A 526,410-nucleotide genomic window follows, 5' to 3' on the forward strand; every position below is an offset into this window, starting at 1 on the left:
TCTACACTGCTATTTTTTGCCCCTAGTCCAAGCCCCCCAGACCTGGGTCAGGGACTTAGTGTTGCAGGTGTTTCATTGCAGTCTAGACACATCATATATGCAAGCTCCATTGAGAACCTGTGTGTGGCTCTCATCCCCTAAGCTGTATCTTTAGAGCTTTGATATGCCCTAAGAGCTCCGCTGGTACCCATGATGGTTCAAAGGAGATGCAGCTGTTGCTAGCAAAGAGGACCCTGCAGTGCACCAGAGATCAAAAGTACCTGTACAAATGAAATCTCTGAAGTGTGGAATCTATTGGCAGCGAGAACCCTGCGATGTCTCTCCGCTCAGGAGGTTTAAGGACATGCTTCAGAGCTTTTGAAAAGCTGTGGTAACAGGGACAAACTCCTGGGGTGCATAAGAGCAGCATTTTGAGGATGCTGGGTTACTGCACCTTGGCACAATTTATAAGTAGGTAGGAGGTGGAAAATGGACCTGATTCTCCACTGCCTTGCATTCTGTATAATCACTTGCATCTGTGCAAAATTTGTATACAGTGCTGCCCTGTCAAAACTGCAGGGTTACACATCCACTTGGCAAAAATGTAAATGACTAGATTAGGGTGCCAGGCAGTGGAGAATTAGTTAGCCCTGATGATGAGCATTTCATATTGAGAATCCTGAGCAGGGGAAAATGAAGGCGCTGATAAAGAGAGAAGTGCATTGGTTGAAAGGAGACCTGTTGTTTTTCTCTGCAATAAATGGTGTTGATTCAAGTTCTGAGGTTTGTATTTAATACTAACCATTATTATCCCATAGGATATAATAGGCTTCATTCTCCTTCCATGGTCTGAAGGGCAAATGTTTTTCTGACTGCCTTAGCCCTTCTTGCTGTAGCCAATATCAGACGTAAAACATTTGCAAGGTTTTAGAAAACAAAACAACAGTTCATGCAAATGTCAAAGAGCTGCCTGTTGAAGTAATAAAAGGTTATGCAAGATATCCAGGCTGACTTCTCTGCCCCAGTACTCTTGAAGGTTTTAGGTCAGATGCGCCAATTTAATGTGGCCCTTTTAATGATTTGCTCTTTTCTAATGTGACTATTTTAGTGTCACTAAATGCTTTCTCTTCTCCACCCCTTGAGGTTGCTCTCGGATTTATGAAATGTTTGAGATGCAATAGTTGTATAACTCAGTTTACCACCTTCCTAAAAGCAAAAAAAAAAACATTCAATTTTAATTGCACTGATGCAGAAAAGTCCATATATTTAAAAAAAATTAAAAACAAACTTTTTAACTCAGTGTCTTTCAAATGTAGCAGCCACTACAGCTGTTAGGCTGCACGCTCTTTAATGTTTGTTCAAATGGAGGTAGCCTCCATATTTTACCATCAGTTCAATAGAATTGTATCAAGAATGGTTAAAGATTAATTTACAAACCTGAATGGAAAGTTGAAGCCATGTGAAACCGGAGTTGAAGTTCATGCTCTGATCTTCATGGAATTCGTAAGAATTGGACACCTGGCAACCCTAGGCGTAGCCCAGATTAGGACAGTCTGGGCCTGCTCTAGAGACAGCTGGAATGCACTGCATTCAGGCTACTTCCCCTCCCCCGGAGCCTGCAAGGAAGTGAGCTAGGAGCCAGCTCAATACCCTCTGGGGACTTCTCCAGGCTGGGGCCATGCCCAGCAGAGAATTTAGGGGATGCATCTGGTCCCGATGTGCTCTCTGAGTGTGCTACCTGCCTCTGTTAGGAACTGTTAGAGCAACATGCTATAATCCCCTTGAAGTTCAATCATATACCACCGGTAAGAGTAGTGCTCACTTTCTAGCTTGGGGGAGGGCAGTACTTGGTAGTCTGCAGGTAAAGAGTATCCACAGCTGTGCATCTTGACCTTCCTTTGTCACACATTCTCTTTTCCCCTCCCAGAAGTACTGCTGGAGCACAATCCAATTGTCTGAGTCTAGTTAAGATCTTATGGTGCTTCTTTAACACCTTCCCTTTCAAATGATCTTTGTTTTAGTCCTCTTTCTGGCAATTTGCTCTGTGATGAATAAAGTGGGGGATAGTTCCCTTTGATGGACACCCAGTCAGCCAGTTAGCTGTAAAATCCCCCTTGGGAGCTCTTCTTTACTTGCTTTACGTGTAAAGGATTACAAAGTTCTCCAGGTAAAGAAAAAAAAAGTGGGCACTGACCAAAAGAGCCAGTGGGAAGGTGGAACTTTTTAAAATGGGGGAAGAAGCTTTCCCTTTGTCTGTTGTTCTCTGGGCTGCAAGGACAGAGCAGCAATGCTGTAAGCAAGAGTGCTGTGTAAGGCTTGAACCAGGTACAGGAACTCCTCACTTAAAGTCATCCCTGTTAATGTTGTTTCGATGTTCAGTTGCTTATCAATTAGGGAACATGCTCGTTCTAACGTTGTTCGGCAGCCATCTGTTTTGTCCACTGCTTGCAGGAAGAGCAGCCCGTTGCAGCTAGCGGGGGAGAGTGGGGGGGGGCTTAGAACCAGGGTGGACCAGCAGCCTCCTAAATTCCCTGTGCAGCAGCTGTCCTTCCCCACACTGCCACGTGCTGCTCCTGCCCTCTGCCTTGGCGCTGCTCCCAGAAACTCCTGCTTGCTGTATGCAGGAAGGGGGGGAAAAGGGGAGTTGATGTCAGGGTGTCTCCCCCTCCTCCCTGCTCCTGCACCCTGCTTACCCCATCTTTCATAGAGCAGGTGGGACCCGCGATGGAGGGATGAAGCTTCTAGGCCAGGAGTCAGCAACCTTTCAGAAGCAGTGTGCTGAGTCTTCATGTATTCACTATAATTTAAGGTCTCACGTGCTAGTAATGCATTTTAACATTTTTAGAAGGTCTGTTTCTCCAAGTCTATAATATATAACTAAACTATTGTTGTATGTAAAGTAAATAAGGTTTTAAAAATGTTTAAGAAGCTTCATTTAAAATTAAATTAAAATGCAGAGCCCCCCCATACTGGTGGCCAGGACCTGGGCAGTGTGAGTGCCAGAAAATCAGCTCGCGTGCCGCCTTCTAGGCAGTAGCTGCAGTCTCAGGTCTCAGCAAGCTGATTTAATTAACAAGGCAGTGTACTTAAGCCTGGGGTCAGCTACTTAAAGGGGAAATGTGCATTTTTTCTCTCACACACAGGGTGTTTGTCTCTGTCTGCCCTCCCTCCTTTCCTGCTGCCTTGTAGAGTGTTGTGAGAGTTAACCCTTCAGGGCTCAGTCAATTGCTAGTTCATTCAGCAGTAAGGCATTCCCTGGGAAATATCCCACCCTCTCACTCCTCCACCTCAACCAAGCTTCGCAATCATCATCGCTGTGTACCAGTATTAAATTGTTTGTTTAAAACTTGTATGTATGTGTGTGTGTGTGTGTGTATATATGTATGTGTATATATATATTCATATATATATGTCTTTTGTCTGGTGAAAAAAATTTCTCTAGAACCTAACCCACTTATTTACATTAATTCTTATGGGGAAATTGGATTCGCTTAACATCATTTCGCTTAAAGTCGCATTTTTCAGGAACATAACTACAACATTAAGTGAGGAGTTACTGTATTAAAATTCATCAGATCATACCTAAAATTACTTATTTGGAACCCCCCAAATATGTAAGTAAATTAGGGACATTTAGCTAGATGCAATCTGGTTTGTTTTCTTTGTTTTGGCTTGTGGATCTCCTCTGTGCTAACTCCTGATGCTTTTGTTTGCTTGTAACCTTTAAGCTGAGCTCCCAGGAAAGCTGTTTTGGATGCTTAATTTTTGTAATTGTTTCTAGCCTGAGTTCTAGATGTATTTTTTCTCTTTTTGGTTTTAATAAAATTTACCTTTAAGAACAGGATTTGATTTTTGGTGTCCTAAGAGGTTTGTGCATGTTGTTTGGTTAGCTGATAGCCATAGCTCATTTCCTCTGTTTTCTTTCTCAGCTCTTCCGGGTTGGAGGGGGTGAGTGAAAGGGCTTGAGGGTACCCTGCAGGGAGGAATTCCCAAGCGCTCCTTCCTGGGTTCAAAGAGAGTTTTTTGCAGTTGAGTGATGACAGTGTTGACCAAGCCAAAGTCAGAGAAAAGCTGTAACTTTGGGAGTTTAAAACAAACCTAGAGTGGCACATACTAATTTTTAGAATTCTTGTAGGCCCGCACCTTCTGCACTTGGAGTGACAGAGTGGGGATTGAGCCTTGACGGCTCCATATTTTATTTTTTACACCAGATATGGAGCAGGATGGGATTTTACCCTATAACAGGGTGGCTTGCCTGGAAGGACTGGAGCCAGCCAGCCCTTATTACTAAGGAGCCACACCTGTGTGATGGCAGTAGGCAGCTGCAGAGGTGGGAGGAGGGGGGATCAGAGACTGCTAGGAGTGAGCAGGCTGTAGCAGTGGCCTGGGGCTTAGGACTGAGACTTCAGCCAGGTAATGTCTAGGAGTGGTCTTCTAAAGCAGGAAAGACCCCAGGTAGGAAGGCCTGAGGGGAGGTAGGGCAACCTGTGTTTTGGGTGGACTTTGTTCTGGGATTTTAAGTTTTATTTTGAGTTTATTTTGTATCAATAAACCCAGGCTTTAAGGAGGGGTATGTTTGACCACAAAAAGATTGGGTGAAGTTTTAGTTTTATAATCCAAGAGGGGAAACAGGCAGGCTGCCTGCATTGTGGCCCCCAAAGCTATGTGTATGGGAGGGGTGGTGTACATAGAAGGCTGCCAGCTTGTTACACTCCCAGACAGAAATAAGATGTCCCAGAACCCAAGCATTATAGCTAAAGCAGGAATCCTAGAAAAATAAGATACATGTTTTGAGTGGTTTTTGTGTGAGAAATTGGCAGTGGTGGCTCTATCTTGGGAGAGGAAGAATAGATTAGAAAAGATGACTTTACATTTAAATGGCACTTTTTATCGTGTGTGCTTGTGTGTGTATTCAGGATAAGAAGTGCAGAATACCATGACCAACAGAAACAGGAGGTTGGAAGGATGTGTGTAGGCAGGCTGTAGGTAACAGAGGGAAATTTGGTTAGGGCTCCAGAGCTAATCCCACTTTGGCAAAATCCTGCAGGATGTTTAAAACAGGAATTAAAGTCAGGAGAGAGAGGTTATTTCCCCCACTTTTTATATGATATAGGCAGTCAGTTAACTACTCTGGGCCTCAGTTTTCTCATGTAAATACTCACCCACCTGTGTAAAATGCTTTAAGATCATCACATAAAAGGCATCCTATAAATGATGATGATTAGTTTCAGGGACTCAGGTTTACATCTCATCTAAAAGATGGCACCTTTCACAGCACATGAACATCAAGCTATAGGTTTGATTTAGCATTCAGTAAGACTTATCTAATGAGCCACCAGCACCATTCCTATAGCTGCACAGTTTTTAGGGTACAGCACTGCTTTTCAAGAACTGAGGATCAACCCAGTTAGTTTTTGAGATCTGACAAGATCACAGGCTGGGGGGGTCTGATGGAAGAAATGTTCGGTGGGGGAAATAGACAAAATAAGCTGTTGGCTAAGTTTATGTGTATAATTGCTTCTATGTTGGTGTCCTGAGCGTTGCTTGTATCCCACTGTGGTTTTCTACTTCATCTCTTCTTCTTCTGAAGGTTTTTAAGAGTTCAGCCTCAGGGGGTGCCTTGTAGAGTGGTGACCCCCCTCCATCAAACTTAATTGCTGTCCTTTTTAATCTTAGCAGTCACCAGCTTAGCAGCTAATAGCTAAAATGAAAAGTCTTGGAAATGTTATCTAATATTTAATCAATAATCCCATCCATCAGACTGCATTGAAAAATCATAGAAAAGCTATGAAAGGGGGGGAAAAATAACTATGAAGTGAAAAAGACAGCTTTAATACCATCCGGCATGCCCAGAGGAGAGATGTGCCTCATCGCACAATGTTTGGACATGGAAACCAGCTGTTTGTAACCCCTTGGCAGCACAGTGTAGAATGCAATTCATCAAGTATATCTCTCTTGATCATAATTCTAACAAGAACTTTTTTTTTTATTACCAAGAAAAATTACATTATTTTGCACTTTGAAGACTGATTATGAGGATTGTGGAATAATCTTCACTAATGCATAATTAATACACACTGATTTAATTTGATAATCAGCCCCCCCCCTTTTTGTTGTTGAGCAAAAAATTTGCATTTATATTAAAGTAGAGAAAGTATTAAGAAAGAAACTGCTACAGATTCCAATTGTTGTTGTGTCTGACAGGAGAGAAAACAATACATAGATTGGAGACTTCTTTCTTTTTAAAAGGAACACCAAAAAAGCTATGAGTCAGGTCAGGAAATGAAGTACTTTTTACAGTCGGTCAGTGTTTCCGCTGATTCATGAGGAAATTAAGGAAGGAAAGAGCTGATCACAGATGCAGGGATACTTTTGAACTGGTGAGAAAACATAATATTGGCAAAAGCATTCTCCTTTTATGGTTTTCTATGCAGAACCAAGGCCAGCTGTGCCAATCATTATTGCAGCACTCTGTAACTGTGCATTTTGTTCAAACACTACCAGAGGTTTGTCGCCCCTCCCCCCACCACTTTTAGACTGAGCATTTACTGCAGAGCACTGCTAACTCTTGGATATTGGAATGCCATGTTCTAAGCATACCATATATTTCAGGAATATATCTCAGCATGCACACATAGTATCTCACAGTACTATGTACCGTGCATACCTAGATCAGGGCGCTATTGTGCTAGGTGCTCTGCAAAAAGACCATCCCTGCCTGAAGGGGCTTACAATTTATGTATAAGATGAGACAAAAAATTGATACATGTAAACAAAGAGACAGTAATAACATGGTAGGCAGTGATCTCTGCACAGCAGCAGCAAATATTTCTCAAGTTTTATGCATGCATCCTGGCAACAGTTTTGAGGAGGGATTTGAAAGAGGCTACTGAAGTAGCTTTGTGGAGGTATATGAGGAGCACTTACCAAGTATATGGGACAGCATAGGAAAAAGCATAAAAGTGCTTGCTGAAAATTTTACTAGTGGGCAGTAGAGACTGGAATCATGAGCTGATCAGAGGTGAAACTCATCTGCTCAGCACCAAATGAGAGAATGGCTGTGACGAGCCCTGAAAGTGAATATGCCTGTTCTCAGAGAGTTTGGTCTCATGGCTAGATTTTTTGGAACTTACTATTTGCCAAATTCCAGCAAAGTGTATTAATTTCTGAGCTATCTGGATAATTGAGCCGATCCATCTCTTCGTAGAGCCCAAGATCATTTTAAAAGACTGTCCACGTTTCAAATATGGACACCTGTTTTGCTCTGCAAAGTGTCTGGGGAGGGGCATGCAGGGGAGGATGGGGTCAGGCAAACAAGTTATCATTCATATATACTGACTTATTTTTTCATATGTAAAGTAAAATCAGAAAAATCTCTCGCATTTGAAATTTTAGGATCCTTTTTTTAATTATGGCTCTAATTAGTTGTATTTGTGCACTAAAGATAGAGTATGGAAAAGCAATGCATAAATACGTTGATAACATTGACTACTGTCCAGTGTAGAACGTACACTCTGATATTTCTTGAATTGAAATAGAAGGCAGTTGTGCAAGAACTGAAGGAGGACCAGTCCCAGAGCTTCTCTCTGTTGATTGCCCACATAACTAGTAAGGAGTACTGATGACTGTTGAGCTTTTCATGCAGAGTACGGAACGGAAGAGTGGCTCTACCTGCAGCAGAAGCCCTTATTGGTCAGTCAGGTAGAATAGGGCACTCACCGGTCCTCTGCTAGTGAATAACTGTTTCCACTCTTTGAGAACTCAAACCTTCCCCGTCCCTCATCCCTTCTGAGTCTGAGATCTTCACCCCATGGCAGTGCTGCTGTTTCCATTACCAAGTCACTGTTACATGATTTAATTTGAAGGGCATATCACATCAACCTCTTGTTGTTTTTCCATTTGACTTTCTGTGCTTCATTCTGTCTGTTCTCAGCAACAACAAAATAATAAGACTTTCAAATGCGTTTACAGAAATACAAATTGGTCTTCTCTTTCAAAAGCAGTTTGCTTGCTGCATATTGAATGCCACTGCTACATAAATCTAATGCTCTCTTCAGGCCTAGATTATGCAACATTTCTCTAGAAAATCAGCAGAATACGTAAAATCAAGCTTATTTCGAGTGAGATTGTGGGGGTTTTATTTGGGGGAGAGGGGAGGAGATTAAGGAAACTGAGAAGGTCTTAGCAGCAAAACGGATTTTAAAACTGGTTGCACACAGGAATCTAATTTAAAAATGATCACTGTTTGTAGGAGTTGAGAGAACTTACTTGAATTGTTTTAAAAGGAAACTTTTGCAGTTGTTTGAGAAATTCTTTGTGAAAGCGAGATATTAATAAATTGTAAGTAACTATGGAAGAGAAGACAAGCAAGATAAAAAGGTTGCAGTCTAAGTAGGAGATATAGCAATCTAAACAAAACAAATATATTGGAAAACAACAACAGTAAAAAAAAAATTTGTTCCAGAATGTTTCAATTACCCTTCACCCAGAATTTCCGCAGTGGCATAGTAACACAGAAGTGGCCTCAACCTAGCCTCCATTTTTGTGGAAATAAGTAGTGTTGCTGCAAATTCTAATAAATAGACATGTAACTCTCTGATTTCCAGGTGCAATCAAATAGTTTAATGTCTAAATGCTAAATAGCAAATACCCAAAGTCAAAGATGGAACATAGCCAAACTCCAGCCTGGCCTCCTTATTCCTGTGACAGTGGGTTCTCTACGAGGGGATGTATAAACAAAACATTGGCATGACCACCTCAGCTGTCAAATGATGTCTGCACTTGGCGTGTTTCTTCAACAGCCACCATCAATTGCTATTCCCTTCTGGGTGCATTTGGTGAAGGCCGGATTTCACTACCACAAGGACCTAATTGGTGACTCGCCTCACCCCTATTCTTTGCCAACCTTTAGTGCATGCCACTGTAGGCAGGTCCTAGAGCCCTGTGGAGTTTGCATTGGTAAAAGCCATATTGTTGTTTGTATTACAGTAGCACATGTCCCAAAAGGACAAATTTCTCTTCCCATTAATTGCGTTCCTGCATGTGGAACCTACGTTTCTGCTAGTGTGCCTGGGCACTGCCTCCATCCTTACCCCTAGCACCTAACTCACAGCTATGTCGTGGCAACATGCACAAAATTACTGCCCTCCTGCATCAGGCCACACACAATACACAGCTGGATGAGTCTTTTACTCAATAGCCCAGTGGTTTGAGCACTCATGCCTGATATGGGAGATGCAAGTTCAAATCTCCACTCTTCCTGATGTGGGGCAGGGACTTGAAGCCAGGTTTCCACCCTCCAAGTGGCTTCCCTAAGCACCAAGCTATAGAGTTGTTCTTGTTGTAGTTCTCTGGCTCAATTAACATTTAATTATTTTATAAAAAGTGTAAGAGCTCCAACAGGAGAAGTAGAGAGAGAGACTCCCTAAATACCCTATAGCTCAGGAGTTAGGTTACTCCTTAAGAGGTGGGACACTGGTTCAAATTCCTGAATGCATATCAGGCAGAGTTTGGATGTGAATCCAGGTCTCCCATAGATCGGGTGGGAAGCACTGGATGTTCAGAGAGAGATTCTAGGCTGTGAGTTGGATTTTATACAGACATATCTACGCTTATTTCATTTTACCCTCTTAAAAGCAGACCCTCAGTGACGTCACTAGGTGTGGGACTCAGGAGTTCAGCACATATAGAATAAGATGCCTACTGCACAGCCCGGCAGGCTCAAAGCCTGAAGTCTAATGGTGTTACTATGTACTCCTTCAGTTGCACTTCTTCTAATTAGCCAGCTATTTTCAGTCACTGCTGCTGAACGTGCGTACTAACACCCCACCCTCTATCGCTACTGCTTCAGCTATCTCATGAAAGAAAGACACCTCTAGAATAAAGAGACATCTTAATTCTTCTCTTGGTCAGCTCTGGCAATGATGCTGCTTTCATTCCCCTGTCTATTGTCTTCAGGGCTGGTGCAACCATTTAGGTGACCTAGGCGGTCGCCTAGGTCATTAGGATTTGGGGGGCTGCATTTTCTTCAGCAGCGACTACGGCGGCTGGATCTTTGGCTGCCTCATTTGCCGCGGCATTTAGGCAGAGAGAGCTGGGGCAGGGGAGCGCAGGGAGGGCCGCCTGCAGCAAGTAAGTGGGGGGTGTGGCACGCAGAGGAACTCCCTGCCCCGCCACTTCCTCCCTGATCACGCCGTGTCTGCTTCATTTCTCCTGCCTCCCAGGCTTGCAGCACCTAAGCTGATTGGCGCCGCAAGCCTCGGAGGCGGGAGAAGTGAAGCAGCTACAGCGTGCTTGGGGTGAAGGCAGACCAGGGGTGAGCTGGTGGGGGGGGGATGCCTCAGGGCGGAGGGTGGGGGGTGGGGAGTTGCCATGGGGGGGCGCCTCAGGGCAGAGGGAGGGAGCTGCCATGGGAGGGGCACCTCAGGGCGGAGGAGGCTCCTCAGGGTGGGGGCTCGGGGATGGGGGAAGGTGCAAGGTGGAAGTTTCACCTAAGGCACGAAACATCCTTGCACCGGCCCTGGTTCTCTTTCGTCTTTTATGCCTATTTTGTAAATATTTTTCCCAACCAGAAAATATCCAAACATGAATGTCATTGGAATCTGAACAGCCACCCATAGAAACTTCATCAGTTGAGAAACATTTGGAGGCTTTTTGGAGGAGATGGGGGGCATTTGATAGTTAGGGTAGTTCCTGAATATTTCTCAAAGAAAATTTCATATGTTTGAATCTATATATGCAGGAAAAAAGCGTGCTATCCCAGCCTATCTACGTCTTTCTCCTTTTCCCAGTTCCCACTTCTTTTTTTTTTAGCAGCCACAAGCGGAACATAAACATGGGCATACTGGTTCAGACCAAAGGTCTATCTAGCTCAGTATCCTGTCTCTGATAGTGGCCAGTGCCAGATGGTTGAGAGGGAATGAACATCCAGGACAATTTATTGAGTGATCCATCCTGTTGTCCAGTCCCAGCTTCTGGCAGTTGGAGGTTTAAGAATACCTGGCGCATGGGGTTGAATCCCTGCCCATCTTTGCTAATAGCCATTTATGGACCTATCCTCCAGTAACTTGTCTAGTTTTTTTTTAAATCCAGTTGTAGTTTTGGACTGTAATTGCCAGGATAGCCTCTGAACTCTTTTTTTAAAAAGCAGTGTCACATTAGCTACCCTCCTTTCCTCTGGTTCAGAGGCCGATTTAAGCAACAGATTACATGCCACAGCTAGTTTTGCAATTTCCTATTTGAGCTCCTTCTGCACTCCTGGGTGAGTACCATCTAGTCCTGGTGATTTATTACTGTTTAATTTATCAATTTGTTCCAAAACCTTCTCTGTTGATACCTCAGTTTGGGACAGTTCCTCAGATTTCTCACCTAAAAAGAATGGTGTCGGTGTGGGTATCTCCCCCAGATCCTCTGCAGTGATGACCAATGCAAGGTATTCGTTTAGCTCAGTGGTCCTCAGACTGTGGGTCGGGACCCCAAAGTAGGTCACAACCCCGTTTTAATGGGTTTGCCAGGGCTGGCTTAGATCTGTTGGGTCTAGGGCTGAAGTTGAACCTGAGGGCGTCAATGCAGGGCAGTGGAGCTCAGGTTAAAGGCCCCCTCGCCTGGGCTGAAGTCCTTGGGCTTCGGCTTTGCGCCTCCCCTCCACCCCCTTGCTGCCCAGGGCAGTGGGGCTCAGGAAGGCTCAGACTTTGGCCCCCCATTCTGGGGTCATGTAGTAATTTTTATTAGAAGAGGGTCGTGCCGCAATTAAGTTTGAAAACACCTAGCTTTTCCACAATGGCATATCTTCCTTGAGTGCTCTTTCAGTACCTTGGTTGTCCAGTAACCACACGGACTGTTGGGCTGGCTTCCTGCTTCTGATGTACCTAAAAGAATTTTTGTTGTTAATTTTTGTGTCCTTAGCTAGTTGCTCTTCACATTCTCACTCGACTTGCTAGAGTTCATGATTCTTTCCATTTTTCTCACTAGATTTGACTTCCAATTTTGAAAGGATCCCATTTTGCCTCTAATAACCTCTTTTACTCTGCTGTTTAGCCATGATGACATTGTTGGGCCCTCTTACTATTTTTTGGTTTAGTTTGACCTGCTATTATGGCATTTTAAACTAGTCTTCGTGCAGTTAGTATGCATTTAATCCTTTGTGATTGTTCCTTTATAATTTCCTTTCAACTACCTTCCTCATTTTTGTGTACTTCCCCTTTTTGAAGTTAAATGCTACTATGGTGGGTTTCTCTGGTATTTTTTCCCCTACCAGGAAGTTAAATTTAATTACATTATGGTTGCTATTGTTGAGTGGTTCAGCTATATTTCCCTCTTGGACCAAATCCTGTGCTCCACATAGGGCTAAACCAATAATTGCCTCTCCCCAGGTACAAGCTGCTCCAAGAAGAAGTCATTTATGATGTCTAGAAATTTCATTGTTGCATCCCTTTCTGAGGTGTCATGGACCCAGTCAATATGAGACTAGGTGAGGGAGGGATAGCTCAGTGGTTTAAGCATTGGCCTGCTAAACCCAGGGTAGTGAGCTCAATCCTTGAGGGGTCCATTTAGGGATCTGGGGCAAAAACCTTTCTAGAGATTGGTCCTGCTTTGAGCAGGGGGTTGGACTAGATGATCTTCTGAGGTCCCTTCCAACCCTGATATTATATGATTCTGTGAAATCCTCCATTATTATTTTTTTCCTTTTGTAGTCTCTCTGATCTCTCTGAGCATTTTGCAATTATCATCACCATCCTGGTCAGGTAGTCGATAGGAGTAAAGCAGTAAGAATCTATTATTATTCATGCCTAGAATTTCTATCCATGGAGATTCTATGATACTGTTTGATAAGATTTATCTCCTTGATAAGATGACTCTATGCTTTCTTTCACTCTTAGTACCACTCCCCCACTATGTGACCTACTTTCTCATTCCTATATATTTTGTACCCTGCTATTACTGTGTCTCATTGATTATCCTCATTACATCAAGTTCCTGTGATGCCTATTGTATCAATATCCTCATTTAATGCCAGGGACTCTAGTTTGCCCATATTAGTATTTAGACTTCTAACATTTGTATATAAACACTTGTACATTTTGTTAGTAATTCAGTTGATTGCCTTCCTGTATTGTATGTTTGACTATTCCTTGCTAGTTTCTACCTGCACTATACCAACTTCTTTCCTATCCTCTTTATTAGGATAGAGTTTCCCCTTTAATAACTTCATCCCTAAGGAATGTTCCACCCAAACCACATGCGCCTGCACGCTTTGGCTTTCCCACAGCCTGTAGTTTAAAAACTCCTCTGCAACCATTTTAATTTTAAATGCTAGTAGTTTGGTTCCATTTGGGTTTAGATGGAGCCCATCCTTCTGGTGTATATACAGGCTCTTCCTCTCCAAACAGGTTCCCCCATATCTCTTCCCTACACAACTGTCCTCCCTACACAATAGTCTTATCCATGTATTGAGACTCTGCTGTTCTGCTTGTCTTTCTGGTGCTGTGCAAGGAACTGGAAGCATTTCAGAGAATGCTACTATGGAGGTTCTGGAATTTAATCTCTTACCTAGCAGCCTAAATTTGTCCTTCAGGACTTCTCTCTTACCTTTCCCTATATCATTGTTACCTACATGTACCATGCCCATTGGCTTTTCCACCGCTGAACCTAAGTCTGTCTAGATGTCTCTTGAAATCTGCAATCTTCACACCCAGCAGGCAATTCACCATGCAGTGCTCCTGGTTATCACAAACCCAACTGCAGTAGAATCCCATTTATCAGACTTTCTATTATCCGACTGGCCATGTTTACTGGACAACCAGCATGCACAGATCCAGAAGGGGGCGATCTCTCCTGTGACCATTAGATGGCGGTGAATCGTTGCACTTTCCCATTCTTCGTTTCATCTGGATTTTTAATTATCCAATATGACCCTGTTCCCAGTTCATGGCCTCCCAGAAGATTCCGAGGGCCTGGGCCAGGGCCAAAGCAATTTAGGGGGCCCCTTCCATAAAAAAAGTTGCAATACTATAGAATACTATATTCTCGTGGGGGCCTCTGTGGGGCCTGAGGCAAATTGCCCCACTTGCCCCCCTCTCCCCGCGGGCAGCCTTGTCCCAGTTAGATCAGATAAATGGGATTCTACTGTGTTTATATTTCTAATAATCAAATCTTCCATTACTATTACCTGGCTCTTCCTAGTAACAGGGTTCCCTCTCCAGGAGTTCTCAGTGCAAGAACATACCATGACATCTTCTGGATGGAGAGTCCCAACTATGGGATTGTTTCCTTCCACTCCAGCTTGATGTTCCCCTTTCCTGAGACTTTCATCCTCCTTAACCCTACAGAGGCTGTCAGATGGGGTGGGACCTTTCTACTGTGTCCCTGAAAGTCTTGTATGTGTAATTCTGTGACTCCCTTAACTCCTCCAGTTCAGCCACTCTGATCTCAAGAGCCTGTGTGATGTCTCTGAGGGCCGTGAGCTGCTTGCACTGTATGCATACATACACCACCTGCCCATGGGGCTGGCAGTCGTACATTCTGCATTCAGTGCGATAAGCTGGATCACCCCCACTCTGCTGTTAGACTTCTACCTTCATTATTTATACTCTTGCAGGGGGGAAGTTGGGGGGGGGGGGATGAGGGAAAGGGCAGTGTTTGTTAGGTGTAAGGAAATGAAAGAGACAGATACAAAACTCTTCTGTTTGCTGGTCACTTAGGAGCTGGCTTTTTAAACTCCTGTTTTCCCTGAGTTAGCCCTGCCCCCTTATTAAGGGATTCTAGAGGGATAGGTTTGGTCTACAGAGTTAGGTCGATGTAAGGCAGCTTATGTTGGCCTATGTTAGTGTCTAAACTACAGGCTTGCTCCCGCTGATGTAAGTGCCATACTACACCGACGTCATATCTCCACCTCCATGAGAGGCATAGGGCTTATGTCAGTGTAGTTAGGGCGACACAGTGTCCATGTAGACACTGCGTTACTTACATGGGCTGTTGACTAAAATTCTTGTCAATTTCACAGCTCTTTGTAGGAGCCATAAAATTTGAGGAGAGAGGCTAGTTAGTTCCTTGCTGTAAACCCTGTGGTTGGCTCACAGCTTGGGCTGTCACCACACAGTGGGTGGGGGTTCCCAGCTGCAGCCTGGCTGCCTCCCGGCCCCCAGCTGGGCTGCTGCCCACACTCCCCTCTGGAAGCTTTGCTGCTTCCAGCTGGGCTGCTGCCCAGGCTCCCTGCTCCGAGCCCAGGTGCCCAGGCTTCCAGTTCCCCATAGAGCTCACAGAGTTGTCAGAGTACAGCTGCTTTGAGCAGAGACAGTAGCAGCATGAAGTTTACAAGAATGCCAGTTTCACTGCTGCTAGGCTCTGTGCTGTGAAATTGAACCCGTATGGGGCTCACAACTTGACTGTCACCCCAGGGTGGATGAGGGGGCTCCAGCTGTGTGAGCTCTGTGTGGCTCAGTGCCCCATACTCAGCTGTCAGTGCTCCACTTCAGTTGGTGCAAGTGCTCCTATTGAACGTATGTTCCACCAGCAGAAGGAGGGGAGTGTGGACACCAACAGCTGATTGAATTACTGCAGTGGCTGTAGGTTGACCTAAATTAAATCGACCTAATTTTGTAGTGTAAACAAGCCCTTGGGAATCAAAGAATAAGATACATGAGCATGACACATACATGCCTATTAAGAGCATTATGGTATCCTTTCTGGATTCAACAGATATGTAACAGAACAGGTTCCTCTGAGGATATGCAATTGATGCGTTGTTCTCAATGAGAAGATAAGTCACAAATAGACTCATAGACTCATAGATTCCAGGACTGGAAGGGACCTCGAGAGGTCATTGAGTCCAGTCCCCTGCCCTCATGGCAGGACCAAATATTGTCTAGACCATCCCTAATAGACATTTATCTAACCTACTCTTAAATATCTCCAGAGATGGAGATTCCACAACTTCCCTAGGCAATCTATTCCAGTGTTTAACTACCCTGACAGTTAGGAACTTTTTCCTAATGTCCAACCTAAATCTCCCTTGCTGCAGTTTACGCCCATTGCTTCTTGTTCTACCATTGGAGGCTAAGGTGAACAAGTTTTCTCCCTCCTCCTGATGACACCCTTTTAGATACCTGAAAGCTGCTATCATGTCCCCTCTCAGTCTTCTCTTTTCCAAACTAAACAAACCCAATTCCTTCAGCCTTCCTTCATAGGTCATGTTCTCAAGATCTTTAATCATTCTTGTTGCTCTTCTCTGGACCCTCTCCAATTTCTCCACATCTTTCTTGAAATGCGGTGCCCAGAACTGGACACAATACTCCAGCTGAGGCCTGACCAGCGCAGAGTAAAGCGGAAGAATGACTTCTCGTGTCTTGTTTACAACACACCTGTTAATGCATTCCAGAATCATGTTTGCTTTTTTTGCAACAGTATCACACTGTTGACTCATATTAAGCTTGTGGTCTACTATGACCCCTAGATCTCTTTCTGCCATACTCCTTCCTAGACAATTGTATTTGAGAGTGAAAGGATAGTGGAAACTCAACAAAATGCTCTGGGACCAAATAGAGTTTTATCCTCAGTCATGGAGATCACGAAGTTTGAAAGAAACAAAAGAGGCATTGGTGCTGGGATACTCTCAGCGGGACCAGATGGGTTCATTTTATCTTGAACTTAGTGATCTTTATGATTCAGAACTGGTGAGGACAGGACTGGCAGAACAGGAAAAAATTCAGCCTCTGATTTATGTGTAACTAGCATGGATGAAGAATGGTAACTAACCCAGGCTGCATGGGGGATTCAGCCAGACTTCAGTCCATTACCTGGCTCAGAATGATTTGTCATCTGCCCATTGTTTGACTGTGGCCGTTACAACAGACCTGGGTTCTTTATTGCCCTAAAGCAATGCTCCAAAGTCTTGGTGCCACATATAGCTGATATATTGGGTGATCGGGCTTTGTTTGTTTTTAATGGGGAAAGTTGTATGATTCATTTTAAATAGTTTCTAAGAGGAATGACCAGTCCTCCTCTTCATTCATAACCCATGACATTTATTATTTATTTTATTCTAATTATTTAGAGTGCCTCCTACTGTGCACAGCAGCTACTGCATCAGAGAGAGGATTGGGTGTAGCTCTTTTGCAGGAGCAGTGACTGAACAAGTGTATGCCTAGATAGAAAAATAGCTTCTGGCTGTGGTATTTGGAGTGGAGCAATTCCATCAATACACCTATGACCATCCAGTAATTGAGTAATAGTAAGGTGGAATCAGCTGTGAAAACCTCAAAGAGTCTGTTACACAAAGCTGTTTCTTGTGGTTCACACCCCTTGTTAGAATTTTTGACACACATGAATACCCCATCACAGAGATGCCACAATAGTTCAGTGCAGCCATTGATGGTGCAAAGCACCAAAACCCTGCTACCAATGAGGGGACACTAGTTGCAGCCAAAGGATGATGATATCACTGAGAAGAGATGGCCAACAGATCCGAGGAAGCAGACATTAGAACACAACAGGTCAGCTAAGGACCTACGGCCCCTGTAGACAGGCACTCCGGTAAGGATCCAGCCATTAGAAAGAGACAGCAGAAAGAGTGGACCAAGTGAGACAGCTGCAGTGTCACCCAACTCATATGAGATGAGGAAGGCTATGATTATGCCACGGAAGCCACAGAATCTGTGACTTCCGTTGACCTGCGTGACCTTTTCTGCCCCGAGGCTGGAGTTCTCAGCCAGCCCCACCCCTGCAGATCCCAGCCCCCACCCTGGTGGGGAGGGACCCTGCAACTGCCCAGCCGCAGAAGAAGGGGGCTGGCAGACCCTAAGCTGCCCAGCTGCAACTGGGGGCAGGGGACCCCCCCGCAGCTGTCCAGCTACACGAGCAGGGGGACCTGGGAGCCCCAGCAGCAGTGGGTGCTGAACCTGCCTACCCCTTTTGTCAGGGATATTTTTAGTGAATGTCTGTCAGGGACAGGTCACAGGCTTCTGTGAATTTTTGTTTATTGCCCGTGACTTGTCCATGGCTTTTACTAAAAATATTTGTGACAAAAACTTAGGCTTAGATGACCACTCAAAAGGGACAAATGAATCAAAGGAACAGAGCACATGAGCCAGCAGACCCCTCACCCAGAGGGAGCCTACAGAGAGACAAAACCAGCCAGAGGTCCACAGGGAGGGAGGAGACTGCAGAAAGATAGTTGGCAAGACTTTGAGACAGGTGACAAGGAGACAGAGAAAGTTCCCTCATGATGGTTGGTCTCCTCAATGGATCACTCATAGACTTTGTAACCAGCTCAGTCTGTGGTAAAATCAATACTCTAGTTTGGCTATGTGCTAGCAATCTCTGCCAAAGGGGACGGGATGAGGGTCTGGGCATCAAATATTTGTTTTTAATGTTTATAATAAAATGTATGTAAAATAGGGAAGATGTCATTGGTGGAACTGGAATCAAAGAGCTCAAGTTCCCTAAAGGGACTGTTGTTGAGGGAACCCCAGAAAAAACAGGCAATATGAGCAGGGTCATTGCCCCTCCCCAGATGCTTGCAGTGGCACATTCTAGAGGGGGTAGGGGGAGCTACAGCTGTGCTCAGGTATGTGCCTCAGGTCAGGAGGAGAGTACCTTGCCTGTGCTCTTTGGCTGCTTGCCTTGCCCTGGTGAGCTGCTTTCTTGCAGTGACAGGGCAAAATGGGAGGGCCCAGGGCTAGAGTCTGTATATGTAATGGTAGCTCGGGGCGAATGCTTGCTCGCTCACTCCATTGCCCTCCCAGAATCCCAGGTCAGAATTAAAATACCCTGGATTTCCTCCCTGACAGACACATCTTGAATCCCTTAGAATTAATTATTCCTGGGAATTGTGGTCCCACCGTTTTCTGTTCATGCCGTCATGTCTGCAGACAAGTGAGCTTCACCTTGCTAAGGCCCCTTCTACTGGGACTGACAAGAGCAGCTCAAGGACAGTTCCTGAGCTGGGGTGTAACTGCTTGAGCCCTGGTTGGATGCTCAAGTGATTAGAAAGTCCTGGTTCAAACATGCCCAGTGCCCCTTCCTCACTTCCTTACCCTCTTCTGAATGGGCAGATTTAAACTGGGAAAATAGGCAGTGTTTAAAAACATGCTTGCTAACATGCTTGAACTATCACATTTTTCAATACAACCTATTTCCTAGCCTAGACAGGGTGGGTCAGTGTCATATCTCCACATTCCATTCTTCCCTCCAGTATAGGCTTTAAAGAGGGAAATTGCTCTATTGCAGTGGTTTTCAAACTTTATTTTCTGGCAACCCAGTTGAAGAAAATTGTTGATGCCCATGACCCAAGAGAGCTGGGGATGAGAGGTTTGGAGTGTGGGACGGGCTCAGGGCTGGGGCAAAGGGGTGGGGTGAGGGCTGTGGGCTGGGTCTGGGAACAAGGGGTTCAGAGTGTGGGAGGGGGTCAGGGCTCTGGGCTAGAGGTGCATGCTCTGGGGTGGGGCTGGGGATGAGGGGTTTGAGGTGCAGGAGGGGGCTCTGGGTTTGAGGGGGGCTCAGGCCTGAGGCAGGGGATTGGAGCATGGGGTTGGGGCACAGCTTACCTCCAGTGGTTCCCAGTCAGCGGCACAGCTGGGGTGCAGAGGCAGACTTCCTGCCTGCCCTGGCACCGGAAATGGCCAACAGCAGGTCCCGCTCCTAGGCGGAGGCGTTCAAGTGGCTCCATGGAGTCTCACCCTCAGGCACTGCCTCCCTTCCCCAGTGCAGAGCTGGTGCTCAGGGTGGGGCAGCATGTGGAGCCCTGTGACCCCCTGCCACCTAGGAGCCAGACCTGCTGCTTGCTGCTTCTAGGGCGCAGTGTGGTGTCGGAACAGGTAGGTGCTAGCCTGCTTTAGCTGGGCAGTACTGCTGACGGGACTTTTAACGGCGCGGTCGGCAGTATTGGGTCACAACTCAGTTTGAAAACCACTGCTCTAGTGTGTATTCCTGCAATGTGTCTCTTGATTTTCATTATTCACCCTCTCTCATAGCCCTGAGACAGAGGCAGTTGCTGATTCTAGGCTCCTTTAAGAACCAAAACCCCCTCTCCTTTCTGGGAGTGTGAGTTGTATCTAATGCTGGAAGAGCTGTGCAGCATGTTTAGTTGATGATCTGCTTTCACGCTATGCCCTTAGCAGCCCATTCCAAGGTAGCCCTTCATTTCATATGTAAAATCTTCTGATAGAAGAAGTTTGGACTGGTCAGGTGGGTTGTTTGCATTAGCACTCTGGTTTCTGTAGGTCTACAGCACATGTGCCTTATTCCCATAGTAGCATTTTGGTGGTCTTGCTCTGTAACAAAAGAGCCACTTTCAGCTCACATTGGATATACAGAAAGTAGCATGGATGGCAATGTTTTCACTGCGAAGAGTTTGCCAAGAAAGGATAAGGACAAAGTGTTAGCTGCTCTCTCCCACCTGGTTCAAACATGCCCAGTGCCCCTTCCTCATTTCCTTACCCTCTCCTGTACCCTCCCAGGTACAACGTACACAACAGGTGTGCAGCGATCCTGAGTGTCACCTTACAGCACCCATCCCTGCAGTGGCTGAGTGTTACATGGATACATACGTCAATATTATTTCTATTACAATATGTGGGTACCTAATAGGGATTTATAAGTTACAAGCTCTGAAAATACTGTATACAGAGTAGGGTATTAGAAGGTATGTATACAGTGCTGGGTTGGAAGGTATGGCATATTGTGTACAGTGGAGTATTGGAAGGTATGCTATAGTGTATTGTACACAGTGAGGTATTGAAAGGTATGGCATATTGTTGCACTTCAAAAGCTAGGGGTATAATTAATCTGTTGTAATTCCAATGACTCCAGTGAAATTACACCAAGGGTAAAATTGGCCTAGTAGATTTAATTCTTTTTCTGTATTGTTGCAAAAATCTCTTATGGCATACATTGTTCCAGAAATCCTCAGCAAACATACAGTTAGTTATTGTTTGTTCCCTGCACTTCAGTGTAACAAAAACTAAAATGGAAAGAAAAACATAAGGCTTAAGCTATAAAGCAAGCAGGTCAAATGTATAATTGAAGTGGCTGAGCAATGCAATAGGTGTCCAAAAGCTGAGCTGCTAAGGAGAACCTGGTGTCCGGTGGAGAGAGGTAATTGATCTGCTCTGCTCCCAAAGCCAAACAGAAAATAGCACGTTGGTGGTGATAGAGGAGGTAAACCTGGTCTAAAATGATCACACCATTATCCATCCCTGGTATTACGGACCTAAGGGACAGCTCTCTGCTTACGCAGCACAGAGTGAACTTGAAACAGCCAAAGGAATCTCCCTAGTGGCAGTGATGGTTCTGCATCTGCCATCTACTGTGCTGCAACCCACTGCTTGGCATAAGGGAAAGCTAAGGCTTCTCAGAGGCGAGGAGACAGAGCATGTGAGGGAAGGGGAGGAGGCAAAGGCAGGCTCTGATATACTTGGTTCTCAGCTGGCTTAAGGTCCTTGAGGGATCTTTCCACTTGGGCACAGTGGAGAATTAAACCCAAGTCTCTGAAAGAGGCCAGAGTAATGGATCACTGAAATAAGTGTCTTGGCCTGGTGTCCGGGGAGAGCGCCGAGCAAATTGTGCAATAGAATGGGGACTTAGAAGCAAATTAGCAAGATCTTGTTCAGCTCAGACAGTGCACAAAAATGTGTCATTCATTTGCTATCTAGCTGGCTTTAAACCCTGCTAAAGTGAATGAGAATTTTATGCCCTTGAGCTGCTATAACCTCATCAGACCAGTGAGACAGCTGATCCACCTTTACTTCTGTATTACTTATTTTAAAAAGACCAGCCGTGGGCTAAAAATATAAGAGACCAATTTGAATAGATGTAAACTGCAGAAGTCCAGTTACATGAAAAATCTTTCCCTTCACCATTTTCACACCACCTGTGGCTAGCAAGAAGTAACTAATCTTGTAACGAGAGGAGCCCTGACACTGGACCTTGTAGTTTGTGCATGGTTGAATGATGTGCTGAATGATGTCAGCTGTGGCCTCTGACTTGGAAAACATTTCAGGGTTTCACTTTCAAGACTGTCCATCTTTTAATTCAGAACAAGGAGAGTGTAAGGGTAGCCTGCATTTTCTGAGATTCCTTACCATCAGAGATTCTGCTTAGTGCCATTCTGAGAGGTGTCGGAACAATGAGTTGATGAAATCAATATGCAGTAATGTCAGTTCAGGAAGCCTGGTAATTGGTTTCCTTCTTAAATGGAACGCTTGTCAGGATGCATTTGTTGTCTAGGAGTCTCATCTAAATAGCTTTATGAAGAATGAATCTGCCTGGATCCAAAGGACAGGCACATAGACATAAGTTCAATGGAACTTATTTTCTCTCCAGAAAGCTTACCAAATCTATTTTCTTTTAAAGTGAAAGTGGAAATGAAACACTTTTTAGCTTGTACAAATTACAGTTCAAATTGATTGTTCAAGACTATCAACAGCATCTCTTCTATCTCAAATTCCAGCCATCATAACCGTGTGAGAAAAGGAAACTGACTGACAGCCTCTTCAAACTAGGCTGACTACTTCTAATATCATTATTTTCCCATAGATTTCCTTTTCAAGCATGATCACTGATCATTTTTATCAGTGTTCAAGGACTGTGCCTGCTGAGTATGAGGGAGAGTTAGCTGAAGTAAAACCAGGGCAGGAGTCCAGATTGTAGTAAGGCAGCACAAACCTTCTCTCTTACGCCAAAGTAGACATCATGCCAGCACAAAGCCATGGCCCAGCGATAGAAAGGATGGGGAGCTTCCTCCATAACAAGCAGAAAGGCAGACTTGCTCATTTCCACCTCAACTACTCACCCCAGAACTGAACTATATCAAATAAGTAGCCTAGTGTGATAACTCAGTACAGTAACTCCTCACTTGAAGTCGTCCCGGTTAACGTTGTTTTGTTGTTACGTTGCTAATCAATTAGAGAACATGCTCCTTTAAAGTTGTGCATTGCTCCTTATAACGTCATTTGGAAGCTGCCTGCTTTGTCCGCTGCTTGCAGGAAGAGCAGCCCTTTGGAGCTAGCTGGTGCGGGCTTGGAACCAGGGTGGATCAGCAGCCCTTCACTCCCCTAATTTCCAACAGTTCAGCTGTTCCTGTCTCCCACTGCTATGTGCTGCTCCTGCCCTCTGCCTTGGAACTGCTCCCAGAGACTCCTGCTTGCTGTGTGGGGGCTGGGGGTAATGTCAGGGTGCTCCCCCGGCTCCTGCACCCCCCCTTACCCCTTCTCCATATAGAACAGGGAGGGGACACGGACAGAGAGAGAGCGCGCGAGCGAGCTTGGGGCAGCAGCTGCAGTCTCAACTTCCTGATCCACTTAAACAGACATTGCACTTAAGAGTGGGTCAGCTTACTTAAAGGGGCAGTGTGTATCTCTCTTTCTCTCTCCCACACACAAGGTGTCTGCTGTGCTGTCTCCCCTCCCTTGTGTTCATGCTGCCTTGTGTGAGAGGTTACATTAACAACGTGTTAACCCTTGAGGGCTCGGCCGAGTGCTAGTTCATCATTTAGCAGTAAGGCATTCTGTGGGAAATATCTCTCCCTCTTCCACGCTCTCACTTCACCACCTCAACCAAGCCTCACAATTATCATAGCTGTGAACAGTATTAAATTGTTTGTTTAAAACCGTATACTGTGTGTATAGCTATATAATATATAGTTTTTTTTTGTCTGGTGAAAAAAATTACCCTGGAACCTAACCCCCCCCATTTACATTAATTCTTATAGGGAAATTGGATTCACTTAACATCGTTTCGCTTAAAGTTGCATTTTTCAGGAACATAGATACAACGTTAAGCGAGGAGTTACTGTGTAGCTGTGAGATTATTCCACTGCACCTCTGAGCAAGTGTTTAATAAAGAGCGCACCCCATCTATGTTTCCTTGCATTTGCTGATGCTCTTCCTAAAGTTTTCATCAATTACATCATTGTAAGGAAACATTGTCAATAACTTTCCATGAAATTTACCCATTTATTCACTTTTCAGTTGGCTATTCATTCTTCTTCCCCCACCTCCTTATTCTGGTTACAGACTATTTGGTACCATTTTTCTAAAGGCGGTGCGGAAAGTTTGTGAGATACATTGGATTTAATAAGGAGCTAACTACTGTACAAAACAAAACCCTTGAAAAAGCATTAACCGTCTAAGTGGGCAAGTTAAACAAGATACAGTCTGGGCTAAAATGTTCCCTGTCATTCATCCTGAGCATCCATTATGTAGGGATTTAACAGATAAATCAATTTCTCTTAACATATCTTTAAAAAATATTAAAATACCTATTTATCCAAATAGCTTTTATTGGGTATAACATGATAAACAAGACAATATACACTGTATTATTTTTCCTTCTTGAAAATATATTAAAACATAAGAATGGCCATACTGGGTCAGACCAAAGGTCCAGCCAGACCAGTATCCTGTGTTCTGACAGTGGCCAATGCCAGGTGTCCCAGAGGGAGTGAACCTAACAGGTAATGATCAAGTGATCTCTCTCTTGCCATCCATCTCCACCTTCTGACAAACAGAGGCTAGGGACACCGTTCCTTACCCATCCGGGCTAATAGCCATTAATGGACTTCACCTCCATGAATTTATCCTGTTCTCTTTTCAATCCTGTTACAGTCCTAGCCTTCACAACCTCCTCAGGCAAGGAGTTCCACAGGTTGACTGTGCGCTGTGTGAAGAAGAACTTCCTTTTATTTGTTTTAAACCTGCTGCTCATTCATCTCATTTGGTGGCCCCTAGTTCTTATATTATTGGAACAAGTAAATAACTTTTCCTTATTCCCGTTCTCCACACCACTCATGATTTTATGTACACACTCATGTTGTGTAGAAATATAGAGAATTTAAGATTTGCAGTACTCCTCATGTTACTCTATATTTTGTTAATATTATTACTATAGTAGTGTTAGAAAAATTTAGGAAATTTAATCCATTCAACTGGTAATCTGTAGTGTCAAGGCAGCTGACTTATTCTGAACTTTTTCACTGTCAAGTTAATACAAGGAAAATACTTCGTTCAGAAAACTATTTTTTTCTTCTATTAGCATCATAATTTGTCACCCAGAGACGTGTCCGGATTAGCTCAAGGTGATGCATGATTTATTTAAATGTTTTTTGAAAGCAACAGAACCATGAATTCAATAGAGGAAATAACATTAACTTTTTCACTTCAAGACACAACAAACCTGACCTTTATTATGTTTTGACTTTGTCTAATTCCTGCCAATGAGACTTTAGGGTTAAGAAAGAATTGCTTTTATAAAATGACTGATGATCACTAATATGGATTTGACAGTAAGCAATATTCATATCCAGAAATAAACCTTCAGTATTTAATTTATGTTGGGCAGCAGTACTATTTCACACATGTAAATATTGGCATGGATAATGCCCCAAAGCCATGAAGGCCAGGCTGATAGCTCCTTGTTCTCTGATCTTTGCTCGTCTTCTAACTAAAGTTGTACCCAGATTTAGCTTTGAGACTCACTTCAGACAACACTCCCAAATGTGCAGCCAAACGCAGCCGTCTCATGTTGCAGTGACAGTAGTATATTCAGTGCTTATTCTCCAGTGCTGTTCATTTTACTGAAGATAAGCACACTTGTTCCTAGTATTGTAAGGGACATTAAAAAAAAATTCTGTACTGTAGCTTTTTCCTAACATGTTGTGAAGATAAAATGGGGAAATGGCTGTTTGACTAATATATATGGTGAGGTAATCAAGTTAGCTAATTGTTGGCACTGGCCAAACTTCTCAAAAAGAGGAGCCTAATGTCAGGTGGGATTTTTAAGTGCCTGAATCATAGACGTGTAGGACTGGAAGGGACCTCAATAGCTCATCTAGTCCAGTCCCCTGCACTCAAGGACTAAGTAATAGACCAGCCCTGACAGGTGTTTGTCTAACCTGCTCTTAAAAACCTCCAGTGCAGAGATTCCACAACTTTCCTAGGCAATTGGGTCCAGTGCTTAACTACCCTGATGGTTGGGAAGTTTTTCCTAACGTCCAATCTAAACCTCCCTTGCTGCAATTTAAGCCCACTGCTTCTTGTCCTATCCTCTGAGTTTAAGGAGAACAAATTTTCATCCTGTTCCTTGTAACAGCCTTTGATATACTTGAAAACTGTTAGGGCCTCCCTGTATCTTCTCCTTTTCAGACTAAACAAACCCATTTTTTTTTCAAACTTTCCTCACAGGTCATGTTTTCTAGACCTTTTAATCATTTTTGTTGCTCCCTTCTGAACTTTCTCCAATTTGTCCACATCTTTCCTGAAATGTGGCACCCAGAACTGGACACAACACTCCAGTTGTGGCCTAATCAGTGTGGAGTAGAATGGAAGAATTACTTCTCATGTCTTGCTTACAACACTCCTGCTGATACATCCCAGAATGATATTTTTTTTTTTGCAAGTGTTACACTGTTTACTCATATTTAGCTTGTGATACCTCCCCCCTGTCCCCCCCGCTACCTTTCCATAGTAATCCTTCCTAGGTAATCATTTCACTCTGTGTGTGTGTGCGCGCGCGCAATTGATTAATGCTTCCTAAATTGGAATACTTTGGATAAATAGGATTAAATTCAATAAGGACAAATGCAGTTTACCCAGATCATTTTGAATTTTAATCCTATCCTCCAAGGCACTTGCAATCCCTCCCAGCTTGGTATCATTTGCAAACTTTATAAGTGTACTCTCTGTGCCATTATCTAAATCATTTTATGAAGCTATTGAACTGAACCCAGAACTAATCCCTGCGGGACCCCACTCGCTATACCCTTCCAGCGTGACCTTGAACCACTGACAATTACTCTTGGGGAACAGTTTTCCAACCAGTGATGCAACCGCCTTAGAGTAACTCCATCTAGGCTATATTTCCCTAGTTTGTTTCGGAAAAGGCCGTGCAAGAGAGTATCTAAAGCCTTACTAAAGTAAAGATATATCCCATCTCCTACTTCTCCCTATCTACAAGTGTTGTTACCCTGTCAAATAACTTAAGAGCACAAGTCCCACGTGCTTTTGAAAATCCCACCGTTGTGGCTTTAGGCTCCCACTTTTTAAAACTTTAGCTATTGTTCTCATCGCTAACATCCCGTTGTATTAAACAATTCAGTATAATATTATAGTTTACAGCCATGTCTGGTAGTTGGCTGTGAATTAATACTATTGCCCTTATTTTATATTAGATGTTCAGTACCCCCACATTTAACCATTAGAAAACTAACCAGTTATTAAGGTTTTGCAGATAAAACTATTAGGACAGTTAATCCAGACTAGGGAGAAATTCTGCAGAGATGAAACATGCTTCATTCAAGAGTCCCAAACCAGCAAGTCCTGACCTATTCCCCAGGACCGGCACTAGTGTTTTTAGTGCCCTAGGCGCCCTGCCATTTCGCCGCCCCGCACGCTGGTCCCATGGCTCCGGTGGAGCTGCCGCAGTCGTGCCTGCGGAGAGGGTGCGCTGGTCCCCGGCTCCGGTGGAGCTGCCGCAGCCGTAGCCGTGCCTGCAGCAGCTCCACCGGAGCTGCACGACCAGGGGACCCTCCGCAGACACGACTGCGGTAGGTCCACCGGAGCCGCCTGCCGCCCCCTCCAGCCAAATGCCACCCCCCAATAATCCTGGCGCCCTAGGCGATTGCCTACGCCGCCTAAATGGAAGCGCTGGTCCTGCCTATCCCATCTCCCCTGCCAGAAGCCTCTCCTAATCCAGGCAAGTGATTCCAACACAACCAACTTCCCTCTATTTGGTTCTTGAGCTAATGGAAAGTGTATACATGGGAATGAGGGAACAGGCAGGGAGCCAAAGTGACTGGCAGTGGGGAAATAGAAGAGAGAGAGAGAGAGGGAGCTAATAAAATGGCTGTACATGGGTTGTGCGGTTCTTTGCGTGGGAGGAGAAGGAAACTGGGAGGAGGAAAAGGGGATGAGAAGTTGAGCATGAAAATAGTCTTTATTTCCTTAGGGACGCTTAGGACATCTACAACTAGGCTTGATAAAGTGATGACAGGCAGGAGCAACAGCTGGGGGCCTCCTCCCTTTGGGAGCAACAGAGGCAGGGGTAGGGGACCCTGTCCTCCCCCAGAGAGGCAGGGATGGCAGCAGAAGGGGTCCCCTAGTACTTACCTCTGCATTTGGAGGGAGTTCTGGGCCCTATATACACTTCTCTTCCTGCCCCACACAGAATCCTTTGCTAGGAGGGTGATAGTGCAGCCCCCAGAACAGTGGAGGCTTGAAGTAACACCCCACTGATAATGAAGCAGTTCACACCTTCAAGAGGTATTGTTTCAAGCTGTCTGCAGACTCAGGCCACGTCCAGACTAGGAATTAAAATCGATTTTAGATACGCAACTTCAGCTACGAGAATAACGTAGCTGAAGTCGAATTTCTAAAATCGAGGTACTCACCAGTCTGGACGGGGCTCCATCGATGTCCGCGGCTCTCCGTGTCGATTCCGGAACTCCGTTCGGATTGATGGAGTTCCGGAATCGATGTAAGCGCGCTCGGGGATCGATACACCGCGTCCAGACTAGACGCGATATATCGATCCCCGAGCAATCGATTTTAACCCGCCGATGCCGCGGGTTAGTCTGGACGAGGGCTCTGGCAGACATTATTGTATCGGTTACATTTGGTCAATGTTTTCAAGCATTTCTCCACAGCCACCAGCCATGAGGTATAAAAAATGTGCATCGGAATCTTAGCTTTCATTAAAAAAAAAAAAAGTGATCACATGACTTGAACAGGCACTGTACACTGCCAGTGCCCAGTATTTCCAACCCTACATGTTCACTAATGATGATTCAGCTTCCTAAACGTCCTGAATCTGTGGTCTTTAATAATATATTCTGAATCCCTTTTAGTTGCCTTTTGGGTTTTAAACCTCTAGGGTGCACTTACTTGACATTTTAAATATATATTTTTTCTGCCACCCTGAGGGGGTAGAAAGTTGCTTGTTTCAGTGAAAGCTGAGCAGTTCATTCAATCTCTTGATTCCAGCAGCAGGGGCTTTAAGGAAAAACTCCTAAATTGTGAGAGTTGGCAACCCCCTGCTCAAAACTGATCCCATATCTCCTGTGTCCCAGGCCAGTTAAAATAAGGGGGCCAAATATTTGCTCTTCTAACTCTGTGGCTCCTTTGTTTGCTCTTTCTGCAGGTGCTACAATAGGACGGGCTTTCTTAGCTGCTGCTTGTACTTCCTAAGTTTTAGCTGAAGGATTAGCCTTCTTGTCCTTCTCTGTGCTTTCTCCATTGTGCAAGCCCCCTTAAATGTGTTACCTGAGCGAAACATGCAGTGTTTTGCCTTTTCAGCTCTCTGATCACACAGTCTCAGAAATTCCCCCTCCCAGTTTCCTATACCCTAGGCAACTGGCAAAAGACCAACGGATCCTGAGCCCAAAACTGTCTGCACTAGAATATTCTCCCCAGCATTAATACACAGTCAGCGTTAGGCTAGTCTCTTGAGGTTTCAGGCCAGCAGCTGGTTAATATTCCACACCTCTCCTTTGGGGTGGAGAGAAATGTATTTGCAGAGTATTAGGACAACACAGACTATTAACTCACAGTTACTAGAAAAAGTAGGCACAAGCTTGTGATAACTTCCCTACTGCTGCATAATGTTACCTCTTTATTTCAGTTGCATTTCAGAGGATAGAATCACCCAGGAGCACTTCTAGAGTAACACGCTTCTAGGGAATTAAAGTGAGGGGAGAAGCTAGTAGCAAAATAATATATTGAAGACATGGCAGGGTGCAGTTTCCATGGTGTCTGCATACAGTCTGAGGAACTAAGCCATCTCTGGACTTAGGTGTGGTACTTCATCTGAGACAGGAAATGTACAGCTCCCAACTTAGGCCAGGCCTGTTGTTGCATTTGTACATTTCTTACACATTTATAAAATGGCTGGAATGAGAGTTGCAATTTGATTGGTGGCAGAGCATTTCTAACGAACACACATGGTGAGGTCACACAGCCTTGTCATAAAGTTTCTGACTGCACCTCATCCAAACTTGGTTTTACTAAAACTTCACATTAGAACCCCACTTTTACAAGCTGAATTTATTACAGTCCTTTCAATTTGAAATATCTTTATGGCCTTCTGTCCCCATTGGTGTGCGTAGCCTCTTTGCCAGAAACTGGGAATAGGTGATAGGGATGGATTGCATGAAGAATGGTACTGTTGCAAGTTATCCTCAGTTGTATCATGGTAACTCCTGAGACATTGATAAATTCAAATCCTTTCTGTAATATGGGTGTTGTATCAAACAATCACAGTATAGCATGTAGGAGACTTTTAAATTCCCTCAAGTCACCATTCACTGTTCAGTTTCTTCTCCCATCCCATCTCTTTTCTTCCATAGCCTCCTTGCTAATTAGCAGGAGCAGAGCTTCAAAACAGAGGCCACTGCTGCTGACCCTGTGCTATACTGCAGTTGGTAGTAGCAAGTTTTCAAAGAACGAATGTGTCTTCATTCTTCTGAGGCCAGCCATCACCGAGCTGAGCAGAACAGGGCTGGTTGCAGCAGCTTCTTTTAAAATTCTGTTACTGATAATTAGAGACTGTTTTAACTGGATAAACTGTCAGGATGATTTTCCCAGAGTTTAGCATGCAACATTGGCTCCCTCTTCACTTCCATTGCAAAGTCCATGTCCTAAGCTTAATGGTCAAAGCCCTCAATAGGTCTGGACACATCTGTATAAGAGGCCACTTCTCTCATGTATGACCCTGCCTCAGAGATAGCTGTGGCCCATTGGGAAAATGCAGCTGACAAAGCTTGTGAGAGCCTGAGATAAAACGTTTTCAGACATGAGTGTTTGACTGATGAATTAGCTACCAAAGGAGATAAGACTTGTTCAAAGCCTGTCTGTGTCCAGAGCATGCTCTCATACGCACTTATTTGACATAGCCTTGCTCCCATAATCAATGGCCCTTTACAAGAGCCAGTTGAATCCATTTTTTACAACAAAACAAAACCTGTTTGTAGAAGAAAAATCATTTTTGTCAATTTTTATTTCAAAATTTTATGAAAAATGTACAAAATATGAAAATTTCCAAAATCATCTTTTTGAAAGTGTATAAACCTCTGTTTCTTTGTCTCAAATTTTTTTACTCTTCCTTCTCCCTCTTTTCCCCTCCCCCCATTGGAAAAACTTAAAAGTGAAAGAAAACAAATATAGTTAATTTAGAACCAAATGTTCATTCAAGGTGCCCTAATATCAAAATCAGGCTCAAACTATCTCAACTTGGGCAATGAAAAATTGAGCTTCCCAAAGAGTCAGCGACTGCTTCTGATGCACTGCCTCTAAATCTCTCTGTGACTGTTTTTTCATTTATAAAATGGGATCATGGAGGTGTTGTGAAGTTTAGTTCATTAATGTTTGTAGAGCACTTTGGAGTTCTTCAACTTACTGTCCCTATGTGTGCTTCACTGTAGGATGTTTGTGTGCCTGTGCACTCTCGAATGGGAATTGTAGTTAGTAGGGGCCGTGGATTCGCGCTTGGGTACTTCACATCCTCATGCTCTAGTGTAAGGGTATACTGGGAGAGGGGTGCAGACTGCCCCTGCCATCATTTCAGTTCCTTATCAACTGCCTCAGCTTGAAATGGAGCATTCATTGTCCACTGCTAGATTCTCAGCTTCTTCCTTCCTTAAGTATTTTATTTAGCTTATCTTATTTTTATTCACTTTTTAGTTTAGTTTTAGCACAGGCTTGTGTTTTTGGGCTCCTCTTAATCCCTGCTGAACAGTACCCAAGCTCTCCTCTACTGTCCAGGTTCCTCACTCACAAAGACTACCTGGTTCCAGAGGAACCAAAAATTCCTATGCTAAGGGATACTGAGAGAGATTCCTTCCTGGGACTGCTGCGCCCTTCAGAGATGGAACCTTTATCCCTATGTGAGGCCTATAACCCCTGAAAGAGGTCCACACTTCACAAAAAAACGCCCTCCTCAGCAGTGACCTCCTACTCTGCACCTGCTTTCAAACTGCCATTTTGACAGATTTGTTGAGGGTTGTGAACCATCCTCGAGAGTCTTTCAGACATCCTGAGGGCCTTTACAAAGGTCCCCTCAGTCATCACAGCTCACTTGCATCAGTGGGAAATAACCATCATTCCCTATCAGTATGATTGGCTCTTCAAGGATCACTCCCTCTTCAGGGTCCAGTGAGCAGCTGACAAAGACCTAGCCTTATTTCACTCCTAGGACCTTTATCTAAATGTGGAGAAATCTGCCCTAAAACCAGTACAGTGCACAGACTTCATCAGGGCCATTCTGGACTCCTCAAATGCTAGAGCCTACCTGCCTACCTGCAGACAGTTTCACCATTATAGCAAGTCTTATCGCCACACTATAACTGAGCCCATAATCCACAACAAGGGCTTTCCTGCAGCTCTTAGGCCACATGCTGGCCTGCATGTGTGTAATGCCTCACCCAAGACTACACCTTTGATGCCTTCGGACCAGTCTCAGGGCTATTTACATCCTCAACTGTCTTTTTCCAAATGAGTGACCGTAGCTCCCAGTGTTCTCAACTCCCTTAACATGTGGAAGGCTCTTCTCAAAGTCTGTGTGGAAGTTCTGTTTTCATATCCACCCCACCTCAAGAGTTACCACCACCTGTTCTTCCTTGAGAAGCTTCTCTGCTCATCAACATTCTCTAACTCAGGGCAGATCACTACATGGGCGAATATTTCCTTTGAAACATCAAGGGCTGCCCTGGTAAGTTTACACTGGACAATAGAGCAACAGTGTACTGTGGTACTGTATCAGTTGTCAACGTGCAGCCAGATCCCAATCTTTATGCACAGAATCACTAAAACTATGAATATCCTACTACATAGAAATCTCAGTTGTCTACTTTTCTGGGCCTGCAGGATAACATAGCAGATACCCTGAGCAGGCATTTCCAATTGAACCATAAATGGGAACTCAACAACTTGATCTTTTAGAACAGTGTTTCTCAACAACTGATCCATGGGCTGGCATTGGTCCGTGACACAGTTTAGGAAGGTAGCTAGCCAATCCCTGGTATCAAAAAGGTTGAGAAACACTGTCCTAGAGTGACTGGCCATTTCACTAGGGCCCAGTCCTCCTCAATAGCCCTTCTTAGAGACATATCCATCTTGGACATCTGCAGGGCAGCAACCCAATCCTCCATTCACATGTTCTCCAGGAACTATTGCTTCCTACGTCCTTTCAAGGCAGATATGGCCTTTGCTGACACAGTCTTCAGCACCTGCCTCTATCTTGAGATACTGTTTGGAAGTTTCCAGCAGTGGAGCACCCATAGGGACAATACCTCAAAGTAGAAGGTGAGATCACTTACCTGTACAGTAACTGGGCTTTGTGTTAAAAAGGAACCGGGGTGGCTGCAGATCTGCCCCTCTCATATACCTTTGCACTGGAGCATTAGGATCTGTAATGCATAAGCATGTACCTGTGGGCACTGCTGACTAAAATCTCTGATCAAAAGTGCAAGGCACGTGCACACCCTATGGTGGAATGCCCATAGGGAGAAAACATCTCAAAGAACTCCAGTTACTGTACAGGTAAATAACCTTGCTACCTTTAGCAGGAAGACACTATATAAGAGCAAGATCCTACATTGTAAGAAGATCAGTGTGCCTTTTAAAGCAAATGAAATCCATGGGTGCAGTGGTGGGGTGACTAGGTCATGCTATAACGAATAGGAGGGGAAAGGTAGGCTGGTCAGCCATCTCAGGACTGGAGTTGGGGAAGTAGGTTACCAAGTCACCTCTGAAGAGGAAATTCACTTCCTGAGGGAGTAGAAAGATGTCTCATGCCTGCCTTCAAAGAGGATCTACTGAAGGCCAGTGGTTGGGAGGCCTTAAATAAACACATCCAAGCTTTTACAACACCCTAGTTTGTGTTTTGGTTAGTTTTTAGCTTTCATTTTTAACTAACTGGTTCGCTCATCCCTAATAGTTTCATCCTCAATCTATCAACTTTTGTTCTGGAAAAATCCCTTGGGATTTTACATAATTAGCTAAACTAACAGTGGGCTTCATAGAGAGTGAATAAGATATGACATAAGAAAGCAAATAAAACTTCAACTGTAACAGATATTTAAGGTGGTCTGCAAATCTACTGATAGGAATATGTAATGGAGAGAATTTCATTAAGTAATAAAATACCTTATTACTCGTATATTTGAACCATGAATTAATTGAAATGTGTAAGACTTGCTAGCAGGGTGGGACAAAGGTGAAGTCTTAGGTGTTCATAAGTATCTCCAAATAAGTAATTAAAAAATAAAGCAAATAATACACTAGGTCAGTGGAAATGTCCTGAAACTGAGTAAAGTTCAGAGATGTCTTTGTTCGACTTTAGGATTATTTTTAATAAGCACAATCAGAAAATGAGACTTTTTGGAATCATAGCTTCAAATACAGGTGGGGAGGATTTGACCCGTTGTTCTTCAAGGTAACTATATTGAGTTCCAGGCATTTTATTGTGTGTGCGCATGCACCTGCATGTCCATCTTTTTGACAGATTCTTTAAAAAGAGAGAATATCTGCTTCGACTGGGCATTACAGAGACCATCTTTATTCTAAAAATAGGGGACTGCTTTGGTGTCTTTGACTATAATGTGTGCTGCTCACACTTGTGCAGTGAAGTGGTGGCCTCCAGTCCAGAGATGATACATGGAAATCAGTTTGGGATAAAAGGCAATAGATATTTAATATAAAATATTTGTGACAAACAGTACAGCACGTGTAAACACCCTCCAGGCTGCACACTCTTGTGAAACATGATGCCATTGGTAAAGTTAAACTGGTGTAAGGTAGAGGTAACCAGATTAAATCACATCACAGATGGCATCACAGAGGCAAGTGTCTGTGCCAGCTACTCTGTGCAAATGACAGAAAACCTTTTTTAGAAAGATTATTGATTTGCAGAATGGAGGGTAAACAGACATCAACAAAAGTGAGGCTGTTCCTACTATCAAATGAAAAAAGAAAATATGCTCAAGTTACCAGGGTTCATTGTTCTAACTTCAAAGTCGGTCAGACTTTGGCCATGTTTTTTATTCTTGTGCTCATTTTTGGCAGTATTATAATGATTGAGCAACTCATAATAATAAATATTGGCAAAGGACTGCCACACACTAAACATGTGACAGTTGAACTCTAGCAGGTAATGTTTGAGGCAAGGCAGCAGGGATTGCAACCAGAACTCAGATAAGCTTAATTGCCACAAAGTGGATGTATATTATGTGTATTATGCATTGTATTTGTAACATCTCTAGGATGAAGGTTACTATGGAGATAATCCTCTATTTTCAGTGTACAATATATTTGTTTATATTTCTCCCCTTCCTGTTATAAATATTGATATTTAAATGAAGTAGAAACACAACCTGACATAAATATTTTACATTTATTGGAAGAATACAGTAAAAAGGGGACTGCAGACTCAGTGGTAATTGGTCCATCAGAAGAAGCTAAAAAAAAGTCTGAAGTTTACAAGAACATGGACCTCCTATTTTGTAACAGACTAGGAAAAAATGTTACCTTCAATTCTAAAATGTAACTTTTATGTATATAAAAATTGGCAAATAAGTTAAAATGCAGATCTGTTAAAATGATAAAGGATAGACAACTAAACTGTATTACACAGCTATCATTTTCAGACGTTTAAAAACCAGATAAACCTACATAAGACTCCCCCCCCCACCTCTCTTTTTTTACACATGCACTTTTGGGAAGAAGCACCCATTTCCAGTGTTACATATTATCAATCTGTTTCACAAATATATTATTTTTAAACAACAAAGAGCATAAAAGGTGTTTTACCTGATGTTAAATTTGCTGGTGCATTCATTGGCATTAAATGAAAAAAAATCTAAATACATTTAAAAATTGTAAACTACATCAGTGCCTGGCTACTCAAGGCTACAGTTGTCAAAAGTCTGCCATGGTATTTCAATGACTCTTTCTTTCCCCCAGTTTCCACCATGCAGTTATACAAAAGAAAAATAAACACATACACAGTTGGAAAGACAGTGCCCCTACAGCTCAAGTGTCCTTTCTGGAAACCTCTTGATTACACACAGGGGCGGCTCTAGACATTTCGCCGCCCCAAGCACGGTGGCATGCTGCGGGGGGCGCTCTGCACGCCTGTTGGAGGTTCACCGGAGCTGCGGGATCAGTGGACCCTCCACAGGCATGCCGCCGAAGGCTGGCTGCCTGCCGCCCTCCCAGTGACTGGCAGAGCGCCCCCCCCCCCGCATGCCGCCTCAAGCAAGACTGTGCAATTGCTCTAGGGGTGGCAATGAAATGATACAAAATATATGTTGTGGTTTTCAATCCTTTTCCAGGATGTTTTTAGAATAATTAGGTCAGAGTAGCTCTTTGGACTGTTTTTTGGATCATGTCCTTTGAGGTAACACAATGCCCAAGCCTAGACCTGGAGTCCTTTCCTAGTAGATTTTTCTATTTTCTTAAGCTTTTAGGGAGCTAACATCTAATAATCAGATTGGCAAACTCCCAGTAGGAAATATGTTTGTTAGCCATTATTATGCTGACGTAATAAGGAACAATGGAAGTTTTAATTGATTGCATTTCATCTGGTTGGCCCTCCTATGGAGGGATTAGTCGAATCTCCTGCACAGGGGATATGCAGGAAGCCTCATCTACATCTTCTCCCTTGTGGGCCTGTATAGGACCCAGGCAAAATGCTGTCACTATCACTGCCTGGGCACTGGGGTTGTCCACAGTTGCAAGCTGGCAGAGGTAAGCCATGAGGGGGCATGGCCAGGTTTCTGCTACTTGTGCAGCAGTTAGCAATTGGCAGCAGGTGCTGGGGGGAGCACAGAGTGCACATTTTACTAATGGATGTAGGCAATGCTATAGAGAGCGCTCCCAGCAGCAGTGCTCTGAGGCATCCTGGCTGCATCTGATCTGTATAAGGCAGAATGCCATAAAGCACCTCAATTTGGCTGCTACAGTTCTGCACACACCTTCCCTAGTACTCCAGAGACGAGCTAGAGCACAGTTTAACCCTTCTGTGGAGCACCATTCAAATAAATAACATTAGTGACTAAAAGAAAAGCCATGTACCTGTTAAGGAGAAAACTGCATGCAAGAGACACTGATATACTTAAATAATATTTTTTTTTACCAACTCAGCTGTGACTGATTATGACACTACTGGTATTTGATCCACCTGCTGAGGAAAATTTATAAAGCTTTATTAATTTGGTCACCTAAAAATCAGTCACTTCATCATGTATTAAATGTTCTGCAAGTAACTATATATTTAGTGGACTAAAAAACCATAAATTTTTAGTCTGCAAGTCTGATCTTGAGCTGTACAGTATTTGCTCACCAGTACACCTGGTTACGTGGTGTAAGCAAGGAAACCAGGCCCCTAAAAACAAAATGGATGACAATAAGAATGATGATTTAGGAATGCAGAATGTTTGGCGTTCTGAAATAGGCTAAAAGGAAAACACATTTCCTTATTGAGGATCAGTGGAAACTGGCGTCACAACACTCTTTATTCAGTTGGAACTGGTCTGTTGACTGCAACTGAAGCAAGGTAATTCTCTCAGTGGGGCACAGTGTTAGTTACACATTGTTCCTCGAAGAGGAGGAATAGAATGCTGTGTATTTCAAAGAAAACATCAAGAACAGAATGTCACATACTGTAATATGAAAAAGGAATTTGTCAGCTTTCTTGAAGAAGTCTTCAGTTGGATGAAACATTTATCTTACAGTTACTTTGGGATGTTATACCTAAAGTAGTATTTTTGGGGTCTCTGGAAGTAGATGTTGGGCCAAATGAAACCAGAGACAAAGCTAGAACTTTGCCTCTGAAGAGCAACTCACAGAGTAATGTGAAATGGAAGTATGTGAGGGATATGGAGACATCTAATTCAGATGTCTGAGAAGGCCTGAAGAAGAAAATATTAAGGGCCAGACTGTCCTCTAAAAATAGTCTTGGAATGAAATTTTGCTGGCTTCATACATAGCAATGCAACTGTGCTAAAATCAAGCATGAGAGCAGAATTTTTTCCCAAGAGACTGATCTTTTTGAAAGTCCATACACAATAATGAGAGGTGTATCTTACTCTTTCCATATCCCATAATTGTGGTTACATTTGTTTTTTTGTAGCTGCTTACCCCTAGTTTTGTTCTGCTGCTAAAGTTGAATACCTCTTTTTACCAGTATTCAGCAGAATGATTTTTTTCCCTCTTTATTTCTTGATACAGTTTAGCAAGACTGATCTGATATGTCTGTACTGGCTGTTCAATAAGAGAAATTTTAGTTGGGATATGGAGAATGCTCTCTCTGTAAACTAATAATCCAAGACTACCCATTCTCTTTCTTGTTTGACAAGCTGTTTTTTTTTCACAAATCACCTTAGCTTGGATTGTTGATGGTATTTGGTGCTGGTGTGTGCTTTTCTGTCTGCTCTTACTACACACAGTCCAAGTTTGGTGAAGTGGGATGCTCTGCATGTTTACAACCAGTTCTAAAATTATAGCAGGGCTGTAAATACAGCATGGTGGTAATTTAGGACTATTCTAGCGGCAGTTCATGCTTTTTGAAGTCATGTGACTTCATTGTCTTCCATGCTAGCCTGCAGGCATTTTCAGAATGAGAAGTAGGCTCTTGAGTTCACAGTTGCAAAGCTGTACCCTAAAATTTATGATTTAAAACAAACATTTGTTTGCAAGGTGATTTGCTCATAAAGATGAACTGTGGCATTCCTTTTTGGAAAAACAAATGAACGTAAAAATAATCTAGTGCAGTTTTTTCACTGATTGGGTTTTGTGGTTTCAGCCTACTCGAATTTATTGACCATATTATTAAACCACTGCAGAATTGAATGTGACCGGTGATCTCTCTGATCAGGAGTGAAAGTCCAGTGCTAGCAAGAGATCTGCAAGTAAGTCAAGAGTGAATATAGAGTGACGAGGGGAAGCATCAAAGTAACTGTGTGCCCCTTATTCCTGGCTCTAGCCAGTATTGTGAATTAGTCCTTATGAACTCTTTTAAAGCCTTTAAGATAAGTGCTCTCCTGCTAGAAAGTTCAAAAAGGTCCTGCCTTAGTGAAGTGATAATGCATTTGAAAGAAGACTAGTCTTCAAACATGGCCAGTAATAAGAAACCTGCAGAAAAAAGAAATCAAAACTGAGGCCCCAGTCCTGAAGTCTCCCTGCACAGAACTCCAATATACTTCAGTGGGAGTTACATGGAAGTAGGGATTTCAGAAAGTTAGTAAGATAATTGCTTTCTTTATCTATACGTGCAATTTCCTCTTCTTAATAACAATTTTAAATGTATGTATGTCCTAAAATTCCCATCTTTTCAGATTACTGGGCAGTAGGTATATGGAAATCATTTTTTTTTCTTTTTAAGTGATGATTTCCTTTGTTCAGGGTCAAACCAACAAATTTTCTTTTCTGGTGTCAAACCCACACAGAGGATTTAAAAAGTATGCTACCTTGAGTGAGACACAAATTAAAGGTGAAATCTCTAAATTCCCCTTCCTCCCAAACTGCTGGGCTGTGGTACCTAAGGATTGTATCCTGTAGTCTCAAGCATCTTCTAGCCAGAAATCACATTTGTCACATCAAAGGAGAAACATCTTACATATTAAGTAATAATTAAAATTTAAAAAAATTGATGGAATTTAGCAAAGTAGTTCAATGGGATTCTAGCTCTAGAGCCAGTGACTGCTGCGAGGGATTAAGGGGAGCAAAAATGATGAGTGGAATTTGAAGAGAATTCATTCTCTTTTTAATGAAAATGAAAGGAATGTAAACTTTTTGGAAAAGCACATTGCCGATCTGAAAACTCAGCTTCCCTCTGCAAGCCCACCAACCATTTGCTGAATGTTTTGCTACTATAAGTGACCATCTGACCATGGAGGGGCGAAGAGAGATTTTCAGAGAACATATACTAGAAAATATTATGCCCACATTTTTGCTGTTTTCTTACCAGTGTCAGGCGAGGTCTACATTACACTTACATGGGTATAACTACGTTGCTCAGAACTGCAAAAAATCCACACATGTGAGCAATGCAGTTATACTGACCTAACTACGGCCCCAAAGAGAAATGAGTTCAGATCAGGGAAGGAGGAATGGGACACACATGATGTAAGGACTAAAAGCAGGAGAGGCAACATGTCATGAAAATCACACTGACAAAATCTAAGGACAAAAATCAGCACCTTTATTTTCTAGAAAATGCTGTACTAGCGGGAGAATAAATAAGGTGTTTGGCGACAAGTCACTTTTTAACACATTGCAAGGCCAATCATGAAATACTCCACATGGTGCTTGTGTGATAAACACAATGAATTGATGTTGGCATTTAAACCTGCTTTTAGTTTTCGTGTCTGAGCATGCAGTATGGTTTCACCTGAAGTACTGTCCTGCTTTCTCTTTCCTATCCAAGATGACAAATTATGTGCTTTAGGACTGCACTACTTTTATATTGCTACAGTGAAAGTTCAGCTAGCAGTCACTACACCCCTACACAGTACAGCTTCAGAAAGGAAAGATATTGGCAAGTGAATGGCAGGAAAAAAAGGATTTCAGCAAACTAACAGGAAGAGAGACTGTTGTTTTTTTTCCCACTTGAGAGTTTAATCTGCTTTCCTTTTAGTTGTTTGTGCCTCCACTGTCAGAACTGGACATTATACTGGGATATTCTAGCTATTGGCTCAAAAGCCTTATGATGTGTCCTCTGCGGTATAAATAATAGTCCTTAATGAAATGATTATTTGTCCTCTCCTTGGTAAAACTGCCCAGTTTTCTTATCAGCAAACATGTTTTAACCTGTATTTTTCAATCTTTTGTCAACTTAAATTATAGGAATAAGTGGAAACAAAACAGTATGAGAAATGATGTCATCATATCCTTATTAGGCAACCAGCAGCCAGTAACATCTGTTGTATAGGAGACAAATCTCTAATCTTCCTGTCATGACACAAAGAAATGACAGGGTCTGGGCCTGAAGGACAACACTGTCCATCCCAGCCACTTGGGCTACAGTTTATATGAGGATAATATATCCTAGGATCTCATTTTCCAAACATTCTGTGAGAACATCCTTTCTTTAAGGGATATTTCTTCTTGAAACCTCTCTAGTACTTTCTTTCTACAACGTTATTCTGTTTCCAAGGATTTCAACAGGGCACTCCTGTAAGTGTCTTCCCCTCCTGCAGTAGGGAGTGTAAGGACTGGCTGAATATGAAGAGGGAAGGTGCCCTGCCAGTTGGTGTGGGAATGGAGTGGACACAATCTGCCCTGTATGCCCCCAGAGCAATTATGGCTAAGTCAGTCAGAATGTTTCCAAGGATTGTCACTACAGCATGAGTTCTCTGTACCCCACCACAGTGGTTTAGGAGTTACTGCTAATCATAAAATGATGTTAACCAAGTCTAATAAAACAACTCGTACTTTAGGCAAGTAATTGGAAAAGGTGACCTCTTTATTTCAATGGCAAACTTTCATGCTTACCTAAATGGATAATGACACGGTAACAAACAAATGCATTCTCCAGTGCTAATGAATAAGGTTATTCTTTTGGAAAGAGACTTCTTCCTCTTCACTCCATCTCTCTCTCTTCTTGCTCCTTTACATTATGTGCCATTACTGTCTGTGACATCTAGCCATCCTAACAATTACCAGCTATAATGTCAGATTAAGACCTCTTAAAACCACAGGGCTAATTTACATATCTTATTTACACATGCCTTTCTCCTGAAATATTTCCAAGGTACTGCTCTATCAATGAGTAGACCTCAATGTTGTCCGACCCTGTCCAGAGCTGTCCAGAAGTTATGATGATACGAATGCTGGCAGCCAGCCTACATTAGCACTCCCACCATTGCTACCACTGGTGGGAAACATCGCAGAAAAAAGGCCAGTATAGACAAGATGCTATTGGCACCAGTAATTCACGTGAATGAGGAAAAAGAGAAAGCACAGGCCTAAACTTTATATCTGAACAACTCCAAACTTTAGACTCAGCTAGAAATGTCGTGGCTGAGGCTCTCTCCTTTAACTTGGGGGGGGGGAAGCACCTGCTTGCTACTATTTTTGATTAATAGTATTACAGTAGTAGTAAAAATGCCATAAATAATGTATATGACTTTACACTGACGTGTATCTGCAGCATTTGAATAAGCACAAAGTTCATCATAAACAAACATGGGTGGGTGAAAAACCAAGGGGAAACAATGAGGTACAATAACCTGTTTCCTTACAACTGCTTTCTGCACAAGAAAGGTTGAGGTTTATTTTGTAAACGGCACGTTTCTGATAGTGTACTTCCTGACACAGACAGCATATAAAGTGGTGTTAAGCCATGGAAAGCCACACTCCAAAATAGAGGCTGATTTTATGACATAGTTAGTTACAAAATGCACATCAAGCTCTGAAACAAAAATGCAAAATGATTGCAGTTGCTAAACACTGTTGTTTACTTTTTCATTTTAGATTAAAAATCTAAAACAATTTTGTGAAATGCAGACTGTAGAAAAAGATTACACATCTGCTGAGGGCACAGGTCTCCGTCTTGTTTTCAAACATGCTGTTTCTCAATATTGCACTTTCTATAAAACCATGAACTCCAGACATTTGGGAATCTTAATAACCAGGATGATGATTTCAAAACAAAACACAGGCTAGTTTTAAATGCTCAGTTTTGATTGTAAACAACTGAAACTGTACACTCATTATTAGCTTTAAAATAATCTCTTAAATTTATAAATGAAATATGACAGTAGCACTTTTCATTCTTTTATAATGCCTTGAAAAGGAGGAAAATAATTGGCAATAACTGGAGAAATCACACTCCATCTCCTATAATATACTTAGAGGTTTTAATTTTTAGGGTACTATTAAGTGTTATATGAATTTTAAAAGACAGGAGTATTTCCTGGATGTATAACCATCTGAACATTTCCAAAGCCTGTTAGAACCCCATAAAATGGGGAAGTGCAGATGTCAAAGCCTATTAAATACACTGAATTTCCAAAAGTGTATACTCTTCATTTTGCTGTATCTTAAACAAAATGTACAAAACACTGTAAAAAAATTAACTATCCAATCTCCGATTAATTCATTAACAATGCTAAGATTTTAACCCTATGTTCATTTAAAAGACATCAAGACTACAGAGAAGGCAGATAGCTGCCAATTTGGTTCTTGAATGCTATACCTGGTTTTCCATTGATTAAATTGAAGGGCTTTTCTTTGTACATTTTTGTAGTCTCCCCTGCCATAAACTGGCAAAGTTAAGAAAAGTAGTTATAGACATGTATCTGATACTGACATAACCTCCCTAAAGTACACAATTCCAATAATTTACATGTGACAGATGAGACAAATAAATTATGCCACAAATGCAACTGAATTAATGCTGACAAAACAGTTTGAATCAGTTTTTGTGAAAAACACATATGCCTATATTAAATTTATTCTATACCAATGAACTCATCCTGACAGTCTCCCAAAGGATTATTAATCATGAATTGAATTCCTGTCTGCTTTAGGACAAAGAACACAACATACTCTAGATGCTGCAGGTGTTCCATGTTTTGAAAAGCCTTTTCAATGTAAACAGAAGCATGATGTGAATTGCAAAATGTTAACTGCTAAGATAAGTGAAAAATGAAAACAGTTGTTGTCCTTTTACCTCTGTACATAAGAATCAGAATTGTGTGTCCTGTTTACCAAATTTAGACAAAAAGAACTGTTCTGTTTTCTTGTTGAAAGGTAGGATATATACAGTCCTTTGAAATAGTATAGTGTCTTTCATTCATTTAAAAAAAAAGTGTGTTAATCTAAAAGCGAATACATTCTTGTCCTTCCTTTTAGACATTAGTGAGTGCATAGATGGGGACCTATAGTTGGGTGATTTATCTGGATTCTTACCAGAGTTATCGTTGCACATTTCTGGCATTTTCATGCACTTTTATTCACACAAGCATGCCAGCTCATTAAGGCACGCTATTTCTGTAACATTTAGTATCAATGCTAACTGACTAAACAATGTTTCTTAGTGGTATTGAGACAAAGATCTTTGGACCAAGTGTGAGCACAGTGATGATTAAATATACATAGTAATTACATAAAGAAATGATTATAAACGGATTACACTAATTTTTCCTTTATTTTCAGTTTCTACTCCTTTTCCCCCGTGTGTTTTGTTTCCTTTGCCCCCAGAACAAACCTAGATTGCTAACAATTCCACCTACACTGAAAAAAGTGTTCTCCAGTATGGTGCTTCACTGTTCATTTGGACACTAAATTTAATGTAACAGATACTGGTCAAAAAACTCATAGCCTACAAATACTTCAGTCACACATCTATCTCCTTCAATACTACCATAAATGTACTTTAAAGAGCAGAAATTGTGCTCTGCACAATAGAAGAGTCACCACAATAGAAATAAAATATTATACAGCCCCACGAAAAGAAATAGGGCCACTAAAAGTCCCAAATGCTGTTTTTTCTTTTATTCCTCTGTTTTAGTCACTTGGTCTGGCAGTTAATTCCTTGTTAACACACCTTGAGCTGATAACAGTTTGATAATTATTAGAGAGAGGTCTCCCAAACTTTGGATCTCAGATCATAACTTTGTTGCTAAAGTCACAGGTCTCTATGGCAGTTGGGAACCCTTATCAGATAGATCCAAGCCAGAAATAATTTGTGCTCCCTCCCTCCCCCCAACTGATTAGCTTTTATTCTTCTTATAAGAATATTATTTTTATACCAGTCTTTTCCTCCTTGACAGTGTGAATATGCAAATCTGAACACAACTGAAGACATTTCTATAGATTAATATTTCTACTCTATGCCTTGTTCAGCCTTCCAGAGGTTTAAAACAGGTAGCATTTCTTTCTGTAAGTGAGATGTAGCCTTTTTCTTTGGACAATATGCATGGAAAGTATTCTTTTAAAACATGTCCTTTTGCTGACTCCAACTGCATGCAGAAAAGGAATATCAATTATTTGAAAATTGGAAAAAAAAATCAAACTATCAGAGAACCTCCAAAAGCCAATTTGGCAGTTTGCATTCTTTTACTCATCTAAAATCAATGCTACCAGTTACTTTCCACTCTCTTCTCAAACTTGCTTCCTGCTGACCTCTTTTCTACATATGTACCTTCAAAACCAACGGTTTTCTTCTTCTGCTTGTACTTTGAAAGGCAGATGATTTGGAGTATTTCCTGACAAACATGTATCACCCAAGACTGGATGTTGGCCATTTAGAAAAAACCTAGCCTATCAAAGGAGATTTGTGCATAAAGATTCCTGATAAACTACTTAATTTTTCACAGGAAAAAAAGTAGCAAGTAATTTCCAAAGTTGAACATATTTACTATGATGAGAGCAACTGTAAGAAATCTAAGGATGCATTTGTAAATGATGTGAATATTATTCTACAAAAAATTATGGATTTCTTTGTTTAAAAAGAATACATGCACATCCAGAATCTTAACTGATGTTCTCTCTTAAAGCAATATATCATTTAAAATATCAGTTGCAGAAATGGTTTAAAAAATATAAAGTTCCTGATTGAAATACTATTCAAAAATTGTGGTCCTCAGATTTAAAGTCTTCAGAAACATGGCACAGCAACCATGTTTTAGTGCCACTGGTGTTGATATCTGCAACTGAGATAGCAAATTAAGAATACAGCATAAAGTACAAAACCTTTAGGAAATGTCACTAGCAGTTTATCACTGTAAAATAGATAGGAGTCATAGTCCTTTAAATCTACAGTATCTGATGTTCTATTTACATGTATCCTAAATGACAGTGTTAATGTGACTAGATATATAACATTTGGCAGAATCGTCTCCCTTTTTAACATATGCTTAGACATTTTCCAAGATGGCGCGCACACGCACACATATATATAAAAATGAGTTAATTTTAAAAAGTAACCCTAGAAGAATATTGCAGATAATGTGGTATAAATGCACAGTGTTTGAGGGGAAAATATTACTTTGTTGAAAAACAGAGTTCTGTAGGTTGAGTTTGGCACTACTTTATCACTATGTCACTTTCTTTTTGATTGAAGATAGTTCTTTCTGAATTTCGCTGAATTTTGGTCGGTTTTCTGGTTTGTAGTCCCAGCATCTCTGCATTATTTTATATATTTCCTCTGGGCACTTCTGAGGTGCTGACATTCGATATCCTGACATGCAAAGGGAAAAAGTTTAGTATGCAAAAATAACATAAATTGAACAAATGTTTAAAAAATAATAAGGAACTATAATTAAAAATGAATGAGCAAAGTTCCTTGAGGTCACTAAATACAAAATTTTGTAAGGTCAGATTTATGCATCTCCTAGGTATAAATTAGATGATTTTCACACTATGAAGATTATAGTGCTTGACTAGCAAACTAAACACTGCTCACATTGGGAAAGGTAAAATTGTCAGTATGCTCCTCCAACTGCCTAAAAATTCACTCTCCCCATCCTAGGAAAATGACTGGCCCCTCTTCTTCCTGTGTCATGAAAATCCAATAAAATACAGGAATGCTAACAAATTAAAACACACTTACCTTAAGGCTGAGTGTGAATTTCCCTTCTGCCCCTTTTTTTCCATTTCTTTATTCCTTCCATCTCCCAGTCCCACTCTTTTTTTTCTTTTCTTTCCATTTTGATTTCCCTTGCCTCTCCTTTTTATACTGAAGAAATAGGCCCCCCTTTCACCCTCTAATTCATTTTTCCTTTCCCCTATTCTCTTGTCCCTCCTTACTCTAATCCCTTGTTCTTGTCTCCTCAATTCCATTGCCTGCCCTCTTTTCTGCTCTTCCACTTTGCAAATTTCTTTTGTTTGCTCCCTGCTTCCATATTGTGACCAAATAAATGACGTCTCTGGCTTCTTGGAGTGCAGGTGCCCAGGCAGTCGGCAAAACAAGTCATCAACTGCGCCCAGGCAGTCGGCAAAGCAAGAGCAACCTGGGTTAACACACACCAGATAAAATTTACAAATGTAAAGCCGCATAAAATCCATGTTATGTATATGACTCCTACAGCTGTCAGTATAGGTGTGGGCACAGATTGGGGAAAGGACAGTGTGATGGAGACATCACTGTGGAAGGAAGGAACAAAGAATGCACTCAGATACCTAATATCTTAATCAGAGTTATCTACTTTTCATTACTTCGTGAAAGAAAAGCTGGGGTTCACTACTTAAGCCAATTCAAATGGAGCTCTTCACTACATTTGTTCTTAAATTTTGCTCCAAAGGCCAAAGCTTTAACAAAAGAAAGTGCAGACAGATAGTGTTTTTGGTATTTCCAGCAGCTTGGGATGTTAGCACTGAGAGTAAGAGCAATTTACTTGACGAGCATCTTCAGGTTTAACCTTTGTGCTGCCCAAGCCTCGCAACTAACCACCCCCCTTATGTTCACCTCCCACTCTAACCTTCATGTCTTCTTAAATAAAGCCCTACATGGTACCTCAACCTTTTGCGGATTCAATCAATTATGCTTGTATCCTCCCAGCCTTCAAGACCCCACTCTTCTTCCAGGAGGCCTATAAACCCTAATCTTCCTCGCAGGGCGCTCTTAGCAAGTGATTTAAAGAAGATCAGACAGCAAACTTGTGGAATGACCAGGACATTTTTTAAAGTTACTTGATCATACTGTTTGTCACTTCCCATTTGCAGATTGTCTATTTTGTTAAGCGCATGGACCTTGTCTTCCTACAGATCTATGAAGTATATCTTGCATGAGGCTGCACCCTATAAATAATAACAATTAACCTTTCTCCACTTGTTCCCGTGCTTGCTGGTTGGTCATTCCAGGGTATGGACATACGCCTAGACTGAAGGTCTCCCAAAGAAGGATCCCAAAGCTCCATACATCACTTTCAGAAGTGTATCTCCCTGAGGAAGGAGAGAAAGTAGATAATATAAATTCAAAGAATATTTCTGAGATGTACTGTACGCTGCCCTGAACCATTGGTAAGAATTTTATTTAAATAAAGAAATAACAGCACATTCCCACTACCCTTGACGAGGTGAAATTAAAGCATTATAACTGAACATTAGCTCCTAATGGATACTCTTCCCATACCAATGATCTCATTTTTCAAGTGATTAACAATCAATTATCTTAGATCAAGGCAAATGTTTAAAATTTGCAATTCTGTGATTTGATGGGCAGACTTGTTATGCTAGTAAAGATGCGAATTTACCCAGGGCCAAGAGACTGAGATGATTTAAATGAGCTGGATTTTTGCTATTTTGTTTTCCAGATGGACTGAGGTCTCCTTCTCCATTCTCCTGTCCAGCAGACTTTGAAAGAAAATAAATTTAAAAGGTGAGGGACAGTTAACTTTTTTTTAATTTTTCCTTGTTCACAATTTCTCAAACAAGCACTGTACTTTACTAACCAGCTGTTCTTTTTCAATCCCCCAACTTGCCATGGCAATTATATTCTGAAAAGAGCTAAAATTGACATGATTGTTATTAACAACTTCTTGATATTGCAAAGCACACTATCATGTCAAAGTGCCTTTGTGAGCCAGCAGCATTGAATGGTATCAGCCCAGCTCATGGAGTAGTGCTTTTATAGGGTCTATTGGTAGCTTTTTTAATGTAAACAAAAACAACTTTCTCCATATACCCCATCCCCATGTTTTGTTTTTGTTTTGTTTTGTTTGTTTTTTGTTGGTTTTTTGTGGGACAATGGGTGAGACATTGTTCAGAGAATACAAAACAATTTAATCAACACTGAAATTAAGAATCTAAAGGACTTTATCCATTAAGCTATATCAACTGTAGAGATCCTGTTTTCCCCATAACATGTTAATAAAAGAAAGGCCAAAATTTTGGGTACTCATCTTGAGCTACCGTGAAGGGGGCCTGGGTTTTAGCAGTGCTGAGCACCTACCATCTCGAAGTCAGACTCCTTTACAATATTTGAAGCTGGTCATCCAAAAATTGAAGCAGCCCAAATCACTAGTCAGTCTTGGAAAATTTCAGCCTATAGTTTTTACTAATAAAACTCCAACTGTGCTTTTGAACACAAATTCAAAGTTAAATTGTCTGTTTCTACAGCCCCTGTCTTAATTGGATGAAAAGCAGGCCCTGTGGATAAGAGTGATGCTGCTAGATGGAGAAGGTGAGACTCTTAAGAGCTAGGCGCCTCAGCCCCTTTGTCCCTTTAGGCATGACCGACATTCACCAAACTCCTGCTCAGCTGTCACCTAACACTGTAGGCCCTGCACACTTGGGCAACTCAAAATTCAAATCCCTACTCTGCCTGATTTTGGAGCAGGGATTTAAACTCAGATCTTTCTCTTCCCATGTGAGTGCCCTAACCCCTGTGTTTACAGGTTTACTTTATTTGTGAGAAAGGGCTGACAGGGCTTACCTCCAGAAGAGAGTTCACCGGTGAGACAGGAGCCTCGCTCCAGCCTGTCAGTCTGGTGCTGAACGCCCAGATCAAAGGGGAGTTAGGCACCTCTGTACACCTTTGAGGATCTGGGCCTTATGCTTCCCTGCATTTCATTGCTGACTAGTTTAGGTAGCTCCTCATTCAGCTTGCTGACTTCTGAGAATCTTTCTTAGATACCTAACTCTCCCTATACAAGTCAGGGGGAGCCTGGCACCTACCTAAAGGCTGTGAATTCCACTAGGCAGCAGGGCTCTGCAGCACTCGGTGTTGCAATACCTATAGTCCCCTTGTGAATTTTGCCCTTAAAGACAGTGGCCATGGCTACACTGGCACTTTATAGCGCTGCAACTTTCGCGCCCCGGGGTGTGAAAAAACACTCCCCTGAGCGCTGCAAGATACAGTGCTGTAAAGCCTCAGTGTAATCAGTGCCGTAGCGCTGGGAGCACGGCTCCTAGCGCTGCAAGCTACACTCATAAGGGATGTGGTTTACGTGCAGTGCTGAGAGAGCTCTCTCCCAGCGCTGGCGCTCCGACCACACTCACACTTTGCAGCACTGCCGCGGCAGCGCTTTGAAATGTCAAGTGTAGCCATACCCTGAATCTCACCACAGTGGCCATAGGGTATAACTCTATTCTCCAGGTTTGAACTTCCTTTCTAAGGGTATGTCTACACAGTAGTTGGAGGTGTGATTCCCAGCTCAGGTTAGACACATAGGTGTTAGCACTGCTCGAGTTAGCATGCTAAAAATAGCAGTGTGGTTGCAGTGATATAGGCAGTATCTGAGTACAACACTGTCATAAGTATGTACTTGGGCAGCTGGTCCAAGCTGCTATAGCTGCTATTTTTAGCGTGATAGCTCAGTAGAGCTAGCATGTATATGTCTACCCAAGCTGGGAATCACGCCTCCCAGCTTCTGTGCTGACGTACCTAAAGAAGCCAGTTTAGTGAAGTGAAGTGAAACCTGGGGGCTCTGAAAATATATCTTAAACAGTACGTTTGCTTCTGTCTTTTCAAAAGCAGACCTGTCCTTTTATTAGTAAGAACATTACTACAGAGGCCAACAGCAATGAGAAAATCCATTTAACGCATCTTTGCATCAGTTATCTCTGAGCTTTTAAAAAAAAGCCCCAAACATTTCTCCTTTATGTATCTTCTGCCCCATTTCCAACACTGCCATTTTTCCAGTGTCATGCTGCTGATGTTTGAGTGTTAAATATTCAGCTAATCATTTTAAATCTAGGATATGGTTTTTTTCCTTTCTTTTTTCCTAGTCTGAATGAAGTAAATGTAAATGATAATGACAGTTGGGGCCATCTGATATCAGAAAGTTCAGTTTGCACTTAAACTAAATTTCATTTCCAGCTGTGTTAAATTAGCTTGCCTGCTTAGTAGATAGTAATTATGGACATTCAGTGTGCTGCTGGTGGTAAGATTAGTTTTCTTGTCTGTATATCAACTCTCTTCAGAGTTTGGAATCCAGTAATTTAACACTTTTCATTAAAGTCATTCAGTGGATACAAGTTAAAAGTAATTAGTTTCTTAAGAAAGCACAAGTTATGCAGCGTCAATTACCTTTCTCAGTATGATAATAGTTGGGCTGAGAAAGGGCATGCTGTTTATATATACGATTATTTATTAGTGTTGTAAAGAACTGAAGAAATTATAGTGGAAGATCACATTAAACAAATATACACATTTTACTTTTTAAGAGTAGTTAAAGCACAAAAAATACACGGTGACCAAACATATAAAATTTTACTAGATACTTTGATGAGTAACTTTTTCAAGTGTTGAAAAGTGTTTTAAGCCATGCAACTCCGAATACAAACAGGGCTGAAATCCTCATCCTACTGAAGTAAACGGCAAAACATGCATTGACTTCACTAGGGTCAGGATTTCACCTGAGGAGTCTTATGACCACAATCTGAATGTAACACATGGAAAATGTATTCTTAAGTATTTTGTGTGTTTTATTCAGTGTCTACATCCTAAAGTGTATACTATTGTTGTCTGAAAACATACCTTCCATTTTTTTCCATTTTTTTGGTCTCATGAATACTACTATTTACAGCCTAAGTTTAAATTAAAGTATTACCTTTACACTACAATCAAACCATTCCTGCCTGTCTTCCCATATATAGTGAAAATGGAATAAACTAACCATTTTGAAAGACATATTCTAGATAGTGGATAATTCTCATTCGCACTGTTGTTCTCAGTGACACCCCAACACGTGTGTAATAGTTTTTAGTATGAGCACAAGTATCCTGCATATAATTTTCATATGAATGGCAAATGATAAACCACACCTTTGTAAACGTACATTTGAACAACGTGGGGAAAAAAACCCAATCAGCAACTGAGGAAACTTCCTCATATACTCTTGCAACAAGGAATGTCTTTCCTTTCCCCAGGCCTGCAGAGGCATTGTGCTGAGTTTGGCTGTGGAGCAGGCACTTTGATAAATGAAAATGAATGAACAGTGCTGGCATTTTTGCCAAAAGTTAATGTAGCTGAAAGCCAAGTTACTACTCTATCCACTGACGGACTGGTATTCAGAGGTGTTAAGCCCACAACGGCAACAGCAACCAGTGAAACCTGTTGTTGCTTAGCACCTCAGGCCATATTTCATTCATATTTTGTTTAATTGAATTTACAAAGACTTGTCAATCATTTCCTCGCCCAATTCTTGATTTTTCCCTAGCAATGTTTCACCAGGAAAAAAGAGTCATTGCAGTAATTTTTACTGTGCTGAACCACAGTCACTTCATTTTAAAAAAAACCTATTTCTTGTTAGTCAGTTGAAAGTTATGTTCCTTTTCCCTAGGCTGCCAGGTTTTTTTCAGCTAGTGTAGCAATGATTTTATATTTTATTGTCTATTTAACTGTAAACACTGAAATAATAAAAAAAACCAAACTTTCCAGATCTGAATGAACAAATAAAACACAAACAATATTGCAAGCGAAACATTAGAACAGATACTGATCAGTGGTGGATTCACTCTAGCAGCAAATATTACTAACTTTCCAGAGGGAAAGCTTTTATTCTCACAATGTAAAATTCACCCCTGTATAAGGCCCACAAGACTTATTTAAACCCTATTGTGTGGGTTTATGCAGCGGCCCACCTCAAAGGAGTCAATTTCACTCATGGGGACTAATATAATCAAAGGATGAGAGCTTCCAATACATTTTCTTTATGTAAACGTTTCTCCTGTTAAAGTTAGTGATAAAGCTCAGTTGTAAGATTTAATAGTTTAATTTTTCACTTAAAATATTAAACATCAAACTGGTTTACTGGTTTCAAGACACTTAGCATTGCAATGCCTAACCTCGTGCCCTGACAAAAAGTGGAATCCACAGCCCGCAGTTAGGCTCCCTATGTGATGCAGGGGGTGGAGTTAGGCATCTACAAATGAGATCCACAAAAGCCAGCAAGCTGAGGAGGGAGTTACTTATGCTAGTCAACAGGAAACATCAAGGAGAAAGGTGTAGCTTAAGTCGGGCTCCAAAACATTCCACATTGGAGGGAGGCACCTATCTCCACTTGGTATTCACAGCCAGGAACCCTCTGCTTGAGTTAGAAGTCAAAGCCCTTTCTTGTAAGCAAAGGGGGAATAAAAAAAGAGGCAGTGCACTGACCCTCTCTCCATAACCTTTAGCCCAGTGGTTAGAGCAGTTACCGAGGGTGTGGGAGACAGATTCAGATCTCCCTGAGGTGGTGCAAGGTTTGAACCCACATCTCCAAGCTCTCAGGAGAATACCCTACCCATTGAGCTATGGGATCAGGCTGCAGTTAGTTGCTCTCATTCTCTCCATTGAAACTGTTCCACTTAGTATAAATTGTAACTGAAACAGGGCTTGGATCTCCCCCATGAGTACCCTCACAATTTGGCTATAGTCATTCTAACTCTTTCTCTGGCCCAGTGAATACTATAATTATTTTTATAAAGAGGAATGGCTTCAAAAGGAGAGCCTGAGAGAGAGAGAGACGCACATCAGAATACCTACACCAGGGGTCGGCAACCTTTCAGAAGTGGTGTTCCAAGTCTTCATTTATACACTCTAATTTAAGGCTGAACATGCCAGTAATACATGTTGACGTTTTTTAGAAGGTCTCTCTATAAGACTAGATATTATATAACCAAACTACTGTTATATGTAAAGTAAACAAGGTTTTCAAAATGTTTAATTTAAAACTAAATTAAAATGTAGATCTTATCAGTTTACTGTGATCCTTGCCCTTGCTTTTCCTTGCTGAGTTTTTCAATGTCTGGCACGTATTTGGATACTTTAAGCTGCACACAGGCTTCTGAGTGATCAGTTGTTAACCGGCTGGCAGGAGGTTAGCGGCTGGAACCCCAGATTGGCAGCTGAGGTGAGTGGAGCTGGCGGCTGGTAGGGCTGAGCAGAGCCAGAGGCCTGGACCTTGTCTGGCAGGGGGCCTGCGCTGGAACTCCAACTGAAACCAAGGTAAGTGGGGCTGCGGCAGGGACCCTGGCTGGCAAGGAGCTAGCAGCAGGAACCCCAGAGCAGCGACTGAGCGGCTCAGCCTGCCGCCTTTCCGGGGTTCCAGCCACCAGCTCCTGCCAGCTGGGGTCTCAGCCCACTGCCAGCCTGGGGTTCCTTCACCCAGGCTAGCAACAGGCGCTGAGTGAGACCGATGGCGGGACCCCAGCTGGCAAGGGACCAGCAGCAGGAACCCGAGAGCAGCGACTGAGCGGCTCAGCCTGCCACCGCTCTGGGGTTCCATCCGCCAGCTCCTGCCAACCGGGGTCTCAGCCCGCTGCCAGTCTGGGGTCCTTTACCCAGGCCAGCAGCAGGCGCTGAGTGGGACCAGCAGCGGGACTCCGGCTGTCATTACTGTAAATAATCACTCATTTTTCTGTTGGTGAGAGAGACAAACTTTTGAGCCACATAGAGCTCTTCTATTCCTAGTCTTACTGATAAATAACAAAACAGAAAATATCATATTACCTCTGTATAAATCCATGGTACACTCACATTTTGAATACTATGTACAAATGTGGTCTCAAAAAAGATATATTGGAATTGCAAAAGGTTCAGAAAAGGGCAACAAAAATAATTAGGGGTATGAAAGAGCTTTCATATGAGGTGAGATTAGTAAGACCGGGACTTTTCAGTTTGGAAAAGAGATGACTCGGGGGATATGATAGAGGTTTATAAAATCATAATTGGTGTAGAGAAAGTAAATAAGTGTTATTTATTCTTTCTGATAACACAAGAACTAGGGATCACCAAATGAAATTAATAGGTAGCAGGTTTAAAACAAACAGAAGGAAGTATTTCTTTACACAATGCGCAGTCAACCTGTGGAACTCTTTGCCAGAGGATGTTGTGAAGGCGAACACTATAACTGGGTTCAAAAAGAACTCCATAAATTCATGGAGGATAGGTCCATCAATGGCTATTAGACAGGATGAGCAGGGATGGTGTCCCTAGCCTCTGTTTGCCAGAAGTTAGGAATGGATGACAGGGCATGGATCACTTGATGATTACCTGTTCTGTTCATTCCCTCTGAAGCACCTGTCATTGACTACTGTTGGAAGACAGGATACTGGGCTCGATGGGCCTTTGGTCTGATAGAGTATGGCCGTTCTTATGAAAGCGTGTCTCTCTCACCAACAGAAGATAAAAGATATTATCTCACCCATCTTGTCTCATTAATTATGTATGTCCACTACAGGAACAGGCCTTTCCCCCACCCTCCACAAAAGGGTTATAATTTAAAGTTTGGGGATCTCAATTCTGCCATATCCTAACTAAAATCTCAATACACAAACTACAGGCAGAAAAATAAAGTTAAACTGTAACTCTCTTCATACATATGTGTTTTACTGGTGGTAACACTAAAGCTACACTAACAAGAAACTACAAAAGGGACACTAAATGATTTGCCTACGGAAATCTGAAGAAACTGAATGGCAACTGGGGTTGCTGTGCTCTTTATATCCTCATGCTCCCTTCCTGAGGTTATAAAGTGCATGAGTATGACCCCTTCAGACACTGTTAGTGAAAATGTTCCAAGCTACTGCAGGGGGATGCCCATACATCAGGAATGGGAGACAGATATGCATTAGATGAAGAGGAAAGCCTAGTTTGAGGGTCCCAGCAGGACATACGTGTGCATGCTCACTGGCAGATTCTTAGGTTCCTATGGGAGTTTATGGGCTGAAACTTAGGCACCTACAGGCTTAGGCAGCAGCTGAGCAAGGACTTTGAGGATCTAAATTTTGTAGTTAGGTGACTAAAGTGGCAGTTATGCACCTAAATTCCTTTGTAGATCTAGTCCACTTACTACACCAGTTTTGTGGCTCATGTGTTGCTTCTTAACTACCTTTTTCCTAAGTAGAACTTGCTTACTAATTTCACTTTAACCCTTCCCCTCCCTCCAATCTGGCTTTTTGTCTTTTTGTTCTCAAGCTATTACCCATCATGTTATGGGCCATTTCCCCCCACCCACAAATAGGGCTGTCTTATTTATTTTCACTGACAACAGCAGAATGATGCATAAAATTGCAGGTTACAAGAACTACGAGTTTAAAAATATATATAATCAATTATGATCCTGTCCTCTTCCACAAAGATTTATGTAATGTTTTCTCAGGTGTTAAAAGTATCTCTAGTTTTCATAATAAAAGGCTAAATCAATCACCACCATTATTTTGAGGAACTTGCCTACTCATTTTACTAATGATAGTCATCTGGATGAATGACTAGGTAGTCTACTGTAATGTTCTAGCTTCAGAGGATTATTATGCAGACATTTTAATTGTTAAATCAGAAGGATTTAAGTATTCGACTTTTGCTCTGTGGATGGGAAAAATGTTCTTTTTTTTGTGAGGAAAGGGGAATCTTAGGCCTGGTCCACACTAGGCTGTTAAACCGATTTTAACAGCGTTAAATCGATTTAACGCTGCACCCGTCCACACTACACTGCTCTTTATATCGATTTAAAAGGCTCTTTAAATCGATTTCTGTACTCCTACAAAACGAGAGGAGTAACACTAAAATCGATATTACTATATCGATTTAGGGTTAGTGTGGACGCAAATCAACGTTATTGGCCTCATTCTTTTACAGTAGCTACCCACAATGCACCGCTCCAGAAATCGACGCTAGCCTCGGACCACGGACGCACACCACCGAATTAATATGCCTAGTGTGGACACGCACAATCGACTTTATAATATCTGTTTTATAAAATCGGTTTTAGCTAATTCGAATTTATCCTGTAGTGTAGACGTACCCTTACATTATGAAGTAAAAGACATAACCTTAATAGGGCTGAATTGTTAATTTATTTAAACTGAAATGTTTTACAGACCACAAGGAAGACTATATATTTGTGTGTAGACCATAGTATATTTCCTCTATACCTTATTATCTTACATAGTACATTTCTACAATAAAAAGTTAAAGCTAACATCTCCTTACCATAGTTGAGTGCCTCTGGAGCAGTCCATTTGATAGGAATCTGCTTTAAGCCTGAAGATGAATATACCCCATCATCCTCTTGACGAGACATTCCAAAGTCACTGATTTTCAGAACATTATTTTCACCTACCAGGCAGTTCCTTGCAGCAAGGTCCCTGAGTTAGATTAAAATACAGAAAACATCCCTTAAAAATTAAAAGCATTGTTTTTATGTTCATAACGTATTTATACTGAGATGTGAAGAAACACAGATTCAACAATTTCCCACATATTTTCTATTACAACTAAATCTATCCACCAGTGATGCATGCAAGGCTCCTGGTGCACAAAATAAGCATATACAAGGCAATAAATGTGCTGTGCCCATACTGCCCATCAGGCTTGTCTGCACTACATTACATGCCAACAGACCAAATTTGATGCAGAATGTAACACAGCTCAAAGACAAAGCTGGAACACTATAACCATAAAAAGAACTAGAGAGGCTGGAAAACTATTTCTACCACAGCTAAATCAACACTATGGGTTCAATTAAAAAAAATAAAGCTGATCTATACTACCTGATCACTGCCAATGGAAGAAAGGTCAAGTAAAAGCCCTCCCCACAGAAATAAAGTTTTTTTTCAGTTAAAAAATCAGAGAAGCATGATTTCAGGCCTTATATTGTAAATTCTATGAACACAGCCTACAGCCAACATTTTTTTAAAGAAAAAATATTAAAAATTATTTGAAAACAGATCCTTAGTATAGAAAACTACCAACGGGGGCATCAACAATAATTCCTTCTACAGCTGTCTTTACCAACAATTTATGAGATTTTTCATCTTAGATCATATGCTAACAAACAGGTTGCTATACATAATAAACAGTTTCTTTTAAGATAATTAATACTCAATTATAATTTGCTTTTAAAGTCATCGTTATATTATTCCTATGAAGCTGTACAACCAGTAGGAGGTTTGAAACATTCATACATCCCTGGGCCTGAGCCTATTAATTTCTCATTGGGGTAAATTAGGAGAAACTCCTCTTAAGTCAATGAAGTTACACTAGTTTTAAAATCGGTTCATTATCAGAATCAGACCCCATCTCAGGAAATATGCAGCTTTGTTTATAAATTATGAAATATACAACTTGAGATGCCTCTGTCAGTGTGTAAGAGTCTACTGTGACTGGTATGGGCAGGAGAATTGCAAAGCAAAAATCAAGAGATTCTGGTTCCTATAGCCAATTCCATAAGAAGTGTCCCAAAGAGCCTCAAGAGTGGAGGGTGAAATCCCAGACTCATTAAAGGCAATAGGAATATTGCCATTGTCTTCAACAGGGCAAGGATTTCACCTGAGGTGAATGCAGGGAGTGAAACAAATCAAAGTGGCAATCTCTGGAAGGAAGACTGAAATGCTGATTGATAACATAGGAATCTCTTTATCTGAATCATTCCTGAACTTTAAAAATATTTTGGGTTTAAATTGAAGAAAAGGCTATATGTTGATCTAATACTTATGTTTTTGCCTGATGTTTGGTCTTCCTACCCCTGAATATCTGAAATAGATCCTACTTACAAAACTTACTACTATTTTATGCTTACAATCAGGACACATAATTTGTATGTTTTCTATGTAATAGCTGGTTCTTTTAAATTACGCAAAAAGAAAAAGAAAGATATGATTATGCTGAAAATCTAGGAGTCCATTTTCATGAAAATTAAAGTTAATGTGTCATTTTGAAGAGGTTGGCTATGACTACTGTAGTTTAGCTAAGCACATCTATATTAATAAGGTTCTTCGACAGACAAATGTATGAAGCTGTTGCTTTGCAAAGTATTCTCTTCTACATCATCAAATCCATTATAAGATTTGGAGTTCAAAAGCTCTTGTAAGATTCTTGGACTATGTAAACAATGGAGGCCTGCAGTGTCTCCACTAATCTTGATTTCTTCAAATTGAGAGTGGGACCAAAATTTTTGCTGGTGGTGCTCCAAATCACATGCAGCCAAGAAGCTAATTTTGCTTTAATTTGCCACAAGCACAAGGTGACTTCAAGCTTTCAGATCCCTTAACTTTGCTGTTGAATCAATTTAAGATGCTCCTCAGTAGGATGTAGTGGTAGAGGAAACAACTTCATTCTCAGCATTACTACCATCAAACTGGTAGCTCTGTAGCCATGTCTGTTGTGGACATCTTTCTCGCTTTTTCAGGTTCTTTTTTCATTAATTATCACCTCCATCAAGTTTGAGTCTCTGCATAAAGTCCTTTTTTTCTGATGTTTCTGGCATTTAGCTCCTTAAGCTGGGCATATTTTCCATGACTGTTGGGTAGTCTCGCTAAATTTTCTGCATGCCATTTTCCCTTTGTTTCTTGTCCTCAGAGTTTTCTGTTGAGACCTGCCAGGTTTTCTTATTTGTGTGTCTGTGTGGGAGAGGGAGAACAGTCAGATGGGAGTAGCTTTTTTGTTGAGCTTCATGAAATTGAAATGTACATCCTCATGTTTTCCTTTCTTGCTCTGTAGGGTGCTGTTCAGGTTTTTTCAATGAAATATATACCAAACAGTTTCTTCACTGTTTCACTAGCTCCACTGCTGTTTCATTAGCTCCACTGCCTTTGATATACTCCTTCTATGACTTTAGAGCATTTAAAAAAAAATCTTTCACTGTTCCTGTGGAGATAATCATCTTCCTTTCTACTGTTGTGGGATATAGACCTCTTTGCTACAGCTAGCCTGTTTTGGACCTGTAGCCCCATTTCACATTAGAGGCCCCTTGTTTAGGAATTTACTTTTATCTTTGCCTGTCCGTTTGAAATGGCATTTACTTGGCCCGTTTCAGAGCACTTAACTGCTCTCTCTTCTCTTTCAGTGCTTCTGGAGGCTGTTCCACTGCTTGGACTGAGGAACACAAATCTTCCTTCCTACTCTGCAGAGGGGTCTCATATGCTCTCTCTTCCCTTCATTCCTTTCCCTTGTTTTCGCCTGTCTCTGGAGGTAGGTTCTAAAACCATGTTGGAGGCTGGTGCAGGAAGATGCAAGGAGCAGAAAGACTGAAGAGAGGCACAAGAGAAAATCAGAATTAATCCTGGATGTATTGAAATCTATGGTAGCAAGTCTTCCAGCACACCATCTACATCATATCCATCTAATTCTCTGTATAAAATGCACCAAACAGGATTTCCCTCAAATGGGATCCCAAAAGACAATATACTATGTTGGTTGCTATTTGTGAGGCAGGTTATGGGATTATAGTGATGTGGAAGAGGGTGGTTTTTAGTATTACAAAGTTTAGACAAAACCGGTGGCAGATTACCAACTGTGAAAACTGTTGCCAGAGAGTAGTTATCAGTAGTTCACAGTCAAGCTGGAAGGGCATATCAAATGGGGCCCTGCAGGGATCAATTCTGGGCCCAGTTCTGTTCAATATCTGCATAAAATGATTTTGATAATGGCATAGAAAATACGCTCAAAGTTTGCAGACGATACCAAGCTGGGAGTGTTGCAAGTGCTTTGGAGGATAGGATTAAAATTCAAAATCATCTGGACAAATTGGAGAAATGGTCTGAAGTAAACAGGATGAAATTCAATAAGGACAAATGCAAAGTACTCCATCCACTTAGGAAGGAACAATCAGCTGCACACATACAAAATGGGAAATGACTGCCTAGGAAGTACTGCAGAAAGGGATCTGGGGATCACAGAAAATCACAAACTAAATATGAGTCAACAGTTCTGGGCACCAGATTTCAGGAAAGATGTGGACAAATTGGAGAAAGTCCAGAGAAGGGCAACAAAAATGATTAAAGGTGTAGAAAACGTGGCCTATGAGGGAAGATCGAAAAATTGGGCTTGTTTTAATCTGGAGAAGAGAAGACCGGGACATAACAGTTTTCAAACATATACAAAGTTGTTACAAGGAGGGGAGAGAAAAATTCTTCTCCTTAACATCTGAGGATAGGACAAGAAGCAATGGGCTTAAATGGCAGCAAATGGCAGTTTAGGTTGGACATTAGGAAAAACCATCTCGGCGGGGCTCTGCTAGGAGAATCACAGAATATTAGGGATTCCACTACCTCCCTAGGTAACCCATTCCAGTGCTTCACCACTCTCCTAGTCAAACAGTTTTTCCTAATATCCAACCTAGACCCCCCCCACTGCAATTGGAGACCATTGCTTCTTGTTCTGTCATCTGCCATCACTGAGAACAGCCTAGCTCCATCCTCTTTTGAACCCTGCTCAGGTAGTTGAAGGCTACTATCAAATCCCCCCTCACTCTTCTTTTCTGCAGACTAAATAAGCCCAGTCCTCATAAGCTTTTGTGTAAATGCTAACTATATTAAACTGTAATATAAATGAAACAAAAAAGTTTACTTAACTATTGTATACAAAGAGGTATAAAACAGTTTCTCTATAATAGTTATAGCCCAAGCTTTTATAGACTCATCAATTTGGACCTAAATTAAGAAATAAAAAGTGCATACAGGTTTATATCAGCAGTGCACAATAATTTCTATTAATTTACTGCTGTAATAAGACTCAGGACTGTGTTAATTTGTATAGTCTGAACAATGCTCAGCTGCTAATGAACAAACATAATTACAGTAGAATATACTTATATTTACAAAGATCTTGTGATGGAGAATGGATACATTACTCAATTGTATGTGCAGCCATGGTGCTGATCTTAGGACATTAGAGGGTAGTTAAGCACTGGAATAAATTGCCTAGGGAGGCAGGTTAGACAAACACTTTTAGGGATGGTCTAGATAATACTTAGTCCCACCATGAATACAGGGGACTGGACTAAATGTCCTCCTAAGGTCCTTTCCAGTCCTATGATTCTGTGTGTCCAAGTGGAGAAAGTAAATCTTGACTTTTTCCCTAACCTGAATTCAGTCTAGCATAATGTACTGTAAGTTTGAAAATCTGTTCATGCAAGTACCGAGCACTAAAATTCAGGATATAAAACTGAAAATTCTACATGATCACTTCAGGTCTTTCTTATCTCTAGTATGTGGCAGCTATTGACTACATCATGCTTTGTGTGTCACAGCTTCTGATATGATAAATCATTCATTTATAAGCCTTCATTTACAACACTACTTCAGAAATAATTGCATTATTCTTCACTCCTCAACTAAGTCAAATCTTTTATTATAAGTTAGACTTTGCTGTGGCATCCGAGATGCCTGGCTTCTGACAGCAGGACTACAGTTCTACTGCGAAAGCAATGTAACTCAGATCTAGCTACACATCTTTTGAACATTATCAACAATGCACTGTAAACTGTTACAGCTTCAGTGATTTTTTCTCCATAAAACAGGTATTCGTCTATATTAAGATATTAGCATCTCTTACCATAAAATATATACGCAAATACTACAGAGATATACATATGTGTATATTCTCTGTTTAAGTTACAATTGCTGTGTCTGCAAATGAAGTGAAGGATTATTTTATCAGTGCTTGTATTAGTGTATACTACAAGCCATGTGTTAATTAATTTCCATTTACTTCTGTATCAGGCCAGTTAGATGAGTAATAAGTTAGATGGATCTTACTAGGCAAATGTCTTGTAAGGAACAGTAATTATTTTCTCAGAATACATTATAAATTACAAGCTAGAAGACTTATGTTCCCATTTTGTTGTTGCTAGGCCCAAGCTTGATATCTTTATTTAAGAGCCCACAAGTTCTCAGTAGTGGAAATGGGCCAAGCTCATTTGGAAAGTTCACCCCTAAACAGCATGCTATCTGCCCATCAGTTACAATGGTGGGCATTTAAGTACTCACATACCACTAGTATTATTGTGATTAGAATGGGAGTGAGGAAGAGATAGATGGGACTAATAAACTTCCTTTCCCCTGGGATTTTCTATGACTAGAGGCTGCCTCTGACTAGGCGCCAGACAATGTTTTGTGCAGGGTATTAGAAGGAAAGATAATAGAAGCAAACACACTTTTATGACATGTTAAAAGCATTTGAATCTCTTCTTTAAAAGTATTTGTTTCTAAAAAGTATTTTAGTGTGGTGTTTGGGTTTTTCTAGTTTTGATGGAAGGAAGATGCCTGTTTGGGGCAAAATGTTTTGTAGCAACTCACCACACTTTTCAGATGAAGACATTGTATATACTTGTATATACTTATGATTAGTTGAACAGATTTAGTATTGTGTGTGTTTTCTCTTCATTTCCCCCCTGAAATGTTCTGGCTTCTTTTTTCCCCAGTGGATGATCTGAATATTGCAGCAAATACTCCAGTGAAGCCCAGAAATTATTTTACAGAAGACTCAGTATTCTCTCTCTACGGATTGGGCAGAGGTTTTTTTTCTTTTGAACAGTATTTACTACTTGGCTCCAGAGATTTCATGAAGTCAATATTTATCTTTGACATAGAAATGTAGTAAATAATGTTTACTTTGTTTTGCTGTGAAAGCTATTTAGGTTGGGCACAGATTATAAGGAGCCACTATAGAGTAGCTACACTGGTAGGAAAGAAATCATATATTCCTGACTTGTTGGTACTAGCGTCATGGAATGCCTCAGTTCAGGTAATAGATACACATAACAATACAACCCCCCCTCCCCGACCACCTTGCAAGATCATGGAGTTAACATAAGGAAAAAAGAATTGTCATTATTTTAACTACAGCTCTAAAATTCATTCCAACCACAAATACCGTATTGATGACATATCACTATTATACTATGAGTGTGCTGGAGCCATTGTGAGGCTCTCAGAAATCCCTTGTTAAAATTTTATCACCACACCGAAGAGAAGTTAGGGGAGATTTCTTGCCTTTGGAAGTTCACCCCCTCTTTTGATTCATCTCTGCCACAGAGTACTTGAAGCTCACAAAAAGACTTCTAAGAGACTTTGGAATGAACCAAATGGCAGTTCCACCTATTAAAACCTACCCAAGAAGAGCAACCTACTATTGGTACACGCTGCCTCATGGAGGAAATCAATCATGCTATTAAAGAACACAATAGCCACTACGCAGTTTCTTCCTCTTTCCTGGTAATAGTAAATAGTAAGCAGCCCAAAACTGTTCTAACAAACAATATGCAGTAAGCATTCAGTGTGGAAACAGTTAGGATTATGCTACTTCCTATGCCCATTTAATTTGAATAAAACAGTCTCTGACCCAGCTTTAGAGAAGGGGTTGGAAGGTCAGCTAGTGAAACTGTTGTGTGGGAGGATTAGTGCTAATGGGTTACGTACACTTCCTCTGTGCAACAATTGTAGGCAACTTCCAAAGGATTGCTAGATAGCTAAATCAAAGCACTCCTGTACCAAATATCTCCTACTCTTTGTGTGCTGCTGCTGATCCATCTACAAAACACATCATGTGTTAGCTGTTTACTTAGAATGGATTGGAAATATGAATATTAGAGAGTCTACAGCACAGTTCAGAAACCTTTCTTTCCCAGTACTCTCCTTCCACTGTGCTTCAAGGTTTTTGCCTTCATACTATGGTAGTTAACCATAAAATGAATACTAATGAGACAACATTGCATGCAACTCCAAGCAGTTCTTTTAGAGTCATTTCTTTGAATAACTAGCACAAATCCTCATTTTCTCAGGTAAAAGTGGACTGGGTTACTAAAATACATGAGTATTTTGGCAGTACCCTCACGTGGTACAGTGCTTAGACACGATAGAAAAAATCTAAGTTAATTGACTCTCAGAATCTGTATCTCGACTCTGCCACTGACAGTCTATTTGGCTGTGCCAAGAAGTCACGTAACTTCTCTGTGTTTTGATTTTTCCCCCACTGTAAAATGAGCAGAATATCACCTACCTCACAGGATAGTATTAAGGTCTAATTATTGTTTGTAAAGTGCTTTGAGATTATCAGATAAGAGGAGTGTCATAAGAGCTAAGTTCTAAATTAGCTGTGTAAAACTAATGCTAAAAAGCAAAATTTGTTATTTTCAGTACCAAGCGAACAACATAAAAAATAGCCTTATCATAAATGCACCCCAAAAAACTATTCTGCATCATTGTGATTAAGCTGGCAACTTTATACTTTTATGAAATCTGTAGTCTCCATATGTAGGATAAAATGTATATTGTGTTTGGAGAGCATTCAGCATTCCAATCAAGGGCTATCCTGTGAAATGATATAGAGGAGCTCAGTGAATCTATCCTCGTGCACAAAAAAGTTTTAAGAAAATATTGGTAAAAAGGCAAACCTTATAAATAAATAATACATAGATCAAAAATACCAAAGTGGAAAAATACACAAAACTTATGAAGCCTAAATATTTAAATTACTTTAATTTACACTATAGTTAAATCTAACTAGAAACTTGAATTGGTAAATAACAAAATGATACTCCATTTTTAAAAACTATATTCTAATTCTAAACAGAAATCTGAAGACACAATACAAACCCCTGGTACAGTAGACACTCAGTGTACCAAACAACAGCAATACTAAAACTAGTGTTTTCTTCTACTATTTTTCAATAATTTGATTAAAAAAAAATCCTATATAGTTCTCAGCAAAATGCAATTGAGAATAGTTGTTTTCCCTTAAAACAGTATAGAATTTTAGAGAACAAGTATTGTGTTAAAGTACAGTATGACCTATAAATTATTTTTAAAAAAATGAAGATTAAGCACCTTATCTACTAAAAAGTCATTTTCCTTGGGTTATAATGTTTAATTATACATTTTAGGTTTATCGACCACGTTACAGTATTCCTACCAATCATCTGGACAGGGAACAATCAAGTACTTATCAAATAATAATAATAAATATAACATGTATAACATCATAAATAGTGAATAAATGTATGTGTGCAACTGTGCACACCAAATTTAAAATTCTAGTCATGTATGTATGTGTACACTTGTAGTCTTTGCTCCTGCTTCACCCCTCCTACAAAACTTACTTTTGACTATCATTTTGTTCCTGATTCTCTCTTCTTCTATAAATGCCTTACTGCATAGGAGGTAAATTGCGCTATTTATGCCTTGGGTCTAAGTAGGAGGCAATGTAAAACTATATTCCCCCAGAAAGAACTGCAGAGAAATTGTATAATCTCTCCAGGGCTGCTCTGTGCACATAGTGCAAAGGATGATCTGTCTGCCCCTTTAGTATGGAGCAGATTGCTTCAGTTGATGCTCTACCTGTTGTGTGGGCTGATGCAGAATGGAGGCAGGGAGGGCACCCAAAGCCCTGCACCTCCATTTTTAGCATTTTGTTCCCGGGGAGGAGCATGGGCTTCCCGGAGTAAAGGGACTGTACTGTGGGAGACTCTTGCACAGTCATATCAGAGGTTACTTGCAGTCCACTGCATCCGTGTGTGACCAAGCAAGAGTCTCTCATAATTTGGGACTATATGTGTATGGTATGCAAGTGTCTCATATTCTAGTGCCACCCTCTTTCATAGATTCATAGAAGAGTAGGGTTGGAAGAGACCTCAGGAGGTCATCTAGTCCAAGGCCTTGCTCAAAGCAGAACCACCCCCAACTGAATCATCCCAGCCAGGGCTTTGTCAAGCCGGGCCTTAAAAACCTCAAAGGATGGAGAGTCTACCACCCATTCCAGTGCTTCACCACTCTCCTAGTCAAACAGTTTTTCCTAATATCCAACCTAGACCCCACCCCACTGCAATTGGAGACCATTGCTTCTTGGTCTATCATCTGCCATCACTGAGAACAGCCTAGCTCCATCCTCTTTTGAACCCCGCTCAGGTAGTTGAAGGCTACTATCAAATCCCCCCTCACTCTTCTCTTCTGCAGACTAAATAAGCCCAGTCCTCATAAGTTTTTGTGTAAATGCTAACTATGTTAAATTGTACAATATAAATGAAACAAAAAAGTTTACTTAACTACTGTATACAAAGAGGTATAAAACAGTTTCTCTATAATAGTTATAGCCCATGATTTTATAGACACATCAATTTGGACCTAAATTAAGAAATAAAAAGTGCATACAGGTTTATATCAGCAGTGCACAATAATTTCTATTAATTTACTGCTGTAATAAGACTCAGGACTGTGTTAATTTGTATAGTCTGAACAATGTTTAGCTGCTAATGAACAAACATAATTATAGTAGAATATACCTATATTTACAAAGATCTTGTGATGGAGAATGGATACATTACTCAATTGTATGTGCAGCCATGGTGCTGATCTTAGGATGTTAGAGGCGCCTCCACATAACTCTCATATCCCTTTTGTGCTCCAGAGCCCAACTCTCTCTTCCCTCTCCAGATCCTCCTCAAAGAATATGAATAACCCCCACTGATTTCCAACAGGCAGAAGTTGTGTCCCGGAAGTGCTAGGTGGAAGTAGGAGCTCTACTAGTATAGTGTTTGCCAAGTTCATAATTTTGTTGCAACTCTCATAGTTGGTATTTTACATACAGCCCCCGCTCCTAAAGTCAAATGATTAGGTGAGAACCTGAGTTTTCATTTTAAACAAAGTTTCTAGCTTAGATGTTTGTAGCGAAAAGCTTGAGCATGACCTGAGTATAGCTTTCATAGTACAAAAGGAATGATTACTCACTCTGTAGTAATGTTTGAGATGTTTTTTCCCTGTGTGTAGTGGACTTCTCAATCACAAGGTCATAAGATGGGATCTGAGGTAGCAGTGAGAAGGAACTGAAACAGCAGCAGTGTGGCAGCCCCCTTTATACCTTTAGTGTGGAGCATGAGTAGAGTGGGGGTGCCTGCATACACTGAATGGACACTACTAGGAAGAATTCTCTCATCCTAGGTGCATGCAAAACCTGAAGTGCACTACACATTGGGACAAGCACTGGAACAATGTAAATAAGATGCCCCCGTATTTATTATTAGTTCTTAAAAGTTTCACGGTTTTTAAGACAATCTCATGATTTTTGGAGTGCCTGACTCAACACCCGAGGTTGGCAATACTATGTACAAGAGGGTAAGGGATGAGTCTACCCTTGTTGTAAAAGACTGCAGTGGAGAGCTGCTCCTAATAGCCTCCCTAGGAAGAAGGTGGATTCTTACTATGTCTTAGCACAAGGAAATTGACAAGGTAAAAATCAGAATGAAGACAAGACACTTGTAAATGTTAACTTGTGTTAGCAGCAGTGTTGGATTAAAGAACGTTGGGGACCTGGGCACTATAGAAATTGCCCCTTCCTCCCCCATGATTGACTCTGTGACTTGGTGCATGTGTCGTAGCATCATTCCAGTTTTTTTCCCCTAGTGGTCAAGGGCCCACTGAGATGGGAGCTGGTGCAAGCGCACCAAGTCGACACTGGTTAATCTGGGACTGATTAGCAGAACTAGGCTCTGCTTCTAGTCTTTACTTTGATCTACAAGTACATGTTAAAACTACACCACCTTATTTTCACCAGGATTTTACCTCATGTTAGTTGCCATGTTTTAACTAATTTTTTTTCCCCTAGTGAAGACCATCTCTGTCACAGCTGTGCTGAGAGGCACAGGAGTGCCAGGGCCAATTACAGCAGGGCCGAGAGGGCAGGCAATCACAAGGATAATAATGCCAGAGAAGCAAACTGTGGAGCTGCAAGTATGTCAGAAGTAGCAGAGCAAGAAAGTTGCAGTGCACAGGACCTGCTCCCCTACACAAAGCCCCTGCATCAACAGCATTTTCATATGGACTAGGACCATCCATAGCAGTAGCAGCTGTATGTAAATCATTGTACTCTCCAATATTTGTAAAAATGGCAAAGATGTGGTGGTTGCTTCATGTGTATCTAAACAGTTATTTTCATGTTCTTTTGATGAAATTTTCATCATTCCAATTTCAATCTATAATGTAGTTTTCTTTGTTTATATATACACACAGCGATATCCCAGTTGACTTCATAATAAATTTCTTGTGCTCTTATGATTGCTTTCATTGTGCTGAAACAAAATATAAGACTAAGTTATGAATACAGGTCTTTTTTCCTGTAATTCATTTATACCTTGAAACAAAGGTCTGCAATTCAATTTCTTTTCTGTCTTGACATATTTCCTTTCTGTAGACAGGAAAGCTTGCCTTATCTTTGTCCAATTTCAATAATTCCGCAGTGTGTTTGATAAGACTTTATTTTCTATGGTTTATATTAAGATGCAATTTCATCTACGTGGCTGGTTTTTCCTTTCTGCAGTCATGTGAGTTGAAGAGTTTTTATTTGGTAAGTTCACTACTAAACTCCCCATCCTCAGGTCCTTATGCCTTTCATTCATTTAGCTCTCTCACTATTTCATATAAACCACACAATCTACATATTATATCCATGAAAAATCATCTCATGTCAAACTGTGATTGTGAATGAACTATCCAACCTTCACACTTCCAATGCATTAACAGTTTTCCATGAATGTTCTGATTTCCAGACCACACAGAGCACAATGTGGGCTAAATGATCCTATTCTGCAGAAAGGGATGGAAATGACGTTATTCCATTGTGTGAACTTCCTGGTTCATTATCAGTTTGGGAAAGGGGTGAATCTTGAGAAGATGACAGCAGATGTGGATGTTGTATGAGTTACAGTGAAGCCTCACAGAGTTCAGGGCATCTGGAAGGACGGCTATCCCTTGTGTGCCTGTTCCAAAACATGGCAACATGACTCACTCAGGAACTACACTGACAGTGGCTCCCCTCATGTTCCTACATACTACCCTTCACGCTGAGGATAACAGAAGATGCAGAATAATGGCTATTGAGAAAACTGTCAGCCAGGGCCAGTGCAACCATTTAGGCGACCTAGGCGGTCGCCTAGGGCTCTAAGATTTGGGGGGTGTCATTTTGTTCGGTAGCGACCGCGGCGGTCAGATCTTCGGCCGGCCCGGTTGCCGTTGGTATTTAAGCGGAGGGAGCTGGGGCAGGGAAGCGCAGGGAGGGCCGCCTGCAGCAAGTAGGGGGGGGCAGCACGCAGAGCTCACCGCCTCAGCTCACCCCTGCCCTGCCTCCTCCCTGAGCACGCTGTGGCTGCTTCACTTCTCCCGCCTCCCAGACTTGCAGCACCTAAGCCTGGGAGGCGGGAGAAGTGAAGTAGCAACGGTGTGCTCGTGTGCAGAGCAAGGGTGAGCTGGGGTGAGGGGGTGCCTCAGGGTGGGGAGCTGCCGCAAGGGAGGCATCTCAGGGTGGAGGTGGGGAGCTGCCGCGAGGGGGGGGTCGCCAGGTGGAAGTTTCGCCTAGGGCGCGAAACATCCTTGCACCAGCCCTGCTGTCAGCATTAACACCCACCGGTGTCCCCAAGTTAATTCCATACTTTTGCCATGGAGCAGCTGTTTTCCACCTACTGCTAGAGGACAGTGATGCATGTTCAGCTCTTCCTCCACACTTCTGCACTTACTAGTCAGACTGGGCTGGAGTTTGTGTACCTAGCAGCAAAGAGGATGACATGTCTCTATCAATAAAACACTTCATCCAACACTGAAATGCAGCCACCTCTAGGCATCTGTTTAGCAATCTCAAAGCAGCACTACAGAACACTTAAGGACATGACCTGAAGAAGTGTATCATACCCAACTGAAATTACATTGGGGAATTAGCTGTTTGAAATCTAATTACTCAACATGGAATCTGGTCAGGACACTGCAGTTAATACTCTGACTCTCAAGAAAAGTGAGATGGGAATTTTGGTAATCACGAGTGGTTAAGATCTCAGTTTTACATCTCCTCCAAAAGACAGCTATACTTGATAGCATTATTTGGTTACGCTGTTAGGATAGCTTCATGGAATAGTAAAAGACGGTTACTCACCTTTGTAACTGTTGTTCTTCGAGATGTGTTGCTCATATCCATTCCAATTAGGTGTGCGCGTGCCGCGTGCACATTCGTCGGAGATTTTTACCCTAGCAACACCCGGCGGGTCAGCTGGGCGCCCTCTGGCGTGGCGCTGCTATAGCACCGAATATATACCCCTGCCGACCCGTCCGCTCCTCAGTTCCTTCTTGCTGGCTACTCCGACAGTGGGGAAGGAGGGCGGGTTTTGGAATGGATATGAGCAACACATCTCAAAGAACAACAGTTACAGAGGTGAGTAACCATCTTTTCTTCTTTGAGTGCTTGCTCGTATTCATTCCAATTAGGTGAATCCCAAACCTTACCTAGGCGGTGGGGTCAGAGTGAGAAACTGCAGAATGCAAAACTGCTAAGCCGAAGGCTGCATCGTCTCTGGATTGTTGCACCAGGGCATAATGGGAAGCAAAGGTGTGTACCGAAGACCACGTAGCAGCCCAACATATCTCCTGAATAGGTAGTCGGACTAAGAAGGCAGTCAACGAGGCCTGGGCCCTGGTAGAATGTGTGGTAATATGACTGGGAGAGGTATGTGCTAGATCACAGCAAGTCCGGATGCACGCTGTTACCCAGGACGAAATCCTCAGAGAAGAGACGGGCTGGCCTTTCATCCGGTCCGCCACTGCAACAAAGAGTTGGGGCGTTTTGCGGAAGGGTCTCATACGGTCAATATAGAAGGCGAGCGCCCTACGGACGTCAAGCGAACGTAACTGCTGTTCCCTACGAGATGTATGCGGTTTGGGGAAGAAGACCGGGAGGAATATGTCCTGGTTGAGGTGAAAGGTCGAGACTACTTTCGGGAGGAATGCTGGATGTGGGCGTAGCTGCACCTTGTCTTTGTGGAACACCGTATACGGTGGGTCCATCATCGGAGCCTGAAGCTCAGAGACTCTCCTAGCCAATGTAATAGCCACAAGGAAGGCTGTTTTCCATGATAAGTACAGGAGTGAGCAGGTTGCTAATGGCTCGAACGGGGGGGAGATATAAGTCTCGTCAGGACTAAATTGAGGTCCCAGGAAGGGGCGGGGCGACGTTCTAGGGGGTATAGACGCTCCAGGCCTTTGAGGAACCTCGAGACTGTAGGGTGGGAGAAGACGGAGTAAGCTCCTTCTCCAGGGTGGAAAGTAGAAATAGCCAAGTGCACTCGCAAAGATGAGATAGCGAGGCCTTGTTGTTTCAGATACCAGAGGTAGTCCAAAATAGTGGGGATGGGAACCTCTGTAGGTGCGACATTTCGTGTTTGGCACCAGCAAGAAAACCGCTTCCACTTGGCTAGGTAAGTAGACCGAGTAGAACGTTTCCTGCTACCCAGGAGTATCTCTTGCACCGGTGCAGAGCAGCGTAACTCCGATTGGGTTAACCATGCAGAAGTCACACCGTTAGATGGAGGGATTGCAGGTCTGGGAGGAGAAGCCTGCCGTGATCCTGCGTTATCAGATCCTGATGAAGGGGCAGGGGGATCGGGTTGGCTATCGAGTGGTCCAGCAACGTGGTATACTAGTGTTGTCGGGGCCATGCAGGGGCGATCAGGATCAGTCGAGCCCTGTCCGTGCAAAGCTTTACGAGAACCCTGTGCACCATCGGAAAGGGTGGAAAGGCGTAAAGCAGGTGGTTCACCCAAGAGATTAGGAAGGCGTCCGATATTGAGCCCGGGGCGAGATCCTGGAAGGAGCAGAACCTCGGACACTTCCTGTTGTTGTGGGAAGCGATGAGGTCTATGTGGGGAAAGCCCCACTTCTGGAAGATGGAATGTGCAATGTCCGGGCGAAGTGACCACTCGTGGGAGAGAAAGGATCTGCTGAGATGGTCTGCCAGAGTGTTCCGGACCCCTGGGAGGAAAGACGCTACAAGGTCTATGGAGTGGGCTATACAAAACTCCCACAGTTGGATCGCCTCCTGACAAAGGGGGGAGGATCGAGTCCCTCCCTGCTTGTTTATGTAGTGTATGGCTGTTGTGTTGTCCGTGAGTACTAGAACACAACAGCCCTGCAGATGATGTTGGAACGTCTGGCAGGCGAGGCGAACTGCTCTCAGCTCCCGGACGTTTATGTGCAACGCCAGCTCTTGAGAAGACCAGAGACCTTGCGTGTGACGATGGCCTAGGTGTGCTCCCCAGCTGAGAGACGACACATCCGTCGTTAGGGATACTGAGGGCTGTCTCGGTTGGAACGACATTCCTGCACACACCAGAGGAGATGTTAGCCACTAGTTGAGGGAGCCTAAGACGCTCTGAGGAATGGTGACGACCAAGTCTATGGCGTCCCTGCCTGGACGGTAAACCGAGGCGAGCCAGGTTTGAAGGGGACGCAGGCGTAATTTGGCGTGCTTGGTTACAAAAGTGCTCACGACCATGTGACCGAGAAGGCTGAGGCAGGTGCAGGCCAAGGTCGTTGGAAAAGTTCGGAGGCTTTCTATGACCGAGGCTATTGCCTGAAACCGGAGTAGTGGAAGGCAGGCTGTTGCGAGTTTTGAGTCTAGTACGGCCCCAATGAATTCTATTCTTTGAGTGGGCACTAGAGTAGACTTCTCTAGATTGATCATCAGGCCCAACTGCTCGAATAGGTCCGTGATGATGGCAACATGCCTGGTAACTTGGGCTTTGGAGGTCCCGCAAATAAGCCAGTCATCTCGGTAAGGAACGACGTGTATTCGCTGACGACGGAGGAAGGCGGCCACTACAGCCATGCACTTTGTAAATACGCGCAGGGCGGTGGAGAGGCCAAACAGAAGGACCGCAAATTTAAAATGTTGATGGTGCACCATAAACCGTAGGTACCGTCTGTGCAGAGGGTAAATGGTGATGTGAAAGTATGCGTCCTTCATGTCGAGAGCAGCGAACCAGTCTCCGGGATCCAAGGATGGGATGATGGTCACCAGGGACACCATGCGGAACTTTAACTTTTTCAGAAAGACGTTGAGACCGCGCAGGTCCAAGATAGGTCGAAGACCTCCTTTCGCCTTGGGGATTAGGAAATACCGGGAGTAAAATCCCTTGTCCCTGAACTCCTCTGGCACCTCCTCTATAGCTCCGATAGAGAGGAGCGTACAAACCTCTTGCCAGAGGAATTGCTTGTGAGAGGGGTCCCTGAAGATGGATGGGGAAGGAGGGTGGGAGGGAGGGGGTGAAATAAATTGGAGGTGGTATCCAGACTCCACCGTGCGCAGGACCCAACGATCTGAGGTTAATTGGGCCCACACAGGGAGGAAGGAGGAAAGGCGGTTGGAAAACTGGAGGGGACCCTGGGAAGGGACTGGTGCTCTGCTCTTGGGGGCACCTTCAAAAGTTCGGTTTTGGTCCCGCTGGTGGTTTGGCGGAACCGTTATTCTGGCTCCCTTGGGAACCCGATTGCCATCTGCGGTTCCCGCGAGCATGCCTCCTGCTAAATCTTGTTGTGGTCTGGGTGGTGGGTAAGGGCGCTGAGGTTGGGTACGGAAGGACCTCCGTTGGGTTTGCGGGGTATGCATCCCGAGGAAACGCATGATGACGCGATTGTCTTTGAGACTCTGGAGTCTAGGGTCCGTTTTCTGAGAGAAAAGGCCTTGTCCATCAAACGGAAGGTCCTGAATAGTGTGTTGCAGTTCAGGAGGTAGACCTGAGACCTGTAACCACAATACTCTCCGCATCGTAATCCCCGAGGCCATGGTTCTGGCCGCCGAGTCAGCAGCGTCGAGGGAGGCTTTCAGGGAAGTCCGTGCTACTTTCTTCCCTTCCTCCAGAAGGGCTTGAAATTCCGGGCGGGAGTCCTGTGGGACCAGTTCAGCGAACTTACCCACCGATTGCCAGGTATTATAATTATACCTGCTGAGCAGGGCCTGTTGGTTGGCTACCCGTAGCTGGAGGCCCCCGGCGGAGTAGACTTTACGCCCCAACAGATCCATCCGTCTAGCCTCCCATGATTTTGGGGCAGGGGCTTGCTGTCCATGGCGCTCTCGCTCATTCACGGACTGAACGACCAGAGATCATAGAGGAGGATGGGTATATAAGTATTCGTACCCTTTAGAGGGTACCATGTATTTCCTTTCCACGCCTCTGGCCGTAGGAGGGATAGACGCTGGAGATTGCCAAATGGTGTCCGTTTTGGCTTGGATGGAACGGATGAATGGCAGAGCCACGCGAGTTGGGGCATCTGCCGAGAGTATGTCAATGACCAGATCTTCCACTTCCGGGACCTCCTCCACCTGGATGTTGATATTTAGGGCGACTCGCTGAAGAAGGTCCTGGTTAGCTCGGAGGTCGATCGGGGGTGGGCCCGATGACTAAGTGCCGGCTACTGCCTCGTCCAGTGAAGAGGACGACGACAGACCCGTCACGGTTGGCTCATCTAGTAACTCTGGTTCCGGAGGAGCATCAGGGTCCGGGAGCACCTGAGGATCTGGCGCCAGAGCCGACTCATCTGTACCCGTTGGAGGAGGGCGGCTAACAGTGGCCTCTGGTGCATGATGTTCCGACGGGATGGAATGAGATGGAACCATGGGTTCGCCTTGGGCCTGGTGATATGCCCAAGGCGTCCAGAAGGACCACTGAGGCACTTGTTCCGAGCCCTGAGCCTCCTGGAGGAAACGGCTCTGCGTTTCTGAGTCCCCATATGCGGCGCTATCCGCGTGTGAAGACTCAGATGGGTGCCGTGATCGCCATGGCTGAGCAGAGAGTGCATGAGGAGCCCTGTGAGCATGGTACCGGACGTCGTGCTGTGCCGGAGAGCGGTACCAGGAGTCGTACCGGTGCTGAGAGGTTGACCGGGACCTGCGACCGGTACGGTGCTGGGAGGTTGACCGGGATCATGAGGCTCTATGGTGAGAGCGGTTGCGGCGTGAACGGTGCCGGGACCTGGACCGTCGTCTGGAGTACTGGTCTGGAGAGCGGGACCTTGAGCGGTGCCGCGAGTACGACCGGTACCGAGAAGGGGAATGGTACCGGGACTGCGAGCGGCGTCTAGATTGGGATCGGCGACGAGATCAGGAACGCTGTCAAGACCTCAATCTGGAGTGGTGCCTGCCTGCGGCGTCGATGGAAGGTGGCCTGACGAGGGCAGGCTTCCTTGTTGACGCAATAACCCGCACCGGCGGTGCTGGGGGTTGAGGCAGGGAGGGCTCCGTCAGGGCAATCAGTTCCCTCGCCGTCTAAAAGGTCTCTGGCGTGGTGGGAACGATAAGCTCTACCGAGGCGTGTGCCGGGGAGCTATCCTGCACAGGATTTGACGGCTCTTGCATGGCCGGAATCAACGGTGCCAAACCTGCTGGTGCCGCGGCAGTTGTTGGTGCCGGGTGACTCGGCTTTGGCTGGTGCTCAGACTGCGGTGCAGATATGGAAGCCACAGGAGCTTTAACCTTTTTGGCACGCGGGGAGAGGGAGCGGTGCCGGGCTGGCTTCTGTGCTGGTGACGGCTGTTTCCGGGGCATCTTGGCAGTGCTGGCACTCTCCGGTGCCGATGGGGAACTTCTCTCCAGCGTGGACTGTGAGGTACTCGGTGCCGAGGATGGAGGGGTGAGGGCCGCCTCCATTAGGAGCTGCTTAAGATGAAAGTCCTGCTCCTTTTTAGTCCACGGCTTAAACGATTTGCAAATCCAGCACTTATCTGTGAGATGGGATTCCCCCAGGCACTTTAGGCAGGAGTCGTGGGCGTCTCCCGTTGGCATTGGCCGCCGGCAGGCCGAGCACAGTTTGAAGCCCGGTGAACCAGGCATGAGCCTGGGTACCGGGAGAGGGGAAGGGCTAATCCCCAACCCTCTGAACTATATACACTAACTACGTTAACAAATGGTTATGAAAAGTATTAATTACAACTATGAACTATAAAACTATATACACAATAAGAACTAGAACGAGTGAATAGCTAGGGAAGTGGAGATCAGCTGAGCCGCGCTCCACTGTTCCAACGACCAACACGGGAGGTAAGAAGGAACTGAGGAGCGGACAGGTTGGCAGGGGTATATATTCGGTGCCATAGCGGCGCCATGCCAGGGGGCACCCAGCCGACCCGCCGGGTGTTGCTAGGGTAAAAATCTCCAACGAACGTGCATGCAGCGCGCGCACATCTAATTGGAATGGATATGAGCAAGCACTCGAAGAAGAACTAGCTACCACAGCCACTGTCTTTGAGCCTTCACAAATACAAGCCTATACTTTTCATTTTACTTTCACTGGTAATGTTGATGACTTAACTTTTAATTAGGGTTCTGTGTCCTTTGTTTATTCTGTTCTACAGCACACTGAAGTGTCTGTCACAGAATCATTGATTTCTATACAAAATCATTAAATACGAGTTTAACATTGTTCACAGAACTGATAACATCTGACCAGGTGGTCCACCTCCATGATGACAAAGACATTCACTCAGACATTATAAAATCATTGAAACCAAAGCTTTGATGCTGAATTTAAAAGAAAACAATAAGAGAAAAGGCATTTTTAACTCTCAGTCTTTCTGCTGGTTAGTAATATATTTTTTTTGTTTTTAAAGTGGGTTCGTTATACTGAGCTAAAGCACTTTCATATTCCTGGTTTTGTACTATTATGAGTCAATAAAATAGGAATTTAACAACAGTTCAAGGCAGAATCTAGAGTGAGGAAACACACTAAGGATAGATGGAAGATACTGGAAACAACTTAAAAGGAGCCCAAGTATTCATAACTATCATAATAAAAATTGGCTGTTCTGTCATTTCCACCCCCACTAAAATAATAAGTATATATTTAAAGCAGGGAACACAATCATACTATTGAGCAATGCAGTTCTTACCTGAAACAGCCATTTTTAAAGTTTTCACCATTCCTCCTGCTAGTTAGTATAATTTGTTGTGGCTAGAATGTTTCAAATGCTTTTAGATCAGCTTTACAGCAGGAGCCAAGAATGTTGTGGAGGGAGGCACCAAGCTCATCCCCTGGGACAGGGAAAAGAAGAAACAGAAGGGAATGCCTTGTTCTCTCACTAGCTAACTCTCTGTCGTCTCCTGGAACAGTGCTGATGGGCTCCAGTAAGATTCTAGTCCACCTCCTCTCTGCTGGAAAGAGGATGGCATTTGCACAGTCCTTGAGGATGAAATGTATACCACAGTGACAAGCAAACCTCAAGCAGGAACTACCATATCATATCAGAACAATGGTTCATCTAGTCCAGTAACCTGCATCAGCTACATTGAAGGAAGGCCCAAGAAACCCTTGGACAATTATGGAATAACTTGCCTACAGGGAATGAATGTTTCTTCTTAACCCTGGCCATTTAGAGGTTGGTTACTGCCCTGACACATGAGAATTTAAATACACCTGTAAAGAATTTTTGAAAAAATTCTAATTGTAGATGCTCTGTTTATTCTTTTGAATGTCTAATCCTTTTGTTTACAGTACTAAAAATCTTGCTCTCAGTCTTGTGCCTATGAGATAAAAGCAAATAGTTTGGACAACCATGCAAAAGAGTGGATGCTCTCAGAGTCTCTATTTGGGAAATTAGAATTAATTTTCCTTGAGCAGGGTTTCTTGGAAGATTCAGTATGTCATGCTTCTAGACAGGCAAGAAAGAGTGCAAAACAGCTTCCACACCTGCTTTCAGTCCCAGTTAGAACCCAGAAGTGCAGAGACGATGAAAATGAAATTTAAATTTTCAAAAAAAGTATGCTGAGTTTTTCTATACTTTGAGCAAGTTTTGAACAATTCAAGTTTTGGGCATACCTTCAGGCTAATTCTTATTTTTTCTGAACAAAAACACACAATAAAGAGATATTATGTTATAGTTACACTGTATTCCACAGAAACAAATTACATACAGATAACACACAACCATGGAAGATTATGAACACTAATTCTTCACAGATGATGTCTTTGGAGGTGATCTTCACATAGATACTTTGGCCAAATTGAGTGAAAAGGCTTATACTAGAGTATTGGATTCACAGGACATTGCTATGTAACACAAAGCTAATTTAGCTGAGTCTCCATGCAAGTAGACTGGGTGCCATTCCCCTTGGTTATTAATAGACAGGGCTTCCTAAGTGGTCTTTAAACTAGATAGGAAGGAAACCTCTATCTTCATTATATAGGAAGGGACAATCTGTCAGACTTCTAATGGAGTGTGTTTTAATTTTTAGACCAGAGTCAAACCAATAAAATGAACAACAACAAAAAATGTGAGGACTCAAGCTAGGCTATAACAATGACAAACTTACATCCACACATTTTAGAAGTAGAGTTTTTGCTTAGTTAAAAACATCTATTGTATGAAGCACTTCCAGTATGAATAGAAAGACAATGGAGATGTTCTACAAAAGACGACTAAAAAGGAGATATTACTAGTCTGAAGGGTTTATGAATGCATGCAAGGGATATTACAGCTATGGTTTAGTGTACAAAGCAAAGAGCATATACAACAAAAACAAGATGATAAAAAAGTCACTGCATGCTTGATAGTTTAATATAATGGCATAATTGAAACTTAGTGAAAGGTGGCTCACAACTAAAATAGTCATGCCGAGGGGTAGGAAGAGTTGGAAGAGTAGCAATTTAAAATAACGCTGGACCATGTACTGAAGATTTTGAAGCCAGAAGAGTGCACTTGTACTCATGGGAGCATCAAAGAGTTTTCTGAGCTGCACATGATAAAGACCAGTAAGAGAAGAATTTAAAAAGAAGGGAAATCATTCTAAATCTACCTTCATTCCTACCACTAAAGGGGTACTGATTAAGAAAGAAGTTAACAGGGAGAGTTGGGCGAATGACCATGGATTTATCAGACACATCAGTGAATGGGTGCTAGATTTCCAGACAGTCTATGTAGGGTGGATGGATATGGTACAAAAAAAGGAAGTTTAAAAATCTTTTGAGTGTAGCAGACTGCATAATCCTGAAAAGTCACTAGATTTAAGGTGCAACAGACTACAAATGCTGTGGAAATTTTTTTTAAAGCATGATGTGACCAGTGTGGCCTTATGAAGGACTGTTTAAGGATGAGAGGGGAAAAAAGTACCTGTACTGAAAACAGATAAATAATTCAGATCAGTTAAAGCTGGCAGCAAAAAGATATGGGCAGTAAAGAAGCAGAATGAACTAATGGCTAGTCAGAGGGATTATGTAGACGAAGAACTTTGACAATATTTTTAGGAGAATAAAATGCTAGAGAGAAAGTAAGACAAACAGACAAAAAGAACAACGATTCTAAAATGACTGAATTAGTAATTCGCTTTTGTCAGTTATTAATAACAAAAATAAAGTAAAGGGATATGGATTACAGGGATGTAACGCAGGCCAGGTCAACATCATAGTCAATGAATATTAGGTAAGGGCTACAGTAGAACTTCACTAATTCATACCGTGTTAATCAGTACATCAGATAATTTATAAACATAATCTGATAATCTCTCCTTACTTCTCGGCAGACTCTCAGTCACATCCTGAATTCTAGCTCCAGGCAAGCAGCACACTTCTCAGGATTTCCAGTCCAGATGGATGATTCTGTCTCCCTTAGAAGGGAGTCCCCGACCACCACCACTCTTCTTCTCCCTCTTGGGAGTGGTGTCGTGGAACCCCCATCCTTAGGACAATTCATCCCATGCCTTCTGGTCAGCAGCATCTCCTTCTGATACCTTCCCTCAGATGACTCTTCCAAGGCATTCTCAGCAGCACCTGTGCAGAGAGCCTGAAAATGGTTGCTTACCTTTACCTGCACTGGGGGTATATTGGTTCTTCTCCTTCTTCTGGAGGACACATGCTGCCGACTTTCTTACCTGTTCTTCAATCCCCATTCCCCTCCCCTCTGTACTGCCTTCTCCAATTCTTTGGCACTCTGTGCCCGCAGTACCAAATCCTGACTTTTATCTAGGAAGTCTTCGTTTTCTCTGACGCAACATAGAGTCATTTACTTGGTTCTCTAGACCTTCAGCCTTTTCTTCGTATGGAGACCAGCTTGCACTTCGTACAGACACAATCATGTCTATCCTCTGGGAGAAAGACAAACATGGCACATTCCATGCAGGTCACGACAGCTGATCCCTCAATATCCATATTTCCTACCTTGTAATGTATCAAGAGCCTCTTCAGATGATGTATTTACTGCTTGCAGATGCCTGAAAGGCAAAACCTTGTGTGGCTTCTCCCCCTGGGTGAACTCTCTCTGCTTCTCCTCTGTTTGCAGTTGTATACATGTCCACCAGAGAAGTATACATGGAATGGTATGAGAGTGTAGAAGCAAAAACAGGAAAGCCAAGGCAAAGAATGAATTACAGCTGGCAAGAAATGTTAGAGACAACAGGAAAGGATCTTCAAATATTTCAGACAAAAAAAGAAAGATCAAGGACTGTTTGGGTCCACTGCTCAATAGAGAAGGTGAGCTGGTAACAGAAGATGATAGAAGGCAGAGCTCCTCAATACCCACTTTGCTTCAGTCTTCTCACAAAAAATAACATGTGACTGGACAACTAATGGAGTTACCATAGACAATAAAGAGAAAGGGATGCAGGTTGGGATAAGTAAAAAACATGTCATAGATCTTCTGACCAATTTGAATGAATTCAAATCAGTAGGGCCAGATGCAATTCACCTGGGGGTACTGAAGGAATTAGCTGTAGATATCTTGGCGTCCCCAACAATAATATTCACAAACTCGTGAATGACAGGATGGGTCCCAGAAGACTGCAGAAAAACTAACATAGTACCCATCTTGAAAAAGGAGGAGGTGGGAAACTATAGATCAGTCAACTTGACTTCGATATCTCGGAAGCTACTAGAGCAATGTATAAAACATTCAATTTGCAAATACTTGGAGGATGAAGGGGTAATCACTAGTAGCCAGCATGGATTTACCAAGAACAAATCATGCCAAACCAGCTTGATTTCCTTCTTTGACAGGGTAACTGATTTGGTGGATGCTGGAATGCGGTGGACATAATATACCTAGAATTCACCTATGCTTTTGACATATTCCCATAACATTCTGATAAGTAAGCTGGAGAAATGAGGGCTCGACAGAACTACCATTAAATGGATACAGTAACTCCTCACTTAACATTCTTCCGCTTAATGTTGTTTCAAAGTTACGTCGCTGCTCAATTAGGGAACATGCTCTTTTAAAGTTGTGCAATGCTCCCTTATAATGTTGTTTGGCTGCCTGCTCTGTCCACTGCTTGTAAGATTCTGTGGAAGAGCAGCGACTTCACAAGGGAGCATTGCACAAGTTCCTATTCTCCACCTCCTTCCTCTCCCTCCCTGAAAGTCCTAAGCGCCACCAAACAGCTGTTCGGAGGCTGCTCTTTCCTCTCCCAGAAAGTCCTAAATGCAAAGTGCTGGGAGGGAGAGGGAGGAGCAGGGAAGTGCTGCATCTCCGCTCCTCCCCCTCCCTCCCAAAAGTCCTAAGCACGAAGCACTGGGAGGGAGGGGAAGGAGCAGGGATGTGGCGTGCTCTGGAGAGGAGGTGGATTGGGGGTGGGAAGAGGTGGGTCTGGAGCATTCCCCGGCAAAGTGGGCGCCTGTTCTCTGGAGAAGCTGCTGCTGTGAAGGTGCTTCCTAGAGTCCTTGCCTGCCATGGACTGTGCCTGTGTGAGGTAAGCCAGGAGCACTTCTCAACCAGATTATAGTATAATGCCTTTTGTCTGCCCCTCAAAAATTTCCTTGGAACCTAACCCCACCCCCCCGCATTTACATTAAATCTTATAGGAAAATTGGATTTGTTTAAAATCGTTTCACTTAAAGTTGAATTTTTCAGGAACATAACTACAACGTTAAGTGAGGAGTTACTGTACATAAATGGTTAAACAACTGCAAACAAAGAGTAACAATTAATGTAATTATGTCAGATTGGAGGGAGGTGTCAAGTGGAGTTCCACAAGGATCTATTCTGGGTCCAGTGTTGTTTAATATCTTTATTAATTACCTGGATGTAGGTACAGAGAGCATACTGATCAAGTCTGCAGAGGACACAAAAAAAGGGGGTTTGCCAATATTTTGGAGGATAGAGCTAAAATTCAGAGGGATCTTGATAAACTGGAGGACTTGGCTTTAGACAACAAAATGAAATTCAAGACAGACTAATGTAAGGTGCTACACTTAGGGAAGAAAAACCAAATGCACTCATACAGAATGGGGGGCAGTGGGAGATGGCTTGGCAGCAGGACTGCTGAGAAGGATCTGGGAGTTGTGGATCACAGTCTTAACATGAGTCAGCAATGTGATGCTTTTGCTAAAAAAGCAAATGCCATTTTAGGTTGCATGAACAGAGGCATAGCATACAAGTCACAGGAGGTGATAGTATTGCTCTAACTTGGCACTCGTTAGGCCTCAGCTGGAGTAATATGTCCAATTTTGGTCACCAATGTATAAAAAGGATGTAGACAAATTGGAAAGAATCCAGACGTGAGGAAGAAAGATGATTAAAGGGATGGAATGCTAGCCTACAAGCAAAGGCTGAAGGAACTGGATATATTTAGTTTGGAAAAGAGGAGATCGGGGGCAGGGAGGAAGATAGGATAGGGATCTTAAGATATTTGAAAGGCTACACGAAAAGATGGAGAAAAGTTGCTCTCTTTTGCCACAGAAGCAGGACAAGAGGCAGTGGGTTCAAACTACAGCATAGGAGATTTAGATTAAATCTCAGGAAAAACTTCCTAACTCTAAGAAGTAGGACAATGGAACAGACAGTTTTGGGAGGTTGTGGAAGCTTCTTCCCTGGCAGTTTTCAAAAGGAGGCTGGATAGTAATCTGTCTTGGATGGCTTAAACACAACAAATCCTGCACTCTTGGCATGGGGTTAGACCAGATGTCCCTTCTAATCCTGTGGTTCTGTGATTCTCAGCAAAGAATTATCAGAATGCTTGAGTGAGGACTTGCAAGTTAAGACTTCATAGTATACCAGTAATGTTCTGTAGTTTATTTTGTAAAAGTTATGAAATATTACCAATGAAAGCTAAACTGCAGTGAAGATGATGAATAATTTACCAATTTCCTTGAAAAACTAAATAAGATCTGCAGTTAACTAATCTCACTAGTCAAGATATTTCTTGTGATAAGTACTGTATAGGGAACTGTAAAGAGATACTGCAGAGAGTGTAATTACCATATCTGTTTACTGTTGCTAAAACTGGCAAGATTTTCTGTACCATTACAGTGCACCTAAGACAACTGGATAAATAAGTTTTGAAATAAACTAACAAAATCAAAGATAATATATTTACTTGCTAATCCACAATGCTAATCCTAGTCATTAATTGGAATTAGCAAAAACCTATTGTCACTGGAAAAAATAACACCCACAGAAAGTTTTACATATTTTGGGTCACAGCACATAGAAGAGGGAAGCTAGGGGATACTGGCAGTTTGTGGTGGGAGCCTTGGCCTACGAGGCTATGGATGGTCTGATGACTGATTGAGGGTGGGGATGAATTGGGATTTTTTTTTTTTATTATTATGACTGATGTGATGAGACTGCAGGAAAGTTTAGAAGCAGAGTGGGGGGTCACATGCAAAGTGTGAATGTGGAAGGATTTTGCAGTTAGGTAGGGCTAAGGGTGCACATTTGTGACCATCTGGGTCCTCCATTTATAAATCACTGGCATTCCAGTCTCTATTTCCCTGCTTATTGCAATCTCACAAAACCTCCACACTCCCATGTATCACATGGACCTCTTTCCCTTGAAAACACCACAACTTTATATATAATATAATTATGAATTGCCCCTGTTGCCTGCTTCTCTGTTGAATCATGTGCTCACTGGTGCATAACTAAATCTTGATTGCCTGGGATTTAGAATGCCCCTGAAACCTCTGGACACTCAATTAATTAGGGGTTACCGAAAACTGTTCCCTAAACTTAGTACTAGTAAGAATGGGAACCAAATCACTATTATGAAACTGGGACAAAACCTTGGTTTAGATGACAACAGCACTGAGATACTTTGACATTTCCAGGAACCAAGCACATCTAGTTACCCTACAGATAAACATGATTTTTTTTACTACAGGCAAAGGTGATATAGTAAAATGCCTAAAATTTAGTAAATCATTCGACACAATGCCTCATAAAATTCTTCTAGAAAAATTAATTACAAAAACCTTGGCTCTGGGTACTGGGTTTGAGGCTTACAGCTCATAAAAAAGGCAGTGATAAATGGTAAAGTACTGAATTGGGGGGGGGGGGCGAGGTGTCCAGGAGGTGCCTGTTTTAGGCCTATTTTCATTTAGCAGCTTTATTAATGGTCCAGAGGAAGAGGCAAACAGCACATTAATTCACAGCCAACAGAGGTGCTACAAACACCAGTGAGAGCAAAGTAAACCACCACAAAGGAATCAAGGGAGGCAGAAATATGGGGAAGAAATAACAAAATGAGATTCAACCTGAAAAATAAAAGCCAGTATGTTTGTGGAAAAATAAGCCAAAGTATCAATATTCAGTGGGAGGGAAATACATGGAAAGCAGTCATGCTGAAAGAAAGGGAATTCAAAAGAAAAATAGAAATGAGTAAGGAGCTAAAGGAATTGACTATGTATAAACAGGAGTAATGGGATTAAACTGAGCATAGGGAAATAAAAGATGATTATCTCAGATTGTGGAAAAGTCTCTCTAGATAAAAGGCAGAAGTACTTTCTTAAGCAATTAAAAAAATAAAACTGGACAAAGAACCTGAGAATATATTGTAAAGAATGACCTTTATTGGCATGAGGATGAACAAATTAAGGTAATACGACTTCTCTCCTTGATTTTATGTGAAACTTTGTAATGGTCATATATGTTTGTACTGTAGTATTGTGCTACTGTTTATACACTATAGACTCATTAGTGAAATCAAGTATGCCCCAGAAACCATTTTCTGAAGAGTTCATTAATTCACTTTACTCTACATGAGCAGATAAGCTTGTCAGTTAGTCATACATGCATATTCTAAACAAACTGTTGTCTATCTCATATAAAGATCTGAAAGGATAATTACTGTTACTTAGGATAAGAATTCCTAACACTACACAACAAAACAACCCTAACATTTACATATTTTTTTAAATGTAAGTAGAATACATTGTACTAAACAGATTGTCTTGATGAAGTTAAATTGCAATTTTGGTCTGTTTTATAAAGTAAATTGAATTACTGATCCAATGACACCCTAAACAGAGAATAATAGTTTTATTCACACACCTTTGTAAGCATACTTCCAGTCAATTTCTGAAAAAATCTTTAACTTAAACAACACTAACACCAATGTTGTTTCTTGAGTAAAACAAAATAATTGTAGGTGTATGCAGTAGTCCCTCCTTTGTGTGCAAACACATTACATCTTAAATGTTACCAACTGTGCACAAGGAAGTACCCATAAAATAAGAAGCCAAGAATCAAAATCAGGCATTTAAAATCTACACATTATTTTATAGTAAAATCTGCATCAACTGCACAAAGCCCAAGCAAACAGGCTGTGAGGAGGTATGACCAGTTGCTGCTGATAGCTATAAATTGAGCCCTTTGGAAACCAGCACCATGGTCACTTAGAACACCCAGGACAGCAAGTGTAGTTAGATAGAAGGCACTTAAGCAGTCTGGGTTTGGAAGGACAGAAGGGATCACTTGCACCTGTAGGAAGTCAGATGAGCGAATGAGCTAATTAGCTCACCAACTGGATAGCTCTGGGAAGAAATTAAGTAGTATAAAAGGCTGAGCCATGGAGCAGGAAGGGAGGTTCCACATAACTGCTTCTATGTTGTGATGTACGTGAAGCATAAACAGTAATAAAGACACTTTGTGGAGGTACCATGGTGGATTGTGCATGCTGCTTAATTCACAAAGAGAGCATACCAGCCAGGGGTTCTAGGGAACTGAAGGGACAGCCTGTTCACAGAGAGGAATAAAAAATTGTGGATGTGGAATCCCATTATTTTTCCACACTCCGCCCTTGCCTTTCACTAGCACTAAATTCACACAAGTTTTAAAGCAGAATTTTAGTGATATGCAAATTAGTTTCAATTGTGCAGATCTCCATAGCACAACAAGGGACTACAAGGTCCTTCTGCACAACTGCTCCACATCCTGATTCCACATCTGGGGAATGACTCTGGCATGGCAGGAGAGCAGGAGGGGAAAAATGGGAGTGAAAGAGACAGGTTGTCACTAAAATAACTTTGAATTTTGAATATTTTTATTTTATTAAAATACATTTATGTTCTTCTTTAATGAAAGGGCCAAGTTTTAAAAGGTCACTGCTGTCACAGAGCGTGAAAGGCACTGGAGCACTTGGGTAAGGTATATGATTTAATCTATTATCTCCACCACCACATTACAATACAATGAATTCCTATAAGAGAATTTAAGAACTAACTCTTCTTTCCTGTCTGCTCTCTTAACACTTGGGGGTATTATTTCAGCACATTTTAACTGCAGCATAGTGCCCTTTGATGTTAACTACAAAATGAATCAGTCTCAAGGGTCCTCGCTGTGGCTGCTGACACACTATTTATACAAAATACCAATACACACCTTTTGGAGAGCCAATTTTTGCTTTCATTTCCATAAGGGACATTATGCTGATACACTGCACCAGTGCAGAGAGAGAATCTCTGAGGCATGATTTCCTGCCTTCTGTCCCCTTGCTGAAAGGAAGTAGTAATTTCCTACTGTCCTCACTCCCCTTTGCCTCCTCAGACTGGTTGAGCTGTGCTGTGTTAGCCATAGGGGGAAGAAGCCAAGGATCCACCCCTCTGCCCAGGCTGCCTGTGTAAGAGCATAAGTGGGGTTCTTACTCCCCCTTGTATTCCTACACACCTGTGCAGTCATTGCCACAGTAATCACAGTGGCCACCACAATTAGTTTCCTAGATTTGTGTTATATTGTACAGCTTTGACCCAGGAATCTAATTTAGCTACTGTTCAGTTACTGTTTCCCATAATTCTGTGTACAGTGCATAGTCTTTGGCTTCTCACAACAAAAAAATTGACAAAGTAGATTTCAAAAACAGGATTTATGATGATGAAAGGATTGGAGAACAAACCAAGAAGAGAGATTAAGGGAAATGAATAAATACAGTTTAGAGAAAAGAAAGCCAGCATATGGTAATGAGGCATAAATACCTGTGAGGTAAAGAAACAAAGAAGGAAGGAATTATTTAAAGTGGTTAAGAATGGGATAACAATAAGTACTGGCTTGAAATTAGAAAATGTTATTTTTTCTTAATATTTCACCTAAAGTTTCCAATGGTAAGGTCAGCTACACTACACTATAGAATATTACACAAAGAGGACTAATCAGCTATAAAGATCTAAGATTAAACTAGAAGAAAACAATGGGTTTATGGCAGAGATCATATTGTACTAGTAAAGAGAGACAAATTAGATAATCCAGAAGGTATGCAACCTTTGTCATTTGTAATTTTTCACTATTTATCTTTGTCTGCTTTGGAGGGAAAAGTTAGAATCAGTTTGAGTAAGTAAAACATAATTCTAGAACTATTCTATTCAGATTATTATAGTTGGAAGGAGTATATCCAAAATTCCATGCCTAATAATCCATACATTTTAAAAGTAAATATGAATGACAGGTAATGTATCTAAACCATACAGTTAAAATGGCCACTGTTAGGAGACTTATTTCTCATTAAGGTGTACTACAAATACATTTTGTAATATTCAATAAAAATAGTTCATTTTGCCAATTGAACAATGAAAGGGAAGAGTGTAAAATAAGTCACTGTTTCGCTATTAAAAGTGTAAGTTAAACGTTGAAAAAGTTTAGGAGTGAGTCAAAGAAAAGTTACAGTAAAACAGCAAAACTTTTTGTGAAAACAAGTAAGGCAGCAAAGGGGAGAGTAAAAGCTTATTTTGTACCGTTTGTCCTTGCACTTATCAAGTTACCAGCAATGTAACACACACAGGCAGGGATGAAGAGGACTGCTGAAAATGGTCAGCACCAGTAGAAAAAGAATCTCAAAACCCAGTGCTAGTCATCAGATAAAATAACTACTATGTACACTCCAAGAGAAAGTGCCTACAAGCAGATAAACAATTTACAAAAATTGTAATCAAGGCATACCACATAAAATGGAGTTTAGAACAGAGAATATTCTACGGCTTTTTCATTTTGCTGACCACAGCAGAAAGTTATTTAAAATATTTAACATAAATATTGTTGTCAAGAAAATCGCTATCTTGTACTAAATTGCCCGGAAATTTAGAGGGTGAACAGCAGCTCTCAGCCAGGGGTGCTGGAATAATTTGTATAATGGGGGTACTGAGAGCCACTGAACCAAACTGTAAAACCCTGTATATGATGGAAACCACTTCTAGCCAGGGGGTGCAGCAGCGCCCCCAGTTCTAGCATCAATGCTCTCTGCAGCTAATAAAGATCATATTTAGTCTATCTGCATATATATATTTCCATTTGATAGGAAATTAAATACATGGGACACAAAGAGGATTGGAAATTGCATATGGAGCCAGATTTGGATTCCGAAGTAGGTCAGTAAAGACCATAAAAATCGTATGACATTTGATTGGTGGTATACCAGAGGTAAGTCACAGACAGGACCACAGGGGCCAAATTATCCTTTTACAGTGAAAAGAGACCTCCAGGTCAGAGTTCAGGCACATTGGTAGAGAAGTGATCAAAAGTTTGCCTTGCTGATACCTGGGATACAGCTGTCTGGAAATAAATGATTTTCAAGCTGAACCCTTGGCTTCATTAAGGCTGCTTTGCATTGCCTCCACTTAATTGGCCAATTGAGAATTCCCCAGTGGCACGGAGAAATCCTCTGTTAGGATAGGACTGCCATAGCAGCTTTTACACCAACCTCCGCACTGGCCTCTGGAACAAAACAAACCAACCCACCCAAGTTTAAATAACTCCATTTTGTTTTTTCATCATAGTAACTTCCTAAAATAGAAGTTAGTTTCTATATTTTAAAACTGAGAAAACAGATAATGTTTATTTTTATCAAAAACTTCAACTAGAAAAGTATGTCATATCAGGAAAGTTGCCAAAATTATCATCATCTCCTGTTCAGTAAAGCTGCTTTCAAACAATTTATCACTTTTTGAAGGAATGGAGTAGCAACCATTTATGCATAGTTTTTCAGTCCATTTGTTTGCATGTCTGTAATTCATACTTTAAAGTTTGTCACTTATCTTCTGTACAATGGTAAGAAGGTTTGAACACTCTATACTCGTTTCTTTTCAAAATTATGTGCAAGATAGGGTGCACTGTGTTTTAACTTATTATGAAGAATTTTAATGAAAGGTTGAGACTTCTTCCTTCTTATCCCAAAATCAGGTATTACAGTGATAGATGCTATAAAATTTCCTATAACAAAGTAGACCAGAGCTGCTAAAACCTTGCTATGCACTGGATCTCAATTTAAACTGGTATAAATAGTTTGTCTTTCTAACATGAAAAATGCTAAAATCCTCATGCATTCTTTTTTCATTAATTTTATGTTTAAATATACACATATGCTTGTTCAAAAAGCACACATGGGAAATACTGAGGTGTAATGTGCCACTTTTTGTTTCATATCATCCAAAAGTAAGTTTCTGGATAACCTAAACAAGGTGTTTTCTGCATTATATCCACAGCCAGGACATCTTTGGTTTATTACAGTGGCTCTCCAGCTGTGATGTATGGAAAGTCTGAAAGTGTTCTGATTAGCTTATTTTGTCACAATGGTGAAACATCTGTCAGTGGTGTTCCCAATCCAGAACTATACACCCACACACCATGGCTACTTCATACCTTTCTTTGTTAGACATTTCTTTTGGGGTAAATTTGATCATGACCAGAATAGTGGATAACACCAAAATCAGAGGAGCAGCAAACACACAAGATAACATTTTAAAGTGACCTGGACTAATTAGAACAGTGGGGGCTACAGGCAATGAAGAGAAGTTTGGTACTAATAAAATCGGACAGAGAGAATATGATAATAAACAGCACAGTAAAATAGAGGATGTTACCAAGGAGCTTTCTCATTAAGGCAAGTTTATGTAATGTGCACAGTATGCACACATAACCAAGCAGTCAATATGCCTCAGCAGGGAATGTTTGGGACTGAGAGCTGAAAGGAGAGGTTGTTCATTTAGAGTGCTTTTTATGTACTACTTAATCTTTTTATTGGTTATAGATTCTTTTTATGTCTCTCTCTCCCTCACTATTTTGGTAAATTTTGAGAGTTTAGTTGACTTACAATTCTGCTAAATTTTGTAGTTTTCCCTTCTATTTGCATAGATTCCTTTAAATGTAGGTATTGGGATTTTGTCAAACTGACCCAACTGATCGTTGCAATAGTGACTTTTACTTTCATAGCACAGTAGAACCTCAGAGTTATGAACACCTCGGGAATGGAGTTTGTTCGTAACTCTGAATTGTTCATAATTCTGAACAAAATGTTATGGTTCTTCTTTCAAAATTTTACCACTGAACATTTACTTATACAGCTTTGAAACTTCACCATGAAGAAGAAAAATGCTGCTTTTAACCATCTTTAATTTAAATGAAATGCACAGAAAGTTTCCCTACCTTGGCAAATCTTTTTTTTTAACCCCCTCCCCCATTTTTTTAAAGTAGTTTATGTTTAACATGGTACTGTACAGTATTTTCTTTTTGGGGGGGGTTGGGGTGGGATGTCTTCTGCCTGACTGCATACTTGTGGTTTCAAAGGAGGTTGACTGGTCAGTTCGTAATTCTGAGGTTCTACTGTAATTTTAGTACCACTTCAGTTGTCTTCTTTTCCTGGTATTTGAACATAAACATTGAAGTTCTTTTTTTCAGGATTACGTAGGGCCTGATCCAATGACCAGTGAATTCAATGGGAACCTGTACATTGACTTTGGTGGCCATTGCATCAGGCCTTTAATCTTCACCTGGGACATGGTTTCACTGTGGTTTTTGCTGTTGTTGGTATTTTCAGACTTTATTCTTTTATGTTTGAGTAGCTTTGTAATTTTCCTTTGCTTACTTTCATCAGGGTACTTTTTGCTGTATTCCATTGGACCACTTCAATTAATCTCCCTCCTCTGTATTCATACAAGTTCAGGTAGATATTTCACTAAGTTTTGTTGCTCTTTTCTGAATTCCCACCATTTTGTTCATATCACATTTAGGCTCCCCTATTCTCTCTGGATGAAGCTATTCCACTGTGCACAAATACTTAAATATAAATTGGGCCAGAGAATAAGACTGACATAATAGGGCATTCATCAGGGAGTTAGGAGACCCGGGGAGATTCCAGTCACCCTGCTCCAATGAATCCAATGAGCATTGGCCTGCTAAACCCAGGATTGTGAGTTCAATCTTTGAGGGGGCCATTTAGGGATCTGGGGCAAAAGTCAGTACTTAGTCCTGCTAGTGAAGACAGGGGGCTGGACTCAATGACCTTTCGAGTCCCTTCCAGTTCTAGGAGATTGGTCTATCTCCTATTATTATTATATAAAGTGCTCATGGTGGTAAAGAATGATTTCATTATAAAACCAAACAATGTGATGCAAGAGTCCATGCCAAAGTCCAGTCGCATTGCGGAATGGAAGGAGGTGGGGGTCATGCTTACACACTAAGAGGTCAATCAAACAGATGTAAGTTAAAGAAGGGTAAACAAACAATTACTTGATGTGGACGTACTTCTAAATCTTAGAGAAATAGAAGTACCACCTCGAGTTCAGAAGGAAGGGGTTTTACTTACATTTTCTAGTCCCAAAGAAGAAGGGGGTCTGGTGTTCAATTCTGGATTTGAAACTTGTCAACATCTTCATCCACTGCTTATTATTGAGGATGTTAACCCTAGCCTTTATAATCCTATTCCTAGATTTCCCAAAACTGGATTGTGGCTCTTGATCTCCAGGACATGTTTTCATATATCAGTCCACCTGGCACACAGAAAATACCACAATTTCCAAGTGGGAAGTTCCCACTGTCAATACAGAGTTTTTCAATAGCCCTAAAAATATTCACCCAGTGCTTCGCAGTCATAGTAGCTCATCTGAGAAAGCAAGGGATCCAAGAATTCTCATTTCACGACAATTGGTTCATTTGAGGAAGATCTCCACAACAGAAAAATGACTCCCTTTACATGATAAGAACATAAGAATGGCCATACTGGGTCAGACCAGTGGTCCATCTAGCCCAGTATCCTATCTTCTGACAATGACTAGTACCCAATGCTTCAGAGGGAATTAATAGAATAGGGCAATTATCAAGTGATCCACCCCTTATTGTCGAGTCCCAGCTTCTAGCAGTCAGTGGTTTAGAGACATCCAGAGCATGGGGTTGCATCCCTGACCATCTTGGCTAATAATCATTGATGGACCTATCTTCCATGAAATTATCTAATTATTTTTTTAACCCAGTTATACTGTTGGCCTTCACAACATCCTCTGGCAATGTGTTCCACAGGTTGACTGTGTGTTGGGTGAAGACCCTGGTTTCAGAGTTAGCAAAGGAAAGTCAACACTACTGCTTATCTAAAGAATAGTATTGATAGTGACAATGCTAGATTCCACAACAGCAAGAACTTATCTTCCACTAGACAGATTAATTACCATAGTAGACCTCATCAGCAAGCTGCAGGCTCATCCTCAAACATCTATAAAAGTCTGTCTCAGACTTCTTCTCTGTCACATGGTCTTCTACTCAGATATCACACAGCATGCCAAACATCATTTACATCTCATGCAAGGGTGTTTCAAATCTGTATACCTACCAAACATCTTAACAGCTAGGTTATCTCATTAACACATCCTCTCCCATTCACTATTATGTGAAGCAACTTTCCCTCCCTTTTGCTATGATATAGACCAATCTCCATTTCCATTGTCAAACAGACTATCCTTCCCTCCCATAATGCTTGTGGACTGACCTCTCCCATGCATGATTGTCTGGACCAGATCCCTCCATCCGGGTCACAGTGACATGGACTGGTTCACAACAACATAGACCACCTCCCCCTTCCTTATTACTATTGTGTTGATCATCAGTCCTCCCATTCATGTTCCCAAAAGATCCCTGTGGCAGCTACAATAACTACTTATATGAAAAAATGACATTAGGTAAATGTTTAATATATCGTTAGCTTGAAATAGACAGTCAGCACCATGTAACCAAAGAGTAGCATGCAAGTCTTTCAGGGAGTGCAGCTCTTCATTGGTCTTGATACTAAAAGAGGTCATAGTCTTCAAATGGGAGATGGCCAATAGTAGTAGTTGGTATTCCTGAATACGGCAACTATGATGGATGGATGGCAATGGATGTGGTATACATCTTGCTGCTGTGTCCAACATATCAAACATTACCTGCAAAGAACGACTATCAGCTGACCCTCAGTGATATGGATTTTAATTCTTTTATACTGTCTTGGTGAAATTTGTCAATAAAAAGAGATACTTTGCCCCAATTTAAGTAGTTATTTTTGCTAAGTGGACCTGATAATTAGCAATATACATTTGTAAACTTGGGGAAGAGTAGTTCTTCCAACCGATCTTTATCCCTTGCTTTTGGTGGCACTTGCTATCTGGATTGCTCATGAATAGCAGCTATTGTCAAGCATCCCAGCACTAGGTGAGCATAGAAGTATTTGAACCCCATTGAAGACGCTTGATATCACTAGTCTGCCTTTTTGGAGGTGTTAGCTATAAATACTGCTGGATTTAATAGTCCTTGATTAATCAGCATGGTCAATCTTCCTAGGCATTGCCATATGTAAAAGTCAAATAGTTTGTGTGATTTTTCCTGTATAACTTCAGCTGAGATCTCCAAAGTATCTGCCATTTGGTGCAACAGTTACTGGAAAGTCTTATAATCATCAGTCTGGGTAGAAGTGATGGGCACTACTGCCTCATCAGGGGGAGGACAAGCAAATAGCTGGAATTAGCTGTTCCTCAGTCTGAATGTATTCTTTGTTATTTTTTCACTCAATCTTGTTGAGCAGTTTGAATAAGTGTCTTCTGAGTTACCTTGAATGATTTTACAGAGAAGGGAGATTTAGCCTTTGAAGGGGCAACAGAGGTTGGGTCACTGCTTAATTTGTGCCAGGGCTGAGCCCCAGCACCTCTAGGCTTGGCAGTTCATAGTCCCAGCACCTCTAGGCTTGGCAGTTCATAGCCCCGGCACCTCTGGGCTTGCTGCATCAGTTATTCAAGTTAAAAAAAAATGCTTGAGCAATTTCTTTCTTTCCTTACAAATTAACTGAGCTGGGTTCATCGTTGGCTGCATGCCCCATGGTTAAGGCTACATTTATTTCATGGAGATCATGGAAGTCACAGAGACCGCCATGAAATTCTCTGCTTCAGCCCCAGGGGCTTCGGGACTCTGGAGCTGGCAGCCAGCGGGGCCCGGGCAGACAACATCAGCAACAGGGGGGTCCCCTGCAAGGTTCCAGTGAGGGGATCCTCCTCAGTGTTCCAGCAACTAGGTTTCTAGGCAACAAAATGGCAGATGAAATTCAGTGTTGATAAATACGAAGTAATGCACATTTGAAAACATAATCCCAACTATACATACAATTACTGAATTTCTGAACAGGGGATCCACCTAAAGAGGAAGCAAACATCCAGGAGGCAGACGATGATCTTGATATTAACATAGACACCCCAACTAAGGAAGAGATCATTCAAGCCATCAAATCCTTGTCAAGGATTGCTCCTATAAAGTCTATGATTTTTGTGGGAGTCAAAGTAGACTTTTCTGTATTTCCACAGATTCCCAAGGATGCCAGAAAGTGGAGTAAAGAGCTGACTGAATATTCGAGCTGGATTTGCCTGTTTAAGAACCAGCTGTCCAGATAGGAGAAGATGGTGTAGTCACTTCATCTCACATGAAACTCCATCACTGATGAGACCTTTGTGAAGACTGAATGCCAGTCTGAATGGGAGTACTCTTACCTGGGAGTGCTCTGGTCCTACCAAAAATCTGAGGGAACTTTTGTGGTATGGGTGAATGTCCACATGAAAATAAGCATCTTTCAGATTGATAGTGCCAAGGAGGGGATTATTGATGGCAATATACTCATGCGGAATTTTGATTTGCATATAAAAATACTCAGCTGATGTAAGTTGAGAATGGAATTCTATCCTCCATTTCTCTTGGGGACTTTGAAATATTGGGAGTAGAACTATTTCTCTAGATATCAAAGTGACAATTGCTCTATAGTCCCTCACTGGAGGAGAAAGTCCACCTCCTCAGGCAGGATCACCTCATGAGAGTGGTCCCTGAAGAAGAACCGGGAAAGGGGTTTGTGAGGAGGAAGGAGGTGAAAGAAATTCAATTGTAGCCAGAATCTAGTCTCCACTTGTCCGTAGTTATTGCCTTCCAGTTGTTGAGAATGTATGCTAAGCAGCCACCAAATGTTCAGGAGGGAAGAGGGAAGGAAGGTAGGAGGTGGCATCAGCAATTCTCAAGCATCCTGTCTAAAATAACTTCTGGATGGTGGGTGGGGTTGAGTGACTGAGGTTGAGGTGGAGGAGGTTCCATACTTCACTCTCTGGCCAGGATTCTTCACAGAGCTCTGAGTGCTCAGTTCCTTTGTCTTCTCAGGTGAAGGATAACTTTGGGGTTCTCTCCTGCCATGTCATTATAGTCAGTACATTTTGAAATGTATTCTTCTGAAGGATATACCCAGATAAAATTCCATTTCCCTGTTGGATATAGATACCATGCTATCTCGTGTAGACTCCATGCTGGGTCCTCCCACGCTGGTGATTTTTTACAATGCAAATGATCTCTTCTGCAACCTCTGTTACAAACGAATAGCTCACTGAATTTGGCTATATCTGGATTGAGGTGTTAGCCTCTTTTCTTTGGAGCAAACTCATCTGTCAACCCCCCATGACATGCCTGGTTTAAACACATTTGCGTCACATAATTCCAGCGTATGTTTAAAGTTCTCTGTGGGCTTACAGTACATACATCACACAATAATATTAACGATCAGTAAGTTATTAGTTTTCCAGTGATATATTACATATCACCTTCTGGGTAAGCAACATAATAATAGTACAGCATCTGGTATTGGGGTGTTCTTAAAGTCACAGTGGGTAAATAGAATTTCTGACCCTTTAGATGATACAAATTAATGTCTCTCAGACCTTTACAATGTGTGGGCCACAAGACTCCTGAGTATATGATACCACTGTGGCTGGTTCCATGTTGGTTTTGTTCACTGGGAGAGCCACCTGACTGGGAGCAGCGTGCTGCCAGATGTGCAGGAGCTTATGCTGTGTATCATGAACTTCTGAGTGTGATCTGGAGTTCAAAAGCCATCCCCTACAACAGCTGTCAATGTTGCCTGTGGTCATCAGAAAGGGATGAGGAGGATGGGGTGATTGCCTCATTGGGTGAGGGGGACTATACTCCCATTGGTACCAGTGCATCTGTCTCAACATCTTCCTCCCCATACTCTGGTGGTGCCAACTATTACTGTTTAGAAGGGGAAGGATGATGGGACCCACACACAGACCTGGAATGTCTAATATAGTGATCCCATGGAGCCAAATAGGGCATGTATGGTGGATCACCTTGTTGAGGGGACCACAAGTCAATAGATACCATCAGTCCCCTGGAAAGTCATTTCTGGTTGAAGGACAGGTCCCAGACATGCTAAAATCTCTATCTGGGCTAACCTCCCTATGTGGAGGTGATGGTTCGTCTGGGATGTCAGATTTGGCTCATGAAAAAGGTAGGTTCTGGCTTCACCATCAGTGCTGGTAGATGAAGGTTCCAGTTCGTGGCTGAAGTAGGACAGTAGCCCATTCTTCTCAAGGTGGGTTTCTCTTCCACATTTGAGATATTCCTCAGGAGTGGACCCAAAAGAAGAACATATTGAGGGTAAAATAAGGCAAAAAGATCCTCCAGAGAGGTATAAGTTTCAGTCTGTCTGATGGTGCAAGGTGCCCTAACAGTTGGAACCAATGGATGCAGTGTGCCCACTGGCATGGTGGTTGGAGGATCCTAACAGGAGTAACTCAGTGCCATTGAAGAGAAGTCCAACCTGGAACTCTCAGTTGCTGCTGGCGATGCCAATCTTTTGGCTTATGAGCTGGAACAGAACAGACAGATTTTCTCTTTTCATTCCTTATCCCCATGATCGGGAGGTTTAGGCAGATCAAAGTCTTTAGGATCTATGCACAAGGACTCACCTGACTGGGACAGAGTTGGGGAGAGATCCTTTCTTTTAGGAGTGGATCTAGAAGGGGATCTGCTATGTCTACGAGAGTGCCTCTTACTCTTATGAGAGACTTGAGGCAATAGTTTCTTGGGCTTAATAGTATTGGCTTGTGCTTTGCAGCTCATGGTCAGAGGAGTGCTGCTCACAGCCCGAGGCCAAAGCACAGTAGGGTTTCCCTGGCCTGGATCCAATTGGGGTTTCATGGCCTTTTCCATGAGGTACCTCCTCAGTTGATGCTGTGACAAAGTGGGAATGTTCTGTAATATTTTTGTGAATCCCATGAGAGCCTGAGTTTCCCCCACACTTTGCATTGCTACCCAGTGGGGGGGAAGCCAGGGAAGACTAAGACACAGTTGTGTGTGTCACTTCCCTGTCCCGCGGGGGGGTGGGGCGGCGGGGGGCGGGAATGAATAGAGTAGTTAAGGAGCTGGCTGAAACTGACCCAGATCAACAAGGGGTCCAGAAAGACAATGCAAGTTCCAATCGCTCATGAATTGACACTCACAGAGAAGTTGAGCAGAGACCCAGCTCTAGAACAAAGGATTGAGAAGTCTGAGGTGGAGGAATAAGCACAGGCTCTGGAAGAACCTGGTGGCACTATCACTTGCGAACTGACTAAGAAAAGAAGTCACAGAGAGAGAGAGAGATCCTGAAAATGGAATTTACTACAATGTGGCTAGTGAACTGCGGCTTGACCAGAATGAACTATGCTTTAACCTTTATTTCCCTATGTTAACCTAAGGACTTCCAAAGCTGTGTTCCACTTGACTAATAAATTCTACCCTGTTTTGAAAACCTGGTTTGAGTTGCTCCTACAAATACTGGCTGAGGTGCATTAGTCCCTGAAGACTGTACAAGAGTACTACCAAGAGTCTACCTCAGTTGGACTTGCTAAGCAGAGCTCATGGTGTGGAGCCCAGTAGCTCAGTCTGGGAAGTCGTGAGGCTCCGTGACCTACCCTGAAAGTACCCTGGCGTATGAAAGGGGTTCTTTCTAGATACTGTTTAAAATGGGTACATAGCACAGATCCTGTGGATCTGTGAAAGTAGCTCCTGTTCCTCTTGAGTTTGGAGAGGGAAGGAGCAGCCGATGCTGCATGTGGCAGAGATATGAGCCTCCGCAAAGCAGTAATGGCAACATTGATGGTTATTGTTGATTGCGTCTCCTGCTCCCTCTCAGTTCTCAAAAATCGGGACTCTGGACACAGTTCTTCTCTAAAGGGAGAAATATGGGAAGGTCCCTAAGGCAGAGAAAACTACTCTACTCTAACTGTAAAACAACTAAGGCACCAAATCAGTAGAACTGTAAAATAATGCACAAAAATGTGCAGGATAAGAAAATGATGAAGAATCTTCAGACTCTGGCCATACGATGGTAAGAAGGAACCGGAAAGGCATTAGCCAGTTTGAAGCATGAAGGGAACAATGAAGCACGCAGGCATGGATCAATGAACACTACTTGCTACAAATCTCTGATCTCAGGCAACTAAAGCACATGCTTAGCCTCATGTGGAATACATATGAGGACCAACACTTGGAGAAGAACTAGGATTTTTTATTACAGGAAAAAGAAAATGTTCTCCGCTCTTAAAATAAATACATAGTTGTAATTCATTGTACATAACAGCATGCTTTAGCTTTTGTTTAATGAGCACTGAAGCATTCAGTTACCTTCTGGACAGTTTACTGTGGTCAGAGAAAAGTCTTGTCTTTCATTTCTGAGAAGATTTGCGAAGATACTTGGTAGTGATTGCGCTTCTTTCCTTTAATTCAATTTTTTACTGCAATCCATCTAATGCTTTTGTGTTTGTCTGACTAACTAGCTGCCTGTCTTTCTCACTAAAACCTACTTCACCCATTGTAAAATTAAGAAGACTTCCATCAATCCTCATTCCCAATCCAATTAGTGAAAGCTCTACCATCGGCAGAGTCAGCAAAGAGCATATCATTTCTACAACATCCCATACCAATAACTGAACCAGGAGCTCAAAGTCACAAGAGGATATTCAATTACTAAGACTTTGTATTGATTTAACAGGAAACTTTTGAAACTTAACAGTAGTTGGACAAGAACTATTGCCACTGGTTTTGCGAAGATATACTTAAGTTAAACCCTGCTTAATAGCTTAAGAACCACATTTCCCCTTAAGGACCTGATCCTGCTCTAGCTGATATCAATGAGAGTTTTGCTATTGATTTTAATAGTGACAGATCAGACCTATATACCTTTACACACTGAACCAGTTTTAAAATATCTCTTGCAATAATCTATTTTAGATTTTGCTCTAACTACTGGTCTGCAGACTCAGTCTTTCATTACAATTAAACAGATTTTTCATTATGATGGTGCTAAACCACTGTTAAGGCTTAAAGATTCAATACCAGAAATCCAATGTTAAAAGCAGCTTCATTCATTTCTATTTTACTGGATTATAAAAAAGACCATCTTGTCAAAAGAGTGCTGTGTATTATTGACTAAACATTCAGTCTTGGTGTGAGGGCATGCTACTTGGTCAGTAGTATGAGGACTTTAGTTTGAATGGTGGTTTCCTTTTTCTATGAAATCTCCCAACACTGATTCAGGATTCATGTCTCACTGCTTTCTCTCCTTTACTATTATTTTATTATTAATAAAGCTACAATGTAGCACACATTGCTTTGAAAAAAATAAAAGATAAATATAAGATCTCTCAGAATTAAAGCTTTGGGGAAAAATAAAAGGAATAGATTGTTTTTCCGAAAAGAGATGAGAAACTGGATAATGTAGCCACCAGCAAGATCACAGATGTAAATTGGTTAAGTGTGTCAGCATTAGAGAAAATTTGTCTATACAGAAGAGTCTGGGGAATTTAAGAATGGCTAATAAAACAACAATTTTCTCCTACCTGAGGGAACCAAGCTGTAAAATCTATCAAACTTTGAGACGATATTTTTTAAATGACATGTTGGAATTGGACTTTTGGCTGATTTTCAAAAGTACTGAGCACCTAAAACTCCATTTGAAGTCAATGGGAGAAAACAGTGCTCAGCAACGATGAAAATCAGATTCTGAGGAATAAAAAAGAAAAGTTATCAGAGCTAGATGAAAACATATTCAGAAAATGGCCAAACATTTCAGAATACAGGAGCTGAATAAGAGACAGATTCAAAAAAGTCTAAGAAAGGCACAGCATTTTCTCTGTTGTTGAATAAATGGGGTATGACTTACAATGATTCTGGGGTTTGCATTTTTCTTAATCTTTCTTGTATAATACAAGACAGAAAGAAACATTTAATTAATTTAAGACCTATTTTTTTTCCTTTATCTAATGCAGAGATTGTACATACCATTAAAATTGTGAGATTTACCACGTGCAGCAGTTAAATTTAGTCCAGTATGAACAAGATTCCCCAGCACAAGTAAAACAAATACTATGAATACTATGGTGTAGAAAGCACCAAGATTTTATTGGCAGTCCCTTTAGCGTTCTCTTGATTTTAACTAAAGATAATTTTTACTGTGATCTTAGCAGTAAATTGTTCCTTGCATCAATGAGTATGAAAAATATTAATCACCAATTATATCACGTATAGTTTCACTTTCTATTCCTTATTTTTTTAAATTAAGGAGTGGTTCTCTCTCGCTCTTAAACTGTGAAAAGCTCTGTAGTCTTACTCTAGATATTTTTCATTTTTAGTGGAAGGTTAGCATATTGTCTTCTGTTGTAAATCTATCTGGCCTCTATAACATAGGAAGGAATATTTAAAATCAATTAACATAACACTGAATATTCCAAATAATATCAAAACAGTACACAAAATTCTGTATGTAGATTTTTTTGTATGTAATGTGAAAGTGTTGACTGCTTAAAATATATTGATGAAGCTGCTTGGATCGGTCAGTGTGAAAACAGGAGAACTGCCTACCATATATGAATACTTTTCTAGGAATTATCTAGAAATGTTTATTTTTATTTAACAACTCAGTTCCTTGTACAACAGTTGTAAATGTGTAAATATTTAGAAATGAACACCTTTTAATGAAGTTAACAAAAACAATCTTGTCATATCAGATGATTGCTGTGCCATGGCTGGCTGAACAAAAGAAGACTATATAAGACTTTGCTTACATATCTTTCAATCACATTTGCCATTTTTCTCGCAAAGCTTGCTTCTTTTCACAGTTTTGAGAATGCTGTAATAAGGCACTGCATGATGAGAAGGGCAGTGTATACTGACTCAACTCCACTGAAGTAAATAATAAACATCCCTGTTTATGATATGCACCTTTTTATAACACCAAAAATATATGGTTCCTCTGAAGTTCCTTATGGAGTGTGTCTGTAACATAAGTATTTCTAGTGATCTATTGCTGTATTTCTTGTCCTCTCTATAACTCTGCTCTTGGTTGATTGTCTTCCCTGCTGCATTATATCTGAATTAGACTATAAGCGCCTTACTGTGAAAATATCTAACAAAAACTATAAACAGATTATATTCATATAAAATATATTTAAAAAGCTATTTTGAACACACAGTATTCTGTTGTGAGCTTTCTGATCCAGGGTTGAACAATGGGATTTGCAAGAGCTCAACACCACATAAAAATCAAACCATATACAGTAAAACTTTGTTATCCAGCATGTTAGGGGAATGGAGGGTGCCCGTTAGTCAAAAATTCCAGTTAACTAAGAGTTATACTTACCAATGGAATACCAATTTTCAAAAATTATAACACAATAAAATGAATAAAGTATAAAATAGTATACAGGTATTCACCAATCCAGTAGTAGTACTGCACTGCAGAGTGGTTGGTTTCCTGAAGCACTTAAGTGTATACAGGTAAAGTTTTCTATAAAGTAGATTGTATTATGACACTACATAGCACTATGAGCAGCACATGGTATACACCCAGATCACTAAAATTACACTTAACACAAATTATACTGAACATAATTTAATCTTTCTTTGATGATTCAGAAGGCACTTCCGGATCTTGCAGTGCCTCATGGTCATCATTATTAACATCGATTATCATTGTAGATTTAGAAGGTGTAGGAGATTGGGCTAAATCTGTAGTAACCCTATGACACACCCCAGAAGCTGCTTTTTTGAATAAATCCCTGATATCAGCTTGCTTACTTGTCTTGTGCCTCTTTTGCATAAAAGTAGAGTGCAGAATGTGCAACTGCATAGCCCCCTGGGCAATAGACTAGTCCTGGTTACTAGATTGAAGATTTGTATTGGGAGATATCAGAAATGCCAATTAATACAGCTTTCTGGTTGATAAAGTGCTGGCTTTGATAGCACAGCTTTTACTGTACAATTTTTTTCCAGTAAACCAGTAAATGCTTGAAATTATATGAAGAGATGATTTTTTCAAGTATGGCACTGTAGCGTTTCTTTGTGGATTTACAGTTCTGTGGGAAAGACAATGTCCAATAAAATAAATCACTGGCCACAAAAATAACAGTTCTGCAATTCTGATGGTGCAAGTGGTGCTAAGAAGCATACAGTCTGCACATGTGTTTTTAAAGACAAATTTTTTTCCCAGGGCCTTAACTCCTCATGCTGTTTGGGACTAACAGCAAAATGGAGTTAATTCTCAGGCTAACCAGCAGGGTGGCAGCAGGCAGGATGTTGAGAAATCTCTCTGAGGGCTACCTTAGAGGAATAGTACAGTTTCAGAGAAACGTGTTCGGTCTCGTAGTTGTATAAATGTGATATGATACAAATGCTGATGCATATGGAGGGAGTATCCCTGTCTGAGAAAAACAGACGGCAAAGAGTAATGATGTGAGAAATTTATATATTATATGTCCATTCCTGACACATTGCTCAGATGGTACAAGCTGATGTAGCTCTGTTGATTTCAATGAAGCTACTGTCCATTTCTTTTGGGATGACACCGCTCTCTTGGCATGCACCATAGTTTGAACAGGTGAATGAGAGAGAGTCTTGTGTTCAGGGGCCTTTTGTTCCCTGAAGAAGCATAAAGGCAATTTTTATCTTTTGTCTATCTTCTCTCTTTTAAATATAGTGATAACAGATTATTTATGCTGAAATTCTATAGCAGCTTAAATACAGATGCCTTTCTAGAAATCCAAATACGGGAGAGTTTCATCTGATAATTGTTTTTATATATTAAAATCAATACTATTCATTTCTTCTTTGTAATACACTGAAGCCTTGATAAAATCAATCCATTAGAACAAGAATAGAATTGTGCTATTATCTGCTAATAATATTGCCATATTAAATTTAATCCTTAACAATACAGTGAACGGGTTCTTTTGACAGGGTGATTTTTTAAAAATCTCAACAATCTCAACAATCGTGTTTTTTTTCAGAATTTTCAGGCCCTATTCCATTAAAATATATGTGGCTAGCAGGCAAAGTGCTATAATATAAAGTTAGAAGTTAGGTGCATTTACTTTCTGTTGCATATAATGGCTATACAAAAGTATGTTTGTATGTTGTGTGTGTGTGTGTGTGTGTGTGTGTGTGTGTAAATTAAATAGCAGGCAACTGAACTGCAACACGTGATTCTAATGACATTATGAATGACATTGCTATGGAAACAAAACTTCAGCTTTAGTTGCCAGAAACCCCAGATAAAAAGATAGCAAGGCTTTGTAATGAAGGTATTTTTTTGAAAATTATATATATCTAATACATCTCTTGCATGGGTTCAATTCAAACCTGCCTCTTTCTGTACTGCTGCTCCCTCCTTACTGTTGTCACTGTCCCATCTAGTTGCCACTTCTTATAACTGGCTAAGACATTAATTCACAAAATGCGGTTTACAACACTTCGTCTTTATGTGGGACCATTAGAAGTATTTATATTTAAAACAACAATTAGAAATCACACGCATTTTACAGAAAGACCAGATCTAAGTCTAGTAACCGGGACAAGTATACTGCCCAGGAGGCTATGCAGTTTCACATTTTGCACTCTACTTTTATGTAAAAGAGGCACAAGACAAGTAAGCAAGCTGATATCAGGGATTTATTCAAAAAAGCAGCTTCCAGGGTATGTCATAGGGTCATGACAGATTCAAACCAATCTTCTACACCTTCTACATCTACAGTGATAATTGATGTTGTTAATGATGACCTTGAGGTATTGCGAGATCCTAAAGTACTTTCTGAATCACCAAAAATAGATTAAATTATGTTCAGTATAGTTTGTGTTAAGTGTATTTTTAGTGATCTGAGTGCATGCCATGCACTGCCCATAGTGATATGTAGTGTCATAAAATAATCTACTGTATAGAAAACATGAAATATATACAGGAGCGGCGCCAGACTTTCTGGCGCCCTAGGCAGAATTCAGGGGGCGGCATTTTGTGCTCTCCCCCCCGGGTACGCGGGAGCTTCCGGTTCCACTCCCATCACGCCACTGAAGAAGGACCCTCCGCCGAAATGCCGCAGGCAACAGCGGCAAGTCATTGAGCTGCTCAATTGCCTGCCGCTGTTTTCCGCGGCACGTCGGCAGAAGGTCCTTCTTCGGCGGCGTGACGGGAGCAGAACCAGAAGCTCTCGTGCACCCCGTGAGGAGCACACAAAATGCTGCCCCCCGAATCCTGGCGCCCTAGGCGACTGCCTAGGGTTGCCTAATGGAAGCGTCAGACCTGAATATATGGCAGAATGTGGGTAAAACAGAACAGGAGACATAGAATTCTCTCTCAAGAAGTTCAGTCAGAAATTTAATTAAGGCATAAATTTTTTAATCATCATCCTCAGCATGGAAACATGTCCCATGGGAATCAAGACTGAGGGGAAAAATAACTGAGGAGAGTTGGCAGTATTTCAAAGGGACACTATTAAGGGCCCCAAAGCAAGTTATTCTGCAGGGTAGGAAAGATAGAAAATGTGACAAAAGACCAGCTTGGCTTAACCATGAGATCTTGCATGATCTAAAATATAAAAAGGAGTCATATAAAAAATGGAAACTAGGACAAATTACAAAGAATGTATATAGGCAAACAACATAGGAATGCAGGGGCAAGATTAGAAAGGCAAAGGCACAAAATGAGCTCAAACTAGCTATGGGAATAAAGGGAAACAAGAAGGATTTTTATCAATACATTATAAGCAAGAGGAAGACCAAGGACAGGGTAGGCCCACTGCTCAGTGAGGAGGGAGAAACAGTAACAGGAAACTTGGAAATGGCAGAGATGCTCAATGACTTCTTTGTTTCGGTCTTCACCGAGAAGTCTGAAGGAATGCCTAATATTGTGAATGCTAATGGGAAGGGGATAGGTTTGGAAGATAAAATAAAAAAGAACAAGTTAAAAATCACTTAGAAAAGTTAGGTGCCTGCAAGTCACCAGAGCCTGATGAAATGCATCCTAGAATACTCAAGGAGCTAACAGAGGAGGTATCTGAGCCTCTAGCTATTATCTTTGGAAAATCGTGGGAGACAGGAGAGATTCCAGAAGACTGGAAAAGGGCCAATATAGTGCCCATCTATAAAAAGGGAAATAAAAACAACCCAGGAAACTACAGACCAGTTAATTTAACTTCTGTGCCAGGGAAGATAATGGAGCAAATAATTAAGGAAATCACTGCAAACACTTGGAAGGTGGTAAGGTGATAGGGAATAGCCAGCATGGATTTGTAAAGAACAAATCATGTCAAACCAATCTGATAGCTTTCTTTGATAGGATAATGAGTCTTGTGGATAAGGGAGAAGCGGTGGATGTGGTATACCTAGACTTTAATAAGGCATTTGTTAGTCTCCCATGATATTCTTATCAATAAACTAGGCAAATGCAACTTAGATGGGGCTATTATAAGGTGGATGCATAACTGGCTGGATAACCGTACTCAGAGTAGTTATTAATGGTTCCCAATCCTGCTGGAAAGATATAACAAGTTGGGTTCTGCAGGGGTCTGTTTTGAGACTGGCTCTGTTCAATATCTTCATCAACGCCTTAGATATTGGCATAGAAAGTACACTTATTAAGTTTGCAGATGATACCAAACTGGGAGGGACTGCAACTGCCTTGGAGGATAGGGTCAAAATGATCTGGACAAATTGGAGAAATTGTCTGAGGTAAACAGGATGAAGTTTAATAAAGACAAATGCAAAGTGCTCCACTTAAGAAGGAACAATCAGTTTCACACATACAGAGTGGGAAGAGACTGTCTAGGAAGGAGTATGGCAGAAATGGATCTAAAGGTTACAGTGGACCACAAGCTACATATGAGTCAACAGTGTGATGCTGTTGCAAAAAAAGCAAACGTGATTCTGGGATGCATTAATAGGTGTGTTGTGAGCAAGACATGAGAAGTCATTCTTTCACTTGACTCTGCACTGGTTAGGCCTCAACTGAAATATTGTGTCCAGTTCTGGGTACCGCATTTCAAGAAAGATGTGGAGAAATTGGAGAGGATCCAGAAAAGAGCAACAAGAATGATTAAAGGTCTTGAGAACATGACCTATGAAGGAAGGCTGAAAGAATTGGGTTTGTTTAGTTTGGAAAAGAGAAGACCGAGAGGGGACATGATAGCAGTTTTCAGGTATCTAAAAGGGTGTCATAAAGAGGAGGGAGAAAACTTGTTCACTTTAGCCTCAAAGGATAAAACAAGAAGCAATGGGCTTAAACTGCAGCAAGGGAGGTTTAGGTTGGACATTAGGAAAAAGTTGCTAACTGTCAGGGTGGTTAAACACTGGAATAAATTGCCTAGGGAGGCTGTGGAATCTCCATCTCTGGAGATATTAAAGAGTAGATTAGATAAATGTCTATCAGGGATGGTCTAGACAATATTTGGTCCTGCCATGAGGGCAGGGGAATGGACTCGATGACCTCTCGAGGTCTCTTCCAGCCCTACAATCTATGAATCTATGAACAAATAAGTGATGGGACCACTGGATTCTAATTCATCTTCTTTTGCAGCAAGCCAAAAATATTAAAAGACATTTATTTACAGAAAAAATTGTAACAATCAGTTTGATCATATCAACATGCTCAAAATTTACACTATTCTTTTTCCTTTTCCTCTTAAAAGAAATAATGACAGTGTTTATGAAAGCTGATATACAGCACTGTGGAAGTCGATACCATCAATTCATTAACATAGGATGTAGAAGGTGAATACTTTCGTCCATTGCTCCTCATCCCAATACTGGAAGGAGCAGAGGTTAGCTTATCACGGTGCCTATTCAATCCATGGCTTTTCTTCTGAACTGCTAGCAAGGGTGCTAATTAAAGATGTGTCTGATGGTGGCTTTTGTGATGTGGACATCTGTCCACAAGAAACTGAGACCACAAGAGGCTAAAACTAGATATTAATTTTATATTAGCCACCAAACTGCTGTCAGATTGCAATGACTTTCTATTCACTACTAGCATGGCCAAAGTATGTTGAATAGTAGAGACTGATGGAGTCATGGACCTACAACTGATATAAACTGATTTACCCCTTCCCCAATGTACCTTCACACCCCAAACTCAAGGCAATATTCTATTGCTCATAAAATAACCATGTTAAAAAACATTATTAAGGTTGCAAGATCAAGCAATCAAAATTTAGGAAATGCCAAAATTAAAGTTGCCCTTGGTTCAGCTGTATTAACCATGAGATTGAGATAATCTTTTCTGTTCCTGCTGTCTTCTGCCTCATTCACTGCACAACTTGCAACTTCTGCAACAAAGGAGACAGAGGTCCTATGAGCAGTGTTCTTTACTACACAACCCTGATTCATCCTGTGTGCTGAATGAGGCAGGAGTCATGTGGAAAAAATAGTATGTGATGACGTAATTAAAGAGTGTATCATAATTAGAGATGACTGGAAATATTTGAACAAAACTTAGTTTGGAAAATGTGAATTCAGTGGAGTGATACATTTCACCAAATCTATCATAATTTCAACAAAGCTTTTGTGAAAATACAGGCAGATTTCTTTGCATCCCTGCCAGCTCTGGGGGATGAAGAGGCAGAGCACTGGGGAGCTCTGACTACCTGCCTCTCCCCTGAACTCCGAGGGACAGAAAGATACAGCACTGGGGCTCTGCCTCCCCACATGCCCCTAGTTCCAAGGGATCGAAAATCATAGCACTGGAGGCTCTGCTTCCCCCCACCAGCTCTGGAGGATGGGCAGCACCTTTCTGGCTTCTGGAACTGGGAAGTTCACAGGGACTCTTCTGCTCATTTCCCCCAAACTAGACACTTATTGTGCCATCCTCTCCAACCTATTCCTGTCCCAAGTCCTGTCCCTTTCCCACCCTGGCTCCTTATTTCAGTTTCATTTTCCTTGCCTACCCAGACCCAGTCTCCACTCCTCAAGTTTCCCATCTCAGTCTCTATGCCCAGTCAGTCCTAATCTCTCCCTCTGGGCTTGCTGTCTGAGTCCCACTCCCCCATCCTAGTCTTTTGTACCCACCATATCCCATCCAGTCCCCTTGCCCAGCCAATCTGAGTTCCCAATCCGAGTCTGGGCCAGGGGGTTAGGGTGTGGGAGGGGATGAGGACTCCAAGGTGGGGTGTGGGCTCAGGGCTGGGGGTGTAGACTCTAGGGTGGGGATAGAGGGGGTTTGGGGTGCTGGAGGGGACTCAGGGTTGAGGGAGAGGGTTAGGGTGCAGTCTCTGGGATGGGCTCAGGGCTGGGTGTTGGGGGGGAGTGAGGTGCAGGATCTGGGAGTTAGGGTGCAGGAGGGTTCAGGGGGTGGGCTCTGGCCAGGCGGTGCTTAGCTCAGGTGGCTCCTAGACGGTGGTGCAGCAGGGCTAAGGCAGGCTCCCTGCCTGCTCTAGCTCCCGGAATTGGCTGTCATGTCCAGCCCCTGGGTGGAATGCCTATTCAAAAAGGGACCCTGGTGGCTCTGGTCAGCAGCGTTAAGAGTTTGGATAGTGGTGCAGTGGGGTTAAGGCAAGCCTGCTGTGGATCCGCGTGGCTCCAAGAAGCAGCAACATATCCCCCCTCCAGCTCGTATGCGTAGGGGCAGCCAGAGGGCTCTGCTCTTCCCGCTGCCCTCACCTCAAGCACTGGTTCCACAGCTCCCAATGGGAGCTACGGGGGTGGCACCTGCGGATGAGGCGGCGCACAGAGCTGGCTGGCTGCACCTCCGCACAGGAGCTGGAGGGGGGATATGCCACTGCTTCCGGGAGCTGCTTGAGATAAGCTCCGCCCAGAGCCTGCACCCTTGATCCCCAACCTGCTGCCCCAGCCCTGACCCCCCTCATACCCTCCAAACCCCTTGATCCCAGCCCAAAGCACCCTCCTGCACACCTCAGCTCCAACTGAGCCCTCACCTCTACTGCACCCCAAATCCCTCATCTCCAGCCCCACTCCAGAGCCCTCACCCCCAGCTGGAACCCTCATTCTCCCTGCACCCCAACATCCTGCCTCAGCCTCCTCACTCCCCCTGTACCGCAAGCTCCTGCCCCACCCTGGAGCCCCCTCCCACACCCTAAACTCCTCATTTCTGGCCCCAACCCAGAACTCACACTCACGGCCCAGAGCCTGTACCGCCTGCCTCAGCCTGGAGCCCCCTCCCATACTCCGAAACATAGCACCCTCCTAGACCCTAAACCTCTCATCCCCAGCCCCACCCCGAAGTCTGCACTCCCAGCTGGAGCCCTCACTCCCCCACTGGACCTCAACTGCCTGCCCCAGCCCAGAGCTCCCTCCCACACTCCAAACCCCTCAGCCCTAGCTCAGATCCCCCTCTTGCACCCCCAAATCCTTCACCCCTGGCCCCAGACCAGAGCCTGCACCCCCAGCCAGAGTCCTTACCCTCCTCCCCCACCCAACCGCCTGCCCCAGCCCAGACCCCCGTCCCACACCATGAACCCTTCATTTCTGGCCCCACCTCTGGGACTGCACTCTCAGCTGGAGCCCTCACCCCCTCCCGCACTCCAACTCGCAGAGCCAGCCCAGCGAAAATGAGCCAGTGAGCGAGGTTGGAGAGTCCAAGTGACGGAGGCAAGGGGATGGAGTGAGTGGGAGGCGGTGCCTCAGAGAAGGGGCAGGGCAGAGCCTTGGAGTAGGGGCAGGGCAAGAATGTTTCATTTTGTGTAAGTAGAAAGTTGGCAAGCCTACCGATGCCCGCAGGCCCCCAGAGCTGCAGTTCCTGGCCAATGGGAAGTGCGGAGCCAGCGCTGGGGGCAGCATGCAGACCCTCTCCGATCGCCCCAGCGCCTAGAGGCCGCAGGAACATGTCAGCCTCTTCTGGGGAGCTGCACAGAGCCAGGGCAGGCAGGGAGGCTACCTTAGCTCAGCCAACTGGACTTTTAACGGCCAGGTCAACGGTGCTGACCCGAGCTGCCACGGTCCCTTTTTCCATCAGGCGCTCTGGTTGAAAAGAGTACGCCTGGAAAACCACATCCCATTCCCTCCCATAATGGTTCCTACTCTCAGTTTCCTTGTATAGTCAGTCCCAGTTCCCCTCTCCCAACCCAAGGCAATAGTTCATCTGGCTCTCAGTTCCCCTGCCCCAAGTTTCCCCCACCAGCCTCAAGTCCTACTCTCTTCAGGCAATTAGTTTCATCCTCCTCTCCCACTGGATCCCAGTCTCCTTGCCCACCAACCCCAGATCACTCCTCCCACAGCTCCTCATCTCCTTGTTCTCCACTGCCCTGGTTCTTAGTCCTAGCTTCCTCTCTACCCACCCCTGAGGTCCCAGCTCTAACATGATTGTCCAGCTAGGCCGAGTACCAGTTTCTCTCCCCTGCCTTCAGTCCCAGTCTCATCATCTCCTTGTCACAATCCATTTCCTTCTTGCCCCCCGGTCCAGTTTTTGTCTCCTCTGCATTTTAATCCAATTGCTCCTTCTCCATGCTGCCCAGGTGCCAGCAGGCTGATCGTTCAGAGAACAGGAGAGAGACGGACACTCTGCTCTCAGTTCCAGTGTCTGCCCCACACTGGAGCAACCATTACAGAGAAAGCAAGGCTTTACCCCTATAGCCTTGGGCATGCTCAATCACTCTGTGGGGACAGCACATGAACCATCTGGTCAACATAAGGAGCTGTCAGTGGATGAAGTATGCTCAGTGAACATGGACTCTTCTGAGATTTTACCTGCTAAAACTGAAGAAGTCTCGACTAAGCCCGTGCAAATTGATTTTTCAAAGACTTTTAACTTGGCCAAATTTGGACAGATTTTCACAGGGATGGCATGTCTCTGAAACAAAGCTCTCTGTCAAATTTCAAGTCCCTGCTCCAAAGCATGGGGGTGCTAGAGTTGTTCAAAAATGGTCACCAGAATTTAACATGGGCAAAACAATGTATTTTTTCTTAACCTTGTTCTGGTATATGGCTGAACTGTTTTGGCTGAACATTTTCAAAAAATTTCAGCCTGAGGTAGAGGTCCTGCACATAAATTTCTATCCCAAATGGTTAATGTTTGGCAACGTTAAAAGCAACTGAAATAAGGTCTTATAATTAGAAGTGTCAGGCAAGCTTAATGTATTATAGGCAGGGCTAGTAGTACTGCACATAATAAAATTCTTAGCTATTTGTATATGGCTATTCAAGAAGTTGATGCATTTGAGAACATGAATAAAGATCCTCCAGGAGAGGCTGCAAAAGTCATCTACAAATAATAACTAGACTTCTGGCAAACACCAGTGGGACTGAAGGTATCTAATAGAGTATTGCAGAGCTTGCTCTTAGGTTCGGCCTTATTTAACAACTTCATTAATCTATCTGGTAGAGGAAGTAAATAGCATTCAGAGGGTGCTCAAAAGGGAGGATTAGAGAATGTAGCAAAGATAGAGAAATAATACGAGGGCTAGAGATACTAGATCAGAAAATAAATAAATGAGAATCAACTTTGAAAAATTAAAATAATTTGATCTGGAAGAAAATAAACAAATATTGACAGTCAGTGGAAGGGAGAGAGACTCAATGAAAGAAGGCTGAAAAGATCTACAGGTGATCTTACTGAACACAAGGCACTCTCATACTTTGCTCATCATTACAGTATAAGTGCCTGGATAATCAGTTTGCAATGTGATGTGTTTTCCCTTCCCCTGACACCAGTGTCCTGCTTCCAACTCCATTGTCATCCCTCTGCCATGTGGTAGCAAATGTCTGGGACCGTGCAATTCCGCTTCTCAATGGGGGAGTAAAAAGCACAGTCTGAGAATATTCTACGTATAACTTGTTTTATTTACACATATTTATAATTTTTTATTTGGCTAAAAGTGATCAGGAAATGATAAATTTCATGACTCTAGGAAAGGAAGGACTGAGAGCAGCAGAATAAGAATAATGGACTTAAAAAAAGCAGACTTTAACACTCAGAACTGGAAGGTAAATCCCATTGCAAGAAAATCTAAGGGATTAAAGAGTTCGGGAGAGCTGGTAGTTTCTCAAGGAGAGAATATTAAAGGCATAACTGCAAAGTATGCCAATGTGAAGGCAAGCTAGGAAGGATAGTAAAAGGTAAATAGGGCTCTATCAGGAGCTCTTTAATGACTCGAAATCAAAAAGGAATCCTACACAAAGTGGAAACCATGGGCTAACGGTTAAGAAAGAATGAAAAGAACAGCACAAGTATGTAGGGACAAAACCAGAAAGTCTAAGGCACAAAATGTTACACTTAACAAGGGACATGAAAGAAAATAGGAAGTGGTTCTTTAAATACATTAGGAGCAAGAAAATGACAAAGGAAAATGTAGGTCCTCTGGTTAGTGGTGAAGGAGCACTAAAACTGATGACTTCAAAGAAGTTATTTAAAGCCTATTTTGCTTCAGCCTTCACTAAAAAGGTTAATGGTGACCAGATACTCAACGCCATCAATGCTAATAAAGGGGAAGGAATGTATGACAAAATAGGGAAATAACAGGGTAAAGAATATTTAGATAAGTTAGATGTATTCAAATCAGCAGGGCTTGATGAAATGCACAGTAGGACACTTAAGGAACTATCAAAGTAATTTCAGAACTGTTAGCAATTATCTTTGAGAACTCATGGAGAAATGGTGAGGTCCCAGAGGACTGGAAAAAAGCAAACATAGTACCTATCTTAAAAATGGGAACAAAGAAGAGCAATAAGCCTAACTCCGACACCTGGAAAGATACTGGGACAAATTATTAAACAATCAATTTGTAAGCACATAAAGGATAATATTTTGTCAAGAACAAATCATGCCAGACCAGTCTAATTCCTTTGTTTGACAAGGTTACTGGCCTCGTGGATAGGGGTGGGGGTGGGGAAACAGTAGCAGTGATATATCAATTTCATTAAGGTTTTTGACACAGTCTCCCATGACAGTCACATAAGCAAACTAGGAAAATGTAATCTAGAAGACCTATTACCTGAGTCCGGTACTGTTCAATGTTTTCACTAAAGACTTGCATAATGGAGTGTAGAGCACCAAACTGGGAGGCATTTAGGAGGACAGGTTAGGAATTCATAACCACCTTGACAAATTAGAAAACTGGTCTGAAATCAACAAGACGAAATTCAATAAAAGATAAGTGAAAAATTCTACACATAGGAAGGAAAAACCAAATGCAAAACTTCAAAACTGGAATAATTGGCTAGGTGGTAATGCTGCTGAAAAGGAACTGGGGCTTTGTGATGGTATTAGGGATACCACCTCTTTGGAGTCAGAGGCCAGCAGCTGACTGGCTGATTAACCCCACACACTGCCTCTGGGAAAGACCCGAAGCTTAATAGGTGGATCCTCATAAAATAAGGAGTAGGAAATGGATTAGGACATCTGAAAGACCTGCCAGAGGCTGAAGCTGGGAGGAACTGCTCCCAGAAACAAAACTGACAAAAGAGAAACTATGGGAAGTCCTATTATCACAAAGGGTCTAAGGCAAGGGTCATAAATTTTTGGGTTGAGAACCTTATAGGCGTGAGTGACAGACTGGGGAGGTTTTAATCTTGTTTTGATGAGGAGACTTGAAATAAAATAAAAGAAACCATAACAATTTATCTGGATGGAAATTACCTTCCCTGGACTATCTGAGAAAGTTCCAGGCAGAATTCCCCCACGGATGCAGCTGGCTTAGCAAGAGCAATCCTGTGTCCAGCTGGAAGAGGGGGCTATAAAACAAGCCGCAATCCTTTACAGGGTGGATTTCAAATTGAATATGAGTCAACAATGTGATAAAGTTGCAAAAATAGCTAATATCATTGTGGAGTGTATTAATAGGAGCTTCATATCTAAGACACAGGAGAAAATTGTCTCACTCTACTCTGCACTGGTGAGGCCTCAGCAGGAGTAGTACGTCCAATTCAGGGTGCCAAACTTGAGGAAAGATATAAATTGGAGCGATTCCAGAGGAAAGCAAAAAAATGATAAAAGGTTTAGAAAACCTGACCTATGAGGAAAGCTTAAAAAAAAGGCACTTTTAGCACTAAGAAAAGATGACTGAGGGGAAACCTGACTGTTAAGAGCTGTTACAAAGAGGACACTGTTCTCCATATCCACGAAAAATAGGAAAGAAGTAATGAGCTTAATCTGCAGCAAGGGAGATTTACGTTAGGTATTAGGAAAAACTTTCTAACTCTTAAGGGTAGCTAAATTCTGGGATTGACTTCCAATGGAGGTTGTGGAATCATCGTGATTGGAGGTTTTTACAGACAGGTTAGACAAACACGTGTCAAGGATGATCTAGGTTTACTTGGTCTTGCCTCAGTGCAGGGGACTGGACTTGAACTCCTGAGGTCCCATCCAGCCCTACATTTCTTCAATTCATGATCCACCAATCCTGGAGCAGAGGACATCAAAGCTGCAAGGTAGCAATTCTTTCTTTCAGTAATCACCAATCAACACCAATGTCCAGTTCCCAGAAAGCAACTCTGCCTCATGAACTAACTCCAGTCAGAGCCCAAGACAAAAACAATGTTTTCCTGAAACTCATTACAGTTCTCTCCAGAGTTGCCTCTACACAGAACCTTGCATAACCAAAACCAACACCACACAGCAGGTTTTCCCAAGTTGAAACTTTGTCTTGGCATGTAAGAAAATAATCTGGAAGACTATGTAACAGCATCACCTGATGACACCTGCCATAACATGATACAACAATAAAAATGTCAGAGCAATATGGGCTGCATATGCAGAAACATTGTGTAATACAACAGGGAGGTGAAACGGCTTATTATGAGATCTGGCATAATCATATCTGGAATATTATACTTGGTTCCAGTCATATTGGTGCTAGAAAAATGCAGACAAAGTAAAAGCTGAGCAAAAGAAATAAATTAGGGTCTGCAGGGGCTGACATTAGAAAAGATTTAAAACAAGATAAACACATATATTTTGGCATAGGGACAGCTAAGTCAGGGTCTGACAGCAATCTACAAAAATATCTGAAAGATAGCAACACCAAAGGAAGACAAGGAATTATTTTCTGGAGGTTATCAGTAGAAAGAATTAAATAAAATTAAAATCTTCATGATAGCGAGTTCCACTATGCTGTAAAATGATCTCCCACATAAAGTGGTGTAAGTCCAAGTTCTTGAGAAATTTAAAACTAAATTGAGCACCGTGTTACCATTATATATGTATTGTATGGAAAGATCCTGAATTTTCATATAGTGAATCTGAAAGACTTTTACCTGCTTCACTTTCTATGATTCTCTACAGAAACATTCAGCAAGTCAGGGACAAAGGAATGCACAGAGCTGCAAACTGCTGAACTGCACAAGTTCTTCAGTTGTTTTCTTTGTTTCCAATAAACAGGCAGGCAACCTTGTCTGGCTCAGTTTTGCATTTCTTTGTAACCACAAGAACACCTCTGCACTGCACAGGACCTTTATTTTAACTTGCGGGGATGGCTCTCTTTTCTCCTAGACAGTTATTTCTCCAAAGAGATTGAGTAACAAAGATCAAGATTCTAAATTATTCTAATACTTCAAAATGACTATAATGGAAATTCAGTGACATGCAGGATAATTAGGTTCAGGTTTCCATTTTAAACCAGCATTTAATTGAAATGCACAGGACTATAAATTACACAAGAAGATAAAAATAATGTACTGAAATACCCATTCAATCTGGACCTTTTCTCTGCCTAAGTAAGATTATTCCCTACAGCATATTGTCAAGTGATTTGTCCATTCATCTTTAAAGTAACTCAAACTAAGGTTTACTCATGCAGCAAATGAAAAATAATAAATATTTTAAATACATAAATCAGAAGAGCAGAAAAACACATGGACTAATAAGATATAGTAGGAGAAGATTAACAGGAAAAAATACAACTGAATTGATGTTTAGAAAGAAAACTGGAGGTCAGAAGCAAAAAATGGACAAAGTTTCTAAGGAAAGGATAGATGACAGGGAGCGAGGAATATTAATAACAAACAACAAATAATAGTAATAATGATATTCAGATTCACTGATGATAGATGGGGGGGGTGGGAAGTGGGAGGGGGAGGATAGTGGGCAGGGGCCAGGCTGTTTGGGGAGGCACAACCTTTCCTACCCATCCCTCCATACAGTTTTGCAACCCTGATTTGGCCCTTGGGCCAAAAAGTTTGACCATTCCTGTTCTAGGTGTGTACAAATTGATTGTTTATTTTCTCCATTATCTTTCTGGGTACAGAAGTTAAGCTGACTGGTCTCTAATTCCCTGGGTTGTCCTTTATTCCCCTTTTTATAGATAGCTACTATATTTGACCTTTTTCAGTCCTCTGGGATCTCTCCTGCTGGTCAGAACTACCATCTACCCCTCTGCTTACTACAAAAGACAAGGAAGAGAGAGAACAAAGGCCTACAGACTTTTCTTGGAGAGCACGGGTGCAGCCCTGCATTGGACAGATCTTGCAGGAGACTGCCAACTAATGTTCATGTGAAACAGTGGCTACACTGGATGCCCACCAAAGGGAGCACTCATCTGAGTCTTTGCCCACCCCGATAAAAGGAAGCTGCAGGGCCACTGCCAAAAACACATGACTACATACTGCCTTGAGAAGACTCAAACTGTAAACAATCCATATTTCAGTCTGGTCTGGGAAGTTTGCCAGACCGAATCTGTGGAAGAGGCAGCACTGGCTAAGGGGGTTTTCAAGCCCACATCTTGTATATCCACTCCTAAAGCCTTAAAGATAGGGATCACCACTCTCAAAATGTTGAGCCATTTTTTCTCTTTGATTATCTTGTTTTCCTTTTGATCTTTTTGTAACACTCATCCACTGGGAGGAAAAACAAAGCAATTTGCAGAGGTAGGCCGTATTTACAGTGTTTCAGCTTCAAGGAGAAAAAAAATCTGGAGAAAAGGGGTTAGTAGTTTTATATGCAATGGAGGTGTGGACTGACGTTTTTAGCCTTCTTGATTTCTGATGGGTGGAGTCAGTGTGGCAAAGAATTTCTCTTTTTGTCAGCAGCAGATCACAGTCCACTGCCAGAAAGCTGTATCCCTAGAACACAACAAATATCAACCATTTTTGTTTGTGAGATCAATAAGATGAAACTTACTTGAAGAATTAACATATCTACCACAGTAAAAGCCTTCTCTACATGTTTTTTCAGCAATGGCTCTCCCTGACTCGGTACTGAAAATGATTTAAAGGGGGCACCGTTCAAGTTAAAAACCACAATTCTGTCTGACCCATTTCTTTTCCAGCTGTTGTTCCAACTAACACCTACGATTTCTATAAGTGAAAGAGATTGGTGAAAAGTAGTTTCTCTCTGTTTTTTCTATTTTCTTACTTTGTGTATTTAACAGCAATTTTGTATATTCAGTTTTATTCTCTCCCTGTTTATATGAGTCTTTCAAACAGCAGGAAGGGGAAAAAACTAGGTAAAATAGAAAAAATGTTATTTCTAAACATAAACATTGGCTGAGAAACTTTGAGGCAGTTGTAGTATACTTAATTACTGCCAAACACATTTCTTTAAACTGAGTAGATTTCAAGAAAACAGTGTCTTTTTACATACAAGTGAGGAACTGACAATTCTGTTTTCAGTAGCTATAAATACAGCTTGACTGAGATGTGAAAGGAGGGATGTTTCGTGAAAGCAAGAGGGAGGAGTACATTGAACAAGAGTTTTTCAAAAAAGTGCTTAGGCTGACCTATTTAATTATATGCTAAGGCCCAACAGATTTCACAGATCAAAGTTCTGAAACTTTGATGTGTTTCTTTGTCAAAAGCCATTTTTTCAATTTGTGCAGAACTTGTCTGAGGATATGTTGAAGTGAGTCAGTCACTGAAGACAGAAAAAATGGAGAAGAATGAAATCTGAATGGTGATCAAGTACCTCCACAAGAAAGGCTTGATTCCAAAGGAAATGCATGAGGACACAGTGACAACATGGGGGATGATATCCCTTCATATTTCACAGTGGGGGTGGAGGGAAGGGCTGCTGAATTTAAGTGAAAGAGAATCAGCATGGAGGATAAACCAAGGTCAAGACGTCCCAGAGACACCACACCAGAAAAAGTTGATACAGTCTACAAGATGGTGACGAACGACAGATCAGTAGTCAAGCACATAGCTGAAACAGTAGGCACTGGGACTGGTCAGTGCACACCATCCTCAATGAAGACCTGGGCATGAAAGACGAGTCAGCAAGACCGGTAGTCAGAACACTGAGCGCTGATCAGAAGACCGTGCAACTTGACATTTCCAGGGAACTTTTTGCTTCTCCAGGACAATGCATTACCCAACACATCATAGGTTGTAACGATCACAGTCACAATATATGGCTTTCAGCTACTTCCCCATCCATCCTATTCATCAGATTTTGCACCCTCAGACTTCCACCTGTTCCCCAAGTTGAAGTTTTAATGAGAAGAGTTTCAAATATGATAATAATGTGTACCAGTCAAGGAGTTTCTGGACACACAGGAAAAAGACTTCTATATGATTGGCAGAGCCAAGATGCACCTGCACTGGATCAAGTGCATTGATGTCCAAGGGGATATACTGAAAAATAAATAACTGAATGCAAATTATGTATTTTCCTTTGTCAGGCTAGAAACTTTCTGAATGCCCTCCTGTGTTGTGGAGGTAACACTAAAAGGGATTCATATTGTTTTGGGAGATTGGGGAAACACTGCCCCAGAAAAAGAGGCAGTTTCATTTCTTCCAAAGAAAGAAAAAACAAATGTTTGTGTTTAGTTCACAACCATGCATTTCTCAATTGTTTTCAATGTATGTGGCTGTGATGCTGGCAAACCAGGTACCAGCTCTTGCCAAGTCTTTAGGTCTCTGCCAAGCACTGACGAACCCATTGCTGGAAACCAGTCTGTTTCAACTATGTGTTAGTATGGTTAAGTTGAATATTGAAATTACATGAATGGGTTTAGTGTTTATATTTGAGGAAATGCTTGTAAATTGCTGCATGCATTAATCTCACATAGCAGCTTTAGCACATGCTATAAAGTAATAATTAAGTTTTTGCTTTGCAACTGTAAAAAATGATGGCTCTGGAATTGTGAACCTGTCAAGAGGGATTGTCTCTCGCTCGTCAAGAAGGATAACAAAATTAAATGGGCCACTGTGAGACATCACAATAAAAAGACTTTGTTAATTGCCCTTTCACAACCACGAAGAGGCTATGTGCAAAAGGGCTCATCCCATCAGCTTGAATTGTGGAAAAAGGAAATAAAGGTAGCTGACAAGAATATTTTTCATGTTTTTTTGCTCTTTGGACTCTGACAGGGCTGGAGCTATGAAACAGAAGCAGAGATCCCTAGGGTCAACATGGGTTAGCCCTAAAAGACATTCAGTGCTGACATATTACTACAACTCTGTCATATTTTGGAACTATAGATTGTAACTCATTTGTATAGACAAGTTTGCCTTCTTTAACTTGCCAACCTCTCTCCTTTCCTTTTCTATAGTTAATAAATCCTTACTTAGTTTACTATAGGATGGGCTACAAGTCTGTCTTTAGTGTGAGATTGGTGGTACACATTGAGCTGGGGTAAGTAACTGGTGTCTTGGGACTGGAAGCAACCTGAAACTTTTGTGATATTTAGTGTAAAGCACCCAACTATCAATAAGTCCAGCTTGCCTGGGTGGCAAGATAGACTGGAATGCCCCAAGGGACTGTCTGCGGTGCCATGGTAAGATTGTTATAGTGCTTCAGGAGTTCATGTTTGATACTGGGTTGGTGAAATCTATGTATGGAACATATAACCAGTTTGAGGTGTCTGCCCTGACGGTGGCACAAATAAGCATGAACCACTCAAACTTTCTGAATATCCTTCATAGGTTGTGGGAGTAACACTACAAGGGATTCAGATTGTTCTGGGAGACTGGGGAAGCACTGTCCCAGAAAAAGAAGGGATTACATTTCCTTCAAAGAAAGAAAAAAAATGTTGGTGTTTAGTGGACAATCATGTATTTTTCAGTTGTTTTCAACGTGCTTTAGAAGACAAGTCCAGGAATTCATTTTCTACTATTACCAGATCTTTTGTACTAATAAGCAGAAATATAATCAACTTGAATGATTAATATCAGGGGCAGCTCTAGCTTTTTTGTCGCCCCAAGGACGGCAAGCAGGCTGCTTTCGGCGGCTTGCCTGCAGGAGGTCCCCGGTCCTGCGGATTCGGCATACCTGCTTCCGAATCCGTGGGACTGGTGGACCTCCCACAGGCAAGCCGCTGAAGGCTGCCTGACTGCCGCCTTTGCAGGGACCAGCAGGGTGCCCCCCCTGCGGCTTGCTGCTCCAGGCACGCGCTTGGAGCGCTGGTGCCTGGAGTCGTCACTGATTAATATATTAGCAGTTGGGCTCAAGCTAAGAAAGGTGGGTTAGTAAGCAGGTAATACATTTCCCGTTTTCTGTTATTGTAACTGGTAGAGTACTGCACATATTACTAAACAGCCCCGGTAGAAACAGGGCACACTGTTACACAAACATGTTTTCATGATCTAATAATTTGAAAAGAAAGAGATCAGATCCAACATTTGTCAAGAAAATTGATAAAAGAAATTTTAAAATATGTTCACATCCAAGCTCTGTCTGTTCAACACAGTTGGAAAGCAGCTGCATTCAGCCGGGGGGGTGAATTAGCTCCTATAGAAAAGAATGTTGAATCACCATACTTAGTTTAAAAAAAAATTGAAATCACCAGGACTTTTGACATACCCCTGATGACAATAAGTCTGGGGGCAAACCCCCAGAGTAATCAGGAGTCAACGGGCAAATGGTCTTCCTATCCAATGATACTTCAAAATGAAGACACTTTTGTGTAAATGTTAATGAAATTGCACCCTGATATATCAATGGACACTCATAACTGAAAGATGCATAGATGGCCAGGATGGGTATGTTTGGATATACAAGCTGATCCAGAGGAGGAACTTGAAAAATGGGTCCTCGTGATAAGCGAGAGGGAGATGCTATCTATACAGCAAGCAATGACAACTAATTGACCAGAATGATCAGTGAGGGAGGACTGATTTCAAGAGATGTAAGCTTTTTACTTTTCTCTTTTACTGAAAATGCCTTATCTTCTTTATCTTATGAGAGGATTAAATTTAAATATGTTAGCAAACAATTTCTTTTTTTTATTCAACTTCTCTGTTTTAAATAAATCTTTGTTAAGACTGTTGCACGGGGAACTTCACACAGATGTACACAAGGAAAATGGAAAACTAAATGCTCAAAGGTAACACACTAAAGCAGAGGTGAGCAAACTTTTTGGCCAGAGGGCCACATCTGGGTGGGGAAATTATATGCAGCGCAGGGGGCTCAGGGCAGGGGGGTGGGGTGCAGCAGGGGGCTCAGGGAAAGGGGTTAGGGTGCAGGAGGGTGTGCAGAGTGTGGGAGGGGACTCAGGGCAGCAGTTCAGGGTGCAGGCTCCAGCCCTGCTTACCTCGAGCAGCTCCAGGGTGGCAGCAGCACACAGTGGGGCTACGGCAGGCTCCCTCCTTGCCCTGGCCCCGCGCTGCTCCTGGAAATGGCCAGCATGTCCGGCAGTGGCTCTTGGGGGTGGAGTAGGGCAGATGGCTCTGCTGCGCGCCGCCCTCACCTGTGGGTACCATTCCCAAAGCTTCCATTGGCCGCAGTTTCCCGTTCCCAGCCAATGAGAGCTGGGGGGGGGGCGGCACTGCAGGCAAGAGCAGCGCACGGAGCCCTCTGCTCCCCTTCCCCCAGGGGCGGCAGCGATGTGGTGCCGGCTGCTTCCAGGAGACACGTGGGGCCAGGGCAAGTAGGGAACCTTTGTTGTGCAGCACCACACCACCTTTGTTGTGCTTTGTTGTGCTGCACCACAGGACTGGCAATCCCACAGGCCGGATTGCCAGCCCTAACGGGCTGGATCTGGCCCGCAGACCGTAGTTTGCCCTCCCCTGCACTAAAGGGTAAAGAGATTCTGGAACCCAGACCACTCTATTCAGTCTCAGTCAAGGGACATGGAGAGATGATTTGTTCCTAGAGTTGTGTTGTGTTGCATCAGGCTGTGTTGAGTGAACATAATGAGAAAGAAGAACCAAGCAGGAGATGGTGTTGGTCATAATGTCCTTTCCACCTTTATTACAATTTTATCCTGAAAGGAGCAGATTTGGAGTTGCTTCAGTTAGATTGTATGGGATTAATGTACTTTCTTTGGGAAGAAATCAAGACAGTGCCAAGTTACGTGTCTTAAAATGAAGATAAAGTTTGTGTAAAAGACGAGTTTAAAATCTGAAAGCCTAGACAAACTGTATCACATTAGACTCTCCTCTACGAGCCCTGACATTTATCATGACGCAAAGCAAGTAAATCTTTTATCACAAACCTAGGGATTCCATCTATCTTCTGTACTGTGACCTTTTCAAAAACATGATCAAATATAGATGCATTTCTTATTATTCATTTCAATTTAGTCCGCTTCTTTAACAGAGGAATATATTTTAACAAGGAAGAGAAATGGAAAATATTATGATGCTCAGTAATGTCATTTGTCTTTACCCAAACTATGTCTGTGTCTTCACTCACAGAAAGTATCATCCAAAAGACAAAATGCAATGCAGTTTTTTTCCACATATAAGTAGTCATACTGCATCAATAACAATTATCTTGAAATATGATGGCAACCTACAAACAAGGACATCAGCATGGATGCAGAATGTATAATGCTCATTTGCTGTCTTTACATAGAGCAAAACTGTTCTCTTTATACAACGCAAAATGTCAATATAATTTAGTAAGTGAGATGAAATAAATATTTAGTCAGTTCAACTGTTCACATATTTTACATCTACTAAGCTTTTCTTCTGTTTCTGCAGATCAAAAAGTTATCTTCTGCATCAGAATATGTTTCTTGAGATTGCAGCAAAGAATCCTGTGGCACCTTATAGACTAACAGACGTTCTGGAGCATGAGCTTTTGTGGGTGAATACCCACTCTGTCAGATGCATGTAGTGAAAATTTCCAGGGGCAGGTACATATATGCAGGCAAGCTAGAGATAATGAGGTTAGTTCAATCAGGGAGGATGAGGCCCTGTTCTAGCAGCTGAGGTGTGAAAACCAAGGGAGGAGAAACTGGTTTTGTAGTTGGCAAGCCATTCACAGTCTTTATTTAATCCTGAGCTGATGATGTCAAATTTGCAGATGAACTGAAGCTCAGCAGTTTCTCTTTGAAGTCTGGTCCTGAAGTTTTTTTGCTGCAGGATGGCGACCTGAAGGTCTGCCATATAGTGTGGCCAGGGAGGTTGAAGTGCTCTCCTACAGGTTTTTGTATATTACCATTCCTAATATCTGATTTGTGTCCGTTTATCCTTTTCCATAGCAACTGTCCAGTTTGGCCGATGTACATAGCAAAGGGGCATTGCTGGCATATAATGGCATATATTACATTGGTGGCCATGCAGCTGTATGAACTGGTGATGGTATGGCTGATCTGGTTAGGTCTTGTGGTGGTGTCGCTGGTGTAGATATGCGGGCAGAATTGGCATCAAGGTTTGTTGCATGGGGTTCCTGAGCTAGAGTTACTATGGTGCGGTGTGCAGTTACTGGTGAGAATATGTTTCAGGTTGGCAGGTTCCCTGTAGGCGAGAACTGGCCTGACACCCAAGGCCTGTGAAAGTGTGGGATCATTGTCCAGGATGGGTTGTAGATCCCTGATGATGCGTTGGAGGGGTTTTAGCTGGGGACTGTATGTGATGGCCAGTGGAGTCCTGTTGGTTTCTTTCTTGGGTTTGCCTTGTAGTAGGAGGCTTCTGGGTATATGTCTGGCTCTGTTGATCTGTTTCCTTATTTCCTCGTGCAGGTATTGTTTCTTGAGATTGGCACACAGAAATGTCCTGGAAAATGCATCACCAAACTGTTCAAGCAAAATCTTCTTCCTAAACAATGCCAAGTCACCTGTTTCAGTAGTCACACACTCCTAGGTCTTCAATTATTCCTTCTTTCATAATTTGTTCTAAGTCCTTGCATACAACTGATGTCAAACTAATGGGCCTGTAGTTTCCCAGATCACTTTCCTTTTCCCTTTCCTAGATATAGGTATTGTATTTGCAATTCTACAGTCATAGATCCCTGAGTTTAGGGATTCATTAAAAATCCTTGCTATTGGGCTTGCAATTTTATGTGCCAGTTTCTTCAATACTTTTGGATGGACATTATCCTGGCCCCCTGATTTGGCCTTCTTAAACTGTTTGAGTTTGGCTTCCACCTTAGATGTGGTTATATCTACTTCCATATCGTTTCCATTAGCCATTCTTGTCTTCCTATTTGTTCATAAAGTGTCTAGCATACTTTTAGCATTATTTTTGTAAAGACATTCAAAAATATGGTAAAGGAATATTAATATTGCAGAGTCTATCACTCAAAAGTTAGAAAACGCTAGAATTAATGTTCTATTCACATAACCTTATTTCAGCCCCTTTATGCATACTGATGATGATTCAATCTTTAACTACATGATCAGATACCAGTTTTCGACAGGACTCCTGCCTCATTCAGAGAATAGGTAGTTTTTCAATATTTTTTTTTGTCCTCTATACTCAGTATGTGCCTCCGTCCTTATTTAACACACACCATCCAACCCCCGCACTGACTAAAAAAGTAATAATTTCCTAATGGGGTCTCAATATATAACTGAGTGCTTCACAAATATTAAAGAATTTACCTTCACAATACCCCTGAGAGTTTAGGTGGTATTATTGCCCCATTTTACAAGTGGTGAACTAAGGTACAGAGACAGTAAGGCCAAAATTGCCAAATGTGTCCACTAATTTTGGGTGCTCAGCTTGAAACACATAGGGTCTGATTTTTCAGAGTACATAGCATTCTTATAGCTCTTTATATAGTCAAAGCACAGCTCCAATTGACGTCAGTTGCAGATGAGCGTGATCAGCATTTCTGCAAATCTTGCCCCAGATGTCTTACGTTGGGCATCCAGAAAATAAAAAACACACCATTAGTGGCCAGCTGTGAAAACTGTGTTTTAAGCATCTTGCCAAGCGTCCTATAGGACCTGTGCGGCAGAGGCAGACACAGACAAATTTAATTCTGGCATTTCTTACCTTTTCAGTTCTTTCAATGTATACAAGCATACAATTTCTTAGCTGTTTTTTAAACAACACCCCCAGAAATTCTGTCTTACAGAACCAAATATTGCCCTTGAACTTCGGTCATCAGGGTTGAGAGCTTTATATCCACAGCACAGACCCACTACCACTTGAGCTAATGGAACAGAATAGCAGTAGCAGGCTGTTATCCTCTATATAGATCAGTCACAAGATGGTGGGAAATGAGACACACTTTGCCAGTGGGTTTCACAGCTATTTACTAACAAGAAAGGAATGCTGAGACTCAGGACTCCAGCGCTCAGTTCCAGAAGTTAGCGGGAGAGTGTTCTCTAGTGGTTACAAGTATCAGAGGGGTACTCATGTTAGTCTGTATCCACAAAAACAACAGGGAGTCTGGTGGCACCTTAAAGATTAACAGATTTATTTGGGCAAAAGCTTTCGTGGGTAAAAAACCCACTTCTTCAGATGCATGGAGTGAAAATTACAGAAACAGGCATAAATGTAGATTGGCACATGAAGAGAAGGGCATTACCTTACAAGTGGACAACCAATGTTGAAGGCCAATTTAGTCAGGGTGGATGTTGTCCACTCCCAATAACTGATGAGGAAGTGTCAATACCAAGAGAGGGAAATTGCTTTTGTAGTGAGCCATCCACTCCCAGTCTCTATTCAAGATGGTGCTAAGTTGGTAAATGAATTGTAGCTCAGCAGTTTCTCTTTGAAGTCTGTTTTTGAAGGTTTTTGTTGAAGAATGGCTACTTCTAAATTTGTTATCGAGTGTCCAGGGAGATTGAAGTGTTCTCCTACTGGCTATTGTATGTTACTATTCCTGATGTCTGATTTGTGTTCATTTATCCTTTTACATAGAGACTGTCCAATTTGGCCAATGTACATGGCAGAGGGGCACTGCTGTCACATGATGGCATATATCACATTAGTAGATTTACAGATGAATGAGCCTCTGATGGTGTAGCTGGAGTGGTTGGGTCCTCTGATGGTGTCCGTAGAGTAGATATGGGGACAGACAAGGCAACGGGGTTTGTTACAGGGATTGGTTCCTGGGTTAGTGTTTCTGTGGTGTGGTGTGTTGTTGCTAGTGAGTATTTACTTCAGGTTGGAGGGCTGTCTGTAAGCGAGGATTGGCCTGCCTCCCAAGGCCTGTGAGAGTGAGGAATTGTTTTCCAGGATAGGTTGTAGATCACTGATGATGTGCTGGAGAGGTTTTAGCTGGGGGCTGAATGTGATGGCCAGTGGTGTTGTTATTTTCCTTGTTGGGCCTGTCCTGTAGTAGGTGACCTCTGGATACTCATCTCGCTCTGGCAATCGGTTTCCTCACTTCCTCAGGTGAGTATTGTAGTTTTAAGAATGCTTGAAAGAGATCTTGTAAGAGATCTTTGTCTTTGTCTGAGGGATTGGAGCAAATGTGGTTGCATCTTAGGGCTTGGCTGTAGACAATGGATTGTGTGATGTGTCCTGGATGGAAGCTGGAGGTATGTAGGAAAGTATAGCGGTTAGTAGGTTTCCAGTATAGAGTGGTGTTTATGTGACCATCACTTATTTGCACTGTAGAGTCCAGGAAGTGGATCTCTTGTGTAGACTGGTCCAGGCTGAGGTTGATGGTGGAGTGGAAATTGTTGAAATCCAGGTGGAATTCTTCAAGGGCCTGTTTCTCATGGGTCCATATGATGAAGATGTCATCAATTTAGCATAAGTAGAGGAGGGGCGCTAGCGGACAAAAGCTGAGGAAGCATTGTTTTAAGTCAGCCATAAAAATGTTGTCATAGTGTGGTGCCATGCAGGTACCCATAGCAGTGCCGCTGACTTGAAGGTATAAGTTGTCCCCAAATCTGAAATGGTTGTGGGTGAGGACAAAGTCACAAAGCTCACCCACCAGGTGTGCTGTGGCCTCATCAGGGATACTGTTTTTAACAGCTTGTAGTAGGAGGGACAGCTCAGTGGTTTGAGTATTGGCCTGCTAAACCCAGGGTTGTAAGTTCAATCCTTGAGGGGGCCACTTAGGGAACAGGGGTTTAAAAAAAAAACTGTCTGGGGATTTGTCCTGCTTTAAGCAGGGGGTTGGACTAGATGATCTCCTGAGGTCCCTTCCAACTCTGATATTCTATGATCCTCGTGTGGAATATTGGTGTAAAGAGCTTCTACATCCATGGTGGCCAGCATGGTGTTTTCAGAAAGATCACCAATGCACTGTAGTTTCCTCAGGAAGTCAGTGGTGTCTCGAAGATAGCTAGGAGTGCTGGTAGCGTAGGGTCTGAGGAGAGATTCCAAATAGCCAGATAATCCTGCTGTAAGAGTGCCAGTGAGATGGGGCATCCAGGATTTCCAGGTTTTTGGATCTTGGGTAGCAGACAGAATACCCCTGGTCGGGTTTCTAGGGGTGTGTCTGTGTAGATTTGTTCCTGTGCTGTAGCATGGGAGTTTCTTGAGCAGATGGTATAGTTTCTTTTGGTACTCCTCAGTGGGATCAGAGGATAGTGGCCTGTAGCATGTGGTATTGGAGAGTTGCCTGGCAGCCTCCTGTTAGTAATCCGACCTGTTTATGATGACTTCAGCACCTCCTCTGATTTTAACGTCAGAGTTGTTTCTGAGGCTGTGGGCAAGTGATGCTGTTTTTTCACAATTTCAATCTGTGCATGTCTGTGGAAGCACTCTATGTAGAAGTCCAGTCTGTCATTTCGACCGTTAGGAGTCCATGCAGAATTCTTCTTGTACTGTTGGTAGGAGGGTTCTTGTAGGTCAGTGCTCTGTTCAGTGGTGTGTTGAAAATATTCCTTGAGTTGGAGATGGCAAAAGTAGGCTTCCAGATCACCACAGAACTGTACCAGGTACGTGAGGGTGGTGGGGCAGAAAGAGTTCCCAAGATGGGACAGACTCTTCTGCTGAGCTAAGTGTGTGGTTGGATAGATTAACAATATTGTTGGGTGAGTGGAGGGTACCACTGTTGTGGCCCCCTCTGTCATGCAGGAGTTTAGATAGTTCATTCAGTAACAGATTTAAAAGTAGGACGATCAGTAACAGATTTAAAAGTAGCCATTCTTCAACAAAAAAAAACTTCAAAAACAGACTTCAAAGAGAAACTGCTGAGCTACAATTCATTTGCAAACTTAACATCATCTATTTGGGCTTTAATAGAGACTGGGAGTGGTTGGCTCACTACAAAAGCAATTTTCCCTCTCTTGGTATTGACACCTCCTCATCAATTATTGGGAGTGGACCACATCCACCCTGACTAAACTAGCCTTCAACATTGGTTCTCCACTTATAAGGTAACTCCCTTCTCTTCATGTGCTAAAATATATTTATGCCTGATTCTGTAATTTTCACTCCATGCATCTGAAGAAGTGGGTTTTTTACTCATGAAAGCTTTTGCCCAAATAAATCTGTTAGTCTATAAGATGCCACCGGACTCCTCGATGCTGTAATGGTTAGTGACTATTCTGTACTTGTGCTCCCAGCCTGTTCTCACCTCCTCCTATGCTGCCCTCAACCCTTAGGAGGAGAGGGGGAGGAGGTTAGAAGCTATCCAACCCCTAGCCCCCGTGCCCGCCCCCACGTTCTATGTACCAACCTGGCTCCTGCCTCCCTCCCTCTCTTGTCTATTAAAGCCCCTGCGACTTACCTCCAACCCCTCCATATCTTTCCCCTCCCTTTTTGTCTAATTCTTTCCCCACAAGCTCCTGTCATGCTCTTCTCCACCTTCTGGCTTCTTCAGCCCCTTCATCCCTCTATATTCTATTGTGGCTGCTTCCTTCTCCTCTTTACTGCCTAGGCACCAGCGGAGGGAGTGGGGCATTGAGGGCACAGAAGTGAGAGTCTCCCTACTCTCAGTTCCTGTGCCCAGCAGCACTGGAAGCAGCACTTAAAGGGAAAATCCTGTTCCACTCCAGCATACCTGGGATGGAGCATGCTCAGTTGCTCTGTTGGGAATTTGTACATGCTGTCTGATTGCGGACAGAAACTATATGGGGATGGAACAGGGGTTGGCAACCTTTCAGAAGTGGTGTGCCGAGTCTTCATTTATTCACTCTAATTTAAGATTTCACGTGCCAGTAATACATTTTAATGTTTTTTAGAAGGTCTCTCTCTGTCTGTATTATGTAACTAAACTATTCTCATATGTAAAGCAAACAAGGGTTTCAAAATGTTTAAGAAGCTTCATTTAAAATTAAATTAAAACTCTGATCTTACGCCTCTGGCCCGCTCAGTCAGCTGCCAGCCTGGGGTTCCGTCCACCTAGGCCAGCAGCAGGCTGAGTGAGACCTGTGGCCGGGACCCTGGCTTGCAAGGGGCCAGCAGCCAGAACTTGGGGCCAGCAATGGGCTGAGCAGGGCCAGCGGCTGGGGCCCCAGACTGGCAGTAGGCTGAGCGGCTCAGCCCACTGCCACTCAGCCCGCTGAGGGTCTGGGGTCCCAGCCCTGCCCACATAGAGTGGGTACCTACCTTCTCCCTGGTTTGAGCCCATTCTCTTACTCTCTCTCTGTACTGAGCTGAGGGTGGGAATGCACTGACCACAGGGCTAAGGGTGAAGGAGCAGGCTGGGAGTTGGGGTGTAGGGTCTGGCCAGTAGCTAAAATGAAAGAGGGGGCTCAGGGTTGGGGCAGAAGGTTTGGGTGTGGAGTGCTTACCTGGGCAGCTCCCATTTGGTGCGAGGGGTGCAGGTGGGAATGTGGGGAGGGGGGGCAGTGCAGGAGCTCCCATTTGGTGCTCAGGCTGGAGGTGGGGATGTGGGGGGTTCAAGAGTCAGGGCATGGGGTGTGGGAGGGTGCAGGAGTCAGGGCATGGGGTGTGAGGGGGCTGGGTATGTGTGGGGGTGCAGGAGTCAGGGCATGAGGTGGCTGAGTATGTGTGGGGGTGCAGGAGTCAGGGCATGGGGTGTGGGGGGCTGCGTATGTGAAGGGGTGCTGGAGTCAAGGCTGGGGTCATGGGGGTGCAGGATCAGGGCAGGGGGCTCAGGGTGTGTGAGGGGGCTACAGGGGTCAGGGCAGAGGGCTGGGTGTGTGTGTGAGGGGGGTGCAGGGATCAGGGAAGGGGCTTGGTGTGTGCAGGGAGTGGGGTGGGAGTTGGGACTCTGGATTTCTAGGTTTCCAGCTGGGCTCTAGTTGTTTGAGGGGGTGAGGGGCAGACGGAGACTAGGGCTTTGGACTCCTGGGTTCTGTCCTCAATGCCAGAGGGGATCAGGGTCCAGTGACCTGGAGTGGGGAAAGAGGCGTGAGCAAGCTGTTGCCAGGGTCCAGCAGGCAGTGAGCCACAGCCCCCGGGCTCGGGTTCGGGCTGTGGGACGTGGCCTGCCTCAGTACAGAGCTGAGCTCATCCCGACACCAGGGCTCCAGCCCCCGGGCAGCCTGCCGGAGCCCGGGGAGCAGGGCCGACCCTGCTTGGGGCAGGTGGGCACACAGCATAGCTGAGACCCAGGACTCTTCCCCATTTACAGGCCTCGCGGACGCTGCAAGGCCTGTTGAGCCGGGTCCCTCTTCCTGCCCCTGCCGGTGGGACCGCTCAGACTCGCGGACAGCAGGTAGTGGTATGGACACGCTAACCCGGAAACACAAACTCCCGCCGGAAGTGACGGAGGTCAGGAAAGCATGTGCAAATGTCGGCGGGGGGCGGGGGCGGAGAAGAGCGGGCTGGGCCGGACCGGGCCGGGCTGGATTTTTAATGGCATACTGCTGCCTGCTGGAGTCCCAGCTGCTGGCCCCACTCAGCTCTCTCAGCAGAGACATTTATCTCCCTGGATGACTATTGTGTGTCTTACAATGGAAGTTTGCATATGGAATCAGTCACCAGCTAATCAAGACTGCAAAGCTGACAAGAGATCACAAAAACCAAAGGAAGTAACATACAACAGGAGGGTGTCCAGTTTATGGCTAAGATCAAATAATTACTTTGGTATATCAGGAGAATGCAAGGAAACAAGCAATATCTTTTACCTAGGAAGTTAGATAGCAGTGGGCTTGATTCATGAATAAAAGATCGCAGCCAAGCCTGGCTGGAACACTGGAAGAATTTTGGGTAAGCTTTTGCTTTTAAGACAAAGTCTTATTAGTTAAGTTTAGGATCTAATAGGCATGTTATGATTTTATTTTAGGTGTAACCCTTTGCTTCCAATATTTCTGCTTGCTATCATGTGAATCTCTGTTCTTTGTTAAGTAAACTTATACCTGCTTTCTCTGTAAATACATTTAAGTACTGTGTCTTAGGGTGAGCTGTGCTCTACCGTGTAACAGATAAATTGTGTTGTACTGTTCCATTGGAAATTGAGGATCTAGGTATTCTGTGAGTGTCCAGTGGATCACAGGCTGGGCACTCCAGGGAGATGCTTGGAGAAGTTGGGGGTTGGAGTTAACCTGTAAAGAGAGAGTGAAACTTGCAGAGGCCTGGAAGCCAGTGCTTGTGCTGAGGAACTGACGTACAGTAGGTACAGACAAGGCTTCCTCATGCTAAGGACAGGTGGTAGCAAAATGCCTCACAACCCTGGGTACCCCTGGGAAGCATCACTCCAGCTTAACTGGTCACAAACTAAATTTTTCTGATAAACAGAGTTGTTTTATAAGAACACAGAAGATTTTTTTCAAATATAATAATAAAAACAATAGCAGAAAATTAAAATGCTCTTACATTTTAGCCTGGTCTACACTACGAGTTTAGGTTGAATTTAGCAGCATTAACTTGAATTAACCCTGCACTCGTACACACAATGAAGCCATTTGTGTCGACATAAAGGGCTCTTAAAATCGATTTCTGTATTCCTCTCCGACAAGGGGAGTAGTGCTGAAATTGACATTGCCGGTTTGAATTAGGGTTAGTGTGGATGCAATTCGACGGGATTGGCCTCTGGGAGCTATCCCATAGTGCACCATTGTGACCTCTCTGAACAGCAATCTGAACTCGGATGCACGGGCCAGGTAGACAGGAAAAGCCCCGCAAACTTCTGAATTTCATTTCCTGTTTGCCCAGTGTGGTGAGCTGATCAGCACAGGTGACCATGCAGAGCTCATCAGCACAGGTGACCATGGAGTCTCAGAATCAAAAAAGAGCTCCAGCATGGACCGTACGGGAGGTACTGGATCTGACTGCTGTATGGGGAGACGAATCCATGCTATCAGAACTCCGTTCCAAAAGACAGAATGCCAAAACATTTGAAAAAATCTCCAAGACCATGATGGACAGAGCCACAACAGGGACTCAACACAGTGTCATGTGAAACTTAAGGACCTGAGACAAGTGTACCAGAAAACCAAAGAATCAAATGGACGCTTCGGGACAGAGCCACAGACATGCTGCTTCTATGCTGAGCTGCAGGCAATTCTATGCGGGGCCGCCACCACTACCCCACCCCTGTCCATGGACTCCAATGATGGGGTACTCTCAGTTGCCATGCCTGAAGATTTTGAGGCCGGGGAAGATGGAGGAGGAGGACGACAAGGTTGAGGAGAGCACACAGCACACTGTTCTCCCCGACAGCCAGGATCTTTTTCTCACCCTGACTGAAATACTCTCCCAAGGCCGTATCCCAGACCATGAAGCCATAGAAGGGACTTCTGGTGAGTGTACCTTTGTAAATATAAAACATGGTTTAAAATCAAGTGTTTTTTAATGATTAATTTGCCCTGAGGACTTGGCATGCATTCATGGGCAGTACAGCTACTGGAAAAGTCTGTTAATGTATCTGGAGATGGAGTGAAGATCTTCCAGGGACATCTCCATGAAGCTCTCCTGGAGGTACTCTAAAAGCCTTTGCAGAAGGTTTCTGGGGAGAGCAGCCTTATTCCATCCTCCATGGTAGGACACTTTACCATGCTATGCTAGTAGCAAGAACAGGCAAGTCTTATCTTAGGCGGGGGTTCCGTTCCGCGGTTATCGCGTAAAGTGAAAACCGCGTATAGTCAAAATTACATCCCCAAGCCCTTTAAACCCCGCCTGCAGCTCTGGCAGCTGGGCTGTGGGGGGCATTTAAAGGGCTCCACCAGGCTCCCCGCTACCCTTTAAATGCTGGCCCCGGCCCTGCCGCCGGAGCTGCAGGCGGGGTTTAAAGGGCTCCGCCGGGCTTCCCACCCCGGCGTGGGAGCCCAGTGGAGCCCTTTAAATGCCCCCCCCGGCCCCGCCGCCAGAGTTGCAGGTGGGATTTAAAGGGCTTCACCAGGCTTCCCGCTGTGGTGGGGAACCCGGAGGAGCCCTTTAAATCCTGCTCACAGCTCTGGCAACTGGGCTGGGGCTGGCATTTAAAGGGCCTGGAGCTCCACGGTGGCTGGAGCCTCGGGCCCTTTAGTTCACCCCAGGGGCTACCAGCCACCTCTGTAGCTGGGAGCCCCTTGGGTGATTTAAAGGCTCTGGGACTCCCAGCCACAGTTGGTGCCCCAGGACCTTTAAATCTTGGCCAGCCCGCCCCCCACCCCCCGCTTGAGGCCATGCCCCCCGATTCCGGCGGTACGTGTAAAGTTGAAATTGTGCATGTTAAATGCGTGTAAGTTGCAAGAGACTTGTAATCTGGTATCATTGCATGACAAAGCCTGGCAGTGTATGGTCCTGGTGTTTGCTGGCATTCAAGCAACATCCGTTCTTTATTTCTCTGTGTTATCCTCAGGAGAGTGATATCGTTCATGGTAACCTGGTTGAAATACGGGAATTTAATTAAGGGAACATTCATAGGTGGCCATTCCTACTGGGCTGTTTGCCTGTGGCTGACAAAAAATCCCCTCCCCGCCCCAGTTAGCCAAGTGGTGGTGGTGGTGGTGGTGGGGTGCATTGGCGCTGAGCTGTTTGCATTTAGCTAGCAGGGATCTCCCCTGATACCAGCCATGCGGTGCAGGGAGGGTTAAAGTGGTCATCCCAGAGAAAAGGATGAGGGGGGGCCTCATGCTGAGCTGTTCATGTTTGGCTAGCAGAGAACTTTTCTGATACCAGCCACGCGGTGCGGTGCGGGGAGGGTTAAGTGGTCATCCCAGAGAAAAGGATGGGGGTGGGGGGTAGTTTGGTTTCCGCTGCTGCACGTTAACATGAAAACCGCAGCACAAAATGGACAACTTACCTTGTACCGAAATCACATGTGCTATGTAATGTGAATAGTGTTGTTCACCGTGAAAGAGTATACCCATTGTTCTGTAAAATGTATCTTTTTAAATACTTCTCTCCCGTTTTTTCCTCTCGCAGCTGCAAATGTTTCAACCCTCCCTCCTCCGTCCCAAAGACTATCTCAGATAAGGTGGCGAAAAAAACGCACATGCAATGAAATGTTCTCTGAGCTCATGTAGGCTTCCCGCACTGAAAGAGATCAGCAGAAAGTGTGGAGGGACATAATAGCACAGGACAGGAAAGCGGTCAGTGAACGTGAAGAGAGGTGGCAGCAGGAAGATCAGAGGAAGCAGGATGCAATGCTGGGGCTACTGTGGGAACAAACGGACATGATCCAGCATCTGGTGGAGGTTCAGGAATGTCAGCTGGAGAGACTGCAACTTCAGCACCTGTTTAACTGCCCTCCCTCCTCCCCAAGTAAGTTCCATAGCTGCCTCCTCACCCAGATGCCCAAGAACATTGGGGGGGGGAGAATAAAGAATACATGGTTTTAAAACGATGGTGACTTTATTTCCAAGCTGTGATCGAAGAAGGGAAGGTGGTTGGCTTACAGGGAATTAGAGTCAACCAAGAGAGCGGGTTTTTATCAAGGAGAAACAAATAGAACTGTCACATGGTACTCTGGCCAGTCACGAAACTGGTTTTCAAAGCTTCTCTGATGCGCAGCACTTCCTGATGTGCTCTTCTAATCGCCCTGGTGTCTGGCTGCATGTAATCAGCGGCCGGGCGATTTGCCTCAACCTCCCACCCCGCCATAAATGTCTCCCCCTTACTCTCACAGAGATTGTGGAGCACACAGCAAGCAGCAATAACAACGGGAATATTGGTTTTATTGAGGTCTGAGCGAATCAGTAAACTGCGCCAGCGACCCTTCAAACGTCCAAATGCACACTTTACCACCATTCTGCACTTGTTCAACTATAGTCTGAGCAACTCCTTACTGCTGTCCAGGGTGCCTGTGTACGGCTTCATGAGCCAGGGCATTAAAGGGTAGGCTGGGTCTCCAAGGATAACTATAGGCATTTCAACATCCCCAACAGTTATTTTCTGGTCTGGGAAGTAAATCCCTTCCTGCAGCCGTTTAAAAAGACCAGAGTTCCTGAAGGCACGAGCATCATGAATCTTTCCTGGCCATCCCACGTTGCTGTTGGTGAAACATCCTTTGTGATCCACCAGTGCTTGCAGCACCATTGAAAAGTACCCCCTGCGGTTTATGTACTCGCTGCCTTGGTGGTCCGGTCCCAAGATAGGGATATGGGTTCCATCTATTGACCCATCACAGTTAGGGAATCCCACTGCAGCAAAGCCATCTACTATGACCTGCACATTTCCAAGAGTCACTACCTTTGATAGAAGCAGCTCAATGATTGTGCTGGCTACTTGCATGACAGCAACCCCCACAGTAGATTTGCCCACTTCAGATTGATTCCCGACTGACACCGCGGTAGCTGTCTGGCATTGCAAGCTTCCAGAGGGCTATTGCCACTTGCTTGTGAACTGTGAGGGCTGCTCTCCTCTTGGTATTCTTGCGGTTCAGGGTAGGGGAAAGCAAGTCACAAAGTTCCATGAAAGTGCCCTTATGCATGCAAAAGTTTCGGAGACACTGGGTACCATCCCAGACCTGCAACACTATGCGATCCCACCAGTCTGTGCTTGTTTCCCAGGCCCAGAATTGGCGTTCCACAGCATGAACCTGGCCCATTAACACCATGATGTCCACATTGCTGGGGCCCGTGGTTTGAGAGAAGTCTGTGTCCATGTCCTCACCACTCTCGTCACTGCGCTGCCATTGCCTCCTCGCCTGGTTTTTCAGCTTCTGGTTCTGCATAAAATGCACAATAATGCGCAAGGTGTTTACAATGCTCATAACTCCTGTGGTGAGCTGAACGGGCTCCATGTTTGCCATAATATGGCGTCTGCTCTGGCAATCCAGGGAAAAGGGCACGAAATGGTTGTCTGCCATTGCTTTCACAGTGGGAGGGTTGACTGACGACATTTACCCATGACCACCTGTGACAAATTTTTGGCCCTATCAGGTATTGGAAGCTCAATCCAGAATTCCAATGGGCAGCGGGAACTGTGGGAACTGTGGGATAGAGTGCACTGCTTGGAATGTCGACACTTGCTACGGTACTATGAACACACACTGCTGAATTAATGTGCTTAGCGTAGACACATGCACTCGACTTTATACAATCTGTTCCCAAAAATCGACTTCTGTAAAATCAGAGTAATTTCGTAGGGTAGACATACCCGCATCTTTCATTCAAAGGAACGAGAACTTGGGAAGTGCGATACTGGATCAGATCAATGGTTCATCTGATCCAATATACCGTCTCAGACACTGGTTACTACCAGATGCTTTAGAGGAAGAAACTTTGCAGCAGAAAATCATGCGATATCTGCTCTCTAAGGAAAATTTCCTCCCAACCCCTAACCAAGTATTTAGAAAACAAAGTGACATTCACATTCAATTGCTATTGAATTTAAAAAAAAAATTCAATTAAGCAGAAAATTCCAGAAATGTTTTAAGCACTTGGGTTAACACTCTTGTACAGGGAGTGCTACATGTCAGTTAATAATCACAAATGACGCAGACATCAGTTTTACATATCTTTTGAAATCTGGCACCTCAAGTACCACAGCATCGTCTTGCTGGGGTAATGGCTCAATAACAACAGGGAAAGGTGAACTACTGAATAACAAACATTATGTTTGAGAACCTTTGTTTAGACTACAGTTTTAGATTTATATAATTATGGAATGTGCTCAGATGCTACATTGGTAACCAAAGGATAAATAGATGGGAGAGAGAGAGAAAATGAAAAAAACTAATCAAGTAAGCATGGATTATTCTGCAAACTTGGTTTTCATTTCTGAAGACCTACTGTAGCTTCAAATACCGTTTAGAGTTGTAAATAAAACTAAGTTTGGTTAAACAAATTTTGCCCTCATTGGATGTTTGACTATATTACAAGAAGTGACTACTTACTATACTAAGGAAAGGCTAAAGTTCCTCCATTCCAAATGGAGGAGTTGTTCTGTATGGTCCAATCTAAAATTGTTGCACTTTGTTGTTGATGCACAACAACAAAATTTAGTGGGTCTATCCAGTTGACAGAAATATAAATGAATGAACCTTTACAAACTTAAAAAAAATGTACACCACACTATATGAAAGTATTAAATTCTACAGTCGTGTATTACCTTCTCTGTCCCAATTACAGAATTGTCCTAATTACAGAAAGGCTTACATTTCAGTAGAAGTGAAGTGATTTCTGTATTTTATATAAAATTCAATGTTTGTAAAGTGCTATGGTTTCCTTCAAGATAAAAAAAATGCTATATAATGTAACTTATTGTTAAAAAATTGCAATGGTCAAGACAGAAATTTACAAATTGAGTTTTATGGGAAAACTTACACAATGCATAAGCAGTGGCTTCAGTCTAGGATTAAGACTCTCTGGTGTTCATTTAAACTAAATTCACCCAAAACTTAATTATAACAATGTAGCTTAGTACTAGAATCTGGAAACATTTAGTAAAAATAGCACTTTCCCTTAATTTTATAAGCAGTGCATGCATTTCAGAGATCATGATGCATTTCAGAGATTCATGTCACTACATAATGTATGAAGCAGGGTAAAATGTTCATAAGATATTTATGTACCAAACATGTTTTATTCAGCCACAGATCTGCTTTAGGGCTTTGTGCTGCCAAAGGGTTTATAAATGCCTCAAATAGCAGATATGATAATAGCAGTTTTGTCTATTTATGTAATTTATGTAAGAAATGAAGTCCGTATATTCAAGAAAGAATTAAGGGAGAGGAAAACTTTTACACCATGGGATTAAATATTAATTAAATGATCAAGAACTACCCAACTCAGTATCTAAAATGAGGAGGAACTAAATACACTAGAACTGCGTAAACAGAAGAGCAACTCCATCACATATATTTACATAAATAAAAGAGTAAGGAGGCAAGGAGAAAAGGGGGTGAGGGAAAAGAGAAACACTAAATGAAATGTTTGGCTTACTGAGCAGTTCTCTAGGCAGTAAAACAAAAGTTTACCACCAAAGTTATTTTAATCATATGTTAAATATTCATCTTTTCTAGATAGGTACAGCAATTTTATAAAGCTTGAAGCACAGTCTGCCATACTTGAATGTCAGTGTAACAAATAACCACAGTTACATGACAAATGGAATGGAACAAGATAGCATTCACCTGTCTGTGACCCTGAGAACATGACAGCACTTAGAAAACAGCACCACTGTTAGTCATTTTTGTGCTTGGTAATACCACCTTGCAAAACACAAGTAACAGGCTGAAAACTAACAATTAAATAATACCTTTGAGCACTGTGAAGTGGTGTCACACCCACATAGTCTAGTTACACTCTGAGTGCCAGATTGTGGCTTTTCTAGCCACTGCCACATTAGGGACATATTTGGAAAAGCACTGCATCAGCAAGCTCAGGCTGGAGGCATTCTGCCTTTGTAAAACACAAGCAGGCTGAATATCTCTAGGTGCACTGAGGTAGCATAAAAACAACAGCAATTGCTACACCATTTACAAAGGAGCCACATATGTTCTTGCTCAGCACCAGTAGCACTCAACTATTCCTGGACTGCTGAGTGTGACTGGCCGTACTAATAACTGCTCTACCGTTTTTCACTTAGGGAGAGTACGCAGAAGGATCTGGCCCACCCAATGCACACAGGTGAGGGAAAAAGGGTTCCCTTCAGCCGCCTTCTCCACTAAACTCTTGCTAGATCAGGTCTTTCCACACTGTACTGCAATGTGGAAATCAGGTTCAACGTACTTAAAGAGACAATCTTAAGAACATGACAATGCTTTAAGGATTTTTTTTTTTTACAACAAAGAAATACTAAGCAATTGAAGAAAAGTCCAATACAAAATAGTAGTTCTCTCATCAAGCTTTTAGTGATAAGATTTTACTATTTCTGTAACAGAGCTGATGATATTTTGAAACATACTCCTTTATTTTAGAGCAGACACTTCATCTAATAGGAAAAAAATTCAAATGTATGACAATTGATTCCTTTTCTGCACGGTTTAAGTTCTGTTGATGACACCAACTCTCTAAAGGAAAAAAACTTGTTTGCTCATGCATGATCAAACAGCATTATTAACCACCAACACTACAGAACTATTTGCATCAGTAGTAAATAATTAAATGTGTTCTCTATTCATGAAACAGGAAGCTACAAAAAAAGGTATGATGCAAACTCATTTCATTTTACCTAAACAATTTCAAACCAACTGTAAGAAGATGGTTAGCAATGGCAATGATTGTACACTAAAGTACAAACACACTTTTCTAAAGACATAACTTAATGCACTTAATTATCTCTAGCTGAAACAATAAAAATACAATTGAGACTCTAAGATTGATATTCATTCCAAATGACAGAAGGCATAAGGCTTTCTTTTATTTTAAAACAGAAATAAAACCTCCTGAAATTTTCTTCAGAATTTTTATAATCCTTATCGTCAAGAATGCTAAAAACAGAGAGCAAAATATAAAGCAAAAACTAAACATGAAGACTGTATGTAAGAAACAAGTAAAATCAAGTGAACAGAATTTACAGATACTCTAATAAAGAGGAAGAAAAACATTGTCTAGATATATTTCCTTTATTAGATTTCTTTGAACATGAAAATGGAATATGTTATTTTAAAATTAACAGAACATTGGGGCTAACATCTACTGTGCTGTAAATAAGAACAGCAAATATCTTAGTGACCACAGCTGATCAAACCTCTTCATTTAATTTTATCCAAATGAAGACTAGTTTAAAGGTAAATACCCAGATATTTTCAACCAAATAGTCTATGTCTATATGACACCTTTATTATAAGGCACTTCTGAGTGTTTATTCAGCGAGAATATTTGACTCATTAAACAATCCAAAGCTCTCAGACATAAGGTAATAATGTTCTAAGATTATTCTTCACAGAATTATGACAGAGTATCACTTCATGAAGAATTCTTGATTGTAAAACAAAATTTAGTGGGTCTATCCAGTTGACAGAAATATAAATGAATGAATCTTTACAAACTTACAAAAAATTTACACCACACTATATGAAAGTATTAAATTCTACAGTCGTGTATTACTTTCTCTGTCCCAATATGGTAAAGTGCACTGTATGTAGAACACACTACATGTCAAATGTATTTTAAGAAGAGAACAATTTTCTTTCCATAGCTACCACAAGTAAAAAAATTGTAAAACATTTTAGGTACACCTTTACCCTGATTTAAAGTGACCCGATATAACATGAATACAGATATAACACGGTAAAGGAGTGCTCCGGGGGGGGCGGGACTGTGCACTCTACAAGATCAAAGCAAGTTCAATATAATGCAGTTTCACCTATAATGTGGTAAGATTTTTTAGCTCGCGAGGACAGTGTTATATCGGGGTAGAGGTGTCTGTCAAAATATTCAAAATACACTAGTGTCATTCAGATATTTGTTAAGCAAGTTACACCTTTCAAGGGCTACTCTAACTAGTGCCTCTGATTGATTTGTAAATGTATTTTGGTCATGAGCTAGCTTGTCATTTCAACTACCTTTCCCTTATTTTTGTTCAACTTGTCTATTTGTTAGACAAGGCTACTGATGTACAGTGATGTACACTTACAGATCCAGACTAACACGGCTACCCCTCTGATACTTGACACCATGCAAGGCACTGAATTTAGCCGTATGGAGTGGAAATCCATTTTTGGCATCCAGCGAAGTAGATATTCACCCATGAAAGCTCATGCTCCAATACATCTGTTAGTCTATAAGGTGCCACAAGACTCTTCGCTGCTTTTACTTTCTTGATGGTTGCCTGTGTCATGTACATTACACAGTAAAGGGATAATCTGCATTTTTCTATGTAATTTATGCAAAACAAATGTATGTGGTGCATATTTATTTCAGTTATGTAATCTTGAAAGCATACTCTTATAGACTCTAGGGCAGGGGTGGGCAAACTATGGCCCGGGGGTAGCAACTGGCCCTCCAGACGTTTTAAACTGGCCCTCAAGTTCCCACCGGGGAGTGGGGTGCTTGCCCCACTCCATGCAGCTCCAAGAAGCAGTGACATGTCCCCCTTTGGACTCCTACATGTAGGGCAGCCAGGCGGCTCCGCACACTGCCCATGCCCCAAGCGCTGCCCCTGCAGGAACTGCGGCCAATGGGAGCTGCAAGGTGGCACCTGTGGACAGGGAAGTGTGCAGAGCCACCTGGCTGCCCCTCCATGTAGAAACTGAAGGGGTGACATGCTGCTACTTTGGGAAGCTGCTTGAGGTAAGTGCCACCCAGAGTCTGCACCCCTGACTCCCTCCTGCACCCTGCACCCCTGTCCCAGCCCTGATTCTCCTCCTGGCCTCCAAACCCCTCAGTCCCACCCTGGAGCACCCTCCTGCACCCCCAACCCCTCATCCTAGCCCCACCCCAGAGCCTGCATCCCCAGCCGGAGCCCTCATCCCTCCCATCCTCCAACCCTCTTCCCCAGTCTGGAGCCACCTCCCGGACCCTGAACTCTTCATTTCTGGCCCCACCCAAGAGCCCGCACCCCAAGCCCTAATTTTGTGAGTATTCATGGCCTGCCATACAATTTCCATATCCAGATGTGGCCCCTGGGCCAAAAAGTTTGCCCATCCCTGATCTCGGTGAAATTCTGGGCACTTTGAAATCAGTAAGAGTTTTGCTACTGACTTCTGTTGGAACAGGATTTCCCCCTATGGGCCTAACTCAGGCACTGTCAAACTTTGGTGTCTGTACAAGCTGCAAAAATAGAATTAAAATGTACTGTATTTGGACTTGGATGAAGTTAGGAGAGCCCCTCATTCTGAAGCAGGAGTAATCTGATTAAGACTCAGAATTAGCTGGAACAGGAAGAATTTTGACCTAACCCTTGAAGGCATGTGCTATAGGTTTGTTTACTGAAGACTTCCAGACTATTTACTCCATTTACTCCAGAGGCTGGAGTAGGGAACATTACTTCATTTCTGCTTGGCCATACCTTTTCACATACACTGTATGTATATGGAAAAGAGATGGCCTGAATTTGGCACTAAGTGTAAGCTACATATTTAGGCTTGGAAGCATTAGATTTTTATTGGTAAATGTCGATTTCACTTTACATACTTAAACCAATGAAAAACTATTTCCATTGATGATCATCAAAATGTACAGATGGGCAAAGTTAGAAAAATGTTGCTTGAGAACGTAAGAGATTGTTTTCAATATACACCTCTACCCTGATATAACGCAATCCGATATAACAAGAATTCAGATATAACATGGTAAAGCAAAAATAGCTTTCTGTCTCATCTACAAAAAAGCTCCTAATGGGCTAAATTCCAGGCACAGACAGTATAGTTCACTGGCGGGCAGCCAGCAGCCCACATGCGGCCCATCAGGGTGATCTGATTGCAGGGCGCGCAACATTTTGCTGAAGTTGACCGTCCATAGGCACCGCCTCCCCTCACCCCCCAACAGCTCCCAGTGGCTACAGTTCTCTGTTCCCATCCAATGGGAGCTGCAGGAAGCAGTGGCCAGCACATCCCTGAGGCCTGCTGCTTCCTGCAGCTTCCACTGGCCGGGAACAATGAACTGTGGACACTGGGAGCTGCGGGGGGCAGTACCTGCGGATGGTCAACATCATCAAAATGTCTCGTGGTCCGCAATCAACCAGATGACCCTGATGGGCCGCATGCAGCCCGCAGGTTGCCCACCACTGGTATAGTTACTCCAAAAGTAGTATGTTAATGTTAGTGTAGACTCAGATGCTGAACAATCTTCAATTTCATGATAAAATAACTCAAATGCACATAGTCTCAAACGAATAGCAAAATAAATACAGTAACTAAAAAAATATGCTAGAGCTTTTAGAAGATCTTCAGCATAATACACAGAGAAAAATAGTACTGCAGAAAGAGCAGGGTATGGGAGCAGAATATTTTCCCTTTTTGTTGCAATCTACAGAATAGAAACTGTTTCTAATTACAACTTATTTTTATTTTTTGATGAAAGCCGTAATAAAAAAGGCTTCTGCAGTATAAGAACATAAGAACGGCCGTATCGTGTCAGACCAAAGGTCCCTCTAGTCCAGTATCTGTCTACCGACAATGGCCAATGCCAGGTGCCCCAGAGGGAGTGAACCTAACAGGCAATGATCAAGTGATCTCTCTCCTGCCATTCAGCTCCACCCTCTGACAAACAGAGGCTAGGGACACCATTCCTTACCCATCCTGGCTAATAGCCACTTATGGACTTAACCACCAGGAATGTATCCAGTTCTCTTTTAAACGCTGTTATAGTCCTAGCCTTGACAACCTCCTCAAGTAAGGAGCTCCACAAGTTGACTGTGCGCTGTGTGAAGAAGAATTTCCTTTTATTTATTTTAAACCTGCTGCCTATTAATAATTTATAATTTTAAACAAAACAGAAGATATTTTGCTGTCAGGTCCATTTTTATCTATAGCTGGTTCTCCCCCCACCTTTATTTTTCTTTTTTAACCTAGATTATCAATTTTCAATCTCATGAATTTTCTCAAATTCTTGTTGTTTTTCACAAGGCCAATGGCCTGATCATACAATTAATTTAGTTTCGCCATTACAATAAAACATTTTTCAGCAATCAACTTATCTAGCACTAGACTATTTCCTTGTCTTATCTGGCAATGCAGGAAAGTAGAAAGGGACAAGGTCTCCCATATTCTTTGTACAGCCCACTTATGGGCACACATGCAATCCTGGGTGTTCAGAGAACACAAAGAGTGGAATCATAGGGGTTTAACTAGGAGGGAAGTAGATAGAGCCATGGCTGTGCCACACATACATGCCAGCTAACAAATCTGGCAGGCTACATGATATAGGTGTGTATGCACACACATGCATTCAGGTTATGATGCGCCTCACAAAAAGATGTTGTAAATTACTCCACTGCCACCACAGTTCAACTAAGGAGTACAGGGAGAGACAGTGGCTCAATGAAGTTGAATCTCTCCAGAGCTCCTGTCATAAACAGATGGTTAAGGGTTAATGTCTCTTTTACCTGTAAAGGGTTAAGAAGCTCAGTAACCTGGTTGACTCCTGACCAGAGGACCAATAGAGGGACAAGATACTTTCACATCTTGGTGGAGGGAAGTCTTTGTTTGTGCTTTTTGTGTTGTTCGTTGTTCGCTCTTGGGGCCAAGAGGGTCCAGATGTACACTCAGGCTTTCCCTATCTTTCTGAATCAGTCTTTCAGGTTTCAAAATTGTAAGTAATAGCCAGGCAAGGTGGATTAGTCTTATGTTTGTTTTCTTAACTTGTAAATGTGTCTTTTTTGCTGGAAGGATTTTTACCTCTGTTTGCTGTAACTTTGAATCTAAGACTGGGGGGGCGATCCCTCTGGTCTACATGAATCTGAGTACCCTGTAAAGCATTTTTCATCTTGATTTTACAGAGATAATTTTTACCTTTTCTTTTTTTAATTAAAAGCTTTCTTTTTAAGAACCTGATTGATTTTTCCTTGTTTTAAAATCCAAGGGATTGGGTCTGAACTCACCAGGGTTTGGTGGGGGGAAAAGGAGAGGGGATGGTTAATTCCTCCTTGTTTTAAGATCCAAGGAGTTTGGGTCTGGGTTCCCCAGGGAAGGTTTTGGGGGAACAGAAAGTGTGCCAGACACTAAATTCTGGCTGGCAGCAGCATACCAGATTTAAGATAATAATTAAGCTTAAAAGTGTTCATGCAGGTCCCCATTTTTTGTACCCTAAAGTTCAAAGTGAGAGAAAAAACCTTGACAGCTCCCCACTGGAACAGTTTGGGTTCTTCACCATCCCCCTTGCTTCAGGTTGTGACTAAATGACACACATTTAGTCTTTAGTAAACATATACAAAAATCTGATAATCTGTCTTTTAGGAAATACTAGTTCCTGAGCTATGCTAACACGGGAGAAAAAAAAGCAGCTATATAATACCTAAGAATGTACACTGAAACTACTAAATATATACATTTGAGGCCCTGATCCACAATTTTTCATCCTCTGATTACTTGTCAAATTCAGCACCGTCAACTCACAGACTCTAATAAATTTACATTATATGGCACCATCTAGTCAGATATTTTGCTAAGAGCTCAGAACATAGTACAATAAAGTACTATTCAAGTATTATGAAAGCTGAAATATATAGCTTTTTGATATAAAGTTTACTGTCCTCCAGATTTCATACCAGTAGTGTTGAATAGCTAATTTAATTGCTTAATTAATTTGTAAAACTGTAGTTATTTTCTTCAGCATGTGTTTACAAGAAAAGAATATAGACACTATGTCCTTTTAATAAAATATTCTGTTTTTGTCAATCAAATAATGTGTGAATTCTGAAGTTAATGAGCAGTTACGAAATAGGAAATTCACACATCTACCCTCCCCACGCATAGATACCGCATGCTGTGTGTGATCCAGCACAGATTTCTGTACTTCAAACTATTTCTGTCTAAATCGACTTTATTTTAAACATATGGATGCTGCAAAGCTCCACCCACATTAATAAATCATTGTTTCCATAGTAACTAGTGTGGCAAAAGCAAAGGGAAAATAAAAATAGTACAAAGCGAACAAAATCTGACAAATCTCTGGCATTAAAGAAAATGTGAGATGATGCAATGTATTACACAGTTTTTATCACCTTTGTTTGAGAAGACCTGCGTAACTCATAGCTGAACTTTGCCACTGTTGATTAATACAGGCATCCCAAACTCGTGACAATTAAAACTTTATACCACTCACACCGCAATCTCTCTCTATACAATGTAGACCTTGAGCCATTCTGTATCCGTATACATACTTTAAAAAAAAAACAAAAAACAAAAACTCCCTAAAATACAGGTTTGAGAAAAAGATAATTAACAATTACAAAGTTAAATAAAATTTGACTGCAAATCATCTAATTAAAACCACTAGAAGATCAACCTAAGACCACTTCACCACAAAATTAGTCTGATTTGGGAGATAACATGTAGAGTGGCACCAAGTAAGAAGAAATACTAAGCAAGTAATATAAATACAATTGAATTAGCATACAGGTTTTAAAAATTCCATGTAAATGAAATTGTATCCCCCACAATAGGATGGTATACGATTGCATTTGAAAAAGCCCAGAGTCTCCTTCACAGATAACAAAAGGCAACCCCCCACATATACAGCAAATAGCAATGGTTCCAATTAAGCTGAAAGATCCAGGAAATCTTTCTCCAGAGTTTGAAGAAAAGTATGGGGCACTTCTCCAAAGGTAAACCATTTCTTTTAGCAATTATTTGTTTGCATTTTGCAGCTGACATGTTTTTATGTAATGAAAAATTGCCTTGCTCTTTTATCAATAATCACCACTATAGAACACAACAAGTTGCTTACAAACCTACAAAATACCATTTAGTTATTTATTTTCCCCCTTTTTTTATTTTCTGGAAATCCTGAAGATCTGAGCAGGCACTTTTCATCTAACAGTGAATAGGACCAGGAACAAAATTAAATGATACAAATTTATAAGGATATTTAAAAGCACTTCATGATTGTAATTCTGCTTTGATTTATACTGTGGTTATATTTTCTTAAATGAAAATACCATACCTGGATTCATTCTAACATGCTAATATGCTGGGTTTTGAATCCTGTTGTTTTCCCATATTGTTTGTAATACCTCCCTAAGATTTTCAGTATTGGATACTTTACATTTAGATTTTTTTTTGTTTCTATGTTTCTTATGTAGCAGAAGCTATCATGAGTGTTCTGTAAATTCATCTATGCATCATTGATAATGTTAGTACAATTTTGAGCGCAGAGCTTGATAGCTAATAGTAATTCCTCAAGTGGATGTAAAGTAAATCACAAAACATGGGGACATCTACATAAATAATGCCTACAAAATGTTGTGAAGTATATGGTGGATTTTTTTCTAACTATATTTTTTTAGAATTTATAAAACATTCCCCTAATCCAGATTAAGATAAACATTTAACTTGATTATCTGATAGTGGGACAAATTCATACCTGAAGTAAGTAAGGGAATTATCATTCAGGTCTCTAAAAATCTGACTTCCGTGGAGTTGTACTAGGTATGAAATTAGACCATTAAAATAGGTTAAGCAGCCCAAATCTTAGTTAAAACCTTTTTTATCTGTAGTTTGAGTCATATCATAACTGTAAACAAGGAATTACCATTATGTTCCTGTCATCTTCCACCCTCATAGTGATTCATATATGTCATACTAAAAAGCTACACACTGGGATATTTGGGAATACAAATGGGGGTAAACTCTTTAAATTCCACTGAAATACAGAAATCTCCACAGTGGAACTGAGTTGGAGAAAATGGCAAATATGTTACTAGAAAGTATAGGGACTGTTTGGAAAGTTGGCATGAGTGAACACTGTCTGATGTACAGAACTTCTGCTGTACACAACTTCTGCTGTTAGCCCATCTTCATGATTTTACATATCAATGGGTTTCCCTAAAATGTGAAATGTCAGCATAGTAACATATTTCTTCTGGCTATGCATATGTCTCTTAGCTTCAGAAATGACTCTAGCTGGTTAATTCGTTTCTTTAATTGTGCCATAATCCTTTTCTGCCATATCAACCATGTTCTTCGTGGCTCAAATTCTCTCTCAGTGAGACATTCATTGGATGTTTAACTTATCTTTCCTGTCTTAATCATTGAATAACAGAATAGCTTGAAACCAGAGTTACTCATCATTGAACTCAAAACCTAGACACAGAATCAGATCTCTTAAAAAAAATGGAGCTTATTTTACATTTTAAAGATCTATCCAGTTTATATTAAGCACTACACATTTAGTCTGTTATCTAGCCATTAAAGTGGCTAAAACTGTAGTATGGAAAATAAATATCTTCCTTACCTGTGTATACAGTTTTTAGACTCGAGATACGCCATACCAGCAGCAGCATCTAATGAAAATTTCACTAACTGTTTGGTTTTTAGCTCATCCTTCTTCTTTCTTAAAAAGGAGAGGAAATCACCTCCTAGAGAAATAGATGGACAATGAGACATGACAGCAATGATACTCACATTTATTTCTTATTAGTGATGCTTGACTGAACAAAAAGTATTACACTATCAGCCATGCTTTTCAACCAATTTGTTTGACGCTAAGATAAAAAAGAAAATGGAAAGAATATATTCCCATCAGTATGTGGCCTCCTTAAGCTGCACTGAATATTGCTCTAAGTGCTTCAATGTGCAAGCTGTACTAAGAATGAAAGAAATTAATCAAGTCCATATTTTTACTACACTATACATCATATTTCCCTATGTATATTCAATATATATTTGCATAACTATGAATTATGGAGTAAAGAATCTATGGGTAATAGGGTGTCATAAAAAGTAGTTTTAATCACATCTTTCAGCTGCAAAAGTCTATTAAAAACTGAATATTGCAATAGATGATGAGCTTGTATTTGCAGATTTATAAATGTTAAATAATGTCTCTGCAACTGATGATTAGGGAAAAAGTAAACAAGAGAGAAAGAGATTACGAGAAGCCATGCACTGCTACATGCTGATGGTTAGAAACGTGAATTCAAGTCTAAAATATGCCTCATTGCAGCAGGCAATGCCAGAAGTCATAGTATAGCTTTTTCAAGTCTGAAAGTTTACATTTATTATACAGAGGGCCATTTCTCTAGAATTCATTTCATTTTACTGTGTACTGAACTGATTCTAGTGATCCTCTCTCAAGTAATGCCCCATGACAGTTTTCATATACTGCCTTTGTTGGCACTAAAAAGGGGCATTACCATATGTTAAAAGTTTCAGAGGGGATTTTCTTAGCAGGAAATATCTATTTATATTTCACATTATAAGAGAGAATAAAACTTCTTTTCTCCTTCTAGCTCTATGGCCGCCAAATATTAAGCTGGAATGTTTGTTAAAGGAATTAGCATCTTAATGGTCAGCTCCTGCACTTTTTTACCCACATGACCAAGAATCTGTGCTTCTTTTGATACAAAAGCTCTAAAGGTGATGGCTTACTGGGTTGGTTCCGTAATGAAAGCTCCCAGTAAGCTTAACCTACAGCTAAAACTCTGCTGCTTTACCCACTTTGATTACCCAAGGGGCACCACAAACATTTTAGAAACAAATATGCTTTCCTTCATCTTGATTTCTGATTAACTTTTGTGTGTCAGGCGAATGTGACGAGAGAATGTGAATAATATTTTATCATCTTTTATGTATCCTTTATTATTTAACAATTCCCAGAAATAAAATGAGCTCTTTCTAAAGGAATGTATATGATAGATATATAGATACACACATTTCACTTAGGTATGTATGTATGTCATCACTAGGGCTGTCAATTGATTAAAAAAATTAATCACGATCAATTGTGCAATTAAAAAATTAATTGCATAATTAATCTTGCTCTTTAACAATAATAGAATACCATTTAATTTTGGTTGTTTTCTACATTTTCAAATATATTGATTTCAATTACCACACAGAAAAAAGTGTACAGCGCTCACTTTAAATTTTTTTATTACAAATATTTGCACTGTAAAAAACAAAAGAAATAGTATTTTTTAATTTACCTGATATAATTACTGTAGTGCAGTCTCTCTATCATGAAAGTGCAACTTACAAATGTAGATTTTTTTTTTGTTACGTGACTGCACTTAAAAACAAAACAATGTAAAACTTCAGAGCCTACAGGTCCTACTTCTTGTTTAGCCAATCACTAAGACAAACAAGTTTGTTTACATTTGCAGGAGTTAATGCTGCTCACTTCTTGTTTACAACATCACCTGAAAGAGAGTATAGGCATTCACATGGCACTGTTGTACCCGGCATCACAAGATATTTACGTGCCAGGTGCACTAAAGATTCATATGTCCCTTCATGCTTCAACCATTCCAGAGGACATGCGTCTGTGTTGATGATGGGTTCTGCTCAATAACAATACAAAGCAGTGCGGACCAACATATTCATTTTCATCCTCTGAGTCAGATGCCACCAGCAGAAGGTTCATTTTCTTTTTTAGTGGTTCAGGTTCTGTAGTTTCTGCATTGGTGTTGCTCTTTTAGGACTTCTGAAACCACGCTCCACACCTCGTCCCTCTCCGATTTTGGAAGGCATTTCAGATTCTTAAACCTTGGGTGAGTGCTGTAGCTATCTTTAGAAATCTAACACTTCTAACACTTCTTTTTGTTTTGTCAAATCTGCAGTGAAAGTGTTCTTAAAACAAACAACATGTTTTGGACCATCATCTAAGACTTCTATAACAACAAATATATGGCAGAATGTGAGTAAAACAGAGCAGGAGACATACAATTGTCCCCCAAGGAATTGAGTCATAAATTCAATCAACACATTATTTTTTTAAACACGCTTCATCAGCATGGAAGCATGTCCTCTGGAATTGTAGCCAAAGCATGAAGAAGCATACGAAAGTTTACCATAACTGGCATGTAAATACCTTGCAATGCCGGCTACAAAAGTGCCATGCGAACACCTGTTCTCACTTTCAGGTGACACTGTAAATAAGAAGTGGGCACCTTTATCTCCCGTAAATGTAAACAAACTTGTTTGTCTTAGCGCCTGGCTGAACAAGAAGTAGGACTGAGTGGATTTGCAGACTCTAAAGTTTTACATTGTTTCGTTTTAGAGTGCAGTTGCGTAACAAAATAATCTACATTTGCAAGTTGCACTTTCACGATAGAGATTGCACTACAGTACTCGTATGAGGTGAACTAAAAAATAGCATTTCTTTTGTTTATCATTTTTACAGTGCAAACATTTGTAATAAAAAATAATATAAAGTGAGCGCTGTAGACTTTGTATTCTGTGTTGTAATTGAAATCAATATATTTGAAAATGTAGAAAAACATCCAAAAATATTTAATAAGTTTCAATTGGTATTTTATTGTTTAACACTGCGATTAAAACAGCAATTAACTGCAACTAATTTTTTTAATCATGATTAATTTTTTTGAGTTAATCATGTGAGCTATCTGCGATTAATCAACAGCCCTAGTCGTCATATACTGGAATAAAATGCTGATGTGAGATCATTTCTGTTTTACATGATATATAACTACATGCATTAAAGCTGCATAAAGGTTACAAGCTCAATCCTCAAGTGCATGCAGTACTGGCTGGGCACAACTGGGGGAGAAGGACCACAGCAGGTTCTCCATTGCAGGGCTGACCAAGGGCTGGTATGGTGTAGTTTGGACCAGTGGTTCTCAGCCTGTGATCTTCAGACCTCTGGGGGGTCCATTGATTATGTATAAGACTTAGAATGAAAACTGTCTGAACAGATTTCAACTATATATACATATAACAGATTTCGAAAGGGGTCTGGACCTCTATTTGAAATTTCCAAAGGGATCCACACCACCATTCTAAATTTTTCAGGCCCTCAGATGAAAAAAGGTTGAGAATCACTGGCTTAGAACCACAATGGAGTTTTGCTAAACTATGCTCATCTGACCCATGGCCCCTAAGTGTAGGTGCACAGTGCAAAAAAACACCCATGGCGGGCCCATGGAAGGGGCCTAGGCTTGCAGAGGTTAGCCTGCCAGGCTATAAAAGTGCAGTGTAGACATCCAGGCTCAGGGACCCCGCAAGGAGGGAGGGATCCTTCGCTCTGAGATTTTGAAAGCAGTACCCACACTGGTCATGCATGTGCAGAGCCTGCCCCACGCATTGAGAGTGCTTTAATAGTACGCGTCTGTCATAAACAGATGGTTAAGAGTTAATGCCTCTTTTACCTGTAAAGGGTTAAAAAGTTTACCTAGCCTAGCTAACTCCTGACCAGAGGAACCAGTGGGGGAACAAGATGTTTCAAAAGGAAGGAGGGAAGTTTTTCTTTGTTTAGAGTTTCAGTTTCAGCTGGAGTGAAAAAGATCAAGGAACCAGCCTCTTATCAGAGCAGTAAGTTTTAGAAAGTAATAAACAGGTAGGGTACAGATGTGGAGACTTGCATGGACACTACTAAGCTTAATTACTAGCTTAGATCTAGTATTGCTGCCACCATCCAGAATTTTCAGTGTCTGGATCACTCCCTTCCCCCCCCCAAAACCTTCCCCTCCCTGGGTAGCCTTGAGAGACTCCTTCACCAATTCCCTGGTGAGTCCAGATCCAATCCCTTGGATCTTAAAACAAGGAGAAATTAACCATCCCCCCTCTTTTCTCCCACCAATCCCTGGTGAGTCCAGATCCAATCCCCTTGGATCTAAAAACAAGGAAAAATCAATCAGGTATTAAGAAAAAGGCTTTTAATTAAAGAAAAGAAAGGTTAAAGAAAACCTTTTGGGAGAGATTAGCATACCAGCTACTCTCACAGACAACAGATTCAAAACACAGAGGATGTTCCCCTGGGCACAAATTTAGTTACACAAAAAAATACTCAAATACCCAATTTGATTCTACCTCTAATTGCATAAGACAGGTTACAAAGAAATAAACATAAAACATAAACTATAGTAGTTATTCCTTTCTATAACTTACTACTCTGGTAAGAGGCTCGTTCCTTGATCTTTTTCACTCCGACTGAAACTGAAACTCTAAACAAAGGAAAAACTTCCCTCCTTCCTTTTGAAACATCTTTTCCCCCCATTGGTTCCTCTGGTCAGGTGTTAGCTAGGCTAGGTGAACTTATTAACCCTTTACAGGTAAAAGAGGCATTAACCCTTAACTATCTATTTATGACAGCGTCCATAACTGGTCTCCTCAGTTTCTTCTCTACAACAGAGGCTACCCCAACTCCGAAGTAGAGGGGAGGACGGTGAATAGTGGAGCACCCACAGGGACACTCATCTTGAAGAACGTCAGTTACTGCACATGTGAGTAACCTCCTCTTCTTCTTTGAGAGATGTCCCTGTGGGTGCTCCACTCTGGGTGACTTAGGCCTTGGCTACACTGGCGCTTTACAGCACTGCAACTTTCTCGCTCAGGGGTGTGAAAAAAGCACCCCTCAGAGCGCTGCAAGATACAGCGCTGTAAAGCGCCAGTGTAAACAGTGCCCCAGCGAGCTAATCCCCAGGAGGAGGTGGAGTACGTGCAGCTGGCGCTGCGACCACACTCACACTTCAAAGCGCTGCCACGGCAGCGCTCCCGCGGCAGCGCTTTGAAGTTTCGAGTGTAGCCAAGCCCATTAAAACAATGTATCTCAAGGAGCTAGGGACTTCAGATCTGGTAGGAATAAAATGGATAATACGGCTGTGCCCAACCATATATCAGTGAGAGAGCCTTGAGTAAGGGCATAATGCTTAACAAATGTGTGTTCAGAAGCGCAAGTGGCCACTTTACAAATGTCAGCCAGAGGAATTTTGCATTAAAAAGCCATGGAGGTAGGTACAGATCTAGTGGAGTTGCATCCTTTAGTTGATAGTACAGTCAGATACAATTGGAAAGCTCTGGGTAGAAATAAGTGTCCCTTTGGATCGCTCTGCAATGGAGACAGAGAGAGTCTGGCAGAGTTCCTAAAAGACTTGGTTCTAAACAAATAAAAGGACAGAGCCCTGCATACATCCAACGCAATCATCGGGGATTCAAAGGAGTAGTAGCTTCAGAAAGAAGGGTGGTAGGTGTATAGATTCGTTGATGTGAAAAGACAAATGCATTTTTGGAAGACATTTGGGGTATAGTCGGAGGGTAACTCTGTCCTTTGAAAATATTGTGCAGGGTGGGTCCGCCATGAGAGCTGCTATTTCTCCTGTGTGTCCGGTGGAGGTGATTGCTACTAACAATACTGTTTTCATGGAGAGGTGTAAGAGAGAGCATGTGGCTAGTGACTCAAAAGATTGTTGAGTTAAGCAGGTTAACACTAAGTGAAAGTCCCATGGAGGGGTAGGGGATTTAATGCCCAGGTTTAATGTCCAGGTATAGGGATTGGTGCCCTTTGAGAAAACGTTTGGTGATTGGATGGGCAAAAACAGAGGTATCGTTGATCTTGTGGTGAAAAGTTGGAATAACAGCTAAATGGACTTTGATGGAACTGAAAGAAAGGCTAGATTGCTTAAAGTCTAATAGGTAGTCAAGTATTAACAGAAGAGGTGCGGAAGTGGGAGGAATCTGTTTGGTCAAGAATCATTGTGTGAATCGCTTCCACTTTTGAAAACAGGTGGTGTAAGTAGACTGTGTTCTGTTTTGTAAGAGTATTCTTTGAACCTGTTCAGAGCATGCTAGTTCATTTTGTGAGAACTATGTAGGATTCAAGCTTTGAGGTGAAGCATGGATAGGTTGGGGTGGAGAAATTGGCTATGTTGCTGCAATAGGAGGTTTGGAGTGAGAGGCAATGAAATTGGTGGGCGAACTGACATTCTGGTGAGGAACGGATACCATGGCTGTCTGGGGGCAATCAGAATTACCATGGCACGATCTCTTCATATCTTTGTCAGAACCCTGTGGAGAAGCAGTATCAGGGGAAATGCATACAGTAAGTCTTAATCCTATGAGATCATGAATGCATCTCCTAGGGAATGTCTGCCCAGTCCCGCTCTGGAGCAAAATTCGGGACATTTCTTGTTCTTTGCAGCTGCAAAGAGGTCCAGTGTTGGGTAGCCCCAAATGCAGAATATGTTGCATATGACCATCTTGTTTGTTTATCTCCCATTCATGATTCCAAGGAAATCGTCTGCTTAGTTTGTCCGCAGTGGTATTCATGGCCCTGGGTACATAGGCCACTGATATGTGGATGTTGTGCATGAGGCACCAATTCCAGAGCTTCATAGCTTCTGAGCAAAGCGAGTGAGATCGAGCTCCTCCCTCTCTGTTTACATAGAACGTGCAGGCAATGTTGTCTGTCATTATTCTAACATGTTGGTTCTGAATGAATGTGAGGAAGTGACGGCAGGCGTTGCATATGGCTTGAAGTTCTAGGACTTTATGTGTAGGGAGATTTCGGTGGAAGACCCTAGCTCCTGGGCTGTATGATGGGACATGTGTGCTCCCCGTCCTGTGAGGGATGCATCGGTAGTCATTATAATGGATGGAACATCCTGGAGAAAAGGGACTCCTGAGCAAACGTTGGAGGGAACTGTCCACCATAGGAGGGAGTCCTTGACTCTGAAGGGTATGGACAGAGGTTTGTTTATAATGTATACATTTGGTCTGTAAACTGTGGCTAACCAAACTTGGAAGCAAATCATGTACAGGCAAAAGTACACGAGGCCATGTGACCTAAAAGTTGTAGGCAGTCCTGAGCAGTGACATGGGGACTGTTCCGAAGTTTTGTGACCAGAAGTTTTATGGTGTTGAAACGGTCGGGAGAGATGCTATTCCCTTTTGGGAATCAAGGTGTGAGCCTATGAACTCCAGTTGTTGGGCAGGAGATAAGGTGGATTTGTTTTTGTTTATTTGTAGGCCGAGGGACAGGAAGCAGGTGACGGTCAGCTGCATGGATCAAAGAGCTTCATGAAGCATTGAGGCTTTGAGGAGACAGTTGTCAAGATAAGGAAATATTATAATTCCCCCCGTTTCCAGATGTAGGCAGTGACTACAGCTAGGAGTTTGGAAAAAACACGGACGGCAGTGGATAGGCCGAAGGACAACACCCTGTATTGAAAATGTATCAAACCGAGGGTAAAATGAAGAAAACATCTGTGGGCCGGATGTATAGTCACATGAAAGTAGGTGTCCTGTAGGTCGAGGGCTGAAAACCAGTCGCCTTGCTCCAGTGCTGGGATTATGGTGGTGAGGGTAACCATTTTGAACTTTTGCTTTTTGATGAATTTGTTATGCCACCTGGGGTTGAGAATCGGTCGCCATCTCCATTTTCTTTTCTGTTAAAAAGTAATGGGAGTGGAAACCTTTTACTCTGTGTTGTTTGGACACAACTTCCACTGCTTCCAATTAAAGGAGATGTTGTACTTCTTGGAAGAGCAGTTGCTCGTGAGAGGGGTCCATGAAGAGAGATAGGGAGGGTGGATGGGTGGGAAGCAAGGAGAGGAAAGGGATGGAATAGCCAATTGTGATGACCTCTATAGCCCACTTGTCGGTGGTAATGTTCTGCCATTGATGGGAGAATAAGCGCAGGTGGTGTCCAAAATAGGGGCAGGCAGTGTAAGCGCTGAAGTGGCAATGTTGTTTTCTATACCTTCGATCAGGGCTTCAAATTTGCTTTTTAGTCGGACGAGTTGAGATGCTGCTGAGGAGTTGGGCCGGCGGCGTGGTACCTGACGTTGGTCTCTGACGTTGCTGTTGTTGCTCATGTGATCTATGGGATTGATGGATATATGTGGGGTAGCATGGACGCTGGTAAGGCTGGTATCTATATTGTCTCCTTCTGGTTGCAGGGGTTTGAATTCCTTTATGGGTGAGAGAGGTTGCCGTTTTTCTGAAGATTTCTTTTCCTTTTTTGAGGTGCGGGGGTGGGGGGAGGCTGCGGTGTGCAGCAGAGTCGGTGCCCGGGTCTGAGGCTGGTCCTAATGACTTTTGCACGAGAAGCAGTTTCAAATTGGTAGAGAAGGAACTGAGGAGACTGGTCGTGCATGCATGCTATTAAAGTACTCCCAACACATGGGGCAGGCTCTGTGCGTGCACGACCGGTACAAACACTGCTGTCAAAATCTCCGAGCAGAGGCACAGGGGAGCACCAACACCTGGAATGGAGCACCCACAGGGACATGTCTCGAAGATGATCTATTATGTTTGTATTTAACAAATAGACATTCTGTTCACATATGAAACTTTAATTATATGTGTAAGGAAATATTTTAATTTTTTTTTAATTTAATGTTAGTATTTATGGAAACCATGAGTTTCGTTAAATTGCTGACACAACACAGTAAAAATATTTATAGCACTGTTCACGCATAGTGACTCAAAGCAATTTATAATGAAGATAAAAATACCATAAAACACAAAAAATATTAAACAAATACCAGAATAAAAAGATGTCTTCAGTCTAGAGGATTTAGAATAGAGAGATTCAGAATTCCCAACAACCTATTGAAGGACGTAAAAGATGACACAGCCCTAGCCACAAATGAATTAACTGGAATTGAATATGGGAAAGAAAGAAGCTTCTGCCTGAGGCACCACACTGAAGATGAAGGCACATATGAGGATGTTAGCAAGTCCAAAATATAAAGGGTCTGCGCACACAAAGCCCCCTAAAGTAACTACCACGAGTTTAAAATCAACCAAGGACACTATAGGAAGCCTGCATATGGTCTTTATGACAAGAGTAGTGTTCTGGGTTGATTTGGTCCTAGTGAAGGCCTTAACTGCTTAAATCTCAGTAAGCTGAAAACATCTGGTCAGTTTAAAAAGAAGTCCAGAAAACCATGGCACAAATTTCAGAATTGAGCTTTGCTGTTCTTGAAAAAGGAATTAATGCTGCCAAATAAACTTTGGAGAGAAAAGGTCACACTCCAGTAACGATGACAATAATATTTAGTGATGTTTTTATTGTGTTCCAACATGGTTACCCCACAATTCAACAGTCTGAAGAAACAAACACATATGGGGGACCTATCATGATGTAAAATTACAGATAGTATAAAATGTAGCAATCATTTTGGGGTTTTCAGTTTGATCAGTGTTTAATTTGAGGGGAATTCTTTGACACTTATAAATTCACAGGTGAAAGCCATCAGATAAGGTTCGGTCTCTGAAAAGATCCAAATATTCCACATAACTGCACTAAGATATAATAAATCTAAAAACTGAGTCAGCCAAAATGTAAATATTAAACAAGCTAAACTGGAGCACTTAGAGAATCTCAATACTTTCCAAAAATTGATTCAATAGAATATATTAATTAAATTCAATATGTTTAGAGAAACAGGATATAAACCACTTCAAAAACAGTGCCTGGCAGTTGAACTTTACAAACAAACTGATAAAACTAACTGAAAATACTTATAGAAGCTAGCTGCACAAAGATTTAAAAGCAGCACAGTAAGTGTGAAACGTGAGAAAAAATATACAATGAGAAGATGATAGTTACAGACTCTGGTCACAGCTGACATTTCAATGCTAATAATTACCTCATTATTGTAATCTTTATCCTCCCTTTCCCTTATCATCCCCCCTTTTGGTTGTTTCTCTAATGAGACATCTCTAGAATTAGATTGCAAACCCCTCTGGGTAGGTACTGGGTACTGTGGCTTTTATTCTGTAAAGCGTCACAAACACTTTTGAGTACTGTACAAAGATAAAGGTAGTAATAAAATGCTACTATATTTTTGCAATGCAATGTTTTTCTCCAGCCCCTTTGTGAAAACTAAATTAGAAATTGCTGTTAGCGCTGTAACACAAGGATTCAAAATCTCTTCTGGGAACTCCAACAAAACAATTGGCATATTCCTTCCATGAAAAATTAGCTTAGGATAAAATAGGGAGTCTGCCACAACCAGAGTTGTCCTATTGCTCAAAATAAATTTTCTAGCTCAGATTAGTTTTTAATGGGAACTCCTTGTATATGATTGTCTTAAGAGCCTTGTTAAGAAACAACAGGATTATCTATCTGAAGTGGACAACATAGTATCTGCTATTTTAACTCCCAGTCCTGCTGGGTCTACTAAACAACAGGGACTGAACTTCACTGTAGCAGAAAGGATGAAAAGAACAAGGCAGAAAAAGGGGGAACCCCCTCAACCAAATCAATTAAACGAAGATTTCAAAACTGAACATTCAAAATTAGCAGTGGGAGAGACATAACTGACTGTCAAATATGTTTCTAACTATGAATAAGCTCAAATATAAATGTGAACAAGAGTTGAAAGATTAAAAAAAAAGGGGGGAGGGAATAATGCATGAAAAGATCTGTATAGATCAAAACGAATACGAAGATTAGCCCTACAAGTGAGTTATTGTTCTCCACAACTGATATGGAAAACAAAACTCTGCTATCTCCTGTAACAAGCTACTAAAGATAATTAGATGCGAAAAGTAAATAATAATGATAAGAACATATTCATCTGAAGAAAAAGAAAAGCTAGCCATAACTGTACAAACAATTGGGAATAATAAATCAAGGCCAGAACACTTCTCTTTCCACTCTAGCAGATGACATGTCTAAAAAACTAAGCTACAGTGATCTGCAGAATTTCCCCCAAAACAAACATTAATAAGCCACAACTTTAGACTTCTTAGAATCTTTTTTAGCAAACTATCTCAAAATACTGTTTACTTTACAACTATTAAATATTTTAATCAGTATTGTCAAGGTCATCATTGCATTAATAACTAGAATTTTTGGAGGTATTTACAAGGAAGAGACTTGGAGATATTAAAAAAAAAAACAGATTTCAAAATTGAATGTATTCTGCACAGTCAACAAGACCTGTTTACGAACAGTTTATCTGGCACTAAGAAAAAGCAAATTTCTAAAGTCTGTCTTCCAATTCCAGCAAGGTTGGAAACACAATATGCTGAAGAGAAGGTTATTCACATTGTGCAGTAACTGTGGTTCTTCAAGATATGCCCCCCCCTGTGGGTACTCTACTCCAGGTGTTGGAGCATCCCTGTGCCTTTGCTCGGAGAATTTTAATAGCAGTGCCCATCTGGGTCATGCATGCGTGGTGCCTGCTTTGAGACGCCATTGGCACTTCATCTAGCATATGTGCAACCTGTACCCCTCAGTTCCTTCTCTACCACAGAGTCTGCCATTTGAACTCCGAAGTAGAGGGGAGCAGGGATGGGTAGTGGAGCACCCAAAGGGACACACATTTCAAAGAATCCCAGGTACTGCACCAGGTGAGTAATCTTCTCTTCTTCTTCTTCAAATGATGTCCCTCTGGGTGCTCCACTCCAGATGACTGTAGAGCAGTGCCCTGCTTACGATGGGAGGGCTTTCAGAGTTGGTAGGTTGAGTGAATATAACATAACTCGGCCCAGGCAGGAATCTGCCTCTAGGCCTTGTGTAACTGTATAATGTTTCGCAAAGGTGTGTTCAGAGGCCCAGGTGGCAGCTTTACATTTGTTTATGAGGGGGACATTGTTTAGAAATGCTACTGATGATGACATTGATCTGGTAGAGTGCATTCTGGTGCCTACTGGAGATTGTACGCCCTTTAATTGATAGCATAGGTGAATACATCCAGATATCCATTTGGTGAGCCTCTGTGTAGATATGGCGGCACCTTTGGACCATTCTGCAATGGATACGAATAGTTTCAGTGAAGCTGTAAATGGTTTGGTTCTCTCCAAATAGAATGTTAATGCTCATCTAACATCTAAGGTGTACACTGTAGCTTCAAGTGCATTCTCATGTGGTTTGGGAAACAATGCTGGAAAATATTTGGTTGATTAATATGGAAGGATGAGGGCATCTTGGGGAGGAATTTAGGATGGGTCCTTTATGTAACTTTATCATTAAAAAGGATCATGTATGGCAGGTCTGCCATGAGAGACCCTATCTCTCCCATATGTCAAGCCAACGTGATTGCTATTAGAAATGCAAACTTCATACAGCCCCTGAACTGTATGGTGTTGCATGTGTGCTCCCCACCCTATGAGGGAGGCATCCGTTGTGATAATTAGTGATGGAAGATCCTGTATGAATGCGATCCCCGAGCACATATGTGGCTGAGTCCACCATATTAGGGATTTCTTGACTTTGGGTGGCATCGTTAATTGCCTGTTTAATCCATGTCTGTTTGGTAAGTAGACAGTTCCCTAGCCATCCCTGCAGGCAGCGCATATGTAAACGTGCATGTTTCAGCACAAATGTGCATGCTGCCATGTGGCCCAGAAGTTGGAGACATGGGCAGGCTGTAATCTGTGGGCTGTTCTTTGCTGTGGATATGAGAGCATTTATTGTGTTGAATCCATTTTGTGGTAGTGATGCTTTTGCTACCACTGAGTCAAGGTAAGCACCAATGAATTCTAGTTGTTGAACTGGTTCTAATGTTGACTTTTTTTTTATTTGTAGACCCAGACTCAAAGTCTACTGTCACTTGGTTAGCCCGGATGGAGTCTAATCGAGTGTGTGACTTCAGAAGACAGTTGTCCAGGTAATAGAATATTATCATCTCTTGTTTTCTCAGGTGCGACATTACTGCCACAAGAATTTTTTAAAAAACTCGAGGTGCCATTGATAGGCCAAGATGTAGGAACTTGTATTTATAGTGGTCTTTGCCTAAGGTAAATCTCAGGAACCACCTATGGGTGGGTTGTATTGTAATATGAAAATAAGCGTCCTGTAGGTTGAGGGCTGAAAACCAGTCCCCCTGTTCCAGTGTTGGTATTATTGCTGTTAATGTGACCACCTTGAACCTTTTTTTTCTCATTAACTTGTTCAGTTGTCTGAGATCCAAGATAGGTTGCCACTCCCCATTTTTTTTCTGTGTGAAAAAAACAGTGGGAACACAAACCCTTCCTCCTGTATTGGATGGGAACTGCTTCCACTGCCCCTAGTCGGAGAAGGTGATCTGCCTCTTGTCAAAGTAGATGTTCGTGAGAGGGGTCTCTTTCAAGGTGTCAAGGTTTTTTTCCCACTTCTAACTTTAGAGTACAAAAGGTGGGGACCTGCATGAACACTTCTGAGCTTAATTACTAGCTTAGATCTGGAACACTGCCACCAGCCAGAATTTAGTGTCTGGCACACTTTCTGTTCCCCCAAGACCTTCTCTGGGGAACACAGATCCAAACCTCTTGGATCTTAAAACAAGGAGAAATTAATCATCCCGCCTCCTTTCCCCCAGACTTTCCCCTCCCTGGGTTGCTTTGAGAGGCTTCACACAGATCCAAACTCCTTGGATCTTAAAACAAGGAGGAATTAACCATCCCCCCTCTTTTCCCCCCATAAATCCCTGGTAAGTTCAGACCCAATCCCCTTGGATTTTAAAACAAGGAAAATCAATCAGATTCTTAAAAAGGAAAGCTTTAATTAAAGAAAGAAAAAAGTAAAAATTATGTCTGTAAAATCAGAATGGAAAATGCTTTACAGGATACTCAGATTTATATAGCCCAGAGGAAACCCCCTCTAGCCTCAGGTTCAGAATTACAGCGAACAGAGGTAAAAATCCTTCCAGCAAAAAAAACTTTTACAAGTTGAGAAAACAAAAATAAGAATAATCCGCCTTGCCTGACTATTACTTACAATTTTGAAACATGAAAGACTGATTCAGAAAGACTGGGAGAGTCTGGGTGTACGTCTGGTCCCTCTTAGTCCCAAGAGCGAACAATGAACAAAACAAAAAGCACAAACAAAGACCTCCCTCCACCAAGATTTGAAAGTATCTTGTCCCCCTATTGGTCCTCTGGTCAGGTGTCAGCCAGGTTTACTGAGCTTCTTAACCCTTTACAGGTAAAAGAGACATTAACCCTTAATCATCTGTTTATGACAAAAGGGAAAATAGTACATTTTGTATGCTCTTTTGCAGGTAGGAGATATGGTGGCTGGAGTTTGCCATACCGTTTTAGTGGGTTCCATTATCACCCTATTAATTGTCAGTGCTATCTTGGATGAGAAAGATGTCTGTAAGATGTCCAGTAATTCATGTTGCATTTCTAATACTTTTTTTCAGATGAATTTTGAACTTATCAGCTACTCTTTTGAATAAGTCCTGGAAGTGGCTGAAGTCATCAGTGGTGGTTTAGAGTGGGGGCACTACTGCATCATCTAGTGAGGAGAATGAATTAATGTTGTTTGGTGAGGTATCAGGAGCAATTCCTTCTTCCTGTTCTGCCATGGGTTCTTCTCTTGTCTCAGTAGTTACAGTCTCAGAGGGTGGAGATGGGGATCTAGAGCCTTACCTACATGGGCTGGGGAATCTCCTTAGTGTTTTCTGTTAGATCCCATGGATCCCAATATGGTCAGTGCCTGGGGAAAGGCATGGGTTGTCTCACCCATGGGGATCCATGCCATGGTGGCATGTTGCATGCATATGTAGACCTTGATTGTAGTGGTCAAGCTGCCACAGGTGTTCTGATCAGAGAGAAACAGTGAGGGAGAACACCCCTTCCAACTCATCGTCTTCATCACTTGAGAGTGAGGGGCTATCAGGGATAATAGTTGCTTTGGTACCACTGGCATCAGTGAGCAATTGGTGCGCAAAGGAGCAAATTCCGGAGTTGAGGAGACCAATAGGTCCTTCTGGTGTAGAAAGCAGTGCGGTGCCGTGAACTTCGGTGCCAAAGAGTGCAGTGCCGATTGTATCGAGCAGCATGCAGAGCCAATGCAGGTGCAGTCTGTGTCAATGCCATTGCACTAGCAATATTAGGGAGCGGCATAGTTGGTGGAGCAGCTGTCAGTGCTGTCTCCTTCAAAGCCGTCTATGGTGCTGTGGTGGAGGAGGGAGGCTTAGAGCAACTCAACTCCGCACCAGAGCGCCAGATTCCAGCATCAGCCACTGCATTGGTGGTGCTGGAGGTTCTTGGAGTGTCATAAGTACTGAGCTGCAGTGTGATCAGCATCGATGAGAGCGATTTGATCAGAGACCATTTTCTGCTAGTCTGGTCTCTATGAGGCGAAGAGGACGCAGATTTTTTGGACTTTGGGGATCTTAGTGGAGAAGAGACCAGTGATCTGTGCCAGGAAGAGGTTTCCTGCCCCAGGCTGGAGGTTGGTCTTAACGATTTTTCCATCAAAATAAGTTTCAGCCTCAGGTCTCTTATCTCTGTGTGCCTTGGCTTTCAGTTCATTACAATGGGCACATTTCTAAGGAACGTGTGTTTCAATGGAAACATTGTGTCCATCTGACCCCAGCATTGCTTTCCTATACGTGGTGAATTGTTTAAATCCTGGTGAACCAGGCACTCTTTTTAGGTTCATATCTAATTCCAACTGTACTAAAAGAGAAGAAAGAATGTATTTATTTATTTATTTATTATTTTGGAAAGGTATGTATCTAAGCTATCTTAACTATCTAACGCTATCTAACAGCAGCAAAATGAAGGCTTTTGATGGGACTGCTGGGAACTCCATGTCAGCCCAGGTACAGTTAAGAACGAACTCAGGGATCCGGGCTGTGCGGGCAGGCTAGATTAAGCACCAACTGTGCCGCGTGGCAGGCACTGCGCATGTGTGACCCGTATGGGCACTGTTATTAAAACTTGCTCAGAAAACGTGCCGGGATGCACTAGCACCTGGAGTGGAGCACCCACGGGGACATCACTCGAAGAACTAAACCATTCTCACTGAATTAGAATTAAGAAAGTGACTCAACCAGCAGTATAGGTGGGACAACTACAAACACCATTTAAACCCACCAGTTCTCATCCCACTGAACGCTCCAATCTGTGTTTCATTTCACATACTTACTACAGTCCTAACTCCATGCCACAGCTTCTTGTACTAGCTACAGCACTGACAGGTTTACAGCTAAGTCTATTAGTCCACACTCCCTCACTGATGACTTTCAACTTTCATAGACTCATAGACTTCAACAACTTTCAATTGCCACATGATCCAGTAATCACACATCCCACATTAATTTCAGTAGACACCACTCAGAATTGGACCAGACCCTAAATTAGGGTGACCAGATGAGATGAAAAAAATATTGGGACACATAGGGGGAAGAGGGTCCGCCGGCAGAGCAAAAAAAAGTGCTGCCAGTGGAGCAAAAGAGGGGAGAAAACAAGAAAAAAACAAGTGTTGTCGGTGGAGCGAAATATCAGGACAAATTTTGCGTCCAACCACCCAAATATCGGGACGAACAACCACTGCTACAAACAACTTATGGAACAGCTTTGTGCTATCTATGGAGAAGGCCAGTGCCCTCCTGAAATCCAGGGCATGCAGCCTGCATTCCTCGTCTGATGTATGAGGCTTTGGAAAGAAGACAGGTAAATGTATGTCCTGGCAAGTATGAAACTGGGAAACTACCCTGGGCAAAAACACCTGTGGTCACAGCTGGACTGTATCCTTATAGAATACCATAGAGGGCCCTTCTGAAGTAAGCGCCCTGATCTCAGACACCTTGTGGGCCGATGTTATTGCAACCAGGAATGAAACCTTCCAGGAGAGAAGCAGAAAAGAGCAAGAAGCCAGAGACTCGAAGGAAGGCCACATGACAGCACAAGATTCAGTCCCAGGGAGGGACGGGATCCTAGATGTGCAGGTAGAGGTGCTACAGACCTTTCAAAAACTGGGCTGTCATGTTGTGAGTGAAGACTGACCTGCCTTGGAAATGAGAGTGGAAAGCCAAAATAGCGACCATGTGGACCCTGATAGATGATAGGGACAAAACTGTCAGATGCATCCTTGGAGTTTGAGGTGCAGAAGATAATCCAGGATCTCCTGCAGTGAGGCCTGGTTGGCCCTGATGCACCATTCTGAGGCCCAGCACGTGAACCTTTTCTACTTGCCTACAGGATAACGTTTGATCCTATTTGATCTTCATGAGGACTCTATGAATCAACAGCACTGGCGGGAAGGTGTACATCAGAGCCCCTGACCACAGAAAGAGAAATGTGGCTGACAGAGAGCCCGTCCATCCCCTGGATCGAACAGAACACATAGAATTTCCTGTTCTGCCTGGATAAGAACAGGTCAACCTGTTCAGTCCCCCATCTCTGAAAGATTGTACTGACTGATTCTGGATGGAGCGACCACTCGTGGTGAGACAAGAAGGTCCTGCTGAGGTGATCTGCTAACACGTTCCTGGTCCCAGGCAGGTATGCGGCTGCCAGATGAATGGCATGGTGCATACAAGGTGGACAGCTTCTTGGCAAAGGACCGACAACCTGGCTCTGCCCTACCTGTTGATGTAATACATCATGGCAGTATTGTCCATCAGGACTTGCACCACCTTGCCCTTCAGGTGGTGCAAGAAAGTCTGGTGGACCAGGCGAACCACTCCAAATTCCCGGACGATCATATTGAGGGTCAGATAGTCCTGCAACCAGCAGCCCGGCATGCTGAGCTCGCCCAGGTGTGCTCCCCAGCCTAGGTCCAAAGCATCAGAGGGTCAGTGAGGGGGACAGGGCCATGAAGGGAACTTCCTTCAATACCGACACGGAGTCCAACCCCCAATCCAGGGACGATGGGATGCGATCTGGCACCTCGACTACCTGGTCTAGGTCATGTCTGTTGGGAATATAGACTGATGCCAGCCACGCTTGCAGAAGCCTGAGATGGAGCCGGGCATGACTAACCACATATGTACATGCAGCCATGTGGCCCAACAACTGGAGGCAGGTGCGAGCCATGGTAAGTGGGTGGTTTTTCACATAGAGATCAGGTCCGACATAGCCTGCAAGCGCGCCTCTGGAATGAAGGGTCTGGCCCGCGTGGAGTCAAGAACTGTTCTGACTTTACTTGTTGCACAGGCCTTCAGGTTGAATTTTTGGTACTTTATCAATAGGCCCAGGGCACAGAGGTGGAGCGCACTTGTTCCAGACATCTGCCCTTCATGAGTCAATCGTTGAGATATGGGAAGACCTGGACCTTTTGATATCTCACGTAAGCGGCCACTGGCGCCATACGTTTTGTGAAGACCCTTGGGGCTGATGAGAGGCTAAAGGGCAGTGTCATGAACTGGAAATGGTATCTGCCCACTATGAAATGGAGAAAACATCTGTGACCTTGAAATATGGAAATAAGTGTCCTGCAGGTTGAGGGTGGCAAATAAGTCTCCTGGATCCAGGGAGAAGATGATGGAGGCCAGGGAGACTATGCAAAACTTCAACTTCATGAGAGACTTGTTGAGGCATCGCAGGTCTAGAATGGGCCTTAGGCTCCCTTTTGCTTTCGGGATTAGGAAGTAGCGGTAGTAGATCCCCTTTCCCTCCATGTCCTGAAGGAACTCCTCCAACGCCCCCATGTGCAGTAGGTTCTCGACCTCCTGAACAAAGAGTAGCTCATGAGAAGGGTCCCTGAAGAGGGATGGGAAAGAGGGGAGGTGGGAGGGAGGGGTGGCCGAGAATTGCAGGGTATAGCCTCAACATACTATCTTTAGCACCAAGCGGTCTGAGCTGACCCACAATCAGACTGAATGGTAGGAATGGAGACGGTTGAGGAAAGAACCAGGCAGGCTAGCCTTCGAGAGCCCTGCCACCACCTTGTCTGGGGATGAGGACAATGATTGTACGACAGAGGCCCCAGGGCATCACCCCCATGGGCACTGATTCCTCTACCCCAATCTCCGAATGCATTTCCTACACCGAGCCGAGTGCCGCCAACTATTGCTGGCCACTGGCCATGCTGCCAAGGTGGCCTCCTCCTCATAGGGAGCCTTTGCTGCTTTCTGTGGCACATGCAATGCCAGCAGCGCTCATAGAAGCCTCTGCTCTCTATGTGCCAGAGAGCCTTGGAAGGTTGATCCCACCACAAGTCTTTGTTTCCTACTGCTCCCGGGAGTTGGTGGTGGATCCTTCAGGGGGCTAAGGGCCCCAACTGGGGAGGCACATCCACGTGGTTCCTGCATGCTCTTTCTGGGTCCTAGGTCTAAAGTTTTACAGATACGACACTTGTCCTTCACATGTGATTCCCCCAAACATTTGAGGTATCTGTGGAGATCACTAATAGGCATAGGCCCGTTACAGTCCATGCAGGGCTGAAACCCCAGAGACCGGGGCATGTCCCGCCTGGGGCAAAGTTTCCGATGGGACTCTAACTTCTAACTACGCTTAACTAAACACTAACTACTATAAACAAACTATTTACAATGGCCTAAGGCTCCAAGTCAGAAAAGATGAAACCGCTAGTCTTTGCTATGCAAAGAAAGGTGCTCCGACTAATCACCATGGGTGGTAAGAAGGAAATGAGAGGGCATACGGCCAGCGGCATCTGATATACTGATGCATGAGTGTGGCACTAAGGGGGTGGCACAGCAAACACTAGGGGTACCGTTAAGGCAAAAATCTCCAATAACAGTGCATGTGGGCATACGCACACCTAGCATGGAATTGACATGAACTCGAAGAAGAACTAAATATCAAACAGGAACACTCAGCAAGAGCTCACCAGAGGCAGCACCATCATCTTGTTTTAGAGTACAATTCATGTGCATTTTTGTGATGAGTAAGCTGGTTTTGTCTTCAGTTTCAGGTTGCAAAGTTTCTGTCCTGTTAAAGCTACACAGTTCCTGCTTGCAAAGAGATATCCTTGCATTCGAAGGTCTGGTGATCTCACTGACACTATGATTAAGCCCTAATGTGGGAAATCTTCTCATGGTAAAAGGTAAATCAATTTTCTTCTATCCTGAGTAGATCTGTATTGTCTTGTCTCAGTATTCTTATTTTAAATCAAATAAGATGACATATGAATATTAGTATTCTTCTTGATATTAAACAAGAGAAATGTCAGTAATTTAAAAGGAAAGACTAAATGATCAACTCAAAGTGGAAGAAAACTTTTCTTTTTAAACCCTCCCCCTACACTCCAGGGCTTACCAATAGCAATACTGATGGTACCATCCTAGCGCAGGTTGGGAAGAATCCACCTGAGTTGGAAAGTAAGTACTTGCAATACTAATTAAAGCCATGTGATTTAATTCTGAAGGTTTTAATGTTTTGGTTTGTTAAAGGTGGAGAGTGATCCATTTTAATACAAACAAGGAGTTTTCAGTAGTGTTTACTTCATTTCTTTTTTCTGGTTTACAATTACCATTCTAGCATAACAAAGATGACCATTTCAGTGGAATTTTGTTAACATTTCTTGTTCCTCATCCTATCAGATTAAAAGAACTTTCATATTCTTCAAGAAGAAAATGTGTCAACTCTCCACAGGACATATGCCAGTCCACAAATCCCAGGATTTCTGCACATGAGCTAAGTACCACATGGCTGAGATTATACAATGCAATAATCCTTGTTTTAACTTTTGCTTATATCTTCACTAGAAAAAATATAATGATACACAATTTCCTATACGAATTGAACATTGTTGGCACTCTGTAAATGTTGGCTCTGAATGTGCAATATATTGGCTTTATATCTCTTTCAACGCCTTTACAATAATAATAGTCAGTTGGTATTAAACTAAGATTGAACGATTTTTTAAAAAACATGTTTTTCCTAGTAAATTTAAGCAGTCAGATGAAAATCACCGTTTTCATTAGTTCATCTTTAAATAGGATGGATACTTGTTTACAGATTCTTACATTAGTCTCTCATGCTGCAACTATCACACATTCTGTTACTTTTCAGCAAGAGTAACACCCTCAGATGGAGGCTTAGAAACACGAACATATTTTCAGTGCTTGGCATGAATTACTTATGAGCTATACAAACTTCAAGTTGTTTGAACAAAAAGGATGCAGTATTCCTTTAAAAAGTATACAGCACATTTTATGGCTATTATTAAAACAAAATTTTATGAAAGCTATATTAATACCAAAAAGTCATAACAGGAAAAACAAATTTCAGGGTTTTTCCCCCCAGGATAAAATTTTGGAATCAGGACTATAGAAAATGTTTGTTACTTATTTTGCTCAACTCTGATTGGAAATATCTGCTGCACAGAAAATAAAACAAAGCCATTTACATCACTAAAGCATTCTGTACAAAATACTGCATGTCATTTCATATTAAATCCTGATTATTTTCATCACTGTGATAAGAATACAAGCTTAACTGTCTATCTTTTAACAAAAAAGGATTATTCTACTAGTAAATTCAGATTTTTACAATTCACTGTGGCAAATGTTCTAGCTATCCATCTTCACAAGAAACGGCCCATGTGAATATAATCAAAGCTGAGCTAAGAAGATTTAATTGCAGTCCTTTCAGTTTAGAACTCTACCCGTGTGATTTTTTTACTCACTTCTTAAAACAAGTTTTAATATCAGTATATTATTAACTTTATTTGGGACATATTTGAAAACATCTTCTATAAGATAACAGTTTTTGGTAAAATTGAAATAAATAGTCTGTTTAGATGGAATATGAAAGTACTCTACAGTACAACTGAAATAAAACTAAATAACTTGATAAGAAAATAATGCCATCTCTCATACATGGAATTCAATGGTTTACATTCTACATGGCTAGCTTTAATTTCAGTTAATGGCACACAACACAACTAGAAAATGAGTTCTGCTTCAACAGCTATAAGCACTACAGAAATAATTGGACATTATAGTGTCATCACCAAGCAGAAATCAACTGCTTGGTTTATGTTTACAAAAATGGACAAATAATAGGCCTAGACTGGGCTGCACAATATGATGCAACTATTTTATTAACAAATAGATGCCAACTTGTTGTACAACTAGCATGGAGCTCAATTATACCACCCTGCTGTACTTGGCCCAATCCAAAAATAGCCTTTTATATATTTCACTGTGATATATGTGCTCTGTCTCTCTCTCATATACATATGGAGGTGGTAACGGAGTTCTCACAGCACCATATGTCAGCACTTCTTGCTTACTTGAAAAGATGGGAATAATATTGTGTGGCTATGAAAAAGACAGTTACTCACCTTTGTAACTGTTGTTCCTCGAGATGTGTTGCTCATATCCATTCCAGTTAGGTGTGCGTGCGCCACGTGCGCGTTTGTTGGAAGATTTTTACCCTAGCAACACTCGGTGGGTCGGCTGGGTCACCCGCTGGAGTGGCGCCAGCATGGCGCCGGATATATACCCCTGCCGACCCAACCGCTCCTCAGTTCCTTCTTGCCGGCTACTCTGACACTGGGGAAGGAGGGTGGGTTTGGAATGGATATGAGCAACACATCTCGAAGAACAGTTACAAAGGTGAGTAACCGTCTTTTCTTCTTCGTGTGCTTGCTCACATCCATTCCAGTTAGGTGATTCCCAAGCCTTACCTAGGCGGTGGGGTCGGAGTGAGATGTCGCAGAGTGTAATACTGCAGAGCCAAAGGCTGCGTCATCTCTGGACTGCTGAACCAGGGCATAGTGAGAGGCAAAGGTATGGACTGAGGACCAGGTAGCTGCGTGACACATCTTGTGGATGGGCACGTGAGCCAGGAAGGCAGCACATGAAGCGTGAGCCCTGGTAGAGTGGGCAGTGACATGGCTCGAGGGGACATGAGCCAAGTCGTAACAGGTGCGGATGCACGATGTCACTCAGGATGAAATCCTTTGTGAGGAAACGGGTAGGCCCTTCATATGCTCTGCCACCGCGATGAAGAGTTGGGGTGTTCTGCGAAAGGGCTTTGTCCGCTCGATATAAAAAGTGAGTGCTCTACGGATGTCCAGGGAGTGCAATTGTTGCTCCCTGCGCGATGAATGTGGCTTCAGGAAGAAGACCGGAAGGAAGATCTGCTGGCTAACATGGAAGGCCGATACCACTTTGGGGAGAAAGGCCGGATGTAGTCACAACTGCACCTTGTCCTTGTGGAACACAGTATATGGAGGGTCCGCCGTGAGAGCTCGAAGCTCGGAAACTCGTCCTGCCGATGTGATGGCCACAAGGAAAGTGGTTTTCCAGGACAGGTATAGAAGGAAGCAAGTTGTTAACGGCTCGAATGGGGCCAACATAAGTCTGGTAAGAACGAGGTTGAGGTCCCAGGTTGGGGCGGGGCGGCATACCTGGGGGTATAGGCGCTCCAAGCCCTTGAGGAATCGAGATACCATAGGATGTGAAAACACTGAGCGGCCATTCTCCCCTGTGTGGAAGGTAGAGATGGCAGCCAAGTGTACCCTCAATGATGATACCGCTAGGCCCTGCTGTTTAAGAGACCAGAGGTAGTCCAAGATGGTGGGGATCGAGACTTCGGCGAGAAGAACGTTCTGCTTCCACTTGGCCAGATATGTTGATCTAGTGGAAGGTTTTCTGCTACCCAAGAGTACTTGTTGCACCGGGGCAGAGCAACGCAACTCAGACTGGGTCAACCACTTAGAACCCATGCCGTGAGATGAAGAGACTGTAGGTCTTGGTGGTGAAGTTTGCCGTGGTCCTGAGTTATCAGGTCCGGGTGAAGAGGTAGAGGGATGGGGTTGGCTATTGACAGGTCGAGCAACATAGTGTACCAGTGCTCCCTGGGCCACGATCAAGCGGGCTCTGTCCCTGCGTACTTTCAGCAGGACCCTGTGGACGAGCGGGAATGGTGGAAAAGTGTAGAGCAGGTGAGTCGTCCATGGTATCAGGAAAGCATCTGCTATCGAACCCTGGGAGAGGCCTTGAAAGGAACAGAATATCTGGCATTTCCTGTTCTCGCGGGATGTGAAGAGGTGTACACGGGGAAATCTCCACTTCCAGAAGACCGAAAGAATAATGTCTGAGCGAAGCGACCACTCGCGAGAAAGGAAGGATCTGCTGAGGCGATCCCACCAGTGTGTTTCGAACCCCCGAGAGAAAGGACGCTATGAGGTCTATAGAGTGGACTATACAAAAGTCCCAGAGTCGTATGGCTTCCTGACAAAGGGTCGAGGACCTTGTCCCGCCCTGTTTGTTTATATAGTACATGGCTGTTGTGTTGTCTGTGAATATTGACACACAATGGCCTTGCAAGTGCTGCTGAAACGCCTGGCACGCAAGGTGGACTGCTCTCAGCTCCCGGACATTGATGTGCAAGGCCAGCTCCTGAGATGACCAAAGGCCTTGAGTGCGTAGATGTCCGAGGTGAGCCCCCTGGCTGAGAGATGACGCGTCCATCATCAGGGACATAGAGGGCTGGGGCGGATGGAACGGCAGCCCTGCACACACCAGGGAGGGGGTCAGCCACAATTTGAAGGAACCTAGGATGCTCGGGGGAATGGTGACTATCATGTCTATGGCATCTCTGCTAGGTTGGTACAGTGAGTTGAGCCACGATTGGAGGGGACGGAGGCGCAATCTGGCCTGTTTCATCACAAATGTGCAGGCCGCCATGTGACCCAGGAGACCAAGGCAAGTGCGAACCGAAGTCAACAGAACAGCTTGCAGGCTCTGGATGATGGCCACCATTGCCTGGAACCGGGGCAGCGGTAAGCAGGCTCTGGCGAGATTGGAGTCCAGGGTGGCGCCAATAAAGTCTATCCTCTGAGTGGGAATCAGAGTGGATTTTTCCGCATTGATCATCAGGCCTAGATGTAGGAAAAGGTCCTTGACAATGCTGACGTGATGGGTGACTTGTGCCTTGGAGGTCCCTCGGATGAGCCAGTTGTCTAGATACAGAAAAACATGTATCCAATGGCAGCGGAGGTGGGCGGCGACTACAGCCATGCATTTCGTAAATACTCCTGGGGCTGTAGAGAGGCTGAACGGTAGGACCGTGAACTGAAAATATTGGTGGTTGGCTACGAACCGGAGTTACCTCCTGTGAGGAGAGTATATGGCTATGTGAAAATAAGCATCTTTCATGTCGAGGGCAGCATACCAGTCTCTGGGATCCAGGGATGGGAAGATGGTCCCTAGGGATACCATGTGGAACTTCAACTTTATCATGAATTTGTTGAGTTTCCGCAGATCCAGGATAGGTCTGAGACCCCTCTTTGCCTTGGGGATTAGGAAGTAGCGGGAGTAAAACCCTGTGTCCCTACCTCCAGGACCTCCTCGACTTGCAAGTTCATATTTAGTGCCACACGCCTGAGGAGGTCCTGGTGGGCCCTCAGGTCAATTGGCGGAGGGCTTACAGATGATGTTCCGGCTACCGCCTTGTCAGGGGAGGAGGATGAGGAGAGACCAGGGACAAGCGGGTCAGTTGAGGCCTCTTCTTGGTGGCCAGCCTCTGTCTCCCTTGGGATCTGGGAGTCCTGTGGCTGGAATGGCACTTCCTCCGAAGTAGGAGGAGGAGGGCGGCTTATAGTGGCTTCCGGCACCCGGTGCTCCAATGTGGCAGAGCGAGATGGGCCTGGATGTGCACCCTGGGCCTGATGATATGCCCAAGGTGTCCATAATGCCCACTGGTGAGGGCCATGACCTTGGGCCTAGGGCTCATGGAATATCCTGACGGGCACATCGGAGTCTCTGTCCTGGGCGTACGAACTGTCCACCTGCGAAGACACAGACGGGTGCTGAGACAGCCAGGGAGGAGCTGAAAGACCCTGGTAAGAGTCCTTCTCTCTCACTGTTGCTGACCTCCTTGGCACCGGGGATCGGTTCCTGGAGTCATACCGGTACCAAGAACGAGATCGGGACCTGCGACCCGCACGGTGCCAGGAGGTCGACCTGGATCTAGAAGGTCTGTGTCGGAAACGGCTGCGAGAGTCCCAGTGCCGGGAGCTGGAGCGGTACCGAGAGTACCAAGCCGGAGGCCGAGACGTCGATCTATGCCGTGAGTACGACCAGTACCAAAGAGGCAAGCGGTGCCGGGACGGCGAGCAGCACCGGGTCCATGATCATCAATGGGACAATGAATGGCGCCGGGACCTGGATTGTGATCGGTGCCGATCTGTCGGGTGGACTGAAGGCGGTCTCATTAGAGCTGGCTTGCCTATTGAGTGTAATACCGGCACCGGCGGTGCCGGGAGTTAAGGCAGGACAGACTCCGTCATAGCTATGAGGTCCCTGGCTGTGGAGAATGTCTCCAGTGTAGAGGGGACCATAAGCTCATCCACAGGCCTCAGCAGGGAGCTCTCAGGGACTGGAGTCGACGGTAACGCAGCAGTCGGTGCCGCGGTAGGTGTAGGTGCCGGGCGGTCCGAACGAGGCTGCGTCTGTGGCGCAAAAGGCACAGAGGTAGTGCAGGACTTCGACCTCTTCAGTTTTGGGGAGAGAGACTGGTGCCGAGCAGGTCCCTGCGCCGGAGATGGCTGGTGCCGCGGTGTCTTAGCGGTGCTGGCACGGTCCGGTGCCGGAGGAGCACTTCTAGCAGAGTGCTCAGCGCTCGGTGCCGAGGGTGGCGGGTTCACAGCTGCCTCCATGAGGAGATTCTTTAGGCGAAAGTCTCTCTCGTTCTTCGTCCTCGGCTTAAATGCCTTGCAAATATGGCACTTACCTTAATGTGCGATTCCCTGGAGGCACTTGAGACAGGAGTCGTGGGGATCTCCTGTAGGCACTGGCTTGTGGCAGGCCGAGCAAGGTTTGAATCCCAGTGAACCAGGCATGGGCCCCAGCACCGGGTATGGGGAAGGGGCTAATGCCCAAACTACGAGTAGCTAGGGAAGTGGAGGACAGCAAAGCTGCGCTCCACTGTTCCAACAACCGACACGGGCGGTAAGAAGGAACTGAGGAGCGGTTGGGTCGGCAGGGGAATATATCCGGCGCCATGGTGGCGCCACTCCAGGGGGCGACCTAGCCGACCCACCGAGTGTTGCTAGGGTAAAAATCTTCGAATGAACGTGCACGCAGTGCGCGCACACCTACCTGGAATGGATATGAGCAAGCACTTGAAGAAGAACTACATGTTTGATATATTGATGCAAGTGGAAGGAAGTTGTGGTTTTCCAAAATGACAACAACTATGGAAAGAAGCTGAAAAAGTAGAAAGCAACGATTAAATATGGTAAAGCTGTTTAGTTTTACTAAATGCAATATTATATTATATTCGTATCTGGCACATTCTAAGAGAAATTCAGCTATTTAGTCTACAACAAAGAAGTTGTTAGTGATGTACGTAACAAGGGATTCTTTCTTCTGTCAAATGATAGAAGATGTTCTTGTCTGCTACTGCTCTGCAGATTTATTTAGTTCCGGCAGCATTTTGCTTACATTTATGAAGTTCTGAAGGTAAAACACCCCCAGCTTTGGACAATTTTGTAAACTTAAGCTCCTTTGATAACAAGTACCAAAATAGAAAATAATATTTATTTGGTGTAATAAACATTGTTAAGGCCTTGATTAATCAAAGCGTTTAAGCAGGTGTTTAACTTTAATGGGATCCAAAAAAGGGGCTTCTATCCATATGTTCTAAGCATCCTTGGAATTACTCAAAAAATAACTAAATTGATACCCAGACATTAGGGAAATATGAAGGGAAACATACTGTGTGTGGGAGATGTGTAATATATGAACTATATTTCTTATAAGTACAAAAACTTGTAAAATCTAGCACTAATATACTTCAATATATTCAAATATAATTATCTTTGAAATAGGCACCAGAGTTTGAGGCATTCCCTGGTCCAATATCCTTTAAATGATATATATATATAGACAGTCAAATACTAAAAAAAACTCATGTTAATTTTCATGGAAAGCCCTAACAATCTTAGAGTTTTAGTGCTCCAAGTCTTTGATTGCCTAATGGAACCCAAATTGTATTGCCTTTTTTTGCCTACCATCAGTCCTATATTTGTTACCAACAGAATAAATATATATTTTTAACGTGAATTATTTAAATGCATGTTTAAGGTGCTTAAAATGTGTTGTTCTAATGCTAGGAAAATGAAATTTCTAAGATATTTAAAAGTATCTGCCTAATATTCAAAGGCATAATTTTAGAGGTGCTCAAGAGATTGCTTAATCATTAAAGTGTATGTGCTTTCATTTCTCTATTATTGATTTTTTGGCTAGTTTATAGCAGGTTGTAATGCAATACACTATCCAGTGAGATTGTGTGTGCATAGATATAAGGAAATAAAAAGCAACACTGTTAGCTGGAAAAATAGCTCAGGTTTCTCATATACGTATCCTGTTAAGATAAACAGTATTGCTACTGGAACATCCAGTTTACTGAGATTATTTTACCTTGTTAAGGACAGCAAAGAATAAATGATTGTAACTAGAGTGTTTTAAGGCTGATACACTGCAAGTGATTTAGGATAAGAACCAGGAGATGATTCGACATAGAACTTCAGCTTGTAAACCTTTCACTCATTTTGTCTAAATGATGATGAACATGGTTCTTTAAATGGTGAAGATTTGTTAAAAGTCAGAAATACCATTTTTGTTTAGAAATGGTTCTAAGTCATTCTACAAAACAAAACAGACAGTATGTAGGGTTGCCAATTTTGTAATCCCTGAAAACTGAACACCACTGCCCCACCCCTTCCCCAACCCCCCCCCCTTCCTCTAAGGCCCCAACCCTGCCCCAACTCCATCCCCACTGTCATTGCTCGCTCCCCCATCCCCAGGACTCACCTGCTGCCTGCAGAGCCAGGATGGGAGGAGCTGATGTGGAGTCTGCCTGCTATCCAATCAGGGCACAGCAAAGTCCCGGAGTGAGGGGCTGGGGTGGCGAAATCGTGCACGGTGGGGTGGAGAAAACTGGACACAACAGGGCGGGAGGTCCATCCTGGAGTGAGGAGCAGGGGTGGGGAAATTGGGGCACAGCAAGGTGAGGGTGTCTGTCCCTGCAGTGATGGGCTGGGGAATCAGGGCACAGCAGGGTGGGGGGAGGGGAGGGAAACAGATTAACACCCTCCATGGCACCAGTACCTCCTTTGGAGTCTGGTCCAGGAACCAGCCAGTTCTCTCCATCAGGATGGGTGGTGGGAAGCACAGCAGCTGCTGAGCAGAGTTACTGCTTCATATTCCAGCAGCAGCTGCTGCTCTTTCTGCCCCCAGTGGCAGAGGCCAGTTACTGCAGGTAACTGGACTTTTAGTGTCTGGTCTGCTGTGCTGACTGGACTCTGCCAGTTATCCAATGTCTGGTTGAAAACTGGATACCTGGCAACCCTATATGAAGGTTGGAACACTAGAGAATAAAACTAAAAAAAAAAATACAACACTATAAATAAATGTTTCAGATACGTGGCCTCTTTTGAAGGAGGAATTTAGCAGATTTTTTTTTTTGTTACAATATATTGTTTGTTTGTTTCAATTCTAATCTCAAATACTACAATAATAGGAAAGGCAGCACATGGTGAAAGCCTCATTTCTGTCTCTGTCAGACAGCAACATTTCCACACATGGAATTTTAGAAATGTTTACTTCTTCCCCTGCAAGGTGAATCACTATATTCAGAAAAAACAAGTTACTTAGCTGTAGGTGGAATTATTTGAGGCAAGTCTGCCCTGGTCAACATTCCTGAGTTATTGGCACATTTCATTCCTGTGCTGCAACCTCTAGAAAATTTTGGCAATTGGAGCCATTCAGAGGCTCCCTTGTGGTAGTGAATGTTTTGACTCAAGGTTTTATGAAAGTTGATGAACCTGTCTCACCTCTCAATTGCTTCCAGTACCTCAAAGTCCAGGACACAGACTATGATGAAGAAGCAGAAGTGCCGGATGGGTAGTGTGGATCTGTACAAGCAATCATCTCAAAATACGCCAGCTACAAGTAACCTTTTCTTTGATCTTTTCTGAACCGATCCATATCAACAGACACACAGGAGCCTCTCTGTACTAACGGTGTCTCCCTTCCAAACTCTGAGTCATTTGGAATCAAAGATACTGTACCTTTCCTCCCTCTTCTGGATCAGAAGAGGTGACATATGGTATTAAACCACTACCCAGTGGGCTCTTTTTGTCCTTTTGGATTGGATATATTTCATGATCTGGACTTCAGCAAGTGACCCATGCCCCATGCTGCAGAGGAAGACAAAAAAACCCAGCGCCTCTGCCAATCTGCCCTGGAGGAAAATTCCATCTCGACCCTAAATCTGATGATAGGATGATAGGAACCTGAGTATGTGAAGAAGACACACCGCCAGGCATCTAGAAAGAAGATTCTCTGTATCACCACAGAGCACTGGTTCATCTTGTTCGGTGTCCCATTTTCCAGCAGTGGCCAATCTCTCTTGTGCTTCAGAGGAAGGTGCCCCTGACTCAGTTGTGAATACATCCGTGCATCGGAGGAATTGTGCATCGAGGGGAAATAACTTTCCTACAGGACCAATGGAAGCCCTGAAGCACAAGATTTGATTATAGTAGTTGTCTTAACACAGAGTTGCAAGTGTTATGAACATGCTGAGGACATGAGAATGCAATCCCATTCTCCTCATGTCCAATGGAAGAAGATGTAAACAATAGGACTCATATGGTACATCTACACAGTAGTGTAAGTTTGGGCTTGACCAACCCCCCTTGCATCCACACACCAACTGCATTAACCTAGGGCTCAAACATAGGGTTTCAGAACCCTGGAGGGCTGGAGGATCCAAGCCTGTGTTAAGGTGGGATCTAGGGTCTGAGCCCTATTGCTTTCCTGTGTGCACATGGCCTCAGCTTGACCCAGATGATAGAAATCTTCCAGATGTATCCTATTGTATGTCTACACAGCAATGTAAGCCAAGGGTTAGTGAGACTCAAGTCAGCTGACCCATGTCAGGGAACCCGGGGCTTGAGTGTCTATGCTGCATTTTAACCCTAGGTTAAGGATTATTTGACCCATGCTTGAACCTAGGACTCTGGCATCCACACTGCAGTGCACAGACCCATGCCAAAGTAAACCTATCCCAGAATGCCCCTGCTGTATTGACACTACAAATGTGTTACACTGTGGGAAAACTCTACTGCCTACCCTGTTTCCTAACTGTGATGGTGCTATTGATGGGACTCAATGCTCAAGAGCACAAGTACATAAACTGCATAATTACCTCCACTGGTAGTTGTCTCAGTAAAATGACTGCAATTTGAGAAGGCTTTATACTGAACTACCATCTAGTCGGAGAATTGGGCTCTCCACCTGTAGGTTGAATCACATTGGCAGAACAATGCCCATGTGTACCTGCTGTGAGATAATTAGGACATCAGTCTCCAAGGCTCATTAAAATGAAACTTTGCCATTCATAATTTTTTAAATGGGGATGTTCGATGAAGGTGTGTGGTTGTTTTTTTATTTATTGTCTGTTTTGAAGTTTGACATAAAATGTAGGTTTCAGAGGAAACACACACACACATTCTAGCCCGACTGATGCCAGCAGCAAAGTGAAGTGCATCTCCAAGGCCTGCAGTGCAGTGTGCTCTAGCACTCCCCCCCAGGGATCTCTTATCTCTGCACTATGCACTTGGGGACAGGGTTACTTTGACCTGGGTCTGTGCACTGCAGTGTGGATGCCAGAGCCCTAGGTTCATGCATGGGCCAGAAAATCTTTAACCTAGGATTTAAATGCAGTGTAGAAGGTCAAGCTCACTTGGGTTCCCTGAAACAGGTTTGTTAACTTGATGCGTAGACATACCCTAGACTCTCAGGCCAGGTCTACATTGGCGGGTAGTGTAGACATACTCTCAGATTCGAAGGCCAGAAGAAGCCACCATAACCATCCAGTCTGACCCAGTGCAGACACAGACTATGGAATTTCTCTCAGAAGCTGACAAAGCTTTTAAAACTTTAAAGATTTAAAAAGATGTCTAATTTGTTTTGAAGACTTCAAGCAATAGTGAGTTCACCACCTCTCCCAGTAAACTGTTCCAATGTTTAATTACGCTCAAAACTAGGAAACTGCATCTTATTTCAAGTTTGAATTTGTCTAACTTCAACAATATCCAATCAGCAAAATTGAAAAGCCCCCCACTCTCAGATATCTTTTTCACGTGTTAAGTACCTGTATACAACGATCAGGTCACCTCTCAACCTTGTCCTTGATAAGCTCTGTAAGCTGCACATTGTAAGACTTGTTTTCCAGGCCCTGGATCATTTTTGTAGTCTCCTTGGAAACTTTTTGTATTTCTTTAGTAAAGTGTGGATACCAGAACTGAACCCAATATTCTAACAGTGATTTAACCAATGCTGTGTACAGACGTAAGATCACTTCTGTTTCTCCCTGATAGTTCCCTTTTTAGGCATCTAAGGATTGCATTAGCCCTTTTTGCCACAGCAATGCACTGAGAACTCATGCTTAGGAAATTATCTAACGATCCATAAGTCCTGCTCTGAGTGAGTCTCCCACCCTCCAAGTATAACCTGCATTCCTGGTTCCCCGATGCATTACTCTGTATTTTATTGTATTAAAGCACATTTTGTTTGATTGTGAACATTTAACAAAATGATTCAGATCCTTCTATAACAATAGCCTACCCTCATTATTTACCACCCCACCAATCTTTGTGCCATCTGCAAACTTTACCAGCAAATTTTTTATATCATTGTCTAAACTGCTGATAAAAATACTAAATAGCATGTAGAACAAGGAAAAATACATTGTACTGTATAATTTTACATTGTACTGTAATAATTTTTTTTTTATAGAGAATCTCGAGAATCTTCATTCTTTCGAGCAGGGACATGAAATTTAGCAGGGGCTGTTACCCTGGTATCACGTCCTTTTGCTGTCCTTTTGAAAAATTGCCTAAATCTGCCCAATTTACATGCATCAGAAAAATCTCTGCTGACATATGCTCAGTAATCTACTTAGAGTTTGGCAGCTAAACAATATGAAAATTTCATCTACACTAAGCATGCTCTAGCTGTAGGGGCTGAGCAGAACTTTCTTAGCAATTGCTGTTCATGACTGCTGCTGCAGGTCTCTGTGGCACCAGGACTATGAGAAGGGAGACATTCTCTCCAGTTCTCTCCGTGTCCCCACTGCTGGTATCTAGGCAGCACAGAGGAGGAGGAGGGCACAGCCACACTGGACTGCAGAAACGTAGGGAATAAAGAGTGGGGTGGCACCAGAGACTGGGGAGGAGCAGCAGAGGAGGATGGGCAGGAGCTGGAAGGAACTGCAAAGGGAGAGCTTTATATGAACAGGAGCAATGGGTAGGGAGTGAGTTAGGAGCAGAAGGGGTGAGCATTGGAGGTTGAACAGAAGCAGAGCATGAGAGAGACAGGAGTTGAGAGTTTGCACAGGAACAGAGTCAGAGGTATGGGGAAGACTGGATAGGAGCAGAGGAGAAGGGAGGCAAGAGTTGGGGATCTGTGTGCCGCTTGTAGCAGACTGGATAGGAGCAGACAGGGAAGGAAGCAGGAGCTGGGCTGGGAGGTGGTCGGATAGCAGAAAGGTGGGAGCAGGAGTATAGGAGGAGACAGGAGCTGGGATGGGAAGTGATAGATGTAAGGAGAGGGAGACGGGGGGAGGTTTGGATAGCAGCAGAGTGTCAGGGACCGGCATATGGGCCCTCTGACTTAGTGGTTAGAGCCAGAGCCCCATCTAGTCTTTAGAGCCATGAACAGGAACTGGGAGTCAGAGCCAATGGTCAGAGACGGATTCAGAAGCTGGCCAAGGGAGCAGAGCTGGAAGAGACTGGAGCAGGACAGGAACAAAGCCAGAACAGGACTGGAGCAAACCTGGAGATGGCAGATGCGGGCATAAGCTTTTAGCAGCCAGTGATCTGCCGCCACTGCTAACCATAAATGCAGACCTGTCAGTGTCTTGCAGCCAACTGGGCAAGCCAGCCAGTCAGGAGATTCTGCCATGACCCAGCAGGGCTCATTAACTAGCCTGAAGACTGAGCCAGCTAGTCCCAGGCACCAGCTGGGGGAACTCAAGCCCATAGTTCCTGACACACAAGGACAGAAGCAGAATGGTCTATAACCGCTAAAGCACATTCCCCTACAGAAACTGTAATAGAATCCAGAAGTCCTGAGTCTGTACATTCCTCTGCTGTTAGCTGTCCATTGGCAAAGTGCCTCCTCCCCCCCCTAGTGACTAATGCACATGGAGGACAACAGCCTACTCCTGGTACCAGTTCCCACCAGAAACTCGACAATTTATACCTTAATCTCTCTGCGCTTCACTTCACCAGATATAAATTGGGGATAATACCACCACCTCATCTTACAAGGATGTTGTGAAGACAAATTCATTAATGTTTGTTAAGCACTCGATACTATGGTGAGAGTACCATAGAAATGCCCATGAGGAAATTAATAATACTGTATTCATTGCAGGGTATGTAAGCTGTACATAAAAAAGTATAAAACAAATATTGAATAACTATTTATTCACTGAATGAGGAAGGGGTCCTGTATAAAAATGTGCTCATGTAATTAAAGACAGTATCATAATGCATACACACAAGTGGGATGAATTGAGTTTGTGCAGACAACTTTAATTCTAGTATTACCTATGCTCTCAATGTTTGACTTAACAATCTTAACATTCTTTTAACATCTTTAAATGTAATCCAAGAAACAATGAAAGCGTTTAACTACAAGAAAACTTCAGACAACAGAAAAGCAGATGGAAGGAAGTTGCTTTTGTCCAGACATTCTGGCAGCTGGAAGGAACTGATGGTGAGGCGATAGCTTATTCTACAGCCTTAGATCTGAACATGCAGTGTCATGAGGGAATATTCAGGCGGCCTCAACAGACAAAGTTTTCTAGAAGGTACTGAAGTTTGAAATCTTACTTAGGTTTGGATCTGCACAGGCAATACTTGTAGAAGAAAACAGGGTTTCTCAGTTTTACAACATACCCAGCATGACCTTGCATAAAGTGGTGATTGCAAAAGACTGCACAGCTCCCTGACTGTATGTATGTACTCAAAACAAGTCTTCATCAGAATTAGACATCTGTACAATGTGTAATTCAGCTGAACTTCATATTTTCCTCTAAAGTAAATCCCTTCTGTTACTTCAGATTCTTCATCGCATCAAGGAGTTCCACATTTCATCATGAGTGATGGGTGAATGTGTGTACGATGTCCTGGCAAATGATTCTGTCATATAGAGCATATTCTTGCACCTAGATAGCCCATATAACCTTGTGTATGGAACAAAGAAAACTGTCTGAGCAAATGATCTGGAGTCCTGTTCTTGTATACTTCCTGACCATTACTTTCCTTTCGTACAATACACAGAATATCTCACTCACAAGGATTACACATTTGTCTTCAGATAGGAATATGAATTGCTGCTATGTAGTCCCTGAATGATTTATTGAAATTTAGTTATACTTAACTGGGGAAACAGTAAGGTTACTTTGTGTCTTTTGTCTTATTTTGATGTCAGTTTAGTTTTTCAGGTGAATAACTTCTAGCTTGGTGTGAATATGAAAAATGTTGTTTTTAAGTGGTTTATGATCACAGAAGCACACATCACAAAAACACTTGGGTGAAATTTCCAACACCTAATCTGATATTTTCCACTGCATGAAAAATGTAGGTACATTCTTCAGGAAAAATACAATATACATAAGTAGTAAAACCATTCCCTTTGCCTGCAAATGTCAGTGTGTCTGTATTTTGTTTCTCTAGCAAACTATGGCATCCAAAGATCCTACTCTGAACTAGATTCAGGTTCTGGCATCACTTCTAGGCGGGAGACCCTCAATTGCTCGTCTCTGTTGACTTGTTCTATAAGACCTCAGTTCACTCCACCTATCTTGTACCTTCAAACCTACTTCCTCCTGGGTAAATGGTTGTCTTTGTTCCAAACTGTTAAATATGCTATCACTCTGACTAACTGAGATCTTAACTGTGCTCATAATGGCAGTAGTCTGACCTCCCCCAAATTTTTTCCTCTCACACAAAATAAGTAAATGAGATTGTCTTCTATAGCTTGACAGAAGAGCACCTGAATCCAGTATGCCTACATTTGTCTCGGTGAGAAAAAAATATATCACTAACTTCTATGTCTGTGGGTCTGCCCATGTGCTAATTACATTCCACCTCAATTCTGCTCTAGCACATCTGACGATACGGCCCTTCATACATACATATCTTAATGTTTCTGTTCCAGAATGTCTCTTACATTCTACTTTCCAGGTGCAGCTGGTCTTTAGGGGCTAACAGTGCTGACTGTTTAGTGTTACTGATGTACTGTGAAGTACAGCACCACCTGCTGACACAGGAGACTCTTGGTGGGATTGGAGCTGCCTTCCAGTATTGAACGTTGCAGTACTCATGGCCTGCAGAATACGGACTTCAGGCAGCATGGTGAGGTGACAGATGGCAGAGAATAGAGGTTTCTGAGAAGCTTTTTCAGTTCTGCTCTCTAAAGAAAGGGAATAGGTCTGTCTGCACATGCTCCCTGCTGCCTCCATCCCCTGGATCACATGCACTACACGGGCTACAAGCAACAGCATGTGAAGGCATGGAAAAGGCTTCTGTAAAGAGATTTCAGATCAGATGCACATGTTCCTTGCTACCTCTGCTCCTGCTTTGCGGTATGCCACAAGTAGAAATGCAACAGTAAAACAGAACACATTAATATAATTTGCGTGAGTTATCTACTGTAGTTGCATATTTTGTTCTATTTCTCCATGTTTAAAAAATTATAAAAGGGGTTTCTACACAGGACTGGGGTGTGTCAGAGCTATAGGAGGTGAGAGTGAAGGGGTCTCTTGCATCTTGTGGCGGTGGATTGTAGGTAGAAGGGAAGAGTTCTGAGCCTGGAAGGTTGTGTGTGTGTGGATTTATCTTGTTCAATGGGGTGCTGGGTGAAAAGACGTTCAGAGCTTAGCTGGTGGTTTTGAGCTGTGGAAAAGTTCGGCTGTAAGAAAACGTTTCTCAGTCTCGGGAGTTAGGCATGTATGTCAGAATGCATTCATGTGTAGTGTGTTCTTGAGCAGGTGAGGGTTGGGTGGGAGGACAGATTGTTTTCGCAGAGTTGAGGGCAGGAGGAAATGAAGTCAACTAGTCATGACAGTTTGGATGAATTGATGGTGTGTGTATGGAGGAGACCATAAGAGGATAGTGTGGACTAGAGGGTCAAAGGCTGGGACTAGAAAAGTCAAGAGGTGTCAGAGGAATATTGTTATTTCCCTCCCTGCTTTCTACTCTAAAATGTCCCAGTTCTTCATTCTGAAAGAAGGAGGTGGGAAAGGGAATCTGCCCCACTTTCTTCCCACTTCTGCACCAACCTCCCTTATCCCACAACATAATACTTCCTTGTAACCCTCGCTGATCCCCATGTCCCAGTCTGTCACTTAGAAAGCATGATTCTCCCATGAAAAACTGCTAACTGTAGTCCCACTAGTTATTCTGGGCAGCAGCTACCAATGCTAAATTTGATTTATTATTATTGGTAACTTGTGCAGCATCTAGCTGGACTCTGGGCCTTTCCCAACAGAGCGTCTACTTAGGGGCATTCTCTTCTAAAGAACAGTTATACTAGTGAGTCTTTTTAAAAGTAATTTAATTTTTCTTTTTACATGTTATTTCTCCAATTCTTATGTTTACACCATACTGCGGTTTCTCTGTACAGCACTTCAATTAATATATAAAACAGAAAACAGTAGGATGGGACCTGATTGTGCTAGATGCTCTACCAAAATATATGAACAAACAGTTCCAGCCCAAAATGTTTACTACCTAGGAAAATAAGGCTTAAGGTCTGTTGCAGGACTTCACTCCTAATGAGTCTAGGAACCCCAGATGGTGGTCTCCTTCCTCTGCTACATGAGCTCCACTCCTGCACTGCTCAGGCACTTCAAATGGCAGCTACCTTAGCCATTTTTACCAACTATTTGTGAAGGAAGGCCAGACTCAGCAGGTTGCACTCATTCCTGTTCCTGTCGTTTGCTGTTCTGAATCTCAAAAGGAACTCCCTACCACTGCCTCCCCTGCTGTACTTTTAAAGGCAATAGCTTAAGATGACGCGCAGGAAACCCACGGCAGAAAAGAAATGCAAAGAAAACAGAACAGTGAATGGACAAGTAAAGGTGGAAAACGGGAATAAAATAAACACTGCTGTGGACTTATATGGCTTCTTAGCAGAAAATTAAGTTATATGGCTATTTATATAGCAGTATAATTGTATTATACACTGAGACCTACCCACGCCTCACGCTTGCATCAGGTCTATGAAATCCACTCTTTTCACAGAACATATGGCACTTCTATGACACAGTACTAGTGACATGCAGTATTACACAATATGTACCACTCACCTAACCACTCTAACCTGCGTCTATGCTTAAGAATAGTCCTATGTTTGATGCAACATTGTCACCAGTCCAGTGTATGCCAGTGAACCAAGACCAATGAATGCAGAAGCTTGTGATCTGTGGCAGATCTGAATGCTGCAGCATCTGAAAGAGAGAATCTAAAGCAATGTGCTAGTGTGAATCTAAGTGTAAGTGTAAATGTGCCAATCTAAAGCAATGTTCCTTCCAGGCTGGCAAGTGAAGACAATCAGCACATCTTTCCATATCTGGTGAAACCGAATACCGGATAAGCTATAAAATAATTGTACCTATCCCCTGCAATCTTTTCTTCTGTTTTCAATTATATATTCAGCAAGCAATGCAGCTGTGTTCTTTGGAAAGGTGAGCATAGCATGTATTTGAAAATTCAGCTGTTACTGAATCAATATGACCTATCACACAGACATTTCTATTTATACCTACTTCTGAGATACTGGTGTAGTAAGGATACAGAAAGCAATATTATAAGTATTTTTCAGATGCCTTTTTGTTAAACATATTATGAACAATACGGGTCTGCCTCCACTGCAACTGAACACTTGCAACTGGCCTGTGTCAGCTGACTTGGGCTTGCAGGGTTCAGGCTATCGGGCTGTAAAATAGGACTGTAATACTGTGGCATACACATTCAGACCCTGCACAGGGAATGGGGAGGTTTCCAGATCCCCAGATCCAGTTTGAGCCCCAGGGTCAACATCACAATTTTACAACCCTGCAGCTTGAGTCCCATGAGCCTGAGTCTGCTGTCAGACATACCCTAAACGTTTGACAGAAGTCTGTTGGAGTCCTAAACATCTTTTCATTAAACTCAAAACAGCATTCAGCATGGGCACAGTCCCACTGAAGTCCTAATTCAAAATGCCATATGTTTGCCTACATTTTTCATGGCCTCACTCCACAGCACATCTCTAAGTATATAGCCTCCTCTTGCAAACATCTACTTAGGTCTTCTCAGGCTTCTTCTCAACACAACTGAGGATTTCTCTTTGACCTGGGATATCTATCAGGAAATCTCACAGGAATTTACTTTTCCTGTTTATAACTCACATGAGTTTATTTTTCTCCTGAGGATACAATTGACTGTGTAAAACAATTTGTGATATCCTAAATGAATGGTGCTGTATAAAAATTTTATTGTAACATCTTCTTTGGCCTCATAGCATCCAAGATGTTTTTCTGGATTAGAAAATGTCAGAAAAAGAATCAGTCAAGATTTTCTTGATACCAAAGGCTAGCTAACTGCTTATCAGACACTGCTCAGTCCATCAGGTGGAAAACAACTTCCTGTAAATATTCTGATATACAGTATACTCCAAATAATCTGAAACCCTATTCTCCAAATCATTTCCTTGTTGCCTAGCATGAGATACATGTCCTTTGCAGCACGTACATCATGTATTTCACACTGGGGGATAAGGAAAGCATACGGATACTACGATGGTTTGGACAATAAAGCAGAGACCCCTTGCTAGGACTGCAAGAAGGAGGCGCAGCCGCCCCTGGCTGCTGGGGAGGCCACCCTGCTGTTGAATGGCTCCTGGCCGTGCAGCGATCCCCCTGTAGCCCAGCTGTCACCAAAACATGTGGAGCCATGGCAGCAGAGCTGCAGAAGATTTCTTCCACTGCCACAGAGCCGGTATCACAGCCCACTGCAGGCGCAAGGGGGAATGCTGCAGTCCTAGTGTGGCTGCAGTCCCAGCTGGGTGGAGCCTACCCTGCTGCTAAATGGCTCCTGCCTTCTCAATTATCTGAACTCCTGATAATCCAAATAAAATCCATGTCCTCCATACTATTCAGATAATCAGGAGTATACTGTACAGGGTTGGTTACTTGTTTGAGAAAATAATCTAAGGTCATCTTGTGCGAATACCAGAGATTGATAATGCTGACAAGTTCTGTCAAATTGGGAGGCTTCTGGTCTTGAAGTTGTGAACAGTGTGGAAATTTGAGAAATCTACACTAACTGAAAAACTATATTCTACTTGGTTTCTGATTTTCCTTATGGCTATTCCAGAATGATTGATCATTAGGATTTTTAAAAGGGGGCATATCACCAGAGAGGTGGAGCTAGAAATGTAGATGCCAATAGCTACTGTTTAAAGAAACACAAGTCTTGAGTTTTTACACTAGCCCTAGAACACAGCCTTTAAAAATTCTGATGATGTGCCTTAGATTCCTAATTTTTTAAATAAACCCTTATAGTCTCTTTATATCCGCAGTTGAGGTCTTTTAAATAAATAAATAAATAAAAATTAAAAAAAAATAAAAAAAAGAACAGTGATGGGTAAAATCTGATCTCTTCCCTTGCTGTTGGTAGTGTAGTAGCTATGTTGGTCCCAAGATATAAGAGACAAGGTAGGTGAAGTTATATTTTATTGGACCACTTCTGTTGGTGGAAGGGACAAGCTTTCAATCTTGAGAGAGCTCTTTCTCAGGTCTGGAGAAAGTAACCCAAGTGTCTGAACTAAATACAAGGTGGGACAGATTGTTAATAGAAGGGCTTCAGACACGCTGTAAGAAACCACTTAAAATGAACTGGGCAATAGGAGTTAGCAGGCCGGCAGGTGTGTTGAAAATTGTTTTAATGATCCCAAAAAACAGTGTCTGTATTAAGTATATCATTTTTAGTGTCCAGCAGAGTTATGAATTAAAGTTCCCAGGCTCATCTTTTGAAGTTATTGTGCAGATTTCCTTTGAGAATGAGGACTCTTATGCTTAACTATCTGCCACACCATATATTTAGCTCACACACTCTTGTTACTTTCCCCAGGACAAAGGAAGAATTCTGTGAAGCTCAAAAGCTTGCCCCTTCTACCAACAAAAGTTGGTCCAATAAAAGATATTACCTCATGGATTGGTCAAGAACAAATTGTGTCAAAACAATCTGATAGCTTTCTTTGACAGGGTAACAAGCCTTGTGGATAAAGGGAAGCGTTTGACGTGGTTTATCTTGACTTTAGTAAAGCTTTTGATACTGCCTCGCATGACCTTCTCATAAACAAACTAGGGAAATGCAACCTAGATGGAGCTTCTATAAGGTGGGTGCATAACTGATTGGAAAACCACTCCCGGAGAGTATTTATCAGTTCTGTTCTGTCCAATATATTCATCAATGATTTAGATAATGGCATACAGAGTACACTTATAAAGTTTGCAGATGTTACCAAGCTTGGGGGGGTTGCAAATGCTTTGGAGGATAGGATTAAAATTCAAAATGATCTGGACAAACTGGAGAAATAGTCTAAAGTAAACACGATGAAATTTAATAAGGACAAATGCAAAGTACTCCACTTAGGAAGGAACAATCAGTTGCACACATACAAGATGGGAAATGACTGCCTAGGAAGGAGTACTGCGGAAATGGATCTGGGGGTCATAGTGGACCACAAGCTAAATATGAGTCAACAGTGTAACACTGTTGCAAAAAAAGTGAACATCATTCTAGGATGTATGAGCAGGAGTGTTGTAAGCAAGACATGAAAAGTAATTCCTCCACTCTACTCTGCACTGATTAGGCCTCAACTGGAGTAGTGTGAGCACTGCATTTCAGGAAATGTGAACAAATTGGAGAATCCAGAGAAGAGCGACAAAAATGATTAAAGGTCTAGAAAATATCACCGAGGAGGGAAAATTGAAAAAACTGGAGAAGAGAAGACTGAGAGGAGATGATAGTTTTCAAGTACATAAAAGGTTGTTACAAGGAGAAGGGAGAAAAACTGTTCTTTTTAACCTCTGAGGATAGGACAAGAAGGAATGGGCTTTAATTGTAAGAAGGGAGGTTTAGGTTGGACATTAGGAAAAACTTCCTAATGGTCAGGGTGGTTAAGCACTGGAATAAATTGCCTAAGGAGGTTGTAGAATCTCCATCATTGGAGATTTTTAAGAGCAGGTTACACAAACACCTGTCAGGGATGGTCTAGATAATACTTAGTCCTGCCATGAGTGCAAGGGACTGGACTAGATGACCTCTCGAAGTCCCTTCCAGTCCTATAAGCCTACGATCCTCCCTCTCAATGAGCAGTAAGAACAGAGATTTCAGCACTTCCACAAAACAACTGACAAAACATATTTAAACAAGCTATGTTATTTTAGAAGTTTTTATCAGAAGAATTTAAGCGACTGCAATTTCCCTAGAATTCCAACCAAAGTGTGCTGCACTAGAGGACAAACCATCATACAGCTGACAATAGTGCTGCCTTCTCCCCTTGTTAAAAATATATTTAAAATACTTCATATGGTCTTCCAGTTATGTTAGCTGATTAAATTTAAAGTAGTTTTTCTTCATAGGTACTTATACCATGAAACAATAAATCTTATTTTTTACTACAAAACTGAGAGGCTGTTAAAAGCTTTGTTTCTTTATTCTGTTTGGTAGGGTAAAGAAGACTTTCTTATTTCACACTTTGTAGAAGGCACAGTTTTTTTTAAGGTGTGTATTTGTTTCCTTTGGGAAGGAACATCATTTCTTCCATTATATGATTTTCATTCCATCAATGTTATCTCTTTACCAAGTAGTCACAAGTAAATGTATTTACAGTTTTCATACAGCAAACTTCCGAAATATTTGAATGATTTATAAGAAAAACAGTACATAAATGGTGATATCTAGCAAATATATAAAATTGGTTAAGAAGTATGGGAAGAGACAAAGGATTCTCACAGTAAGTGTATCATTCATTTCAAAGGAAAGGGTGGGCACAAACATCTATTCCCTAAGAAAACCTCAAGAAAGAAAATGTCTGTATAGAACCCTCTGGAAGTATTCCCAAAAATAATTTCCATGGGGGAGGAGAGGGAAGGTAGATGTTCTCCCTGCAAGAACCAGATGTTCACTGTGCTGAAAATATACACAAGTATATCTCTATTCCCAGGTTAATGCTGCTTTCATGAAGTTTGACTAACTTTTGCTTTAGTTCAGCATACGATCATGCTTTAGTCCCAACATACCTCAGGAATTTAAACAAAATAATTGAAGATTAAAAACAGTTAAACACAGTTTAAGGAAACACAAAGTAAGAAAAGTTCACATCTTTCTTCGATATTGAATAACTGTAGGGCATGGCTTTGGGCACAGAAGATCGAGACTTTACTGTGACATGCAAAAGCAGTGCTAGGTCTACATTACTGCAAATATTTTATCCATGGACTCACTAGATCTTCTTCTGCACATTTCTGTTCTGTTTCTCTGATTTTAACATAACTCATTATTGAGATTCTTAAAACTTCTTAGGTCCTATTTTCATCCTGATGATAATAGGACAGGGCAGTACAGGATATGGTTGGTCACTTACACAAGAGCTTTTCAACCCTAGGTGTCTAAAGTAAGGTCCTAAATCTATACTTAAGTACCTAAATAAAATCATCCTGATTTCCATAGATGCTGAGTACTCATACATTCCACAGAAGCAATTACGCAGCACCTTTGGAAATTAGGAAACATTTAGGGGCCTAAATATATACTTAGAAGTCTCATTTTCAAAGTTTTGGCCTTAATTTGTATCTCTTTTTGTTTTTCAGAAGCAGGAAGATCATCATTCCCTGTATGTTAACTTTTTCCCTACATCTAAGATGAAACTTGAAGTACCTGCTCTGAAACAAAGGCCAAGGGAACTTTCTCCAACTTTCACTGCTAAGGTAAAAATGCTAGTTTCCAAAGGAAAAACACCTTTATAGTAAAAACTGAAAGGTGGTCTTTGTCAAGTCTATCCACTACCTGTTTTAATGTGTCCATTTCCATCATCTACCTTTCTAGGTTACTTTTATAGCCCCCATTACCATAGTATCTGAGTGCCTATGACAAGAGTCCTTGGCAAAATCCAAGGATTCTCTGGCAGAGGGTTATTGGCTGTACCCTAGACCAATTAACATGAAAGCAAGACCAGGAACAGTTTTAGCTATGGAAAGGACACACACAAATAGTTCTCTATGATTAGAAACTTCTCATTGTACAGTGATACAAAAAAGTCATCTCTGTTTCAAAATAAACAATGTTTAGTGCCCCAAATCGTTTGTCCTATTCTGTTAGCCGTAAGCTACATTATTATGTGCATTACTTTAAGCTGGTGCACTACTAGGCTGGTTAAACAAACCTGAAAAATAAACCAGTGGCCTAGGAATGCAAACCCTGTAGTGGCTCACAGCCCACACATTCAGCCTTCAACAATGCAACTTCAACCCTGAGGAAGCTTGGAAAGCCAAATGGAGTTCACAAGAAGTGAAACCTCGTGAAAGACCTGACGCAGAAGATTTCTGGCTTCGATCTCCCATGAAGCTTATGGGCAACCCTAAACCATATCTGCGCAGACCATGGAAGATGTGGATACTTGCTGCACAAATGGAGAATTAAAGACTCTCCTGTGTGTGACTGTTCTAGTCACCCAGAACAGACCATAAAACATATAACAACTCAATGCCCGTTTCACAAATATGAAGGAGGTATCACAGCAATATGCTTGGCTACTCCTGATGCAATTATGTGGCTTAATCATCTACCTGTAACATGACATTTGTTGCTCTACATTTACATCAGCCATACAAAGATGAAGATTGCTTTGTTTAGGATTCATATAAAGTACTCATTCATTCATGAGAGGAGCAAATTCTTATTTCATCTCTTTTTAAACTATGGAAGATACAGGAATGATTCTGTAATGGTTGTAATAAATTCTGCTTTACGTCTAATAATGCTTTTCAGGATTAATGCTTTGTTAGTTAAGCCTTTTACTTAAGCCTCTAGAGAAGAATAAGCACTATTGGAATGTAAGGGTCTATTCAGAAGACAATAAGAAAAAAGCCAGTACAATGTCTGTGCAATATGCAAACAGGTAATAACCTTTTGTAATGTACAAATTAATGGAAGCAACTCTACTTTCAAATGATTAATATGCTTTCATTGTCTTGGTAAGTGGTAATCTTAAACTATTCCATCCTCATTTGTTTTCGGATATTAGGCACCAAATGAAACATTAGAGAAATCACATGTAACAGTCTGCTGCATTACAAAGTATTACCTTAAAACATCCATTGCTCCCAAATCATAGAATCATAGACCTTAAGGTCAGAAGGGACCATTATGATCATCTATTCTGACCTCCTGCACAATGCAGGCCACAGAATCTCACCCACCCACTCCTGTATCAAACTTGTGTCTGAGCCACTGAAGTCCTCAAATCATGGTTTAAAGACTTCAAGGTGCAGAGAATTTTCCAGCAAGTGACCCGTGCTCACAGGGCTTCTGCCAATCTTCCCTGGAGGAAAGTTCCTTCCCAACCCCAAATATGGCAATCAGCTAAACCCTGAGCATGTGAGCAAGACTCACCAGCCAGCACTCAGGAAAGAATTATCTGTAGTAACTCAGATCCCACCCCATCTAACATGCCATCACAAGCCATTGGGCATATTTACTGGTAGTAGTCAAAGACGAATTAATTGCCAAAATTAGGCTATCCCATTACACCATCCTGTTCAACAACATTTTGATGGATGAAACCAGAAATATAAGCTTTGATATAATACAGTAATGAAAAAGTTCATTGGCATGAATATGGTGGTTAATAATCTACACATTAACACCAAAAACAACCAGGTCAATAAATTAGTTTGAAATTCATGAAATTCATAAAAAGAATTACAAGAAACTAGCACATTTAACAACAACAAAAAGAAAGGCTATACTCTGCTTTTGCACTTATCCCTGAGTAAGCAGTCACATTACAGCAGCATTGTCCCAGAAAAAGCATCAGAAGGCAATTGGACCCAGGTCTTGTCTACACTCACAATGCTGCAGCGGAACCATTGTTATGCTTAGTGAGGACGCTACCTGTGCCAGAGAGAGCTTCTACTGTTGGCTTAGGTACTCCACCTCCCTGAGAAATGGTAGCTATGTCAATGGGAGAAGCTCTCCTGTTGACATAGCGCTGTCTACATCGGGAGTTCAGTCAGTATAACTACATTGCTCAGGGGTATTTATTTTCCACACCCTTGAGCCACATAGTTATACTAATGTAATTTTGTTGTGTGGACAAGGCTAAGTGTCACAATTTGTCCTGAGTCCTCTGCATGGTCAGGTTAAAGCTAGTCACTACAGTCTAGATCTATATACTAAAGAAAAAATGTATGCTTGAAAATACATTTCACCCAAAGGATTTCTAATTAAAAGTTTACAAAGCTTTCATTTCCATTCTTTTGTAATGTAACAACAACAACAAGAGCGAGAGAAGAAACAAAGTACCAGATTTTATACTCAAACTAATGTCATGTTATTGTTCCTTTCCTTTCCCTCCTAATCCTCCCTTCTTTTCTTTTTTAATTTTTTGTTTGTTTTTCCTTCTATCCCTCTCTTGCTATGCAGGGTTTTGAATTTGCTGTGCAGTCATGGAGCTTTACACTTCCTCATGCAATTACAATTCTCCACAAAGGTGGGAATATCCTACCATGAAACTAAGCTTGCTTAGTGGGACTGGGGTCCTCTTTAGAACAGCAGTGCTAGCTCAGTGCTTTAGCTAGTTAGTGGCCAGCTGGAGAGAGAACTTGGGAAAGGGGACAGGAACTCAAGATGTTTCCTTTTCTTTAGATTTCCTGCTGCTTGCTCAATAGCCTTAGAGCTAAGTGCGGGGAAATCTGAGGCCTGGTCTACTCTCTCTCTCTCTAGGCCAAGGTGGGGAAGGGACAGTGTGGGGAGTGTAGGTGATGTCTGAAGCTGGGACATAGGAACGGGGGCAAATGTATAGGAGAAGGGAAATATATGTGAAGTTGTGTATCAGAAAGAGAGAATAATAGCACATATATAAAATGGAGAGGGGGATGAGAGGGACATAAAACACCTATGGTACCTATAAGATTATGGCAAATGTACTCTATTTTTTTCTTTAAACATTCTTTAAAAGTAGAGGAAAATACAAAGGAGCATAAACTCTGGTAAGTCAAATGTAAAAGTATAATTAGACAGGTCAAGAAAAAATGTGAAGACCAACTAGCAATTATTTTTTTTTAAGTACATCAGAAGCAGGAAGCCTGCAAACAATCAGTCAGCGGGGTCACTGCATGATCGAGGTGCTAAAGGAGCACTCAGGGAAGATAAGGGCATTACAGTGAAGCTAAATGAGTTATTTGCATCAGATGCATTCTTGCATCTTCTTCACTGCAGAGGAAGTGAGGGAGATTGTTGAGCCATTCATTTCAGATGCCAAATGTGAGGAACTGTCCTAGACTGAAGAGCCAATAGAATAGATTTTGGAACAAACTGATAAATTAAACAGTAATAAGTCACCAGGACCAGATGGTATTAACCCAAGAGTTCTGAAGGAACTCAAATATGCTACCGCAAAACTACTAACAGTGAGATGCAACTTATCACTTAAATCAGCTTCCGTACCAGATGACTGGAGGATAGCTAATGTGACAACAGTTTTTAAAAAAGGCTCCAGGCAATCCTGGCAATTACAGCCTGGGTAAGCCTAAGCAATCTATTAGACTTCTTTGAGGGAGTGACCAAATGTGTTCCAGGCTGATCTGGCGGTTAGAGAGTACCTGGACTTTCAGAAAGCCTTTCACAAGGTCCCTCACCAAAGGCTCTTAAGCAAAGTAAATGGTTACGGGTAGATCATCACAGGAAAGAAAGGGTAGAATAAACGGTCAGTTTTCACAACAGAGAAAGGTAAATATTGGTGTCCCCCAGGGATCTGTAATGGGATCACTGCTGTTCAACATATTCATAAATGATCTGGAAAATGGGGTAAACAGAGAGGTGGCAATATTTGAAGATGATACAAAATTACACAAAATCGTTTAGTCCAAAGCAGACTGTGAAGTGTTACAAAGTGACCCCAAGCAACTGCATGACTGAGCAACAAAACGGCAGATAAAATTCAATGCTGACAAATGCAAAGTAATGCACATTGGAAAATATAATCTCAACTATACATACAAAATGATGGGATCTAAATTAGCTGTTACCACTCAAGAAAGATCTTGGACTCATTGTGGATAGTTCTCTGAAAACATCTGATCAATGTGCAGCAGCAGTTAAAAACTAACCAAATGTAGGAACTATTAGGAAAGGGTTAGATAAGAAGGCAGAAAATATCATAATGCTACTATATAAATCCATGGTATGTGCACACTTTGAATCCTGTGTGCAGTTCTGGTTGCAGCACCTCAATAAAGATATATTAGAATTGGAAGAGGTACTGAGAAGGGAAACAAAAAAGATTAAGGGTATGAAACAGCTTCCATATGAGGACAGATTAAAAAGACAGACTTTTCAGCTTGGAAAAGAGACAAGTAAGGGGGAGAATATGATAGATGTCTATAAAATCACGAATAGTGTTGAGGAAGTTATTAAGAAATGTTATTCACTCCTTCACATAACAGGAATCAGGGATCGCCCAATGAAATTAAGAGGCAGCAGGTTTAAAACAAACAAAACCAAGTACTTCTTCACACAATGAACAGTCACTGATGGAACTCATTGCCAGGGGATGTTGTGAAGGTCAAAACTATAGCTGGGTTCAAAAAATAACTAGATGAGTTCATTGAGGATAGGTCCATCAGTGGTTATTAGCCAAGATGGTGAGGGATGCAACCCCATGCTCCAGGTGTCACTAGCCTCTGACAGCCAGAAGCTGAGTGTGGACGACAGGGGGATGGAATCACTTGATAACTGCCCTGTTCTGTTCATTTCCTCTGAAGCACCCTGGCACTGGCCACTATCGGAATATAGGATACTGGGCTAGATGGACCATTCGTCTGACCCGAGATGGCTGTTCTTATGTTCTTTATATATTTATAAGTAACCAAAACCTATATTGTTAAAGGAGAAATAGGGAGTTGGGACTAGCAGGTAGGAAAGGAAAATGGTCCATGAGAATATCTTCATTTTAACCAGAGGTTCAAAATGCAAGAGAGTTTGAGAAATCCTGATATACAATCCTTTTCCAAATTGTTTTGTATTTTTACTCTCAATTCTGCATCTTATCTTCTTAAACAAATCACATGCAAAAAACTTTCTCTGCCATAATTATTATTACATAAGAGTCAGGATATGTTGATTTAGAGCCCATAAAGCTGAGTCTTTGCAAGAATTTGTGGGACGTTTTCTCTCAAATTATTTTCTTGTACCATTTATCCTGTTCTAACTGCACATTTATGATTTCAATGAGTTCATATTATCTGAGCAAGACAGGATAAAATTAAATCTTTTTAACAATATTTTCAAGGCTGTTAGCAATTAGCATAATTCAGCCACAAAACATTTTAAACCTTCTCCTTCACTAAATCTTTCTTTCACAGAAGTGAATTAGCAAGAACAAATACCTTAAATTAGAGTATTTCCATTTTCCATAAAATTCCAGTCACTTATCTCCAACAAAAAATACATATGGTCAACAGATTTTAGAAAAAGGACTTGAATGGTTATCTTAGCAATGTATTTCAAGGGGACAAATTGCTGAGTTTTTAAAAGACATCCTAGATATTTTTTTATTCTCATTTTAAATTTTTGAATGGACTACACATTCAGATCTCTTTTACAAATATAACTAGATAGCCTCTTCAATAAATCTGAAGGCTATAGAGTTGATCTTGATTTAGAAGTAATACTGATTTATTAATGGGTAAATAATAGTAAATCTAAATTATTTTGTAATAAAATACAAATAAATTACTAATTATGTTACACACAGCCAGAAAAGTATACTTTCTACAAGATACCCCGGAGATTCCTTTTTAATAATAATACCAACGTTATTTTATTGAGTCATTTATCCACAGTATCTGTGGCATGGCTAGTATGTGAAATGTGAACCATTTGGCAAAATCCCCGTCTTTTTATCCAAAGACCTAATTACTGCTACTGCTTAATTATGGAAAAGGCCAGTGGTTTGACTGGAAAGAAACAGAACACAACACTTCTTAGAAAGTGATTATAATATTAGCCTTTTTATATTAAGATAGAAAGCTGTGTTTTGCAAACACATGATGAAAGGGTGTAATTATTTTAAAATTTTGACATGTTTGACTAAAATGATCCCATTTCTAATTAATTACAATCTGGATACTAGAAAATATGCTTTAAATCATCTAGGTAAATACAAAAGACAGATGCTACTGTAAGTACACGAGGATCTTGCAATGAGTTATCCCACAGCTATCTAAATCAATTTGTAAACATAACATAAAAAGTTAAAAGATGTTTCTCTTGCAATTGCCAAGATTTCAAACAACTGCAAAAGTAAAAGATAAAAAATGCAGAAGGGCAGAGGATATTTACATATAGTGTTATTTTCAAATGTTTTTCCTGTTAACATTTTTTCTGGTCTTTGCAGCACTTTATAGCCTCTGGATGTTTTGATTCCTCATGTCAAATCTGCTTTTCATGGTGTAAGGTCTTCTGTATACATATCTTTTTATTTCTCTCTCTCACTCTCACTGTTTTCATTCCAGAGAACAGAACTACTTAACTCAGTTCTGCTCACAAATGCTTTGATCATAAAAAATGTAGTACAGGGTGAACAAATAGCCCAATTTAGTCTTATTTTCAATATTTAACCACCCCTTATTCCCCCCCCCCCCCCACTAGTTGCCCCTCTCCACTCTCTGTCGTTTTCAGGTAGAAATCCCCAATCAACTTCTCAGGAGAAAGCAGGGAGCAGAAGGAGCAGCAGTTATTTCAAAGAGCACTAATCCTCAGAAACCAGGGAAGCATCATGCCTCCTCTCCCTGGAAATAATAATGGTAAAACGTGGCAGTTTTGGGGAGGAACACACCATCTGCCACCCCCTCTAGTCCCAATAAGCCAGGGCAGTTTGGTAAGTATGGGAAGGAACATTTCCCGCCTATCCTTGCAATGGAAGGAACAGAATTAGAAATACAAATAATAAATGAATAATGAGGAACTGAAAAGGAGCACTAGTGGCCATAGTACATTTCAGCAATTGGAAAAGTAGGATATAAAAATGAAAAACCCTGTAGAACATAAAGACGGAAGGAGTAGGGGGAAGAGATTACAGGGAGATCAGAGGACCATTTACTGATCTTGAGCTCCCCACTCTATCCCAGTGCTACTGAAGAGCTGACAGAGAGCCCAGTGTATTCCCCTCCCAGAAGTCATCTGTTCTACCACTGGGAGAAAGGGGAGAGAAACCTGCACCTGTGAGACTTTCAAGCCCCAGGGCAGGGGATTTGTCTAACGTAGCTAACAGAGACGGGTCTGAGAGAGAGAGCGCACAAGACAGCGCAATTACATAATTGTTTGTTTTTCGGTCCTGGGTCCCTTAGCAAACAGAAATTATATATTTTGTGGAAAAAATCCCTACATTTGGCTTTCAGTTCAAAGACCTTCACTTTTATGTAATTTAATAGCCAGGAATAAATTACTAAAGTCACTTTAATAAGCTATTATAGGTTTATGTTGTGGGTTGAAGACTGCTAGGTTGAGATGGCTGGTTGCATTGGCAGAAGAAAATGTGTTGCAATTAGGTGACGGTTTGCTCTCATTACCATGCATGGCTCTTTTTGTGACCTTCACACTCTCTCTCTCCTGGCTGTATTTCTACAGTAGGTTCTTTTATTTATTTATTCTGTGGAATATATCATTCATACATAGGCTTTTTTGAATTTTCTTATCACAGTGTTTGTCTCATAGACTCATACACTTTAGGGTCAGAAGGGACCAATATGATCATCTAGTCAGACCTCCTGCACAAAGGAGGCCACAGAATCCTGCCCATTCACTTCTATAACAAACCCCTAGCCTATGTCTGAGTTATTGAAGTCTTCAAATTGTGGTTTGAAGACCTCAAGCTGCAGAGAATCCACCAGCAAGTGACCCACGCCCCATGCTGCAGAGGAAGGCGAAAAACCTCCAGGGCCTCTGCCAATCTGCCCCAGAGGAAAATTCCTTCCCGACCCCAAATATGGTGATCAGCTAAACCCTGAGCATGTGGGCAAGATTCACCACCCAGCACTCAGGAAAGTATTCTCTGCAGTAACTCAGATCCCATCCCATCTAACATCCCATCACCGACCACTGGGCATACTTACCTGCTGATAATCAAAGATCAATTGCTAAAATTAAGCTATCCCATCATACCATCCCTTCCATAAACTTATCAAGCTTAGTCTTAAAGCCAGATATGTCTTTTGCCCCCACTACTCTCCTTGGAAGGCTGTTCCAGAACTTCACTCCTCTAATGGTTAGAAACCTTCGTCTAATTTCAAGTCTAAACTTCCTAGTGTCCAGTTTATACCCATTTGTTCTTGTGCCTACATTGGTACTAAGCTTAAATAATTCCTCTCCCTCCCTAACATTAATCCCTCTGATATATTTATAAAGAGCAAGCATATCTCCCCTCAACCTTCTTTCGGTTAGGCTAAACAAGTCAAGCTCTTTCAGTCTCCTTTCATAAGACAGGTTTTCCATTCCTCGGATCACCCTAGTAGCCCGTCTCTGAACCTGTTCCAGTTTGAATTCATCCTTCTTAAACATGGGAGACCAGAACTGCACACAGTATTCCAGATGAGGTCTCACCAGTGCCTTAAATAACGGTACTAACACCTCCTTATCTTTGCTGAAAATACCTTGCCTGATGCATCCTAAAACTGCATTAGCTTTTTTAACAGCCATATCACAGTGGCGGCTCATAGTCATCCTGTGATCAACCAATACTCCAAGGTCCTTCTCCTCCTCTGTTGCTTCCAACTGATGTGTCCCCAATTTATAACTAAAATTCTTATTATTAATCCCTAAATGCATGACCTTGCACTTTTCACTATTAAATTTCATCCTATTATTATTACTCCAGTTTACAAGGTCATCCAGATCTTCCTGTATGATATCCTGATCCTTCTCTGTGTTAGCAATACCTCCCAGCTTTGCGTCATCCGCAAACTTTATTAGAACATTCCTGCTTTTTGTGCCAAGGTCAGTAATAAAAAGGTTAAATAAGATTGGCCCCAAAACTGATCCTTGAGGAACTCCACTAGTAACCTCCTTCCAGCCTGACAGTTCACCCTTCAGTACAACCCACTGGAGTCTCCTCTTTAACCAGTTCCTTATCCACTTTTAAATTTTCATATTGATCCCCATCGTTTCCAAATTAACTAATAATTCCCCATGTGGAACAGTGTCAAATGCCTTACTGAAATCGAGGTAAATTAGATTTATTGCATTTCCTTTGTGTAAATAATCTGTCACCTTCTCAAAAAAGGAGATCAGGTTGGTTTGGCATGATCTACCATTAGTAAAACCATGTTGTAATTTGTCCCAATTACCATTGACCTCAATGGCCTTAGCTACTTTCTCCTTCAAAATTTTTTCCAAGACCTTACATACTACAGATGTCAAACTAACAGGCCTATAGTTACTCGGATCACTTTTTTTCTCTTTCTTAAAGATAGGAACTATGTTAGCCATTCTCCAGTCCTACGGTACAACCCCTGAGTTTACAGATTCATTAAAAATTCTTGCTAATGGGCTTGCAATTTCATGTGCCAGTTCCTTTAATATTCTTGGATGAAGATTATCTGGGCCCTTCGATTTTGTCCCATTAAACTGTTCAAGTTTGGCTTCTACCTCAGATGTGGTAATATCTACCTCCTGTCATAAACAGATAGTTAAGGGTTAATATCTCTTTCACCTATAAAGGGTTAACAAACAGTGACCTGCAAACACCTGACCAGAGGACCAATCAGAAGACAAGATACTTTCAAATCTCGGGTGGAGGGAAGCCTTTGTTTGTGGGTTTTGGGTTTGGCTTTGTTCTCTCTGGGTCCTGGACGGGGCTAAAGGTGCAACCAGGTTTCTGCCAATCTCCCTGCTACAGTCTCTTATCTATTCAGAATTGTAAGTAAGAAAAGGCGGTCATAGTCTTTTAATTTTTTTTTTCTATTTGCATATGTTTACTTGCTGGAAGTAGCTTAAATTGTGTTTCTGCTGGAGAAAGTTTCTTTCTATTGTTTATAAGTTGAAAGACCCTGTAACCGTTTACCATCTAAAGTGCAGAGACAAACCTTGTACTTTTTTCTTTCTTTTTTTTTTTTTAAAGTTTTGCTTTTAAGACCTGTTGATTTTTCTCTCCTAATTAAGCTCAAAGAAATTGAGTCTGTATATACCAGGGAATTGGTGGGGAGAAGGGAAGGATAAATTTCCTCTTTGTGTGTAGATTCACGAAGCTTGAATCTGTATTGCCTCTGGGTGAGGGGGGAGACAGAAACTTGATCTCTCTGTGTTGTGTTTCAAGGAATTGAATCACAGTATCTCCTAGTGTACCCAGGCTGGAAAGATCGGGAGGAGGTAAATAGGTGGGAGGGAATGGTTATTTCCCTTTGTTGTGAGACTCAAGGAATCTTGGTCTTGGGTCCCCTGGGAAGGTTTTGGGGGGACCAGAGGGTATCAGGCCCTAGAAATCCCTGATTGGTGGTAGCGCTACAGAATCTAAGCTGGTAATTAAGCTTAGAGGACTTTATGCTAGTACCCATATCCTGGACACTAAGGTCCAGATTTGGGAATTATACTATGACACCTCCATATCCTCATTCCCATTTGTCATCCTTCCATTATCCCTAAGCTCCTCATTAGCCTCATTAAAGACTGAGGCAAAGTATTTATTTAGATATTGGGCCATGCCTAGGTTATCCTTAACCTCCATTCCATCCTCAGTGTTTAGCTGGTCCCACTTCTTCTTTCTTTTGTTTTCTTCTTATTTATATGGCTATAGAACCTTTTACTATTGGTTTTAATTCTTTTTGCAAGGTCCAACTCTACACGGCTTTTAGCCTTTCTCACTTTATCCCTACATGTTCTGACCTCACTAAGGTAGCTTTCCTTGCTAATCCCACCCTTCTTCCATTCCTTGTAGGCTTTCTGCTTTTTCTTAATCACCTCTCTGAGATGCTTGCTCATCCAGCTTGGTCTACAACTCCTGCCTATGGGTTTTTTACCCTTTCTTGGGATGCAGGCTTCTGATAGTTTCTGCAGCTGCGACTTAAAGTAATTCCAGACCTCCTCCGCATTTAGATCCATAAATTCTTCAGTCCAATTCACTTCCCTAACTAATCTCCTTAATTCTTTAAAGTTAGCCCTTTTGAAATCAAAAAGCCTAGTCCCACATCTATTTTTGTTTATCCTTCCATCTAGTTTGAACTGAATTAGCTCATGATCACTCGAACCAAGGTTGTCCCCTACAACCATTTCTTCTATGAGGTCCTCACTACTCACCAAATCTAAAATGGCATCCCCTCTTGTTGGTTCTTCAACTACTTGGTGAAGAAATCCATCAGCTATCACATCCAGAAAAATCTGAGCCCTATTGTTCTTACTAGCACTTGTCCTCCAGTCTGTATCTGGGAAGTTAAAGTCTCCCATGATCACACAATTCCCATTAGTGTTTACTTCATTAAAAACATTAAAGAGGTCTCTATCCATATCCAAATCAGATCCCGGCGGTCTGTAGCACACCCCAAGCACTATCTCAGGAGAGGCTCTAGTAGCTTTCTTTCCCAGTGTGATTTTTACCCAGACAGACTCTGTCTTATCCATTCCATCACTTCTTATTTCTTTACAGTTAACCTCCTCATTGATATACAATGCTACTCCACCATCTTTGCCTTTATTTCTCTTTCCTAAACAGCACATAGCCTTCAATACCCGTACTCCAGTCATGACTACTATTCCACTATGTTTCTGTTATCCCTATAATATCTGGTTTCACTTCCTGCACCAGTAGCTCTAGTTCCTCCATTTTGTTCCCTAGGCTCCTCGCATTAGTGTACAGACATCTTAATTTTTGCCGTTTGGCTTCACTCACATTCTTTACCCTGTTAGGCACAGACATTCTACCACCAGCATCACCTGTTAGACTGTTATCTATACTACCCTTCCTCCTTATGTCAATTCTTCTGTCCACGGCTGTATCCCTTCTTACTTTGTTTTCTTCCCTCTCAAGGTTAAATTCTGGCATGGAGATCACCTGGACATCTCCCAACCATCTCCCCCAAATTCCTAGTTTAAAGCTCTCAATCAGTTGGGCGAGCCTCCATCCTAGAAGTCTATTTCCCTCCTTACTCAGATGAAGTCCATCCCGAGAGAACAGTCTTCTGTCCATAAATGCTTCCCAGTGGCCATACATCCCAAAGCCCTCCTTATAGCACCACTGGCTGAGCCATCTGTTGATCGCCATAATCTTGTCACACCTTTGTTGCCCTTCTCGAGGAACCAGCAGAATCCCACTGAAGATCACTTGAGCCTCGATTTCCTTAAGCGTCTTCCCCAGTCTGGCATAGTCTCCCTTATAGACTCATAGACTCTAGGACTGGAAGGGACCTCGAGAGGTCATCGAGTCCAGTCCCCTGCCCTCATGGCAGGACCTAATACTGTCTAGACCATCCTTGATAGACATTTATCTAACCTACTCTTAAATATCTCCAGAGATGGAGATTCCACAACTTCCCTAGGCAATCTATTCCAGTGTTTAACTACCCTGACAGTTAGGAACTTTTTCCTAATGTCCAACCTACATCTCCCTTGCTGCAGTTTAAGCCCTTGATACTTTCCAGCGAGAATCTAGCCGTATCATTCGTTCCCACATGAAGGACAATCAATGGATTCTTTCCCGCTCCAGTTAGGATCCTTTTCAGCCTCAGGTCCACATCCCGTATCTTAGCACCCGGCAGACAGCACACCCTTCTGTTCTCCCGATCAGCTCTAGTTACAGCCCTGTCTATTCTTCTCAGTAAGGAGTCCCCAATCACGTAGACCTGCCTTTTCCTGGTGACAGTGTGATTCTCCGGTCTATCCCCTGCACCCACTGGCTGCAAGTCCTCTCGATTCCTATTCACTCCTGGGGCTCATATTTGGTGCTGCCTCTATTGACTCCTCCCCTCTTCCTGTAGGACTAACAGCTCTTCTCTTTTTCTGTGGGAGGAATGTCATTTCTTTTGCTCTGTAAGAAAGGTGTTCACTTAAGAAAGATGTTTGTGTTTCAAACATGTTATATTCTTTGGCTATGTGTATAGCAACATCTGAGTTGTTTCCTGTGGTCAGCAGTGATTGTATTCTTGTTTAACTGTGAATCTGCCACCCTTCTTTTGATTCCTAACATGAGCTATTTTATCCTGAGATACATTTCCTTTTCCAGCTTCCAAAATAAGGGACTCTCATGAAAATGATCTGACTCTGCAATGTCAACTAGAAAGAGCCACAAATAAAGCACTGAAACCCAAATCACGGCAATCTCAAAAGAGAATAAACAGCACATATCCCACACGTAGGAGGTATACAAGGGAACAAAAATATACTTGACAAATAAGGAATCAGAACATTTTATAGCAAAGGGAAAACTATATGCAAAAAAAATGAGCAAACATAATAGGTGAAATCCCAACACAGTATGTAGCTAACTGTTTCTACTACATTCCCTGGAGAGACTACAATTTAGCCTTATAAACCACAGTCTTCTACAGTTCTGCATTTCACAGTGTGATACAATTTTATACAATTAAATGTTCTGTTTTGAACTTTTTTTTTTAAATTGAGTTGCAGAATTATATAGTTTAAACACCCTCAAGTGTACTCGCTAGGATTGCCAACTTTGTAATATATAAAAAACGGATACTCCAGCAGGAGTCCTGGAACTGCTCCTGCCTGCCTCTTCCCCCAGGTTCTACCCCTGACTCACCCCTCCCGAGGCCCTGTTTCTGCCTCTCCCTTCTCACCAAGGCCCTGTCCCCTATTTGCTGCTTTTCCCTCCCCCTCCGCCATCTCCTGTCATTCTCTGCTTTTTCCCTCCCCTCCATCCCCTCTGCACGGAAGGGACTTGCCTTTGGGGATGGGAGCTGCTGCTGCACAACGCAGTAGGAGGTGGCTCCAGCTGAGGAGGGGCTGGCACAGGTAATGACCAGGCACCTCCCTGCCTCCCCGACCCATAGTAACCGGACACTGTCAGGTCCCCTTTTTTACCAGACTTTCCGGTCGATAGCCAGACACCTGGCCATTCTAGTATCTCCATTTGTTATTTTATTTGCAGAGAGAAAATATAAAGTGAGATAAACAAACACACACGGAGAAAGCTGGGGCAGGTGGTGCAGTGAATGAAAGCACTAGTATTTCACCTATTAAGATCAAAGTTCAAGTTCTAGGTCTGATCACAAGTGAAACTTATTTTAGGCAGTCTCATCCAAATTTGCCACCAGGGAGGTGAAAACAGTAGTAATATTTTGCACACATCCATCACTCCTCTAATATAAAGTTAATACCTAGACATTCCTCTGTCTGCCCCATTCACCAGCACCAGAATTCCTAATTTCTCTAGTTGGGTTGGTCCTGCTCCTGGTGTGCCTGCCATTTTTAACTCTCACTAGGTGTGAAGGACTGTACAAATACTAAAAAGGCTACTGAGGCATGCAAGCATGGAAACTAGACAGAATACCAAGAGCACAACAAAGCACACCAGGATCAGAGTTAGGAAGTTTCTTGCATATCTGAAGCCAGGAGGGGGAAAAAAAATAAACTTTTATGTGGGTATCAAGGTAGAAATGGTCACAGGGATGGGTAAAAGATTTAAAATTCCATTCATTGATTCCTCACAGACCACTCTACCAACGGCCTGTTTTTTCATCTTGTCCTAGGCCCTGTGAATCCTGTACCAAAATGGCAAGAGTGTCTAATGCCAGGATATAAGAACATTGGCAGAGATGTTTGTGGAAGCCTTCACAAAACATGCCCAGAATAAGCCTGGCTCAAGACAATACTATTAGTCTCCCATTTTCATAAGCTATAAAAGTCAGTCACATATACAGCATAATCTCATTGAGAAAGACAGTAAATCATAATGGGACTAAGATTTCACTCTTGCATCTGTACTTCTGTTAATACTAAGTATTATAAACAATAAACTACACCCAACCTTCAGTGAAAATGTAGCCTATTTCTTTGTGAATGGAATGGTTCTTGTTACATCCCAGAATATGATTGTGAAGACATTTTTTTTAAAACTCATCACCTGTATTAACTGTGCTGCATAGTAAGGAACATCAGAGGTTACCAAGAACATAGCTTTTCTTGCTACAGATAGATTCAAAGTGGGAATAAAGTGCCTAGCAGCTGCTATTATCCTAACAGTTGGAAACTGTCTCCACCGGCTGGCAAAATACAAACACAGCAGTCTCAAAGTCGTACAAGGCTATCAGAAAAAGAAACAATAAAATTTTCCTAAATAACTTATTTTCATACTTTTTAATGGAAGAGATATACATAAAACACAGAAAAAACTTCAGTGGATAGGGTATATTATAGATCATTACTTATCTGCAACCAAAGATGTTACAGAAGTTGAACATCTAAATTTAAACTCAGTTAACTCATCAATAGCAAAGACATCAATTACATAGGCAGCTCATGAAACAAACGGGTATTTTGTTCTACACTGGAGTGAGGAAAACTAAGACTATTGTGTAATGGTAAACATTACATTTGGTACATTACATTACAAGCTGTTAGAAATGGTAAACATTTCTAACAACTTGTGATATTTGAGTTGGTTATAGACAAACTCACAGCAGACCTGCACAGCATCATGGCTAGCATAAACCAAGATATCTGAAAAGTTTATAAAAGAGTAGATCTGTTGGTATAGATCATGATAATGCTAATCGAGGCAATTAAGACATAATAAACTCAGGGCTTCATATTATAAAAATGCAAAAAATGAAATTTACCTGGAATAAGTTCCATAACTATATAAATAGGCTGCCTTTGAGTGCAAACTCCTATTAGCTTGACAATATTGGGATGGTCATATTGCTTGAGTATTCTGCATAGGGTGCAAAAAAGTTTTATTATGTTAGTATATTTCATTATGCAAGTTGATTAAAATAAATATCAGGGGAAAGTATCTTAAACCTCTAACATTATTTTAAAGCAAAATATCCCTTGTTATATTATCCAAAAACAAGCTGCTTTCAATGCATCAATGGTACCACTCTGTGGAATTACAATCATACACTCTGATGAGAAAATTAAAAAATTGTGAATATATTGACTAGTTTACAAGTCAAGATCTACTTAAGTATTCTCATAGTGATCCCACCATTTCTCCGCAGCATAAAAGAACTATATAATTTGCAAAACAAGGCAATCATACCTCACAAGGCCCAGAATTTAACTAAAAGATCAGAACTGGGGAGTGCTGGGAGAGTTCAGTCAAAAACCTTGCAAAGCATCTGTCTGCACTTTGCCTACCCACAGCTCAGCCTCCAACTCATTTTCCTGAGCATTAAATACAGTAAAAATAATTTAAACTGAAAACAACAAATTAAGAATACCTATTCCAATTTAGGAAGCTAAAACAATAAAACTTGCATCTGCTTAAGTAAGGCTATGATGAGAATATTTACAGACAGAAGAATATGCCATGATTTATAAATGAAAAGGAGGGCTGGTAAGAATTCTAGAGAGACATCATAGCTTTTGAAAGTTTGATAACTACTACTTATTAACTTGAACCACCTCTTGTAAAAGAAAATGGAAAGTGTTAGTATGCTTGAATGCCATCTCAGTAAGGAATAATGTATTTCATTTTCATTTCAATATAAAATCATTTCTTGAGTTGGAGGCTGCTTAGCAAGTGAAGAAATTCCTTGGTAGCCAGCCAGGCTATTAGCATGAAATCAAAGCCATTTTCAAGGAATTATATAGTTAAGATATCCAATAAAAGTCATTTGTATATAGCTAATGTTTTCTACGTTTCTATCTTCGTAAAACTTAGTTATTTATCTAACAATGAAACTACGTTAAACTCTAGAGTGAGGACAGCAAGATAACTTAAAACATTTTAAATTATTGTGGTACACTCCCTTACCCTGAGAATTTAAAGGCCATGTACTTGTATTCTCATGTATCAGCTCATATACTTGGGCTTACCACTCTTTTCACCAATGTATATACTCGTTCATAAGCCGAATTTTGTTAGTAAAAAAGGGAAGCACCAGAGAAGGGGGTTTGCTTATGAACATGTATAGAGAGGGAGACGTGGGACACAGCCCCTGTCCCCAACAGAGGGAGCAAGAAGAGGCAGCACAGCCAGCAGAGACAGAAGGGAAGAGGTGGGGCCAGTCTCTCTCCACTTCTGGCCACCCTGCTCTCCTCCCAGCCTCCGAAGCAGCTGCAGCTCCAGTGCTGGCAGGCTGCAGCCATGCCGCTCAGTCCTGCCCCCTGAGCAGGCTGTGGCCGTGCCACCCGACCTGCCGGAGCACACTGCAGTGTGATGCCCAGCCCAGCGGAACACGATGCGGCCGTGCCACCCCGTCTGGCCCGCCAGAGCAGGCTGCGGCCGCGCTGCCCAGCCTGCCAGAGCAGCTCCAGTCAGGCCAGAGACATCCTCCCCTAGCCCTCCCAGATAAGGTGGGAAGGGATGGGATGAGGAAGAGTGTGGGGGTCCCAGGGAAGAGTGTGGGGTCACGTGGAGGGTGGTCACAGGGGTTACTCCCCTGACTCCCAGCTTCTCCCCCCCCAAATATTTCCCCACTAGTTGCTGTCCCAACCCATCAGAATAAGCAGTTGTTGAGCCGGGACACTTTGTTTACTTAGGTTTATCTCCATGCCTGTGGACGCGAGGTACACAAACTATCTCGGCCCACCAGCGGCTTATCCTGATGGCCTGGGAGCCAAAGTTTGCTGACCCCTGAATTATAGGGTCGGCTTATGAACGGGTCATAAAATTTTTCTATTTTTACTTATCCATCTTGGGAGGGTCGGCTTATAAATGAACCAGTTTATGATCGAGTAAATATGGTATTATTTCAACCTCATTTTCCCCCACTATCAAGGAATATCCTTTGCCTGAATGGCACAACCCAGTTCTTCCAGAGGGCCTGTTTCTTCCCAAGATTAGTTAATGAGGTCAATATTTACATGTCTTTATGACTACCACTTCTACTCTAAAGTCTTGCCTGAGTCTATGATAAGGTCAGGCCTTTGAAAAAAAGCTCTTAATTGGGCGGCAATGTTAAGTTACAGGGCTTATTTATGATTGCTGGAATGATCACACAGATATCTGAAATCTTTAATTTTCAAAGTTAAAATTTCAATTAAAAAAAATCCAAGATAAGCACATATTTAATTACATGTAGAGAACTTACCTGGCCTCTGATAAAAATTTTATTTTCAGTTCCTGAGGAAGGTCTTCTTTACAAGTTTTTACAGCAACAGGGGTTTTATCCTTTAATGTTCCCTTATATACTTCACCAAAGTTACCCTGAAATTGCAAATATATATATATTCACTGTGCTTTTAAGTCTTCAGAAAAATAAAGCTAATCATTATTCAGGAGAAACAGATACTTCATGTCAAAGAATTTTCATTAGGATCTATGTTTTAAAGATGCTCTTATAAAATCACACACTAACTTCAAAGGAAATTTGTTTTATTTTCTTGCTCTTACTCTAACATCATTCAGTTCATAATACATTTTTATATTTGACCATATCTAACATACAGAATTTGACAAGATATTCTACTGTAACTTTTCTGAAAACAGTAAAGCATTTTCTGAATAAACAAAATAAATTTTTCATCAAATCCTTTTTTTAGTCAGTGGAACTTCATTAACTTCTAAAATATTACTTTCTTCCTTCTCTTTGATATTAACTCCACATCTCCAGATAAGAAAATGGGGAATTGTTAATTCCCTACTTTGAGATGCAGAATTTTTGTTATCTGATATGATCTTTGATGGGGCATGACTTGGGAACTGTACTGATTACAGTATAATCAACTATTGTTACAGCCAGGTGGGGTGCGGGAGGAGGGGAGAAGGGAAGGACGAGGCCACATTTCTTATTGTAGCCACACTACAAATCAAAAGTTTGAATGACAGCCTTCTATTGCTTCAGCCATAATCTAGAGCGAAGTGACTGGGTGTCTAGATCCTCCCTTCCACCCCCCACGTTCTTGGGTGTCTCAGTGAGGAAGATATGGAACTTGGGGAGGAGGGCAGGCGGTTATACAGTGGATGCAGTGGCAGTCTGTGCTCTTGTTGCCTTTGATGCAGCTCCACCAGAGGCCTGAGCATGTCCGTTTGCTCCTCCATTAACCTCAGCATTGCCTCCTGCCTCTTCTCATCGTGCTCACTGTATGCTTTCTTGGCCTCTGTCACTGTATGCCTCCATGCATTCAGCTGTGCCCTATCAGTGCGGGAGGACTGCATGAGCTTGGAAAACATGTCATTGCGAGTGCATTTTTTTCGCATTCTAATCTGCGATAACCTCTGGGATGGAGATGATGGGGGAGCATAGAAATATTTGCATCTGTGGGGGGATAAAAAGGGAGGGTAGAATTTCAGAAGATACATTTCTGAGAATAAAAGGGAGACTCTTTCACAGTGAATTAAGCAATTCACAGCAGACAGCACATGTGCTTTAGGTACAAGGTCGCATTTTCCCTGTTATATTGAGCGCCTGTTGGTATGGTGATATCACACATGGCTGGGCAACAGAATTCGGTTTCCAGGCAGCCATGGTAAGCCAAAGGGTACGTGGGGTTGACTTCTTCTGCTTTCGTAACATGTGGGAACGGTTTCAAACTGCAGCACTCTCCTTTCCCATAGCAAGCAATGCCAGTTGGGTTTGCCATTTAAAAGGAGGGTCTGCGGTTTTTGGGTGGATGTGCAGCACACCATTCCCTCCACCCCATCACATGGCTATTCTCTGGGATGATCCCTTCATCCCTCCCACCACTGTGTGACTATTCTTCAGGGATGATCCCTTTTAGCCAAGCACAAACAGCCCAGCATGAACGGGGTCCTTTTACTGTTCCATTACAAAAATTCCCCTATTTCAACCAGGTGACTATGAATGATATCACTCTCCTGAGGCTAACACAGAAAGAAATAGACTGAATGTTGCTTGAATGCAATCAAAACCCAGGACCATTCGTTGCCATGCTTTGTGCTACAATGGTTCCAGACTACTTGCTTGGAGTGGTAAAGTGTCCTACCATGGAGGACGAAATAAGGCAGCCCTCCCCAGAGACCTTTTGCAAAGGGTTTCAGAGTACCTCCAAGAGAGCTTCACGGAGATGTCCCTGGAGGATTCCTGCTCCATTTCCAAACACATTAACAGACTTTTGCAGTAGCTGTACTGGCCGCGAATGCATCCCAGGTCTTCAGGGCAAATCAAATTGCTTTAAAACCCTGTAGTGTAGTTACAAATGTGCACTCATTAGAGGTGCCTTCTCCAGCTTCAGAGTCCGGGAACCGCCTTGTGAGGCTATTGGCTCCAGGGTGATGAAAAGGTCCTGGGTGCCAGGGAGAACAGATTCTCTGCTTGCCAGCTGCTGTGCATTCTCCTCCTCCTCTTCCTCATCCACAAAATCTTCCTCCTTGTTGCATGAGACTCCTCCCATACAGGTGTCTACAGACAGTGGTGGGGTAGTGGTTGGGTGTCCCCCCAGAATGTCATGTAGCTGATCACAGAAGCAGCATGTACGGGGCTCTGACCCGGAGTGACCATTGCCTCCTTTTGTCTTTTAGTAGGCTTGCCTGAGCTCCTTAACTTTCACACAGCACTGCTGTGTGTTCCCGTTGTAGCCTCTGTCCATCATGCCCTGTGCAATTTTGGCATATATGTTAGCATTTCTTCTTTTTGATTGAAGTTTGGCCTGCACAGATTCTTCTCCTCATACAGCATTTAGATCCAGTGTCTCTTAGTCCCTGCTGGAGCTCGTTTGCAATTATGGGACTGCATGGTCACCTGTGCTGCTGAGCTTGCCACACTGACCAAACAAGAAATTAAATTCAAAATTTCCCGAGGCTTTTCCGGTGTACCTGGCTAGTGCATCGGAGATGAAAGTGCTGTCCAGAGTGGTCACATTGGAGCACTCTGGGGTAGCTCCTGGAGGCCAATACCATCTAATTGCATCTGCACTACCCCAAATTTGACCCAGCAAGGTCAATTTTAGCACTACTCCCCTCGCCGGGGAGGAGTACAGCAGTCAATTTTAAGAGCCCTTTAGGTTGACGGAATGGGTTGGTTGTGTAGACACACTGCTTATAAAATCAACCTAACACGGCTAAATTCGACCTAACCTTGTAGTGTAGACCAGGGCTAAGAAACTATAAAAAGGTTATACTCATGCAAAGGAGCAGACCATGCATAGGAGCACAAAATTGAAGGGCATATTTCCTTTGTCTGTGCTTGTTGGGTTTTTTTCCCTTCCTCCTCGCCATAAGAACAGATATGGCTAAATCTTAAAGCTATCCCCGGTTTATCTATACACAGATCTCTTTCCTTATGTATGCCTCTGTTTGGAGTTACGTGACTTCAGTAAGCATAGATAGAATTTGTAGGAAGTGCTTTCCTTGTTTCTCTGAGTAAATGAGATTTTTTAAAATAATCATCACACATCTGTACATGAGCACACATACTAATGTCAAAAGCAAAAAGATGGAAGAGATACAAATGGTAAGGAGAAAGATATAAAATTCAGACGGATGATAGCATTGCTGTTATAGTTACAAGGCACTTCTATTCTAAATCCCTACTTATAAACACAACTTTGAAAAATGATCTTGCATTAAAAATACCAAGATATAAAACAATATTTAAAATATTCAAGTCTGTACTTGTATAATATTTGTTATATACTATATTCCTTTCATGAAACAGAACTGTAGAATTATTACATCCTCTACTATCTCAAGCCTCTGTTAATTTGTCTAAACTAAGATAAAAGGTATATTTTTAAAACATGTGGGATAAAACATGTTCATGCTTTTTAAAACCCTAATTGTATTTGAACATGTTAGCTCAGTGGTCCCCAATCTTTTCATCTGGTGCCAGATGAAGGACCGTAGCGGTGGTCGAGCATCCGCCGAAATTCGGGGGCATTTCAGCAGTGACACCTCTTGATGACGCCACTTGTAAGTGGCAAGCGGCGTCATCAAGAGGCGTCGCCGCCAAAATGCCATTGAAATTTGGCAGCATTTCAGTAGATGCTCGACCGCCAGCCAGGATGTGGGCGCATTTAGATGCCCCTGCAGGTGCCATGGCACCCGTGGGTACTGCGTTGGGGACCCCTGTGTTGCCTGGTCGAGGTGAACCAGAGTGCATTACATAAAGTACACCTGTAATCCTAATTTAGACAAGCCCAATGTCATGGCGATCTTCTTTGGGCAAGAAAGTGCTAGCTGGAAACCCCTTTCAAGTTAGCATCACCACTACATTAGTGCGCCAAAGGAAAAAAAGTGCAGAGAGACAAAGTTCTCTATGAGCCAAACCTGCTACTTCTACAGTGCTTCCTGGCAATGTCAGCCCAGGGAATGATATAGTAAATATGGATCTCATCACCATAAGACTATTGAGCTCGTCCATAAAAATGTTTAAAGAAAGTCTTTCATACCAGTGAAATTTGGGAGAAGAGAACAGATTCAAGAAAAACCAGTTTTTCGTAGCAACTTCACAGCAGCAGCAAGCAAGAGAAGCTGATGGGCTGGGAGCAAATTCTTTTTTTAAAAAAGGCTAGCAAAATGGTAAGGAACAGTATGAAAACCTCACGCCAGAGAACTAGCTCAATTAAAAATATACACAATAGTTTTCTACAGTCAGAAGTCCTCCTTTTGGACTGTCTTTTACCCTAGAGCTTCGCGCAGAAATCCCAATGGTATCAGTGGTGGTTCTACATATAAAATGAAGGTAGACTATGGCTCATTAAGTATTCTAAAATTCTCTCATGCCATTAATAACAGCAATGAGAAATTCCAAGGGGTGCCCACGCTGGGAAAACTGTGGCGCATTCACCGAAACTAGGTGCTTTTAACCATAATACATTACTAAAATCACTTTGCAGCTCCTTTATTACTTAAATGATGGTGTTTTAGGAAATTTTTGACAGAAAATGCTCTTAAAAATAATTTATTTAGATATTTTAAGTTAAGTACTTGTATTTTTTTTTATTGTTCACAATGTTCCCTTTGAAGTTTGAAATTCATTCTTAATTTCCCATCAAGTTTGTATTCACAGCTCCAATTAGGACTGCTAATTAAAACAGAGAGGCAAAACTAGAAACACTGAGCTGTGGCTGATATTTAACATGCATTTTTCTTCTAGGACAGTGGCTCCCAAACTCGGGTTTGTGAACCCCTGGGGGTTTGCGAAATATTATAGGAGGTTCTCAGGAAAAAAATCCCTAATGGTGTACAGAGCTGTCCCTAGGGTCCCCAGGCAGCATGGGGCCAGGAGCCCACAGCCCCTGGACTTCCAAGAGCTAAGCAGATCAAAGCCAAGCATATCTATCACACTGAGGAGATTTAAACTTCAAGACTCTTTAAAAGAAACAGAAAGAGAGGTGAATATTTTTTGCTGTTTTTAAAATTAAAAAGGCAGCTAGTGTTTTTTTAAAATTATTATGAAGAATAAGTTTAAACTTTGTTGTAACGTGCGCTGTTTGGCTGGACTGCTCAAGACCTGAATGCTTGTGTAGGAGGAACTCTTGAGTTGGCTTCTTAAATACCTTCATCTATTTCACATCTGATACTCCTTGATGAAACATAGGAGCCTTGTCTTATAACAAGCTTATTCAAAGTAATACAAGCTATGAAAGTGAGATCTTGGACGAGTGTTGCCGCTTTCATAATGTAATAAAAATACTTTAATGATAAATAATAATTAATAATAAATAGCGTGTAATAAGCATGTCACAAAACAAATTTTATATTTCCAACTTCTCTGCTTTTTTAATGTATACTGAGGTAAAGGAGAAAATCCCTGTAAATATTCATTTTTAAGAGGGGGTTCGTGAGACTTGACAAGCAAGTGAAAGTGGTTCACAGCCTGTTAAAGTTTGGGAACCACTGTTCTACGAGATTAAAATAAATGATTCTTTGTAACCGTTATTGCACAGATTTTGGCTCTCACAGAATGCAGGCTACACATGGCATTGCTTTTGTGGAACAAACAGAAACAGCAGCAATTTTTTTAAATTACCTGGCACTGCAAAGATGACTACTAACACAATTAAATTTACATGGGTCAAGGTAATGTAGATATATTTCAAACCTAACTACTTGACAACACATTTTGTAATTTCACAGCTTTATAAAGCTCTGTTGTTATATGTTTGAGCTTTCTAGTTCTTTAAACAGGGATTATTTTCTCCTCTCAATGATTAGTAAGTAGCTTATACTTTGAAATCCAAACTTCGGATAGGTCATCTTTGAACCACAGCATTACTCTCACTCAGCAAGAGCTGTAGATGCTCCTGTGCTTTGAAAAGGAAAATGGAGCATAACAAAACTTTATTTTACTCTATCCTGGTTAATTTTATTTTATTTCTTGTGAAGGAAAGCCATAGGTAATTGAACATAAGCAATCTCCATTCATTCTGGGGAAGATACTGCTCACCCATTTATTCGCAGTCTGTTCTTCAACATGGTGACCACTATTTAGAAACTTTTAATACATCTAGAGGTGGTGGGATAGAATGTGAGGCCTTGGCTTTATAGCGCTGCAACTTTCGCGCTCAGGGGTGAAAAAACACCCCCCTAAGCGTTGCAAAATACTGCGCTGTAAAGCCTCAGTGTAAAGCCTCAGGCTCCCAGCACTGCAAGCTACACCCGTAAAGCATGTGGTTTACGTGCAGCGCTAGGAAAGCTCTCTCCCAGCGCTGGCACTCTGACCACACTCACACTTTTGAAATTTCAAGTGTAGCCATACCCTGAGTTGTCTATATGACTTAGCTGGTGTCTTCTGAGGTACTGCTAGTACTGCTCCATGCAGCTGTAAACAGAAAAGTCTCAATAGTGTAGCAATCAGCATCTTCCTTCCTCTTTTAATTTGGAGTAATCACAGCACATTTTTAAAGAGCCTTGTCAAGGCAAGATATATTTACAGATTCATAGATTTTAAGGTAGAAGGGACTATTAGATCTTTTACTCTGACCTCCTATATAACAGACGCCTACCAAATTAATGGTTCACTTTGGTCAATTTCATGGTCATAGGATTTTAAAAATTCAGCTATTCAAAACTGAAATGTCATGGTGTTGTAATTGTAGGGGTCCTGACCCAAAAAGATTTTGTCAGGGGGTGTCACAAGGTTATTGTGGAGGGCGTTGTGTTAATGACCCTTACTTCTGTACTGTGACTGGCAGCAGCGCTGCCTTCAGAGCTGGGCAGCTGGAGAGCCTTGGCTGCTGGCTGGATGCCCAGCTCTGAAGGAAGAGCCGCCACTAGCAGCAGTGCAGAAGTAAGGATGGCATGGTATGGTATTGCCACCCTTACTTCTGCACTGCTGCCCGCAGAGCTGGACCCTCAGTCAGCAGTCACCACTGTTTGATCACCCCATTCTGAAGGCAGCAGCCACCCTTACTTCTGCGCTGCTGCTGGTGTGCTGCTTTCAGAGGTGGGCGCCCAGCCAACAGCCACCATTCTCTGGCCGCCCAGCTCTGAAGGCAGTGCAGAAATAAGGGTGGCAATACCAAGACCCCCCTGAAACTCCCTTTTGGGTCAGGACCCCTAATTCGAGAAATGCTGGTCTCCCCCATGAAATCTGTATAGTATAGGGTAAAAGCACACAAAAGACCAGATTTCATGGTGGGAGACCAGATTTCGCAGTCCATGATGCATTTTTCATGGCCGAGAACTTCGTAGGGCCCTATGCATAACACATACCTTGGAATTTCATCCAGATACTCTCGCATTGAGCCCAATAATTTGTGTTTGATTAAAACATGCTTTCCAGGAAGGCATCCAGTCCTGATCTGAAGACTTTAAATGAAGGAGAGTCCACCACTTTCCATGGTAGTTTGTTCCAATGTCTAATCATCCTCACTGTTAAAAATTTGAGCCATTATTACTCAGTATTTTCTCCCCATGAAGGTACTTATAACCATACTCAAATCACTTCTTGAATTTTATTTTGATAAGCTAAATAGATTGAGTTCTTTAAGGGCTTGTGTACACTAACTTGTTGAGCATCAAGTGTCCATGTGGACTCTGTTGCCATGCAGTAAAATTTCCCTAGTGTGCTTTAATCTACTCCCATTTCAAAGGGAGCAGCAGGCTAATGCAAAACAGTGTTACACCCTAGCTTCCCCCAAACAAAGCATTTGTGTAGACATTGTTTCCTGCAGACATAATTTTTGTGGCTTTTCTCAGAATCCCCAAATTTTTAACATCCTTTAAAAAACGTGGACATCAGAAAAGGAAGTAATATTTCAGTAGTGGTCTCACTAATGCTGTATATGGGGGAAGTCACCTCCCTTCTTTTACTTACAAGTCCCCTGTTTATACATCGAAGGATTGCGCTAGCCATTTTTGCCACAGCATCACTCTGGACGTTCGTGTTCTAGCATTTGTCTGCTATGATCCCTAAATCCTTTTCAAAGTCAATTCTTTACAGGATACCATCCCCCATTCTGTAGGAGTGACCTGAATTCTTTGTTCCTAGTTATATGACCTCACAGTTAATTGTATTAAAATATATTTTGTTTGAATGGGCCCATCTTATCAACTGATCCAAATCACTTTGTATTACTACTCAGTCCTCATTATTTACCATTCATCTAATCTTTGTGTCATCTGCAAATTTTATCAGCAATGATTTTATATTTATTTGATAAAAATGTTAAACAGTGGGCCTAGAACAGATACCTGCAGAGCCCCACTAGAAACACTTCCATTCAACCATTTCCCACTGACAGCTGATTTTTTGAGATCTGCCAGTCAGCCATTTCTTAATCTATTTAACACATGGTGTATTGATATTATCTAGTACTGATTTTTAAAGAGAATGTCATGTGATACTGAGTCAAATGTCTTATAAAAGTCCAAGTACATTACATCTGCTCAACCTTTATCAATCAAACATGAAATCGCATTAAAAAAATCAGGTTTGTTTAACAAGACCTACTCTTCCATAAAACCATGTTAATTAGCATTAAGTATAATCCAACCCTTTAATTCTTTACTGATTGAATCCTGTATCAGCTTTTTCATTATTTTGTCCAGGACTGATGGCAGGCTAACTGGCCTATAATTAGCTCTGTCATTCAGGCTGGCCTTTCTGAATATTGGCATGACATTAGTCTTTTTCCATTCTTCTGGATTTTCCCCAGTATTCCAAGATTTATTAAAAATTAATGCGAGGGGATCAAGGGTGTTTTATGCCAACTCTTTCACAATTCTTGGATGTAAGTTACCTGGGCCTGCTGATTTATCCCTACTAGGTACCGTTTCACATCCTTCTTAATAAGTAATCGACTGGAAAGTAGTTCACCATCTTCGTGTGATATGAGTACATCATCCTACTCCCTTCCAAATACAGAAATGAAATACTTATTGAACATTTCTGCCTTTTCTGCATGTGGTTGCTCCTGAATCAGTTCTTTTACATAACAGCAATATACATGCACGATTGAGGCTTCAGTTATTGGATGTTCTGTACATTTTTCTGTCAAACTATAGCTTGACATCATCATAACTAATTTTACTAACTTATTTTTTCATGCACAGTTACTTAACTTCTTTTACTTAATGTTGAAATGTATTACTTTTGTTCAATGACTCATTGTGTCTGTCTTGCTTACCTAGGGATAATTAATGTTTGTTTTTGTGAGAAGGCCTTGACTGATGCCAGAAATGTGTATTTTTTCCAGCCTGCTGCTTTTCCATGTTCTTCAGTAGAACTGGCATTATAACTGTCTGGCATTTTTAGTGGGCATAATTCTCTGTTTATCTAATGGCAGTTTGTGTTTTTGTTTCCTTAGGCGGTCAAATGGATTTTATCCTGTGCAGCAGAAGGCTTTGACAGAATTTTTCTCTCCTATTCTTTGAACGGTTCATCAATTCTTACAGTATAAGGAAAATACACATTTTACGCTAAGTCAGCTGTCTTTGTGTGTGTTCTTTTGATTTAAACCACTTTTCAGGTTTTGGGGCATTAGAGCATTAGAGGCAGCGTAGTAAAGTGGATTAAAACACAGGGCTGAGAACTGGGAATTCCTGAACAATAATTTCAGTACTTGTGCTAACTCACCATGTGGTTTGGCATCAGTTTCACCAAATATAAAATGGACTATAGGGCTAGTTACTTACCTAACTTGTAGAAGTATTCTAAAGATCTATGTTTGTAAAAGACTTTGATGATGTAAACCACTATGTAAGTGTTAAGTATTATTTTGACTAATGCATCTATTGTGATGTTACCTACTACTATTTTACTTGCCTTCTAACATCGAACAGGTCATACAAAGTCAGTTCAGTCCACATAAAGCATCCTATTTTTATCAGCTCACTAATTTATGTAAGCATCTTTACTACTTTGCAGTAACTTTCCTCATTGCTTGCATTTTTACAAAACATAAAATTAGATTGTTAAAAATCAGTATGCATATGTAAATGTATGAAACATGCAAGCTGCTTTTAAAACACTTATACCAATCAAAAAAACACAGAACATTTATTCTTTATAAGTAAACATGGTGTACTTTTATGTATGCTGAAATTCAGTGCTATTTGAAATGCATTAAACCATATGAATTCTACAAAGAAATGTTGTTTACTAGAAAAATAAAAACTCAAAAAATAAGAAAACTACAGACATCACAATCAATACATACTTGGAATGCACAGGCTAAGGGTTTATTTATTTTTCATTTAGTTCTGTTGATTACTTACTTTGCCTAGTAATTCTCCCAGTGTGACATCTTCATGATTGAGAACCCATTTCTTATCCTACAGCAAGGAGAAAAAAAAAGTTCTTAGTCCATGCAAGAGTATATTTCCTATAAGATGTATCTGAGCTAGTAGAAATAGACCTAAAGGAATATTTCATTCAGACCATTCAATCAACAGCATGCCAAGACATTATAACCTCAAGAGCTATAAAACAGATTTAAGAAATGTTGCTGCACAATAGAATATTAAAATTTACATTATGGCAAATTTCTCCTTCAGCATGATACTATACATGTAAATAGAGCACAACAAGCATTATTTTCATAAAGCTCAGGATCTGATATCTGCTATTGCTGATTTTAAAAATGAGCTTAGTCAAAGTAAGGAGATAAGAATAAGGAGATTTCCTTTTGCAATATAAAAAAACAACAAACCTAATTCTGACTTGATCCAGCAAAATGGTTTCCCTTCCAGTACATTATAAAAAGAACCAGTTTTTCTACAGATCAACTGGCCATGTGTTAGCATTTATTAAACCTACTGTGTGCAGTTTTATGTATTTCTCAAGTAATATCATGTAGTATAATAAAACAACCAAACATCAATTATAGTGTCAGTACAGTACTGAAGACCAGTCATGCAAACATTCTATTACAGAACAGCATATGCATTAAATGACTGCAATAGCTGCTGACTGCACTGGGACACATTTGGATTGATACAAACACCTTTTGTTGAAATATTTCTAGAGCTGTATTTTAATACTAATAGGTATGGTTATGCAGAGGATTATTTATTTGTTTATTTCTTTAGATTCTTCCAGCATATGATACTCTAGGCACCACGCAAATACCATCAGCAACAATATCTTATATGAAAATTTATGATCACACTTACACCATGGATCTGTCCATTACTAATGAAACAAACCCAAATCTAAACCAGTCTTTTGCGATCTCATCAATCCATCTTCTCCCTAAATCTCAGAGTAAAAGGTGGGTTTTGTACCATGCCTGGTAAAATAGCAAATCTAGCCTTAATGCACCAATGGAAAGCAAATTCCAAAGTCAAGGACCTCCTTATCTGTTTCCACCCTCAAAGAGAGAATGGTCAAGTCTGAGCAGCATTACTAATCACAGCTGCAACACAGAAAATAAGGTGGTCTCTCAGGTAAACCAATTTCAAAATATTCGGGATTGTGCATATTGACACTTAGTGCAGATTACAGATTAGGGGTATAAAGTGCTAAGTTTTTGTATTGCACTGCTTAATAATCAAGCGGCTGCACTGAGCATTAACTTCAGTTTTATAATGGTCGTACTGTGGAATATGTAGAACAATCTAATCTAGAGCTGACAGCAACATCAATAACTGACCAGAATTAAACTAAATTTATTTAAAGTCTTTCGGATTCTCTTCTTTCTGATATCTAGTGTTGATTTAAAGGTTCCTTTGTGCCACCAATGTTAACCTAAAATTAAGAGCTGCAATGTATTGTAAATACAGCTTCGTTGGTCAAAGATTAACTTGGAACAAGTTTCACTTTCTAAGAAGTTTTTTTAAAACAAACTTATTCTCAGCCAAAATCCAAAACCTGATCTAATTTTGCTAAATTCAAAAATGTATCCTGGCTGTAGGACAATTTACAACTTAGTTGACTTATTTAGCATTTCAAAGTGCATACTTTTTTTTGCTTTTCTTAAATTAGACATATTTTAAAATCTGAACCACTACATTTTCTCATCTGGACAGAGGGAAAAAAATATAGGAAGCTTTTCTTTTATCAAATGGATTGAGGGAGCTCATTAAAAATATTATTTCTCAATCTGCCACAGACTTCCCCCTTTCTTTTGACTGCTTTTGTTGGTTTGCTTCATGTCCTTGACAACATTTAAGATCATCTTGAACATATTCTTTTTGTTTTCAATTGTCTCTCTTAATTTTGCAGCTGAGTTGTTTTGTTTTTTTTAAGGGATGGAGTTTATGAAAACTATTCTATTTTTAGATTCTTTTGGAACAATCTGATTCCTAATAAATCATCAGATTTTTTCTAATCAGACACTAAAATCTCTTCTGTATTGATCAATGATTGGGACATCATTTGGGGACCTCTCATCAGAGAATCATAGAAAGGTAAGGCTAGAAGGGACCTTGGGAGGTCAGTCCAGTCCCCCCACCCACATGGAGGCAGGACCAAGTATACTGTGACCATCCCTGATTGGTGTTTGTCTAACCTGTGCATAAAAACCCCCAATGATGGGAACTTCACAACCTCCCTTAGAAATCTATTCCATATCTTAACTACCCTTAAAGTTAGAAGGACTTTCCTAGTATTGAACCTAAACTTCTCTGACTGCAGATTAAGCCCATTACTACTACTTCTACCTTCAATGGACATGCAGAACAACTGATTACTGTCCTCTTTGTAACAGCCCTCAATATATTTGAAGACTATCAGACCCCCTCCTCGGTCTTCTTTTCTTCAAGACTAAACATGTCCACTTTTTTTATTTTAAACCTTTCCTCATAGGTCAGGGTTTCTAAACCTTTTATCATTTCTGATGCTCTCCTCTGTCCACATCTTCCTTGAAACATGGTGCGCAAAACTGGGACACAGTACTTCAGCTGAGACCTCAGTAGAGTGGGACAATTACCTCCTGTGTTTTAGGGTACATGTACACTTGCAACAGCATGTAGAGTACAGACACTGCATGCCCAGCTAGCATAGGTATAAATAGCCGTATGGATGATGAGGCACTGTTTAGGCAAGCAATGTACAGACATGTCAGTACTGTAGATTATATACCCTACACAGCTCTCTATATACCCCAAAAGTGCCACCCACATCTCCACTGCTATTTTTAGCAGTTTACTATTTCACTGCCAGAGCCTGTCCCTACTGCAGAGAAATGCTCTGGCAGCAAAAAAAGGCTCTGTCAGGCAACAGGCAGTGGGGAAAAGGCTCTGACAAGGAGGAGGCAGCAGGAAAAGGAACAGCCAAAGCCTTTCCCTGCTGCATGCCTTGTGCCAAAGCCTTTCACTGTGGCACATAGCTACACACTGCAGTGTGGATGCAGCCTGTCTTTCACTGCTGCATGTTGCTACATGAACCCTACATGTTGCTGTAAATGTAGATACAGCCTTATATATGGCACTCCTGACACACCCCAGAATAATAGCTTTTTTTGCAACTGCATCAAATTGATGACTCATAATCAATTTGTGATCCACAATATCCCCTAGATTGTTTTCAATACTACTGCTTAGCCAGTTATTTTCCATTTTGTAAATGTGTGTTTGATTATTTTTCTTCCCAAGAGTAATACTTTGCACTTGTTTTTACTGAATTTCATCTTGTTGATTTCAGATCAATTATAGTAATATATGGAGATATTTCTATCTCATAGAACTGGGGACCTGGAAATGTCATTGAGTTCAGCCCCCTGCCTTCACTAGCAGGACCAAGTACTGATTTTGCCCCAGATCCCTAAGTGGCCCCCTCAAGGATTAAACTCACAACCCTGGGTTTAGCAGGTCAATGCTCAAACCACTGAGCTATCCCTCCCCCCAAAATGTTTCAATTTGCCAAGGTCATTTTAAATTCCAATCCTGTCCTGAGAATGTCATGGGGGACTGTATCAAAAGCCTTACTAAAATCAAGATATATCACATGTACAACTTCCCACTATCCACTTGGCCAGTAACCCTGTTAAAGAAGGAAGTTAGGTTGGTTTGGCACAATTTGTTCTTGATGAAACCATACTGGTTCTTCCTAATAACTATATTATCTTCTCAGTGCTTACAAACTGATTGCTTAATAATTTGTTCCAGTATTTTTCTGATATTGAAGTTAGGCTGACTGGTCCAAAATTCCATCCTTTGTTCCCATCATTTTATTGTGCGGGCCACTTCTTAAAAGGTAGAAATGTCCTTGCAGACTAGCTCACCTCCAGTATCCTCGTGTTTGGTTCTCAAAATGTTTCATCTGTGGGCTATAGTACACACATGGATTACAACTTGAGAACTACTGCATTACTTAATAAGACACAAATCCATAGATGTTATGTAGTGCATTTATGCCCAAAATCGTAGGTAAAAATTTATCGTGCTGAGATTAGCAGATTTACAATGCAAGACACACACTGCTAGGAGAATTTCAAAAAAATCAACCACCTGTCCTATTTAACCCTTCTCTGCTCATTTCCCATGTACATGATGTGCCGTGTTGAAGAAGATTAGCTGAATGTTGTGGATAGAACTTTGAAGAGTACATCATGTTCTTTTCCTCCTTGCTTAGCTCCTAATGGATTACCATAAAGCACATCAAATTCATGAACACATTTGTGTATTTCAGCTCCTCAAGCTAACTGGGTACATCAAAGCAGCAAACTTCTACACCTTTGGTGGAGGGGACAGATTGGAGGAGAGATCCTGGGTGCAGAAAGAACCAGCACTAATTGTGCTTTATAGTCATTAATTACAGGATACAAGTGCATTCTTGGTGACTACTGTCTTCCTACAGGGAAGTGAAATATTCCTTCAACCATCTAGTTTTACTCCAGAGGCTCTGTGTGGTCCAGTGGTTACAACAGAAGCCTCAGAGCCCAGAAGAACTGGTGGACCTAAGCAAGAAGATTGTATAGGAGACAGTGCAGCTCAGATTAAAAAGTATCCCACTCATCTATTAATTTTCTGTGCTGGCCAGGGCCTTACACAGATGGAAAAAAACCTTTGGTACAAATCTCTGCCTGTTACAAACTGATAAACATACAGTGCAGATGCGATAATATTGCTGCTGCTCTTAAATTTTGGTATTAGATAATTTTACAGGTGAAGAAAAAAGTAATCTAGGTAGGATCCATCTGATAAAGACATTCAAGGGGAAATGCTTGTGCAAATTTAATTTTTGCTTTGAAGATCTTTTGTGGTATCACAGCTTCAGAACTGAAGTTCACTTCATGCAGCCATCCTTTATGAAAAGTATAAGTTAAGTCTTAAACTGAAAGATGTCACTGTGCTGAATTTGGAACTTCCCATACTAAAATAACAAAAATATATATATATTTTGACTTACATATACAGCTACTTTGGCAAATAATGAGAAGTGGTAGCTAAGTTCTACAAAAACATCCATCCATCCCTTCTTAAGATGTTCATGTCAGCAATTGCTAGAATACACCAAATAATCAGACAATGCACATGCAATGGCAATGCATGACCTAAATGTGAAAATATCTTTGATTAGTATGCACAACAGCAGAGTAAAAAGTATCTGATTTATGCTGTTGTTGCAGCAATTACATACAGTACACTACAAAGACTACTGTGTATATATGTTGAGAAGCTAACGAAAAACAAATGATATTATAGGAAGAGTCTGCCATTCAACACACATTTTCTTATAAATCATTGCTATGAACTGTTAGGCATGTAAAGTTGTAAATAAATGGATTTGCTGATTTTAATGGACCACTTAAAAATGCAAACATTTATTCCAGTTTCTATAGTATGCCTGATTAGATTCTTCCTGGCTAAAATTGCATCATGTGACCGTTTATATCAAGAAGAGTTGCTTAGGAAAAAAAATCAAGATTTAAAGAAACAAAATCAGGGAACATCAGTATACATTGAAAGACATGTTGGGCTTTCAAAAAAAAAAAACAACAAAGCAGTCTACACTGCTACATGTCCTGTTTAAAAAAATGCACCTGAAGAAAGATTTACATCACTTTTATTAAATAAATAAATGGCTAGAAAAAATATATTAAAATTATATCACCTTTCAGATAAATTTCAGAGTGGTAGCCGTGTTAGTCTGTATCAACAAAAAGAATGAGGAGTACTTGTGGCAGACTATAGAGACTATACAGTAGGAAGAGATATATTATATATATATACACACACACAGAGAACATGAAAAAATGGGTGCCTCCATACCAACTCTAATGAGACTAATCACTACAAAAGTTTTTTTTCTCCTGCTAATAGCCCACCTTATTCGATTAATCTCATTAGAGTTGGTATGGCACCACTCATTTTTTCATGCTCTCTCTGTGTGTGTGTGTGTGTGTGTGTGTATATGTGTATGTTATATATCTTCCTACTGTATTTTCCACCACATGCTTCTCAAGAAGTGGGCTTTAGCCCACGAAAATTTATGCTCAAATAAATTTGTTAGTCTCTAAGGTGCCACAAGTACTCCTCGTTCTTCTTTCAGATAAAGTTATTTAATTGTAAAATAACATTCTAGCCTTTGACATCATTTCAGTCTGATAATTTCACCAGCCTTCCAATAGATCAGGGGTCGGCAACCTTTCAGCAGTGGTGTGCCGAGTCTTAATTTATTCACTTTGATTTAAGGTTTCGTGTTCCAGTAATACATTTGAACGTTTTTAGAAGGTCTGTTTCTATAAGTCTATAATATATATCTACAACTATTGTTGTATGTAAAGTAAATAAGGTTTTTAAAATGTTTAAGAAGCTTCATTTAAAATTAAATTAAAATGCAGCACCCCCCAGACCAGTGGCCAGGACCCAGGCAGTGTGAGTGCCGCTGAAAATCAGCTAGAGTGCCATCTTCGGCACCGGTGCCATAGATTGCCTACCCCTGCAATAGATCATTGCTCTTGGCCTCAAAAACTAGTGTCTATTTAAAATGTTTATAAAAATATGAATATATATAACAGATACAGCAAGGAAATATATTTTTCAGTTATAGCAAACAGGAAATACTCCACTCAATATGCTGACCATGCTTCCACATAAGGGTAATGGATGAATTCTTTAATTGAAATAAAAGACCGAGTAGAGATTATGCTATATTAAAAATGCAGGCAGATATATTTATCATCTCAAAAATAAAACGTTCGATAAAATTGCACTCAGAAAACTCAGCGTGGGCTATTTGAATGCTTAAATCACATATGAAGGCAGGTGATTTCTCCCAGAATCCATTTTTACAGGGAGAGCTGGTTGCGACCCATTTATTTAGGCAAACTAACACTTTCCATTATAAAGGCTTTTTGCAACCCTCTTTTACAAAGCTATAACACTTCCACTATTTGCTGCAGGTTTTTGAAATTCAGCATGGGGAAAGACGTGGGACAAAATAAGTGCCTTTGCTTTGCCCAAGGCTATTCTATTCAGGTTTAGCTGATATATAAAATCTGCTATTTCCCCTTTCTCACTTGCTTTCTTTATGAAAATTTTGCTAACATGACAATAACTGAACATAACATTTCCTCAGCCATCCCTGCCCCTAGCAGATAGCCTCAATGGCCCATCCTCCATTTTGGGGCAATACATAGGATTTGAGTTTCCCCAACTCCCTTGGAAGAAAAAAGGACTGGACCAGGCTTCTCTTAGCCACAATCTGGATCCATCAGTCTATTACCCATTGCACTGGGATAAAAACCTTCTCCTGCTGCCAGCTAATGTAGCTAGTCTGTAGTTCAAGTGGTAGAGGTTTGTGTTGCTGGTGATGCATGATAAGGGGAGAAGGTTATTACAGTTGTAAGTAATAGAATTTCTTTTTATCTTTTTCTCCTTTGTCTTTAAAATATGCGTTAAGATACAGTCTTTAATTACATTATCACATCCTATTTTTTCCCAGAGAACCCCTGCCTTATTCAGGATGAATGCACAGTGGGGCAGAATTAAAGTTGCATGGAGAAACTTATATCTGGCATTTCCTAACTTTCAATTATTTGACTGTGCAACCTAAATAATGTTCTTTTAATGTCCTTTTTGTATGTTTTTTGTATACCTGGCTTTATCTAGGGATCATCTCAGTGAGGTGATAAGCGCCCACAACTCCTAAAAAAATAATGGGGAACTGTGGCATCCAAACACCTTGCAGGAGGCATTAAGCTCATCACAGGACTGCGCCCAAATGCATATTTACAGTATTTATTTTGTTTGCAGTTAAAAATAAAATAAAATAACTAGGACTATTAAACAGAATAAAATGTCCAAATATCAGAGCTGATCAAATACAAGATGATTCATTTTTTTCTCCATAAATAATAGCAGAGCTCACACTATTATTCGTGAGGTCATTAGTCATTGTTTGCAAATATCTGGGCAGCTGCTGATAATCATGAAAATATTTGTGAATCCTGAAAATATCAGGAATTTTAGCACAAATGATTATTTGTTTGAAAATTTATATTAATTAAATTGGCAAAGCCATGGCGTGCATACAGTTGCACTGTGCTCATACTGTCAATGTATGTTCATGAACATGCATTTCTCTAAAACATAAATATCTTTACTATCTTATGGACCAATCTCAGAATCTACAAAAGAAAATGTTCTCAAAAAGTGTTCTGTTGGTTACATAAAAATCTAGTTTCTTTATAGGACTTGTGCCTACAGGATTAGAAGCTAGTGTTTGTTTTGTATTTATTCATACCTACTGGATAGATATTCATGATTGTTTTACTGTGCAGAAAAATAATCTGGATAAAATTTGTGCATTTGACTGGCACTCAATAATTAGTCAAAATACTACAGAGTTTTAATCTTTAACATAAACTCTAAATTATAAAGTTTACTTATGAAACAATGATCTTTACAAGATATTGTGGCTAGGCACCTCCTTTGTCTCGCCAGACTTAGCACTTCCCTCTCTGGCAGTGGCAGGTCTGGCGTAAATCAGTCCTATTGCGGGCAGTGTTTGCCTACCCCTTTCCATGCTCTTTTGGTTGTATTTTCAGGGTAGGTCTCAAGAGTGAACCTCCACCAAATAAAATGGAACAGTCTCACAAACACAAAAAGAAAGGGGGATACCTTTCCTTGCCACCTTGCAGAGGCAGGGTGTTGGCCTGCTGTTTGTCCCAGGATGTTAGTCCTTCCCCTACCAGACATTCAAGTTTGGCTGTTTCACCTATGAGAGGGAGCACAGCCTCTCACCCAGGGAAGCTTATTTCCCTGCTGCCACTAGCCTGGCAGCAGCTTATCTGTCTCTCTCCCCAACTTTTCTCTTGCCAGAAGAGGGGTTTTAAAAGGTTTCAGGCATCCTTTAATTGGATTCTCGTGTCCCTAATTGACCTCAGGTAACCCCTTCTCAGCTTGCAGGAAAAAGGGTCTTTAACATTCTAGTGCTGACATATTGGCTTTCCAGAACTCTCTTGCAGCTGTCCGGCCTGACTTTGTCACAATGTTATAAACTTAATTTCCCATTGTTTAAGTACATTGCCCTACTCAAAAGTATTTCATGCAGACCAATTATAGAACCCTACTAATACTTTGAAGATACTCATTTACTTTGTTATTTCAATTACATTTTGGAGATTTTTTTAAATCTCTGTGTAACCACCATACTAATACACAAGCCATGTGATTTTTCCATTCTTTGAAGAAAAAGCCTTTCTAAAATATTCCTATATATTATGAATTCCATTAACTTCTAAGTAAGTCAGCAGTTTCATCATAGACATGACACTCAAAATTTGTTTTAACTAACGCACTACAGGCTTATTGAGCCAAAACCTCAGAGGTGCTGAGGACTTGCAACTGCCATGGCATTCACATTTTGTAATGGCATTTCATATTAACAATAATTATATTTTTCATGCATAGGTGCTCAGAAATACCTCAATCAACGCTAAAGAATAGCAACATATCCCACTTCTTGTTATTGTGTAATGTTAATGGAAATCCAATATGCACAGGCTCAAGTCACATTCTCAGGTGAGTCTCAGAACTAGATCTGACCGTGACCTTCCAGGGACACAGAGCTGTAGACCATTTCAGGTGAAGACAGTTACCGATTTTTATACATGAAATTCTTTTATCATCAAATATTTTCTCTCTCTTCAGTGGGACTACCTTAGCCACATAAATGACAGAATGTGACCCAGAGTTCCCCAGAGACACAATGCAGCATATTCTCTACAACCCCATGTAGCCAGTGAGCTCTGCCATCAAACACATAAGGGGCAGGGTGGAGCCTTGGTTCCATTTATTTTGTACTCCTTTCGGCAGGCTGTTCCTGGGGGAAGCAACTCACTGGCAGGTCCTGCGCTCTCCTGATCAGAAGAGTTGCAAATCCCTTTGGCGAGGGCGATGGGGGGGTAAGGGAAGAGGTAGGAATATGCTTCACTATGTGATTAGAGGGGTTGCTTATTCCCTCTTTCCCCACTGTTCTGTCACATAATGATGGTCATGATTTAGTCCCCAGGAAACCTGCACTAAAGAAATTGTAGGAAAAAGGAAAAACTGCTTTTGAGAATGATTGTGCTATACGTAATACTACAGGACCACACACTTGGTTGCTTCTATAGGCTGAGCTCATTGCACACACTAGGGGCTCTTTCAGTTACTCTGTTCACCCCCCCAAAGTTCCCCATCTGCCACCCTCCCATCTGCCTCTGTGTGCCCCCCCATGCTCCCCTTTTCCTCCACCATGCTACGTCCTCAGCCCCTTAGCATTGTCCCCCATTCTTCCACCATGCCAGGAGCTCTCTTTGTCCCGCTCATATCCCCATACCTCACCATGACAGGAGCTCTCGGTACCCATTCTCCATGCCTCTCTCTATTACATGCCAGGGGCTGTGTGTGTTTCCCATGCCCCACATGTCATTGTCCTCCATTCTCTACTCCCATGTCAGGGTCTGTCTGTGCCCCTTATTTCCCACTCCCAGAACATCAGAGTGCCCCAATTCCCCTCTCCCCCATGCCAGGGACTTTCTGTGCCCTTCCATTCCCCTCCACCATTATTATTTTCTTTCTTTCTGTCTGGGAGATAAGTCATTCAGGGTGTCAACATTTTAAACTCTATCAGGAGAATGGACAGAGCTGAGAGGGGATTGTTATTGGCTGGAAGGGTTTAATGGATGCTGTGGACTGATTATTCTATCTACAGACAATTATAGATCTAGCTGAAGCTGCTGGGTCTGCTAACCAGATGAAGGCTCCAGGTGTCTTCCTTAGGTCCCTTTCTGGTTTTTTTATTTTCACCAAAATAAATAGCCTTCTGTTCACTGAAGTCTAGAACATTCCCTGAAATTTTGGAACAGATGAGATGCAGTGTTCAAAAGTTAACACAATTATGCACAACAGTGAAATGCCATCAAGTTAAGAGTAAGGCCTTGCTTTGCTCACCCAATAAATCAAAGGCAAAAAGGAAAATATGATGGCTTCTTGGAGAAGAACATTTTAAAACTGACTTCCTAAAGTATTTAACTTGATGATCTTCTGGATTAAAAATATTGCAAGAGGCCCCCCCCCCCCCCCAAAAAAAAACACAAAACAACAAACACTGAAACTGAAGTTAAGGAATTTTTACCTATTACTTTCCCAAGATTTAATCCTTCAATGAATGACTCTTTGAAAATATTGAGAAGAAGACATTTCAAAGGGAGAGCAGCGGAGCTCTGATTAGGGGGCGGGGCTTACCTGATTAGGGGTCCTATATAAGTAGCCAGCCAGTCAGGCAGTGGCTCAGACAGCTGCAGTGGCACAGGAGCCAGCAAACAGAGGAGTTTCAGTGGAAGTTCTGTTGGAGGAGCAGGTGTTTGTAGTTTGTGGATTGTATTGTGCAGTGTGTGTGGAGGCTGCTAGGGGCAGTGTGCTGGGAGAGCAGCGGAGCCCTGATTAGGGGGCGGGGCTTACCTGATTAGGGGTCCTATATAAGTAGCCAGCCAGTCAGGCAGCGGCACAGGAGCCAGCAAACAGAGCTGTAAACAGGGGAGTTTCAGTGGGAGTTTCCAGGGGGAAGTTGCAGGGGAGATTAAGACAGAGGAACTGACAAGCTAGTTAAGGGATAGGGTGGTGGTCTGGTGCCTGCTGGGGGTTTGTGTTGTGTTGACTACCAGGCTTTAGGTGGGAAGGCTATGACTGATACAGAGGTAGCAGTGAAAGACACAATGAGGATGACTGGATGTGGAAGCTGCGGCATGTACATGATCCTAGAGGGGGTACCTGAAAAGAGTTTTATCTGCATGAAGTGCTCCCTGATAGAGCTGATGGAAGAAAAGATCCAAGGACTGGAGATGCAGGTGCAAACTCTGGTTGAATTTAGGAGGGGGTTTGAGCAGATGATGGAGCACAGACACAAGGGGGCTGAAGGGATAAGCTCAGACGTGCAGATGGAAGCAGGACCAAAGAATTCAGAGGAGAGACTGCTGGAGGAGGAAAGTGGATGGTGGAAGCATGTGACTAAGAGAACCAGGCAGAGGAAAAGACAGGCCAGTGAAGGAGAAATAGAACTCAGGAACAGGTTTGCAGAGTTGGAAAATGAAGAAGGGGCACAGCAGGTGGCCGCTGAAGGAGAGAGGGCAAGGAAAAAGAGAAGAGCTGATAGTCCTACAAGAGGAGGGGAGGAGTCAATGGAGGCAACACCAAATATGAGCCCCAGGAGGATTGCAAGGGGGAATAGGAATCGAGAGGACTTGCAGCCAGTGGGTGTGGGGGATAGATCGGAGAATCACACTGTCACCAGGAAAAGGCACGTCTACGTGATTGGAGACTCCTTACTGAGAAGAATAGACAGGCCTTAACTAGAGCTGATCGGGAGAACAGAAGGGTGTGCTGTCTGCCAGGTGCTAAGATACAGGATGTGGACCTGAGGCTGAAAAGGATCCTAGCGGGAGCGGGGAAGAATCCGTTGATTGTCCTTCATGTGGGAACGAATGATATGGCTAGATACTCTCTGGAATGTATCAAGGGAGACTATGCCAGACTGGGGAAGACGCTTAAGGAAATCGAGGCTCAGGTGATCTTCAGTGGGATTCTGCCGGTTCCTAGAGAAGGGCGACAAAGGTGTAACAAGATTATGGCGATCAACAGATGGCTCAGCCAGTGGTGCTATAAGGAGGGCTTTGGGATGTATGGCCATTGGGAAGCATTTACGGACAGAAGACTGTTCTCTCGGGATGGACTGCACCTGAGTAAGGAGGGAAATAGACTTCTAGGAAGGAGGCTCGCCCAACTGATTAAGAGAGCTTTTAAACTAGAAATTTGGGGGAGATGATTGGGAGATGTCTGGGAGATCTCCATGCCGGAATTTAACCTTGAGAGGGAAGTAAACAAAGTAAGAGGGGATACAGCCGTGGACAGAAGAATTGGCATAAGCAGGAAAGGTAGTGTAGATAGCAGACTAACAGGTGATGCTGGTGGTAGAATGTCTGTGCCTAACAGGGTAAAGAATGTGAGTGAAGCCAAACGGCAAAAATTAAGATGTCGGTACACTAATGCGAGGAGCCTAGGGAACAAAATGGAGAAACTAGAGCTACTGGTGCAGGAAATGAAACCTGATATTATAGGGATAACAGAAACATGGTGGAATAGTAGTCATGACTGGAGTACGGGTATTGAAGGCTATGTGCTGTTTAGGAAAGACAGAAATAAAGGCAAAGGTGATGGAGTAGCATTGTACATCAATGAGGAGGTTAACTGTAAAGAAATAAGAAGTGATGGAATGGACAAGACAGAGTCTGTCTGGGCAAATATCACACTGGGAAAGAAAGCTACTAGAGCCTCCCCTGAGCTAGTGCTTGGGGTGTGCTACAGACCGCCGGGATCTGATTTGGATATGGATAGAGACCTCTTTAATGTTTTTAATGAAGTAAACACTAATGGGAAATGTGTGATCATGGGAGACTTCAACTTCCCAGATATAGACTGGAGGACAGGTGCTAGTAAGAACAATAGGGCTCAGATTTTTCTGGATGTGATAGCTGATGGATTCCTTCACCAAATGTTGAAGAACCAACAAGAGGGGATGCCATTTTAGATTTGATTTTGGTGAGTAGTGAGGACCTCATAGAAGAAATGGTTGTAGGGGACAACCTTGGTTCGAGTGATCATGAGCTAATTCAGTTCAAACTAGATGGAAGGACAAACAAAAATAGATGTGGGACTAGGCTTTTTGATTTCAAAAGGGCTAACTTTAAAGAATTAAGGAAATTAATTAGGGAAGTGGATTGGACTGAAGAACTTGTGGATCTAAATGCGGAGGAGGCCTGGAATTATTTTAAGTAGCAGCTGCAGAAACTATCACAAGCCTGCATCCCAAGAAACGGGGAAAAAAACCCATAGGCAGGAGTTGTAGACCAAGCTGGATGAGCAAGCATCTAGGAGAGGTGATTAAGAAAAAGCAGAAAGCCTACAAGGAATGGAAGAAGGGTGGGATTAGCAAGGAAAGCTACCTTAGTGAGGTCAGAACATGTAGGGATAAAGTGAGGAAGGCTAAAAGCCAAGTAGAGTTGAACCTTGCAAAGGGAATTAAAACCAATAGTAAAAGGTTCTATAGCCATATAAATAAGAAGAAAACAAAGAAAGAAGAAGTGGGACTGCTAAACACTGAGGATGGAAAGGAGGTTAAGGATAACCTAGGCATGGCCCAATATCTAAATAAGTACTTTGCCTCAGTTCTCAATAAGGCTAATGGAAGGATAACAAACAGGAATGAGGATATGGAGGTGGATATTACCACATCTGAGGTAGAAGCCATACTTGAACAGTTTAATGGGACAAAATCGAAGGGGCCAGATAATCTTCATCCAAGAATATTAAAGAAACTGGCACATGAAATTGCAAGCCTGTTAGCGAGAATTTTTAATGAAATCGGTAAACTCAGGGGTTGTACCGTACGACTGGAGAATTGCTAACGTAGTTCCTATGTTTAAGGGAGAAAGAATGATCCGAGTAACTACAGGCCTGTTAGTTTGACATCTGTAGTATGTAAGGTCTTGGAAAAAATTTTGAAGGAGAAAGTAGTTAAGGACATTGAGGTCAATGGTAATTGGGACAAATTACAACATGGTTTTATTAAAGGTAGATCGTGCCAAACCAACCTGATCTCCTTCTTTGAGAAGGTGACAGATTATTTAGACAAGGGAAATGCGGTAGACCTAATTTACCTCGATTTCAGTAAGGCATTTGACACAGTTCCACATGCGGAATTATTAGTCAAATTGGAAAAGATGGGGATCAATATGAAAATTGAAAAGTGGATAAGGAACTGGTTAAAGGGGAGACAACAATGGGTCGTACTGAAGGGTGAACTGTCAGGCTGGAAGGAGGTTACTAGTGGAGTTCCTCAAGGATCGGTTTTGGGACCAATCTTATTTAACCTTTTTATTACTGACCTTGGCACAAAAAGAGGGAATGTGCTAATAAAGTCTGCAGATGACACGAAGTTGAGGGGTATTGCTAACATGGAGAAGGACCGGGATATCGTACAGAAAGATCTGGATGACCTTGTAAACTGGAGTAATAGTAATAGGATAAAATTTAATAGTGAAAAGTGCAAGGTCATGCATTTAGGGATTAATAATAAGAACTTTAGATATACATTGGGGACACATCAATTGGAAGGAACAGAGGAGGAGAAGGACCTTGGGGTATTGGTTGATCATAGGATGACTATGAATCGCCAATGTGATATTGTCGTTAAAAAAGCTGATGCATCCTAAAACCGCATTAGGCGAGGTATTTCCAGCAAAGATAAGGAGGTGTTAGTACCGTTATATAAGGCGCTGGTGAGACCCCACCTGGAATACTGTGTGCAGTTCTGGTCTGCCACGTTTAAGAAGGATGAATTCAAACTGGAACAGGTTCAGAGACAGGCTACTAGGATGATCCGAGGAATGGACAACCTGTCATATGAAAGGAGACTCAAAGAGCTTGGCTTGTTTAGTCTAGCCAAAAGAAGGCTGAGGGGGGATATGCTTGCTCTTTATAAATATATCAGAAGGATTAATATTGGGGAGGGAGAGGAATTATTTAAGCTTAGTACCAATGTAGGTACAAGAACAAATGGCTATAAACTGGACACTAGGAAGTTTAGACTTGAAATTAGATGAAGGTTTCTAACCATTAGAGGAGTGAAGTTCTGGAACAGCCTTCCAAGGGGAGTAGTGGGGGCAAAAGACATATCTGGCTTTAAGACTAAGCTTGATAAGTTTATGGAAGGGATGGTATGATGGGATAGCCTAATTTTGGCAATTGATCTTTGATTATCAGCAGATAAGTATGCCCAGTGGTCAGTGATGGGATATTGGATGGGATGAGATCTGAGTTACTGCAGAGAATTCTTTTCTGAGTGCTGGCTGGTGAGTCTTGCCCACATGCTCAGGGTTTAGCTGATTGCCATAATTGGGGTCGGGAAGGAATTTTCCTCCGGGGCAGACTGGCAGAGGCCCTGGAGGTTTTTCACCTTCCTCTGCAGCGTGGGCATGGGTCACTTGCTGGTGGATTCTCTGCAGCTTGAGGTCTTCAAACCATGATTTGAAGACTTCAATAACTCAGACATAGGTTAGGGGTTTGTTATAGAAGTGGATGGGTAGGGTTCTGTGGCCTCCTTTGTGCAGGGGGTCGCACTAGATGATCACATTGGTCCCTTCTGACCCTAGAATCTATGAGTCGATGAGTCTATGAAGAACAAATCTGATGTACAATCATTCAGAGGGATAATTAAACAAAATGGCACTATAAACTGCAATCAAATGATCTGTCAGAGGCCGTATTACCACTATTAATATTAGTGCATTAATCACTACCTGGATTTTTCCTTTTAATGCAAGCTTTCAGTCAGCCTGCTTTATTATACACCAGTGTAGCACACATGTTCCATTCAAAATCTCAGTACTAGCAGATTTTTCAGAGCCAAAGTATTATTCAAAATTTGATCAGCTTTGTCAGTGAAGTTCTTATGGCTGCTTTAGAAAAATTCTTTATTGATAAGTATATGCAAATTGTCTTGCCTTGTTAGAATCAGTTTCACAAGCTGTCAGTAACTGAACACTTGTTTAAATAGTCTATTAATTAGTCTGAGAGTTGTCTTGAATAAGATTGTCTATTTATGAAGGACTTGTTTTATCAGCATAGATACATTTCATTCCCTTTGGGTACATAAGCTATTTTCTTCTAGTTTTTCCTTCCACAGAAAATGTTAACTGTTCTGATTATTTAGAGCAAGTCTGCTATGCTTGGTGGTACAATAATTTCTTTTCCCCATTTCAAAGGACTATCATTTAAGTAGAAAGATCTTCAAAAACAACTAATTACATATTCAAAAATATAAGGCTTCATAGAGATTCATCTTTGGTATCAGTTTCATTCCTTCTCATCTGGTAAGTCATAACTGTTTTACAGGGTTTTTTTGTTTTTAAACTACTACAAAATTATAGTACACTATAATAATAGGACACTTATCCAGCCCCCAAAATTGACCTTGACAACTTCTTATTCAAAGAGAAAATTACCCCTCTGGAAGTAGCCAGACATCATGCAATTGTCCTAGATCGCTCCTTCTCCACTGTCACAGATATATGGCAATATGACTCAGTGAGCCACACACAAATGAAATGAGCTACAGCCCTGAGTAGATTCTCCCTGGCTGACAACTATTCTTGTGATCTCCATTTTAATTTTCCTCTATCAAGCCAAGCACTCAGTGCTAGGATAAAAAAAAAACCAAAAACCCTTTAACTAAGATTCAAAAGTTAGTCAAAAAGGAATTTATTAATTCAAACCTATTTTAGGGTCTGGAAGAGGGTCATTCCCTATCAATCTTTATAGTACACAATCCTTTGTTTATTTAAAAGTGCTTGACTATAAACAGAAATGAAATCCTGAGCAATTACAGTATACAGTGGCTATTCCTGAAATCTTGCAAATTCTGGTCCAGAGGTCATGGAATTCTCTCTTAACACTTTTTTTTTTGCACCAGGATGTGAAACATGGAGGTGAGCAGAGAAATAAAAGTGATGTCCTAGGCAAGGCAGATTTTCTCTTTTCTTTAGTGTTGAAAAGGGCATGGCAGATTAGGGAAGTTCATATATAAATACTAATGTTACACAGTATATGAGGAAGGTATGGCACAGCCTGTAACCTATTCTTGGAATAATATATCTCTTTTTGTATAACAAGGGTTTTGCCTTTCCTCTTTCAAATATTTCCTGAAAATGCACTTAGTCTGCCCTGTTTTTCATAGTTAATTTACTACAATGCTGCTGGCTTTTACTCTTCTCCATCTTCCTTTCATTTATGTAGTTATCAACTTCTTTTTTGTTCGACCCTTCCCTCCCATTACACATTACAATGGATTGGGTAGTAAGGGCTCCCACTCCTGTACCACAAGACCCTGGGCCCTGCTGAAGGTTTCCACTATTTACAATTTTTCTTTCTCTTGTCATCACATTTTTTTTCTTCCCTTTCTCTTTTTCAATCTACCAGCACTTAAATGGATCCATGTTGGAAGGAGTAGCTAGTTGAAGGCTCTGTTCCCTCTGCGTGCTTCCATTGGAACACAAATGAAGACCACTAAGCAGACAAGTGGCTATGTAATCTCCTCACACGTGCTGTGCCTGTGACTGGATGATCCAAGAGAACTAAAAGAAGGCAGGTGGGGCTTAAGAGGATATAACAGCGATTATCTCTGATCCTGGCAGGGACTGCCTCAAAACTGCTCCTTTTCTCCTCTTCCTACCAGCACCTGCAGCTACTCCAGTCACCCTCTCCCCAGCTCAGAGTAGCCAACCAGGGATTATGGTGCACCTCAGATGTAGGACCTTATTTTTGTTATTATGTATACATTAGGATTCTCGCAAATTCTGATATTATTATTCTGACCCCAAGAAAATTTGGAGTGACTCATTTAACGTAGTCATTTGGTATTACTCCACAATACACACATACTTGAATGGACATTTCCATAATACATAGGCAAAACACAGTGTGTTGAAGATGACAAGTCTGCTTCTGGCTTTGTCAATGTATACTTTCTAAAATATATCACTATCCCTGCATACACTGTTGAAGTACACTGATTTTATAAGATGCTGAATGAACCCATGTGTGTTCATAAATCACAGTGCAAAAGCTCAAGCCCCTGCAAAAATAAATACCCAAATTTAGGCTCCTAAATCCATATTTAGCAGTTAAGTTGCCTGATTTTCAAAACAAAAATATTTACTTAGAAGCCTAACTTTAGGATCCATATTTTTTTGAAAATCTTGCCCTTCATCTTTAACTCACTCTGTTTTGCCTAATTATTACTGGACCCAAGGTGAAGAACTGTCCACTAAGAATGTGGGGAAAGAACTTCCCCTTTACCTCAAGAGGCATACAGCCTTATCCTTCAAGGGCTATGCTGCGTGTCTTGCTTCCCCCACTGAAACTAATGGGGTGATGGGTGTCTGGCTAATGACCAGGTTTGGGCCATAGTAAATTACTGAATCACTTAAATTGCAGGTGATTTCTTTATAATATACCATTGGTCAAGGTCAGTGGCTGAGGAAGAAATTTTTGCTTGGATGCCCAAAATTCACTAGGAATAATTAATTGTTCTGGGGAAGACACCATAGCACTCACTAAATAAAACTGTATTCAGTGATTTTTTGAAGAATGATCACTAACTATTAAAATGGACCTCCATTGGGAGTTCATCATTCCAAATTCTCAGGGCTACCATCAAATATGAATGCTTGCCTTGCTACTTACAGCAAACTGGCAGTTCTAGCAACAGATGGTGTGACAGCAACTAAGGAGAAGAGACATATTTACTTTAACAATGGCAGGACAAAACTAGAAGTTTAATTTTTCAATGTAATGTACTAAAAGCCACTATTTAAATGCTGAATTTTGAAAATGAAGGTTACTTACCTGTAACCAGAGTTCTTTGCACAGTCACACTTACGGATATTGTGCTGCCTAACAGTAGAAACTTTTCCAAGAAGTGTCCATTAGAGTATTCATATGCCCCCTCCGACCACTTCCCTTAGCACCTCCAAATGTTCTGAGAGTGAGACTATATAAAGAGGTGGAGAGCCCTCTACCAACTCAGTTCCTTTCACTGCAAACCCACAGACACAGGAACAAAAGGATTCTCAGAAACAGAGGAAGGCAGGTGGGAAGTGTGAATTTGCAGAGCCATTTCAAAGAATTCCAGTTACAAGTAAGTAATCTTCATTTCTTCTTTGAGTGGCTCTGCATATTCACACTTATGAGGAGTTTGATAAGCAGTGACGGAAATAATCTGGAGGATGTAACAGAGTACTAATTGAAAAGAGACTGAAGCACCATTCTACCAAAATCTAGCATCAGCCCTTGAAGCCAAATCGAGAGAATAATGTTTAATAAAAGTGTGTACAGAATTCCAGGTTGTAGCCCTGCCAAGTTTAGTAACAGGGATTTGTTTAAGCAAGCAAAAGACATTGCCACAGCATTAGTGGAATAAGATCATAACATCATAGGTACAGGACTTCCTGCTAATGTGTAACATTCAACGTGTGTTATTTAATCCGTCTAGAAATAGTCTGTGGAGTCATGGTATAACCTATGTGATTGTTAGCGTAAAACAAATAATTTAGATGATTTTTGAAATTTTTTAGTTCTATTAAATAATATAAAAGAAGCCTTCTTGCATTCAAAGTATGCAATACAGATTCCCGTTTTAGTATGTGGCTTTGGAAAAAAACACTAATTGTCGATTGATGTGAAAGTCAGAAACCACTTTTGGAAAAACCAAGGATCAGACACTGTCTTTATGAAAAGACGTAAATGGTGAGTAATTCACTCAGCCTTCTGGCTGACATTACGGCAACAATGAAGGCTGTTTTAAGAGATTAAAAAATATAAAGAACACTCAGCCAAGGTTTCAAAAGGTGGTTCATGAGTGTACATAAACCAAATTAAGATCCAAGAAAGGACAGGATTCTCGAAGGGTGATACCTCCTCACAAAACGTTGACCTACCATCAACCAAAGCATGATAACCAAGATAGCTGCCAAATGAACTTTCAAAGATGAGTAGATAACCCCTCCATTTTTACATGCATTAAATAATCCAAACACAAGTTATGGAAGCTCAGACAGGAGAATCAGATTTTCCCTGCATCCAAGCCACAGACCTGAACCATTTCCAATAACAACACTTCTTGGTAGACAGCTTTCTAGCATTAAGCAGTACATTCTGCACCAGTGAAACATGATTGTTCAAGAAATAGACAGAGTCAGAGTCCAATTACCCAAGCTGTCAGGTGAAGGGACTGCAGATTCGGATAAAGAATCCTGCCCATTGCTTAGGCACAAGATCTGGAGACAAAGGAATATGTATATAAAGACCCTGTTGGACAGCAGGAGCAGATCCATAAACCACTGCTTTGATATGACCAATCAGAATTATCTGTGCCCTCTCCTGACATAATCTTCCTTGCCTCTTTCTGGATCAATGGGAAGGGGGGAAAAACAAACATACAGAAGTCCCCTTCCCCAGTGCAGAATGAAAGCTCTGAGAGAGCTGACTACCACGTCCTGCTCTTGAACAGAAGAGGAGACACTTTCTGTTGAGCTTTGTAGTGACAGGTCCACATCTGGTTGACAGCAGCTGGAAAAGAGACTCTCAATGAACTGATCCTTCAGGGACCATTGTGCTTTTTGAGAATGTCCCTGTAGAGATGATCTGCAATCACATGGTTCTCTCCTGCTAAATGTAGGGCCACAGGTGAATATCATGGAGAACGCACTAGTCCAATAATCTGCTAACTTCTTTCACATAACTGAGCGGCATAAGCATCCCCCTTGTTGACATAATACATAGCACATGTATTGTCCATTACTACTTGAACAATCATCCTGTGTATGAGAAGGAAAAATGACCTGAGGGCGAGATGAACAACTGAAACCAGCAAATTGATGTGCAGAACTCTCCAGGGAAGCCAGGACCTCAAACCGTTAAGATGACTCAGATGTGCCCTCCCATCAACATTGTTTCATGCATGTGAAGTTCAATCCCCCTTTACCATTGCTGAGGTTACTAGATACCCCTGAGAACGTTTTCTTTTACTGACCACCACGTGAATACGTTCAGAATGTCTCGAGGCATGCTCATATTTGAAGATTGTCCAGATTTGGCCTGTAGACTTGAGCTATCCAGTACTACACTCACGGCCGGCTTTAGGCCGATTTGCCCGATTCCCCTGAATCGGGCCCCGCCCCTGAAGGGGGCCCCGCGCTGGCCGGCTGTCCCCCGGAAGCAAAGTTCTGTGTCTCCCGGAAGCAGCAGCTGTTGCTGCTAGGCAACGGCAGAAGGCTGAGGCAGAGACAGCCGCTGGGTATTGCAGGTCAGGAGGGGGGAGAGGGGAGAAGGCACACGTGCTTGCAGCCTTCCTCCCGTCCCCTCCGCTCCCCCCAGCAGTCACCTGGAGCCTGGAGGAGACACCGAGGGAGCTTCTGGAGACACAGGAATCTCTGCAGTGGACCTCACTCACCTGAACAGCTGCTGGGGCTTCCAACGGTGAGTGTTTGACCCTGTGATTCCCCCTAGTTTTGTAATATTGGGTTGGTGTTGTGGTTTTCGGAGTGTTGCTGTTTGAGGGTGAGTTTGTGCCTGTCTGTGTCTGTTTCAGAACTAAAGTTGGGATCATGTCACGTAACCCAGGAAAAAAGCCCCCAGCCGGTACTTAGTGCTGTGAACTCCAGGTGAGAGAGAGAGGGAGGTTTGGAGGAGGAAATCAAATACATCAAGGAGGGGAGAATGCGAAAGGTCTGCAACATGGCACGGCAGGCTGAGACTTTTATCTCCCCCCCCATCTCCCTGCAGAAGGGGAAACTGAGGCACAGCGTGATCTGATTCCCTTTCCAAATTATTTTGCAAAGGAAGGGGACTGGGGCTCCTATCCAAACCAGTTCCCTTCCCATCAACTGTTTTCCCTGCTGCAAGACCATTGTAGGGGCTGAATATTTCCATTAAACTATGGCTCCTTCATTTGCCCTGCAACAATAAAATAGACCGGCTGGGGAGGGGAGGGGAGAATAGCCCCCCCAAAGCTGTGTGGATATTAAGTTTGGGGGGGGGGCATGATAATATTCTAGATCAATCAAATGCCCAGCTCAGCTTTTTAGCCATCCAGCAGCTCTAGGGCAGGGAAGGAAGGTGCTCTTGGTGCAGAGTGGTCGCAAAACGGGTGAATTTAGCGGGGGGTTGAGGGGTCCGCTTGAAATCCCACCCGATGCAGCCACACAGAATCACTGGCAGCGCTGGGAGAGGCCAGGAGTGGAAGCAGGTGGCCTGGGGGTGGGGGGACATTGCCCTCAGTCCTGGGATGGACTAGGCTGGGTGGTGGGTTCTGTCTAGTCTTCCAGCCTGCTGTTCTCACTGGGGTTTGTGGTTTTCATCTGGCTTCACCAAAAAGATCAAACAAGCCCAGTGAAAAGGGGAGTGAGAGAAGCGGGAAGGAGTTTGTAAGCGGGTTAAGTGGCCCATCAGTGAAAGAGTAAAACCAGAATTTGACTGGGTTTCCCCCCAGCCACCACTCCTACAAACACTGGGGAAGGGGCAGCTCCATCCCCCACTGAGGCTAGGTGAGGGGCATCAGGGAGGAAGGAAGCCCACATAGCAGCCCTTCCCTCCAAGCCCCCAAACTCTTTCCCAAAGCCTGATCGGCACCCACCCCTCCACACTCCCTCCCAGCACTCCCACCTTCACCCCTTCCCTGCACCCCGCCCCCGTGCCCCAGGCCAGAGACTGCACCCAGCACCCAAACTCCATCCCATTCAGCCCTGGCCAAAGCTCCTGGTCTGGCTCCAGCCCCTCTCCAAGGGTTGCAGCTGTCTGGAGGTGCCTGCCTTCCACACCTTCCTCATTCACACCTCATTCATTCAATAGGGCAATTGATTACAAAAGTGGAGGAAAGATCTCATTCTACTTCTAGCAAAAAGACATTTTTCTTTTCCCTTAATTATTACTACTTGGGGCCACTATAACATATTACCAAGGTTCAGGTACAAAGTCATGTAAAAGTTATACAAAAATGCATAATGCAGAGATTTATCTACAACTGCATTGATTGATTTCCGTGTGCAGTAATATAGTGACCCCTGGGTCTTTGAATGAGGCTATATACTCGGGGGTGGGGGGTGCAGCAGCAAGTCGGGGGGCGAGCGGTGGGCAAGTGGCAGATGGACAAAGAGGCAAGCAGTGAGCCAGCAGGGGTTCTAGGGGCAGGCATAGGGGTTTCTCTGGCAGGGGAGGGAGAAAGTGAAAGGAAGAGAGTGGTGGGTGGGGGGACTGACAAAGAGGGACACAGCAAGTCAGTGAGGGACTAGGAGGTGAAGAGGGGTGTGATGTGGGTGGGGGTCCTATTTTACTGCTGTGATCTGGTCACCCTATGTGTGCCAGGTTTCAGAGCAGCAGCCGTGTTAGTCTGTATCTGCAAAAGAACAGGAGTACTTGTGGCACCTTAGAGACTAAACAATTTATGTTCAATATAAGCTTTCATGGGCTACAGCCACTTTTTTCGGATGCATAGAATGGAATATTTCTTTTGCCTATGTGTGCCGTTTTCCCCTCCCCCAAACCTTCTTCTTTGGCCCACAGCTGTTTTGACGGGGTGGCGCTGAGGAACGAGGGTTGTTTTCTGCAAGACGGGTGGTGCTGGGGGGTGGGGCAGGTTTCCCCGGGGCCGGGCGGTGCTGGGGGGACTGAGGGGGCATAAAATAAACTTTATTGAAGAAAATCAGTTGTACAACTATCAACACAAATTATTTTCCTAAGAAAGTGAAAATCTATAATATTCTTTTAGAATGTGGTGACTTCTATCAACATGGGCAAGAAATCAAGAGAGTATTGATAGAAAGTACCCAAGTGGGAAGTAAGAAAAGAGCCATATACAGGCAAAGGCAGTTGAAAGACAGAAGCAAAACGATGCTTTAAAGCAAGTATTTTAGCCGACCTGATTCCACTGTGAGCCAGAAGAGCTGCAGTGAAGATGCAGATATGGTTGAAAATTCTCCAGTAGAACATACGACACAGACAGAGAACGACAGCAGTGACAAAGAATTTGAAGAGCCAAATCAGTCTGAAGAAGACACTCAAGACAGTCACGGTGAAGAGAAGACTACAGAAAGGGTTGTAACTGATGCTGAAGGTACTGAGGGTCAAGAATGCTTTTCTGATAATAAAGATGTGACTGGTTTAGATTCAGAGCAGAAAGGCAAATTCAATTCTGCTGACTAGATGGAAATATCTGATGATCCTGCAACTTGGCCAGAATACATTAGCCAGCGTATCAGGGAGTATTTAGTAAAACAAGGACCATCTAAAATTACTGTAAAGATTTCCCTAAAAATAAGATTGGGAAACACTTTTCAAAGTTTCACTGCAACAGGAAACTTTCAAATGGTGAAATTGTACCTCGTCCATGGGTGATATACTCAGTGTCAGCCGACAAGATCTTTTGTTATTACTGTAAGATTTTGTGCAAAAATGTGACAAGTTCATTAGCATCTAATGGTTTTAATGACTGGTCTAATATTCATACGAGATTGTCTGAGTATAAAAACTCAAAAGGACATTTACAAGCTATGCTTAGTTGCTGTGACCTTCAGCAAAGGTTATCTGCCTCAAAAACCATTGACTCAATGCAACAAAAACTTATTGACCAAGAAGCAAAACCGCTAGTATCAGTTTTTGAGAGACTAGTTGCTGTCGTTCAGTTGCTAGCAGAATGAAACTTATCATTTCATGGGTCTGATGAACGGGCTAGGGAACATCAGACAATGGAAATTTTCTTGGAGTTATTGAATTACTGGGAAAGTTTGACCCAGTGATGCAGGAACATTTACAAAGAATCAAGAACAAAGAACCTACATGACCATATTTAGGAAAAAACATTCAAAATGAACTTATTAGTATTGTAGGGAATGCTGTTAAACATGAAATAATAGCTCGAATTAAGGCTGCTAAATATTTTACTATTATACTCGACTGCACTTCTGACATTAGTCACCAAGAACAAATGTCATTGACAATTAGAATGTGGCTGATGGTGTATCACCAAATATTCCAGCAGGAGTATATGAACATTTCATTAGTTATAGTAGTAGAAAGCAGCACAGTGGAATATTTGTACATATCCTTTAATGTGAACTCAAAGACCTGGGATTGGATGTTGCCAATATCCGTGGGCAGGGCTATGACAACGGTCTGCAAATATGAAGGGAAAGCATATCAGCTGTACAAGCAACGACTTTTGAAAACAAACCCAAGAGCTTTTTTTTTACACCAGTGCATGTCACAATTATAATCTCATTTTGGGAGACATGGCCAAAACATGTCCAGATGCAATGAGTTCTTGGAGCTTGCCAGCGTATTTACGTCCTTTTTGCATCTACTAAAAGATGGACTATTTTTAGGAAAACATGTTACGGCCTTTCGGTAAAGCCTCTTTGCAAAACACGATGGGAATGTAGAATGCAAAGCGTCAAAGCTCTGCAGTACCAAGCAGGGGAGTTTTATGATGCACTCGTAGAGGTAGCAGAAATTGAATGATGCTCAGCAAAAAAATGAAGCTGAATCACTGGCTACTTCAAATAAAGGATTATAGTTTTTGGTTTCGCTAGTTTTCTGGCATGATTTACTTTTTCAAGTGAATTTTATGAGCAAAGAGCTGCAGAGTGATACAATGGGATATATCTGCAGGAATTTCTTCATTTGAAAAGCTTTGTAACTGGTTAACAATGTACAGAGAGAAGGGTTTTTCAAGAAGTGTTAACTGGTGCCAATGAACTTGCCAAAGATCTAGATGTGACCTCAGTATTCCAGACTAAAGTTTGCGCAAACGAAAAAACAGTTGAGTATGAGTCTGCAGATAAGCCTTGTCCTGATCCGCAAGAAGCTTACAGAGTGCAATGCTTCAATCAAGTGTTAGACAAAGCTTTACAGTCACTTGAACCAAGGTTTGAACAGTTACAAAAGCATGAGAGTTTATTTGGATTTTTATGCAAATTCAAAATCTTCCCAAGGACACCATACGAAAATCTGCTGCAGATCTGGAACTTGCATGATAGATGTGAAACTAGTGCAGGAAAACGAACAAGTTTCAACTGTAAATCAGTTGACAATTAATGGCTACATGCTTTGTGAAGAATTGGAAGCATTAAAGCCACTTACATTTCCGTCTTGATTGTAGAAACCCCCTAAACATGTCCTTCAATTTCTGCATATAATAAACTGATCAACCGCATTCCCAAATTTATTTATAGCAATTCGAATCTTCTGCCTATTCCCCGGTAACGTAGCCTCAGGATGAGAGGAGCTTTCTCAAAGCGAATCCTAATTAACACATATACTGCCGATTCAACATGCAGGAAGACGATAATTAAACAATTTGGCAATCCTATCAATTGAATGCGAAGTAATGAAGAGCTTAGAGTTAGTGCAATATCTTGAAAGATTTTGGTCAAACAAACGCGAGGAAGATAAAGTTTTTAAAACATATAGGTGAGGTGTATAATAAAGTTCCTCTTAATGACACTTGATATTTATAATAATGATGTAATTGTATGTAATATATAATTTTGTTATGTGTATATAGTCATGGAAAGTAAATAATACATGGAAGAAATGAAAGGTGGGTTTTTTTTAAGTGCTTTTTTTTTTTTGGTCATCCCTGCTGGGTCCCCGTCGAAACTGTTCGAATTGGGCCCCGCACTTCCTAAGGCCAGCCCTGACTACACTAGCCTCATTCTGAGACATTCAAGTTGAGTCACATAAGTAGTAGCTGCCATGAAACCCAAAAAGAAAAATACTTTCTGAGTTTGACATCTCAAAACTCCTGACCACAGGTGTCCTGAAACCTCCTCAACAGCCCCTATCAGAAGAAATTTCTACACTTCTGAAAGTAGACTAACCTTGTGAGAAGGTTCCCTGAAAAGGAAAGGGTAGGGGGAATTGAAAGGAGGTATTTGCACAAACTGAATGGCAAAGCTCTTCGCTATAATTTCTAGGATCCATTGGTCCAGTGAAATAAGCCCTCACTTGCTGATAAAATAGGCTAGCCTTTCTTGAAAGAAAGGAACCTCACTGATTGCTTCTCAACTCTCAATCTTCACATCAAATCTAAGGCCTGATGTTGGACAAATATGATGGAGGGATCAGACTGATTAACTTCAGGCCACAATTTTACAGATCTCTTCTTGTGTCATCTCTGGAAAGATGTAGCCTGCTGGTGCTGCTGTTGACATCTTTGATTTGATGAAAAATAAGCCAAGGAAGCCAATACTATCTGATAACAGAAAGAAGTATAAGGTCTCTTCCTAGAAAAATGAGGCCCTGAGAGCCAGCCATCTATCTTGTCTCCAGCTTTTCTAGCATCTCAGTCTTTTCATTGAAAAGACCATCCCCCTCAAATGAGATATCTTCCATTTTCAGTCTAGTATTCAGATCCAGAGAAGAAGAGCAAAGCCAAGCATGATTTCTAAGAGAAACTGCAGAAGCCAACACTGGCAAACAAGTATGAGGCAAACACAGCCAGAAGGGCAGTTTGCCACATTGTGACTCTCCATTAGGATTGCATTTGTCAAGCTCCTTTTGTTATCTGCATAAACAATACCATCTTTTTCCACAAATGGAACTGATAGCAGGCCAGAACTGCTTGATAATTTGCCACCTTAATACAAAGAGGTCGAAAAGAACACCCTTCTCTCTAGGGAATCAATCTTGTTTCCTTTTCTATCAGCATGAGTGGAATTGCCTGCCCAGACCTCAACCTGCTGGCAGCAGCCACCCCCAGCAAATTAGGTACAAGCTGTGTGTGAAAATATGAAAAGCCCTTTGAGATATTTGATATAATTTGTCTGCCTTCTTAGAAAAAGGCAAGAGTGGACTAAAGAATCTTAGCAGGCTGAAACAAACCATCAAGAATTGGTAACAACTTCCTATTCTTAGAGGTCACCCCAAGGATAGCAAACACCAGATGGGAGGTTTCCACTAGTCCTATGGAAGATAAATTCAATATGGATGCCCTGTGATCCAGAAGGTCACAAAACTACAGAGCATCCTCACAAGGCAAAAAAAGAGGCAGAAGTCATGCCCACATGCTAATCTGATGACAAATAAGGATTGTAGTTTGTGTCATCATGCTCTTGTACAAAAAGAAGAGCGATTGCCTCATCATCATCTTCAAACAGAGTATCATGTATCACTGCCTGAGATGCAAATGCATCTGGTAGAACTAGATCCAAGGATTTCTCCATCACCAGATCCCTTACAAATGAAACATCACCTTTCCACTCCTAAGGAGGTCTGGCTGGTGAGTCTTGCCCACATGCTCAGGGTTTAGCTGATCGCCATATTTGGAGTAGGGAAGGAATTTTCCTCCGGGGCAGATTGGCAAAGGCCCTGGAGGTTTTTCGCTTTCATCTGCAGCGTGGGGCATGGGTCACTTGCTGGTGGATTCTCTGCAGCTTGAGGTCTTCAAACCACAATTTGAAGACTTCAATAACTCAGACATAGGTTAGGAGTTTGTTATAGAAGTCATGGGCAGGATTCTGTGGCCTGCTCTGTGCAGGAGGTCAGACTAGATGATCATATTGGTCCCGTCTGACCCTAAAGTCTATGAGTCAACTGAAAAATTCCTGTGAAGGCCCCCAGTTAGGCCAGTCTCCCAGCAAGTGGGATTCAGGAACATACTCAAAGGAGGAGGACCAAAAAGAGGCACAAACTGGGTGGAAACAGATCTCTTTATTCTTCCTCTATCGTCTACATACGGATCTGGCCTTGGATGATGGAATGCACCAGAAACAGCAACAGACCTGGAGGGTAGAAAGAAACAAATGCAGAGAAAACTCTTGGGAGGAGGAGGAGGAGGTATAGACAGATTAGGAGAAAGGCTAATACTCTCTTCGGCTCTTCTCCGTTTTCAGGTGAAAATGATGCTGACCTTGGAATCAGCAAAGCGTTACTCAAGATCCTCTGTTTCCTCACTCAGACCCGAGAAATGCTTAGAACCCAAATGGTGTACATCAGCCACCAAAGTAAAAGCCCTCTTCAGATCCAAAGATGAACCTGCAGAAGGGGTCAAGGCCAGAGTTAAAGACCTGGACAGCCGAGGATCCAGTGAAATACTCAAAATCTACCCCCTGGATTATCAAAGCTAACACCCAAACAAGCCTTGATTTGGAGCTGTAGAGGCTGTGTCAGAATCAGACAGATATGACAAATCTGACATTTGGGATCTGGCACTGGTAACAGTGGCCATCTTTTCCCTTGCCTTATTCTTGTTTGGAACTGACACAACCAAAGCAGACAATGTGGCTCTTGTTTCCATAATAAGCCCTTCTCCATCAACAGTACCTTCAAGGATCTGACTTCTTTGAGCAGCAGGATCCGGAGCCAGACTCAATAACGGTTCCAATTTTCTGGAATCTTTAAGCTGCCTTGACTTACTGAAGTAAGAACAGACCAGAATGGTTCACTTCCATCTTTGCCATGATGGTCGGAAGGAATTGAGGTAGTAGAGGGCTCTACAGTCTGTTATACAGCCTGCGATATACGGGCCAGCTACTGTCTGCAGAAAATGAACCAGGAGGATGATGTGAGGCATACCTCCTGGCCTTCGAGAGGACAGCCCTGAGGGAAGCCTGACCCTGAGACCAGTGGTCAGGTATCCTTGCCCCATTTTTGTGCGGAGAGGCCCAGAAGGGCTACTAAGATATGACCACAGTGGAGGAAGCAGATTACCCCTGACTGAAGGCAGAGATCCTAGTGAGGGCAGGGGTAATGATGGCCTTGCGAGCCCAGAGGTTCCATGAATGGCAGTATTGTGAAGACAAGACACTGCGATCACAACTATTTGACCTAATCAACCTAGTCCAGAAGTGGTTACGCCTGGAGGCTCTCAGCTTGGAGAAAATGGAGCTCCTGGTGCTGGACCACTATACGAAGGGACTACCCTTGGGCCTCTGAGCCTGGGTAGGCCAGAATGACCCCTTCATCTATGACAAACTAGTCACCCTTGTAGAGAGACAACTGGCAGCCTGTGAACTGTTTGAAACCCCAGGAGATGAAACATGGCATTTCAGGAAACCAGTCCCAAGACCCCAGATCATCAAGAACTCCAGGAAAGCCATAGCTGGAAGAACAGGCACCAACGAGCGTCCTAAGGCCCTAAAGGGACCTGCGAGTCTAGGGGGAGAGGGTTGGAAAAGTGAGTTAGAGGGCCACCTCCGGAATGAGATATCGCTGTTTGAGTGTGGGGAGTTGGAGCATATAGCAGCCCAGTGCCTCAACAGAGAGGAACCCATGCAATGTAATCTGGAAAAATCCCGGGGACCAATGTGGCCTAATCAGCCTGGTTGGGGTCACGATGGCCCAACATGAGTACACCAGGCTGGTAAAGATGAATGACATCCAGACCATAGCTTTGGTGGACTCTGGAAGTGCTGTCACACTGGTCTCAGGGAAGTTAGTGGGACAAGACCAACTGAGCTGGGGCAAGAGCACTGGAGTAACGTGTCCATGGAACACTAAATTTCTACCCCACAATTCCAATACAGATTGAGATCCAGGATGACTGCAAGGATGGTCCCCAAGCTCCCCTACCCAGTTTTAATTGGCAGGGACCTGTCCTAGGTTTGAGAGTCTACTCCCCTCACATCGAAGTTAGGGGAGGGAAGTAAACCCTGAGGTGCACATAGATGTCCCTACCACAATTTTTGCTGGGTTTTCCCCAGAGTTATTTTTACCCCCTGGGAAGTCCAGGAAAACCAGATGGGAAAGGACGGAAGACAAAAGATTAGGAACTAGGATCTTGGCGGCAAACCAGAGAGCTGCCCTGGTTGGGAGACCCAGAAATGGCTCCCGAGCTACGAGTGGACACACTCCAAAAGAAGAAGGGGAGCCCAAGTCAATAGAATCAGGCCAGACTGGACCCACACGCAAATGTTCTTGGGCAGGACCAAGCCAATGACCCACTATATGCAAATGTGAGGGAGGAGGTAGTAGTAGAGTAAATGGAGTGCCAGTAAAAGGGAAAACCAAAGGCACGGGCCATACTATATAATCAAGCAGGATCTGTTGTACCCGGTAGTGCCAATACAGGGGGAAGTAGCAGAACAGCTCTTGGTGCCACGGAAGCACACAAGGGCTGTATTAGAGTTAGCTTACAGTCATCCATTTGGGGGACATTTAGGAGCAGAGAAAACCCTGGATAGAGTCCTAAGAAGGTTCTACTGGCAGGGGGTATGGGCAGAAGTCCAATGCTATTGCATCTCCTGCCCGGAGTGCCAGCTGCATAGTCCCCAACCTCAGTTAGGGGCCCCATTGGCACTCTTGCCTATAACTGAAGTTCCTTTTGAAAGGATAGCAATGGATCTAATGGGCCCACTAGAAAGAACGGCCCGGAGCCACCGAAGCATATTTGTCATCCTGGACTACGCTACCTGGTACCCCGAAGCCATTCCTTTAAGAAACCCCACATCCAAGGCAATCACAAAAGAACTGGTGCAGGTTTTTGCTAGGGCAGGGGTCCCTAAGGAGATCCTGACAGATCAAGGGACTCTCTTCATGTCGAGAGTAATGAAAGACTTATGTACCCTGCTCCGCAATCCATGCCTTGCGGACCTCGGTCTATCATCCCCAAACAGATGGTCCGGTTGAACGATTTAACCATACTCTCAAGCGTATGATCCGAAAGGTGGCCCAAGACGGAAAGACTGAGATACCCTCCTACCCTATACCTGATGTTGCAATACGAGAAGTTCCCAAGCATCTATTGGTTTTTCCCCCTTCGCGCTATTGTATGGACGCACTCACGTGGCTATTAGACATCGCGAAGGAGGAATGGGTAGGACACAACCCAACCCAGGGAAAAATGTCATTGCACACATAACCCAGATGGAGAACGAATAGTCCAAGTGATCCCCATAGTACGAGAGCATTTGGAGAAGGCACAAGAGTCCCAACGAATCTACTACAATCCTGGGCACAAACATGGAAATTCAACCAGGAGAACAGGTGCAAAGTACCAACAGCAGAAAGTAAGCTCCTGGCCAGTTGGCATGGGCCTATGAGATCGTGGAAGCCATTGGGAAGGTGAATTATAAGGTAAAGCAGCCAGACCACTGAGGCCGGAGCAGATCTATCATGTCAACTTACCGAAACCCGGTGCGATCGGGAGACGTGCCTGGCCGTCCTGCCAACTCCACCCCCAGCAGATGGCCACAAGAGCAGGTAAGGATAGCCCCCAAATCAAGCCCCAGAACAACGAACAGAGGTAATTGAAATGATCCACCAGAACCAAGGCGTGTTCTCCACACAACAGGCCGTACGACGTTGATCCAACACCACATCGGCACTTCTCCTGGAGCAAGGGTGACATAAAACTATATTGCATACCGGAGGCAAAAAGAGAAGAAATTAGGGCAGAAGTAAGGAAGATGCTGGAACTTGGGTGACTGAGGAATCCCACAGCCAGGGTCCAGCCCTATTGTCTTGGTCCCCAAAGCCTGATAGCACCCTGAGGTTTTGTAATGACTTTCAGACAGTTAAATGGGGTATCCCAAGTTGATGACTACCCAATACCACGTGTTGATGAGCTGATGGATCAGTATGGCAAGGCCCAATACTTGAGTACCTTGGACTTGACAAAGGCTACTGGCAGATCCCCTGGCTGAGGTCCAGGAAAACAACGTTTTTCTCTATACTTGATGGCCTCTTTTCAATATAATGTCTTCACTTTTGGGTTCCATGGGGCCCCCACGAATTTCCAAAGATTGATGGACAGATTACTTCAACCCCATGCCAAGTATGCTTCAGCCTATTTAGATGATGTGGTAATCCATAGTTCTGACTGGGAGATGCTCTGGGGAAGTGGAAAGCAGTACTAGATACTCTTAGACAGCTGGCCTCACTGCTAACCCATCCAAATGTGCAATAGGACTATCCGAGGCCAGACACCTCAGGTATCTAGTCGGAAGGGGCCTGGTGAAGCCCCAATGGAAGAAAGTGGAGGCAAATACAGAGATGGCCCCACCCAATTCGCAAGAAGCAAGTAAGAGCATTCTTAGGATAGTTGGGTACTATCACTCGTTCATCCCTCACTTCAGCACAAGGGCACGGCCTCTGACGGACCTGATAAAGAGCTCAGGGCCAGGAGACAGTTAAGTGACCAAGGAAGCAGAAAAAGCTTCCACAGACCTAAGGACGGCCCTTTGCCGCCTCTCAGTGCTCACAGCCCCAGATTTCACAAAGAAATTCATCCTACAAACAGATGCCTCGAAGGTAAGACTTGGGGCCATCCTTTCACAGATGGTGGGGGATGAGGAGCACCCAATCCTTTACCTCAGCTGAAAGCTCATGCCCAGGGAGCAATGGTACACCACAGTAGAAAAGGAATGCCTAGCGATTAAATGGGCCATGGAGATTCTATGGTACTACTTACCTGGGCGGCAGTTCACCCCTGTCACAGACCATGCCCTACTCCAATGGATGCACACAAATAAGGAGAGGAATGCACAAGTGACTACATGGTTCCGATCCCTACAACCTTTTCACTTCCAGATCCAGCATAGAGCCGGAAGTCAACACAGCAACGCAGACAGCCTATCACGACAAACTGTCTTTCGTCCCAAGTAGCCCAATCCCATGGTGTTGAGTGGGGCAGGGTGGTGATGGTAGAGGAGAAGTACGTGATACAGAAGGGCCAGGGAGCAAGAGTGGTAGAGGGGAAGTGTATAAGCCCTAGGCTAATTAAGGTGTGGCTCCCTGTAGACTAGGGAGGGTTGCTACAGGTTAACTGGAGCACCTAATAAATCCCCTGCTTCAGGCAGTCAGGGGAGAAGGAGGAAGGAGAGAGGACTGGAGCTTGGAGGTGTGCTGTGAGCCTTGGAAGATCAGAAAACCAGAGTAAGGGAGACCCTGCCCCAGCAGGGGAGGGAGACTCCCTCCCCCAGTGTTTAAGGACCAAAGGAACCTCACACAAGGGGGAAGAGCGTAAGAACCCACAGGGGTTGAGAGGGGTTGGGGCTCAGAGTAAGGAGCAAACCCAGACACCTCCCCCACTTCCCTCATTTACCACCTTCCTGCGCCACTAGTGGTGCCCCAAAAGCAGAGGCAAGGGGTGGCATCTTATCCCCCACCAAGAAAAGCGCGGGACCCACCACACTACATCGGCCATCTTGTCATAAGCCTCACACTCAGAATATCCAGCAAGCGAGCTGAGGAAAGGGATAGGAGGGGACACACAAATGCGCTAATTGACACTGCTTGGAGAAGGTTCTACAGCTAGGCACAACTAGGCAGTGCAGTACCCATCAGTGGGAACATGCATAGCTGATCGAAGGAAAACAAAAGTTCACCTTGAAGCGGTTTGGTACAAATTGTCCCCTTTACACAGCATACTACAAAGTGATTAGTATTTCAAGGTGAGAGTCCATTTATGCTTCCACTGAAAGAATATACCCTCACTAACATTCAACTCACTTCAATTTGAATGGAGCATGTGATCAGTCAGATCTTTATTCTAACAATATTCCTGCATACCTGCCAACAATTAAATACATTAATTATACACACCAAGGAATGGATGTACATTAGCATAAAATAAATCTGGAATCTAAACAATGTCATTTGTCTTTTCTTGTATCTGATCATGAGCTGCATCATTGTGTGTGTGTGTGTGTGTGTGTGTACATTTTTAATTATGAACAGAATATAAAATAAGAAGTATCTCTAATCAATATATAAGTGTACCCCATATACAAAAGCAACAAATTAAAAGGTGAATGACAGCATAGTTATGAAAAAAAGCCTTAACTTAGTTATGGATAGATAAATAACATAATGCCCTTCACTCTACTAGAGTAATAAAAATTCTCATTTAATCAGGATTGCTCCTAAATCAAACAGAATAAATTCACTACGTTCTCGTATCTAATCATACTGTAATCAAAATTGGAGAGAAGGTCACAACTCTTTGAGATCATTATGTCCAATACTATTCCCCAGAAAAAGAAAAGTGGGCTAAGCTGACCCTTTGCTTAGCAACCTTGCAATAAATCCTTCCGTAGGCTTCTTTACTTGTATTCATTCAGATTTATATTTTTACTTTCTGGATTACATGCATACAAAGGGCACACACAAAGTCAGATAGAGAAACTGACCCTGGGACTTAACTGCTGTTTATCACATATATTCAAACCACAGATCTAAAGTAAGCACAGGGATGATTTTCAACAAGCCTACTTAAATAACTCAGAAGTTCAATCATGTGCTTTATGTCCATAGGCAAACACAGCCACCAAGACATTACACTTGAAGTAGTATATGAAGGGAGCCTAAATTGAGTCACACAAATGTTCAGTTTTCTTCTTCTGCTTTATCAAACTCATTTGACTGACACCTTGTCATGTCATTCAGTCCTCTGTACAGTACTGCTATTCAGCATTTTCTGCTCCATGTTTTACTAACATAAAGTAAAACTGAAAGCTGGTAGTTTAGGGAACTTCACTAGTTTCCAATACATATAAAATATAGGTTTTCCCCATAAGATAGAGCAGAAATCTGTTTCTTATTTCATCTAAGTGTATATTCTAGTCTAAACTAATGAAACATTTGACACAAAATTTATTGTTTCAGCCTTGTGAAAAATTTCTGCAGTACGTCCTATATGGCTGTACCGAGTTCTACTTTGTATTTGTGAAGATGTACATTCTGAAATGGTTGTACAGTAATTAAAATCAGAAAACAATTTTATATTATGCTGACCTACAAAACATTTGGTTTCAGTTCCTTAGATCACTCTGTTTAAAAGTTTAAGCATAACTGAAGTTGAATTTTCTGTGCAATTTGAGCGTGAAAAATTCAGCATAAACTGAGAAAAAAGGATTATTCAGCAAAACCAGATGTGCCTGCTATCTTTTATTTGTTGAGAAAAGTTGTGGGATTCAGAACTGGGAAGATTTTAGACACAGACAGACTGAAAAGGGAACAGAGGAAACTCTTGGGAATTAGAACATCACAGTCCATGTTCTTTCTTGATTGAGCTGCAGGGAATTATGAATCAATCCCTTCTGGAGAGTTTGAGATTGCAGTTGCTGGAATTGCATGTGTATGACAAGGTTCAGTCATACAATCTCTTATCTAGGAGTCTGACATTTGATTCTTATTAATTTCAACTCTTTACCGAATACTAAAGTTCAAGTCTGAGGTACAGAATTCCTTATGCGTATTTGCTTTTATTAACAGTGCTCATGTTATCTGCACAGGATTTGTATTACAAGTTCCACCTAACTCACCTTGCGTGACTGAAACAGATTGTCTAGCATAAGTAGTTAGCACATATTTTAAAGGGACCATTCAAGATAGAGTGATCCCTTAACACCTCTGCAGTCCTAGGACAAAAAGAGGAGACTAATGGGTTACAGACTGTTGTAATAAGCCACAAACTCAGGTTCTCTGTTCAATCCATGATTTTTAGTACATAGCATAGCAATGAACTTAAGCTCATCTTTTGAAAGTGTTGTGCAGGTTTCCTTTGAGAATGAGGACTATATGGAGTGACTGCTTTGCAATGTGATATTTGCCATCATGTGCCATCAATGCCGCTACACCATATACACTGGCCAAAGCAGACAGTCTCTACGCAAAAGAATAAATGGACACAAATCAGACATTAAGAATTATAACATTCATAAACCAGTAGGAGAACACTTCAATCTCCCTGGACACTCAATAACAGACTTAAAAGCGGTCATTCTTCAACAAAAAAAATTCAAAAACAGACTCCAACGAGAAACTGAAGAACTGGAATTAATTTGCAAATTGGACACCATCAAATTAGTCCTGAATAAAAACTGGGGTGGGTGGGTGGGTCATTACAAAAACTAATTTCTCTCTGCTTTGATACTCACACTTTCTTGTCAACTGTTTGAAACGAGCCACCTTGATTTCATTGGCCTTATTAGCATTCACCCCTTCTTGTCAACTGTTCAGAATAGCCAACTTCCACCTCAATTGAATTGGCTTGTTAGCACTGATCCCCCCAATTGGTAAGTCAACTCCCATCTTTTCATGTGCTGTGTATTTATACCTGCTGCTGTATTTTCCACTCCATGCATCTGATGAAGTGGATTTTAGCCCACAAAAGCTTATGCCCAAATATATTTCCCTTTCTTCATAACACTTCCCAACTTAGAAAACAGGTCAGGACAGAGAGACATGGACCAAACAGAGGAAATGGGATACAGACAGGAGGAGGGAGGAGCGGTGGGAGAAGGTTACCTGCTTAATCGTCAGTTTCATGTAGCACCTTCCCTGCCTTCAGGCCTTGCTGACAGAGGGAAAGCAGGCACCCCACACATACAATACGGAGCACACATTTCCTATGTCTCCACCACATTAATTTTAAGGATAGTACAGCTAGATATAGGTCTTACAAAAGTCTTACAGTAATCTTCAGTGACTAATTAGGCAATACTACCATAACAGTACAGAGCAGCTCTGATTAGTATTGCTTTCTAAATCCAGGCCAAAAGAGGTTTGTATGTGCAAAGCTACAGCTAACTGTGGCAAGCTGAGGAAATACCTGGTTTTCAGAGCCAGTCTGACTAATAAAACAAATGTACAATATACAACATATCAGTAAGTAAATATCAGCATAATAAAGATTCATGTATTCTATTTAAAAAATGGCTCCAAATCAAAATCCTGCATCTGAACACCCTAAACTTTAGTATATTTAGAACCTAGACCCCAATCTGCCATTGCTCGTCATCACTCTCATGAGATAAACCAAGATACTAGATCAGGGGTGGGCAAACTAAGCCGGTCTGAGAGCGCCTGCTGGGGAGCAGGGTCCAGGGACGCATCATATGGCACAGCCTCACTCCAGCCAGGGCGCTGGGTCGGGGGCTGCTCCAGCACTCCAGCCAGGATGCAGGGTCAAGGCTGCACCACGGAAGCCATGGCATGGCCCCGCTCCAGCACGCTCCAATGGCCCCCTCTGTCGCTCCAATAGGAGTGGTGCCTGAGGATGGGGCAGCATGCAGAGCCACCTAGCTACGCCTCTGTGTAGGAGTAAGAGAAGGGACATGCCGCTGCTTGCGGGAGCGACTTGAGGTAAATGCTGCTCGGAGCCTGCACCTGAACCTCTCCCCACACCCCAACCCTAGCCCTGATCCCTCTCCCGCCCTCCAAACCCCTCGATCCTAGCCCAGAGCACCCTCCTGGACCCCAAACCTCTCATCTCCAGCCACACCCCAGAACCTCCACCACTTCCCGCACCCCTACCCCAGCCCTGATCCCCCTCTCACCCTCCAAACCCCTCGATCCCAGCCCACAGAGCACCTTGCTACACCACAAACTCCTAATCCCCAGCCCCACCCCACAGCCCGCATCCCAACCAGAGCCCTCACCCCCTCTCGCACCCCAACTCCAATTTTGTGAGCATTCATGGCCCACCATACAATCTCTGTTGCCCAATGTGGCCCTTGGGCCAAAAAGTTTGCCCACCTCTGTACTAGATCCTAAAAACCACCAATTCTGCAGAAAACTGATTACTAACATTTCCGTTAACTGTTGTTCTTCAAGATGTGTTGCTCATGTCCATTTCAGTTAGGTTTGCACATGCCACAGGCACAGTTGCTGGAGATCTTTTCCTCAGTGATAATCACCGGGTCAACTCTAGCACCTCCCTGGTGCTGTGCACTCCTGTGCTGGTATAAGGGACGTGGCCAGCCCCGCACCCTCAGTTCCTTTGTGCCGAGTAACTCTGACAGAGGAGCAGGAGGATAGGTCATGGAATGGACATGAGCAATACATCTTGAAGAACAACAGTTACAGAAAGGTTAAGTAACTGTTTGGTCTTCGAGTACTTGCTCACATCTATTCCACATTAGGTGACTCCCAAGCACTCTCTGGGGAGGTGGGCTTGGAGTTCATGGACATATGGATTGCAACAAGACTCTACCAAATTTGGTGTCATCCCATGCCTGCTGGAGCATAGGTGACGAGTTTCTAATCTGCAAGGGAGTGCGCTCCCCCCAGCTTTGCCCCCACTCCACTTCTTTCCCCAATGCCCTACCATGCCCTGCTTCTTCCCACCCCTATCCTCCCCCCACCACACCTCTCCCCCCACCAGTTTTTCCCCTCGAGCATGCTGTGCCCTTGCTCCTCCTCATCCCTCCCAGTGCCTCCCAACGCCTCTAAACAGCTGATCAGCAGAAGGTGTGAGGCGTGGGGAAGGCACTAATCCATGGGGCTGCAGGTGGGTGAGAGCTGCTGGGGGGAGGGGAGGTTCTGATAAGGGGGCTGCCAGTGGGTGCTCAGAACTCACCATTCTTTTCCCATAGGTGCTCCAGCCCCGGAGCACCCACAGAGTCGGCACCTATGTGTGCTGGGAGATGGCACAGTGGGAGGAGAAAGTATGTACTGACAACAAGGTTGCTGCCCTGCAGATATCTTGGTTTGGGACCTGGGCCAGAAATGCCACAGGTGAAGCCTGAGCTCTCATCAAATGAGTTGTCAAGATGGCAGGAAGTGGGGCACCCACCTACTCATAGCATGTATGAATGCAGGGGGTGATCCAGGATGAAATCTCTGGGCTGAAACCATCAAGCCTTTCATTCTGTCTGCTACTGCCACAAAGAGCTGTGTGGATATATGGAACAGCATGGTTTTCTTGATGTAGAGGGCCAAGACGCATCTAACATCCAGCATGTGCAGACAACGCTTCTCCGTATTCTTGTGCAGTTTTGAGAAGAAAACAGGCAGGAAAATAGCCTGATTACTATGAAACTGCAAGACTGCCTTTGAGAGGAACGCTGAGTGGGGACACAGTTGAACCTTGTCCTTAAAGTACATCATATATGGAGGTTCTGACCTCTGCTCCCTGTAATCTGTGAGCTTGGGTGGCCATGCAGGAGAGATTCAAATGCTGCCCAGCAGATTAGAGGGTGCGCATAGCCAGCAGCATGTGTTCAGGTACCCGTTCCCCAACATTGTTCCATCCTGCAGCTGCTCCGGTGGCAGCCCCAAGGATTGGATCCAGGTGCACCTTCTCATGACCACAACTGATGCCATTGTTGCAGTCCGCAACTGCTCAGACTCTTTAAGCACCTCCATCGCTAGCCGCAGGTTAGAAGCCACCCTTTTCAATAGCTTCTGGTGACCTCTAAAGTGGTCCTGTGGCACTGAACCACTTGATCCTGACACAGCTACATCTGGGAAGAAGGAGAAGGAGGCCTGCACTAGCAGGGCACCTTCCTCCTCTTCCTCTGCACCAACCACAATGCACAGGTCTAAGTCCTGACTGTTGGTACCAGACTCAGTACCAGAGTCTGGGTTAGGTGCAGGATGGTGTGGCCGAGAAGCCCATCTCTTGGACACCACCAACTACAAATGGCTGGAAGGCAATCCCTGTACTGGGGAAAAACCCCACTGATTCCAAAATGGCCACTGGACCTGCATAGGCCACTGTCCTCTGGCCCAGGTGCCAGGGGACGGAGGAGGAGAACCTGCACCAAGATCCAGTAGAATGCATGTCAGGTACTGGTAACAGCCCCTTGACTGGATGATAGACTCAACCTCCGACTCTGAGGACTAGCCAGCTTGGGGAAACAATGGAGTGCGGTACTCCTCACTTCTGCTGGTTGGTGCCAAGGATGCAGGAATCAGTGCCGGAGTGGAGAAGTTTTCACCACCATTAGCAGAGCTGGTTTCCCTCTGATTGATACCAGAGAACCTGGTACTGGATAGGAGCTTGGGGTAACATGCTCCTGTCTACTCAGTGATCTTGCTGGTGCCAAAAGTTGCCATGCCGGGGTTGGCGATACTTGGAGAAACATCAGTTCCCTGGCCACTGGTGCCACCGTCTTCTCCTGGTGTCAGTGGATGGTCCTGCACTGGACTCAACAGCACCTGCCTGCAGGGTGGAGTCGATGGTGTTGCTTGCGGAGTGGGGGTGGAGGAGTGGCCTAACATAGGTCACACACCACTGCACTCCCCTGGTCCTTCCTCAGTTTTGGGGAACATCCCCTCTCAGACTAGTATTTCTTGTGTTTCTTTCTCAGTACCAGTGAAAGGGAATGGTACGAACAAACCTGTGCTGCTGGAGGAGCACACCACAAGGAAGCTAAGATACTCAGTGCCAAGTCCAACCGGCTTGGCTCAGACGTCCGTCTGAGTGAAGCTTCCATAATGGCCATTAGTCTATCCTCCCTATCCTTTTTTTGTATAAGGCTTGAACTCACAGCAGATCTGGCAATGCTCTCACATGCAGACTTTCCCCAGACACTTCAGAGAGCTGGAGTGTGGGTTGCTCACCGGCACGGGCTTGCTGCAGGAGGAACAGGGTTTGAATCCCAGAGACTGGGGCATGCCTAGCCCCAGGGATGGAGGATGCCCCTTTAAGCTAAATGTGGGGTGTGTTTAACTATATACACTAGTACAGGGGTCGGCAGCCCCCACAGAAGTGCTGTGCCGAGTCTTCATTTATTCACTCCAATTTAAGGTTTTGCATGCCAGTCATAATGTTTTTAGAAGATCTCTTTCTATAAGTCTATAATATATAACTAAATTATTGTTGTATGTAAAGTAAATAAGGTTTTTAAAATGTTTAAGAAACTTCATTTGAAATTAAATTAAAATGCAGAGTCCCCCGGACCGATGACCAGGACCTGGGCAGTGTGAGTGCCACTGAAAATCAGCTTGCATGCCGCCTTCAGCACGCGTGCCATAGGTTGCCTACCCCTGCACTAGCAGTATATGCTCTAATGCTAGAGAACAAATTGAAATAACTGAACTTGAGAAAGAAAAAAGAGTGGACTGGACATGAGCAAGCACTGAAAGAAGAACTTAGATTCAGATTCACACTGTACAGGTTGGGACCATCTCACAACTAGCTCTAGGCAGCCTGGTTAATAGTGTCCACATATCAGGTTGTTAGCTGGTGAGGTGATTCAGTAGAAGTAAAACAGAAGTCAGTAAGATTTTTCAGTGGGGAAAACACAAAGAATCAGCAAAATGCAAATTACCCTAAGCAAAACAAACAATAAATAAAAAATAATATGAAGATATACCTATCTCATAGAGCCGGAAAGGATCTTGAAAGGTCATTGAGTCCAGTCCCGTGCCTTCACTAGCAGGACCAAGTACTGCCCCTGACTGTTTTTTTTTGTGCCCCAGATCCCTAAATGGCCCCCTCAAGGATTGAACTCACAACCCTGAGTTTAGCAGGCCAATGCTCAAACCACTGAGCTATCCTTCCCCTCATAACAGGAAAATTACCCAACCCAGAATTGGGTCCTCAGCACCTGGGTGTGTCTTCCCACAGGCACAGTGAGAGGAGAACAAGAACTGGGAAATCAAATGGAGCTTTTCTGAGACTGGTAAGTAATGGGAAAAATAAGGAGATTCACACAAAAGAACAAAGCAAGTTAAACAATGTCATTGTGATACCTGCATTGTTATATACTGCTGAAACTTGGCAAATGCTAGACGATCACAACAGGAAACGACGTGTTCCATCAGAGATGCTTGTGTAGAATATCCAGTGTCCACTGGAGGAAAGTAACTAATACTGATGTGTGTTGCCAAAAGACCGTAGAGACAAGGAAGCAAGAAAGGAAGATGAAGTGAGCTGAGCATGTTGTATCAATGTCAAAAAAAAAATATTCCTAGACAAGCCCTTGCCTGGATACCACGTGGTGGAAGACAGAAATGAGGATGACAAGAACTGACATATTAAAAAGCATTGAGAAAGATGTCTCTGCCATGGAAACAGACTAATGGAGCCAGAAATGTGGCACTAGAGAGATGGCCAGTGGAAATACTGAGTTACATCATGTGTCACGAGGCAAACAAGCCTTTAGCATTTAATCTAACCTAATCCACAGGCATTTACCCCTGTCTTTCTTCAGCAACCCTTCTTACTGCCCTTCCCCTAGAGCACCTGTGTGATAGAAGAGGAAAGTGAAGCTGGAGTTAACCCCCTCTGAACTGAGTGTCAGGTGATGTCTCTCCACATCATCATGGGTATGTTTAAATACATGACAATTTTATAATTATGTTTAATATATTATGCCTAGTTTTTTTCTTCATATAATAATTCAAAAATTACTTCAGAGAGATACTTTTGAGAGAGATACTTCTCCCCCACACACACAAAATGGAAAGTAACAATAGTATAAACTACTGCAAGCTAAGAGAAATTTTTGCATAATGATAGAAAAAAGAAAAGTCAATCTTCCATTTGCAGTACTGGGGACAATTACAGGTGATTTTTTTTTAATGAATATCAAAATCATCACTGCATACCATTTTTCATCAAAAGAGGGCATTCAAATATCATTTGTCAAAATTTGCTGAAGCAGAGAAAGAAATGAAGGTGAATAACAGACGTGTACCTATTGATTCAGTCTGCTGCTGTGGAAATGATCTTGTTAAGGAAACTATTTTTGAAACCACCTACAGTGGTATATCTATAATGTGCATATGAATTTCTTGAATCATAAACTGTGTCTGAGGTCCTTCAGATGAACTACAGAAATAAAAGGTAGCTAGTGGAAAAGATTTTTCATGAAAATGGATGTGCTTTAGGAGAATGGTTTTAAAAAAAGTTTGTGACTTCATCTTAAAAGTGCTTACAAAATAAAGATTAATGAGCAGTAGAAACTGTTGTAGAAGCAGTTCTGCATTATCATCAACATCAAGCCAATACAGAATACCTTGGTAAAAGAAGTAATACATGTGGGAACAATAGTGGAGGTTATGTATTTTACTAGAGACGGTCAGGCTATTTCTTTGCAATTATTATTCTGTAAGACCTGCTGTGAACGTCAACCTTCTTTCTGAATGAAACTCATATGATACACTGGCCGCAAACCCTGCTGCAGGGATACACAGAGGCTTATAACTGCTTCTACAATATATTAACGATAGTAATGACCACAGACCAATTGTACAGGTTTACTACACTCTTTCCATCCCCAGCCACATAGAGGTCACCTCACAAAACCTGTTTTCCTGAACTTTTCTTGGATTATGTGAATTTCAACAAATTCAATTTTAGCAATATTTTACAAAACCTTGTATTTTCTTACTTCATTCCGAAGGCAATGAAAAGTCTCAGCAGGTCAGACATACTGCCTGACTAGCCCATATTCTTGCTCAAGTACGGTGATAAGAGTGAAGGAGGAACTCCGTATCATGCTACTAGTGATGCTAGCTAGCAATATATTGTTTATGGTAAGCCTCTTAGCAGAAACTCTAGAAGGGATTTCTTTTCAGGCTTCTTGGTCAGAGAACAGTCAGAATGAAATGTGAGATTCATATTTTTAGTATAGAATGGAAGGAGTGGGACTAAGTCAACAGCAGAGTGAGTGAGAGTGTGTGTTTGTGTAAGTGAATCCTTCAATACTCCACTGTCCTTTTGTACTAGACTATTTCTTCTTCATTAGTTTTCCCACCTGAAAGGCCCCTGTTCTCAAGCAAGTGCAAAGTAAGGAGAAGCTACATGAAGAGGATGACATAGGGAAAACAGGCTGAATAGGTATGATTTTACATTTAAGTGTCTAATAGTCCTTAAAAAACAGAGACAAGAGCAGAAGGTCATCAGGTTATTTGCACAAGCAATAATATTTCTAATTATACCACTGAAGTATGCATAGATGTTTTCTTTAACATGTATATTTAAATTTCGTATATTAATGAGTGTTCATGTATTACTGGGTTTAACTACTCAATGAAGTATTGAGGGACTGCATAGGGATTTTTTTTTAAATACATAAGAGATTCTTCTAGTAGTATGCATGATAATTTTTGGTGGCATAATTTAGTCTTATCCTCACTTCAGCTTCAAATCATCAAGGTGTTTTTTGTGGGATGTAATTCATTCTTTTGGCCAAGTCCACATACTTATTTACATTCAGCCCATGCACACTTCTTTACCCAGCCTGCAATCTTTCCAAGATTATCTCCTAATTTCAAAATACTCTAACTGAATAAAATTAAAATGCCACATTGTGACCTTATTACATAAATAAAGCAAAAAATAGTATTTGGGTGGCACAAAAGAGCTTACCTTTCAGATTAAGGTCCTACCAGCTTTTCACTCTTTAAAAAGCCCACAGAACTTCTTATAAGAGATGGAGTTGCCCCAGGGTCAGAGGCAAACATTTTCCACCTGCCCACTATTGAACAGTATACCATATGCCAGCTCACTATCGCACTCCAGAAGAGGCTGGATTTCAGTGATGTGCATATGTATGCTCCAGCACCCTTTTGGACTATTAAATATGTAACACACTATTGAGGCAATTGCAAGTAATGCATGCTGAGAGACAACAGCCTGACCAGCGAGTTCAGATGGGCTACAACTCTAATTTTTATAATTTACAAGAAAAATTAACTCCAAAAAGACTATTAAAGTCTAAAAGAAAAAACATGGAGTCATTTGCTCAATTCAAAAAAGACCCTGTTATGAGACGTTTTAATGATAAATGTGAGAGAAAAATACATTCTGACAACATAGGCAAAAATGTAGAATTTTCTCCAGTAATATTCCACTGAGCAGCCATCAAATCAGATACTGTTGTTTTTAATCATTTTTTTGCAGGGACCTTATTTTAACTTCTCCATGTGGGAATTTGAAATTAAAATTCAAGACCTTTATGTACCTTCTGTTCAGACGTAGCCTTTTAGATTTTTCCTCTCTTGATGGTGATTTAAGTATATTTAATAGTGAAATATTTTAAGTTGGCAAACTCTCTGCTGTTACCAATTCCTTGTAAATTAAATACTCAATATACAGTTTGTGTAGAAATGTTAAATAATTGATTTCTTCTACGTGTGTACAAATACCAAAATGTTTTTGAGCACTGCATATATACATGGCTTAAAGTCAAACACACAGAGAGCAAATGTAATACTGACAGACCCCGGTCACTGGCAGGCTAGATCGAACCTGGGACCTCTGAAGCCTAGTGCATGAGCTTATAGCCACATAACTCTTAGCCAGGGCTGTAGCAAACTAATTAATTGCCAAATGGTCTAGGTGCCACTAGAGGAAGACAGAGCACCACATCAAGAAGGCATGGGTTACAGACACATTCACAAAGAAACTAATGTATCGGCAGAAACATTTTCATTTTATCTAGTCTCTCATTGTCTAAGGTTGCAACACAGAAGGATAGAAAGTAAAGAATTTGCAGTGCTATGTCATCAAGAACTAAGATGAACATCTTATTTGGGTTATTTGAGACTTTCTAAGAGTATTCAATATTTTAAGTGCTGTACCCTAGGTTAGCAAAGGAATGACAAGGAAATGATGAGTTATTAGAATGCATGCTGTGAAACATCATTTTAAACGTGTGCAATGTGTTTTTATTTTTAGTAAAATGTTACTTTCCCAGACAGCAAAATTACTGGCACACACAGCATAAATAGTTTATTTTACTGTGAAATGGCTTTGTCAGATATTCTGTTCTGATAAAATCTTCCTCGTACAAGTGATGGAGGAACCAACTAGGGGCCATGGTCCTCTTGACCTGCTGCTTACAAACAGGAAAGAACTGGTAGGAGAAGTAGAAGTGGGTGGCAACCTGGGCAGCAGTGACCAGGAGATGGTTGAGTTTAGGATCCTGACAAAAGGAAAAAAGGAGAGTATCAAAATCTGGACCCTGGACTTCAGAAAAGCAGACTTTTACTCCCTTAGAGAACTAATGGGCAGGATCTTCTTGGAAGCTAATATGAGTGGGCAAGGAGTCCAGCAGAGCTGGCTATATTTTAAAGAAGCCCTTATTGAGGGTGCAGAAAGAATAGCAAATATGGCAGGCAACCAGTGGCTTAACAGTGAAATCTTCGATGAGCTTAAACTCAAAAAGGAAGCTTACAAGAAGTGGATGACTAAGGAGGAGTATAAAAATATTGCTCGAGCACGCAGGGGTGTAATCAGGAAGGCCAGGGCACAACTGGAGTTGCAGCTAGCAAGGGACGTGAAGGGTAAGAAGAAGGGTTTCTACAAATACGTTAGCAATAAGAAGGTCAGGAAAAGGGTGGGACCCTTACTGAATGGCAGAGGCAACATCATAGTGACAGATGATGTGAAAAAAGCTGAAGTACTCAATGCTTTTTTCACCTCTGTCTTCACAGACTAGATCAGCTCCAAGACTGCTGCACTGGGCAACACAATATGGGGAGGAGGTGAGCAGCCCTCAGTGGTTAAAGAACAGGTTAAAGACTATTTAGAAAAGCCTGACGTGCACAAGTTCATGGGTCCAGATCTAATGCATCCAAGGATGCTGAGGGAGTTGGCTGATGAGATTGCAGAGCCATTGGCCATTATCTTTGAAAATTCGTGACAACTGGGGGAGGTCCTGGACGACTGGAAAATGGCAAATATAGTGCTCATATTTAAAAAAGGGAACAAAGGGAACCCAGGGAACTACAGACCGGTCAGGCTCACTTCAGTCCCCAGAAAAATCATGGAGCAGGACCTCAAGGAATCCATTCTGAAGCACTTGGAGGAGAGGAAGGTGATCAGGAATAGTCAATATGGATTCACCAAGGCCTGACCAACCTGATTGTTTTCTATGATGAGATAACTGGCTCTGTGGATATGGGGAAAGCAGTGGATGTGATATATCTTGAACTTAGCAAAGCTTTTGATACGGTTTCCCACAGTATTCTTGCCAGCAAGATTAAGTAGTATGGATTGGATGAACTGACTATAAGGTGTATAGAAAGCTGGCTAGATTGTCGGGCTCAATGGCTCAATGTCTAATTGGCAGCCGTTTTTGCTCAACATCTTTATTAACGATCTGGATGATGGGATGAATTGCACCCTCAGCAAATTTGCAGATGACTCTAAACTTGGGGGAGAGGTAGATATGCTGGAGGGTAGGGATAGGGTCCAGAGTGACCTAGACAAATTGGAGGATTGGGCCAAAAGAAATCTGATGAGGTTCAACAAGGACAAGTGCAAAGTCCTGCACTTAGGAAGAAAGAATCCCATGCACCGCTACAGGCTGGGGACCTACTGGCTAAGCAGCAGTTTTGCAGAAAAGGACCTGGGGATTACAATGAACAAAAAGCTGGATATGAGTCAGCAGTGTGCCCTTGTTGCCAAGAAGGCCAATGGCTTTATTAGTAGGAGCACTGCCAGCAGCTCAAGGGAAGTGATTATTTCCCTCTATTCAGCACTGGTGAGGCCACACCTGGAATATTGCGTCCAGTTTTGGGCCCCCCACTACAGAATAGAAGTAATTGGAGAGAGTCCAGCAGAGGGCAATGAAAATTACGGGGCTGGGGCACATGACTTACGAGGAGAGGCTGAGGGAACTGGGGTTATTTAGTCTGCAGAAGAGAAGAGTGAGGGGGGATTTGATAGCAGAACTATCTGAAGGGGATTCCAAAGAGAATGGAGCTAGGCAATTCTCAGTGGTGGTAGATGACAGAACAAGAAGCAATGGTCTCAAATTGCAGTGGGGGAGATCTAGGTTGGATATTAGGAAACACTATTTCACTAGGATGGCGATGAAGCACTGGAATGGATTACCTAGGGGTAGATGACAGAACAAGAAGCAATGGTCTCAAATTGCAGTGGGGGAGATCTAGGTTGGATGTTAGGAAACACTATTTCACTGGGATGGCGATGAAGCACTGGAATGGATTACCTATGGGAATCTCCATCCTTAGAGGTTTTTAAGGCTCGAATTGACAAAGCCCTGGCTGGGATGATTTAGTTGGTGTTGGTCCTACTTTGAGCAGGGGATTGGACTAAATGATCTCCTGCGGTCTCTTCCAACCCTAATATTCTATGACTCTGTGTAGAAGAAGAACCACCAGATATTTAGGAAAAGTTAAAAATACTGGGCCAAATTCACATCCTGAAGTAATTCCACAAACTTATTTAGGTTAATTCTCCAGTCCTGTAATGAATTAGTAATGTGTGTAATATTTCTAAATGTAAGGGAAACATCTATTAACATTAAGTTTCTTGCATCTACATATACTTACATAATACGTTTATCAATTACTGTATTTTAGCTCACAATATTTTCTCTTTTATTTTGTGAAAGCTAATGTGAGACTTAGAAAGATTCTCTGACCCAAAGGTAACACAGTTAATCCTCACCCAGTCTTTAAAGGAATATTTTGTGTGCTTTTGCACATTTGTGGAATTAGAAACAAATTTCAGAAAACAGACTGAATAAGAGAATCATTTTAAAAGCAGAACTTTTAGGACACTTCAAAAGCCATCTTTGCTGAAACACAAGGTGATAAAATGTATCAAGTTAAAATTCATCATCTCTGTATGAATCAACTGAAATGGCTGAGAGCACTTGAGTGAAATTATCGATTCGATATAAACTTATTGATCACTTATGAACTGTCTAATTTATGATACAGTAAAACTATCCATGTTACTTTTTGGTGTAATTTACTTCCCATTTCAATTTGTCCAGAAAAGAATACCCTCTTGAGGAAGTTCTTATCACTCATTACATTTAGTAAAATTTCTGTTAGAAGCTCTCCAGGAATGACACAAAAGTTACTGCAACTAAAATGAATACACATTCTGTGTTTCATTGATTGTTTTTATTTTGTTTGTCGAATAAATGATTATCGATAAACGGCATTATTTTGATTGCCTCAGTCATGATATCTCTTACAATGTTCAAAAAGCCTTTGTGTGACAAACAATGCAGTAATACCCTTTAATTTTAATTATGACACACTTATAATGGACTTCTGCTTCTCCATACTATGGGCCAAATCCTGAAGTCCTTGCTCAGACAAAAGCTACTCTTCAAATCAGCAACACTTTTATGTAAGGGTTTAAGGCAGTGATCATGTATACTTCCGTAATTTTTCGATAACGTTATTACCAACACTTCCTACCCCCTGCTTCTCCAGCTGTAGTTTGTGCGGGGCCCAATCTGATGCACATGCTCTAAGGAGACCTCTCAGCAGAACTACTGGATCAGGCCTGATTTAGGCATGTAACTCCAGGAGAGGGCTCACCACAGTGAATCCCAAGTGAAGATAGGCACCTCCCTCCAGCCCAGAGGTAGGAGCCTAACATTCTTTGAGTGTGAGGCTTACGCCACACCCCTCTCCTCAGCATTTCCTATTGGTTAGTTTAGATGGCTTCCTCCTCAGCATGGTGGATTTTGTGAATCACATTCTTCGGTACTATCTTCCCCTAAGCATTTTATAAGGAGCCTCAGTGTCTAACTTGGGGCTAAGGATTCCACTAGGCAGCAGGGTGCCAAAGGTTAGGCATTGTAACTTTGAACCTAAGTCCTCTTTCTGGATCTAGCCCAGGGGTGGGCAAACTATGGCCCGCGGGCCGGATTCGGCCCCTCGGGGCTTTGGATCCGACCCATGCTGCCACCAGCACCATGTCCCTGTGGCCAGGCAGGGGGGCAGAGGGCTTCATGCGTTGCCCGTACATGCAGACACCATCCCCCGCAGCTCCCATTGGCCAGGAACAGGGAACTGTGGCCAATGGGAGCTTCAGAGGAGGTACCTGGAGGCACAGCAAGGGCAGCGCACGCGGAGCCCTCCGCCCCCCTCTCCCCCAGGGGCCATAGCGCTGGGCTGGAGCACTACTCCTCATATCTGCAGCACATAAGGCATTAGAATGGCTGTCAATTTACAGCTTTATTGTAAAGACGCCAAAAAAATTGAACTTTAATTTCCAATTCAAGCACTGAAATATGATCAGGAAGGCTTAGCCTACAGTAAAGATCAGTTGTTCAAAAATTCAATTTTAAAACATATAGTGTTAAAATTATATTAAGTTTCTTACAAACAAAAGTCAGACCATTGAGAAGTAAAGCTGCGACTCTTCCTCAATGCACCACATTGTTTCTGAATAAACGGACATATTTACCCAATACATATAAATTAATAATCAAGCACAAATATATTTATTAATTGGCTAATATATATTTGACTTAAGACTGAAGGCAACAATCTCAGGTAAGGATGGAATGCATGCCTTTACTTCCATCTGTCTTGGTTTTGTTAGTTTTAAAGGACTGTGAATGTCTGCATTTTCTCCTCGGCTTTTCTTTTTAAATTTTACTTTTCCATTCTTTGCAAGACACTCATAAATTTAATAAACCTAAAAATAAATATCCCTCTTTGCTCCTGCCCTAATAGGTTTTTCCCTTACTTATCAATGATTGATTTTTTAAAATCAATTTATTTGAAACAGAATTAAAATTAACTTGACTTTTCAGCAGTTTCAATCTTTGTATAAGACTTTATGGACTGTCATCACAGTTCCTGGCATGAATATAGTAGTACTATTAGCTAAGTGCTACTCCTGAACCATTACAAGGAGCACAAAACTTTTATGGAACCCATGTAACTTACAATTATATTTTTGCAGTTAAGTGTTTGTAATTAGAAATCAAAAGTTTTTTGATCATGAGAATACAACAACTTTAAGGTATTTTAGTCTAAAATACTTGAATATATGCCTTTAAATTAAACCTAAAATTTTATTTTAATAGATTATTTTAGTATTTTTTTTTAAAAAACTCTGTATAGTAATTTATATATGGGACAAATGCTCCCTTTACAACTTTTTCCATACAGTGAGATAATCCAGCCCTAACTTTTAATAAACTCCCATTAATACTGCAGTGGCTCTGCACAAGTTTAGGAGACACTAGTGCTAAGCAAGAGAAACTGACCAACCTTCCATTAGTTAGAGTCAATTTGAAGTTAGGGCAGTTATTGGAATTAAGTCAATAAAATTACCACTTGTGGCTGGAGGATGAGGATGGAGTCTGTTCAGTTTGATAGCTCCCATTCAGATTTCTGTGACAGCTGCATTTTGGGGCTATTAGTCAGAAGCTCCTACTTCAGCTAGCCCTTTTAAAGTTCCCAGCGGCCTATAGTGTGGAAGACCATAACCTCCTTCACTCTGCACTCACCTGTGAGAAGGCATTCAGCAAAATATTGCCTTCTGTAGATAATTCCTGTCATCCAGTTGGCACAAAGCTATTGACCCCATTCCTGAACGAGACTAGTATTACTATTCAGAAGCATCTTTTCTTCTTCTTCTTTTTTTTTGGTATGGCTCAAGGGTGGGCAAGAGAAAATCAGCCTATCAATAAAAGGTCACAAAGGCTTCTTGATACAGAGGTCGTAACTGTAAGATTTGGCCTAAAGGATATTTTTCCTATTCATGTACTGCACATAACCCCAAATAGTGTCATGAGAACAGTACACTATGTACATATATATGCTGATTAGGTAATAGAACCTAAAGAGCAATAAAAATTTCAGTTCTCAATATAAAACAAATTGATACCCATCCCATCACCCCCAAATGTGCCAACTTTAAAAAAAGATTCAACTTCAAAATGTTACAACCTCCAAAGCAGGGTTTAGAGCAAAAATTAACAATTCATCTTTCATGATAAGCAAGCTAGTGGGTGCTACTTTAACTACTATCAGGACAGACCCTGCACAATGAAAAACTAAGTGATTCTCATATGTGACATTCAGAAATAGTAAAAAGCTCCTCTGGCGGTAATATTAATCTTAGCTATCCTCTTTTTTTGTCATTATCTTAATGCCAGGAAGCATCCTTTTCAATTAAGTGAGGTGTTTATTTGAGTCATAACACTTTAATCAGAGGTTCATCTTCTTGGCTGGCTGGCTGGCTGGGTGTGCGTGTAACTCTAACTCCTGCCTTTCATTCTAATGTCAAAGATAAAGACCCTTCCCAAAATGTAATGATACTATGCTACAATTTTTGTCTGCTGTTATTACTTATTCCTATGATCGATGAATGAGAAAATATTATTTCTAAAACATTATCAACTCATTTTCAGTCTGAGCTATACAGAATTTATTTGTAAACCTAAATATTTAACAAATTATGCTGTTATATTTAACAACTATACTGTTAATCAGCTTCTATAAACAACCTCGTTTATAGAATAACTAACTACCAGTGGCTCAAAAGGGCAATAGTAACATATTTACCTGGTATTAAGGATTCTATGTTTAAAAATAAACTCAATACATTCATTTCTAGATCATAGGAGTTCAGAAAGGGAATGTCTATATGCTAAAAGGGAAACACCATATATACTGCCCTTACCTCCTAAATATCTAAATATGGTCACTGAACAGACTAGACCATTGTGAGCTCTGATGGAATCTAGCCACTGCAATCTTCCAGTTGGAAGTTAATGCACCACTTCATAGTCTCTCTGCAGGGATGGAAGGGAAGATGTGGAAGTTAGAATGATGAGGCATTAAAAAAAATCACCAAGTTCCAGGGTAGTTCTAGAAGTCTGACAAGTAAATCATTTTGGTAAATACTGTTGAAACTAGAAGTCCATGCAAATAGATGTACGCAAATGTGCTAAATGTCAATTTCCATGAAAAAAGCTCAAAGTGTGCATACAATTACTGTACTACTATACATGTTACACTGTCAAGTATTAACATCATCCTGCTTTATTACATGATTATTCTTCCAGGCGTCTGGAACGAGCCCTCAAAGCCCCAATTCCGGAAAGCACCAAAGCATGTCCTTAACATTTCGCGCATGATTAACTTCCTTTGACTTCAATGGAATTTATGCACATGTAAAGTATTGTTTTAATTAAGGATGCTTTCCTGGTTGTGACATAGATGGGACGAATGACAGGGAAGATGGGAGAAGTTGGGGATCAGATGAGGGAGCTATGGCAGTCCAAGCTCTGCCAGTGCACTCCAAGTCTCCTGCACTCTGAGCTCTGCCAGTTGATCCCAACCACCCTGAACCCCAACCTTCCTGCACCTTCCTTTCTGCCAGTGCAAGCCAGCCCCTGTTACCCTACAGCTCAGATACTGTGCCCCAACACTGCATTAAAGCTATTAATAAGCGCAGGAAAAATATGTACTCTATGGCACAGAATACAAGCTCGGACAGCTCAGTGTTTCTCAGTGATAGGGTACATCTATTAGATAAGGATGAGAGGCTCTTTTTCTCAAACATACAACTGTCAGTATTTTGCAACAGAAATCTGTCTGTAATTTCTTTCACCAGCCCTGCCATAATGCTACTTCAGTCACTGTGAAACATGATCAGGAACACTATACCACTGTAACACAGGGCAGGTCTGCATTACAAATTTACATCAGTGCAGCTGCACTGATGCAGCTGTGCCACTGTTGCATGCCTCGTGAAGATGCTCTAAGTTCACAGGAGAGAGCTCTTTCATCAGCTTAATAACTCCACCTCTGCAAGGCGTGATAGCTATGTCGGCGGGTAAAGCTCTCCCACTGACACAGTGCTGTCTAGATGAGAGGTGTGGCTGGTATAACTACAACGCTTGAGGGTGTGGATTTTTCACACCTGAGTGACATGGTTATATCAAAGTAAGTATGTAGCGTAGGCCAAACAATAGTTGTCCTTAGCTCCAGGTATTGTATGCAAGTTAGATTATAGGAGGGGGGAAGTAACAGCGATAAAACATCTGTATACCAGGGAGTTAAGACTTCAGGGAGATATACTTGTGGTGGGGAGGCCTGGATACTGTAGTGGAGAGGGGCCAGTTTGGAGGGGGAGACCAGGGTACAGTAGTGGCAAGGGGCCATGTTGGAATGGGGAACGCATGAAATGAGTCAGAGGCATGGCTAAGGAGTGCCAAAGCAGGGCTGATGGGATGCAGCTGATGTGCATGGGGTTGGCGGGGAGGCAGCAGCTGGCTCAGTAGATTAATTGCAGGACTTGATATGTACAACTGCATAAATGACTCCTAACAACAAGAACAAATCTAGGAAAAAACCTAGGAAGCTCAATCGCAAAAAGCTATAACTCAGAGGGTATGTCTACATCTACAATTTTGCAGCGCTGGTTGTTACAGCTGTATTAGTACAGCTGTATAGGGCCAGCGCTGCAGAGTGGCCACACTTACAGCAACCAGCGCTGCAAGTGGTGTTAGATGTGGCCACACTGCAGCGCTGTTGGGCGGCTTCAAGGGGGGTTCGGGGAATGCGAGAGCAAACCGGGGAAGGAGACCAGCTTCCCCGCGGTTTGCTCTCGCATTCCCCGAACCCCCCTGCAAACCGCAGGGAAGGAGACCTGCTTGCTCGGGGGTTCGGGGAACGCGAGAGCAAACCGGGGAAGGAGACCAGCTTCCCCGCGGTTTGCTCTCGTGTTCCCCGAACCCCCCTGCAAACTGCAGGGAAGGAGACCTGCTTGCTCAGGGGTTCGGGGAACGCAAGAGCAAACCGGGGAAGGAGACCAGCTTCCCCGCGGTTTGCTCTCGCGTTCCCCGAACCCCCCTGCAAACTGCAGGGAAGGAGACCTGCTTGCTCGGGGGTTCGGGGAACGCGAGAGCAAACCACAGGGAAGGAGACCTGCTTGCACTGGGCTTCGGGGAACGCGAGAGCAAACCACAGGGAAGGAGACCTGCTTGCACTGGGCTTCGGGGAACGCGAGAGCAAACCGGGGAAGGAGACCAGCTTCCCCGCGGTTTGCTCTCACGTTCCCCGAACCCCCCTGCAAACCGCAGGGAAGAAGACCTGCTTGCTCGGGGGTTCGGGGAACGCGAGAGCAAACCGGGGAAGGAGACCAGCTTCCCTGCGGTTTGCTCTCGCGTTCCCCGAACCCCCCTGCAAACCGCAGGGAAGGAGACCTGCTTGCACGGGGGTTCGGGGAACGCGAGAGCAAACCGGGGAAGGAGACCAGCTTCCCCGCGGTTTGCTCTCGTGTTCCCCGAACCCCCCTGCAAACCGCAGGGAAGACGACCTGCTTGCTCGGGGGTTCGGGGAACGCGAGAGCAAACCGGGGAAGGAGACCAGCTTCCCTGCGGTTTGCTCTCGCGTTCCCCGAACCCCCCTGCAAACCGCAGGGAAGGAGACCTGCTTGCACGGGGGTTCGGGGAACGCGAGAGCAAACAGGGGAAGGAGACCTGCTTGATTACCAGAGAGGCTTCCTCAGGTATGCTGGGATACCTGCTTATTCCACGGAGGTCAAGAAAAGCGCTGGAAAGTGTCTACACTTGATTACCAGCGCTGGATCACCAGCGCTGGATCCTCTACACCCGAGACAAAATGGGAGTATGGCCAGCGCTGCAAACAGGGAGTTGCAGCGCTGGTGATGCCCTGCAGATGTGTACACCTCCTAAGTTGCAGCGCTGTAACCCCCTCACCAGCGCTGCAACTTTGTGATGTAGACAAGCCCAGAGTTAAGGTTGCTCAGTGGTATGTCATTCCCTTGCAGAAAGTTGAGCAAAACTCAAACTTCTGAAAACCAGGCAGGGCCAGCTCCAGGTTTTTTGCCACCCCAAGCAACAACCACCAAAAAACCAGAATGCTGCCCCTTGAGAAGTGCGGCCCCAAGCTGGTGCCTAGAGCTGGCCCTGAAACCAGGAAATGCTCAGGAAACCTGATCTCTGCTCTCTTTCAGCAATGCCCCAATATGTCTTATTAACACATACACACCTTTCCTCTGCCAAACCACAGTTGCTGAAATATACAAGCTTTTAGTTCTTCTTTTACCACCCATTCACTCTCACCAACAGTATTCTCTCTAACACTATCAAAGGAGAAAAAGGGGTGGCAGGAGGAGAGATTGCTTACTTCATGAAATCCTGTTAGTGAAAGTGAATGAGTCTGAAAAGGAGGTGAAGACCATGTATATTTCAGAAAGTGCGGGGTTGCCAGAGTAAAAGATATGTGTGTTAACAGGGAATAACTGAAAAAAGGTTTACAGATGTTTCCAAATTTTTCAGAAGTCTGAGTTTTGTTCTGCTAAGAGATTACTTACCTCTAAGCAACCTTAATTCTACCATAGAGTTTTTTTATCCCTCAGTTATAATTATTGCCCTCATTCTTATAATGATATTTTTTGTGAAGCATTCCAAAGATAAATTATATTAGTTTTAAGCTATCAGTTTTATTTTCATAGATTCATAGACTCTAGAACTGGAAGGGACCTCGAGAGGTCATCGAGTCCAGTCCCCTGCCCTCATGGCAGGACCAAATACTGTCTAGACCATCCCTGATAGACATTTATCTAACCTACTCTTAAATATCTCCAGAGACAGAAATTCCACAACCTCCCTAGGCAATTTATTCCAGTGTTTAACCACCCTGACAGTTAGGAACTTTTTCCTAATGTCCAACCTAAATCTCCCTTGCTGCAGTTTAAGCCCATTGCTTCTTGTTCTATCATCAGAGGCTAAGGTGAACAAGTTTTCTCCCTCCTCCTGATGACACCCTTTTAGATACCTGAAAACTGCTATCATGTCCCCTCTGTCTTCTCTTTTCCAAACTAAACAAACACAATTCTTTCAGCCTTCCTTCATAGGTCATGTTCTCAAGACCTTTAATCATTCTTGCTGCTCTGACCCTCTCCAGTTTCTCCACATCTTTCTTGAAATGCGGTGCCCAGAACTGGACACAATACTCCAGTTGAGGCCTAACCAGTGCAGAGTAAAACGTAAGAATGACTTCTCGTGTCTTGTTTACAACACACCTGTTAATGCATCCCAGAATCACATTTGCTTTTTTTTGCAACAGTATCACACTGTTGACTCATATTTAGCTTGTGGTCCACTATGACTCCTAGATCTCTTTCTGCCATACTCCTTTCTAAGACAGTCTCTTCCCATTCTGTATGAGTGAAACTGATTGTTCCTTCCTAAGTGGAGCACTTTGCATTTGTCTTTACTGAACTTCATCCGGTTTACCTCAGACCATTTCTCCAATTTGTCCAGATCATTTTGAATTTTGACCATGTCCTCCAAAGCAGTTGCAATCCCTCCCAGTTTGGTATCGTCTGCAAACTTAATAAGCATACTTTCTATGCCGACATCGAAGTCGTTGATGAAGATATTGAACAGAGCCGGTCCCAAAACAGACCCCTGCGGAACTCCACTTGTTATACCTTTCCAGCAGGATTGGGAGCCATTAATAAATACTCTCCGAGTACGGTTATCCAGCCAGTTATGCACCCATCTTATAGTAGCCCCGTCTAAATTGTATTTGCCTAGTTTATCGATAAGGATATCATGCGAGACCGTATCAAATGCCCTATTAAAGTCTAGGTATACCACATCCACCGCTTCTTCTTATCCACAAGGCTCGTTATCCTATCAAAGAAAGCTATCAGATTGGTTTGACATGATTTGTTCTTTACAAATCCATGCTGGCTATTCCCTATCACTTTACCACTTTCCAAGTGTTTGCAGATGGTTTCTTTAATTACTTGCTCCATTATCTTCCCTGGCACAGAAGTTAAACTAACTGGTCTGTAGTTTCCTGGGTTGTTTTTATTTCCCTTTTTATAGATGGGCACTATATTGGCTCTTTTCCAATCTTCTGGAATCTCTCCTGTCTCCCATGACATTCCAAAGATAATAGCTGCTCAGATACCTCCTCTATTAACTCGAGTATTCTAGGATGCATTTCATCAGGCCCTGGTGACTTGCAGGCATCTAACTTTTCTAAGTGATTCTTAACTTGCTCTTTTTTTATTTTATCTTCTAAACCTACCCCCTTCCCATAAGCATTCACTATGTTAGACATTCCTTCAGACTTCTCAGTGAAGACCGAAACAAAGAAGTCATTAAGCATCTCTGCCATTTCCAAGTTTCCTGTTACTGTTTCTCCCTCCTCACTCAGCAGTGGGCCTACCTCTTGCTTCTAATGTATTGATAAAAAGTCTTCTTGTTTCCCTTTATTCCTATAGCTAGTTTGAGCTCATTTTGTGCCTTTGCCTTTCTAATCTTGCCCTGCATTCCTGTGTTGTTTGCCTATATTCCTCCTTTGTAATCTGACCTAGTTTCCATTTTTTAATATGACTCCTTTTTATTTTGTAGGTCATGCAAGATCTCGTGGTTAAGCCAAGGTGGTCTTTTGCCACATTTTCTATCTTTCCTAACCATCGGAATAGCTTGCTTTTGGGCCCTTAGTGTCCCTTTGAAAAACTGCCAACTCTCCTCAGTTGTTTTTCCCCTCGGTCTTGATTCCCATGGGACCTTCCCTATCAGCTCTCTGAGCTTACTAAAACCCACCTTCCTGAAATCCATTGTCTCTATTTTGCTGTACTCCCTTCTACCCTTCCTTAGAATTGCAAACTCTATGATTTCATGATCACTTTCACCCAAGCTTCCTTCTACTTTCAAATTCTCAATGAGTTCCTCCCTATTTGTTAAAATCAAGTCTAGAACAGCTTCTCCCCTAGTAGCTTTTTCAACCTTCTGAAATAAAAAGTTGTCTGCAATGCAGTCCAGGAACTTATCGGATAGTCTGTGTCCCGAGGTGTTATTTTCCCAACATATATCTGGATAGTTGAAGTCCTCTATCACCACCAAATCTTGGGCTTTGGATGATTTTGTTAATTGTTTAAAAAAAGCCTCATCCACCTCTTCCACCTGGTTAGGTGGCCTGTAGTAGACTCCTAGCACATCACCCTTGTTTTTTACCCCTTTTATGCTAACCCAGAGACTCTCAACACTTCCGTCTCCTATGTCCATCTCCATCTCAGTCAAAGTGTGTACATTTTTAATATATAAGGCAACACCTCCTCCCTTTTTCCCCTGTCTATCCTTCCTGAGCAAACTACACTCATCCACACCAACATTCCAGTCGTGTGTATTATCCCACCAAGTTTCAGTGATGCCAACAATGTCAACAATCTTTGTTCTTACAGGAACCTTCCCTTCACTTTAGTAGATATTTGACTAAAAGTTTAAACTGTTTATCTTTTTCCTAGGATGAATACAAAATAATTGCTACTGCACTAGACAGCTAATACTCTTACATCCACCTAGTCTCTCTGATATCCTTGTACCAGACACAGCTACACCACCACTGCATACAAGACTGTTATTCATGAGACAAATAACTGTCACACTTACTGAAAAATCTGAAATATTGCAGAATTTTAGCCAATGTGTTTTTGTTCTCTGTACATCACTTAAAGATAACTCAGTGGTTTGAGCATTGGCCTGCTAAACCCAGGGTTGCGAGTTCAATCCTTGAGGAGGCCATCTAGGGAACTGAAGTAAAAAATCTGTCTGGGGGTTGGCCCTGCTTTGAGCAGGGGGTTGAACTAGATGACCTGCTGAGGTCTCTTCCAACCCTCATATTCTGTGATTATTTGAAAAAGTGTGGTTAGAGTTCTTTTCTTCTGGAAAATAAGGCGGCGGCATTATGTACTCCTACAAGAGCTAATTTTATTGTACATGAGTCAAGAAAAAAATATTTGATGGTCTCATGGTTCCACTATAAAACCTATAAAAAGTAAGTCTGACTTTACTCTCTGAGCTGTGGGTCATTAATAGCCAACATATGTTCCCTTTCCTGGTTCTCTAAGACACTGCATAAGAACAAGAACATAAGAATGGCCCTACTGAGTCAGACCACTGGTCCATCTAGCCCAGTATCCTGTCTTCCGACAGTGGACAGTGCCAGGTGCCCCAGAGGGAACGAACAGAATAGGTAATCAACAAGTGATCCATCCCCTGTTGCTCATTCCCAGCTTCTGGCAGACCGAAGGTAGGGACACCATTCCTGCCCATCCAGGCTAATAGCCATCTCCTCCAGTGTGAAAGATTTTTTTTTTTTTTTTTTTTTTTTGGAAAAGAGGTTCTCTTTGTCAAAGGGGAGACTCTCCACTTTGGACTGCAAATCTTTGGGGATATCGGATGCTGACAGCCAAGACCACCAGAACATCACCACTGCAGTGGTGCAGGCTGCTGGATCAGTCCTGTCCATGGATGCTTGGAGTGCCATCCTAGACACCAACTGACCTTTGACGAGGACTAACTGGAAGTCTGCTCTCCTGTCCTCTGGTATATGGGAAGCAAATCAAAGACCTTGTTGCAGTTGTCATGGTCATAGCTTGCAAGAAGGATAGAATAAATTTGCAATACTAAATTGCAAAGTAGAAGAGCATAACCCTTGTGGTCCAGGAGGTCAAGAGATTTGAGGTCCTTGTCCTGCAGAATGGGCTGGTAGTGTGGCTGCTTTGTTCTGTGCATCACTGCATCAACCACAATAGAATTGGGTTATGGGTGAGAAAGTAAGAAATCGATGTCCGTCACAGGCACGTAGTATTTATGTTGAGCTTTCTTGCATGTTGGTGGAATGGAGGCAGGGGTCTGCGAGAGAGTACCAGCTGGTTCTAGGAGAGCTTTCTCTATGGGTAGTGCTATCTTTGAAAGGGCAGAAGGTTGGAGGATTTTGAGAAGCTTATGTTGAGTCTCCTGGACTTCCTCCAAAGGGATGTCCTGGCTGAGTGCCATTCTCTTTAAAAGTTCCTGGAACCACAAAAAATCATCCAAGTTTTGTGGAAGTGGAGGCATAAGGGCGACTTCTGCAGCTGATGGCGAGGCAGGAGCCAGTAAAACAGGGAAGGGTTCATAGCCCATGTCTTTAGAAGGGGGTTCAGGAACTGCAGACGTTGATAGAGCTCAGGATATAGGCATAGGAAAGTTTATGGTCTGGTAGAAGGGGCACAAGAAGAAGCGGTGGCAGGAGCCAACCACAGGTACCACTGAGGCCAGGGCACTGGGTAGGAAAAAAATGGGTCCCAGCCACTGGGGGACAAAGTAGGGAAACTGAGGCCGATTCTTATGATGCCCCATGTCTTGGAGTATGTATGGCTCCGGTGGGCGGGGGGAGGGGGAGAAGACTCCGGCAGGGAGAATTCTGCCTGCTGCTGTTCTCACTATCAGTGAAAGTATCCAGGTCACGTGGGGAGAGCTGCTGTTCAAAACTGAGTGCTCCCTGTCCCGGAGCAGAGAGTCAGGCTTAGGGGCCACAGAGATATCCGGCTGATGCAGAAATTGTTGCTGCTCCCTAGGCTGGTGTGCTGCAGTGTGAAGTCTGAGCGGCAGCCAGGAGTGATTTTAGTTTCACTTTTGCAGGACCTGAGATCTGTTTGTGAAAGCCCCGCAGGGGGTCTGAATCTGCTCAGGGGTAGCAGGCAGGCTCGGTGCTGGGGTGGATCACGTTGTCAGCACCGGGTCCACTGTCAGTGCTGGGGGAACCGGTGCCGAGGAAAGCTTCCCGCTGCAAGAAGTCGAGTCCCTGCTTTTGAGCCCTGTGAGAGTTGCTTGTAAAGTGCTGGGGCGGTCAGAGTTGCTTGCTCTCGGTGCTGACAGCATCAAGGGTAAAGACGCTGCAGGAGATCCTTTACCTTCTTGAGTGTCTCTGAGAGGAGACATTAGGGCTTCCTGCCTCTTCACTTGAGAGGGTGAAGCTGGGCTATCGGTTGGTTCTGATCTTGCAAGGGAGCAGGTTTACTGCCCTGCTCCATAGGCAGCTGCAGAGCTTCTTGCCTCTGCTCCAGAGAGGGTGAAGCCATGTTCCTAGTCGGTTCTGCCTTGGCAGGGGAGCGTGAGGGAGCGGGTTTACTGCCCTGCTCCATAGGCAGCTGCAATGCTTCTTGACTCTGCTCCAGAGAGGGTGAAGCCATGTTCCTGGTTGGTTCTGCCTTGGCAGGGGAGCGTGAGGGAGCAGGTTTACTGCCATGCTCCATAGCAGCTGCAGAGCTTCTTGCCTCTGCTCCAGAGAGGGTGAAGCCATGCTCCCGGTCCGTTTGGACCTGGCCGGGGAGCGAGAGGGAGAGAGTTTGCAATTGCCCGTCTCCAGAGGTGGCTGCAGGGATTCCTGCATGAGAAACAGTTTCAGCCGCACGTCCCTATCAGGACGAGCCCTGCTTTTGAGGCTTGTACTTTGGACACACTTGGCAGGGACGTGTGTCTCGCCAAGGCACTTCACACAGGGTGAGTGTCCATCGGACATTGGCATAAAGTCCTGACAGAAAGCACATTCCTTGAATCCTGAAGCCCCTGGCATTACTGCACTAGTAATGTCAGGGGAGAGTGTCTCAGTGGGAGACAAACTTGAGGGGAATTTATTTTTTTTAAAACTAAGTAACTATTCTAAAGGAAGGGAAACAACTGGGATGTTACTAACTATTTCTATGTTCTTTGCAATTGTTTCCTTCAAAAACAAGGGAAGAGCATCAGCAGTGCTCCGAGTCCCATCTTCGGCCAAGGACGGTTGAGAAGGAACTGAGGAGAGTGCGGGACACACATGCTTAGGAAGATTATAACGAGATGGGAGATACCAACTGAATGCGTGTGTCCCGACCAGGCACTGCTACCGAAAATCTCTGATCAACGGCGGCAGGACGCACCATCACCTACAGGGACAGCACTCAAAGAAGAAGAGTTCTTGTCTTTAACACTCAGGTGCCCAAGTCCCATTGGGGTCTAAACCCAAATAAATCCGTTTTATCCTGTATAAAGCTTATACAGGGTAAACTCATAAATTGTTCGCCCTCTATAACACTGATAGAGAGATATGCACAGTTGTTTGCTCCCCCAGGTATTAATATATACGCTGAGTTAATTAATAATTAAAAAGTGATTTTATTAAATACAGAAAGTAGGATCTAAGTGGTTCCAAGCAGTAACAGACAGAACAAAATAAGTCATCAAGCAAAATAAAATAAAATTCGCAAATCTATGTCTAATCAAACTGAATACAAATAAGATCCTCACCAATTCCAGAATGCTCCCTTTTACAGACTAATCTCCATTTAGCCTGAGTCCAGCAATCACTCACACCCCTTGCAGTCACTGCTCTTTTTTCCAGTTTCTTCCAAGTATCCTGGGGGGTGGAGGTGCTCTTTCTTAAGCAAACTGAATGCAAAATGGAGTGGTCTCCCAGGGGTTTAAATAGACTTTGTCTCCTATGCAAAGTCCAGCTCCAAGATGGAGTTTTGGAGTCACCTGGGAAAGTCACATGTCCATGCATGACTCTCAGTTTTTACAGATAGCATCCACTGTTTACATGCTACCTTGAACTTCCTCAAGTAGACTTCCCACATGGATTGAAGCATTTCAAGATCCATTGTCCTTTAAGTGTTTCTTCATTAAGCACTTAATTTAAACATTCCTTTCTCCAGGAACTGACCAAATGCTCTACTAAGGTTATTTAGAACTGAAGCCAGTACACAGGCAATATTCATAACATTTATAACTTCGAATAAAAAAAATGATACATGCATGCAAATAGGATTAATACATTCAGTAGATCATAACCTTTACAGATATATGTTACATGGCATATGTAGCATAAAACACATTCTAAGCATATTTCCATAGAGCCTTATGGGAGGTACCATCACAGTTTTATTCTCTACATGCAGTACAACATCCACATCTTCACACAGATCTATTATTAATAGTCTACAAAATCTATCTCAGCAAACTTCAAAAGCTCATCGATATGAGGTCAAAGATTTTAGAAAGTTAAAATACACGGTGTGGTTAAAAAGGCCTTTTCATTATTTAAGCCCTTAGATACATATTCTCTGAAGTTATTCTGAAGCCTTTTACATACTCCAGTTGTTGCATTAATAATAAATTGAAGAACATAAAGTGCAGTCTTCTCAAAACATTAGAATTAAATAAAAATGAGAAAGTTTTCCATTTCAAAAAAATCACTCACATATCTTTTTAATGCCCTTGGTCTTTCTAATTTATATTCTATTATTTCTATGTCATTATAATTCCTAGCATGTAGTTAGTCTACATAAAACTGGATGTGGGGCAGGTCTTTTGTGGCACAAATAAAATTGCTCCCTTCAAGGACAATGTAACAGAAGGTGAACAGTAATTAAGCTAATAGGGCAAAGGAGGATAAACACTTGTGGGACAAAATAGTAAAAAAAATATTATAGCATAATTTTCTTTTGTTATGCTTTCTCTGATATTCCACTTTCACTTTCTAAATGGATTATTACCTGGACAGCAATTTACATAAAAAGATTAAAAAGTACATAAATGTCAAAGATTGCTTCACTGTTCTAAGGGAAAGACTGGAGAGGAATCCTGTCAAGATGTCAAATGAACTTTAAAGAAATGATCAAATGTATTTTACAGAGGTTGCACAATGCAGAGTACACCATCCAATAGTATGTGTCAGAGTACTCACGCTGTTTCCTAAAATAAGCATGCCTGAAGCTTCTTCACTGTCCCATAACGCTACGAAACCCAGGTCATAGCTCCAAAATGATTAAAGGAAAAGGGAGAGCACACAACGAAAAGTGATTACTTTTATTAATTCTGAAGCTTTGCAATTCTTTATTTCATAATTTATTTTGACTTTGCAACTAAGTTTTTATTAGAATCAGTGGGTGGGGGGAGTTATGTAGAGCCAATAGATCTGCAATGATTTTTTAATGTATTAAAATGCCCTGTAGTCATTATCATTTTTTTTTCAACATTTACTACAATATTGTCTTACTGTCTGAAAATGCTGAACTGGAAGTACTTTCAAAAATGTATTAAAGGTTGTCTAGTTTCACAAAGTTTTTGTAACTATTGGTGGCTAAGATCCCACTTTCTAAATTCCTGCAGTTAGGAGCATCAATGAATCACAATAAATATAGAACATGTCTTCTACATCAACAGTGCACTAGAGGAGCTATTTATCACTGTGACACTGGCAAACCAGGGACTAGCTCATGCCAAAGTCCCCATGCCTCAAATGAATACTGACAAATACTCAACTGAAATAAGTCTGGCTCACTTGTGTGTTAGTACTGTTAAAATATGTATTAGAATTACAAGAATGTGTTTAGACTTGATTGACTTCTTGTAAGTTGTTACATGCATTAATCTCACTTACACAATCTTTAAAGTAATATTTGAACATTGATATTGTAAGCTTCTGTAACTATGTAAGTCACCACACAAGAAAGAGAAAATAACTAGTGTGAAGTGTTCATCTGCAACCAAAGGCATTCTGTCCTGTCCAACAGGGAAGGTCCTTTTACACCAGATAGACTATTGTGAGATGTTAAAGAGAACAAGAGACTGTTGTTCTGAACCCCGACCCCCAGCCCACCCCATGGAGAGGAGTCAAGCTTGCAGCTCAGAGCACATGGAAGAAGGGGATTAAAAAACCTCTGAAAAGAAGGAACTAAAAAGATTACTATGCTGCTTGGACTCTGGAGGGCAAGGTTTCTAGACATAAGCAAGGGATTCCCAGCTGCTTAGCCCTAAGGACAGAGAGCTTGCTTATTATAGAAGCTTCTATTACTCATTTATGTATCTATGTTTATCTGCTTTAACCTTGTAAATAACGCTCTCATTTCTTTTTCCTATTTAATAAATCTGTATATAGTGTGACAAAGTTCCTCCTCTACCTTGGTGGGTCCTGCACTTATTGGCGGATTTGCTCACCTCAGTGATCTTCCCCTCTGATGGAACCCACAGTATGGGTCAACTCCTCCTGTGTCTGATCAGGAGTTGTGAGGTTTGGGGGAAACCCAAGCCCGCCCTCTACTCCGGGTTCCAGCCCAGGGCCCTGTGGATTGCAGCTGTCTATAGTGCTTCCTGTAATAGCTATATGATAGCTACAACTCCCTGGGCTACTTCCCCATGGCCTCCTCCAAACACCTTCTCTATCCTCACCACAGGACTTTCCTCCTGGTGTCTGATAATGCTTGATTGTCTGATAATTCCTCAATCCTCCAGTAGCACACCCTCTCAGTCTCAACTCCTTGCGCCTCTTGCTCCCAGCTCCTCACATGCGCTTCCTCTCCTCTGGCTCCTCCCCTCCTGACTGGAGTGAGGTCCTTTTTAAACCCAGGTCCCCTGATTAGCCTGCCTTGATTGACTGCAGGTGTTCTAATCAATGTAGCTATATCCACTGCCTTCTAGAAAGATCTTAATTGGCCCCAGGTGCCTTGATTAACCTGAAGCAACTGCCATTTGGTTACCATGGTATTAGGGATTGGTTTAGCCTGGGGCTAACATACCTGTTCCTCAATATTTTACTGTAGCCATCTGGCCTTGCCCCATCACAATAGTTTATTACATAGGACAGGCTATGAACATTGTCTTTGGTGTGAGATCCAAGGTGCAACTGGCCTGGGACAAGTGACTGGTCCTTTGGGACCAGGAGTAACCTGAAAATTGCTGTGATTCTTGGAGGGAAGGTTCATCTGTCACTAAGGTAGGCTCACCTGGGTGGCGAGACAGATCAGAATATCCCAGGGAGCTGTCTGTGACTCCATGTTAAGGCTGTTACAGTGCCCAAATAGTTTATACTTGGTAACTGGTTGGTGAAATCCAAGTCTAGAACTCACAGCCAATTTGGGGTTTGTGTCCTAGTTCTTAATGGTCTGCTCTCAGAGATTGAATCCTGTGGCACCTTATAGACTAACAGACGTTTTGGAGCATGAGCTTTCGTGGGTGAATACCCACTTCCTCAGATGCAACCCACGAAAGCTCATGCTCCAAAACGTCTGTTAGTCTATAAGGTGCCACAGGATTCTTTGCTGCTTTTACAGATCCAGACTAACACGGCTACTCTCTGATACTCTCAGAGATTGGTACTCATGCTCCTGAGTAACACCAGGTGACTTAACAATCATCTTTTTCCAGCACTGGCTACACATCTGTGTCACAAAAGGCTGTGTTGTGACAAGATTATAAATCCTCTGTGAACTGATATCAACATCAGCTGATATAATATTGCATTTCTGTAAATGTTAAAATGTTAAGAAATCTGAAAAAAATTGCAAAGTTCCTCACTTAGGATTGTTTTCAAAATTGTAAAAAGATTTGAATATTTTTTTATTGTTTGAAGCATTACAGTTGTATTGTCAAAGTCGTATAGTCTGCCAGGACACAACCTGCCATTAGAAGGCAGAATAAACTTTTATAGCCCCGTCTGATGACTTGCAGCCCTAAAAATAGTCTATATAAATATTTCATTGACAATTAATTGCTAAATCTCAAAAAAGAGCCCCTAATCACATATTGGACTTCTATTGGTAAAACAGTACTTCATGTCCCATCGATTATGAAATTACGAGAGAACTGCTAACTTTTGTAGGAGTATTCAGAAGCGCTCTCATGTTATTTATGTCTGGAGTATAATTTGCCAATAGATAGTAACATCCTTCTTCAACTGTGGGCATCAGAACTGGACACAGTATTCCAGTAGCACCAGTGCCAAACAGTAAAATAATCTCTCCTCTCAACTGAGATTATTGTTTATGCATCCCAGGATCACATTAGCTCTTTTGGCCACAGTGTCCCATTGGGAGGTATGTTCAGCTGATTATCCACTATTACCCCCAAACCATTTTCAGAGTCACTGCTTTCCAGGACAGAGTCCCCCATCCTCTAAGTACAGCCTACATACTTTGTTCCTTGATGTATACATTTACACTTAGCCATATGAAAACACATATTGTCGGCTTGTACCCAATATACTACACAATCCAGATTGTGCTGAATCAGTGACCTGTCCTCTTCATTATTTACCACTCCCCCAATTTGTGTCTCATCGCAAACTTTACCAGTAATGCCTGTTTTCTTCCAGGTCACTGATAAAAATGTACAATTGCGTAGGCCAAAAACCAATCCTTGCAGGACCCCACTGGAAACATGCCCATTTGAGAACAATTTCCTGTTATACAATTATATTTTGAAACCTATCAGGCAGCCAGTTCTTAATCCATTTAATATGTGCCATGTTAATTTTATATCATTCTAGTTTTTTTAATCAAAATGTCCAGTAGTACCAAGTCAAACACCTTACAGAAGTCTAAGTATATTATATCAATACTACTATGTTTATCAGCCAGATTTATAATATCAAAAAAATATCAAATTAGTTTGACAGGAACTATTTTCCATAAACCCACACTGATTTGTATTAATTACCCTACCCTCCTTCAGTTCTTCATTAATCGGGTCTTTTATCAGCTGCTCCATTATTCTGCCTGGCACATCCTGATGTCCCTTTTAAAAAAACTGGCACAACATTAGCTTTCTTTCAGTCTCTTAGAATTTCCCTAGTGTTACAAGAATTACTGAAATTTTACAATAATGGTCCTCCAAGCTCCTTAAAACTCTTAGATGCAAGTTAGCCAGATCTGCTGATTATAAAATGTCTAACTTTTATATTTTCTTTTTAAACATCCTCCAGTGATATCAGTGAATGGAAAGAGTGTTGTCAACACCATATGATGAGACCATATCATCTGTATTTGTATTTCTACAAATACAGTACAGAAATATTTACCGAACTCCCCTACCTCTTCTGCATTATTCCTGATAATTCTACCATGTTCCTCTAGTAATGGACCAATACCATTGTCAAGATTCTCTGTGTTCTTAATATATTTTTAAAACTCCTTCTGTCCCTTAACACTATCGGCCATAGATTTCTGGTGGTGTAACTTTGCTTCCCTTATCAACATTCTGCAATTCCTAACTTCTGATTTACATTCATTATTACCAACTTTCCCTTTCTTCAATTAGTTTTTTATAATATATATACACACACACACACACACACACACACACACACACACACGTACGCATGATCTGCAATCATGACTACTAAACATCTGGGGAATAATCTGAGTGCTACAGAGAGGCCAGAAGGCAATGATTTGCACAGGTAGTGGCTGTTATCAATGCAGAAACAAGGATATATTAAGTTGGCCAGTCTGATATTGCTGGATGGAGTAAAGCGATCAATACCAAAACCCTTCAAGACTTCTCTGCAACCTTATTAATTATCGGAAAACCCAGGAGTCAGGTATCAGAAGAAATTAAGAAATCTCTGCTGAAGCTACTATGTTCTGCCTTCTTGGTGCCAGCAGGTACTGTTGCTTAGATTAGCCACATCTTTCTAGCAGGGCAACAAGCTCCACTGATGAGTAAGGTTATCTTCCCCTTCTCCTGGGTCTCCAAAATAGAAAGAGAGAATAAGTCTTTCCTGAACTGTGGCACTCTTCAGTTCTAACAACTCCACTATTTGAACTAGCGACTTCTGAAACTGTCTACAATCATCAAGAAGCTACACCAATGAGGATATTAAGGACATTAGCAGAAGATACTGTACTTTACTTATCAGTAGCAAAAGACTGGTTGATATCATCCTGTGGTTCATGCCTATTTACCCTAGATAAGTAATTGTGAATGCTATCCAACAGCGAAGAAAGATGGACAGTTAAAGAACTGAAGAGGAATTGGCACCATGTAATAGACGAAAGCAAATCAGCACAAAGGAAGTCACATTGTTATCACAAGAGGGAAAGCCTGATAGATACTAGGGACGTAGGACTGCCTTTGTGACCACCAAGTCCTCCAAGAATTGCCAGCGGGTCCCTGAAACAGAAACTAGCACCATGAAAATCCCTGCCACCAAAATTGCCTTGGTAGCAACAGACACAAACAACAAAGTCATCTTTTTTGACACTGGAAATACAGGACAGAATGTTCCACTGACTTTGTACTGAATGATAACAGACACTGCACCAAACGTTACTGCTCTCTCACTTTAGGAAGCTCAGAGTTTGAAAACAGACAATTTTATCCCTTCACAGGAGTAGGCCCTTGACTTGAGGACAGATCAGAGTCAAGCGTGCTTGTCTTTTGGTGACTGAGGCATAATATATTAAACAAATGAAAAATGGCTATCAAAAAGGCTCACCAGACAACGTGTAAGTGTATCCATCTCCAGGAAGGCTGAGGGGTATGAGATATACTGCTTAAATTGTTTCACCCCACACTGGTCTTTGGGATTCAGACCAGATCGGATAACCTGAAAACACGCAGGAGCTCATTTGGGAATGTAACTGTACAACAGCACAGAAACTAGACAAAAACTTTTTACACACTATACAATTACTAATAAGAACTAGTACATCTACTAACACTACTAAAATATACTACTAGTACAACAAGAAAACAAACCAAAACTCCAGGAACAGAAGGAAGTTTCCGATGCCCACAGCTAGTTACACAAAAGGAGGAACTGAGATGACTGGGGACTGCACAAACCTTTATAATCTCAAAGAAGAATTTTAATTCTTCTTCCATGTGTACTCAAACAACAGTAGAGATTTTATTCTAGGATTGCTCACAAAGTAGAACAGCTGTCATAGCTCTTTTACAATTCAAAAGTGCATAGATACTACAGTGATGAGTATAATACAAAACCAGAAGATACAGAAACTATACAGAGCATTAAATATCTGAAACAAATAGATAAAGAATTAAAACAATGAACTCACAAACAGACTGAAGGAAAAAAAGATACAATGTTGGGCTCTTCAGTCTTAACAATATCACTTTAAACCAAGCAGGTTAGTCTGAACACATTTACTTAAACTTCTAAAACGAAATCATAAGCTTTATCGTGTAATATTTAGATAGCAGTATTCTATGTACATTACATTAGTCTTCAATTCTGCAAACACTATGAATAGTAACCTAGAACATTTTGTACTGTTTTCTTCCTACTTGCATCAGTGTCTTATAAAACCTTGATTTCTACATTTAAAGCACTCTCTGAAATAGGACAAACAAGTATGTCAACAAGAACAGAAAGAAACTCCATTTACATAGCAACTTCAATAACTTTTGAAATTACTTAGGAGTTAAGCAGAATAGACACGACTTCACATCTAAACCAGTGCAACTGAGGTCAAGTGTTAATGTGTTTTCAATAATTTTAAATTCATTCTACTAAGCAGTTATAAAGGAAGATAAAATTATAATCATACACGTGCCTCTGTCTTGAACCGTACCTTCCTCTAAGGTGACACAGAATTAAAAGTTTCTCTAGAAGGTCTGTCTTTTAATTATGACATGACCTAGGTCTGCTATATAAATTCACAAATGCTTAAACCAGTGAATCTTCATAAGAGAAGTCAAGAATTTATTCATATACTACAGGAATGAGTAGCAATGTGCATTTAAGACTGCAAGTTGTGACAGAAAGAAAGGCTCCCAACACAAAATTTAATCCATCCCTTCAAATTTTCTCAGCACACAAAGGCTAACATAAAAAAAAATTCTTGTTGGGAGCAAAAATAGAAACATGCTTTACTTTCTTGTGACTGATATTGCAAAAGATCTGAGATTATGGTTTAGGAAAGTAACCCATACATTGTCATTATACAAAATTTATAGAAATCATAACAAAGTTGCTTTACAAATGTCTGAAACTATTTATTTTTCTGACTAAGAACAAATGGCTACTTCAGAACTATGTCCAGAGTTGAAATGGAAAGATTTAGTTCTTAATTACACATGGCCGGTTTGTGTGTGAGATAATGGCTGAGTGGATACCAAAAACCTAGCTACTGGAAGGAAATATGAAGATTGCTAGCTCTCTCAAATTGTGCTTTGCTGATAAGGCCTCAGCTGGAGTAGTGTACCCTCTTCTGAGTGCCACATTCCAGGCAAGATGTAGACAAATTGGAGAAAGTGCAGAGGGGAGCAACAAAAATGATTCAAGGTTTAGAAAACATGACCTATGAGGAAAGATTGAAAAAACTGGGTTTATTTAATCTGGAGAAGACAGAGGGGATACAACAGTTTTCAAGTACATAAAAGGTTGTTACAAGGAGGAGGGTGAAAAATTGTTCTCGTTAACCTCCAAGGATAGGACAATAAGGAAGGAACTTAAACTGAAAAATGGGAGGTTTAGGTTAGACATTAGGAAAAATTTCCTGTCAGGATAGTTAGGCACTGGAATAAATTGGCTAGGGAGGCTGAAGAATCTCCATCACTGAAGGTTTTTAAGAACAGGTTAGACAAATACCTGTCAGGAATGGTCTAGTTATTATGTAGTCCTGCTGTGAGTGCAGGGGACTGGACTAGATGACATCTTGAGGTCTCTTCCAGTCCTACACATCTATGATTCTATGACTATGTAGGCCTCTTATTGTACTACAGCGCTTTATAAGGTTTCTTGTTTCCTTCTATTCAACAATGACTTCTTGACTATAAGGTGAAGTTCAATTTCAAATTTTGACTGAAATAACACCACAATTAAGACTGGAGAAAAGAAGAAATACTTAGATCTGGTGTTCAATGCGCATCACTGTCTTCAAGTTATAAACAGAAATAATTACCATTAAAATAGTTCTCCCAAACTTTATAAAGACACTTTTGTTTAAAAGACTGCTGTTTTCCTTCTGAACACTTTTATAAGCAACACAGCTTCATGGAGAAGGAAACCAATCTCATGGTCTACGGGTTACTGAGCCAGCAACAGATTCTACCTGGAAGGTGCAAAAAAGAAGGAAGAGACGAATGAAGTATAAGAAAGCTTTGTCAGACTCAGAATGACATCCTTTCAGAAGGATGGTATGTGGGTACTTGCGATGCAGACCCTGGAGTCTGTTAATTGGGATGAATCTTCAGTGCTCTAACAAAAAGACTGTAAACAGCTCAAGAAGCTACAGAGTAATGAGCAATAATGAGTTATTAGTTAAGTGTTTTGGAAGCTACAGTAATCACTTAAGAGGAACTGAGGAGTCTGCTATCTTAAAGAAGTCAGTGAAGCACTAACTGAATGAGATAGTTCTGATTAGCCTACAAACTGCGTAACATTTCATTTATAATTGCAAAGATCATGGTTTAAAAGGTTAAATGAAATGCAGCAAAATGTTCTATTTAACAAAATACATATGATAGATGCATACCTTAACAACAGGATTCAGCAGAACTACACCTGATTTCTTAGTAATTACTTGTTTTGTTGTGTAATGATGGTCTATAAGCTGAGGAATAGTTGGAAACCCAGTTCCTTCAAATCGGTACTGATTCTGCAAAGGGGGGAAAAAAATTCAGTTTCAGAATAGCTCTAATGAGGAAATGCAAAAGATGCAATTAGCAACTCTTACCCACAAATAACAGAAAAGTTTAATTTCATAGGATTAAATCTTGGTCCCACCCAGGTCAATACAAAAACTTCCAGTGACTTCAATGGGACCATGATATGGGTCATAACAACTACAAAAAATATCTGTTGATTCAATTAGCGTAGCATAATGAAATAAACATAGATCTCAACTCTTAAATTAAAGCTAGAAAGAAGGAAGTCCTTGTTATTCAACAGATGGCACAGCAGTAGTGACTGAGACATATTAAATATGAATAAAAGGATATGCAATAAAATATTGCCAAGTTAAAGAACAAAAAACATTTATTTTAAGACCACGTCTAAACATGTAAAGTGTATAAAATAAGCATGTACTGCAAAAAATATCTTTGAAAATCTAAAACACAGGGTAAATTTCAGCTCTCTAGCTCAGAAACAAAGCTTGAGGAACAGGTGCCAAATCTTAATTCACCATGCAATGTAGTCTCCAGGCAATGTGTGATAAAAGTGACGAATGATTCACTGACACACAGAGAATAAAATTTTTGTCAGGTCTTTAATAAATAAATAAATAATAATAATGTGTGACCAGCACAGTCTTCAATAGTACTTAGGAAAAAAGCCCAGCCACCACCATACTTGAGAAATGCTGAGTGAGATGAAAGGCATTTTTGTCTCCTCACACTTCTATCCCTCTCTGTTTTTCCTATCATTCTGTCTCTCTCTCTTTTTCATTTTAAATATTAAAAAAGTTCCTGCTGTGGCTACTATAACTCTCTTGCCATCATGCTGAAATTGTGTAGATTCTTTTATAAGCTGTACTTCCTATCACAGAATGTCGGGAAGCATTGTATCTGTAGGTGCAGAGAAAGAATGCAAGTGACATAGGTACACTAGTGGCTGCAAGGGCAATGATAAGAGATTTAGAAAATTCTTTAGGAAAAAACCTGTACTGCTCAGTTCAGCCCTTACAGTCCTGAATTCTGTACAGGATTTCAGAGACTAGTATATGGGATAGGGTATTTGTGCCTCTATAAATGAATGGTTATCTCCACTTATTCCCTACCCAGCACTTTCAAAAGCATAAACATTGCCATAAACAACGTCGCCATAAACATTTAGTACAAGTAAAACCAAGGACTGGAATAGTAAAAGTGATGTAAATTGAGATTCAGGTTCATTTGCACTAATTGGCAAAGAAAATTAAATACTACTACTAAAGAATTGTTTTTAATCTACAGTAAAATACTTTGCAAGTGCACTCAGTATACTAGGGCCCTTATGGAAAATTACTTTTTGGAAACTACAATAACTGCCTGCCAAGGTATTATCATTTTTAGGCAAGCAAAAACAACAGGCCAGTTTGAACAGATAAACATTCTCTTTGTATCCATCCACTGCTACCCGCCGCTCATCAAACATAAGTTGCTTGTCTTTACTTTCAAGACCCTTCATGGTGTACCCGCACCCTACCTATCATCTCTCATTCACTGTCAAAATGTTGACTCTGGTTATCCCATTATGTCAGCCTCTGTTGCCAATTTCTAAATTTCCAAACAAGCACCTTCATGCTTTTTCCTATGCTGCCCCTCACACCTGGTAAGTGTGAAACAGCCACAAAATCACCTCATTATTTTCCTTCAAATCCCTCCTGAAAACTCTTTTCTTCTGATGCCTACAGATAAATTGACAAGTTAGGCTGCTGGAATGCAGAAATCACTGCCCAGTATGCTAACCAATATTGTTGCATTGTTTCTTTGTTATTCAGAACAATCTTTCTATTCATAACTGTGTGTTTTCTCCTATCTTATATGTAGGTTCTAAGTTCTTCGGAGCAAGAACCATTTTTTCTTCTGTTTGTACAGTGCCTGCCCAATGGAGTCCTAGTCCATTACTAGGGCTCCTAGGTGCTACAATAATACAAGTATGAGAATAATTTGGAAATTGATTAACACTGAATGACAACAATGTGTTTAGATGCTTAATAATAGTAATTCTTATTCATATTCACAGGGTTAAACTGATGACCACATTTGGAGTCAGGGAGGAATTTTTCACCAAGACTTAATGGAAAGGAACTTGGACTTCCTTTTCGCAAATATCATGGAACAGACAAAATTCATTACAACTAGGAGATATATTCCCAGGTCCATCAACTTCTTTACCAGAAATTTAGCAACCAGCAATTTTGAGTATTAGGACATTTTTATTATTATCATTACTATTCTTTAATATTTGTATTGCAGTAGCTCCCAGGAGCCCGATTCATGGACCGCTGTAAAAATATGCAAAAAAAACTGCCCCTGCCCCAAAGTGCTTACAGTAACTTTTTAGTTGCTTAAAGGGATTTAAGAATTTCACCTCAGACACGAAAGTCTGAAAGTTTTCAGCATAAGATATTAATTGTTATAAAAAGTTAGCACTCATTAGCCGAAAGAGGTGCTCCTATATTAACAAGTGTAATGTCCACTGAGGAAGATAAATGGCCTCTGTAATTAACCGCAATAAATTCTCTGTATTCCATACTTTTTAAAATATGTATATTTTGGACCCTATAGTCAAAGTTGGTTTTGTCAGGAAATATTTAAATTTATAAAAAATATACACTCATTTCTTAAAAGTTCAGTTTTAGTTAAAAACAAATTAGCAATTCCTCTTTGTTTTTCACAGATTGCCTAATAAATTGATTGATCAATGGCTGCATCTGACCAGTTCAACATTTCAAAACACAGGTCAAATCAAACAGGCTATTTAAACAGCTGGACTACTGTCACAACAGCTGTACATTGCACTGATTTAGAGTCTTGGATTCAGAGGCAAATTCACATCAAGGGAGACCAGGCTTGTCAATGATATGAGACAATGCTGATGTTGTTACACAATGTGATGGAGATTTTAGCCTCACACTTCTAATCATGTGCAGTTGCAACTGGGGAATCTAAAAATCAAATCTGAGAGCTGTCCCTGAAAAGACATACACCAGGCCCTTCCACTGAGAAACAATACCACACAGAGACAGCTATTCTAGTGAGGGATGGCAGGTGAAACTGGAGTGAGAATGCAAGGAGATATTCTTATCCAAGAATAAAGAAATAGGAAATAACATAGAACTCTGGGGATTGTGCACACAAAACTAGGAAAACTCATGTAGTTTTGAAAATGTCTTATGCTTATATTTTGATCTATCATTTGGAATGTATGTTACCAAAGAGAAGCAAAATAAAAATATAGTTTGTGTCATGCTCATTTGTATCCTATTTGTGAAATCAGACATATGAATTAATATAACAAATAGTGATCACATGCCCATTTCCAATAGGAAACATCAAGAAAAGTGGCACTAGAACAATACAAAAGTCCTAGAAAAAAGGACACTGAAAAAGTGAAAATGACAGGATTGTGATATTGATGCAAGGGAAAAAATATTTTTATCATTTGTGTCGCTTCAATTGTTTTGTAAGTTGCTGAAATTTCTTCATGCAATGTATCTCTATACTTGTATGGCATTAAGTATTCAAGTTTGGGGTACTGGGGAGAGAACATGAAAGTGAGAGATGCTGTGTAGTAGTCTCTACATCTATAAAACTGGAAAAGCTAAGAAATTTTATGTTAGTGCACCCAACAGTTAAATAATTCTTTGTAAAGGAATCTGATGGAGTTGGTAGCTAAAATATAACTATCCTACTATATATCATTGCAAGACCTTCAACAGCATATTTTTGGATGGTTTTGTTATGGACCTATCTGAATACAGATTATCTTTTACCAAGTCCAACTCTGATGCAAAACTCAGTCAATAAAAACTTCTATGGGTTTTCACAGTAGCCATTATACTTTTCTATTCTCTTTAATATCCACGCCTTATTAGATAGAGGACTTAGTAGCACTCTTCCTTCCAAGAGAAAAGTGTGGATAGATTCTTTTGAGACCAACACTAAACCAAAACTGTCTATGAAACAAAAATCAGGAGATCCTGAAACAGAGTCAACTTAATCTATAAACAAGCCAATTTTTGGTCACAGTCTTGGGAGTAAGAGCCTTGAAACCAAATCTCCGTCTTGACAACAATGATCAGCTTAACTCCAGTACCAAACAAAATTATATGAGTAATAGTTTTAACTTTTGGTTAAAAGAATAGATTTTTCCTTTCCAATCTATCATATTCTATAATGTGACATTTACCTAAATTCTTACAATAAATTCACAGGTTACAATTTACTACACATTCCACATAAAGCCCAACACTTGTCGATACAAACTTACTGACATGAGAAAAAGGTCAACTCATCCTTGGTCTAAATTTAGAGATTACAGTTTGAGAAAACATCTCATGACTTTCCCCAAGCCCACAGAGACTGGCTGTGAAACATTTAAAACTAAAAGATTTTAACTAAATTTGGCATCTCAAACACCACTTTGTTGTGGCCCTGGGATGAAATCCTGACCCTGTTGAAGTCAAAGGGGCCAGGGTTTCACCCCAGAATCTAATAGAAATCATGATAAACTACTTGCTATCTAGCTGAAATAATTTTATTATGAATATACTAAAAATAAGTTATTTTGATATAGAACTTATTTTAATGCAAGATAGCATCTGGCTTATAGTGTCTTCTGTAAAGGTTTCATATTGTAGCTATCATATTTTATGTTACTGCAAGGCTCAAAAATGCCAGTTAAAATATTTATTTTCAAATACTTTTCATAGAGTACATGTAAGTGATTGTCACTGTATTAACTTTCACTTTGCTGTGCAAATTATTTCTAAAGCAAAATAGTGTAAGACTGGAAAGATCTGCTAGGGAGTATGAAAATTATTTAGTCCAAGTATGTGGCTAGTCTCTTGTATTACGGCATTATCCCAAAATGAAGAATTAGGTGAGATCTGGGTCCTTGCACTCTATATAATTTTATGAAAATATGCTAATGAGTGTGAATATGACATAACTGGAATATGCTTCATGCAAAAGGTCTCCTGTAAGGTATCATTACAAGGTTATAATCTACTGACGTGGTCATCCTATTTATATGCATGTATCATTCTTGTTCTGAAACTATAAATATGAAATATAACTCTGAGGGCCTATTGTAGTTATGCAAAGTGTGGCCCATTAATGGTGGTTTGGAACCTTGATAGCTCCCATCAATGAGGACAATTGACTGTGGATGGCTCTGTTTGCTTGCAGACCTTCCTGAGAGTCAGGCTGGGAGGAATGAAGGCTTGGGGTCTCACAGGACATGTGACCATGTCACCTGGTACTGAAATCCATCTTAAACCTGGTGCTTTTCCATTTAGGAGGAGGGCGGGAACCCAGAGACACAAAAGATTCCCACCTTGAGCCAAAGCTATATAAGGGGGTGAAACAAAACAAAGGGGGCTGCAATCATGAGAAATCCCCTAGCTACCACATGACCTGGAACAAGGGCTATACCAGGGGAAAGGATTGTACCCAAACTAGGAAGGCATCCAGTCTGTGATAGAAGCTTATTGAAACAGCTGAGGGTGAGTTTTTATCTGTATTCAGTTTTCTTACTGTACTAAGCTTAGATTTGTGTGTTTTATTTTATTTTGTTTGGTAATTCACTTTGTTCTGTTATTACTTGGAACCACTTAAATCCTGCTTTTTGTATTTAATAAAATCACTTTTTACTTATTAATTAACCCAGAGTAAGTATTAATACCGGGGGGGAGGGGGGCGCAAAAAGCTGTGCATCTCTCTTTATCAGTGATATAGAGGGTAAACAATTTATGAGTTTACCCTGTATAAGCTTTATACAGGGTAAAACGGATTTATTTGGGGTTTGGACCCCATTGGGAGCTGGCTGAGTGCTGGAGACAGGAACACTTCTTAAGCTGGTTTCAGTTAAGCCTGCAGCTTTTGGGGGCTATGATTCAGACCTTGGTCTTCGTTTGTAGCAGACTAGAGTGTCTGGCTCAAACCAAGCAAGGCACTGAAGTCCTAGTCCTATTAGGGGAAACAGGCTCAGAGGTAGTCTCAGCACATCAGTTAGCAGTTCCCAAGGGGTCTTCTGTGATCCAACCCATCACAAGGTCCACTGACTTTCTGTGGATCTTAGGAAGGTTTCTGAGTTACTGTTGCCACAGTCTCTGTTCATACAGGGTCAGTTACATGTTTAGAGGAAGCTACAACTGGGATTTCAGAACAAACAAACAAACAAAGAAAATGTCTGTCCTATCCCCAAAGGCCCAAATTAATCTCAGGCATCAATATCAACTTATTCCAGGCTTATGCATATAACATGCTATAAAAAAGACAAAAACAGAAGTCCTGGGCCAATGAAAGTTTGGCACTGTGCAGTGAACATTGAGGAAGAGTCACTCAATAAAAAAAAATCTTATTTGCCCCAAATTTGCCTGATACATTCCTTGATTGTTTCAACAGTTGACCAGTCCACTCTCTCATTGCTTTGGGGAGCATATTTGAAAGTATGTGTGTTATACATCTTAATATATTTCAAACTATCATTGAACTCTACAGGAAAGCCTGATTCCTGTAGTGCATGGTGTGCAGCCCTTCCTAGTGTTAACTATCTGTGCCTAGTTCCTCCCCTTTGCTGCAAAATCAAGTAAGTTTCTTTTCTGTACTTCTTGGGAAAGCTCTATTTATTCACCTCCTTTGTAAAGTGCTTTGAGATCTACTGATGAAAAATACTGCAAGATCTAGACAGCAGTATTATTTATGAATAGGGGGTCAGATGATTTTTGACTAGTGGATGATAAATGCTAATTTCAAATTATTTACTATGATCAGAGCAATATATATTACACATAATTTATAAACTGCATGTGCACATGAGAAAACAAATTCATATTTCTCTCTCTCAGTCTATTGGTTCCAGAGTCTTACTCAAGACTCTTTAAGGCTGTTCTACACTGTGAAATTAGGTCAGTATAACTATGCTGCTCATGTGTGTGAAAAATCCACATCCCTGATACCATTGCCAATTTTGGTTGGATGTATTCCTGGAGCTTTCATCAATGATATAATTTTTAATTAAAAACTAATCTTTATTTCTTGGAGACTTCAGAGCAATCCTGGAGGGTTAGCTACCCTAATCCCTGAGCAACACAGTTAAACCGACTTAACCCCCAATGTAGACGGTGCAAGGTCAAAGTTAGAAGTCTCCTGTCAATCTAGCTACGACCCCCCAGGGTGGTATATTAGGTCAATAGGAGATAGTATCTTTACTGCAATCCTACAGTGGCACAACTGCAGTGTGTTGAGTGTAGACAAGCCCTAAATCACATCATTTTCAAGTCCTAGTGGAGTATCATCTGAGATATCACAAGAAACTATAAAGCAACCCTAGCAAGGGGTTTAGCACATCAGGGCCAGAGTGCTAAGCACCTCTGGGATTGAGCACACCTTCTTTATACAGAGGTATGCTCAGTTTTAAAGCATTTATTTTCTTATTTAGGATTTGAAGACACACTCCAGTATATCACTGGCTATATAAAATTATGGTAAAGTAGCATTAACATTTGTGACCAGATTTTCTCCTACTGGAAAACTTCTTGTACATTAACAAAAACCAGAATGACACCTTCCTACTCAGTGATCTTCCATAATCTCGCTTTCCTTTATATGGATCTAATGAAATCATTGGGCCCATTAAAATAGACATAATTGAACAAATTGGGGAGTGAAACGGGTAAAAAAAAATTAATTCAAAAGAAAGAAAAGAAATGCATTAGCTAAAGTGGTTTTTAGGACAAACTGCCCAAATTCACCATTTTTTCCATAAATAATATTCATATAAGAATAACGGAAGAAATCTTGTCCCTTCCTCCACAACAGCAATCTTCTACAGAACTTTTGAGGTTCTGCTCAGCTAAAGAGAACAGGCTTCCTGTGTCTGTGTAGAGTGTGTTCAGCTTCTAGGCAGCATAGATCTCAATTCACAGCAGCACATCGGAGACAGAACAAATCTTTTGCTATGTGAACTTTCCCATCCACAAGGAGACTACTGTGGCTCTGGAGTTTATTTAACCTTCTCTTATGGTTTGTTAGGCTGTTTTTGTTTATTTTTCCTTTTTCAAACTCAAAAATACCTAAGACTATTTCCACAAACTGTACAAAAAATTGCTCTTAGAACAGAGATCACCCATGGAAAATTTTAGCCCCAAGAGTGAATGTTTCAGAAAATTATGACCACGTGAAAAGAGGGGTGGGGTTACACTGAAATTGCTTTGGAACCTGAGCTATCATACCATTATCGAGCACCAACTATAAAAAAAAGCAGTGGGGGAATTAAAAATAAATTGTACATATATAATACATTTAAATTAGTAGTTTAAATGTCTGAAGTTACATTTATAGAAGTAATTTTCTGCTTTCTAATAGGGAAGAAAAACAATGCAATAACTTCACACCTTTCTTTTATTCCTAAAAATATTTGACTAACATTGTTTTTTAAAATTTCAGCACCTAACTCAACATGGGAAACCAGAGATTACCATATTTTTAACAGATTTCATACTGGCCTTTCCATATGAGAAGGCTAAAAACCTACTTCATAGTAAACCTTCTCACTTAGTTTTATCTGTAGTAAATAATGTATTTTATTCTGAACTACTTATCTGAAATAATTCTTCAGTTAAATACAAGCTGCCTGACATGAAATAAATATTCAGTACTACATCAGAGACGTACATCAGCATATTGTATGATAAAGTGTCTCCGTTGTCCATCTGAAAACACAGAAAGGACATATTCACCAGGTTTCCCGTGGCTTTCTCGCACCAGGAAGTCTCCTTGCTGCTTTAACTGCTCCTGGGCTTCTATTCGTGGAATTGCACCATGATACCAATCTTGCTCAGCCAAAGGTTTCTCGCTGGTTGATATTACATCAAAGAACTTTAAAAAATATAAAGGAAAAGAAGTTAGCAAACTGTAACCGATTTTATATGTTTTCTCTTTTCATGAAATTCATGATAGACTGTGATAAACACTTTCACACTTCTCTCTAATTGTCTATTTAACACACCTATTCTCAGAATCAAAGTGAACTGAACAACTTTAACTACGCTTTTTTAAAAATAGAGTCATATGTACATATGAAAGCTCAGCACAGATTTCTGAAAATACAGACAAAAGGAATATCAATAGTACTATAAAGGCAATTTCATTTTTACTTGGAAAAAAAAAAATTCTTTCTTGGCTGAATTATTTTTCTCACTCTCAAACTTCCTTGAAATGCTCTTAACCTTTGAAATGAATTATTCCCTTACCAATGAGAAAGAGATTAGGAATTTATGAGACATTATGGGTGGAATTTTCAAAAGCACTGATTTTTATTACCCCCCCACACCCCGACAAAAGCCTGTAACCAAGTAGCAGCATTAGGAACCAAGGTTTTCTAGCAGTTTAGCAGTCTCTAAGCATATGCGCAGTGTGCCCAGCCATTTGATACCATCATCATCAACCAGGTGAAGAAACAGTAGTAATTTAGTATTTGTACTGAAATTGAACACACAGGCCTACCCTCATTGTACTTGTGAATTTAATTGTGAATTCTGAGGTAAGACATACAATAATTATTATTTTTTATAGAATGCAAGTGGAGTATGACTTGAGCTTTTTTAATATTTATCTTTGTAATTTATGTTTTTATTTATTTCATATATTCTAGAATAGGTTGTTGCTGGTTTTACAAAAAAAGTCTAGTTTTCAATAATCAGGTCAGATCTATTTGTTAGGGCTAGACAGTGCAACTCCATGTTGGTGAGCACTTACATGAGCAGTCCCAATGAAATCATGCAAGTGCTCGCTATTACAAGGTGGGCTGTTTGTTTTAAATTAGGAACTCCATTTTGTTTTATGTGTGGAACATATGTCTAAACTTGCCAAGGAAAGCCCTGCCCAGGAAAGGTGTCTGACATCTTGCTGAAAGACCGTCATGGAGAGTCATCTAGAGCTATCAACTCTGAAAGTCTGAACTACTGACCCATGAGCATGGAACAATCATTTTTCTACACACAGGACTTCACACAAGACAGGAGAAGGGGCCTGAATCAACCCAGTGGAGGATATGAGAAGGAGAGAGCACCTCCACTTCAGAGGGGGTACTGCTCTGTGCAGGATGCCAACCATCCTCACATATAAAGAGATCTTTCTGGAGATAGAGGGTCAACAAGAGGGACTCTGTCAGCCTGAAATGCTAACAAACATCAAACTCACAGAAGGGGTAAGATCAGAAATGGGAAGGGTGCATTCTCAGGAATTTTTGTTGTCAAAGATCTGCAATTTTAAAGTAATCTTAGAGTAAAGTTTCTGCAGCTAAGAAATAAAGTCCTTTGTTAATCATGTGTTCCGTTGCCTTCCTGCCACGTTGTCCCAAAAAGGGTTAAACTAGAAGTCCAGAATGCCCACAACCTAGGTGGAGTTCTAGGGAAGTGCACCTGGGAAGGCTTGAAAGGCTCAGAAACTAATCTTGGGATCTAGGGCAGCTGCAGTCACAGAGCCTCAGAAGGTCTGAGCCTGGGAATATGTCCTATCAACCCAGAGCTAGAAACAATTACTAGTCTCTACCCAGACAGTTTAGAAGGATGTGGGACCTAGCAATTAGGTCCATTCACAAGAGATTGGGGATTGTAGAGAGGGGAAGGTAGCCAGGTTGTAACACATACTGCATGAGTAAGGGTGACACAATCTAGCCTTCAGTGAATAAAGGGTGAATTTGTCACCCAACTCTTTTGTAAAGGACCTATTAGCAAACAAATAAAAATACAGCAATAACTCCCAGAATATCATATTGTCTTCCTAATTTTGAATATTTCCATTCAAAATCAGTTAAAACCCAAAACCAAATTTCTCCATCATTATTAAAATTCAATAACATTGCTCTACAGGCAAAATGCTTCTGAAATAAATGTAGTCCAACTTTACTAATTCTGGGTCACTGAGAACGAAAATGATGCTTAAAATTGTTGATCGGCTCTAGTTTTCAAGATATGCTATTGGGTCAGTATATACGACCCTTGACTTGGGAATGGCGGAGGAGAAGTGAGTTATAAAGAGAAGGGATCTCAATTTAAACCAGAAATGACTAAAATACATCTTTGACTGGATCTATGAATAAATCTATGACTGGGTTTGGACAGGACTTGCTTTTGAGGCAAAACAATGAATGATGCAATCTGAAGCTGGTATTGCATCATACATGACATGAATTGCATCATGTTATTCCTAGAAGTCCTGGATGATGCAATCATAATGAAGCTTCCATCACTCTGCTGAACAAATTGCCCTATATCAGCTCTAGAAATCATACAGTGTCGTGCTCTCATTTGTCAGTGTTTGATTTTGCAAAGGGACACATTTCTGTTTAGCCAAAGTGAGCAGAGATGCCTCGTACTTGTGTGAACAGTGCAGATAACTTCTGCTATGTTTGTGGTGAAGTGACTTTTGCATCACAAAAGCGCAATATAACCACTGTGGTTAAGAAAGCCTATCACCTTTCTTTTGGCTGCAAAATTGGAGATCAGGACAAGAGGTGGGCCCCACACATATGCTGCAACTACTTGTGCAACAAATCTTCGCCAGTGGTTGAACAGGAAAAGGAAATCTAGGCCTTTTGCAGTGCCAATGATTTGGAGAGAGCCAACAGATCATACCACCAATTGTTACTTCTGCATAGTGCCTCCAGTTGGGAAAGGTGCGTCAAAGAAGGAAAAGTGGACTGTGCATTATCCAAACATTCCATCAGCTATACGCCCAGTCCCCCATGGAGAAGGACTGCCGGTTCCTGATGCACCAGAATCACTCTCACTTGAGTAAGACAAGGAAGAGGAAGAGGATGAAACTTCTGGTCCTGAACCATCAATGTCACAGGACCCACATTTTCTCCCATCCTCCTCCTCTGAACCACACCTCATAACACAAGGTGAACTGAATGACCTTGTCAGGGATTTGGAACTACCCAAGAGTAAGGCAGAGCTGTTGGGCCAGATTACAGCAGTGGAATCTCCTGGCAGGCTATCAGGGCAAATGGAGCCCATCAATGCTTGCAGACTATTTCTGGAAAATGACGAGAGATGCTCCATTTAATGAATACAAGAGACAAGCCAAGAAGCACCAAGGAGACACTGAATAGGCCTAAACTATGTACATAATAGTTTTTTGCCTTTTGTTTCGTAATAAATTTTATTTATATAACCCTGTCATAAACAGATAGCTAAGGGTTAATGTCTCTTAAACCTGGAAAGAGGTAACCTGAAGCACCTGACCAGAGGACCAATCAGGAAACCAGACTTTTTCAGGTCTGGGTGGAGGGAAGTTGTGTCTGAGTTTTTTGTCTTGTGCCTGTCTCTCTCTTGGCTATGGGAGAATTTCTGTCTCTTGCTTGCTAACTTTCTGTTTCCCAGTTGTAAGTACAAAAAGATAGGTTTGTTTTTTTGTAGCTACATGTGTGTAGTTGCTGGAGTGTTTTGAATTGTATTCTTTTTGAATAAGGCTGTTTATTCATATTCCTTTTAAGCAATTGACCCTGTATTTGTCACCTTAATACAGAGAGACCATCTTTTATGTATTTTTCTTTCTTTTTACATAAAGCTTTCTTTTTAAGATCTGTTGGAGTTTTTCTTTAGTGGGGAACTCCAGGGAATTGAGTCTGTGCTCACCAGGGAATTGGTAGGAGGAAGAAGTCAGGGGGAAATCTGTGTGTGTTAGATTTACTAGCCTGACTTTGCATTCCCTCTGGGTGAGGGGGGAAGAGTGATTAGCTCTCGGTACTTCTGTTTTCCAAGGCTGGAAACGGGGAGGGTGGAATCCCTCTGTTTAGATTCACGGAGCTTGTTTCTGTGTATCTCTCCAGAAACACCTGGAGGGGGGAAGGGAAAAGGTTTATTTCCCTTTGTTGTGAGACTCAAGGGATTTGGGGGGACCAGAGTGCCCCAAAACACTCTAATTTTTTGGGTGGTGGCAGCTTTACCAGGTCCAAGCTGGTAACCAAGCTTGGAGGTTTTCATGCTAACCCCCATATTTTGGACGCTAAGGTCCAAATCTGGGACTAGGTTATGACAAACCCTTTTCCTGATTTTGAACGTGTTACATAAACAGGACAGGTGAAATATTATCATGTAAAGCAACCATAAACACATGAAAAGACCTAGGTTTACAATTTATGATTAAAACTCTACTAGCTACACAATATACATAGACATAAAATGTAAAAACTTAAATATCTTAGAAACAGTAGCCAATCAGTTGTTTTAATTGTCATATTTGAATTCAGCACATCAAAATACATAATAAATATCACATTTTATCTCTGAAGCAGACGACTTCTCAAAAATTGTAGACCAGTGTAATACCAAAGATATTCTCCATTGAAATTACCTACATATAAAATAAACTTTTCAAATTACAAAGAAAAAATGTCTTATAAAAGGTTAAATTAGTTCAGTTTTTGTGAAAGATGCTGGGATTGACAGCCCAAAAGATTGAGACCTCACTGAATGTTCACAGAAAAGCTGCAGGATAGTGTCAAGGCAACAAAATCTTTCACACATCACCTCAATGCTACTCTGGAGAGAACTTCTCTAGTGGTATAAGATAGGGAGGTTTCAATACATAATCAGTTCATGGCCTTCCTGCTGAAATGTGCAACAAAAGGTGCCATTTGTGATGGACTCTGTAATGTGGACACTAGTTCATTAAGAAGGAAACAGACTAAGCCACACAACTCAGTTTAGAGAACACAAACAAGCAAGTCATCAGATGGTAACAGTTTCTCACTTCCAACCTGCATCATGTCTGAACCAATGTCCAAGACCATATCATTACCTGTCCCCAGCATAAAATATCCTAAGAGTACTTCTTTGAAATAGAGAAGATTTAGTGGAAAGAAAATGGGAGCAGGTTAAGCTCCCCCTTCCCTCCACCCCCTACAGCAAGAACTTGCATTGTACTTAGATAACTTTAGAAAACCTGTTTAAATTGAGTTAAAACTTTATTGGGAAGGCTTTGTCAGGTGTTTCTCTCAAATTTCACATGATGGTTTTTTTATTCACTCTGTGGTCATTTTAGCTGAAGCAAGAATTATCAATTAAGTATTTCTTCACAGAAAATAAATGAAATCTAAATCAATAAATGATGTTGATTTGTATGTTATATAAATTATATAACTTCTGCATGAATGAACCCCCTCACTCTTAATAACGGTATTGTATAAATTAAAGTACAATGTTTCAAATAAATAGGATATATGATCATTTGCACTTCAAAATTGCTATTTAGGGGAATATGGTTACAGCCAACTAAGAGTATCAAAGAAAGATGTATAATCATTTTGACATTAATTGCAAAAGAATTTATCACTAATTTCTAAAACACTAGATTTCTACTACATTTTACAGTTAGAAGAAAATTTTGCAGGATTTAACATGAATAGTTCATACATAAAATATTGCCCTTTTAAAGAAGGCAATTTCTGTTTCACTATTTCACAATTCCTATCTGTTTTTCTTCTACAATGTTTAATGTAAAGTATCAGGATGTAGCTGTGTTAGTCTGTATCCACAAAAAAAACAAGGAGTCCGATGGCACTTTAAAGATTAACAGATTTATTTGGGCATAAACTCACTCCATGCATCTGAAGAAGTGAGGATTTTTTACCCATGAAAGCTTATGCCCAAATAAATGTGTTAGTCTTTAAGGTGCTACAACTTTGTTGTTACTGTAAAATAAGACTTTAAGAAACATTCAATTACTTGATAATACAAATTAGAGACTGTAAGTAAGATACATATTCTAGGACTCAGGGTTTTTTGGTTCTTTTTTTTTAGGGATGAAGATGTCTCTGTCTGAGATTGACATATATAGTTTTTCTCTCCCTCTTTCTTTATCTAATGGAGGAATTCAAATATTTAAATGAGGTTTTATTTCTAAGTTTCTTTTACTAACCAAATTAACAATCATCATAAAATTAAATGGTATTTGACATAAACTGAAATGTATCATCCACATTAACATGAAGTAATGTATTTCTATTTATTATTCTCTCTTTGCCTCTCTCTCTCTCTCTCTCCTCTCTTCCCTTCAGGGATTTCTGTGGTTCACCATACCTTATCTTGGGCTTTGGGGGGGGGGTTCCTTCAGATTCCCCTTCACTCTCCCCTAATGTGTCGACCAATCTCCTCTTTCTCCCTTGCAGATCCTCCCCTCCTTTCCACTTTCATCTGAACTTAATATGAAGTTGAAATAAGTTTTACTCTAACAGCAGCATGTTAAATGGACTCTCAAGCAGCTGCTTACTGAAATGTAGAGCAAAAGTTTTCTGACTTGGCATTTTTTTAAAAATGAAGATTTCCCAACCCCATTATCTGTGAAGAGACTGAGCAACAAGCTGTCTCTGAAAAAAACAAAATCTAACTCCCTGACTTTTAGTGCAACACCACATTAAGGTTGTTGATAAATGTGTGCTCTTATAAACACGGCAACCCGCCACCCACACACATACCTCAATGATACTCTATTACTTAATAATGAACATTTGTTCTATTTTCTCACATTTAATTAGCTGAAACTTGTTGTACTGCTTTTATTCTGTGGTCTTTAAGCAATGAAAATTTATATATTTTTTACCAGGCAGATATTTTAATTCTCCCCTGGAGAAAGGGAATGACACACTCTTGGATTAGTAAAAAGATAGAAATAAATTTAGGTTGATCCTTTTAGAATTTTCCCTCTGGCACTTTTCTTAACCTAAACAGCATAATTCTTACCCTGCCATTAGACACATTCAAATGTAATTTGCTATTTCTTTTGCATGGCAATACGGTATATGAATCCAATAGCTACTTCAGGGCAAGGGAACCAAAAATGCAAAGAAGCTACAGCATTTTACAAAACATTACATATTAAAGCAAAAGTACATAAACCACAAAAATGTAAGATAACAGTGATACAAACAAAATTTGAAAAATATTTTATAACCAGAAATAGCTGAATTTGGTAAGCACAACAACCCATTGTATAAACACTATTACCAAGTTCATTAAAAAAAAAACCAAAAAAAAACAGTCAGAAACCAGAAAACACCATTGCTATCGTCACAACTGTCATATCTGCAAAAAGTACAAAATTTCTCAGGGGAAAAAAACATTGCATTGAATCTGAGGGGCAGCAGGGCCTATTTCAAGGTACAGTTCGTTCACATACTGGTCCAAACAGGACAGTGTCCTATCAGGGACTAAAGAACAGGGTTAAAATGTGAGAAGTAAGGGTTTACCTACTAATTTTTGTTTTCCTACCTCAGATCATTAAACTTTATATTACTGCTCTTTCCACTTATGGATTCCTGACTTGGTTTTGGTCTGACAAAAGCCATTAAGTCTGCGGGGATTTTTTTTTATTTTATTTGTTTTTGAGTCTCTAGTTCTTCTCTTTTCCATCTTATCTGTCTTACTCTTCCTACTTCATAGGGCTTTGAGCTTTTCTCTCTGTTTTCCTTTCACCTTCTCTACTTTTCCCCCCATACTCCATTTCTATCCCTTCCTCATCCTTTTCTTTTCCATCTCCTAAAGGTACTAGAGCACTTCACCAGAAAAGCTGCGAAATTCTGGCTTTGGTTTCATAAGAGAGTTGCCTAGTCACACAGTGGTGACTCTCCTTTCTTCCAGCTGCTAAATTCTTTTAAAAACAACTAAGAAAAAGACATTAAATGCTTTTCTACGGGTAAGTCTACACTACCCACCAGATTGGTGGGTAGAGATCGATCTATCAGGGATTGATATATCACGTCTAGTGTAGATGCAATAAATCGATCCCCAATCACTCTGCCGTCGACTCCTGCACTCCACCGTGGAGAGAGGAGGAAGCGGAGTCAATGCGAGAGCAGAGGCAGTTGACCCCGTGCCGTGAGGATGCGAGGTAAGTCAACCTAAGATACATCGGCTTCAGCTATGCTATTCTTGTAGCTGAAGCTGCGTATCTTAGGTCGATCCCCCTCCACCTCCAGTGTAAACCATGCCTAATACTGAAGAAGCAATTGTTGTTGTCACACTTATGTGCTTACAAATGGCAGGAGAGGTGGTCTGTTATGACAGTAAATGGCAGGGGAGCTATCCAGCAGATAGCGGCCCATGGCAGCAGATCTACAGTTGAATCCTCAGCTGTATCCAGTAAGTTGTTTGTGGCTCCTCTATTCTGGGGCTATTCCACCACTTGTATCTTCACCATAGTTTGCAGAAGCCTTCAAGCTCTCTAAAGTGCATTAGGATTAAAAGAGTATGTCTACACTGCAGCCGGGAGGTGTGATTCCCAGTGCAGGTAGACAGACTCGTGCTAGCTCTGCTCAAGTTGGCATGCAACATTCACACTGATATTTTAGTTTGCTAATTTGAGCAATGCTAGCGGGAGTCTGTCTACCTATGCTACGAGTCACACCTCCCAACTGCAGTGCAGACATATCCTAACTCCAAGAGGCTATTACATTGACTTACATCTGACCAAGGCCCCAAATACTTGCTACACTGCTGTGCCAGGGGAAATCGGAAGGAGTTGCAAAGGGCTTATACACCATCTCCACACAAGCCAAGAATTACCCCATGCTGAAAGAATCCTCACTTGCCTACTTCGAGCAGCTTTCTGGCCTCTTTGCAATATCATCACCCAGAGTCTCATTCTAAATGGTATTGTTTCTTTTCTCTGTTGGCAGCAGCACTACTAGCAATTACCAAATGTTCTGTGATAAAAGCTCAGCCAAGCATCCCTTAAGGCTTCAGAGTAAAATACTAAATAAAAGACTTTTAATCACCTGTATCCCCTCCTCCTTTTGTTTATCAGAGACTAGGCAAACCACATGGATAAAGACCTTGAGAACTATAAGACATCTAAATACTAACAAATGCATGATAATTAACCTAAGCTTTACTAAACTCCTGGGTGTTTGAGGAAGTACAAGGTTTCTCTGCTACTTTCTCCGGAGGGCACTAAAAAAAAATAAAAGGTTTTCTTCGGTTATGCATGATAGTAACTATATTTCCCTCTCACTAACTGTGGATATTTATTATTATGATAATACTGCGTTTAAACCAAGATTTGTTGTTTGTTTGTTTGTTTTTGCTTATAGCTTGTCAAAACATTGAAAATGTATATTTTCAAAGCAAGCAGTTAAAATGATATTTTAACTGGAGATATATTCTGTAATAGAATCAACACCAATGTTCTTCAAATTTTACTTCTACATGCTTTATTATTTATGCACATTATTTAAAAATATTTGTATGGCTTTTAGTTTAAAAAATAATATTATATTGTTATATAATACATCTGGCATATTATATACCATAATATACTTGACTGATTCGTAATATACCTGGAATACTTGGAAAAATGCACAGCGAGTTTGAAATGCCAATATTCTAACAGTTAATCTTCATGTCAAGAAGCAGCGCCACATAGAGGGCAGCAAGAAAAAGATTAATGGCCAGTAGCTAGTTACTGTGGCAGTTAGCTACAAAATCAAAAAGGAAATTGTACCCACGCATATATATGGTAATCATTACTAAAAGGTTACATTACATCATGAACTCACCACAACACATGACAAAAATACTTAAAGAGTGCAGGTGAATGGGTGATATTTCTAATTTAGTAGGTCACTTATGTAATGAGATACAGAACATATACTAGGATATTGCCCTTCTCTGGAATTCTGTTAAGGTTCTTCATAGACCTGCCCTTCTCTACTCCTCTCCCTATTCACTCACTCACCAAGCATCCTCTTCTCTGTCCATTCACACAATATTGTGATTAATTGGCACAAGAGCCTTCTCTGCAGCTCCAGCCATTTGGAACTGACTTCCTGTACCTCCCTGCCTTCATGGGCCTCATTCTGATATCACTTACACCAACATAATTCAAATGACATAAGTGTAGTTACTCCTGATTTACACTGATAAAGATCAGAATCAAGTCCATAGATTCTCTTGTTAAATCCTGATTCCTCTGAAACCAATAGAAGATTTGCCATTAACTTCAGTGGAGACAGGTTTCACTCTCAGGGTATGTCTACACTACGGGATGATTCCAATTTTACATAAACCGGTTTTGTAAAACAGATTATATAAAGTCGAGTGCACACAGCCACACTAAGCACATTAATTCGGCCGTGTGCATCCATGTACCGAGGCTAGCATCGATTTCCAGAGCGTTGGACTGTGGGTAGCTTTCCCGTAGCTATCTCATAGTTCCCACAGTCTCCCCTGCCCATTGGAATTCTGGGTTGAGATCCCAATGCAAAAACAGTGTCGCGGGCGATTCTGGGTAAATGTCGTCACTCAATCCTTCCTCCGTGAAAGCAATGGCAGACAATCATTTTGTGCCCTTTTCTCTGGATTGCCCTGGCAGATGCTATAGCATGGCAACCATGGAGCCTGTTTTGCCTTTTGTCACTGTCACCGTATGTGTACTGGATGCTGCTGACAGACGTGGTACTGCAGTGCTACACAGCAGCATTCATTTGCATTTGCAAGGTAGTAGAGACGGTTACCATCCCTATTGCACCGTCTGCCATGCCATTGTAAATTGGCGAACAGATGACGGTTATCAGTTGTTCTGTACCATCTGCTGCTGTCATGGGTGCTCCTGGCTGGCCTCGTTGAGGTCGGCCGGGAGTGCATGGACAAAAATAGGAATGACTCCCCAGGTCATTCCCTTCTTTATGTTTTGTCTTAAAATAGAGTCAGTCCTGCCTAGAATATGGGGCAAGGATACTAGAGAACCAGAGAGCACAGCTGGTCATGTCAGAGCCCCAGAGATCTCGCAGAAATGATGAGCTGCATGCCATTCTAGGGGGTGTCCCTGCAACAACCCCACCCATTGATTCCCTCCTCCCCCAACCCTCCTGGGCTACCGTGGCAGTGTTCCCTCATTTGTGTGATGAAGTAATAAAGAATGCAGGAATAAGAAACACTGACTTTTTAGTGAGATAAAATGAGGGGGAGGAAGCCTCCAGCTCCTATGATAGTCCAGGCAGGACATTAAGGTGGGAGGAGGGGAGAAGGAGCCCAGCCTCCCTCTGCTATGATAGTCCAGGAAGTACAGAATCTTTTCTTTAGACATGAAAGGGGGAGGGGCTGATAGAGCTCAGCCTCCAGTTGCTATGATGAAGATGGTTACCAGCCATTCTGTACCATCTGCCAGGAATGACTGGGAGTCATTCCCATTTTTACCAAGGCCAGCCAGGAGCACTCACGGGCTGATGATGACGATGGACAGCAGTCATATTGCACCGTCTGCCACCAGGAAGGGGATGCTGGTGTTCAGCGCTGCAGCACCCCATCTACCAGCAGCATGCAGTAGACATCGGGTGACACTGAAAAAAGGCGAGAAATTTTTTTTTCCCTTTTCTTTTGGGGGGGGCACGGGGGGAGGGTGTAACTTGACGACATATACCCTGAAACACCCGGGAAAATGTTTTGCACCCTTCAGGCATTCAGCCAAGAATGCAAATGCTTTTTGGAGACTGCGGGGACTGTGGGAAAACTCAAGTCCTCAGTACTCCCACCCTCCCTCCATGAGCATCCATTTGATTCTTTGGCTTTCCGTTACGCTTGTCACGCAGCACTGTGCTGTGGCCTCTGTCTATCATAGATTTTTTCAAATGCTTTGTCATTTCGTCTTCTGTAACGGAGCTCTGATAGGACAGATTTGTCTCCCCATACAGCGATCAGATCCAGTATCTCCCGTATGGTCCATGCTGGAGCTTTTTTTGGATTTGGGACTGCATGGCCACCTGTGCTGATCAGAGCTCCATGCTGGGCAAACAAGAAATGAAATTCAAAAGTTCGCAGGGCTTTTCCTGTCTACCTGGCCAGTGCAGCCGAGTTCAGATCGCTTTCCAGAGCAGTCACAATGGTACACTGTGGGATACCGCCTGGAGGCCAATACCGTCTATTTGCGGCCACACTAACCCTAATCCAACATGGCAATACCGATTTCAGCGCTACTCCTCTCGTCGGGGAAGAGTACAGCAATCGGTTTAAAGAGCCCTTTATATCGATATAAAGGGCATCGTTATGTGGACGGGTGCAGGGTTAAATCAGTTTAACGCTGCTAAATTCGGTTTAAACGCGTAGTGTAGACCAGGCCTATATTTCACTTCAAAATGCATTTACAATCTTAGTTTCTCTCTCTTCCTTTTTATTTATTATTTCATTCTCTAAAATGGTTTGGGATACACTTTTTATGGATCATGTCATAAAAAATAAAGTTGTATTGAATTATACTGATATGAATGAGGCAAAGGCAGTGGAGTATCTACAGAAAGGCTGGAGGGCAACACATTCTCCAGAGTATCTTACTGTAATTATGAACATATGAAAAATATTGTATTGGTATAACTTATATATCTTAAAAACAAGATCACAGAATGTACATACTTCATCTCTTTTTTGTAAAGATTTGTTCTCTTTAAGTGCAGTGCTGATCCAGTACAGCTTTAGATGTTCAAGCAATGCAACTTGTCAACACTACAGATTATGTTGGCATAATTTATGTCACCCAGGGGTGTGAGTAAGACATCCCCCTGAGCGACGTAACTTACACCGACCTAAGCACTGGTGTGGCCAACGCTATGGTGGCAGAAAAACTGTGTCCCGCCAGCATAAAGCATCTTCACCAGACACACTACAGCAGTGCCACTTCTAATGTAGACTAGCCCTCACTCTCAAGGATTTTTTTCCACTATTGAGCCTAAAATTTTCCTTTCTTAATATCATCCCATTACTGCTATTTATAGCCTTGTTTGGACCACTCTACATAATCCCTCCTTTTTACTACGATTTATACTCTTCAAATACATATAGACATTTTGTCACCTCTCCCACACATCTATTTCAATTATTTTTAGCTAAACTACATCTTATGTGGTTGCTTGGTAGTAATGCAATACTGACTATTGAAAAGGCCTATTCATACCACACCCCTCTTTCTCAAGAAATTTCCTTTTGGGCTTAACTTCAGGTGACGGACCTCACCCAAAAGATGAATTTTTTTGGAAGTTCTAGTGAGATTTGTTTGGGCCTTCTTTGAGCTTTTGGAGCAATAACTTGCCCTTCGCCAGATGTGAGCGTTCAGCAAAGTTTTGGAAGGGAAATGTTTTTAAAATAAAGTTAGACATCTAAGTGAAATGTATGTAATTCAGCATTTTCTCTCAGTTTTTTAGTGTATGCTTCAAAATACACCCGCAAGCATCACACAACTTGTTTTTCTTTTCCTCCTCTTATTTTTATTTTTTTAACTGTCTTAATGCATCCAGGTCTCAAAAGACTTCCTTTGTTGCTTACTGGCCTGCTTCAAAGCCTATTTAAATAAATGCAAAGACACCCATTGGCTTAAATGGACTGTGGATCAGGCACTAGAACACCAGATATCCCAAGGGTGCCTCAAAAATCAGCACGTAAGTCAAAGAGAACTTTCATGCATCAATATTCCTAAGAACTGTTTTTAGTAAGGGGCATAAATGCATTGAGGTGGCATGTAAAGGATGCACTATACCACCAGATTCACCAAGGAATACCACAGTCAGTCACTGTCAATTAGTCAATAAACTAATGCTTTACAAAAATGAACTTTTTCTGGTATGACAATGACCCCGGAGCAACAGAAGAGACATTTGATACATATTTTGCTAGAGTGCACTGAATAAAAGTAGTTCTGACTCATACTGTTATTTCATGGTATTATCATGTCTACTTACCAGTCAGAATTTAGGATTTTCTAATGCTATTTTAATATAATATTTTACATGTAGGTTGAAGTGTGTTGTACTGTTAAAAAGAATGCTATCTAGGTTGCAAAAAGGAGGACAAAGTAACACCCCGTTGTCAATACTACTTACTGATGAAGAGCCCAGCATGGATTTTGGAGATCTTATCATTCCAGCGATGGAGTGACGAATAGTATCAAACCTGGACACCTTATCCTTCTTATCCTAGGTTGGGAGGGAAAAAAAGCATATTAGCAATAAAAATAAACTACACAACACAGATTTCTGAGTATTTATAATCTGATGTATTTTTTCTGTTTTAGTTAAATATAAACTGATAAACTAGCACAGCTGCACAAACTTCAGAGTTATGCCAATTTACATCAGCTGAGGAGCTAGCCCAAATTGTATAATGTTAAATACAGAAGTTTCGAGTAATTATTTAAAAATAAAATTACTGTCAACCACATAACAGATCTGAAATTCTGTAATAGAACAGTCAGGTCTCACCTATTTCTTTAGTTGCCCTAGGGTAGGTAATTTTTGAATAGGACAATTTTTTTTTTTTTAAAGAGTAGAACACCAAACTCTGCAAGCAGCTTTTTTGTATATATCTAACTCATTTTTTACCTTCCTTTATTATCTCTTTCTGCTCTGTACACCACTTAGTGCAGCCTGAGGTGCACACAGGACAAAGGTGTGGAATAGATACCAAAAACAGGAAGAAAAAGTGACAAATGGGGGAGGGTGATGAGGGAAATAGGTCGAGAGTGTCCATCCAGTACACTAAATAAAGTATTAGTCCTGTAGAAAAGTGGCTCTCTGCCTTTCCAGATCAGGAGTCTGATTTGTCTTGCGTACCTCAAGTTTCACCTCACTTAAAAATTACTTGATTACAAAATCAGACATAAAAATACACAAGTATTACAGTATACTATTGCTGAAAAATTGCTGACTTTCATTTTTACCATATAATTATAAAATAAATCAACTGGAATATAAATATTGTACTTACATTTCATAGTATATATAGAGCAGTATAATCAAGCAATTGTATGAAATTTTAGTTTGCTATTGCTTTTTATGTAGCCTGTTGTAAAACTAGGCAAGTATCTAAATGGGCTGATGTACACCCTGGAAGATCTCTGCATACCCCCTGCTGTAGAACAAGTAGTATGCTGTAATGTAACTAAAGACGTATTATAATGCATATGCAGAAGGAGACCCAATTAAGGTAACATGGACTGTTTTAATGTTGCCATTTCCTAATTTCTGAGTGCTTGACTTTTCAACTTCAGTATTTTTTTAAGGTAGGAAACTTTATGCCAAAAAACCCCAAGTCTTTTAAAAGAAAACTGGAAAAACAGAAATTCCAACATATAGAACCATACCGATCAGCACATCAGCAGAGTCTGAATCTAGGAACTTTAAATCTCAACACAGACTTCATCACTTGAGCTAAAGGAGTAAATGATAGCAGAAGCATGGATTGAGATTTGGGGACATGGGGGGAGAATATAGAAGGCATTGTACCCCCCATCAAAACTGTTTATCAGATGTTTTCAAACTGTGGGGTGTGCCCACCTTGGGGGTGCAGAGGAACATTTGGGGCAGCAACCAGCAATGCCAGGTGGCTCGGGCCAGCCCCACACAGCGGGGCTCGGGGAGGGAGCACCATTTCCACCCCTAATTCACTCATTAAGTACACTGTAATTTAAGTATCACTAACAATCAGTAAATCCAGAAGGTAGGCCTATACCTATTATTAATAATAGTAAGCCCCATGATCCCAAATATAAAAGCCGAACTACATCTATGAGCAAAAGTAGGTTATTATTGTCTATATCGACCAACCACTAGAGAGGGATGTGATGCACACTTTGCTGGCAGCACACACAACTATTTACTAGACAACATTGAAACATCAAGAGCATAGGCGGAGGGTAAAAATATTGTTTGGAGAGGCTGGTTCCGGCTCTATCCCGGTCCAGCATGGAGTGGAGATCTGAGGGAGGGAGGGTTTGGAGACCAAGACAATCCCACATTAACCGCAAACAGCAATGGCTCCTGTCTCAACAGAGATTGCGGACTGAGTCTGCCTGGCCCCACATCCATCCCGAGCAGTGGCAGCTCCTTTCCAGGATTTAAAAATAAGTCTGCCGAGTTCTGCATTCACTTTGAGCAGCAGTGGCACTGCTTCTGTCCTCTGGCTTTGGGCGAGGCCCTGAGGTTGGAGAGTGAACCTACCCAGCCCCACACTCACTCTGGCTCCGTTCTGACCCACAGTGCTGGGTCTGAACGATGGAACTGGCAGGTAGATAAACTTGCTGGGGGGTGGAGGTCTGAGCCCTCTGTATAAGCTGACCAGATAGCAAGTGTAAAAAATCGGGACGCGGGGGGGGGATAGGTGCCTATATACAAAAAAGCCCCCAAAAGCTGGACTGTCCCTATAAAATTGGGACATCTGGTCACCCTACCTCTCTACCACTTAGCCCTAGCCGCTCAGCACCTATAATCAGGAGTCAGGAAACTGGGTTCTTTTACTGGTTCTGGTATTATAGACTCATAGACTTGAAGGTCAGAAGGGACCATTATGATCATCTAGTCTGACCTCCTGCACAATGCAGGCCAAAGAATCTCACCCACCCACTCCTGTAACAAACCCCTAACCTATGTCTGAGTTATTGAAGTCCTCAAATCATGGTTTGAAGACCTCTAGGTGCAGAGAATCCTCCAGCAAGTGACCCGGGCCCCATGCTGCAGAGGAAGGCAAAAAACCTTCAGGACCTCTGCCAATCTGCCCTGGAGGAAAATTCCTTCCCAACCCCAAATATGGCTATCAGTTAAACCCTGAGCATGTGGGCAAGACTCACTAGCCAGCACCTAGGAAAAAATTCTCTGTAGTAACTCAGATCCCACCCCATCTAACATCCCATCACAGACCACTGCTGATAGGAGTCTAGCAGTTACAGAAAGAGCAACCAAGCACACAGATTTGGCACATTTATTATGAAGAGCTGCGCAGCTGTGGATGTTGCTTACATCTGACATGTTAGAGGAGAGGTTCTCATTCTTGTGCTAACTTTCAGTTACTCTGTCTGTTAAATGGCTAGAGTGATAATAATTGCCTCCGAAGGTTAGGCCTTGATCAATAAGAAATAATCTGAAGTGCACAAAAATATGAATTCTAGTCAGTGCAAGAGCTCGAACTAGAATTCATGGTCTCTCCTTGGCTCCTTCCATAAGCCAGCACGGCAACTGTACTTGTTCTGTTTGCATCTCAGTCTCTGTTGGGCCAAGGAGAATACTCAGTGCAGATGGAGTGTTAACCGAGCCAATAAAAACCTCTAACAGATCACAAGCTAATAGAAAAGTGTAGATGTTTAAAACCTGGCAAAATCTGAGTGTATTTTCATGAGGCCCACAAGGAACTTCCCTATTCCCTGAACTACTGTCAAATTTCAAATTCTTGCACCACAGAGCAGAAGCACTACAGCGCTTCAAAGATTTTTTCCTTATCTGCACTCCAGAAAACTAAGCTGTTCTGATTTATCTTTTCTTTCTTATTATATTGAATATTTTGGTTCTTCCCCAAAAAAGTAAAGGAAAGGGAAAGAAGGGAAAGAAGAAGGGAATAGCAGAGCCACACCTCAATTTCCATCTGTCCGGAATTAATCAAAGGTTTCCAAAAACGTAGATCAAATTTTTTCAAATTTGTCTGAAGTCCTTCTTCCCTTAAACATTACCCCTCTCTTTAGCTGCTAGGTCAGCCAAGTCACTGAACCAAGTTTCTACCCCAGAGGCAGTTTGCTCTTCCATCTAAGCAATATGAATCGTTTGGGTATTGCTGAATTTTTTCAAAAGAATTCAATTTAAGACAGAAAGCAAGCATGGTAAAGTGTTAAAATTTGGCAAAGTGTTAAAATTTGGCAAAGTAAAATACCAGCTAAAATAAGAGGCCTGTAAACAAAAGTGTGAGGCAACCCTAACTTCAGCAATGATAGCATCTTCACACAATGTCAGTAATACCCCCCCCAAATTTGTCATGGTCCATCTTTTCTCTCTGGCCCCTTAAACAGGGATGATAGGTTGGGCTGGGTAGCAGAATACATGGGATTCTTTGGAGGAATTTAAATCAAATTGCATTATATCTATGTATTGAATCTTGAGATAACAGGTCTATTGGGGTTTTCTGAATTTGTCTCAGAGCTTTGGAACTGTAGAAGTTAAAATTTGAAATAAATGAATAAATACATAAACAATTATGCAACTTCAGCTTTTCTCGAAAGAGTTTTCTAAATGGTCAGCAAAATGTAAAACCAATAAGCAAGGTTAAGATTCTGTCACAGGTATTTTTAGTAAAAGTCAGGAACAGGTTGCAGGCAAAAAAACAAAAAAAATCACAGAAGCCCACAACCTATTTCTGACTTTCACTAAAAATACCCTGGGGGTAAGGGTGGTCAAACAAACAGTGCTGCTGGAGCTTGAAATGGCTCCAGCCCCACCACTACTTGTGTGGAAAAGGCTGTCCACAGCTGTTTCAGCCCTAGGGGGATGACCCAACCCTAGCTGCTGCTCTGGCAGCTCAAGAACTGCTGCTCCTGCTGCCCTGGGTCTGGACTGCCAGTCATCTGTTCCAACTGACCACCAGTAAAGATGTTCCGGTCGCTGCCCCCCGGCCGCTGGTCTGGTGGCCCCAGGGCTGACTGCCTGTCAGCTTTTCTAGTGGCTGCCCACCTGGCTGCTGTTCTGTCAGCCCCAGGACTGGCCAACAGTCAGCTATTCTGCTGGCAACTTCTCCAGTAGCCCTGGGGCTGACCTGCTCCTGCTCTGTCCCAGACACAGTCATGGAGGTCCTGGAAAGTCATCGAATCCATGACCTCCCATGACTGAATTGTATCATTACCAATAAGTAAATATTATCTACAGCAGGGGTTCTCAAACTGGGGGTCACGACCCCTCAGTGGGTGGCAAGGTTATTACATGGCGGGTCACGAGCTGTCAACCTCCACTCCAACCCCGCTTTGCCTTCAGCATTTATAATAGCGTTAAATATATTTAAAAGTGTTTTTAATTTATAAGGGGGGTTGCACTCAAAGGCTTGCTATGTGAAAGAGGTCACCAGTAAAAAAAACTTCGAGATCCAGTGATCTACAGTGTATACCCACTATGGAAACTAAGGTACTACTGCAATTCAGCCAGTAGACAATGCCTATTCTATTTGCTAGTTAAAATAAACAGTTATTCCTTTTACAACAATATTCCACAGTGTGTCCATAGTTTGCACTATAACTGCATAAAAACAGAATATCACCAAAAAGAAGAGGTGAAAGTTAAATAATCATGAGAATAATCATGAGACAGATGGGGAACTTATAAAACAATGTAACTAATACTTGTTCACCATGTGTCCAGTTACTCACAAATAAAACATTTCACTCCTTTTATTAGTCTCATGTCTACAGAATACTGCACATCATTTTAAGTTACAATCTGATAATACAACAGGTCAATTCTATATGAATGAATTAAATGGCTACTTTAAAAAAAATGCTCACTGCATTACCATGGTTACAGTACTTAATTTTGCTTACATGCTTGCCAGGACTTGGGATGATCAGCTCATTTCAAGCAGCTCAGGTAATGACACGATAAAGTGTCTTCTTCTGATAAACGAGTCATGGGGATTAGCAGAGGCTAAATGACTGCTTCTCATATCACAGAGGGGAAAAAACTGCAGGGAACATGTGCATTCTGATGAGTTTCCCACAAATAAATTCAAATAAAGTCTTAATTCTACACTTACAGCAAATTTTCTAAAGACAACCACTAGAAAAGCCCTGGCAACATTAAGCTACAAGTAATGTTCTATCTTTCACTAATGGCTTTTCCTTTGTTCTAAACTCTTTTTGCTTGGGGCCTGGATGAGGCCTGATCTTGTTTCCATAGGGGTATTAAATACACCAGGTTCAGTGCAAACAGATGATGACACGTAAAAGTCAAAATGGAAGCAGAGACCTATAGGATCTCTGCCTGATGCACAGCAGTCAGTGACTATGCCATCTGGACTTCAGAACCTGACATCATCAGAGAACCTACACAAGAAACACAAAGAAACAATGCATTTCAGAGAACGAAACTCCTATTAGATAGGACAGATATTAAAATGTAAACTTAAAATGGATCATTTTCTCACATTTGATAAACTGGAGAGGGTTCAGAGAAGAACTACAAGAATGAATAAAGGATAAGAAAACATGCTTTATAGTGACAGATTCAAGGAGCTCAATCTACTTAGCTTAACAAAGAGAAGGTTACTGGGTGACTTCATTATAGTTTGCATGTATCTACATGTGCAACAAATATTTAGTAATGAGATATTCAATCTAGCAGGAAAAATAATAACATGATCCAATGACTGGAACTTGAAGTTAAACAAGTTTAGACTACTAATGAGGTGTAAATCTTTAATGCTGAGGATAATCAACCATTGGAACAATTTTTAGAGCACCATCGGATGTTTTTCTAAAATATTTGCTCTAGGAATTATTTTGGGAAAGTTCTATGGCCTCTATTATACAGTAAATCGGACTAGATTAGTAGACCTCTGAACGTATACAAAATTTATATCCATGGATATAAAACAGATATCTGCAGAGCTGCAGGGCTCTACCAGGAACAGCAGTAGTGAAAGCAGCAGCATATCAGGCCACCGATGACAGGAGCCAGCAGCCTGGGCATTTCCCCTGGCATGGCTGTACTGCCTCAGCCCTGTCCACTGGTGCCGGCACCATGTTCACCAGCAGCTGTCCCTGGTGAGGCTAGTGTGTGAAAGCAGCTCACACACTCCCAGACGCGAGTCCCTTCCACACCACAGTGTCTCTCTCCTGTATGGCAGTGTGGGAGCCACTTGCACACACCAGAATCACCAGGAAAAACTGCCAGCGAGCCTCTTGTCTGCCCCAGTGGACAGAGCTGGGGCAGTACAGCCACACCAGAGGAACTGGCTCCTGTGAGTGGTGGCCTGACATCTGCTACTTTTGCCACTGCAGGTCCTGGTAGAGCCCTGCAACTTTGTGGATATCTGCGTCTGCAGATATAAATTTTGTATCCACACAGGGCTCTATAGGTCAGTGGTTCTCAACATTTTTTCATTTGAAGATCCCTAAAAAATTTCAAATAGAGGTGCAGACCCCTTTTGAAATCTATTGTCTGTACCCATATGGTTGAATTCTGCTCAGTCAGTTTTCAGTCTAAGTCTTTCACGGACCGTTTAGACATAGTCCACAGACCACAAGTTGATAACCACTGGACTAGATGATCACAGTGGTCCCTTCTGGCCTTGGAATGTATGACTATTGCTATGCAGTCTGCAATATTTGTTGTAAGCTAGCCTTTATTTTCCCTCAGCTGCTGCACACCACATTACAAGAACCTCCTAGAGCCCACAGCCAATAAACCCCATGTATAGAATAACATCATCACAATTGTGGCTTTTTTTTCTTGTCTCCATCAGTTGAAAGAGAAGAAAAAGCCTGCTGAGTTGGCATAAGGGCACAATCAAAAAAATACTCACATTCTACATTTTGCTGCAGATATTGGTTTATGAATTCAATTTTTTTAAAATTCTTAGCAAACATTCATACTGCTTTTTCCCCAAACTAGTGCAGAGAATGTGCATTTTAACTGATTTATTTTTGTAATTGCACTCCAGCTGAAAGAAATTAATTTAAGAGGTGTAACTACAATAACCCCTCTCCCCACTATTTTGCACAAAGTTTGCATGGTGAGAAAGACAAATCATAGTGTACAATAAGAACAGTGAAATGCATCTGAAATACACTTTGTGATTAACACAGCATTTCTGAGTGTACTGCTAATGGCTTTTTGTAATAGCAGTAGCACGAGAGCCTACAAATTAAAAAAGTACAACTGTGTTACCTGATGTTTTCTCTTCTGAAACTGATCAAACTTTCCATCCATTCCTTTCAATATAAATCAATATGTTAACTTCTTCAGATTCCTGAGGTAGTATAAACTGGTAACAGGGGTTTTGAGGCTATGCTAGGACTTTTCCATCCACCTGACACTTACTTTCAAAACTGCAGAAATTCTTAACTCTGTACACTGGATTAAAGTTTGCTAGAGGAAGGTCTGCGCAGAATAGAAACTCCATAACTTTATTTTGATAAGACTTTTTCCCTTCTTGTAATGTAAGATATTGTGGTTTTCCAACTTAGCTAAGAGGCGCTTGTTTTAGAGATAAATTTCTAATTCCAGCAGCATTAGTTTCACTGCTCTCAACTCCTGCAAGTTTATGCTATTGGGGCTTTCTACCCCAGGGACAATCTTCCACAAAGGTGGAGTATAGAACTGACAGTGTTATGGTGCCACCAACTGGGAAACATGGAGTCCTGACACTGTTTGCAATTGTATAAACTTCAACCAGACTCCTCCCTCCAGTTTTCTTTCCTCCTCATCTCAAAAGCATGAAAGTTTCACCTCAGCTCTCTTACTTTTACCCTCCTTATGCCTCTCTCCTGCCTGAAGACACAAAGAGGAGAGGAAAAAGCAAGGAAAAAGGCAAGAAAACTGAAGACAGAATATAAAAGTTATTGCCTCTCTTCTCTGGAGGATCCCTCACATTCTTCTAGCAGCTTGTGGCTCTCTGGGCTGGTGAGATGTACAAATATATGCTTCTGCATTTTGTTTGTACCCTCTTCTGCATGTTGCCGTTGTGAGTATAGAGCCTTCATGTGTTTTCTTTGTTTTGTTTTTTTATCTTCTTTTTCATACTGGTTTTCAGTCATGGCTGCGACTCTTCTGCATACTTTTTCCAACTTGTCCAGAGTAGAAAAAACTGTTATTTTTCAGATTGCTCTATGTTGTCAGACTCTGTAGGCTCTGCTTCCTACTGATAAAGCTGGAGGAAGAAGGGGATCTAGAGGATCTGACTGACTTCTTTTTGTGCTTCCTTCTTTAAAAATGATTTCTTATTGACAGCTGCATTTTGAAACAACACCATATGCATGAGTCTTACCCCATACATGAAGCCAACAGCTATCTGAACACTAACCATTTGTCTGAACTAGGGAGACCTGTGAAAACCATCAACATCCAGCTCTGTTTGCCAGGGATAGTGAGATATGTATCACTTGCTTGGTTTCTGCAGAGATCTAGAACTGGGACGTGGACATCCTGGACCATAAAATTGTAACATGAACACACACAAAAAATTCAGAAAATCCAAACCTTTTAAAAAGTAGTTTAGTTTTGTACTACATATTGAGTACGCTTAAACATTTGTACCAATTTGAGATACATTTCTGGTTATACTAGTATTCTGAATTTTAAGTAACGGAAATCTCTCTCAAATCAGTAGAAACTTTCTAAGTTTGACCACTGTATACTTATTATAAAATACCCTGTTGGATGTTCTGGGCTGTAGCAGGGAGCAGGAAGAGCAGCAGTTGCAGACATGTGGAGAACCCTCTCAAGAGCCCTTGGAGCTGCAGGTTGTGTAATTAGATATTATGATGCTATCAAAATAGCATATAGTTCATAATAAATAAGCGAAATTTCTTGACATATGTCATATAAAAAACAATGGTTCGCATCTGAAGAAAGTCTTCTGATCATACATATGATTTCCTCTATACACCTATGCGTGAAGACAGATAATGCAAAAGCTGAACGTGATGCTTTTTCTTTTGGACATGCTCAGTTACAACAAACTGAATTTATACTGTATGAGACTGGTTATATTTTTGCAGATACAAAAACATCTACGCAGTGGTAATAGGTTGGCCTGCTCATCTTCTAAAGGAAATGAGGTCCCTCTCTTCCTCCTCCCCCCAGCCTTAATAGTATCATCTCTTTCTCATAAGCAGTGTCGGGGAGACCGCTAACCTAATTTCAGAAAATTCCAGCCAGTCCCTACATCTCCCTCTATACATTTTTGGGTATAAATCTAAATCAATATCTTAAAGCAGATAATAATGGCAGTTACTTTTAAGCACTTAAAACCCAAGCAAGGAAACCTGTCTAACATGATTAGGAACACTTGTGTTTTCTATCTACTTTTTTTTTTTTTTTTTAAAGTAACATTTTGAACACAGAGTTCTAAATTCTCTTGGGTCACTTTTTTTTCGTCTTTCTATTTAATAGTCTGCATTACAAAACAAAGCAAATTTTATTACGATTTGATATTCTGAATATGAAAAAATCATGAAGGTACTGCTCAAGATAAGGAAAAAGAAAAAGAAAAAGAAAAAAGAAAAAGAAAAAAACTGCATTTGATTGATGAATTGTATTGTCTTCCCAAGCAACAGCTTGGAGAAATGAAAATAGGAGAAAATAAAATAAAATGAAAACTAAAAACAAAACTTCAAAGAAATACAGTCTTTCATACCAGCACAGGCCAAGAACATAACCCCTTGGTAATAAACAAACTGTAATTCTTAACAAAAATACCAAGATAAATGCACCCTATAGGCTAGAGGTATGTTAACACCCAAAGCACAGGCATTGACAAATATAAAACTAACTTCAGAATGGCAGTTTTCCTGGTTGGTGGAAATTCAGCTGCAAATCCTGCCCCTTCTCCGTAGCCTAATAAGACCCATCCTGCAGCCAAACCAATGTGGTTCTAGAGCATGTGGTGAAGGGAAGGAGGAGACTGGGAGCAGAACAAATCCACTGGCACAGTTGTCATTTTAAGTATTGAAGCCTTCATTTTGGGGGAATATTTTTTAGACTAGATAGATTCATATATATGTTGACATCGTAATTTTTCCTTTGCTGAAGTGTACAATACTAGTAATTAAATTCCTGGGAATGTATAGTAAGAAATGGGTTACTGGTCATACATAAACACCATATCATATTAGTGATATTCGGAGAATGCTCCTTTTTATTTGGTTCCATCTCTATAGAATAATAGATAATCAAAATGAATCTACAATAGAACATGGCTTCCATTTACCGCCCCTTTGACACACTGCATTTGATTTCCTACTCACAACATAGAAGTTTTGCCTCAGATCATGAGGTGGGCACCTAACAATGGTGGGCATATTTCTACAACCCCTATATTAATGAGCACATATTTAGTAGTCCTGTAAAAGTCAGTGGGACTCTTTGTGCTATGTACTACGGAATGTCAGTGAGAGTTGAAGAATCTAGCCTCAATTAACTTCTTAAAAATCAAATAAAAATAAAAGTTGACCCCTAAACTCCTCAAATGCAGTTCTACTTATACTACTTTCAGGCTGTTTAATTAATTAATGTATTATTATGATTAACAGTGTCTGTAGAACTTTCTAGTAATAAAATGAAAAATCATTCATTATATAAAACTGACCATAGTGGGCAACATTACAGCAGCACTGTGCAATCTCCAAAAATTTCAGCAGCTACGATGTCATTTTGTCAGAAGAAAAAAAAAGGGGGGACAAAAACTAAATCAAATTAAGATGTCTTGCATCATGCTCTGAAGTTTGCTACACTCAAGTCCTGGCAGACCACCAAGTATAATGAATTCCAAAACCAAGAGCCTTCAGCCTAAGAAATCCATGAATTAAATCCCCGACCTCCATTAGCAAGTGACTCCCAACTGATCTTAACTGCTACAAATGGTTATAGAGCAAGTCTGTGTATTGTACTATACATCTTTATACTGTGGAAGAAGTAGTTACCTTGTGCAGTAACGATGGTTTTTCGAGATGTGTCCCCCTCATAGGTGCACCACTGTAAATGTGTTTGCATCCCTGCGCTGCTGATCTAAGAACTTTGGTAGCAGTGTCCATTCATCCCGTGCAGCATTGCCTCCCTCCTCGTGCTCTGCCACAGGGCTAATCAACGCTATGTGAGTGAACCCTTCTCAGTTCCTTCTCTACTGCAGAGCTATGATGAGAACTCTGAAGCAGAGGGGAGAAGGGTGGGCCGTGGAGCACCCATAGGGACAGACATCTTGAAGAACCATCATTACTACACAAGGTGAGTAACAACTTCTTCTAGTAGCATCCCTATGGGGCTCCACTGTAGATGACTCCCGAGCAGTAGCCCTCACTAGAGGCTGAGGTTTTGGAGTCGAGTCTGTTTTGGATGATGGTACCGTGGCACTGAATCTGGCATTTGTAGCACAATCCTGAAGGATGGCATAGTATTCTGCAAAGGTATGTGTTGATGCTCAGGTAGCTGCTTTTCAGATTTCTAATACATGCATATCCTTGGAGAAGGCGACGGATGAAGATATCAATCTCAAAGAATGTGTGCAGACTGCAGATGGAGGTGCTAAATTGAATCTGGTAACAGAGTTTGAAACTGTTCAAGACCCATTTAGAGAGTCTTTGAGCTGAAATCGCTGTGCCTTTGGACCTGTCTGTGATGGTGAGGAAGTGTCTCGGAGATATCCTAAAACCTCTTGTCCGGTCCAAATAAAAGGCCAAGACTCTCCTTACATTGAGGGTATGGAGGATGGCTTCCCTATTATCCTAGTGAGGCTTAGGACAAAAGGTTGGAAGGTAAATGAGCTGGTTCACATGAAATGCAGAAGTCACTGTGAGGTGAACTTTGGATGTGATTTAAGCATGACTTTGTCGGGGAAGAACACTAAATGGGGGATGCGCCATCAGGGCTGCTGTCTCCCCTATCATTCTTGCGGAGGTAATGGTGAATCTCAGGAATGCCATCTTCATGGAATGGTGAATTAAAGAACAAGTGGCCATGAGTTCAAAGGGCAGTTTAGTCAGTCCTTTTAACACTAGGCTGAGGTCCCACTTTGGGGTAGGAAACTTGGATTGGGAAAAGAGGTTAGCTATGCCTTTGAGAAACCTCTTTATAGTTGGTCGGGAAAAAATCAGTACCGTTCTACCTGCTGGTGGAAGGTCATTACTGCTGCTAAATGTGCTTTTAACAAGCGAATTGAGAGTCCCATAAGAACAGCCATACTGGGTCAGTTAGTCCAGTATCCTGTCTTCCAACAGTGACCAATGCCAGGTGCCCCAGAGGGAATGAACAGAACAGGTAAGCATCAAATGATGAATCCCATCACCCATTCCCAGCTTCTGGCAAACAGAGGTTAGGGACACCATCCCTATCCATCCTGGCTAATAGCCATTGATGGACCTATCATCCATGAACTTATCTAGTTGTTTTTTGAAACCTGTTATGGTCTTGGCCGTCACAACATTCTCTGGCAAAGAGTTCCACAGCTTGACTGTTCATTGTGTGAAGAAATACTTTCTTTTGTTTATTTTAAACCTCCTGCCTATTAATTTCATTTGGTGACCCCCCCTAGTTCTTGTGTTATGAGGAGTAAATAACACTTGCTTATTTACTTTCTCTACACCAGTCATAATTTCATAGACATCTTTCATACCCCTCCTTAGTCTTTTCTAAGCTGAAAAGTCCCAGTATTATTAATCTCTCCTCATACAAAAGCCATTCCATACCCCTAATAATTTTTGTTGCCCTTTTCTGAACCTTTTCCAATTCCAATATTTATTTTTTGAGATGGGGTGACCACAATCTGCATGCAGTGTTCAAGATGTCGGCGTACCATGGATTTATATAGAGGCTATATGATATTTTCTGTTATTATCTAACCCTTTCTTAATAATGCTCTATTTCTTGAGATTCAACAAATAGTCCAGGACTGTGAGGAGAGTGGCTGTATCTGGGGTGAACCTTTTTGATTGGCACCAACATCCAGAACCTGTTCCACTTGCGTGGGTAAGTATGACGGGGTAGTCACTTTCCTACTGTGTAATAACACTTCCTGTACCTCTTCATAGCATGATGTTTCTGTGTGCTGGAACTATGAAGGAGCCAGGCTTTGAGCTGTTGTATCCCCAGGTTGGGATGGAAAGTGCATCTCTCCCTCTGCGAGAGGAGGTAAGGAGTGATGGGAAGGAGTCATCAAGGGACACAGCGCCAGTTGTGACATATAAGGATACCACGTCTGTCTGGGCCAGGTGAGAGTGATCAGTATCATGTTTTCTTTTTCTTTTTTTAAACTTTCAACAGGACTTTCAGCAACAGAGGGACTGGGGAAAAGGCATAAAGAAAGCCCTTGTCCCATGAGAAGAGGAGAGCGTCTCTCAAGGGATGCTGGCCGATGCCTGCTCTAGAGCACTACTGTGGCCATTTCTTGTTCTAGTAAATATTCAGTAGGGCCACGGAGGAGTTGGTGATGTGGACCTGATAGCATGGTCCACCAGTGCCTGGCGGGCTGAAGAATGTACCAACATCGATATTTGTACCGAAGAAGCCATGCCCAAGGTGAATTCTATGGATTGTTTGCGCTCAGTCAGTACCAATGAATCCTTGTCTCTGCCCACTGCATCCTTAGGCAGCCTAACATGCTCTGTCAGGGCAGTACTGCGCAAGCCCTGGGTACCAGACTTCAACAGCTTCAGTGTTATCGGTACAGATGATACCAACCAAGCCAGGGATTGTTTTCAGCTCAGTCAAGGCTTGCTGTGGGGGACTCTCAGCCCTTTTCTTAGAAGCCTCGCATGAGTGGCTCGTGGGTACCTTCTTGGGCACACCTCCCTTAGAAGTAGAGGGTTGCTGAAGGGCCATCTATTTTAGGAGTTTGAGTCTGTGATGGGATGTTAGATGGGGTGGGATCTGAGTTACTACAGAGAATTTTTTCCTGGGTGCTGGCTGGTGAGACTTGCCCACATGCTCAGGGTTTAACTGATAGCCATATTTGGGGTTGGGAAGGAATTTTCCTACAGGGCAGATTGGCAGAGGCCCTGGAGGTTTTTCGTCTTCCTCTGCAGCATGGGGCACAGGTCACTTGCTGGAGGATTCTCTGCACCTTGAGGTCTTTAAAGCACGATTTGAGGACTTCAATAACTCAGACATAGGTTAGGGGTTTGTTACAGGAGTGGGTGGGTGAGATTCTGTGGCTTGCATTGTGCAGGAGGTCAGACTAGATGATCATAATGGTCCCTTCTGACCTTAAAGTCTATGAATCTCTGCTCTCTATCCTTTCTGGATCTGGGCTTTAGTTGTTGGCACAAACTACATTTCTGTAGTATGTGGTTCTCTCCAAGGCAGTGGACACACAGAGTGTCAGTCAGTCAGTCACCTGGAGAGATTCCTTGCAACTAAGGCACTTCTTGAAGCCTAGTGAACCAGGCAGACCCTGTCTAAGAGGGTCCCCCCATGGGAGAGGGAGGAAGATGAAGGAAAAAGTCTAAAATAAAGCTTTTGAGGTTTGGGGGCAATAAAAGATGAAGGGGTGAAGAAAAGAAAGCTTTCCTTTTGGAGCTTCCCTAAAATTAACAATTCTGAAGAAGTTAATCTGCTAACGGTCACCTAAAGCTTCATCTCTAGCCAGGGGCAGTTGAGAAGGAACTGAGGCCTTGGCTACACTGGCACTTTACAGCGCTGCAACTTTCTCGCTCAGGGGTATGAAAAACAACACACCTCTGAGCACTGCAAGATACCGCACTGTAAAGCGCCAGTGTAAGCAGTGCCACAGCGCTGGGAGCACAGCTCCCAGCACTGCAAGCTAATCCCCATGAGGAGGTGGAGTACGTGCAGTGCTGGGAGAGCTCTCTCCCAGCGCTGGCGCCACGACCACACTCGCACTTCAAAGCGCTGCTGCAGCAGCACTCCTGCGGCAGCGCTTTGAAGTTTCGAGTGTAGCCAAGCTCTGAGGAGGGTTTGCCCACACAGTGTTGGTTAGCCTCGTGGCAGAGTATGGGGCTGGGGGAAGCCACGCATGCACGGGCTGAACGGACACTACTACCAAAGTTTTCCAATCAACAGTGCAGGGCTGCAGACACATCTACAATGGAGCACCCATAGGGACACTACTTGAAGAAGACTATTGTTTTAGATCTTTTCAGCAAATCTTATTTACATTAATTCACACCAGCAACTTGGAGACACAAAGTGGATTATGAAATTTGAGTATGTTGTATCCTTTAAGACACAGCGCAGAATAAGGGGCAGTATTGCAGGGATAGCACCAGAAGCGATTCTGCCTCAGGAAGGCATATGTTCCTGTACTCTATAACACGTAAGGGGAGTGCATCTGCTGCCAGGTCCATTAATGGAATGCAGCCTGTTCCCTCTGCAGGTTGGTGTGGAAAGCAGGGTTGGTTCACCTTCCATCTCTTCTGGGCACCATGCATCTCTGGGGGAGTAGGGATGTATTCCCTGTGCTCCTGAGTGTAAAGACTGCAACTGTGCATGGTCCTTATTTGGGCCAGTGACTGATATGGAACTGAGATATACATTATTATATGACTACTGATTTGTAATAATAACTGTATCAGTGCAACAGTTTTTCAGCGGCTGAAAATAAATAATGCTATTGGGGTTTCACAAATGCGTGGGTTTTTGTTTTTTGTTTTAAACAACAACATGTGTGATGTAAGTGCCTTAAAAGACGTGTCGTAAAATAACATGATTCAGTTAATTTTTTTCCAGAAACTATTTACAGGTATCATTAAACAACCAACACATTCAATGTACAGTAGAATATCAGTAGTAAAAGCAGTGAAACAAGTATGTTCTAAAACCTTTTAAAAAAATATATCATTTCAATACTTGGGCAAACTATGCCTCCAAATACTTAGAATACTACTGTGTGACCTGAAAGATTTTAGTACCTCAACTTTCAAAAGCAACAAGGTTATTTAAAATTATTCAATATGATAACTGGCAACTGTACCCTGCTTCGAAATGCACATTGAAAGATACTGCAAATTCTTTATCACAGTAAAACAGAAGACTAATGGAATTAACCTTGATCAGCTTTAATAAGACAGAGAAGAAAATATGGTCTTAACCAGTGTAGCTTTCATATTAACTGTGTTAAAGGATAAAGTGACACTTTCAGAAACTGAGACAGAGTTTCTAAGTAGATGAAAATCCATTTGGCTATTTCCATTTAACAGACAGTAGTTAGAATTTTACACTTCCATCTGGTTTCAACAAGTCTGTCAGTTTATTAGAAAAATCCATGTGTGCATTAATATAAGATATGGCAATTTCATGAAAGCTGCAACATGCAATTCCCTTAACAAGAGATCTGAGCCAGACTTAAATGAGGAACCTGCGTGGGATGCCTGTCTGTAATTACTTAGATTGACAGTTAACAAAAATTCCACTATTCCTGCATCTGTATGATTAGATTTTAAGAAAATATTTTAGAGCAAATATTTGGGGAACAGAAATTCAATATGCTATTTCAAATTAAGTACTTGTCTAAATAGCAAATCTTTCCAAACATATGCAATTAACATGCAGTAAAAAATGATAATGTATGTAGGCATACTACACATAGGTGGTTTCCACCTTGCTCTGAACAGAATCTACACACCTAAATTTAATTCTACTTGCATCCTATATTGGGCTTGGCTTTACATATAAGTCAAATAAAACGTGTCAGCCTAAGATTTGTCTCCACATTTATCTGTTCATGAAGTTATCATGTAGAGCTTCACCTTTGCTAGACCCAAGTACCTCTGACCAGAGGGAAACTCATCTCCCCTCTATCCAAGGTAGAGTTACAAGCTGTACTCGCACAGTGAGTCAAAATGAATCTGTCAGCATCTCCCTGCAGAATTTCAACACTGGCTTTACCTGGTGGGTCAACAGACAAACTCTTCCATCCTGCTATATTTATTATACACAAATTATTATTTCTGGTTCATCTGGGATAGTGTTAGAGAAAAACTTTGTATAAAAGAAATGAATATGGGAAAGAAAGGCTGACATTGGTCACAATGCTACCACACAATGATACTGGGAAATCATCTAAAACAGTGGTTCCCAAACTTGTTCCGCTGCTTGTGCAGGGAAAGCCCCTGTTGGGCCGGGCCAGTTTGTTTACCGGCCATGTCCACAGGTTCAGCCGATCGCGGCTCCCAGTGGCCGCGGTTTGCTGCTCCAGGCCAATGGGAGCTGCTGAAGTGGTGGCCAGTATTTCCCTCAGCCCACACCACTTCCAGCAGCTCCCACTGGGAGCTGCGATCGGCTGAACCTGCAGACATGGCAGGTAAACAAAGCGGCCCGGCCCGCCAGAGGCTTTCCCTGCACAAGCGGCGGAACAAGTCTGGGAACAACTGACCTAAAAGTACAAATACTAAAAATTGCAAAACAAGCTGTCCTCCAATTTTTATTTGTACAAATTTGGCAGCACCAGCACTGGACATGGGATTAGCAACAGAAACTTTAAGCAGTGCAAACACTGCTTAAAACTAGCATAGCTCTATCAGGTAAAGTGATCTGCCATTGGCAGTATATAAATAAATCACTAAGCAGGGAGGTTAGAGACAGGATAAAATGGTGAACTGAGGGAATCAACAAGTCCTGGCTGATTGCATAAGTACTCAGATAAGCCGAAGTCTCCTCCATCATATTGTTGGCCTTAAAAGCAAGCAGTACAGTAAGTAACTCAGACAGACTGTTGGTCAGAGGTGCTAGAAGCTGAAGGAGTATCAGTGGCACCTGCACAAGGACCCAACTAATGACAATAAAAAGGGCATGAACAGACAACCAAACTAGGCAGAGGCAGAAGACTCCCTCTAAGAAAGAATCAAGCGAAGCAGACTGTGTCCCCCAGAACAAAAGACATGCAAGATGCCAAAGCAGAGAAGAGTGGGGAACACTAAGGGTGGCAGAAAAGATAAACTCAAAGGACAGATTGCGTCCCAAGATTGGAAACCAGAATGTATGAAAGTAAGACACACAATGCCACAAATCCCACTGTATGCAGCTCCTAGTCCTACATTAACCAAACCTTGTTTCTGGGGCGTTTACAAAGACCACAGGACCAAATCTTTTTCTACCCCTTAAGAGAGCTAGTCCTTTATATCTGAACACCAGTAAAACCATGTGGCTCCACTGAGGGAGAGCTGAAGCATGAAGAAGAGACCCTCACCCTCTCTGGTGAACTGGTAACCCATGGCCCCATTATGAGACATAGTTTTACACACAACCAACCCACGATTTTTGCCTGGTGACATCAGAATGGCCCTTCCAGTACCTACTAGGAAAGCAAAGAAACTGTAGGTTCATGATTCAAAACTGTGCTCTCCACATGGGCATCTCCTCGGTTGGTACTTACGGATGGGAAAAGAGTATCAACAAATAGAGAATAAGCTAGTAGTCACCTGGGAAACAACACAGTATAAATCATGTCAGGCTCAGAAAGTGTTCTAAGTATCTTTTTTTAAAATATACATGTGTACCATGCAAGTTGTCTGCAGGCTGCAATGTCATACACAAGTCAGCAAGAGAGACTGTACTCCTGCAGAAAAGGGTGCACCTCATAATGCTGTGGCATGTCTATACTACAATCTGAAGTCGACCTATGTTAGGTCAACTTACAGCCAGTGCAGAAATTACTGCAACGACTGATGTCCACATTACCCTCCTTCTGTCAGTGGTGCGCATCCTCACCAGGAGCTCCACACAGGTCCCCACTGGGAACCCAGCTGTCCTCCAGGCTTCTTGCTTCCCTGTGTTCAGCCAGGAGCAGGCGAGGCAGCTGCCCAGGGCTTCTCACCTTCAGCAGTGAAATCCACACCTGGAGTCCTGTTGGCTGCCACGCTCCCGTCAGAGAGCCAGGACCCTGGTGGGTAAATAGGGCTCCCAGTGGGGAGCGGGGATCCTAGGCACCAGCCCAAGCTGGTTTGAAGCAGAAACCCGGTAATAGCTCGACTGGGGAGTCGGGAGCTGGCTTTCTTGCTAGAGCTGTGAAATTGACAAAACAGCTAACAGCAGTTGAGTCGCCCTAATTACACCAACATAAGCCTTACACCTCTTGTGGGTGTAGTAGGCACTTACATCAGTCGGAGCAAGTTTGAAACGTAGACACTGACATAGTTAGGTTGACATAAGGCAGTCTATGTCAACCTAACACTGCAATTTAGACCAAGCCTTAGTGATGTACTTTACCACATTTTAATAACCAAAGATTCAAAGTATAATCTTGAAGAGAGTTACTATGGAGACTGTCAGCATGACTTTACTTCTATTTTTCTGAAGATTCATAGTTTAAGACCAGAGGGGACCATCTTGTTTGCCCTACCCAGGGCAGACTAGATGGTACTTGCTATACCTCTCATGAGCCTAATAGCGTTTGTTTAAAGCGTAACTCATGTTTTCTGGAAAATATACTTTAGCCAGAAGGCAGCGAGTAGCCCTCAAGAGATAGAGAATCCACCAGTTCCCTTGGTAGTTTTTTTCAATGGTTAAATAACTTATTGAAAAACTGCACCTTATTTCTAATCTGAATTCGTCTGGCTTCAGCTTCTAATTATTTGTTCTTGGTATGCCTTTCTCTGCTACACTAGAGAGCCCTTTAATATCTAGCACATTGCCTCATGAAGATACTTATACACTAATCAAGTCGTCTCTCCATCTTCTTTTTGATAAGCAAAACATACTGAGCTCTTTAAACCTCATGTTGTAAGGTATTTTCTCCAGCCCTCCAATCATTTTCGTGGTTCTCTTCTGCACCCTCTCCTCTTTTTCTATATCCTTTTCAAACTGTGCACATTATAGCTTTTCCACTTCACTCAAACTGTAAGATTCTGTACCCCACCCCTTAACAAAGGGTAAGCTGCAAGCAGGAAGCGTGATGAGGGATCCTCCCCTCACAAGGCATGAGCAAGTTAAAAATGGCCAGTTAATCTTATAGGCAGCAACTGGAGGAGAGCCAACGAAAGATAAAGTCTAACTGAAGATGATGACCTGCTGGGCAGGGGTAAGCTGGGTTTGTATAAAGACAGGAAGTTGAGAGCAGAAGGGGGCTGCAGGGAGGAGCTTTGCAGTAACTAGATTAAAGAAAGGGAGTTAGCTATGGACAAGGAGGAGTTCTATGGGGAGAGTATACTTTGGATCCTGCCCTGGACTAGAGAGTCTGGAAAGAAGCTAGGGGTGATTTAAGTATTTGGACTGTGAATAAATTATTGGAAGATCCAGCAGGAAACTGATGGTCAGATGCCTGCAAAGCCATGCCATGAGGGGGTGTACTCTGGGTAGCACTCTGCCACAGCATGATTGACTTCACATGGATTTCCTGAGATTGGGGAGCTACCAAGCTTGTGATATATCTAAAACAATAAAATATACTAAATAAAATGGCATTATGCAGCAATAATAGGATTCTTTTATAGTGCCACTGATGAAAGTATTGAACCTAAGTGCTATACACTTAGTAGTTACTGTGGTACAGCAGGGCCAGAGTGCAGCAGGACAGTGATCAATGGGAGGTATATACAGTAAGTCCCAGGATGATCAGAGACTTATTCCCTGTGGACTAAGGAGAAGTAATAAGAGCACCTGGAGCCAGTTAAGGCCTTGCCTGAAACTTATTAAACCCCCCTGCTTCAATCAGACAGGAGAGAGAAAGGAGAGCTGACTGTAGTCTGGAGGCGTAGTGCTGTTGACCAGGGAATCGGAGTACCAGGGGAAAGGATACCCTGCCCAAGCAGAGGGACTCCCCAGTTCAGAGGACAGACAGAAACCCTGCCCAAGGAAAAAGAGGTTAAGAAGCCTGTGAAGCTAAAGGGGCTGGGACCGAAGTAGGGGGTGGACCTGGGAACCTTACCCACTTCCCTTCTCTCCCCCTCCAGGGCATTAGCAGAGCCCAAGAATAGGGGCAGGGACAACACTTTGACCCACCACAGCAAGGAAAAGTGAAAGACACCACAATAGCCTTGGCCATTTGCCACACTACTTAGGCATGACAATTCCATCTCACTATTGTGGAAGTTTCCTTGTACACTTTAGCACAATTTGCTACTGCTGGTAAATACTATATAAAATAGAAGGGCAAGGGTTTAGTGTGCATTTAAACTACATTTAATATTACCTTCGAATTATTAGCTTAATGACTGAAGGGAGCATAGAACTTCTGCTAAAACTGGCTATTTTACTTCATATTTGACCTAAGGAATAACGATATTGCTGTGAGTTGGTTTAAATCTTGTTATAGGTAGGGTGTAACAGCCACCTTTCATTCAGATTAAATGTACAGCAATGGCTGAAACAACAACAGCAGCACACAAAACACTAGTTCATGGAAAAGCTTGAGTAGAAGCTGAAATATGTGGCCCAACTGGCTTCAAATGCAAGGGCTGCAGCTTTGATTGGTAGAACTGGTTCCATCTGTGTGCACATGGGAGAGACAGAAGCAGACAGAAAACTGAAAAGAGAGCGGGGCTTGGGGTTGGGTTGCTGGCTAAAAGGGGCTTGAATCCGGGAGCAAGGACACTGTCTCCACTGTTCAATTCATCTTGTGTTCAAGGAAACTAAACTTTGGACATTCATTGTAAATAAACAAAACTACAAAGAAAATATCTGATGTGCATCCATTCCTCCTTCTAATTGTAACAACCTGTACCATACAGCAGTCACAAAGGTTTCTCTCATTTGATGCCAATGCTGACAACCTGTGCAACAATAATCACAGCTCAACAGCACCAAGCTCATTCAATTTTTCTCCCTCTGGCTTTTAACTAATCTACAGGGCAACTGCTTGAGCACTGACTTACAATTTTATTTGCTTTGCTAACATTTACTAGAATACCAATTAACAAGTTTCTGCTCATTATTGCTCCCTACAAATAAGATATCGATACAAGTGTGCAGGAAGAACAGAAAATTCAAAATAGACAAATATAGTGGGTGAAACTGACCTTTTTGGGAAAAAATCGTGACTTTTTTCATCAATTTGTTTCATATTATTGTGGACTATTCCATGTTTAGATTTTTTTTTAACAAATGTAAGGGTATTGAAAAACATTCACAATCATTCTTGACTGATTAGTAGAGTTGGAACCACTTGGCTACTGATGCAGAACAATTCTTCTGACTTAAATCTTGGCTAAGAGGTGTAAATATAGCTGGTAGTTGCCTGCTAAGTGTGTGGACTGAGCTCAGAATCGCATATCTCTTTGATCCAAACTTTGTCCTTGATGGTAACATCATGGGCCTATACTACCATTAAGTGAATATTTCCTGGAAAAATACGTTTACTTTTACGAAGTCCTTTAATAAAAGACACTATCTGGCAATGCTAGATTTTGAGACAGCCAATTTTTTCCTGGCTGCTCCCAACCAAACAGTCTTTCTAAATTATAAAAATCACCTTCTGGCCATCATACAGTGAAAATCCTTTGCCTTCTGGGATTCAGGGCTTTGGAAAAATAAAGGCAAAACCATGTCTTGCTTCAAATGAAATTTTGTATTCACTTTCAGAATGGACTTGTATATAATAAACAGAATAATCTAGTCCCTATGAATTGGAAAGTTAGTGCTCACTTAAAAATAAAGCAAAAAAGAGAAGACTTTTGATCATTAGTTGAAAGAAAGTAAGAAATTGTTCTAGAACAGCACTTTAGTAATAGCTTAAAGAATAAAATTTTATCTCTAGGGTCTGATACTCTGGATTTTTCTTTTCAGAATAGAATACCTGTCATTTTCAGAAACTTCAGGTCACCAAATATCACCCTAGTGACACATTTTGCTATTTTTCTTAGATTGTCCCAATGACCACTTCTCAAATAAAATGTATGTTCCTTCCAGGGCTTTGTCTAGTCCCTCCTGAAACCTCTTCTAAAATGGTCTTTCTGACTCACACCAGATGCCAAATAGCACTGATTTGACAGCAGGCTTTAAAGGTGGTCTTTTACCCTGCTGTATTTTCAATACCTATTGAAAATAGCCTTCATTTTGAGAAAAAAAAGTCTGTAGTTTGGAATGCTGGATGATAGCCTGGTGAAAGAGTTACTAATATTGCTATCTTGCAGTGAAACACTACACAGAAACTGGGCTTCACCTTAGATGCAGTTTAAGTGAGGTCACTCAAATATGGCTGCACGTAGACTCCATCCAATAATAATCTCACTCATAACACCACCAGTATATTCTGTGAATACTCAAGATGCTGATGAGGTCTTGAATAATGTTGATGAACCTCTAAAATTTTTGTTTATCAGTACACTGGTGTGATTTGTTTAGGCCTATGAAGACTAATTAGTTGGTCTGGATTACTAGGGATACAGCAAATATTTATATCCAATAACGAGACTTTTCTAGGGAGAGATTTAATTTTCTTCAGAACCAAGAATGTTCTGAATTTTCCTGTTCTTTTGGGAAGTAGAAAGATAATGGAATACGAACATGTATCTCTTTATTTTGCTGGTGTTACACAGATGGTTTCCAGCTCTAGATTTGTCAGACTTTAAATAAAAACAGTTACTTAACCTAATCTTCTAGATGTTTTGTCCACATGCACCCTATGCACCCAACAGCATTTGTAGGAGCTAAACCTGCACCTACAAGACCTAAGCCCCCCTCCCCCCCATTCCTGCTCTCTGCCTTGGAGTTGCTCCCCGGAGCCTCCTGCCTGCTGTGAAGGGGGGGGGGGGAGAAGGGAGCTAATGTCAAGGTGTCACCCTCCCCCCTGCTCTTGCACCCCGATTACCCCATCCGCATAGAGCGGGGGTGGGGGGGGGGAACACAACAGAGCTCAGGACAGAGGGAGCTTGCTGGCAGCAGCTGCTGTCTTAACTTTCCGGTCTACTTAAAAAGGCACTTTACTTAGAGTGGGATCAGCGTAATTAAAGAGGTAATGTGTATCTCTCTCTCACACACGGTGTGTGTCTCTATCTGCCATACTGTCTCTCCTCCCTCCATTCGTGCTGCCTTGTAGAGCGTGTTGTTATTAACAACAATGGGTTAACCCTTGAGGGCTCAGCCACTTGTTGGTTTATCATTTAGTAGTAAGTCATTCCCTGGGAAATATCCCACCCTCTGACTTCACTACCTTAACCAAGCTTCACAACCATCATCGCTGTGTACCAGTATTAAACTGTTTGTTTGAAGCTTGAGAGCGAGAGAGAGAATATGTGTGTGTGTGTGTGTGTGTGTGTGTGTGTGTGTGTGTGTGTGTGTGTGTGTGTGTAAAAAATAGGTTTTTTTGTCTTAAACTGGTACTTAGCCCCCCCATTTACATTAATTCTTATGGGGTGTTGTTAGACCCCCAAGTAGGGCCCCAGGGCGATGGGTGCTCCGGCCTCCACCCCCCAACGGATTTTTCCCCCAGCCCCCAGAACTGCCACTGGTCACGTAGCTGCTCAGAAAGCAGAACTTGTAACAGGAAAAAGCAACCTTGTGGTCGGCCGGCCTGGAGGGACAAAGTTCCCCTCACGACGGTTGCTTCCTGGGTAGGGATGTTGGGGCCCGACTGCCTCCCTTGTATGGGCATATGCCACTCGCGACCCCCCAATTGGCTTATCACAAATTATGACGACAAACTCGCTATATATTGCCGGTCCCCTCCCGGGGACGGGCGGAGAGACCTCGAATTCCCGTCGAAACCGTATCCAGGCCTGATCAACCTGAAGATTCTCTCTCGGCTCACGCGTTTCCTGAAGCCTAACCGCTTGCCGGCCGTAATGAAACTTTTGTGGTTTGTATGTGTAAGTAGAATTAGCTGTTAAGTATATCTGTGCTGCTAGATAAGAGGCAAAGACTGATTCCAGCCGCCCCAAGGCTCCTGCTAGGGGAAACCCGTTGACCAGGAAACCTTGAAAGCAAGGGGGACCAGTCGAGCCTCACAATTTGTTTAGGGAAATTAGTTGCTGCATTTATGATTACTAATAGCACCAATATCACTTTTACTAACCCCTGGAACGACCTGAATAATTACTGGGACTTGGAAAAATACCAGGGCCAGCTTCTATTTGTAATTGCAGTATTTGTATTATTTGTTTTGGTAGTATATTGTAAGCCCAAGCTGTAACTCATCGTGTTGTCCCTTATCCTAGTCTGTGACTCAGCTAATAAATCCTCATTCTCTTTAACACTAAAAGTGATTGCTTGCGTTTCTCCGTCGCTACCCGTGGGCACTTGACACCCCCCCCAGGGCATCCAGTGATCGAACCTACGCCCTACCCCAACGTTCATTACCCGGTAGATAACGGGCACCTGGTGGCCATATCGGTGGAGCAAGGGGCGAGAGTAATCAGTAATCAACAGGTGTGACGTTATTGACAGAATCTGTAACCATATAGATCACTGTTGCAACCATTGTAATATATTTGCAGCAAATATTGTACAATGGCTGTCGTATGATTGGCTGGTTATACTTGTGCTAGCTGTATATGTGTATCATTTTTGTAGTTGAAGTTATGAATATTGGCTCCATACTATCTGTATTTCAAACTTATGCTATGCTTCTGGGTGACATCCCAGACAAGCTGTTGTCAGCTCTGCCTAGCCTGCTTGATTGTCCATTAAGGACCATCAGCTATGCAACTGACCCACTGAGAGAAGGCAGACACACCTTGTGACTCAGAAAGGTATGCAGAGATCTGTCTATGGACAGAATTCTAAAGTTTTTCTATATCATGTGCTGGATAGCGTACCCTTGGGACAAACAAAGCAAAGATCACATGGCAAGAGACTATAAAAGACTGATGCCTCATCTCCATCTTGTCTTCAATCCCGCTTCTTACCTCTGGAGGGACTTTGCTACAAACGGAAGCTCTACACAAAGGACTAATGACCCATTCCAGCTGTGGATGTACTCCAAAGACTTGATTTGAACCTGCAGTTTATTCTATCATTGCTACAAGCCTGAACCAAGAACTTTGCCATTACTGTATGTAATTGATTCCATTTAACCAATTCTAGCTCTCATCTATATCTTTTTCCTTTTAGATTAACCTATAGATTTTAGATTCTAAAGGACTGACAACAGTGTGATTTGTGGGTGAGATCTGATTTGTATGTTGACCTGAGTCTGGGGCTTGGTCCTTTGGGATTGAAAGAACCTTTTTTCTTTTACTGAGGTATTCGTTTTCATAACCATTAGTCTCCATAACAAGTGGCACTAGTGGTGATATTGGGAAACTGGAGTGTCTAAGGAAACTGCTTGTCTGACTTGAGGTTAGCCGGTGGAGTAAACCAAAGTCCTCTCTGTCAGGCTGGTTTGTTTTGCCTTGGTGTGCATAGAAACTCCAGCCTTGGGCTGTAAGTGCTCTGCTTTAAGCAATTTGTCCGGAATGGATACTCTCAGTTGGTTCCCACTAAAACCAGCATCGTTACATGGAGAAATTGGATTCGCTTAACATCATTTCACTTAAAGTCACATTTTTCAGGAACATAACTACAACATTAAGCATGGAGTTACCGTACACAACAAAATTCATAGGGTGAGGATGGGGCCCAGGAATTCTTGGGGGAGGGGGCACAGGGCTGAGGCACAGTGTTGGGTGCAGGGGACGAGGGCTCCGGCTGTGGGCTCTTGGGCAGCACCGGGGAGGAGTGGCTCAGGGCTGTGGCAGAGCGTTGGGTGCAGGCTCTAGTAAGGGGGGCAGGCTCTGGAGTGGGGCTGTGGATGAGAGGTTTGGGGTGCAGGAAGGTGCTGTGGGGCTACAGCAGACTCCCCTCAGCACTCTCTTCCCGCAGCAGCACCTGCGCTGGCGGGAGAGGAAAGGGAGGCACTTGTCCCCGCCACGAGAGCTCTAGGGCTGGGGCTGGGGCTGCAGGATAGCCATCCCTCCCCCGGCCTCCCCACTGCGCCAGCCTGGGCCAAGCCACCCTGGTCATGCCTGGGCCCAATCCGGCCACTGCAGGTCCGGGCGTCAGGGTGAGTTAGGGCCGGGGGAAGGGTTCCCATCCCCCAGCAGGTCCCCGGGCAGGTTCCGTAAGCACTTGTATGGTGCTAAATAGGCTGCTGCATGACCGCGCCACCACACAGCTTACAGAGAACTTAATCTCTGAGTACAGTTTTCCAACTAGTTGTGCACCTCTCTTATAGTAGGTTCATCTAGGCTATATTTCTCCAGTTTATGACAATGTTGTGTGAGACAGTATCCAAAGCCCTAAAAGAAGTAAGATACATCATATCTACTGCCTCCCTCCATTCACAAGGTTTTTACCCTGTCAAAGAAGGATATACAGTTGGTTTGACATGATTTGTTCTTGACAAATCCATGTTGACAGTTACTTATTACCTTATTTTCTTCTGATGGTTTGCAAACTGATTGTGTATTTGTTCCATTATCTTTCCAGGTATCAAAGTTAAGCAGACTGGTCTATATTTCCCAGGTTAGTAAGTAGTCCAATAGCACTGAAAGGGATGTTGTCCAAGGAGACAGCTGGTGCTACAATGCCAAAATAGAATACTTTTCAGTTAGGTTTATAAGTCAGTCTTTCCTGCTTTGGAGCAGAATGTCCTGAACTTCAGCTGAACAGCTTCCTTCAGTGGGTGTTAGCCAGTCAGTACCCAGGCTGTCTGATGTAATGATGACAGGACCAGGACCAGGAGCTGACCGTTTTTTCTTTGAGACTATGTCAGACAAAGCAGCTAAGATGATATCCGGATTTGGTAAAAGGGTAATCATATCTAAATCCAAGACCTGTGCAGACCATCCTGGGTCTATCATAATCATCAATTCTAAATTTTGCATCAGTTTTCTCAGGACCTTGATATCATGGGGACTAGCAGAAAGGCATACATACAGGAAGTTCCAGGGTCCAAGGGTTGAGAAAGACATCTGACATGAAGCTCAAATTGTCTGAACCTGACCTTGTGTACATGAGGCCCATGCGCACCAAGTGTGGGATCCACTTAGGCAAATAATGAAGAAGAAGATTTTCACTGAAAGGGGATTGTATAGGAAAGTCTTGATAGAGCATCAAGAAGCATTTGATCAAATAAGACGTGTTCAGCTTCAGTGATGTATGTATTGGTTATAAACAGAGATGGATCATTTATGATGAAATTTGACGAGGCTGTCTCCAAGGGCAGCAGGTTCTTGCATCTGGTGAATGCCAGAGATTTTTGTGGAAATAGGAAGTGATACAGGGGTGTTCCAACTCCTGTTATCTGCTACCCTGCAAAGATGGGACTGATCAGAACAAAGCTTGAAACTCTCCTTTCTCTCTCCATCCTCTTTATTGTTTCAATCAGTTCTTTGGCATCAAAAATGATTACAACTTTGATTCGCCTGGGAGAGCTGGTATTTAAAAGGAGGCAAGCAGGATGGGTGAGCACTCTTTTTAAGAAAGGGTGACCAAAAAATGAGAGAAAATACAAAAAAGAAGATATAAGTAATATGGAAGAAGACCAGAAAGGACAAGTCCTATAATTGGTGGAACACATTAAGCTACAAACATATGTAACACAATTTAAATGAGACTAAACAAGATATGTATTATGATCACCCATTAAGTTAACAATAAAGCAACTTGTTATTTCTATTAACTACCGTATATACGCTATCTGGGGAGGGCCAGGAGAGGATCTTTCTTGCCTGGCTGGAGCTAATCCGGCAGACTGGGCAGCACAGCCGCAGCCTGCTCTGGCGGGCGGGACCGAGTAGCACAGCTACAGCCTGCCAGCCCCGGAGCTGCAGCTGCTTCGGAGGCTGGGGGGAGAGCAGCGTGGCCAGAAGCGGGCAGACTCTGCCCCACCTCTTCCCTTCTGTCTCTGCTAGCTGTGCTGCCTCTCCTTGCTCCCTCTGTTGTAGGCAGGGGCTGTGTCCCACCTCTCCCTCTCTATACCCGTTCATAAGCCGACCCCCTTCTCTGGTGCTTCCCATTTTTTACTAAAAAAATTTGGCTGATGAACGAGTATACACGGTATTTTAAAATGCTTTGGAACAAAGGGGAAGAATGTTTGTTTTTTTAAATCTCAAGGAAGACTCTTCCCCCTGATCTCTGAATGAGAGAGTATTCTGTCTTTGATCCACTGCCATTTTATTTCCACTTTTCCCTAAAATCCTGGCAAAAATTACTGCTTCACATCCATGCTTCAGGTATACTTACAATGAAAAGAAATAATAAATCCACCTAATGAGATTGTAATGGATAAAAATATTTAAAATGGCTTGATAAACTAGTGCAGTGCTTTGAAATGTGAGAGACGTGTTAGATTGCCATTCCCTATTTCTAGCTGGAGGGATAGAGTCTAAGAGAAATGAAACTCAGAACAAAGCAGAAAACATGCCTATGCCACCAAACCAGGACAAAAATGAGAGTTTTGATTAATAAAATGAGTTTACAGCCTATGATTTTGCCATAGATCCTTCATATGACACAGGAAGAGGTCAAGAAGGATGTTGTATGTCACATTTTAAAACTTTTGGAAACATATGTAAATAAATAACTGTCTTCAATTACTTTTAAACAGGATTGAGTTTTAAACAGGCTACTTCAAAAACCATAGACATAATACTGCCACCATTATGAAGGACTGTTACCCTGACAGCTGCAGGAAATTCATTTGACCAGAAGCCTATTGCTATGACAAAAACTGTAAGAGTTCAGCATAGCAAGTGATGATTGTTTAGAAAGTATCACTACTTTTTCCTCCCCTGACCAAACACTTAAATATTTGCAACATATATTTTCTGTTCAAATGGTCCTCAGGGACCTTTTTACTGGAATGATTGTTTTGCAACCAATTAGTAAGACAGCAGCATTCATTAGATGAACAATGGCTTATTCCTTGGCAACTTGAAAAGCTCTTCAAGTGTCTTTAGATTCACTCACTACTTATACACTATTACTGCACTAGAAATACTTTCAAGAGCTCTGAAACCTGCTCTCATCTGATGGTCACTTCTCAGCACTGAAAGAGCTTGTACATGCTCCAGGTTCATTCAATAACAACTCTTTTCATTTCTAATAATATTCCCTGGTCTCAGTACCTTGTCATTTAAATCCTCCTTAACACTCATTTTCCCTTTCCTTGAGCAGGACTGGAACACTATAGGGATTTTTTAATAAATAATTCTGGCTTTAGGAAGTTTAAAGTCTTTGACCTTGGTTCTACTGGAAGAATCCTGTAGGGATTTCAGAAACTGCTAGGCATTCTCCTCACTGGAAGAGGCATTTTGAAAGATTGATATGGTTTATTATATTTTGTGAATTCTAGCATAGTGGCTTGACATCCAGCTGGGGAAGGGCATGAGTGGGCTTCTGTCTCTTACCTTATCATTTGAGGACCTTCTTTCCTCTGATGTATGTCCAGTAGGCAAGGAGGATTTGGAAGAAGGAGAGACGGAGGCCAGAGCATATTCACTCTTATTACAAGAAGTGCAGCGTTCATTCTCCACGCTTGGTGGAAGTAACTGACATTTGGAGCATTTTTGCTCCATGGTTGGTTTTCACAGTGAACCAAAAATATACACCTCTGCTGGTGAACTGGAAAAGTAGTCCCAAAGCAAGATACCACTTAGATTAACTTTGTCTGGGAATGCCTCCAACAGAACAGTTGTTATAATTCCCAAATCTGCAAATTAATATATACAGTTTCTATAACACTGCTTCCATGGCTGAGATGAAAACAAGATGGAGAAGGCACCAAAGCCACACCAATCTGATACACAGTTTGTTTCTGTTCCCTCTCTGGCAGTAAAGTTCACTCTAGAACCCTGAATTACTGGAAAGAAATGTTACAGGAATGCAGTCATTTATATTATGTATTTATAAGGGCTCTCCTGCCTCTCTCTCGTAAGTGCTCTCATGCACTGTTAGGATGATAAACAGATACCATGAACCAATAAGTCAGTGGTTATTTAATCCCAGAGACAGAGAAACAAGGGAGCCCTTTGATAATATATTACAAAGCACTAAAATACTTCCATTTTTCTCAACAAGCAAAAAAAATTATTGTTTTACTCTCCACCCTCAGAATTGTTGTTACTGCTGTAATGGAACATCCCAGAAGCTGACAGTTTCCCTGTGTTTCTCTTTGAATATGAACATTCTACAACATGAGGCATTACTGGAAAAAGAGGCACTTAAAACAATGGTGATCCTCTCCTGTAATGGCATATATTAAAGAAAAATACATACTTCGGGAGTTATGTTTACCAAAGGAGTCACTGATCTCATTATTTCAGTGTATTTTAAAAGATATATACCTGACTTTACATATTTGAGAATTTTTTATTGTGACTATGGCAATATGATAGTTCAATCAATTAAACCAGAATCTGCCAAGTCAAAACCTGTACTGCAAGGGAAGCTAAGAATAGTGACTCAAGTGAGAGTTAGAGGTCTGTAAGCCACACTATTATGAGGCCCATAGGGTAAAGGATTCCAGGGACATGGGATGGGATTTCAGAGCTATAATGTCAGCAGCCAGAAGTAAATTGTTTTTACAAGTATCACAAACATTTTATGATTTCAAAAATCAAACTGAAGTATATTTTAATTAAAATGTGACTGTTGGTATTTTCAAACATCAATGTATGATGCCACCCGAGATCACTGTGTGCTATTTTTTGCATAAATTTACTATGATGAACCACTAGTCATAAATATTTGATTTACCTGACCAAATGTTTTTGCAGCTGGCTTCGTTTCTTACTCAATCTGTTAATGCAAAATTAATTCTGAATATGTTAAAAAGGAACATCAAATATTAAAATAAATTATGAAAGTAGCCAGTCCTTGCCAAAGATTGATACTTTTAAAGTTGTTTTGTAAATATGTCAACAACTGGTATTAAGTTTCTTCAGTAATTTCTACTATAATAACAAAGGCGACAGAAACTTTAAAGTGTAAGGGATCGCAGTTGAACATTTATTCTCAGTTATCCCACTGTGTACAACTCAAGTACTGGAACCCTATTCTGTTGGAATGTAGGAGTTAAATCTACCCACAGAACCAGGAGCTAGTAAAATAACAGTTATGTAGCTTTTCCTCTGGCTTTCACACCACAGCTGCTATTCCAATGTCAGCCCGTTTGTGGCATTTGTATGTGGTGCTGGAATCTCTAGATCCATAAAACCACAGACCTTGCAACCCTTCCCCTGGTTTACTCTTATCAGCTCTAAGATTCTGATATATGCAGGCAGCATCACAGACCCTTTATGTAGTATTTACAGAGTGAATAGTAACTTTATGGTGCTGTCCCTGGATGTAGTCCTATTGCACAGTTATTATGCAGGGCTTACATGGTAGAGAAGGACCTTGTGCTAATACTCTTTACTATAGGTGATTTTCACTCTGTATATACATAGCAAAGAATGCCTCGGGTGAGTTTGTATTTTACAAAATGAAAACACTGTCTTTTCCATACATATCCGTACTTCATGATTAGCAATCAAAATCATATGGTGATGATGAATACTGTTTTTCAGGCACTTAGCTTACAGCAAATTTTTCAAATAACAGATTTTCTACACCAATATTCAGTTTATCAGTACCTCCAGTGTAATCCTGCAGTATGCAAAATAAAACTCCTATAGCCACATGGCCATGCTGAGATAACTAAGCAATCTGAGAATGTTCTACAGTGGATCTAAAGAAGCATGGTCATTTTACCACAGCATATTGGCCCTCGTGTGCCCAGTTTTGTTTTTAAAGGGTTACATTCTTAAAACAAACATTTAAAAAATGCTTTAAAAACATTTTTGCACTGAATATATTTTTCATATTCATATTCAAAGAACTAGAAATATTTTTAAATGACTGTTTCTACTAAGTTTAAATCTGAATGGAGCTTTCATTATCCCTTTAAATAAAAGAAGAATTGGGTACTGTAGAGTTTAGCTTCCAGATTCTCCTTAAGTAATTTATTTTAAAACCAGTTAGAGCTATAAGCAGTCTGTGCTGAAAAATGGTTTGTCTTTGGCCCTGATACTGCATGGACTACTCCTGTTATTAGACCTAGCAGCGTTTGCAGAGATCCCTAGTTCCTAACATTAAACAAACATATATAAAGCTTTGTTTATACTATGACTTAATATGAGCAATGAATGGCTGCTTTTTAATAAACTGGAATAAAAAATAGGTAATGAATGTGTGTCATACTTCTTTATTTTCTTTCCTGCAGCTGTAAAGATTTATATTTAAAGTATTACCTAGAAGATACCAGAAAGAAAAGCATTGCAAGCAAAAAATCTTTAAAGGGAATAAAATTGGGGCTTAGACTCTTCTTGATGTTTCTCTAACTTTTTGTTTTCATCAACATTTATATCAAACAAAAACCACATTTAACACCTCATCAGGATGGCCAAGGGGACATGGAGACTCAAAGTCCGATGACATGGGGGAAGCCACAAGAGTTTTAAGCTCCCTATGTGTCTCCCCAGGGCTGTACTGATTTCTACCAGATAGGACTCTGGCCATATCTCTTGTCATCTCCCCCGACACCTCCTTTCAGGCATGTCCCCAAAGTGAAGGGAATAGAGAGCAGTTGGTTTTCTGTGACAGAAAAATGCCTAGCTACCCTTTAAGGCAACTTTAAGTCCCTTCTACACTTCTGGCACAGTGCAAAAGGCACAAGAATCTGGCTCACCATTAAGGTGGTGTGGGGAATCATGCATGACCTTTGCTAGGCCTGTTCATGGATAAATAAAGGACTTAAGTTTCAAAGGCTGAAAATCCAACATTTTTCACGAGCATCAAAATGTATATACTTTCTTTTGTAAATCTAACAAAAGGAATTTATATGTAAAATAAAATTGCTCAATTATGCTATAAATAGTTACTTATCTTAGTAGCAGGAATGAGAAAATATATTTCGCAGTGCAAGTTATAACCTATATATTAATTAGTAACCTATACAAGTAAAGCCCAGATCTGCCTACTGATTATTATAATTTCCTTTTACATTTTTTTTATAAAGATCACATAACTATCTATATACTATCCACTGAATTTTGACAAATATATTATGGTATTAGACAATTTATTTAAAAAAATTAGTATTTCCATTATTATTTCTATTTTCTAAATTATTATTTTCCTGTGGTTTTGATGTTGCTGCACTTTAATGGAAATCTACTATAAGTCTTCTGGTTGTAAAAGAATATCCTATTGCATAATTGTACAACTGTTCTAAGAGCAGAGACACTAAATTTTAATGCTGGAAAATGCTTCAAATTCAAAACATTGCTCAATTATTTCATTTTTAATTTACATCCTGGGAACTAATTCCTAAAACTATAAAATATAATTGCTCTTCTGCATGTAAAGCTAAAATTCTGTAATCCCATTTGTCAGGGTTCCCTCCGCACTCTGAACTCTGGAGTACAGATGTGGGGACCCACATGAAAGACCCCTTAAGCTTATATTCCACCATCTTAGGTTAAAAACTTTACCAAGGCACAAATTCTTCCTTGCCCTTGGATGGTATGCTGCCACCATCAAGTGAGTTAGACAAAGATTCAGGAAAGGGACCATTTGGAGCTCCTGTTTCCCCAAAGTATCCCCCAACCCCCTTCACCCTCTTTCCTGGGGATGCTTAAAAAAAAATATACAAACCGAATAGGTAACCAAGTTGAGCACAATAAAAACTCAATCAGATTCTTAAAAATAGAACTTTATAATAAAGAAAAAAAGTAAAAGAAGCACCTATGTAAAAATCAGGATGAAAGGTAATTTTACAGGGTAATAAGATTTATAACGTAGAGGATTCCCCTCTAGGTAAAACTTTAAAGTTACAAAAAAACAAACAAACAAAAAACAGGAATAAACCTCTCTCTTAGCATAGGGAAAATTCACAAGCTAAAATAAAAGATAATCTAACGCATTTCCTTCCAATTACTTACAGTTTGTAATCTTAGATGTTTAGTTCAGGTATGGCTTTTGGAGATGTATTTTCCCTGCCCTGGTTTCTAGTTGACCAGCAGAGAATGACAGAAAGACAAAACAAAAACCTTCCCCCATAGATTTGAAAGTATCTTCTCCCCTCATTGGGCCTTTTGGTCAGATGCCAATCAAGTTATTTGAGCTTCTTAACCTTTTACAGGTAAAGGAGGGATTTTATGCTACCCTTAACTGTATGTTTATGACACCATTACACTCAGGGGAGGGCAAAAATGGATTTAAATAAGACTACTCAACTTTCATTTTGCCATGCAAGCATGTGTGAACATGAAAAAACTATCTAGTAATTTGCTTTTCCCATAAAACACTTGCATTGGAGACTAACACGTATATAAACAGACAATGAATATTTTATAAGTAATAAGCCGAAACAGCTCATAACATCAGAAAGAGAGGATATTTGATATGATGAAACAAAGAAATATTTAGAGAACCTTCTGACAGTCAGTAAAGGCACAAGGAAAGGAATATGGGCAAATTTTATAAGCCTACAGGAAGATGTATAACTAACAATCCATTCCTTGAAAAGTCTCTCAGACAACACTACACAAAATACCAGGCACCTTTTAACAATGTCTTACAGAACTCTCTTTTTTTCTCCTTTTAACATGATGATGGCAGAAACCACAAAACTAACCACTTTTGACCTATTCCTCTGATTAAGGATTGGGTTATATAGTAAGCTTCCATGCAGGTACTTCAGATAAAACAAATCATGCAATTTTAGTAAGAAATAAAGCTGTATTGTGTATCATGTTGTGCAGAAGTTCAAAGGGCAAGGACAAAAAAGCTTGCAGCTAAACATATTAAATTCTACTCTATATGCCAAGATACATGCTTACAATGCAAGGTGATAAAAAAGATATTGTCCTTAAGAAGGCAACTTGTAAAACAAGTCGTTATAATTAATTTTTCAAGAGAAATAAATAGCTAAATTGCAAATATTTGGGCTGACCTGTTCTAAGATGAAGACGACAGACCTAAATGGGTTTATAATTGAAGAAATAATGATCCTCCTGAATTATTAACATAATAGGTATGTCAAGTAATTTAAAGATGACTGGCAGAGCTACAGCTAAGAGATAAAAGCCCATTATGTATTGCTCAGCATCTGCATAATTTAAAGGAGTTTTATCACAGAAATCCTCTTAATTATTATGACAGATTGTCCATTTATCTAAATAAACACTTTGTCTAATCTCTTTCTTCCTCCTTTAGATTGTTTAAGTATTATTGTCTCAATGCGCAGGATATCTAGAGTGGTTTAGATTACATTAGATCACAATAGATCTAATGAACACAACAGTGTTTTTACCAATGCCCATTTTGGCAGTTTTGTTAATAATGAATTGACTTTTAAAAGTGTTGACAGTTAATGAAAAAGTTGCATCTGTAAACCAGAGAGCCACCGAATACGATATAAAAAAAAATCAACTTTAAAATTTTCATATTACCAATTCTTCAAAATTTCTAATCAGAGCAGGAAAATTCTCCTCCTGTGATGAGATCTCACCCAATGCCTTTTATACCACCTAAGCTTTGCCAATCCATGTTGAGGAGGCAAGAAGGATGCACTATACACCTTCCACACCCTCTGAGCACTAAGGAAAAAGAGCTCTTTGCTGACTCCAAGGGTATGTCTACACTACAGGATTATTCCAATTTTACAGAAACTGGTATTTGGAAACAGACTGTATAAAGTCGAGTGCACGTGGCCACACTAAGCACATTAATTCGGCAGTGTGCATCCATGTACCGAGGCTAGCATCGATTTCCGGAGCGTTGCTATGTGAGTAGCTATCCCATAGTTCCCACAGTCTCCCCCACCCATTGGAATTCTGGGTTGAGATCACAATGCATGATGGGTCAAAAACAGTGTTGCAGGTGATTCTGGGTAAATGTCATCAGACAATCCTCCCTCTGTGAAAGCAACAGCAGACAATCATTTCGTGCCCTTTTCCCTGGATTGCCCTGGCAGATGCCATAGCATGGCAACCATGGAGTCCGTTTAGCCTTTTTTCACTGTCACCGTATGTCTACTGGATGCTGCTGACAGACACGTACTGCAGTGCTACACAGCAGCATTCACTTGCCTTTGCAAGTTAGCAGAGACGGTTACCAGTCCTATTGTGCCATCTGCGGCTTTGGAAATTGGCAGTGACGGTTACCAGTCCTATTATACCGTCTGCCGCTGTCATGGGTGCTCCTGGCTGGCCTCAGTGAGGTCAGCAGGGGGCGCATGGACAAAAATGGGAATAACTCCCCACGTCATTCCCTTCTTTACGTTTTGTCTAAAGGTAGAGTCAGTCCTGCCTAGAATATGGGGCAAGCCTACTAGAACCAGAGAGGAAAGCCGTTCCAGGTCAGAGCCCCAGACATCCCGCAGAAATGATAAGCTGCACGCCATTCTAAAGGGTGCTCCTGCAACAACCCCACCCGTTGCTTCCCTCCTCCCACACCCCTCCTGGGCTACCGTGGCAGTGATCCCCCCATTTGTGTGATGAAGTAATAAAGAATGCCTGAATAAGAAACACTGACTTTATTGAGATAAAATGGGGGGGCAGCAGCCTCCAGCTGCTATGATATTCCAGCCAGGACTGAATCTCCAGGAGACAAAGCTTAAAGAAGGGAATGACCGGGAGTCATTCCCATTTTTGCCCAGGTGCCCCCGGCCAACCTCACCAAGGCCCGCCAGGAGCACTCACGGGATGATGAGGACGGTTATCAAGCCTATTGTACTGTCTGCCATCAGAAAGGGAAGGGGAGGGGATGCTGCTGCTCAGCTTTGCAGCACCGTGTCTACCAGCAGCATCCAGTAGGCATACGGTAACACTGAAAAAAGGTGAGAAATGATTTTTTTCCCTTTTCTTTCATGGAGGGGAGGGGGGAGATTGACGACATATACCCTGAACCACCCACGACAATGTTTTTGACCCTTCAGGCATTGTGAGCTCAGTCAAGAATGCAAATGGTTTTCGGAGACTGCGGGGACTGTGGGATAGCTCGAGTCCTCAGTCCCCCCTCCCTCCATGAGCGTCCATTTGATTCTTTGGCTTTCTGTTACACTTGTCATGCAGCACCGTGTTGAGTCCCTGCTGTGGCCTCTGTCTATCATAGCCTTGCAGATTTTTTCAAATGTTTTGGCATTTCATCTATTGGAACGGAGTTCTGATAGAAAAGATTCATCTCCCCATACAGAGATCAGATTCAGTATCTCCCATACAGTCCATGCTGGAGCTTTTTTTTTTTTTATTCTGGGACTGCATGGTCACCCGTGCTGATCGGCACTCCAGACTGGGCAAACAGGAAATGAAATTCAAAAGTTTGCGGGGCTTTTCCTGTCTACCTGGCCGGAGCATCCAAGTTCAGATTGCTGTCCAGAGCGGTCACAACGGTGCACTGTGGGATAATGCCCGGAGACCAATACCGTCGAATTGCGGCCACACTAACCCTAATCCGAAATGGCAACACCGATTTCAGCGCTACTCCCCTCGTCAGGGAGGATTACAGATACCGGTGTAAAGAGCCCTTTATATTGATATAAAGGGTTTTGTTGTGTGGATGGGTGAAGGGTTAATGCGGTTTAAAGCTGCTAAATTCTCTATAAATTCATAGTGTAGACCAGGCCCAAGACAGACACCACCTTGGAAATCAGATCGAGAAGTAGCTATTTGATCTGCACTCAAAAATCTGCACTCAATCTGCACTCAAAAATCATGTTTGGAGGTATATCAGAGAGCAGTTGCAACTCCAGAGGTGAAGGTAAAATTGCAGCTATGAAACGTTTATTGAATCCCTATGCCTGCCCCAGGAAGGAATGGGTGTTTGTGAATAGATGTTTCAAAGAAAGATCCGAGATGAAAGTAAATTATTTTAAACTTTTTCTTCAATAATGTGACAAGCTATAGTGATTTCAATATTCTTATGGTAATTTCATATCTATGCCTTTTACCATACTTCACCAACTCAGCTAAAGCTGATTACTGAAGGTTACTCAGTAGAATTTAGGTTATTATTCAAACAATCTATTTAACTGATTAAAACCTAAAAAACCCAGTTACCTACCTTTCATAACTGTTGTTCTTCGAGATGTGTTGCTCATGTCCATTCCATTCTAGGTGTGTGAGTGCCACATGCACAGTTGTCAGAGATTTTTGACTTAGTGGTATCCACGTTGGTATATCAGGCGTCGCCAGCGATAGGCCCTCTCACTACCTTCTTTCCAGCAACTCCGACAGAGGGATAGGAGGGTGAGTAATGGAATGGACATGTGCAACACATCTCAAAGAAAAACAGTTACGAAAGGTAGGTAACCATTTTTCTTCTTCGAAAGCTTGCTCATGTCGATTCCATTCTAGGTGACTCTCAAGCAGTATCCATGGAGGTAGGCTTGAAGTTCACAATTGTGCAGCTTGCAACACTACTCTACCAAAGCCAACATCATCTCAGGCTTGCTGGGTAAGCACGTAGTGAGACGTGAACATGTGAACAGATCACCAGGTAGCAGCTCTACAGACATCCTGAATTGGCACATGGGCCAGGAAGGCCACCAAGGAGGTTTCTGCCTTAGTCGAGTGAGTGGTTACAATCGCCGGTGCAGACAACTTCTCCTGTTTACAGGAATTCATTTTGAAGCACTTGGAGGAGAGGAAGGTGATCAGAAACAGTCAACATGGATTCACAAAGGGCAAGTCATGCGTGACCAACCTGATTGCCTTCTATGATGAGATAACTGGCTCTCTGGATATGGGGAAAGCAGTGGATGTGATATATCTTGACTTTAGCAAAGCTTTCGATACGGTCTCCCACACGATTCTTGACAGCAAGTTAAAGTAGTATGGATTAGATTAACGGACTATAAGGTGGATAGAAAGCTGGCTAAATTGTCGGGCTCAACAGGTAGCGATCAATAGCTCGATGTGTAGTTGGCAGCTGGTATCAAGCGGAGTGCCCCAGGGGTCGGTTCTGTTCAACATCTTTATTAATTACCTGGATGATGGGATGAATTGCACCCTCGGCAAGTTTGCAGATGACACTAAGTTGGGGGGAGAGATAGATATGCTGGAGGGTAGGGATAGGGTCCAGAGTGACCTAGACAAATTGGAGGATTGGGCCAAATGAAATCTGATGAGGTTCAACAAGGAAAAGTGCAGAGTCCTGCACTTAGGAAGGAAGAATCCCATGTACCGCTACAGGCTGGGGACCGACTGGCTAAGCAGCAGTTCTGCAGAAAAGTATCTGGGGATTACAGTGGACAACAAGCTGGATATGAGTCATCAGTGTGCCCTTGTTGCCAAGAAGGCCAACAGCATATTGGGCTATATTAGTAGGAGCGTTGCCAGCAGATCGAGAGAAATGACTATTCCCCTGTATTCGGTACTGGTGAGGCCACACCTGGAATACTGTGTCCAGTTTTGGGCACCCTACTACAGAAAGGATGTGGACAAATTGGAGAGAGTCCAGCAGAGGGCAACAAAAATGATTGGGGGCTGGGGCACATGACTTATAAGGAGAGGCTGAGGGAACTGGGGTTATTTAGTCTGGAGAAGACAAGAGTGAGGGGGGGATTTGATAGCAGCCTTCGACTACCTGAAGGGGGGTTCCAAAGAGGATGGAGCTAGGCTGTTCTCAGTGATGGCAGATGACAGAACAAGAAGCAATCATCTCAAGTTGCAGTGGGGGAGGTCTAGGCTGGATATTAGGAAAAACTATTTCATTAGGAAGGTGGTGAAGCACTGGAATGGGTTACCTAGGGAGGTAGTGGAATCCCTAATATTCTGTGATTCTCCTAGCAGAGCCCCGCCGAGATGGACAAGGCCTGAATTGTTTCCTCGCCAACTGCAGAGTATGCATGCCCAGCAAACAGAGGGTGGGTTGTGTGGCTTTAAGCTCATGCAGCCTCATATCCATCTGTTCTGCGAAGAGTCCGTTCCATCAGATGGGAAGTCCTGGATAGAGGACTGCATCTCCTGAGACAGGCCTGCGTTTGAAGTCATGAATTGCGCCTCATAATCATGGCCAATGCGACTACCCTGTCCACCGAGTCAGCTGGGTCCCAGGCCATCTGGAGAGAACATCCGGTCACTGTAGTTCCCTCCTCTACTAGAGCTACAAACTCTCAAAACAAGTTCTGGGGCAGAGAGTCCTTAAATTTCCTGAAGAAGTCTCACAGATTAAAGTTAAAACTCCCCACTAGTGCCTAGTGGTTTGTCACCCTGACTTGAAGGCTGGAATAAATCTTTCGCCCAAAAAGGTCCAGCCTTTTGGCTTCTTTATTCCTGGGGGTAGAACTGGTGTGCCTCTGCCTTCCTTCTCACTTGCTGCGGAGACGACCAGCGAACCTAGGGGCAAGTATTCAAACCCCTTGGTCAGGACAAAAATACATCTTTTCAGCCTTTTTGGAGGTGGGAGGAATGGAGAATGGAATTCGGCAGAGGGCTTTAGTTATTTTTAGGACACTCTTATGTCCTGGCAGCGCAACTTGAGAGGGGTCTGCTGCCGAGAGCACATCAAACAAAGTGTTCAATTGCTCCACCATCTCCTCCACCTCCAAGCTCAAGTTCATGACCATCCTTTAGAACAGGGCTTGATGCTCTTTGAAATTGTCAGGTGGACTAGCGTGAGATGGTCCAGCCACTGCCTCATCAGGTGATGAAGAGGACAACTGAACCACCAGGGGAGGGCCTGGCACATCATTCCCCATGGAGGAAGGGACTTTAGAGATGGATATTTGCTCCTCTGCTCCAGTGTCCTATTCCACTCCGTGCGCTGAGCCCAGTGTCATACACTGTTTTTACGAAGTGGCCACTGAAGAGTGGTGAGAGAAGGGCATCGGTAACTGGCTTGCCCCACGCATTCCAGTAAGGTCACTGAGCAGTCCACTGATCCTGCTGCCAGGTCGGCATCGCAAAGGTTGATGCAGTCTGCGATGCCCATGCAGGCTGCTACTGCCCCAGCAAGGAGCTAAACTCCTGATCTGACCTGGAGAAATCCCCTTCCGGAGACCATGGTGGGGTCGTTGATGCGGAGTTTGAAGTCTAACTGTCGCTTTAGGTGAACTATGCATAGGAACGTATTCCTGGGGATCAGTGCCAGGAACGGGGAGATTGGTACAGCCCCAGAGATCTGGAAGACAAGGATCTGCGCCGTTGAGTCGGCAGACGGGAGGTCGACTGGGGCTGGGTGTATAGTGACCGACGTCTCCCTCTGAGCAACCCGTGTCCAGTTGGTGGAGATAGTGAATGTGATGCCGGCCAACTGGAGCCCTCCGCTGTGGAGACAGATATCCACTGCGGAGACGGCATGCAGATCTCTCTCCTCGCACATTAGAAGCAGTTAGTTAGCTTATCATATCTTCCTGACTTTACAGCAGCTGACAAGGAAAGCCTAAGACTACCTGCCTCCCCAACATAAACAGGATCTCTTCAGCATAGAGGTCTGTAAATACTCCTACTTGTCTCACTGCTGTAATTACCCTCTTCCAGCTTATGGAGCAAACAATGCCCAGGAATACACTATTGGAACAATCTATTATTTTGACCAACAGTCCAACAAAAGACAACTCACAATGAGCATGATTTATTAAATTATTCACGAAAATCACATAATGGGTGTACAGATACTTGCAGTTCTTCATTACCAACTAACAGGAACTCCCTAAAACAGTGATACATTCTGCTACATTTCTGCTCCAGAATGATTTTACAGGTAGTAATTGCAACAGGACGTGCAACTGTATTTACAGTCCCCTACCTGCTGGTAAATGGAAAAGCAGTCCACCCTTTCCCCTGAATATATTCTGTGAATATGAGGCAACAGTAGTTTTCACCATGCCCTGAAAAATTCACAGATGTAGAAAGACCCAGCCAATCAACAGAGTTGGTTGGTCCCTCTGGATGGTACTATGACTCCCTCTCAGTTGGCTGCCTGCAACTATATGATGTTCTCTGCTGAGCAGTCAGGCCTCTGACCCCGAAGATGAACAATTCAGTAGTAGTAATGGCTGCATGGTGCAGTGGTATAAGCACAGGACTTACCATAGAAGTGACTGATCTGTCATCTTCTTCATAATTTACTACTGGAGGTGGCTCTTTCCCATCATTCTCCTGAACTTTTTGTTCTAGAAGTTCTTTCTGGGCTGTAAATTTTGCCTCCGTGCATCTTAATTGCTGAACTGTTTGCTTGAGTTCTTCCAGTGCTTGCTTTTGGCTCAGCAAAAGCACAATGCTGAAGAGAAAAAGGACACGCACAAATTAAACACTGATTATTTTAAAATGATTTTTCTCATCAAAAGAATATTGGGGAAAAAAATTGTGTCATTGATCATTTGGTTTCCCTTTTCTACCACCCACCTATCTCAAGAGGAGAATACCCAAGTGACCTCTTCTTTGAAAAACAGGAAGAGATCTCACTTATGTTAACTGCTCTAAGTTCTTCGCATGAACGAGACAAATATCAAAGTTTTCAAAACCAGAAGAAGAATAAAAACCAAGTGTAGCAAGCTTATATGTTGTTGTTTCCCCTTCTTTCTCAAAGGAACTACACAATTAGTAAAAACAGAGTTTTCTTTAAACGTTTTCATTAGTAAAATGGAAGTAAGGACATGCCTGTTCTTTTTTTCACTCTTTAAAATTCACCAAATCAAGCACAGTATTTCCACTCTTGAGCAGCATACACAGAAAAAAAGGTATACTCAATTATGGAACTCCTCAAATGTGCATTCCAAATTTAGGCTGGTACCAAAGATTTTATTATCTCTTTTTCAGGAACTTCTTCATTTTGTGTGAGCTAGGTTAGACTGACACACAGAGATATGCACATGAGAGAAGGAAAATCCTGAAGGAGGGTTGTTTTGGTTTTGTATTTTTGAAGATTGTAAGCTCTTTGGATAGAAATTTTAAGCTATGTTTCTACACCATTTAGTGTGTAATTAATAAATAATAAATAAAAATAAAACATATATTTCAAGTAAAAAGGTGAATACCTGGAATTTAAAGCCGTGTAAATAAAATAACACTGCTTGAATGCTTCAGACATTCTGTTAAGAGCCTCTGATTAAAATAAAAAATAGTAAGAAGGATTCACCCAGGTTCACTAGAAGTGCAAGAATCTCATTAGCTAATTGAGTGGAATTTAGCTAACTGGAAATTATCTAATTAACGTAGTGAAAAATAACGGAAAAGGCAAACTTCTAAAGCTTTTGATTTTTTTCAATAGTATCTAATGCATTAAGAAGATGACTGCCTTCAGCCCTGTCAGAGCTCATACTAGCTTATTTTTTCATTGTTCTATTCATTAAGATATTATTTAAGATATTGTGCGCCAGTTCACTGTTACTGGATAGTAATGGTGTCAATTTATCACAGAGTCAATTAAATCTTGATTGAGGGTGGAAACAATCGGGGAAGGGGGGAAGGAACTAAGTACGACTCCAATTCTATTCATCAGTTCTTATAACTTCCATTTTGAAGTAGAGGCTAAAAGCTATATAATCAGAGCTGGAAAAAGATTGATCTTAAATCATAGATTAGGTTTGGAAGAGACCTCAGGAGGTCATCTAGTCCAATCCCCTGCTCAAAGCAGGACCAACACCAATTAAATCATCCCAGCCAGGGCTTTGTCAAGCCAGACCGTAAAAACATCTAAGGATGGACATTCCACCACCTCCCTAGGTAACCCAATTCCAGTGCTTTACCACTCTCCTAATGAAAAAGTATCTCCTAATATCCAACCCAACCTCCCCCCACTGCAATGTGAGACCATTGCTTCTTGTTCTGTCATCTGCTACCACTGAGAACAACCTAGCTCCATCCCCTTTGGAAACCCCTTTCAGGTAGCTGAAGGCTGCTATCAAATCCCCCCCTCACTCTTCTCTTCTCCAGACTAAATAACCCCAGTTCCCTCAGCCTGTTCTCGTAAGTCATGTACTTGAGCCCCTTAATCATTTTCATTGCCCTCCACTGGACTCTCTCCAATTTTGTCCACATCCTTTCTGTAGTGGGGTGCCCAAAACTGGATGCAATATTCCAGATGTGGCCTCACCAGTGCCGAATACAGGGGAATAATCACTTCCCTCGATCTGCTGGCAATGCTCCTACTAATGCAGCCCAATATGCCATAAGCTTTCTTGGCAGCAAGGGCACACTGCTGACTCATATCGAGCTTCTCATCCACTGCAATCCTGTAACCACTGTAATGTAAACTGATGACTCCATTCAGCGTAACACACAAAAACTGTGATTTTTATAATGCTTGATTTGCTTTATTTGTGTTATTGTTTAATATTACAGGCTATTAATATTCAGCATAATATTCAAACGACTTCTACATTCAGCATTTGGAACAAGATGCCTTGAGTAAAGAACATATCCAACCTAGGTCCAAATATGGAGACAATTCAAAATACAGATTACGTTTGAGTAGTGTAGCTCTGGAAACTCTTCAAAGCCATATCTGCACAATAAGACCTGGTGGATCCAAGGTCTAGGACACTCCCACCTTGCAGGGCTCCAGCCTGAGCCCAAAAGTTTACACAGCAGTGAAACAACTCTGCAGCCCGAGCCCTGCAAGTCCAAATCAGCTAGCATAGAGAATGTGGCTTGCAGGGTGAGGGCAGGGGGAAAGGGAAGGGTGATAAGTATATAGGCTTGACTGGGGAAACAACTTTAGCAAGGAAATTTGGATGAGGATGTCTCCTTAAAAAAAAAAAAAAAAAAGGCATGGAGGATCAGCAACCACGGTATATAACTGTGCCAGCCACCTCACAGAGGTAGTGGCCACCAAAAAGGCTAGCTTTACAGACAGATGTAACAAAGAAGTTGTTCTTCAAACAGCTTCAAACATGGATCCATGAGTGAAGATTGTGACACACTATACCTTGTGGGAGAATCCTGTAATCTCCATATTCCTCATGTATATGTAATTGAGATATTGCATAATATACAGGCCATGTGAGGTATCAGGGAAAAGATTATGATCTGCTGAAAGTCTGCTGATTATGATCTGCTGTTCTATCAAAATATGTATATCATGAATGCCTATGAAGTTAAGACCATTGTGTTTTATGGTTGTTTCTAAAATATGCTGTGTGTTTGGGATGCGCCCAGATACTAGTTCTCCAGAGACAATCTCCTCTCAGGACTGCATCTACCCATCTTAGAGGAACAGTGCTCACCAGATCTCTTGTGCTATTTCCTAAGTACCAAAGAAGAGGATTGGTGTTTTCTTTCCAACAACCTTCTCTGGGGTGGAAATAGCAATGTCTGGAGGGATACTCCTTGCTGAAATGGAAGCACTCAGCACTGCACCAACCCTCTGAAGGTGGATGCAAGACAGCCTCCATAAGAATGTGGTTCAATCTCATGTCCCTGTTTTTTATACAATGCTTGAAATCTCTACAGATCTGGTTATGGTCTTGAATGTGGACCTCACCCGGACATTTGGAGCAAGGATCACCCACCAGCAGAGATTTCTTGCAATTGGCACAAGACTTAAAGCCCGGGATTCGAGGCATCTCCCAGTACTGAGCATAAACATTTGCACTAAGAATGTCTCTATCAGGAAACTAAGAAAAAAAAGAAAGAAAACCTAGACTAAGTACAATAATGTACACTAAACAACAAGAATGCCCCCAGACATCTACACACTATTTAACTATATACAAATAGACAGAAAATCAATGATAGTGGGGAAAAACTTGGATAAACAAGTTGACATGCTCCAACTACAGATCACAGCTAATAGAAGGAATGGGGGGAGAGAGAGGGAGGGTCATGACAGCTCTGCCCTTTATATCATCAAGCATGAGTGGGCTGAAGGCAAATGCGTCACCCTGATGGATACCACTATGGGGGGAAATCCCCAGCCCTAGGAACACATAAACCTGAGGTGGAACAGACGTGCAAATCACTCAAAGAAGAACTGCATATTACAATGTAAACAACTTTTTCCTTTAAAATTTTCACCTTCCAATATCACTGCCACACTTACTCTGATTTTTTTTCACAGGTCTTAGAAGATTCTTCTATTTTCTTTTCTAGTTCCAACAAAAGCTCCTCTTTGTTCAAAAGCATCTGCTGTGTCTGAATCAATTCTTCTACTATTGTTTTCAACCTAGAATACAGGACAGTGTACAAATCAAAAATATGCATGTTCTACATACAGACAATTTAAACTATTTGTGCACGTGAATATGGTTCTCTGTATATCTAAAAAGAAGAGCTGAAAATTGAAGCAGCAATCCTTAAATTAGTTTCTAGTCTGCCAGTTTCCCTTTCTTGGTAATATGTTTATTAAATTGCTTATTTTGTGTATGTACTTTATTATATGGGGACACTCTAGATGTGGGTGCACACTGTTGAGAGTGAAGGCATATTTTAGGCCTGATAAAAGTCTGCTGTGATTTTTAAGAATCTGTTTGGATAATTTTTAACAGCTTAAAGCTTAAAGTAGACCAGCCCATGTGTAAGAAAATAAAGAGTAATCATATTTGTGAGGAAAACAAGAAGATAAAGCACCCATAAAGCAAGAAAAAACTGGTTTGAGTTAGCACAAAACTTGTACCAACAGGGGTGGAGAACTGATATGAAACAGAAACTAATGTATATTCATAAGAAAAAACAACCAAAGTTAAAAATACTTAGTCTAAACGAGGGGTGGGCAAACTACAGCCCACACGCCGGATCAGGGCCCTCAAGGCTTTGGATCCAGCCCGCGGGATAGCTCCCCGTGGTGCCACAGGCCCCATGCCACTCTCAGAAGTGGCCCTCGGGTGGGAGAGGCAGAGGGCTCCACATGCGTTGCCCTTGCCTCCAGGCACTACGCCCCCTTCCCCGCAGCTCCCATTGGCTGGGAATGGGGAACTGCAACCAATGGGAGCTTCAGGAGAGGAACCGAGAAGCATGGCAAGGGCAGCGCAAGCAGAGCCCTCCGTCCTCCACCCCCCAGGGACTGCAGTGCTTCCTGGAGCAGCGCAGGGCTGGGGCTGGCATGCAGGGAGCCTGCCCTGACCCCAGTGCAGTGCAGTGCAGTGCACGCCGCTGCCACCCCAGAGCCACTATAGGTAAGCGGCGCTGGGCCTGAGCTCGAACTCGTCCTGCACCCCAACTCCCTGCCCTAAGCCCCCTGCCTGCACCTCATACACCCCGCACTCCTCCTGCACACCATCCCCCTGCCCTGAGTTCCCTGCTGCACCCTGCACCCCTGTGCAACCTAAACCCCTGCCCTGAGCCCCTTCCTGCACTCCGCACCCCTTCTGCACCTTAACCCCCTTCCCTGAGCCCCGTCATATACCCCACACTCCTCCTCTGCCCCAATCCCTTGCCCTGAGTCCCCTCCTGCACACTGCATCCCCTCCCACACCCCACACTGCCTTCTGCACCCCAAACCCCTGCCCTGCCAACAATTTCCCCACCCAGATGTGGCCCTCAGCCCAAAAAGTTTGCCCACCCCTAGTCTAAACAAAGGGAAGCTGAAGAGATATATTTGTCTGGCACTGGAGACGTCTGTGTGCTGACTGTCCGGATGAGCTTCCAATTTGTGTGTAATTGATCACTACTTACTCAGCAGATAAAGGCTTCATTCTATGATGCAGTAGCACTTAAAATGCTTCTTATGCATTTTAATATTTTTTTAAACTTGAAGCAGTTGCTAGGCCAAGAGCATACATAGTACTATATAATAGAATCAATTCCTTCCCAGCATTCATCCAGTTATTAATTCATTAATATAGATATTCCAAGCAACAGTGGCATAACAGAGTTAACATAAAGGATTGGATTTATTTTTTTGGAGCTTTTCTCCTAATGGTCTACTACTGCTCACACTTTTTCAGTTGGAATAAGAGTCAAATCAAGCAGGCTTTAGCTATCTGGGAATTGTATTTCATATACCCTAAAATTAGGTTAATCTGCGTTTGATCCTGTGATATATATTCATGATTTATCTCCTATGAAAACTCGTCTATTTTACAATTCCAGATTTAAGCTTGCAACACTTCAATTTATCAACACATATAATTACATCTACAGATTCCTTATTATATATTAATCTCAAATTTAATATTAATTAAAAATCCTTTCACTTTAAAACTTAAGAACGTTTATTTGCTGACCCTACATGCGACTGTAAATATTTCTTTCACAACTTTCAAAAATTCATTGACCTAACAATCATTTTATACAGATTAGGCACTCTATTTAATTATCAACCATTAACATATAGAAATTTAAATCCAAATTAATATTATAATTTGTCTCTAAAGCATCAACATTTTAATATGCCCTACAATTTTAAAAATATGTATGCAGTGTAGTGGAAGCCATATCGGTCCCAGGATATTAGATAAATAAGGTGGGTGAGATAATATCTTTTATTGGACCAACTTCTGTCGGTGAGAGACACAAGCTTTCGAGCCATAGAGGTCTTCTTCAGGGCTTGAAGTTCTGTGCGGCTTGATAGCTTGTGTCTCTCACCAAGAGAAGCTGGCCCAATAAAAAACATTACTTCACCTGCCTTGTCTGTCTAATTTAAAAAATTCTGATTTAAATCAGAGCACCACGTTGGAATAGGAAATTGATGTAGCTCTTCCCAATATCTCTGAACTATATGAGGAAGTTTGGACTTATTTTTGAGCAAGAGAAGATAAATTAGTTGTTTTAATCTTCCTTTTTGTTCTAAATACCCATCTGAAGTTTGGACATCATTCAGGACTGGCTAGAGCTGCTATCTCAGACTATCTTGTATCATCACCCTGTTTACAGTTTGTCACAGGATATTTCACCATCTGTCTTCTGGACAAAAGCAGTTCAGAATAAGACTATTACTAACTCATCAGTCACTTTAACCGTAGTTAGCTTTCAAAATAATACATTTCCAAATTATTTACCTGTAGACTGACCATGGACATATCAAAATATTATGAAACCTTCCATATGCTGGGCTTACAAATTATCTTAATGATCTGGAAGAGCTACTTGGGAATTCTTCTTGATCACTGATATAAAAGTCTCAAATATTAATAAATATGAATACATATTTGTATAAAATAGCTGTTTGAAAGATTTGTTTAATTCATCCTGGTACTGATTCATATTCCCACTCACCTTTTCACTAGTTCAACAGACATTCTCTACCAGCCATATATTATTTGTTCATTTTAGTCACCTCACCATCTTCCAAATGTAATATTTTAATCATAGATTATATTTTAAACAGCCTCTGTGTTTGCATGTGTTAATGCAGTAGCTTCCATTAAACCATCAACACTTATCAGCAAATACCACAGTTTGTCTTTGTACTTAGAACAGAACCACTGGTAAATGTTGGCACGGAGACCACTATGTGTATACTATAATTCTTTAAAAATAATGTAAAGCAAAGTAAATAATACAATAAACATCAAACTGATCCAATTTTCCACACAATGTATTTTATAGTGAGGATAATGGTTTAATTAAACTCAATCCAATAATATAATGTAGGAAAATATGTTTTCTGTAATTTAAGTAAAATAAAGGGGGTTTAGTAGCCCAGGGAAGGCTTAAATAAAAAATGTAACTAGCAAGATAAGTGGTAAAAGTGCCAAGCTCAAATTGTAGCTGGTAAGAGAAGAGAAGCCTGGAATTATCAAAACTGATTCTGACAAAGAAAAATTCTTTTGTGATGTAATACTCTTATCATACTGTAATACTCTGACCTTTAACATACCAATGTCAACTTTAAGAAAAGGGCCAAATCATAAAAATCTTGTCTACTCAAAGCCAGAAAACGGGTCATTTCCAAAATGCTCAAAACTGGTTCTTAGCTAAAGTGAACAATTGACTCTGACATCATTTGTTTGTTAAAGACTATAAAAAGGTGAGCTCTTAGAGGGTTCATTACTAGCGTCTGCCTGTGCAAGCTGGAGACAACCATCGTTGGTTTGAGCACCCCAGAGCCAAGTCCTGCGATAAGCACCTGATCATTGTTTATAACTGTATTTTATAAGGGTGTGATGACTGCTTATGCTTCTAAGGCACATTTGAAGCAACTGTATAAATACCATTCAGCCTTTGAATTTAATAAAAGAATGATGGCTAAATTAATATTTGGTGGTATCCTGCATAAACAATAATATCAATAACCTTCTCCACCAGGAGGAGCTATAACAGCTGGATATTTCTTCATACACCCTCCTTGAGAAACTGACAGTCTGAATTACTACAAATTATCACTATGTTGGGATAATTACAATAATAATTTATTACAGATACAAATCTTCAGATAGATGATTAACTTATAGTACGTTTCCTGATAAAGGGACACACTTCCGTCAGCCGAGTGTGGGTGCACAGGGGACATCCTGTGCAAGAATAAAGGACAGTTGCAATCCCTGACCCCCGGAAAAAAACTACTCTGGAGATCAAAGAAAATACTCTTTTCATGCATTGCCAAAGGAGATAAGAAGTGGCATAGCTTTGATCCTTTCCACAATCAGACTATGGGAGTACACTGTACCATTCTTCTGGATGATAGAGAACACACTCTTCATTTGCACACCAAGAGACAGAAGAACTCCTCACATCTTCCCTGAGACAGTTCAGCTTCATATGAACTCATACTGGGGACTGAGGCTAAATGTCACAATCTAGCCAACAGATACTTTTTTGGGGAAAGGCGGCAAACAGTGACATTTAAAAAAATTACATCACATGCTATTCTATATTTGCTTTCTTCTATTTATTAAATATTTTAATTATTGTTTAATATTTTGTTTAATTATTAAATTCACTATAATTAGGACATATATAAGAACACAACCAACTCTGCTTTTATAATGGACTCATGCATAATAAATTGTAATAATAAATTGCAAAATGCACTGATTTTTCACTTAAGCAGTCTATTCCCTCAATATAGGTGTGCATATTTCCCATTACCATCAGCAACAATCACACACATCCATCAAAAGAAGAGTAGATTACCCTAATTTAATTGCACTGTGTCCATAAGCGTGCTTGGATTCTTGCTGAACAGTCCCCAACCCAAAAAGTTTATAACTGGACCATGAATGCCTCTTGGTGTAGATTTGCAGAGACTGTGGCCTGCATTTCCCACTCTCAGAAAGCCAGGCTGGGGGGACCATCCAGTGTGAAAGGTGTCTGCTGGTGGAATTTCTCAGGAAGCAAGTTGGAGAGCTACAGGAGGTGGTGGCTAGACTGAGGCACATCCATGCCCATGATGAATTCATTGAGAGTATTCCTATGGAGATGTCCAAGGACAAATGTGGTGGCTTACCAAATAGATGTTAGTACTTTTCGAAGCATAGGGGCATGGAAGGAAATATCTGTGAAAGCAGACAAAGTGGGTGTCCGGGCTGACACTTACGTTGCAGCAGCGGGTGTGGGTGGGTTAAACAAAAAAGAGACCAGAGGTCAGAGATGCAGGCAGGTGCTGAGTGATTAAGGCCTTTTAGCCAAGGACAAGAAGTTTGAACTTAATGAACAGGACTAGTCACAGCAGCGAGCAAGAAAGATTTTGGCTATGGCTTTTCAGATGTATTTAGCTTTGGCTAGAGATACTGCCAATATCTTCAAAGTTTCTCAGTCAAGCTTCAGGCCATGTCACTGAACAAAGATGGCACTAGATAATCTCGAGCCATGAACAAAGGCCACACATTCATATTTATACTGTTACACTTCTCTGCAGAATTTGATATTGCTGACCATGGAATCCTGGAATGCCTTGGAAATGTAGCAGGACCATTCCAAGTCATTTCTCTCAAACTGGAGTGTCACGTGGGATCCTCCTCCAGAACTCTCAACCCAGGGAGTCCCATATAGATCCATCCGCTCCCTCCTTGTTCAACACTGTATACGTAACCACTTGATGAGACTGAAACAATACTAACTAAATTGTCAGCAACAAATGGAACACACCCACTCTACATCAGCATTACATCAGATGCAAATAGCACCATTTCTCAATTATCCAATGGCTTGGCTGAAATCAGTAACTGGTTGAAAAGTTGAACCTAGACCCTAGAAAGTGATGCTGCTGAGAGAAAAGCAAGCACTTTAAAAGCTCATTGCCTCCACAGCATCACTTGCAGGTTGTCAAGACTGTCCTCAGAACTCCTCATTGCTTCTAGACACCCAAATAGACAGAGCTGTGAAAAATAACCTTTTCTATCTATGACTGGCAAGAACACTTCACTCCTCATATCACATCCAGACTTCAACAATGATCCATGCAGTAATGACCTGTAGCAAGGTATGACTCCCCTAACCACATAAAAGCAACCACTTTTTCCCCCATAACACAAGTATCCAGTTGCTCAGTAACGCAGGGTACCAAGAGCACATTATCCCACTGCTCTCTTCATTGGCTCCTTGTAGAATGAGAGGTCAAAATCAGGGTTTAAATCTTCAAAACTCTGCATAAGGTCAGCCTAAATTCCCCAGAGGTTTACCTCATTCTGTGGGATCACACCTTATTACAACAGCTCTAAGCTTCTTCCCAGGCTCTTCCATAACCACTCCAGCCCTTTGGCCTGTACGAATCCAATAGTACAATCTATTCCTTTCAGGTCTCTCAATATTCTGAAAAATGTTTCTTATATCCCTCAGGAACCTTTTTCACACATCTTCCTGTGCCGATGGTTTCCAGATTCTCACTAGACTACAACCCACAGACTGTTTCCACTTTTTGTATATTCATCTTACCAAGTACAAATACCTCTAAGCTTCCACAAGATTAATAATCTTTTTAGTCATACTGTCCTTTAATTGAAGTAAAAAAAATACATCCTGTCATGGAATAAAAAAAAAATATTTCAAGGAATCCAGATAGTAATCTAATTAAAAAATGATATCCTATTCATGTGAGCAAAAGTTTCAGGATTGGGCACTAACTCTTAAGGATCTGAAGTCTGAAGCTAATCCATAAATAACTGGAATCAGCCCAGGAACCCGCTATAAAATAAAAAAAGGATATTCTCTACCAGCATGCAAGTAGTGGAGTGCCACGTGGTGATGCTAGGATGACTTAATCTTGATATTTAAAGGATAATGTCTTTACCAACAAGATGTACGACTTAGGACATAGATAAGAATGGTAGAACAGCTGACTCTCCAAGAAGTACTAACAAGTGAATCAACTTGCTTTATTTTTTGGCAGATGTCGAAAGAGGCTCTCACACTGGGATGGTTCAGTTGGCTTCGTTATTTTAACTGTTTCCCAGAATTTGTGTGTGTGAAAATCTGTCTGCCTTTATTCCAAATACAGCTCTAATTTTATGAAAGCCTGCTTCCATAAGGAAAATACTGATAAAAAGGAAGGTACTTACCTGTAACTGGAGGTTCTTCGAGATATATCATCCCTATTTAGATTCCAAATGTGAGTACACATGCATGCCATGGTCCAGAGCTGGAACAGTTGACCAACACGTACACCGTCCTTACGTCCACAGCTAAGGTTATAAGAGGCCATGTGGGTCGACATGGCTCTAGTTCCCTTACCACTAAGCAGCGTACTCCATAGCAGAGGGGATGGAGAGCAGGTATTGGAATCCAAACAGGAACCACACATCTCAAAGAACCTCCAGTCACAGGTGAGTAACCTCCTTTTCTTCTTCAAGTGATGGTCCCCATATGGATTCCAAATGTGGGTGGGTAGTGAGCAATGATCAACATAGAGGTGAGTGCAAAGACTCATGGAAGTGATAGTCTGCAACATGGCGCAACCAATGGCTGCATCCACTCCTACTGCTGGGGCAATGGCATAGTAAAAAGTAAAAGTGTGGACAGAGCTCAACGTGGCTTCTTGGCAAACATCCTGCCATGGCACATCTGCGAGGCAGGCCATTGTGAAGGTGTGTGCCTACATGGAGTGAGCCGTGACTCCAGGAGGTGAAGGTATCTGGGAGAGTACAGCATTCGAAGATCCATTTGGAGATAAGCTGCAAGGAGAGGGCTTTTCCTTTGCAGTGTTTGGCAATGGCAATGAAGACCCTGAGTAAAATGCAGAAGGCATGGGTAGATGTAGAAGGCCACTGCACGGCAGACATCAAGAATGTGCAACATTTTAGCTCTGTAGGAGGCATGGAGTTTGGGACAGAAGATCGGGAGGTGGATGTACTAATTGAGGTGGAATGTGAATACCATCTTAGGGATGAATTTGGGGTCCAGGCATAAGGAGACCTTGTACTTATGGAAGATGGGGTGTGTTGGCCAAGGGGGAGGAGGGGTCAGCCGTCATGGCCACCAGCTCGCTAACTTGTCACACCAACATGACAGTGACCAAGAAGATCACCTTCATTGAGATGTAGTAAAGAGAGCATGTCACGAGGGGTCTGAAGGCTGGCTTGATCAGGGCAGAGTGACATTAAGGTCCCAGGAAGGGGATGGCTTGCGCAGTGGCGGACAGGCATTGAATAGACCTTTGAGGAAACAAACAGTGGTTGGATGACTGAAGACAGTGGAACCATCTACCGGAGGGAGGAAGGCACTGAGCACCGTCAGGTGAATCCAAATGGAGCCGTGGGCAAGGCCCAACAGCTTGAGTTGGAGGTGGTGGTCAAGGAGATAAGAGATGGATATGAAGTCTAGCGGGTAATGGTGGCAGTGAGCCCAGATGGTGAACTGTTTCCATTTCACTTAATCGCAGGCCCTGGAGGATGGCCTCCTGCTGTGCATGAGGACAAGCACTGGGGTGGAGCATGCCCTGTGTCCTCATCAGCTCCATTCAAACCCCAAGCCGTGAGGGAGAACAGGCTCGGGTTGGGGTGCCGGAAACATCTGTACACCCATGTGAGGAGATACGGGTGTGCACGGAGGCAGAGTGGAAGATGAGAAGAGAGGCGGAGGAGGTCTGTGAATCAATACTGATAAGATCAGTCTGCTACTCAATACCGGCAAACCTTGCGCAGGACTTGTGGGAGCAGGGGAATGGACGGAAAGGCATAGGAGAGATTACCGATCCAGTGGAGAAGAAGGCCACTGCCCCAGAAGTCCGCCCCACACAATGCCCCCAGGAGTAATAAAGGGGAAATTTGCAATTCTCTGTGGCCATAAAGATGTCCCAGCACAGGGTGCCCCACCTGCAGAAAACAAAGCATAGGGTAGGATTCTGAGGCTCCCACTTATGCTTTGTGTAGAAGGACATGCTGAGCAAGGGAGTTATGGGCACTCAGGAGATATGCACCTGGAGTGTAACACCGTATTTGATGCACCAGTTCCAGAAGTGGACATCCTCCACACAGGAGGAAGGAGACTTGGTACTGCCTTACTTGATGACAGACTACCACAGTCATGTTGTCAGAGAGCAGTTGAATGTGGCAAGATCGTATGAGGGGGAGGAATGCCTGACAGGTGAGGCAGGGAGCACGCACTCCAGAATGTTGATATGCATCCTGGCTTCTTGGAGAGATCCAGAGACTGCGACCAGGTGGATGCCCCAGCCAATGAGGGAAGTATTGACCGTGAGTGGCCTGGGGGAGTGGGAGGTGTAAAGGGGGTGCCAACCAGGACCTTGGATTGGCTGGTTCACCACACCAGAGATGCTAGGACAATGCTGGGAGGCAGGACAAGTTTGTCCAAGTGGCCTTTCTGCAGCTTGTAGATACACAGGAGCCACATCTTAAGGCAGCGCATGTGGAGGTAACATGGGACATCACGGAGGTACAGGCCATCACGTGGCTGAGGCAGGAAAGACAATGGTGGATGAAGGTGCGGGGGGTGCAGCGCCAGGTGATAATTATAGAAGTGAGGGCAGCAAAGCGGTCGACTGGAAGGAAAACTTGAGCCGTGATGGAGTCCAGATGAACACCAATAAAGGTGATATGGTGGGTAGGCACAAGGTCTGACTTCTCCTCATTGATTGAAATCCCGAGAGCAGCGAGGGGCCCACAAAGGGCCAGGACGGCTGATAAGCATGTGCGGGGTGGTTCAATGAGGAGCCAGTCGCCAGCTACGAGAATACCAAATGGCCTAGACAGAGCTGTTGCAATATCAAAAGGGTGGACATGGAACTGATAAAATGGAGAAACTTCTGGGGATGACTGTCGATGCGGAAATAGGCAGCTTTCATGTCAAGAACACAAACCAGACTTCCAGGAAAAGAGAAGGGAAAATTAAAGGGAGCATCACCATCCAGAACTTGAATTTCTTTACAAACCTGCTGGGCAGCCAGAGGTCCAGGATAAGGTGGAGGAAGCATGGGGAACAGAAGTCGAAACCTCTGTAACAGAACGAAACGGTGTTTCAACTCTGGCTATACCGTGGTAAAAAGGAAGTGGGGCGGTGTCTTATAACCTCTGCCTCCTATAACCTCAGCTGCAGAAACAAGGACAATGCACGTGCTGATCAACAGACACTACTGCACAATTATTCTGATTCTGGTGCATGCACACTCATGCTTGGAATCCATATAGGAACCATCATTTACAGATGCCTTAATATTTTGGTATTTTAAAGCAGACATTTATGCTGCCCACATACAGTCTCTGATGAAAGACAGTTATAATGTAACTGAAATAAATTTGTATTGATTTCATAGTACTGTAAAAAGCAAAGCCATGCAGAGTTTGGAAAATAAATTGTTTTAAAAAGACTGAAAGAGGTAGAAAAATGTATTAATATTGAAGATAGAACAAGCTTCTTCACAAGAACTGGATCTTGCTGTCCTGATGAATGATTCATACCACCAGACTGCCGATTTCTTGTTAATTGGTTACCATTTTTAAGTTTTATTTTTAGGGCTGTAAATTACACGATTAATCGCACTGCTAAACAATAACAGAATACCATTTAAATATTTTTGGATGTTTCCCACATTTTCAAATTGTGGCAAAGTACCTTCTTCTCCTCAGCAGGCTCAGTCCTTTTTAGCCTTGGAGAGACAGGCTTGGACAAAGCAAACCCTTCTAGGTAGCACAGGGTCTGGCTAATCCTTCCCTCAATCAATCCCTTGTACTTGTTTATCGCCCTTCTGGGGACAGAGCACAGCCTTCCTTGCTGCAGAGGTTTAGAGCCTTGCTGCACCTAACTTGCTGGCAGCTTCCCTGCTTCTCTCACTCTCCCCCCTGCTTCCATGCTAGGGAGGGTTTAAAAAGGTCTCCAGCAGTTGGAGCCAGCTGAACCTAATTAATTCCCTGGTAACCCCTGTTCCAGTTGAACCTTATTTCCCCCTGGTTATCTCTCCTCAGTGGATTGGGAGAGGCCTTTTAACCCCCTGGGACTAATTACTACCCTTCCCTTTGTAGCCTTTTGTCCTGGGTTTGCCACAAAATATATTGATTTCAATTAAAACACAGAATACAAAGTGTAATGTGCTCACTATATTTCTTTTTATTACAAATATTTGCACTGTAAAAAACTAAACAAATAGTATTTTTCAATTCACCTAATACAAGTACTGTAGTGCAAGCTCTTTATCATGAAAGTTGAACTTACAAATGTAGAATTATATACAAAAAAAACTGCATCCAAAAATAAAAATGTAAAACTTTAGAGCCTACAAGTCCACTCAGTCCTATTTCTTGTTCAGTCAATCGCTCACTCAAACAAGTTTGTTTACATTTGCAGGAGATAATGCTGCCCACTTGTTTACAATGTTACCTGAAAGTGAGAACAGGCATTCTCATGGCACTGTTTTAGCTGGCGTCGCAAGATGTTTACATGCCAGATGTGCTAAAGATTCATATGTCCCTTCATGCTTCAACCACCATTCCAAAGGACATGCTGATGTCCATGCTGATGTCAGAACAGTGGGGACCGACTTGTTCATTTTCATCATCCAAGTCAAATGCCACATGCAGAAGGTTGATTTTCTTTTTTGGTGGTTCGGGTTCTGTTGTTTCCACATTGGAATGCTGCTTTTCTAAGACTTCTGAAAGCATGTTCCACATCTCACCCCTCTCAGATGCTGGAAGGCACTTCAGATTCTTAAACCTTGGGTCAAGTGCTGTAGTTATCTTCAGAAACCTCACATTGGTACCTTCTTGCATTTTGTCAAATCTGCATTGAAAATGTTCTTAAAATGAATATGTGCAGAGTCATCATCCGAGACTATTGCAACATGAAATATATGGCAGAATGCAGGTAAAACAGAGCCAGAGACATACAATTCTCCCCCAAGGAGTTCAGTCACAAATTTTATTAATGCATTATTTTTTAACAAGCATCATCAGCATGGAAGAGCATCCTCTGCAATGGTGGCCGAAGCATGAAGGGGCGTACAAATGTTTAGCATATCTGGCACGTAGATACCTCGCGACGCCAGCTACAACAGTGCCATGCGAATGCCTGTTCTCACTTTTCAGATGACAATGTAAATAAGAAGTGGGCAGCATTATCTCCTGTAAATGTAAAAAAAGTGTTTGTCTTAATTGGCTGAATGAGAAGTAGGACTAAGTGGACTTATACTCTTTTCTTTTCTAGTTCAGTTATGTAACAAAAAAATCTACATTTATAAGTTACACTTTCATGATAAAGAGATTGCACTACAGTACTTGTATGAGGTGAACTGAAACACTATTTTATTATTTTTACAGTACAAATATTTGTAATAAAAAATATGAAGTCAGCAGCGTACACTTTGTATTTTGTGTTGTAATTGAAATCAATATATTTGAAAAAGTAGAAAAACATCCAAAAATATTTAACCTATTGTTTAACAGTGCGATTAAAATTGATTAATCGCTACAAATTTTTTGAGTTAATTGCATGAGTTAACTATTATTGACAGTCCTATTTATTTTCTCTCTATATAAGCAAATCTGATGCAGTGGACAAAGAAATTTGCATTTAGTTTCCAAAGGGCAGGAAAGAATTAACATTATTCATATGAGTGAATTGTGTTCTGGTAACAAATCAGTTATACAGAATTAGAAAAATCAGAGGAAAAGACCTACAGTACTAGATTATCTAGCACATACCTTCTACTAATGGAACAATGCTCGTCACAAATATCCATAAATCTCTCGTGTAACAATATCATTTATACTTCATCCTTCTTAATGTAAAAGAAGGTTCTAGATATTCTTGGTTCCAGAGCCCTTTACCTAAAAGTACTTTCATAATAAATTTATGAGAGACTTTATATAATCCCAGGGTAGTAAATCTTACCAATATTTCAGGCAAACAAGTCTTGGAGCAAACTTCTAATCACTCCCCACCAAAGTATTCATAATCCAACATGTTCTATTAGCAACAGGACTTGTGATTCTAACTTCTCGGTCCTATTTTGGAACACTTAATGAAGAAAAATTTTTCACAAAAACAGTTAGGTTTTAAGTCATTTATACTGTAAAAACATGAGAGAGGACAGAAAATTAGTCCCAAAACTCATGTCTCCAACAAGACCATTCTTGCCTTCCTGCCTACTCCTATGATAGCTCTCCTTTCTGTGCTGCAAACATTCTCAATCTCTTAATTCAAAATCCCTCTTCAAAAACAATCTTCAATCCTGCTTCCCATTCCTTTTTCCCCTACTACGGTATTTACATCTTATCTCTTATTAACTCAATCTCTATCTAAAAACATTAAAATGTGAGCTTTGGATTACTGTAAATATACTGTAAATATAACTTAACAGAAGCTTTATTTCTTTTAATCCTCATCCCTCCTTTTCCTATACTTTTATACTTTTTCTCTGTCACTTTCAAGTTTTATAAAACTGTCCAAGTAAGATTTTTAGCACTTTCGGGATGCAACTGTCTTTTTTTAACCTCTAAAAACCCCTTCCCTTTTCTTTCTGTAATAAAGGTGACAAAAAGCTAACTACTAAGGAAATCAAAACTGGCAACTAACAAAAAATAAATTAATCATATTTTAACCCCTCTCACCCACTAATTTAAAGAAGTTGGTGCATTGCACGACCATGTAGAAAACAAAAGCTATGTAAGCACAAGTGTCTAGAAACTGGAAGATGAAGACATGCTGCCTAAATTATTTATCATGTGTGCTATTCCCTCTTAACAAATCTCAAGCTATTTATTACATATACTTTATGTCATATATTAACCCTTTCTAACTACTAGAGGGAAGCTTTGAGGTCTAAGAAAGATGGTCTAGACACACCAGAAAAAAACTCACAACATTTAAATCAGGAACTGAATTATTCTCCTTGATCAAATCCTTTCAATTCCTGGCTTTTTTTTTTTTAATCATCTGAAAATTATAGTTACCATAAAGTTTTTTTTGAAGCAGAATAACTATTAGTAGTTACTGAAGCAATGACCAAAAGTCCAGGAAGTGATTTGATTCATTCCGTCACCAAGATACTGAAGGTGAAGTGTTAATTTAATACTTGTTTCCAAATATTTATTTTGTACAAGGAGCAAACCAACCAACCAGTGGATAATCATTTGAAATAACTTGAAAACAATTTCTGAACTTGTATCTTTTTAAATTTGATAAACTGATTATGTGCACTGTAGGATGAGCTGGGTGCATGAACTCAACACACACACAGTAACTAGTAGCTGGAAGCCTATGCTGTGACATGGCTGTAATTCATAAAATAATATGTGTAAAAAAATCTAAAAACAGCTGAGAACTTAAAACCTGCTTGGTAACAGACCACAAATCTCACTGATCACAGAATCATAGAAGTGTAGGACTGGAAGGGACCTCAAGAGATCTTCTAGTCCAGTCCCCTGCACTCAAGAAAGGACTAAGTATTATCTGCCATCTCTAATAGGTATTCATCAATAGAGTGTTTTAAGAGCAGATCATACAGAGATTCGATAACCTCCATACACAATTTATTCCAGTGCTTAACTATCCTGACAATTAGGAAGTTTTTCTTAATATCCAACCTAAATCACCCCTGCTGCAATATAAGACCATTGCTTTTTCTCCTATCCTCAGAGGTTAAAGAGAATTTTTTTCTCCCTCCTCCTTGTAATAACTTTTTATGTATTTGAAAACTGTTATGTTGCCCCTCACTCTTCTCTTCTCCAGACTAAACAAAGCCAATTTTTTTTAATCTTCCCTCATAGATCATGTTTTCTAGACCTTTAATCATTTTTGTTGCTCTTCTTTGGACTTCCTCCAATTTGTCCTCAACTTTCCTGAAATGTGGCACCCAGAACTGGACACAATACTCCAGTTGAGGCCTAACCAGGGCACAGTAGAGCAGAAGAATTGCTTTTCATGTCTTGCTTACAACACTCCTGCTAATACATCCCAGAATGATGACTGCTTTTTTTGCAACAGTTTTACACTGTTGACTCATATTTAAGCTTGTGATTCACTCTGACCCCAGATCCCTTTTCACAGGACTTCTTCCTAGGTATTCATTTCCCATTTTGCATGTGTGCAACTAATTGTTCCTTCAGAAGTAGAGTACTCTGCATTTGTCCTTATTGAATTTCATCCTATTTACTTTAGACCAGGGATCAGCAACCTTTCAGAAGTGGTGTGCTGAGTCTTCATTTACTCACTCTAATTTAAGGCTTTGCGTGCCAGTAATACATTTTAACATTTTTAGAAGGTCTTTTCCTAGAAGTCTATAATATATAACTAAACTATTGTTTTATGTAAAATAAATAAGATTTTTAATATGTTTAAGAAGCTTCATTTAAAACTAAATTAAAATGCAGCGCCCCCCGGACCAGTGGCCAGGATTCAGGCAGTGTGAGTGCCACTGAAAATCAGCTTGTGTGCTGTCTTCGGCACGCGTGCCATAGGTTGCCTACCTCTGCTTTAGACCATTTCTCTAGTCTGTCCAGATCATTTCGAATTTTAATTCTATCCTTCAGAGTACTTGCAACTCCTTCCAGCTTGGTATCATCCACAAACTTTATAAGCGTAACACTCTATACCATTATCTAAATCATCGATGAAGATACTGAACAAAACCGGATCCGGGACCCCACTTGATATGTCCTTCCAGCTTGACTGTGAACCATTGATGACTACTCCCTGGCAATGGTTTTCCAACCAGTATGCATCCACCATATAGTAGTTCCATCTAGGTTGTATTTCCTAGTTTGCGTATGAGGTCATGCAAAACAGTATCAAAAGACTTACTAAAGTCAAGCTACGCAACATCAGCCGCTTCCCCCTTATCCACAAGGCTTGTTACTCTGTCAAAGAAAGCTACTAGGTTGGTTTGTCATGATTTGTACTTATCACCTTATTACCTTCTAGATGAAGATTGAACTTGATTATAATCCAAATAAAAAGAGCTCTCAAGTCATGCTTGTAGCTGTCTCCATCGCTTCACACTAACTCAACAGACATTCTAGGCTTCACAGTGATGTTATGGGTTATTGTGTGTGCTGCTGGTGTTGATTTGTGTCTGGGAGAAATATCCTGGGAAATTTGTGTTCATTTATGAGGGTGGCAAATGAGTGTGTGTGCTGCAGTGATGGGCTCTGTGTGTTTGGTGTTAATGTGTATAAATAATGGTGTTGTGTGTAAGTCTTACTGTGCTGGGAGAATTATATGAGCTGCTCCAGTGTGGCAGCTCAGCCAAGTAATCCATTCTCCCTCATACAACCAACGAAATTGTTGTATGCAAATTACCTGTAGAGTAATTGGTTGAGTTACCTCTGATATTACAATGGATTAGGACTCTTGGGATAGCATAGATACATGCCTTATTGTAGCTGTATACTACACAGGTGTAATTCATAAAGTCAAAATAATTAAGAAGTTAAAAACTTGACAGTAACAGACTGCACCATCCTGGGGTTTCAGAATCTGGTGATATTTTGAACAAAACACTCTTAATCATGCTTGTAGCCGTTTCCATCACTTCACAATGACTCAACAGACATTCTAGGCTTCATAGTGACACAGAGTGTCATTTCTGGGATTTTATTACACAGTCAAAAAGGATGCCACATTTTTTGAGAAATACGTACATTCCTTGCAAGCTTTCTGCTGTTAAGTTATTCCACATGATCTCGTTAGCTTGAAGATTTTCATTTTCTTCCAGTAAAGATGTATCAAATACTATTTCTTTTTCTACATTCTCTGGTGATCTGTTACGTATACAAAATAGCTTGAGATTTATATTACACCGTATATGTACATGTGTACACACACACACAAAGTGTAGCTCAGAAGCTAAATATTTGTTCCTTTCTAAAAGATTATATCAATAAAAAGCATATTTTAATCATACTGAAAACAAAAGAAGATCGAAGACTGGAAACATGCTCGCTTTCCTTCAAAAGAAGAGTGCAGTTTTAAAAAACACACTAGAAAATAAAATGAAAGACATTTCCTTGGATTAAGATTATTACATAACTAAGGCTTTTAATGGAACTCCATAGGGGTGTCTGGGTACACAATAACTGATCCAGTTGCAAGTTTAGGACTAACTAATAATATGAATATTAATCTATATATTAGTAACTGACATAAAATAAAAATGCATGCACATAATTCCAAGATCTCACTGGGACTACTTACCCGAGTAACAAATGTGCAAGATCAGATCCATAAAGAACAAAAAAAACCTATTCTTAAGACAATCTTTGCTTGAAATAATGTAGTACATAGCTAATGTTGAGGATCACATTGCTGTGACTCAGAATTTCTAACTCCCACAATTGTGTCTGCTTACATATTTTTATCAGTAATTATCAGAATTTAGTATTTTCTTTTTTAAAAAACGTATTGCTGCATTTAAGACTTCTTTATCATTTAACTAAGTCCTTGGACAGTTTACATACACGGAGATACACACGTCAGACAATCTTACAAATAAGGATAAAGCATTACAGTCAAGTAGCAATTTAAAGGAACCCAACTGAAAACAAACTAAGCATATACCATTTTTCAGTATTAAGGCTTAACACAGAATATGGTTTCTTCTTGAGAGGTAAAAATAAATAAAAGGATTAGAATGGAAAGTTTATACCTGTGAGCTTCTATGAAGCTATTGTACTCTGAGTTAGGGTCTATCTGTTCAACAGAAGTCTGGATCTCTTTATGGACATTCACTATCTCTTCTGTTACAAGACTGGTGATCTGACTGTATTCATCAAGGATTCCTTTTCTGGGGGAAAAAATACCATAATTCATAGATTCAAAGGCCCGAAGGGACCATTATGATCATCTAGTCTAACCCCTTGCATAACACAGGCCACAGAACTCCTCCAAAATCATTCCAAAAGCATATATAATGTACAACATAGCATGTTTTTATGAATTAAGATTTTTTGAAATATATATTTACAAACTAAAAACACAAATTCAGATATTTTCTTATTTTTTCTAAACCTTTAGTGTGAACCTTCATAACACTTGGCATTCTTTAATATACTAAAGCACTTAGTTAAGATTTTTAACCCTGAATTCAACAAAAAGGGGTAAACTTTTGTTCTTGTTCCTAGTTTTCATTCTTCATACAGTTTTACTGATATTAAAAAATTCAGCATTTTCTTAATATTCTTATTCTGTTCTGCTACTGCATTTTAAGTTACATCTCTGAAGTAACTGATGTAAAATTCAATTATGATAACAAACAGAATTGAGTGCTCTGCAGTTAGTTGTTCCTATAAATGGCTACAGAGAGAGAGAGAGAGGAATCGGATTGTACATTATTGGAAGAAATAAGACCAAAATATGGCCCCTAAATCAAAGGCACTCTGTGAGAGGGAGGGCTCTGGGAGCATATTCCCTACCACCACCTCAGTGCCTCCAAACAGACAAATTAAGGAACCACTAACACAAGCAGCACTATTGGTTACTCGTGACACCATATATCATTACCAAGGAACAAATGCAGCTGTACTTCATCTGAATTCCCCACTGATCATTTTATCATCAAAATGTAGAGCTGCAACACTGCCTCACTGGTTTAATAAAGAATGAGCTAGTTCAATCTAAGAATAAAATATGGCACAGTTATTCTCCATATTACAGGCCAGCGTGCATGTGACCCATGGGACCTTTTGCTCTCTATCATTTTAACTAATGAAATCTCCTCTCTGAACTACTCAATGCAGAGTTCGTGTACGTTTTATTTTATTACGAGATCACCAGAAAAAGAACACGCATGCTCATGTCACATTTCAACATATATACAACAGTAAATAAGGAAGTGTTATTTATCTCTTCTCATAACACAAGAACTAGGGGGGTCACCAAATGAAATTTAAACAGAAGGTTTAAAACAAACAAAAGGAAGTATTTCTTCACAGAGCGCACAGTCAAGCTGTGGAACTCTCTGCCAGAGGATGTTATGAAGGCCAAGACTATAAAAGGGTTCAAATAAGCACAAGGTAAGTTCTTGGACGACAGGTCCATCAGGGGCCAGAAGCTGGGAATGAGTGACAGGGAATGGATCACTTGATGATTAGCTGCTCTGTTCATTCACATGGGGCACCTGGCACTGGCCACTGTCGGAAGACTGGATACTGGGCTAGATGGACCTTTGGTCTGACCCAGTATGGAGGTTCTTATGTTCTTATATCTATCAAACCAAAAAACCCAACAACAGGAATATTTAATTTTTGGAATTCCATAGCCATTTTCTATTTTACCTTTTCACACTTTCAATATTAACTTCAGCTATCACACTGTGTTCAGAAGGAAGACAAAAAAAATTTAAATACTGATCACTACTGACCAACCAGAGTGGAGTGCACAGAAGGAACATTAAACTATTTGCCCTGTCATAATTTTTCAGGTAGATGCTTATGAACCCCAAAATGTTGCTTGCCTGGATTTCCTCACTATTTGAATAAACAGTGGAGGCAAGACAAAAATTGAAGTTCAATCTAACATTGGAAGCTATTTAAAAAAAATTAAAAATACAAGGTACGTGATTTATTTGAGATGAATGTAAAAAGAAGTGGGCATTTAGGAAAGCAAATATTTAGACGTGTCTTAAAAAACGATACTTGTAGAATGGGTTAATTGCCTATTTTCTATAATAGTTTCTGTGATAAAGATCTTCTTCCCTTCAGTTCTAGGCATTTTCTTTCATTCTATCATCAAGTTGAAGCTATATTACATCTTACCAATTAACTATAGGGCCACCTGTCCATAAAACCAGGATTATTCAACCATATCTTATGAAGGTGTCCCACCTCCCCCACACTAAAGCCACCCAGATCCTAGCCTGAAATGCCCTGTAACATAAGCTTTGGTTCCACCTTAGACTCAATGTTATCCAATAGTAGCAATGTTCCAGTGGAACGCCACTTTACAAAGAGTATTCTACTAAAAAGGTGATTATTTATAAATGGCACCTTTTTACTATAAGATCTGATCCTGTGTGTATTCAGATATCCATGTCTACTTTAGTGACAAAACTAAATTTTTACTGCTTTATACTCCTGTTGGTCCTGCAGATAAGAGAGAAAATGCTGGATTCTATCCCAACATGTGCATCAACAGAACTATTTATGAAAATTACAGAGATAAAGTGGGTGAGGTAATATCTTTTATCGGTCCAACTTCTGTTGGGGAGAGACTCAAAGCTTTCAAGCTTACACAGACCTCTTCTTTAGGTCTTGTAAGCTTCTTTTCCACAAAATGAAGTTGGTCCAATAAAAGATATTACCTCAACCATCTTGTCTCTCTAATATCATGGGACCAACACAACTAAAACAACACTGCAAACAACAATATTAAATTACAATCATTTACAGCTACGGACCTCCACTGATGCTACTGCGACTACACACTGGTGTAACTAAGGGCCTACGGTGGCCCAAACACTATTACTGGTGATGATTAAGTTAAGAACTTGGCCCGATTCTCAAAAACTCTATAGAGATTGTGTCAGTAGGGCTGGCAATTAGAAAATCCAACTTGCGTACATGTAAATTATGCACACTTTGAGAAGGATTTTCAAAAGAACTCAGTGGTGGTCTTATTCTCAATGGGAGCAGAGGTAGGCCAATACTCAGAGCTTCTGAAAATCCCACATCTGATATGGAGTTACTGACACGATCAACATGGTCTCTGTAGATCAATCCTGGTCAGCCAGGTGGAAGAAACTCTCAGCAGCTGATGGAGAAGTACAACTCAAAAAGTAGCTGGCTAATTTGGGTCAGATGGCTAACCGTCTCTCAAGACCCAGGGAGAGAAAGGAGCGGTATATCTACACTGCAATCAGATACCATCAGCTTGCCCATGTCAGCTGACTCAGGCTCACAGGGCTCAGGCTGCAGGGCTATTTAATTGCAATGTAGACTTCTGAGCCTGGGCTGTAGCCTGAGCCCTGGGACCCTCCTACCTTGCAGGGTCCTAGAGTCTGGGCTCCAGCCTGAGCCTGTGTCTACACCACAATTAAACAGCCCCTTAGCTTACATCCCATGAGCCCAAGTAAGCTGGCATGGGCCAGCCACTGGTGTCTAACTGCAGCTGGTACCATTGACAAGAACTGGATTTTTTTCCCTGCATCGTTTCCTACAGAGATCACAGAATTCTATTGTACCAAGTTAAGGAAGCAGCAATTTGTCCTCACCTATTCCTTTCTTTCTAGTCAGACATTAGGAAGGAACAGGAAACAAGATGATCAAGGAGCAAGTTGTTTCGTGAAATCAGTTTAATTCCTGACAAGTTCTGATCTTAAAGGATCCCACAGTGTCCTCTCCATAGTCCTTGAGAATATATACTTTTTTCAGGAGGCTTCTTCCTTCTTCTCCTATTCTAGTAGCTGCTCTCCTCGCTAACCCAAACCCAAATTCCTCCAACTGGTCCTTGTGACTCACCCTACTAGCTGACAAAAACAAAAAACAAACCAAACTAAGACCAAAACAAACACACTATAGGCACAAGTGAGAATGGCTGCAGGGCCAGGATCAAAGAAGTCAATGGGAAAAGGGTTTGAAGGGAATTTTATATTTAAATGAATTTATGTATGCCCTGTTACACTAATCAGTTTGTCCAGACCAAGTCTATTGCATCCCAGGAGCCTGGGGGCATACCAAGAAGTACAAGAGCTAGAAAAAAGTTTCTCATCAGAAGCTGGAGTCCTGCAGGTCAAGCTTCTTTCTGAAAACCGGAGCAGAAGTCCCTAGGGAGCCAGGCACGTCACTTTCTCACTGCTCGGAGTCCATGCAGGTTCAGCAAGACTGTCCCACATAAGCTGAAATGAGTGATGCCTTACATCTAAGGTATATTTTGCCTTTCTATTGCTCATTTGAGCAGATGTAAACTGAGTGCATTTAAAACCACTCCTATTTCATGTAATCCCAGATAAGACAGAAGGAAATCTAGGCAGCAATGATGTGAACAGAAACAGTACATAAACATGAAATCACTGTGCTCCGTGATTGACACTGCTGTCTGTGATTATGATGAAAAGGCAGAAATCACAAGACAAAATTAGGGTCATCTGCAGGATTAGCAAATATGAGTTTAAATTAAATGATTCATTTCAAAGTTTTAAAAATGAAGATTGAGGATTTACTCAAAAAACCTAACTAATAATTTTAAAAGTTTATAGGAGGAATGCCCTGTCTTTGACATGTCCACATATTCCCTTAAGCCTGAAAAACATGAAGTCCCATTTATTTGAATAGACTCTCTATAGAAAACTGCCACCAAAACAAACACTGACTTTTTTGGCCATTCCATTTTATGGCAATAAATAACACTGGTTTATTATTTTCTAATAGTACTAAAATAAAAATTAAATGGGATATTAAATAAAATTGACATATTTCAAATCAAAAGCAAAAGTAAAAGATTATCTTACAGTGCTTTAACCATTTCTTCTTGCATCTTCTGTAACGAATCAAGTAACAGAGGAAGCGTAGTGTCATAGTACTGGTGCTGATGTAACTGTGCTCCCTTCAGTGCCAGCACATACTGATTATGCAGCATGTGAAGTTTCATAGTGGCTTTATCGTAACGATCTTTGGCTTTTTCAGTGTCTTTTCCTGAACGAAAAGAAAAAGGGAAAATTCATACAGTGATCTAACAGCACACTATTACATCACTGCTTGTTAATTATACCAGAAATGAAGTATTCACAATTGCATTTTAGATCCATGACAAATTCACCCCTTTTTGCACTTCTAAAACTTTAGGCAGATAGTTAAAAAAGACTAACCCTGAGAATTCTTTTAATTCTTGCATTGGCCCAAATTCTGCTCTTCTTACCAATGATTAAATATGGCAACAACCCTCAGTGAATTTAGTGAGCTTTTGTCTGAATAAGTCTTGATTAAGAACTGCAAGATTTGGTTGACTGCTTTTCAAAGGTATAGCCTAATAGGAGTTTATGAAAACTTCGCAGCTGCTGCCTTCTAATATACGGCAAAAATTACAATAATTTGATGGCATATAACAAAAATACACAAACACTACGAATCTATACATACAATGTTCAGTCTGCTTCACCATTTCCTACCACAATATTCAATACTTATGAAGTCTCTCAAATCGCTTTTCCTCCACGTTATCTTCTTTTGAAACTGGAGATTAACTCTACTCCACACTTCAAAAATCCAACTGAAAATTATCTAATTATCCAAGACTCTGAGGTACAGATCTGAATTTTTTATTCAAATCTTCCCTAAAGACCCTTCTAACTATAGAGGGCATTTTCCTGTGCATCTCCAGTGTTTTGTCTTATGTGTCTTTCTTTCAGGCCAAGATGCTGCAATAACTCCATGGAGGCAGAGAGCTTCACCCATACAGAGCTTATTACAGGATCAGAGCCTTAAAATACAACCTCTCCAAGGCAACACGTGTTTTAATATTTCTGACACACTCTTGATAACAGTAGTGTCTTGTACAAAGGCAAGCATACAATCAATACTTAAGTAAATGATAATTAATCTCTCTCTAAGAGGCAACAACTACTACGGTTACATAATGCAAAATACTTTAAAAAACACAAAACAATATTTGCATTTCTAGCAGTTTGAGATTGTAATATTTTTAAACAGTTTCTGAAAATTTTGCCACTTAAAGTTCAATGATCATGACCATTATAATGCATTTTTTAAAAAAAAATCACTATCTTATGGGCAAACAAAGCTTGTACTAAAGCTATCAATAAAACCCTTTGCCTCCAACCAGAAAAATTCAGGCTGTGGAACCACATTTCCCAGCTTCACAAAGGCAGTAATTGTGCACAATTGTTTTAAAAGATAACTTGTTTTCACGTAATAAAACTATTTTTCCAATTACTTACCTGTTTTTTCCCATGTAGAAGGAACAGATTTCTCAGGCTATAAAGTGATCTAGATGAACCCTTCGCATTCTGTGTACCAAACAGAAATCATGTACATCTCCACACCTTCACTAGTCAACTCTTTATCTTAGGTACCTAAGCTAACTACTTCACCGTCCACATCAGGATCGAATGAATTCCTAAACTCTCCAAAAATTAAATTGTTCGAGTTACACTTTACATAGAACTTCTACTCTGCAGAGTCCACATTCTTAACTGAATACCTCTGCAGTACTTTTTCAGGGTCACAAATGTTAGATGCTGTGTTTGCCCAAAGAAGAACTAGCACCTCTACACTTAAGTTAGGTCGGCATAGCTATGTCAGTCAGGGGTATTAAAAATCCCACATCCCTGAGCTCCGTATCTATTCTGACCTAACCCCCAGTGCAGAAGCAGGTTTATCAATGAAAGAATTCTTCTGTCAATATGGGTATCATTACGCAGAGAGGCAGTGTTCAAAACCAATGGAAAAATATCTTCAGTCAGTATAGGCTGCATCTGCAGTATGGGATAATGCCGGCATAGCTATGGCAACCTACCTATGCCAGTAAAGCCTCCATAGCATAGACCACGGATTGGCAACCTTTCAGAAGTGGTGCGTCAAGTCTTCATTTATTTGAGGTAATTTGAGGTTTTGCGTGCAGTAGTACATTTTACATTTACAGGGGCTGGCACATGGAACCCCAGACTGGCAATGGGCTGAGTGGACAGGCAGCTGGGACCCCAGGCCAGCAGCAGGCTCAGATCACTGCCGGTCTGGGGTTCCGTCCATCAGCCCTTGCCAGTTGGGGTCCTGGTCACTGGCCCTGCTCAGCCCGCTGTTGGCCTGGGGTTCCGTCCATCCAGGCCAGCAGCAGGATGAGCAGGGCTGGTGGCAGGGACCCCAGGCCAGTGGCAGTGTGCCACAGTAAATCAGCTTGCGTGCCATCTTTGAAATGCATGCCATAAGTTGTCAATCCTGGGCACAGACATACTCTTATGCTTCAACCAGAGAAAGCCTGTATTCATGTTGCCTGAAGAAACCAACAGGCAGTTGTTTTTAATTTTTATAACTGTTATATTCACTGTTCATCTCTTGGAAAAGTAGAACACCTTTTGCAGAACAACACAGAAATCAAAATACTTAACATTCTTTAGAGAGTTTCCATATACAGAACTGCCACACTACCAATATTTTGCTACATGCAAATTATGATATATATAGATATATGCAGCTGTTCACCCGATGCACCATGATGACCAAATGCACACAGTTGAACATATTCGTGTTGATCATCATCACATTGCTGCAGAGACCCTCAATATTGCAACACCCTCAGAAACGCTACTACAAAGGACAAATTATTCCTTTTATCTCTAACTCAGATATGTAACTGCTTTCCGTAAATGATTCCTTTATAACACATCACAACTCATTTCAGAATAAATCACATTATTAGTATGCACTCTCAACTTTTAACTAACAGCTTTTGGACTCACTATTAATATAAATAACTCAACTACAAGACTATATCTAGATTGAATTTTTTTGCCAATAGAATTCAGTGAAGCAACATGCACAGTTGATCAACTTGTCAATTAGCAGTGAGGAAAACATCCAAGTTCTCTTTATCTTTATAATTAATTTCATAAACAGATCTAAATATAATTCTATTGCCATCACTTATTAACAAATCTGTTTAATGTTATAGTAAGACTGCATATACAGCATGCTGTGCTATAAACATTATTATAAAGTTGGCAAAATTCAATTATGCAAGTTTGACATTTGCATGAGAATCTGGAGTGCTTGTTAAACTATTCTACGAAGTCAATTATTTCAGTTTTTATTATGAACTTTCAAAGTGTTTATTGATGATGATGATGATGTTCGTCCATCATTGTCGATGAAGACCTCAACAACTCATTCGTTCGATGACCGGACTCTGTGCGTCCGAAGATGACTGATCCGTCTGATTTGGGCGTGGAACGTCCTGTCACACGTCGGGCAGACATGTGATGGCACTGTCGATGATGTGCGGGCAGCTCTAGACTTGGGCAGCTCACGCTTTCTTTCAGCCTCAGCAGTACTCCTCGCCTCAGAGGTATTACTCCTGTGTGAATGAGGCTGTGCCATGCTGGACAGTTCACTGCGAGGGTTTCCCATGTGGTGGTGGTGATCTCGAGGGACTTCAGAGAGCTTTTCAGCATGTCCTTAAACAGCTTCTTTTGTGCTCCATGGGAGCGCTTTCTCTGGGTGAGTTCTCTGTAGAAGAGTTGTTTAGGAATGCGCTCGCCTGACATTCTCATGACATGTCCGACATATCTGGTCTGGGCTCTCATCAGCAGTGTGGGAACTTACAGCAGACTGGCTCTGGTACAGACTTCAGTATCAGGCACTTTGCCCTGCCATCTGAGTTTTAGAAGCTTTCGCAGACAGGAAATGTGGAAGTGACTGAACCTTCGTGTATGACTCCGATAAACAGTCCACGTCTCACAGGCATACAGCAGAGTTGGAAGCACTACTGCTCGGTAGACTTTCACCTTCGTTAGTAGGCTGATCCCTTGACATTCCCAGATGTTAGAGCGCAATCGGCCAAATGCAGAGCTGGCTTTAGCAATTCAGCAGTTTACTTCATCACTGATTGACACTGCTCAGGAAAGAGTACTGCCCAGGTATGTGAAGTGGTCCACTGCCTGAAGTCTCTGTCCATTTACAGTGATGGATGGTTCTGAGTATGGAGCGTGGGGAGCTGGCTGGTGCATGACCTCAGTCTTCTTGATGTTAATGGTGAGACTGAAGTTGTTGCATGCAGATGAAAACTTGTCCATACTGGCGTGCATTTCTGGCTCTGTACTAGCATTCAGAGCACAATCACTGGCAAAGAGAAAGTCTCCAAGTACAGTTTCCTTCACCTTGGTGATGGCACGCAGTCGCCTCAGATTGAATAGTTTCCCATCGGTTCTGTACTTCAGGCCTACTTCTTCAGTGCAGTGTTGAAAGGCATCAGTCAGAGTGGCAGAGAATAGCATGCTGAACCAAGTGGGTGCTAACACACATCCTTGTTTGACGCCGTTGGTGACTGGGAAGGCCTCAGATGTTTCACCCGTCATCCAGGACTCGAGCCATCATACCGTGATGAAATTGACATACCATTTGTATGAATCTGTCTGGACAGCCGAATTTCGACATGATCCTCCGCAGGCAATGGCGACCGATAGAGTCAAATGCTTTCGTGAGGTCCACAAAAGTTGTGTAGAGTTCACGATTCTGCTCTTGACATTTCACCTGTAGCTGACGCGCAGTGAAGATCATGTCAATAGTCCCACCTCCCTTGCAGAAGCCACACTGTGATTCTGGCAGTAAGCCCTGCTCCAGGTGAGTGATCAACCGGTTCAACAGAACCCGTGCAAGAACTTTCCCCACTACAGAGAGCAGCGAGATTCCACAGTGATTGTCGCATACCTGGCGATTGCACTTCCTCTTATAGAGGTGCACGATGGACGCGGGTCTCTAAATTCCTGTGGAATGGATCCCTGCTTCCAGAAAGACTGAAACAGCTCAGTGAGTTTCCATAGCAGCATGGGTCCACCGACTTTGTACACCTCTGCTGGGAAGGCATCTGCCCCTGGGGCTTTGCCACTTGACAGCTGGTTGATGGCTTTCTTCACTTCGTCCTCTTCTGGTGAGGCATCCATGAAGTCACTGACTGCAACCTGGGGCATCTTGTCAATGGCCTCATCACTGATGACTTTGAAGCAGTTCTCAACTGCCCCTCAATGTTCAGCCCATCTCTGGAGAATCTGCGTCTTTTCTGTAAGGAGCACAGTGCCATCAGAGTTCAGGAGGGGAAAGCTCCCAGAAGACTGTGGATCATAGAGAGTATTGAGGGCTTCATAGAACTGCTTATAGTCATTCCTATCCGCGTACACCTGTATTTCATCTGCTCTGGTGCTCAGCCACAAGTCCCGCATTTTGCGTAGTCGGTTCTGTACTGTTCTGCGAGCGTTGACAAAGGCGGTCTTCTTTGCTGCTGAGGATGGATCGTTCTGATATGCACGATGCAGGCGGTGCTTCTCAGCAAGTAAGGCCTGGATTTCGGCCTCATTTTCGTCAAACCAGTCTTGCCGCCTGCATGTGGAGGGCCCCAATATCTTCGATGCAGCTGTATGGACAGTGTTGTGGAATCGCTCCCAGTCTCTCTCAGCGTCATCCTCAATACGAAGATCAGCAAGCTCATTCTCTAGGTCTTCCGCTAGATTTTCATGATGCAGCTGTTCTTCAGCTTCGACACGTTGATCCTTTTGAGAGCCTTACAGCCCTGTGGTCGTCTCATCGGCATGATACAGAGCTTCATTTTAGATACTACGAGTTTATGATCCGTCCAACAGTTAGCGCCGCACATAGCTTTTGTAACCCTGACATCTTGTCTGTCCCTTCTCCTGCTGATGACATAGTCCATCAGATGCCAGTGCTTGGAACGGGGATGCATCCACGAAGTCCTGTTATGGATAGGGAGGCGGAAAACCATATTGGTGTTCAGAAGGTCATGTGCTGCACAAGTTTTCAGCAGTAACAGGCCATTGCTGTTACACCTTCCCACTCCATTTTTCCCCGCTGACTCCTTCCCAGGCTGCGGCATCGCATCCGACTCTTGCATTAAAATCACCAAGCAGGATCAGCTTGTCTGTGTGGTGCCATGATGAAAGCAGAGCATCTAGTTCTTCATAGAATTTATCCTTCACATCCTCTGGGTTGGTCATTGTGGGAGCGTATGCGCTGATCAAAGTAGCTTGTTTTCCTTTTTGAAGCGGAAGCTGCATTGTCATGAGACGATCATTCACACCCTTGGGGGGACTGGCAACTTTCCAAACAAGATGATTCTTGATGGCAAAGCCAACTACAGATTCGCGACGCTCATCATTGCTGAGGCCATTCCAGAAGAATGTATAGCCTCCACCTGACTCGGACAGCTGTCCTTCATTAACAAGGCAAGTTTTGCTAAGGGCTGCAATGTCAATGTTGTGGCATGCAAGGTCTCTGGCGACAAGTGCTGTTCTTCTCTCCGGTCTGTCTGCTGTGATGTTGTCCAGTAGCGTGCGCACATTCCATGTGCCAATGGCGATCGGTGTCACTAAGTTTTGTTTTTGTTTGACCGCTTTATGGGATCCCTGCCAGTCGCAGTATGCTGGCCAGGGTAAGGTGAAGCAGGCAATGCTTAGGGCATCTTTTCTAGCCCCCTTCTCATTCTACTGAGGTGAGTACTGCAATCCTGAACAGGGCTGCTCAGTAGCTCAAAAAGACGCCGAGCTCCACTGCTGCTTCGATCAGTGAGGAACGACCATTATATCTGAGCCGCCTGCGTGCAGGTCCGCGGCTACAGCTCCCAGTGTATCCACACCTACTGCTTCGTTGCTCGCCCATTGCCACAGGACTTGATATGATATGATGTCGAGACTTGCGCGTGAACTGGATTAAAGTGAGGGAGAGTTGCGAGACGTCAACCTCACTCTCTCTTCCCAGTTCCTATCTGTATCCAGTGGCAGGACAAGAGTCGAGATGGCTGGAGATAGGGCAGGACGCAATGGATGACCAAGACGCCTACATGTCTTGTCATGCTCTTGAGATGAGGGTAGCCGATGAGTCTGAGATCCTTGGTGAGTTAGGGCCTGTCTACCCATTGCATGCAAAGGCTTGAGCCAGCTGACTGAGGAAACCTGGTTCAATGGTCAGGAAGGCGGTGATAGCAAGCCTTGTGGAAGTGTTTATTACATATGGTATAAACATCATACTGTACAACATGGTAGTCCAGTATTTTTAAGAAGTATTTTATTTCAAAAATTAAAGATGGCAAATGGTCTCAGCATCATTCCAGTTCTTAAACCTATACATTCTGCGGTCCTTTGCCTTCTAGAGCCCAATATTTACTCTGAATAAAACAGCAGAGAAACTGAATTATTACATTTCTTTACAACCATTAATATATTCAGCTCACTTTCAAAATGTACACTTGAGTTTTACATTAAGGCAAAGAGCAAACAGTTCAAAGAACCTGAGTCTCAGAAAATAAACTATGTGAAAAATTTTGTTCTACTTCTGTATTTGCAGACATACTGTATCAGCAAGTGTAGGTTAATATGCAAGAAAGTGACTCCGATTCTCTTTTTTCTCTTCTGTACCCTATAACTTTTTATACTTCATCAAATGCTACAAGTTAAAGCTCAAATTTGGAGAGGTGTTAAGTACCCGCAGCTACCACTGACAAGAAAAAGAATTCACATGTTCAACACTTCTCCAGATTTGGACTATGTGGTTCATATGGCAAAATCCTGAATTCATAAGTCAGTGACAAAACACCCATTGACTTCAATGGGGGAAGGAATTCAGTCCTACACTCTGCAGCTAGGTATTTGTTACACAAGGTTAAATATACAAAAGTAACAAGCACATACATAATATGCTGGTGGATGCTACAGAAAACGTTTAGAAGGACAGATAAGTTCTATCACATATACCATTTCCCCAGCTAGCTTAAATGTTACAAAACGGTTACATTTCTATGTTACACTTCTATTTTCAATTCAGCTACATGATAATGTACAGCCAACAAATAATTAAGGCTTATACTCTTTGTTGTTGCAAAGTTAAGGCCCAATTAAGCTTTCAGTTACAGAAAATCTTTCCCTTTAGTAAAATGTATATCATGTGTGCAGTATCATGCAACAATGAAAAGGAAAAGGAAAAGCAGAGGGAGATGCACCAGGACATAATGGGGCTTCTCAGGCAGCAAATACACACTGCAGATTCTTGTGGGTCTACAGGTTCTCCAGGCTCCCTCTGCAGCCCACTGGGAACTCCATATCCGAACTTCTCCATGCACACCCCTAACACTCCTTGTGGCATCAGGGGCCACTGCATTACCCTACTAGTGCACCGCAGCGGACATAAAAGACAATCATAGCTTCACATATATCAACTGTGGCTTTCACAGGTCAGCATACATGTAGCTGAAATGGACATCAATGTACTTTCCCCTTCATCAGTTCCATTAATGTATTAAGTTTTTTAGTTTTATATTCAGACATGTACCTCAAGCACCACATAACTCCTCCTAGGCCCAAAATAACAGCAGATTACAACAAAAAACACATTACCATGGCACACTGTTAAAGCAGTCTTTTAAAGTCTCCATGAGCTGTATATCTCCCTGTTCAGCTGATTAATTAGCCATTGTGTCTGGCTGTTCAAACTCAGCAGACAGAGACTCCACTGTCACTCCAACAGACACTTTTTTCCCTTTACTTCCCAAATATTATGCAGGACACAACAGGCAGCTATAACCACTGCGGTATTTTTCTCATCGAGGTCAGATCTTGTGAGTTAACAACCCCAGCATTCTGTCCATTCTTGGGCAGCAGAGTCTGGGCAGTTTGTTTGTTTGTTTTTTTGCTTCAGCAATTTGGGTGTGGCAGTCCAAGCTGCCTTTTTTTTTTTTTTTTTTTTTTTTTGCTTGGGGCTGCAAAAATGGTAGAGCTGGCCCTGCCTCCAATCTACCTGAAGCACATTCAACTGTCACGCTACATCTTCTGAGCCAGTAGCTGAATCTCTCCTGATTGTTGTCGAAGTGGCCAGTATATAGGTTCATGCACCAGGGTAGCAACAGTAGGCTGGGCCCTCCAGGATCACTACTGGCATTTCAACATTCCCAACGGTAATACACCAGTTGAGAAAGTCCCTGCTTGTAGCTTTCTGAAAAGTCCTGTGTTCTTAAAGATGAGAGAGTCATGCCTCTTCACTGGCCAGCCCACACTGATGTCAGTGATTATCCACCAATGCTTGCATCATGATAGAAAAGTAGCTGTACCTTTCAACCTTTCTGTTGCTGTACTCTGTGGCAAGGTGGTTTGGTGCCGAAATAGGGATATGCATGCAGTCTATCATTCCACCGCAGTTTGGAAATCCCATTGCTGCAAATCCATCTAATATGTCCTGCATGTTCCAAGAGATGCAGGAGGCGATTAACGATCCCCATATGCTTGTATGACAATAGCACTTGCAGTGGGTTTTCCAATTCCAAATAGATTTCCTATTGACCAGTAGCAATTTGGCATTGCTAGTTTCCACAGTGTGATCGCCACTTGCTTCTCCACTGTCAATGCAGCTCTCATGTTATTGTCCCTGAGCTCATAGGTGCTGACTTTGTGGGTGCTCCGAGGCTGGAGCACCCACAGGGAAAAAAATGGTACCGAGCACCCATCTGCAGCCCCATTAGCTCCCCTACCTTCCCCTAGTGCCTCCCGGCAGGCCCCACAAATCAGCACCTCCTCCTCCCTCCCCATGCCTCCTGCCCACCGCAACCATGCAGCGGCGTGCAGGAAGCTGGGAGGGGAGAAGGGAGGAGCTAGGACACAGCACGCTCAAGGGAGTGGGCAGAATTGGGCAGAAAGAGTTGGGGCGGGGGTGGAGTGGGGGCAGGAAGAGGTAAGGCAGGGCTTTGGGGGAAGAGGTTGAGTGGGGGTGGGTCCTGGGGCAGAGCCGGTGGTCAAACACCCCCCAGCACTTTGGAAAGTCGGCTCCTGTGCCTGAGCTGGGAGACTGGATCATGCTCAGTGCACAGAGGCAGGAATGTGACCTTATGGATCTGAGCATTCTGCAGCCACTCATCGTCATCTCAAGCCTGCATTATGATCAACTGATAGTTGATCTCTCAGTCCTCATTTCCAAAGGAAACCTGCACCACACTTTCAAAAGACAAGCCCGGGAGCTTCAATTCAAAACTTTGCTAGACACTAAAAATCATGAACTAGGGAGAGAGACTGAACGTATGGCTTATTACAACAATCTATAACCCTCTAACAAGTCCTACCAGCTGCCTCCCCCACCCCTTCCTTTTCTCCTATGACTGAAAGACTATTAATGGGCCTCTTCACCTTAAATGGTCCCTTGAAATGTGTGTTAATAAATCATGTTAAACTATCCGCTCCACATTGTATTTAGCTGTAACACTGAATATGTTTCTCAGACCTGAAGACGTGCTCTGTGTAAACACGAAAACTAGTCTCTCTCACGAATTGAAGTTGTTCCAATAAAAGATTACTACACTTTGGGTTTGTCTACACTAGCAAGTTTTGTAGCCAAAAACTGACTTTAGTGGTAGCGTACACACTGCAATGTGACTTTTTTCAGAAAAACACATCTAGTTATGGTGACAAAACACTTCCATCCCTCCGAGAGACTTTTGTCTTTTCCCCTCCCTTTATTGTCAACAAACATGCAGTGTAGACACCATAGGGTTTTTTCCGATTTTACTGGCCTCCAGGAAGTATCCCACAATTCCCAGGCTGCCGCTCCAGTCAGCAGTTTGAACTCTGCAGCCCTGCAGCCAATCCACCCCTCCGCCTTGCAAGCCCCGGGAATTTTAAATCTCATTTCCTATTTGCTGGCTTCCCAGGTGAGCATGGCTGGCTCTCGCACCAAACATGCTCCCACATGGACCACCACTGAGTTGTTGGATCTTATCAGTATATGGGGAGAAGAGTCCGTTCAGTGCAGCTGCGAGTGACCTGCAGGAATCCGGGACACATCTGGGCAAATTTCTCGAGGCTTGTGTGAAAAGGGTTATGATGGGGACACGCAGCAGTGCTGAGAGAAGATAAAGGAGCTGAGGCAGGCATACCATATGTGCAAGAGGCAAACCATGGCTCCAGTGGTGCACCTAAGACTTGCTGCTTCTATAAGGAGCTGAATACTATCCTCCGTGGTGACACCACCTCCATTGCCGATAGCCCCATGTATACTTCACAGGCAGCAGAAAGACGGGGTAACCTGCAGGCTGAAATTCTGGATGAAGAAGTCAAGCTAGAAGAGGATGCCTGACCCGGTGGGTCAGACAGCCAGGAACTTCTCTCTCCAGAAGTGCTCAATGGGGAACATGAAACAGATGAGATGCTGGGTAAGTTGCTGTGGCTTGTGTAGGGAATCGAAAAGTTGGATGCAGGTAATGTTTTCTGTGAGCTGGACATTGCCCTGTGTAACTAATCTGCATGGCCAAAAAGGGTGTCAATGGACATCGAGACCTGCAGGGAATCCTCCAGAGGGAGGCTCTGGAAAGTTTCAAAGAGGTACTTGTGACATAAACAGATAGCTAAGGGTTAATGTTCTTTTACCTGTAAAGGGTTAACAAAGGGAACCAAACACCTGACCAGAGGACCAATCAGGAAACAAGACTTTTTCAAATCTGGGTGAGGGAAGGTTTGGGTGTGAGTTCTTTTCTTCTTTGTCTTGGTTCGGTGACCCTCTCGGCTCTGAGAGTGATCTTTCTATCTCCAGGCTTTCTAATCTTCTGTTTCCAAGTTGTAAGTACAAGGATAGTAAGACAATAGGTTTATATTGGTTTTTTGTATTTACATGTGTGTAGTTGCTGGAATGTGTTAAATTGTATTCTTTTTGGATAAGGCTGTTTATTCATTTTTTCCTTTAAGCAATTGACCCTGTATATTGTCACACTGATACAGAGACCATTTTATGTCTCTCTCTTTCTTTTTATATAAAGCTTTCTTTTTAAGACCTGTTTGAGTGCTTTTCACTGGTTAAGACTAAGAAACGAAGGGAGGGGGAAAATCTCTTTGTGTTGGATTTACTAAGCCTGACTTTGAATACCCTCTGGGTGAGGGGGGAGAGAGATTTGATCTCTCGGTACTTGTGTTTCAAGGACTTGAAGCAAGGAATCTCCTAGAGTACCCAGGGCAGGGAAATCTGGGAGGAGCTAAAGAGGGTGGAATCCCTTGGTTTAGATTCACAGAGCTTGAATCTGTATCTCTCTCCAGGAACCCAGGGAGGGAACACCTGGAGGGGAAGAGGGAGAAGGGAAGTGGGTTATTTCCCTTTGTGGTGAGACTCAGGGCATCTGAGTCTTGGGGGTTCCCTAGGGAAGGTTTTGGGGAGACCAGAATGAGCCAGACACTGGAATTCTGGCTGGTGGCAGCGATATCAGATCCAAGCTGGTAATTAAGTTTGGAGGTTTCATGCTAGCTTCTCATGTTCTGAACTCTAAGGTTCAGATCTGAGTAGGAGAGTTATGACAACTTGTTAATCCTCTGCCACAGATTCCAAGGGATTGCAGCCTTGTTAGTTCCCAAATTGTAGGAATCTGTACCATGCCATTTAGCAATCACTGGAGCTGGGACCAAAGCGGCATAGAGCTGAGCTGCATGTAGACCAGGCTGAAAGCCGCCAGCATTCAGCAGCTGTGCCCTGGTTTCTCTTGTCACCTGCAGCAGCGAGATGTCAGCCATCAGGTTGGCCGCCTGTGAAAAATTGTTTTTATACTGAGTTCCCTGCAAAGCTACCCGGCAAGCCGTGACCTTTTGTCCGTATGCACAATCACCTTCCCTCCAATTCTAACTCTCACCATGATTGGGGTGCTTGCAGAGCTGTGTGCCTGCCTAAAGTCTCAAAGAAAAAGTGATTTCTGCTAGGAAAATGCCCTTCTTACTAAAATGTTTCAATCATTTGCTGGAATGTAACAATCTCTCTTCTGTTCAGCACACACCTTGAAAAACATGCCTCGCACTCCCGTGGACCGGCTTTGGCAGATAAGGAGGAACCCTAGGCACAGCAAAGAAGACATGTTTCGGGAGGTGCTGCAGCCCCATGAGAGACAGACCAGGGAACGGAAAGAGTGCTGGGAAGCTGAAAGGCAGGACAGAAAAGAGAATGCTGCATTTGCTAGGCAAGCAACAGAGCGGATGATAAAAGTTATGGAGGATCAGACAGAGACGCTCAAGTCTTTGATACAACTGCAGACTGAACAGACCCATGGCCAACCTCCATTGCAGCACATGCAGATGTACAATTCTTTGCCAACTCCACCCCCTCTATGCCCACACATTCCTTTCCACTTCACAGCACTCCTGAGTTTTCCCATCACTGCACCCCATCTCACAGTTTACATAATGAAAGCTGGAGCTACACACAGTTGTGAGGTTTTACCCCTTTTAACAATAAATAGAGGCTAAGGTATTTAATGGTACAGTGTTTTTATTGTGTTCTACAAAAGCATATAGCAATCAATTCCCTCTCAGGAACAGGCTTCTAAAGCATTGGGCTGCATGGATCTTGGGCCCCAAAATTGAACATGCATGCACCAGGGAAGCAACTCCCATGCAGACATGTGTTAGTGCCTCTCATTATCAAAGTGGTTCCTCAAAGCCTCTCTGATGTTAATAGCAGCCCTCTGGGCTCCTCTGACAGTCCTAGCATCTGGCTATTCAAACTGTGCAGCCAAGCGCTCTGCCTCAGTGCTCCACACCTGAGTAAACCCTTAGATTCACACAGATTATGCAAAGTGCAGCACGTGGCTATGACCACGGGAATATTATCCTTGTTAAGGTCTAGCCTGCCATTGATACACCTCCAGTGAGCTTTCAGATGGCCAAAGGCACATTCAATTACCATGTAGCACCTGCTCAGTATGGTGTTAAAAAGCTCCTTGCTGCTGTCCAGGTGCCCTGTGTAAGGTTTCATGAGCCAGGGCTGTAAGGGGTAAAATGGGTCTCCCAGAATTACTATGGGCATTTCCACATTCCGCACTGTGAACTTGTGGTCTGGAAAGAAAGTCCTTGCCTGCAGCTTTCTGTACAGGCCACTGTTCCTCAAGATGCATCCGTCATGCACCTTTCCAGACAAGCCTGCATCGATGTCCGCGAAACGCCCCTGGTGATCCACAAGTGCCTGCAACACTATGGAGAAGTATCTCAATCTGATGTCCTTGTGCTGCAGGTTGGGAGATAGCTCAGCACATTGCTCCATGAAGGTTGCTTTTCGCATGCTAAAGTTCTGTACCCACTGGTCATCATCCCACACCTGCATGACAATGCAATCCCACCAATCAGTGCTTGTTTCCCCAGCTCAAAAGCAATGGTCTACCATATGCAGCTGGCTCTGTGAATGCACAAAGCATTTATAAGTTGCTGCCATCCATATCACACTTGGGTGCCTGCGATTCATCCTTTGCTAATTTTGCGAGTAACTCTGCGAGTAACTGTGCTGCCATGCACAATGTCCTCATGACATCTAACAGCGCATCGGAGAGAAGTACAGGATCCATCTTCTATCACTGCAGATGCTTGCACGCACTACAAAGAATGACAGTTGGAAAAAAAAAAGCATGAAAAGAAGCCAGAAAGCTTTGGAGGGGTGGGACACAAAGCGTGCATGACGGTACACTTTGCACATCCCAGGATGTGCCACGCTCTGTTTCCACATTCCCACAACACCTAGCAACGGATGGTGTTGCTAAGCACTGTGGGATACATATCCACAGTCCATTGCTCTTACTGTCAACAAAGGTGCCCCGAATGATCACAGAAACCCCCTTGGGAGCTGCCAACCGATGCGCCAAGACTACTTCTATCCCTGTTTTCCCTGCCAGCTTAGGACTTCAGCACCCTGTCATGCTGAGCCGGACACTCGTCTACTTCAACAAAGATTCAGAGTCCGAATTACCTGCCCCAAAGCTGCAGGTTTACCTGAAAATAGCTCCCAGAAGTGTGCTTGTCTTTAGCACCCAGATGCCCAACTCCCAATGGGGTCTAAACCCAAATAAATCTGTTTTACCCTGTATGAAGCTTATGCAGGGTAAACTCATAAATTGTTCGCCCTCTATAACACTGATAGAGAGAGATGCACAGCTGTTTGCTCCCCCGGGTATTAATACATATTCTGAGTTAACTAATAAGTAAAAAGTGATTTTATTAAATACAGAAAGTAGGATTTAAGTGGTTCCAAGCAGTAACAGACAGAACAAAGTCAGTCACCAAGCAAAATAAAATAAAATACGCAAATTATGTCTAATCAAACTGAATACAGATAAGATCCTCACCAGTTAGAGGATGCTCCTTTTACAGGCCAATCTCCTTTTAGCCTGGGTCCAGCAATCACTCCCACCCCCTGTAATTACTGTTCTTTGTTTCAGTTTCCTTTAAGTATCCGGGGATGGTGGAGCGGCTCCTTCTTTAGCCAGCTGAAGACAAAATGGAGGGGTCTCCCAGAGGTTTAAATAGACTCTCTCCTGTGGGTGGAGACCATGTCAATAAGCTAGTCCCAGATTTGGACCTTAGCGTCCAAAATATGGGGCTTAGCATGAAAACCTCCAAGCTTAGTTACCAGCTTGGACCTGGTAAAGCTGCCACCACCCAAAAAATTAGAGTGTTTTGGGGCACTCTGGTCCCCACAAAAACCTTCCCTGGGGACCCCAAGACCCAAATCCCTTGAGTCTCACAACAAAGGGAAATAAACCTTTTCCCTTCCCCCCTCCAGGTGTTCCTGGAGAGATACACAGAAGCAAACTCCGTGAGTTTAAACAGAGGGACTCCACCCTCCCCGTTCACAGTCCTGGAAAACGGGATTACTTCCCTCTTCACCCAGAGGGTATGCAAAGTCAGGCTAGTAAATCTAACACACACAGATTTCCCCCTGACTTCTTCCTCCCACCAATTCCCTGGTGAGTACAGACTCAATTTCCCTGGAATTCCCCACTAAAGAAAAACTCCAACAGGTCTTAAAAAGGAAGCTTTATATAAAAAGAAAGAAAAATACATCAAAATGGTCTCTCTGTATTAAGGTGACACATACAGGGTCATTTGCTTAAAAGAATATTGAATAAACAGCCTTATTCAAAAAGAATACAATTTAAAGCACTCCAGCAACTATACCTATGTAAATACAAAAGAAAATATATAAATCACTATCTGATCTTTGTACTCACAACTTGGAAACAGAAGATTAGAAAGCAGGAAATAGAAATCACTCCTCATAGCCGAGAGAGCATACAAGCAGAAGACCAAAGAACAAAGGACCCCCACACAAACTTCCCTCCACCCAGAGTTGAAAAAATCCTGTTTCCTGATTGGTCCTCTGGTCAGGTGCTTCAGGTTACCTTTTTTTTTTTCAGGTGAAAGAGACATTAACCCTTAGCTATCTGTTTATGACAGACCACCTCCTCACCCTGTGTAGAATCCAGTCACAAAACGGAGATTTGGAATCACAAGGGCACGTCATATGCCCATGCATGACTCAGGACCTGCAGGCAGCAGTCATTACCCACATTCTACCTTGAATGTCCTCAGGTAGACTTCTTATGTGGATTGGAGTCTTCCAAGCTCATTTGTCTGTTAAGTGCTTCTGGATTGAGCACTTAATTTGCACATTCCTTTCCCAAGAAGTGACCAAAAGGGCTACTTAGAAATCAAGCAATTATACAGCCAGTGTTCATAACTCTGAACACACAAATGGTGCCTGCATACAACTAGGATGAACATAACCAGTAGATCATAACCTTTACATGTAGCAAAACCCTATTTCAGTTATATCATACATACATTTATAAGCACCCCCACCCCATAAAGCCTTATGGGGTACACTGTTACAGGATACATATCCACAGTCCATTGCTCTCGCTGTCAACAAAGGTGCCCTGAATGTGGACACGATCTGTCGACACAGGGAGCAAATGTAGACATGCCTTCATTCTTTTTATAGCATAATGTTTACAAAACACTGCTTTATTTCTGCATTATTTGTGAGTGAGTAACTGTATATGTATCATGTATTCCATGTTTTTTTTAGCCCTTGCATATTCCATATAAAGTCACTGCCCCCTAGCTCAAAAATATAAAGATATCTTGGGTCCCAAAAATAAGTTATTGGCAGCTGTAGCTAAGAAAAATGATTTCTAGAATAAACTGAAAATATTATGCAATACTTCTCCGTATTAGGTTTGGTAATGGGAGCCAACAGCTGATGATTCAGCTGTCATGATAAGGTTAATCTGAAAAAACATTAGGGTGACCTCAACAAAATAAGCTAAATCAGTGAAGACTCTCACACTGTTTAACACACAAGGCCAACGAGTATATCGTAATCACATTGTTGGCGCGGACTGACAAGAGTTCTTTGAAAAGCAGATATTGATCTTAAGGTGTAATCTTAAACTATTTCAAATACAAAAAGTCAAAGAAAAAATACAATTTCTCATTTGGTGTTCTTTTAACATTAGTGCAGAAGTGCACAGCTTTATCTAGTTATTAGTTTCAAATAAAATCAAAAGTCTGACAAAAATATCTGGGAAGAAAAATACAAATTTTTAAAAATATGCATTAAAGCGCAGTAGTAGTTTAAGGAATATAATTTCAAAAAGACCTCTTGGAGTTGCCCACATAATTGGGCATTCTGCTGCTCTTTCATTTGCATTTCCAATGCAGAGTCATGATTAAAATCCTATTAAAACGGCTGTTTCGTTTCTATGCCAATTTCTAGAATGAAAATTTTCAATATGACAGGTTCACCCACACATATTTCAATTATGTACATGCGCTTCACATAGTAAAGGCTGATAGGATCATCAAATTTGTTCAGAAAAGAATGCACTTTCATAAAGTTACTTTGTGCTCTTCACAAGTGACAAGTATGGAGAAAAGAAGACTTCTTAATAATAGGGCTTTTCTCTGATCCCACTGATATGGTTTTGTTTTGTTTTTTTAAGCAAAGGCCAATATATTTTAAAATGGAAGCCCAAAGCTAGACTCCTAAATCTTTATACAGACTTATAAATGAGGTATCTTTAAAAGTACTGGTAGGAAGCAAAAGTTCTGTCTGACATCAATGGGATTTGATGACTACTCAATGCTTTTGAAAACCAGGACAGCTAATTAATAGCCTAAATATGGCCAAAGAAACCTAATTTTAGGCTGTTTTGTTTTTTTAATATTAGCCTAACCATGTTAAGTCAAGGTAGCTAGACTTATTCAAGGGAACATGAATCCCAACACCTTAAGAGGGTCCTCTCTAACTAACAGTATTCTTTTGAGAAAAGATTCTTCCTTCACATATGCTATGTTTTTCCACACTGATTCCCACCTTTGAGAGAAATCTCCTGCTTCCCAAGTGCCTAAATTCCTTCATCTCCAGTGTCAAGTTTCTCTTTATAATTCACTTATTTCACCTAGCTTTTCACTCTTAGTTGGGAACAAAGTCATAGTCAACCCTGTACCTCATTTTGTAATTATACTACAGCCATCCAAGTTAACCTAGGAGTTCTTTGGCATAGGAATTGGTTTAAACCAAGTCTTTTGTAAACTGTTATGCACATCTGAGAGACACTACATAATTTCTCTCTTTGACAATTCATATTTTCTCCTGGGAAAATGCTAGTACATGACCCAAGGAAGCACCATGTTTTAAACACATTTTGGTTCCCAAGTTGAGTTCAGCTTCACTGAGCTTTGACAAGGACAGAACTCAAGAGACTTTAAACAAAGTACTTTTTACTTATACACAAAGCGCTTCACAACCAAACAATCTTAACTGAACTAGAACAGTAAACCTTATAAAAGTTGGTGACGAAGGGTGAATCTGTGGAAATTACTGATCAGCCTCCATCATCAAGATTCTGCAGTTAGATATAAAATAAAAAGATGCAAGACAACTGCAGTTTAACCGACATGAGTTTCACTAGGCCAACAAAAAAAACCAACAGCAAGTAAAGGATAAACAGGAAGTGAGTTTATTGCCTCCTTACCTATAAATCTCTCACACAAGAAATCAGAAAACAAGCCAACCATTAAATTAATGTTTCATCATTCCCCACAGAATTTTCTTTCACTGTTCCTACCATGATAAAAAGTCTTCCTCGAGTTTTTTATAAGAATATTTACTGTATCTTCACGAGTGCAATAGACAATAGTGTTACTGAGACGAAAGTAATTGAAATGCCTCACGTTTCTGAGGTTCTGAACTTACAGGGTCTGACTGGCTTCCCAGTGAGTATCAGCAGTTAAAATAAGCAATGCCTTGGTACATTAAAAAGGGATAGAAACAATAATGAAACTATTTATATATGTAATGTATATAAGAAATCTTTATATAAAACAATGGCACTTTATTATCTGGCGTAATGTGTCTCATTTTGGTTACTTCACTCCAAGAACAGGAGATTATATGATTAAAAGGTTACATATTTGAGGCATTTCCTTCTGCTACTAGATTTCCATGCCACAGCTGGTCATCAAGATACTTTGTGTCTGGATTGAACAACTGGTTAATATCTTGAAAGTTAATAAATGTGCACATTTTCAAGGGGTATGGTGGAAAACAGATTACCGGGATTTAAAAAAAAAAACAAGTGTTTAATACCATCATTTAATAACATACTGTCACATGCATCCAACGAAGTGGGCATTCACCCACGAAAGCTCATGCTCCAATACGTCTGTTAATCTATAAGGTGACACAGGACTCTTTGCTGCTTTTACAGATCCAGACTAACACGGCTACCCCTCTGATACTTGACACCATAATCATGACAGTATGTTATTAAATGTTATTAAACACTTGTTTTTAGTGTTTGCTTTTTAAGCTCTTAGGAAATTGTACACACCCACACAATCCACTATATAAAAAGAATATTAAAGTTGCAAAGTCAAGTAGCCAAATACCCAGAAATACCAAATGTACAGCTGGGGTGGGCAAACTTTTTGGTTGGAGGAATGCATCTGAGTATGGAAATTGTATTGCGGACCATGAATGCTCATGAAATTGGGTGCTGGAGTGTGGGAGAGGGTGAGGGCTCCAGCTGGGGTAGGGGGGGCTCTGGCGTGCAGCCAGAAATGAGTTTAGGGTGCTGAGGGGGCTCCATGCAGGGGGTGCAGGCTCTGGGGTGCGGATGGAGATGAGGGGTTTGGGGTGCAGGAGAATGCTCCAGGCTGGGACTGAGGGGTTCAGAGGGCAGGAGGGCGATCAAGGCTGGGACAGGGGGTTGGAGCACAGAAGGTGATCAGGCGTGTAGACTCCGGGCGGCCTTTATCTCAAGCAGCTCCTGGAAGCAGAGGCCTGTCTCACCTTAGGCTCCTATCTGGAGATGCGGCCATGTGGCTCTGTACACTGCCCAGTCCGCAGGTGCCACCCCTGCAGCTCTCATTAGCCGCAGATCCCAGCCAATGGAAGCTGTGGGGGCAGCTCTTGGGGCGGGGGCAGCATGCAGAGCTCCATAGCTGCTCCTATGGGTAGGAACCAGAAGGGGGACATGCTGCTGCTCCTGGGAGCCACAAGGAGCCACAGCACGCATGGAGCATGGGAAAGTCCCCAATCCTGCTGCCCAGCTGGAGTGGAGCAAGCCCTGGACCATGATCCCCAGCAGGAGATCGAGGACCACATTAAAACATCTGAAGGGCCGGATACGGCCCCTGGGCCATAGTTTGCTCACCCCTGATGTGCAGACAACTTTAATTCAGCCCCCTTGTGTGCATGCATCATTATAAGTCTCTGATTACATAATCAAACTATTTTTTCATAGGATCCCTGCCTCATTCAATACACAGGATAGACCATCTCTAGATATAGATCAAGGTTATGTCATAAAGGAGACTGTTGTCTCTCGGACTTCGAAGGTCCTAGGTATCTCAAAACTGGCATCCAGAATTAGTTCAAATTTTTTTTACTTAATGTCTCTACGCCTCAGTTCCCTATCTATAAAATGGTGATGATACATACACACATATCCCAACACCTCACAGGAATGTTAAGAAAATTAATTAAAGTTAGTGGAGCGCTCGGATAGTGTAGTAATAAGCACCACAGAAAAAAAAGTCATAAGGAAATTAATAATTTTGCCTTCAGAGCACATTTTGAATAGCACGCAGTAAATATTGTATGTCACACATTGAACAGTGGAGAGAAAATAAAATATAGAATAGCTGTTCTTTAAGTGAGCACAGTCTGTCCTATATACCAGGGGTCCCCAACATGGTGCTCAAGGGCGCCATCACAACCACCGGGGTGTCTAAGTGCGCCCGTGTACTGGCCGGTGGATGAGCATCTGCCGAAATGCCGCCGAAATTCAGCGGCATTTCGGCGGCAATGCCTCTGGATGACGCTGCTTGTCGGCGGCATTTTGGCGGATGCTCGTCCGTCACCACGGTCCTGTGTGGCTCGCTGTCTAGCACCTGCCAGACAAAAAATGGTTGAGGACCACTGCTATATGCTGAATGAGGGGTCTGTGGAAAAATATCGCATGATCATTTTTGTTCTGTGTTTGTACAGACCCTTGTATGATGGGGTCCTGATCCATGACTACAGCTCCTAAGCACTCTATTAATACAAATAATAAATAACAAGAACAAGAAGAATGGAAATAATGACTGGGTCATAATGTAAACAGCACAAAGGGACTGACCTAAGGTTTTGCAGACAACTTTCATTCTAGCATTTCGTAACTTGAGGTCTCAACTTTGCATCCTTAATAATATTTTTAACACAGTTATTTTGTATGCAATACAGAGATAATCTCTTTCCCTATTCTTACTCAACTTGCCCTTTTTTATACATCCAAGGACTGCATTTACCCTTCTGGCTACAGCACTGCATGGGGAGCTCATGGTTATCTGGTTATTCACCATTACTTCAAACTCCTTAGGCCACAGCTTTCCAGAATGCAATTCCCCATCTTATATGTATGGCCTACAATCTTAGTTCCTAGATATACTATGTTTTATCTGGCTTTATCTAAACAGATACGTGTTTATGAACAGTTTACCAGGTAATCCAGATGTTCTCTGCAAGTGACCTGTTCTTACACTATTTACCGCTCCATCAATTTTTATGAAGAAATCTGTGAATGTTATAATCAATAATTTTATATTATTTTCAGGATAATGGAAGAAAATATTAACTAGTGTTGGGACAAGAATCAATTCCTGGAAACACACTCAGTTGATGATGATTCCCCATTAAATATTACATTTTGAGATCCATCAATTATCCATCAGTCCATCAACAATTTTATATGGTTGTGACACAGGAAGACTAGCCAAACTGTGCATGGCCCATAACAACTTAACAAAAGGCATTACAATTGTAACTAGATAATTCACTTTTATGTGAATTTCAAAGATGTACTAGACCAGCAATGATTAACCCATTAATTTGTAGTAACAGAAATCAAGGGTAAAGGCTAAGTATATCAACCTGTGTTTACCTATATCCTATTAGAAGTTTACCAGTGTAACCAAATTAGCTTTTAGATGCTAAGACCTTTTCGCGCCTTAATTGCTCTCAGACAACTTTGTTAAGTTAACCTTATGATCAAAGGTGTAAGACACTGCCGGAAATTAATATATTGTCTTCAGCTTATCTGTCTCTGTTATAATGAAGGACCAGCTAATTGCCTTATGCAAATGAGTAACTACATTACCTGTATATGATAGGAAACTGAATGTTAACTTCGAAGAGTTGGGTTATTTTGTGCTCAACAAAGATGACTCCTCAGTCACCTGCTGTGCTCAAAGCACTTAAAAAACCTGCTTCGGCTCTAAGACAACCTTCAGGACTGATCCTTTCATCTCTAGTCTGCTTAACTTTAAATAGGGAAAGTTTAAGCCCTGGAACTGAGATCTTCTAACTAGTTTTTTGGAATACCCTGAATAATGCATGAAATGCTTAACAGCCTGTACATCCATGCTGTATTTGAATTCTAACCTTTGGGGATGATTCCAGAGAGACTTTTGCAAGACAGCAGATTTCTCCAACACTGCTACAAGTCTAACATAAGGACCTTACAAACATTTGTAATGTATATAATCTTTTAACCATTCCGTAAGTATTTTTTATTAATAAATCTTCAGTTAGTTTATTAAGGATTGGCTGATAGCGTGGTATTAGGGTAAGATCTGAGACATATATTGATCTGAGGTTAAGTGTCTGATCTTTAGGGATTAATACGAACCTCACATATGGATGCATTAGGTTTTCAATAACCCCTCACTATATTAGACCTGTTTACCTGAATAGGAGCCAAGGACTGGAATGCTAAAAGGGGACTGTGTCTGGCTACTTGTTAACCAGTGTGGTATTACAGAAGCTCTTTTGTTATTAGCTTGGTGAATCTAATTATAGAATGAACCACCAGTTTGGGGGGACTGTCTGCCCTGTTTCCTGCAGTCTGCCCTAAGTGTGGCATTCCTCAGTGTGATCCATCCTGGCACCTGGTCACAATAGTATATTGATATTTTACTATGCTAATTCTTTAATCAGACTGTCGCACATAAAGAGAAGCCCATAGGCACTGCATCAATAGTCACCAACATCAAACATATTTGTAAGCCATAGAATCCATGCCTGCCAACACTACACAGTGTGAGGAAGTGAAACTTTCGCCAAGGACCCTAAGACAAAAACCTCCCCCCTAAAAAAAAGTGTTGTAGGATCTTTAACATTCCCATATAGCAAGAATCATTTTTTCAAATGTTATCTAACAGAATTGTACACAGTAAATGCAATGGAACTCAATTTATCTATATTAGAAAAATGAGTGATTGAACTGATACAGTTAGAATTTAAACTCCTTATCCCAGCTATTCTAGGTGTTCCAAACCGGATATTTAGCCAAGCCTCCAGCTATATGATAATTATATGGTTGAAATTTAGCTGTGAAAGACTGGCTGTACCTGTTCAACATATCGGTTCCTTCTTTAAAATCTTGCAATAAAGAAAATATATAAAGTTAGAACCTGTACACTTAACACTAACTTAAGCCCCAATATAAAAAAAACCAAATTATTAAACTCAGTTATGCATTTTAAAAGATATTTTATACTAGTACTTCAAAAATATTTATACAATCTGTATCTGTTTATACTTAATGCATATTTAATTAACATGAACACATGCTTAATAATTAATAGAACTGCAAAATCTTTTGAAGATATGCAGGAAATAATATGGAGGGGTTGAAAACAACTGAGGGGCAATTAGGGGCCAAATAGTCCCCTTCTCTTCATTTTTTTTTACTACCCTGTTGCTGTCTGTGTGCAGGGCTGCAGGACTTATGCATTTTCATTCTCGTTCTCCCTCCCTCTTCCACACAACTTTTAAAAAGGGGGTTGCAGAATTTATAAAATAAAGAGAAAGTAGAAATCATCATTTTTGTTTATTAAATTCTAGTATCAGCTTTAGTTTTTCTATAAGAAGTACTAGAGTATTTCTTCAACGTTTCTAAAAGAAAAACATACTATCCCCACTTTGCTAAACCCAGCAAACTTTCTAGACATAAGACCTCCCCATAATGCTTTTTTTTAATGCAAGTTTTTATTAAGTGATATTATAGAAGTAAATGAATAAACTTAAATGCAGCCATTAACAACTATGAAAAAAGGCTCACGCCCAATAATTTTCTACAAGCAAATATGAATCAAATGCAGACAGTCTAGCTTTTAAGAATTCTGAATATCTCAAGAATTAAGAACACACAAACATCCACTGTAGGAATGTAGAGATGCTTGCAGCTTTCTTGGTATTAAGTAAATAATGTGACTACACAAGTGTGTTAACAAATTTTAATTTCTAACAAATGGAAACGTCACTTAATGATCACAGGCATGTCTCGGACCATAAAAAGTTCAGAAGAGCCACTGACACAAGCAATGGGCTAAGGCATGGAATCATAGAACTGGAAGTGACCTCAAATGGTCATCTAGTCCAGTCCCCTGTATTCAAGGCAGGACTAAGTAGTATCTAGACCATTCCTGACAGGTGTTTGTCCAACCTGCTCTTAAAAATCCCCAAGGATGGAGATTCCACAACCTCCCTAGGCATTTTATTCCAGTGCTTAACCACTCTGACAGGAAGCTTTTCCTAATGTCCAACCTAAACCACCCTTGCTGCAATTGAAGCCCACTGCTTCTTGTCCTATCCTCAGAGGTTAAGAACAACAATTTTTCTCCCTCCTCCTTGTAACAAACTTTTATGTACTTGAAAGCTTAGCATGTCCCCTCTCAGTCTTCTCTTCTCCAGACTAAACAAAACCAATTTTTTCCATCTTCCATCGTAGGTCATGTTTTCTAGACCTTTAATCACTTTTGTTGCTCTTCTTTGGACTTTCTCTCATAGGCCCCGACTCCATGGGTGCTCCAAGAAACACTAGGAGAGAGGGGGGAAGAAGGGGAACGCCGCGCACTAGGGGAAGAGACAGGGCTGGGGCAGGAATTTGAGGAAGGGGTCCAACAGGGGCAAGGAGGGGGCAGAGTTGGGGTAGGGACTTTAGGGAAGGGTTGGGAACGGGGCGAGGCAGGGGCAGGGTATGGATGGAGTCGAGGAGGGGCTAGGGATGCGAGCACTCGCTGGCGCCGGAAAAAGTTGGTGCCTGTGCTTTCTCCAATTTGTCCACATTTTTCCTGAAAAGTGGTGCCCAGAACTGGACACAATACTCCGATTGAGGCCTAATCAGCGCACAGTAGAACAGAAGAATTACTTCTCGTGTCTTGCTTACAATACTCCTGCTAATACATCCCGGAATGTTTGCTTTTTTTGCAACAATGTTACACTGTTGACTCATGTTTACCTTGTGATCCACTATAACCCCCAGATCCCTTTCAGCAGTACTCATACCTAGACAGTCATTTCCCCTGTGCAGCTGAGTGTTCCTTCCTAAGTCGAGTACTTTGCATTTGTCCTTATTGAATTTCATCCTATTTACTTTAAGCCATTTCTCCAGTTTGTCCAGATCATTTTGAATTTTAATCCTATCCTCCAAAGCACTTGCAACCCCTCCCAACTTGGTATCATCTGCAAACTTTATAAGTGTACTCTCTATGCCATTAGCCAAATCATTGATGAAGATATTGAACAGAATCGGACCCAGGGTCATATTCAGGGTCATAACCCAAAGTTTAGAAATGCTGTCACACATTATACTGGTGTGGGAAGAGAGTATTAACTGAATAAAAATGTGCTACAAGAACATACAAAATGAAGCTGGAGGTGAGGTAAACAGTGGAAGGACAGGTAAGTCAGTCCAAAAACAAAATTTTATTTTCATCTGTAGCACTCAGAGGTTTGGGGGAAATGCTAATTTCAAATACTCAGAACATCAGTAACACACCAGCCTCAATATACATTACTTGTGAATCCAAAATTCTAATGGACTTGAATGGGAATTTTGGATTCAAAAGAAATGCAGAATCAGGCCCACAGTGAACAGAAGAGAAAGGAATAAAAGATAGCATGCTCTATCTTTTACAAGGTTACAAAATCCTTTCCATTTCCTAAATAGCAGGTAATGCCTATACTTTCTTAGGAATTATCACAGAAACTTGTTGATAACTTTGGAAACCAGCTGGAATGATGAAGTAATGACAGACAGATTTTTTTTAAATAAATCTGAAGACCAATAAGTACAGTGAAGCCCAACTATCTTTATTTGTTACCTAAGCCTCCCAACTCAGTCCTACCCCAATTTTCTGTTGCATCCACCTGTTTATTGTCTGAAATATAGAATGTAAGTTTCCTGAGGCAGGAACTGTTTTGTTAGTTATCAGTGCAGAGCAGAGCAAAATGGGCCTTTGATCCTTGATTAAGATTACAGATGCTAATGTAAAATAAATACTAAATATGAAGAAAAAGTGAAAAGTTGGGTTAGAACCAGTGATCATTGAATCTGATTTATTTCCAAGGTAAAAAATGTTTTTAGAAATGTACAAAGAAAAATATTTAAGATCTGAAACAATTAACAAATATACACATAGGCTTTAAGATAGGAATTTCCAAAGGACTCTGAGGAAGTTAGGCATTCAACTTCCAACTGAATTTCCAAGTAATTTGGATGCTCACCTCCCTTAGACACCTTTGAAAATCCCAGTCTAAAAACTACAAATAAATACATACTTAAACAAAACAGTTTATGATCAGTTTCTCTTCTATTTAAATGTCAAGAGCCAAGTCAAGTCCCTCAGGGTCTGTGCCTTCCCTGCTACAGTTGTTATAACAGTATTTAGAGCATAATAAGATGTAGTGAAATCACAGCTGGAACTCCACATTATCAGGGGCATTTCCTGCTACAGCACCACTATAGCCAACCTGTTTTATCTCTTTCATGTTCTGAATAAACCTAACAAAAGGATGAAAGTTTAAAAGAAAGGGTCATCATATACTCTATGAATTCTTTAGAAAACTGTACTATCAAGAAAAGTGTGAATATTTATTATTACAATTAATCTGTCTTATTTCAGCTTTGTGATATTTCATCAACTGAGCTGCTCGAAACAGAAATGTCATTTTGTTTTATTATAACTATTTTCAGGCAATAATAATTATTAAAGGCAATAATAAAACGAGCTAAAATGACCACTATTTGTTAGTCACTAGTAACATACCTTTAGCCACAGCTTCTTTATACTTCTCTTTGGCAGAGTTAACTTCTTTTATTAATTGTCTGTAACTAGATTTTAATTTCTCCAGTTCTGTCTTTGTGACCTATGAACAAAGCAAAAATAGGAAAGTTATTAAAACACTTACCTTCAGGAGTTATTAAAACACTTACCTTCAGGCTTCTTAACAGTAGGAAAAGATAATTACAGGATTTAATTTCCAAGAAATTAAGGATGTATGCTTTTTTCATTATTTCAGGGATGCTCTTAAATATATTGCCATACGCTATAATTAAAAGAAAAAAGAAAGTCTGTGCGTAAGTGGGACCTGCTGTCATCATAAATGCGTGGTGGAGCACATCAGGACATCTACTTTATTATTACTAAAACTGTGACAGTGCCCAAAGATCCAAGTCAAATCTTGCTTAAAAAAAAAAAATTGGATTTCAATTAGTTACTGTTTATACTTATCTGATCCTCATTACACTGAAAGAATTTCTTCCAAAGCCTGACACAGAAAAGTGACTGGATTTTAAAAATTTCTAAAAAGCCATTAAAGGTGCCTTTGGATAGAAGAGTTAATCTCTTATGACCCAGGCCACTAGTTATGAGGTCTAGAGGAGCAACTGGCTCCTACAAAGAGATTGAAAATATGAGTCAGAGAATCTTTCTTTCCATAGACAACTGGACCAGCTCCGTGAACCAGGACATTTTTGGCAAAGAAGCTACAAGAATAGCATTACCTTTTACAGTTCAAACCTTTAGCACATTGTGGAGGAAAAGAAGTGAGCAGCAAGTACAAAAGACCACTGGAGCATGGGATTGAGAAGACATTTGACAACCCATTGGGCTCTGATATCAAAAAGAAAAACCTGAAGAGCTGTGCATTGAAAGAGAGGCAAAAGAGATTCTTTGATAGAGCGACTTCAAACATTCATGGACTAGGAGAGATCACTTGTGCTCAGTCAACCTGAGAGAACACTTAGCTTTTCTGCAAAATGGACTGCTCTTACATTTTTTCTCCATTATGAGTAATGTGAAGACTGGGATGGCTGGGGTTCATGATTCTCTTTTGCTAGGTTATATAAGCCTCAGCTACTGAATTATTTTACAAAACTAGCAATTGGTTAACTGTCAGAACTCCACAAAAAGCAACCAGGGCATGTCTTTCAATTCTTAGCTCTAATCTAGACCGGTTATGGAGAAACTTAAGTCAGAGCAGGACCATTTCTAGAGTTATCCTGTTCCCATAAGCATGCATGCATGCATGCACACACACACCCAATCAGTCAGATTTCCATGTGTTGTTAAAATAGAAACTGGACAGGAAAGGACTTTTTGACAGACTAGACCTACAGGTTGCCAAGGAAGAAATACGGTTGGTGCTATGAAGCAATTGGTTTCTGCAGAAAAATATCTTGGGGCACTGGCTAGAAGAATGAATCAAAAAGACTCCGTTTTGAAGTTCTGAAAGGATGGTAAATCAGTGAAACCAAAGTAAATAAATGGAGTTGGACTCTTAAATGCCAAGGGTACTGATGTTACTCATCCCATGATTAGGAGGTGCTGAGCACAATTAGAAACTGGTCCTTTTACAGAAGAGTGGAGAACAAACGCAGGGAATGAAATTAGTTATGAGAAATCTTTGAATTTAAATGTGAAACAGTTCTGTCTCACCTGTCTCAATACGCTCTTCTGTCGGTGATGAAAACAATGCCAGAAACTCCCTATCTGGATAAATCTAAGAGGATTAAGATAGTCAAAGTTATCTTTGGTTTTATCTACATAGTGTCTCAGTCCACACCAGAGAGGTGTACATTCTAATGCAAACCAGAGTGTCTTGTGTGGACCCTGCTGGTGCACACTAACATTGCCTAGAACATGTTAATATAGTCACATTTCAAACAATAGTACATTAATGAATGCCAGTAAGTGCACAACATGCTGGTATGCATTAGAATTTACACTCCTGCTGCTGTGGAATAAGGCATTGAGTAGACCATCCCTAAAGTGAGTACTACTAGCATCCAGGGCTGTGATGTGTATCTGATATTTTTGTCTTAGTAACATCATAAGCCCCTCTTTTTCTCCAATTTTTACAGAAAGAAGAATATCTGAGATTCGCAATGGGATTGGAATAAACCTGAAGGTAGAGTCTTTACCATTGACATGTGTGGAAAGCATGATTTTTGTTTGTTTTCAAGTAAGTCCTTAAGGGATGTATCAAAGGATTCCTCAAACAAGGATTCTCTGGAATATGAAACGACCATGTTTTTATTTTGCTATTATTACTCCTCTATGGCAAGATTTTATCCAGCATAAACTATGGATTCCAATCAGCACAGCTGATAATCTTGTTGAATATTGGATAGTGTCCTAGGGGGCTATGGGTATTTTGATATTCTATCTAACAAGGCAGAAATTTTGCTGTGTATCATGTAAGGGGTCTTAAGTGGACAAGTAAGTAGCTCAATGAGCCATTCAATAAGTGCTCCAAAGGCACAAAACCATTGGACAGACAACAGCAGGTAAGACTATAAGAATACACAGTATCTCATCAGAAATGGATCCATACACTTGTATAGAGAACCTCAGGAAGGGCCTGAAAAACTCAACACCTAGAAGACAACATAGTCTACTGGCCAGGGTAAAAAATACCTGTGTGGCCTTGCTCCAAAACCATGATCTGCTTCAGCTAAAAAATAGGCCTCACAAGGCTCATCATGCACTGTAGTTAATTTACTGTCAAAAAAAATAATTAAAAATACATATATACATGCACACACTATATACACACACACACACACACACACACACACACACACACACAAATAAATAATAAAAAACTTGTTATTCGGGTTGGTTATCAGCAGAATTTTTTTTTGTCAAATATATTTGTGATCTTACACTCTGTATTCTTTATGAAAATATAATTATGATATGGATATGACATAACAAACTTTATGCAAGATGGCTCATGTAAGATATCTTTGGAAAGGTTATGATTTACTGAATGTGATTATCCAATTTGTATGCATGTATCACTTCCTTATCTAAAGTTAGGAATATTGACTATGTAACTGTGTGTGTTTGGGAGACACCCACCAGACAACCAGCCATAACAGCCCTGATGGCCCATTAAGAAGAAACAACAGAACTGTGAAGATACTAATCTCTCTCCTTCCTGACAGTCCTCCTGGGACTAGCTGTGACACTACTAAGTCAAGTGGTCCTGCCATGTGGTACTAAGCACTATCTTGGACTTCTAGTAATTTTCCACCCACAGGAGGGGGAGGTCAAGTTTGGGAAACAAAAGTCTTCCCACCTTATGTAAATTCTATTTAAGGCTGGGAGGGAAGGCATTCCAGAGTCTCTCCATTGCCTACACAAGAAGAAAGATTGCTGAAAGTACCTGAAGAGAAACAAAAAACCAACCCAAAGGGAAAGGCAGAGGTAAGTCCAGACTGAGACAGAAGTCCAGTCTGTAAGAAAAATAACTGGAACTCTGAGCTACATAAACTCTGAATCTTGCCTAAGTTCAATAGTTAAGGTGAGGAATTACATTTTGTAACCTGTTTCTTTAGTGAATTGAACTTAGTTTGCATGTTTTGTTTTATTTGCTCAGTAATCTGCTTTGTTCTGTTTGCTACTCCTTTAACCACTTAAAATCTGCCTTTTATAGTTAATAACATTTATTTTCTTTATTATTAAACCCAGTTTCTGTAATTTCTAATGGGGGAGGACAGCAAGAAATTGTGCTTATCTCCTCATTGAGAGAGGGGGCAGATTTCACAATATACCTTTGGGTCTGCACTCCAAGTGAGGTGGGCACCTGAGTACTGGGGCAAGTCCCTTAAGCTGAGTCTTTCCGCAGCGGGCTGCGGCCCTGCCTGTGTGTGTGTGTGCTAGAGGAGGCTCAGGAGTCAGGCTCAGCAAGACAGTCTAAAGAGGGGGCCAAGCTGGCAGAATAGGGAGGTTCAGTGGTATCTCAGCATATCAGGCCCAGGTGGCACCTTGAAGAGGGGCAACCCATCACAATATTGCCATATAAATGTTATTTTTTTTCTGTCCTATAGCAGAACATGGTATAGTATAGAGTTCACTCCAGTGTTCTTCCACTATCACGTCCTTTTTCCCTCTCTCTAAATTGTTTTCTACCCACCTTAGATTTTGTGTCTCCTCTTTTCCCTTCCCCTTGTCCCTTCACTCACTCACTCTCGCTCCATATTTTGTCCTTTTTCTTCCTAACTTACTCCATCAATCTTTCTCATCACCCCAGAATATCTGATACACCCAAGCATATCCATTCATAGGCCCACACACAGGACTTGGAATTTTACCAGGCACCCGATAGGCTGAGAAGTCAAACTATTATCCACAGAGTAGTAAGGAGGACACCCATGTGACATGTCAATCTCCCTCCAGCTGCTGGGAAAGCGGAGGTTGCTGGGATTCCTAATAGGAAGCTGTCCCCTTAAATTTCAGTAGTAATATTGTATCCAATGAAATTAATCCAAAGGGATGATTATTGCTCATTGAAAACTTGTTGCCATACTTGTTTGGGGGCTCCATTATTCATATCAGTCTCTGGATCCTAGGTATCAGATACATTTGAAGTCCACCCCAAAACCCACTGTGGCTGCTGAAAGGGAGATTTTTTTTTTTTAAACACAAGCTTAGATTCCTCAGAAATTTACAGCACTCATCAAGAAAAGCTTTTACTTGCCTTAGATTAGTGGATTTTTCAAGCCCTGACCCCAGAAATGCCTAGAGGAGACAGGAGAAGGGATTCACACAGTCACGCTCTACCGGAAGGAGAAAATTTCCAGAGCGGTTAGCCTAACTGAATTCATTTTCAGGACAGTTTCCCACCTTTGTCTTTTCAGCTAGTAACTTGTAGAAAAATGGAGGAACTGGATTAAACAAGAAGAAAATGCAATCCAATTATAAAAAATCAGTATTTGTACTGCAAGATAAAGAGGAATGGTGGCATCTGCAGTATTTACGTGAATATTTATATGAAATAATTCTATATACTACCTTATAAAGCTTTAGTAATTTAAAAATTAAAAAAAAAACCATGTATAATAAGGTACCTTGAACATCTCTGCCTCAATTTGCTGATGAACACCTATGTAACTCTTCTTTACTTGTTGCTTGTCTTTGATCATCATTGTAAGTCTATGTAGTGGCCCAGAGTTAAGATCTTCTGCATGTGTCTTCATTATCCTGCTAAGTTGCTCTGTCTGCTGTACCATAAGCAGCCAAGACTGGAAGAAGGAAAATGGAGAAAAGAACTTATCTGCTATTGCATGATCAAAAGAAACTCTTGGAAAAGTACATTATTATTTAAAGGGGTTTTAGAAAGAATATTTTTCAACATTTGCCTGAATGAACACTTTAAATATAGAAACCATGTCTTTAACCCACCCACGCAAAGGAGTTAGAGATGTATTAATGATGTATTATAGTCACATTTCAGCATTACACTAAAGTCTAGGTCTGTCATGAAAACCATTAACCCTCACTTGAGCTATCACCCAAATTTCTTTACTTTGACAGACATGCTCCCAGTGTCCTTTGTTCTTCCCTTTCTTGTATGTCTTTCCACTGTCCTAGGCAGATTTTTTCTTTTATTTAAATCAATCTCAATTACATGACTAATTCTCTTGGTGATAGCAGTGGCAATTTTTAGTAGAATAAAATCAGGTCTCTCTTTATGTTACACACAGGGCCAGAACTTCTGCTGGAGTAAACTGACATTGCTCCAACTACTTCACTGGAGCTATACCAATGTACACAAGCTGTTGACATGAGCCTCAAACTGGCATTTAACTTGAATAAAAGTATTTGATATCCCCTGGAACCTTGTTCAGTTCTGCTGACGAGAACAGAATGGGGTTCACTGGGCATTCAACTTTATGATAGTATAATTTTTGTACTTCAGCACTGCTGAAGGTACCAATGTTTTTTTAATTACCACAATGGACTGAGTTCTCCTTTTCCCATCTCATCTGAAAAAAGGCACTTCCATCTATGCATGCCCCCTTAACACCAGACCAGATTGAGTTAATCAGAAACCTAAATGGAAGACCCGAAACCTATTAAATTATGCATAGCATTTCTTACAGTACTTAAGTGTTCTCTGGAATTCTCTCAACAAGGTACTGAAACAGTCCTATTACAGTGTGCTTAAACAATGGTATCTAAAAGCTGAAAAATAAAATTAAGGAACTGACTACTTACAATCATATAGGAAAAGTTATTTTTTCTTATCCAAGAGAGCAAAGAATATATTATTCTCAATTCTGTTGTCTAAAAAAAATGCTGTATGGAATTGCTAGCACAGAATAGCTGCTGCATTTCACTCCCTCAGAAATGCCAACATTTTAGGTATAACAATCACTCCAGCACTAAATATGCACAGTATTTGGGATTCTATGGTATAAAAAATACATGTATTTGGTGGGAAATATTGAGTTCCAGTGTGAAGTATACTGTGTAAAAAACATGATCAAAATATTAGACTCCTATGGTGTTTAAACTGAAAATCATTCTCTTGGTCAGCCAAAATTAGAGCAAAGAAACAGAAATGACAAATATTGTAATAAATAGTAACTGACATTTACAATAATTGAAGTAAAAAATGTTCAAAAGTGGCTGAATGGAGAAAAGGATGGGGACATGATAATGAAAAGAGAATTCATATTGTTTATAGACTGTGTGGCCAGAAGTGAACATTTTAATCGTTTTGTCTGATGTCCTGTATAACACGGGCCATAGGACTTGCATGAATCAACTCCAATATTCATTTAAAAATTTTCTGTGATGGAAAATCCACCACAACCAGGGCCAGCTCCAGGCACCAGCAAAGGAAGCAGGTGTTTGGGGCAGCCAATGGAAAGGGGCAGCACGTCCGGGTCTTCGGCAGCAGGTCCCTAAGTCCCTCTCTTCCTCTTTGAGCTGCTGTTGAAGTGCCGCCAAAGAGGAAGGATGGGAGCGAAGGACCCACCACTGAATTGCCTTCGAAGAATGAAGCAGCGCTGTACCCAGCCCTGACTACAACCCTTGGTAATTAACCTCACTATTAAAAATTTGTGCCTTATTTCTAATCTAAACTTGTCTAACTTCACTTTCCAGTCATTGGATCTTGTTACACCTTTGTCTGCTAGACTAAAGAGCCCTCTGGTATCAAACTTTTGTTCTCCAAGTAGGTACTTATAGACTATAATCAAGCCACATCTTAACTCTTTCTTTGTTAAATTAAACAGATAGAGCTCCTTGCGTCTTCAACTATAAAAAATGGTTACCTACCTTTCATAAATGTTGTATTTGAGATGTGCTGCTCACATCCATTCCATGCTTAGGTCTGGGCGCACCACATGCACAGCTGCCGAACATTTCCCCCCAGTAGTATCTGTAGAAAGTGACCGTCACGGGCCATAAGAAGAAACAGAGGGCAGCAGCATCCCATACACCAGCACATTAGCACGGGACTCCAGGGGGCACCGGAGGCAGCCCTACGGATACCACTAAGGGAAAAATCTCCAGCAGCCGTGTACATGGGTGTGCACACGTCTAACATAGAATTGACATGAGCAAGCATTCAAAGAAGATTACATGTTTTCTAATTCTTTAATCTTTCTCCAGACTTTCTTCTGAACGCCCTCCAATTTATCAATATCTTTGAACTGTGGGCATCAGAAGTGGACACGGCACTCCTGTAGCGGTTGCACCATTGCCTAATGCACAGATAATATAATCTCCCTACTCCTACTTAGGATTCTCCTGTTTATACAACCAAAGATCACATTAGCCCTTTGGCCACACTGTCACACAGGCAGTTCATGTTCAACTGATAAGCCACCTTAATCCCCTCATCCTTTTCAGAGGTACCGTTTCCCAAGACAAAATCCCCTATCATCTAAGTATGGCCTACATTCTTTCTTCCTAGATGTATTGACTTTTACATTTTGTCATACTAAATTGCATGTACCCAGTTTATTAAGCAATCTAGATAACTGAATCAATGACCTGGCCTCTTCATTATTCACCACTTCCTCAATGTCTATATACTCTGCAACTTTATCAGTAATGGTGTTATATTTTCTTCCAGGTCATTGATAAAAATGTTAAATAGTACAGGTCCAACAAGCAATCCCTGTAGAATCCCACTAGAAACACCTGCTCAGTGGTGAATCCCATTAACAATTACATGGAGACATACGAATTAGCCAGTATTTATCCATTTAATGTGTGCCATATTGAATCTGCATTGCTCTAGTTTCTTAAACGAAATGTCCCATGCAGTCCCAAGTCAGATATCTTACAAAAGCTTATTACATTAACACTATTCCTTTATCATCCAAACTTGTAATCTCAACAAAATAGCTTATCAAGCTAGTTTGATAGGATCTATTTTCCACAAACCTATGCTGATTGGCTTTAACTATATTACTCTCCCTAAACTCTTTATCAATCAAATCCTGTGTGAGCCATTCCATTATTTTGCCCAGGATCAATGTCAAGCTAACAGGCCTATAATTACTCAGGTTGTCCCATTTACCCTTTTTAAATATTGGCATAACATTAGATTTGTTCCGGTCCTCTGGAACGTCCATAGATTTACTGGAAAAAAAAATATTAACCAGTCCTGAGAGCTCCTTGGCCAGCTATTTAAAACTCTCAGATGCAAGTTATCCAGGCATGCTGATTTAAAAAAAAAAAAAGTCTTCCTTTTGCAGCTGCTGTTCAATGGACAGGGAGTTGTGTAACCACGCTCCTCTATAACCTTGACTCTGCACGAGGATGTCTAATTGTAGCAGCTGCATCAAGCCCCTCAGTTTCTGTTGGAACGGCAACTATTTCAGATGTAGCAGTATTATATGATAGCAGTCCGGCTTTTTTCCAAACACAGAAGAAATATTTATTGTACACTTTTGCCTTTTCTGTATTATTGACAAGTCTACCATTTCCATCTAGTAATGGACCAGTATCATTTTTAGAATTTCTTTTGTTCCTCACATACTTGGAAAAACTCCTTCTGTCCTTAACTCTGATGGCTACAGGTTTTTCTCCTTCTGTTTTTGCCTCCCTTATTCTATAATTTCTAGCTTCCTATTTATATTTAAGATACTGTGTAAACACCATTAATTTTCCCAACAGCAGAGAAGTGGATGCACATATTGGGCTAATTCAGCTGCTAAATCACAGTACTGGGCTAATTTGGCTGCTCACAGCAGGAGGCAGTGTCTCACCAGATAGCACCAGCATCCAAGAATCTTTATAACCTTTATAAATATTAAGGTTTGTAAAGAAAGAGACATGACAACTCTATGTTTTTCTTCTTCTATTACTGTTTTATTATTAATAAGCATATAGTATTTTGGTATTTTGCTCATAGGTAAGGCTCCGTATTTGTCATGGAGGTCACAGATTCCGTGACTTTCAGTTACATCCGGGACTTCTGCAGTGTTTGGTGTGCCTGACCTGGGGGCCACCTGAGCTCTGGCAGCCCCCGGGCCAGACGCAGCAGACACTGCTGGAGCAGTCTCGGGCCCTTCTGTCCTCCAGCAACAGCAGTGGTTGGGTTGCGGGGCGATGCTTATCTGGGGGGGCCCTTCTCTGTGAGGGCAATAGGAACTCCCCTCCCTCAGCTCCTAGATGCACATACTGCCTCCACTTGCAGGCACTACCCTTGCAGCTTCCACTGGCCACAGTTCCCAGACAATGGGAGCTGCTGAATTGGGGCTTGGGGTATAGCAGAGGCAGCATATGGAGCTAGGAGCTGGGGTTGCCGCTTCCCAAGATCCAGGTAGGGAGCCTGCCCCAACCCTCCCTCCCACCCCAGCACCCATGACCGCGACTCCCCTCTCCCCAGCAGCCACCGGGCCATCCCCCCCAGCACCTGTGGGGCCCCTGGACCGCACTCCCGAGCCGCCTCCCCCTCCGCCAAGTCTTAGTCAGGGATATACAGTAAAAGTCATGAACAGGTCACGGGCCATGAATTTTTGTTTACTGCCTGTGACCTGTGCATGACTTTTACTAAAAACACCCGTGACTAAAAGGTAGACATTAAGATGTCATGGAATTTTTTTTTTTTTTTTTTTTGGAGGGGCCTGGGTCAGTTGTTTGCATTAGTCTAGAAAGAGGGGAGGTTTACCCACTCTTTTTCTATCATGTGTGATTCAAGGATAGACAAAGGATAAGAAGCCTCTTGGTCACTTGTTCAAGTCCAATTCAGATTAAAAGTGATTAAAATTAATTAAACTAACAACTATTTGGTGCCCATTGTGAAATAAGGCCTGGTCTACACTACGCTGTTAAACCGATTTTAACAGCGTTAAATCTATTTAATGCTGCACCCATCCACACTACACTGCTCTTTATATCGATTTAAAGGGCTCTTTAAATCAACGCTAACCTCGGACCATGGATGCACACCACCGAATTAATGTGCCTAGTGTGGATATGCAAAATCGACTTTATAATATCTGTTTTATAAAATCGGTTTAAGCTAATTCGAATTTTCCTGTAGTGTAAACGTAGCCTAAGTGAGCTGCTCCAGTCCAGCATTTTCAGCAGAAAGGCCAAGAATTGAGGAAGCCGTTAAGACAGAATAGACCTCTAACTACCAAAGCAGTCATAAATCTGGCCTAAGGCTTATTAAAAGGTGAAGTGGGGATGCTTGCTTTGCCACTGCCATTGCTGTACCTCTTTTGTATCTATTCGGTACATAATGGATGTTTTTTTAACCTTTTGTCATAAACAGATAGCTAAGGGTTAATGTCTCTTTCACCTGAAGCACCTGACCAGAGGACCAATCAGGAAACCGGATTTTTTCAACTTTGGGTGGAGGGAAGTTTGTGTCTGAGTCTTTGTTTTCTGTCTGCCTGCTTTCTCTGAGCTTTGGAGAAGTAGCTCTGTTTTCTAATCTTCTGTTTCTAAGTGTAAGGACAAAGAGATCAGATAGTAAGTTATATGGTTTCTTTTCTTTGGTATTTGCATGAATATAAGTGCTGGAGTGCTTTGATTTGTATTCTTTTTGAATAAGGCTGTTTATTCAATATTCTTTTAAGCAATTGACCCTGTATTGTGTCACCTTAATACAGAGAGACCATTTGTATGTATTTTTCTTTCTTTTTATATAAAGCTTTCTTTTAAGACTTGTGAAGTTTTCTTTACTGGGAAATTTCAGGAAAATTGAGTCTGTACTCACCAGGGAATTGGTGGGAGGAAGAAATCAGGGGGGAGATCTGTGTGTGTTGGATTTGCTAGCCTGATTTTGCATTCCCTCTGGGTGAAGAGGAAAGTACTTTTTGTTTCCAGGACTGGGAACAGAGAGGGGGAGTCACTCTGTGTAGTTTCACAGAGCTTGTGTCTGTGTATCTCTCCAGGAGCACCTGGAGGGGGGAAGGGAAAAAGGATTATTTCCCTTTGTTGTGAGACTCAAGGGATTTGGGTCTTGGGGTTCCCAGGGAAGGTTTTTCAGGGGGACCAGAGTGCCCCAAAACACTCTAATTTTTTGGGTGGTGGCAGCAAGTACCAGGTCCAAGCTGGTAACTAAGCTTGGAGGTTTTCATGCTAACCCCCATATTTTGGACGCTAAGGTCCAAATCTGGGACTAAGGTTATGACACCTTTCATAAAAGGTTTTTTTTACTTTAAACTGTATACAAAAAACTATCTTTAACATTATTACAATTATGAGAAAAAGTCTGAGAAATTTTGGCCTTAATTAATGCTTTGTTTTTTACAACTAAACACCATGGTGTGAATAATGGTCAGAATGTCAGCCTTAGCTCTGAATTTCCTGGCTTTTTTTTCTATTTTTATCACAACCTCTACATGGTATGAACAATAGTTTCTATTTAACACTTAAAAAAAAAAAAACTTACTACAACATATTATAATCACAAAACCCCCAAACATAAGAATAAGTGGGTCAGCCCAGGGTCTACAATACCAGAGCTCAAAATTAGGGATTCTAGCTTGGGCACTTTTTTCAGTACAAAAGGAGAGTTTGCATGATACACATTCCACCCAGGGACTGCCACACCTCACTTCAAACTCTTTACTAAAACTAACTCTCAAGAAGCTGCATTAGTGGAGTTCAGTGGGCACATGGTCTAACACAGAAGGAAAATGGAAAAGGTGGGAGAATAAAGCAGATGGAACACAAGGCTCAGAGTGGCTTAAGAGATCCATCCAAAAAGGGACAAAACCACCACAGGACAATGACACTTTTCAAGTTAATCCTTGAGTTTACTTTATAACGAAGAAAAAAAAGGAGTTAACAGGCTTTTCTATATAATAATGAAAACATGATTCCTCAATTTCAATTTCTAAATAATCTTCTCTTACCTTGGATACATTGCTAATATAATCCAGTTGGGAAGTACTCTCTTTATCAACTTGATTACAAAGATTTTGTAAAGTGGATGCATATTCTTTGTCACTTTTTACTCGCATGGCCATAAATTTCTTCACAGTTTCTAGTAGTCGTAACTCCCAATCTTGCAATTTTAACAAAGCATCATGAGAACACTTCAGGTCACTTCCAAACCCCATCTTTATAAGGCACTATATGCACTATGGGCAACAATAGAGGTTCTTCTAGTCACCACATCTGCAGACAGAAAATTAATGAGAAAAATATTGAAAGAGGAACCTATAAAATTTAATCACCACAAAGTTATGACACATACTGAAATTTAAAGCAAGAAGCAACTATTTTAATTTAACCACTCATCTCTGAACTAATAGTCAGTCAGCCACAATTTTCAACAGCAAGACTCAGCTCTGTCTTGCACATTAACCACTTAGAAAACAGCTAGCAGAGGAGAAAGGCGGTCCTGGTGTTAAAGCACTAACCTAGGACTTGGAGTAGCAAACTGAACTTGGATCTCCCACCACAGACTTCCTGTGTGAATTTGACCAAACTGCTCAGTCTCTCTGTGCCTTACTTCTCCATCTGCATAAAGTATTACTATAGCAGTACTTCCCTATCTCACAGGAATGTCTGTCAAGATAAATATAGTAAAAATTTTGAAGTTCTTAGATAAAATGGCAAGAGGTCCATATAAGTACATAAGATACATTGAATTCCCAAACTAAACAGATTGGTTTGATTAAATAGTTGAGACAGATCAATGGAAACAGATATATTACAAGACAAAAATGCCAGATTATCCTGCCCTACTCCTAGTAACCACAGAGCCTCCTTTCTTCACAGTACACTGCTCCTGATAGCCCATAAAATTCCTAGTCAATTGTCAGGTGTTAACACGTTGGGAATCAGATTCCAGAAGGCTAACAGCATATATAAAACCGCAAACACAATGTAAAAAGACTGCTAAGGTTTCAAAACCAAGTGCTTCAAAGTTCAGAAATGCCAGAAGGAAGGCTACCAGTGCAACCTTAATTCGGCACCTTTGTGAATATGCATTATGATACAGTCTTAGATTCAGGGACAGCAGAGCCTTCCAAAAGCATGGGGGGGTTGGGGCCCTGGCCCCATAAGGCTCCCCTCTCCTCTTCCCAACAAGGTCCTGCCTCACCCCTCCCCCCTGAGGTTCCTCCTCTTCCCTGCAAAGCCATGCCCCCCACCCCACACCTTCCCTCAAGTCCCCTCCTCTTCCCCCCAAGGCCTGTCCCCACCTTCCCTTCTTGTCCCGAGGCTATGCCCCAGCCAAGCCAGAAGCCACAGCAAGGCCAGGGAGCTCTCCTCCCCCAGACCTAACACCCAAGCAGGAAGGAGGGACCCAGGCTCCCCACAGTTGTCTGCGGCTCTTGCTGTGACCGGGGGGCACAGCCTTGGAGCTGCAGCCTAGCCATATTAAGAGCCGTGTGGGCAGCTACGGGGAGCGGCAGCGCAGACCCTCAACCTGCCCTAGGCAGGTACAGAGGACAGGGGCTGCTCTTTGGTCCCCTGAACTGTAGGCAGGTGTAGGGTCCACACAGGTTCCACAGCTCCCCGGGATCCCTGTCCTGGCTCCACCAGCTTCTGGCATGACCGGGGTCGTCAGGGGGAAGATGGGAAGGGGGCTAGGTTCACCATGGCAAAAAGTTTGAGGACCACAGCTCCCTGCCACCTCCACCACCACCACCCTGTTGTGATGTCACTGCTTTGATGATATGATCACATACTATTTTTCCCCTCACAGAATTCCTTGCTCATTCAGAAAGAATGGTGCTCACCAGATGGGCAAGAATTCAATATTTCTTTTTATCCTAATCAATCTTTGTGTGGTCTCATTCATTATTTACTGTACATCATCCAAACTATGCACTGAATACAGAATTAGTCAGGGTGGATAAAAATTAATCATTTTTTTAAAAAAAAATCAGAATTTTTTTAATTTAAATTGGATTTTTTGATAAACTGCTTTTTGAGGGAAAAATCTATCTTAATTAAAACTCAAAGATATCATCATTGGCTAGGGATTATAAATTCTAATTCTATAGTATGAGACAATATAGTCATGTAATGTTTAAGAAAAGTTTTGTAAATGGCTTCCAATAGTTAATGGTTTAGGAACCCAATCTTATGGGGTTACAGGAGCTTCTGTATAGATTATTTATGTTAATCTATCAATCTACCCAATGGGACTCAGTGCTCAGCCCAAAAGATACCATCAGAAATGCTTAGTTTTGCAGTTCTCAACCTGTGGATTTGGGTCTCCAGAGAGAACATGCTTGTTGACAGCAAAAATGTTTTTAATATAAATAAATAAATAATGGAGGTGAGAAATAACAGACCTCAACCCTATTGTTCCTCTGCACATTTGTGTACACAGAGTCAATCCCTTACTTCTCTCTCTAAAAGTGCAAGTTTCAAAAATTAAATGAATAGAAGATTGCGGGCGGAATAGATCTGGACAAGGAGAAGACATCTGGAGATAAATGTGAGAACGGAGGGACAGGCGGTACAAACAAAGGTAAAACTGTTTGAGCAGCATATTCCAGAAGTCTTGAGGTCTTTCTGAGTGTAGCCTTCATTGATTTGAGATCTACCATACCATTCTCTCACTAGAAGGGAAAACCTATAACGGCAGTAGACCGTAAAAGAGACCCAGTTTTGGAATATTTTAATTAAGATATTCTACCTGCGGGTAAGAGAGGCATGTATGTAAAATGCAAACAGTGCAACAAAGAAATGCAAAGCCTGATTTCCCAAATGAAACAACATCATGAGAAGTGTTCCTTCTCAGGAGGAAGCTGGGTTGAAGATGAGGAAAGAAACATGTCTGAATATGCAGGATCTTCAGGTTGGTAAACTTTTTTATTTCGTACTTCTTTCTTAAGGACTGCCTGTCTTCCTTCTGGACTATTCTTGAATTCTCGTGTTTGAGCAAAAAATACAGTTGTTACTCTCTGGTACTATCACTTTAGATGCAGTTGTGATAAAAAATAAATAGCTGAAATAGGTAGATCTTCAATTTACAATTTCACCTTTAAAGTAGTACTGAGTGTCAGTGAATGCAATGAGTAATACTAACACTAATAATAATTAAATAACTGCATTGAATTATTTTGTTTAGGAGAATCCATCCTCAACATATAGGATTCTGAAGACTATACACCTTCAAGACCACCATCATTTTCTATATTTCAGAGTTATCTGCCAATGATAGTGTTTCAGTCACATAATGTATGTCACATAGCCACAGTAGATCACCTGTAGCAAAAAGAAAAAAAAAATCTCCATCATTCTGAAACAAGCATAGATAAATTTGTGATAAGAACCAGCAGATGACAAGAAGAGATATTTGATGAAAAAATTGCTCTGTGTTTATGCAACAAACTCTTCTTTCCGTATGTTTGAGAACCCACACTTCATTAACATGGTTCAGTCATTAAGACCAGGATACAGTCCACCCAAAAGAGCAGATGTCGCAGGCAAATTGCTGGATAAAGTGTATGAAAGAGAAATTGAGCAGTGTGCAAAAGATTCTGTTTTATGTGCTTGTGTGACAACAGAAAAAGGGAATGTCTTCCTTACAGAAAAAATTAAAACATCAGGAAATACACACACAGCAGAATACTGACAAGAAGCAGCAGTAAAAGCTATAACAAACTGTGGAGAAAAAAACCAAATCTCTAGTAGGCAACTTAGTCACAGACAATGCTGCAAATGTATCCAAGATGAGAAGAAATTAAGACAACAGTGAAGAGAGTCCCAAGCCAATAATATACGGTTGCAGTGCTCATTTGATGCACCTCCTAGCCAAAGACTTCAGTGTTCCAGAAATAAAAGCTAATGTTGTCAAAATTGCAAAGTACTTCCGTAACAACCACTTTGCAGCAGCTGCTCTGAAAAAAGTGGGAAGAACCAAGCTAACCCTCCCATAAGACATGCAATGGAACTCAGTAGTGGACTGTTTTGACCACTATATCAAGAACTGACCTAATCTGATGACAGTTTGTGAACAAAATCGTGAAAAAATAGATGGCACGGTCACAGCCAAAGTTCTCCACATTGGGCTTAAAAGAAATGTTGACCACATGCTGAGTACCCTGAAGCCTATTTCTGTGGCCTTGAACAAAATGCAAGGAAATAGCTGTTTCATTGCTGACGCTGTTGAAATTTGGAAGGAATTGAATGAGATCATATTTACAGCAAACAGAGATAAAATCCTTCCAGCAAAAAGAAACATTTACAAGTTGAGAAAACAAATATAAGACTAACACGCCTTGCCTGGCTAATTACTTACAAGTTTGAAACATAAGAGACTGATTCAGAAAGATTTGGAGAGCCTGGATGGACGTCTGGTCCCTCTTAGTCCCAAGAGCGAACAACACCACCACAAAGAGCTCAAACAAAAGACTCCCCTCCACCAAGATTTGAAAGTATCTTGTCTCCCTATTGGTCCTCTGGTCAGGTGTCAGCCAGGTTTACTGAGCTTCTTAACCCTTTACGGGTAAAAGAGACATTAACCCTTAACTATCTGTTTATGACAGGACTGATTCATTCCAAACTGAGAAATCGTTTGGGACCTGAAAAAACAGGAAAGCTGTTTTTCTTTTCCAGATTATGAACAAACAGGAAAATGAAGGTGAAGACAACTGAGTTAGCTGCAGAAGCCAATATTTTAAGTTTCTCATGTTGACCTGGCTGACACAGTCAATTTAATTTTTTTGGTTTTTTTAAATATTTCATTTAACAGTTTTAGTTAAAAACAATTTTAACAAAAACAAACCTGATTTTAAAAAACTTGAATGTTTAACTAAATTCAAAAATTCATATGCTTGTTTTGTTATAACATTATATGTTCGTGGTTGAAGAAAAAGATCCAGAATACATAACGTGGTTGTTTTAGTTAAATATAACAATTTAAACGTCTGTCTGTTGATGTTCTCCTCCTAATACAGCATGGCAAAAAAACTCTCCAAATATTAATGATTAACTTGTTGAATTGGAGATAGTTCACCTCCCAATGACTTCATAAATATCTGCTTCAATTACCTTTGGTAAATGAAATAACCAAACAATAATTCATTTTCTTATATAGCTATAAAACTAATCTGAAAAGTTTTCAAAATAAACTTTAAAAATGTTGCTAGCAGCTTGAAGGGTGGGCCTGACAGCTTTGCCAGGACGAGGTTTAGGTCCCAAGGAGGGATCGGTTCCTTTATCTGAGGGAACATCCTCTCCAGTCTTTGAGAAAACCAATTACCATTTCATGTGAAAACACCAATGTGTTCTCAGCCTTAGGTCAGATGGCTGAAATGGCCACCAGGTGGACCTTAACTGAAGAAGAAGGCCAGACCTTGTTGTTTCAAGAGCAGAGTATACTCCAAAATAAATTACAATGAGTACTGTGTAGGTGGAACTCCAAGTTGGGAAGACCAGGTAAAGAATCATTTCCACTCTACCAGATAAGTTGCCCTGGTGTAGGCTTTTCTCCCTAGCAAGATTCTACAAACCTGCTCCAAGCGAGCTTGCTCTTCAGGATTCAGCCATGAAGGTTCCAGGCCAACAAATGAAGAGAACTGAAATTCAGGTGAAGCAGCTGAACAGGGTCCTGGGTGATCAGGTCAGGGTGTAGTGGGAGATGGACTGGGGGCTCCACTGGAAAGCTCAGAGGGTGGTGAACCAGTGCTGTCTGGGCCATACCAGGGTTATAAGGATGTGCTGTACTCAATCCTGCTTCATCTTTGACAGAATCTTGTGAATTAATGTTATTTGGGAAAGGCAATAATAGAGGTGAGTTGCCTGGGCCAACAGGTAAGGCATCCATAAGAGAACCTGGGCTGTGGCCCTGCAGGGAGAAAAACTGATGGCATTTCCTGTTGCTCCTGCAAAGAGGTCTATAAGAGGAGCCCTCTACCTCTAGAAGATGTCTCTTGACGTGTCCAGTCGAAGGAACCATTCATAGTGAGTGGAAAGGGACCTGCTGAGGCAATCCGCAAGTTGGTTCTGTGTACTCGGCATGTAAGATGCCTCTAGGTAGATGGAGTGTAATGCAGAACTCCCACAGTTGGATTGCTTCCTGGCGCAGGGGGAAGAATGCGCTTCACCCTGCCTGTTGATGTAGTACATGGCGATTATATTGTCCATGAGAACCGAGACTGCCTTGTCTGCAATGTGGGTTAAAAACGCCTGGCAGGTCAGGCAGACTGTGCTGAGTTCTCTGATACTGATATGGATTGAAAGCTCTTCTTGGAGATGACAGGCCTTGAGTCCTGAGATGCCCAAAGTGGGCTCCCCAACCCAACACAGAGGCATAGAGATCAGATAAATGGATGGTTGGAGCCTTGAAAAAGGTATTCCCAAGCAGACTATGATTCAACCACCAAGTCAGTGAGTTGAGGACTTGAGTGGAAACATAAGTATCATGTCCAGATGATGTTGTGAGGGTGAACATATCGTGGCCAACTAGGGCCTGGAAAGATCTGAGATGTAGTCTCGCATGTTGTACCACATATGTGCATAATGCCATGTGGCTCAGAAGGCTCAAGCATATTCAGACTGTCATGGTCAGATGCGCCTGAAGGGTGCCTGAAGGGAACTTATCAGGTTCGAGATTGAGTAGAAACTATCCTCCAGAAGCAGGGTCTTCGCCTGTACAAGAGTCCAGAACCACTCTATGAACTATATCCTTTGTACAGGGCTAAGGGTAGACTGCTGGCTGTTTATTAATAAGCCCAACACCTGGAAGGTCGATTGGATGAAATGGATGTCTGATGCCACTTGAGTTCTGGACTGGCCCTTGATTAGCCGAGAAAATGTGAACTACCTTTCTCTTGAGGAAGGCCGCTACTACTGCCATACATTTGGTGAAGACCTGTGGGGCAGCCAACAGCCCGAATGGCAGAACTGCCAATTAGTAATGAGTCTGGTTTATGACAACACTTAGGAACTTTCTGTGCTTTGGAAAATCTATATGTGGAAGTATGCATCTTTTAGGTTGAGGGCAGCATACCAGTCCCCTAGATCTGGCAAAGGAATGATGGAAGCCAAGAAGACCATGCAGAACTTTTATCTCTTTAGATAATGGTTGAACCACTGCAGGTCTAGGATCAGTATGAGACTCCCCTTGGCTTTTGGGATTAGGAAGTAATGAGAATAAAACCCCTATCCTCTTAGACGGTGAGGAACCTCTTCCATGGCTTCCACCCAAAGGAGGGATTGGACTTCTTGTCTCGATATTTCTTCAGAAGAAAGGTCCCTATAGAGGGACAGGGAGGGTGGGTGGACAAAAATTGGAGGGTATAACCTAATTCTACTGTGTTTAGATCCCAATGGTCCAAGGTAATATGGTTCCAGGCATTGAGGAAGTGGGACAGTCGGCTGGAAAACAAAGGGTAACTGAATCCAGAATCGAGGGGATTGAGATGTCATCCTCAAGCATGTCATCAAAACCAGTGCTTCGAAGTTGCCGAATGTCTAGGGAAAGAATGTAACAGCCTTAAGGAAGAGGTTGGTGTATAGGATTTATGCCAGAAGTCCTTTTTTCTCCTCCACTGGTCCTGCCTGGGAAGCTGCATGAAATAGCATCAAACCTGCTGAGGCCTGTAGCATCTTCTGGTTGCTGCCAGACTATACAGACCCAGAGATTTCAGGGTCGCCTTAAAGTCCTTAAGTCTGTGCAATTTGGTGTCCGTTTTCTCTGAAAAGAGAAAGGGTTTGCTGCACCTCTTGAAGAAACCCCAAGGACTGTAATCATGAGCTCCTGCACATGTTAACAGCCATAGCTATTGATTTGGTCACAGAATTGGGAGAGTCTAAGACTGCATGCAGGGAGGGCCAGGCTACGATCTTCCCTCACACACAACCATTTCAAATTTGATGACAATATATACCTCCAAATCAGTGGCAACGCTATGGCCCCACAATATGCCAACATTGTTATGGCTGATCTGGAACAACGCTTCCTCAGCTCTCGTCCACTCACGTCCCTTCTCTACCTCCATCTTCACCATCTGGACCCATGGGAAGGAGACTCTGGAAAAATTCCACCACGATTTCAACAGCTTCCACCCCACCATCAACCTCAGCCTGGACCAATCTCATAGACTCGTAGACTTTAAGGTCAGAAGGGACCATTATGATCATCTAGTCTGACCTCCTGCATAATGCAGGCCAAAGAATCTCACCCACCCACTCCTGTAACAAACTCCTAACTTATGTCTGAGTTATTGAAGTCCTCAAAACATGGTTTAAAGACCTCTAGGTGCAGAGAATCCTCCAGCAAGTGACCCGGGCCCCACGCTGCAGAGGAAGGCGAAAAACCTCCAGGGCCTCTGCCAATCTGCTCTGGAGGACAATTCCTTCCCGACCCCAAATATGGTGATCAGTTAAACTCTGAGCATGTGGGCAAGATTCACCACCCAGCACTCAGGAAATAATTCTCTGTAGTAACTCAAATCCCATCACAGACCATTGGGCATATTTACCCGCTAATAATCAAAGATCAATTAATTGCCAAAATTAGGCTATCCCATCATACCATCCCCTCCATAAACTTATCAAGCTTAGTCTTGAAGCCAGATATGTCTTTTTCCCCCACTGCTCCCCTTGGAAGGCTGTTCCAGAACTTCACTCTTCTAATGGTTAGAAACCTTCATCTAATTTCAAGTCTAAACTTTCTAGTGTCCAGCTTATATCCATTTGTTCTTGTGTCCACACTGGTACTAAGTTTAAATAATTCCTCTCCCTCCCTGATATCTATCCCTCTGATATATTTATAAAGAGCAATCCTATCTCCCCTCAGCCTTCTTCTGGTTAGGCTAAACAAGCCAACCTCTTTGAGTCTCCTTTCATAAGGCAGGTTTTCCATTCCACGGATCATCCTAGTAGCCCTTCTCTGTACCTGTTCCAATTTGAATTCATCCTTCTTAAACATGTGAGACCAGAACTGCACACAATATTCCAGATGAGGTCTCATGGGAGGTCCACTTCCTAGACACCACGGTGAAAATAAGTGATGGTCATGTTAACACTATCCTATACCAAAAACCCACCGACCGCTATGCCTACCTTCATGCCTCCAGCTTCCATCCCGGACACACCACATGATCCATTGTCTACAGCCAAGCACTGAGGTACAACCGCATCTGCTCCAACCCCTCAGACAGAGACCAACACCTACAAAATCTTCACCAAGCATTCTCAAAACTACAATACCCGCATGAGGAAATAAGGAAACAGATCAACAGAGCCAGACGTGTACCCAGAAGCCTCCTACTGCAAGACAAGCCCAGGAAAGAAACCAGCAGGACTCCACTGGCCATCACATACAGTCCTCAGCTAAAACCCCTCCAACGCAACATCAGGGATCTACAACCCATTCAGGACAATGATCCCTCACTTTCACAGACCTTGGGTGGCAGGCCAGTCCTCGCCAACAGACAACTCGCCAACCTGAAGCATATTCTCACCAGTAACTAAACACTGCATATTTTCAGTGGCACTCACTGCCCAGGTCCTGGCCACCGGGCTGGGGAGGGGGGCTCTGCATTTTAATTTAATTTTAAATGAAGCCTCTTAAACATTTTAAAAGCCTTATTTACTTTACATACAACAACAGTTTATTTATATATTATAGACTTATATAAAGAGACCTTTTAAAAACGTTAAAAAGTATTACTGGCACGTGAAACCTTAAAGTAGAGTGAATAAATGAAGACTCAGCACACCATTTCTGAAAGGTTGCTGATCACTGGTCTATAACAGCTATGTTCCACTACAATTATTTAGCCATATGATGTGACAATCCATCTACTTCATGAAAAATCTCGCAAAGATACAGGCAGACATCTTTCTCTCCAAGTGCAAACAGATGGACATCATAACAAAAACGGACTGAAGGTAAAAAATCCATTACAAATCGACATACTACACTGACTATCGTGAGAGATTATGCCACACACTGTCAAAGAAACTGCGGAACCACCTGATCAGCATCCTGTACGGCAAACAGGAGAAGATGAAGAATGAGCTCTCAAAATGCGAGATTCTCATATAAAACCAACCTTCCACACAAAATTACACATGGTTGGATTTACGAAGACAAGATAAGCCATTTATAACACACACTTTATTTCTCTACAGAGGAAAAAGGACAGTAAACTATCTAAACTCCTACATGACACAGGCAGCTACAACAGTGGTACCCTTAACTCACTCAATAATATTGTTAATCTATCCAACCACACACTTAGCCCGGCAGAAGAGTCTGTCCTATCTCAGAGACTCTCTTTCTGCCCCACCATCCTCACGCACCTGATACAGTTTTGCGGTGATCTGGTAGCCTACTTTCACCATCTCCTACTCAAGGAATATTTTCAACACCTCACTGAACAGAGCACTGACCTACAGGAACCTTCCCACCAACACTACAAGAAGAAGAATTCTGTGTGGACTTCTCCTGATGGTCGAAATGACAGACTGGACTTCTACATAGAGTGCTTCCACAGACGTGCACAGGCTGAAATTGTAAACCAACAGCATCACTTGCCCCATAACCTCAGCTGTATAGAATGCAATACCAACCATAGCCTCAGAAACAACTCTGACATTATAATCAAAGGGGCTGACAAAGGAGGTGCTGTTAGTCATCATGAACAGGTCAGGTTATGAACAGGAGGCTGCCAGGCAACTCTCCAACACCACATTCTACAGGCCACTATCCTCCGATCCCACTGAAACTACAAAAGAAACTACATCATCTCCTCAAGAAACTCCCTGCTACAGCACGGGAACAAATCTACACAGACACACCCCTAGAGCCCCGACAAGGGGTATTCTCTTTATTACCCAAGATACATAAACCTGGAAATCCTGGACGCGTCATCTCATCTCAAGCATTGGCACTCTTACAGTAGGATTATCTGGCTATTTGGAATCTCTCCTCAGACCCCACACTACCAGCACTCCTAGCTATCTTTGAGATCCCACCGACTTCCTGAGGAAACTACAATGCATTGGTGACCTTCCTGAAAACACCATCCTGGCCACAGTGGATGTAGAAGCCCTTTACACCAATATGTCACACAAGGGTGGACTACAAGCTATCAGGAACAGTATCCCTGATGGGGGCCAGGCACACCTGGTGGCTGAGCTTTATGAAGCAAATACTCACCGGCAACTACACACCACAGAAACACTAACCCAGGAACCAATCCCTGTAACAAACTCCATTGCCTTCTCTATCCCCGTGTCTACTCTAGTGACACCATCATAGGAACCAGCCACACCATCAGAGGCTCGTTCACCTGCACATCTACTAATGTGATACATGCCATCTTTTGCCAGCAATGCCCCTTTGCCATGTAAATTGGCCAGACTGGACAGTCTTTATGTAAAAGGATAAATGGACACAAATTAGACATCAGGAATAATAACATACAAAAGCCAGTTGGACAACACTTCAATCTCCCTGGACACTCAATAACAGATTTAAAAGTAGCCATTCTTCAACAAAAAAACTTCAAAAACAGACTTCAAAGAGAAATTGCAGAACTACAATTCATTTGCAAACTTAACACCATCAATTTGGACTTGAATAGACACAGAGTGGCTGGCTCACTACAAAATCAATTTTCCCTCTCTTGTATTGACACCTCCTCATCAATTATTGAGAGTGGACCACATCCACCCTAACTGAATTGGCTTTCAACGCTGGTTGTTCACTTGTAAGGTAACTCCCTTCTCTTCATTTGCCTATATATATTTATGCCTGTATCTGTAATTTTCACTCCATGCATCTGAAGAAGTGGGTTTTTTACCCACGAAAGCTTATGCCCAAATAAATCTGTTAGTCTTTAAGGTGCCACCGGACTTCTCGTTTTTCCACTGAAACAATGAAACTGATGATCAAAAATGGGAAACTAGTAAATGAGGGGCAGACAGACTTTTCTCACTATCTGGCCCACAACTATGAACTTCACTCTCACAACACTTTAGAATGATCATGTAACTGCTGGAATGTAAGAAACACTCCTTTGACTCTGCTTTTCCACAATAACCACACATTCAAAATATTATCTGTATTATATAGAAAAAAAATTCAATTGTCAATAACAAACATTTGTCTAACTTTCGACTGTGCTCTTTCTTCCTTTGCTTTCCTCTGTCACGTCATCTTAAAAGAGTAAGCTCCTCTGGGCAGGGACCATGTCACACTATATATTTGTGCAGTGCCTATCACAAAACCAAACACCACAGCTCTGCCCCTGTCCTGAGGCCTCGCTCCTTCCCAGAGACTCTGCCCGCGACTCACTACATTCCCCCTCCCTGAGTGGCTCACTGTCCCCCACCCTCACTCACTTTCACTGAGCTAGGGCAGGGGGTTGGAGTGCAAAAGGGGGTGAGGGCTCTAACTGGAAAAGCGGGCTCCATGGTGGGGCCAGAAATGAGGGGTTCAGGGTGCAGGAGGGGGATCCAGCCGGGGGGTGGGGCCGAGGAATTCAGAGTGGGGGAGGGAGCTTCAGATTGAGGCAGGGGGTTGGAGTGTGGGAGAGGGCAAGGGCTTTGAGCTGGGGATGCTGGCTCTGGAATGGGGTCAGGAATGAGGAGTTTGGAGTGCAGGAGCGGGTCCAGGATGAGGGGGTGGGGCTGAGGGATTAGGAGTGCATAAGGAGGCTACAGGTTGAGGCAGGAGGTTGCAGTGCAGGAGGATGTACAGGCTTTGGGCTGGAAATGCAGGCTCTGGGGTAGGACCAGGGATGAGGGGTATAGGAGGGGGCTCCAGGTTGAGGGGGCGCCTCAGGGTAGGGGCATAGGTTTACCTCAGGCAGTTCTGGCCAGCAGCACAGCAAGGCTAAGGCAGGCGCCCTGCCTGTCCTGGCTCCATGTGCCCCGGAAGCAACCAGCAGGTCCAGTTCCTAGGCAGCAAGGCCAGGTGGCTCTGCGCACTGCTATCGCCCACAGGCATCGCCACACCCAGCTTCCATTGGCCAGCAGAGTAAAGAGCCAGTGCTCAGGGCAGGGACAGAGTGCAGAGCCCCATGCCCTGCCCCCCCCCACCCGCCTAGGAGACGGACCTGCTGGCCGCTTCTGGGGCGCAGCACGGTTCCAACTAGGACAGGTAGGGACCAGCCTGCCTTAGCGCTGCAGCACCATGAACCAGACTTTTAATGGCCCGGTCAACAGTGCTGACCGGAGCCACCAGGGTCCCTGGTCAAAAACTGGACACCCGGTCACCCTAGCCCTCTAGGAGCCATTGTAATATAAACATTCTAAAAACAAAACAAAACAAGAAATTCCTTCCATTTGGAAGATGGACAAAAAAGAATCCCATATACTTCTTTTTAGAAAAGTACTACATTGTACAGTAAATTGGAATGGTAAGGACAATTATGAGATGACAAATTTTACGATGACTAATGATAAAGTGATCAGCCGACTTTCAGCTCAGCCGAAGGTAAAAGTTCACATACCTTTTTAAGTGTTGATGTTATACAGAGGTATCCTTAATCCTGTGCTCCAGAGTTCAAATCTTCTGACTGTTCTTTTTCTTCACTTCTTCTCTTTTTTTTTAAACAATGTTCTTAAAATTCCCAAGGAACTCTGTATAAAAACAGACATTTATTTTTTCATCCATTTTACTGAAATCTTTTAGTCCTTTACAATAATTTAAACTTCAACCAGATCATTTGCATTTTCAGATTGTTTCATGTCTTCAACTGATAAAGGGCTTGGAGGAAACAGAAGGAGCAAAGATTATTCTAATGACCAGGAACCATATCTGCCACCAGTTTCTATACGGAACTCCAAGTGAAGAAAACAGTTTTGCTTAAATATATATGGCACAGAATGGTTACAATAGCTAGACTGCCTGAATTTATTGGAAGTAGAAAGGCTTATTTTTATTTTTTTGGTGGTATTTCATTCTGTTAACTGGAAATCAGACAATTGACTGTAACTCTGCAAATACATTTGAAATAAAACAAAATTTAGTACAATAAAACTGTGCAAAGAGCAACTCCTTACCCCATCCTCAACAATATACACAGGTTCTCTCCTCCCCGCTTCCATGCTGCTTTGGCTTTGCAAATAACTCATACACTGCAGCACAAACACTTAAGACTAAATTTCCTTCTCAAGATTGGAGTTTCCCTTCAGAATCTCCTCTCTCCTAGTGCCCTCTGCTAAGAGAGCATTCCACTGCCTTCATTTCCTAACTGGGCCAATTCACCAATGTGAATCTCCAATAATTACCCTGAACAGAGTTTTAGCAGAAGAGCCTTGCATTCCTTGGCTTGGTCTACACTATGTGTTTATACGGAATTTAGCAGCATTAAACCGATTTAATCCTGCACCCATCCACACAATGAAACCCTTTATATTAATATAAAGGGCTCTTAAAACCGATTTCTGTACTCCTCCCCAACGAGGGGAGTAGCGCTCAAATCGGTATTGCCATGTCGGATTAGGGTTAGTGTGGCTGCAATTCGACAGTATTGGCCTCTGGGTGGTATTCCACAGTGCACCATTGTGACCGCTCTGGAAAGCCATCTGAACTCAGCTGCACTGGCCAAGTAGACAGGAAAAGCCCTGCGAACTTTTGAATTTCATTTCCTGTTTGGCCAGCGTGGAGAGCTCTCCAGCACAGGTGACCACACAGAGCTCATCAGCACAGGTAACAATGCAGTCTCCTGAGAATCGGAAAAAAGCTCCAGCATGGACTGTACAGGAGGTACTGGATCTGATCGCTGTATGGCAAGAGGATTCCATGCTAACAGAACTCCGTTCCAAAAGACGAAATGAAAAAACATTTGAAAAAATTTCCAAGGCCATGATGCAGAGGCCACACCAGGGACTCAGTGCAGTGTCACGTGAACGTTAAGGAGCTCAGACAAGCCTACCAGAAAACCAAAGAAGCAAATGGAAGGTCCGGGGCAGAGCCGAAAACATGATGCTTCTACGCTGAATGCATGCAATTCTAGGGAGGTCTGCCAACACTACCCCACCACTGTCCGTGGATTCCGAGGTGGGGGTGGTAATCTCAGCCATGCCTGAGGATTCTGCAGATGGGGAAGATGAGGAGGAAGAGGAGGACGAGCTTGCAGAGAGCACACAGCACCCCATTCTCCCCAACAGCCAGGAGCTTTTTCTCACCCAGACGGAATTACCCTCCCAGCCTTCCCAAGCCACTATCCCACACAATGAAGCCATGGAAGGGACCTCTGGTGAGTGTACCTTTGTAAACATAAAGGTTTAAAAGCAAGCGTTTTTTAATGATTCATTTGCCCTGAGGACTTGGGATGCATTCGCGGCCAGTACAGTTACCGGAAAAGTCTGTTAACATGTCCGGGGATGGAGCGGAAATCCTCCAGGGACATCTCCTTGAAGCTCTCCTGGAGGTACTCCGAAAGCCTTTGCAGAAGGTTTCTGGGCAGGGCAGCCTTACTCCATTCTTCATGGTAGGACACTTGACCACGCCATGCATGGTAGCAAGTAAGCTGGTATCATTGCATGACAAAGCCTAGCTGCGTACAGTCCCGGTGTTTGCTGGCATTCAAGCAACATCCGTTCTTTATCTCGCTGTGTTGTCCTCAGGAGAGTGATATCGTTCATGGTAACCTGGTTGAAATTCAGGAATTTAATTAAGGGGACAGAGATGGTCGGGCTGTTTGCCTGTGGCTTAAAAGAAATCCTTGCCTGTGGCTTAAAATAAAGCCAAGCCGGGAGGTGTGGGGGGGCGGGAGGGGAGTGATTGGCGCTGAGCTTTTTCTCGTTTGGCTAGCTGGGATCTTCCCTGCTACTAGCCATGCGGTACGGGAGAGGGTGGCTAACAGCGATATTCCGTGATACCAGCCACGCGGTGGGGGGAGGGGTAAAGTGATCATCCCAGAGAATTGATGGGGGTGGTTCTGGTGCTGTACATTAACAGGAAAGAAGCAGCACTCAACGGGCTTTGCTTGCTATTTGGGAAAAGAGGGCGCTGGATATATGAAGGCTGCAGAAGCCGAAAGACAGTGGCATACCATGGCCACATGGAAGCCAAATTCTGAGGCCCGGACCTGCATCTGTGATCTCTAACATCAAAGCCACAGGCACTCAATATTAAGATGCAAAATGCGACCTTACAGTGAGATCACATGTGCTCTGTAAGGTGAATAGTGTTGTTCACCATGAAAGAGTATAACCATTGTTCTGTAAAATATATCTTTTTAAATACTTCTCTCTCTTTTTTCCCTCCCTCCTGCAGCTGCAAATTTTTCAAGTCTCCCTCCTCCATCCCGAAGGCTCTCTCAGATAAGGCGGCGGAAAAAAGAGACATGAGACGAAATGTTCTCGGAAATCATGGAAGTGACCCGCAATGAAAGAGCTCATCTGAATGAGTGGAAGGAAATGGTATCGAAGTACAGGAAAGATGCCAGTGACCATGAGGACAGGAGGGACGAACATGAGGATAGGAGAGACGCTCGAGATGAGAGGTGGCAGCAGGAAGATCTGAGGTGTTGGGATGCAACTCTGGGGCTGCTGCGTGATCAAACAGACATGCTCCAGTGTCTCGTGGAGCTTCAGGAATGGCAGCAGGATCACAGAGTGCCGCTGCAGCCTCTGTATAACTGCCCTCCCCCCTCACCATGTTCCTTAGCCTCCTCACCTACCAGACGACTAAGAACACGTGGGGGGAGGCTCCGTGCACCTGCCCATTCCACCCAGTGGACAGCCCAACCAAAAGGCTGTCATTATTTTGAAATTTTTTCAGTGGCCTTTTCCTTCCCTCCTATTCTCCTCCCAAACCCCATCCAGGCTACCTTGTCAGTTCTCGCCCTATTTTTATGATTAATTAAAAAGGAATACATTATTTTTGAATGAGAGTGATTTTATTTCCTTAGGAAGCATGCGGTAATCAAAGGGGGTGGGCAGGTGGCTTACAGGAAATGAGTCAATCAAGGGGGAGGGGAGTTTCATCAAGAAGAAACAAACACAACAGTCACACCGTACCCTGGCCCATGATGAAACTGGTTTTCAAAGCTTCTCTGATGGGACCGCTTCCTGGTGTGCTCTTCTAATTGCCCTGGTGTCTGGCTGCGCATAATCAGCGGCCACGTGATTTGTCTCAGCCTCCCACCCTGCCATAAAGGTCTCCCCCTTACCCTCACAGAGATTGTGGAGCACACAGCAAGCAGCAATAACAATAGGGACATTGGTTTGGCTGAGGTCTTTGCAAGTCAGTTATGTGCGCCAGCGCGCCTTTAAACGGCCAAATGCACATTCTGCCACCGTTCTGCACTTGCTCAGCCTGTAGTTGAACCACTCCTGACTACTGTCCAGGCTGCCTGTGTATGGCTTCATGAGCCATGGCATCAAGGGGTAAGGCTGGGTCACCCAGGATAACTACAGGCATTTCAACATCCCCAACTGTTATTTTCTGGTCTGGGAAATAATTCTCTTGCTTCAGCCCTTTAAACAGAGTAGTGTTCCTGAAGACACGAGCGTCATGAACCCTTCCTGGCCATCCCACGTGGATGTTGGTGAAACGTCCCTTGTGATCCACCAGTGCTTGCAGCACCATGGAAAAGTACCCCTTGCGGTTTATGTACTGGGTGCCCTGGTGCTCCGGTGCCAAGATAGGGATATGGGTTCCACCTATCGCCCCACCACAGTTAGGGAATCCCATTGCAGCAAAGCCATCTACTATGACCTGCACATTTCCCAGAGTCACAACCTTTTGTAGCAGTAGCTTAATGATTGCTTTGGCTACTTGCATCACAGCAGCCCCCACAGTAGATTTCCCCACTCCAAATTGATTCCCGACTGACCGGTAGCTGTCTGGCATTGCAAGCTTCAAGAGGGCTATCGCCACTCGCTTCTCAACTGTGAGGGCTGCTCTCTTCTTGGATTCTGGCATTTCAGGGCAAGGGAAAGCAACCCACAAAGTTCCATGAAAGTGCCCTTACGCATATGAAAGTTTCACAGCCACTGAGAATCATCCCACACCTACAACACTATGCGGTCCCACCAGTCTGTGCTTGTTTCCCGGGCCCAAAATCGGCCTTCAATGGCTAGAACCTGCCCCATTACCAGCATGATCTCCAAAGTGCAGGGGCCAGCAGTTTGAGAGAATTCTCGGTCCATGTCCTCAACACTCTCGTCGTCGCGCTGCTGCAGCCAACTCTTCCTCGACTGGTTTTGCAGGTCCTGATTCAGCACTGACTGCACAAGAATGTGCGAGGTGTTTACAATGTCCATGATTGCTGTCTTGATCTGAGCAGGGTCCATGCTTGCCGTCCTATGGCGTCTGCACAGTTCACCCAGGGAAAAAGGCGCGAAACGGTTGTCTGTTACTTGCACAGAGGGAGGGGTAAGGCTGTACCCTGAACCACCCGTGACAATGTTTTTTGCCCCATCAGGCACTGGGATCTCAACCCAGAATTCCAATGGGCGGGAGAGACTGCGGGAACTATGGGATAGCAGTGCAACGCTCCAGAAATCGACACTAGCCTCGGTACATGGACGCACACCGCCGAATTAATGTGCTTAGTGTGGCGCATGCACTCGACCTTATACAATCTGTTTTAAAAAAACAGTTTCTGTAAAATTGGAATAATCCCGTAGTGTAGACATACCCCTAGATAGGGTCTTCGAATTAGCCACTCTACTAAAGACAGACCACTTACTTAGCATACACACATCACAGTAACTGACAAAAAATATGTATATGGATTTGTATAATTTTTAGTGTGTTTACAACTGCATGGGACATGTAGGAGCCGGATTTTATAATGTACTATAAGAATTCATGTATGATTTGATTTCTTTCTGTTAGCCACCCTTTTTGAATAGCTGAAAGGAATGACAGACCAGAATAATCCTTCTGACTGATCATGGTCACCTTTTGTTTTAGGATAAGTTATAATGTCTACTATGGTTTCCTATATGTATTCCGAATTAGGCACTAGTTAAATATACATTTCTTTGTTTTAAGGTATAGTAAGTAAGAGACAGCATTCTCTATTGTGTCTATGTTAAGTAGATTAGAAAAAACACTGAAGGCAAGGTTTAATTTGCAATGCCTTTTTGCTCGATATAAAATACTACTGTTTGTATTCTCAATCTGTTTGTGTGAATGAGGATGCATGCATCAGGAAAAGATAAGGTGTAAAGGCCACTGTTATAGCCAGAGTCAAGGAAGAAAAAGTAAAGAGACTTAAAGGTAATCAAAGGATCATCAACGCACATTCATAATGAAGGGCAGATTGATGACCCTGAGGTAAAGGCTGGCACCCCGAGGATAATTGATTAAATCAGAACAAAGGACAAGATGACCCTCTCAGAGGTGTACTAGAATGTTTACACAAATTAAGAAGTAATCGGTCCATAGACTTCAACAAAGGAAAAAAACCTATAAGAACCAGGGTGCTTGGCCATGGAACATGGGTTCGTCTTGCCACGCTCCAGGAGCATTGGATCACGACCAACAAGAGCCCAGCTCCACACTCGTGCTCAATCTAACTGGCCATTAGATTGATTCGAGCTACAACAGACTGGTAACTATGAACATCACTGGCAGGACAGTGTGTGTGTGTGTGTAACTGAAAAGCATACACTAACTGTTGTATTCTCAATAAATGCTGTGTATTTACCTTCCTCTATAAAGATCCCATGTGCTTTGTATGAGCATAACAGACAGACATATTCAAATGACACGTGTCAAATATATATTACATACTTAAGTGCTGCATAATATCACAAGTATACCTGAACAAAGATAAATCTCAACTAGGATTTTCAAAGAAGCCTAAGCTTCTTATGCACTCTGCTCCCAAGTCTCCTTGGCAAGAAAGGCTGCAGAGGCTGCCTGCAATCTGATTAGGATGCTAGCATGGTCAATCAGTGTAGTTATATTAGGCATGTCATAGCACAAATGTATACAGAAGGAAATCCACGATAAGATTCTTTGAGAAGAAACTGGAAAGGCCCTTCAATTGCCAGGAACAACTGCAAGGATGATCTAAATGGTTTAGTCCTGTCCAAGTAAAATGTTAATGCTTTCCTAACATCTAATGTGTGGAGTCTCTCTTCATCCCTGTGAGCATGAGGCTCAGGGAAGAAAGTTGGTAAATATATTGCCTGACAGATGGAGATGTGAGAAACCACATTGGTAAGAAATTTCAAATAAGGGAGTAGGTACAACTTGTCCTCGTAGAAGGCTGTGAACACAAGGTCACACACTAGACCTCTTAATTCACCCTTAATTATTGGCCCAGGTGATTGCCACCAAAAGGCAACGTTCAGTGAGAGATGGAACAACAAACAAGTAGCCAACAGCTGAAAAGCAGAACCTATTAATTTTGTTAACACCAGGTTCAAGGGCGATCCTCTACTTCGGGACGTAACCAGTCCAAACCCTTCAAAAACACAGTGATGTGGGACCGGAGAAAAGTGATCAGTTGGAGGATGAAAAGATGAAATGGCTGCTAGATGGACTCAAATGGAACCAAAGACAAGACCCTGCTGTTTCAGAAATAACAAACAGTCCCACATGTGTCGTATCAGAGCTCAGACCAGCAAAACCCCTTTCTGCTGGGACTAGATGGAGCATCTCTTCCACTTCACCAGGTAAGTATACCTAACATGAGGTTTTCTACTAGTTAAGACAACATTTTATAGCTCCTTTGAACAGATCTTTCTCTGATGTGCTAACTATACACCATCCAAGCTGTGAGGTGAAAGGCCTTCAGACTGGAATGCAGGAGGCAACCATGGTCCTGTGAGATCACATCTGGGTTCATGGGCAACGTCAATGGATACCTGATTGAGAGGTTCAACAGTGGAAAACAAACGTTAGTGAGACCACAGTGGCACTATGAGTATCACAAAAGCATGATCCTGTTTTATTTTTAACAATACTCTGGGTAGGAATGGAACCAGAGGGAACATACACGTGAGCTTATCTGTCCAGGTTAATAGGAAAGCATCTAAGATGAAGCCTGGATTGTGACCAGCTCATGAACAAAACTGGTGACACTTTCTGTTGATTTTTTTGCAAACTGGTCTATGTGGGGAACCTCTCACAGCTAGAAAATGAACCTGGAGATATCTGAGTAAAGAAATAACTTTCTGTGGCTGGTAAAAAACCTGCTCAACCCATCTGTCAGACAATTCTGGATACCCAGAAGTTGGGAAGTTTCAAGATGTATTGAACTGGTAATACAAAAGTCCCACAGAAGCATTGCCTTTTGGTATAGCCAAGTCGATCTGGCCCCTCCCTGCTTGTTCACATAGGGACAATACAGCAGCCATAGTCTAAGTACAAGTAAATTCCTTCTCGTGACATGGATAAGGGATGCATGACACACTAGTCAGAGGGCTCTGAACTCTCTTACATATATATGCAGAGTTAAGTCCTGGCCAGCACATAGCCATTGAGCATGCAGAGATCCCAGGTAAAACCCTAACCCAGGGTGGAAGCATCTGTAATCAGAGTTAGAGTATACTGCAAGGCAGCAAATGGTAATCCTGCACACACACTGCATGGATCTGTCCACCCACCCAAAAAGGCTAAGACTCGTGTGGGCACCTGAAGCATCATGTGAAGAGGATGATGGACCCAGGAATACACTGAGCTCAGCCATCCCCGCAGCCTCCTGAGATGCAGCGTGGCTCACTGAACCACATTTAAGTACATGATGCCAAATGGTCCAGAAGTCTGAGACAATTCCATATTCTTCTGGTAGGATGGGTCTTCGTGTCTGAAGAAGTGACCAATATCATCTGGAACCAGGATTGTCGGAGGAACAGCCTTACTTCTGTAGATTCCAAGATTTCTCCTATAAACTTTATCCTTTGTGAAAGCGATAGGATTGACTTTTCCTTGACAATAAGCAATCCCAATGCACCAAAATGCACTGGATTATGGCTATGCTGGACAGCACCTGGCCCCTAGATTGGCCTCCTATCCACCAGTCATCTAGCTACAGAAACACTCAAATTCCTGGATTTCCTCGGGAATGCTGCCACCGCTGCCATGCACTTTGTGAACACATGTGAGGCTGTAGACAGGACAGATTGCAGGACTGCAAACTGATAGTGAAAATGGATTATTATAAATCTGAGTAATTTGCTGCGGCTTTGGTGCATCACTACATGAAAACAAGCATCCTTTAAGAAGAGGGCAGCATATCAGTCACAAGGTCCGAGGGAAGGGATAACAGAAGCCAGTGACCATGCAAGAGGTTATTTTCTTTAGGTATTTGTTGAGCTTTCACAGCTCTAGTATGGATCTAAAACCTCCTTTGTTCTTGGGATTAGGAAGTAGCAAGAATAAAACCTTTTTCCCTGTATAATAAAGGAACTGCCTCTATGACTCACAAAAGAGAAAAGATTGTAGTTCCCAAAGCAGAAGTTCATTGTGAGAGTGTTTCCTGAAAAGAGACAGTGAAGGGTGGCAGGAGAGGGGGGAGAAGGGAATGAAAACAAACTGAAGGATATATCCCAATTCCACTGTGCTTAAGACCCCTGGTTTGAAATGATGCCAGTCCAAGCACTTAGGAAGTGGGGAAACATCACAGTAGGAGAAGCTGGCAAACTGGTAGGCTGTCCTCAACAAGCATTTCAAATTGACTGCTTGGTATTTCCAAGCTGCGCACATGAACTGCCAGCAGATGAAATAATAGGTGGAGGAATAATTACTCCTGTAACTTTTTCCTTTCTTCCTAGGCTGGTCTTGGTAGTGAAGCCTAAAAGAAGCATACTGATGAGGCTGCTGTGGACAGAACTGCTTCTTCTTTGATATTGCTATTGTGACAAAGTTCCTCCTCTACCTTGGTGGGTCCTGCACTTATTGGCAAATTTGCTTGCCTCACGAATTTACCCTGTGGGTCAGGAAACAGCCCAGCGACCTTCCTCTCTGGTTGAAGCCACAGTCCAGGTCAATTCCTTCTGTGTTTGATCAGGAGGTAGGAGGTTTGGGCGGAACCCGGGCCCACCCTCTATTCTGGTTCCAGCTCAAGGCCCTGTGGACTGCAGCTGTCTAGAGTGCCTCTTGGTACAGTTGTACGACAGCTACAACTCCCTGGGCTACTTCCCCATGGCCTCCTCCCAACACCTTCTTTGTCCTCACCACCGGACCCTCCTCCTGATGTCTGAAAACACTTGTACTTCTCAGTCCTCCAGCAGTATCCCTACTCACTCTCAGCTTCTTGCGCCTCTTGCTCCCAGCTCCTCATACACACTTCCTCTCCTCTGTCTCCCTGGCTTCCCTGGCCTGACTGGAGTGAGCCCTTTTACAGGATCAGAGGGGCCTTAATTAGAGTCTGGTGCTTAACTGCCTCACCTGACTCTTAGCAGGTTAATTGGAGTCAGGTGTCCTCATTGGCCTGGAGCAGCCTCTGCTCTGGTCACTCAGAGAACAGAAAACTGCTTATCCAGTGGCCAGTATATCTCCCTTCTACTACTCTGCTGTTCCCAACTGGCCTGGGTCTATCACAGTATATAAAAACCCAAAGATTTAAGCATAGCCACAAACATCCGTGCATTGTAATAGCTGATGTCACAGCTCTGGCAGCATAATCCACAGCACCTAACGTGGCCTAAAGCGAGGTCCTAGCCACCACCTTTCCCTCAGCCACCACAGACTGAAACTTGTCTCCCCTCCTCTAACAACTTGTCCATACACTTTAAAACATTGTTCCAGAGGGAGAAATCATAACATCGCAGCAGAGCCTGCTGATTAGCAATCCGGGGGTATACTCCAGCACTTGAATAAAGTTTCTTTCCAAAAAGATTACGCTTTCATCCTTTTATTTTAAAGTAGATGCTTGCTGATTCGCTCTTTTATTCACAGCTGAAACCAGCAAAGACCCCAGGGGAGAAGGCATGAAATGTTCAACCCCCTGCAAAGGAACATAATACCCAATCATTTATTTTAGCTGTGGGCAACAGGAAAAATGCAATTTGACACAGCATTTTAGTGGGCTCCAGAATAGTTTCACTTATTGGAAGCACCACTTGAGAAGATCTCACGGATCCCAAAGTATCACCTGATCTGTGAGACCTCTCTTGAACCCCTTCCACTTGAATATCTAAGGTGAAAGCCACCCTCTTTAGAAGGTCCTGGTGGCCCTATAATCATACAGTGGAAGTACAGAACCCTTAGACACAACAGCCTCATCTGGTAATGAGGAAGAAACCAAGGCTGTCTGAGATGGAACTCCCTCCAAGTCTTCCAAAGGGGAATTTACAGAAACAGATGGCTCCTGTTTGGCACCAAGCCCAGTTCTGGGAGCAACTTCTTGCAGGTCTTGACAACACTTACTGCAGAATGTGGAACGAGGAGAGGGTAAAGATCATCTAGAAGCAGGAGGAAACTCCCAAGGATTCCAATATAGCCATTGATATGGCCCCAAAACCCAATTTCTTCCTGACCAAGAGTGTCCACCAGCTGACAAACATGGAGCTTCCACTGGATATCAGGGTGGAAACCCTTCAGGAAAGTGGTGGCTTACACAGCGTGACCATGACACATATGAACCGACTTATAATTCGGACAACGAACCAGAATCATCCAACCAGGGAAGTGCAGCTTCTGTTGGAGTCTGGAATCCAGGAAAGATGGCATCAATGAAATCATTGACTGTTTACTTACACTGGTCTACAATTTTTGAGAAGTCGTCTGCTTCAGAGATAAAATGTGATATTTATTATGTATTTTGATGTGCTGAATTCAAATATGACAATTAAAACAACTGATTGGCTACTGTTTCTAAGATATTTAAGTTTTTACATTTTATGTCTATGTATATTGTGTAGATGATAGAGTTTTAATCACAAATTGTAAACCTAGGTCTTTTCATGTGTTTATGGTTGCTTTACATGATGATAAGATTTCACCTGTCCTGTTTATGTAATACTTTAAAAATCAGCAAAAGGGTTATATAAATAAAATTTATTATGAAACAAAAGGCAAAAAACTATTATGTACATAGTTTAGTCCTATTCAGTGTCTCCTTGGCGCTTTTTGGCTTGTCTCTTGTATTCATTAAATGGAGCATCTCTTGTCACTGTCCAGCAATAGTCTGCAAGCATTGATGGGCTCCAGTTGCCCTGATAGCCTGCCAGGAGATTCCATTGCTGTAGTCTGGAGCCCAACAGCTCTGCCTTACTCTTGGGTAGTTCCAAATCCCTGACAAGGTCATTCAGTTCACCTTGTGTTATGAGATGTGGTTCAGAGAGGAGGATGGGAGAAACTGTGGGTCCTGTGACACTGATGGTTCAGGACTAGAAGTTTCATCCTCTTCCCCTTCCTCATCTGACTCAAGTGAGAATGATTCTGGTGCATCGGGAACCGGCAGTCCTTCTCCATGGGGGACTGGGCGTATAGCTGATGGAATGTTTGGATAATGCACAGTCCACTTTTTCTTCTTTGACACACCTTTCCCAATTGGAGGCACCATGCAGAAGTAACAATTGTTGATATGATCTGTTGGCTCTCTCCAAATCATTGGCACTGCAAAAGGCATAGATTTCCTTTTCCTGTTCAACTACTGGCGAAGATTTCTTGCACAAGTGTTGCAGCATATGTGTGGGGCCCACCTCTTGTCCTGATCTCCAATTTTGCAGCCAAAAGAAAGGTGATAGGCTTTCTTAACCATAGTGGTTACACTGCGCTTTTGTGATGCAAAAGTCACTTCACCACAAACACAGCAGAAGTTATCTGCACTGTTCACACAAGTACGAGGCATCTCTGCTCACTTTGGCTAAACAGAAATGTGACCCTTTGCAAAATCAAACACTGACAAATGAGAGCACGACACTGTATGATTTCTAGAGCTGATATAGGGCAATTTGTTCAGCAGAGTGATGGAAGCTTCGTTATGATTGCATCATCCAGGACTTCTAGGAATAACATGATGCAATTCATACCATGTATGACGCAATATCAGCTTCAGATTGCATCATTCATTGTTTTGCATAAAAAGCAAGTACTGTCCAAACCCAGTCATAGATTTATTCACAGATCCAGTAAAAGATGTATTTTAGTCATTTCTGGTTTAAACTGAGATCCCTTCCCTTTATAACTCACTTATCCTCCGTCATTCCCAGTCAAGGGTCGTATATACTGAGCCAATAGCATATCTTGAAAACTAGAGCCAATCAACAATTTTAAGCATCATTTTCATTCTCAGTGACCCAGAATGAGTAAAGTTGGACTACATTTATTTCAGAAGCATTTTGGCTGTAGAGCAGTGTTATCAGCAGCACCATACAATGGAGGCACCACAGTAACTGCTGGTGCCCACCGAACCAGGCGTTTAACTCCAGTAGCTTGAAAAGCCTCATGAGTACCAAGCAAGAAGATTCCAGTATTGCCAGAGAAGTTGGCACCTAGAAGCTCAGCAGACCACGTGTCGCAGAATATGCTTCAGGTATTGCCAGCATCGGTACAGACTCCCTTTGCTGCTGAGGCAACAAAGACATAACCACAGAGCTAGATCGGGCTGCCCTAAAGGTTGATCTCAATGGGGCAGCATCAGACTCAATGACTTCGTCTGAGGACCTGCATGTGCCAGGTCATAACTCAGCCTTAAGTGCACTCTACCCTTTTTCTCCACATGCTTACTGGATTTCGGTGCTGTGGACCTCGATCTCTTAGACACTGTATCTTTTGATGTTGTCTTCTGACAACGGACATGCTCAGTACACACTGAGGCTGGACACATGGCTGCCTCCCTTAGAAGGTCTTTTAATCTGTGCTCCCAGTCTCTTTTAGTTCTGGGCTTAAAGTTCCTGCAGATTTGGCACCTCTCTCTGATGTGAGCTTCACCTAGGCACTTCAAGCACCAGAAATACAGGTCACTAACTAGCATCAGATCTTGACATCACAGAGCTTGAAGCCCGGGAAATGAGGCATGTCCCACCGGACTCCGTTATCCAAACAGAAGGAATCACAGAGTACAAAAAATATAGCAGAAAAAGGAAACCTAACATTAAAAACTATCCTATTACTAAAACTATGATCAAGTACAACTATATACACAACACTAACAGTAAGAGAAAAATTGCAATAGCAAGGAACAACTCCCCAAGAACCGTAATGGGCAATAAGAAAGAACTGAAGGGGATGGGGAACAACTTTACTCTTCTTACCACTGCACAACAGCATTAGGTAGCAGAGTACGCATACACTTCCCCAACAAGTATCCCTGAGGGAAAAATCTCCCACTGAACACGCACACACACTTGAAGTGCAATGGACGCATGGTATCACTCAAAGAAGATGACCATCTTAGCAGAAGCATTTTTAATGGACTTAAGGGAAAGAAGGTTGCAGGTAGCAAAACCAGAGAACAGGAATACATAGAATCATAGGGTTAGAAGGAACTGCAAGGGTCATCTAGTCTAACCCCCTCCCAAGATGCAGGAAAAAAATTAAAGTTTGTGAGGTACATAGATACTGCGGTAATGGAGACCATGTAAGTACCTAGAATAGCTAGTTAGACGAGGTTGAAGGAGTTAAAATACAAGATAAGGTTCTAGACCACAGCTTAAGTGATGTGGCATGGGAAGTGAGGCTGGCTCTTACAAATATTATGTATGAAGAAGAGACAAGCTTGGACAGAACCTGGATGTATAGGTGTAGATGCAAGCTAAATTGATATGTTATATTTAGAAAGATTTGAAAATATCCACTTACAAAGTTGTACTAGTTACATTGGTTGAACTTCATTGTTTAGACAGCTGGTGTGAATGGGAGGAGAGAGTGTTGTACATGGTGCCAGAGAAAGGGCAAACAGACTATTTTATAATTCTGGGCACATTCTTTTTAGAATAGTAGAGATGCACCTTGTTTAAAAATCATCAGGACACAAAGGACTATAGGACAGGAGTTGAGATCCAAATAGACAATATTCAATAATCCTTTCAGGTAACATTGTTACACTCTAGCAACTAAATATATTTTATTATGGAACAAGTGTGAAACTCCCATTTCTAACTGACCAAAAACAGAAAACACTCTAGAAATTATACTTATTTTACAGTTATAATGGAGTACTAGCAGCTGTACAACAGTTAAGGAAAAGAATATATATGCAAAGGTTGCGAACGTTACAAAAGTCACCACCAATGTAACATGCATCTGACGAAGTTGGTATTCACCCACGAAAGCTCATGCTCCAATACGTTTGTAAGTTTAAAAGGTGCCACGGGACTCTCTGCTGCCACCACTGTAACGGCATCTTCTCTGGATGCAGATGCTCTTGCTAGAAACCCCAACTGTGACTCCACTGTGGCAGGCACGGTACACACACAAAGCATAAGAGACAGTCTGTGCCAAGAGTTTACAAATACAAGATAGCGGCGAGTTTGTTTCCAGCTCCCACATCACAAATCTATTTCAAAAAAGAAGCAACCAAACCACCATTAGACGAGAAAAAAGTTACTTACCTGTACAGTAACTGTTGTTCTTTGAGATGTGTTAAAAGGATGGGGCTACCCTGATCCCCTTTCAGTTCCTTCACACAGGAATCTTGATGCCATTAGACTCAAACATCAGGGAAGTATGGTGGTTCATGGAGAAAATATACACACACACACATCCAAAGAACAGTTACTGTACAGGTAAGTAACCTGTTCTCTCTCCTTCCAGCAATTGCACACGTATATATTCCATTTCAGGTGATTTCCAAGCAGTACTCCTTAGGTGGCAGAAATTCAGAGTCTATCTGGTTGGACAAAGAATGAAAAAGATTCACCCAAGTCAGCATCAACTCTGGAAGCTACTCTGAGGTCATAATGTCTAGCAAAAGCCCTCCAGATGTCCACATTTTGGATGTTATTCAAAAAGGGCCACAGAGATATCTTGAGCTCTGACGGAATCAGCAATTTTCTCTCAAGAGGTGATACTTTAGTCATATTATGACAAGACTTGATATAGATCAAAATTATCTGTGCAGAAATTGCTTGGTCTCTCATTCTTTCTGCATACACAATATAAAAAATTGGTAGAGAAATAATTTGCTTCAGACAGATTTGAGTTAAAAATGGAGCGTGAGGTCTTCAAAAACTCTCTTTGTGAAAGACTGCATAAGGAGCCTGAGTTTAAGCCAGAACAGACCACAAGATCATCTAATCTGACCTCCTAAATATCACAGGCCACCACCATCACCCACAAAATAAACCCAACGACTGAAATTAGACCAATGCATTACAGCCCACAGGAAACTGGACTATTATCTGCCACAGGCAGAGAATAGGAGGGACCGAGGTGCTTCAGTGCTCGAGGCCCGCACAGTGGCAGGGAAATGATTAAGTGACATATACCCAGATAACACTGGCAAATGACCCTATACTTATGCTCCAAAGGCAGACAAAAAAAACAAAACCCAAAGTCTAGAGAAAATTCCTTTCCAACCCCACATACAGCAATGAGTTAGACCCTGAGCATAAGCAAGAACCAGCCAGCCAAGCACCTGAGAGAAAATATGCTTGGCACCACCTCAAAGGCTAACATACCCCACCCACTATCCTATCTCCAGCTGTGGCCATCCCTGATGCTTCAGAGAAAGCATACAAAAAAAAAACCTCCCAGAATGCAGGGATGGGGGGAGGAGGGATTCCTTCCTGATGCTGCCAGTGGTTGGCTGAAAACCTGAACCACAAGCTTTAGGGACATAAAGTGGAAGTGAGCCCTCTAGCATCACAAACAACCCTATCATCCACTCACACTCAAACTGGTCCACCTGTCTCTTAAAATTAAGTTGTTTGCCCCCACAACTACTATTGGGAGGTGTGATACATGAAGTGGGGGAGGCTGGAGGAGTAGATCCCTTTGATCGATACCCAGCTAGCTGTAAAATCCCTCTTGGTCTGTTCTCTGCTTGCTTTACCCATAAAGAGTTAACAAGCCCACAGGTAAAAGAAAAGGAGTGGACACCTGACCAAAAGAGCCAATGGGAAGGAAGAACTTTTTTAAATTGGGAAAGAAACTTTCCCTTTGTCTGCTGTTCTCTGGGCTTCAGGGACACAGAGAATAATGCTGTAACCAGCTTTAAGCCAGGTATGATTATAGATTATCAATTCATACCTTGAACCTACTTATCTGGAGCCTCAGATATGTAAGTAAAATTAGGGAATGTCTAAAAAGACATGATTAGGGTTATTTCTTATGGGCTTGTGGACTCCTCTGTGCTAACCCCAAATGCTTTTGTTCACTTGTAATCTTTAAGCTGAATCCCCAAGAAAGCTATTTTGGGTGCTTGACTTTTGGAATTCCTCTTTTAAAATCTAGCAAGAGCCTAAGTTCCAGATGTATTTTCTTTCTTTTTGTTTTGAATAAAATTTACCTTTTTTAAGAACAGGATTGGATTTTTGGTATCCTACGAGGTTTGTGCATATGTTGTTTGATTAGTTGAGAGCCACAGCTAATTTCCTTTGTTTTCTTTCTCAGCTTTTCTCTGCGCGGGGGGGGGGGGGGGGAATGGTAAAAGGGCTTGAGTGTACTCCACAGGGACGAATTCCCAAGTGCTCCTTCCTGGGTTCAAAGGTTTGTGGGTTTTTTTGCATCTGGGTGGTGGCAGAGTTTACCAAGCCCAAGTCAGAGAAAAGCTGTATCCTTGGGAGTATAATATGAGCCTGGAGTGGCATGTATTAATTTTTTTAATCCTTGTGTGCCCCCACTTCTGCACTCGGAGTGACAGAGTGGGGATTCAGCCTTGACAAGAGGCTGTTCCAGAACAACATCCCTCTGTTGGTTAGAAACCATCATCTAATTTCCAGCCTGAATTTGTCATGGTCACCATAAGAGTTTGTAGCTCTCCTGCTCTCTTCTCCAATGTTATTGCTACCAAGAAAGCAATCTTAGCAGACAATGAAATAGAAGAGCAATCAATGGTTCAAATGGGTGACCCATGAATCTTGTCAAAACTATGTCAAGGTACTAGGAAGGAATGAGTTCACAAATAGGTGAGTTAATCCTCATTAAACCCATTAAATATCTTCCAAACATGAGGTATGAGAAAAATCAATAATCTTTTAAACAGGATTAAGCTTATTTCAAGGGGTATTAAGCATAATAAAGGTTCTGAACTGGAAAGAATGTATTAGTGATAATACCGCTGGAAAAAAATAGAAACAACATAAATGTTCCATTCTTCTCCTTAATATCTTTACTAATGGGAAAAGAGCAAGCAGCACCAAACAGAAGGAAAATGAGACTCAGTAGCCAAATTAAAAATAATTCTGAATCTTTATTTCATTGCTGGCAGCAGTACCCAATTAGGCATCTGAAGATGTTTGAAGGTTCAGTTTATCTATAGTGAGTGAGGGCAGTGAAGACAAGAGAAATCCCTTGCAAATATCTTTCACTGAAGCAGATGTCCTCTCTGTTCAGGAAATAGCAATGTTGTCAAAAAAGCCTCATTACCCTCAAGACACCATTTTACCTAATGCTTCACAATCCTCTAAGATCATCTCATCCACTCTGACATACGTTTTCCATAATTTTCACTCTTTCCTTTTCAAATGGAAGGAAACAAAGAAGTGGTCTTCTAGATTTGCCATGTTTCAAGTGCTCTTTTATGCAGGTGACTTGGGCTTACACACAACAAAAAAATTCATTCTTGAGACTTGTCAACAGAAGTGTCTGCTTTGGGAATAAACTCTGATACTGTTTTAAAGACCATCTTATCATCATGAAACACACAGTGAGGCTCTTCCGCAGTAAAGCCATAAGTTCTGAAAATCATCTAGCAGATATCATTGTGACTAAGAAACAGGTTTCAATAGACCGAAAATAAGAATATTACCAGAAGCTTCTTCCAGAAGCTTTTGGGGTGCAAGGGGGGCTGTCTCCTTATTTTATTTAAGATCAGGGGTAGAGTCTGTTCCAGTATCTGGCAGACAGCTGGGCTGCAGAGTCCCTTTTTGAAGAGAAAAACATTTGAATCACTTCCTCCAAGCACACAACCTGGGCTAGAATTTTCCTCTCAACCGCCAAGCAATTAGATTGAGAGAACTGACATTAGGTTGTAATACTTGATCCTAAGACAGAAAGTTTGGTCTCTTTAGGAGTGAAATAACAGATCCTACCCCCAGAAAAAATACAGGTATGGTTTGGTGTTTTGCCAGTTTGTAAAGAGATCTGCTAACAGCAAGCCCAGAAGATTAGCAACACCACCCTATGAAGAAAACATTCTTTTCTGATAAGGACACGGTGACCAACAAGATATTCCATACGTATTCGCTGTCCCAACACTGTCCATTGTGTTTATCCTTTTTTCCCAGATAGCATCGGGTATTCCCCACCATTAGTTTGGGCTCCTGGATCACTAGAAGATAGAGGAGATGATTGTACTGGGAACCTGCACTCCACAAGCAAGGTTCAAGAAGGTGCAAGTTCAGGTATATAACATCACTTTTAGTATGCACATGCCAAGGATGGTATTATAATGCATGAAACCCAGGAGACGTTGAAAAAAGTATAATCATGACAATCCTATTTTTGGATAGCTTGTCAACCGTTGTTTGAATTTTGTCACACCGTTCCACTATCAGCGAAGTTCCTGCCTATGAGATATTATTTCTACTTCAAAGTGTGAGTTACATGATGGGCATAGTGAACTCTATACAACTTCAAAATAACATCATGCACTCACAGATTTTTGAGCACTTTTTATATCACTTCTCAGCTTCCTAGAATAATAATGCTCAGATAAGGAGTAAATATAGGTTGTCACGGTTACCAGATAAGAATGAAGGAGTAAATATAGGTTGCACAGTTGCACTCAGCGAGAGCCCAAGAAGGGACGTCAACCAGGTGTCAGGCTTTGGACCTTTAGCTCTCCTTGGGCGGAATTCTGCAATTCATCCACTCTCAAAGCAAGACCTGAGTTCAGCCCCCTGAGTATCAACCCTGGTTACCTCAGTAGGGCTAACAGCATTTGGACCTGCAAGCCCTTTTTCTCCAGGCCAAAATATAAAAAACAAAACAAAACCGGAGTCCTACATACGTACTTCTTTACCTGAGCTTAAACCTCTCTATTTATAGTGCTGGTGGGTCTGTTTTAGTCCTCATTTCTGATTTAGGAGAAAGAGCCTGAACTGCTTGCAACCTTATTGCTCATTCTCTGACTGAGAGCTTGTCTTCACTACCGGGATAAGTTGACCTAAGTTACCCTACTCTGGCCACATTATTTATGTAGCTGGACTCAACGTAGCTTAGGTCAACTTACCCTGCTGTCTACACTGCATTGCGTCGACGGGAGACGCTCTCTTGTCGACTTACCTTCACTAGACCCGCTATATCAACACCCACTGCATCCATTACAGCAGCGTCGATCTCCCCAGTAGCGAAGACAAGCAGAGTCTTCCGAGCAGTTATTTCACTGACACATCCAAGGCCACCTCTCCTGGCTCACCCAAAATCCTCTCCTTTTCTAGGTTTCAATTTTAGATCTCCTTTGACCTCAGGTTTAGGCTTGGAAAGAATAAAGCCTCCTAATCTGGATGGAACCAGAATATTTCCCTCTCCACACAAACTGATGGCCCAACTATCAGTTACCTTATCTCCTCTGGAGCAGAGTACCTGAGGCTGACTTTTAACGCATCATTGGTTTCCTTTTCCTCCTCAGTTCTGTAACAATCCTTTACAGCCTCCTCTGACTTTACGTATTCAAACAGGCAGCAATAAACAACTGAACGGAGAAACAGAGTCATACATAATATTTATAAAAAATAATACAGGCATTTTTCCAATTAGTAACATAGGTGTCCTACACTAGCACCATCAATCCCATGGGGCAGGAGTGAGGAGAGGAAGACAGTGATGTTTCAAATAGGTAAGCGTCAGTTATTAATGGTCTTGATGGGGCTATGTACATAAAACTCAGCCTAATCTACTGAAATTACAAGATCTCCAGAACACATTACAGCAAGAATTGAGGCTGTCTCCATCCTGAAGTTTGTCATTTTTGTAAAACATTTTAAATGTTTCAGCTCTAAAACTGCACAGCCTCTACTGCTTTTCTTTTATTCAAAGGAAGAAAATGGAACAGAATACTTGACACTGGAGAAGGAATTGAAAGATGTGGCCTCATAAACCAAAGTGGATTATCAGAGTGAGATTTTGAGAAGAGAGGCAGCACAAGTACCTGATAATTGTTTTCTTCTATAGTTTTGGTTCCAGTGTTTATTGCACTTATAAAGTTGCATCTCTCTGGGTACACAACTGTTGTAGCTAGAACAAAAACACAGCTACAAAGTCAACTGAGGGTTTGAACTCTCTTTTGCCTGCCCTATAAGGAAGTGTTAAACTGCATTTTTAGATTTGTTTGACTCATACACTACTATCTTCACCAACACAGTGGTATTCCTGTGAAATTGGAGGAACAAAACATCTGCTCAAAGTGCGTGTCTGAATTCTAGAGCACAGCCACTAGTGACATTGAGCTACAGAACTGTCAGGCATGCCCTGAACAGTAAGGCACATGGTATCACAAAAGCACCCTCCATGAAAGATGAAGCCATGAAACTCTGTTTGTGAGGTCAATGGTCTTCAGGACATCACACTAGTTCATGGGTGCTCTAGCCACTGGCAGTTGTTGCAGGATCTCCGGGTGCAATTGCACGCACAGAAATCAGGCCCAGATGTGCACAACTCACATGGCTGAGAGCATAGCTGGCACCAAGGTCCCACTCTGCCTGCCAAACTCATGGCTGCTCCTCTCAATGTCATGGACTAAAGAAAGCCAGGAGCCAGCAAAGAGGAGCAATGCAGGCTAGTTCTCCTTGTCTGGCCCAGAACAGAGCTACTGAGTGGTGACAGAGAGAGGAAGAGGGGAGTGGGAGCCTCTAACACTGCCACTGAGTCAGGGGTCCTTGTCCTTGTGCTCCTGCCATTCTGGGCTCCAATGCCAACGTTCTCCTGGAGACTCCAGGGGAAGGGGCAAGCAAGGCTAGATGTGGGACAGAGAGGAAGACCATAAAATCCTTTCCCCCAAGGAAGCCTCCAGACAACAGGGAGAAGTAAGAAGCAGGGGGATCAGGGAGGCATGGCAGGGACTCATAGGAGAGGATGATAAATGGGGACTTCCTCAAGAACTGAAGTTCCTGGGAGCAGGTGGGTGTAGCGGTTCATGTGGGAAAGGTAGTGGCTGCAGCTTTTCTGGGTTTCTGTTAAAATAATCGTAATTCAACCTTTTTACACTGAACTGCAAACACGCTGTACAAGCGTTTTGCATGATCAGTCTCTTGTACAGTAGCATATGTATACAATTGTAGCAGCACAGCAGGAGTAAGTCCAGTGTAAAGAGACTTGATTATGATTACTCTTTATGATGTCTCTACCTGACTACACAGTAAAGATTTCATAGCTGCTTTAAATGTTCATCAACTAATGCAAAATTATAGTGAAATACCAGGTAAAAATACCCAGGAGCTACCAGCCTGGACCCTCTCTGACCCCTCCCCTCCCGAAATCCCTGTACAGAGGACAGCAATTCCACAGGCGTGGACCCTCTCTGACATCCCATCCCCTCTCTATTTATTCCTTATGAAAATAGATCTACACTATCCCCATCTAGATGTCATTATGATCAAGTGGCATTTAAAAAATTCCTGGAATTACTTTGACATATGTATCTTCAGTAAAGGGAGATGAAAAACTCTTTGCTCATGAAACCTGAATCATCTTTATTAGTAAATAAAATTGGGACATAAAGTGGGGAAGGTATATATTAGCTTCAAAGTCAATTGTATCATCCATGCCAGATTAGCAGTTACCAGGTACTAGCGTTCATACCTAGACTTCAAAGGAACTGAGAGTAGAAATGACAGACCCTTAGATGAGAGGATTGGAATACAGTCTCGCTGACAGTTAGAATCTGAGGCATAGGGATGTAGGGGAAAAAGCAGAGCCCATAATAGAAAGACAGACACAGAATGCTTGAACTATCATCTCCAATTTACTAAGACTGGAACTATAAAGGTTTAACCATTTTGGTCAATTTCACAGTCATAGGATTTTAAAAATCGTAAATTTCATGATTTAAATATTTAAATCTGAAATTTCACAGTGTTGTAATTGTAAGGGTCCTAACCCAAAAAGGAGTTTGGGGGCAAGGGGGATCGCAAATTGTAGGGATGTTGCAGTACTACTACCCTTACTTCTGTGCTGCCTACCCTGCCATCACTAGATATGATGTTACTCCATTTGCCTTCAATTTAATTCAATTTACTAAAAAGCTATACATTACTAATAAACTTCAAAACTTCATAACCTGAGTGGCACTGTGATCCTATATGCCAGGTCACAATACATGGAGTAGGGAGCCAGGCTCAGCTTTGTGGGACAGGAGCCACTGCTGCAGGGTAAATTCTCTCTCCAGCATCCTCCCCTTCACAGCAGCTTGGAATTACAGTTGCAATGCTGAAGCAAAGGGTGCTGCTGGAAGTGGTTGGTGCCCTATGGACAATACACATAGGAATAAGCAATGATAGAGGACAACCAATGAATTGGGAGTCTGCATCCCTCCCTAGCTCTAGCAAAGCATATGGCCAACAGGATGGCTTGTACTGAAGGTCCTCTTGCTGTCAAGTCCCTGTTCAGGGACCTTTTTTACTTTCCTGTTCATTGCAACTTCTCGGGAAGAATTCCACTAACAACATCTTTAACCAGTGAACCCATATTAGCATCACCATTACAAAAAATTAATATGGAATCCTTAATCTCCTGAATTTAGTTAAATATTGATGATCTGTTTGTTTGCTCTTGTCTTGGAATCCTTTTCTAGATCAAGTGAAGAACAGAGTAAGAATTCCTGCTTTTCTTCAAAGGAGAGGTAGCTCCTGGGGTCTTTAGATTTGCATTTGCTTGGACAGGTTATATAGGCTGGGCACCAATGATACTTTGTTACTTTCCTTTTTGTGGCTTCACATCCATCTTGAAGAAAGACCCTTCCCATGTACAATGGTCAGTGTTCCTAATCAGAATCTAATATTTCACCATCCACAAGACGCAGGACAAGGGAGACTTTATGCTGTAATGGAAACATTTTTATTCAATCTTAAAATACTGACTGTCTCGTTAATAAAAAACTTACTTAAAGTTTAGCATTATTAAATACAAATTTACCTTTTATTTATATTTGCTTTCATTGTAAAAGTTGAGAGAATTTTTTTTTAAATAACTGTCCTTTTCATTTGATTATAGTCATTTCTGACTCTATAGTTAGGGACCTACTAAATTCAGAGTCCATTTTGGTAAATTTCACAGTCATAGGATTTTTAAAATTGTAAATTTCACCATTTCAGCTATTTAAGTCTGAAATTTCACAGTGTTGTAACTGTAAGGGTCCTAACTCAAAAAGGAGTTGGGGGTGGGGGGAGAAAAATCACAAATTGTAGGGGATGTTGCAGCACTACTATCCTTACTTCTGTGCTGCTCCTGGCAGCTGGAGAGCGGCAACTGCTGGCCGGGAGCCCAGCTCTAAAGGCAGAGCCACCACCAGCAGCAGCACACAAGGATGGCATGTTATGATATTGCCACCTTTACTTCTGCACTGCTGCCTGCAGAGCTGGGCCCTCAGCAAGCAGCTGCCACTCTCCAGCCGTCCAGCACTGAAGGCAGCAGTGCAGGAGTAAGAGTGGCACGGTATGGTATTGCCACCATTACTTCTGCACTGCTGCTGGCAGGGCGCTGCCTTCAGAGCTGGCCGCCCAGTCAACAGCCACCGTTCTCTGGCCGCCCAGACAGAGAGAAAGGGTGGCAATACCACAACTCCCCTAAAATAACCTGTGACTGTCTACAACTCCCTTTTAGGTCAGGACCCCCAATTTGAGAAATGTTGGTCATCCTCGTGAAATCTGTATAGTACAGGGTACAAGTACACAAGAGACCAAATTTCATGGTCTGTGATACGTTTTTTGTGGCCGTGAATTTGGTAGGGCCCTGCTTATTTGTTTCAGAAGTTACAAGGTGTGTAGTGAACAAGACAGTTTAATGTTACCCTGGAGAAGTGGATTCTACACCTCTGCCATAGAATTCCTATGTGATGTTGGGTAAGTCATTTACACCGAAATTTTCACAGGCTGTCACTAGTTGTGTGTTCCCTCTGGAGTCTGATTTGCAGATGAGCTGAACACTTACATACAAAATGCTACGTAATGCTAAACATTCTGAGAATTCTAGTCTTGGGCATCTCAAAATGGGAATTCAAAAATGGTGCCCATTTTTACCTGAATCTATTCTTGCCTCAATTTCCCATCAGTAAAATGTGGATACTACCCTCTCTTCACAGGTGTGTTAAAATAAATAAATGTTTTCAAGCAATCAGATAGTACAACGAGAATCATGGAAAAGCCCATAAGAAAATTAACAGTTCTGTATCCAGACAAGGGTTTGAACAGTGTGCAGGGGAAAAAAAGTCATACACCACTTTTTAACAATAAGAACAAAATATTAAATTTCCAACCTATGCACAGACTGAAGCAGTGGTTCTAGAGGAAAAAACAGTATTTAATTACAGGATCACATACTATCATAATTCATAAGCAAAGGGGGCCATATTAAGGCAAACCTTAATGTTCTTTTTACATAGCTTTTTGGTATATTAAATAATGCAAGGTAGAATCCTTCTGCTATACATCATGATATATTCTCCTCCCCCTTCTGCCCCTCCACAAAGAAAATAATCATAAAATTTGACACGGGCATTTTTTACTCCATGGATCAGGCCAGTACAGCAATCCCCTCAGTTTTGTGATTACAAAAAATACAATTAATCCACAAAAAATATTATTTTAGTGGTTAGATTAAAAATTTCAAGGCCAGAAAGTAATATTATGGCCATCTATGATGACCTCCTGTATAATGTAAAGCTGATCACCATAACCTTAAGACGTTCCCATGGCAACTATGAAGACTTCCTGGCATACACTGAAAAATAAGTCTAATGCACCTTTATTTGCATAAACTGGTTAGTGACAGGTTCAACTATTGGAAGGCAGTTTGAAATTAGAAAGGTTGGATTCTGCCTTCAGTGTGCCAAAGGAGCACTGAAAAAGGAATTAGAGACCTACACAGCATACAGCAACTACAGAGTCAAAGTGAGGCAAGAAGCATCCTATAGAATATGCAGTCTGAATAACTGTTTAAATGTTAAGGTTAGCAACACTACAAGCATTGATATGTATGCTGAAGCATAGAAAAATGTCATTTTTATAATTAGTTTTAACTTAAAAATGTTGAGAACGGCCATAGTGGGTGAGACTATCTAGCCCAGTATCCTGTCTTCCAACAGTGGGTGATCCCTGGCTCTTGTGTTATGTGAAGGGGTAAGCAACACTTCCTTATTTACTTTCTCCACACCACTCAAGATTTTATACACCTCTGTCATATAAGCCAGAATTGCCTCTGGAGCCTTTTTAAAAGTCAGCATTACATTAGCTATCCTCCAGTGATGTGGTGCAGAGGTTGATAAGTGATGGGTTACATATCAGTTAGTAGTACTGCAACTTCATATACAAGTTCCTTCAGAACGCTTGGGTGACTATAAACAGGGGAGTTTCAGAGGGAGTTCTCTTGGAGGAGCAGTTTGTATGTGTGGAGGCTGCTAGGGGCAGAGTGCTGGGAGAGAAGCTGAGCCCTGATTAGGGGGTGGGGCTTACCTGCTTAGGGGGTCCTATAAAAGTAGCCAGCCAGCCAGCCAGGCAGCAGCATAGACAGCTGCAGCAGCACAGCAGCCAGCAAACAGAGCTGTAAACAGGGGAGTTTCAGAGGGAGTTCACAGGGGGAGGTTGCGGGGGAGACTAAGAGACCTAGGCAGAGGAACTGACAGGCTAGTTAAGGGAGTGGGTGGTGGTCTGCCAGTGTTCTGGTGCCTGTTGGGGGTTTGTTTTGTTTTGTGTTTCTTGGACTAACAGGTTTTAGGTGGCAAGGCTATGACCGATACAGAGGCAGCCGTGAAAGACACAATGAGGATGACTGGATGTGGAAGCTGCGGCATGTACATGGAGGGGGATACCTGAAAAGAGTTTTGTCTGCATGAAGTGCCACCTGACAGAACTGATGGAAGAAAAGATCCAAGGACTGGAGATGCAGGTGGAAACTCTGGTCGAGTTTAGAAGGGGGTTCGAGCAGATGATGGAGCAAAGACATGAGGAGGCTGAAAGGATAAGCTCAGACTCGCAGACGGAAGCAGGACCAAAGAATTCTGAGGAGAGACTGCTGGGTAAGCAAAGTGGACGATGGAAGCATGTGACTAAGAGAACCAGGCAGAGGGAAAGACGGCCCAGTGAAGGAGAAATAGAACTCAGGAACAGGTTTGCAGAGTTGGAAAATGAAGAAGGGGCACAGCAATTGGTCGCTGAAGGAGAGAGGGCAAGGAAAAAGAGAAGAGCTGCTAGTCCTACAGGAAGAGGGGAGCAGTCAATGGAAACAACACCAAATATGAGCCCCAAGAGGATTGCAAGGGTGAATAGGAATTGAGAGGACTTGCAGCCAGTGGGTGCAGGGGATAGACCGGAGAATCACACTGTCACCAGGAAAAGGCAGGTCTACGTGATTGGGGACTCCTTACTGAGAAAGATAGACAGGCCTGTAACTAGACCTGATCCAGAGAACAGAAGGGTGTGCTGTCTGCCGGGTGCTAAGATATGGGATGTGGACCTGAGGCTGAAAAGGATCCTAATGGGAGCAGGAAAGAATCCGTTGATTGTCCTTCATGTGGGAACGAATGATACGGCTAAATTCTCGCTGGAACGTATCAAGGGAGACTATGCCAGACTGGGGAAGACGCTTAAGGAAATCGAGGCTCAGGTGATCTTCAGTGGGATTCTGCCGGTTCCTAGAGAAGGGCAGAATCCCACTGTGACATCCTGGTGAGAGTGGGAATTTGCATTATCCCCACTTCACTTATATAAAGCTAAGGCACAGAGAAACTAAGTCTGAAGATGAGGCAAAAACAGAACACTGAGCTTCTTTGGGGTGATCCATAACACCACTCATCCTATTCCAAGAGACCTACTATATTCATTAAACACACCATATGTTTTTTGCAATGATTGAAGAGAGGCTGTTACAGCTACCAGCTTCACTGAACATACAACTGCATTAAGAGAGGCCACAGATCAATTCACTATATGGGCTTGCCTCATAGTCTGCAAACAATCTGACAAACAGATTGTCCTATGGTTATAAAATAAAGTATGTGGCTACAAAGTAAAAAACATAATACTCAAGAAGTAAAAGCTACAGAGAGCTTTTATTTTCTGAAGAGTGCTTCATAGTAAAAACTTAACATTCCTTTAATATAGGTTTATCTTGTATGAAATTGCATATACATGCTTTGCTTCTTTGTCATGGTCTATAAATAAATCACATTTGTTCTGGATTATCCAATGAAATATTGCTTATAAATCAAGATGATACACAGCCTAAACTGGCCTGCCCTCACAATACAATACATTGAAGCCAGAAAGGCACGAGAGAGAATATAATCTGAATTTCACTCTATCCCAAAAAGTAATTGTGACATCAGCATAAGGAAATTCTACAACCTAGGCTTGAGAAAGTCTGCTTGCCCAAGACAAACAGGAAAAGTTAACTTGCACAAAGCAAACAGGAATTTGGAGTGGGTGAAGAGAGTGCAGGGAAGAGAGAGTCAGAGAACAGAGGGGGCATATGATTTTAAGAGTGTAGGTAAGCAATTTAGATTTTAAAATAATGCTGAACATTTAAGTAGTTTGATGTATACTGAACGACATTCATATACGATATTGAGATTAGACCAGTGATACTTAAGACTGAGTTTAATGTGTCTCCCACAGTTCTTTGTGACGTGTAACATTCAAACACTGTGATTTAATTAACTAATCTAAATTACTAACTAATCAGGATGCTATTCCTATGTTATTAGCTAATTGTAGAATACTTGGTCAGTCTTTTTTCTGTGAGAATAATTATATAGAGAGAAAGAGTACATGAAACAATGAATTCACACTACTGTGGCTCCTTTGGGTAATGTTGATCACTAATCTGGCTCCTGAAGCACTGAGGTCTGAGTATCACTGGATTAGACCAACATGCAAAATAAATACTCATTACTGCAAGGGTCTTATAGGAAAATATTTTTAGAATTAGTTTATGCCATATAAGAATTATTACCCCTTACTACTGAGATATTCTATTTTCATACCTTTAAAAGAAAACTTCCAAAGCCCAGAAAGAAAGGGTAGAATGATTTAAATGAGCACTCTGCACCGGCCTAACTCAGCTTCCATTAGCCACTGAAGTCAATGGTAAAACTTCCAAATACGGGAAGATTTTCCAAATGGAATTCACTTCTGAAAAGTGCTTCGGTAGAAATGGCAGTAGGATTCCAGATCTAGTCTCTAACTTCAAGATTCACTTTACATGATTCATCGAGAACTTTTTTAAAAAGTTCTTTCTCATAACTGCCAGTTCCGCAAATAGTCAGATATAAACTGGGATCTTTCTAGATCAGGCATCACTAGAAATAAAGAATACAGAGCCCAATTTCTCTATAGAAACATCCAACAGCAGAATTTGGTCCTGCAATGGCAAAATAATTAATAATTCAAACCATGTGCAATCCAGAAAAATCCATCTGAAGTAAAATGTATTAGATATGACATATGACTATCAAATCCGTTGATTAACAAATATCTTATTCAGTTCCATTTGATCATAATCAAATTAAGCAGGGGGAAGTGCATGTTTATCTCGGAAAATGCTTTTACTTTCACTACTCTATGTCAGACTTGAAGCACCTTAAAATATTTTCTTGAATATATATTGAAAAATCATATTTATGCATTTTGCTTGTATGAAGTCTCCCTTAGAATTAATCAGACAGAGGCAGGGCAGTTATTACATAAAACATTGTTTTTTTACATTTTTGGACTTCAAGATATAGATACATTTCTAACTGCTTATAAATTATTAAAATTATTTACTCAATAGTAGCATTGTCAAAGGAAATTTTATTACATGATGTAACAAACTGAAGACCTAAGTATAAGAAAAATCTTTGAGTTTGTAATTAGTACTCCAGTATCTGGAGCTGATTTCACATTGCATTAGGGGAGCACTGTGAGCATGAAGTGGCAATGAAGCCATTGCAAGTAGCATAGGTGCCTCAGTCCAGTGAAAGGAAATCCACTAACAGCACAGTAGGTCCTACTACCACAACCATCTCTGGAGCTTGCCTAAGGGGCATGGCCAGCATTTTCTTGCGCCCTGGTGTCCAAAATCTACTGTAACAGCTCCTTGGCTATTGGCAAGTGGTGCAATCTAGAGCAAGGGTTTTCAAACTGGAGGTCAAGACCTCTCTGGTGTGTGCAAGGTTATTACATGAGGGGTTGCAAGCCGTCAGCCTCCACCCCAAACCCCACTTTGCCTTCAGGATTAATAATGATGTTAAAATATATTAAAAAGTGTTTTTAATTTATAAGAGGGGGTTGCACTCAGAGGCTTGCTACACGAAAGGGGCCAGCAGTTCAAGTTTGAGAACCACTGATCTAGAGCAGTCCTTAAGAACAAATTTAGAAACGGAAACAGAACAAGAAGCAAAACAGCACAGATAATGAGAAAAGCACAAAGGAGTTGAAAGCTCCCCCATGCCTCCAAGTTGCATGGTTGACTATAGGCAGGCAGCCCATCTGAATGAGGGCTGGTCTACACTAGGGGAGGGGATCAATGTAAGATACGCAACCTCAGCTACGTGAATAAGATAGCTGAAGTCAAAGTATCTTAGATCAAATTACCTACCATCCTTATGGCACGGGATCGACGTCCACGGCTCCCTGTCGACTCCGCTACCACCATTCACGTTGGTGGAGTTCCAGAGTCGACAGGAGCGCGTTCGGGGATTGATATATCGCGTCTAGATGAGATGCGATATATCGATCCCCGAGAAATCGATTGCTACCAGCTTTTTCCCAATGTAGTAGGCGTGTTTGGGAAATGACACATCTGGTTTCCACTTTTGGGTTCTGAAACGCCGACGGGCATGATCCGGGATTATCCCCATTCTGTATCTGGCCTTGGTTTGAAAAAGTTTATAGTCGTTCATGTTCTCCTTAGGCATTTCAGCTGCCACCTCTGCTAAAGGTCCACTGAGCTGCGGCCTCAATTCTACCATGTACTGGTCTTCAGAGATGGGGTACCCAAGACAGGCTCTTTCAAAATTTTCCAAGAAGGCCTCGGTGTCATCACCTGCCTTGTAGGTGGGAAATTTCCTGTGCTGTGGAACAATCATTGGCGCAGGGTTGTTAGGGTTGGCTGTGTTTTGCTTAGCCTTTTCTAATTCCATGGCCTGTAGGTGGGCTTCCCTCTGGAGTTCCCACTCTCTCTCTTTTATTTCCAGCTGTTTTTGGTGGTCTGCATCTTTGGCTTCTTGCTCTCTTTGGTAGGCCACCTCTCTGGCTGCTTGTTCTCTTTTGTAGGCCACCTCTTCTTCTTGTAGTTTTCGGAGGTGGGCTGCATTTTTGATCTGTTCTTCTCTTTCTTTCAGCTCCATCTCTTTTTGTTTTATTTCTAGTTCCTGTATTTTTTTTTCCATCTCTCGCCTGTGCTCGGCATCTTTGATTTGTCCTTCGGCCTTCATTTTTGTCTTGTTAGGTATGGTTCCTGTTTTCTTGTGTTGGGGTGCCCTCCGGTGTTTGTCTGAACTGCAGGCTCTGTTGCCTCCTGGGGTCTGCCTAGCAACAGTACCTTTTTCCCTTTCTTCCTCTAGCTAATCTTTTCAATGTAAAGTAAACCAGAAAAACCACTTTATTTGCATGTGTATAGTGCTGGTATTTGACTCCTAATGGGAGTGCTATTTTGTGACAAAAGACCCGTAATAGTCCCTTAATGGTTCCTTGCTTAATATGCAAGCCAAAAACTGCCAGAGAGAGCAGAAGAAAAAATTCTCTCTGGTTCCTTTTAAAAGCAAACCGTTCTTCTCTGCTTAAAAGCCCCTAGCAGAGAAAAGAAAAATATAATATTCCTACTGGCTTCTATTCTATCTTTCCCACAAACGCTGCCACTCATGTCATAACCTAGTCCCAGATTTGAACCTTAGCGTCCAAAATATGGGGGTTAGCATGAAAACCTCCAAGCTTAGTTACCAGCTTGGACCTGGTAAAGCTGCCACCACCCAAAAAATTAGAGCGTTTTGGGGCACTCTGGTCCCCCCAAAAACCTTCCCTGGGGACCCCAAGACCCAAATCCCTTGAGTCTCACAACAAAGGGAAATAAACCTTTTCCCTTCCCCCCTCCAGGTGTTCCTGGAGAGTCACACAGAAGCAAGCTCCGTGAATCTAAACAGAGGGATTCCACCCTCCCCGTTTCCAGCCTTGGAAAACAGAAGTACCGAGAGCTAATCTCTCTTCCCCCCTCACCCAGAGGGAATGCAAAGTCAGGCTAGTAAATCTAACACACCCAGATTTCCCCGACTTCTTCCTCCCACCAATTCCCTGGTGAGCACAGACTCAATTCCCTGGAGTTCCCCACTAAAGAAAAAACTCCAACAGGTCTTAAAAAGAAAGCTTTATGTAAAAAGAAAGAAAAATACATAAAAAATGGTCTCCCTGTATTAAGGTGACAAATACAGGGTCAATTGCTTAAAAGAAATATGAATAAACAGCCTTATTCAAAAGAATACAATTTAACACATTCCAGCCACTATACCATGTAAATACAAAAGAAAAAAAATAGAAACCTTCCTGCCTTACTATATTTGTACTTACAACTTGGAAACAGAAGATAAGAAAGCAGGAAACAGAAATCCTCCCATAGCCGAGAGAGAGACAGGCAGAAGACCAAAGAACAAAGGACTCACACACAAAGTTCCCTCCACCCAGATTTGAAAAAGTCTTGTTTCCTGATTGGTCCTCTGGTCAGGTGTTTCAGATTACTTCTTTCCAGGTGAAAGAGACATTAACCCAGGGCTGGTCTACACTAGGGGAGGGGATCGATTTAAGATACGCAACCTCAGCTACATGAATAACATAGCTGAAGTCAAAGTATCTTAGATCGAATTACCTACCATCCTTATGGCACGGGATCGACATCCGCGGCTCCCCGTCGACTCCGCTACCGCCATTCGCGTTGGTGGAGTTCCAGAGTCGACAGGAGCGCGTTCGGGGATCGATATATCGCATCTAGATGAGATACGATATATCGATCCCCGAGAAATCGATTGCTACCCGCCGATACGGCAGGTAGTGAAGACGTAGCCTGAGTCTCTAAACCAGCACAAAACTCTTAAATCAAACCGGCTGCTCTGCCTTCTAATATTTGGTCTGATAGAAAGGAAATACCCTGCAGGAGAGGACAACACAAGATATCAAAGAGCCTAGTTTTTCCATTTCATTCTTTTAAGCTTCAGTGTTGACAGCAAATTAGAATAGCAATGATGGTCCTAAAAGCTCTCTTCTTCAAAATGCTTTCTATAAACTGTGTGCTGTGGCTCTAGTATGGAACTACGTTTAAAAAATGAATTTATCTTGAGCCAAAATGAAGTGTTACAGTTAATTTTTGTAAGCGTTTACTAACAAGTTTATACGTTGAGGCAAATGTTGCATGGATATTAATATTCACCTCAAAGAAATTTCTAAACCAAAATTAAAAACAAAATAATTTTATATTTTCATGAATATTTAGTCTTCAAAAACAAAGTAATTTGCAACAGTGCATTGTGATAATAAAAATCTGTACCTTAGAAACTATGTTCATTTAAATATAAATTATTTTAAGTTCTCTCACTGTTTAAAGATGTATTCCATATACACATTTTTGATGAACGGAGAGCTTTCTATTGTGATTTGAAACAGTGAACGCTTTATTTGTATTAATTCTCTCCTCCATTTTTAAGAATACTCTAAGTACAATATAAGTAAGTAATTCAGAAGAATTTATAATTAAGTTAGTGTTCAGTGTTGAGTAATAAAAAAAGGCTTTAAAGTAAAATTTAACATTTAATAGGAAGAACAAATATTTGCTCCAAAGGGAAGTACACTGCATAAACTTTCTCCCTCTTCTTCCACCCACAACCTGCCCATCAGCAAAAGAAACCCCCCTTTCCCTTCTCTAAGCCCACTCCCACACACTAGCAGACTTCTCCCTGTAAGCAGATTACCTCATGCAGCTAGACTACCTTCCTGTAACGAAGCAGCTCTGTCTGGGCTTTAGACCAGTTTTTCCGTGCCCCCAGCATGACTGGGCAACATACTTTACTCCAACAGTTCAAACACCAGGTCAGTGACTGACGGTAAGTGGAAAAGGCAATGTGGAGAGTAACATGAGATTCAGCACAGGGGGAAAACAGGATCAATCTAGACTTGCCCAAGGCAAGAATCCTGTGCCAACCCACCTCCCACTAGCAAGACACCCTTCCTCCTCATGATACAAAATAATATGCTAAATTAAAGAAGTCCATGAAAAGTACAGGAGTACATTTTGAAATTAGTATGAATTCAGTAGGTGCTATATTACCCACTTCTAGTCCAGTTTAGTAAGTTAGCTCTCTCGTCCCTTTTGCATAAAGTCTGAGCTTCTAAAAATTCCACCCTTACCTACACTTTACTTTCTACATCTCTCACAGAAATCTCACTTTTTTTTTTATCAGCTACCTTTTTTTTTCTAATCTCTCATTAAAATTCATTTATTCTGACGTTAAACATTAAGTCATCAGTATACAGTAAACGATCACTCCACTTTAAGCTTGGACCTTACCATACATATCATATCACATCAGAAATAGATGAGAAACAGAACAAACAGAGTAGAGGCTTGAAGAAAATAAAGTTGTACACTCACAGCATTGAACCAATGTCCAATATTCAATATGATATTCCAGTAGGAGAAGCTATATATAAACAAACCAGGGACAGAATTTGCATTGGAACAAGTAAATCATAGAATTCTCAACATAGGGCCTGTCATTGCCTTCCACCTACCCTTCCTTCCTTCCCCATCCTTGTTTTACGGAGTTACAACCACTTCCCTTATTTAAATGGGATCATGGGTCCTGAAATCTGTGGGAGAAGAGAACTTCCTGTTATAACACTGGGTCAATCTTATGGGAGAGGTTGAGAATCACAGATCTAAATCCTCCTTCCCATATTTAACACATCCTCCCTCCCCCTTCTCTTCTAATTGTTACATCCACTTTTTACTTTAAGACTGTAAATTCTTCATGACAGGAACCCTGAGTACCTAACTTTGTCCAGCATCTTTTCATAATAGGATCCACAATACTGACTGCAGTCTCCAGGTACTACCATAATACAAATAAAAGAGATAGATTCAATCCTATATGAGACCAGAGTTTTGGAGACTATGACTTTTAATACAAGAAACAGAAAACAATTCTGTATACAAATTATCTAAAATCTTGTAATCGAATAATCCTTAGTTTGCCATTTTATATATACTATTTACATATTTAATTTAGATTAAGTAAAGGTATTAGGGTTTTTTTTTAATTTATCTGTTTAAGAGATGACCTCTGAAAGTACTGTTGCTGACCCTATACAATCACACAAACTTGTGAGCTTTGAGGAGATCTTTGAAGCAGAAGAACTTTCATGTTAGCCTTCCAGCAATAACCTCCACCCATAAATTCACTGTAGACAATATTTTCAAGTTGTTATACTACACTGAGAGAACAAAAAGGAGGAATTTACCAGATGCATGTTACTGTGATCATTCATTATTGCAACTCAGCCTCCCCATACCTCTCTCCTTGTTTATTCTAAACTGCTCAAGGCAGGAACCTTTAACTTATTATTTAAAAGCACAGTGTACATTGATAGCGCTATGCCAATAATAAAACTAATCTTCTAGAGAACACATCTTTGTTTCTTAATAAGGTTCCACGAATATTCTGCTTGAAAATATTCACTGATTTTTAGTTTGCAACACATTTCATTCTAATCTAAACAATGTGTCTGCCTAACTTTATCAGTAGCTATTCTTTTAATCTATCTGACAAGGACATAGTTTCTCAGCCTTTGCTTTCACTACAGTGCCATTTATTTTATTTTAACATAACCTCAGACTGACAACATTCTAAAACACTTCATGTAGGTTTCTGATGCAAATTTGGGTTTTAAGCCAATTATCAAGAGTAAGCTGCAGGTGGGTTTTTGCAGTGCTCACCCACATGAATTCATCAGGGTACAGAATTTTAGCGTGTTAGGAGCAGCTAGGCTTGTTCTCTATTTTTACAGCACAAGCAGGAGAAATATCCAGCACCTGCTCCGAAGAATGTACAGTCTGAACAACCAGGGTTGTCGCACACCAGCAGAGTGAACAAAGCGAGGGTACAGCTAATGGCACATAAGCGCCATAACGGGGGAGGGGGGCTCTGTTAGGAGAGCAGCTAAGCGGAAAGGGGAGGGAAGGGAGCCGAACACTAAAGGGGGCGAGGAAGCAGCTGTGGAGTGAAGCACCTTGGCAGGAGGGGAGGGCTGAAGCAAATACCCAAGTACTCTCCACAGGCTGACACCCAGCAACGCCTCACCCTCGCGCGCAGACCTCCGGCCAGCGCGCAGTAACGCCCGCACCCCGCGCTCTCCAGCCACCGCTCAGGCCAGGAGTGGGGGTGACACTGACGAGACTGGAGAGGGCGGGGCACACAGCGACCCTCGCCACGGGAGGAGCCGGGCAGGCTGTCGCTCACTGGACACGGGCTGACAAGCGACACCGGGTGCTCGTAGCAGGCCAGGGGACCCGGCTGCCACCGCCCCTGCCCGGCTGCAGGTAACTTAGCGAGCTGGGCCTAGCCACCCCCATCCTGCCCACCACAGCCCCGCAGACGAGGCCCAGGCGGGAACAGAAGCCACCTCTCCTGCCCCCTTCCCGCTCCGCTGTCCCGCCTAAGCCCCGCTGCCGGGATACGGGGCCACCGCACCGCGCCACGCGCGGCACCTACTTACCTGACAAGCCGAGCCTCTCCACCACAGCGCGACGTCACAGCCCCGCCAGCGTCCCGTGAGCGCTGCCAACGAATCAGCTCGGACCTCTCGCCACCCGATAGCCAATCCACATGAACTCCGCCCCCTCGTGACACTCTAGATCCAGCAACCAATTCCGTAGGGAAGACTGACCTGCCGTTGCCGCCCCTACTCTGAAGGAAGCCAGGCGATTGGCAGAGGAGGCTACTGGGCGGGACATTGGAAGACGTAAGGAGGGCGTGGCCTCTGTCTGCACAGCTAGCTACAAATGCTGCGTTCGGAAGCCTGCGGTTACTGTTGGCCTAGCGGTTAGCATAGTATGTATTTAAGTCCCACGGAAGTAGCGGTCATCGTACTTCTTCTCCGTCGTGGCCGGGACTCACCTGCCCGCTAGGCGGTGCGGGCGCCCACTGTTATCGTTGTAGCGGTTTTTTACTTACAAGCGCGCCCCTTCCGTGGCGCCAAAGAGGCCAAATTGCCTTGTCAAGTGGCCACCCTGTCCTGCCTGGATATGGCTCCCCAGCAAGAGCTGGATCCAGGAGTCATAAAGCCTGTTGCTGTCCCAGGTAGGGTGATCAGTTAACAAGTGTGAATTCTGGAGGGGGGGAGGGTAATTCTGCCCATATAAAACAAAGCCCCAAATATCAGGACTGTCTCTATAAAATCGGGACATCTGGTCATCATAGCTTCAGGCCTGCCCAAAAATCAATACTTTAGAGATAGATAAATGGGGAATTTGGTTTGTTTGCCTTGTTGGGGTCCTGTGCATTCAGAAAAAGTATAAAGAGTTAAAAACTTTTACTGCCAGCCATGTGAACTGGGATGTGAATCCCTTACCTCAGGGAGCCTGCATTTGAAAAACAACACCCAATTGCTTAGGAAAATTCAGAGAAATAGATAAGAAACAGAGTTGTGAGAGTCAGACACAGAACAAAGCAGGCAGCACAAGGAATGCCAGGACACCCCATGCACATAAGATAGTTTCCACTATATACTGTAACCAAGAGTAAGGGTAGGTATACTCTTAAAACACTATACTGGAGCAGCTGAACCACTACCACTTCAGTGAAGATGGTCCTGTGCTGACAGGAGAGCTTCTGCCATTGGCGTAGTTAATCCACTGCCTCAAGAGGCAGTAACTATGTCAAAGGGAGATGTTCTCTCACCAGCATAGCGCTGTCTACACTGGGGGTTAGGTTGGTATAATTACATGACTCAGGAGTATGGATTTTTTACACCCCTGAGTTTTATGGTTATACTGCTATGCTGGCTCTATACTATAGGCTTATAAGAGAAAAAGACTTTTACAAGAGATGGTTCTTGTGTCCTATTCACAGTTGAGATGACTAGCACTCCCATATGGGATGGGGAAGCTAGAATGAGGTGCCACAGTTACTACTCTCCTGGAGGAAAGTGCAGGGGTCTTCAAAGATGGTGAAGGAGGGGCATGCACACTCATCTTTTCCTCAAGTTCATCTTAGGCTAACTTCTACCAGCTTCCCTTCTCTCTCACTATAATGTTCTTCTCTCAGCTGGACTCTGAAATACACTGCAGCTTCACCTACAAAAAGTAGGTACACAATGAATGTAGTGCATTGCTGTAAATTCCCCAGAAGGACTGAAAAAGGATACTTTAATAAGTAGATGTTACTGCACACTCATTTGCTGCATTTAGAGTTACTGTCAAAAATTCTCTGCCCTAAAGCTGCACTTTCCATTTCCATATTGCACTTAAAAGGCAGACTAGCTAACTATTTAATTCCATTTATGTTGTATTAGACTAATTAAAGAGCAGTAGATGCCTTACAGAAAACCATTTTGTCTGACTTTTTCATAACTATAAAATGGGTAAATCCCACATCCTACACTTTTCACCAGGTTCTGTTCAGTTACTACACATTAATTGTTATGCTAACTTAGTTGAAGTCATGTACACATCATTAGATTCTAGTGAACATGACTGTTAGCAATCTATATAATCATTATAGTGCTAGTAATACTGTTATGGGTATTTATAAGGAAAGTGGGTTCTACCACTTCTAAACAGTAAAGAGTTCCACACTACTCAAATTTATATGATGAAACATTAAACTGAACTCCTAACAGCCTGTGATAATTAACAATAATGAGCATTTTTCACAAGAGATAGGATGCTCTTCTAGGTACCCAGCCAAAATAACATTCTCCTTATCTCTATTCCCTTTATAATTGCAATTGACATCATTTTTCACATTCTATCCTGAAAAAAGGAACCTCTGACAATCAGCATTCCACCAAAGTAGCTGCATACTAGTGGAGAATGTAAACTCTGTATATGTTGCTACCTGTAGAAGACATATATCACAGCAACATGGTGTGAGAGGCCAAAACAAACCACTGAAAGAAGCTTTAAGTCCTCCCCTGTGTGAGATAAAATAGTTTAACAAAAAAGCCTTCCTTTTCAAAAGGCATACACACGTTCAGATAAGCATCCTTCCTGCTACCAATTTTTTTTTATTATTAATATAGAAGAACCTCTTCCTTTTTGGAGTCCAACTATGGGCACAACATTCACCCATTGCTGAGTCTCTACTCATCTTCCTTATTTCCATCTCCTTTTATATCTAGTAGCTGTGCTTGACAAGTTGCTGAGTTCAGCTGCCAAGTATCTTACACTCAAAAGTGTGGAACGTGGTCTTCATAATGATTTTTAACTGAACCAGTCCATTATAATGATTTCATTGCAAAAGTATACCAGAGAAAGCAGTATACACTCTGTAATAGTACAATAACCAGAGTAAAATATCTGTAGCAAATAAAGAAGGAGATTATTTTCCAAGATAATGAAACTGGCCTACTGTCTTCCTACACTCTGAGTCAAGTCCATAAGAATAAAAATTTGTAAAACTTCTCCCACTCCTGCCCCAAAAAATCACCAAAATATGCAAATCACCATATGCTGAATATGTAAAAGAAAAAAAAATGTGTGGCACTGACATCTAGAAAAATCTACTATTACTGATAATGTGTGGACCAAGCAAAATCATGAGAGTAGGAATTTTTTTTTTTACATTTTAATTATTCACCTCTCTCAGAAAAATATTTTTCATACCCTATTTTAAACATCCCAGTTTGCAATCAAATTTGTTACTGCTGTAACACAAAGATCCCTTGGCAAAGGGTCCTCTTGTTCTTTGTAAACAATCCTCACCTCAGACCTGACAAATTATTTAAACCAAACATATTTTGCAGGATATTTATCCATAAGGGATATCATGTGAGATATCTTCAGAAACCTCCTAACTTTTCAAGACTCAGAATCATTGCAAGATGTATGTAGGGGTAATATTTAAGGAACAATGCATTTATATTGAAAGTATGATGCATGGGTTTGGAGTAGAAATTAATCACCAAGAGGTAATGAGCATCAGGGATGGCCCATCTACACAAGAGAGAGACATCACCCCTTCCTAATCAGCCAGTGATGTTATACAAGGCTCAGTTGACCAGCCTTCCTCCCAAAACTCAGTGGAAAATCATCAGAGGTATCACCAAACAATCAAAACCTCTTAGAGGGAAAAAAAGGGAACATTACAATAGACTGAGTTTTGCCCTGGCTGTGAATGGAAACAAAATACTTTTTTCAGTAAAACAAAGTGTAGGAAAAGGCACTATTCATTCACTGGGGAAACCACTTGAGGAGCAAGAGTACTTTCATGAAAATTTGGGATCCTGGTTATTGAGAAAATACGGAACTTAGGGCAGGTGGGGTGGTGAGGAAAATCTGTATTAAATACAATAGGCAACTACTGGTAAGTATACCCACAGGTTCACATTTGATTATTTTTTGTTGTATTGTAACCTTTTGCTTCCAGCATTCTTCCTTGTTTGAATTTAAATCTTTATTCGTTCTTAAATAAACCTACTTTTGTTTGATTGTAAGTGCTGTGTGGTTTACAGATAGTTTCAGGTAAAACGGGGTTACACTGCACCTTTAGGTGTAGAGGATCTGGAATTTCTGTGAATAGTCAGTTTCAGGGACTTGATGCCACAGGAAACAATTCAATGGTGAAGCTAGGGCTGGCATATCCCAGAAAAGAGAGCTTGAGTGGCTGAAAGGCTGTTGGTGCCAGGAGCTTTGTCACAGATGCCCTTCTCTGTCCTTTTGGACCACTGCAGACAGGCTGGACACTTCCAAGTTTATAAGCACCAGTGTGTTCTTGATTGGGTCTCCTCTACCAGTTCACCAGTACAGCCTTGTGCAGCAACATACAAATTAGAAGTAAACTTCCCCTTTGGTCCATTCTCCCAGAAGTACCCCTGGAGGAAATTCTGCACCAAAAAGTTAAAAATTCTGGGCACAATATTTTCAAATTCTGTAAAATTTGCATATTTTATTTGTCAAAATAACACAATATAATCATGCGAGTTTCAATCATTTTGGTAATTTGTTTTAAAATTTCTGTAAGCAAGTAAGTCTGTAACAATACAGACAACAAAAAATGATTCAGGAAATGTTTTTTGACAAATAGATTCCTTATTAGGTATATTAATACAGAACTTTGAGTAATAATTCATTTTGGCTACAATATACAAATGTATTTCCTGCACCCCTTAGAACTAGTGCAAAGGCTTGGAGTAGTCAGGGATAATGGAGGAGCTGAGGGAGAGAGAAGTAATTGCTGGGAAGGAGCCTGGAAGTGGACCTGGAGAGTTGTTGGGTGTGAGTGGGAGAAATATGGAACAGGTTAGGGGGGATTGTTAGGGAATTGGGGAGTCTCCTCCATGCAGGCTCTGACTGACCCCTAGCTTCTCCCATTCAGTCAGGCATGTCTGCCTCTATTCCCATGTGTCCCTGCATTCACATTCCCATTCAGCCCCCGGCTCAATACTGTCATCCTACTAGCTCCTGTGCCTCCGCCCCAGTCTGTTCCCACAACTAATCCTTCTAAAACCCCAGTTTGTGATCTCTCAGCAGCCCCATGTGCCCCATTATGTCTGCCCCGCCTATATCCCATGCCTCCTCACCTGGCCTCAAGGGCAGGGTGCTGTGAGAGAATGAGCTCTCAAAACTGGAGAAACTAATACAAAACCAAACTTCCATGTGGCTGGACTTTACAAAAGCAAGACAAGCCATTTACAATGCACACTTTACTTTTCTACAGAGGAAAAAAGGTAGTGAACTATCTAAACGCCTACATGACACACGGGGCTACAACAGTGGTACCCTTAACTCACCCAACAATATCGTTAATTTATCCAACCACACACTTAGCCCGGCAGAAGAGTCTGTCCTATCTCGGAGACTCCCTGCCCCACCACGCTCACGCACCTGATACAGTTCTGCAGTGATCTGGAAGCCTACTTTTGCCATCTCCTACTCAAGAAATATTTTCAACACACCACTGAACAGAGCCCTGACCTACAGGAACCCTCCTACCAACACTACAAGAAGAAGAATTCTGACAGTCAAAATGATAGACTGGACTTCTACATAGAGTACTTCCACAGACATGCACAGGCTGAAATTGTGAAAAAACAGCATCACTTGCCCCATAACCTCAGCCATACAGAACACAGTGCCATCCACAGCCTCAGAAACAACTCTGCCATTATAATCAAAGGAGGTGCTGAAATCATCATGAACAGGTCGGATTACTAACAGGAGGCAACCAGGCAACTCTCCAACACCACATTCTACAGGCCACTATCCTCCGATCCCACTGAGGAGTACCAAAAGAAACTACACCATCTGCTCAGGAAACTCCCTGCTACAGCATGGGAACAAATCTACACAGACACACCCCTAAATCTCCGACCAGGAGTATTCTATCTGCTACCCAAGATCCATAAACCTGAAAATCCTGGACGCCCTGTCCCAGGGGTTCTCAAATGGGGGGTCGGGACCCCTCAGGGGATTGTGAGGTTATTACATGGGGGGTCACAAGCTGTCAACCTCCACCCCAAACCCCACTTTGCCTCCAGCATATAATGGAGTTAAATATATTAAAATGTTTTTAATTTATAAGGGGTGGCCACACTCAGAGGCTTGCTGTGTGAAAGGGGTCACCAGTACAAATGTTTGCGAACCACTGCCCTATCATCTCAGGCATTGGCACTCTTACAGCAGGATTATCTGGCTATTTGGAATCTCTCCCAGACCCTACGCTACCAGCACTCCTAGCTATCTTTGAGACATCACTGACTTCCTGAGGAAACTACGGTGCATTGGTGATCTTCCTGAAAACACCATCCTGGCCACAATGGATGTAGAAGCTCTTTACACCAATACTGCACATGAAGATGGACTACAAACTGTCAGGAACAGTATCCCTGATGAACCCACAGCACACCTGGTGGCTGAGCTTTGTAACTTTGTCCTCACCCACAACCATTTCAGATCTGGGGACAACTTATATTCTCAAGTCAGCGGCACTGCTGTGGTTACCCACATGACCCCACACTATGACAACATTTTTATGGCTGACTTAGAACAATGCTTCCTCAACTCTCGTCCCCTAGCGCCCCTCCTCTACTTGTGCTACACTGATGACATCTTCATCACATGGACCCATGGGAAAGAGGCCCTTGAAGAATTCCACATGGATTTCAAAAATTTCCACCCCACCATCTACCTCAGCCTGAACCAGTCCACACAAGAGATCCACTTCCTGGACTCTACAGTACATATAAGGGACGGTCACTATTCTTACCTACATACCTCCAGCTTTCATCCAGGACACATCTTAGTGATCAGAGTGCTAGCAGTCTCTCATAAACTGACACCCAACTACCACAAGAAAGACTCCCCTCTCACTGAAGGCAGGGAGTGACAAGATGACTCACAGTCCTGGGTATTCTGAGAACCATCACAACAGCTATCAGAAGTTAGATGAGAATAGAAATGGAAGCCTAGACTCAGACTTTAATACTAGGTAGAGACCAACATTTCCACAATTCTGAATTTCAATTACATTGTTCTCATTTTAACAGGGTATTGAGCAGGAGGTTGGACTTGATAGCCTCCTGAGGTCCCTTCCAACCCTAATATTCTATGATTCTATGAAATTGTCTTAAGAAGCAACTGACCCATTGCGAGTCATGGCTTAACTGCAAGTGTAGCCCAGGTCAGACCTTACTCTGAAAGCCTACTTGCATAAATAGTCCTTACTCAAGAGTAATTGCTCAGATGAATTGGAAGGACAAATGTGAATAAGGAAGGGTTTGTAGAATCAAGTCCATGGTTTAGATAATCTAGCTGACCTTGATTATTTAGAAGCTGTTGCAAGGTTAGGGTAGTATTTCTCCCTCCAGTTTTGTGGGAGAAGTTTAAACAATTTAATCTTAAAAGCCAAACCTTTTTTCCATTAAAGATGTTTAATTAGTTAATTTGAGACTGCTGCTACAGCATGCTCTATTTCAAGCTTGGCTAATGTTTATGCAGTAGGAGGCGGTAAAAACAGAAATCACTTTGTCTCAAGACAACTGACCTCTGTAACATTGGCTGCTATATCCTTTGCCAGCTTCTTACCCATTAAATAAGTTCCAACCTTTCTCTCATACTCTGTTGACTGCCCTACGACCCTGGAAATCCCATGTGATTTTCTCCTTTCATAACAGCTTTTCTAGTCCTGTTTGATTAAGCTCCAGCTATTCAGAATCCTTTCCTTTTTGCTCTTCTGTCTGCAGTCCCTTCAGGTTCACTGCCAGACCTGTATTTTAACACTTTCTCTTAATTTTGAATCCTCCTTCTCCACCTTTGTCTAGTTTCTTCTGGTTTCTTGTAGATAGTCTTAAATTCCCAAATGAAATTTGTAGTGTGTGCTGCACTGTGCTAATCCTTGTGCTGAGAAACCTTAAAGTTGTACTTACGAGACAGATCACTACTTTGTATTCCATTATTAGAAAGAACAGCACAGAGAACAATATCAAATTTTAAATGAAATTACATGACTGGAAGGGGAGTATAAATGTAAGAGGGAGAGTACCTCATTAGCACTTCTCTAAGCAGCTAAAACAAAATTCAAGTAATTGAATTCAAAAAATAAAAAATAAATCTCTTGGATATACTAAAAATGCTATTATGCACACAGCAGTAATATGGGAATGTTGTTAGAAAGGGACATTAAGAGTATAAAATTGCAGAGGCAGATTTCTGTCAGGGATAAAAAATAATAAGCTCATTAATAAATATCCTGAAATAGTCTGCTCTTAGACTTTTGAGCAGAAATTGCATTCCTTGGAGTACTCAGCCAGTCAAGTGAGATAAACTCTTCTAGTTCACTTAGATTTGCTACAGTTCTTTGCTGAGCCATGCATGAAAGTATGTATCAATAATGTACTGTATATTCTTGGAACGATTTGCAATTGCCAGTGGTGCACATCCACGCTTTCGCTCTCTTTCCTCCACCTCTTCTTCTATTTGCTACTACTACAAGATAGGAGAAATATGGCAAAGGAGTTTAAAAAAAAACACAAACTAGTGATAAAAGCACTTGAACTTTTATACCAGGAATGAAGAACTGTTATTGCTGTGTGAGGGACGTGTGTTCTTCAATTTCTTTTACACAGTGAATAACAAACATGTTAACATGTAGTGGAATGAAGAACTTGTGGGTAAGAAACAGACATGGGAGTCAGGAGTTCTTTTCCCCACTCTGCCACAGACTTTCTGTCAGTGTGACTTTGAGTAGGCCATTTTCTGTGTACTTCAGTTTCATCATATGTAAAACAGGGATAACAATACTGCTATGAGCTGGGTGAAACTTTTTTATGGTATTTAGACTGATAGGTTTGAACTCACCCTTCAGTTAACATAACGGTAAGCATAAGCTCCTCCTAAGAAAAAGGAAGTGTGTGAACCCATCCAGGAGCTGAGGATCATTGAATCATTTTAGGCAGATATAGGTGAGTGGGAAAGCAGAACAAAAAGAAATTGAGAACAGACGAGAGAGTGAGTGCCTAAAGGAGCAGCCTAAAGTACAGCAGGGTTGATTGCTTCCCCTAGAAGAAAGCTGGGGAAGGGGGGTGACATTTGAGTTGGAATGTAGGCTGAAAATAGTGCTCTTGGTGCTGTGTGCATAAGAAGCTGTTTCCTTCGTCGTTCAGAGACACAAGACTTTGTACATTCTTTGTGAATAAACAAAGCTGCATCCAAGAAATACCTGATTCCATCAATTTCTATTCCGAGCTGGAGCACCCACAGAGCCCAAACTTTGACTAGCCACTCAGGTCAAAAGGGACAACAGTACTTTCCACTATGAACATTACAAGGAGTAAGGCCTGCATCCTCTGGTATCTGTGGGAGTAAGTGACTAAATACCTTTCTGGGATCTGGGCCTAAGGCATTAATAAATGCTTTTCAGATCCTCAGATGGAAGATGTTATACAAATGCAAGTTATTATTTATTTTTATTATCATAGGGCATAGAAATCCCAGTCATTGATCAGGACCCCATTGAGATAGGTGTTGAACAAAAAGACAGATCCTGCCTCAAAGACCTTACAAGCTATATATAAGACAGGAGACAATTGATGACTGCAGACAGATGGGAAACAAGAAGACAAGAGCATGACAGGCAATGGTCTCAATACAGCAGCTGCCTGACTGTTTCCAAGTTTTTTTGTAGGTCTCACAGCAGAGCAGAGTTTTAAGGAGGATAGCACGGTAGCCATGCGAATGTTTATAGGGAGCCTCTCCCAAACACGAAGGGTAGCATGGGAGAAAGTACGAAGGTGCTTGTTTGAAAATTAAACAAGTGGGCAGTAGAGGCTGGAATCAAGGGAGGATTTGAGGCGGGAATCAACTTTTCAATACTGAATGAGAAATGATAGGTAGGACGGAGATAGGTCATAAAGGGCCTTCAAAGTAAAGGCAAATGGCTTAGGTTTGATACGATAGAGAAAAGGGAGCCGGGAGATGGGGGGGAATTGAAAGAGAAGGGTGACATCATTAAGGCGATGGGTAGGAAAATGATCTTTGAAGCAGCATTCTGAGTGAATATTAGCAGGGCATTTGTTAGTCCCAGAGAAAAGAATGTTGCGGTAACCAAGATTCAAGATAATGGGAACCTAGATGAGAGTATTAGTTGATGAATAACATTTTAACAATTTATATTGCAAACTTATTGATCCCCAAAGTGTAAAATTTTAAATTCGTTTACACTCACTGCATATAGAGTTACATGATTGCTTGCTACATTTTTCTATGAATGTTTTATCCTCTCTCCCCCTCCCTCCTTTTGTAGTTAGTATTTTGAATTTCAATGTCTGTTGCCATGACAACATCATGATCTGACTGATACTGCTTTCTGAGGTTTTCCAGTCTATCCTGTGCTATTTAAAACTACACATTTTCTGTTAAAGGTGCCTGGAGATTTCCTCAGAACAAGCTGATAGGCTATGCTGCAGACATGCATTTATAATTCCTAATACCCACTGTTGATTCCTATCCCCAGGCATAAATTACTTTGAAAAATTGCTTCTCCAGGCCATGCTAGCTAAATGTGAACTGTTGAGGATGGTTGTGGAATGTGTACTATATACCTAGCAACACTATCATCCCACTTTCCTTCAGGAAGCCACATGTAAATTGGAGCCCTAGGCAGAATTTTCTAGAGAGATAGACCCCAGAATCCACCAGCTGCTACCGTAAGCACCAGAGAAGAGTGGGAAGGAGATACCAAGCTCCCTTAATCTCCACAAAGCCAAGAAGAAGGAGCCAACTGAGTCCACACCCACAGAGTCAGGACTTTGGGGCATCTGCCCCCACAGTATGACACAGTTATATCCTCAAAAGCCTCATGATATCAGCAGTTCCAAACTCCAAGCTGCTATGTGGGCTATGGGGAGAGACGGACTGTTGGGAAAATGTAAGTAATAGATAGACCACAGTGGCATCTTCACAGCTCCAGACTTAATGACATCAGTGTATATGACTTCCTGCTCTCTTCTAGCTGTCACTTTCAGGGACCCTTCCCTGGCCCCCGGACAAGAGCAGGGAAAGTGAAATAATTTTGTGGGCCTGTGATGCCCAATGTACCTGGGGTAGGTTTCACAGGGGAGAGGACTTCCGAAGGAGTACAGAGGGGTGAGATTGTTGTGGAGAATCACCTTTTTTTTTTCTTTTTTTTTTTAGAACTAATAATGCTAATCTGTATAGAAATGTGGAAAAACACATGCTACGGAGGTGCCAGTTGTAGTCATTATTTACAGTTCAACAGTTCAAATCTTGCCTCTCCTTGTCTAAACTCCCACACAATTCACAAGCCTTATTATTGGCTACAACAATGTAGAAGACAAGAACTGCTAAACATCTCCATTTTAAAACAACTTTAGTAGAGAGCTTATGCAAGGTCACTGCAGGCACAGATCCTGAGTCTCACATAAAAAAGCCAAATATTATCCAGTACATCACAGGCAGGGCCGGCTCTAGGTTTTTTGCCGCCTCAAGCAAAAAAAATGTTGGCTGCCCCCCATCCCAGCCCTGGACTCCCCCCCCCCGCACCCTCCCTGCTGCCTCACCCCTGGGCTCTCCCCCACCCACCCACCCACACCCACTGCTGCCCCAGCGCTGGGCTTCCCCCTTTCCCCCCCAGCAGTGCCCCACACGCACACTTCCTGCCACCCCAGCCCTGAGCTTTCCCCGCCCTCGCCCACCTGCACCCTCCTTCCACCGCAGCCCTGGGTCACTGGTAACTCGCTCCCAGGGCAGGTCATTCAGCAGGAATTTTAGATGTGCACAGAACACACACAGGATTGGTTCCCATATGGTTACAGAGCTGCAGTAAAATGGAACAGTTTTCAGCTTGTGTGATTGGAGGATATCTGGATGCATATTATAAGACTGTCCTCCATAAATGAGGAAAAGTTGAGGTGCCTTTATTATTATATTGTTCCACTCTTTCTTTCTATGGGAAATTTGCCAATGCAATATCACTGTCTTCCTTTTAAACAAACAAACAAACAAACAAACAAACAAAAAGGCAATGGCGGTTGAAAATAGCAATTCCAGTCCTAATAACCACTGGGAAGCATTTCTTGCTCAATTTTATCCTACTTTTTCTACAGCAAGTTACAGTGGATCAGTATATTTGATTTGGGAGAAATGAAGTAACAGCTGCCCAAACTGAGCTTGAGCACTCCTAAATTTTGAGGTGTTCAAATCTGGAAGGCAGGTGGGGGGGGGCTGTGGGCTCCACAGGGGAGCACAGCAGCATGTATCCAGCAGCATGTCTGGCGCTGTGCAGAGCCAGACACGCTGGTCTGAGTGGCACGGTAAGGGGGCTGGGGGGGTTGGAGAAGGGGTAGGGGGTTCCGGGGGGCAGTCAAGGGACAGGGAGTCGGGGGTGGATGGGTCAGGGGTTCGGGGGGAGGGCAGTCAGGGGACAGGCAGTGGTTGGATAGGCATGGGAGTCCCAGGGGTTTGTCAGGGGACAGGTAGGGGGTGGGATTCTAGGGGGAAGTTGGGGACAAGAAGAAGGAAGGTTTTGATAGGGGGTGGGGTCCTGGGAGGCAGTTCGGTGCAGGGGTTCTGGGAGGGGGCAATCAGGGGAGAGGGAGCGGGGGGGGCAGTGTTGGATGGGTTGGTGTTTCTGTGGGGAGCAGTCGGAGGGAGTGGAAGGTGGCAGGGTGGAGCTTTCCTCCTCATGGAGTGTCCTGTTTTTTGAATGTTAAAATATGGTCTTCCTGCAATTCACAGCAGGCTGCCGCGTGAGGTCCCCCTCCTTCCTTTCCAGTTGGTAGTGGCCAAGGGAATGCTGGGAAATGTAGTTCTTTCCTTGCTCCAGGGCTGGCTCTATAGGCAGGGAGCTAACCACGGAACTACAGCTCCCAGAGCCCCTTGTTGGTTCTGAGCTCCCATGCTTCCCTGCCGCCCCTGCAAATGGACTGCCCCAAGCAGGTGCTTGCTTTGCTGGTTCCTAGAGCCGCCCCTGATCACAGGGTGACTTAGGTGCTGCAATGTTCAATTTAACTTTTAGGAGCCATGCCACAAAGTGAAATTCCCAGCTCTTAGGCACGCAGGCTCCCTATAGAATGCCTGGAGAGAGTTAAACGCCAAGAACAGGGATGCTACTATTCTGAGTGGAGTGCTGCTTAAGCTAATCAATAGGAAATGCTGAGGAACGAGATGGGGACTAAGTCTCATCACTAGGAGTTAGGCACCTAACTCCAGGCCAGAGGGAGGTGTTTCATGCCACTTGGGATTCACAGCCTTGAACCCTCTCCCAGAGTAAGGCACCTAAACACCAGGTCAGTAATTTTTCAAGAAAAGCTGAGGTGGAGCTGCTGCCCTCTATCCAGGAGTCAAAACACTAATATTCTTGTTGAAGTGGAACAGGGACTTGAAATCAGGTCTCTCAAAACCCCTGTGATAGCCCTAACCACTGGGCTATTAGGTATTCTGTGGAGGGTAGCTCTCAATCTCTCTTTTTTTTTCTTTTTTTTTTAAAAGTACCTTAACAACTCTGTCTTATTGTTTTCTTTTAAATATTTGTGCCAATACATGAAGAACACACTGTTTCTTTTTCATTCTTTTATGTCCCTGTGTCTTTTTTACTTACTGTATGAATGCAAAGGCTTGCCTGACCTTGAAAAGTAGCACAGACTGTACCATACTGCCACAGAAATTTCTTAATCTAGGAATGTGAATCACCACGCAAGAAGGGGTTAAAGAGCAGCTTTGGACCCACAAGGCATGCCAGTCATGGAGAAGCAGCAAAGAATCCTGTGGCACCTTATAGACTAACAGACGTTTTGGAGCATGAGCTTTCGTGGGTGAATACCCACTTCGTCAGATGCATGGGAGAAAGAAAGATGCATGCCAGTCATGGAGAAAGAGCCTTAAAAAGGACATTTCAACAAAAATGCTACAGTTATTTCTGAGAACAAGGCTAGGAAAAATATGTCATTTTTCCCATGTTAAAAACTTCCAACAACTTTGAGAAGCTCTAGTGCTCCCATGTTTTGGAAGAGGGTTTTGAAATTTGGCAGAACTGGCCATTGTGTCAGGTATATGCCTTTTGCCATCCCTGTCAAAAATTCACCCAAATTTGGCATGCTCCACCTTGGGGTAAAGAAGAACTTCACTTGCATTTGGAAAATACTGGCTCCTAAGAGCCCTGTGGAGCAGAGACTCAGACTTGTGGTCCTTGACAAGGAGGAAAGGAAGATTCTTTCTCTGAATGAGGTGTTGGTTATTTCGGTCAGTAGTGACACTGGTTGTTCCTGACTCTTTCAGGAAGGCCATGGATTGGATTCACAAATCTTGGGTCAGAAGTCTTTTAAGATGTCCAGAAGTTGTTGATGAGTGAATGTAGTGAAATCTGGGACTGCAAGTGACTATTGATTAGTGGGTATAGGTGAGGCGGATCCATACTGTTGGAAAAGACTTCCCAAATGTGTGTGATAGTTCTTCTCAGAGGTTGGTGCTTGGCTCAGGTGCAGGTTGTAGGCATTAAGGATGGATTAATCCATTCCCCCCCACCCTGGATAACTCCTTGAGAGAGATTTGACAGCCTCAGTGGAGGCTGATTAACTGGTTCTCTGCGAACCCCCTCTTAAAAATGAATATTTCCAGGGATTTTCTCCTTTTCCTGAGTATAAATTATAAAAGCAGTGATCTTGGAAATATAAAATTTGTTTTGTGACATGCTAATTACACATTCTTTATTATTACTTATTATTTATCATTAAAGTATTTTTATTACATTATGAAAATGGCAACACTCTTCCAAGATCTCACTTTCGTAGCTTGTATCACTTTGAATAATCCTGTTATAAGACAAGGCTCCTATGTTTCATCAAGGAGTATCAGATGTGAAACAGCATGAAGATATTTAAGAAGTCAACTAAAAAGAGTTTCTCCTACACAAGCATTCAGGTCTTGAGCAATCCAGCCAAACAGCGCACGTTACAACAATGTTTAAACTTGTGCTTCATAATAATTTTAAAAACAATACTAGCTGCCTTTTTAATTTTAAAAACAGTAAAAAATATTCACCTCCCTTTCTGTTTCTTGTAAGGAGTTTTGAAATTTAAATCTTCTCAGTGTGATAGATATGCTCCCTTTGATCTGCTTAGCTCTTGGAAGTCCAGGGGCTGCGGGCTCCTGGCGCCATGCTGCCCGGGGTCTCTAGGGACAGCTCTGTCTGCTATTAGGGGAATTTTTTTCTGAGAACCCCCTGTTACATTTTGCGAACCCCCAGGGGTTCCAGTTTGGGAACCACTGTTTTAAAGGTTACAATCTTACTGATGAAATATGGGTGACAGTATGATGTCAAATGAAAGAATTTCTGGGGTCTGCTTAGTTTGATTTAAAAAAAACTAGCAAATTACTCACAAAATTTATATTAGAAGAACATTATTAAGATTGTAAACTCAAGTACTTAAAAGTTAATAAATGCTACAGTTAAGATTTCCTATGCAAACTTATTTTTTCCTTCTTGTGCATCTGCTTTATGATACAGTTTTAAATTACATGATCACATACTATTTTCTCCACAGTACCCCTGCTTCTTTTAGTGCACAGAATAGACCTGCTGTATGGATATATCAGTGTTGTGTAATGAAAGGAGATTTTTGTCCATAAACCCCTTCTTCCTCTGTGGAAAAGTTGGAAGGCATGTAGTGAATAAGGCAAGGGATTTGAGGAAGAGAAAATATGGTGTCATGGTTAAGGTACTTAAATGTTGCCCAGGGGAGTTAGATTCTATCCTAGCCTCTGCCACAAAGTTCCTATGTAATGCGAGACAACTCACTTAAAAAATGTTTTTCAAAACTGTGCACAGGCAACCTTAATTCTGGCATATCCTAATTTGAATGCTTGACTTTGTGACCTTAACAACATTCTTTTAACATAGGTTTTTGTATATAAATATATAGTTTCCACTGAACTCTTTCTTTTCTCAGCTACACGCAAAACAGCAGGAAATCTATTGCAGAACTTCTTGAAATTTAGCTTTTAATAATTATGTTCTTTCCATTTTCTCATTGTTCAGTTTTTTTAAAACAATACAGCTCTCTCAGAATTACTTCTTATTTTCATCTTCATATGCATTATGCATAATTAGTAGCTCAGTCTCATATTAGCATGTGGCCAGCTGTCACAGGATGGCACTATAGAGTATCTAGTATAATTTTAGTACAAGCTGTAGAGTCCATAAATTTAAAATTCACTCAATGGTTTATAAGGGAAATAGTTATCATCAGACCTGGAAACAAATTCTTCATTGCTTTCATCTTGAGTCTCATCATTTACTTGGCTTAAATTATCTTAATTATATAATGGATGTTGAAGCTCATCAGTGATAAAGTTGCAAAGTACATTCTCAGTTGCAGAACTCTTTTAAAGTCTTCCCAAAGACCTCTGATTCTCCCTCCCATCCCCAAGCCTTTCAGGGTTTTTGGTTGTTTTTTTCTTAGTACTGTGCAGCCCCTGAAAGAGATCTGTGGGCTGCTATCACTCAAATGTCATATCTTATGATTGTGACTAAAAATAATCAGAAGCATATGTGTGTAGCCTAACTGCAGTCTAGGAAATTCAGTGTGAGTACAGATTTAATTGTGAAGAAGATTATAAAAAGTGTCAAATGGTCACCAGCTCCAGATTTCTATCAAACCCTGACTGTTCACTTCCTAAATTGCCTATGCTGATTTAATTGGTAATCATTCTTTTATTTTTCACATAAAATGTCCTACAGTTTTCTTGAAAAAAGAGACAGAAGATGAAATTTAGCTCAGAATCATCTTCTTACTTTAGTAGAATGAGTGTCTCATATTCCCACTGTGTTAAATCTTTTACCATTCTTTACAAGCTCCTGTGAATTTGAGCATAAATCTCTGATTAAGGTGGCATAAATCATGGAATGCCTTCTAGAATGTTTTTGAGAATGCAGTGTCTAATAATAAAATTTCTTGTATTTGTATAGTATAGTCGAGCCCCAAGAATCCAAAAGTGCCTTACAAACTGTGTACCTGAGCTTCCAGTCCAGGTTCATGCTGAAAATCACAGGGTCTGGATCTTTGAAGCCAGCCACGTTCAGCCAGGTGCAACTTTTGAGGGGCAGCTGCAAAGGTCACTCTTACTGCTTATTGATCCTCAGGCTTCCAAGTTCTGGTCTAGTCCTAAAGAACATTTTTAGAGTCCCGTATAGCCACTCTAACTTCAACCACTTGGACTGACCCTAGCAGGGCTATTGCAGCAGCTAGTGACTGCTGGACAGCAGCAACACTCTTGTCCCTTTTCTCTGGCTACACTGACCTCTGTTGCAGGAGTATTGGGGTGGGGATGAGGGTGCAGAGAGGAGGTGGCATGGGCAAATATAAGTCTGCTTCTTGCTATCAGAGATGCACTAAATGTCTCAACAGAGATTGTGAACAGAGATTTGGAAGTGCTGCTTGTGTTATGATTGCAGGATTGAGGTCTATGCTTAGGAAATACTTCACCCACACCTGTGTGCAGCCATTTCTCGAACAGAATGACTGTGCTGTATCTTAAGCAAGAGGGTGTGAGGGCATTGTCTGTCTGTATGGGGGACAGGGATATACCTTTCTCAGGGCACAGGCATGGAGCTTGTTGCGGATACCGAGTGGATCAGCATGGGGACACTGACTCATTCCCCCCAGGTGACCTCTAAGAGCAGGGAGAGTAGATAGATGCAAGCTAGGCAGGAGAAGGCATATTTTACTCAGATTCTTCTGGAAGGGCTTTGGAACCGCAGGATATACACTGAGAGGGGCATGCAGAAGTCAAAGAAACTTGCAGAAGTAAAAGAAGGATCAAGGAGGCCAGGGTGAATCAATAGTCCTTTGGGAGGGAAGCAACCTTGGAGGCTGCCCTGCGGAGGCTTTGAGGGCATACATGGCAATAAGTCTGAGGAATGATAATCTCCTTTTTGTGCATGGTGACGGGAGTCGCCTCACAACATACCCGTTCATTACAGTGTTGAGATGGGGACTGGTGAGGCTGGGGCTCCCAGCCTATGAATTTGATTCCCACTCATTCAGGATTAGGGCAGCAACAGCAGTGACACAGCTGGGTTTGGGGGCTAGGCCAATTCAGGCAATTGGGTGTTGGCATTCGGAATCATACGGAATGTATGTGAGACCCCTGGTGAGGAATCCGTGTTAATTTTCTGTTGTGTTTTCATTCCAGATGTGGGAAGATGGGCAGGCAGGCAGTGGTATGGATCTGTGGGCACAGTATTGTACTGGGTGCACAGGCAGGTTTCCATGTTGTCTGAGGATTCGCAGCTAGGGCTCAATGATGAAGCAATCCTGAGCTGGTATAGAGAGAGGGGCATGTTACGTGATCAGCTGATGCCCCTTCAGTATGTTGTGGGGGCTCATAAGTGGGCACCAGATATAATTGTGGTGCACCTTGGGGAAAATGATTTGGCAGCATGTAAAGGAGTAGCCTTAATGCTTAGAGCAGGGGTAGGCAACCTATGGCACAGGTGCCGAAGGTGGCACGCAAGCTGATTTTCAGTGGCACTCACACTGCCCAGGTCCTGTCCACCGGTCCGAGGGCTCAGTATTTTAATTTAGTTTTAAATGAAGCTTCTTCAACATTTTAAAAACCTTATTTACTTTACATGCAACAATAGTTTAGTTATATATTATAGACTTATTGAAAGAGACCTTCCAAAAATGTTAAAATGTATTACTGGCACGCGAAACCTTAAATTAGAGTGAATAAATGAAGACTCGGCACAGCACTGCTGAAAGGTTGCCGATCCCTGGCTTAGAGTGAAGAGGAACCTTGGAGAATCTTGGAACTTTTTCCAGGAGTAAAAATTGTATGGTTGGACATGCTGCAACATAGGGTCTGGTGGGGAGCTGTGAAAACCCCCTCAGGTTGACAGGCTAGGAGCTATGTGAATAGGAAGGTGGCCAAATTCATGGGGTTTATATGGGACTCAGTAATTTTTTATCCTGATATAGCATATGGGACACCAGAATTATTCAGGGAAGATGGGGTTCACCTCTCAGACATGGTGACTGACACTTTTTTGGCTGATATTAAAGGGAACATTAGGAGATGTCTGAGAACCTGGCTGGGTATGCAGGGGAGCGACCGCCAAGCTAATTGCAGGCACCTCCTTATGACATATGTCCAGTGCAGGTACTCTAGGGAAGGGATACAGTAATCAGATAAATGGTTTGGTAACAGATTTAAAGGAGGTGTTTGTTATAGGGTGACCAGATGTCCCGATTTTATAGGGACAGTTCCAATTTTTGCGTCTTTTTCTTACATAGGCTCCTATTACCCCCCACCCCCTGTTCCGATTTTTCACATTTGTTGTCTGGTCACCCTAGTTTGTTAAAGTAACGTAAACAGGGTGGGATTCAGGGTTCATATGACTGGCATGGCTGGGAGCCACCCCTCCTCCTTTATAGCCTACCTAACCCTCATTCGAGGGTGAGGGTAAGATTCCAGCAGGGGGTAGGCTGGGGACCAGGATGAAAAAAAAGCAGGAGGGCCTGATGGAAGCCCTCTGGGTAGATATTGAAATGATCATGGAGTTACCTACACTGTACACTTTTATCTGCTGGGTACTCCTAGACAGTAATTAAAGTTGTGGTATAATTAAACACATCCAGTTTTTCCTGTCCACCTTCCAGTATACCCGGACAATAGATTTGATATTTGACATGAAGTGAAGAGGAATTTGTTTGGAACTGTAAAGGGAATTTGTTAGTTATGCAGACAGCAGTTATATAAATTGAAAACTGGCTAGGATAACGAGGTTAACAGTCTTACTCTTGTGAGGAAAAGCACCATGGGACCTTTAATGATCACAAGCAGTCAGGGCATTGGTTTATGTCTCATTCCAAAGAGTGCACCCCAGAACCTCATTTCACTCTGAAGACTATGCTAAGGCACTTGAAGAGTAATGACTTGGAGAAATGAGCATCACTTACAGAACCCCTGACACCGTTTCATGCCACACATGTTTTATTTCCGTTCAGTTGGGCCTGTTCACTCCTTGGATTTCTTAATTTGGGCAGCCTATCCAGAGGGTATATTGCTGTAGAATAGTGACAGGATATTTTATTTTGATTCAACAGAAATGGCTTTAAGACCAACAAAGAAATTCCTAGCAAAACCAAGAAAGATCAGAGAATGATACAGACAGCACCAGCTTATGATGTCTGAGCATCCTGTTATGTTATGCGTCAGCTCATCTATGTAGACTGATGGTTAGTGCCTGCCTCATTCTAACAGCATGCCACAAAGCTATCTCAGCTGGTTTATTCTGCCGAGCATCTGTCACTTCATGCTTATTGTATCCCCCCATGGTTTTGGACCCCTGTCTGGAACTTTTTCTTCCCTTGCTTGATTTCTTACTTCATTGGACATTTTTTACCTTTTAATTCATTTCTTATAATCCTGATGTCAGCACTAAATTCCTGCTGGTTTTATTTGACCTCTAGCTATACTTCTGGCTGATAGTTGCACTTTATTTCTTTTTTATTTACTTTTATATCTACTGTTCTTTAGAAAAGTGCTGTCCTGACCAGTGTTGTTATACTTCAGGTTTTTAACAGCTACTTTTCTAGACGTGAGTGGTGTCAGCAGTACTTTTTCTTTGATTGGCAGTTTTAGAACAATATCCTTCTTGCTACATCTCAGTAATCAAGTTGTCCAAGGAAGGATTTGCTATCAACTGATAACTGCCAGATGTACATGCCGGTGCTTCTGATGCTAGAAAGAGACTCATCTTACTGCAGTAAATATATATGGTTCACAAAATCATAGTACAAATGAGATGCTGCATGTTATCATAGTCTTTGTAAGCAAAAAGTATCAGTAAGAAAATCTGCTGCATGAAATACATTCTGTACCTTCAGCTCCACTAGCAACAGTACAACAACATTATTTTAGCTTGTGGCAAACAGAAAAAGCCCAAGTCACAGGAATTCAGATCACATTGTTTCCTATCTATTTCAGAATGGTCTATTTGTAAAACAATTGGAGAACAGAGTGACTGTAAGCATGACACCGTCAGAGAATGATATACAATGTCTGTTTGGATGAATTGGCAAATGGAAGCCTTTTGGGATCATACCTTCAGAATATAAAATAAAAAGCACAAGGGTTAGGTAATATTTACTGTACGTGTTTTATAGAAAGGAAATAAAGAACAAAGAAATCTGTTATATTCCAAGCCAAATGCTGACACTAAAATGGAATTAAGGTTGAGAGTAAGTATCAATAACATAAGGGTAAATATCTTTACAGGGACATTGGAATTATCTCAAAACCAAATATTACAAACTCAGAAAATTCAAAGTTAAAGTTACACTTAAAAAATGCAAACATTAACAGTTAAAACACCCTAACAACTTTAACTTTGCCCTGAAATTATTCCATGCAATAACCATGTTATTTTTTTATTTAGAAATTTTAGTGTTTGTACTTCCAGATTAGATTAAACTGATTTTTAAACAGATTTTTCAGCTTTTTTCATTTTTTCTCCCCTCTTGGTGTCACTTTCCCTGCCTAAGGGGCTGGACCCATAGATATTTGAATCAGTAGAGAGCCTTTGATCTAACAGATGTGAGTCTTTTATCTCAGGCAGTAGAGACTCAGCTTTAGATACAGAGGTCTTGGATAAGCAGTCATGGGATAAAATAGATTCTCATGAATCAACTGCTTAAAAGAAGTAAACAAACGGTAGGAATAAATAGTCAGTTTTCAGAACGGAGAGAAGTAAATAGTGGTGTCCCCACGGTCTGTACTGGGACCAGTGCTGCTCAACATATTCAAGAGTATGAGCAAGGAGGTGGCAACATTTGCAGATGATACAAAATTATTCAAGATAGTTAAATCCAAAGCTGATTGTGAAGAATTACTAAGGGATCTTACTAAACTGGGTGAATGGACAACAAAATTGATCAATATTGATAAGTGCAAAATAATGCACGTTGGAAAACATAATCCCGACTATACATAAAAAATGATGGGATCTAAATTAGCTATTACCAGTCAAGAAAGAGAGTTTGGAGTCATCTTGGATAGTTATCTGAAAACATCCATGCAATGTTTGTAGAGGCAGTCAAAAAAACTAAGAAAATTATAGGAACTATTATAAAAGGGATAGATAATAAAACAGAAAATATCATAATGCCACTTGTGATGGGGTGTTCACCCCACACCAGTCTAGAAGGGCTTAATGAGGCTGAGGAGAGACAAGTTAACCAAATAGGCCACAGCTGAGGGAAATTAACTGGCCTAAGTAACCCCTGAATAATGATAGAACCTAGCTTGGAAGGAATAGGTGGGGCTAGGGTAAAGCTAGGAAGCTAGTAGCAGACTGGAATTGCAGTGAGGGAACCTGTAGCTATTCTTGAGATAGTAGAGATGAAAAGAAGAAAAATCAACGTGGCGCTAGTATGGGAAAAGGCAGTAAGGTTTAACAGGATGCAGATGCTGCTTAGAGGGTCCTTGAGGTAGAACCCAGAATAGAGGATGGGCCTGGGTTCTACTGGGGAAGTGGCATGGTTTGGGCAGAGGAGGTAAAACTTATCTTGGATAAAGAGACTTTGATACCCCGGGGGGAACCCAGTGATTTGGCAAGAGGGCTATGACATGAAGCACTTTGTGTAAAGCAGAGTGAGGGAGAATGGTGGCAGTATATGCAGCAAGCAGCTGAAGGAGGTGTTGGACCTTGAAAAGAACTAATCCATTGGGGTGAGTGAACCTTATGATGACACTGTATAAATCTATGATCTGACTAAACTGTGAGTTTTGCATATGGTTCTGGTCTCCCTGTCTCAAAAAAGAAATATTAGAACTGGGGAAAGTACAGAGAAGGGAAACAAAAATGGTTAGAGATATGGTACGGTCTCGTAGGAGGAGAGATTAAAAAGATTGGGGACTGTTCATTGTGGCAAAGAGGTAACTGTGGGGAGGGGGGATATGTTAGAGGTCTATAAAATCATTAATGTTATAAAGAAAGTGAACAGGAAAGTGTTAATTATCCCTCCACATACCACATAAACCAGAGCCTACCAATGACATTAATAGGCAGAAGGTTTAAAACAAAGGAAGTACTACTTCATACAACACACAGTTAACCTGTGGATTTTCTTGCCAGGGCATGTTGTGAAGGCCAAAAGTAAACTGGGTTCAAAAAAATTACCTAAGCTATGGAGGATAGGTCTGTCAAGGTCACAACCCCATGCTCCGGGTGTCTCTAACCTCCAACTGTCAGGAGCTGGGACTGTATGTCAGGGCACAGATAATTTGAAATTGCCCTATTCTGTTCATTCCCTCTGAAACATCTGGCACTGGCCACTATTGGAAAACGGTACTGGGCTAGATGGGTCATTTGTCTGATCCAGTGTGGCCATTCTTATGTTTAATTCCTGCTGCCAATCCACCCAAATGCAACGTGTTAATATTTCTAATTATCTGAAAATATGAAGTAACAGTCTTAAAAGTGAAAATTTTAAAAATAATTTAACAGCGAATTCACTGTACGACTGGGTCTGACCTTTATTTGCAGTTGACCTGTTGACTGAGAGGACTGTTAGTGACACCATTGCTAAGTAGAGGGAAAGTCCAGTTCTTGAATCCTAATATCTCTGCACTTTAAGGGTTCGCACTATGTTTCTACCTCAGTTTCCCCAGCAATGCTGCCTTAGTATATAGTGGTGCTAAGGTAGCATTGCCATGGGGAGTTTTTCAAGCACTGAAGCGCAAAATTGCAGGTGGACACAGAACCTTTAAAGAGCAGTGGTAGTTAGGCCAAGCAATCTAGCAATGAGAACTTATGACAGTGGCATAAGGAAGTATGGACATGTGACTCATAATAGAGTTATTGCTTGCAAAGTAGCTGTAGAAGGTAGATGTTGATTGGTTTGCCTTTGTCACAATAGTCATACTTAAAGAGTTACCTGAGCTATGACTTGACCTTATCTGTAGCCTGTATAATAGTCATGACAATGAAATACAACTCTAAACTCTCCTTATAGAGAAAATTAACTGAAATTTTGTGGTGTTCTATATTTATAATCACCTGGAACAAAGAAATATCAATGCAGCTGATTTTCTTTTCATTTAACTCTAATTAGTGGATTTAATTGTAAATACTCTGTTCTAAAATGAATTTTCTGAGAAAGGGCTGCAACTTTGGGAAGCATATACTAGCTTTCATACATAAATAAGAAATGGGATTCCTGCTTGAAATACAAAATGCCTCATGCCTCTCCTGCAAATAAGGTAGAATGCGGATTTGAAAACAGGTTTCTGATATATCAGGTGAATGCCTGAACACCTGGTCTTTTTGGTATTCTGACACTTTCACACCTACCTGAAAAATTCATAATCTAGTCATCCCAGCTGCCTTTGGGTGAGGCCTGATCCAGTAGACACATCTCCTGGATTGAGCCCCACAGAAGATAGGTGGCAGAAAACCTGATTTAAGAATCCTGCCAAAACTCATTGTGAGGGAGGGTGGCAAGCAGCTTGGTAGCTCAGGACTTAGGCACTTTTTCACATACTCAGGAGTGGCAATGTAGATGCCTTGGGGACTTTACTGGCAGAACCTGGGTGCCCACAGGCATAAGCACAGTGGAGTAGTGGTTTGAGGATCCCAGGGGGTTTACATAGTGGACTTTGTCACATAAATAGGCAGTTAAGAACCTATGTACCTTTGAGAATCCATTGATCTAGGCATGGCCCTCAATACTGTACCATTTAGTGCCTGACATGAAAGCATATACAAAATTAGAAGTGTGTGAAGGAGCAGCTGGGAGTGATACTCAGGCAAAGTGGAGGGAGATAAGTCATGACCCTGAAGGTGTCATTTGAACTTTATCTGGAAGAAAAGAAGAAGTCCATGTGTAGTGATTCAAAAAGTAGGGGAGATATGGTCAATACACCATGTGCTGTATTATACATGTTTATCGCTCTATTATTGCAGAAGATTACTGATTTTTTTTTAAAAATGTAACAAGTCTCACTATTGCTGTACTTACTGTATTTTATTTGAGAAATATGGTTCAATTTTGAAAAGGCAGTACTTTTAACTGACAATGAGCATAGCAGCAGCAGCATGGTAATCATTGAGGCTGTGGGAAGCACAGGAAAATGTGAGGAAGAAGTGGGATGAGCAGATGAAACGTACCACACAGAAGCATTTCTTTTCTCTGTACATGCAGTTTGGTGTTGATTTTTCCTGTGATTTTAGCAAGAGGAAGGGTGCTGATTGCACCATCCCACTCATAATGAGGAATATGATATAAATTACAATGTAAAAATACTGATTATGCTTCTAGAACCCTACAGGCAGAAGCAATGCTATTTTGTCTTTGACTGTGCGGGCCTGCCTCATCTTCCACCATAGGCGATTAAATTCTGTAATCCTATTTTAATAAATTAGGATGCAAGGACCATCCATAGAAGAAGGAAAAAGGATCTGAGACTCAGAGTTGGAAAGACCAAGCAGTCTTTAAAAATCGGCCTTACTTAGAGGTGTATGCGGGGGGGAGGGTCGTATTTGGCACTGGAGATTTTTTTGGAGTATTTGTTGGTGTTTTGCCCTGAACGCTTTTTTCCTGGGGTTGCACCCTGTCACCCTCCTCTTTAACACAAGTATCAGGCAGTTTGGAGAGTTAGCAAGAAGATACTGGGAGAAATTTTCAGTATGTTGACGACACCCAGCTTTGTATCTCCATTTCATCCCATACAGACAGAGTGGTCAAGCATGTCTTCGAAAGCTTCGTAGGTATTGGGGCATGGATGACAGCAAGTTGATTGAAGTTCAGCCTATGCTAAGGTGATGAGGGATAGGGAAAGCAGCCAGAGAATATGAAAAGATTACATCGGGCCCCTGTGACAGTGTGCATCCATGAGTTCACTTGGGTTCCTAATTTGGGAGAATCTTGTTAGATTCCCTGCTGTTCTTAGAAAACAAATAGCTGCAGGGATCAGGATGGCTTTCCCCCCATCTGCAACAACTCTTTTGGGTGTGGATCTCACTATTATGATTGAATCCTTTGGCTCAATTTTAGATTACTACTGTGCACTCTGGTTCATCACAAAATCCATTTGAAAATGGAAGCTGGGGCAAAATACAGCTGCCAAATTGTAAAGTATGAGCACATGAAATCTGTGCTCTGGTATCTACACTGCTGGCATGTTGGTTTCTGCTTATATGGTGCTGGCTTGACATTTTAAGCCACCTTCTCCTTCTCTATCACATCAAACATAAGCTGCTTGTATTCACTTTCAAGGTCCTTCACAGGGTATGTCTACAGTACCCGCCCGATCGGTGCGTAGTGATTGATCTATCAGGGATCGATTTATCGTGTCTACACTAGACGCGATAAAATAGATTCCTGATTACTCTGCTGTCCACTCCAGAACTCCACCGTGGCGAGAGGCAGAAGCAGAGCCGACGGGGGAGCGACATGGTCGACTTGCTGCTGTCCTCACGGCCAGGTAAATCGACCTAAGATGCGCTGACTTCAGCTACTCCCCCTGTCCCCCCGCCTGAAATAGCCAAAATTTGTTGTTTTTTGGGGCATGCTGAAAAGCTCATTTATTTGAATGGGCTGTGGTAAGTTTTGTGTGAAGTGTTGTGGAAATGGTTTGTAATGCATTTGTCCGCTAGCTGCTTTTTGTTCTGTGTGGGATTAGCCCAGAATGTTCAATTGTTGACTTCTGTCACTAAGTATTTGTCAGAGTACTTAGAACCTGGTATAGACATCGTTTTATGTCTGTACCTATAAAAATGAAACAATGTTTGTTGCAGAGTTCAGGGGCATTAATTTTAGACAGCTGTAAAACTGACAAAAGCCTGAGTCATCTTACAATACAAAAAACAGGGTTTCCATCAAAAAAAATATATTAGAACTCTAATTTAAATATTAGGAGTTTGAAATAAAACTATCTTAACCCTAGAAAGAAAGGAACCATTTTGCTTCATTACTAGTAGATACTGTCTCTTGGATTTATATACTATTCTCACACACCCCTGAAAACAAATATTTTTTTTGGTCAATTTAATCTTTCAAAACACAATGATTACATTTTTAGGCCTTACATTCCATTGTTATTTATTCTGTCTGGCAAATATTTTTCTTTATAAATCTCATGCACCAGAAAACAGGATACAGTAGTAGATGTCCTACATTACTCTGCAGTTTTTAAAGAATGACTATAAAATGCATTTAGTGTTTGAGAGAGGGATGCTGAATTACCCCATCATTCGTTTCTTGACCTTTCTGCTCCATCTGACAACAAGCGTGCCAATTGTTTCTGACTAGAAACTGGACTGAAACCAGCTGGGTGAGAGGTGGGTGATTTGTTGAGGAGATGGGGGAGCGTTCAGCGGTTGGTTAGAGTTGCTTTGCTCAGCAGTTAGAAGAGGATTGCTGGGGGGGGGGGGGGGGAGCGGGAGGGACAGTGAGTGCTTTTCAGAGAAGGAATTATTGGAGAGTTCCACAGAAGAGATGTTTGGGTCTGATTCCAGAGCAGTATATTCATCTTTAGTGCACTTCAGTGAAGTTGATCTGCAGTATTTTAAGAGATACAGCTGGTGATGTTACAGATTAGATCCCACATCCATTGCTTACCCATTTCTTTGTAATGCAAGCTGGTCACTTTGGCATTCTTCTGTTCATGATCATTTTTCTTTTGAACGAAGAAACTTGTTCCAGTCTGTGATTTTCCCACACTCAAAAGAGTTGTCAAAATTTTGACAGCTAATATTTTGTGAATTGAAGTGACCTTTTTAACATGCATGTTCTGGCCGTATGGCCACCCCTTTCCTCTCGGGATTTTGGGATGGTAGCCAAGGCAAATACAGAATACTGAAAAGATCAGTATCACATTAGCATAACTCAGATGGTCACATAGTGATCCCTCATTCTTCTGACAAAGCTCCTCAAAAATAAAGGAGGCTAGATGGTACCGACAATTCACTTAGGTTTATTTATAGCCATTTATGAACATTTTGCCTCCTATATCCCATTTCCAAAAATGACTTGGGCACTTAAGTATCTTTGAATATCTGGACCTAGCTGGCCAAAGATGCTGATAGGGACTTAGCCTGCATAGGCACTCCTGAAAATCCCAGTAGGCGCCGGGGTCCCATTGATTTCAGTATTAAAATTGGTGGTGAAGATGTGAATGATTAGAATGTTAAAATGGTTATCTATTTAGGAAGGATGAAATTTACAAAAAGGGAGGGAATGGCACTCTACTTCAAAAATGGCATTACCTGTTTGAGTTGCTGGTAACTCAGAAACAAATAATCTTGAATGCTTATGGATCAATGTCCTACCAAAGCACAAGATGGGGTATTAGTTGGTTTCTGTCACAGATCATTAAATCACACTAGAAAACGGGCTGACCACCTCATTTAAAAACACATCTGTAATGTATATGAGGGGTGGAGGGAAGAGCTGTGTTATCTGGGACTTCAATCTGGGTGACAATAAACTGGAAGCCTCGGGGTACAATAGTAAAACATCAGAAAACTAAGTGTTGCATCCAATATAGGGGAAACCTATATTAGTCCTCATTTTGATAAATGTAGAGGAATTGATCACAGAACTAAAAATAAGTGGTTGCTTATGTGTATGTGAGCATGACTTGATAATTTCATTTGTTGTGTGCAATAAAGTCCAAGCCATTTCTTAGGACTTTAAAAGGGCCAATTTCATAAACTTGAAAACAATTAATTATAACCAAATTATCTGGGAGAAAAAAGTTCAACAGAAAAATGTGAATTGGGAACTACTAAGAACATTTTACTAGATACCTGAGAATTCACAATCAAGAAAGAAGATTATAATGGTTAAGAAGTCAACATAGCTCAAAGTAGAAGTGAAAGCAGCTATAAAATTTAAGTATATAACAAATGGAAAAAGGGGAAGTTGATAGGTATATTGCCAAATTATTGTACACTACAACTAACTGATACCCTTTAAAGATGAAGTACAAATCAAAAGACAAAAATAGCATATAAATTTGTACTTAGCTGATGCTCAACCCTCTCACTATGTTGTGGGATGCATTCAGCACAAAAACATGGTTATTTAACTTCTTTTTTTAAAAAGCCTCCCCCTTTATAAAATCTTCATGGCACATCCTCTTTCATTGAATTTGTCCTAGAATGTTTTACTGTATAATCAGTGATGATACAAACTCTGTGTCCTTCTTCAAGCACAACTGCTGTTGTGTTCAGGAAAGTCTTTTGTTTGGTTAAGGATTGCAGAATTTGGCTTATGGGTTGCAACTAGACTTCTGGTATTAGCTATCACAGTATGATGCTGATACTATCTGGGATACTTATTTTCAGAGAACCGGGAAGTACCAAGTGGTTTACAGAGTGAAAAATATTTTAAAGGTGAGTTATAATGTTCTGTGGCCCTACTCTATCAATGGCTATTAGCAGAGTCATCCCTTGGGTACGGAAAATTGGGGTGACCGCTCCAGACCCTGCTCTTTGGGGGGGTCTGGTGGGCCGGTGCAATTGGCTGGCATTGTCAGTCCTGGAAGTGATAGGTTTGTTGTTTCTGCACCAGGCCCCGCACACTGCTAGGTACAGCTTTGCCTATTAGTCACCATGATCAGAGATGCAATCCCATGCTCTTTGTCCTTAAATTCTGATTGCCAGAATTGGAAGTGGACTATGGGGTGGATCGCTTGATAAAGTAACCTGTTCACTTCCTCTGAAGCATCTGGTACCAGCCATTGTCAGAAGACAGGATACTGGGCTAGGTGGATCATTGATCTGACTCAGCAAGGCTGTTCTTATGTTCTTACCCTGTTCATCATGCTGAATAATGAAAACTGTTTAGCACTTACATCTATGATTAATTCAACTTAAACTTTTTTTCTTTGCAGTTCACCTTTAAGGAATAACTGAGCTCTTTTTGCACAGCAGTCGGAAAGTAAATAAACTAAGAAGGACAGTAGGAATAAGCTGTAGAAGGTAACTAAAATTAAAGGTTTTAATTATAAATAGCTTTACTGAATCTACAGATTATGCTGGCCATTATTCTGAAAAATTACATTGTTTGTGACACTGACACAAGCATCTCACTCTTTAGAGATTGTTTTACAAGTTCTGAATCTACTTTCATACTGGATTAACAATTAAGAAGAGCTTCTATCCTTAAAAAGACTTAATTTTAAGGATTGAAGCTCTTCTTATTCTTGTTAAACCAATATGAAAGATGGCTGGAGACTATTTTACAAACCGACATTGGAATCTCTCTGCCAGTGTCAAAAATGTTATACTTTACAGGTAGATGGTTGTATGCCAGGATTAGATTAAGAAGTGTCAACTGTAATTAAAAAAATATCTTTGTTTAAGCAATCATAACCTCTGTCTGGTATTTCCTGGCAGTTACTGACCAGCTGGAGTTGGTGGGTTAAAATTCCAAGGCATTAACTGGCAGGAAATGATCTTCTAGCTGGTCCTTATGCCTGTTAATTCTTAAAATATTTTTATGGTTTAAAGAAAAAAGCTCATTTTTAAAAGTAATTTCTGATTAAACTTAAAGTACTTTTGGGCTCGGAATCAGATAGTGAATCTATTGGAGTTTGATGCTACCCCACCAACGTAGTTTCTGCTGCTCATTGAGCTGGTTTTATTATGTTGACAGGAGAGCTCTCTCCTGTTGGCATAATGTGGCTACACAAGCCATCTTACAGCAGCACAGCTGTATTGATACAGCTTTTAATTCTGAATTTCATTTTGTACTTTTTCAATTTATTTCTAAATAATTAAACTGAGATAAGATCTCCTTTTTAACAGGATCATGATCAATTGAGCTCTAGTCTTCCACAATCTCACACAAATACATCAGTATACTAGTGCTGTGAAGGATTTCAATATTTTCTGGAACAGATACAGTTCACAGCTGCTGAAAATCTATTTTTCCATGTTTATTTTTAAACATGACACAAAGTTGTGCTTATATGGTTAAAAATTCTATCTTTACCCACTACCTCAATTCCTTTTCAGACTCGCTATGTATTTTTAGGATCAAACCTTTCTAGGAGGCTTTCTTAGCTTGGCAATAAATATATCTCTAATATGAAGATAAACAAAGACTTAAGATTTTATTTCTATTCATAGAATCCTCCAACATGCTGCTTCAGAATACTGATGTAAATCAGCTGCCATTAGTATTAAGAAGTCGAATTTTGTATCACTAATAGAATTACATTGCAATAATTATTTGATGGAAATTATCCATGTCAGCTAAGTATCACTCTTGTGTCTATGGAACTTCATGTGGATTTGGCAGGAAATCTTTCGTTTAACATTCTAAGCTAAGACATGTGACCCAACATCTTAATAATAGGCTAAGACAGCTGTCAAACTCTTAGGGAAACTTTTATCCTCAGTCTTTGCTACCGGCAGGAGGTACTCAAGTAATTTTTGTATGAAGCATGCAGATAGATTAATTGGAGCTTTTTTGCACTAGACCACAAACAGTTTTTGCAGATACTAATATTTTGCATAAGCATAGCCTGTCTTGTTTGTTTGTCTGTCTTGGCTGGTAGATGCCCACTAGGTATTTCTTGTTGGGACTAATCCCAAATCTGCAAGGCTTCTTGAAACAGGAGACAAGACCCTATCAAACCCTGCTTTATATGTAAAACTTAGTGGACTGATTGCTGTTTTGGAATATCAGGTCTCCAGAGACTTTTGAATGAGGACTGGTAAAGCAGATGGCCCATAAGAGGCTCTCTCTTTTAAATAGTGGACAGCACAGAAGCTTTTGAGAATCACTGCATTAGTGTTTTCTGGAGGCTACTCCTCTCCAGAACAATATATAAAGCTGCAGTTCCTGGCGAGATTGAGAACTCTGGGTGAGGAATTCATCCACATGAGCTGCTCATTCTAGGAAGGATACATCATGGTTACTGATACAATTTAGAAGTCCCTGCATTTCCACCATGCCAAAAGTTTGGAGGTCATTTGAGATATGAAGTGTTTGTGTACATTGTGGCCACTTGGACCTCAGAATCCTGAGGTTGACTAATGCCTTTGAAACTGATTATTGTTGTGTTAATCCCTCCCATCATGGACCTGTTTTACAGCATATGGTTCTGGCAGCTCCTTTTTATCTGTTGTTCAATGGTCTGGATGCCAGCCTCAGTCAGAAAAGCTTTGTGTCTCATATACATGTATTCCATTTGTTTCTGGGATGCTGAATCATTCTCTTGAACCCTAATGACTCCATCACCCTGCTGGTGGGGTGGTCTAAACCTTGGCTCTCTTCCTGGATAAGTTGGTAAAGGAACACACACCACTGTATAAATATGTGGTCACCATTGTCCAATTTCACAAAATGCTTGACAGTGCCAACAACAACTCAAAGGTAATATGGAATTGGTGATGTAACCCTTCTGCCCCTCTGAGTTGGCAGCAACAAGGGCCGGGTTCAGTATCCAGGGGTTCTGTTTCAATAACACAATGCATAACCAGCTCGAGCCCCCACTCAGTGACCTGGGACACTTACATACCACCCCCCCCCCCGAGCGCCTCTAGGAGGCAATACTTCCCCACTCGCAAGCACTGCGTCTGAGTGTAGGAAAATCCTTTTAATAAAAGAGGGAAACAATGTGGCATCACATTGGTGCAGTACCACAAACAGGATTATAACACAAACCATGAGCAAAAAATCCACCTCCAAGTTCATCTGGCAATGTCCTTTCCCCCTTAGGGTCTTAAGTCCAATCACCCTAAAGTCCAACAACCTGAAAGTCTCTGGTCAGTGCCACCCCATAGTTCAAAAGTTTATCTGCAGAGTTTTACACCCCCCCCAGCCTGGATGGAAATGGGGGGAGGGGAAGCCCACACAGGGTGTTAAGGGGCACCTTACATGGGCCAGGACCAACTGCTCCGCTTCTCCATGGAGTTCTGCTGCGGCCTTCACCACGACCAGCTCCACTACACCAGCTGCCACTCCTCCAGCCAACCCGTGAGTCACTCCAGCCATCCCCGCAAACTGCTCCACTCCACTCACTGTTCGATAGGCTGCTCCAATATGCTGCAAACTGCTTTGCTCTGCCAGTCGCTTAGCAATAGGTCTTCAGGCTCCCCCACTACCTAACACAGCACTCAGCGATCTCCACTCAGCTCTTTTAGTGATTTCAGCTCTTAGCAGGGGAGCCCCAGTGCTGGTGCACCATTGGCCCAACATGAATTCAGCTCAGCAGTCTCTAGATGGACTCCTAATGGAATCAAAATTAGCTCTACTCTTTAACAGTGGAGAGAGGAGGATGTGCAATTGGTGTTCCAGGTCCTCAAAAGGGGCCCATACCATCAGGCACACACACCAGTCCCAACCTCTCTCCATTCACTGGGTTTTGGAACCCATGTCCCTTGTCTAGCAAGTACTACTTAATTTAGGTTGAGTCATTTCTCTCATAAAGCAGTCTCATAGTTCCTCATTCACATAATTAGGGTGACAGCACTTTTTTTTTCCTCCTGCCCCAATAACAAAGAAATTGGGGATCCCAGCTGTCAAAATAACCATCCCAGGTTGCCGTGGGCTTATGCTAGGTGGGCTGTTGTGCCAATGCAAATACCTGGAATTCCTTTCCACACTCCCTGAGATTCTTTCCGCTCTCCCCATAATTCACCACCAAATGTCAGGGGAGAGCTCATCCTGACTCTGCTTACGTCGATAGACATAGAGGTATATGTCAAGCACAGAGTGCATCTGTGTCCACAATGTTCAAGGTTTATATTCTGCTCTCCTGTAAAAAGGAACCCCACTTTGAATTTTAATTTGACCAAATAAGTGATGCCCCTCAGATGGGCCAGCTTTCTGCCTGTCTCCAGGACTGATGCCCTAAAATCCAGAACTTGAAGAGTGGGTCAGCTCTTGACAGATGCTTTCTGACCCACTCTGCCCATCTCCTTTCACTCCTGGAAAAGACAGACCTTAGTGAGGCCTTCCAGAGGAAGTTCACACTGTTTCTCAAGGATTCTGGCTCTTTAAAGCATTATCCTGTACTGAAAATATAGATACAAGGTAGGAAAGTAACATATCCAAGAGAACAAAATGCCTATGAACTTGGATGAGCCTTCCTTTAATCTTCTGTTGCTTTGCAAATGTGGATCTGGTGAAGATTCCTTACCAGGTGTAAATACCTTCCTTTAATCTTCTGTTGCTTTGCAAATGTGGATCTGGTGAAGATTCCTTACCAGGTGTAAATACCTCAAGGAAGAATTTTTCACCAATCTCTGATGCAAGGGATTCTGGGAAACTGCCTAGGCTATAAAAGCCTAGATGTCACCTGAAGACCAGGTTTAGCTCTTGCTTTTCACTTGAGGAGGACTAAAGAGTCTCTTTTAAAGGAGACATTATGCACAAAATCGTTGTACAGCTGTGGAACAGTTCTCACAGAGGGGCACAGATATTTAGGTTGAGCTTATTCATTTGATTTGTTTTCTTTCTCACTTTGCAATAAACAGTTTTAAATTTTTCAGGACACTACCAAGATGCCAGCACTTTTATCACAGTATCCTTAATTTAGGTGTTCCACTCAGAGATTGAGTAGGATACACTGACACAATATTAGTGCCAACTTAAATTTAAAGACTGTTATCTCTTGTTGGATTGGATAGAGCCATCACTTCATTTATTGGGCAATGAATCTGAATTATTTATGCCAGATCCAAGCAGGGCAACTAGAGTGTTCACATGACAGATTGGGTAGCCATTCAATCACTTTGGTTCCTAATTATCCTTCATTTTTTTACCATATCTGGTCATTACAAATTAAGCCATTGACTGTCACCATTTTTCTATTTTGCAAAGGGAGGGTGCCTTCTGGCATCTAAAATAGCCTGCAGGCTTGGTGACCAAGGAAAAGAAAATATACAAACAATAACATGGAATAAAGTATTCTTACATAGATTTTGCTCCCAACTGTAGGAGTCATAATGTAGATTGACCGTCTTACTCTCTTTTCTGCCAGTGATTAATCTAACTTCATTTTTCTACCCATACTGGCAAAAGTGCCAGAATCGTGTGTGGATGATGCAGGGGAACCATCGGCAAGGGTCTATAGTTTCTTTAACATACCAGTTCAAAATTTAAAGTTTTTAAAGAGGAAGATTGTGATGATTGTATTAATTTTATATTTAATTCATCAGAACTATCCCCTTTTTATATTAAATTTTAGTTTATTTTACCTCTTCCTTGAGGCAGATTTTTTTTTGTACTAATGCTTGCTAACCATTTATAGGAGTTGCCAGAGGAAGCTGGAGGCTCTAGCAGCTGGAGGCTTTTGCAGCTGTGGAGGGTGCAAGTGGGCCTTTAACAATGGAGTAGCAAGAAGTTTGGGACTGGCAGATAAGCCATTAGCTGCATATTTCCACTAAAATAATCATCAATAAAATATCTAAGTGACATTGAAGTGATGGTCATTAGACATCAGTTAACGCCACATTGAAACAGGAAAATTACATCTCTGTCAGCAGAGTTAAAAAAATACTGTATCCATTTTACACTGTTTTTTGGAAGGTTCTTGTACGTAACAGCTATAAACATAACCTTTTTTTTTTAATAAAAGCTTAGATGCCAGAACACAATTCAGCAGGAAGGGGTGGATTGTGTTAGATATTCTGTGTGCTGGACTGTGAACTATACAAGGCCTTGATTTAATGCAAACATCATAAATTGAGGCCACTTTTGCATCTGTGTTCCATGCATGTATGTTCTGTTGCATTCCCAAACCAGGGACAGTTTTAGAACTGGAATTTTATGAAACTTGGTGCAAATTAACCAACACATCCATCTTGCCCAAGACCCATTGCTGCTCAGTCCTTCTCTAGAGCACACACAACTTTGCTGCTGCAAACTAGAGCTACCCCTGTTGATTCTTTCAGAAGACCCTCAATCCTTAAAGGGACAGAGTATAGGTAACTCTAACCCTCATATTCCCTTATGAGTGCTACATGTGCACTTTTAACACCTTATGGAAAGGAAAAGGAATAATGCTGAAAAAGATGTAGTGGTATTCATGACATATCTCTGAAAATAGGAATTAAATTATGTACGACAATCTACTGTGAAATGTCTGTCTCCATTTGTGTCATTTAAATGAGATTGCATACCAACATCTGTTTCATATAATGGAAAAGCTAACTATAGTAACTGGCAAATTATGACTAAGACTTTGAAAAAAAGCCTTCCTAAAATAAGGCTTTTAAGACAAGATTTTCAAAGATATATAATTGCTGTCTGTTAGGCATCTAACATTGTCTAAGGTTTTGCTAGTTACCTGTGCCATTTTCAGAAGGGGGGATAAGCATGAATCAGGTCTTATAGGCATATTTCTGGGGACAAACAAATTTGTAAAAATTATACATCTAATGGGAAATGAGCATAATTTCTGAAAGATATGCTGGCACCTATCTTTAGCTTATTTGAACGGGAACAGCACTGAGCTTTGGGCACCTATGGGATTAGCATACAGGTGATGCCTCCTGGGGCAGTATAAATCCTGGTTCATGCCCAGTATCTTGTAACCCAATAGAGCGTGCAGATGGACTAGATATTTGCAGGTATAGAAAATTAGGCAGGGTCAGCCAACGCTTACCTTCCCAGGAGCAGGACCATGGAGTCTTCATCAAAATATTGTGTGCATAAATTTAGGTATTTATTAGGGATTGTCCACACAGCTAGTTACTGTGTGGTCAGCCAGTGTGTGAACCTACAGTGCACCAGTTTGCTGTGCAGTAATGTCCCCTGAGGACACTGCTGGAGTCCAGTGAAAGACCCAGAGTATGGGTTGGCACACTACAGTTTCAAGAAGTATTCTAAAAATTCCATCTCATGATCCTTATTTAGGCTCTCTGTAAAGATTACAACCTAACTTTGGTGCTCATTTTTAAACATTTTGGCCTATTATTACGGTGTAGTACAAAGGAGAGCTGTACAAACAGGGTCCTTTCCATCAGATCTGGAGGACAAATCCTGGCCATCATAGGGTGTAATGGAGAAATCTGAGGAGAATGTTCTGATTTCAAACAAATGCCACTTTAATTTACTCCATAGTTTAATCTATTATTGAAAAATTCTCACCATACATTGCTAAAGAAGCATTATTTTTATGCTGAAGTGAGACTTTTCTGGCAATAAATTCAATATATCCAGTATCTTTTCCAGTTTTCTTAACTAATCCTATTAGGTAAGCAACTTAGGTGTTATGCTCTGTTTTTTAAAAAAAGACTAATAAATTAATCATATATTAAGCCGCTTGGTCAAAGTTTTTTTTCTTTCTTCCAAAATAGATTAGTTATTTAGTTTTGTAGCTTAAATATTGTGGGCTTTATTTATTTATTTTTTAAAAATATACCATTCTCTTGTGATTTGTTTTTTTCATCACACCCACCAAGTACAGTAGGATATTCCTGTGGAAATTACATATTAGTTAAAATCTAATCCTCTGAAACATACTCGTAGGCAGAGAGAAATATCACATTGATATTTACTACAATGATAGACCGAGGCAGTCTCGCTGGAGCTGTGAAATTATTATCTATGACCTGATAACCAAAAAGGGAGGTGATTATTTAAATTCCAACATGCACAAAGCCTTGCTCAGTGAAGGTCACTTATAAATCAAATCAATGTCATTTCATAAACACCCCTAAACAACTGTATTCCATTATCTAAATGGGAAACAGAGCTGTTAATGGGTATCTAAGGACTGAAATCAATTTAGCTTACAGGCATCTCAGCTGTTAGAACAGTTGTGAATGTGTCTGAATGTTAATAAACATTGATTAGTACTAATACCATACACGTTTTGTAATGGGGCTAGAATGAAACTTTAAAATCATTGAATGGTTGGGCTTGCTGATAAAGGTTCAGTGTTCTTTATGCCCTTCATATTAATCACTTCTAGGTTGTGCAGTATTTACCGTCAGCTTTATATCAGAGCACTAGCAGTGCTAGGTTTGGGAGACTTACTCCCAAAGGCACTCTTTACTTGTGATGCTGCTCTGAAGGACAATCTGACTGGGCTGTGATGTGCAAACAACATGCACTGCACACTGAAAAAGCTTCCATGGGAATAAGAGACTTGGAGCCATGAAGCAGACCTGTGGGGGATGATGCAGATATTTTGACATGGAGTTTGGAAGTTGCTCAACTACCAGTGTTGCTAGCCCAGCTATGTTTTTCTTATGATTTTTTTTTCCCAGCGTGATGTTAGTGGGAAGGGAGAGCCTCTACTGTCAACTAGAGCAGAAGCAGAAAGACCAGCTGAAAAACAAAGACAAACATTTTGCTTTCCAGAACAGGTGAGGACCTTGTCAGCTCCACGTTATAGGGGTAATTAGAAAATATGAAAAAATTAAAGGGAAATCAGTCTGGAAAGACTATACCAATCCACAAAGGTCTGAATGGTACTCCTGGGGGAATTTTGTGCATATGCAGAATTTATGTCCCTTGCAGACTTCTTTGCTTCCCTGCAGAAAAATGACTTTGTGATAGGGAAGCTGCAAGAGCAGTTATGCACTACTCCCTTGCAGCATATGTACATAGTTTCAGGCACCTGGAGTAGCTGATGGAGAAGTAAATCAGTGCAGGGGTGGCAACACCCCAGCTAGTGGCTCCTACCCTGAGCCAGGATCAGCTGCTAGTCCCAGCTGGGCTGGAGGCAGGAGAGGATGGGACTTCCTCTTCCCCTGCAAGGAGTGGCTGGGGATTTGTCAGACCTTCCCCTAGCTGCAGGGAGCTCAGCATCTCCCCTGCTTCCTACCTTCATCACTCATCAGCTGTGGGTAGAGGGATCACTGTATGGGGAACTGCTTCCTCTCTCTACCCAACCCCCATTAATCTGGACCTCCCATACCCAGACACCCCTGCCAAGCCTCACCTATACCCAGAACTCACCTAGCACTCCATACCCAAACCTCACCCCATTGAACCTCAACCCCTGCATCTGGAGTCCCCATGAATCTGGACCCACACCCCTGCACACAGACCAACCCCGACTGAGCTCCCTGTACTGAAAGTGCCACCCTGCTGAGCCCCACCCCCTGCACCACACTGAGCCCCCACATAGACCCCCCCCACTACTCAACCCCAACTAGCTGCCCCCAGACTCCCCTGCTGAGACCCCCATACCCAGCCCCCTCTGTAGAATTTTAAAATACTGTGCATAGGGTTTTTAATTTTTTGGCACAGAATGCCTTCAGGAGTAGAGGGGCAGTGGAGTGTGCTAGCACTATCTTGCCACTCTGAAATATTGGCTGAAAAGAAAGCTCTTTGAGAGAAGCGATTTTGACTCTGCATCCTAAAATGGAGTCTCTTCAGAAATGTGTGCCCTCAGAAGAAGAGAAAGTGAATTGTTTTTTGGGAAACTGCCAGGTGTTCAAGAGTTTCCAGTAAAGAGTAGAGAAAAGACCACATGGAATCAGAGTTTGAAGAAACAAAGGAAACTATGAAATTAATGTCTAAACTTGCAAAACACTCATTAAAAACAACCTTGGGCTGGAACAAACTTTGAAAGCACTTGGTAATTAAGTTAGGGTTTGAAATATGCATATCCTTGGAACATCAGCTCTTTTTTTTGAGCCCCAAGCCATAGAAAAGCAAATCACCAGTGAACACTCCAAATGATCCCATATAATATATATATATATATATATAATAAAAAGAGGAATTATAGAATCCCTACATGTAAAAACAAAGTGTACCATGGAGGCAGCACTACTACTACCTTGTGTAATATGTAACAGGAAGTGATTGCTGAAAGCAATTGAACTCGTAAGGGGAATCACTTACCAGAATTAACATATTATTTTTCTCTGGTCAAACCCCTGTCACACAGGTTCATTCAATAGTTTGTATGTCTTAGAAAGGCCATAGAAAGAGTCAGGATTAGAAACAGCTATATTATTTCTAGCAAAATTGCAGATTATCTCCTGGTTTATTAGTTCAGCTAAAGCCCTGCTGGAAAAAAACCTTAAAACCAACTGATCTAGCTCAGCTGAATTATCAGAGGATGAAAGTACTAATGTTTAAATAGTAATTACTGCAAATAAGAGAATTTTAACTTTAGGGTGTGTTTACACTTTGAGCTGGGGGTATGATTTCCCCCTCAAGCAGGCATTCCTCTGCTAGCATTCTCATTTAGCTAGCATGCTAAAAATAGCCACAGAGGTATGAGAAACAGGAAAAGCCACCAGAGTACATGCCAAGGGTCTTGGATGGGTGCACACTTAGGATGGGTAATCCTAGCTTCTCGCACTGTTGTGGCTACATTCTATTTTTAACATAGGCTAAATCCAGAGCTAGTGCATGTTTCCCTGAGCTGGGAATCACACCCCCATCTCAAAGTGTAGACATGCCCTTAGTTGCCAGACATCTTACTCTATTGCAGATGGATTTACTTTCTATCAATCAATGGAATGCTTTTCCCCCCTTCTTCTGTTATAATTGTGTATAGCTATATTACGATGGCAGTGCATACACAGTGAAAGAAAATTGTGAGAATTCTTGTGGCCATAGTAAGACAAAACTTACATTTTCAGCAAGTTAAGTTTGACATCTCCCTATTAAAAAGTGGCCAAAATTTTCATATTTAGATAGTTAGGCACCTAAATAAAATGTCTTTCTTGCATTGGGGATGCTCCAAATTGTAGCCAATACTTGAGGAAGAGAAACCCCTCTTAGCATAAAGAATCATAGGAAGGTCTCCCAGGTTTCTGCTTACAAAGGGAGCAGTAAAGATTAATTTTAACCTCTTTCTACCTAGCATACAGGTCAGGTATTATTAATCTAGTAGTAAAGTTTTTCAGATCCATAATACCTCCAATCATACTGTATTTCATGTTCAGCCTATAGTCTTATAGCCAGGGCTAAATTTGGCCATGTGTTCTTGCTCCAGGCTATTACTAGTAGTATTTGTATTGCAGTAGGGCCCAGAGGCCCAATTCAGGTTCAGGATCCTGTTGCTCTAGGTGACATACAGAAGACTAGGAAAACACAGGGCCTTGTATTGGTGCCAAACACAAATATTCTGCCTCTTCTCAGTGGCACAAAGTCATTTTACAAGAGATTGGAGCACAGGTATTGAACATATGTGGCAAAGTGACTCATCAAGACACCCATGGGAGTTATCACTTTGATCTTGGTCTCCCTGTGATTTACATGATGTAGCATTGTATTTGGAAAGGAAGAAGACAGGAGACATAATTAACAAAGTGGAGCCACATTGCTGTGGTACCAATGAAAAGGCACCAGAGATGCAGTGCAAAGGGACAAGGAAAGGCCTCTTTGGTTCTTGGGGAACTGCCAGTTTCTGAGACAGACCAGTACAGGTGAATCTCTGTAAGAATGTCTCATATGTCTTAGAATAACTTTCAAATAGACTTTTAGAGCACTTTAAAAAAAAATATATGCTCACTATTCCAGAACTTGTTGTCCTATTGAGATTCAAAGCCTTTAGCAAATTCAGCTTCATGCCCAAGCATTTCTATTATGGCATAATAGCAAGGACTTTAAAACATTTCTGACTCTAGGGGTTTAAAGTTAATAGTGGCCTCTGCAATGCTTCCAATATATTTATAGTTTTTGATCTAAGACAGACATAGTTTAATTGTCTTAAAAAAAAGGTGAAATTTTTAGCAATTTTTTTGCTCAGCTACCAAGAACAACACTCACATGGATCATCAGTTGTTGAGCTCCTAAAATAAATTAGAGGAAACATGTTATTTAATATATGCATAGGTTGTTTATTTATTCAGATTGTTTTTAAACCAACAGTTTTTGAAGTTGTAGTTTAAATAAGAGAATAAAGTAACTTAAGATGATATATTTCTGGTTGAAGGTTTTTATATTTCAAAGTTATATAGTCCCTTCCTACAAACTCTGTACAACACAGTGCTATCACTATGTCTTTGTGTCGAAGCATAAATAATAGAGCCTATAATTTGAATTGATATGCGTTATTAAATAAGAATTGAAGATAATATGCCTTAAGGACATTGTTTTTGGTCTTCTTGCATTACTTTATTGTATATTTGAAAATATTTTAAAAGAAAGACATGGAATAACCAAATGTAATTCTGATCTAAACTTCTCGGTATAAAAGGAACTTGATGCTGTCAGAAAAATATGCTTTTCTTTTTGTTGCAGCCCTAAGTCTATGCTCAAACACGGCATCTGTTTGGCCAGTTGTCAGTCAAAAGGTCACATTGGTACTGTGTGCAACACCGTAGTGTGGTGTGCTACATTATAGTGCCGTGTGCATTTTCCCGCTCTTTTTGCCTGGTCACCTAGGGGGTCAGGCTAGTGCCTTGTGCAAAAATACCAGCGTGCCATGTGCATAAGGGTAGTGTGCCGCGTGCAGATCCTGTTTACGTGGAGGGCTCCAGCTCGGAACCTGGAAGGCGAAGGAGCTAGGGACCAATCAGATGCTGACACGAGTAAGAGCATTTGAATAAAACCATGTCTTGCGCCAAAATCTGCAGGAGTATCCGCATGTTAGCTGGAAGGCCTGATCACCCTTTCAGCCAGAAGGGGCTCCTGCGGATTTAGCCGGGTTTGGTCGTGTCGTTACGGATTATTTCCCGCCAATTCGTCATGCCTTTGGTGTCTGTACTGCTGGTCAGCTGCGCCTGGAGTGTGGTATATGCATTCTAATTGCTATAAATACTCTGTCTGCTTAGCTTCTTCCTTTTTCCCCTCTTTTACTTGGTACCAAGTTAGGTATATAGTATATGAAAGTTAAATTGTTGTATTGATTGCTATTGCGGTTAATTGTTGTACTTTACAATATTTGGTTAATGTATATAGTTTACTCAGTTTAGTGTATCTGCTCTAATTTCTGGTGAGCAGTTAATCACAGATCATTTGGTTTCCTGTTGGTTGTAAATAGATTGTTTCAAGTTGTGTAAATAGTCTTATTCTAATAGTATTGTTAGTTGGTAAAAGCGCTCCTCCCCAGCCCAAGTTGCAACTTATCCCCCATCAATAAACGGCCATGTGGTTTTGAACTTTCAATCTGTCACGTTTTGATTTTCCTCACTCGATCAAATCCTTACTCGAACCTGTATTGGTCTTGGACACTTTTGAGGAGCAAAATGAAAACCATGGATTAGGTTCTTATTTTTCTAATTTTCAAATGATTTGTTGTACTGTATACTTATCTTTTATATGCCTGATGATAATTATGACATTCCAGGGTGCAGTCCAGACCTGTGAGGGGCTGCCCTGAAACCTTGAGTGCCTCCCAGTGTTTTGCTGCTATATTCCCACCTGGGTCTCTCCAAACAGCCTGCCAGCATGCAGGTCACACCCTCAGTGTCTGTGTATAGCTGCAGCCTTCCAGCACACTCCAGTCACACTCAGGCTTCCACTAGCCTTGTTAGCACATGGAAGGTGACCCCAACATACTGCCAGTCCTGGATTTCCCCCCCCCCACATGTGATCTGTACTAGCCAGCCCTCCCTTGGACAGTCCAGGTATATTAGGCCCGTTGCCCCTCAAAGGGGATAAAAATACAACAGTTTGTCACCTCAAATGGAATTACCTACACAATTCACAACACTTTTTTTTATCAAAGAACAAAACAAGTTTATTTAATTAAGAACTGTTTTAAGGAAGTACAAGTTATTGAGGCATAAAATCAGAAATGGTTACAAGAAAAACAAAGACAAGTTTAGAAAGCATTTTAACAAACTAGACTTGATTCAAGAAAAGTCCCTTACCACATGTTCCAGTAATTTTGCTGACTAAACTCTCAGGCCTGTATCTGTTTCCAAGCTTCAACTTTTTTTTTTTTTTGGGTCCCTTTAGGTGAAAGATAGAGAGAACTTGGGGTGTTTTTGTTCCTCGTGTTTATAGTTGTCACCCTTTGAAATGCATTTTCCTGAAGTGATCTCCTACATAAATTGCTTTCCAGCTGTGACCAAAGAGACCTTGACTCTGATGGAGGTTGTGCCATGATCTTTCTTTTCACCTGCTTATGCTGAAACAAAGATTTGCCTTGTCTCTTCCTTTCCCTTCCTTCCAGGCCAAGGAATGGCCGCTTCATAGGTGATGGCCCATCAGCTTTGACACCTGGGTAGAAGCGTCAGCTTGTCCTTTGACTTTGAGAAATAGGTTTAACCACTTCCTAGACTTGTCTGGTAAGCACACTTCAGTCATGATTTCAGCTTATCTTCATAATTTTACATATAATGTTACTACATACATTACACCATATTATTGACCAGCAAGTTATTAGTTTTCTAATGATACTTTGTACAGGATATTTTGTACAAATATTATTACAGTGGTGTGTAGGGTGTGAATACAGGGGTTCATTCCACCACAGTGGTTGGACTATCTTCCCTGGATTCAAGATACTCCATCTGTTCTATCTCTGAAGTTTTTCTTATTATATCAAAGCAACAGAAGCCCTGAAGATATTTTGTCTGGATTCTCATTCCTTCGGCTTGTGCACAGGGTAGAAGGAACTCCTCAACTCTAAGGATTTATTTGAACTGTATGGGATAGAAGTGAGTTAAGGCACAGCCACTCCCTACTACACTGGTGGTGCATGTCACCTTTAGTTTTAAAAGTCACATTTGGAACCTTCTAGTTAGCTCCATATTTGAGCAGGACATAAAGGTTCAGCAAAGAAAAGTCAGTAAATTATTAAACAAAATGACTGAAAAATCAGTGCCTCAAAAAGTTAGAGTAACCTCTTTGAAAGGTAAAACTACGCAAAAAAACCCAAAAAGGTTCCCTCCCAAACACAGAAGGGAGGTAGGTGACTGCAAATCCTATCACAATTCTGTCCTCAGAGAAGCAGAATTACAAGGGAAGTAATTCCATGTTATCTAATGAAACCATCTTTGGAAGCTTTCAAAGCCCTGGGTTTCTGATGTTTTGGAGAGAGAAGTTAGGCCACCTTAGCTTATGTTGATGTTGATGCGGTGGCCAAGTGCCCTGTGTCGGGGGAAACTAAGCCCTTTGAAGTCAATCCTTGTTTTGAAAGATTTGTAAATTGAGTGTTTCACTTCTTGGCTATTTTGGAAGGGGGGCCATTTGATAAGACACACATCTAAAAGAAAGCAGCGTGACTCTGGACTCCTTCATCTTCTGTAGATAGGTTCTTGCTGGTATAGAGTAGATCCTATTCCATGTCTCTTGGTGGAACCTTGAGATCTGCAGCCTAGCAGCTGAGTGAACATTCACCCCTGAAACAGGGCTCTTGCTCCCATATGCCTACGTCACAGGACTCCTGTGTATCACAGCCAGGCTTTCAGGCACTAGCTTTTTTAATTCCTGACATTTGTCCTATGAAAGAGATTCAATAAGGACAAATACATTTTTCCAGAGCTTGTACCTTTTGACCATGAAAGTTTGGTTATCTGAATTGTGAAAGGTAGCAGCTGCACACTGAACTTTGTTCAAGAAATCCAAGTACCAAAGCTCAGGGTTGTGGGGTAGGTACCATGTGTTTACAACTGGTCTTTGTTCTGCCCATGGGCACTACAGATCCTGAGTTCTCTGGTGAGTGGGTGGAGGACATATTTTTTGACCCCTTTCAAGTCAGAGCAGTGATCTTAGGTGTCCCCACTCCCACCTTCTTCACCTATTGGCCAAAAATAGGGTGGAACGATACTGTAGCCCTACTGAACAGGGTTTTGTGGACCAAGTACCTCTGGATTGTGGCTCCTAAAGATACCTGTCTCAGATTCACTTGACTTAGCCCATCTTTCAAGAAACTTGCTCTTATGCAAATAATTCTAGCAGAAATGGAGTTGAACATGATATCGATACCATAGCCTGCTGAAAAAGAAGTGAAATCTTCAAGAAGCACTCTTTTCTTACCCTAAAACCATGTGAGCTCTCTCTAAGTAGGATTGGGCAGTGCTAACACTTCGCTAAGAGACTTGCAAGAAACAGCTAGGTGCCCGGACCAATCCTCATCTCTAAAATCATATGATAATGTAGAGCCAGGATCGTGTCAAAGTTTAAGAGTTGAAAAGGGCAGCATTAATTTCAGTGATTTGCAGGGGATGATGCAACACAGAGCAGCTGTCCCAAAGCTCTAGCTCTCTTCCCACCCTTACCTCCCCAAACTTCACCTTTGTGGAGTTCACGCAGGGGGACTTCCATGTTTTCTAAGGAAGGAAATGAAACCACATAGGTTCCTTTGCCGCCCTTTACTTACTAACTAGACACTTGGGGCTGGTATTTGTCCCCTCCTTGTACTCTTCCCACCTAAAAACAAATGAAATGACTGGGTCCAAAGTTTGTAAAAGACTTTGAGATCCTTCTGTATGAAAGTAATAATATATAAATGTGAGTTCATTCTCCGCCTTATCAGTTTTCTTAAATGCCACACATGGTTAATTATTCTCAGACACGGTAGTGGTTTTATTTGTTTGTTGTTGTTCTGTCTTTGAGGGGAAATGCTAATTTTTAATAATTTACAAGAAATTAACATGACAAATTAATTTCATACTGCTATTCTTTTTCTTTTTCTTTTTGTGTTTCCAAATGTAAATGGCTTAACAGGCTTGTAGAGACCAAGATGACCAGTATTCTGCATTCAGTATGAAACTCTTTGATCCCTGTTGGGTACGGACATCTGGATGTTAGCATTTGCATTGTGCCTAAGAGCCATCATGTAAAAAAGACACACACACACATAAAGGCTGTTTTTTTTTTCATTATGCCCTTGAGCAGCGCATCATTAACAAAACTTTGTTCAGTTAGTTTATGCTGTGGAGCAAAATTC

The 526,410-nt window shown here is 41.8% G+C and overlaps 1 protein-coding gene across 11 annotated transcripts; it reads right to left on the reverse strand.

The window, feature by feature from the left end:
* Positions 1-44,093: 44,093 nt before the first annotated feature.
* FER (FER tyrosine kinase) lies at positions 44,094-479,805 on the reverse strand. Of its 11 annotated transcripts, XM_030565792.1 has the most exons (21): positions 479,667-479,803; positions 477,544-477,592; positions 443,204-443,333; positions 429,680-429,944; positions 422,414-422,587; positions 417,324-417,423; positions 389,658-389,841; positions 384,861-384,998; positions 383,857-383,976; positions 366,993-367,115; positions 363,041-363,230; positions 319,518-319,610; positions 305,324-305,527; positions 296,473-296,595; positions 222,228-222,284; positions 211,696-211,811; positions 209,275-209,369; positions 149,042-149,165; positions 56,824-56,978; positions 47,727-47,849; positions 44,094-46,146 (listed from the first exon to the last, which is right to left on the reverse strand). In XM_030565792.1, exons 4-21 carry the CDS (start codon positions 429,884-429,886, stop codon positions 46,004-46,006), a joined length of 2,469 nt encoding a protein of 822 aa, XP_030421652.1. In that variant the 5' UTR covers positions 429,887-429,944; positions 443,204-443,333; positions 477,544-477,592; positions 479,667-479,803; the 3' UTR covers positions 44,094-46,003. The 11 variants fall into 11 exon arrangements, with proteins under 11 accessions (XP_030421652.1, XP_030421651.1, XP_030421653.1 ...); XM_030565791.1 differs by lacking the exon at positions 477,544-477,592; XM_030565793.1 differs by lacking the exons at positions 477,544-477,592; positions 479,667-479,803 and adding an exon at positions 479,252-479,630.
* Between the last annotated feature and the right edge of the window lie 46,605 nt (positions 479,806-526,410).

Source organism: Gopherus evgoodei, chromosome 6, assembly GCF_007399415.2.
Source record: "Gopherus evgoodei ecotype Sinaloan lineage chromosome 6, rGopEvg1_v1.p, whole genome shotgun sequence".
Taxonomy (NCBI): Eukaryota; Metazoa; Chordata; order Testudines; family Testudinidae; genus Gopherus; species Gopherus evgoodei.

Excerpts from the sequence above, each read along its gene's own strand:
- FER (XM_030565791.1), bottom strand. The coding sequence starts at position 429,886 with ATGGGGTTTGGAAGTGACCTGAAGTGTTCTCATGATGCTTTGTTAAAA. Across the intron at positions 319,611-363,040 it reads ACAGATCAGTCACTTCTATG|GATAAGAAGGATAAGGTGTC; the intron begins GTAAGTCCTGTG and ends CTCCCAACCTAG. Across the intron at positions 211,812-222,227 it reads TGGGAGAATTACTAGGCAAA|GGTAACTTTGGTGAAGTATA; the intron begins GTAAGTAATCAA and ends TTGCAATTTCAG.